The sequence below is a fragment of the Channa argus genome, chromosome 16, assembly GCF_033026475.1.
Source record: "Channa argus isolate prfri chromosome 16, Channa argus male v1.0, whole genome shotgun sequence".
NCBI classification, from domain to species: Eukaryota; Metazoa; Chordata; class Actinopteri; order Anabantiformes; family Channidae; genus Channa; species Channa argus.
Window position 1 is genome coordinate 15586654 of NC_090212.1, and position 576716 is coordinate 16163369.

Here is a 576716-nt window from a genome sequence, read left to right on the forward strand (position 1 = left end):
TGATACCATTGGTGTTCCCCAAACTTTTCCATAATTGCTTTCATTAGTTCAAAAATGTATGTTCAATTCTTGAGCCTATGTTATTTTCATCTTCTATTTTTGGTGTTAAGTGCTAATTTGCAAATACAAATTGCACATTATCAATATCAAATTTGATTTATATATATATATACACACACACACACACACAACTTATTTTGTCTGACAATCTTGCAAAAAAATAAAATAAAACATTTGAGTAGTTACAGAAACACGTTTATGCATTTGCTACACCATAAATTATTTCAGTATCATAGTATCTCGCCCTAAATAGGGCCTGATTCCCATTAGCAAAAAGCCAGGTTGTTTAAGAAAAACAATATGTAATACCTGGCAGAAGATCTGGTGTCTTGGTGGCTAACGGCATAGTGCTTCTGCCAAATGATGGTGAATACTGCCCTCTTGTGTCAAAAACAAAAAAAAGTAAACTCATTCCAATTATTTCACTAAAATTCCAACAATAAGTGTAATCCAGACACAGGTCTCTTTAGGTCCACTTTTAATAATAATTTATGTGGGAATTTTATTCAAAGCCAGAAACTGTTTCATAATAAACACAGAAATTTCAAACTGTCTGGTATATTACCCATGAAATTTCAATGGAATGTGTTCCAATCAAAAGCCACATGATAGTGGATTCCAGCGTGTTATTAGCATTTGTAAGTGCTGAGTATTTGTGTCAACCCGCTGAGTACCATATACGTTGTTTTGTTTCATTTTGCATCAGCAAAAAAGGCACATTTATTCCAATGCTTAAATACTTTCCAGTGATTGTCTCCACATTCTGTAATATGAGGTATAAACCTAACATATTTGGTACTCCACACAGGTTGAAACAAATCGCCATCTTCAAATGCTGACTGATCCAGTCCTGGCTAGATTTACATTTTGCAGTCTATAAATGCACATTTCAGGAAACTGAGGATGAATTTGTACACAAAGGCATGCTGAAAATAAAAACAACAAGATGGTCTTCTGTTGTCTTACTTAAAATATAAAATAATGATATACATACTTATAACTATTTGAGCCATTTAAAAATACAGGACATTACCAATACGCAATATACAAAAAAGGCTTCCTCCAGTTCAACACGTTAAGGCACAATGTTATACAGTATTTGTGTCAAACCTGAACACACACTGACAGTCAGGCAAAAAGATAGACACAAACAGAGCATCTAGTTGAAAACATCATACTGAGAAAAATGTGGAGATATGCAAAGCCCGAGCATTTTCATGCAGTAAACATCTCAGTGTTCAGATGGGTTTGCACAGCTTGTCGAAGAGCCTGCATACAGTTAGGTAGCTGGGTTGATGAGTGTTTTCTAAACAACCAGGAGATGGTTTATGTGGACAGTGTTTCATCCATCAACATTAAATTAAACTCTGAACGCAAAAAAAAGAAAAGAAAAACTTACTACTTCAATCCCACCACCTCCCTGGAATGGTTTAATATTCAGTGGGTAAAACAAGGACACTGTTATGGCTTTTTCACGGCACAAAGACTGAACTGTGCCATGTGGGCCGCCGGATGGCACAGTTTTAGCATACTGTAGTTTTCCATGCTGCTTCTGAAGTTGCTGGCCCATGTACCATAGCGGTGACAACCCGAGAACCCAGATGTAAAAGGTTCAGGTTGAAGTTTCTAACTTACAGAATGCAGTGCAGGGGAGATGATATCACTGTCTGCTGCAAGTTATGAATTAAAAGGATTTGTATAATACACTTGTAATTGCTAATCCTGTCAATTTACATCAGAAATTATGGATTGTCATGTCCACCAGCTGGATAAATGCATTTTGAGTTGCTGAAGAACTAAATAGGCCTTGTTGTAGTTATCTATCTTCATTTTTGCTCCTGTATACTAATTTTGGGTGTCTGCTCATTCTTTCATGCTTTGTCCCAATTCCATATATATACAAGATCTCTACACACAATAAACAATACATTTATCCCTATAGCCCACTGTTCACGCAGTTAGTATAGAAGAAATCAACACACTTTACATTTTCCTACCAACAGAAAATTTTGCAATCTTTGTACCATCAGATGCCAATCAATCAGTAATAACGACACAGAAAAGAAAAGCAAGAATTTTATAGCTACTTTTTGTTTCGTAGGGTGTTTCTGGAGCTGCGTCCTCAATTTCTCTTGTGCATTGCAATGTTAGAGTAATATTTACCAAAGGTACACTAAGAAATTTATACAGTCTATTGTGTTAAGTCTTTAGTACAACTACACACCCTGCTTTTAGTATGGAACTGGGACACAGCTATGATCGTAATAGTCTGAGTAAAAGCTGTTATCAGACGTTTGGTGAACAGATCCTAAAAGGACTCGTTCACATTTCTCAAGTATGTTTTAAAACATATGAATAGTAGAAACTCACAATATTTAAGCCTCATTTTGGGCTTCAAATATGCTATTATGCACAAAACAAGGACAGGGGATAAAATATTTTCTTGGACAGGGGGAATGATTACAACAAGACCTCTTTTACTGTTCATTTGAGCACCTGAAGGTTGTTTTAAGATAAAGATTAAAAAACCTGACCCATGTCCTTCAACGGGAAACTTTGGCAGGGAACCTTTAGTAGGACAACCTACTAGTAAGAAAGGTACTTTTAAAAATACGGCTCAAGTGTGCAAAGAACTTTTGCAACAAAGATCCTGCTTTCCAGTTATGTATCCTGTGGTATCCAGTGTCAACAACATACACGTGCAAGGGTTGTGACAAAAAGAAAACACATTTTGGCTGAATGCAGCTTTGGAACAAGGCACAGAGGTAAAATAGATAAGGCTTCAGTACAGCAACAATGGGAGGAGTGTAGAGGAATTTAAATAACCCTTTGGAAAAAAAATAAAAACTAAACAGTAGCAGGCCGATGGTAATCACGGGCAGATCACTGAAAGAAGCTGGACGTCATTGGCGCTTGTTCTTATAGTCTTTTGAGACTGGGATTTAGCGGTTGCTCCTCATGGCCTCCTTAGCAGCCAGGATGAGCGGGGTGAGGCTGGACAGAGGTTTGGCCAACTTCAGGAATGGATGCTACACACAGACAGAAAAATGCATACATATGATATAAACTGAGTGATAAACTTCATTTTCACGATCAAGCTCCTGAGAAAATACTTTACAACTCTAAATGTGCATCATTATAAAGCCTAAAGTCCAAATTCTTTTGTTAGTTTGGAAGATTACCCGCTTTCTTTTCCCATGTGATCCTATATTTTATGTCTTTCAGGTTTGGGATTGTTGAAAACTGCAACGGACCATTTTAATTATTTTTACATTAAAGGATAAAACATTTAAAGAACCACTTTGAGCATGCATGCCTGCATGTTTGCTTTCTTGCTCAGCATTAGGTGAGATATTGATATTATGATTGAATAATGAGATATGATCATATTTTAGCCACCAATAGGATATCTTAGCGTAACACACATGCTGGAAATGGTCAAAAGAGCTGGACTGCCTGCACAAATGTAACAAAATCAACTAACAGCCCCTCTACAACTCACTAATAAACATATATCTTAAGTCTTTTATCGATACAAAAACATATAATAAGCTAAACGTACAAACAACTTTGTGCTATTTTATGGTGGTTTATCTGAAGGACATTGCAGGTGTAAACGAAGTAAATGGCCTAGTTCTAAGTTAAGTTAAGCAAATCAGCTACTGACTCTATGCAGCGACATTTTTACGACTCAGACATGCGGTGTTCTCATCGAATTCTCGCTAAGAGGATGAATAGGTACATTTCCCAAATGTGAAACAAATAAAACAGACAGTAAAAGCTGCTCTGTATATGTTTCTTATTCATTTTTTAGGCATAACATAAAGATTTCTGATTCAGCATCTTCTACACTGAATCTTGTTCAGTGCATTTGGTGCAGTTGTCCTCTCCTAACACAAATATTACTTAAAAGTAAGGGAAACTGGCTCAGGTTTGCTAGGGCAGCACAGTGGTGGAGTGGTAAGTGCTGCAGCCTTTCTGTGTGGCGTTTGCATGTCCTCCCCATGCTTGCATTGGTTTCTCCACAGTCCAAAAACGTGCATATTAAACTTAATTGATGACTCTAAACTGCCCGAGAGTATGAATGGTTGTCTGTGTATGCCTGCCTGTGTTGGCTCTGAGATAGGCTGGCAACCTATCCAGGGGATTATTTTCGCTCTTTTTATTTTATCTTCTACAGCTACAACTGCAAAATAGCCTTCCAAATATTCAACCCAGTTCTCTCTATCATAGCAAAGGAATCACCATTTCATCCAACTAACAGATGTTTTCATTCCCCAAAAACTACCTATAAAAATTCAACAGGGTATTCAAAAGGATTTGACTTCAATAAGTAGAATCAATTAGATGTTGATTTGGTAAAATCCAACCAATCCCCACAAATAGGAGCAGAAGCAGACTGATGGTGAGTTGGTAGGCTAGATGTACCTGCAGCAGTTCTTTGCCTGATCCTCGTTTCTCCACCTCCATCTCCAGACAGCGGGACAAGAAGGATCTGAAGACAGGAGAAAGCTTCTCTGGACTCTGCAGCTCTGGAGTCCCATTGGTGGCGATTAAATACAATGCCTAAAACCAGCACAATAGCATGGTAAGAATTATTTCTAAATGGTCACTCACTCATCTCCAACATTTTAAAAGGTTTTTCTAATGAAGATCATAAATGCCATTTACATAACTTTTGCTAATTCTAAACATGCCATAGTGATGCTGATACAAAACCAGTGTTGGAATCAACACAGCCATGCTAGCAGGCTACTAGATGACAGTGATGTTTTGAGATAAATGTTATAGTCAACATGATAACATGCTCACCATAAAAATGATATGATGATGATGACATGCTGGCATTATCATATTCACATAATAATATTTGCTAATTAATGCTTAACACTACATTCAGGGCTGATAAGAATTAAAGATGAACACACATTTTGAACAGATGGTGGTGCTAGAGTGAAACAAACTTAGTGATAACAATTTATTCCGGTGCCAAAATGGATGATCGTACCCAATTTCATTGAAATCTGTACATTACACAGAATCTTAATTTTCCAACATTGAAAATTTCCAACATATGACACTTTTCAACCTGCATCAAAGCAGTAAACAGACCAAAGAACTGACTGACCAAGCACTTTAGCAATTATTAAGGTAGGCTGTGAGGATGGCAAAAATGCTAAATGTTAAACGAGCACGAGCATTCAAAGTGTAAATTATTTCTGTTGCTCTGCAGTTTATAGTTCTGAATGAAATATTATTAACTGTTGCTAAGATAAAACAAGTAATTCAGTAATGTTGCTTTCCTATATTTGGAAGTTGTACTTTGTTTTAAATTAACAGATATACTGAAAAATAGTCACTAAAAACGCAGCTACTAAAGACAGAAAACACACACACAAACACCCAACTAGCCAGCTGCCTGCTCATCACAGCATACACTCACCCTGAGAGGGTTCTCATTAAGATATGGAGGCTCTCCTTCCACCATCTCAATGGCCATAATCCCCAGAGACCAAATGTCCACTTTGGGTCCATAGGCTTTCCTGGTCACTACCTCTGGAGCCATCCAGTATGGGGTCCCTACCATTGTGCTGCGTTTGCTCTGCTCTGGAGTAATCTGGGCACAGAAGCCAAAGTCCGCTGCAAAGTGAGAAAAAAATATGTGTTGAAATCACATACTTTATTGTCCCTACAAAACTGCACATGCAAACTGAAATATATGTTATTTAGTCACATATGTGCAGTACAATATGTCTTTGTAGATTTGTGCATGTTTATGTTTGCTCTTCCTTACTGAGTTTGACTGATCCGTCCATCCCCAAAAGTACATTGTCACTCTTAATGTCTCTGTGGATGACCTGGTTGGCATGAAGAAACTCCAGAGCCTGAAGGACCTGCACAAAGAAAATAACGAATTACATTATTTATATATATTTATATTTTGAAATACAAAGAGGTATGAGCCTCATTTCTGAGATGTTATGTCAGGAAATGTCTCCTAACAATCCCACTGAAAGTGGACCCGGATTCAGAAAGCTTTCAGACTTCACGTGCCTTCACTTCACCGCCTGATACTACAATTGTAGTGAAAACTGAATTTCAGAAATGTTTGCAAATGAATGAAAAAGGAATAACTGAAATATCACATTAACCCTTTGAAACAACAATCAAAATTTAGTTTAAGGGCCTTTCATTTCTCTAGATCGTTGCTGACATGTATCTAAACCTTGACTGGAGTCCCCCTGTAGTAAATTACATTTAAATGGACATGATTTGGAAAGGCACACAGCTCTGTATAGAAGGCCTCAAAGCAGAAAATGCATACTGTATCAGAACAGAGGTCAAAAGAACTGTGTACAGAGCTCAGAAACAGGATCGTTACAAGGCACATATCTGGGGAAGGCTACAAACAATTTCTGCTGCTCTGCACCATCCCAAGAGCACAGTGGCCTCCTTATTCTTTAAAATTGAATATGTTTGGAACAAACATGGCTCCTTCGAGAAATGGTCGCCCGGCTTAGCTGAAAAATCTGGGCTGAAGTAAAAGAGGTGACCAAGAACCTGATGGTCACTTCGATTGAGCTCCAGAGATCCTGTGTGGAGCTGGGACAATGTCACATAAGTGCAAACAGGTAAAAGCATCTGAAGGACTCTCATGCTGTGAGGATCAACATTTTGTGGTCTGATGAGACCCAGATTGAACCTTTTGGCCTCAATTCTAAACGGTATGACTGGAGGAAACCAGGCCAGCTCATCACTTGCCCAATACCATTTACAGTGAAGCATTATTGTGGAAGCATAAAGCTGTGGGGGTGAAAACCTGTTCCACAGAGCTCAGGATCTCAGACTAGGCCAAAGGTTCACCTTCCAAAAGGACAATGGTAAATGGTCTGCACTTATATAGCGCTTTTCTACCTATTGGCACTCAAAGCGCTTTCCACTGCTTCTCATTCACCCATTCATACTCACAATCGTACAGACACACACACACACAAACACACACTCCTACACCGATGGGGGAGCTGCTATGCAGCTGGCCAACAATCCCATGCAAACAGCCGAGACAACACAGGAGTTGTTGAGGGACATCTCTTTGAATGTCCTAGAGTGGCTCAGTCAGAGCCCACAACCCTATATACCCATCTCTGGAGAGACCTGGCTGTCCATTAATGTTCCCCCTCTAACCTGACTGAGCTTGAGAAAATGTTTTCACTTTGCCATTACGGGCTACAAAGTGTAGATTAATGAAAAAAAAAAGAAAAGAATTCAAACAACTGTAATATCAGGCTGCAACATAACATAACATAACATTAAAAAATATGAAGGGGTCTAAAACTTTCTAAATGCACTGTACCTTCAAGTGGGACACATCTGGAACCAACCTACATATTCTCCACATTAGAGAATTATTTGCCAAGCTAACACAAGAATGCTTGTGTCCCTAGTGCTAAAAGGGAAAACTTCTAATAGGGATTCATAGAGGAAATGGTCTATTTTTGATTTTGGTCTATGCTAATCAAGTGTTTCCTATGATGAGTTGTCTAAGAAGAATACCTCTCTGCAAACAGCAGCAATCTGAGCCTCGTCCATGCACGTCTCCGTTACAACATCAGTTAGGGAGCCACCAGCCAAGTATTCCATCACCACATAAAGCTCGTCTCCTACAAGGAAACTAAAAATACCCAAACACATAGATTCAAAAAGCAGTCAACTCACACTGAGGTATTTGTGGGTGTGGTCTGTATGATTGTGTGTACAGTGTGTGTTATTTCAACGTTACCTGTCTAAGAAATTGACAATGTTGGGATTCTTCATCTCCTTCATGACCAGGATCTCATTGATAATTAGCTCTTTCTTTGGCTGCTTCTGCAAGTTGATCTGTTTAATGGCCACCTGCAAAACACAACATATTCTTAATGTTGGACCACAGATGCACACAAGTCTTTCTGGGTAAACAGTTCTATTTAACGAACCTGCAATGCTACTTACTCAGCTAACAGCTAACAGTATACTTTAGCTCCCTGAAATTTGGATACTAAAATAAGACTGAATGTACACAGACACAAAACACAGACAAATAGAGATTTGCACATCTGCAGCTAATGGTTCATCTAAGTGTAGTTAAATATTGCAAAGCACAGAGCAAAATTTGTAACCTACTCTGCAGGTGCTTAGACTGGCTTAATCAAACCTGCAAGATCAAGTCTCCTTCACTAAATCAATTACCATTACTCAAACACAGGAGCAATACATCAATTCTCTTAGATAATTTGACATATTTAAACTAGGAATGTTAAGACAATATAATGAGATTATTTTCTCATGTTGTCATTTTGACAATAGAGTTTATAAACACATTTTTGTATTTAATAATCCACATTTCTGTCTGATTCTGGGAATCCTAGGAATAGAGTAACCGATTTCCGGGAAGCAATCATTTCAAATTCACAGGAAAAGATTTTTCCACAGCTATGTCTAACCTTGTCATGAGCTTGAGGTAAAAATGTTGTGGGTTTTAAGGTGGTAGAATCACAAGATAAAGTTCCCTACCTCTTGTCCTGTGGCAACATCTATGGCTGTGTAAACCGTGCCTGATGCCCTGAAAGTGAAAAAACAGTGAGTTCTCAGTTTTCCTCCTACTATTGCAACTATGTTTTGATAGTCCATCCTTCACAGTTGAGTGTTCAGTACCCTACCTTTTTTGTCCAGTTAGAATCCTTAAACCCACCAAAAAAAATTTCTACCAAATGTCAGTATCATGTATTCTGACTCACCCCTGGCCAATCTTCTCATAGCGAGTGTATTTCTTCTTAGGATCTCCAACACTAACAATAGTTCCTAAGAGTCACAGTAAAATTGAAAGGTCAGCTGTACCGGTGCCAAAACCAGATGAGGCTATGACAACAATGTGTAATTTGAGTGTGTGTTTTTTATACTTAGTTTCTCCATGATCTCCTCATCTGTCATCTTGCCTCCCTTCTTTTTCTGTTTGTCAGCTGCCTTAGATGCGCCGTCTGTTTCTGAAGATGGAAGTGGATCTATCACTGATCTCGTGTACACCTGACAACACAGGAAAGAATTTTAGGAATACGGATCTTGAATCACCTTGAATCATCAAAAAAATGCCCAAAATAAAATTTAAAAAGTATCAGCATACCTTACTGGCTTTACATTTTCTAACAAAGAAGTACAAATATATTTTCATGTTGAAAAAAGAACAAAAGGTCACAATCTTTTCAGCACCACTTACTGATTTTGTGTGCTCAGGTCGCGGTGCCACAATCGGGGGTGGTGTATCATCATCGTCATCATCACCATCCTTGCCACCTGTTGGGGTGGTCACTGTACCCTTCTTGCCCGGCTGCAAGACCAAACACATGTAAATATAACAGAACAGTTAAAAATTTGCTGAATATATTTAAGGTAGTGCTATGTATGAGAGCGGAAACAATGACTGGAACTACTCACCGACTGCGAGTCTTTGTCTGAAAGAGACAAACAAGACAACGTAAGGATTGAGGAGTGAGTGTGCATATCTAGACTATAATTTGTAATTATCTGCTGAGGAAAAGAAAACTGACCTGAGGCAGAAAAACTGAGGTATTTCTGTTTTCCACTGGTAGAATCATAGAATTTGAGAATGTCAAGAACAGCCTGAGGATTCTGTTTCTGTTCAGATTTACTGATGTTAGAAGTTTGAAGGAGACGGGCCCACTGCTCCGGCATGCCCTGGACAAACACACATGAAGGCACACTGAAAACCATATACAGAGATCTACCCATAAAAGAAACACAAGCAACTTCAAACACTGATGCATCCAAATGGGATATGTAAAAGTCCTGTACCCGGGCATCAACTTTCAAAAGTTGAAGGGTAATATACATGGGCTTAAGGTACATGTGCAATGTTGATTCGCACACACACACACTTGACATCACAACAGGCAAACTTGTCTTTTCAGTTCCCCAAATCTCCATTTGTTCCCCAAAAACAAACTTGATTCTTGAAAGTGGTAACTACTAGCTGAAGAAAAATATATAGTATACACATATTTAGGGATGGTTTTACCAAATGCGGGTGCAACCAAATAAAAGTCTGTGAATGTCAACAATGATAACAAACGCGCTGCAGAGTATTAAGGTCAGATACTTACAGTGAACTCTCCAGTGACGGCATCAAAACCCACATGGATGGTGTGTTCAAAGTCAGACGGGGAGGAGATCTCAGGCCTATCCTTATCCCGATCCTTCTTTTTGCTGCCTGCAGGCAGAAATCAGGGGTCAATGTGCTGGTCGTCCAGTGTTAATCATATGGACTTTTACTTTATGTGTGTCCGTGGATCTATGTCATTTTTCACAAATCTCGCACCTTTTTCGTAGGCAAACATGGAGATGATCTTGTTCCTGGGCTTCTTCTCTTCTGGTACAGAAGGCAGTGGCCGAGAGCTGTGATTGGCTGACTGAGGGTCTTTGGTACCTCCTCCTTGGCTGCTCATCCTGACAGGGGGGGCGGGGGGCTTGTCCTCACACACACCGCTGTCACACATCTACACAAACGTGTACCTGCAGAGGTGCAATGAGGTGCATGAATTAAAATGTGTATAAGAAATATAGTAAGACTCTTGCACGCTGAGCTCACCTCTTCCTGTTTTTTAACATTTCACAATGCTACTCAAAGCATTACGTTAGCTCAAAATGCTAGCGAAGAACAGCTGCAAATCAAAGTTCAGTTCGCAATACACAAAGAAAAAACAACTGCACAGCCCGTCAAAGAAAGCGCACGCCGAACTTACCGATCCATCCGTGCCCCAATCAGTGGACCAGCACTGAGTGTTGGAGCAAAGGGAACAGAGAATGTATCCAGGAAGCAATGCTCAATGGGCAAAGTGACGTGTCGAGGCTTGTTCACGGTTATAAATGTATGAGGAAGGAAAGGAGGCAGTGAGACAGAGAGAGAAAGAGAAGCTGGTCTACAAGCGAGTGCGTAAGAATGTCGTGACAACTGGAGTAAAAGGGAGAAGAGCAAACAGCCAAGCAGTAAGAAGGAGAACTGAGTGCGAAACTCAGAAACATGATGCAGCCAACCGTCAAGTACTCTACATATATATTTAACTCCAGTATATCCATTAATGCAATTTAATACTCGTGCACTCTTTACAGGAAGATATGGCACTTCTTACCACACACTTTCTATCACTTATCTGTCCTTTTAGAATGTGATTTTACAGAAAACAAACAACACTACAGCAGTAACTCCTTCAGTCATAAAGGTGATGGTGTTCTTTTAACTTTAAGTTTTTTTTATATTAAAAGGGTGGACAGCATATATTGCACTTGTCTTTTTCATTGTAAATATTCTGGACAATGAGTACTTTTGTTTTTTATATTTTCACTACATTGACCTGACAATATTTCTGTGCTTTTTTTGTTCATAGTGCCTGAATGAAGGTCATTTACAGGTAGTTTAAGATGGTTATATTGGCATTTTCACAGAGGGATCTGAGTACTTCCTCTACAACCAGAAACAGACTGTTATCCAGTTCTGCGCAATACCTTAATACAGTGAAAACTGAAAATGCAGACTCACAATTGTAGACTCAGACACAAGCACACACATTATATCCAACCACAAAAAGCACCTTACACTCTTGCAGAGCAAGCAGTTTGAGCAACTCTGTGCTGCAGCCTGCATTTTTGGTGACATCACAGACAGGAAACAGGAAGCAAACAAAGGTTTCCTCACTTCCTCTGTCTGACCACGAGTGACATAGCGCCCGTTACACCCGAGTGCCAAACGTGGCTCAGGTACGTAAGTCTTTCAACTCTTCTTCACACATGAACAGCTCTGCTGACCTGATTAACTTCTGATCCTAAGTACCACATAATTAATCAAATCAGAACAAAGCTTTGAGGATATCTTGGTGCAGACTTCCTCAACACAAAAACCGATATACACATGCACACCAATTAAAGTGATAAAAAAAAAAAAAAAGGCCATTTCACACAATCTGATTTGTACTGTGTAACAGCCACAGGCTCATCAGCCCCAACTGGATTCAGTGCTACATTTTTTTGGTTTTCTGTACAATGTGTGAAACACTCACCCCTGTACAGTAATCCTCAGGCTTCATGATAGAAGGTACCCCAGCTAGCACTGCTAGAGTCTAATGTGCTGTAATTCTGAATCACAGGATGGTTGTGTATTCTCTCTAGTAGCTTTTCAAACTTTAATCCAAAAATTGATGATTATAAAGACATCAGAAAGACCTTGTCCACCTATCAATATGCTAATAATTAAGTACTCACCTGTTTGTCGTCTCTTCTGTGTCTCACAGAAGACCAGGTAAACGGAAACTGTTGTATTTCCAGCAGTGTCAGCACCTACCTATCTAGTGCTTATTTGACTACTCATGTCTCATGGTTTTTGTACTTCTCTTCTCGCCTTTCTCTGGGCAGGTCTTAGCTGGCTGCCTCATTCCTCTGCAACCTTGGATGGGACAAGTGTATTCTTGCCCCAGCAAGATAAAATTAGACCCACACCAGCTTTAAAGGGTGTTTTCAAATTCAGTTTGTGTGTGTAAGTCTACGTTTGTGTGCGGACTGAATACTGGGTGCTGGCTGGCCAGGCTGAGACAAGTTGTCTCTCAGCAGGAATTCCATAGCTGCAGGGTTGCAGCAGGCATGTTCTCTCTTTCTATCACACATGCACAAACACACACACATAGACACACACAAGGCTCCTCCTTATGCAGGCCTATCTCTCTCGCACACACACACATTCCCGACATTAAAATATACTGCTAACAGAGGCTCTATTGTGACCTCCTGAGCATCTTGTATGTAGCTTCAGTCTATACTTACTGAGCACAGTAGCCACAGTAGCCAAGGCTTTGAGGTGATTTGGCAGGTGCAGATATCAGTGCTGCAGGCTACATGGATCTGTGTTTTTGTATACTTGCCCACACCTTAGCACTACTACATGAGTGGAAGATATCTGACAACTGTCTGCTGACTTACTTGTACAGTAAGTGGGTAACTACAGCCAGCCGCTCAAAAGCTTTTCTTAACCAGAAGGTATAACCAAGATAAGACAGAATCTAAACGATATTAATTTCCTATATATATGTTTAAACTTTCTGCCTTTTCTCAAACTCTGGCTAGGAAGTGAACCTCAATACCTTTTGGCACCAAATGGCATGTGTCCATAGCAGCACAAAGTAGACTAATAAAAACAGCCAAAAGAAAGTTTATAATCTCATATACAATAGTTCCCTGCTCAAAATGTCACACGATGTCATGTCATGCTACACGAGAGCAAATAAGTATGTGAAATTGGCTGCTCATTGAGATGATCACCAGATGCTGCATTTGCCAACCTGTCTGCCCAACCTTAACCTTATGGTGTTGGTTTGGTGGCCTGTTGGACGGTTTTGCTCCATTCTCATTAGGGTCACTTTTAGCCAGTGCTGGCTATTTTTTTAATTCAGTCAAGGTATTTTAAAAACAATAATCAGCACAGTGAATGGAGACCAAAGCAGAGTAAACAGGAGAGTGAACATTGGGCTTGCACAGCTTCGAATTAATGCGAATGTTGCTCTGCTTAGTGTGTAAATGACAGCTGACAGGTGTTTTTTTCTGTTAATCAACTAATCAGTTGTTTTAGAACGTCAAAATTATTCTGCATTCTTGGTTACTAACTGTATTTTATTACTTCCAAGTGAGTCCTTTTCATCCTCACTGTACCCTAAAATATGTCACATCCCTCTGCCATTTCTCACTTCTATTAGTCATTATCCACTCTCTCGCTGCATAGGAGAACTTTCTATTCCCTTTGGTTGGGCAATGTCAGGGGAAGCCCACTTCCTCATCTTGGAACTTCCCAAGCCCCAGAGGTTCACAGGGCCAAACCGACTAGCACAAAACACAGCCACATAACTGTTTACAGGAAGTGGACAGCAAGCCTTTTGTATTCGTCTTCTATAAAAGGAAATACTGCGGAGAACTTCCTGGAAGGAGTGATGAGGTTCACACACACACACACACGCGCGCGCACACCCACACACACAAAAACACACACTTCCCATTTCCACCCCCATTCATTCACACAGTCAAATGTGACAACATGTATGCATGTATATGTAAGAGAGTGTGAGCTCCTCAACTTGAGTCACTAACTACGGGTCTGGTAGTGAATGAAGCATAAACACACTGCCCAGCTGCACACCCACGCTGAACACCTTATCCTGTTATTCAAACAGCTGCCTCACCCCTGTGTCAACATCATGACCGATCAAAATCAACCAGCCTGGCAAACTGAAGCCCCATGCTGCTGTTTGAACTTGACTCTGTAATCTGGAGCAGCTACAAAACAAGGCTCACAACTCACATTAGAGTCTGTTAGATTTAGTGGTCAAGTACATGAACAATTTGTTTAGTGAGAAATCACAGTGTGTTCATTTGGTATGTAGCTTTCACAGGCATCGCTATGGTCAAGATTTTAAAGATATAAGTTCATAAGTCTGACTCTTCCAATAAAACATGAATCCAAATAGGTTTCGTGAAACATTTGCATTAAATATTTATTATAATAGGTGCAGAACAACAAATCAAGTAAGCGTTTTCAGATCTAAGTAACTGAACAAAAGCTGAAAACCTGAAACATGGACATACATTATAGTGCGTGTATGCTGTTGTATGGAACACACAGTGTTGTTTGAGTAAATCATATTTCAGTTTCGTTTAAGTCATACAGACCAAACTCCGTTAGCAGATGTTTTGCATCACCGTCACATGTTATTACAATACTACAGTGCCCTTGTAGACTGTTATTACTTTGGTTTAAATTTAGAAGGAAGTGAGCCGCAAATCCCAGTAATGCTAGTAGCTGAGCTTTGTATGCTGCGCTTTGTTTTCATCGTCTTCACAGGCAGGAAAAGTGTCTCCTCCACAATTATGGAAGCACATGACACTCAATCTTATTGCTTAGTGTGCCGATTACTGTTTCAAACTACCGCGAATCTGTGTGTAAAACAAGCCTCGGAGTGACAGTAGTTAAAAAAAACAACTAAACTCACCGGTTACTGTCAACCGCAAAAACTCAACACTCCAGCCAAACTCCCGAAGCTCCACCCCGTTTTAGTCCGTTCAAAGCCCAGATTTGACACTGATTTAACAAATGTTCCCGGAGGTGAGCAGATCTAAATGGTTTGAACACACGGCGCTTTGAAGCCTTATCTCTCCCCGAGTCCTCTCAGCCTGGGTCTTTGCTTTGGCCCGGGGAGGAACCTGGCGGAGAGGAAGCGGAACGTCGCAGAAACGAACCAAGGAGTCTAACCCTCGCGGCTTCCGTAGCGCTCCAAAGGAAGGCGCGTACATTGTCAATTGTAAGTTGGAGCTTCCTGCAAACCAAAGCACAACACCGGAAACAAGGTGCGTATAGTTTTCAAAATAAAATCCACAAAAGCATTCATTAGCAGCGAGACAGAACTTTTCAAAGCTAAATGTCGACTTAATCATTTATATTTACTCAGCTTCAAAGGAGAAACGTAATTACAATTGACTCTTTCTTAGAAGCAAATATATTTTCTCATCTATTCGAAAAACATTTTTAAAAGGATACTTCCTGCTTTATTATGACAGCCTTTCTCACTGAATATACAAGCATACACATCACACATAAGCAGGTTATTCATGACACATAGTGTGTGAGTTCCAGTGTGAACAGAAAAACAGAGAATGTAAAATGTAAGCAAAAAAGAAATTCTTTCGCTAAAATTTAATAGTTAGAGGCGGCAATGTAGAATTATTTTCATCACTGATTTATCTAAGCCCACTGATTTCCTTCAATTCACCAAATCAGTCATTTTGTCTTTGAATGGTCAGTTATTCATGGAGAATACAAGCTCACTGAAATGTAATCAGAATGTTTGTTTTGTCTAACTTAAAGTCAAAATAAGTCAATTGTATTTAGAAGCTGGACCAGAAACTGTTTTGCATTGTTGCTTGAACTTAAACATTAAACAGCAATTTTTGACTTACTCTATGTGGAATTTTGATGTTGCAGCTTACTTGTTGCTAAATGCAGCCATTTTTTCATTTACTTGCTTGCAATCTATAGTAGTTTGTATATTTCGTCATCTTTTTTCAGCTTTCTTGTTCTTGTTTTTTGCTATATGTCCACACAATAGGCATTAAGGGTATTTGAATAAATGAATTTGTCACCCTACCTTGGACCTTACTGCATATCAAATACTTCAAAAATGTATTACATTTACCATTGGCAAATGTGGACAACCGTTGAATATCAGTGACTAATAACAGGTAGCCTGCTTAATAGAAACTATAGTTCAATATACAACTACACTATGTTTATTATCAATTTAATAAGATCCAATGGGCAACCAAAAACAAGAAGAGGAAGAAAAGTAGTAGTATCTCTCCATCACCCACCTCATTCCAGACACAATAAAAGTTTAGTCTCTCCATAAGGTTGGTGCCGTGGTGCAAAACTTAGGCAAAACCCAAAATCTTTTTAGAAAACAGAACTTAAACAAACACACACACACACACACACAACAATAAAACACATTTCAGAAAACAAATTTTACATAAACATTTTAAAACAAGGACAAGATAGAATCCAATTCAGTGTTCACAGCCTTTTACAAGTTGTGAAATTTGTTGAATTTTCTCTTTTGTTATTTTTTTTATAAGGATTTAGTGTTTTTGGTTTTGTTGTTTTGTCCTATGTCCTCATTTAGTACTGTTCCGTAAAATGCTTTTGTGTTGTGTCATTCTGTTTTGATTTTATTTTGATGCTCCCTACCGGAAGCTGTACAGTAACCGTAAACAGCAAGAGACAAAAATGTTCGCTTAAACATCGGCACCAGCGGCGAAGCAGAAATAGGGAAAAATTTTTTCCTGAAGATTGACGACCGTCGGGTGGATAGTACAATAGTATGAACATAATAACGAGTACAGATAAATGATACACTTTTTGCAACTCTAACTATGGAACTCTATAGGGACAACAAGACAGCACAGGCCTAGCTATAAAGTCAAACAAAGCATTGACGTTAGAAGCTAACGGAAATTGGTTTCTTAGATTGTCTAACGTAAGTCAATCATATTTTGACGGGAAAATAATAATCAAGCGAGGATTTCAATTGCATGTCTGCTAGATGCGGAAATGATACTTCTTGTAAAGCTGCGGGTTGGTGTTTTGGTCAGCTCACGATACTATTTAACAAAATTTTGGTTGCAATGTAATATTGGCCCAAGTATTACTGTGTGGGTTCTGACAGTTTTGTGCCTGGCTTAGTGTTTCCTGTCATTACAGTGTGCAGTTCCTAAAGATTTCCGATTCTGATGTCGGTTTATTTGTTGTTTATTTTGTTTTTAGTATGTCTCTGTGTGTGCTGCAGGCCTCATGTTTTCCAGGAGATGGAGGTTTGGTTGGGACAGATTCACTGACGTGGACCTCTTCACAGACCGCAATGAGAGCAGTGCAGAGTCTCTCTCCCAGGCCATCAGAGCTGCAGCATCTGAGGAGCCGGACGCTGATGGCAGCATCTTGTTCGGGCATCTGCAGGGCACTGTGGTCGGCCTCAGATATTACACGGGGGTGGTGAGGATCAATCAGGGTTCTCTATTTTATAGGAGTGCACCAACTTACTAAAAGACAAAACAGAACTGCCACATCTTGCCACATTATGCAGACATACACTAAGAAAAATCGTGCGCTTTACTTTCTGGACAGGTAAATCAAGGGGAGATGGTTGGATTGGTGCGTCAGCCCCAAAACCCCTATGACACCAATGCAGTCATGGTTGCTAATGTTTATGGCTACCAGGTTGGACACATCAAGAAAGAGCTGGCAGCTGCTATGGCCCATGTCATGGATAATAACTTGGCTAAAGTAGAGGGGTGAGTAGATTAAATGTCCTATAATTTATTTAAATGATTTTAAGACATTTCTTTTTCAATGACAAATTTTTTATATGTTTATTATTTAGTGATGTTAGGAGAAACCATGCTGCTGCCTCACAGCAAGCCGTGGCTCTTCTGTGTGGAGTTTGCGTGTTCTTCCCTTTCTTCTGGTTCTACCCACAGTCGAAAAACATGCACGTTAGGTTAATTGGTGAATCTAAAATTGCCCGTAGGTGTGAATGCGAGGCGGATGGTTCTCTATCTGCATATGTCTCTCTGTGCTCTTGGAAGAGAAACCATCAGATCAGGTGTCAGTGATTCTAGTTGAATTTTGTGGATATTCTTAGATGTTTTATTTCCTTGTCAGGGTGGTGCACTCAGGGACAAAAAACAAGTTTTATATGCCAGTGATGCTCTCTTTCTGGGGTAAAGAAGAAAACAAAAATGCTGTGATTGAATGTATGGCTCGTCGTGGTTATAAACTGAACACCGGTGGAACCAACCCAATAGGTAAGCACATAGCTCCACTATCTGCCCCGGCCTGCTCCCTGATGATACAGTTGTCATATGTGCATACTGTATGTGGGACGTTTGCCCAAAAAGCTCACATTTTGAAATTAAAATGTCTCATTGTTTATTGTGTATGTGTGTGTACACCTGCATGTTTTGGATTTCAGGTGCAAATCAAACATACAGTAGTCAAGGGGCTCGTGCAATGGCATCTAAAAAAGTTGTGACCATCCCACTAACTCCAGAAGAGGTAATCAACTCAAATGTAGTTTGTTTAACTTATAACAGTATAGCATGATATGTAGCATGAGTTTTTTTATGCCAATGATTAGCATTTTCATTAGGGCCATGTATGGCCAAACCAAATTTTTTTATAAAAATAGCATTGTTAATTTCAACAGTCATTATTATTATTATTATTATTATTATTATTATTATTATTAGGATTTGTACTGTTTAGAGAATTCTATGTATGTCATATTTAAACATTGTATCTCGTGCTAAATTGGAGTGACAGTGTATTTGTAGTCATGCTGTAAACATGTGAAACAAACTTAATAATGCTGAAGCCAGCAGCTATAAACATGTTTTACCTGCTTTCCTTTGTTTCAGCTGAAGAATGCTTTTGATAACTTGTTCGAAGGCTTGATGGAGAGTAAAGATGGGAAGAAAGAAGCAGCCAAGGTGCTTATGTCCTCTGTTTTGATGTGACTTTTTCATTCTTTATTCTGCCCTCCCTCGCTCCCTCCCTCCTTCCCTCCCTCTCTAGCTCCCTCCCTCTCTAGCTTCTTTCAGACATGCACTGGAATTCAGACATTTTCCAGACTTTCTCTGGTGTGGATGTATGTATGAATGCAAACCATACATACATCGTATGACATTGTCGGGACCTGATCCTCCTGACATTCTCTAGAGTTCATGTCTGAAACAGGTGTTTTCTCACCTCCATGCAGATACTTTCTTTGGCTGTTAAGAAATGTTTTGTCGCTTTAATGAGCACCACTATTTTTCTGCAGTCTGTGGGCACTCCCCTCCTGCCTCATCAAAAGCAGGCACTGTCCTGGATGTGTGCACGAGAAAACAAATCTGGACTGCCACCTTTCTGGGAGAGGAGAGGTGAGCTGTACTACAACAGCCTCACATGTTTCTCTGCCAAAGAAATACCAGATAGAGTTTGTGGGGGAATACTGGCTGATGACATGGGACTGGTGAGTTACACAAACGAACACTTTGCATATAAAGCAGAATCATGTCCTATATTTTATGATGAAAACACAGCACCTATCAAAGCTGTTTCTGTCTTTACCACAGACAGGCTTCACAATGCTGCTAACTAAGCAGACACGAATGAACAAACTCTTGTACGTTTTGTTTTTCAGGGGAAAACGCTGACAACCATTGCTCTGATCCTCACCAACTTCCATAAAGGAAAGCCCTTGCCTGTGGAAACATGTGTAAGTGTAGCTGTAACGAACTGTACTATATGTACTACATACTAGAATGTACATTAAATTGTATTTATATTTTAACAGGAGGAGCAGTCATCATTTGTCAAAGTGGCCTCCAAATTGAAAGGTAGTCTCAACTTTCAGTAAATGTTCTGCAAAGCGTTTTTTTCTCACTGTCTGTTAATGTATAAGATGACATTTGCATGAATGTACACATAATGAAACAGAAAAAGTGCACTAACAGGAGATGCGATGTGACATTTCTCTTCTTTTTTTTTTCAGGAAGCAGCAGTGCAAGTGATGGGACTGGTACTCTGTGCTCAGACCGGTAAGTGTGTGTGTTCGAGTCATATTGTCAGTGCTATATTTTCTACATAGCACTAACCTGATTTCTACGCACGTACCTTTTAAGTTTTTTTCTTCCATAACTTGCAATATTCCTGTGATTGTCAGTCCACAGGCAGCGTTGAGCTCTGTTGAAACACCAGACCTAGTGGAGATAACAGACAAGTCAGAAAAAAGTAAAAGCTAACTCCATATTTCTTTTACTTTTTTTTTTAATTTTGTCCCTATATCTTTTGTGATTGCTATGGATTTTTGCACTTACATACATTTATCTGAGTTTTCCATTCTCAGCTGAAAGCAAAGGAAAGAAAAAAGCCATCAAGCGAAAGGCTAGTAAAGGTACAATACGCTGACTTTGTGTATTTCAAATTAAAGGAATTTTAATTCAAATATAGATATTTGTCATTTTACCTGTGTTTGTTTTTTGTGGTTTTTTAGCTTGTATAACAATACAACCAGTGTTTCCTATTAACTAAGTCGTCATCACTGTGCAGAGGCCCCAGTCTTGCAGGAGGATCTGGACTTTGCTGCAGCACTGAGTGGCCCAGCATTAGATTCAGGATTAAAGAGGAAGAGAGCTTCCAAGACAGAGCCTCCAACAATGAGTGCGTCAAACTGGGTTTCTTCTTTGTTTGTCTGACTTACTGTAGTAGTGAAATTTAGCAGAAATGTGGAACCGTATAGTGATGTTGTTTATTACCTTTTTTGTAGGTTTGGACTCCTCCATGTCTAAAAGTGGAGCGGACTCATCAGCTAGGACTACTCTCATCATTTGCCCACTTTCTGTGCTCAGCAACTGGCTGGTAGGACACACAGTTTAAAAGACACAATTTGTTACTAAAATTAATTTCCAAGCAGCTAGCTTAATGAGCAGGGGATACATTTAAAAATAGAGGTGTCAGGTTAAACCCTGCTTTTCCATTGTGCAAATCTATATTTGTTATACTAGTCCTCTCTGTTTTGTGTGTTCATGCAGGACCAGTTTGAGCAGCATGTCCATGCTAACGTGAAGCTAAACGTGTACCTGTATTATGGCTCAGATCGTAACAGATGCAAGAAATTTCTATCCTCTCAGGATGTGGTGATCACCACCTACAATGTTCTGTCTGCTGAATTTGGGGTGAGTGGAGACAAGTTACATGGCTATCAGTGGTTACAAGGTGAACAAAGGGGTTTACACAAAGAAGAAGATGGGGAACAATCACAATAAGGAAGTTCAGATTGTGCCTCAAATCTTACAGGGGTAGACAAATGAATGTCTGTCCTAAGCCTGAACAGTGTGTCTTTCCATGTGAAGATTTAGTTAGGACAGTTCACAGATGAAGATAAGAGACAATTTATGTCTCATTTAATCAGTGGTGTTCATTTACCTTTCAGAATAAAGGTCCTCTCATTGCGATCAATTGGCTCAGGGTTGTGCTCGATGAAGGACACGTCATAAGAAATCCAAATGCATTGATGAGTAAGGCCGTGCTTGAGTTGACCGCCCAAAGGCGTTGGATTCTTTCAGGTATGCATTTAAACATACACACTTAATAAGAATAATTGTTTAGTTGCTTTGCATTTAATTCTACAGTCTAATAAGTCTTGTTTTCAAAACGTACCTAGAAAACTAATTTTAAAAAATAAAAATGTTGCAGATACTACTTGTCCTGGCTATTGGGATTATTCTGTAAATTTGGCAACTCATTATTTTATTTATTTATTTATATGTGTGTGTGTGTGTGTGTATGTGTGTGTGTGTATATATATATATATATATATATATATATATATATATATATATATATATATATATATATATATATATATATATACATATATACATATATACATATATATATATATATATATACATATATATATATATATATATATATATATATATATATATATATATATATATATACATATATATACATATATACATATATATACATATATATATATATACATATATATATATATATATATACATATATATATGTGTGTGTGTGTGTGTTAGTCTATCACAAATACATAATTTAATTAGTGACAGAGTTTTAAACATATGTGTATGTTAAAACTCCCTGCTTTCTTACAGGTACTCCTATCCAAAACAGTGTCAAAGATCTGTGGATGCTGCTGGCCTTCTTGCGATTGAAGCCCTTCGACGTGAGGGAATGGTGGAACAGAGTGATTCAAAGGCCCGTTACACAAGGAGACAGAGGCGGCCTGCAGTGAGTGGACCCTTAAATCTTATTAGTCAGTCCCTCCGGGAGTTTGTGGAAGTTTTTAAGATTGTTGTGGCCTGAAATGAGTAATTTGGGGACAGCTTTTATTTTTAAAATTGTTTTCCATGCGCAGATATTGCTGGGGGTTGGTGAAATTAGTAATCATACTCCAAAGGCTCCATTTGCTATTAGTTAAGTACAGATTTTTGCTGTGGTCTAGTCTTATCTCACACATGACAGATTTACCTTTAGGCTAATCCTGGTACAGGAATTCATGTCAATTTCAATAGACTTAAACATAGACACGTTTAACATTATAATTAGCCACATCCTTGTATGTAATTGTGTGTGTCAATAGGTGAATGAGGCAGATACAAAAGCACTCTGGAGAAATGAGTCGGTAAATGCATTTACCATTTAAATTTGCCTTCACAGTGAACACATTTGTTGTCTAGCTACAGTTGTGTAGGCATCTAAGCTATAATTTTGTCACCTACACTGAGTCCCTTGAGTGAGTTTGTACATTTAGGAATAAGGCAACAATTGTAATCGTTATACTATTGATAACTGGACACAAGATATTAAATTCAGGTGTATCAACCTTCCTGCAGGAACCTTCAGACACTGATTAAGTGCATCACCCTGAGGCGGACTAAGAGTAGTGAAGTGAGTGGGCGCCCCCTGGTGTCTCTGCCAGACAAGACAGTATGTGTGGAGCAGGTTGAGCTGAGCCAACCGGAGAGAGAGGAGTACGAACTGGCCCGCAAGGAAGGAAGAAACATAATTGGCAGGTAGAGTGTTTTTGTTGGATGTAAATGTAGATGTGCTTGAATAGCAACATTGCAAGTTATAAAACAGTAAATAGGTAATAATGGTTGACAGAACACTTTTGTTGTTAGCTGCATGTTAAATCTTATCAGCATTTCCAGTGTAATTTTGTGTGTGTGTGTAGATATGTAGCTGAAGGGACAGTCTTGAGGAATTATGCTGATGTGTTGGCCATCCTCATGAGGCTCCGACAATACTGCTGCCACCCTGATCTTCTGGCAAAAACATCCTCAGATTTAGGTAAAACCTACAGTCTGATAGTGATAGTATTGTGGAGTGCAAAGCTTCTAAACCCTCTTAATAAGGATAAGATAAGGAATAATTTATTTATTATACACAAAAGTTTTATAAAGTCAACTGTATAAACCTCAGGCAGATGAACAGTGACGCAAGCAGCTTGACTGTCAGCAGCTTCTAGTCATACTGTTTGTATCTACATTGTTCTATATATACTTATGAACTGATTATAGTATTAAATTATAAAGTAAAAAAATGAATCTCTAATTTCCTGAATTTGCACTTGCTCCTTCTCTGTGTCGTCCTCTGTAGGTGCTCCAGCAACACCCGCAGAGCTGAGGGAACATCTGATAGAAAAGCTGCGAATGGTGTTGGCCAGTGGCTCTGATGAGGAGTGTTCTGTATGTCTGGACTCAGTCCGTCTGCCGGTCATCACACATTGTGCCCATGTTTATTGCCGGCCCTGCATCGCCCAAGTCATCAGCACTGAGCAGGTAAATTTGCTGCTGCCCTTAACAGAGTTAGCGTTTGTACTTCATTGAAATTAATTAGCAACAAATCTCCACTACTGTATAAATATTCAGCCGTTAATCATTAATAGATGAATATTTCCCCTGTGGTCTGTTTGTGTCTGTGGGTAGGACACGGCACACTGTCCTCTCTGTCGAAGTGTGATCAAGACCAGTGAACTTGTGGAGTTTCCACAAGAGCAAATGGAGGAAGAGAGTCTGAGAACAAGCTCAGAGAAGTGGAGGACCAGCTCAAAGGTGCAGAGGCTGCACCATTTATCAGAGGATAACAATAGTGAAATTACTCAATAGACTAATAAATATATGCTGGATAGTGTTTTTGTTTTTTAAAGGTATTCTAGTGCAGAATCTTCACATCATTTAAACTCAGTTGTCTGTAACAAAATATTTACATTTTTACATTACATTAACAATCTCTGAAACATCTACCCATTTACAGTAGTGACTCTTTCTCCAATGTAGATTTCAGTCTTCAGTAGAACTACTGAGAGCGATAGCAATTGTCAGTTACCACATGAGAAGAGAGCTAAGCTGTTCCTATTTTAAAGTCTCTTTTTGTCTTTGCAGGTGCAGGCGCTGATGTCAAACCTACTCAGGCTCCGAAGCGAAGACAGCAGCATTAAGTGTTTGGTTGTCTCCCAGTTTACACGTTTCCTCACCATACTGGAGACTCCACTTAGGTAACACACACTCACTAGTGGTTTTCTAGAGGACTAAGCTATTGTTGTTTTATCAACCAGAGTACAAGGTTTATTAAGACAAGCCCTCGGAAGGAAAGGGTCTGCATCTCAGCTGTCATAGAAATAGATTTGACTAGAGAATTAATCAACAATTCAGTTTTGTAAATTCCACTCATACATGATCAATACAGTAGACAAGGTTAAACATCCTACTTCAGTGTTGATTAAAGGTGGGTAATGGACCTCATGTGAGCTACACTAAAAAAATAAAGAGACATCGCAGTGTGACCTGCTCTCATACATTTTATTTTATCTCCTTCTGCATTGTCCTCTTTCACCTTCACCAGAGAGAATGGATTCAGTTTTGTGCGTTTGGACGGCGCCATGACCCAAAAGAGAAGGACCCAGGTGATCCAAGAGTTTCAGAGCTCTGAAGTCAACAGCCCTGTCATCATGCTTCTGTCTCTCAAAGCTGGAGGGGTTGGGCTTAATTTGACTGCTGCTTCTCATGTTTTCCTTATGGACCCTGTAAGTACCTCATATTGTATGTGGTAATTTCAGGCCTCAGAAAAGTTGAGATGTATTGCCACAAACGTTTTAACTACTTTTCAATCATGCAAACACCAGATGTTACTTTTTAAGAAACTATTTTAAAATGAAAATGCAGGAAACCAATATTACCACTACACAAAAATGTACTTATTGACCATATCTTGGTTCAAGTGAGACCATAGCTGGTTTAGGAACCCACAGTGCACAAATATATAACTGATTTTGATTGTGTTAGGCGTGGAATCCAGCTACTGAGGAGCAGTGCATTGACCGCTGTCATCGTCTGGGCCAGAAGAGGAAAGTTTGTGTCACCAAGGTGAGAAACGCCTACAAAAACATCTATTTAACACTTGCTGATTTTAAGTAATTATATTTACATTTTGCATGCATGTGTTGCTGCAGTTCATTGTGAAGGACTCAGTGGAGGAGAACATGGTGAAGATCCAGAAGCAGAAACAGGATCTGGTGGAGAAGGCATTTGGGTCCACAACCATTGACAGGAAAGCTTCTCGCATTAATGATATCAAAGCTCTGATGGAGCTGTAGGTGTGTGAAAATGGACAGTTCACATCTGAAGAGTTGTGGGTTATTTTTGCACACAAGTTTAAAACTTGTCAGTGATGTTCTGGTTAATTTGTACTTTGGCCATTAAAATACCAGAGTTGCACTATTGTATTCTGTCTTAAGTTAATACTTCAAATACACATACCTGTGTGTAGTGTTTTGTTTTTGATAGTGTAAAAACCAACACTTGACAGAAAGTGATTTCTTGCCTGGTCTTTATTAGGGATGGACAGTTATTATCTGGGGAAAGAACAAACCTTATTAACAAACCATTAACTTATATTACCACATTGTCATCCACCATGATGCATATTTAGGATTTTGTTGGGCTTTTCTCTCAGCCTTGGCAGCTTATAGAAGAAAGCCTATAGCAAAAGGAGGAGTGTACTTAATTACTGTTTGGAGTTGTAGATTATAGAGCACACAACTGCAGTGAAATTAAAGGGGGGTATTCAAAAAAAAAAATAAAGGGAAGGAGCCAACAAAAGTAAGTCTGTTGTGCTGCAAGCAGCAGTTACAATAAGTAAGGTTTTGTAAACGGTGAGAGGGAATAAGGCAGCTGGTAACACTAGAGACAGGAACTGGTGAAACCCAGGTCATGGCACAGACACAATGATGTGGGTCTGACAGGGAGGTAACATGCAGACTACACTAGCGTTAAATCCTGCAAAAAGACAGAACTCTCAGGATGAAGGTGGACATATTTAATTACTGACCCATTTAACTGTGCCATGCAAATACAAGACAACAGGCCTAGCCCTAATACATTAGCAGACACTACAAAGCTGAAGTCACAAGGAGCTGGTGAGTGTCAGAAGCACGGATAGGGACGTCTATCTATAGCCTCTGTGGAGGTGAATGCTGTCAGCTTAAAGTGAGACTGTGATAACTGGCTGAAAGGGGAGAGCATGAAGGAAGTGAGCCAGTTACTGCACATCTGCTTTAAAGTGGTTCAAGTAGAGATAGTTATTGCAGATTAGGAGTTGTGGTAAAATCCAGAAACAAGCTTGAAACCTGAAAGTTTCTCTTTAGCCACATTTCACCCACCATAGTTTGGAGTTTCTGTTAGTGTATTTTCCCACAGGAAGACATTTTTTTCCATCAGATGTGTCAAAGACACTTAAAAGGGTCAGTTACAATTCTTTCGAAGTAGTTACACTTAGTCACTTTCTTGGCAAGAGCTGGTTGAGAAGATTGATTATGAAGCCAACTCAGCTTACTAACTAGTTACTCTAGATAGAGTTCTTTTTTGCACAAAAAAAACAAAAAAAACAAGACGACTACTGGACAAGCGTTTATGCGTTAGCCCAAATCAGTTGCACTCAGAGGAAGTCAAAGCAGATGTAACACTGTAAGTGGCTTGTAAGTTTTGGAAGTGCTGGTCAGGCTCCTCCCTTGCACCATATGTAACATCAGTACTCCATATTTTAAGATTTAGTCATTGTGCAAGTATATTATTTATCCACTGCAGCAGTGAATTACATCTTCACATGTATTTTCACGATCACACAAATGATTACAGTCGACCTGGACTTCCAAAACATTAAACCCAATGATTAAATTCTACACTTGTTCAGACTGTGCCTCAGCCACAATCTCAGTCTACCACAGCACACTGTTGAAGAGCAGTGGAAATACATAAAAACAGCAGATTTTCCTTGGGTAAACATTTTATCATGACAGTAAATAATTTAAGTCATACACTGGGCAAGCTGGTGACAGCTACATAAAACCACACATAAGCATGTGGTTTCAGTCTTTTCATCTAACTCAGCAAGAAAGTGAATGAGCACATTTCCCAAATGTATAACTTTTTTTTTTTTAAAGAGAAAAATGAATAAGCTAAGAGAGCGTGGGCACTGTGTCAAACTTATCATTTACACCGACAGGATGCAGAGAGCGAGGCTGAGAGTTACAGAGGCATCCACTTAGTCACCTGCTAATCAAGCCCTGCGATTGGCTGAGGGGTGGTTAAATCACCACCCACACAGAGCTTCAACTGGTGCTCTCTCTGTCCATCGTGCTCCTTCACCCGCCTGCTACTTTAAGAAGGAGTCAAGCTTTCGCTCGATGTTGGCGAAGGAGTCATCACCCATGTAGTCGACCTGGCCCTCTTCCCAGCGCTGCTTCCTCTCTAGTGATGAAACCTTCTTGGGGGGAGGAGCAGAGGCCACAGGCTGTTCCTTCACATCCTCATCAAGTTTAATCTGTGTGACAGACAAGGAAAGAATGAATCATTATATGGGACTGAAGCAATACTTTATAAGGAATGGTTTTCCCCTGTGTTCAGCCAAGCTTGCTCTTCTTTCAACTGGAATTTCCTCTTTTCTATCCTGGAGACACAATCACTAAGCGCAAGCATTTCAGTTGAAGTGCAACAAGACATTTTGCAACAGACTGGCAGCAGATAAGGGTTATAGTGATAGGATGAAAAACAAAAAGCCCTTACTGAGTTACTGACTGCATCCACTAAGTCATTAACAATTAATACGTAATGGCTGCAGTGATTGGAGAGCACATTAATAGAGGAAGTGGGAGTAAACAGGAATAATGTAAGATGCCCTCCACGTATGCCTTAAAGTATACAGTTCGGTGCAAAGGTTTAAATCCACTTGTTTTGAAATTTAACACTAAAACTATAAGAATATGAAAGTTGTAAAAATGTTCTTTAATTATAACAACGATGATGTCATTTTCATTATTTTACTATAAATTAGTTTTTACAGATACATTTGTACTAGGAGAAAGTGCATTGTTATGTTGCCTTGGCAACGTTTCGGCAGCTGTTCCAACTACGATCACTGAGAAGTAGTTCACCAGAGCACTACTACAAAATGCAGCATGGCAACTTCCTCTTCGTGCTATTCTCAAGTGCTGGACACTTGCTGGCCTGGCCCCCAGCCATTCATTGAGGACAACAAGCTTTATAGTCACGATGCTACTGACAGGACTCCCAATAAATACCAGGAGCAACAAACACGAGTTCTAGCAGCAGATTGTTTAGGAGAAATTCAAGACCAATAATGTGATAAGTGAAACAAGCAGCATTATCTTTGGAGCAGGAGGGAAGATTTAAAGCCTCAATACGTGGTGTTTTACAGGCTGGTAATTTTTCATCATGTCAGACTTACAAACTTTGAATATGTGCCAGAGAAATGAGTGTTCAGCTAGATGTTGGAGATTTTGACACAGCCAGGACGTGACATTTATGCAACACACAACAAATTAACACACACACATCCTCATTTATGTGTCAATACTTCCATCGCTTGCCACAACCACACCTAAAACTAAACACTTTCACACACACCCCCACACGACAACCACTAACTTACATCCTCGCTCTCTTCTACACAGCCGCTGTTGAAGGGAGTGTCCCCGTAGGCCTGCTGCAGTAAAGGCAGCACAGATTTGGCATATAGCTCCCACCACATGAGCAGGTAGTCCGGATGCAGCTGGCATGGGTCAGGAGATGTAGAGTGACCTTTGACTTCACCACTCTGAGCATCGTATGTATAGTTCCATGGTTTCACCTTGCCCAGGAAGTGCGCCACCTTTGCATCATGGCCGTACCTGTAAAAACAAAGTCAGGCAATAAGAATGCGCGAGAGCGTAAGAGACATTGAACATACCCACCCAAGAGGCCCCTTTCAGCAACTGCGCAACATGCAAACAGGTCTATCCAAAAGTGAGTGCTCCAAAATGTCTGGAATAATTCCTCACTGCAAATTAGAAGTGTGCACACCAATACCAGAAGCATGGTCAATTTGAACCAGGAAGTCAGTCTGTACAGTCATTGTTGTTTCTGTTTTTGTTTTTTTTCTTCCTTGTTTATCCAACTTCAGCATTTGTATAAATTACTACTTTGGTCACTTAAGTGTATTTTCAACAATCTTCATGCAGACAGTCAGCAGTGAATGTCAAAGTAATGTCAGTCTGCAACATGGATTAGCTTGTTTATCTGTAGAACTCTGTTATTGCACAAGGATTATTAAAAATGCATCAGCCAGACACACTGTCCCACTTAGTGAGATGTTTTTTCTATTTTAAAAACACTTAACAAAAAACAAAAAACACTAAAACAGAACTGCTCTGACTCACCGTAATTATAGAGATCTTGAGCAAGTAAAGAAGACGGGCTTATGTAGTGGCAGTTCCGAGCACATTAAAAAGATCTGGTTTTAGTATCTGAATGATCTTCTGCCTGGTGTTTTTTTTTTTTTTTTTTTTTTTTTAAGGGATGTTGCCGTTTTCCAAGATGTCAGAAATTCATTGTGAATATTTTTGCATAGACAAAGCAAAGCAAGAAGAAACAAAAACTACCTCTAAGAAGTGAAAGTTATGCTGTACAAACATACTCAGAATCGAGCCCCTCAACAGGAGGACGTATACAGATTTAAATACACACGTACAAGTGTAAGCACTGTAGCTCCTCTATTTTGAGGCAGGGTTGTGACAGGGTTTCAGCAGCTTTTTTTAACTTAACACCCACCCACAGACACACACATAACCTTTGTAGTGGACCTTGGACAAACTGTCACCAAACAGAAAGGAGAAGCTATAGAATCAGGGCAATGAGCAACTAAACAAATGTATGAAGACAGTGTGTATACTGACTGTTTGAATGCTGGCAGATAGGAGTAGATGGCAATACTGCTAAGATTGTAGATGAAGGGAAGGTGTTTGGAGATATCGGCCGTCGCCCAAGTGTTGAAGAAACTGTTGAGTACACCCTGATCACCACCTGCAGACACAGACAAAAAATACACACACTTTTGGCTAAATTAGAGCTAAATGAGGAGATCTAGCTTGGGATGTTAGAATACACAAAAATCACAGAGTCGTTTTATAGATGCTGATCAGAGCAGCAGGTTCAAAAATGTGAAACAAGCCAAGGCCTTTATTCATCGTTTTGCTTGATGAACTTCTAAATTAATGTGTTTTCATTCCAGGATTCCTTTCTTGTCTCACCCATCTTATGTGGCCTGATACTGTACTGCACATACGTGACTGGTCAACAGACACCGTTATGTACATTCCCACAGACTGTGTCCTTTCTGACTTTTAAAAATAGAACCTGAAACGAAGGGTTGACAATGCTGTGAGAGGCTGCTGCATGCAAACATATATACAGCAGGTATGCATGTAGAAACACACCAATAGATGGGAATGTGTACGTGTGTGTGAGAGAGACAATGTGAGCAGCAGCCAAAGGGCAGGGGTGGTAGTCTTCAGACATAGGATTAGCACATGCCATGTCCACATGTGTAAGTGTGTATGTAGAGAGACTTAGTGAGAAAGTGGTCCTGGGCCAATGAGGAAACATTTATTGTGATGCCGTTTTGTAATCAGTTCAGATTCAGTGTCACATTTGCGATCAAAGCTAAACACAGTGGAATGTAAAGAAGAAAAGTCAAACTTCCTCCAACCATCTTCCTGCAGTTAGAGTTTAGTGGCAGTCTAATCCCTTCCAAACTTAGTGAGGCAAGGTGACCTTTACCTTTCCTAGTGAACATCACACACTCCTATGAGTTTAGGTCCAAGAGTAATATGACCGGTTTGATAGACCAGGGGTTCTCAATTCTGGCCCTTGCTATGCTCGTTTTCCCAAACTATCCCTGCCCTACCCACTGCTTATCACATGGATCAGGTGTGTTCAGTCAATCAGAAGCTGGAAGACCACAATTCACTTTGCCTTATCCTGCTCCACACTCATCTAAAAATGCTATTTTCCAGCACACCTGACCCAGATAAGCAGCAGTGGGTAGGACACGGAAAACAAGTAGAGCAGGGGTCCTTGAATATTGGAATTAGGACCCCATGTGATAGACCACTTTGATGTGGTGGGTTTTTCTTGCTTCTTGTGCCAAATCAAATACACAAAAATAGAAGCGTGAAAATCCAAATGTAAACTAAAAACGGATTAGATCCTGGCAATTCTCCCGCATAGCCCTGAAGGTTCACACACTCTGACCATTATGTCTAAATGAATTAAACATTCTCGTCCCTCTCACCATCAAAACTCCCATTTTCCCCGCAGAACGCGAGGAGCTTCTCATGTGTCTCCTTGGACGGCCTGAAGACGAAAACCCCGGAGTTGAAACAGTCTGGCCAACCAGGATCTGGCGCTGCAGACAGTTCCTCCCTCTCAAAGAGTTCATCTATATTCGACAGCACCTGAATACATTCAAATAAAGTTAATTCCAATCTTAAATATAGTCAGTTTAATTTATAAACAGTTTCACTATTGTAATCTGCTAAAATGTGTGCACATTTGTGACACTTTAATAATGTAAACATGCATTTCAAAGCTTTAAAAATGCTCTGCATGCATATTTTTCTTTTTTACATCGCCACTGTGTATCGTTTTCCATGTCATCCAGTTTGCTTCTCACCAGTGTGTCTGCATCCATGAATACACACTTGCTGTACTGTGTGAGAGTCCAGCAGTGCAGCTTGGTAAAGGTTACTCCCAGGTCTGGACGCTTGATCAGGGCCAGATGAGCTGCATCGCCTGAATCCATGATGTCCACCACACACACCTCGTCGAAAACGGAGCGCAGCACATCCCTGTAACACACAGGCCCAATTTAGGTTCATGTGCAAGACAGAAAAGTGTGTGTCTTCCAATTAGTGTCTTGGGAGAGAACAAAGAAAGGGACAACATAACAGTTACATTAGGGATGTGCATTACCTGCAAGGTTCTGCAACATGAGGTCCTACGAGTACAACCAGTTTCCTGGTCGTGTTGTGGTTTCGTAACGACTGGCCAAGGACCATCGCTCCCTTTGCATAGCTGTCATTTGTGGCCAGTGTCACAAAAGCTTGGTCTGTTTAGAGAAACACAAACACACACTCAGGCACATGACCAGTTGCGCAAATGCCATATCTACATGGATCTTTTTTCAAAAATAACCAGGGCTGTTTGATTTTTTTTTTTTTTTAGATTTGCAAGTTCTACTAAATATTTTATACCTCAATGGTCTATTTAGGAGGAGTGGAAGTCAGACCACAGCCACCAGATATTATTCAGCTAGCTGAGTGTGTGTGTGTGTGTGTGTGTGTGTGGGGGGGGGGGGGGGGGGGTCCTTCTCAGAAACCTGATCAGCATGGCACTGTCGTTGTACAGTTGCTATGTTCTGATTCAAGGAGCTATAAACCGTTTGTCAATTGAGTGGCCTGAGAAGCCTGCAAGGCCGTACAGTAAGCACATGGTGTCTTCCCAGAAAGTAATTAGTGACACTTCTAGGTCTGATCTTTTTCAAAATGATACCATCTATTCATGATAACACTTTAAAATGCAGGTCTTAAAAATTATATCAAGATAATATGGTAATATCCATAAATAATACTTTATAATACTAAACAGTTGTATGTGCTGTACAAGAGAGTTGTATGTATTGTGATGGAAATAAAATGCATAGATATTACATTTCTCTTATTTAAAAAAAAAAAAAAAAAAAAAAAAAAAGCACATAGCATCATAATTATATATCATGAAGCCGAATGTCATTGTTTTCAGTCCTTATTAAAACAATTTACTTGGGACGAGATAAAGAGCAGAATACTATAAAAAAAAAAAAAAAAAAAAAAAAAAAAAAGGTGAGACACTACAAGCCTTTTATAGGATTAGAAAACAAACTTTAGGCCAGATTCTGTGGCGCATGTCCGCACTGAGAAACTGCGTAGAGTTAGTCAAGAGACCAAACCAACGCAGGAAGTTGATAACATCTTCAAAAATAAAAGCCCACATAATGGAAGTTTCACATTTAGTCATTTGGCAGACGCTTCGTTCCAAAGCGACTTACCAGGGAAAGTACAAAGCAAGCAAAAAATCGGAGTCAATGAGAAAACATCAAAGCAGAAAGCGCATAGAAAAGTTCAATTGACAGGTGTGTTCGACTTGACCACTGGGAGACCTTGTTGTTCCATTTGTGGACACAAGGACATAATTAGTTTGAGGACTGGGGACGGAGTTGTACTAAAGTAAATGTGCAAATTCATATTTCTTTTGCTGCCTCAATAAGGAAATCATCATGCCTGTACTGTAATAATGAAGCAGCTACATTTTAGTTTTTGTGCAAGTCAAACTGTCTTGGCTACAATTGTGTTGCCACAATTAAATGGGGAAGTGACAGGTTTTGGCGATGCCATGTGAGTAATTGGCAGTGTTGCAATCAACACTTCCACTCTGACTTTGTGTGCGTGCGGGTATGTGTGTGTGAGAGAGAACCAGACACACCTCAACATCAGAGCCACAAAGTCAGACGTCAGTTTAAAGCAGTTAAAAAGGTGTTCAGAAGTTCAGAAGTGGCACAATTATGATTATCTGACAAACTTTAACAGTAAAAACAATCACAATTCTTCAACCTTAGTTATTTTATCTAGAGCTGCAATAATCAGTTGACTGACAGGAGATTAATTGCCAATTACTGGGATAAAATCCGAAAAATGGCCTCAAAAGTGCAGCTTTTTAAGAATTAGGGGAATCGTTCAGTGGCAAAATGCGACAAACATCTAGTTAAAGAAAACGACTGCAGCATTTTCTCACGTCATAGTCGTCTCACTAATACCTGATGAAAACCAAAGCCGCGTTCATCCCGGGTTGACTCTGAAAACTGTGACCGGATGTGCTGCTTCACGTTGCCCCACACTCAGCTTTACTCAGGTCCAAACAAACACATCCCGAGCCTTAAAATGAGTCCAAAAGTAAATGCACGAACGATTCGGAGTCGTCGTTTCATTTCTGTGCACACCTGAGCAGCAGTGAGCGTCGCAGCTACGGTTTTCTGCGGCTTTTAATACATACGCGATATTACGAACGGATAAGGACAGTTCGCGCAGCCCCGGTCCGGCCCAGGAGAGGCCCCGTTCCGGTCAGAGTGCCGAAGATGCCCCGGCGTGTCTTACCCGACATGGTGCGCTGAGAAGAGTCCATCCGGGGGTCGGAGGTTGTGATGGGGCAGACCAAGGGTTTACACGGCGAAGGGCAGAGCCGCAGCAGCTGAGAGCAGTCTAACACAGGAATTAAGCCCCACATTTTCCGGGTCATGTGACTAATGACAGCTGACACGCCCCCCTCCGTTTCCTCTGCGTAATAAGTTTAACCCATGCTTTAGCTGTACACGAGTAGAAAACTCATCACTTGTAGCCAGTACTATGCATTGCGTTCAACTTGGGTCAAGCAAAAGAAGAACTTTAAGAATAATATTGAAATACAGCTTTTTTTAAAAAAAAAACAAAAAGATAAAGTAGGACAAATATTCCCCTTCTAAATGTAGTGGACTAGTCATGTATAGTACATTAAAGTTGTTTTTTCTATGTAAATGTAGTAATCAGACCCTCTGCTGTGGCCATATTGTTGTCAGGTGAATCTTGTTTGCTATAATTATCTTTGGCATGAGTCAAGAACTTGATGAATCCACCTGTAGCAAACTGAATTGATTGACCATTTTTCAAAGAGGTGCACACACAAACATGCAAGGTCCCACAATCTACAGACCTGAAAGCATATCAACATCCAAACCCAACACCAGTGGCTAAACCAGGGGTTGGCAGGTCACTGATGGTCCCCATCTGGGAAGAATAGGGCAAATCTAGCTTGCAGAGTTACCTAAGAAGGCCATAAGCTAGTTTTGGTGCCAAAGTGGCATCTGAGAACTGAATTATGGATCTGAATACTTTTGTATTTAGACAATCTTTTTTTTAAAGCATGCAAGAATTGTAAAGACATGGCATGCTTTCATCATGAACCAGCTTTATCTATTTAAAAACAAATATACAAAGTAAGATGTGCAAATACTTTTTACTTGTACCCAAGCATTTTCACATTCATGTGGTTTTAGTCTTCCAAGCAAAAGCCCTGAAGATGTCCACTGAGCTACAATAATTAACACAAATAAAGAACTATGACTGACTTGAAACAAAAAAGGTGGCCATGTCTAAATCACGTTTCCTCTTTGCTTGATTTCAAGCTGCAACAATGACCATCTTCATCACACTGGTCTGCAGGAAAATCCTCTGGACTCCAGCTGTTGAGCAGCTCATTAGCTCACTGCCTCTTAGTGGTCAGGTTCTTCACCTTACAGCTAAATAAAATACAAACACACAGGTTTCAGCCACACATGGGACCTGATAAATCACACTTCCACCTGCTACTACAATACAAAGCATGAAAGTGCAGGTTGAGATTTAATTTGAAATACTTCTGTTTTGTAATAGTACTTTAATACCATGCCAAAAATGTGCAGTGAACAAGTTACTGTGTGCTGTTAATGTTCCTCATGACCATACTTCCTCATGCTAGTGCGTTGTAAAAATTGTGAAATAGCCATGGTCTTAGATGCATTTTGACATAACTGTTATAAGGTTTAACATAATTTGCCAGATAATGCAAGTATACATGTAGTCTTTATTACCAGCAGTCAGCGTGGCCACACTGAATGGTCAGTGGCCAATGGTGAATGTTAAAATGTAAAAACACTAACCTCTGCTGGTCAAACCAGTTCAAGTTAGTCTGTGTCTGCAAAACCCCCGTCAATGAATTTAGCAAATGTGTGTTCAGTTTTTATATAACCTAAAAAAATACAATGAATTAAAAATTGTTATAATTTTAATAATATGCTTCACCATCCTGCGCATGTGTTCCTAGGTGCCAGTGAATAATGCAAGAGGCTTACGAGAAAGTCTTTGGGCACCTGTCAAATAGCAACTTATCAACAGCCACAAACTGTGGCTGGTCCAGTTCTTTAGTCGGAGGTCGGTGATGAGAAGGTGTGAGTAACCGGAGAGCACCTCGGAGTCACAAAGTGAAACTTGACCTGCTCAGGTGTCTGAGGGGAATAAAAAGGGACCTACAGGACAGGTGGGAAGATGGAGTCCTTGGGCTGCGTGCGGTGAGAGGAAAACAATTGATTCTGAATGAGCTTTTAGTGAACAGGTATAAAATACTCTTTATCTTTGGGCACAGTCCTGTGTTTTGGTTTTGGCTCATGGGACTTTTGAATAGCGGTAAAGATGAAAGCAAAAGAGGCCAGAGGAGAAATAAAAGAGGATAAGGAGAGACCAATGTTTTGATAGAAGACATCGGACGAGAGGAACACCAAACTAGTTCTCAGCAAAAAGGTGATTTTCTACTTTGGATTGGTCCTGCGCCGGACTCTAAGACCCTGCAGCCAGCCTGGGACTGAATGTAAGCTCCTTATTTGTTCATTCCATACTTTACAGTTTTACTATGCTCTTCTCCAAGGGAGTTTACAATTACAACTACAATTACAAACCTTTATAGCTGCAGAAAGAACGCTACTCCCCGACCCAAAGAATCAGCTCAGCTGACACAAATTTAAGATAAGCGTTGTGAGAAGCGTTCTCAAAATTGAAAGGCAACAAAACAAACATGGTATAGTTTCTAAAGCACTGCCATGTATTAGAAGAAAGGTCACGTAAGGCTATGTTGTTGTGAAGTGCAGGCAGTTTAATCTCAGTGAGACCGCTGGCTCCATACCTCAGGTTACAGGGCATTGTGTGGCAGCGAGGCAAGCTGTGCACACAAACACAGACCTCATCTTTTAAACATGTTGGATGGAAAGCAAAATGTGGGTTTTGTTAACAAGCAAACAATACAAGACATCACAACTTCCCAAGAATTATGTGCAGCAAGTGGGAAAGTAACCTTTTGGATCACAGATTTCTGTGTTTAAAAGACCCTTTAATTGCACTTACATCTATACTCAAAGAATAAAAAACCTGAATGCTAGATGAATAGCTTGGCTTCGGGGAAACGCATCACTATACTATACCACATGTGGCTGCTACATGTTGTAAGAGTGTATTGTTTTACCCACTACAAGCTATTTTCTTTTTAACAAGAATTCTACGTAGGACTAACTTTGAAAAACTTGTGAATAAAATTTTTAAACAAGTGGTTATCTCTGCTGTTTTTAGAGTTTAAATTTTTCTGAGGTAAACCCCAGCCATGTAAAAGAGATGACTAAGCCATCCACTAAATTAATAAATCTTCCTTTCGGCTGTTCCCTTTCAGGGGTTACCACAGCGAATCATGTGCCTCTGCACATCCCCTGCATGCTCTTCTCTCACACCAACTAACTTCATGTCCTCTCTCACTACATCCATAAATCTCCTCTTTGGTCGTCCTCTAGACCTCCTGCCTGGCAGCTCCAAACTCAGCATCCTTTACCTATATATTCACAGTCTCTCCTCTAAACATGATCAAACCATCTCCAAAACATCTAAGATGAGCTGTCCCTCTGACGTACTCATTCCTGATCCCGTCCATCCTCGTCACTCCCAAAGAGAATCTCAACATCTTAAGCTCTGCTACCTCCAGCTCTGCCTCCTGTCTTTTCTTCAGTGCCACTGTCTCTAAGCAGAACAGCATCGTACTAACTGAATAAATAAAACACCAAATTATCTGAAAATAAACCAAACCAATATCCATTTTACTCTGTTTGGGTTTATACACCGATCAGCTACAACATTACTACTGCTGGTCCTAACAATGTTATGAAGGACAAAGGTCAACATGTCCAGCAAAATGTGATGTGAAAAATACACAAATTCAATACTTGAAGAAAAGTGGGAATATTGGCCTAAATATTATCCACTACAATTTAAATTTCAAATCAACACACAGCCTGAGTTTCATTATTAAATTGTTCTCGGGAATTCTTTCATTCCATTGTTGATTATTTTCTCTTCCACTCCAACCTGTTTTCCACACACTATGTTCTGTAAATCTTTATTTTCCCCACTTCTCTGTGCCTGTCTTATGAGGCAGGTATGTATCTGTTTGCCCAGAATGGGCGACCTTTTTCTTCAAAGCATATGATCACGACACAGCTGAAGCGTTAAATGTTAACTGTCAGCCTACGCCTGTCCCAGAGTACAGGAAGGCCAAAGGTCCACTTTGCCTCTGCACGGTGACTTCTCGTCGGAGCCTCACACAGCTCTTAGAGATTCAACTCTTAAAGCCAGGCCAAAGGTACCTGCACTGAGAGGCTGACCATTAAGGACGAGACTAAGTGGAAACACACAGGCTCTTATGAAGGTACTCATCTCACTCTGTTTTTCCTCGGTCAGCATTATTTCCTCAGTAAGGATGCATTATTATGAAATGCTAAGATCTCTGCGGTTTTATGTGGAAACTTAACTCATTGATCCTAACTAAGACACTTTTCTAAGCTGAATGATGTGATGTTTCTGCATCTGTGAGCATATTTGTGGCAGCAAAGTAACGCCTGCTCCTTTTTCAGAAATTGCGTAATTTTGCAAAGTTCCACTTTATGTCTAATAAGAAGCAAAGCTGTGTGTGTTTGTGTGTGTGTGCACGTTTCAGGCACCCAATTAGAAGCTACTATGGAGAATCATGTCACACAGATTTCCAGAGATGACCTGGAAGATCTCAGAGAGGCCTTTAATAAAATTGGTCAGTTTCACACCTACACTCACACTCTAAACCTGCAATTGTATTGATTGACCAACCTGATTCTGCCCAGCGTGAGGGTTTTACAGTAAACCATAAAGTCTGCTTCTTATGTAAAAGATTTTTATAGCTCAGAATGCTGAGTGTGTGAGGTATTTTCAGATGCAGTGATAAGACACTGCCAGATTTGATCAGTTAGTCGCTGCAATGTGAATAATTGCAAAAGTTGACGGTAGTAATGTGCAGAATGAGTATCGCACATCACCGGCCAAGTGTTGTATGAAAAACTAGGGCAGGAAATGGCAGGAAACAGAGTTTAACAGAGGTTGTGAAAATCTATCTGTAATAATTGTGAGGAGGATGTGGTTACTTTGGCTTCTGGAGGAAACCGGGGGTTGTTATTATTTTCATCAGATAATAATAAATAATATGCAGTTCTGGCATTAAAGATGGCCTTTTTTATGGATTATTATATTCCCAAGCTAACCAGAATTCTTCTAAATTAGCGGGATGCCACTTCCTTTAGGGCTCCAGGAGCACATTTGACTCGGGCTTGACTTCACCTTTCTGACTACGGAGCTGCCAATTACCAGAGTGGGTTTTTCAGCGGATGTGTAGCTGTGTGGGGAATATCTAGTGGGTCACAAGCCATATATCCTGATAAATAGTGATTCACTAGAGAGTCACTCTTTACCAAGCGGGAATATACTGTTAGGAAAACAAAGTTACTTGTAGTAGATTGTTAATAAATGGATGTAATTTAATAAGTACAAATCCATCTGTGACACCAATTTATATGTTAGTTTCCAGAAGGCTATCAATTTTTTTTTTAGGAAATTGTGGGCCTGTTAATAAAATCTTATCTGGTTGTTATAATAAACATCAAACTCATCCTTTTCAGATAACTTTGTTGAGCAAATTGACTTTGTATATCTGTGTTTGCATTTGCCTTTGTGTCTATTTGTCTTCAGATATTGATAACAGTGGCTACGTAAGTGACTTTGAGCTTCAGGAGCTGTTCAGAGAGGCGAGTTTCTCCCTGCCGGGCTACAGGGTGCGCGAAATTGTTGAGATTTTCATCGCTGGAGACACCAACAAGGATGAGAAGATCAGCTTTGAGGAATTTGTTGCTGTAAGATCAGATGCGAATTGTGAGCAAATATGTGGATGTATACAGCACATCCAACCACGCACAGAGTAACACAGCCTCTCCATGTTCAGATCTATCAGGAGCTGAAGAGCAAAGAGTTCAGTGAGACATTTAGGAAAACCATCACAAAGAGAGATGGGATCCGATCTTTTGGAGGAACCTCGGGAATCTCCAGCGAGGGGACGCAGCACTCTTACTCTGGTGCAAACAAATTCATAGTGTCTTTCTGTGTGTTAGTAATAGTTTCACAATTGCAGCACGTGTTAGTGGCACTAGTGTCCCATCGTAAACCTAAGCTTTTAGTTTTCTGTCTTTTCAATTTATAAGCAAATGAGACATGAAACAGAACAAGAACAGAAATTTGTTACAGTAAATAAGCTGGAGTCAGAAAATGTTTTCGTATCTTGTCTTTAAAAATTAATTGATTCAACTCAGACTCATTTGTGTGTGTGTGGGTGTGTGTGGGGGTCTATGTGTGTCTTTAGATGAGGAAAAAGTGGCTTTTGTCAACTGGATCAACAAAGCCTTAGCAAAAGATCCAGACTGTCAACATCTGCTGCCCATGAATCCGAACGATGAAAGCCTCTTCCCCTCTGTCTGCGATGGCATACTGTTATGGTATCTCACACTCACACACACACACACACATACACTCAAATGGACTTATGTGACTGATAGTAGTAGAAGTTTTCCCAGCGCTACAGCCTTATTCCAAAATGGAATAAATTCATTATTTTCCTCAACAGTCTCAAACAATACCCCATAATGACAATGTAAAATTCATTAAAAATGAACAAAAAAGTCACATATTCTTAAGTATTCACTCAACACTCAAAATTGAGCTTGTATCGATGCTCAGATCTAAGAAAGGGTACAGAAGAATCTCTGCAGCATTGAAGGTTCCAATGAGCACAGTGGCCTCCATCAACTCTAAATGGAAGAAGTTTGAATCCACCAGGACTTTTCCTAGAGCCTCAGACTGGGACGACGGTTCAGCTTTTAATAGGAAAACCTAAGCAACCTAAGCACAGAGCGGCTACGGGACAACTCTGTAAATGTCCTTGACTGGCTCAGCCAGAGCCCAGACATGTCCCCGATTGAAGAGCTGAGAGATCTAAAAATGGATGTGCACCGATGCTCCCCATCCAACCTGACAGAGCTTGAGAGGTACTGCAAAGAAGAATGGGAGGAATGGTAGCATCATACTCAAAAAGATGTGTTCAAAGGCCATGAATACTTATCTACGTGTGATATTTTTGTTTTTGTTTTTATTTTTAATAAATTTGCAAAGATTTTAAACAAACTTCTTTGACATTGAAAATATGGGGTATTGTTTGTATAATTGTGAGGAAAATACTGAATTTAATCCATTTTTGGAATAAGGCTGTACCATGAAACGTTAAGCGCTGTGAATACTTTTCAGATTCACTGTAGGAATATAATGTACATTTATAATCTTCACATTGTTCATGACACACAGGTAGAATGACAATTTTAGTAAGTAGCAACAGTGTTTATAGCAGGAGTCTCATTTAATTTAAGTGTAGTTTTTATAAATGTTCAGTTGTTCACTTTCATTCCCTGTGAGTATTATACAACTTGATGAGCATAGTAAATTTCGCAGAGGCTTAATACAGACAGAAGCGTACACACATAAATAAGAAATAGGATCCAGCAATCATCAGACATCACTTGTGCTCTCACTTACTTGGTTTGTTCTCACACTCACTCCATCTTCTCTTGCAGCAAAATGATCAACCTCTCTCAACCTGACACAATTGACGAGCGCGTCATCAACAAGAAGAAACTTACCACTTTCAGAATGACAGTGAGTTTAAAACATGCGCAACATCCATTAAGTGCAAAAACATTCAAGATATTAAGTCATAAAATTCTACAAACTAGTGTAAAATATGTGTTAATAATTACTAATAAAATATGCATAGACCACGTGTCTAATAGGTGTCCACACACACAACCCGAATTTGGAAGTGTGCTTGATAATAAAGTGAAAAAGATCTACAGTGTATATTATTTATTATTACATAATCATTACATACATGTAAGCAATTTTTAGTGCTGCGGTTGCAACGTGTGGCTTGTTTTAACTTTACTGCTAGGTGAGTTAAGCTGGGCCATTAAGCTGCATTATATGATAAGATAATCATGCTCCGTATGTGAAATCTTGATATGTAACCATTAACTTAAGCTGTTAGATGAACGTAGTTTATATAAAGTCATATAAAATGGAAGAACGCTCATGAAATTTGAAACTTAATATTGTGTGGTACAAGTACAAGCACACATGTTTACCATTCTTTACCATTTACCATTCATTCTTTTTTACCATTTATTCTCTGATTTCGTTTAGTTTTTGTTAGTCCTGTCGCTGAATTCAGTTTTCTATGTACAGCTGTCAGCTAGTTACAAGTTTACACGTCTAAATAGAAACACTGGTTGTCCAATAATGTTGGCCTGTGCAAAAACACCTTGTAAAATATTAACTCTTTACTGCATACCTACTCTGTGGATACTGTTTTTTATAGTGGTTTTACTGTTACCTCCACTTTTAAGAAGCACAAATAAAATAATTGTTACAAATTTGCCCTTTTATTGGGATGATGTTTAATTATATGGATACATACTACATTACATTATTGTAAACTAGTGCTGCATTTGATTTCTAATAAGTCATTTATTATTTGGCCACATTCTTTGTTTTTTGCTGAGCAGTGGAAGTGAGAACCATGATTTTGTGTTGCTGTGAACTCTAAGACTTTGACTGAAGGAGAACATGCTGATGCACCATTCATTTGTATTTGTAGGAGAATCTGGTCCTGGCTCTGAACTCTGCCTCGGCGATTGGCTGCACGGTGGTTAACATCGACGCCCATGATCTGATGGCTGGAAAACCCCATCTGGTCTTAGGGCTGTTGTGGCAGATTATCAAGGTTGGCCTGTTTGCTGATATAGAAATCAGCAGGAACGAAGGTCAGTGCACACAGGCACTCGGGCTCTTGTGTCTTACGTTAGTAGTAAAGACACTCATTGACATATTGCATCATCCATAGGCCCTAAATCTATCTTTAAACATAACAACTAAACTTAAGCCCAAGTCTAACATTAACCTAACTTTAATTTACAAATTCAAGAATAAACTGAGTACAACAAGAGTTATTAAATTACTTCTTCCTGTCTGGGTTCTTTCATGAAACTGTGATACACTAACAGTAACATAAGTGAGATCCAAGGTGCATTTTCAATTTCACCAGACAATAGAGCTGGGCCTATGCTATAAGGAGGACAGATCCCAGCCCATCACAAATTTTCAGAACTGAACCACATAACAAACTATAAAAATAACAAGAGAACAAATCATCCAAAGTTCAGTTTCAGCTCCAGCAGAGCCGTCTGCATTTCCTCATATTAAAGGCACAAATCAATTTCTGGTCCTTAAAGTTTAATCATATACAAACTGCTGCTCTGTCTTTCTCCAGGTCTGATCAGCCTTCTGACAGAAGGAGAACAACTGGATCATCTAATGTCTCTCTCCCCTGAGGACCTACTGCTCCGCTGGGTCAACTATCATCTACGCAATGCAGGAACAGAAACAATCAGAAACTTCAGCGAAGATATCAAGGTTCAAAGCAAAAAAAACACACAAACACACACAGTCAGGTAAACACATAAGTTTAATCCTTTATTGTACTTTGCCACCGCAGGACTCGCGGGCTTACTTCTACCTCCTCGACCAAATCACTTCCCAAGAAGAGCACGAGTACAAAATGAGAGTCAAAATCGACATGAGTGGCCTAAATGTGAGTCACTTTTTGTTAAACTTTCTAATTTAAACATGAAGGTGAAAACTATGACCTACATAAGCGATAAATATGGTATGATGAGGATGTCAGATCTAATCATGTTATTATTTTGTTTCATCTCTGAAATGTTATTTACCTTACTTGTATTTCTCTCTGCAGATTCAGTGCAGGATGAATTATGCTAAATTAAATGGTTTTCCTGTTGGACTCTGGCTTGAATATGTGCACATCTTGTCTCTTCTCTACATGTGTCTATTTTATCTTTCTGTGAAGGTGCATGACTTGGAGCAAAGGGCCGAGCTGATGCTGCAGCAGGCAGCCCGGCTGGACTGCCGGCAGTTTGTTTCTCCTCAGGACGTCACCTCTGGAAACGGCAAACTTAATTTGGCGTTCGTGGCCAACCTGTTCAACATGCACCCTGCTCTGCAGAAACCCCAGGTCAACAGCAACGGCATAGAAACTGCCCACATAGAGGGTGAGACACAGATACAACCTTCAATGAATACATATGTAGTCGTATGATGACAACCACATGATGACAAGCACTTGGACCTGTGTTCGAGCTTTTCTTTCACACTAAATGACTGTGATTATAACTATGTGCAGAACTCCTGCCATACTACAAATACAAAGATAATCAGTGTATAGCAGATGCCTTAACTGCGAGCAACAGCCTAATAAAAAGCCCAGGAAAAAGAATGTTTCATGGTGTGACATGTTTCAACAGCAACAACAACTTCTACTTGTGTTTAAGCTAAAACCAAAAGTGAAATATTTTGGTTAGGTGGCATTTACTGTATGAAGTTCATCATGTCCACATGTATATTTCCAGGTGAGTCCAAAGAAGAGAAAACATTTCGCAACTGGATGAACTCTCTGGGCGTCTCTCCATATGTCAACCACTTGTACTGGTACGTCATCAGTTATATATCATGGTGATAAACCTTATCAGGATGCTTAACATGTTTTACATGCTTATGAATGTCTATTTTTACTAGTATCTTTCTGGTAGACATTGAGCAAGAGTTAAATGTCACTTCACCATGGCAACATGTAGCCTATAAAAAATCTAGAAGCGAAAGGTTTTGGAAGAAAGCGCCTTAACAAGAACTATCTGAATAAGCTACTTGTCAAATTTCTAAACATAAATTATTATTACTTAGTTCGTTAAACCGAAGCGATAGCGAAGCAAAGTCGTTAGATACATTTTTCTCGCCTATTCTTTGTTTAATTTTCTACTCTATTTAATATACTACTACTTTTTATGCATTTCAAAAAGCAACTGTCTGACAACATCATTGTTGTACAGGCTAAAAAAAGTCTACAACAATGCAAAACTACAAATAGTGCAGCAACACCTTCCAAAATGAGGCCGTGGCTATTGAGTTTAGTCACCTTTCTGTAATCCTGAGCAGTGGTGTGAGTAAATGAAGTACATTAACTTAAGTACAGTTCGGATGCATTCTACTTTACTTGAGTTTTCAAATTTTCCACCGCTTTAACTTTACTACATTTGTTTAAGGACCATAAAGGTCTACAAAGCATTTGATACAAAATAATGTAATGTAAAAGTTATCATCAATTCTTCATTGTTCCGCTTTGTTAAATTCACAAGCTATCAGCAGCACTCGAAGTAATTAAAATTAGAATTATTAGATTTAAAACCTATGATCATCAAAGCATGTTTTAAGGTTGTTTAAAAAAAATGTCCTTCGTTACCAGCTGCGATAATAAAGTGATGCATCATACGCATTATATAGTAATATCATATTCACTGATGTCAAATGAGCAATTCTGCATAAACAGTACTGTGCAGCACTTTAAGTACTTTAAGTATGTTTTGAGCTAATACGTTGGTACTTTTACCTAAGTAATATTTTAAATGCCAAAGTTTTCTTGTAATAAAGCATTTCTACACTGTGATAATGATACTTTTCACTAATGATAGTTTTCGCTTCTCAAACCACTAATACTCAGTGCAAATGATCTCTGATGAATATTTGTTTACTTTTGTATGTTTGTGTATTGCAGTGATCTTTGTGATGGTTTGGTGATTCTGCAGCTTTATGAGAAGGTTAATGTTCCAGTGAACTGGAAGAAAGTTAACAACCCACCTTATCCTGCCCTGGGAGCCAATATGAAGAAGGTAAAACTACCTAATGTGCAAACGTTCAAGGCAATCCTGGATGAGAACAAAAAGCATGTTTTGGGGAAAATACAATATTTCCTATTTTATGTCTCAGCTGGAGAACTGTAACTATGCTGTGGAGCTTGGCAGGGATGTAGCACACTTCTCTTTGGTTGGGATTGGAGGAGAAAACCTAAATGAGGGGAGTCCAATGCACACCTTGGCATTAGTCTGGCAGCTGATGAGGAGGTACAAGCATCATAGGGACATGCCACTTGTCCCACCTCAGTCTTTGTTGGTGTTTTAGATACAGCATCTCTTTGTATATTTTCCGTTATATCACATGGTTCTTGTTGTTCAGGTACACAGTCCTGGTTTTGTCCGATATTGGTGATGGAGAAAAGGTTGGAGATCACATTATTCTTAACTGGGTTAACACCACCTTGAGTCAGAAACGGAAAGACACACAAATTAGCAGCTTCAAGGTGTGTGTTTATGTGTGTGTGTGATGTCAAGGTCAATGTAACTTTAATTGTGTATTTGAGTAAAAATATGGATGCACATGCATTTAACCCCCAGTTCTCTCCAGGACAAACTGATCAGCACCAGTCTACCAGTGATTGACCTGATTGATGCCATTGCTCCCGGTAATGTGAAGTGGGACATGGTGAAGAGGGGAGAGAAAGGAGTGCTGAAGGACGCAGATAAACTCAATAATGCCAAGTAAAACAACTGTTTTTTCACCACTTCCCATGCCTTTGTTTTTGGTACTCGATCAATGTTTTCTAACTTTTCTCTGTCCTCCTGTTCCTTTCCCAGGTATGCAGTCTCATTGGCTCGTAAGATTGGAGCTAGAGTCTACGCACTGCCTGATGATTTGGTGCAGGTGAATCCCAAGATGTTGCTGACGCTGTTCGCTTCCCTCATGGGCCACAGTTTGAAAAAGGTCCACCGCTAAAAAAAAAACAGACATGAACAAAGCACAATGGAATCAGCCACCAATAAACATTTTGTTTCCATGTGTTTTATTTCTTTTTTTTGACTTTTTACCCTTGCTGTGAAATGTGTGATCTGTTTATTTTCATGAAAATTATAGGCCTTTCTCAAATTGGAAATCAGTCCTCATCAGCAAATGAATGTATTTGTTTGTCATCTGTGATGTTATATAACAAACTCCTCATTGTTCTTTGCTATAATATATTTACTGTGACATTACATATATTTACTTCTTCTGCAATATGAGCAGGTGATACAGCCGACAGAAAAGCACAATCATACACACACCTTTTCTTTGAGCAACACTATAGGTCTGTAAATGTTGTGCATCCAGTATTGCTATTTAATAATTAAAAAGAATCTGCTGAATGTTCCTAACTGTTATGTGCGTATTGTCAGACGTTTTGAAAGTTTACACCAGGTAGATTATAACAAGCGTTATTCCTTAGGCTTGTAAAGTGTTAATGATGTGGTGGGTAAAAATGAAATTCTGCCTTTTAGGATTTGGTTTTATCTTTAGTCCAGTCAGTTAAAAGTGTTATTTTCAAGCAGAAAAAAGTAAAAATCTGATTATAAAGTGCATAAAATGAAGACGCTTTGAACTAATGGCAAACTAAACCCATACACAATCTCTAACATGTTTTTGATGTACACTAAAATATGGACGTTCTTAACAGCATCAGTGATAACAATACCACAGTATGCACTATTGTGCTATATTTACACGTGCACATAAACTCGTTTGCCACTTCATTAGGTGTCTGCTGTGAATTCTACTTTTACAAAGCTATATCTCAGTTATTAATTTGAAACTCGAGTAAGGGGGTCAAAACATCAGAACAACGTCCTTATATAATACAATCCTGTTCGACACCACCCAGAATTATCACCTTTCTGACAGTTTTAACTTAAAAACAGAGATATTTTAAACTTAAAAAAAATTATGGATTTCTTTAGATTGTACAGGTTTACCTGACAGGTGGCCAGTGAGTGTACACACTAACAAATCAAGAGTTTTGTTTAAGGTTGGATAGAATATGGAAAGCAATTCTCATTGAGGTATTGTATATTATATTAGCATATACACTTACAATAACAATATATAAAATATTATCAAACGTAATAAAACAAATTTGACAAAATATTAAATCAAAATATATTTTAATTGTAATTCAACACAAAATTCGCCAGGGGGCATAGTTTGTCTTTCGAGTTTATTTGTAGAAGTACTGACCCTCGGTGGCTACTGTATCAAAACAAAAACGTCATTTTGGAGCGAAAGTTTTCGAAACACCGGATAGATGTGACAGTGTCCCGGTCAAAACATATTGAACATATCCTTCGTATAATGTCGTAAAGAAGTTATTAAAATAGCTACACGGCAAGTCTTTGTAAAAAATGGAGGGACTGGAGATGTCCGCGATGATACCGGCTCTTCAGGAGTTAGCTAGGTGAGTAACCGGCTAAAGTCGGCTAAGAGTAGCGCTGTTAGCAGCTTGGCCAGGTTTGGACAGTTATTAATAACAGTCATATCAAATAAGTAAATTGTTAAGTAAATTTTCAACGTTGTTGATGTTTGCAGTGCCAGCGCGGCTGAATACGACCAGGCGGTGCAGAAACCTCGACAGATCCTCTGTCAGTTCATTGACAGGATACTCACTGACGTGGATGTTGGTAAGTTAGCAGTGCTGAGCAAAAACAGAGGGTGGATACACAACAGAAACATGTGGGTGCTTCTCCTGAAATCCACTCTCATCTCTGCAGTCTTGAGCATGTTAAGTTCCTGGTTGTTTTGACTGCGCCACAGCAACAACTGTTCAACCTCACGTCCGTATGCATTCTCATCACCATCTCGGATGAGGCGGATAACAGCTGTGTTGTCTGCAAACTTTAGTAGCTTGACAGTTGTGACGCTTGAGGTGCTGTCTATTGTGTAGAGAGAGAAAGGCAGAGGGGAGAGGACGCAGCCCTGAGGTGGGCAGGCACTGGTTTTCCGTATGCTGGATGTAACTTTTCTCATCCTTACCTGATGTGTTCTGTTGGTGAGGAATGTGCTGATCCACTGACAGATGGAGGGGGATACAGAGAGCTGGGAAAGTTTGGAGGACAGCATTTCTGGAGTCAGCTCCATTGATTTGTTGAAGATTAGTCAGAGTTGTTTTCTTCTACATTACCTTTGTAGAGGAGAGCTGTCATCGTACTGTCTTCTTTTTTCCCATTTTGTGAGTTGCTATTCAGGGGCTCTTCTTTCGATCAGTGCTAAGTTAGGTTTAGAGTTGTAAGTTTAAAATATTTTCCAGCTGACCTATTATTTTGGTTTCACTGTTTGTTTTTTACTCTCAATACTTTCTGTGAAATTACAGGCTCCCTTAGACCAATTCTGTATAGTCACTTTACGGCCACTTTTTAAACTCTGATTTATGGAACCGATTGTCTGTTTTCTTTCAGTTGCTCTGGGCCTGAACAAAAAGTCCAGTTCAGAGCCAGCCTGTGTGATGCTGCTGGACTTTGTGCAGCACATTATCAAATCCTCATCTCTGATGTTTGCCAACCCTGCCTGCCAGCCTGCTGAGTATCCAGAAACCACACAGAGCTGCAATGGTAGGACAAGCTTTTCAAAGTTTTGCCTTGTAAACATAATAATTTTTCATGAGTGGAAATTTAACAAACATTTCCATTTTCCCTGTATAATAATTGTGTCCTTTTCCTTTCCTCTGCTCCTCTGATGTCTCTATCAAACCTTCTGTGATTCAGACTTCAGTAAGTGGGTGGCCATGCGTTTGCTTCGTGTTGCAGCAGCTCCAGACTGTGACGTCATCCACGGGCGCGTCTCTGCTGTTCTATGCTCTTTACTTCACACTCTGAGAGTCAGGACACCGTTCATCTTCAGCCGCCTCACTCAGGATCTCATATTACTCGCCCAGGACCTCAGCAACATCCTGTCTGCCCACATTGCCACACTGGCTGGACATGGACACACTTTGGGCATTCACACACAGAGCCAATGGCCTGTAACACTAAAGGGCTTTAGTATTGCTCCCGGTTGTGCCTCCTCATACCTCACCCCTTCGCCTCTTGTTCTCTCCTCGCCTGCTGCCTTGGAGTCGCTGACTTCTGTGACTGTAAGAGTCATAACAAATGTCCTGAGAGGAGTGGTCTCTTGTCATTACCTGAGTGTGGCCTGGGAGACTGCTTGCTCCATCCTGGCCAATGGCAACACTAGGCTCAGGAAGAGCTCCATGATGATGCTGAGACAGCTGGTAGAGCTGGGAGGGTTTCCTGAGATGCAAGGACACAAGTTCTTCACAGCCTACTTGCAGTTGCTGGAAACACATTCGTACAAAGCAAACACACTCTTAGATGAGAATCAGCCCTATGAGGGCGAGCTGCTACACCTGACTCGCTGTGTGTTCCAGTCATCAGTTGCCTCTCGCACACGCTTTGAGCCCATCTATCTCTTGCCATTGTTTGAGTACATCTGTACTCTTGGAGGCGCAGGCTTGAAATTGGGGACAGAAGTTAATGAATCGCTCTGCTTCCTCTTCAGCTTTTTAGTATCTTTTACCCCATTTTATGGGAGTGAAGCACTGTTAAGAAGGCAGCGTGTCACAGAGGTCTGCAGGATGTTGGCCCACACCATTGGAGCCGAAAATCAAGCAGAGGTATGATTTGCTTTTCATCTTCTCTTTGAAATCTCTTTTTCTGCCTGCACAGTATTGAACACATTTTTTTTATTCATGCCATCTCCACACCATCTGTGGTGCTTGTGTTCTGCAGTGTGCAGAGGGATTTCTCCAAGCTGCCCTAAAGGCTGAGACCTGTATGGTGGTGCAGGAGTCAGGAGATGGAGAAACTGCTGCCAAGAAATTCTGCAAAGCTAACATCGGTTCAGTCAAAAAGACAACAAAAAATTCATGGTACATGGTATAAAGTCAACTCAGTGCGTGTGGTTATTTCTTAATTCTCTCACTTCTTTAAAACATTTATTGAAGAAAAGCAGAACTGTTGCTGTAGTGAAACAGTACAGAAATGTGATATCACAATAGTGTCCTGCAGTATGTTTATGTTGGACATAATGAAGAGCGTGATTTTTAAGTTTTTCCTTTTTGTTTTATAAACTACAAATTTTGAGTGAGGTTAGGCTGTTTTTAACTATAGCATTTTAGTTAGGTTTTCTAGCTGTATGATCAAAATTGGAAGATAATTTGAATCAAATGAAATATTCTCTGGCTCTAAAAGGGGTTAGTAAGAATTGCCAGTAAATCATAAATCAATACATCTGATTTTCTGTGAAACCTTAATAACCTTAAAGGATTTTGTGTCTTTAGTGAGTTGGACATGCGCGTTAGGAGCGAGGTTTGGGCTGTGGCAAACGGTCGACTAGAGGAGCTGTTGACCTTTTTGAACTCCGACTCTGCCCAACCTGAAACCACACTGACTTTGTCTGCTCTGAAGGGTCTGGCTGTTATTCTCCACCTGGCAGCCCTCTGCTCCTCTCCCATTAGGTACTACATACAGTACACTCATGTCTTCACTCTACTCCTTACAAAATATATTTTGGATTTAGTCACTCATTCTTTCTCTGTCTCCTTGTTAACAGTCCTTCTCTCCTCTGGGTGCCCTCTGAGACTCTGGGCAGGGCTCTGAAGAGCTGTCAGTCAGTTTTAGAAGGAAACTCTCAAGCTATCACAAACCAGAAATACTTTCAGTCTGCTGTTCAGACCACTATCGGGGTCCTTGACTCTATATTGTACCTGACAAGTAAGGATTTACACACATGCACAGTACACATTAAATTCAAAATCAGCCCCCAAAACACATCCATTTAAATTCAGTAAAAAACTTCTTGCGTGTTTGTGTGAATATAGTGAGCAGCATGAGTGAAGATGGACTCCAGCGGCCTGTGTGTGCTCTTTTATCTCTTCCCTGGGTGTGTGAGAACAAGTCTACCTCAGCCTATAAAAGTTCCGGGTTCCCCTCTTGGCTTTCTGCTTTGGCTCAGAGACTCAGCTTCTGTTACTGTGAGTTTTACAGTTGCATCACTACAGCGGACTCAAAAATGTTTAACAGTCACTTAAGTATTCGTATTTCTAAAAGAATTCACCAAACCACAGTATCACTGTAAAACTTCTGGATCAACTTGTCTTTTCAGCACCTGAGATCCAGGCAGCCTCTGTGTCGCTGCTGGCCCTCCTGCATCGAGGCGTGTGTGAGACGTGGCGTGTGTGTGTTTTTTCCAAAGCACTGCAGAGTCCAGATGAGGTTTTGAGAGCGGCAGCAGTCAGGGCCTGCCCTATTCTTCTTCACAACCTAGGAAACACACACCACAACCTCATCAGCACTACCCTGCTGTACGTACACTCTCACCTCAAGAAAATGTTGCTTTCAGTTTTCAAATTTTATTGTAAATGGTATTTCGTTGTATAAGTCAGGTATTTGCAGTTCTAGGTTGGAGGACAGTTCAGAGCAGGTGAAGACCGAGCTTGCCAGGATCATCGGTCAGCTGAGCTGTATCCAGTCAGAGCTCTCCCACCTCAGTGTCACCCACACACAGCCCACTTGTCTTCCCAAAATCCTCTGTCTTTCAATCTGCCTTTCGACAGAGCATGCTGGAAACACTTTTCCATCCCTCGGCTTGTCTGTTGTAAGACCCTTTCTGCCGATGCTCAGACAACAATCACCAAGTAGTGTTAAACAAGGTATTTGGGGATTTTTTTTTAATGTGTTCTTCTATGATGAGCTAAGGCCAATCTTCCTGTGTTCCATTAATTTACAGTATTGTATTTATTCCACTGTCCCAGCTTTCCTAGAAGCTCTGCCTCACCTCTGCCAGCACGTCAATCTGGTAGTTGGAGACAGCGACTCCCGGGCAGTTCTCTGTGCTCTGATTAGTCTAATGGAGGATTCAGATCCCGCAGTCAGATTACGGTTCAGCCAGTCAGTTCGTTTCCTGCTTACAGAGACCAGCAGAAACTCAGAGCGGGGATCCCTAAGCGAGGTGAGCAGTTTCAATGGTAAAACTCAAATCTGTTCTTTCCGAAAGAAAATGCAGTATTATAATAGTCTGCAAAATGTCACTTCATGGATTACGATTCAAAGTATAACTTTCTTCCCTAAAACCATTATCACATCATGGCTTATGTCAGTTTCTATGTTTCATTTTGCTTTTCCAGCTTCTTGTCGCACGTCTTAAGGAGGCATTCAACAACGCTAAACTCAACAGAGATGACATCCTGCGCAACACTCTCATCCTGACCACTGGAGAGATTGGCAGGTAGAGATTTCCTTGGATATTTGTTCATTTTCTAAGTTCTGTATGCTACTGCATCTAAATGATTCAGTCCCATGGTTTTGAAAAGAGCTTTCTCAATGACAATTTTGGTTGAATTCATTTTTTTTTATAATCTCTCCTCCTGTCAGAGCATCTCAGGGTAATTTGGTGTCGTTTTCTCTGCTGAGGCTACTGCACTGCTTGCTGTCCAAGTCATCAACAGTATCTGTAGCTGCCTACACTCAAATTAGAGCTCTGGCCACTGCAAAAGGCCTTAAACTACAGACCCTCTTCAGTCAGTACAAGAACCCTATATGTCAGGTATTCCTTTTGTTTTAAATCTGCTGTTGAAAAGATTTTTGCTCCCCATTCTATACTATCATGAATAATAAGTCCACTTGGTTATTGTTAATGTTTTTGTTAACATTACACGTGTTCGTATGCTTGTGTGTAATCCTGCCTTTCTGTATGTAGTTCCTGGTGGAGTCACTGCACTCACGTCATGCATCGGCCCTGCGGAGCACACCAGATCAGGGCAAGGAATCAGTCAATCAGAGAGAGCTGGCTTTGGACATTCTGGCTCAGATTGCACATGCTTTTGATTTCCCAGATCTCCATCGCTTTCTAAGTGTACGTACGGGCAAACATGCAACTGCTTGCACAGGCACAAAATAACCACAACTGAGCATTTACTGTAGGTATGTTTGTTGACTTGTATATGTAGAGGACCCTCCAGGTGCTACTGCCCTACCTGGCAGCAAAAGCGAGCCCTACAGCATCTACGCTCATTCGTACGTTGGCCAATGAGCTGAAGGCAAACAGGAGAGAGATCCTCATCAACAACTTCAAGTACATCTTTAGCCATCTGGTCTGTTCTTGCACCAAGGAGGAGCTGGAGAGGGCTTTCCACTATCTACAGGTATCAACAATATTACTCTTTATCGCTTTAATTTGTTATTTCCTACATATTAAAGCCGCAATGAAGACAACAGTGTAACTACAGTATTGGTGCACTGTAAACATATTTTAACTTCTGGCTCATAAGTAATGAATTTACAGTATTTCTAGCATATGGGAGGTATCTACAAACAATGTGCTTCACCACAGTCAAAAATAAACTCTGTGTAGGGACAGAAATGTATAATAAGGTTGGGCAGCTGGTCGAGGTTGAGAGTATTATTCAAACAGGACAGTCTGACATCTTCTCTGGCTTGCTCCTCCAGAGTGAGACCGAGATTGAACTGGGCTCTCTGCTAAGGCAAGACTTCCAGGGTCTTCACAACGAACTGCTGCTGCGCCTGGGAGAGCACTACCAACAGGTCGCCACACATAATTACAAATAAGTTTTTCAGTAAATACAATTTACTTTGTGGTTTAAAACTAGTTATGGTTTACATTTCTGTCTAGGTATTTAATGGTCTGGCAATCCTTGCCTCGTTTGCATCCAATGATGACCCATACCAGGGTCCCAGAGACAACACCACCCCAGAACGAATGGTAAATGTCAAAGTTTAATGCAGTTTTAGAGCTTTATCTTATGCTTTGTCTAAGTAGTTTTTACCTTGCTCCTCTTTTTTAAACTTTTGTTTTTCACTTGTGTGACAGGCAGACTACCTTCAGCCAAAGCTGCTGGGAATTCTTGCCTTCTTCAACATGCAGCTGCTCAGCTCCAGTGCAGGAGAAAAAGACCGCAAGAAGCTGGTGAGTCATAAAAAAGTCATTTCATAACTCCTCTTTAAGAATGTGTAGTTTTGTGTAGAGTCTTCACATACCCACTGTTGTTGGTCAACATCAGCCAGTGAAAGAAAAAAGTAAGATTTTTGTCAGTGTTGCTTCTTCACTACAGCTCAGCGTTTGTGTCTGCTTGTTTCTGTGCAGGCACTGACTAGTGTGATGGCCCTAATGCGACTGATGGGGTCCAAACACATCAGCTCGGTCAGAGTGAAGATGATGACAACATTGCGCACTGGCCTTCGATACAGAGAGGATTTTCCTCTGCTCTGCTGCCAGTCAGTACACACTTTTAACACTTTAAGGTCTTAAGAAAACATCAGTGGTATGTTTCTGCTGTAATTTTTTTTATATTTAAATAGTTTGTTTGTGAATGCACATGCTAAATTTTGGTACAGACATACCTGAACTGGACCACCGAATGACTGACAGATACTGTAGCAAATGTTTACCCACCTAAGGGATACAAACAAAAACAGTCTCAGCTGCGTTGTCATGTGCTTTTATTGTTCGACAAGGAAAACTAAGTTCTCACTGAGTGCCCCTCAACGTCCTGTCTTCTCCCTTCTTATACAAACTTACACACTATGTTCTTTATTTCTTGCAAATGTCTGTTTGCAAGAAATAAAGTCTGTTTGTTTCTTGCAAATCTTCTGTTCTACTTTTAGAAAAAGGGCAAGTGTAGTTAATGAATGAATTTTAACCCATATCCTTCTCTGTCTTCACCTACTTTAAAAGGCATGTTTCATATTTTATATTTCAAGCATAAATTCATATATCCTTTTGCTGTCACCTATACCAATCCTGTACTCAAACTCAACTATGGTACCTACTAATATAACCATGTCTATCTATAAATATATTTAACCTTCTTTATCTTTGTTAGATGACAGAGTGACAAAACATACTTTGCGTTACTCATTCATTCACTCTCTGACATCAGCCACAGCTTATCCTCCTGACTTTGTGTTATCTATCTGATTCTGTGTGGTCAGAACGTGGGAGTGTTTTGTGAGGAGTGTTGAGCCTGCACACCTGGGCCCTCTACTGAGTCATGTGATTGTTGCGCTCCTCCCATTGATTCCTCTGCAACCCAAAGAAACATCAGCTATAATCCGCTTTCTGATACTGGACAACCGGTAAGACACACAGAGACAAATGCTAAACTGTGAAATACTGTAGTTCTTAAGATAGCTTGCTTTTACCTAAGAGCAGTGATCTAATGCAGTCAGTCTATCACAGGGAAGAAGTCAACGACTACCTTCATGAGATATACTTCTTACCAGATCACCCTGAACTGAAAGACATTCATACAGTTCTGCAGGACTACAAGAAGGTCAGCACAGACACAGTGTATGAGGTTGAGACTTTAAAGGATATTGGTTGATGCTGTAATGATGGAAATATGCTTTTGTTTTTCTTACAACCAGCTGACGAACAGCAGCAGTGACCTGGCCGCAGTACTGCAGCTCTCTATGAGAGCAGTCCAGCATGAGAACGTAGATGTCAGGATTCATGCCCTGACCAGCCTCAGGGACATGATGCACAGCAACCAGGTACGCACACCCCGTTGGATGAAGTGCAGTCAAAGCTCATCTCATTAGGTCCCTTGCATCTAAACCTAACCATATACTTTACTGTAAGCATCATGTGTATGTTTTGGACTGTAGGAGTGGCTGCTGAGGCAGGTGTGTGCTAGTGAGGCTGTGGAGCCGGTCATCTCTAACCTGGTGTCGGTGCTGTTGAAGGGCTGCCAGGACTCATCCCCAGAAGCTAGGCTCCTTTGTGGTGAGTGTCTGGGGGAGTTGGGGGCTGTGGATCCTGGACGTCTGGACCTGTCACGCACGCAATCCCATGGTGACCGCAACAACTTTGTGGTAAGCAAGGCCAGAAAAAAAGCTGTGAATTTGAATACATTATCTAAATATGGCCACTAGAACAATATGCAGATGAAAGAAGAAGTCTAACAAATGGATAGTTTTACATAATGTATAGTTTACATTTTCTTAACTTTAATTAAAAAAAACAACAATGATGAAGCTGCTAGTGGTTCCGTGTTTTGCCCAAGGATATTTCAACGTGAACAGCAGGAACTACTGCTGACCCTTTTGTTAGTGTATCTTATCACTCACTCTTGTGATGACACTTCATTTCATCTCATCTCATTTCATCTTAACTCATCTCCAAAAATGTAAATGTAATTTTATTTTATTTTTTCCTGTTTGACAGAGTGGAGTCGATGATCCTAACTTTGCCTACGACCTGCTGACTGCACTGACCAGAACATTCCTGGCTTATGCTGACGATGTGAGAGCACAGGACTCAGCTGCTTATGCAATTCAGGTACAAAATCACACACACTCACTCTGCACCTTGAACAGCTTTCATTTGTGTGTGCCTTCCTCTCACTCTTTTTTTTTTGTTTGTTTTTTCCTTCCCACTTATGTATCTGTTTGCTGATGGGCTTTCATGTGCCTGCAGGAGCTGTTGTCCATCTTTGAGTGCCGCGAGGGTCGAACTGACTCACCAGGCCGCCGTCTGTGGAGGAGATTCCCAGAGCAGATACAAGAAATACTGGAACCACATCTCAACAGCAGGTATTCGTGTTTATACACATGTGGAAACACACATAATCTACCATTCTAGCCATAACATTCAATAGAACAAATCTCTCCAGTTTTTTTTCCTAGGTTTTTTTTTCATCCTTTCTTCTTTTTCTTCTCTCTTTCTTTCTTTTTTACTTTGTTCACTCTCTTTAATTATCCTTCCATCTTTATTTTCATTGATTGTTTCTCCCTCTACGTTTTCCCTTCTTACCTTCTCTCTTTCACTCCACTACATCTGTCTTTAGGTATAAGAGCAGTCAGAAGGCAGTGAACTGGTCTAAACTGAAGAAGCCAGTGTACCTAAGCAACAGAGGTAGCAAGTTTTCTGACTGGTCAGCCACCTGGGCTGGATACCTCATTAGCAAGGTTAGCTGAGAGCAACTTGAATTCAGTAGAAACACAATTTTGCCTTAAAGAAATTAACTTGTCTTTCAACTCAGGGACTTTAGGAGCTGGTTTTGTGTGTTTCAGGTGAGGCATGAGCTGGCAAGCAAAGTGTTCACCTGCTGTAGTTTCATCATCAAACATGACTACAAAGTTACAATTTATCTGCTGCCTCATATTCTGCTCTACATGCTGCTAGGCTGCACACCTCAAGAGCAACAGGAGGTGAGGACATGTCTGTACTCTCATGCATAAACTAAAAAAAGATGAACTAGCAATAATAAGATATTTTTATGTAGGTAACAGAGGAAATGCTGGCTGTGTTAAATGAGGGCAATGAAAGAGGAGAAGGTGGTGTCCAGGAGGCAGCTTCCACCCTGTCACAGCTCAGCACGCAGACTGTGTTCAGCATGTTGTCTCACCTCACACAGTGGAGCCGCCACATCCTCTCTTCCAAACCCAAACACAATGGTAAGAGACAGACCCCCAGCACTGTATATTGCTTACATCATTAACGTATTAAAATAATTTACCCTAATTTGTTAAAAGATATAAATCTCTGTAATCACAAGTTGAGTGCTGTGTCTTGATAAATTGCTAAAAATCAACTGGGCAATAAAAACATTAAAATAGAGTTTCTTATAAGTTTAGGCATTTGTGTTCCTCTTGTTTGTAAATGCCCGCGTCCTAGTTGTTTATTAACCTGCATCATCACTAATGTGTCATCAAAATGGCTTGTGTTGTTCAAGAGAGTGGGGAGTATCAGCGTGTGGTGGCCTTCCTGAAGGGTATTCCACAGGACGTTCTTGCCAAGGCATCTCTGCGGTCCAAAGCGTACACTCGTGCACTCATGCACTTCGAAGCTTACATCTTAGAAATCAAAGAGAACATCCAGGACCATCTTACTTTTTTGCAGGTTACTCTAGTGCTATATATAAATCTGTTTAAAGCTGTAAAAGTTGTTTCTGAACAGAAGCTGCAGCTTTCTGACTTGCTGTTGCAGACATTGTATGCAGCGATGCATGAGCCTGATGGAGTGAGGGGGGTCAACGCCCTGAGGAGGGAAGAGCCATCGCTTAGGGAACAGATACTGGAGCATGAGAGCATTGGCCTGCTCCGAGACGCCACTGCCTGCTACGACCGAGCCATACAGTTGGAGTCAGACCAGGTTAAACATTTATATTCGTGTTTGCACAAGAATAAAATATCAGTGTGTGCTCTCAGCCGTTACTTTTACTGTGATGTATCTTTCTCGACTTACTTTTGATCATTTTTATTGTATCTTTGTGTACAGATTGGTCACTATCATGGGGTGATGACCTCTATGCTCGGCCTGGGACAGCTGTCCACAGTCATTACCCAGGTCAATGGAGTATTGGCCAACAAGTGAGACATAAACATATATCATGCCCAAAATTCCGCACTAATTGTCCTATTTACGGGATGTTAATCAACACACATTCACGGACAGTTACACAGTTGTTTTTAGCTGACTGAAGTTCAGCTGAACTGAGCTCTGTGTTCACATTTAGGCCCCAGTGGAAGTCCGAGCTAAACACTTACAGAGTGGAGGCAGCCTGGAAGCTTGGAAAATGGGATCTGCTGGAGGATTACTTGAGTTCAGGTAAACAAAACAGCCAATGGTTATGTAAAATGAGTATTTATCATTAGTAATGGGATTTTCCACACAAGACAAGACAACAATAGCCCTGTTATTGTACTTCTCTTATATCTTCAGACCGTCAGTCCTGTACCTGGGGTGTGCAGCTTGGTCAGTTGCTGCTGTCGGCTAAGAAACAGGACACTAAGACTTTCTATGAGAAGCTGAAGCTTGTCAGAAAGGAACAAGTTGTCCCTCTGTCTGCAGCCAGTTATGAGTGTGGAACCTACCAAAGAGGATATGAGTATATTGTCAGGTCTGTGTATTGTTTGCTTTTTGGACTCAGTATCAGTTTGAATTATGTTTGTCTTTTAGAGTTGATTCCTTGGCATCAGTAACAATACCTGATTCTAATTCTAAAAACTATGTCTCTGTGTAGGCTCCACATGCTCAGCGAGTTAGAGCACACTTTAACAGGACTACAGAAGCAGTGGGAAAGCTCTGCCCCCAGTCTGAGCCAGCTGCCTCCTCATTGGTCAGATCGACTTGAGATGACCCAGAATTCCTTTAGAGCCAAGGAGCCAATCTTGGCACTGCGTCGGGCACTGTTCAGCCTGGGATCACAGTAAGACTATACAATGATCTTCAGGCACAAAGACACGCATCACACCTCTTGACTAAATTAAGGTGCCTGAAAACCCTACAGGATGTTCTCCCAGCATTACATCCCACAACATTTTTCTTTATTATATTATCCAAGGGATGTCTGAATGCCTGAACGAAAACAGTGTTAGCCAGTTATCCAAGTCGAGACAACGACTCCAGCAACTCATGTTTGATTTGCAGGCCTGTGTGTCAGGAGTTGGTGGGGGAGTGCTGGCTGCAGAGTTCCAGAGTGGCGAGGAAGGCAGGACACCACCAGACTGCCTTTAACGCCCTTCTGAATGCAGATAACACAAATCTGGCCGAGCTGGTCACGGAAAAGGCCAAGTGGCTTTGGTCTAAGGTATAATTAGGCTTGAATTCAACCAATTGATGATTAAAATGTCTCAAAATTAAAATCTCAGTTGCTCCCTTGTGTGTTGTTTTGCCAGCTGTGATTAGCAAACAAACAATTGTACATATTATTGGTGTCAGCCGCAGTAGTTTTTTTTTTCTTATTAATAGATTTTTTTTAGCTTAAGAAATTAAATTTCATGCATAATATACACAAACGTAATTACAAGACAACACTAATAAAATCTTTTATACTTTTTGTCATCAGGGTGATGTACATCAGGCCCTGATTGTCCTTCAGAAGGGTGTTGCTCAGTGTTTTCCAGATGATCAACCCCTAACGGACCCTCGGAGCCTGCAGATTAAAGGGAAGGCAATGCTGCTGGTGGGCCGCTTCATGGAGGAGACAGCCAACTTTGAGTCAAATGCCATCATGAAGGCATACAAGGTAATATAATATCAGGTATTATACTTGTAGAGGGAGCAAACCCATTGTCAAGATCATTGGCTTTCGGCTTGTCCCTTCAGGGGTCTCCACAGCACAATGTGTTCCCCATGTTGATTTGGCATGAGTTTTTACTCCGGATGCCCTTCCTGTCACAACCCTTGCATGTTTATCTGGCCTTGGGACCGGCACCAAGGTAGCACTTGGTGGCTGGGGGGGGGCAACCCTGGTGGTGATTCAATCCTGTGACCTTCTTTATCCCGATGCAAGATAACTATTTGGTCTGCCTATTTTAAAAAAAAAGGATGGATAGATATTTTACACAATCTTCTGACATTGTATAGAACAATTTTTAGCATGTAATAAATTCATTCTTAAAGGTAACATCAGTCACTTCAAACAATGAGTGAAAAACTAGTTACAACCCTACTATAAAGTGTATGTGTTGTGTTTTTCAGGATGTGACCAACCTTCTGCCTGAGTGGGAGGATGGAAACTTCTACCTGGCTAAATACTATGACAAAGTGATGCCAATGGTGACTGATAACAAGCTAGAGAAACAGGGGAACCTCATTCGTTACATTGTTACGTATTTTGGAAAGTAAGGACAGAGTTATTGCTCACTGCTGATACGCTCCAGTCTATGATCAAACCTAAGCAAATGCTTTTGTAGCTTATGTTTGATAGCTCTTTAGTTTTTACATCCACTATTTAAAATCAATTGTCTCTCCCTCAGAGCCCTGCAGTTTGGAAATCAGTACATCTACCAGGCCATGCCTCGCATGTTGTCCCTCTGGCTGGATTTTGGAGCCAAAGTGTGTGAATGCGAGAAAGGTAGGTGGCCAGTATTCGGTCGGTCTAAAATAAGGATTACGTTATGCCTTATTATAATCCAAATTCTACCCATACCTCACTCCACTACAGCTGGGCGACCAGACAGACAGATGCGACAGGAGCTGGGGAAAATCAACACAGTTGTGAGCGAGCATTGTGCCAACTTGGCACCGTACCAGTTCTTGACTGCCTTCTCCCAGCTCATCTCCAGGGTGTGTCACTCTAGTGACGAGGTCTTCACCGTCCTCATGACCATCGTGGCAAAAGTCTTTCTGGCATACCCCCAACAGGCGATGTGGCTAATGACTGCTGTCTCCAAGGTATGTGCTCTTTATCTCTATGTGGGTTTCTGTATCCTTAGAAAACAATCAGGATTTTGTGTACTTAAAGTCTTTGAACTTTTTCTTCAGAATTCCTGCTTTAACTTTTTTTATGTCCTACCTCAGCTTTAAATATAATTTACATATTTTACATACTTTACATATTTGCAATCATTACAAATCCCACATACTATATTTAGTGTGATGAATGACCAGCAACTCACAAGACTATTACATTGCTTTTCTAAAAAAAAAAATCTCACCTGGTCTCCTGATACATTTGTTTTTCCAGTCTTCCTACCCCATGCGTGTGAACCGCTGTAATCAGATCCTTAAAAAAGCCATCAGTCTTAAACCGTCTCTGCAGAAATTCATCGGAGATGCCACCAAGTTGACTGACAAGCTGCTGGAGCTCTGCAACAAGCCGGTACATAAACAAATACATCCCTTTACATTAATATAAATAAAAGATACAACTGCAAGTTCAAATCAAATTTCTGATCTAAACATTTTTGTATCTATCTACTTTTATCTAAAAGATTTTATTTATTTTCAACAACTCTGTAATATTTGGTCATATGGATCATGCTATACAAGTGTTAAGTGTATGTTGTTTCACATTCAGTTTCAGTGTGGTGCCAAAACTTGAAAAATGAAAATAAATCTGTTCACATAGCATAAACACTCACTATGAAAACTTTAATATGAATGTGTTTCTAGTTAATAGTGCATTGATTGTCTTAAGGAAGAGTACAATAGTAGAGACACATCAAAACAAAGTATTAAATATGCTTCTGAATGTGTCCACCAGGTGGATAGTAACAGCGCCACCCTTAGCATGAGCGTTCACTTCAAGCAGCTGAAACGTCTAGTGGAGGAGCCAACCTTCAGCCAGGTCCTGATCCCGCTACAATCTGTCCTCATCCCTACACTGCCCTCAACAGGCGGAGAGAATACGCAGCATGATGCCTTCCCTGGACACTGGGCCTACCTAGATGGCTTTGAAGACACTGTAAGAGACAAGAAAGGAGGGCGTTGATGGTTGTCATTAATATCTGGGTAGGAACACGCCAAATGACACGTGTCCCACCCCTCAGGTTTAGACAGAGTTTTCAGAAGAAGAACCATCGTATAGCAACATGAAAGTCTGATTTTATGACCACAGAACTCATTTTTACAGTTTTATACTATGTGTGACCGTAGGTGGAGATCTTGGCGTCTTTACAGAAGCCTAAGAAGATAAGTTTGAAAGGATCAGATGGTCAGAGCTACACCATGATGTGTAAACCAAAAGATGACCTGAGGAAGGATTGTAGACTCATGGAGTTCAACTGCCTTATCAACAAGGTGTGTGTTACAACCCAAAAAAGAAAATGTATTTATCAGTTTATATATGTCAGTCCCTCTAAGCTCTCGCTATGTTGTGATCAGAACAATTATTTCAACAAACTCACTATGAATTCTCTGTGACCATGCAATCTTAAACATCATAAAAAACTTGCGTTACATTTTTTTTTTTTTCTTTTTAAGGTCTCACAAAATCAGGCGTTTTAGGCTACAACAACCACAGAAATGTCTGTAAAATCTTGGAGGGGCTCAGCAAATAGCAAATACTTTAGACACATTTCCACTAGATACATTATAATGATAAACTGTATATTGTGCATGTACAACAAAAGAAAATAGATGAAAAATATACATAAACTTTAATGAAATGTCATGTATGTTACTCAGTGTGAAAAGAGCGACTTTTATGAAAACTAAAAAAAAGTGGATTTCTTACAATTATTATTGTGAGCATATGTGTAGTTTACACCCTGTTAGATGTGAGTGTAGGTGATTATTCAAATTTTAATCTGAAAGACAAAACATAATCTTATGAAATGGTATGTTTCAGCGACGTGTTCATGCTTTCTGTGTGTGTTTATGTAGTGTCTACGTAAAGATGCTGAATCAAGACGGAGGGAGCTACACATCCGAACCTATGCTGTGATTCCCCTCAACGAGGAGTGTGGCATCATCGAATGGGTTAACAACACAGCTGGACTTCGACACATTCTTACCAAATTGTATAAAGAGAGAGGTATCCTCACACACGCAGCCGATAAGTAGAAACTGAAAAACATGAATAAATATTACAAGATCATTTATATATATATATATATATATATATATATATATATATATATATATATTTGTATCTATTTTTTTAGGTATCTACTTATCAGGTAAAGAGCTAAGGAAGTTTATTCTACCAAAGACTGCTCCATTTGAAGAGAAGCTACGAATCCACAAGGAGGTGCTGTGTGCTAGACATCCACCTGTCTTCCATGAGTGGTTCCTCAGGACTTTCCCTGACCCTACATCATGGTGCAATTCTCATGACATTATATTTACAATGGCAGCTGTTTCGTAAATTATGTCAGTAATCTTAGATGTGTGTCTTAATAAGTTACCACATTTGAAAGAAGCAGGCTCAGTTCTGGATTAAAAAAAAAAGGTTTTCTATTAAATTAAATGGATCAAGTTCAAGTTTAACATCAGTTAAGTCAACCATTATAAATTTAGAGTAAAGTACTCAAGTAAGATTGCTTTTGCGTGTTTACAGGTACAGCAGTCGTTCTGCATACTGTCGCTCTACTGCTGTGATGTCCATGGTGGGCTATATCCTAGGTTTGGGAGATCGCCATGGAGAAAACATCCTCTTTGACTCTTTTACCGGGGAATGTGTACATGTTGACTTCAACTGCCTCTTTAACAAGGTTTTTATGTCCCAGATTATCTTTAAATACTAGGACGTAATTTATTTATACATGAAGAAAGCGAAGAGAAATTGTCTTCAGTATTGTTTTCTGTCTTTTATTGTCTCCTGTCAAGCACTTTCTCATTTGTCTCCTTCTGCACCAGGGGGAGACATTTGATGTGCCTGAGGTTGTTCCTTTCCGACTGACCCAAAACATGGTCCATGCTATGGGACCCATGGGCACCGAAGGCCTCTTCAGACAGGCCTGTGAGGTCACCCTGAGATTAATGAGAGATCAGAGAGAGCCACTTATGAGGTACACACAAATTCTGTAAATGTGTTCATATATAAATATGAATGCCAACTAATCTATACACATATTATGGGGTAAATAAAAAAATAAATAAACTTAGAAAATGCTGTGCATAGATCAAGTTTACTATGTAGAGAGCTTAGATGACCTAGATCCGTAGTACATAATTATGTGACATGATGCTCATTGGAAAATGTATAATTTTACACAAATGGGTACAGTATCACTTTTTGTCTTGTCAAATGATGCCACTAAATTCAAATTTCTGTTTTTAATTTTACTTCCAAGTGTGCTTAAGACCTTTCTTCATGACCCACTGGTGGAGTGGAGCAAACAGGCCAAAGGACTATCAAAAACTCCGGCCAATGAGACTGGAGAGATAGTTAATGAAAAGGTCCGTGCAGTTCTTAACAGGTCTGATATAACCTATAAATGTCAACTTTTTGTTATTAATTTCACTATATTGTCCCTCTCCTTCTCTGCCAGGCTAAAACCCATGTGTGTGACATAGAGCAGCGTCTGCAGGGAGTGATCAAAAGCAGAAACAAAGTGCTGGGACTGCCTTTGTCTATAGAGGGACATGTACACTACCTCATACAGGAAGCCACAGATGACAAGCTGCTATGTCAGATGTATCTGGGCTGGGGGCCATACCTATAAATCACCAATCCACATCACGTTTTTAATTTAAAAAAAAAAAGAAAAACATTCCGAATGTTACAAGCACTTGTTTAAAGATGTATTTCATTTTCTCACAGCCAGCATTTGTGGCTTTGCTGTGCATTCTCTTGTAATTAAGGATGTTTATGACAATTTGATTTGTGGGAGAGTTGTTGTAAGAGGTGTGTGTCTTCTAATCTCTTAACCCACCTTGGAGTTGAGATCTTAGGCTGTCAGCTAATTGTTTTAATCCCCTCGGTTTTTCTCTTCATGCACACACCAAATGGTCCAGTCAGCGCGTGCACACACACACACACGCACACACATACACACACACTACATTTTTGCTTATGAAAGCCTTAGGAGTTTAAAGACACATGGGTGAGGATACCAGTATGAGGTAAAAAAGACTTTCTTTAAGTGAACAATATTTCTTTTGTTCAGTCATGGGTTCAATCAGAAGAGAACTGTATTTTTGATCATTAAATGTTTTTCTAGAGCTAATTGACTTGTGTTAAACCTTTCAGTAGGCTAATGGTCAACACTATGCTTTTGTTTTGAAAGGTCGCAATCGGAAGGTGTAATATACTTTCAAGACCTTCATTCAGATTTGTCGTTTTTACCTATAATGTTACACAACTCAAGTCCACATTTGTGCGCCAAACATTAAACTGTCTCTTAAACGTCAGTGTTTTACCTAAGACAATATTCGCCAAGTGTCTAGGACAGAAAATTACAAATTCTAGATTCAACAGGAAGCGGACATCTTGCCTGTTCCTACTGTATCACCGGTTCGCCGTGTTATCGGCTGTGAACCAGTACTGACGCTAAATACAGTTAACTTGACAGGAGCCAGTCAGCATCGCTGGAGGATCGATTGTCAACAACATACGCACGCAGGTGCTCGCGCTTGTGCCTTCTTTATATATTAGACCATGGTGACGTCACAGGGCTTTATTTTAGTTTGTAATAGCCAGCTGTTAGCCCGTTGATGTTCTGCTGGACCGCGGGGCACAGCACGCGACCTTCGTACGTCGACATGGATTTGACGCGGTTTGCTGTGGATGCTGGTCAATTCATCAACCGGGCTGTTCAGGTAGGCTTGCTGACAAAACTATAACAAAAAAACCCTCTTATTACTCGAGAGTAGAAATTACGTAAATTAGTTACCTACTAGACGCTACTAGTAGTTTTTATCAAACTGACAACGCTTAACGGTTTTAAGACATCGGGTAATAATATTTTTTAACGGTAACTAAGCAAACCTTTTCCAAATAACTACAGTTTTTAACGTTTTCGTATATTTCGGTGAAATTTGGCTTTAGTACACGGGGGAAAGTCTTGGCAGGGCAGACAAAACCGAGTTGGACACGGGTCTGGAGGAGCTTCTTACACGGGCAGACGCCACCAAGACCTGGACGGACAAGATAATCTCCCAGACGGAGGCTTTACTGCAGCCAAACCCCGGTGAGAGAGTCTGGGGGTGTGTTTAAGTCCTGATGAGAATATAAAATGCTTCTTTTGATTTTGACCTAGACGGAGATCAGGGCATACAAGCCCTTCTTCAGGATGACACTTAGAACCTGTGTTAATGACTTTCTAACATTTATGGAGGCTGTAATATATTCTTTATCTTTCTCGATCGATCGAGAACAAGGCAAAAGTCTAGTGGCATTATTATTGCCTACATAAAGCCAATGGATGCTGGCTGGGAATCTTTTCCTCTGGCTCTTGGCATTTAGTTTTATTTTCCCCCTCACAATAACTACATCGGCCTTATGCTTTGACTGTAATTTGCCTGCTCAGAGGAGAAGAAATGGATATTCCTCTGTCTGTTTAAATCCAATTACCTCTGCTAATAAAATAACGAATGGATGTGGTCTCTACTCAAATGTTTCAACTAAGGAAACCGTTCAGCTGCCAGAAATAATAACCTCTTACTATGTCATAAAAAATATATTTGCTGATCATGCTTTGTTTATCTATTGATCGTGTGCTTTTAGTCTGTCTGAGGAATCATTTTATTTATTATCACAGTTCAGCAGTAGCTAACATGCATGGATTCCTTTAAAGGGCCAACTAATGCAAGTAGCTTCCTACTATTTACTTTCATGTTTTATTTAATGGTGGTTCTAGTAGAACAGAGTATCTCGCCAATGCTGGAGTAGAAGTAGCCTGGTATCATTATTGAATTTTCAACTTCGACGATTTTGTTATTTTTTAGACCACTGAATTTTCCTGAACAAATACAAAATATATTTATTATCAGGGTTTTTTTAGAAAATGTACCACGTGAACGTGAATTGACTACTGATCAACAGGAGCACGTTTAGAGGATCGGCTGTATGAGCAGCTGGACTGGAGTATTTCACCTCGGCCACGTGCCCATGAGTTACTGGGGGATCAAATGACCCAAGCCGGGCTGGAGATTGGGTCCAACACACCTTATGGTGAGAGTAAATATTTTTTGTCTGAAAAGGGAAATTTAGACTCACTTTTCTAAACACTGGGTAGTAATTATCCACTAAGCTTTATGTTAGGTTTTGTTTTCATTTACATGGACATGTTTAAACGTGCATAGACTCTAGTGCATTTTGTGTTTAGGAATTGCCCTGCTGAGGTGTGGAGAGGTTCAGAAGCAGCTTGGAAAAGCCGAGGGAAAATTTATCCAAAGCACTAACATCCACTTTCTTACCCCTCTGAGGAGTTTCACTGAAGGAGAATACAGAGCCATAGAGGTAGAACACACAGTACACATATACCAATCACCTGCATGTCATCACTGAGATCGCAGTTGGATCTCACCTTTTCACGTTTTCGTTCAGGCTGAGTCTGGTTATAAAATGTTCAGATTGTTTGTTTACTATTTGTGTGTGTGTGTGTGTTCATAGGATGAACGCAGGATGTTGCTGAATAAGCGTTTGGACTTAGACATAGCTAAGACAAGACTGAAGAAAGCCCATGAGGCCGACCAAGAGGCCAGAGTGAGTTACAATGATGTCTTGACCTTGGCCTATACTTAGACTCTTAGGCTTTAATTACATATATATTTTCTTCAGTAGATATCATTTATCAAATCAGCGGTATATCCAAAAAGACACTATGGTGTGTAGTACATGCAGTTTGTCTTATCTCACGTTGTAAGGACCTGGATGCAAACCCTGTGCGAGATGACTACGTGTCTCATGCCTCGTACATGTTCAGCTTCCTCCGTGTTAAATGGTTAAAGGTCAGTGACGCTAAAGGGAAATGAGCATTAATAGAAACTGCTGAACTTGTGTGGTCAATTAATAAATCATTTGTCAAACTTTGTTTCTTTCCTCCCAACAGATATGGGCTCAGGAAATCTCTCAGGTGAGCAACATTTCGTTATTGTATCCAATTAAAATATTACTTATAAAACTATTTCAAAATGAGCATTGTCCTGTTCACAGCAGTTTTGCTTTCTTTATATTGTTTAATGAATGAGATGTAGAAGACTTAAGGGCTAATGGTAAAGTGTTAGAAGTAAAGCTTGTAATATGTGGATGTAATTGGAAAAAACATTGAAGGTGATTCTATGTTTGCGTGTGTGTCTGTGTGTGTGTGTAGGCAGAGATGGAGCTGAGGATCTGTCAGACTCTGTTTGATCGACAATCAGAAAATACAAGACTTGTTCTGGAAGGAATCCGCAGCACTCATGTATGTACAAACAGACAGATACAGCACATACGCTAACACACTTTTAAATATGGAAAATAAGATTCTGACATACCGCATATCTCAGCTTTGGTAAATCTGTGTGTTATTATTGTAGTGGTAGGTGTTTTGTAACAATTAAACTACAGTATATATACTCACATACACATATATCGAAATACCTCATTTGCGGTGATTTTTGTTTTGGAAAATGGAAGACTGCAATCAGTAAAAATAAAATCACATGGTTAATGGATCAGTGGCTTAAACCAAATTCTTGTTTGATTTGTCTTGAAATGCCTATTTGGTCTTTGGTCTTTGTCAGATCAACCACATGCGGAGCCTCACCGATTTAGTGGAGGCTCAGGCCTGTTACTTCGACCAGTGCTACCAACATACGCAGGAACTTCAAAAACAGCTTGCAAGGTTTGCACAGTGTGATATACAATCACATAAAGACCAAAATATTGCATGGGAATCTTTCTCTTTGCTTTTTCTGTAATTTTACTGTCCCAATTGAATTGAGAATGAACAATTTGCAGATGTCCATTGAAACCCATGCTCCCCTTATGGAAATGTTAATAAGTTATAATTAATAGGTGGATTACTATCTAACCCCTTGGATTAGTTGACAAATGCATTTAAGTGCATAAAGAGTTGATATTTTGAACCAATCAGAAAATGTACTCTGAATGAGCTTTAAGACGGCAGGCTTTACTCACGAAGGCATGGCAGGTATGTTTTCTCATTAAAGAAGGGTGATTTTGAATATAATTTATATTTGTTTTATTTTGCAGCATTCCTGCAGTGCTCTGCTCCAACAACTGGCAGTCCGCAATCCACAATACAATTAATCAGCCACCAACAAGCAACAATGTAGCCACTGAGCCCGTCGCGGTAAATCAGTCCACTCCGAATCCTATTGTCGTCCACCATCTTCCAGACTTTGACCAAGACACATGGACTACAAATCCTCCTATTGGAAATGAAAATACAACAAGATGTTCCTTAACAACTACCCAACCACCTAATCAAACAAATAACAATAATAACAACAACGTCTCCACTGGTAGCCAGGCAGCCAGGTTCCATAGGGCAATTAAGAGGCAGTCTTCCTTCAACCAACCTTTCGATTTTGTGTGCACATCAGATTCAGACAGGCATTTAACAGATCAGCTCTCAGCACCCAATGGGATGGTTGCTACATGTGTGACAACTAACAGAACGACTGCTGATCCTCAATCGTCACAAACAGTGAATGCAGTAGCTAGTGTCGCCATAACAACCAGTGACATGGCTGTTGAGCCTCAAACAAGCAATGAGACAGGTAGCACTCACCTAACTGCTAATGAAGAAGATTTCCAGGTATCGGCGTCAGGAAATCAGGACTAGTATCTGATGGGTGTTTCGACACCAGGCCAAACCATGTTAACTGGAGCTTCAGCTTCCGCTTTAGTTTTAGATTTAGAACATTTAAAATTGACATAGTAGATGGGGAAAATACAGATTATATTAGAGGTACAGATACATACAGTAAACCTTTATCCATTGGCAAGATGAGCTAAAGTTATTGTAAAAGTGCTTTATAAACTGTCACAAACAACTTTAACCTTTAGCCATATTGAGTTTTATTTATTTTATGTCAAAGTAATGACTATTGAGTATCAGTCCTTTCTTGTGGCAGTAATTTTTTTTCTCAACTTGCAGCCTGACTGAATGCTATACTGCTGTGTGTTTGTGTGTGTGTGTGTGTGAGAGAGGAGTGTGTTTGTGTGTGTGTGTGTGTGTGTGTGTGTGTGTGAGAGAGGAGTGTGTTTGTGTGTGTGTCTGTGTGTGTGTGTGTGTGTGAGAGAGGAGTGTGTTTGTGTGTGTGTCTGTGTGTATGTGTGTGCGTGTGTTCCCAAGCTGAGTGAACCATCTTATTTCATTCCTGTGACACCTCAAAAACAAATGTCAGTGTGTGTTTATATATGTAGCTCTTTGCAAGTTGACATCATTTTCCATATGAAACGTCATTTGTGTGTGTGTGTGTAACCAAGAGAGGTGACGAAACACCAAAATCAACAGGACCTTTATGTTGGACCTCTATACACACTCTGTCTGTTTTCCCCCCTACACACTTTGACCCCCTTGAAGGCTCAATGATGTAAAATGGGTAAAAGTTTCCAAGTCCAGATGTTGTTAATTTTCTTTCTGAGGGTAACCCTGCTCTACAGAGGTGTCGGCCCACTTAGGGGAGTCCAAATGTAAGCACACATTCATGTAGCGTTGCTCTTACTGGTGTAATCTTCCACTAGGTCAGTACTCTGTGCATTTGTGCCGATATATAAAGATGTGTGTCTGTGCTGGTAGTTGCAAGATTCTCAGCTGCCATGTACATGTTGAACATTGAGCTGATGTCAGTGTAAGATTGAAATTTTCCTGTGAAATTGTGGATATAAGTGATGTCATGTCAGTTCAAATAGAGTGGATTCTATCTGTTTTCCAGTTAAAAACTCAGGTGGGTGGGTGCAGTGAGGCCTCGTCTCTCTGACTAAAACCAGTTACTGTGACACGTCAGGCTTTGTAAACATTTATTAACATAGAATGAGTTATGAGGTTTGGTTGCATATGACAATGTCTCAACTAAGGCCAAAGTCAACTGGAACTGACTGAAAGAAGTCAGTGGTTTGATCCTCGGTGCCGGCTATGTCTAAACAATGAACCCCCAACAGCCCTTTCCCATCCCCAGCTGTGTCCAAGCCCGGTGGAAATTGGGGAGGGTTGCATCAGCAGGGGAATCCGGCGTAAAAACTGCCAAATCAACACGCGGAAAATGATCCGCTGTGGCGACCCTGAACTCACGGGATAAGTTGAAAGGACAAAAAAAAGCAGATGCAGTCACAAAGACATGGTAAAGTAAACATGGGTATGAAGTTATTGTAAAAGTCCTTTTTTTCCTAAATGTGGTATAATGCCACACGTTCAAGCTTTAGCTGAATTAAATTTCATTAAACATGTCAATGTAATGCAAGTTGGAGTCTGACTGACCAGTGCTTAAAAATGTGTGTGGGTTTCCATAGTTACAACGTGCACAGCTGCAATGTTTTAAACTGCGCATACATGCAGTCATGATTTAGGCATAGAGCTGTTGTGCAGCTGAGGTTAGCACACCCTGTCAACAAAGACCAAAGCCGCGTCAACAGGGACTGACTGCGTAAACATTTAGATTTAGAATAATGGACATTGTCGATCCGAGGATACAGATTGTATTACAAATGTACGGATAGGTACTAGGACATGGTGCGGGCGGGAAACTTTGGTTTATCGGCTAGATGATGTGAAGTTATTGTAAAAGTGCCTATGTTTCGATTTAGTGCCACAACAGAGTTAACTTTTAGAGATGGTGGAATTTATGAGGGTTGGTTGTGTGTGTTTGACATTTAATACAACCTCTTTTAAAAAATCCACATATGGTAATATACAACTCTTTAAACTCTGATGAAAGTGTGTATTTGTCTAGTGTTTCTTTACCTCTGTCCATTGGGAGGTTACAACATAGAAATGTACGAGATTGATCTTGAGCATGTTGTGTGATATTGAGCTGAGTGCAGTCAGGAAACCTATGGTTCAATAAGACCATAAACACTTTTGTCCACTGCTACATCTGCATTACATGTTTTGAAGAAGCTCCTGAGGGTTCAGTCAGCAACAGATTAACTACTGTTTTGTTCCTGCAGTTTTGATGAGTCAGCCAAACAAGATCAGATTTGTCACAATCTGTCCCTTGCTGCTCATGTTGCTTTTCCATCACACTTGCACCTGAAATCCCAGTTACCTTTCCAGCTTATCGTTTATTGTTTGCAGCCCTCTCAGCGTTTGACAGCAGGTCTCTTTGGTCTCCACGCGATGCTTCTGAGTAATACCCGAAAGTAAGGGGAAGCTGAAAATTATGTTTTGCAGGTCTGGTTAAGATGAATGAGTTATGAAAGCTGATAAAGGGAACTGGGATGTTTGTCACATTCATTTTCCTCTACCTGAGCAGCACAGACATAATATTTTTATGGATAGACACAGGAGCTGGCTTCATTCAATTGTTTAAAGTAACATAATAAAAAAGTTGCAGAAAAAAACTAAAAGCAAAGACATATTCTATAGCTGACACTACAGCATTTTAGGAACATTGACAAGTTATAATAACTGTTACATTAGTTCTATATTCATTAATGCAAGCTATCATCTGTATGTAAAAACAAAATGGAGAGCGTCAGATAACCCTAAACTACTGTAACATTTGCTTCAGCAGTAAAGCCCCAACCTATAACATATTCATCAAGTAAGACACTGCTTGTAACATCATTAAACATTATTATATGTCTGCCATATTATTACAATGGTTCCACAGTTCCACTGTAAATTACCCTTGAATTGTATCTTCATGGTTTCCCCCCCTATATTGGGCACAAAACCCCTCGTAAAACAGCAAAGTCCTGCTGGGCTCTGCTGACAACACCCATTGTCCCACTTGTTTCTCTGTACCGCCCGTGTTTTCAGGGACAAGCCAGACAACACAGCTTTGTCTCCGTTCTGAATAAAGTGAGTGCTAAAACATGACCAACTCTTTCCTAAAATCCAGCTTTTATTATCCCTATCTTTGTCTATGTTTTTTATCTGCCCTTCATCCCTCATCACTTCTCGCTTTATGTGACAGCTAAACTGTAGGTGTGGTGTGTAGGTGGCGGCAGCTCCTGTGTCATGGAGTCAGACACTGGCCTAAATAGAAAGATGACCTATAGAGAATAAAAAAAAAGGTTTACAGGCCTCAGATGTGCACCACTGAGGGGAAGTTGAGAAGTTTCTGACATGCATAGTCTCTATATGACCCCAATATAGAACGAGGACAGGGAAATGTTTCTTGTTCCTACATTGAGGAAATGAAAAACCCAAATTTCCGGTCTCTCTGCACCTTTCTCTGACTCATAGTTGTTTTGCATTATCTTTCTCTTTTTATTGTGCTGATGCAGCCAAAGATAATTTTCCACAATGTGGATGTTCCTAACGTAACACCAACAACTCTTCCTCTGCAGGTTCTCTTTTCCTGAGATAAATGTGCCAAGCTCCCATCCAAGTCAGTCCCTGTGCTACAATTACAGCATGGCAGAAAGGAACAATCCAACGTACATTCTGGCAGACATGCTGACGTCCGCAAGGTGAGATCAGTCTGGGGGTCTTCAGAGAGTAGAAAGGTCAGGGCTTTTCCTCTGACCTTGACACGTCCTCCTGCTGCTGCTTAACCCTGACACCTGTTCTTAAAAGCTTTATATGAATAGCACCATTTGACCTCTAATAACTCCCAACCAGGCAACTAAATTCAATCGGAGCCAGAAAGCAACTTTAACAGTGTTGCTTGTAGTAACTACATTTAATTTCAAGTGCTAAAAAAAAATCTTTAGTCATTGCAAGCTTCAAATATAATGTACAGCCTGCAAAGCTGCAACTTTTTATGGTGTTAAAACACAGAGCAGGGAGTGACGGGGAGTTGTTGTTTTTTTTTTTACTGCTTTTACTGGCGTGCTTGTTTTCACACAAGTAGCCTGCACACACAGAAGTCATTTTTACACATTTTTATTCAGTTTCACATTTAATTCCATTATTATTTTTACACAATTGCTCTATGTGTGTAGTGTGGAGGAGGTGGCAGCTGCATTTAACTGTGCAAATGTACAATAAAAACAAAGCTGAATGTTGGCCTCATTTTAAAGTTTAAATGATTCTTGATACAATGAGATAAAAGTTTAACAAGTCAACCTTGAATGTACACATTTTTTTTGGGTCTTTTTTACTTAAACATACATGGGTTTTAAAAAAGCTTGTGTTGTTCTTGGTGGGGTTTACCCTCCTGTTTTTCCCAGTAATGTCCCAATTTCCCACACGGTTTGGCTCCTGACATATTCCCCTCCTTCTTCCCTCCTGCTAAGTTTATAAATCAGCACTCACAACAGTTAGTTCAGTTTAGAGCCATACAAAACTGAGTGACAAACACTTCCGATAAAACATAGTAATTTTTTTTAATTCCAAGAAAACTTGCATATTTGGAGCTTCATCATGCGTGTGTTCAGGATCTGGCATGTGCTGTACTTGCTTAGCTTTATGGTTGCGTCCATGTGTATGAATGAGGCTGAGTATGAAAACTATGACAATGAGATCTCACAGGAGCAGCAGGAGGGTGAGTTTGGTTTATTCTTCTTTCTGTTTTGTTCCAGCTTATTTGAACAGATGGCTAACTGTGAAAAGAAATGCCCTCGCTTAGTGTGACTGATATCATCAAGTTAAATATTGTTTTTTTTATATTAATTAAAAATCCATTCACATATTCCCTGGAACACGTAATGCTTTATTGTTTTTGGATGGTACAGGTTTCCTGTAAGACTCTAATCATGGTCCTTTTCTTTTCAGGATATAGAGTAACTTCACACTACATGCAGTAAAAATACACATCACATACTAATACACAGCAGTGCATGTAAAATACTGCTACTAATACCTAAATGACCCTCACTTTTGGTCATAGCTAGTAGGTTAAATCGCAGCGATCTCTTAATTCCATTATAAAAAATTGTTATGCTTCATAGATTTTGGCTGAGGATTCTCTGTGGTTGTTGTCTACAGGGGAGTCTCCAACACCATGCCAGCCTGCAGATCTCTCGCGCTGGGACAAGCTTTTCATTGCTTTGGAGGACTCCCAAATGAGGCAGAACATGCTGCTGGAGTCACTGGAGCAGTGCTGTGGAGGAATGGTCCACCTCAGGACCCAGCTGGAAAAGCTGTCAGGAGGGACATGCCAGCAGTGTGCACTCAGCATGGAGTCAGCGTGCAAGGCACAAGTGGAGCGGGCAGGTCACATGTTGCAAAAGGGTTTGTTGGAGCTGAAGGACGAGGAAGCAGAGAGAGAGACACGGCTAAACGCTACATTGCAGATGCTCCTGCGCAGTGAGCGCAAGGTATATGACCGGCTGAAGCGCCTGGAGGACAGTAGAGCGGTGCCTTCAGGAGCAGCAGACAGCAGGACGGGACAACAGCCGACACCAAGACCTGAGGGTTTAGGAGCAACATTTACTTTAGGGATGCAGCCATTGTCCACTGGCTTCAGGGGGCAGGAAGTGACTTCACCACCGTCCATGGCCACAGTGGAAAGGGCCCTGGTTGCCATAGCAACAGAACTGGAGAGGGTTCGTCAGCATTTGAGCAGAGTAATCGAACAGACAGGGACGGTGACGAATGACAGAGGGGACACATGACTCACCCAAAGTAAAAGAGAATTACAACACTGGCTGGGAACAGTAAGGATTTTGAGTTTGGACATAACACTACTTGTTTTTGATGTTGTTTAAAGGGCTTGTTTGTGTCTAGTGACAGTGGATTTAAATGTACTATAAATGTTGTGTTTCCTGAATAAAACTTATTAAACAACCAAATCAAACTCATGGAAAAGTTTCCTCCCTCCTCCTCTGTGTACGTGCAGTGCAAGTGTTTCATCCTTTTCCGCCCAAGCCAGACTTTACACCTAAATGTTTGTGTGGTTGCTGAAATGTTTGCACATACCAAAAGCTGCAGGAAAGTGTGTCAGTGATTTAGACTGCGTGACTCTCAATAGTCGCTTCAAGAGTCTGTATGCATCAACTTATGGTGCTCTGGGTGTTTATAATATGTGAAACCCTGCCAGAGTTATTACACCACCACCCTTCGCTCCTGCAGCCACACACAAAGAAACAGTCATTGTAAACCACAAAGACTGGCTGCTGATCCCTGGATGTGTTTTCCATACATTTTACAGTTTCTGTGGGATGGTGCAAAATGATCAAAATGGTTTATTCCTCTTTTAAAGTAATCACACTAGTGTTCAGTGGAGTTATCTCAGAGCCATAAAGGAATTTGTGCAAATGGAAGAACAGAAGGAGGCAAACAGAGAAAAAGCATAGACACTTATAAAGACAAAGAGAGAAAAGAAGAGGAAGACAAGTCAAAAACTGTGGTTGAAGAAACTCTTAGATTCTTCAACTATTCCTTAGTGTAAAACTATTAATTACAAGTGTTATTAACAACATTGTCCTGACATAAAAAAAATGCACAATATTCAGTAAACTATTATTAAATATGATTTTTAATATCTGGTTAAAGAGGGAATTGTAATATTAAATACTACTATTTTACATCAAAGTGGTCACAGGTTTTGTTTGCAAAATCTGCTGAGCAATTAAAATAACAATCAAATAAATGTAGCGGAGTAAAAGTGACAAGCAGAATGAAACTGAAGCAGTAAAGTAAAAAGTTTTTGGGATTTTTACTTCAGTTCCACCCCAGGCAACATATGGCAACAAAGACCATCTGAACCATATGTGAGTTTAATTAGGCCAAGACACTGAGATCACATGAACATTTTCATTAATAAAATCTCAACCATGAATTGTTCCCATGCCTGTGTGTATGTGCATTCTCCTTTGATTATAAATCTGAAGCTGTGTGGAGTTGGAACTGTTTCTTTTTTTTTTCTTAAATAAAAAAGAATATTAACTAATGAGAAAGAAGAAGAAGAAATATAGTTAAAATATAATCATAACAGTAATATAATGATAATAGGAAAATACTTTATGGGTTTGTGAGCCTTGGCTTTAGAAATGATTATCATCATCAATTTTCTCGACACCATGCAGCATCTAGAAACTCTTTCATCAACCAATTATACTTTACCTCTTTGCCTTTTTTGGACCATCCTTATTCCTCCAACGCCTCGAGGCTGTGAGTAAAATATATTTAAGATCGGGCAGGGATGGTGATTTCCTATTGATTGTTTGTGTTGACTTTATCATTTAAAATACGTTTACTCCTTTGCTGTTAGTAATAAAGTACTGTTCATAATCTGCACATCAAGTAAAGTTCTTCTTGTTTGAATTATTAAGGTTTCTTTGAAGTGGTTCTATTCTCTGCTCACGGACGTAAAGAAATGTGTGTGTCATCCTAAATAGAAACCTGTTCTGTTTAACCTCAGGCAGGCTGCTATAGACCATTTTACTGTAAGGTCTGACCTAGACTCAGTGCCAGCGGGACACTCCTGATTGTGTGTCTCACTCTTTTCGCTGCCTCCAATCTCCTGCTTTTTGCTCTCAGTTTCATCAGCAGCCAAATAGATGGAATCAATCCTTAGCCAGCTGTCAGCTCGCTGGTGTAAGTTGCATTGCACTATATACAGACTCTCACAAACACACCGTGCCATCGGCTTCTCGAAAGCATTGTGTTGATCAGAGGGATTTTAATGTCACATCACATAGTCACCATAACAGACAACACAATATTGGCACTTTCCCAAAAACAAATAGGACAATACAAAATAGATGAAGGCCAATAAACATTCATCAGTCTCTTATGTACAGTGGAACCAATCTCATGAAGGAGTGAGTGAGGGCAAGAGAAGGAAGAGGTGTAACAAGGAGAGAAAAGATGTCTATTTTATTGGTGAGTCCAGAATCTCCTCATACTCCTCCCTCTGGCAACGCCCACCTCCTCGAGAGGGGAGCAGCTTCATCGCCGCCAGCCAACTCACGCTCAGTATGACCATCACATTTCCAACGACCTCGGGGGCGGTGGGAGTGAACAGTAATACGGCCAGATGCAGCAGCATGGCAACAGGTATCTCCAAGCTCTGAGAGGCGGAGACCAGAGCTGGATGGAGTCGGGTGAGGGCGTGTGTCATACCCAGGAAGGCTGTTACTGAGCAGGCCACCAGGCCCAGAACCAGACCCCAAGCTGGGGCACTCATAGGCCATGACCAGCCCTCCTGGAGCAAAACCAGGGAGGCCGGGGCGAGCAGGCAGCCCGTCCAGCTCACTGTGAACAAAGCCGTGGCGACTCCCACCCTCTCCTTCATGGAACGGTATCCAACCAGCGCCAGAGCCATCCAAAGTCCTGCAAGTGCTGCAAGAGACCAACCAAATGCACCCTTCCAGAACACAACTGGGTCAGCTGGTGAATCAGAGTTGCTCTCATCTGCTTTGGGAAGTAACACAAGCCCCAAACCAAACAGCCCTGCAGCTATGGTGATCCCATCAGCCAATCCCAGCCTCTCCTCCAGGAGCAGAAAGGCCAGGGTTGCTGACAGAGCTGTGGTTGCCAGGCGCCAGGTCGTTGTGGCGTTTCCAGGAGTGATGAAGGTTAAGGATGAGTAGGTGCAGCAGAAGGAAAGTGAGTAGGCGATGCCGCAACACAGCAGGCGTAAACGATAGCCCTTTGGTCCAAAAGGGTTCTCCCCCCTGTACAGTGGTACAGCCACAGAGAGGAGCTGGACCATGGATCGAGCCAGCAGTAGAAATAGGGGCCCAAGGCTGAAGCGTTCAGAAGCCAGGCGGGTCAGAACGATCAAACATCCGTGAGCCAGCGCCGCAACAAGCAGCCCCACCCAGGTGAGGCGAGACGCAGACACAGATGCCTCCCCAAAACTCGCCAGCTGCTCCCCCACCCCTTTCCCGGCCCCCTTTGCTGCTTTGGCTCCCCCCTCGCACCCATCTCCCCCCCTGGCAGCCTGAGGTTTGTTGTCCTTGTCTCTGTCTCTGGAGCCAAGCAGAGCCAGAGGCCACCTCTTGCTCTCAGTCAGCTGCTTCCTGTCTGACGTCTCCTCCAGGAAGGAACCAAAGTCCTCAAAAGAGGGAGCATCATCATAGCCGTCATCCCCAGGTTGAGGGAAGTGTGTGTGCACTCCAGACGGAGGGGAGTAGGGGGTGTGTGTAGCATATTTGGCTGTAACAGTATGAGGGTGGATCTTCACTCGCTTCTTGGAGCTGCCCAGGAGGTGAGTGGACTCCATTTTAAACTTCAGTCAAAACACCTGTCAGAAAAAGAAAAGGCATTTTAGAGGCACATAAAATATGTATTTTACACACACACATGCTGGCAAATCTTCTCTCCTCCTCAAGCTGTGTCTCTCTTGGATGCTGCTTGATATCTCATATATCTTTCATATCCAGGATAATAATGGCAGTGACTCACATCTTCCCATGTGCCCTGAGTCTTTGGCAGCAAATTTGCCAAAGCCCTGCCCTTCTCTCCAATCATCAGTTTAATTGTTTTGTGTGTGTGTGTGAAGAGTTCACATTAAGCCCAAATTAGCAGTATCATAAATAACCATAATGGTATATTAGCAGAGCTTTTAGCACCTCTTAGTCTTCTTGGATAACACAACCTTCGCAAGGCGTGGGCAATGACGCTTCGTAAGCAAGTGCTTCCTGTCTCATTTTTTATTTATCTCTCTGTCTCTTTCCCTTCTGCTCCGTCACTCTATGCATAGAGAACATGAGCTGTATCTGTTTTTATACAAAAAACATGCATATGAATCGTGTGTCTCATCTAATCGACCATCTCTGTAACTTCACTCCTCGAGGTTCTGGTCCCCAGATGATGAACCTATAACAGGCGTAGTAATAGCTCTCTACAGCAGAACAATATGGCCATACAGGTGCTACACAGCACACTGCTGCATTTTAGGTTGTTAAACACTCACTAGTCCGGTTTCTTGTTTCTCTGGGAATAAGGGATATTTTGCAATGACATAATGTTTATCTAAGCAAACCAGATGGGGCAAACTGCTCAGTTATTTCCCTGAAGGTAAGAAGTGTTACTCAACAGTAATTTGATCAACTAACAATGGGTTGTTCAATACTTGCATTCTTAAAACTGTTGTTTAAAAAACAAGAAAAAACTGCTTTTTGTTTAGATAACTTATGGGGAAGATTTTCTTGGGGTTTCTGACTTAATTGGTTGACTGTAATTATTATTAGTCTCAGCTCACACAGTCTCTATGTGTGAGCACTTCTTACACACAGGTTGCAGACACATTAGCAGTTCAAGCGTTCCTGCATGGGTCACAAGTCTGACAATTGTTTTGATTAGTGAAACATTAGGAAAATTGTTTCATTTTGGAAACTTTAACTTGGATGCTGCAAATTTGTTGCAACCAGCCCCTGAGAAATGTAAAACCACAAAGTGTGTAATTAAGTAAAAACACCAGGGAAACACAGGACTGGGGGGCATGGATAGAAGTGTTTAATCACAAAATGAATATGCACAACACACAATGGTGTGATCATTTTAAGGATAATCAACTAAAAACAGACTATGGCTATGTTATCTAGATGATAATTTGTGTTTTAGGGTTGTTTCAGTAAAATTCACAACTGGAAAATAGAGGTACTGATGCAGCTCTCATAAAAATCCAATTCTGTCATGCAAATGCATCATCTAACGAGTACGGTAAATCTTTAGTTGTCCAATCCCAGTTCAAACGATGTTTTAGCATCTCTTGAAAATTATACATAACAAATGTGCATCAGGTTGTAAAAGCATAATTTTAGTTTTGCCATTATATCTTAATGAAGCGCCAACATCTGAAGGAATTATTACGTGCACCCGGCCGAGCAGAATGCAGCTGATTCTCACATCCTCTGTGGTGCAGTCATTTTCATTTGGTAGGTCATGAATTTGTGGCTATGTGGAGTGAGCCTCAATTGTCCTGTTACAATTTACAACAAGTGCCGTTTAACATGTGCTTTCTACCTTGTCATAAACTATTTCAAATAAAACCAGTTGTAAACACATTGTTGTTAATATTCTCAAATATTCCCTGTTATAAAATGATGTTCAAGTTTTTAAAAAATAGCCACAGACATGAGTTTGGACTGATGACATTTGAGAAGGTCGAGTCATATACTGCTGCTCTGTGAACTCACAAAGAGCATAAATAGATCTGGATGTTCCTGTCTGACTCCTGTCTGTACAATTTACCGCTGTGGATGATGCAGCTTGCCTCTGCAATGCTGCTGCTGCTGCCGCTGCTGCTGCTGCTGCTCTCAAAAGCTCGTTTCACACCTTATACAACCTACTATGAGGCAACACCAGCCCTGCAAAATGTGAGGGAAAGAAAACTGCCTATTCTAAAAAAAAATAAATAAATTAAAAAAAAAAAATCTGAAAGAATAAACATCGTGCTTTGGCATCTTCTACCATATTCTATATTCTATTTTCATAAATATACTCCAAAGCCTTGCGTGATTATTAACAATGATATTCCTTCACAGCTACTAGACTGCAATAGCCTAAAATAATTTACATGTAAAAACACCGAAATATCCACTAAGTCTCGTTGCAAGTTAATATGTAAATGCATGTGTATTTCATTTAGGTTTTGTTGTTCATACCCTGTGTAAAGGGATTTATTATTCTCAAGGTTATCCAGGTTCCTCGGTGACGCCAGAGGGCTGAGAACACACGCGCGCGTTGCCGGTGCTGTCGCATCTAGATTCAATTATATAGTCGTTTTACATCACAGCAGACATCATCATCCTCCTGCCTGCGTAAACAGACCTGCCCGGATGACGGTTCCGAACAGACTTGGAGATTTTGGGCTCGTCTATCACATCAAAAGCCGTGTATGTATTATGCCTAAAGCCTAAAGTGACAGGGCGACCCGTGACCGATGACAGATTCTTGAATGGACCGAAGCGAGTTCTCGCTCACACGCTCCGTGCGCGGCAGCTGAGGTGCTTCGCAATTAAGGGCATGTTGTGATTAGGTGTTTTCTGCACACTATCGCCCAATCAGTGAAGCACCAGGTGGCTTTTGTCTTAATTAAGTCTTTATCTACAATCAAAAAACATGCTCACCTGCTTTACTGCGCGCCAGCGGATCTCACCGGGTTGAACTTCACTCTCGGCCAGCCTCAGTAATTCACCGAGCATCTCCAGCGCTCCATCACCTCTTCTTGGCCATTTGTTCTACTGCTTCTAACAGCCTCTACTCCTCTTTCTCATGCGGCAGTCAGAATCCTCCCTCAAGGGCACAGCGGCGCGCCTCAGCCCGGCCAGACCCAGCACCGTGCTGCCGTCACCTCACTTCACTCTGCGGGAGAGAAATGTGTGTTTTATAGCGACCTGCTGCCAGTCCATCACTACCTGATGCGAGTGCCCCTCCTCAGAGACACAGAGAGAGAGAGAGAGGGGGGGGGGGGGGGGGGGGGGGTATCATGACGTCTGAGCATGCGTGACATTCACTGAATATACACTGTGTCCCCTGATCATTATCTCATCTGTGTGAGAGATACATAGGCAGAGACAGAAAATGGATGAGAGACATTGCAGACACTGCAGTGTCTGTCAGTATGCTGGATAACAAATGCACATCATTAACTTTCCACTGGTTCTGATTTTCCATCTCTTTCCATCTTCACATGAACCTCTGTGTATCATAAATCCCTCGTGGCCATTAAATGTTTTAGTTTCACTATGTATATTTATGATAATTGGATTATTTGCAGATTAGGCTGGAAATATACACCTCTAAGTTACAATGTTACTGTCTTTACGCCGTGTCACATGTTATTAGTTTAGTACTGCTCTTGTGGGACATGTTCCCTTTTTATGTTAACCATCAACATTTTTACTTGAGGGGGACAGGATGCAAACAATATAAACAGATTTAGAAAGACAAATAGAAAACAAATGTTAAAAAAAAAAACCCAGCTTAAATTGAATCACCAGAGTTCAGTGATAGGAAACGTTAGTGTTAAATGGTCTCGTTCACACTCCCTCAGTGATTGATTCAATCCAAACCCATGATTAGCTCACAACTAAGTGCTTTGTGACAACAGTTAAGATTCTGTTATTCTATTCTTAATCAAACACCTCAATGCCACTGAGCACAAAGCCAGGCCCATAAAGACATTCTCAAATGTTAGTGTGAACAGACTTGACTGGCACGCACATGCCCTGACTTGACTTTTTGTTTTCCATTGCAGCGGCAGTCGAATAATTTTCACTGTGGGTTTTTTACTTAGAGTGTTTGAAAGGCTAAACTGTGAATACGAGTGCATTTTATTATAACAAAAAAAAAAAAAGTAGATTAATATTAACTTTATTTGAACTTTTCCTTTAAAATTCAGCATGTTCCCACCGTGGAAATATGCGGCGTATGTGGGATTTTTTTTTTTTTTAAACCCTTGGGCCAACAGTCACACTGTTACAGTACGTGCAGAGCATGGTTTGACCTTCTCTTGCTTTAAAAAAAAGGTCATCTCCCTTCATCTTGAAGGGAGCACTTATTGCTCCAAAACTTCTATATATGATTCAACATCAATGGGGTCTTCCCATTTTGTGCATCCAGAGCATTACAGTTGTTGGCTCTCTGTGGCATGATAACGAGTCAGATGGTTCCTTTCCCAAAATTTCAAATTGTGACCTGTCAGACCATGGGTTTTGAACTCGTCCTCAGTCCATCTTAAATCATGGCAGTGGCGTAGTTCCAGATCTCATTGATATATGGCTTTTCATGGCATGGTAGAGGTTTCAGCTTCATTTGTGGATGCAGCGATACACTATGTTAGCCATGTTAACTGACAGTGGTTTTCACAGGTTTTCCTGTGCTTATGCTGTGATTGAGAGCTCAAAGATCGCAGGCATACTGCTTTTGGAACTGGTTCTCTGCGTACAAAGCTTTCTCTGGATTTTGAGTGTTTTAAAGAAATTCTGCGCCATAGATGTTGAAATCCCTAAGTTCTTTAAAATGGTTTACCAAATCAAAGCTTTGAACAAGCCCTCACCCTGTCCTTCTCAGCATCTCTAGGATCAGATGAGAGATGTTTGAGATGTTTGGGGTTTTTTTTTGCATTTCCCAACTTTTCCAGTCTTTTGTTGCCCGTGTCCCATCATTTTTGGAACATTTTGCTGACATCAAATTCAAAATGAGTCATAAAATGTCAAACAACAATCAAATTGATCCGTTTCAGCACTTGATTCGCTCACTGCATTCTCTTTATTCCCACTGCAATCAGAATCCCACGTTTTAATTTACAATGTAAATGTAATGGTTTTATAAGTGGTTAAATAAAGAGAAGGCAGCTTCTCCCCGTGTTTGACTCACAAACTCTGCACAGCCTCACACACTTTCATCTTACTGCAACCGGATAGTAATTGCTTTGACATTTTGCTGCCATAACACTTGTGAGCTCTGCTCAATTTCAATTTGCATTAACCTTTGCCAAATGCAAGCTGGGTGCACTGCTGTGGGGTTGGACCATTGTACTGTGTAATAAGAGGCCTCCGGCTGCTTTTACACTACTCTATGTTGCACTAACTCCTCCACTGGCACTCTGGGGGAGGCACAGCAGTTAATATCAAGATCAAATACAGCGTGTGCCCACGAGCATATGATGAGACACAACAGACTTCTCTCTATTTTGACTAATTGGCCCAGATTTTTAGATTTTATAAATAACAGGTCACAAATGTCAACACTCAATGGAATAAAGGTCATCACAGTGTCTGTGCCGCCGATTTCACTAATTAGCAATTTAGTCTGTGAACCACAGAGTAAATAATTGGCGAGAATGGAAACTTGGAAAAATAACATCCAGTTTGCATAATATTAACCTACTTAACTTGCAGTTTTGGCTTGTTGTTGCATTCGCCATTTGCCTGTTGTTTTTAAAGTTGTCTCCTTCAGGGTGACGCAGCATCCAGATTCCCTAAAATAAACGAGGGAGCCAATGCACGATCACATTCATCGTTTTATTTAGTGCTTATAAATTAGAATAGATTTTTCACACCAGGAGATTCCATTTCTTGGTTTTTAGTGGTTTTATGACACAAACCTGATGAAAGCATTCATTCATGTCTCAGTGTGCTATCCACCACAGCATCGTGTAGAAGAGATTTCATGCTTTGACAAAATGTCCACTATGAGACCAGTCTACTGAACAACGCATGCTGTCCACCAATCAGAACATTTACTCAAATCCATCTCTTCTATAATAACTGTATTTTCTTTGCAAACTGAGTTTCTAATTAGAATTTGTTAAATTTGTACAAAGGCAGCACTATTATGAGATAGTCCAATAAATGTATTAATTGGTCACTTTGGACAGTAAAGCAGTGAGTGTGTTAGCAGTTACCAAATCACAGTACATAACCAGCAGACGCCATGAAACTTATTTTACATCTGGTTTCATCTTTAATTCCTCAGTGGCTACCTGTGTTGCTGGGTTGTCTGTCTGCCATTTGGTGCCGGGGCAGGTAGAGTATTGATTTGTTTAGTTATTTTTTTAATGAGGTTGAAACAAACAATTAGCCAGTGGTGAAAATGTTAAACCGTAAAGCCGAGGGGAGTCGGGCAATGATAATTGTGGGTTTCCCTCTATGAACAACACTTTTATATTATTATATTTTATATTATTATATTATTATTATTTCGCGATGTGAAAATATAATATAAGTGCAAAAGCGACACTCATCACACTGCACGTTTAAAGCTCTGAGGTTCCCTTCAAAGAACTAGGTTTATTAGCACAATACAAATCTGAGCCTTGGTAATTAAATAAAAGCGGAGCACTTCTGTCAGATCAAAGGTGTCGCAGTGCACTCAAAATCCAGTGTCTATGGTTAGAATATACTTGAATGAGGCAGCGGTTATGCTGTTCATATTTCAGACATTTCTAGGATAGAGCTCAAACACGACCCTGCTTCATCTAATTTAGAAAACAGCATTTTTTTCCATACTCTCAGGAGCCCAGTTGGCCCTAAAAATCATCAAAAGTGCTACGGCAATCAGACCTGTAACATGTAACTCAGTTTACAATCACAACCAGGGGTGATGTTTTCACATGATTGCCCCAGAAAAGGCACTTCAATGAGCAGCTAATAATGAGTTTAATGTGAACAAAAAATGTCACTGTGACCAAACACAGCAGGGACAGAAAAAGTTAATTTGATCGTGTTCTGTTCTGTAATGGGTCGGTTCCTGGGGCTTTTGTTACACTGGCCGCACTCCTCACACAGATCCATATTGGTGTCATTTATCTCACTACTCTTTCTTTCTTTCTGTCTTTCTTTCTATGTATTTGCTTTTGGCCATATCTCTTAGGATGAGAGGGAATGTCTAGTGTTTCCATGGTTACGGTGAATAAGAGTAGATAGGACTGGGCTATCTGGGGCACTGTTTAAATCCCACCAACTACTCTGTCGTCAGGTTTTTGGAATAGGTTCATCATATCCAAACTCGAAGGAGAAGCCTCCAGGGAGTGGTTAGTGATTTGCTGTGATAGGAAAACGCTAAGTGAAGCAGAGCTAAGCTGACAACAGAGAAGAGGGGAAGGAGGGGGCAAATAAAGTGGAGAGGGGAGGGAGACGATAGCAGGATGAAGAGTGTTGGACTTTTTGATCATTTCATCAAGAAGCTTTCTGCGCCGTCTGCCTCTCTTGCTCCATCCCTGCTCAAGACTAACTAAATTATAGAGTATGGTGAAGCACAGAGTAGCAGCTGAAAGGGAAAAGGCGACTTTGAGTAGCCTAAATTTGGGTTACTTCCTGTGTGAGATGCAGACTAAATTTGTTTTTCCCCTCCTCTGCCTCCTTAATGGATAGTCTCTCTTCATTTCTCACCTATTCTCACACACTTTAAGGCACAGATTAACATATGCAGGATGCATCTGCCAATTTCACACTTGTTTAACACTCGCAGCATTGTAATTTGCAGTCTGTACATGTAGTATTACTATCCATGGAAATTACATTTACATATCTCATTAAACAGTTTGATGAACAGCTTGGTGATTTCAAGAACAAATAAACAAAGACTATTTATTGAGTTAGTATTCCTATTCCTTAGCCGATTACATGGGTTGTTTTGGGCGTTGGTATTTATAAGCTACGAACAGGATGTCATTATTCAAAGCTGGGGTCCTTAGATGTCTGAGCACTTGTTCTCATTATAGCAAGAGCTGGTGAGAGCAGAAATAAGTGAACCACAACCGAGCACAGTGCTCATTCATCACCGGGCCTCCCCTGCATATGGAAAAGAGAAGCAAAAGAGACAGAAAAAGATAAGAGTTTAAAAAAATATACCTGCTGAGATTATGGTATAGATAAGGTGATCATCAGTAAAAACAAAAAAAAAGACAACAAGAAATAGATATGTCATACACTTTGCATTACCACAGTGGTGGAAAGGACTAGCTAGGGGACGGAAGTGAGGGGAATGGAGTCATGTGGGTGCAGTCAGAAAAGGGCATAAGAAGTTGTAAGCTTCTTTTTTAAGCCTTGGGAGTGAAATAGAACATGTGTACAGTTAGTCAACAGCCCCAGAGATGAGACAGCAAAGAATAAAACAGGCCATTACTGCTTAACTCACGATATGTCAAATAAGTGTGTTGCACTCTAAATAAAGACAGGGAGGTTTGAAATTAGTCCATGTAGCTTTCATCAAAGCACCTTCCAATCTCCTGTGTTTTCCCACAGATTAAGATGTTTATCAGAACTTTTGTCTATTGGAGTGATAACCCATAATTACCTGAATCTGAAAAGGTTTTGCTCTACCAACACAGTATCAGACAGCCTCAGTTTCCATGGTTACAGCCCCAGGAAAAGTTTTTCTATTATGGTGGCTGCTGTGAGTGAGCATGTTATGTGTGTGAATCCAGGTATGGCCAAGTATGTGCACGTGTATGCGGGTTTCTCTCTAATGCTGCTTCAAAACTCAAAAAATACAAACAACGAGAACATGTACATGGGGCCAGAATTTCTGATGCAAGGACTGTGGAAGGCTACTGGTTATGTAAGGCAACACTGCACCATGCATACTCAAAAAGTAAGGCGCAGTCTCAAGGTTTACATTGGCAATACAGTTGGAATAAATGTACGGGACAGGAGAATGAACAGCCAGACACTAGTTAATAATTGGTGGTAAGTAGTTTGGTGAGCTGTTGCCTGTTTAAAAACTCAGTGGTCCAATAACGCAGATCTAAACAATAATAGAATGTACAACTCCATTATTTCTGTTCATAAATGTATGTTAAGTTATAAACTGCTGTTGTATGCACTTTCTTCTATAGCTTCTTCTATAGCTAGTTTTTATAGAAGACAGTGTTAGCAATAAATGCATGGAAAAAAGTGAAATAAAATAAATAAATTTACTTTTTTGTAATATTTTAGCTTTATTATTGTGTTTCTCTTACTTTTTTTAATCCACACATAACCTGTGAAATGCTTTATCACACCAAATATAATGTATATTTGTCATGACAATATCTGAATGTGTGAGTGTGTGTGTGTGTGTGTGTGTGTGTGTGTGTGTGTGTGTGTGTGTGTGTGTGTGTGTGTTTGTGTGTGTGTGTGTGTGCATTTGTATTTTTGAAAAAAGCCACAGGGAGGGATCTGGCTGCAGCTTTTATGGCCAAGATTTGCAGTTGCTATGGCAAACAACAGTGCGTCTGTTGGACGTAACACCACTCGATATGTTTGTGTGTGAGTGAGTGTGTGTACACGTCACTGCCTTAGCTATTACAACCGTGCAGAAAAGAACAAACTCACTCACTCTCTCTCTCCCACACACATGCAGACACACACAGATGCAGGGGTTTTATATCCAATTATTGACTTTCAAGTGGAACTAATATAATTAACTAAAGCAATTGTTTTTCCCGTCCCATTTCTCTCTTTCTGACATTATCAGGCCAGCAAGCAGGAGTGAGCAATGTGAGAATATCCAGTCTCTGTAAATGGGTTTAAGCACGATCAGTTCCCAAATATCCAGCTCAAATACCTCATGGAGACAAATGGCCCAGGAGTTTGGCCACTGACTCATATTTCTTCTTCTCTTCCCAGGTAAAGAGACAAGAATGAAAAAGTATAACCCCCAGGTCAAAGGTCATCAATGCACTGACATATACTTTGCAAGTTGATTGACCACTTGTTACTCCTTACAACTAGTCAAATTAAAAAAACATTTTCTGCAACTATTTATGAAATAATTTTATAATTTCAGATTTTTGCAAAATCTTAATGGGTTGAAGCTACTCCAGTAAGGATTTTGGATGTTTTCCTTTATCATATAATGTATGATAGCGTCACCTATGGCACAAAAAAAAAAAATCCCATATGCACCATTCACTACTTTTTCTTGGACTAAATAATCAGAACCCACATTGATCAACACTTAGAATTTCTTACAGCTGTAGCTTCCCCTTTAATTTACATACAGTTGCCAGTTTATGAGGCACATGAAGTTATGTTGATGTTTAATACCTCCCAGTCACATCACAGGGGGTAGACAACATGAGTAAAATGCTGACTTGTTGCATAAACAAACTATTCCTCAAAAAATATAATTTTTATTAACTGTTTCAACAAAACTGAACCCTATAATCTTCATGAAGGCCTGATTTGGTGCAGGGCTGTTGAGCCTATAACCCACATATTCAACGTATCATGCTACTGTGTTCTTAACTTTCTATTAGAAAGGGATTTTGTGGTCTGGTTTATTATATTTTGACACATAATAGATGCATTATATTTGCATGTCATGCTTTAGCCATATCCCCGAAGTATCCACGCATCATTTGTGAAAATATAGATTTGTGCTGGACAAATGATAAAGACAAACAATAGTTGAGCAGAGAGAGAAGGGGTAGTCTCTCTGCTCATGTGCGCCTCCCCGTGAGTGCTGGGTTTGCGGGGTCTTACGGTCCCTCCCTTCCCATGCTCGCCCCCCGAGGCGCGTGTCCGCCGCGCCCCAGTGTGTCCGCCAGGGGGCAGCTGTGTCTCGGTCTGAGCCTGCGCCGCTCCCGCTGCATCACAGAGAGGAAAATACCACCAGATGGCGGTTTAGGATTGCTGCTCTTCTCTCAAGGCGCGGTTCGGCTCGCACGGCCAATTTTCAATATTAAAAAACGCCCGATATTAAAACAAAAATCGATTTATTATTTCGGCAGGCGATAATCGATTCGGCGATGGTCGTTAAAGGTGAGTGTCTTGTGTTTTTGTCGTGTTTTGTGTGGTGGGAAGGGAGACGGAGCACAGATTAAAGATGGTGGACACAGACAGGGAGGACTGGTTGGATGGGGGATGGGCGCTAGCGGCTAACGGAGGTGAATGTGCTTTCTCTCTCTTCCTTCGGTTACATTATAGCCTAGCAGAGCCATTAGCTTGCGAGCTAGCCCCCGAAATTCGGCAAGACAAGTTGCGCGAAGGGCAAGTGGCTGCCGCTGCACCGGCCTGTGTTGCCTTCATTTTGCACCCGACGCTGGAGTTTGTGCTGTCAACAAATAAAGAGTCATGCGGTGTGACGTGTTTTTTTTCCCTCTATCTTTGCAAAGCAGCATTGAGCATCACCTTCTCTCGTTGCACAGCCGTATAACGCTCGTACAGTGTTGCCCTCCTGCCGTGCGGGGCTTTATTTGCATTGGCTTCTCATCAGCTCAAATGCTCTTTGCCACGTTGTTGCTGACTTTGTTGTCATGAAGCCACAGTAGTTGTGCTGTTTGCATACTCCGTTCTACTCTCCCCGTGTCAACATCAGCATCCCAGCTCTTTCTTGCCTTGCAAGTTTTCTGAGTAGTGGGGACTTTTTGCACGGCTAATAATCAGGCTGCAGCCTTAACGCACGGCAACACGTGGATGTTTTGTAATAACGTGTGTGGACAGTTTGAGGCTGGTGCATGTTTAACAACATTATTATGGCGCTACTTTTCTCTTTCCCGCCCCCCTTCTGTGCGGGAAACAGGCAAGACTGAGCGGGGAAACATTTGGGGGGGGGGGGGGGGGGGGGGGGGGGGAGATGGGCTCCACCAGCCAGCCCTACAGGTTTGAACGGGTTCCAGTTCTGGCTGCCCTCCCATGTTGACCTATGTAAAGTTCACCCTGTGCAGTGTAGTTACTGGGTGGTCAATAGCGGGTCAGTGCCTCCTGGCAGCGTGCACGAATCTTAGATTGTTGCATAACTGCTTTGTTTACAGTCAGCCAAGTGATTTCTTATCCAGGCCGACTTGTTAGATCACTGTCTGCAGCCCGCATGTCTTCTTTATCACTCGGTGTTTGTAACACACAGTGCACAAATCACATTTCATCAAGTTTAGAAATACATGTTCCACATTGTGAACATGCTACTGCATATATTGATGAAATGCACATACACTTTTATTACTGTTGTTATTTTTTAATATATGACATGTATGTATCTGCAATGTCTAAACTCTTACAAAATGTTGTTATATTTTGAATAAACACACATTTCGATAAGTGTATTCTAAAAGCCCATGTAAAACATATAGAACTGTTTTGGTTTAGTAGTGTTTAGTAGGTTCAAAAAGTAGACATTTCATCTTAAGTTGCATCTAATCTATGTGAGTTTAATTGAGGTGGTGGAAAGAACAAAATTCTGCATTGTTGTCCATGTGAATATCTTTCACAATATCAATACACCTAATCATATAATTATTTTATTTAAAATTGGCAGAGCAATTAAGTGTTTCGGTAATTGATAAATGAGCCGATATTAATGTGTTTGCAGATCTGTTGGGTGTTTGTTTGTTTGTTTGTTTTTTTTTTTTTGACAAATTCAGTATTTTTGTATCGCTAATTACTTTGCAATATTACAAAGAAAAAATGAAAGCTACCTCATTCTGAACAATTGGGCAAAATTGTTTTGCTAGTGATTTATGCTTTTCATTAAAAGTCTCTGTATTTCTTAGTACTAGCATTATATATTGGGTTTAGTTTTCATTAAATAACCATCCATATTTATACTCTTATTCGAGGTTGTTATGGGAACACTGAGTCCTATTAAAAACTAAAAGTGAATGTGATTTGCATAAATGTATTTAACATCATTCTTCAATGTTGTCAGCCAAGTGCAGCAGGGCATGTACTATTGGGCAATATTACTACAGTGTGTCTTGTTTTGTATCTGTTTGGTCAATTGTAGGTTAGCCACTTTTCTTCATGCATATAATTTGTTTGGGCAGCCTTTCCAGAGAGATCTGCTCCCAACCTAAGATGTATTTTAGTATTCCCTTTCTTTAAAAAGTTTTTATTAAATGTAGCATGTGGGTATTTATATAAAAAAGATTGGTTGCAGCGTTGCATGTCTGTGTAAAATGAAAAATTGTGCTAATTAGATTAAACATTTGGTCAGCATTTTGAAAACGGTTATTAATTGGAAATATGTTGCATCATTCTGTGCATCTTCTGGATCTTTGGGTGCTCACCTCCCACACACTCTATGCATGCACTTTCTCTCTCACACACACACAGTGCTCTTTGTCTTCCGTCATGTAAAGAATCACAGGGCTCATGTTTTGATACCAGAGTGCAAAGTTGTTTTGCAGAAGTGTTATACTTTTTTATTTTTTATTTTTAATCAAGGGAACCATGAAGACTAAAGCCAGTTGCTGTAGTTCTTGGATTTACCGAAATAAACAGCACAGTTGTAATGCAGACATCCACCGAACATGAAAATGGTTTGGCTGCCAAGTTGTTGGTTTAAGTATCTCCACTTTCATATGAATGTGTGTCGAGCTGGTCTAATGCCAAATAAAAGTGCACTGTGCTATTGTTTGTTGCATAACTTCTTAATGTTATAAAGAACTTGCTATTGTTTACACCTTTAGATAACACTGAGGGTTAACACAAATGGTGAACAACCCTCTCCCTCCTTCCTCTAGCCCTTGAATTGCTTGGCTCTTTGCTCTAGCTCTTCCCATAGAAATTCTCTAAAGAGCTGAGAATCATAATGGTTCTCATTAGAAGGATACACACATAATCTTTGTTTTTAATTCTAGTACTAATGAACAGCAATGAATATATAACGGGCATTTGTTTTGAGGAGAATTGGTTTTAGGCAGCTTCATCCAAGAAAAGCAAATGGATGTCCATATGTTGCAAAGCACATTGACCATGTAAGTATATCTTAATGTTGGCAAGATACTACATGTCACAATTATTGTAAACATAAAAGTATTATGTCAAAGAATCCAAATGGAAACGGCAGACTGAAGAATGCTGTTTGATAGTAACTAAGCCAGAGGTTTGATTGCTCGATTGCATTGTGGTTTTTGTGAGAGCCATATGCCTATAAAGACCCGGCTCAGGAGATCATGTAATGGATTTGGCACCTGTCAGAGCTTGTTACACAGTGACCTTGATTTAAGATGTGTAGTGTAGAAAGAACAATGTTTTCTATTTGTATTGTTTTTAGACCAGTCAAGGGAATGGAAAAGAAAACACGTCAAATCTTAAGTCTGTGTTTTAATAAAAATGACACATTTAAGTACTGAAAGTAGCTGAATTGAATCAGCATGGATCATAAACTGTAAAGTAGTTTGTACACAATATTGATTATGTGTATGATTTTGCCATATAATAAACGTATATTGTATTCTTAAATTGGACAAGCATGTGAATATTACACTTCATTTCCTAAAGTGAAATGATAGCGGTCCGTTTTGTGTGTGTGTTTTTTATGCTTTTATTACAATGTGGTTTCCTGTTGTGCAATTAGCTGCATTGCTGTTGTCAGACCTGTTCATAGTCACTTCTCTTGGGAGGGAAGCTTATGTTAAGTCTTGCTCGCCCCCCGAGCATTTAACTGCAGACATTAGACAGGTGTAAGCTTTCAGTTCTGACTGGTTTTTAAAAATGCATTACAGTTATACAGAAATCTCCAGCACCATTTAGTTAAATATTCATTGCTCAAAATGTCATGCACGGTCTATGACAGCATGCTAGTATGAGTATTGGCCAAAAGAAGAAATTGTGTAAACATGGACATATAAGAGAGTACAATGTCTTTAATAGTTCTGTCCAAATTTTTGAATTTAAAGAGCTGCACAGTAATCAGTATCAACCTGAACAGCTGGCTGGAAGATCATTTCTAGATATTAGTGAGAAAGACACCGGACTTCCTGCTAAATGCACGCTACATGCTTAATCATTGCATGACCAAGGTTGATCTTTCATTCCATGGGTAAAAGTGCTATTCATCTTATAATGCAAAAAATTAGTAAGCTGAGTAACTTTGTTCTGAGGCTGATTGGAAAGGAAAAATTAGAAGTTGTCAGGAAACACTGTACAGTAAGAATGCAGTTTTGACATAATGATAGGTCAGATAACACAATGAGAAGCAACTTCATTTCCAGCACCAAACAGGAAACTAAGTCTTTACTCAGCTGGTGTTTAAAACCATACTGTTATTCAGTTGTCAGGTTTAGCTGTAATAAGAATAGGTGTGGCACGTAACATGTTTGTGTGTGTGTGTAGAGGTGTTTTATGTCTCCCTGGTGTTTCTACATGGCTCAGATGTTAGGCTCAGCAAGCTGGCGCACAACTGTTTGCTGATGCAGCCAAGCTATTGATTGGCTATTACTGGTTTTATAAAGAACCAAAAATGGGGGGAAATGGCGTTGAGGCTTTTCAACTTCCAAGAGCCCATTTCAGCTGAAAACATTTATTAAAAATAACAGTGTCTCATCTTGTATTTGTCTGCAAAGGACTTGAACAAATACTAGTTTCAGCATCACTATGTGATAATTGGGTCCTCGTATAACTTCCCTACGTGCATATTGTCACAAACATTTACTTAGATACTTTTCACTTTGAGACTCTTCACACACGTGTGAATATGTTCTTGTATTTCAGTACATTGGAATTGCGAAATACTGTAGCTTTGACTTAACTGGATTAATGTGACAGTTGTTGGTCACATTGTAGATGCAGGTTTTGCCTCAGAAAATGGTATTATTGAAGTTTAAAGAATGGCTGGGTGATACAGGAAAGGATTTTGTCTTTGTTTTCATATCAGTGGAAAATTAATATTATATGATTCAAGTTTAACTCAATTATGCTTTACTTAAATATGGTGAGAGAACTTTTTGAAGTACTTGTTACTTGATGCCACTTGCCAATATGATATGTTTTATACTGGTGGTGTTTCTGCTTTAGGACATTGAGCTAATTCTATGTGTTGGTTCAGGTTTCTGACATAACTTGCAGATCACAGATGCAGATCACAGATGTTCACATTTGTTGCCAAACCATTTCCAAATGTTAAAGGAAGCTCTTTTTTTCAGAAATAACACTTCCTTTTCTTTCTGTGGGCTAATGCGAAAAGCCCATGTTAACAGCATGTATAACATAACAAATTTTTACCATTATTATTTATAATTTTCAAACCATACGTTATGAAATGAGGCGTGGGGATTCAATGGTTATGGCATCAGGTTGGGATACAGGAGGCTGTGGAAGCCCGCCCCCACCTGGTGTGGCACCGCCCAGACACCTTGGTGCTGGTCCTAAGCCCGGATAAAAAATGGAGGGTTGAGGCAGGAAGGGCATCCTGCATGAAAACACCTGCCAGATCAACATGCTGAAAACATTCGGCTATGGCGACGCTTGCTGGGACAAGGCGAACGCCGCTGATCTTGACACTATACATTATGCAAACATGGTACAGCTGTAGTTTATTGACCATTTATACGTACAACTCAAATAATTTAAACAATAAAGGGGAGGTTTTGTCAACGTATATTCCCCAGTGCATTTTGCTGCTAATATTAGGTTAATTTTACATCATCCAAAATTACTGGAATTTTAGATATAATGCAGTATTTTCTTTTTCTCTTCTTTTTTTTTAACCAAGGAAAAGACTTGAATACCTTGTGTACCATTGGCTGCAGCCATAAAACAAATGCATGTAAATTCATGGAAACAGCACATAAATAACTCAGTGATCATCATTAGTTTGAGTGTTAACATGATCTGTTATAATATGAATTTGGGTGTGTTTGGGTGGATGTTTTGGTGTGTGTCGTCTGCTTTCTTCTGTTAGGGCAAGTTTGTGAAGAGCTGCTCCCGTCTGTGTCTGTTGATACTGACAGCAGTTCATTTTTACCCCAGCTTTAGACGTGAACCTTATTAAAGACTAAGCCTCAGACAGACGACTCAAAGAAAACACTGCCACCAGCACTTAACTTGCACTGAATGCCGGAGAGAGTTTAAGGTGGTGTGAACAGTGAACCTTTGTGTCAACTAGCAGATGTAGGTGTCTGTACATTCACTTTTTTATAAGGTACAATTGCAACAAAAGACACAATGGATGAAGTTGCTTGAAATTTTGTTCTTAATCCCTTATGTTGCATTTATAAGCAGCTTCTAAACATTAACTTAATGCTAATTATATACTGCATTTTGTTATAGCAGATGTAAGGACAGTTTAAGTGTTTATTAACTAATCTTAACTCTTTTTTTTTTTTTTTTTTTTGAAGCGTTATAAGTAATGCTAGTGTACAAAATAGCTAAGACAGTAAAAATAAAACTGTACACAACTGCTTAAAGTGGTTGTTTTAAAGATATCAATACTTGAAGCTGCAATGAGATCCTCTGGCAGTCTGTTCTACTAGCTCACAGCATAAAAAAACCGCTTCACCAAATAGTGTGAGTTTGTCAGTTTCTTAGTTTCTGGGTGGAAAGAATTTCTCTTGGAGCCCTGGCAAACAGTTTGGCACTGAAGTGAAAGTCCTGGATTTATATTAGCATTGATTGAGAGATGGGAATTGTATCTGTGTGTCAACACCAGGAGTGTAGGTTATGACACATTATTGATCTTTTCGTGCAGTATTAAAGTTTGCCTCCAGTTTCAAACGCAGATTAATATTCTGCTTATGGTGTCTGGAGGGGGATATGTAAATTCTCACCCTTGCTTAGGAAGCATTTGTCTTGTGTTTAAAGTAGCCAGATGTAAATTTGGCATTAGATCAGACTCACACAGCCTTTTAGGTGTCAGTTCTGAAAGTGAGGTTAACAACCAGCTTCAAGAAACTGTAAATACCACCTCCTTAGCATCAGCTGTGTCAATTTGTTTCTCAGCGGTCAGTGCTTTCTTAATATTGATCCACTAGCCTGCGCCAAATCAATTCTATAGCTGTACAGAGTGGAAATTAAGTAGTAGCAAACCGACAGAAATGTCAAAGTGAGCTGCTAGACACGGTTCCTTTGTAAGTCTAGAATTTGCCGGTCCTTTCATTGGAAACAAAGCTCACATCCAAAACAAATAGTCTCACTAAGGGACGTCTGAACAAACATTAGGTCTAGAAAAGTGTTTTAAAATGCCTTGGATTTATGATTAGGTTAATGTTTAATGTTGGGATTGTGAAAACAAATTGTGTCTAGTGTACATTTTTCCACTGAGGAGGGATTTAGTGGAGATGTGACAGACTAGATTTACTGATGACACATTTGTTTTGTTCATTTCCCTGCATGGAGATGTCATTAGTTAAACCCATCTGCTCTTTTGGCCTCTACACAGGGGATTAGGGGGATTTAATGCCCGCACTGACTGACTCTCTAACAGATTATTTACACATAAACCCCCTTTCTTATTCCCGGCTGACTGAAAATTCAATTTCTGGCATCATCCACATGTAAACCAAATAGTCTGACACAGTATGAGAAAAACCTGCTGCACACTGCTTTCTAAAGCTGCTAAAATTACAGTCAAGAGTTGGTGCAGCAGCTGATGGCCTCAGCATAATTTCCATTTGACTGTTTTGATTTATTGTTGTAAATTCATTGATTTGGTTTCATAAGAAGGACATACATATCCTCATATCAGTCATATTTGATTTACTTATTGAAGCGGTGTATGCGTTCATCACACACTGGTTCTGTTGCCTTTACTGTGCTGAGACACTGAAAAGATGGAAATTAACTAATTAAAAACGCCACTTTTATTGTAGTCCACACATCTGTTAATTAATACATCTGTCTGTTCGTCCCATTTATATAAATGCAATATCTCAGCGATGCCTTGAAGGAACTACTTCAAAAAATTTTCACTTGGGCTCCCGGATTTTCTGATTAGATTTTGGGGGTCAAGGTAACTAACCTCTTGGTTGTCAATTTTTGTGAACACTGTCAGAAGAATGCCTTGAGGTAATGCACAATTGGTACAACTAAGAGGACTCGATGATTAGACTGATTAGTTTCACAGGACCACTATGTGCTTCCATCTGTCCCTTCTGTTCATCTCATTCTTGCGAACACTGTATCAAAGGAAACGCCTGATGGAAATTCTACAAATTTAGCACAACTATCCACTTGAACCCAAGGATAAATTGATTTGATTTTGAAGGTCACAGGTCAGGGTCATTCAAATTCTTCCTATCCTCATCATTGGTATAGCTCAGAAACACCTGGAGGGAATTTTAATGCATCTCATAAAAACATGCATGAACTTATTAGAATGAGTCCAAGGTTAATGCTTCTCTTATTTTACTTGTTTGATTTTAAGTTTCATTCTAGTGTTAACATTCAGTCTCATAAAACATGAAACATTGTTCATCGCATCTTTCATCAGATGTCTTGTTTGTCCTATGAACAGCCAAAAACCAAAGACATCAAACTTACTTTCACAAAATTAACAAAAGCAGCAAATTATCCTGTTTAAGATGCATGAACAAGGTAGACTGGTTTGGGTTTTGTTCATTTTTATGGCTTTACATACAACTATTACACTCTTAAGACAAAACTGTTGTACTTGTTCAGTATTAACATTTTATAAAAGACATGGGCAAGTAAAGATTTATCAAAGCTGCATGTTTCTTTAATTTGACAAATCCTTTAAAGGATTTGTCACAGCAACACTCTGTCTCTCTGTCTGACTGTTTTAAAGCCCAGAACAAACATCGCCCAGTAGACAAAGCCAATGTGAATTTTTCAGCAGGTTAGGTTTGTATCAAAACATTATTTAACCCCTTTCTCTGAATGCTGTTACTTGCTGTTTTCTTTTAATATTTTCCTCTTGTTTTTCTTTCATTTTGTGTCAGACACCTGGCTGAGATTTACACGCTCTGTCTCCCTAAAGAACTGTTTTAAATCAGCCATCTGCTTTAGTCAAAGCTTACAAGCTTCATCTTCTTCTGATTCCCTCACCCTCACTCTGTATCTGAGCAGTCATTATTGCCCTCAGCTGCCAGTACTTTAGTGCTATGTAACAGCATAACAGCCCCCTCTTTTTGCCTTGACATCTGCATGCTTAGATTAGCAGGCTTCTCTGGCTGCGGTGATATCTTCAGTGATCATTAGGAAGTAATAATGGCAGTGAGAGTGAATAGCCTCTGCAAAGGGTGTGTGTGTCACTTTGTGTGTCCTGCCCCGTCCTCTCTCTTTTTTCCTACCCCCCATTTGAAGTCACTATGAGGCTGACTGGAAATCTGGGCCAAGGTGAGAGGAGGAGGCCAGATAGATGAGAGGAACAAATGAGTGTTTTCTCCTCCACTCCCTCCCCCTGCTGCTACTCTCACCCCCTTTCAGAACTGCTGTCACACTTTTTTCTTCCCTCCCCACCTCCTCCTATGTGCCCCCTGCCCCCCCCCCTGCCCCCCCCCCCCAATTTTCCCCACCTTTTCTCTCCTCACTCTCAGGGCTCCATTTTACATCAGTTGCAGCCAAGCAGGCAGCCATTGCCTCTTCTATGTCTTATCCTTCTTTTGAAAGCTTCTACACAGTCTTGCTCTTTTTTTTTTCTGATGATCTATTTATCCTGAATTCACAGTAGTGGTTCTCAGGAGATGGGAAGAAAATCTATTTTTTAACAGGGATGTTATCAGTTTGTGCAGTTCACACAGCATCCGTTCCCTCCCCTCCTCTTTGCTAAGATCAGGCTTTGTGCACTGCAGAGAAAGAGCCTACAGTAGTTTGTGGCAATAACAGATGACTGTGTGTGTGTGTGTGTGAGAGAGAGAGAGAGAGAGAGAGAGAGTGTGAGTGAGAGACTGTGTCTGAATATGTAACTTTTTTTGTCAGACGGTTAACCTCCCATGTGACATAATCATAATCTGGTTAAGCCGGACGGCCACAGTCAGCCTCAAGGCTGTTCTACATTATAAGGCCAAGGCTCTTTGGTTTCACTACGTATGGAGGCTGGCAGTATGATAAAGTGCAAATATTGCTTTGGCGGTTCAGGTTGTAGAGGTGGCCCATTGGGAACAATTGTGGTTCACTGGCTCTGATTGGCCTTCACAGTAGAGGTGAAACACCCTCGATAGGAACTTGCTGATTTTTATTTTCTTTTTCTTTTTTTAATTCCAATCTTTGTTAGTTTTAGGACATTTTATATGGTTGTTGTGATGTTGATTGTAAGTTGAGTTTCTGCATTTCTTTACAGAAAAAGGTAAACATTACACCTGTATTCATCACAAGTGGTTTTGTCTTGTAATGTAATTAAAGATAATAGTGTAGTATGCCTATAATCACGACTGATAAACACAGCTGAGATTCTTTATAGACCACCATGTTTGTTCTCTTTGAGACCTTGCTCAGCACCTCACTGTGAGACCTTGCTCAGTTTTTTGAGAACCAACATTTTGGTTCACCTTAACCACATTCATAATGACTTACCCTCAGTAGGAACATGTTTTCAGTATGAAAGCTCTTTAAAAGCCACTGTATAAAACCTGTTCAACACCAAATTGCTGAGGCAAAGGTTACGCAACTAGCAAATGAACATATTGGAGCACGTAAATGGTGAAGCGCCATATTTTCTTTTAAGAGTTGGTGGAGGTCAAAATCGGGCAGAAAAGAGGGCAAGAAGTAGTAAATTAGCAACTTTATCAACAGGTTAACAAAAGGGAGGAAAACAGAACAGTGTGAAATAAGTGCAGGAAACACAGCACATGTCAGAGGAGGTGGCCCATACAACCACTAAACTTACTGAGGCAGAAAAAGTGAGTGGACTAGTCACAGCTGTTGCAGTCTGTGTCACCACAACATGTACTCACATTCTTGGAGAGGTGCATGTCAGGCAGTGGCACAGAGGTCTGCATGGAGTCCACAGTTATGCAGAACCTACCCTTCAATGTACTGAGTTGCCCTTGAGCGAAACACTCTTGTAATGCAGGTGTTGTGGTTGTGTGGATCAGTAAAGTCCATGCAGTATAATTTTAAGGATGAATGATTACCTACGGTTGACAGAATTTTCAATCTATATGCCTGCCTTGTGTAAGTTTTCAGATTGTGCAGAAAGGCACGTGTTTCAATTATTCTTCATCTTGGCTTTTAAAGGCTTTGACATCACTTTATTGCCATTTTAATTTGAGTTGGCAGCTGCTGGATTGAATGCACTATCAAATTTAGTTGGAGCATCACCACATCTGCCTTCCTGTAGTTTATAAGAAAGAAATTCAACCTCACAGAATCCTGGGGAAAAAGTAGACTACATGTGCTTTAGGTTGAAAGGGCATACGGGGCATCCAGAAAGTATCCCAACACTTAACTTTGTCATATTTTGTTATGTTACAGCCTTATTTCAAAATGGATCAAACTCATTATTTTCCTCAAAATTCTACAAACAATACCCCATGATGACAACATGAAAAAATTTTGTTTGAAATCTTTCCAAATTTAAAAAAAATAAAAAATGAAATGTACGAATGGCCTTTGCCATGACACTCAAATTGAGCTCTGGTGCATTCTGTTTCCACTGGTCATCCTTCAGGTGTTTCTAGAAAGGGATTGGATTTTACCTGTGGGAAATTCAGTTGATTGGACATGATATGGAAAGCCATGCATCGACCCTCTGATCAAGGAAAGGGTACAGAAGAATCTCTGCAGCATTCAAGGTCCCATTGAGCACAGTGGCCTCCATCATCTGTAAATGGAAGAAGTTTGAAACCAGCTGGACTCTTCCTAGAGTGGGCCGACCGGCAAAACTGAGCGATCAAGAAAGAAAGGGCTTAGTCAGGGACGTGACCCGGTGAGAACCCAATGGTCAACCTGAAGGAGCTGCAGCGTTTCTCTGTGGAGAGAGGGTAACTGTCCAGGAGAACAACCATCTCTGCAGCACTCCACCAGTCCAGTCAGGCCAGTATGGTAGAGTGGCTAGACGGAAACCACTCCTCAGTAAAAGGCACAGGACAGCTCGCCTAAAAGACTCTCAGTCCATGAAAAACTGAATTCTGTGGTCTGATGAAATAAAGGTTAGACAATTGTGCATGCATGCCAAGTGTCATGTCTGGAGGAAACCAGGCACCGTTCACCACCTGGCCATTGCAATCCCTACAGTAAATCATGGAGGTGGCAGCATCTTGCTGTGCTGATGTTTTCAGCGGAAGGAACTAGGAGACTAGTCAGGATCAAGAGAAAGCTGAATGCAGCAATGTACAGAGACATCCTTGATGAAAACCTGTTTCTGGACCTCACACTGGGGCGACGGTTCATCTTTCAACAGGACAACAACCCGAAGCTCACAGCCAAGATAACAAGGGAGTGTACGGGACAACTCTGTGAATGTCCTTGAGCGGCCCAGCCAGAGCCAAGTCTTAAATCTGATTGAAACTCTTTGGAGAGATCTGAAAATGGCTGTGCACCGACGGTCCCCATCCAACCTCATGGAGCTTGAGAGGTACTGCAAGAAGAATGGGAACTAGGTGTGCCAAGCTTGTAGCATCATACTCAAAAGTATTAAGCAAAGGCGGTGAATACTTATGTACACGTGATATTTTCTATTTAAATTTTTGTTCATTTCTTATTTTGAATACATTTGCAAAGATTTTAAACTAACTTGTTTCACATTGTCATTATAGGGTATTGTTTGTAGAATTTTGAGGAAAATAATGAATTTGATCTGTTTAGGAATTTGCTGTAACAAAACAAAATGTGGAAAAAGTTAACTTCCTGTTTCTAGTTGGTTAATGTCAATGCCTGCTTTTGCCATTTAATGTTTCTCCTACATTTTTCACAGTGAGTTGCATTGTAGCTTCCAGTACATCTTTGTGCAGACTAGCAGACCTTTTTTACATTATTTCTTTTTATACCTTACGTAACAAACTGTGAAGCCAGGGAATATAGTAAACAAAACCAAGACTAATAATAAAATTGGTAATGTAAAAAAAAAAATAATAATAATTACACACAATTGTGGGCATGCATGAAAGTTAAACTCAACTGAAACTTTTTCGGTCTGTTTATGCTGTGATTACTTTATACATTTAAAACAGTAGAATATAATTCTGGCTGGCAGCCTGGTACAGTGCTAGTGAGAGATACTGTCCAAATCTGAGCAAAGCAGAGTGAGAAATTGCAAGTTTCAAGCATAGTGGTTAGAAATGGGACATGGACATTTCACCCATATACTTGTGCTCAATAGCAACTGATTTTTTGTCTGACAATCTCATCAAGCCTATAACTAATACAATACTTTGAGTTAGGCATAAGCCTTAAGCTTGAACTAAACCAGTTTTTCATTTTGGATATGTGAAATTAAAGTTATAACATAAACAATTGCCTAATAGAAATCTGAAACTGGAGTTTTTCCAATTAAGAAATGCCATTGCAGATACCCATTTTTTTATTGTGTTATATAAAATTGACATTGTGGATATCAGAAATTGAAAGCCCAATACACATGAATGCTAATGTGTATCATTCATTCCCGATACAGAATGACATTGTGGCTATCGGAAATGACAATTATATATATGATATAACATATGAAGAATGTCACTGTGGATATCTCAAATGTTCTTCACTAGAAAAAACTGAATTACAAATCTCCAACAGATACCCAGTCTAGCGATTCCATGTTAAATCTGCTTGGCATATTGTGTGTATTGATCACCACAATCTTAGCTTTCGCATTTCCTTATTTTACCTCGTAGTATGAAGACCTTTTCTGCAGGGCTGTAACAGGTTAAGAAATGAATCCAAATGACAAACATCCTGTAAGATCAAGCTGTTGGAGAAATTGTTTTTCTGTGAACCACAAAGACTTGAATCACTGTATTATTTTTAGCTGGGTACATATGAGAATAATACCTGACTTTTTAAGTGCATAAAAAGCTGTATCTTGATTAAGCGCTGCCCTTTTAGGTAATAAAAAGCAGCTATTAAAAATGTTCTGTTTGTGAGTTACAGTCCATCTCTCTATTCAGCTCTGAAAGATGCTTACACTTTTCCATCAAAATGTTTCCCTCTTTATGATTTTTTTCCCCGTTCTCCTCGGATTTATTTTGCACATGTAAACTGTGAAACATGCTGTCGATTGCAGTCAGACACCAGCCTGTAGAATAAGCACTTCTGAAAATGTTGTCGATGCTTGGTATGAAAAGCAGAAAGGTCTGGGATGGATGAAATATTTAAAGTTGGCATGATTTAACAATCATAATTTTGCTTGGACCTTGTTGGCAGTGCAACCCCACAATGGTAAAACTGAGCAGCTCATTCAGAGTTGAACTGTTGGATGTTGGCTACTTGCCAGGGTGTTTTGTAGAACAGAGAAGTCGTCTGATTTAGCGGTTTTCTTCCAATGGTTTGTGATTATAGGCATACTACACTATTATCTTTAATTATAGAAGTACATCATACGTCAAAACCACTCGTTGCCAGTCAGTGCTGCTAAGCACTTTCTTTAGTGCTGCTCCCTTAATTATATTTGTGTAGCAGCTGACAACATTATACTGAGTCTTACAAGCATAAAGCATATGACCTTGGGTAGGTTATTTAATGAAATTCAAAGTATAAAATTTGAGTGAAGCTGCTGGAGAAATTACCCTTTGGAGGTGCTGAGGTTCTTCATACTTTTGTGAGGACATAACCCAATTTTTGTGCACATTAACCACACAGTATAAAACCACAATGCCCTTTTCAATACTTAAGCTTTCGTACAGATTAAACATAATGTGTTGCTAATAGTCCAAAACCAAAAGATATTTTGTTAACAGTGACATAAAATGGTGAATAGCGGCGCTTTTTTCAAGTATGGGAGATGACAAACACTTCACAGAAGCAACCGAGGTAATCCACAGAACAAGCAGTCAGAGCTTTGAGCAGACTAGCTTCTCTCAATTTGTTTTCCAGCTGAGAACTACACAGAAAAATGTGATTGTAGGTTATTTGTCTCACTTCAGGTGCTGCGATGAATACATACTCTATTTGACTGGAGGGCTGTATAGTATACAGCCAGGTGTTCAAGGCAGTTACACACATCTTTGTATATTTTTTTATAGGTTTCTCCTCTGGCATTTGGGGGAAACCTCTAATTAGGTTCTGATAAACATCAGCTTCCTTTCTTAGGATTCTTATATACTTATTCAACATAATATAGTCCATAGCAGTTGTTTTTCTGTGATGTCAACATTATATTTGCATTTCCTTTCTAAGTTTATGTGCATTTAGGGCATATTGTCAGATTGACCCTCTCATTTTCAAGTCATTAGGTTGTCATTTAGGTCAATTGGGCTACAAAGATTCAATTTAATTATATCAATTTAAATCAATCTATGTCAAATGAGTTTGCTGCCCTTATGCACCCAGCATTCACCCCTTACATTGCTGCAGTACTCTTCAGGGATACACAAGAGATGAGTTAAGAGCTGAGACCTTTCTCTCTGCATTTCCCTCATAAACCTGTATAAAGTATGGTGGTTAAAGTAAGCTAAAAAAAAACACAGTCTGCCAGAGAAATTAGGCTACATGGTCTAGTGCTACAGATAACCGCTGATTTGGTCCAAATTCTCCACAAGCTGAAGGCATCAAGATAAGTGGTTTTTGAGAAAATAATGAAATGGTAAATTTCCATTGAGGAGAAACTGACTTCGTTAAGGGCCTGTATGGGGTATGTTGCTATGGAAACCAACCCCGTGCAGACAAACTCTTTGCTGGGATTAAAATCTATCTGCAAACGGTTCAGTTGATGAGTTTTTAATAAGTGAGTCTGCCAGATTATTGTGTAGACCCCGTTTAAAAGTAGCCACACACAGCAACCGAGCAAGGTGCTAAAGTTGATCCACTTCCGCTTGAACTCGATCTGACACGAGTTCATCATGTCAGTAGTGATAATGTACAGAGACTGGAGAAACAAAGTTAAGCAGCTTTTGCTTGTGCCTGTCAGTTAGGGCTCTGCAGAGTAGAACCTTTGCTGAGATTGTAGAAGTAATAAAAAGTCTGGCTCTCCTGAGTGATGTTTTATTTAAATTACAGACTTATTGTGGCAGTGTCATAAAAATAAATGCAATGAAAGTCTCAATGACAGGTGCGAACAGAATTAGTAACTTAAGAACAAGCAAAAATCCCTGTATTTTCTCATTATGCACTATGGTCCACAGTACACTAATTAAAAGTGTGAATATTTATATGTTAAGTGTCTTTAACCCAGTTTTCGAAGCCAGTCATTTTTCATGCAGTCCAATAAAAACAATTTTTCACTAGGCTGAGCAAGCGATGCCTTTGTGGCGATATATGTTTAAAGAGCCTGCGTGAATTCAGCTGGATAGAACGAAAATGGCATGTGAAAATAATTACTGACTTTTCTTCCAAACCCTGCGTTAAAATAATTCTTGTGCTCCATCAGTTTTAAGTTATGTTGAATTCTACTAGTAAAACTCAATATCAGTTTTTGGCTCTGTACAGCATACGACATCCTATGTTTTATTCCTGTTTTTGCATATGCAATGAAATTGTTATAAATCACACTGACACACTGAGTTTTTTAAACTTGAATGTTTGTGCCTTCAAACTTGATTTTCTATTTCTTTAAGGCAACTGAAGCACTGTAATATACACAAGGTTCATTTTGTTTTTTTAGTTCATTACCATGACAATGAAGCCATTGACTTGCAAACAGCCAGTGACTGGTTGACAAAACAGAGTGCAAGCCAGCTTTTCTACTGTGCAACTGAGTGAAACATTACAGCACTGTAGCTCATTGATCTCATTTCCATGATAATAGGAAATAAGTTATACGAGCATTATTTATTGGATTGTTTTTTTTTTTTTTTTACTTATGCCTTTCCATTTTTCATCAGTGTTTCACAGCTTTATCTAATGTTGTCATAATCCCACTTTTATAGTGCATATTTTCAGTTAGTAGATCCAGTGGGAAGTGTTAACACTCTGTGTTACTCACAGAGATACGACCACTGTCAAGTACTGACTATAGAGGCAGAAATGGCCCACAAGTTGGTTTTATTGAAATGAATGTATGAGCAACAATTGTTCTTTATAGTAATTGCTTTTTCTGTCTTATTATTGGTGAATCCTTGCATGTTTCTATCTCAAAGGCTACAGTGTTATAGCCCACAGTGTTGGAAACAGACTTACCACACTCGGGTCTCTGGAGATAATGGCCAATTATAGCAGATGCAGTACAGGCTATAGTTGCCTGAAGTATTGGTCAGTAGGGACCAACAGCAAGAATGTGTATATTTGGCTGAATGAGTATGGGTTAGCTGAGTTTCCAGAAAAATATTTGCTACTGCTGCATCTTTTTCCAAGAAATATACTTGGACACTATAAGACAGATGAAAAGGATCAGTTTGTAATCAGCTGTTACACTGCAATGCTTTAATATTTTAAACATTTAAAGGTGAAGTTTTAACGAAAAAGCAAGTGCAGTCAGCATGAGACATCAGCTTTATTTTGTGTTTGTAGCTGCAAATCTACCTTTTTATTGTTGACTTATTTCCTATGTATGTCACGTCCCCCATGCTGAGACACTTCTCCGCTGTACATGAAGGTTGTAACAGTGTTGAGCCCTGTAGCTACTGGCACCTTTCTTGCTGAAGTGTCACCGTGACAAGCGACACTGAATTATTACAGCATCACTTTATTGAGACTGACCCTGCATCTCATCTTTCTGTATATGGGGGAAGCGAAAAGAAAGAGAGATTTCTTTTGAATATCAACTAAATAATTAGGTAATGAGCTGTAATGGTTTCTGCAGTACCTTTATTAATTGGTATGTTATCTAATGTGAAACGGCATAGAATTATTTCATAAAGATCATTTGAATGCTGATGCTATGCTATTTTCAGCCCTAAAAATCTCTTTCACAGTTGAAGGATGTTAAGTGACAATGAGAGACATTTGCTTCTGTGAGAGGTGCTTTATAAAACCTGATTTATGGCTTTCTGTCAAGGTGTGTTGCCTGACTCACTATAAAGTCTTCTGGCACTGGAATAGATTTATTATTCTGAATAGGATTTCGCTCGTTGATTGTTGTAGCACCACTGCTTCACCACCTGCCTGCATCATACATTATCTTGTCAGGCCAAGCATTTGTTTTGTTTTTTTTAATTGTAAAGGACTAGATACTTTGCAGTTAATGGACAGTGTAATCACTGAAAGATTAGTCTTTTTTATATATATTGCTTCGTTTTTACTACCAATAAAGTATGCTTAATGAAACTTGGTAGACTTTTGTGCTGTGATTTATAGTACTGTTTTGCCGCTTACCTCAAAACCATCATGGCAGAAAATAAAACATCAGCTGCATTGGTAACTTTCCAGAGAGTTGTATAATCCTGTCTGTGCCCTGTTTTGGTGTCTAATTACCTTTTAAACACAAACACGTTATCCCAACTCAACTTGCCAGACAATATTTTCACCGTCTCACTAGGGCATAAAACAACACAGCTCCTTGTGTTGTTTCAACACAGAGCAAATGTCTGTGCGAATACAGTCTGAAGGTGCTGATCTAATCTAAACTGAAAATTCCATGTGCATTCATGTGTTTTTGTTTGAACTTTTATCCATCTTTCTTCACGGATTGTGATACAGTACCATTTTTAATGTACATTTGGAGGTGAACACCTACCTTTACATCAGTACAAATATGTTACACAGAGAGAAACTTTGAGCAGTGCTGGATGTCTCTTGTTAGTCTGTTGAGTCACATTTCATGGAGCCCTTATTGGATCTGAAAGTCGTCCCGTTATGTTCTGTTCTGCTCTCCCACCCTCAACGTGGTCCCTCCTGTCTCTGCTCAGCCAATCAAATGTGCCATCACCGCCGGGCTTATGACCCACGCCAGTTGCCATAGCAACGCCGGCTTGCCTCCTAGAGAACATGTCATGCATGTTAAGTGGTTCTCAGATGTTCACTCGTTGTCTCTCACACTTTTTTTTTTTTTAAAGTAGACACACACTCACATAAATACAGACACATGGACGATGAAGTGACTCGACAGACCACAGAGAGTTTACATGAGGATTTATTTTAGCATCTCTGAGGCAGCACTTGTAACTACATCTTCTAACCTCTGCTCTGATTTGTTTGTGTGTTTAAGCTGTGACTGCTGTTACATGCTGAATATTTCACCACTAAATGTATTTCTTACCACGTGTAAGAAAAAGTGCTAAAGTTTTCGTGCCTAGAATGCGTATGTATACATAGCTGGCACAAAGATGTGTCTTTTACTAATCTAGTAACATATAAAGCAATATTACAATGTGATATTGTGAAAATTGTGCCTTATTTTAATAGTTCTCGCACATCTAGCACTCATTGTGTATGTTTGGCAATAACAGGCAAAAGGATTTGTAGTTGTAAGATTTGGACATTATTACTACAAATGTGTTAACAGAAAAATGACTCATTACAGATGTACAGCACATAAAAGACAAGAAAGGAGAAGTAGAAAGAGAAAAGGAACTAAACCAGTGTTGGAGAATGATGAAATCCAATCGGAGTTAAAATTAGGGAATACTGCTTGTAACCATATCAAACCCCCTATACGAAGCATTTAAGGGGGGAATTACCCCCATTTTGCAAGATAAATTTCAGCATGCCTACCCAGTGCCTTCAGTGAGCTTCGAGTCTATAAGCCTCTAATAAGAATTTTTTTATTGCCTCATTTGACAAACCTATTTCAAAGCCAAACAACAAACAACCTACTAGCAGCATATAATTAAACTTCATTTTGACTTTTTATATGATTAGTAAGATGTAATGTTCCCAATATACCAGATAAGGTTTATTCGCATCGGCCTTTTTTATTCTGAGTTTGGGTTTGGGTTATTTTAGGTGAAGTTTATTAAAACTTACCGGGGCGCAGGCAGCCAGGATCCTGGTTGGCACCTTCTGAGGACAAATGTACACATGGTTCGTCTGTCACACCACTTGCAGTGTCATGGCAAATGTTTTAAAATGCTTGAACTAGAGAATTTGCCCGTCAACAGGCCATCTACAGCCCTGTTCCCACAATCAAACTTCGTTGCAGACAGGGGGTGTATTTGTGACTGGGCGAACAAATCTGATTTGGTGAAACAGCACAAGACATTAATTCTGTCCTGTGCAATTTAAATGGTTAATTTTCTTAATTCATGCACTGTTTTGTGTTGTGTTTTAATTTATGTAGAATATGAATGTGTTGGGGGGAAAAATATGTATTGAAGAACGTGGCCACCTTTGTGAAATGTTAACTTTCCTTGTGACGTCTTAGAGAGATGCTTTCGCACAAGCACTGACACTTGTCACCTATAGCTTTTCACTTGATCAACTGTCCTTTTGAACAAAATTAAAAAGACACAAATATTGTAGTCAGAAACCTGAGGTAGCTAACAATTGTCTGTAGAATTAGATAAACTACTGGTAAAATGAAATGTATATTAATTAAATGAGTAGAAATGAGAAAACTTTGCTGGTTTATTGGCTTTGGCTATAATGCTACAAATATTTTCTTTCATCATCTTTTGTAAATGTAAAAAAATCCTTTGGATTTTGGACTAGTTACACAAAACAAGACATTGTAACATTTCCTCTTGAACTGGATTACCACGTTTTTCATATGAGATAATACAGTAAAGTTGGCCCTGCTCTTGTGTGAAACAGTAACATTATCACCCTCTGTGAGGCAGTAAAGAATTTTACTGACATTGATATATTCACAATTCAAAACACCACAGTCCACCAAAGTGCTCTGTACTGAGCAGACAGAAAACTGGCTCTGCATCCATAATTCATTGTTCTGCTTTGGCATAACAGCTTGTTGCTATTTTAAATTGGATTGTTTTTTTTTAATAGGAGAGAGAATAAATGGAATTTAATGACAAAAAAGCAAGAGAGATGTAAAGTCAGTGCAGTTGGCAGTTTCTATCCTATCCTATAAAATTGAAGTATAGTTCAAGAACTCACTGCAAATTATTCATAGCCTCCTGTTGAAGGTGTTTGTGTGTGTGTGTGTGTGTGTGTGTGTGTGTGTGTGAGAGAGAGAGAGATATTTACAGTGTGAGAAAAGCATAGAAAGTGCCAGTGCGCTGAGAAAATGAGGAAAGCAGATGTACTTTAAAGATTATTTAGTTTTTGGTCGATAATTAGGACGCATGTGCACACACACACTTTTTCTATTCCTCTCTGTGTACCTCTGGCCTGAGAATGAAATGAGAAGATAATTGATTCAAATGAAGTTGGCTCAGTTTCCCTAGTTGAGAAATAATGTGGTGGAGGTGTTATCTTCAGCAGCTGGTGGGGCAGTGGTAAAATTACATAAGAGCCATTCTGCTTTCTCTTTTGTTTTACGCTCTGTCAGACATCTGGATTAATCTGGATACTTTGCCACAGTTTGTAATTGCTCATTATTAATCACTTATAAACGAGTGCTGATTACCAGTCTCAAGTGTCTGTGACTGGCGGAACAACCTCCTTTCACTGTGCAAACGGTGTCTACATCCTAATTAATTTAAACTACAGCTGCCTCTTTGAAATTTGTGGAGTGTTTTAGTGGGATTGATGTGCAAATTAAATTCACTCCGTAATGAGACAAAACTAATTGAGGTGATAATTTATTAGCATCTATGGTCATTGTCCCAACAGATTTATCATCATTCTGTTCCTATTTCACAGAACAGGTAGAATGTACAGTTAGAACTTTTTCCTCATTTTTCTCAGGTTTTCTTGTCAGAGTGTCTGATTTAATAGGTGTCCCTGTCTCTACTTACTGGCTTTTTGAGTTAATACTAGCCCAGAGCACTGTGGTACTGTATGTGTTCTGTAGCCCTCTTACTGAAAGACCAGCAACTACATTATAAATATGACAACATTTTAGCAACATTTTGATTTTTGTGGTGGTGTTATCCGGCGTTAAAATTCTTCAGTTTTCTCAAAGGTTTTGAAGAGAATTGATATATTGTAAAGTTGTAAATATCAAAATCAGTTTATTTAACTTATAGTTTTTGACTAACCTGACCTGTGGCCACTGAGCTTGCTAAAGAATCTTCATAAGCACCTTCTGCAGGTTGTCACAGTCTTCTTTTTATTCTAGTATTAGCATCTAAATCATATTTTGAACACTATACGTTTTCATTACTTAAAATGTATATGACCCACAGCATAGTTTTCTGCTGTTTTAGCTTTTAGGTGTTTTTTTTTTTACAATGCGTTTCTACTTACATTTTAGTAAATATCCCTATAGTGCTGAGACAACTTGTGTATGCGGACAAACATTTTCAGGTTACTTACTACTACTTCTTCAAAGGACATGAATTTGTCATGTTTGTTGCATTATTTTTATGCATAACACAGCCAGTCCAGTCAGGCCTAATTAACCTTTTGTGGGTTTATTGTTGATTGGAAGTTGATGTGTATGCAACCAAGCAAGGAAATGCCAACTTCTAATTTCTTCAGATATTATTGCAATCAACCAAACATCATGCAGTAGTAATGTAGTACTTATGAAAATGACTGAATGTTAACGTCTTCCCTCAGTCTTATCCTGATATGAGATGATGGGCTGGCTGTGTAAGAACAGTGAAGCAGACAGGTGTGTATGTGTGAGTGTGTGTGTGTGAGTGAGTGAACTTGTAGTTCACTGTGGTGAAACAGAGGGCTCCCCTGCCCATGAAATTCCTTAGTACAAACATTGTGTGGAAGGCAGCATTTAAATACACACTCTCTTAGCCTGCCCCCTACTGTTGCCCAGACCTACTTTCAAACACACACACATACACTCGCACACACTCTGGGGAAAATACACCCTTATAACACTTTGTAATTGAACAGAGCAGGAGAGGAACCGAGCTGTGAGTTAAGTGAGTGATTGGTGATTTTTCTGTTCCCACTTTCCACAGTTAAAACTCAATTGGGCCCAGACAGAGTCAGAGGACTTTGTGGATTATACTGCCTCTCATGGTTAAGTTTGGTATTGCTCAACTTCTGCCCTTTGCTCTCATTAGCATATGAGCAGGTCAGTAACTTAAGTTATAATTAACATTGTACCCTCATCATGGGCTCTGGCTGCAAGGCATTTTGGCACTGTTTTATAGAGCCTGGATCCTTCATGGGGCCTAGGATTTTTAGAACTTATTCCATAGTTTGCTGGGAATCTTGTTTATCTCCAGCTTTAGTCAAAAAGTCTTTTACTGTTTTAACTGATGTTACTGTTGACTTAAGTCATAGCATGTATCTACCTGAAATTTTAAAATGACATCATTTCACACTTTTAAAGTTTAGGCCTCATCTTCTCAGTAACATAAATCAAGTGATTTCACTCTTTTAATTGACTGTGATAAATGTGAAGAGTCTCAGCGTGGTGCTGAAATTGTGTGTCAACAACACTTCTTAGTGCAAATTCTTCCCACTATTTTTTTTTTTTTTTTACTGTTGTAGTTGTCAAAGTGACCAGTTGGTGTCTTCCTCTCCCCTTGTCCACCTCCATAGTGTGGTCCACCAGAGTGGAAAGATTGAACTGTCTCTCTTTGTTTTCCTTCACATTTTACAGTTACGAATCTTTAGAAAGTGAGCCTTCAGGCGTCATACGAGCTGTCAGTTGTGAATAAATGTTGAAATCATGCACAACAACTGTTTGTCAAGGCCTAATAAGCGATCAGCATTGATTTAAATTGACATCTTACTTAGAATTTCTTGATACGTTTCTGCTTAACTGTTGCACATACTTTATCAGAGCAGCTTTGGAGCATAATAATAAAATTGTTCTTGTTGACTAATTTCCCCCTGTTCTCCTTTTTTTTTTTTTTTTTTTTTTTTTTTTTTTAATTAATGTATTTATTTTCTTTATTTCTTTTACTAGGAGCTGAAGAGAGTTAAGTGCCAACAAGTTCATCGTGGAGCCCATCGTCCTTGCCCTTCCAAACCATTCCCCCAACCAAGCTGTCATCTTGGCCCCAAAACACACCCAGTCCTGAAGAAACACACAAATACAATCACACACCTCACCAATTCCCCAACTGACCAGGATGATCACCTCGGAGCTCCCCGTCCTGCAGTGAGTCAAACATTTTAAATGCACATTGCCTCATAAATCTAGCTTTCAATGAATAGTTCTACATCTAATGAGTATTAAATTAAATTTTATGTGATGTTGAAAACAAAAGAATCAACTCTGTGAACCCTACAGAAAACCTGTTTACTACTGTATGTGAAAGTTATTTGGATTGGTTGTCACTAAAATTATAACTTCTATCTGCCTCTTTATGAAACTATCGAAATATTTGTATTTATTTTTTTACATTCTCTGTCTTGTGCTCTTTTCAAATGTGCAAAATACATGATGTTTGGACAGTATGTGATAGCCCAAAGGAGTATGTCAGTGCTATATTTTACTGAGTATTTTGGTCATTTTAGAACTGAACTTAGTTAAAGAAAATTAATCATAAAAAAATGTATTAATCATGTGTGTTTTACTCACTCAGGGACTCATCAAATGAGTCTGGGGCAACAGACACAGTGGCCTTAAGTATGAGCATGAGTGAGATGGAAGATTCAGAGGCGAAAGGGAAGAAGAAGAGAGGGAGGCCTGGAAAACAACTCCCAGTAAGAATCTCAATGGGAATTCATGAGAAAAGCCTGACTATAAATTGGACTTAGTGAGTGTCTGTCTTTTGTGTTGTTGTTTTGTGTGTGTGTGTGTGTGTGTGTGTGCGTGTGCACGTGCACACATATGCATCCACAGCCATTTGTCTCAAAAGAGGTAAGGACACTTGTTTCTGTATGTATGTGACGAGTGTTTTTTTTTTATTCTTCCCTGTGTAATTGACACCTCTGTCCCAACAGACAACCAATAAAAAGCCTCGGAAGTCACCAACAGACAAGAACATGGGTATAGCCAGAGGGCGAGGGAAAGCCAACGGTGTGGCTCAGCACAATGGAGACGGTGGAGACCCAGTCACTCTGTTTGAAGTGGTCAAACTGGGCAAGAGTGCCATGCAGGTGGGTAAACATAATTGTTGTTTTTTTTTATAGAAAGTTGTAAAATATCTTAATTATTCTGTGAAATATATATATTTGTTAGTCTGAATCACACTCCACCAGTACACTGCTTGTTATTTAAAAAAACCTTTTAAACCTGTCCACTTTATGTGGGCTCTATTGAAAAATGATGGTGAATGTGATGTAACTGCAGACAGAGGGATTCTTACACTTTGTGGGTTTCTTTCCTCGTGTGTTTGTGCGTACAGTCTGTGGTGGATGAGTGGATTGAATCATACAAACAAGACAGAGACTTGGCTCTGCTGGACCTCATCAATTTTTTCATCCAGTGCTCAGGATGCAAAGGTAGGACTATCGAAGCTAGTGGCACTAAAATATATTGTGTGTTGCTCTGTACGTACGCATTGAGTGACTCGTATTAAAACACCAGATCTAAATTATTGCCAATGCTTTTTAACCAGGCACTGTACGGATTGAGATGTTCAGGAACATGCAGAATGCTGAGATCATTCGTAAGATGACTGAGGAGTTTGATGAGGTAAACGTTTATCTGCTAAAATAATGTCATGAAGGAGAGATGATTAGCTTTATTTATATATATATATATATATATATATATATATATATATATATATATATATATATATATATATAAAAAATATATACATAAATGTTTTGGAGGAGCTGTGAGTACACGGGGTGCTCTTCTCATATTTTGGTCATGGCAGGAATGAACATTACTAGGATAACAAAATGCTTTTAATTGAATTTGACTTTCATACCTGTTAGCAGCTCAAATCAATTCATGTTCACGTGGAGCATGGTCTTAAGATTTGAATAGAAAATACAAGCATTTAACTATGATTTAAATTTAAAAAAGTTGCAGTGTGGCATAAATCATAAATTTGAAGATTCAAATTACTGTGGCATCAGTTTTCTTCTCACCACATGACAAACATAGGCAAAGCAGAGGATAACAAACAAAGAGCAGCGGCTGAATAGATGAAACGGGCTCTAGTCTCCTTCATACGTAACAAATATGTTACTGCAAGAGAACTATAACAAATTGGTAGAATGAGCAACAGTAATTATTTGTTAAAAATATAATGTGCCCATGCCAAGACATTCAATTTATGTTGAATTGCAGCACATTATCCAATTGTCAGAAGAATCTGTTGTTGGAGAAAAAACAACTTTGACATATGTCGACTTTTTTTTTTTCTGTCAAAAACATTTTGGTAATGGATGTGTGCAGCCAAATGATTTTCATAAAAGAAGATACAGTCACACTCTGATCCCACTGTTTTTGTCAATAGGACAGTGGAGATTATCCTCTCACCATGCCAGGACCTATGTGGAAGAAGTTCCGCTACAACTTCTGCGAGTTTATCAGCGTTTTGATCCGACAGTGTCAGTACAGCATCATATACGATGAGTACATGATGGACACTGTCATCTCCCTCCTCACTGGACTGTCTGACTCTCAAGTGCGAGCCTTCAGACACACCTCCACACTAGCAGGTAATGACAGGTCAATGGGTTCTTCTCATTACACCAGTGGTAATGTGATCGTGTGTAATGTATCACTGCTAGCGCTGCTTCTCACTACAATGCTTCATCTCCAGTATAAAAATAAGAAAAGGGGCGAATTCCAAAAGTATTTATTATTCCAGCTTGAATGTGTATTTTTATGTCTGTGTAGCGATGAAGCTGATGACGGCGCTAGTGAATGTGGCACTCAACCTGAGCATTCACCAGGACAACACCCAGAGACAGTACGAGGCTGAGAGGAACAAGATAGCAGGCAAACGAGCCAACGAGAAGCTGGAGCTGCTGCTACAAAAGAGGAAGGAGGTTTGGTGATGTTTGATGTGACCTTTCACATTTGATCATTTAACGCAAAAGAAATAAAGAATCTGCAGTGTTCAATTAACAATCTAAGGACATTAGTTCATCATTATCAATAAAGAAGAGTTGTTGAGTGTGCTCTTCATCAGAAAGTGTGCAAAAATGCAGCCTTTGCCTGTAACTTGTTGGTTTTGTGTTTGCAGCTTCAGGAAAACCAAGATGAAATCGAGAATATGATGAACTCCATCTTTAAGGGAATTTTTGTGCATCGGTACAGGTACATATCTGACTGTTGATGTTTATGTTTAATGCCATTTGTAGTTTTATTTATTTATTTTTTAAAGTAGGTTATGCAATTAGTAGCACTGATGATTCACACCCTGCTACTTCGCTACCAAATAACTTTTTTGATGCCGCTAAATGTCCTCTTTTAGTTTAAACTTTAACAATGTTAATCTTAAATAGAAGTAATAATTATTAACATTCCATCAGTCATTTTCATCTGTCAGCTAAAAAAATAATGATGCTGATGGTTGTTCTTTCCTTTATTTACAGGGATGCAATTGCTGAAATCAGAGCAATCTGTATCGAGGAGATTGGAGTGTGGATGAAGATGTACAGTGATGCATTTCTTAATGACAGTTACCTGAAGTATGTTGGTTGGACACTGCATGATAGGGTGAGCACACATTCAGAACAACCACCTCGCTGCTTTACTGGGGGTTTTTTTTTCTTTTGATATCTTGGTGGGTCACTGCTGACTTGATTGTATGGGATCCAATTATCTTTACAACAGCCTATAAACAGTCTCTTTCACTTTTATTTTTTTAGCAAGGAGAGGTGCGTTTAAAATGCCTGAAGGCTCTGCAGAATCTGTACACAAACCGAGAACTGTTTCCCAAGCTAGAGCTGTTCACCAACCGCTTTAAGGTAACAGCCACAACAGTTTAAAAAATCAACCATGTCATTTAAGAAAACATGAACAATAGGTTTGAGTAATGTGTCTGTTTTGACAGGATCGTATAGTATCAATGACCCTGGATAAGGAGTATGATGTGGCTGTGGAGGCCATCCGACTGGTCACACTTATCCTACAGTGAGTAACTTGTTACTACTTCTATCATTTCATATGGTTTCATATGATCCTCACAATATTACACTGTTATCATTTAGGTTCATTCAGTTATTTGGGACATGGATATTTCAGACTGAGACCAGGATTGACTGAGCACTGAAGTTTGACACCAGACAGCACATAAAAAGTGTGTCAACCAAGACCTTAAATAACGCCTTCACTGATATTAAGCTTACTTTTTTTGGATGTAGTTGGAGTAGTACATGTAAATGAAGTCAGATCATAAGCCATATATGATAAAAACAAATATAAATATGATTTCACTGTTAAATGCAACCAAGAAAATGCTGCCTACAGTTTCTTTACTTTATTATTCCTTGTGGAATTTTTACAGATGAGGTACCACAGTTAAGTTTAGCTCATAGTAATGTTCTTTTACAGGGGCAGTGAAGATGCCTTGTCTAATGAGGACTGTGAGAATGTGTATCATCTTGTCTATTCAGCCCATCGACCAGTAGCTGTCGCCGCTGGAGAATTCTTGCACAGGAAGTGAGTCTTCCTGTGGATCCTTTTTTACGTATGAAACTGTCCAAGGCAACTTAAAATAATGTTGCGCATAACTGTCTGTTGCTATTCTTAGTCAGTTTTGTGCTGTCATTTATAACAATGGGGAATGAATGGGCTTTTATGCCTTAACTGTTCTGCTAGCTGGGATGAGCTGTTCATTAACAGTTTGTGTACCTTTACTATGTCTCTTATTTTCTTTGTTGTCACTCAGATTGTTCAGTCGTCATGACCCACAGGCAGAAGAAGCACTCGCCAAGCGCAGAGGCAGGAGCAGCCCCAATGGAAATCTCATCCGCATGCTGGTGCTCTTCTTTTTGGAGAGCGAGGTAACACAGTTATGGTTGAATGTTATTACACATGATGCAGACAGACATATGCACATGGAAATTTGTGAAAGCACAAAAATACATAATTCTTAATGATTTAACAGTTTTTTCATATAATGTTTGTATTCTGTTATATTGTTAAAGTATAACACAAATACTGTATTTGTATATGTGTGGTAGCTCCATGAGCATGCAGCATACCTGGTGGACTCACTCTGGGAAAGTTCCCAGGAGCTGCTGAAAGACTGGGAGTGTATGACTGAACTTCTACTGGAGGAACCTGTGCAAGGAGAGGAGGGTAAGACACACACAGACACACAAACACACAAAGACACACTGTCCTTGTTCTCTATTCAATCCCACAAGTATATGCTTTAGGCAGAGCCTCACAGCCAAACCAAGCTGTAAGAGCTGATGCAATAAAATCCTGATCTTTGAAACTTCCCATCGCACTCTTTCTTGTCAAAGTTTCTGACCTTCACTGACTTTTCCTTTTTGTCTGTTTTTTTCTCTCTTTGTATCTGTCTCTTTCTTTGTCTGTTTGCATTGTCTCATTCTCTTCTGTCTCTGTCGGTAGTGTTGTCAGACAGACAGGAGAGTGCACTGATAGAGTTGATGGTGTGCACCATCCGACAAGCCGCAGAGGCACACCCACCTGTGGGCAGAGGCACTGGCAAGCGGGTAGGTCCAGTGTGCACATGTAATACACTGCAATTACTCGTTCTGAAACTGCAGTCTGCATGAAGTGTTTTAGTAAAGGTGAACTAGAGCAAAAATAGGCAGCCTGTTTATTAATGACACAGTATTGGTGATATGTGCGTTCCTAAATACTTATAACAAAGTGTTCCATTTTAGCCCTCGCAAATAAGTAAAGCCTGTTTATATTGTAGTCAATTACAGTGTCAAATACTTCAAAACATGTGTGGGTTGGCTTCAAGATGTTCTACTGTACTTTATAGTTGAAAATCAAATGAAAGTCTGTGTCATCACATGTAGCCGTGCCCATATACAGTCACAGTCATCAACAATAAAGAACTGTCTCCTTAGATGTCCACTTTAACAGGGCAGACAAATCTTTAAAAGTTTATGGGGAGGGGGAAGCAGCAGCAGCAGAAGAAACATACATTTTCACCACACTGTTTACTGTCTTTTTTGTCTATTTTTACACGGTTGCTATGTCTGTTCTTGAAATGTTCTATTTGTTTGTTCAGGTGCTGACGGCAAAGGAGAGGAAGACCCAGATAGATGATAAAAACAAACTGACAGAGCACTTCATCATGGCTCTGCCTATGTTGTTGTCTAAGGTAACACCATCCCTGCATCTAGGCAGCAGCCTGCATAGTGCCAGAAACTGGCACTGATTAATGAGTGGACTTGGTGACCGATGGGTTTGTCGAAATAACTGACCTAGTGTTACTTATGTTGTCGAGAGAAGTGCTATTGACAATATGTCACACTTTCTGCCCTTTTTAATGTAATGTAATTGTCCTTTAGCTAATTCTTGTTTCACCATGTCTTTGTCCACAGTATCAGGCAGACTCAGAGAAGGTAGCCAACCTGCTGCAGATCCCTCAGTTCTTTGACCTGGATGTGTACAGTGCTGGCCGCATGGAGAAGCACCTGGATGCCTTGTTGAAGCAGATCCGACTGGTGGTGGAGAAGCACATTGAGATAGATGTGCTCGAAGCCTGCAGCAAGACCTACAGCATCCTCTGCTCTGAGGAGTACACCATCATGAACCGCGTGGACATCGCCCGCTCCCAGCTAATTGATGAAATGACTGATAGATTTGCACACTCGGTCGAAGAGCTGCTGCAGGAGGTATGATGGGAGGAGTAGCAGATCTGGGTTTTAAAGATATTAGTAAAAAAAAAGAAGTATGGCAGTGTTTTATGGTCTATAATGTCTGCAGCACATGTTGCAGAGTTCAACAAAGTTCTTAAGCTGCACAGAGAAATGTGTAGAGACTTACATCAGCAGCAACTTTAATGTGGGTGGTATTAATAATGTCATAGAGGAGAATAATATCAAGGGTCAGCGTGGCCAATCTGAGCAGTCTGCATCTACACAGCCCCATACACAGAAAACATGATACCCTGTGTACACAAACTCAATATTCAAGTAAAAGGACAAGTTTTGGCCTGGTACACTAAAAGTACCAATTCAAATCTTAATTCAAACATATCCATAATTAATAATTGTTTCATAACACAAAAAAAGCTATTAATTTTAGAACAGGTAAAATGTACATTTAAAATAATCCCAAACTGAATAGCAATATGTTGCAGGTTTGGTTAAGTTTTCTGGTCTAAGTTTTTCCTTAGTGTATTTTGGGGAGTCCAGTGTTTGTGCACCAACTGGCATGTGTTGTGTTTTTAGGCAGAGGAGGCCGACGATGACGATATTTACAATGTGTTATCTACACTAAAGAGACTCACAGCCTTTCACAAGTAAGATTCTCTCTTTACATCTTATTTTCGGGTAATAGTCCAACCCTTAAACATTTTAAATTTACCAATAGATAAGACAAAGCAGCAAATCTTCACATTTGTGTAGCTGAAACTAGACGATGTTTCACTTTTTTGCTTGTAAAGTGGCAAATATTATAAATATTAGAATTATTTGCTGTTGCTTCCATGGCTAATTGTTTCACTTCTCAATCCCATAAAATATAAAACGTTGCTTTGAGATAAAATGCCAGTCAAATGCATACATATGCTTTTGTGAAATGCTTGCTTGAGTTATGAATTCCATTGTCTCTCTGACAATCTATATAAAGACCCCTTTTTGATGGTAGTAGAAAACTAACAGAAACCAGTAGATGAAAACCTTTACCAATACATTTGAAGACTCTGTAAAGATCCATGTACTTTCTTCTTTTTTTATTGCTTCAGTGCCCATGACCTGACGCGGTGGGATTTATTTGGTAACTGTTACCGGCTGCTGAAGGCAGGCATTGAGCAGGGCTCCATGCCAGAGCAGATAGCCGTCCAGGCCCTGCAGTGCTCCCACTACTCCATCCTCTGGCAGTTGGTCAAGATCACAGAAGGGGCTCCCAGCAAGGTACTGGACTCTTCTCATCGATAGACCTGTCAGCTTTGCACACTTAGATCCCAGGCCTATCGTTGGTCTGAGGGTCAGCATTAAGGCTGTTCTGTGTGAGCATTGTTGGCTCAAAGGGACTGGAGATTAAGAGTGGGGGAGTTTAGTGTAAAAATCAGTCTGTCAGATAGCATGCTTTACCCCAATCCAGGACCTCCAATGTATCTCATTTAACAGTTAAATACACTGTTATTTTTCAATGGTCTAAAGTGAAAACAGCCAACATATTTTAACAAACAGTTCTGTGTTGGTGGATTTTGTGGCTCTTTCCAACAGTGCAGTATTTTAAGTTGAAGGATTTTCTCTGCTACATACTACACTACACACACTACACTTAGTCTGCGCTCCGACCTACACTATCTTGTTGAGTCTCCATGTGCACCTGTGAAATATCACCTAACTCTCATTCAGAGCATTTAAGACCGTTGTCTAATGTTTATGGGTAAATAGTTAGCTTTACTGAGCAGGATGCTCTCATAGTCTTTACAGTCCTGCAGACTGCGTGCTGGAACAAGCAGCCCAAACTGGCCATTTATGTTAGAATAACTAATTGCTCTAATATGCCTGTTTATGCAGATATTGTGTCAAGAATAAAAAAAGAACCAAACATAATCATCACTCACCAGTGTGCTCTCAGTCAGCAGTAACAGAAAGTGTATTGACTCTTCTGCCTCAGTTGTTGCTAGTTTAAAATTATTACTGTTTGATTACTTTACTGGTACAGTTAGTCAGGCAAGACATGTAGTGTGACTAAAGTTGCTGTTAACCTTGATGACCTTGATTTAAGTCTCATTATTTCTGATGTGCAATGTGCTATGCTGACAGGATGACCTTGTGGCTCTGAGGAGAGTAGTAAAGTCTTTCCTGGCTGTTTGCCAGCAGTGCCTTTCCAATGTCAACACACCAGTAAAAGAACAGGTAAGACACAGCACAAACTCCCCACTCACACAAACACAGTTAGGCCAAAAAAATAAAATAAAATTACTTCAGCTGAGTGTGGATATTGTCAGATAACAGAAATAATGTTAACAGTTTCTGTGTACATCCTCAGACACTTGAGGAACCAGGCTCCATTTATTATATTAATTGGCCCACAACAAATCCTACTCTCAGGATGTCACAAAATCCATCTTTATTTTTGTTATTGAGTACGTTACAATTTCATTCACTCCTTTGTCCCTTTTGTTCAGGCGTTCATGCTTCTCTGTGACCTGCTGATGATCTTCAGTCACCAGCTGACCTCCGGGGGCAGGGAGGGCCTCCAGCCGCTGGTCTTTAACCCTGACAGCACTCTGCAGAACGAGCTGCTTAACTTCGTCCTGGACCACGTCTTCATTGACCAGGATGATGAGAGCCAAAGCATGGGTGAGGGAGAGGAGAAAACTTGATATTTGGGGCACTCTATTCTTGTTCCCATGTCTTCTTACTGCAGGCCTTTGATTCATCATCATCATTTGTGTTTTCTCTCCACTTCTGCATTTGTGCCTGTAGAGGGAGACGAGGAGGATGAGGCCAACAAGATCGAGGCTCTCCACAAGAGGAGAAACCTGCTTGCAGCATTCTGCAAACTAATCATCTACGATATTGTAGACATGCCCGCTGCTGCAGACATCTTCAAACACTACATGAAGGTGTGTGTTCATCTGTACTGTACCATTATCAGGCAAAAGGGTTAAAAGAAGATGATGATAAAAAACCGTATAAACAGTCCATATCAAAAAAGTGATTTCAAAACTCATCTGTCTTTAATCCAGAGTTTATTGCAGAAATGATTTCATAGAAATGCAAGTATCTGTAACGCGTGACCTCTTCAATAACATTAATATAATGTTAAGTTTGTTGTTATAGACTGCTGTTCTACAATATGTCATTAAAATACAGTAATAAAACAGAAAAGGTCCATGTGAAAAAATAAATGTAAAACACAATTTTAGGACATTAATGGGAAAAAAAATCAAATACAAAAGTCACTTGAAGGCATGTAATTTTTTTCCATATAAATTGTTGGTTGCAATCATTTATTGAAAACATGTAACAAGATTAAATGTACTAAACTAAATGTTTAAACTGTTCTTTATCTGCCGCAGTATTACAATGACTATGGGGACATCATTAAGGAGACTCTAAGTAAAACCAGACAGACAGATAAGATCCTCTGTGCCAAAACACTCATTCTCAGTCTGCAGCAGGTGAGACAGTGGAGACAGACACAGCTGCCATCATTTTAATTGTGCAAACTCCCACAAACATTGTCTGTTGGCATGTGATCCCTGTGTGTGTGTGTGTGTGTGTGTGTTGTAGCTGTTCAACGAACTGCTGCAGGATCAGGGTCCCAACCTGGACCGGACATCATCTCATGTTAGCGGGATCAAGGAGCTGGCCCGCCGCTTTGCCCTTACCTTTGGCCTGGATCAGATCAAGACCAGAGAGGCTGTAGCCACACTGCACAAGTAAGAACACAATGTCTCCGGCCTCTTAAAATTGCTGGGCTTTAACATGATCACATATAGAGGACATAATGAAAACCCCAGGAAAGGTTCATTTCAGCTGGGTAACTGTTTAAAGATCTTTGTTCCTAGCAATGTCAAACTTTGTGACTGTTGGTGTTTGTTATCCTGTTACTTCACTGCTTATTTGTCTCACAAACAGTTTTTCTATTTTTACCTCTTTCTTCGTTTTGCCTTCTCTCTTCCCTCTGTATCAGGGATGGAATAGAGTTTGCATTTAAGTACCAGAATCCTCGAGGACCGGAGTTTCCTCCGATCAACCTGGCCTTCTTGGAGGTTTTGAGTGAGTTCTCCTCCAAGCTAATCCGTCAAGACAAAAAGACAGTGTAAGTTTGACCTTTTTTTGGTAATTACTCTCAAGATGTAAAACTCAAATTCATTGGTCACATGAAATTTCAATAACGTAAATTCACAATAAATGAATTATGCTAAAATGCTGCATGTGTGTCTTCAGCCACTCGTACCTGGAGAAGTTCATGTCAGAGTCGATGTCAGAGCGTCGAGAGGACGTGTGGCTGCCGCTGATCTCATACAGGAACAGCCTCCTGACAGGAGGTGACGAGGACCACATGTCTGTCACATCTGGCTCCAGCAGCAAGACTGGCTCAGTCCGCAGCAAGAAGGGACGACCGCCTCTGCACAAGAAACGAATCGAAGGTGAGGAGCTGCATGACCAGAGTTTAGGGCTCTCTGGCTTATTTAGGTTGACTTAGCTGCACTAAACAGGTTATGGGACAGTGTTAATGGTTACGTAATATTACTCTCCGTGCATCATTTCCAGAGGAGAGTAGTATGGAGGGCTCATGGATGATGCGTAACGACACCCTACAAACACCGGGGCCACTGCAGACTCCTCAGCTCACCTCAACAGTCCTCAGAGAGAACAGACCAACAGAACACATGCCAGACCCAGACTCAGAACCCGGATCAGAGAATGACTTCGTACACAAGTCAGTGCATGCAGATAGACCTTACATAACCCTGTGAATTACTGTGTTACTGTCAGCTTTATTATAAGAACAAGCACCAAGATTGGCATAAAAGTCTGTTTATCCCCGTCTTGGTTCCCAGTCCTCAGATGCAGATGTCATGGTTAGGCCAACAGAAGATGGAGGAGGTGAACAGGAAGGACCGAACGGGCATGAATTACATCAAGTCACGCAGCAATCAGGGTGTCCGGCAGACTGTGTAAGTTTGTGTGTGGGTGTTTCATTTTAGGCCTGCATGCCTCAAAGTAGATGGTTCTACTTGGTCTGTAGCCTGCAAAACAGTTAGATAGGATCAAAAGCCCAGTTCTGCCGTGTTCCATTCGACTTTCTTTTGGAAAGAAACCACAACTGTGTTTTTTATAAACATCTGACAGGAAAATAAATCTTAAAAAGTTTTTAATTGTGATTCCCATCAGGCGTGGGCTGATGGAGGATGATGCAGAGCCCATCTTTGAGGATGTGATGATGTCATCACGGGGTCAGCTGGAAGACATGAACGAGGAGTTTGAAGACACTATGGTTATTGACCTGGTTAGTAACTCTTTGTCTTGCTTTCCTTGTCACCCTCCTCATTTAATTTGTTTTCTGGTTATTCTTTATTCACTTTTTATCTCTGGCTTTTTGTTTCCTTTTTTAGCCGCCATCAAGGAACAGACGTGAAAGAGCAGAATTAAGACCGGACTTCTTTGACTCTGCGGCGATGATTGAGGATGAGTCGGTAAGTAAACTTTAGCACAAAGTACCTTGAGTCCTGTCAGTAGAGACAAAAGCGATGATCCTATCTTCTTTGGCACCTTCTATTATATAGTTAAATGCATATGTTTGGGTTTCTTATTGTTCATTGAAAGAAAACTATTTTTCATTGATAAAAGAATCTGCAGATGAACCAATAGTTGCAGTTACAAGTCCTCTGCCTCAAATAATGTCAGTGTGACAGTAACATAAATGAAACTGAATGTTCACATTCCATTTTAAGGAGCTGTGTGTACTGTTTTAACTTCTTTACTTTGGTGCCCCGTAGTGGTAATATCCAAAAAAGACAATGGCAGACAGCCGTGCACACTGCACACAGCAGGGTTGCAGCAGAGAATTATTTTTCTATAATATTTTCTGACTTCATCTCCCCTTCACGTTCTAGGGATTCAGCATGCCCATGTTCTGATCTGGACAGAGGCGAAAGATCCTGAGATCAGGAGTAAAGAGAAGAGGGGGTCTTGGCACATCTAAACCAGATCACCTGCCAATCAAACTTTTGAGAAGAAGAATTAAAACATTGTTGAAGTACTTTTCTCTTTCTATAAGATTTGATGGAAGGATGTTTGTCAAGTGAATCTACTGATGCACTGCTGCACCAGCTGGATCTCGCCTGGGAGCATGGAGAAAAGGAGGATGGACAAAATGGAGGATTTAAAATCTAGTCTGGATACCTCATGAGCTTCATCCTGCTCCTATCCTTTCTCTTCCTCCTCAGCCTGTTGGTTTAGCTCTTGTTAGAGGAATTTCTGATGGCATTTTGGTTATCCTGCCGCCAGTTGATGAGTACTCCGTTTTTATGATTCCTTATTACACAGATGTACAGTTGTTCGGCTCTGCTCCTTATCACAGAGCAGCGTAACACTCTGTACAGCTCACCCCCCTCGTTTAGGTGTTGCACTTCAATCCGTCTGGTAAAATCCAACAGAGAGAGGGCCTCAGTACTAAATGTTCTATATCTTTGCTCTTACTAGCACCCACTGATCCCTCTCTTCTCTCTGTTCGCCATCTGAGTCTTTGTACGTGATTTGTTGGTGTGCGATGTGTGTTTAAAGTGTTGGTGGTGATGATGGTTGAGTACTCACACTTGCACACAAAGGTAAACAACTGTAGAATGACTGGAGGAAGCGACGTAACCATCTTGTGTGTGACATCAAAGCGAAGCGAGTGGTTTTTACCTGATGGCGCAGCCAAACCTCCACCGTCATTGGACAGACGCCACCACCACTTTGTCCAATCTGGGAAATGTTCTGCACACACAACCTTAAAAAAACGGCTAAAAAATTGCATTTTGAAGTTTAAAAAAGGTTTTTTAAAAAAAAAAGACAATAAACATATTTTGAATTCTGTAGCTTTAGTACAAAAGTTTTAAATCAAGTGTGTTTTTGTCTGTTTGTACAGCTTTTTCTTGAATATGTATCTTGTTCGTTGCCAAATTGTGGCCTACATACTTACAGTATATTCCAGCCCGTCCCCTTACACCTGTATCTCATATCTAATGGTTACCAAGCTCAGATTGCTGCTGTGGGATACCAGCTTTTAAGCGCCGTATTGTCTGATTGTAATTGTTTCACAGGTCAGTATTACAGCAGATTTGTTTGATTTATTCATCCTACAGGTCAAAGCAAGTAATTTAAAGTTTTACACCTACAAACAGTGTTCACTGATCCAGAGTTGAAAATGTATTGTTACCATTGTTAATATCCAGTGCAGTGATGGATCTTTGTCTGATAGATTTGTTTGAATGTGTTTTGAATGTTTCCAGCCATATCTTTATTCGCCCTCTGTTGGTTAAGCAATCATGTACAACATTTCCTCATTGCCTGGCTCGGCGGTCCTGTAAATATCAGAGACAATTGGATCTTTTCTGCAGTGCAGTTGACATCGGTTGCCCTAACATGTTCTAAAGTCCTTTTTTTCTGTGAACCTAAATTCTTTTTAATAAAATAAAATCTGTAATCAGTTTATGAACAGGTATTGGTCTGAGACTTTGTTTTATAACCTCAAAACAACTGCATCCCACAAACGGCAACACAACTTTTAGACTTAAAAGGTTGAGATTTGTGTTTGGTCCCCCTATTAAAAATCCATGAGGTGGTATAAATATTAAAACCACTTCTTATGATTCACTCTGCTATGAGTCAGCTTCCCACTTTCACCTCAAACAATATTAGAAGTCATAACCATGTAAAAGTAGAATTCGTAGCAGAGCCACTGTATTGGACTGCATTAAATTGCATAGGTGGTCATAATGTTAATGCCTGAATGGTGTGTGTATATATATATATAAAACTATATGAATATTTCAGGCCCACCCTACAATTTCACACTTAAATGGTAACTTAAGTAGCTTCCCACCTCTAAATATTCACACACCGATTAACCAACAGATACAATTTATTCTACACCATTTCTCTAAATTCTATAAAAAAAAGACAGAAGATATAATTGTAGTCACTGCATTTTAAGAAGTGAATCAAACATACTGAAATGTATATTGGGTCATGATTTATTTTACAGATGGCAGAACAGGGCCTGCTGTAGAGAAAAGGCACAGTTCCAGGTTGTAAATGACAACTCTTGACCTAACCGGAGGACAACAAAAACAGGGAGCGTGTCTGAAAGAACAAGCTACCGTAAATAAATCTTAATACAGTACATTAGCAGCCTATGGAAATGCTGCATCTAACAGACATTGCATTCTCCACTGTAACTATCACTATGAGAGATGCTTTTGTTTTCAGATCCACATTATCTATAATGTGCCCTTTCAGACACAACCCTGTTCACAGAACATCAAATAACACCACTGCTGACTAGCAATAATTTAAATTTGTGTGATGATTGGTTTATTCTATTCAGGTACTGTAAAAAGTGGATCTTCCTCTAAATGTCTTGCATCAGAGCTAAATATGCTAAAAGATAGACATCTTGAATAAAAATGGAAAAGATATTGTTAGACAAGGATGATGATTTAAACAACTTTAGAAGTTTTTTAAATTTGTAGCCACTGTTGAGTCCTCACAAATTCAGGTAGTGTGTCTCTATTTGCTGCTTTTATTGGAGTGGTACATTACCGTTTCAAACCAACATCGAGGACAACCAGTAAAATAACAAAAGTGTGGCAGGCTACCAAACTGGTCATCATGGGGTATCACTGCAGTTCACTGAATGTTGTCTTGAGTCGTGGAAAATCCCCCCTTTAGTTAGTGCTACTGTGTGTGCTTCACAGAGGAATGTTGGCGTGTTTCTTCCAGGGGTTGACCTGCTTCTTGCTGGCCAGCACTTCCAGATCTCTGCAGATCTTTTTGCGAGTTGTCGACGGTTCAATGATGTCATCGACAAAACCTAAAACAAATCATTTAGGATGTGAGAGGGAAACGTAAAATGTATTGAAGGGTTTTTTTTTAACTATAAGGAAAGGATTAAGTTTACCTCTGACAGCAGCTGGGAAGGGGTTGGCAAACTTTTCCACATATTCAGCTTCTGCCTCTGCTTGGTTCTCCTTCCCTCTGAAGATAATCTGAACGGCACCCTGAGACAAAAACAGACGGCAGATTAACTCAGTTAAAAGAAAAGACAGGAGGGAGGAGAGACAAACAGGGAGATCCAGCGGGTTTATACCTTGGCCCCCATGACAGCAACCTCTGCTGTGGGCCAGGCATAGTTCACATCTCCTCTCAGGTGTTTGGAGCTCATCACATCATAGGCTCCTCCATAAGCCTGTGAAACATACAGATCAGATTTGTTTGTATAGTGTTTATTCTATTCTCTCAAAAAAAACACACTCATTTTTTTTCTCCACCTGACATTTATTTCCTAACAGGGTTTCACTGCACACCTGCAGGATGCTAATACAGTGAAAAATCACTGTTGCAGTGAAGAGCCACGGGTGTTTATTGCAGTCTAGTGTACGCACAAGCAGTTCGTGGTAACTATAATCTTCTTTACACATAATCAAAATCCTTTTGTTAGATTTTATACACATTTCTACTTCGATGTCGTCTTATTTTACACACACACACACACACACACACCTTCCTTGTGATTATGGTTATTTTTGGAACGGTGGCCTCTGCGAATGCAAACAGCAATTTGGCTCCATGTCTGATGATGCCTCCGTATTCCTGAGTGGTACCTGTGAATGACCATCACAGTAGTTATTCCACATAGCTACATTTTAACACAAAAGGAATTTCTGCCCACATGTGATGTGACAGCGTGGCAGGTATGCAAATATTTAAGGTTACTTTGTCGTGAAACATGTTGCTGTGTTGCCAATTTAATATTACTATATCTGGATGCTCGCTGCATCCACGTATAGTACTGCCCTGCAGTGCATTGAAAAATGTTTCAAGAATCAAAATACAATATCATAACTTCATTATGAGTATGGGTTATAGCTTAGTGAATGCAAATCCATACTTTGAAATGTGTATATACGTTTGCACTATGATATTTTGAGGAATACCTGGCAGAAAGCCTGGCACATCCACAAAGGTAACGATGGGGATGTTGAAAGCGTCACAGAAGCGCACAAAGCGGGCTCCCTTCACTGATGAATTGATGTCCAAACAACCTGACACAAGACAAAAATTAAGCAATAAATACATAAATGTCACATGATAATGTATGTTTTGTGTGTCCCTCTTGCTTAAAGTCCTTTACTCACCAGAAGCCACTTTGGGCTGGTTACCTACGATGCCCACAGTCCGTCCATTCATACGGGCAAATCCCACCACAATGTTTTTGGCATAGTTGGGCATGATCTCAAAGAAATCCCTCTCATCCACTATCTGAGCAGATGCAAAAAGAAAGAACACTTTCACAACTGGAAGGAATTAAATGAGATATACTTGTACAGATCTTAGCATGTGAGTGTGTGTGCACACACTGCATGAATGATGTCCAACATGTCATAGGCCTTGGTTGACTCAAATGGAACAATGGTGTCCAGTGAAGGTACCAGGCGATCGCTGGCAAAGGAATGAGATATCAGATATTGGTTGATAGAAGAAGCTCTCCCAGAACCTATTGCTCTGCAATATGGAGGAAACTGCGACTACCTGGGGTCGTGGCATTCCATGATGGGGGCAGGATCCTGATTGCTAAGAGGAAGGAAGCTGAAAAACCCTCGTAGATTGAGAAGGGCCTCAACGTCATTCTCAAACGCATGGTGAGCAACGCCTGAGAACAAGACATGATGCATTTATATTATCTGGAATTTTTTTTTTTTTTTTTATTAAAGTATCTTTGAAATAAAGAACTAATCTCATATGCGCTGCAGCAGGATGTTGATATGACTAATCTTGGGCAGTCAAAACTGTTATGCCATATACACAATGCCACTGTGAGCTAACCATGACAGACCAATAGCAGAGTCTTGGTAAAAACAGTCTGTAGCTACTGTGGCTAAACCAGGTGCCAGGCAGCACCCAAAAACTGATGTTTAGTTCAGCTGTAATGTTTCAGAAAACTCAACTTCAACAAAAAGCACAACAAACAAAAAACATGAAATCACAAAAGCTTTTACATGCATACTCACCAGACACAGTGGTGTGCGTTTTGGCTCCACCAAGCTCCTCTTGAGTCACGTCTTCATTGGTAACAGACTTCACAACATCAGGTCCAGTGATAAACAGGTATGATGTGTCCTGAAACACACACACACACACACACGTCAGATATAGTTAACACTACTTAAATTAAATATTTAGTATGTATGCATGCACTTCTGTACCTTAACCATGAAGGTAAAGTCTGTCAGGGCAGGGGAGTAGACAGCCCCTCCCGCACAGGGACCCATGATGAGGGAGATCTGAGGGACAACTCCTGAAGCCATCACATTCCTCTGAAAAAAAGAACATGTCATGCTTTCTATTGAAATAATCAAAACACATCCAGCCAAGTGCACTTCAAATTTTAACACTGGAAATATGTTAAACCCACAAATATGTAAGGTGCCCAAAGTTCTTAGCATGTAACTCAGGAAATAAAATCTCGGATTACGATGTGGATATTATGATTGATTTCAGACTCCAAGCAGTGATGTGATGTGATGTGCAAAGACACAACTAAATGAACACACCAGGAATATATCTGCGTATCCAGCCAGGGACTCCACTCCTTCCTGGATGCGAGCGCCTCCGGAGTCATTCAGCCCGATGACTGGGGCTCCAACTGTCATGGCCTGGTCCATGATCTGAGGTGAATAAAATAAAAAGGACTTGAGAAGTCTTTACTAAAATACAAATACACTAACAGTGCACAGGAAGGGAATCAACACGCGGACAATGATCTGCTGTGGAGACCCCAGTTTAATGCCACTGTTTTTAGCCTTTTCCCCCTATTGTGTCAAACTAACCTGCGTTTTTCGCACAGACAAAACAGAAACACAGACATAAAAACACACAATTCATGATCAAACTGCATAATGTGTTAAGAATAAGCTTTCACTAACCTACCTTACAGATCTTCTGTGCATGAGCTCCAGACAAACTGCCGCCAAACACCGTAAAGTCCTTGGGGAAACAGAAAAGGACAAGAATGATTTTTACACGTGAATCAGAGCCGCTCTGCATTTCACAAATTCTAAATTTCCCACAAAGTTACAATATATTTATGTACACTCTGTACCTGGCTGAACACAAAGACCAGTCGGCCATTGATCCTGCCTCGACCCGTCACAACACTGTCACCCGGGAACTAAGATACAAAGAGAGAGATGTGCTGACAGTAAAATTTCAAACCCAAAGGGAAGGAACTGTTGTCATTTTAAAAAGTAAATTGTACCGTTACCTTGTTTCTGTCCTGCTCCATGCCGAAATCGGAGCAGCGATGCTCTACAAACATGTCTGACTCCACAAAGGAGTCAGGGTCCAGAAGGAGCTCCACTCGCTCCCTGGCTGTAAGCTTGCCCTGCAACACACAGCTTCTAAAATTACTGTGCGTTCACATAAAGAACAGAACACTAATATTGTGCAATATGACAAACTCTTCCATAATGCTACGTAAACTTGTCATTTTTGCAACTTGGCGATGTTGCTCTCTCGAGCTACAGGTTTTGATACCTTCTAATATGCACAATTTTAAATGTTCTTGTATGTGTGAGACTTCACATCTCAAGTTGATCTTAATTATGTTCATCTCATTGTGCTGGGACACCAGACAGGAAAAAAAAAGAGCTATACCTGCCACATGATGGTGGCAGAACATTAGTACCATGCTCACATCACAGAGAGTCGGAGGATCAAACTGACATGATGGGACATAGATCCAGGAATCTCATATGCCACGGAGTAAAACTCGTCTCTTAATAAAGTTGGTTTTTGAAGGTCACTTCTGTGTGAGGACCAAATATAAACACATCTCATACGCTACACTGACATCGAGCCTTTGAGCCAAGCAGTCACAACTTTAGCTTACGATGTTAATAAAACCAGACTAAAAACTGCGCACAGGCTCAGATTTCATTTCAAGATTGCATTTCAACATTAAAATTTCAACATTAAAACGTTCATCGTGTTAACTGACTTTACCCTTTTGTGTTGTGCATCTATTCTCATCTGACCTCCCCCGACCAGCGCCGCCTTTCTCTTCTTGTCAATCCTCTCCTTGACGGACAGGTGGCTCACGGAGTACCAGCGGCAGTCCGGCTTCGGGCTCGTTTTAGGTACTAAAGAGGCGGCTGCGCCATTTGTAACTTGCGTCAAACTCCTCAGAGATATCTTCAAACCACTGAGCAGTCCTCTGCTGCTACGAGCCACACCGAAGGCCGCCATCATTAAAGTGTGCATGCGTATTCTCGCCTGACAGCGGCCGGCAAATGTAAGACAGAGATTTGAGCCAATAGCGACTGGGGGGGCGAGCTCTTACAGCCAATCAAAAATAAGGATTTCGGAGCCACGGTTGAAAGGCGGGATTTAGAGGGGGTCAGGATTTCCTGTCGTTTCCCGTTGCCTGTAACTTGAGAGTCTACTTTTTTTGCCCCTAGTTTACCTGGTCAGATCGCTGCCTACAGGCCTGTCATACGGCAAATTACAAACATTTTTATTTCCACGTCAAGCCCTTAGTTTCACTGGCAACAAAGCCTTTTGAATAGCATGGTACCCAGGCAAAACTTATTTAAAACTCGTTAGTTATACTAAACCAGCAAATAAAATTGTTCTATTACACACTGATTGTGTGTGCTTTAAAGTTCATTTCTAGGTAACAAGTTTTACAAAATAAACTCAAGGTCTACCTACATCAGATGCAAATAAAAGCTGGAAAAATAGTTAGTGCACTTTTCAGCTGTTACTAAATAAACACCCATGAAATTTCATAGCATGAAATGTAAACACTTTTCTGATAGGACTTTGCTTTGATGTTTTCTCCTTGACTTGTACCTCACTTGCAAGTCGCTTTGGATAAAAGCGTCTGCTAAATGACTACATGTAAATGTATTTTCAATCTTAGTTTTTATTCTTTTTCCATACTTGTTCTAAAAATTACAGTGCAAATGTCAAGACAAAGCAACTTTAATTAAATGCTCAGTGGGTCCAAACATAAGCATAAATAAGCACATGAATACAAGCTATTATACTGCTCGAATCCTACCATCATGCTTTCTGTGACCTTTGATATATTCACCATAATTAAAACAAATACACCATACCTGATTTGTACAGTAAATGTGTACAGTTTCTCATATATATATATATATATATATATATATATATATATATATATATATATATATATATATATATATATATATATATATATATATATATATATATATGTTTTCTGACTGAGTTATAGGTAGTGTAGTTAGTTTTATGTCAGATCATTTATATACAGAAGAAAACCGATATGTGAATTATGCCATGAGAATTTTAATCAATTTTACCTTAATTATATGAGTCATAAGAGGATAAACCATATGCACTAATGGTGTTTGAGTAGCAGTTTAAGTCCCTGTCGGATAGAAGAACAAACAGATAAGGATATTTTTACAAAATATCTATTGACCTCGGATCGGATAGATATTTGTGACTTCCTTATAGAACGTCGGGAACACCGTCCGTCGTAACCGCAGTTTTTGCCACCGCCTCCTGCCGCTGCCGTCCGCTTTCCAGGCAAGACACAGTTCATCACGGACGAGCCTAATGTAACCAGGGTAACCACGGGAATTCTCGCGTGATGATTATGCCTGTCGAGAGGGGTTGATGCGAGGAAAAGTGGAAAATCGAATGATTGATGCATTTGTAAAACGGATAGTTAGATATGTTTAGGTCACCGCTCACCAAGTATTATAGTAAAACGTATCAATGTTGCTGGATTCTAATTTGCAGTCTGCATTTGGCTCTTACGCGTGAGGTATAAGGCGGTTAGAGAAACGGTTGATTTTTCGCCAGCTAATTTGGCTAGCCATGCTAACGGTAGCTCGTTAGCTTTGTTTACATCAAGTACGCGCCTGGGATCTGTTAGCGAGTTGCTAACCAAACATATTTGGGAGCTTAATTGCAGCTCATCGATCAAAAACGCATCGACTAGGCGACGGTGTTGGATAGTAAATGGGCTGCATGGCTAACACTGGCCGTTTATCGTGTAAAACGTTCGGCTGATCTCTTAACCTAACGCTAGCTACACGATGCTAACCTTTTGATCATGGGTCGTTTGATCATTCGATCCCCCGCTAGCTGCTAGGCAGCGTTAGGCATAATGTAAGTAAATATAGCATAGGGTCCAGTTAGTCAGAATTTTCAGAAGTTTTAGTTGTGCCTCAGAATTTCTTGTTGATGAATAGCCGCGACTACGAGCCGGTGATGCTACCTTTAGCTAGCCACCTGCCGAGCTAACGTGCGCGCTCAGTGATAACAGCTTCACAATGTTAGGTGTCTATTATTAATTCATATGTCTACATTTACACTGAAGTAACTGATTAACGGTCAACACTTCCTCCATCCACCCTGATTCTTGGCTGTTCATAGCTCGGTCGGAGCGAGTGCCGGGATATTTTCCCGGGCCGTGATACACTGAGGCTCCGGAGCACCCCGCTATGAACCCCGTTAATGCAACCGCTGTGTACGTGTCCGCCAGCCGGGCCGTGCTGCAGTGTGACCCTCGGCAGCCTCACACCTTCACAGAGATGTACAAGCTACTGCACTTCTTCCGACAGTCTCTCGCATGCCATGTCTGTGGTAAGCATCGTGAAAACACGGGTGTATGGTAGCAATGCATGACACTCACTCTCTTGTTGATACAAGCCCATTGCTAGACTGTCATCGGTGCCGTAATACAAATTAGTTTTACTTTACCAAACTGATTGTTTCACAACCGTACTATGCATATTGACCGAAATGTCCGTGGGCGTACGTGGGGTTCACACGATTTTTCACTACCGTGGTCTCCTTAGCAACCGAGGCTGTCATCTGTCCTCTTGTCAAGACTGTTGTTGTGGCTGCTGCAGAACCATGTGTTTCTTATTCATGTTTTATTTACTCGCTGTACTTTGACTGGAATATCAACACTGCTTGTATTTAGAGAAAGAGCAACATATGACAACATTTCTGACCCCTGCCGATTATGTAGTTGTGTTTTCAGCATGATTATTAATGCTTTTATGCATATATAAGAAGAGTTAGATGATGGTGATCTAAACATTAAAATCGGTAAATTTAACTTATTATTGAATAGTTAAGGTGGTTGGACTATTAGAATATCCCAGAACACATACATTTGGGAAATAGATTCAGGGGGCACAAGAAATTCAGAGATTCTATTGAAATTCCGAGAAGCCTATTGAAGCCACAGATGTGCATAGATCATGATATTGGTACAAAATGGATTTATTTCCCCATTCTGCTTGAAATGCATCTTTTGAGTTGACAACGTACTAGAATCTATTTTTAAAAAATCAGTTTCTGCTTTTCACTGTATGTATCATTGTAAACCGGTATCATGTTTAAAATTTGGATATGATGGCTACACGGAGACTGACATTTTTCATAGTTTTCCAATGCTTTTTTTCAGTAAATAATGTTGCTCTTTTAATAATTGCAGTTGTTTCTGTTGAAGCATGAGTGATGAATGGAATCTGATGTTAAATGAATCAACTTGCTGACAGCACCCCCTTTTTTGTCTCAGGCAAATTGCTCCAAGATCCTATTTCCTCAACACATCCAGAGTGTCAGCATTATGTCTGCTTAAGCTGTAAAGGCCAGAAGATGCAGATTAGGCCATCATGCAGCCGGTGCAAAGACTATTCCTGCTTCCAAGAGAACAAACAGCTCTCTCTGCTGGTTCAGTGCTATAGGAAGCTCTGTCTTTATGTAACTCATTCACCATTGCTGCAATCAATCAGCAGCCATGTTGGAGGGTCTCCAGAGGTAATGGGCTTGCTGGAGGAAGTGCTGACATTACATGAAGAGGAGATAGAGACTGATGACCCAAGCTTATCACAGGATGATGGGAATCACTCTGCCCCTGCGTCCCTTACTCCCACAGAGGCACCACCTGCTCCTGCAGAGCTTTCAGCTATACCCCAAAGCTCCTCCTCTGACCCTCCGTGTTCCAATGGACCACAGGAATGCAATGGAGAGGTTCTAGAGGACCTAGATCCTTCTTCTCCTGAGCTAGAGGTATGCGAGTTGGTAGAAGAGCAGCAACAGGCAGGCCTGTCTGTTTCCAATACTGGTTGTGGTGAGCTGGAGCTGAGTCTGACCACTGGTCCTCTAGCCCCAACTCCAGGCACTGTGTGCTCACTCAGGGATGGGGAAGCTAGCATCAGAGCACTGGAGGAGGGGGAAGTATTGCTCCTCAGTGTGGAGGAGGTGTTACAAACTTTGGATCCTTTGCGGCCTGTTCGAGATTCTCCTCACACACAACTAGACAGGACACACAATCACACACACATAGCTATGGACAGAACACATGCACAGATGTACATACAGCTGGATGCAGCCCACAACTACACACAGATTCAAACGGAGAGGACTAATATGGTGGCAAGTCATGGTGCTCACATACACACATCTTCTTTTGATCCTCCAACCTTCAAGCCCCCACCAGTTCGCCTTAACCGTAAAAGATCTCGTTCAGAGAGTGACAGGGAAAAGGTGAAACCCCTCCCCATTGCCTCATTGCTGCACGGCTCATCCTCTCATTTACACAATCGAAACCTGTCTCATGCACCGCACACAAAACCACCCACACCTTCCCACCCACAGTCATACTCAACCATTCCCAATGGGGCACCTCCAAAGCCCAGTCGCACTGTACCCAACCACAATAAAGGAGGTAGGAAGCATGTTGATCCGGGCCCTAAGAAGCCGCATGCTAAGGCCCGCAGTGGTGGAGGCTCCAAGACAAAGGACAGAAGCAAAGATCAGCGGTTAATCCCAGGTTGCCTGGCGCCTCCTGTACCTGTCAGGCCTCCATATAAGAAACCAGTGGAAAAGAAGGGCTGCAAGTGTGGCAGGGCCACTCAGAACCCCTCTGTGCTGACCTGCAGAGGGCAACGCTGTCCCTGTTACTCAAACCGCAAGGTAAGAATATGATACATTTTTAAACCTTTTTTTTTTAACATTAATTTTAAAACAAGTTAATTTTGTCAGCTTACTCAGCACTTTTATGTGTGAAATTGTTATAGTACCTGTTTTATGTAGTGTGGGTGTAAACATTTGTCAGTAACACTATTTAAAAAAAAATGGACCCCTAGAATTATATTTGTTGCAAAGTTGCAAAATAATAGTAATTTCAAAAAATATATAACTTGTAAGATCATTATCTCGCCAGTCTCAAAGCTTTTATTTTAGCTAAAGAGGCATTTGTCCTTTTTCTTTGTTTTGTGTTGTGTATTCCCAGGATTGGTTTTAACCCTTCAATATTGCAGATTATGCCATAATGTTTAGAGGAGCACTCCTCTAGCCAGACTGGATGTATCTGTAAACAGTAGTTGCCATAGGTAATTTATAGGATCAGGGCTAATAGTGTCACTCTGCTGTATTTCTAAACGTACATTAAAATACCCAATACTTATCCAGATGTCAACTAAATGTTTAAAGAGAATAACTTATGAAACATAGAGTACAGTAATATTCCTTGTCTGTTTCCTGTCCTCTTCATCAGGCATGTTTGGATTGTATCTGTCGAGGTTGCCAGAACTCCTACATGGCCAACGGTGAGAAGAAGCTTGAGGCCTTCGCTGTACCAGAGAAAGCCTTGGAGCAGACGCGGCTAACACTCGGCATCAACCTTACCAGCATCACATCAGCAGCACTCCGCAACCCAGCGACCACCAGCATCCGCACTAACACCCTTCTCAATGTTGCCACAGCAACAGGGACCCCCATGACGGCAGCCTTTCTGTCTCCCAGCCCCCCACAAGAGCCCAACTATGAGGACAGCCTGGAGCTGCTGATTGGGTGAGAGGCTGGGACTCCACAAACGGACAGCTTGGTGCTGATTGAATGTGACAGTTGATCATTGTGTCTGTCAGACAACCAGTACCTCCTCCAGGGGGGGAGGCATTCTAAGGCAGCTATGGGTCTGTCCTGTCCTGTAACCTGCTCTTATTCTGTGTTGGAAAATGCTGAGTAGTAAGACTAGCATGGGTGTGCCAAAGCCTTGTGTATTGTGCCTGTGTGCCAGTGTGTATCGTTGCCTGTGTGTAGTTTAACACTTATACTCGGTTCCATGGCTGTTCTGTAATTCAGAGGTGCTTTTTGTTCATAGACTACAGACATACTGTAAGATGCAATAGTACCCCCATACCAGATTTTGTGTTTCGTTAGCGTGTACGCACAATTATAGGGTATGTGTGTGTGTGTATGTAATTTTTGTTGCATGACAACAAAAACAACATCATCATATCTCAGTCACTTGTCATAGCATTTTCTGCGTTAAAGTATTACTCCATGTGTGTTTAACAAAGGCATAATTGGTATCAGGACAGCCCTTACTAATCCTTTACCCCGTATGTGATTACACCTTAATTGTGAATGACACTTGTGATTAATCAATGGAAAACTTGTCTCACACACAAGACTTTATGCCTTTTTTTTATCTCATTAACTTACTCAACTCAAGTACTGTCAGCTGTTAATGATTTGTCTTAATGAACTTGACTGATTCAGGCAGCGAGATAATGTCAAAGCACTTGGCTGGCTCCACGGTTTCTATGTATGTGTGTGTGTGTTGAAGTGTGTGCGCGTGCGTGCCTACTGAGATTTACTGTAATGTCAGTGGGGAGGTGGATGATGGATTGTAAGCACTTAGTCTGATTGATTGGCCAAGTTACAACTAAAACTATTTCTTGGTTACCATAGCAATAGGAGCGCCAACAAGGAGCCTCCCGGCTCTTGTGCACACACACAGTTGTTTACAGTATTGCCATTTACAGACAATAACTGACTATTCTTCTGTGATATTGACACCATTACGTTTCAATTATGGGATTGTACATCATTTTGAGTGTGTGTAGATAAACTGAAGCCATAGGTTGTCATGAACAAGACAAAATATCTACTGCGTGTGCATCTTTTCCCACAGTTGTAGTGTCATGACTGATTAGAGACCAACCCAGAGATTATTTTTGATACCAAGTGTTTGAGATTTGGTACCACTGTCTTTTTCTGTGTGTGCGGGTATGTGTGGGTGTTTTAGGTAAAGCACCTTGAAGCCCTCCTATAACCTAAGAAGCTGTGTATTCCCCTTGTTTGTGATTACTGTCTCAGCTGTAACTACAACATGTTTGTCAGTCCAGTCATGGTGACCAAAAAGAGACTGAAGGACAGAGAGAGGACACAGGCAGACCAAACAAACACCTTGGTTCTCTACTCATAGACCAGGAGGTAGCAGATGGATTACAGTATGATCAGCAAATATGATCTATCTTCCTGTGTGTGTGTCTGTATGTTTCAAAATGTATTTCTTTTGGGCATTACTTGAACCCTGATTAGTTTTTGGTATTATTTTTTTTTTTATGTAAAAACTCTTGTTTGAGGAGTGACTATTATTGATGAAACATTCACTGCCATAATATGGAAACATGTAATACAATATGAATTAAATGATAGTTTTTTACTTTTTCAGTTTTTTTGTCTTTTTGTGTAAATCAGATTTTTGATTTGCTGTGAGTTTACTTGGTCATTAATGTGTGGCAACTGTGGCTCAGTACCAAATCATGTATAGACTATTTTTCCCCTCCTTATGGCCTAATAGCTAGATAGAATCTCGAAAATGTTTAAGGATGTGTGATAGGGTTACGCTATAAATCCACTCTCACACTGAGTGAAGGGTTTGAATGAGAACATTTTAAAAACTGCTCCTTGAGAAAGCTTAAGCAAACCAGATTCAGTCAACAGCCATGTTAGCTGCTTTGTGAGCCTGCACTTAGGAGCAGCGTCAACATGCTGACAATGACAATTCATGTTCAAAACATGCTTAACTGGCAAAATATTTAACTTGCTTATGATCTTAGTGTGTTAAAAATACAGCTCAGGCCAAAGTAAAAGCCATTTAGTTGTGTAAGTATTTAGTTATTGACCAAAATATTACAAATAATCTAATTTAAATAGTTGAGACACTGTCAGCTCAAGAGATATGGTGATAATGTGGCTAATAAGTCATAGAATCTGTGGGATGGTTTGTCCTTTTTAAAAAAAAATTGAAAAAAATTTTCACAATCTGTGCAGCCACTTTTTGTAAATCTTGTATTAAGTACAAGTATCCATATCTATCGGTATCCATTAGATATAGAAGTCCTAATATATCAAAACACTATCCATTCATAGTAGATCAGGGTTTTTTGCTACACGTTAACTCACGATATTGCAGGAAATCTCTTGAGTCACTGTTCAGCAGGAAGTACAGTAAACAAAAATACTGCATTCGGAATTTTGAGGCTTTGATTTTTTTAATAAAAGACCAGTTAAGTGTAATGTGTCGAACACCACATTAATCTCCCGGGGATGACAACTCAACTGTTACTGTTTGACCTGCAGGCAAAACAACTCACTCTGCTCTCAATAGAAGCCATTCATGCCTGACAGCACAACTGTGTACAGCTCCAAATGTCTCGTGCTCTCTATGCACTATATAATCCACGTTTTCTCATTCAGACAATACATTCTGCCTGGCAGTCTTGAAAACAGAATGAATGTCCTTTGTGATGTTTAACTGTAGTCAGTGCTTGAGTAAATACACATCGCACGGATCGTCTTCTTGCCATTTTGGATGAGGCCAAAATCCAGAGTCTGCCACTGCAGCTTGGCTTGGTCGTATCCTTCCAGCTTCTCAAGTGGTCCTTTGCACTCCCAACAGTCCATCTTTCTCCAATCCTGTATCCTCAAACAGCTGTTCATATTATAGAGCAAACCCCGTGACGATTGGGTTTACTTCTGTGGACATCAAAATCAAGTGATCCCAGTCCTGGACGATTCCATCCATTCCATCCTTATCCCACCAGAAAGGCCCCAAAGTAACTTGCCCTCCCATCCATCTCCATGGTGCTAGCATTGCTAACAGTGACGAAGAGGCGATCAGCAGGCTGTAGAAAGGTGGTACCTGCCTGATGCAGGGAGAAGAGACCAGGCTCCTGACCCCGAGGCCAACAGACGCTACGGGAGGATTTCATCAGCAGGATGGGCACAGTGTAGGAACTCATCTGTGGGTCGTACAACAAAAACATAATTGACTTTTTTTTTTTTTTAAAGCATGACATTACACAGTAGTTTAGCATTTACAACTACAAACATTCTTTCCTTTAGCATGTTTACTACAATGAATTAATCATCCCAAGCATGTTCCAGTTCTATCCTTTCCCCAAAGCCTAACCTTCTTGTATATATACTGGACAAGCAGTGCTCCTTCCTCCTCCTTTGTTTCCCCCATTTCCCCCTTTGCCTCCACTTCTGTCTCCCCCATAGAAGGAAGTCTGAAGTAGGTCTGGGCATAGATGTAGTAGAGACCTGCTTTGGGTACCAGCAGCTCTCCTCCCTTCATTTCCATGTTCTGCAAGAAGGACAGACCTTTCTGTCCTTCCCACGATCGGATTCGTTCCCCCAGGTAGCCCCTGCCGCTTTGTGAACCTGCACAAGCACATAAACACATATAAACCAGCAGAAACTCCCACACAGTCGGGATCACAGTGAATCATATTCACTATGATATAAGATCGTCTAACAGCGGCTGCTTAACAAATAAGAAACAATTGTCCGAAGCTCTCGTTGCTTAGAGAAAAGCCCGCAGACGAGAAGCTATACTACAGCACCGCCTTTTCTGATGTAAAATAATTTGTTGGTTTCAAACCAGTTAGGGGATTTCAATTAGTCCTGCTTGATTAGTACATTTTGCAGCATTCAAAATTATTATAATCTGAAGGGCAGAGCAGAGCATGTTGGAGTGTAGCAGAGCTGGTAAATAGAGGGCTGGGTGGATTTCTAATCAAATGCTGACACAAGGTTCAGTTGCATATTGTAACTTTAACCCTTAGCTAATCAGGAAACCCCTCAGGGATTAAGATCTATTTAAAAGAGAGGCGTGAAAACAAATGACATATATACAATATACAAATGAATTAAATTATGAAACATTGTGTTTTTCTTCTGCCATGTTATACATGATCAGTAACAACAGCGATGTGCTGAAAAGCATCCATCCAAAATCCCTTTTACATTTATATTGAGAAATATATTCTGTATGAAAAACTGGTGTGTGCACCATTAGATCATTTTTTCCTTTGCTGCCCCTTAACAGTATTATGCATAAAAATACTTTTTTAATGACCAATTTTTAATTTAGAATGTCTCTACTATCACATGCAGGTTTACATACATGTATGTATTTAAAATGGCTCAACAAGATCATAAAACTACTGTAATTGTCTGTTAAACATAAGATTTATTAATACTAAAAGTACTTAAAAAGCAACTGAAAACCACCTAAAAGTCTTTTTGTTGATGACCTCTGGTGGATTAATTTATCATTGAACTTAAGTGATGTAATTGTGTACTCGTGTGCTTTACAGCTTTTGTTGTTTAGTGTTAGGTTACTTTTGAAGCTTAAGGTGTTTCCCTTTCCTTTTACCATTTCTTTTGACTCTTCCAAGTCAAGCCCCTCACGGAGAGGGGTTTGTTCAAAACACAAACCCCTCTCAAAAGATGACTATACTACACCTCAGGCTAAGAGAAAACAGCTGCAGGGCCCGACAGACATGCAGGATTTGAAAGTAGCCTGGGAAGCCTTGAAGCACATAATAAGCCATGACCCTGGAAAACTATGGAAGTATATATGTGACCTACCATTTCAATATGATTAATATGAAGGTATCAGCAGATCCACAGCTCTTGTTATTTAGTATCATATACCTCACAATTCCAGTCACGCAGATTTCACTTACCGTACATGCTGTTCAGGATCAATTCAAGAAAAAGCAATGAAACTTGTCATATCTATATTAGTTAAATCTATCTTAAATCTTACCCTCTGCTGCTGGAAGGTCTGTGGATGAGACAACACCAGTCACATGTGCTGCAACTTGAGGAAGTGGGACCCCCCTGAGGCCAGGGCTCAGGCCTCCAATCAGTTTATCTGTCAGAACACACACAGATAAGAAACCCACATACGCAAGATATTTTCAGTGGCAAAAAGTCATGCTTCAGCACATTAGTAGTAACTGACAGTCAGTGAGAGCTTTGTCCTTACTTCTCATAGCAGTAGGTATCTCTTTCTGGAATTTGTTAGCCATCGTCTGAAAGAAAAAACACCCAGTGTGACAGAAAGAGTAAGAAAACAACGGGGCTGGCTTCATCAATTATTATGACTTTTAGGGATCATTAAATTTACATTTCAGTAATTCACCGGGGACTTTGTCACTTCCATATGTCATCCCTGGATCACTGGGAGTGAATCAGTATTATTTAGAAGTGATGTAGAGTTGCGGAATTTGGAATTTTTCCACTTCCAATCACTAGTGTCTAGTCATTTCTTAAAAATCCTGTGGCCATGTGGACTGAGTTTCCAGGAAGGTTGGGACTTCTTCGAAAATGCCAAATCGCTTGAAATGTCTTTTTATTCTAACAAACATGCAAAGATAACATTTTTTTGTGTGTTTTCACTGACTACCTTAAAGGGCAACTTCACAAAGTTCCAGAAGGACAACCATGTCTGCAGCCCTCCACTTATCTGACCTTTAGTAGTTAGGTGGAAGCCTCCCCTCAGTGCAAACACATGAAAGCTGCGTGGAGTTTGTAAAAAAAAAACCTGAATATTCTGAATATCAATATTCTGTTGGTCTGATGATAGACCTTTTTGGGCTCAATTCTAAACATTATGTCTGGAGAAAACCAAGCACCGCTCATCACCTGCCCAATACCACCCCTACAGTGAAGCATGGTGGTGGCAGCATCATGCTGTGGGGATGTTTGTCAGCAGCAGGGACTCGGAGACTGCTCAGGGTTGAGGGAAAGCATAATGGAGGAATGTACAGAGATGTATTTAATAAAAACCTGTTCAGCAGCACTCAGGACCTGAGGCTGGGCCCAAGGTTCACCTTTCATAATAACTACAATCCTCATTATGTCATCATGGGATACTGGGTGTAGAGTTAAGGGCGACTTCACCAATTTTCAACTTGCTTTCTATGGCTTTAGTTTAGGGTTTAAATTAACATTAATGGTTTTAAACTTTCCTCTGGTAATTGATGATGAAAAACTCCTCCAGGTGATGTCATCTGGAGGAATTTTTCATCATTAGGAGTTCAGATGATGTCATCTGGGGGAGCTCTGGAAAAGTAGGATGACAAATTCCATAATGGGAGCAACAAGATGACATCATCTGAACTGAAGGTTCCTCCAAGTGATGTCATCTGTTGGGTGTTTTTCAACTAGAAGTATAGAGATATTTTAATGTAGGGAAGTCAGACGGATGTTTATTGGTATACATTTACATGTACCAGCCAAACTAGAACCAAAAGAAGCAAGTTCAGTGAAGGTGTCCTTTAACTGTTGTTGTAAATTTAGTTTGGTGCCTGCAACACACTCAATAAGGTTGTGACAAAGTCAAAATTACTAAAGTTCATGAAATATTCAAGAAACGCGATTCTGTATGATTCCACAATTAATAGGCTAATCGGTAACAGGTGATGGTATAAAAGGAGCATCCACCAAAGGCTCAGTCTTTGAGAGCAAAGATGGGCCGTGCATCAACAATTTGTGCCAAACTTAGTGACGGGACTCAACACAGGGATTTTAGGAAAAGTCCCAATCTGTATGGAAATAGGGTTTGTAGTAGTACAGTAGTAACCACTAGTATCTTAAATATAATGATAAAAAAAAAATGAACCTTGCATCCAAATAGAAAATAACATAGAAGGTTTCACTCTCACACACAGGGGTGTAATTGGGAAAACTGATGCTGAATTGAATAAAAATATAAAACCTTTTCTATGAGGTAGTGGAGCTGGTGCGTGACTTGCCAGCAGGGATCGCTCTTCTTGTCCTCAGATGGTGGATCCTCAAACTCAAGTTGCAGATTTGCATTCTTTATCAGGCAGGACACACTGCTTCTCGAGAAACTCTCCTGCATCTGTCAATACCAATAGAAGAAAAACCAACAATATGCAAAGTAAAAACTGTAAAGCATCATCATTCTAATGAAAACAAAACTCATATTTTCAATACGTGTTGCTAATCTGGATGAGCTGAACCTGTTTAACCCTATTCAAAATACAGTGTTGGTGTTTGATGTGGATGTCAATTAATGCATGATAGACAACTATCTGAGAAGTGGTCCCCAGGTGTCCATGAAGGGGGCATTTTACTATGACCCTTAGCCAATCGGAGCTCAGGAATAGATTTATCAGCCTGATAAAGAATTCTTCAAAGTTTTGCTTCTTGTCACGATGTCTGAACTATGTTGCCTTTCGGTGACACAACGCCTTAAGCTCGAACTAATCTCATTTCCTCCCATTGTTTTCTGTTATCTACTCGCTGTACTTTCTCCTCTTTCATTGTCCACCATTAGAAGCAGAAATACCTGCATGGCTGTGTAGGACTGGCTCAAAATTTTGAAAATCGAGTTCCAAAATAAATGTCCACCTCATTGTACAGCACAATTGTACAGATGCTCATGTTGATATAGGTTTTTAAGCAGCTTGCTCCTTTTGAAGTCCAAATTGTACTGGCAGATCTGACAGCTTCATTAACAAGCTACAAATGAACATATGAATAAGGATGTAGTACTATGAATGAAGCTACCCACAACCTTACACACTAATGCATCCATAGTTTAGGACAGGATCCATTCAGGATCCAGGATTTTACAGGATCCATAATCCTGTAGAATAAATAATTTAATCCTGAAATTAGCCATTCTTTGTAATGAGTAATTTTACTTTGTGGTACTATACTGTGACGCGAATACTTGCACTTTCCTAAGTAAAATGCATGCCATTCAACTTCTGACAAAGTATTTGTACACTGCTTTTTCCAAAACTGCTCCTGTAGTACTTCACAGACAGTAGGTCTGTAGCAACTCACGGAGATGTCATATTGATATTACTTTAGTTTTTGTGTGAAAATCTCCCCCTCTCTCCTGATGGGTAGCAGTTATTTTTGATGCACCGACATCCTGTTAAGTGGAAGACAAACGCAGAGTCCTGTCTTACCGTGCTGAGGACTTTGTTGAAGTACATAAAACTGACAGCCACCGCGATGGTTTGGAATAGGATCGCTGCAAGTAGGACAAGTCCCAGGCTCTGGAGAGAAATGGAAATGGCCATGTCCCCGCGTCAGAAAAAGCCCTCAAAAGAGAAAAAGAAGACGACTCCAGTAGGCAGGACAAGTCGGATCAAGCTCTGCTGCATTTCTGCTCTGAAGGGAAACATAGCAGCAGTTTGTAGGTGGAGCACAGAGGAGGATTACAGCAGCCTCAAGATGTCACTGTTATTAGGTAGAAATGTGCGGGGAGGTCCGGTGCTGCACATGCAGCTTCAGGACGCCTTCATGTGCTGTCAGAAATGTGGAAACCTACTTTTAAAGTAAAACCTAATAGAGTTTGCCAATAATTTTGACCCTGAAACTTTATACATATATGAGTTTTCTTTTGTTGGTTTGATTCCATTAAATGGTTGAAAATGGATCAAAAAACACATTTATTGTCACGTACATTTGAGCACCAAATAATATTCAAATCACATTTGCATGTTAAACTTTACTTTTATACAAAAAACTACCTGACAAATCTGTGGCTTTCTACTGATCAGGTTTTGCATAAATTCAGGTTTGATTTCCTCCCAGTGCTGGTGCAATACGTCCCAAAGCTCAGCTGTGGTATTTGGGCAGTGCTCGGAAATCTTCTTCCCCCATACCAGCTCGATGAGGTTCAGATCTGGCGCCTGAGCTGGGAGTATTCTAGCAGCTCCTTTCTTTTCCAGATAACTCTTACACAACCAGGAGGAATACTTGTGGTCATTGTCAAACACTTTAACTCACCAATCCTCAAGACTTTGTTCCAGTAAAGTTCACAGTTTGTGCAGCTTGGCCAACTGCAAGCTGTTTCTTCCAATTTGCCAACATAGTAGGTTTTTTTTTCTCGCCAACTCTGCCCATGAGGTCAGCTGACCTCGGTCTCCTATGCACAGTGTGTGCACACACTGGTTTCTCTCTATTCAAGGATGCAGATAATGCAGGACCAGCTAGGACACTCATAAGTACTTGTCTTCTTGGGCATACGTGCAGTTTTCTGGACAATAACTTTTCATTAAAAGATATTTTAACACCTGGCAGGGCATGCACGATCAATTTAAGAACACTCCGACTTGAATTTCTGGAAAAAGTGACCAGTAGAATGCAACAGAGTTGTCAGACAGTTATGGCTGAAAGTAAAGTTTAACATGACCATTATTCTGTGCTCAAATATGCTTAAAAACGAATTGTTGTTCTCGTTTGTGTCTTTTGTGATTCATTTGCAACTTGACTAAATGAAATCAACAAAATATAAGAGAAATATAAAGTTTGTAGGTGTTTTCAAACTTTCTCTGTGCAGTGTTTGGCTCGGTTTCACTTTACATGCGTATCATACACGACAATGAAAGAAATGTGTCAAAATATGTGTACAAATGTGCAAACATAGTAATTATAAATTGCCAAAACTTGCAGCTTTAGCATATTTGCCCCCCTTGTGTAGTTTAAAGTACCTTTGTGCTACTTGCGTCCCAATTTGGGGCAACATTGGTCATATTTTGTAATGGGTTCCCCTTAGCCTGTAGCCTTTAGTCTATCCATTATCTATAACCACTTCTCCTATTTAGCATTGTGTGAAGCTGACCCAGAGGCGGGTTACACCCTGAACATTTCGCTAGTCTATCTCAGGGACAACACAGAGAGACATACACAGACAGACAACCAAATACACTCACCCGCACACCTATTGTCACCACTTAACCTAACATGTCTTTAGACTGTAGGGGGAAATCAGAGTACCGTGCAGGCTCCAAACAGAAAGGCTGCAGCCAGTCGGGATTCGAACTAGTTACCTTTTAGCTGCGAGGATGCAGCGGTTCCATTCAGATTGCAGTTGTATGAAAAAAAATCCTTCTCTCCTCTTTCCTACAATTGTGAAGTGATATGAGAGAGTGATCGGGGAGAATGACCCACCATTGTTAGGGCTGGAGTGTAGTCCTGAGTAGCATTTGTCCCAGGGGACTCATTCAGTTTGCAGAACTTAACCTTGAGTGATTCCTGATGGTTCCTGTGCTTTCATTCCTTCACCTTCAACCCCTGCTCTATTGTCAGCATGAGGAAGTAAAGGAGTTCACAGCTCCTGGATGTGGTTGACCCTCCCAGCAATCAAACCGCGTGCTACAGCATGTGAAGCATATTCTTACCAGCACGCGTGCAGCCATAATGCTCGGACTGTCATGCACGTGCCTCATACAGTGCATCCAGAAAGTATTCACAGCACTTGACTTATTACAAATTTTGTTATGTTACAGCCTTATTCCATAATGGATCAAAGATTATTTTCTTCAAGATTGTACACCAATACCCCATAATGACAACGTGAAATTTTTGCAAATATTTACAAAAATAAAAATAAAAAATCACATGTACATAAGTATTCACAGCCTTTGCCATTACACACAAAAGTGAGGTTTGGTGCATCCTGTTTCCACTGATCATCATTGAGATGCTTCTTAAACTTGATTGGAGTCCACGTGTGTGAAATTCAGTTGATTGGACATGATATGGAAAGCCATGCATCTGTCTATATAAGGTCCCACGGTTAACAGTGCATGTCAGAGCACAAACTGAGCCATGAAGTCCAAGGAATTGTCTGTAGACCTCAGAGACAGGATTGTAATCAGGGCACAGATCTGGGGAAGGGTATAGAAACATTTCTGCGGCATTCAAGGTCCCAATGAGCACAGTGGCCTCTTGGTCTGATGAAACAAAGATTGAACTGTTTGGCCTGAATGCCAAGGGTCATGTCTGAAGAAAACCAGGCGCCTTTCACCACCTGGCCATTGCAACCCCTATAGTAAAGCGTGGAGGTGGCAGCATCGTGCTGTGGGGATGTTTTTCAGCATCAGGAACTGGAAGACTAGTCAGGATCAAGAGAAAGCTGAATGCAGCAATGCAGCAATGCACAGAGACACCCTTGATGAAAACCTGTTGGGAAGTGGGAAGTTGGTGTGCCAAGCTTGTAGCATCATACTCAAAGTATTAATCAAAGGCGGTGAATACTTATGTACATGTGATATTTTCTATTTTTATTTTTGTTCTTTTTTTATTTTTAATATATTTGCAAAGATTTTAAACTAACTTCTTTCACGTTGTAATTATGGGTTATCGTTGGTGGGATTCTGAGGAAAATAATGCATTTGATTCATTTTGGAATAAGGCTCTAACAAAACAAAACATGGAAGAAGTTAAGTGCTGTGAATACTCTGGATGCACTGTACAGATGAAGGTAGCGCCAGACTTATCTGAAAATGCGTTCAGAAGTTTACAGTACGTGAGAACAACAGCTGGGGAATAAATAAGTATTTCATTTGTTTCCTTCACTGAGTTTAAAATCAAAAAATGCGGAACCCAGAGTGATAAGAGGTTCCTGTGTTCCTTTAAAGGAGTCGATTCCCATGCTTGTCAGGGGTTAGGTGAGCGATATCTGAAGACTATCTGGCCCCAGGCAGGAAAGATGACACCCTGAGAGACATGCCTATCTACAGTCACATGGCAAACAGGCAGAGGCAGAGACGTTGTATGAGGATGCAGTGACAATCCCACCTGCCAACAAGCACATTTTGACCAACTGCTTTCAACTCATCTTATGTGGCCATCTCAGCCAGTAATATTAAATCCCATGTCTCATGCATGTAGCATGACCTCATTGACTTTAATTACGTGCTATTTCAAAGCTTTAGAGGACTTAGAAATTCATTTCGGAAAATAAGCTTATACATCCACTCCATTCCAACAGAGCTGAAGCAGCCTGGATCTGTCACAGTGTGACAAATGCCCCTACACACATTGTATCTTGTTTGTTTGTTATCATCTAAATTGTTAGTTTATATTCTATTTCTACTTTTAGCTGTGGGGAGAATAAACAGTGATACTGATGTGAGATAAATTGCAAAATCGTGATTGAATGGAGTCATTGTTTCCTGTGAATCCCCCCCCCCAGTGAAGATAATCGAGCATGAGCGTGGCAGACTCCCTACCAAAGACTACTCAACAAAGTGTAAATACATGTTATTGTTGAAATAAATTCTGAACACATTTTTAGATCAAAAACTGGGTTCATGGGTTCTAGATAATTCGGAGGATTGAAGTTTAAAATGCATGAAGACAATTACAGTCAACACTAAAACCATCAAAGACACATGTCTGTGTGAAGAGCAGGCAGGAGTGAGAAACTATTGCACTAAGTGTTTGCCAAACCCTGAATATGACGTTAATTACAAGAACAACTGGAAAAGCAACAAGAATTGAGAAACAACGGCAAAGCTTTAGCAGCAGTTTCCACGTAGGGAGCTTGACTAACACCCAGAAGACTTAAAGGACAGATCACACTTCTTTTTGCCCTCCACTTGTCCTTTCTCTTCCCTGAGGTTTTTCTTCCCAACATTCCTCTCAGTAAAGTCATGGAATCTCCCTAAAGTCCCAACTGAGCGCTACACCTGCATTTTGTCTCTTCATCAAACAAAGACTGGAGCTGAAAAATGCTGCAGCAGTGCGCAGGCAGTCGCCAATTAGCTTGGTTAGTCTGTCAGTGGAAGGGTGTTTCCCCTGATAGGAAACAACTGTATGTGGTGGTGGGAGCACAGAAACAGAGCCAATAAACACAGGTTGATATTTATATTTAACTAACAATCCTTCATTTCCACCATCCATCTTTTATGTTGCTTAACAAGGTCATTCAGCCGAAGAACACTAAATGAAATCTAAAAGTAGAGTTTGAGTTTCAATGGAGACTAGGGTTAGACGAATGTTAGGATCAGAATTAAATATAGGCATGAAATAAACAGAATGATCACAACACAAATATTACATTTTATTGCTTTCAAATTACAGTTTTGGGGGTTCAGACCTTCAAATGTAGCAGTAATGCATTACACATTAGACCATAGGGGAGGGCAGTAAAAGTACCCCCCACTTGTTCAAATTTGTAATAGCAAATCTAATGTAAATGTCACACGTCACCGCTGGTATTATGTGAAACATGATTACGAAATCACTACCAATCAGCCTTCTGTTGTCTCGAAGCCCCAAGGTAAGAGCCCAACGCATGTCTCATCATGACTATAGAGGACAGCTAGTGCATTCCCTGCTCATAACAATGTAGAGTATGCATTTAAAGACTGGCTCATCAAAACAACAGTGCTGCTCTTGTGGATGCATGTTTTTGTTGGACCTGGAGGGATGTTTTCTCGTGAATACATTTGTGATTATGAAAGGAGCGAACTTTTGAGCACTTTTTGAAAAGGTAACCATACTTGTAATATTGCTGATACACTCTTTTAGATTTTCCAGGGTAGCTAAGTGTTATTGGTGCTGCCTCACAGTTCAAATCCACCTTCTGGCTTTGGCATAAGTTTCCCCCACAGTTCAAGACATGCAGCCGGTGAATCTCAGGTGATTGTAGGCGTGAACGACTGTCTCTGTAATAGCCCAGTGTCCTGTCCAGGGTGTGCCCTGCCTCTCCCCCAATAACCCCTCATTCTTAACATGACAAGCAGTATAGTAGCTGCAGTATATAAAGCATTTGCGTTGATCAAACGATGAAAACATGGAGGCCGCGGAAACTATCAGCTGCATAAAAGTACGATCTTGTCTTGACACAGAAACAGTTCTAACCTTCACTATGAGTGATGTTTAAAGGCATATTTGCAAACATGGAAATAAAAAGCAAATTCAGTCAAATTTACAAATAAACAGAAATGCTGTGCCTTATGAGTTTTTTTTTTTTTTATTGACATCCTTCATTAAATCCTTCATGAAACACAACAGTCAGAAAAAGAGAGACAACAGATGTTTGCGTCTCATATGAAAAAAGTCTCAGGATAAAAAGTTTGCCATTTGTCTTTGAACCAAAACATGCGGATGTTAAGCAGATAACCATGCAGTGAAACCATGGTCACCATGTTCAGCATCTTAGATCAGTATGTTGGCATTCAACATATCATAATTAGGTAATTAGTTAATGCATTTGAGCCTGAATTAGCCTTGTTGGACTAAATGAAATTGTGACCAAAATTAATCAACAAAGTTTTTATAAAATGAGCCTTGTGGAGACATTGCATGTCCAAATTTCATGACAATACTTCCAGTATTTGTGGAGACATCTAAGTCAAAACCACAAATGAGAACGTCATGGTAATAGAGGAAAAGTCAAGGATCATTAAGATTCATCCTCTGGGTAACGTAATAGTCCATACCAATTTTTACTGTGACTGATTTAACAATTAGAAAACCTTTATCCTGAAAGTAAAGTATAAACTCTCTGCTCATGTGTTTGCAGTGTGGATATGCATGATGTGGCTTCTGACAGTGTAGCCGATTCATTTATCCATAAATGCAAAGATTGTGGTTGTGATACCAAGTGCTTTAATGCACCTGATCTTATTTAATATTTGGGACTTGAGCTTTCTCGCTCTCTCTCTCGCTCGCTCTCTCTCTCTCTCTCTCTCTCTCTCTCTCTCTCTCTCTCATTTAATTTGTCAGCTCATCACATTGTTATTGGAAACCACCTGAATATTTTGTGAACTACATGTAACTGTGGTTGGTTGTGTATATGCACGCACATGAGGGCCCTGAGCTTAGATCCTTTAAGTTTTTATAAGGACGAGATGTAGAAACCCTTAAGCAAGTCTGTGATTCACAAGCAAGGCATAGTGCATTTGTATAAGTAAGACACATACTCACATACACACTCACACATACAAACATACATACGCTCTTACAAGTTGTTCTGCAGCCAGTTGATGTAACCTCTAACTGCTCTCTTTCCCACATCAAATTCTAGCCAGGATATAAAGCTGAAACACCCATGAAAGCCGTCCTCATAGTGGTCATTAGTAACTGAGACTCCGGCGTCCTGTAAGCGCCGTGCGTACATCAGTCCATCATCCCTCAACACATCGTATTCGCACGTTACGATATAAGCTCGAGGGCACTTAGCCAAAACCTCTGGTTCGGCCAGGAGTGGTGATGCCCGCACATCCAGCAGACCTGGCACCTCTTTCGAAAGCCCCTCTAAACCCTTTTCCACAATCAGCTGTTTGTAGTTCTTCCTGTATTTTGGGGACAGGAGGACGGTCCAGTCTAGTCGCGCCCTCAGCTCTGGGGTAAAGTGCTGTAAAGAGCTGTGATTGTTGGCCAGAAACTGTGGCTGCAGAGAAAGGTCAACACCTAGGTACTGCAGCCAAAAACGAACCATGACGGGCCGGTAGAGGAGGGGTATGTTTTCATTCTGCAAGTAAGAGGGTGTGTTGAAATCCAGCGCCTGGAGCACTGGGTAGACCAAAGCCTGGACGCTGAACTTCTCACTCATGGATTCGTCTGTGGAAATCTGACAAAACAGAGTCACACATGAGGCCTTGCCCCTTAAATCTTTTGCACTATATTCCCATTGCTACTTGCTCCAATAGGAGATGGAATTTACCTCCTGAGCCACTGCAGCTGCCAGGTTTCCTCCAGCACTGTCTCCTGACACAGCCACACGCTCTGGATCAATCGCATACTTAGCCAGAACCTCCCGAGACAAGAAATGTTTGGCAGCAGCGAGGCAATCTAAGTACGGCATTGGAAAGTGCACTTCTGGATACAGACGATACCTACAGGCAGTTACAAAAAGTTACACAGTTACTGACAGTTACAAAAGACAGTTACAAAAGAATCCCCACCAAATTTAATTTAAATTTAAATAGCAATTTACTTGTCATAGGGAGCCCAACCTAACCTGAGAACACATATTTTTTGTGGCCCTGAGAAGTTTCTAAAGCTCAAATTAACACATTAATATGTTTGTGTATTTCTTCTTATCCCTATGAGCAGAAAAATGTTGAAAATGTAGATCAGTGTTGCAGGGTGCAGGAACACTTACTCAACAGAGACCACAACAGCGTTAAGCTCGTCAGACAACGTGCGACTGGTGCTGTCATATGCGCCCGTCTCTGAGGAAGTGAGCGAGAGACAGAGGATTGTGTGAAAGTCAGATGGACAAGAAAGAAAGCAAGAAAGGACATTGGGGAATAGAAAAATGCCCATTGTGTCACTGACACCATTTGAAAAATCTCAAACAAGTGATTAAAAAACCCTATGGATGCTCCCGCAGTAACATCTGTACTCACTTGCGCTGCCGAATTTCCAGCCTCCTCCGTGGAAATACATCAACCCCCTCCTCAGATGGCCCTCCCCTCCAGCTGGGGGCTCGTAAACACGGACCGGGACGCCAGCAAAGGTGAGGTCACTAACTTTCACTCCTGGCATGACCCCTCCACCAGACACAGAAGTGAGCAGCCCCTTCACCATGCTCCCGAAGCCCTCCGTGGCCTCACAAATGCATTTAAAGCAGTGGTCCAAGCCCAGCCAGTGCTGCAATGAGGTCTGCAGAAAGACGAAGAACGGAAGACTAAAATAAGATTCAGTGTATCAGCTCGAGTTTTAATTCTCAGGACACAAGTGGAAGAGTCAACACAAAGATGAAAGAGTGAAACAGGCACTTAGTAGGAATTGAGACTCAAATGTCACGTCTGCACTGTATCTTACTGACCTCTCTCCTAAAAACCCCTGTCTCAACAGACAGGGTCAACAAGGGCCAGAAAACGCCTGGCACAGTGAATGCATGTTGGCTTTCATAAAATTTCATAATAATGTTGCTTCTATGAATTTCCTAAGCCGAAAATGAGGCAAGATATTTGACTTTTGAATCGGAGTCAGGGCAGTCTGGGGGCGGCTGTAGCTCAGTTGATAAGGCGGCCATCACAGACTACAGGGTCAGTGGTTGGACACCTGGCTATGTGTCAAATTGTCCTTGGGCGAGAGGTGAGCACTTTGCCTCTGTCATTGGTGTGTGTGAAAATGGGTGAATGAGAAGCAACTTTCTAAAGCAGAACATTTACCATTTAGAGTCCTAGATTATTTGTGCAAAAAAGAAAAAGAAAGAAAGAAAATGAATAAATTAATAGTTGCAATAATTTCCTAGTTATATTGACCAGAAAATGTGGTTAATAGGTGAGATCACATCATAGACACTAACTGATCAGACGACATTGTGTTTGATGCACCTTAGTTTAACTCATTACCTTCATGCAGGGCAGTCAGGCTTTTTGAGCCACAAATCTCGCACCACAGAAATGTGTTTTAATTACTATTCATTTCTTTTTTATCTTATCTCGTATCTTGTTCTTGTGCAGATTCTATGCTTTGGTGAGCTGCAATCTGTAAGTACGTTGGATTCTAAAGTTGCAGTGCATTGCGTCCATTCTTCTCTGTTATGAAAGGAAACTTTTTAGTGATTTTTAAAACTTGTTCAGTATTCATCGCAAAGACACACCTCGCTCAGTCTACGTTATCTAAACAGTTTTGACGTCACAAAGAAAGTTTTAAACCAAAATTACTAAAAATGTATTTCTGGTTTGTAAAATTTTAACTAAAAAATCTATGATTATCATTTGTTCTGGGATCAAAAGTCTCTACACGAGTAACACATTAATCTGCAGCTTGTTGACCAGTTTGGCACTTGACCTCATTTATAGTCACTTTCAAAACTAGAACGAGGGTTAAAGTACATTGCATTCACATTGGATTAGCACCATAACAAAGTGCACAAATGTTTAAAATCAAACTCTTAATGTACTAAAAGAAGCTCAAACCCCCAAAGCAGCACAAGAATCAACGAAGACAGTTCGGAAATATACATCGGAAAATACAAAGTTCACACAATCAACTACATATGAGCAAACAAAAAAATAAAAATAACAGAGTGATAACATACATTGGAGCCTTACAGTTTCCAAGATAAATGATTTGTACTTGCACACCAGCTGCAGAGAAGATGCTAAAGACTGAAAAAACCAACCAGAACATAATCAGAACTGCACCACCGATAGATCCATTACATTTTGCTGCAGTCAGTTTACTTCACTGCCGGAATGTAATTCCACTGAAAACCTCCCGTCTTACCAGTTGCATCACTGTCCTAAATCCTGCATCCACCATCATCAACTTCCACGGCTCCTGGATTGCGTCTGGTAGGGGGACATACACGTAATACGCGACCCCCACTATTAGTAGCACCGTCACAACACCTGGCAGCAGCCTCATCTTGTGTCTGACTCCTGTTCAGTGCCTATAGGAAAACCTAGACTCAGACTGAAGGGAGCGAGGATCCGGACGGGTTCTGCCTCCTGCAGCTGCTATAAAAAAAAAAAAAAAAAAAAAAGAAAACAACAACCAAACGACTGTGACCGATGAGCACAGATTGAAACACTTCCTTTGCAAAGCTTCAAAATAAAACCCTCGCTGATGCCTATATACTTTGAAGCGTTTGTCTGGAGACTAAATGGATCAAATAACTGTGTGAAAGGCTGCAAACGCAAATATGGTTGTTGTTTTTTTTTTTATCTCACAATTAGTTGAAAAAATAATCTACACATTACACTGCATTTTATAATAATAATTGTTTTTAGTCTTGCGGTATTTTGTAGCTGCTTCATTTAAATACTTTTAAAGTGCGTGGTATTTTGATGCAGTTTTTTTTTTTTTTTTTGTTCAGCATAATTGTTTTTTAAAAAGGTTTGACACAAGTTCCACGCTTTTATTCTGAAAACTAAGAGGCAACAACAAATGCACATCTGGGAAACTGAGTTTTTATTTTTTTAAAAAACTCCAGCTGTTAGTGGGTAACGGGTTGTATTGCTTAAATGTGGCCACTGAGCGGCACAGTGGAGTTGCAAACTGCAGACAAGACCCCGCCTCGCTGTATAAAGATACACACTTTACATCTTTGTGTGTCTTTGTTTACAGTCTCCACACGCATTAAATTCTTTATATATTTTGTTAGACAGTGAGAAGAAATCACTGAAATGGGAAAATGAAAAGGGCAAATATGTTAATAATCCAAAACGTTTACTTAGTTGTTAAGAAAACGCTAAATTAATCAAATTAAAACTGCTTTTTTTCAGCAGAGTCTGCTAAGTGTTTCTCATTAACTATGTGTAAATATTTTTGCTTTGAATATTAGATTTTTCTTTGAATGTCTAGTTTTAACTTTCAGAACATTTTAGAGCTTTTGACTTAAATTATTATGTTAAATGATAATGAACCTTAATAAAAATAAAGGAGATTCAAATTGAAGCTTCGTCCATTTTTTAAACACACACAGTAGTTATTAAATAATCTATTAAATAAAGTTAATCATTAACTCAGACCTTACATTATTATTATTAAAAGAAAATTCTCATCCTCATTGCAAATTCATAAGAGTTTTGAAAAGGAGGGTGAATGATGAATGTTTATACACATCTGCTAAAATCAAGAGCACCTTTTGAAGTGGTTATCGAAAGCTTGCTGTGAAGCATTTATGGTGCATGTTGCTGATGATAGATAAGACTCCTCAGAGTTCACATGCTATTGATCGTACTGATTAATCTTAAATTTTTTTTTAACTGTATGTGGTTATCTATCTAGGACAAAGTGTCCAGTAAAATCACCAGTGTTCAATATTTTCACCAGGTCAGTGTTTTCACAAGTCACATGAATCACAGCAATCCCCTTGACAGATAAAAATTAAATCTTGTCAACTGTGGAGAAGTTGAAGTTAGAGTGCATTTTAAATCGATTACAGTGATGATGTGTGGAGATTGTTTTCGTCTTCATTTGATAAAGGTCAGAAGAGAACCGGGAAGGATTTGAGTCCAGGGAAAATTGAGTCGTCCAACAAAGGACACCAACAGGACGTTACATTGACGTATACATGTGTCGCAAAGTTCATCAGTCTACATTCAATAATAAGACGGTCGCTGGCAGTATAGACAGCGCAAAGAGTTTCGGTGTCACTGTCCCTCTGTGCTATTTATTGTGCTATTTCCTCCCACGGTTTAACATTTAATTGGCCATTATCTGTCCCTGGTGGCCTTGTGTAAGAATGTAAACCAACATCGGAGCTGATGAGGATCTCTCCCCTGCACTGGGCCAGTTTTCCAAAACACTGCAGCCAGACCACCAGACCATGTCGGATTAGCTTCTCGAAAATCCAGAGCAGAGCTCTCATGAGAAGACATGGCAACATGGCTGCAGAAAATCAAAGCGATGTTTTTACCAATACAGCCAAAGAACAACTAAGTTCACTCTGTTTGAAGGGTCTAAAGTTATGGAGCACTGACACCGTACAGTGATGTCACATAAAAACACTACTTGAATGTCAGGGCTTAAGAGAATAGTCTTTTTTGGTAGGTAATAAACATACAAGATAAAACACGTTGAGCTGCTAGCAGCACCTCGCAAGCTGTTCTCTCTGCTTATACACAAAGCGACACACTTTCATCATCTTGAGGCCCCAAATCCTAGGGGATGTCTGTGTTTCACACTCGCAACACTGCTCTCAGTGAGACACACGATGCCATACTTGCTCAATTTCCAAAACTCCCTCTCACTGAAAGCGTCAGCAAAAAGCTTAAATTGTAAACCTTATTGCGATATATGTGCTTTCGTGTTTCTGTGCGTGTGTGTATGTGTGTGTGTGTGTTGTAAAGAGTAGGCATTAAAATTCTCCTCTTCCTGCCCCCCCTCTCCCTCCTGTATGTTGGTTTGGCGTCTCCCTCCAGCCTGTGGTATGGGGGGCAGAGTGAGGGCCCCTCTCTTGTGTCACTGACTGGAATTACACTTATGGTCATTTAACATGACTGAATGCATGAAGCAGAAACTGAGGTTGAGGCAGCCCCTTTGTCGTAATGCAGCCAGTTTCTTTTCAAGGCCCTGCAGTTAAGACTGAACAGGAAAGACACTGGTCTTTACTAAAAACATAAAATATTTTCCAGCACCCAGCTGCACCTAAACATTCGAGCTAATTGGCGCTGATGAAAAAGGAAAGAGTGAGCACAGTTAGGTCCTTTAACTCAAACAGAACATTTCTGTCTCTTCTCACTGTAAATCTTTTAATCTAATCGAAAACTGAGTTCATCAGAGGCCACACATCTGCACAGAGAATTTAAATGACCTTGATGTGGCTAATGTTCTCCCTGAATATGTCTGGGAAGGAGAGGCACTTCAGATGAGTTACTGATGCATGTCAAGATGAGTGCGACTGCAGATTAACATGTGCTTTTTCATATTATGCCTGTATTTTCCTGTATTTTGAGTGTACGACCAAACTGTGTCAGAGAGATACTCAGTTAATTGTACTTTGTAACAGCTGGGTTCCAGTAAAACGTTTCAACAATCACTTCTCTATAATCATTCCCACATCACACCCACCGGATGAGTCTTGACATATTAGGCCTCTTTTCAGATTGATTTTTCCACTTCTTTGCTAAATTTGTAACATGGAATATGCTTCAAGGATCCTTTTGTTCTTTCCCAACTCTGCAGCTTAAACTCTGAATGTAGTTAACTAGTGTTAGATTAGCCACCTGGCCAGCTTTACCAAAAACGCACAAAAAAAATCAGACAACAATTCCCACTCATATTTACACCCACCTACTGGACTGTGAGAGGAAGAATAATCACACAGGCATGTAACGAGCCTGCAAGCTCCAAACACAATGTCCAGTGCAGTGGACTCTAACCCGTGACCTTCTAGCTGCGAGGTGACAGTGCTAACCCTTGCATCACTGTGTTGTGTTACATTTGAGTTGACACTTCACTTCAAATCTAAACTAACGTGGCTTCGACTTGACCACAGCTGCTGTTCCATAGAAAGGAGTTATTTTTAAGCCCACAGGAAATGAGGCTTTGATGTCATTCTGCAGTTTGCTAAGTTTCCTACTCACTATTCTCATGAAGCAGCTCTGCTGAAGACAAATGTCAAGGAGGCAGCATTACTGGAATGTAAGTACATTTCCTCAAATACTGTAGTTGCGTACAAATTTGAGGAACATGCATTTTCTTCTCATTTGTTATATTTCTACATAAATGAGAGGGAAGTTGAACTTTGGGTGCTGGACACTTGACAGGCAAACAGACTCCTGCACACAGTGACAATAATGTATTGTGTTATTCAGAAATGTCATGGACAGCAGCTGCAATGCAAACTTTTTCTGAAATGACAACAACAAAAACCTGTTGTTGTTCTGCCCTCTGATAAGGTTTCACATGCATAAGAATGGGAACAGAAGCAGGCTTAGTATTGTGCTACTGATTTTTTTCTGGTACATGGAGGACTTTCATTTTTAATTGTTCGTCTTTTTTTTGCACCATTTCCTTCTCTGCTCTTATACGGCACTTAACTTTATCGGCTGTATTCTATAGAAATACCATTGTACTCAGACGATTGTTTCTAATGACTTTCAGAATGACATAAAACCCGGTGAACTTTCAACTTTAACAATATAAGTGATGTGGCCACACGTTAATGCCTTCTATCTTGCAACATGAGATGATGCTGACGTTTCACCGTCTGCTGGGAAGTGAGCGTGTGAAACTGATAAAATAAGCTCACAGTAAATGTGTAATGTGGTTTTTATTTCCTTTATTGAGACAATATGTTTAAAAAAAAGCTATTATTTGCTCACATTCGCGATGACAGAGGCTTTGTTTTTGCAGTGCTTGTATTCATTTCACGGACTGTTCATCTATATGTAAGTTAGAGAAAATTTCTAGCTAAATTTGTATTTTTGAGCCATTTTGGCTTCATGATTCTCCGTTTAACTCTTTGTTAGTGCCACATAGAAAATGTTAGCATAATAAACAATAGGTGCTTAAAATCACCACTTTAACATTGGGCTTAGTGCACATGGCCCCTAATGTCCCCAAAGGACAATGGCTCAGATAAAAGAAGAAAAGGTTTGACATTTTTAGCTAATGCAAAAAAAAAAGAAGTGACAGACGGAAAAAAGAGGAGTAATTAGGTGGTCATTACGAAGCAGCTTCATTAGTACAGCAACAGGTTGTGGCGTGTGGCCTGATAAGAAAATTGTTCGACAATCTATCAAAGCCATTTTTATTATGCTTTTAATTTGTTATGCACTTAGTTAAAAGTTGTGTTTTCATTTTCTAAGACTGTTGGGCCTTCATTATTTGACTGTATGCATGGTCAGAGGCGCTTCTCAATACATTTGCAGAGGACAAACAAATCCAGGTGAGAAATGATTGATAAAAGCCAGATTGTTTGTAAATTGCTCGTATGCAGGATTTGATTGAGCACAGAGTTCTGTGATTAAGGCCCAATCTCATTTTGATCATGTTGGCATCATTGAGCAGAAAGTACAGCTGAGCTGAGCCTCGCAGCGATGGGATAACAAATTCCTGTAGACTCATATCTTTGAACTTAAGTGCTGTTTTCATGCGTGTCAAATGCTCTGGATATAAATCATTGGCATTAAGTAAACACGTAATGATCTCAAGTGTTAAACTTTTTAACTTGATTCTGAGTCACAATGCACAGGTCAGCTAACAGCATGTTTGAAAGATTTTCTGAATCTCATTTACTGAATTGAATGCCCACACAAAACAACCAGAAGCAAAAACAGCCTCTGAATAATTGTTGTTTTTTTTTTTAGCAATGAAATAATATCTTTACTTTACTCTACAGATGGGAACGAGCCATAGCATGAGGTGAAAACAACACAATGTAATGTATTCTAACCAACAGACAGATCTGATCCTTGCCTAACGCCATCGTTTTAGCTGTTGAGGTGGGGAAAGGATTCGTATGCCTTCATCAGTGGTTTCACAGTTTTTTCTCCTCAATTTGCATCAAACTCCTCCCTTTCACTCTCAACCAAATCTTTCCACCACCTACTCTGAGCCAGCTCATATCTACTGTTACTGTCAGACTAAAGTTTTCCGTCGGTCTCCTGGGGATCCTGGACTTGAAAAGATGGATGGTGCCGTCGATTCCCCTGCAGCCAACAGAAGGTACTGTAGTTCATCAGTTGCCTCAGTCCATGCAGCCCACGATTCGGAAAAAGCATCAGGCTGGCAGCTGGCATGGGCAGAGAGAGGTCAAAGGTCAAGTGTCAGATAGGGACTGCTGTGGACAGCCGCATGCCTCAGCTCTGAGCTTTGACCTGGAGATACATGAGGACAGTGCCATACTGTTCTAGAGAGGAGAGATTCTGCGGTTACAAAACACAAACACATACAGTAAAACCTCAGCATGGTGGATTTGATGGAAAGTCAAACAACGACAATAAAGAGAAAGAGAGAAATGCGCATAAAGCAGAAGAGATTAATATAGCAGCTGAGATTATAAGGAGGCATTAAAAAACATGCAGCTGAACATGTGCACACACAGACATGACCTCGCACTTCCTCCCTGGCATACTCAGCCGACGCCCCGTCCCACTCCCATGAGCCTCTTTCTGGTCTAAATCAGATCCTGATGTTCTGCTACCCCCAAATCCCCCACCCCCCACGCACACACACACACACTAACTCCCACCCCATGTCCCCATCAGCCAGAACCGAGGCTGTTAAACGTGGTTTCGCACTCCTCCCTTCGTCCTCAGCTGCTGCAGAGCAACATTGACAAGAGGCAGCTGTTGCGGTGGTGAGAGTGATGCTGCTGGCAGCAACCAGAGAAGATACAGAGATAAATAGCCACATACACGGGCATAGAGTACAACAGGGGTCACCACCAGCATGCTCTTTCTTAATACATGTGAACAACTGCCATTGTATCTGCATGTAAATCTGTGGTTGCGACTTGTAGAATGTCTTCTGGCATAGTTTCACTCACTCAAAGATGTGAGGTTGACAACATCTGGATGCAGCCGGAGCAGCAGTATTACCCCGATATCTTGAGAAGCTGCAGGACATGTGCACACAAACTGAAGTGCGTGGACAGAGGACAGGAAGAGGTAGTCTTGGTCGGGAAAAGGGAGCCAGTTTAGAAAGATGGTATCATGTAACTAATAAAACTCTTCCCCTTTTTCTAGCATCTCCCCTACTGAGGCAAAACCCAGTGTCATAAAGACCCAGAGCCTGCTGACAGCATGAACACACATATGCAGGCTCACCTTTAAAAAATGCACGTGAGTCAAGGCTTTTATGAACTTCTGCTTAGTAATAAGTTTACCTTTGTCTACCAGACCCAGGCCGGGTTAGCTGCACTGTGGTGCATGTATGTGACCTCGTTTTCCTTGACTTTATGTGTGACGGTGTATTTCTGGCATGCGTTGCTTTCAGCAGAAGCTCTGATCCAGGTGCTATAACCTTCAGGCGGGCTTGCATGCGCAGCATGTGTGTGCAGTGTATGCATGCTGGTGAGCGAGGTGCTGAGTGACACTCCCTGTTCCATTTTGTCAGGAAGTGTCAGCGCCCTCGTTGCTCTTTCATTTTATCCCTCCAGCCCGAGCTCCTTTGCTGCAGCTCGCCAGTTGAGGATGGCCCGCTCTTTTACGAATTTAAGTGAAGGTATTTCTTGTTAAAAAAGTTGCTACTCCGCTCCTCAGGTTTCCCTCTCAAAGGCTTTGATGTTAACAGAACGCACTACATTCATTATGAAACCAAGCTGACCTCCAGCTGTTTATTGGTTTCAATATGCCATGCTCACAATCCATTTTATGGAGTGTCTTGTAAGAAAAACAGTATTAAAGTGAAATGGTTTTCTCACTTAGCACTAGTAATATCTATCCACGTTCTGGTTTTATTTGCTCTAAGCTTTGATGCACCAAAAGATTTCTGTGATCAAAGCAAGACAATAAATGGATATCTCATTTTAAGATGCCATTTTTGGATCCACTATGAGCACGCGTTTAACTTAAAAGAAAATATGCTTGCCAAATTTCATTGACTAAGATGACTTTCCTAGAAGTGCTCTTATTGTAAACTTTTCTGATAAACCAGAGTGGAAGAAAGATCATTTATGTGCAATGGGTGGCATGTGCAACTCATAAAAGCTATTTTTTGCCATTTAGCTTTAACGTCTATAAGTTGAAATGTAGCTATTTTGCTAGTCCCCTAGTTGAGCATTTAGTACATCTAACGTATTGCAGGATATCAGATTTCCTGCCCATGCAGACCTGCAATAAGAATTTATATTAAACAATCATTGTTCATATTCCCAGGGGTGGATCTAGAAGATTTTACTGAGGTGGACTTACTACGATTCATGCTGAGAATAGGGTTGCATTTAGAAAATAATTTAGAAATACTTACAATCAAACTGATTGTGATTTATTTCAGTCTCATGTTTGATTAGTTCTTGTGCTCAGTGCCACCCCGGCCTGTTGCCTAAATTTTAAAATAGCAGAGACTGCTTTCTCAAAAGCTGCGCAAATAGATCTGTCTTTGTAGCTAAATATCAATAGAGGCAAATGAGAAACATGCTTTAGTTGCTACATTGGGTAAAATGAAGCTTTAAGGTGTCATGTTATTGCTGCTTTTCACTGAGTTCAATGTGTTGTAATGTATCTGGCCAGTGTTCCCAGGCAAGGCAAAAAAAAAAAGGTGATGTAAAGTGTGTTCTGCTCTCGCCTGCCCCCAGGGAGTTGTAAGACGTCTTGTATGAGTCAACTTCTTGTTGTCGCTGTGGCTGCACTTCTTCCTGTAACACTGACTCCTCCTCTGATTGAGTGTTAGTGTTTATTTTTACCCCGCGGGTAAGACAAGGTGCTGTCCAGCATGCGCGCGCACACACACACACTCACTCTCAGAGATACAGTATATAGACACACACAAAAAGACCCTTCTTGTCATGTGATGCAGACCTTGTGATAGCTGATGTTGTTACAGGAGACACATTCCAGCAGGATTTGGAGGTGGATCTTAGGTGTTAGAGTGTGTATCTGGGAGCGTGTGTATCTAAAGGACCAATTGTGCTTAAAATTAAATTCAATGCACATCGTCTATCAGCAGGTCTTACTCTCACTCCCTCGCATGGTAACTTCACACAGCTGGCGAAGCAGCCACAGACCATGTCCTATTTTATCTACCCATCAATCGCATCAACTTGTCTGACCACAGGGAACTTAAAGAGGTCACTATCCGTGTAACACCAGGGGGCCACATCTCTACAGAGTACAATTCAATAATTTCTTGTAGAGGCTTAAGGCAGTTTTATCCGCCTGAAGTTACTGTGTGGGTGTTACTCTTAGTAACCGGCCTAATTTAAAACAATCTTCTTGTCTTCATTCATTAACTTTATCAAGATCTGCAGTGCTGGAGTTGACTACCTGGTCTCCATAGAAACAGAGATTTTGAGCACAGAAGTCTTGCATTTCACCGAAATAATTGTGTAGTTACACCATACTTTCTGCTTGATATGAAACCCGTGTTTCAGTTTTAACATGTATAATTTATTTAGTATTGAAACAGGCCCAGGGCCATAAATCTCACACCATTAGTCTGTGTTTTTCAGAGATGTGAACCTTTAGTGATGACCGATTATTGATGTAATGAAGCTACACATTAAAGATTAGGCTCCAAAACATGATGCTTTGTTTAGCACTCAGATAAGCACTTGAAAATATTACTATTATATATATATATATATATATATATATATATATATATATATATATATATATATATATATAAAATCTGTTTTGTAAGTATGGCTAAAATCTAACATGGAAGCCCACTGTGGTACAGAAGGAGACAAGTTATAGAATTCCCTCTCTTACAGTGACATAATTTTTCATCTTTAATTCAAGCTAAGCTAATACGAAAGTTCCGTTATCGTTAAAGTGAATATTTTATTAATTAATTAATAGAGATGAAACATTTGTAACTTTTGAAAATTAGAACTTTTTCTTGCACTCCTTGACCATTTGGACCGGGACTTTAGTGCAGCACGGTAGCAGAGTGGTTAGTGTTGCTACCGCACAGCTAGAAGGTCCCTGGCTCAAATCCCTGGATGGTTGTGGCCTTTCTGTGTGGAGTTTGGACGTTCTCCCTGTGCTTGTGTGGTTTCCTCCCACAGTCCAACAACATGCATGTTTGGTAAAACTGGTGACTCTGAATGGGTTTGAATGGAATAGCTGTCTCCCTCTGTATTGGCCCTGAGACCGACTGCCAACCTGTCCAGTATTTCCCCTGCCTCTTGGCAAATGGTGGCTGGGATAGGCTGGAGCCCTCTGTGACCCTACAGGATAAGTGGTCACAGGAAAAAGATGTATGTGCACAGTTGTTATGTTAAGGGGTTAAGTTTGCATCTCCTTCCATTGTAAGTGCAGGCTCTTCTTTAATTTCTTTTCTCAATTTATCTTTTTTATATTTTTTGGCATATAAAGCACTATGTAACTTTGTTTTTATAAATAAAGATTTTTTTTGTTGAACACACTAATAATTAAACTGAGGCTACAGCCATAAATGCCCATGCAACGCGCAAACGCTGTTGTTGTCACCTGCGGTTGTTAGTATTAACAGTAATTAGCGGTGAACGGTAAAACGAGTCGGGTTGTCACTCCACTGAAGCCCCGCCCCGCCGCTCTCTTAACGGGAACTCCCCCTAAGTTCCCCGGTTCTCCTCTCTCTGCTCATTCTCTCCGGGAGCTGGCTCTCTCCCACACACACACACACACGCGCGCACACACGCACAGTCACACACGGGGAGACGCTCCAGGTTGGAGCGGACGTCCGTACTCTCACTGCGGCCCCGCGGTTGCCGAAAAAGCGGCTGTTTGATTTCGCACTCTGCGGCGAGCCTCGTCGTGACAGAGTTTTGGAAACGGCAGGAGGAGTGAAGCGGAGAGAGGGGCGGCTGGGAGGGGGGGAGAGAAAAAAGGTAAGAGATGGTGTCAAAATGACTGTTTTCTCCTCTGTCTGTTTAGAAAGTTTACCGTGTGCGCACCGTCTCCGACGCTGCTTCGTGCATTGCTCCGTCAGCTGCAGGCTCTTTGATAACTGGGGCGGGTTTTTTTGGAGCGTTTCTAGTTGCGCGCGCGTATTGGTGTGCTTGTGCTCGTGCGTGCGCCTAAACCTTTATTTTTTTTTTGGGTGGGGGGTGTCCCATCCTCCTGTTGTGTCAAAGGAAGTTTGGAGATCGGACGTGCAGATTGTAGCGGATCACTGAAGAGGGCAACCTGCCACAAGCAGGCGGATCTCATGTGAGCCAAATCTTATTTGTTATTAGAAAATAAAGGCAGGTCTTCAAGTATCATCAGGTAACTTCATTTTCAGTTCAAGTCGACTCCAACAGCAGCATCCTTGAAACAATTAATAGGAATGATCGTTTTATTTAGATGAAAGTACAGACTGACGTAGTGTTGAAGAATTGAAAGTGATTTTCTTTTTCTATATTAGGAACAAAATTCTTATTGGTTTCACTGGTGTTTTCAACAAAACTTTTAATTTGAGATAGTAGGCTCTTGGGGGGTGATACGGCCCTTTCTGCAGAACTGGTGAGTTCGTGTCCTGTCAGTTTCTTTGGTCAGTGTAAGTGTCTTTACGATGCTTCATACATAGGGCAAAGACATGCATCCAACTATAGTTAAAAACATGACAAATAGGAGAGAAGCTGTGTTCTTGCCTCTGTGTGTGTGTGTGTGTGTGTGTGTGTGTGTGTGTGTGTGCCCCTGGGCGGTGATCTCCTGTCAGATCCTCTGAGGTGGGGGTCAGTCACAGGGTCTCCCCTCTGGAATTCTCCTAGAATAGATGTGACACACACATACACACACATGCATAGACACACATTTTCAGCAATGTCTTAAGTCGAATCAGTAATGATTTTGATGACCCATCATGACCTCAGCAATTTGGTTCGATTCATGGTTTTCCAGGTTGCGGTAGCTTATTGCCCTTAAATGTGCGTTTTGTCAACAGATAGATGGACTATAGCAACTGTGACGTTTGCACTCTCAAGTTAGAACGTGTTCCCTTCTTTGATTCTGACACTGATACAAGTCTCTAATGTGTTTCATCGTCTGAATTCAGTGCCAGCCCAGTTACATATGTGTCTTTGAATCTGCAAATCCACTTTTCCTTTTCTACTTTTGGAAGTGACTTTGAAGAGTTTTACAGGTATTTGTCAAGCTGCTGATTCAACTTGCTCTCAGAAGCACAGCTCAGTCCGTTAGTCGCTGCTCCTCATATGGATTCTTCTGAGCGCTGTGGTCATCAAACGGGTATGTAGCATCACCACATGGTGCATTTGGCAATACAGACGAACCTGGTCTTTGACATTTAGTCTTTCTGTTGTCTGGCTTTACTTTTCCTGCTCTTAGAGACAGTGGAGTGTTTGAGAGGATGCATTCAGCAACAAACCAGTGCTCTCTTGTTGCTCTCTGGCCTGTTTAGAGGATGCCTCAGTAACATGATGGATGCTCGAATGTGTGTGTGTGTGTGTGTGTGTGTGTGAAGGAGTGAGAGGATCTTGTCTCCTGTAACCCGAGCCTGGCTGGACACACTGACTCTTGGAGGGCCACAAAGACCGCTCTGCATGAACTGTGGGGAATGTGGAAGTTTGTATGTGTGTGTGCATGTGAAAGAAGCATTCACTGACAGACTTTAAACTGAAGCTGTTAGCCGACTAACTGATCGTTAATCAATGACAATTATGAAACTCAAGATCAGGATCAGGATAGGGCTGCGGCTAACAACTGGTTGCTTTGTTGATTAATCACAACATGTTTATGTGAATAATTAATTGTCTGGGCTAAAATATCAGATGAGTGCATATTACCAGATCTTATAACGTTTCAAATAATGTTTCTGCAGAAGCCCAAAATATCAAGTTTACTATAAAATTCTCACAAATGGGATGCTGCAGCAAAGTTTATTACCATGACATTAACTCTGAACTTTTTAATAGTTTGTGATGTTTCATTGACCAAACAATTGGTTGCTTAATCAGGAATAATTTGCTAGTTGCAACCCTAAACACAATATCTGTGGGTTTTAAACAAGCTTTCTAAAGAAGTCAGTATGTGGCTGGTGGTTTTCTGCCTTTTTTCTGACATTTTACTCATTTTGATTAACTGAACTGTGAGATTGATCTAGTGGAAAAGTCATGCGGAGATGGTAGTAGCTCATGTGGTTGCATGGCTGCGCTTATTCTAAGATGCAGAAGAATGCTTTACTGCAATGCAACTTGATGTTAAACTAGCTTGTCGTCAGGCATCAAGTGTGTGCATCAGACTGAATTTCTCCTCTTTCCTTTCATCTACACGTTGCGGAGGAGGTATGTGTTTTAACTTCCAGAGAAGTTGACTGATCAGCTACTCTGTCTGTTGCTTCCCAGCTCGAATGAATGGTCTGTGGGTGTATTGGTGGGTGGATGGGCGACAGAGTCTGTGTCCGTTTTGGAACTATATTAATGTGAGCCATGGTTTTTGCCTGTCACAGATGTGCGTCTTTTCACAGCTGCTTGTCGTTCCCAAACTTTGTGTGTGTGCAGCTTTGTAGATGTGTATGTGCATGCATAGATGTGTGATACTAATCTGGGTTTTATCCATTTCGCACATAGGTGTTAAAGGACAGGATGTGCCTACAAACAGTATCCCACTGGGATACACTGGGAGTGTCCTGATGTAATTAAATAATGACTGTGGTTGTGGTGGTGTTGTGCAGACAGATGCAGGCTGGATCATTGGGCTGAGTCACACATTTGCACACTCACAAAGTCCTGTTTCATTCCTGGTCACGTCAGTTCTATTCATATCTGTTTTCAGCATTTAGTTCAATAGCTTTCGTTGCCAAAGCAAGATCAACACATAGCAGATTATTTATAGATTTTCTGTGACAATTTGATGAAAATCACAAATGTTTAGTATTTGATCAGACATAACCTCATATGTTTAATTATGAGGGAGGGAATGCGTCCTGTTTATTTTTCCCTACGTTTTTCAAGTGAAAGGGTTTGTTTTGGGAATAGCTCCTTAACCAAACTGAGAGTCTAAGCATCGGGGCTTGTTGTATCATCTACAGATTGCAAAGACTTCAAAAGCTTATTTGGATTTGTGAATTTGCGCAGCATATAAAATTGTGTTTACTTGACTACACTAGTCTCCTAGGGTATATTGGAGGAGGATTTAATCATTTGTGAATGCTCATAAGAGTCAGTGCATACCTGTGAAAGATTCATTAAGTCAACCAACGCAAAGGGACTTTCCACAGTTTTTACGCATGACATTCAGTTTACTTGGAATGAGGAGAGAGCTGCTCCTAAGTTTGCAGGACCTTCAGGTCTGGGAAACACCAAGCCGACTCTCAGTGTGGGCCAGCATCAAGCTGTTAGGGAGATTTCATCAGCTGAAACTTTGCGGTGTTCTCTGCACCGTCTGTGCAAGTTGGACCCCCCAGTGGTGGATTTTGGCATCAAATGCTGTTGGTCTGTATGTGAAAGAAATCACATACAGTTTCAGATATATAATTGATTTAGAAGTAGCTAAAAACAGTCTGTGGTTAGTGAGAGGGGTGTGAAAATGATAAGTTAATGCTGCTTTGTTTACAGTTTGCGCAAACGTGGTCCCAGGTCTTCCACTTTTTCTCCATCCCACGCAAGCACAGAACGTGCAGCACTACATAGTCGCCGGCCAGTGCAGGAGTTAGTCTTTGTTGGCACGAGTTCTTTGACGTCAGCTTGGTGTGTCACAGCTTTCACAGTCTACCCCATGTCTGGTGGGAGTTTTTTAACAGAGCTTGGGTTTTAGGACTACACATTTACTGTATTAAGGAAAGTCTCCAGGAGGGTAGAGTTTGAAAGACATTTACAGTACTAGGTGCAGGGTCTGACAAAAGATGCTACTGCTTACTCAGTTTTAAATGGAAATCAAAGCCTTAATGGACAATTTAATGTATTTTATTGTATGTTGTTTATTGTTTCTTATTGTGGGCACCCAAGTAGTAGCAGGCACTACTTTGGCTGTGGATAGTGGAGATCCAAAAAAAACAAAAGCTAAAAATTAAAATAAATTAAAATATAATTCTGGTGTAGCCACTTTAAAATACGTTATTCTGACCCATTCAGTTCACAGTCGAGTGATATTATTCCAATTTAATACACGCTGTTGGATGCACTGCTCCGCTCTCCATTTCTGTCTTTACAAATTTGAGAACTTCTATTTGGCATCATGAACTGTAGCAAGATGAAATCTTTGGTTGGCTTTTATTGTATCCATCTGCATCTAAAAGAATCACCATAACAATGAGCTTTCATTTTACACTGCTTTCAAAGTAGTAGAAACACAAGAAAAATACCTTGGCATATACTGTAAGTTCGACAAATACAGATGTTTTGCAATCTGTAAAAGCCATGCCAGGAAAGATAGTGTACAAAAGGAGTCTGTAAAATAGAGTTATGTAAGAGTAAAGTAACAGAGGTGGAAAATATGTTTGAAGAAAAATGGACAGACATACAGTACACACCTCTTTGGTTAAGTCAGGACAACTCCCTGACTCTGTGTTTAACTCTCTGCCAGACAGCTACAGTGCAAGTAAGCGTTTCGTGTGCATGCGTGTGTGTTTGTAATAGTTGTTTTCGTGTAAGGGGAATAATAAAAAGACACCCAGGAAAAGATGCACATAAAGACAGACCGAATCCTGCAGAATCCCAAATTTTAATTAAGTTTAATTTTCGCATTACTTTTATGTGTAATTATGACTTACATCATACCCACACCCTGGCTGTATATAGTGTGCAGTGTGTCTGGCTGCATGTACGGGTGCGGTTTGTCTGTATTAAAGCCAGCATTAAATTGTGTACCAGGCCACTGAGTGCTGTAGGACTTCTCACATTTGTGCTTTCTAATTGATTCAAAGTGTGATTTATGGAGCTCTCTGCACCCGCATGTGCTCGCCTGTCTTTAAGTTGTGCAACACACAAGCAAACACACACACACATGGAGACACACACACGCACACACAAACCAAAACTGTGAGTTACTCATCATTGCAGCACAAGGCACTATTGTACTGACCATCTTCATGGCACTTTTAGTGACACAGTCATTCACATTTCCCAGCAGCATATGTGTGGGGGTGTGTGGGTGGTCGTCTCATATTGCATGTAACACTGCCGGCTGCTAAAAATGAAGACGTGACAGGAAAAGTGTGAGTGTGATAGTGAGAAGTGTGTGCGTCTGTGTTTAGGGAGGCACACAGGGAGCTGCATCTCAGTATGTCAGTTGTCAGGGGTTTTTGTCCAGTCAGTGTAGTTTTTCTTATCTTATTTATGTAATGGTTTATATTGACACACTCACACTTTCACATCAGAAATATCTTATTTTGCAATAGAGACAGCTATGGCTGTTACCAGCTGAGGGAGCCTTTACCTTTAGCTGAGCCATAATTTTGGAAAGAAATACAGGAAGAACGAAAGAAGAGATAACGTTAAAGTTCTTTTCACAAGCCATTCACCTGGTGTTTTGGGATGTTGTGGTTTGTGGCAAACCAAAAGGTGGGCTACCATAACAAGAGAGAGGTTGGATGAGGTAGACCACTTGACAGTGTTGATGGTAGCCTAAAGCTCCCTCTTGAAGAAGGGTGTGGGTAATGTGGGGGAAAACTTGTGTGATTATCAAACCTTTCTACTGTGGAAAAGCTGCTTGAATATTCTGAATTGTGTAGAAAGTCTCTCACAAGCTCGTGCCACTACAACATTCAAAAATTCTGCACGCAAAGAATAATTTCATATTGTTACAAGTTCACAGGTAAGCTTTTCATTTCTTTTTCTTTTTTGCAGAAAAGGGCATATTCTGTGGCCTCCCTCCATCTAAATCTTAAAACAAATTCACATTGTTAAATAAACATAAGAAACATAAAAGAGACATAAGAGTCTTGGTAAAATATGTTATGTGGGAGTGAGATATCCTTGACTGTTCCTTGACTGAGTACCCCTGTATCCGTTTGAAAGTTGACCTTTGCTTGCAAGATGTTGTGAAATGTGAGTAGGAGTGAATCTGTTAACAAGTTTAAATTCATACCTCCTTCTTGGATTGTGTCTTGTAGACAAAAGTACATATTTGCAATATATTAATATAATATCTTGTTGAGGCAGATTATCTGAACCTAAATGGGAGGAGAACTGAAAGTGAGCACTTGGTGAAAACTGGGCAACAGCAAGAGGAGTCTGTCGAAGCTGGACCAGCTTCAACCCATTGTTTGAGAAATGGTTTTATAATCATCCATCTGCTTGTGTTTCTTGCCCTATAGGGACCTTGTTTAACCCCTGAGGTGCTAATTTGAGCGCTAATCTGTGACAGTCCTGCGTTATCTAGTTCTACTGTGAGCCACACCGATTCATTCTGATATGGACTTAAAGGCCCCCAAAAGAAAACGAAATCACAAAATTGAAAGCACCACACAATGGCATGATTTGTACATGACTATGTGCCTTATGGCCTTATGGCCTCTTCTAACCACCTTTAACCACTGAGAGATCCACCCTGAGAAAAAAGGGAGCAGAGACTAGGGTGAGGATTAGTGAGACAGTGACGAGGACACTTTTGATTCCCAGATCTCCCATCATACCCTGCTGCTCATTGACTGGCTCCTTTGTGGCAGTGGTGAAGTGCGCTCATTGGTTGGTTGGGTCTGAATGTCAACTTCGTTTCGTCCATGAACTCTGGAATTTGCGTGTGCTTGTGTACAATGAGTTAATAGCCACCCATTGAAGGGTTGTTGTGTTCTGTTGTCCACACTGGCTCCCTTTGTCCCCACTCCACACACACACACACACACACACACACACACACATATACACATGGATGTGAATCTGAACTAGGCATTCCTCCACTGGGAGGGCACTTGCCAAGAAAGAAAGAAAGAGAGAAAGAAAGAGAGAAAGAAACTAACTAACAGTACCATTCATAGTCATGGTGGTGTGATTCTTCCTGGCCCTGGTTTGAGACATGAATGAGTCTGAAGCTAAAAATATTTTATTGCTGCCCCTTTTACTACTCCTGCTCTTTTCATTAATTCTCTCCTCCGTTGTGTTCTCTGCGCTGCATCAAAATGCATTTAATAGTGTTTCAAAGTTTATAGAGTCATTCTGTGGTTGCATTTCTTCAAGGTGTAAATGTGTGTAAGCAACCCCCTTGGGTAAAAACACTGAAAAAAGTGGAGGTTAGAAAGATGGCAAGCAAAAGGGGCAGTGACTTTCCAAAAGGTCATGGGATGAATCCAAATATGTGACATCATGGGTAGACAAGTGTGTGTCTTTGCATGGTGAGAGAGGGGATGTCCTGGCCCTGCAGCAACCTGAGCTATGTAACAGACAGGCTGCAAAATGACAGAGGCTAACTCAGGCCTGCTCTTTATTGGTCAGTGTGGGTAGACCATGCGTCTCACTGCTTACCACAGATGGAGAATGAAGGAAAGAGGAAGACGGGGGTGGGGGTGAAATTGTGAGATGGAGCAAGAGAGAGGAGTGCGGGGCAGTGAAGGAATAGGTGGCGCAGAGAGAGAGAGAGAGAGAGAGAGAGAGAGAGACTGACAGTAATCCAGGAAATCTCACAACGAGAAGGAAGTAGAAAGGCACAAGGTTTTGATCCAACTTTGGGAATTTGCTTTACCGTAGAAATACTCCCAGTGCAGCATGGGAAATAGGGGGAGAAACTATTTTGGGCTTTGCTCCTGTTTGCTATGCCAACCAGCATTTCAGGGCATAGTGAAGGTTTTGCAGAGCTGTAAGTACATTCACATGTAAGGACAAGGATGAGAGGAGGGGGAGATGTGCAGGACTGAGGTCACCCTCAGGGGAGGGAAATGACCCCATTGCACCAGTGCGCCCTTTCCTCTTTGTTCCCTCTCTGGGTTTAATCTAAAACTATTCAAGAATCTTTATTGGCATGATAAGATCACAGTGACATTGCCAAGGCTTAAGCACATCTCTCTTTCTTTCTCTTCTTTAGATGGAGGAGGAAGTAGGTTGGTGGTGAGAGAGGAATGACAGTCTTTATCTCAGTCAGTAAACACAAGCCAAGGGAGTCCCTGTGTTGTTTATACTGTGTCTTTAACTCCCTGTTCTCATGCATACACTATGTAACACAATCATTCATAATCAATCCACACTGTGTATATGGACATGCAGGCCAGGGCTGCACGCACAAAAACAAGGTCAGACTCCCATGGATATGCTAGTGGACACATACACACAGTCAGAAGCTGTGGTTGGACCAAGCAATGGTGTGGGTTTTCTTTAGTGTGTGAGCGTGTGTGTGTGTGTGCGAGCATATATGGTGAAATGGTCAGATCCCAGCACACTCAAGTGTCCCTCCTGCCTGCCAGTCTGACCACTGGTGGTTGTGAGTTTGTGTGTGTGTGTGTGTGTGTGTGTGTGTACGGCTGCGGCTGCTCCACAGCACAGTGTAGCTCAGTGCAACTCAATTTAAACCGTAAACCACAGACTATTCCATCCAAATCCTTCCACACCAAGCAGATCTGCTCTGTGTTTTTCTCTTGTAGTTGCTCATTTGGAAACTTTTATGGCAGTCAGTCAATATTTTACGTTTTACTTGCATGCCTTTCTGTGTGTTTACAGCTCTTTTGAAGTAAAGGTAAAGATTATAGTGTCTCGTTTCTAGAGCCACTGTTGCTTCACCATCAACCTTTTCATACAGAATTGCCAAAACCCAGTTGCATAAATCAACAGAATTTAACATGTTGATACTGCAATGTTCACTGAAAATACGTTTGTATAAACCTAAATATACAGTGTGTCCTCGTATTGACAATGCTTATGTTTACAATGTGGCAGCACTGTTAATGTTAGTAAAGGATTGGGGTATAGATTAGAGCCTTCAGTACCAATACATGATTAAACAGGTCCTGCAATTTGCTTTGATCCTCACAGTGTATGAATTTGAACGTGTGTTCAAATTCTGTGCATTAATGTAACACTTTATTCACCGTAAAAACATTGCCTCTGGATATAGTCCAGCCAGGGATGACCTTTGTCCCCCTATTGTAAATGGAAAAACAATGTAAGCCTAATATCGGGGAGACAGGTTTGCATCTTAGTAGGTCAGAAGTCTCCCTTTTTCTTTTTATTTCAGTCTAACATTCTGCATTCTTGGTTGCACTGCCTGATCTGTCAACCCTATTATCTGTCATCTGCTCAACCAACTAGACTTAATCCATATTATCCATCAAGCATCATCCGCATGCCCCTGCATTTCTACTTTATGAGGTAGTTGCAGTGATGTGACACGAAGGAAAGATTAGGGCTTTAACTTAGATTTAACCTTGTGTAACACATATACATGGTAGGATTGCTAATGCACAAGGAGGATTCAGTGGTTCTTCTTTTGTGGCCTGGAGTTCTTGGGAAGAGCTTTCACGTTGGGTGGCTGTAGTCTGCGGTATGGGCTCATCACTGGAAGCTTGCTGGTTTAAAAACGGCAGAGCAACACGAGGCGAGGAGAGTAAATAGCCATTAAGTAAACAGGTCAAGTTGCCCTTGAGCAACATGATGAACTCTAACAACTTTTATGGAGCTGTTCTTTTACCAGCCCGACTGGACTCTGTATGTGTGTAAATGCAAAGCAGAATTCAGCGAGAAGCTAGTGTGCTTAGCTCACCTTGTTAAAAAAAAGTTTCCTTTTGCAGCAACTAAACAAACTACTGTAGCAAAGTCCCAGCAGACTCTTGAGGATGCTGGTTGTGTGACTTTCTCTTTCTTTGATCATGGGAAGATGATTTTATGTGTGTATGTGTGTGTGTATGTGTGTGTGTGTGGCATCACTTCTTATGATTGCCAGAGCTATATTCTCAGGGTTTCCATGGTTACAGACAGTGCTGAATCCCTGCTGTGAGACAGACATGCATAGACACCAGACAAGAGTAACTTCAACTGGTAGTTAGAGGCGAGTCGTGCTAAGAGTTGAGATCTATGAAATCCTCAAACAAGGGTCTTTCTTCCTCTTTTTCTCCCCTTCTGCTGTGTGGAGAGACATCAGTGTCATTTCCCTGTCACTCCTGACTTAAAGCAAGGCTGCAATTTAGTAAAATCTTAACCAATTACGCAAAACATTTTTATTTGCATTGAAGGAGGATTGAATTAAAAAAATATATGGACTGGCATGATCAGTCAAGAGGTTAATTTCCATTGTACAAGGCCCAAGATACGTGTTGAAATGCTGGCTCTTTAAAAACCTGTCACACCTGGTCACGGTTTGCTTTCTAGCTGCGTGCATATCAGTATAGTCAGTAGCATTTAAGGTAACTGAATTCCTGTTTTTTAATCATATTTTGACAAAAGTATGAAATATAAACAACTTCTACAGTAAAACAGCAGCTTGGCTCTATCCAGTTTCCTTATTTAATGTAAAGTTTGTTTAAAGTTTGTTTATACGCTTGAGCCCCGCTGTTGGGAATGAGGCATTGTAGCTTTTTTTTCCTGACATTTTGAAAGTTTACTCAGAATTCCCTTGACAGTTAAGTGGAAAAATAGCTTCTCCCACCACGCCTCTGAGCTATTTTGTTTTACTGGAAGTCTTGATCATATAAACGAGCTCGGGAAAGGTAGTTTTAACTCAATTTGACTTTTTTTCCTTTTCTTTTCCTATGTCTACCCTTCCTCACATTCCTTTATCTCTTTCGTTCTTTCTTTGTCGTCTGGATCTCCTTCATCTATCTTCTGATCTGTTCAGGCAACCCTGACAACACCTTCTTCTCTTTACTCCCATATCTTCTTCCTCTGACTTCTCATCTGTTCAGGTACAGGCCCCTCGGGGGGTAAACACCAGAGATACACTGTCTTTGATCCAAAGCGAATGACTGGCGGGATTTTGTGTGTGTGTGTGTGTGTGTTTGTAAAATATTTGTTGTACAGTGCATGATCTACAAGCTGTCTCCCATACTTGTATAATGCTGGGGTAAGCATTTTTATGTGTCACTGTTTCCCTGGACATTTGTCCTATGAGAGCTTTCAGTATTTTATTATTTGACTCTGTATGTGTGTGTGTGTGTGTGTGCTGCTCTATGCCTGTGAGAGCTGAGATGTGGTAGTTTGATATCACTGTTCTTTCATCACTGTAGTAATTCTTCTGCTGTTTGAACTTCTGTGAATCACTGACAGCTTGTTGTATTTCTGCAGCTGTGGCCACCTCACCTGCATGTTGAATCCACAGGGTCTTTCTTTACTTTGACTTTTTTCCCTTTTCTTTATTTTTTTTAGTTTGCTTTCTGAGCTTTGTTCCTTTTTGGGATTGGCCCCTCTTTTTCCATGGGCTTCAGATGCTAAATCCCGGTTGATCTGTCTTTCATGTGTTGTTGGAATCAACAGTCGGGTGCTGTTGCAGAGGTTTGCTTGTTTTAATTGCTAACTTTGCTAACTAAATTGGTAGCTTCCAGCCTCTGTTGGAATGAACAGGCAATCCCCGCCTTAAAATGTGTATATACACACATCAGAGACATTAAATGCTTGTGCTCCCAAATTTCATGGTGCATGAAGCTTTGAAAAGTTGATGCACCAAACTATTTCCAACTGTGATTCCTGGGTTCACGGATCTGATGATACAGTTATAAATTACATATTCTTTATTTGTCTCCGGATATCAGTTAGAAATCTTTATGCCACATTTTGATAAGTCGGTGGTCTGCTCAGACAGAAAAAATTTAGCTCACAGCGAAATAGCAGAATTTTAATGTGACATTGACAACACATGTATTTGATTGGCCACATCTTGTCTGAAGACCGTATCTGCCATTGCTATGACTTGATAAATTGCATCACTGCATCTTTAGACCTTTAGAATAATTCTTTAGAATTACTCTTTTTCTGTTAATTACTGACACACTGTAGACACTGACACTGTACACTATTGGTAGAGTCAGTGCTCCCATCTTTAATGGACATTAAGACTAATAATTTCTTGTTACTTGTCACTGATCTACTGAAGCGACAGAGTAAAAATGTTCAAGGCGATTCAGGTTCTTTCTGCACTTACCTCCGTCCTCACCGAAACATCAGTAGATGGCAAAACAGTTAATTATCCCAATTATAATTATACAACCAAGCCAGGCCATTTTTTTCCCACGTCACACTAATATTCTTTCATATGTTTTTTTCTTTTTCACACACATACTTCTACACGAAGTATATTTTCCAGAGCCAAAAAGATTTAGGTCTGTTTTACCTTTCTAGTCTGAACTTTTGATTGTATCTTGATTAAAGACTGAGTTACAAAGTATTCATCCCATAAACATAGAACTACATGTTAACTACACTGATGTGGCCTGCATGTGTAATTACTCTGTAATTGTACAATGGTAACGTTATGATTAAGCAGTGATTTACTGGTTTATTTGTAGCAGCACTGTATAAAGTTTCACAATAGAAACCAACACAGTCCAGTGACAGTCTGCGTGGGCCGAGTGCTCATGGGAACCAGAGTGGCTTTTAGCGTTCAGGTCCTCAGGGACAGCTGGGACTTTGTTGCTGTTGATAAACACACTCCCACAGTCCCAGAACCATAGAGCACTCACACACACCTACAGACACATTCGCACACACACACACACACACACACTCTACTTGTGCCCACAAACAGATGCAAGAAGGAAAATCACCCATCAGTGTTAATGATTTGAAATTTGGCATTATCCTATTGTCGGGGGGGAAAAAATATATGTATGTTTTACTCAGACACAGGCTGCTTATGTTCACATGACCCATAGATAAGATAAAGTGTGTGTGTGTTTTTGTTTGTGTGTATGAACACACACTTTCATATAAATGTACCCAAACATGGGAGCTAGAGTTCAGAGACATGGATTAGGGCCAAGAAACACCCAACAATCATACTGTTACTCCTCCTCCTCCGTCATTCCTCCGTCATCAGCCCTGTCAGTTACGCAGGGAATATTTTGGTACTTTGTTGTATAGTCTATTCCTTATTTCCTCCCTGGTGCTTCCTTTTTCTGTCTCTGTAAATGTGCTTACAACATGTCATAATTCTAGTTTTTTAACAAAGGAACTTATTATATGCACTCGTGCAGTCCTTAAAATGAAGCGAGGCATTTTATTAGGCTTTTTTCTAAGTTGTGTGACCCACAATAATAATTTTTTTTTAAAAGGAATAAATGTGCAATTTATAACAACATATTTCAGAATTATAATCCTCAGTCAGTCCAAACATTGACATTCTTTGATATAAAGGGGCAGAGGTGGTGAGGTTACTAGAGGACATAGTTGAGTGGAAAGACTCTACCTGAGGCAATACAAGCTGTTAGGAGTGAGAGGGAAAGACTGTGACACTGAGGAAAAGTATCTACGGCATCCATCATTTAGGCTGAATCTGGGAAATGCAGGCTACTTTAGCCCTCAGGCGTCAGGACTTATATATAGTGTGCACATCTCAAAATGGCAGCATCACCCTCCAGATGCCCTGCTGTTAATCCTCCTTATGCGGATCCAGCATACACCTATAGAATATTAATCACACTCTAAAGCACTGCCAGACTGTTCTCTCATAAGGTATGTTGTAATGGCATGGCTTGTTTTCGCCCATCTCCAGGAGTCTAAAGTCTGCCATGATGAAAAGGGATGATGACAGATTGCAAATCAGAAGGGTTATAAAGAGAAGCCATTCTCTAAAGCTAGACGAACATTCGAGGTGAATGCTCCCTGACTTACTCTTTAGAACATGTGGATGTGTACGCTGGAAATTAATAGATAGGTGTTTAAATTAAAAAAATTATTTTTTCCCCTCTTCAAAATTTCAGTCTTCTAAAGTATGATGTACTTCTTCGGCTCCACTTTTTAAAGCCAGACTATCTCTGCTAAGACCTGGAGCCTTAATCCCAAACAGTGTGTCACTGGAAAAAAGAGAGCTGGGATGATGGGAAGCTTTTAAAGACCCGGACGAATGACTGATGCTTTTAAAATGAGCACGTATTTCCCAAAAGATGATACAATTTCTCGACTTAACCTGACACAAAGGCCCAAGGCTTTTTGGATGGATCGTTATACCTAGAAGCTCCTCTCTTGACTTGATAATGAGGCTTTCTGGGAAGCTGCTCTTTAGTTGCAGACTGAGGGGTGGAGAAGGGGCAGGGATCGAAGCCATTTTCTCAGAGGTTTACTGACTCCTGACTTCAAAGGCCAAAACAGTCACACTGTCACTGCTGCTGCAGCCGCCAAATTCAGAAGGATCAAAAGTGTGTGTTTGTGTGTATTTCTAATGGTAGGGAATTACACCACAACACTAATGATGTTAAAGTGTCAGTAAAATGACATTACAATTAAGTAAGCCAGAGTTTGGCTTGATTGTCTTAAACGTCAGCTGCTATAAGTATACAGTCTGGTTATTGCCTCTGTTATTGGCAGCTGATGCTGATTGGTTGTGAAAGAAGGAAAATCTTCTCACTGAGATTTATTGGCTCTCTTTCATGTTATAATTCAGAAAGTAAGAACTCACATCCGGAAAAGTTTTCAAGCGTTCAAATGGTATTTAAATTTTAAACCCAGTTTATCCATAAATTGTTTGCAACTTATCCGCACTGTGTTTGTGTGTGTGTGTTTTTGTGTGTGTGTTTGCATACCTGTAACAGCAAACAGATGTGAGACCTGGACATGAAGGAGCTGGCAGTTCACTGACAGGCTGACTATGTCTGCCTCCCCTGTCTGCCAGGAGCTCAGTAACACCGACTGGAAATTTTAGAATCATAGTGCTCACTGTCTGCTCATGTTATATGGAAACACACACACTGTACACACTCACATTTATATTAAAAATATTTACTGGCAGTTAAAGATATGGAGAAAGAAACACGCTCAACTACTTCACATGCAGTATAGAATTTACTGCACACACACATGCACAAGTCACGTCCGAGATATGAGCGATTTATGAGAGATGAAGCATTCACTAGAGTTTATGGGGGGACAGCTGTGTGCTTTTCCTTAAGAAGGCTACAGTGGTGTTGACCTAACTTACACAGTCACATTCTGCAGAGCATCTCATTCTTCACAGTTACTCACTGGTATATATATTTGGAATATGCAACAATATAGTCTATGGTGTTACAGTGTAGCAATAGAACTAACAATCAAATCCATTTATTAGAGCTATAGGAATCTATTGATAAATATCCATATGACCGCGCACATTTTGTGGGAATTCAATTATTATACTGTTACAGTATAGGTTAAAAGTTGTTTTTCCAGGTGTTAAACGTACATGTCAGCATTGCAATAATTCTCTAATGAGCCTCTAGAGCCTCATTATTGTGCTTCTTACTTTTTGAGATTTCTGGGGTGCAGAGGGTGTGCTGGATAAAAGTCTGTCAGGCTGTTCAAAAGGGGGATCTTCCTTTGAGGAACATTATTTAACTTCAAAATTGCAAATGAATATCCTTCTTGAGTATTTTAAATATCCAGAGCATAACCTTAACAATCTGACCTTTGGACGGTGCTGGGGGTCGGATTCTTCATCTGGCAACTTCAATCAACCACTGCAACCTCCTGCCTTATAGAAGTATGGCAAAAAAAATCATATCGGAACATTTATCATTTCTTGTGCAAAATCTTGGGTACACATGTTCATTTTAAGTATTTGTAACATAACATTCTAAGTGCAAATATCAAAGTCTGTGTTCAGAGAATGAATACTGCATGTGATTCCAGTAAGAGGGAGTTCCACTCAATGAATGAGGGTCATGAGATACAGTTGAAAGCTCTCAAAGCTAGTTAGAGGAGTTTTTATGCTTGAATTATTTTGCTACATACAATTTTCCCAAAGATGAACACTGAACTGCAGTATTCATATGCAAATGTCCATGGTTCCCACTGACTCGCTGTCAAGTTCTGATTTCAATTAAGTTCTTTTTTCTCATTTTCAGAGCTCTGCAGGATGGGGCTTACATCCTACAGCATTCTGCAGAGTTACAGCTCAGTTAACAGAAGTACATCACTTAGTTCCTCTGAGCAGATTTAGATTTGGAGGTTTAAAAGAAAAGTCAATCCTGTTTAAAAAAGACTTGCTTATTTAGACTTCGTAGAGCTTTTTCCTGTGTTTGCATTTCTCTATGCTTATTTATTTGCCATCTGATCTTTATTTACACATACATTTGCACTTCTGTGACATCTGCTCTTAAAATGTCTTGTGTTCATGTCACATCAGCTTTATTGTCATTATCATTTTCCAATTTGCATTTTATGTTCCCATCAACTTTCAAGCCATAATTACAACTGAGAGACATGTTTTTATGAAAGCGTTAGCACTTACTAATATGGAAGTGCCTGGCGACAAGGCAAATGCCTCACATATCACCGTTACTCACCGAGTTTAAATATACACAAATTTCATACATATGCTGTTATATATTGCCAGTGCACAATTCTGTAATCATACCAAGTTGATGACATGATTGCTTTCAAGCTGTTCATCTTTAGCATCACTAATCATCCATCTCATATGACTTCAAAACTGCATTAAGTAAATATATAGAAATAAACTTAGGCTTTTAGTTCTTGACGCCCATTTCCTGATGATCCAATAATAGCCTAAAATTGACATCACCTTTGGCAATGAGAGTAAGTGTGTGTGTGAGAGAGAGACAGACTTGCTGGGGTATTGGTCACTGTGTTAGTATGATAAATTGTGACAGTAGTCCGTGTGATAGTCCAGGCTTGCAGCCAGTTAAAGGCATAGTAACAGCATTCCCACTATGCTGCTGTAATGAGGGAATGTTCTTTGCTAAGCTGAACCCAAGGGAGGGTGTGTGTGTGTGTGTGTGTGTGTGTGGCACAGTGAGTCACACAGTTATGTTGCAGTCATTGTCTTTACAGCTGGCCACAGGTCTTGTTGAGTTCCTCAGCCTGCAGGTGACAGAAACAGACCAGAACTCTGTTTGTGTGTGTGTGTGTGTGTGTGTGTGTGTGTTCTCTTAGGGTAGATACTTTCCTTAGATACAGGATAGTATCACACACCACCATGTTGTTTTTGTTTGTGTATGCATGCAGGTATCACCCCTCCTTGGCTCTCTGTTTAGTCCTGGTTGACATTACAGCATAAGTCTTACTCAAGTCAGCTCATGCAGTGAATCTATCTCATTGTTGTCATTTTACAAACAGATGTGCACACACACGTGTAAATACAACCTGCAGCTATATTTGGAAACCAGACAAAACACTCAACCTCTCCTTTTCTTCCTCTGTTTACTTTGAATTTCTATTGTGACCAAACCCAGTGTTGGACAAACAAGTTCTTTTCATTATGTTGTATTATGCTTGATTTACTGGTGCATTATTCTTCTATCTGGATTCTCTTTTGTTCACACTTCTTCCGGCGGCTTTTCTGTTGACTTCTGCTTAACCTGTTGCTTCTTGCTTTAAATCCAATTTTCCCACAATGCTTATCGATGTCTTTCTCTTATATTTTATCTGTCGCATCCAGCTACTCTGAAATCTGTCTCTGTTTGTAAAATCTTTAATGTGGTTTAAACAACAGTTTATTATTTAAGGTATTCAAAACTTATACTACACCAGGTTACATTATTAACCCATATTGTACTCACATTGTGTTAGTTCACTAATTTAGGAAACACTCCAATTTAAGACTTAACTCTGAACTAAGACTGAACTGAGTGTCCCTTTACTATATATATATATATATATATATATATATATATATATATATATATATATATATATATATATATATATATATATATATATATATATATATATATATATATATATATATATGTTTTTTCCACATTTGTATGGGCATAACTATCTGGAGCCATGTGGGTAGTATTATTCGACTGCAGTGTGCCGTAATAGAGAGCTGCTTCCCATTAGGAAAGTCTAGACCTAAACCCCAGGCTCAGCTAAAGTGCCACAGCCACATGCTCAGCTGAACCCACATCCCAGCCATAGCCTGTGTGTGCTTGGCATAAACTGAGGGTTTATGAGTAAGCGAATGAAAACGCTGCTGCTGTGGGTTGATGTCTCAAACTGATGAAATCAGATGTCAAGAACAGGACCGGCAACAAGAAGTTCAGGAGAAAAAGAGAGATACTGTCAACATTTATTTTTCAAAATCCCAAAGCAGGTGTGATTCATTGGCTGCACAAAGCTAAAGAGGTGTTGATTGAGAGATGAAAGATAAACAGAGAGGGTGGGGGGCTTGGGAAGATGACACAATCAGACACTTTGAGTGGAGAAGTTAGTGATGGCCTAAAGTAATATGGACCTGAATTTATAAACAAGGCCTTATCTCTCTCAATAAGACTGTGTGTGTGTGTGTGTGTGTGTGTGATGCACTCGGACATAGTGAGACCCACAGACATGGGTGCACATACATACCCTGACATGACAGCCGGGCATTTGACTGTGAGCAGTGACTGGGGTCACATGCACAAACATAACTCCAAGAATAGACTTTAAACACTAGGGAAGGAACTAACCCAGTGACAGAGGCTGTGCTGTGTGTGTGTGTGTGTGTGTGTGTGTGTGTGTGTGTGTGTGTGTGTAAAAGACAGACAGCTATAGACAGCCAGATTTGTGTTTTTGCATGTGTTTCTTAGTGTTTTTGTGCTAATATGTTTATTTATAGGATTACTTGGTGAGCAGTCCACTTACTCTTTTAAGTGACTGCTTTGCTTTGCTTTGCTTTGCTTTCATCCCTCATTGTAATGAATCCCATAAGCTGTTTAATATCTATTAAATCGCCCTGTGATTGCTGCTGTTCCCACTAATTTTCTTTCAGTTGAGGTTGTGTATAACCACAAGTCTATTAGAAGGGAGTGAGGAGGGTTGACTGAGAGGTGAGTGGAGTCTAGTTTTAAGGCTTGTTAGTAGGACTGGTTGTAAATACCTTCTGAAACAGGCTCCATGTGACAGCTGGTCCCCCACAGTGTCATAACCAATCCTGCTGAAGCTGTAAGATACAGTAAAACATTGTTTCAGAACAGAACTGAATGGTCGTCATGCAAGAGAAGCACAAGAACCCTAACATAACATGGCTTTCAGTCAGTGGTCCGGGAGCCAAATGAAATCCACCAACAGTAGCAGAATAAATTAGAGGATTGTTAGGATTACTTATATTAAATTTGCCATGCTGACTCACATCATGGAAATTTTGATTACAGGCTTGGTCTGGCCAATGGTCAGTCAAAAGTGGTAGTTACACGGGTTTGAAAATTCAGACCTAACTATTCAACTCACAGCTGGTCATTTTGTGATTCCAGTTCACCTACAGCAAATGGAATAAATTGGAGACCATTCATCCATCCATCATCAAAATCACATATTCTCAAGCTCTGGTTTTACAACCGTGAGGATTTTTGTTGTTGTTGTTTTGTTTTTTTTTGTTAGATGTAACTCTGAGTGAATATGATTATGAATATGAAGCCAGGAGCTCTTTTTTTATTCTGGTCTCACACAAGCGGGGGAAAATTAGAGGGGACTGTCAGAGGTCAGATCTGAGCTTTATTGTACAATAAGGTGGCGGGTTTTTGAAATTGTACTAGATTCGTCATAAAATAATTGTTTAATCTTTTAATGTAATTTCTGGTCAAATCAAATGAAGGCAGGTAAAAATTCAGCCTAACATTAGAAGACAGGAACATATTTTTAAAAATGCATCTCACAAAACATGACAAATATGCACCGACAAGTATAGATGTATATTGTCTACTCTGTATTATGACTGTGGTCATTTACAGGAGTTCTAATCCATACTAAGTAAGTTAGGAAAGAAATGCTAAGCTGAAGGCAGAGAGTCGGCAGGAAGGCAGAAGTTAATGGACACTAGTTATTATATTATATATATTATATTATTGTGTTATTATATTAAATTTAGTGTTAAAATTTCTTTAACAATCTGCATTTGGTGTTTTTTAATCCATAATAAGACTGGCAAAACACACCATCTGAATTTTTTTAAGCATAAATGATCAGTGGTTTAATCTAGAAAACAATCAGAATCATTTGCAGCCGTAATTCGGATGATAGTGTTTTGTAATTGGTGGAGATGTTGTGTGGTAGAAGAGATGAAGAACATGTGCGATAGGCTGCAGCACAAAGTCCTGATTTAGATGTGGTTTTACGTGTGTGTTTGTGGGCATGGCTGAGAGATAACGCTGGGTGAGTCAGTGGCCGTTCAGAGTCTCCTCTCTGTCTCCGTGACGATGGGCCATGGCGACAGGGGTTTGCGGTCAGAAACCCAAATCTGCTCCTCATATGACCCTCTGATGGACAGGGACAGCAGTCAACTCACACATACACACACACACATACACACAGACGGCCCTCAGACTAGTTAGTCTAGCTTCAGCTCTCCAGTCTAAACATGCTCTTATATGGATTTCTGTTAAAATCCGGACATATCTACTCTTTCATTCATTGTAAACACACAGTCCTGTTGCCTACATGTAACTGGCCAGAGAGCACAGACATGTCTAAAAAACCATTATGTATGGACAGCCACAAGATGCATTTAGGAGAGCGAGAATTAATTTTTTTATGTCCCGTGACATTGTATATACTGTTGGTCATGAGATGTCTTTAAGATGTTACTTTTGGAAACAGAGACTACGTTACCAGGGAGGCCATGCCTCACTTCTCTTAAAGGCTAAAGTTTCTTTCCATCTCTTTCTTTTGTGTTGCACAACTCAAACTTTAGTTATATGTTTATCTACATACACCTTGCTGCCATTTCCCGACCTGTCAAGTCCCACACCTGCTCACTAGCCACCTATCACCGTACATCTAGACTTACCTGCACCGCTTATACCCCCTGCTTTCAGCTGCTAGTGGGCAGATCCATCATCTCCTCAGGTTAGCGGTTGCTCTTTTGTTTCCTAAGTCTCTGAGCACAGTATTAGTGGTGGATGAGTGTGTGGCTATTTGAGTGGACTTGTTACTTTGTGAATGATGTCTGTTAGTGTAAAAGCACTCTGGTATCTGCGGAATGTCTGAGTAAAGAACTTTCTGACATGAGGCACTCGACTCTGACCAGCAGTGGAACTGGAACTTGGCCTGGTTCTGGCTCCTTGTTGTCTGGTTTGGGTTTGCCTCTTTTCCTTTTTGGGTTTTCAGTAAAACTGAACATTCATCACCTCATAATTAATAATGTTTTGTTTATTTCTGTTCTATTTGTTATATTTTTGTACTGCTAGATAGGGGCACTTTCCAACTGAGGGCAAACGAGGCCTCTTGCCTTGATAAATTAACTGTTGCGGTCACAAGCACATGTATCTTTTCCTGACTAATTTCTTTAGGGTTGTCCTGAGCTGATAAGAACCATTGATCAGATACTTGATCAGTATTGATCAGAGGCTGATGGATGTTTTTTTTTTTTTGCTACCACTGCTTTCCAACTGCTCTGCTTTGCCCTATTTAAACTCTGGAAGCTGAACCATGATTACATCCAGCCTCCAAACCATGGAAAGCAGAGATGCTTTGGTTAATTAAGGCCAGTTTCTCAGCTAGACCTTTGAAATTCATCATTTTGTATGTTGGTTATAAAAAGGTCCTAATTATGTCCAAATGTCCCTGCTATTGCAGTTTCACACTCACACCTCGCTATGCAAAACATTGTATTGCAAAAATATCATGTCACATAAAAAACAATAAAAATAAGTCTATATAAAGGATGAGCCGTGCTGCAGGCTACATTTTCCTGAAGCTGCTATTCTGCGCTTACAAATGTATAATTGTAATCACATTGGTTTTGCTAATTTCACAGTAGGCTCATCATGGACAAGATGTAAAAGGTCTTTTTTATAAGATAATATAAATATGAGCGCAGAACTGAGAATTCACAGACTGTTATTAATAAAGAACAGTGCAAAAGTGTTAATAATCAAAAATATAAATTCTGTTTAAATCAAATAAAATTGTAAAGCAGCCTATAGCAGTTATTACAGCCAGATTTTTAGATCATTTGGTTAAAATATGTGGCTTTATGTGTGACACTTCATAGAATCTCTGAATGATGAATTCGGTTAGACAAGTGCATCAGTGATTTTTTGCGAGGTTAAATAGATTTATAGATCCTAGATATGTGTGTATGTGTTTATACTATATTTAAATCAATCATGCAATTTCAGTAGTCATGAAACTTCTATTCTATTAACGCTTTAATTAGTTGATTTGCTCCAAACACAGAACCTTTTCCCGTCCACTTCTTTCTTCCTGTGGTTTAGTGTATGATGATGTTTGTGTGTGTTCAGCCGCCTGGTTTCTTGTTGAAAGTGGTTGGTGTAACCCGGTTGCCTTTGGGTCGGGTTTGTAGGTGGCAGCAGGAATAAATTGTGGAGTGACTGAATCAAGGTCAGCTGTCTTTGCACATTACATTAGACTTATTTGTGTGTTTTGCTTCTGTGCCAGCACTCAGGTTTGTGTGGACACGTGTGTGTCTGATGTTTGATTTGTGTGTCTCCGTGTGCAAAGGCAGAGCACAGCCAAAAGCATGACATCAACCAAAATGTGCTTTCAATATTAGCAGCAGCGACTGGGTCATAGTGAGCTTCCGGCCAAACAGGATGGACAGGTGTGTGTGTGTGTGTGCCTGTGAGTGTAGATGCATTCTTATACGTGCTGGCCTTCATGTGCACGTCTGGAACTGTGTGTGAGTGTAGGTTTAGGGGTGTATGTGCAAAAATGCTTTGCTATTTTTTTGTATATCTAAAAAAGTGCAAGTGCTTGTGTGCGTATTGCAGCTTTGGAGGTTTTGAAGCCGATGCCAGCTTTCATCATCATTGTTTTTTGTGTTGCATATTTACAGCAGAGTTTTTTATTCTGCTTTTTGCAGTGGAACGGCAGCATCTGGGTATGAGTGTGTACGTCTGATCAAGACTGTGTGTGCTTAGCCTTATAAGGCCAAGCTGTTTTAAGCAGGAAACATTTAAGGATAAGAAAATATGTGAGTCACCGGTTTTCCTCATCTGCTCAGAAGTACAAAAACATCCTCTTTGCTGCCCTCAACACCTTGCCTCAGGGGACGTATTGTGTATATCTGTGTGTGTGTGTGTGTGTGTGTGTGTGTGTGTGTGTGTGTTGTAGGTCCTTGGGTTTACAGTTTTGTTCCTAATGAAATGCTGAGCTGTTGACACAGCCCACTTTCCCAAGACATGTGAAGAGCGCCTGGGGAACAGCTGGTACAGTGCTGGAGGTGTAGAACTATGGGGGAGTGCTCATGTCATTTCAGCCTGCAAAGTGTGTTTGCATGTAGAAAAATGGGGAGAGAATTAAGTACTAATGGAAAGAGAGTGGAAAATAAAAGGAAAAGCACGAGAAAGAAACGATCAAAAAGGTAAATTTTAATTGTAATGTACTGACAGGTTGTTGATCAATAATACCACATTATAATTCCTCAGTTGATTATATTTTTTAATGGATTCTACATCAGCAAAAAAATATAAAATGAAGTATTTAAAGTAAGTAAAGTACAAGTACCTGAAACTGCAGTACTTGCGTAAATATACTTATTATTTACCACCTCTGCCAAATATGAGGTTCCATTTGCTACGTAAAGACCATTTGATTTTGTTGCCTGGTAGAGGAAATTAATAGAAAACACACTATTCAACATCTGTCATAACAGCAAGATAAATGCCAATTTTACAATTATACATTAATCCTCTCTTTATCCACCGTTTCCTCTCTGTGTTCACTGTCAGATGCTTTCACAGTGTTTGTATAAGCTCTTTCTATAGGACCTGTCTGTTTGCAGCTTGGTCCTGTTCAGCCCTGACCAAGTGCTAAGACCAGTGTTATTATTCAGTGGTGTGCTGCTCATGCAAGCCTGTACACGTAGTTTCATCATAAACAGCTGTGTGTGTGTGTGTGTGTGTCTGTATGTGTCTCCAGAGCGCAGTGATTTGTGCTCTCTGCAGCCTGGGTTTCATCCAGAAAATAAGTTTGCCAGATATACCGAGAGCATCCACAAGTCTTTGCCAGACGCACAAACTCATACACACAATCGTGTACATATTTAGCCTCACAGTATTCATAATGCACATATGGTCACATACAGTATGTTTTCCCATCTGCCAGATGTTGGTACGTATGTGTGTATAAGTCAAAATATCCATTAAATTGACTGAGACTTGCAGTCACCAGTGGTTAGCTGGTCAATTTATGCACAACACATCACATATCTCCACCCTAATGTCTCTCTTCTTGTCTTTGTCTCCATCTTTCTTTGGGCTCATTCATTGTGTGTCCATAGCAGTGTGTCTCATAACAATCTTTATTCAGATCTCTTCATTTCTTGTACAGTTTGAACAAACACATAAATTCCTTCTTTTCTTTCTCTGATCTGAAGTAACCTCTTCTTAACTTGTAAAAGTGTACAATATCCCCTCTGATTCTTCTCCTGTGTTTGTTTTGGCTCATGTACAAACGTCTGGTTTGCAGAAAAGCTCCTTGCTTGTCTCTGTGTGGGAGCCTTTGTTTTGCTTTTTTTCCTACCAGAACTCCAAAGCTCGGCTTCTTCTCATTGACAAAGACTAATGGACTTGTGCATCCAGCACTGTCAACAGAAACCCCCAGATGTGTTTTATACATCATACTAACTTTAAGTATTTTTTTCTGTATTAGAGAATAAATGAATAAGTGAGAGAGTAAGGTGATTAATTCAGATTCAAACTCAAAAGTGTTGTGAGGAAGTGGTCAATGTCTTTTGGGGCCACGAAAACGTAGTATTTTGATACTTTATGTAAACTGTATTTTAATTGTTTTACTATTGTGCTGAGTGGATTTTGTTTCTTCCTGTTCTGGCCATCTTTCTTCCTAATTTCCCAGTCTGACATTTTTGCAGCTATGACTGACTTAGAAAATTATGATAATTAAAATGTGGCCCATGCTTGACAGGGACGTAGCTGTCTGCCAGAGTAGCTATCTTTCTGTCTGGCCCTATGTCCTTCTGCCAGCAAAACCGTTGATTGATGAACAAACTCTGTTAAAGAGAACAATGGACTATATTTTAAATGGAACGTGAATGAGCAGTTTGGGTTTGTGTGCATTCGATTAGGCACTTAGAAGTCAAAATAAATAATTAATGTGAGGATGGAAAAAAGAAGCAGAACTAGGTCACAACTGCAGTTAGTTTATCAGAAATTTGTCATGAGTGTGGGAAAAAGCAAAAAGTGATAGAATGAAATGAAAGAAGAGGAGAGAAAGATTCAAAATACTTCGTATTTGCTTTCTTTGAGTTTGCACTGGAAGTTTTTGTGTTTGTTTCCTTTTGACTTTTTGTGTTTCTCAGAGGAGAGCACTGGTGTAAAGCCCACAATCCCTCTTTTGTAGAAACTATTGATTCTCATTGCAGGGCAGAAGTCAATACCTACAACCCACCGGTCACTCTCTTGTTTGTGTGTATGGCAAAGCAAAGCTCTCTGTGCTCTTGGTGTGATCTCAGTTGAAACAGTGAAGTTGTGCCTCTGATTCCTGTTTGTGTATATATACCGTGAGTGGGCCAGCACAGACCTGTCTCCTCTCCCTGGCGCTGTGTTTGGGGTGCCTATTTGGGTTTTCCAACTTCCCACTGACACAGACACACACGCATCAAAACATGTGTGAACAAAGTTGCACAAAGTACACATCCTGTCTCTGTGCAAATATTCAGATGCGCACACAAACACACACACACACACACATGCAACAACCTACTTTTAGTGGCAGGGGGTGGCTGTGGCTCTGGTGGTAGAATGGCCACCTACCGACCATCGGGGCTCGGAGATTCGAACCCCGCTCTTCCTGACCACGTGTCAAAGTGTCCCTGGACAAGACGCCGAACCCCCAGAAGCCCATCCTCATCCCCAGCCGTGCAGTGCTGGTCCCAAGCCCAGCAGAAATTGGGGAGGGCATCCGGCATACAAAAAACAACAGTGCCAAATCAACATGATCAACACCCTAAACTCACGGGATAAGCTGAACGTCCCAAAAAAATACAATAGAATATTGGAGGTTGTTGCAGTGGCCTGTTTCCTGGTAAAGGTCAGGTTGAATTGAAGACATCAGAAAGGATAAAGAAGGCAGGCAGGGAAGAAGGAGGATGGATGACGAGAAGGGTGTCAATTCTCTTCCTCTTTGGGCTGTAATACACCAAACCATTGTCAAAGGACTAATGGCAACAAAGAGCGACTGCATCATTGGCTCATGTTGCCTTTTGTCTGAGGCGACAAGTGGCACAAGTAGAAGACCATGCAAATGTAAAGAAAGCAGCACTTGCTTACTATTTTCACACCACTCTTGTTCACCACAGACAATTATCCCTTGTACTGATTGGGGAAGTGCCTGAAAAGAAGGCACAAATTCTACTTGCCCTGATTTGCAAATCTTAACAGCCAATCACAGTGGTTTCTCCCACCAACAATTTGGGTTACAAAAACTTGGCCGATGGTTGGAGATCAATGGCCTAATGTTGGCCAACCTGCTGGATTGGTGGTCACAGACCCAACAAAAACCTTAGGAAACACAATCACCCATCACCTCCTCTACGCTCATCATCTCCTGTATTTGAATGTAGAGCCACAAAGCCTCTGAAAAGAAATCGACTAAGTAAAGGATACTGGTGACAGATTAAAATTTCACCTCAAATTGCATTTATAGTGTCCGTTGTTGAAAATGCATACGAAGCTTGGAGGTGACCTTCATTATGTTCTTGTTCCACAGTGTGTTGCCATTGGTCAGCCTGTGTTTGTAGTTAACAGGTATAATCCCTTACCAAGAGTTCATTTTTTGACCTGGTCAAAATAATCCACCTTAAAATGTCCATATATATTAAAGTTTTTCCCTTTCCTGGAAGTGAAACTAGAAACCTTTATGCATTCTCAGCTAACTTGCCCATAAATATGTCTAGTAAACAAAAAAGAATAAGAAAACAACTGCTACAAATGCTTGGAAATCCACCAGATTGTGTGTGTGTGTGTGTGTGTGTGTGTGTGTGTGTGTGTGTGTGTGTGTGTGTGTGTGTGTTGTGTTCACTAGTGAATCATATTGTTCTGTAATGTGTGTCATAGAGGCATCTGCAGCATTCACGGGTGGGTGTGTGCACGTGCATCTGTGCATGGAGATTGTTCAGTCGTATAAACACCAGTGGAGTTTGTTTAGTTGCTCAATATCATTTTGTTAAGCTGTCATTCACAAAAATATACACACAGATGTTAAGTGTGTGTATAGCAAGGCGGAAGGAGTGTGAGTGGACACGTTTGTGTGCAAGTGTGTGTGATTGCAATCCTATAGTAGTCCACTTCTGTCTCTCCTAACTTCAAGTGCAGCTTGCCAAGAATGTCCTGCTCCACAGAGTGATTCAGCAGCATCCAGTTGTGAGTTTTTGTAGAGAGAAAGGAAAAGCGAGACACAGAGTTATGAGGGGGGTTTGCCTGTTATTTTCCGTACAAAGACTTAATGGTTGTTTTTCCAGGTGCCAAAAATCCCCCACCCCACCTTGCCAGTCACTCTCTCCTACCCACAGGCCCACCAATCATTCCTCCCCCTCCCAACAGTTGCTTTTTTCTAACACTTTTAAGAAGGAAACTCTGGCTCCTCAATTCCCCAAGAACGCTGTGCAGATCATATATCCATGCGCTCTGTCTTAAGCTATAATAACCTCTCAATGTTGTTCTTTCTTCCTGTGGTTATTCTAGAAGTCCTGCATCCCACAGGTTTGCAATTGTAAATTTATATAAACTCTTAGCTCAGTGATTAAGACTTTGTAGGGTTTCGATGAATGCTTAATCATTTTTTAAATTGGTCAACTTTGCACAGTAAGCGCATCTTTCAGTTGGATTTCTGAAATTCAGACATCAAAGTTTCAGCGAATATTTATTTTTGTGGTTGGGGTACTGGGATACAAATTTGATCAAGATTGCATATGTGTGGTTTAGGTATAATAGTGCAGGCTCACTGCAGTATTACAGTTAATGTATGCATAGTAGAATAGTATATGTTGATGTACATGCATTGCCAGTTTGGTAAAGAAGGGAAAAGAGAAATGGAAACTAACGCCTTAACAGACACATAAAGGCTTATTAAATTAAATGACTAAGAGGGAGGGAGATGCGAAGTTTTACCAGTTGCTCTCGCTTGCAGGTTTACTGCACATTGCATTTTCTCTCTGGGTCTGTTATTTTCTGGCATGTGGCATCGGCACTGGTATTTACATTTTGCTTGGCTTTTGCAGTACAGAAAGGCCTGTATAGTATTGATTCCTCAGCAGTGTTTATGTTCAAGTTGTATTTATTTCAAATAGAGATGTTTCCTGTTTGCTGTAAAAATGTAACTTTTATTTGGATGTGTAAGACCAAAAGTTAGATTTTACCACACTGTAAGATTTCTTTTTTCCTGTAGACTGGTTATAAATTCCAGGCAGCAGAACTCTAACCTCTGCTTCCTAACTTTTGTTTTTGGCCCTGTGTGTCCATCTTTTACATTTTGCAAGTGTGTGCTTCTCTGATTTGATTAATATGTCCTCTGAAGCAGTTGACTAAAATAAAGTAGAACAGAATAGGAAAAAAAAATCACATTTATGGCCATTACAAGCATAATGTAGGATTTACAGTGGATCATAGGCAGGAACACGGACAGAACAGGGATAGAAATGTGAAAGCAGCAGATGTCTTGTCCCTCTGCCACACCTGTCTCTCTTTTGAGTCATGATTTCTCAGTGAAAACCGTTAATCTGCTGTGACCAAAGAGTCACGTCTTCTTTTCTGCTCTCCCTCTTTAACCTGCCATGCTTTTATGTTCCCCCTGTTTGATCTGTCACATGGACAATAGCTAGAGGGTGTCCATGTGTATTCCTCCATTTCTTGATAAATGTCTCAACAATATTTTATGTTCTTGTGTTTTCTCTTTCCCTTATCCTTACCCACATTTCTCACACTCTGCCCTCTCTGCTGACTCACAGGTGGTGTCCTCCTGTTAGAAACACACATGACACGTGGCTGACACTGGAAGACGTAGGGGGCAAGAGAGAGTACGGGAGTGACACAGATCCAGGCACTCGCAGCGAGAAAGTGGAAGCAGGCCATCTGGGTTTGGTCCCCTGCTACTCTGCAGCTGTGTTGGAACTAATCAGCTTCGTCAGGACTTCAGAAAGCACAGAGTGAGATAAGGGGCTTCTTTCTATGTCTCATTGCATGGCGGATGAGCCCAGGCTGAGACGATGTCAAGGCCTCGCTGGCCTCAGATCGGGCCCTTGGGGCTGCTTCTGTGGAGGGATGGCTGATACCCCAGCTGGATCTTTTGCTGTCACCATCCTCCAGGGCTATCATTAGTGGCTAATGAGCTGCTAGAGAGGAAACGGAAAAGCTGCCTGTGGAGAAAGGCGGAACCCTACAGTTGTTATTAAGAGGCCCAGACATCTTAGACAAGGAATTCGTTGTCCTTTAATGTTTTTTTGCGTGCAAGTATGAAAGGAGATTGACTTAGAAAGTTATTAACAGTTATCTTTTGCTGTTGATTGCCTTTATTTTTTTAAGCCTTATATGTCTTTGAAAATTGTCATTGTGCAGTTGAAAGATATCATATTTCATTATTAGGATTTAGAAAAACTGTAACTGCTGTTTTTGTCTCTCAGTTGAAAGAAAATAGAACAAGACATTATCAAAACAGCAAAACATAAATAATTTGGATTGTTTTGTCTAACTTGTATTGTTTTTGTTTTACATTTTATTGATATTGTTTTTACCTTCCTATGCCCTGAAGCAAGTGGGTCACTATGGCAGCAGCCTATCGTGTAGTTGTGAGCAGTGTGAGCTGCTACAACAGTGTAGTAGTGGACCGGCGCACTCACTCTCATGCTGTGCACTATTGCTCAGGGCCATGTGGGGCACTGTCCCAGGGACTGGACTGTACTGTGGCACATCGTGGCACCTGCTCCGAGCTGCTTGTTGCTCCTGACCTACCATACAATGACATCAGCAGCTCACCCATACACTCCTGTAACATGACCAACCAACCACTACCCAACCATAGTAAAATTAGCATTACTATGGATACTAGTTATAATGGTAGTCTGGAGAGGGCAGGCAGCAGTGGCAATTTGTCTTTAGGGGAGGACAGCCCCACATGGCGTGGTAAAAAGACCCCAAGTTGCGGCGGATCAACTGGTAACCTAAGCACCTCGGGTAGTTTGAAAGACATTACTGAAGAGGCCATCAACCTGGCCAGTGGAAAACTCAAGGAGTTTTCTTTTGACAAGCTCCGCCTCTCCTCCTCCAGCCATGTCACCTTTCGTAAAGGTCGCAAGGTCCGTCCTGACTCTTTCAGCCGTCGCTCCACCGACTTGGAGATCATTTATGGGCACTTCAGCTCCAACATCACCCCTAATGGAACGACTAATGGCATGACAAATGGCATCACAAATGGCACAGCTACGTCTAATGATGAGAACATGCCACCATTTATGCTAGGTAAAGGGACAGGGCTGGAGGAAGCAAAGCTAAAAGCCAACTCAAGCTGCTTGTCAGCCATCACCAAAGTAGGCGGTGGCTCGACAAGCAGCCTGTCAAGTCTTGGGTCGTTAGACCAAAGTCTGAACACAGTGGCCTCCTTGTACCGCAACACACTGGGAGAGGAGAACCTCATTGCCCGTCTGTTAGAGAAAACACGGGCAGAGGCGGGCTCAGGGGGAGCGGGTGGGGAAGACATCCGTGCCTGCCTTGACATTCTTCTTAAGTGTTCTGAAGACCTTAAAAAATGCACTGACATTATCAAGCAGTGCATCAGACGCAAAGCTGGTGGAGGGCCGGAGGATGGTGGCGCAAGTCCTGACAGCATGTATCGGGCCGTGATGTCCCGACTCAGCTCCTATCTGAAGAGACTGCCTCTGGAGCTGGAGGGTTTCGGGGCTCTGGGAGGCAGTGGACAGAGTGTACCTGGAAGCGGGCACAGCGATCTGGCCGAGCTGGTGAACACTCTTCACTCCATCCAACAGGGACCTTACTCTCCAATATTTGGCAACGAGCAACCTCCTCGCTATGAGGATGTAGTGCACTCACCTCCCATACCAAAGACTGTTCCTCATTCTGCATCTGCTACTCCCTCCTCCATTGCATCTTCCTCCCCCTCTTTGAAAACAGACTCAGTCCATACCAAACTAGTCCAAAGCTCAGCATCCAGAACCAGTCCTCCTCTTACCAACGGACTACAGCATCCACATTCTTCTTTTGTAACGCAACAGACACTCTGTCCTCCATCTGTCACCTGTACTCCATCCAGCTCCTCTCCAACACACTCTCCCTCCTCTCTTCGTACCTCCCCAATCCCATCATACACCCACACTCCCCCAGCGTCCCCCATGGAGGCCCTCTACATTGAGGAGGAGGAGGCAGATGTAGGCAAGACACCAGAAGTAATCTCACAGCAGACTCCAAGTAGAGGGCTAAACATGACCCAGAACAAAAATGGGAATGTGTTTAGTCACCACATGCACCTATCCCAACCGCACACACTCAATAACACTTCAAACACTTTGCCAGCAAGCACTGGCTACAGCCCCACGTGGCCCTCCTCTGTCTCAGTAATAAGCTCAGCACCCAAAGCTGTGTCACACAAGAATAATGACATTGATAAGCTGCTGATGGATTTAGAGAATCTGTCTCAGAGTATGAGCAACCCCAGAAACATTGAGCCTCCCCTTCCAGCAAAAACCCGGAACAGAGAAGGAGGCCAGGGGATCACCTCAAGTGAGGCCCTCACTCAGCCCAAAATTAACCAGTTTCAAGTCCAGAACCCAGCTAGCCACATAATCCTGAATGGCCCTAGCGCCATATCTTCCCCAAGTCACACTCCTCCCCCTGGAGAGATCAATGAAGCTGTGGTAGAGGAGGAGGAGGATGGGGCACTGCTGCTGAGGATCTTGGAGAGCATTGAGAGTTTTGCCCAGGAGCTGGTGGACTCTGGGGCAGGGAGCACAGGAAGTGCTGAGAGGAACAGTGGAAAGGAGAGGGAGGTGATGAGGCTCCTGCAGGATACACTGACCATCACTGGCAGGACTGACACCCCCGAGGACCCAACAGTTGCACCTCCCACTGTGCCATCCACGCAAACAAATGCAGTCCCAGCTATACCACCAAAACACTCTCTGGCAAATACACCTACAGTTTCACCTGCACCAGCACCAGCACCTATACCTGAAGTATCTGAAGATACTTCATCTGAACCTGCAGCTAAACCTGCACCTGATGCACCTGACCCCAGATCTCTACATTCACCCATAGCTGTGCCTGAAACCGAGGCAACAGATGAAGTTGCAGAAATCTCTGCAGGTGACATGCCTGTTTTTTCTGCAGGCATGCATTCCTCCACACGTTCAGTTGACTTTACACCTGTGGCTGCACCTGAAGCTACGGCCCCTTTTGTCACGCCGAACACAGCAGCCACAAGAGAGGCTCCTGTTGCCATCAGTGACCCTGCTGGTGTGAGGGACACGGGTTCAACCCTGCTCATCCAGCAAACTCCAGAGGTGATCAGAGTAAGTTTAACGCATGCTTTATACTTAGAGACTGCTGACATTTAGATAATTAATGGTGTAAGATGCTATTAGGCAGGCCGTCTGAGAGTGTGACAGGCTGATTGGCAGTGTTACACTGACGATGCAAAAGTCACCCTCTGTAGCGTTCAATACACGCCACATAAAACGCCCAAGCAAGGACTTTTATTGCTGTAACACAACAGAGTTGATGCCTTTATAATTGATGGGCCGTGCAGAACGTCATTCATTAACTGTGATAAACATGCTGATACACTTTCTTTCTCTGGGCTTGAATAAAAAGGCAGACGTTCTGAATCACGGAACATTACAGCTCATTGTATGAGGAGTGGCTCTTTGTTCTTCTCCCGGTTTTTTAACTTCTGTTTTGTTTTGTACTGTGCACTGTGCATGTGAATGGGTGTGTTCGGGCCTGTGTGTGTGTGCGGGCTTTCAAATCCTCCTTGGGGAATATTTGAAGTTAATTTAGGGTTGTGCTGCATAGGGAGGGAGAGGGGAAAGGGAACTGGAGCGTGTGTTTGTTTTGGTGCACCAGTAAATAGGCTCAGAAAGGGGGATTACCTTAGCCTATCTCTGATGTGGGGGTTCCACAGCACATTGTGGATTTAGGTAACGATCCTTATCAAGCAAACATGCATTAACACTGACACAGGGTCAAAACATCACTATTGTCAGTTTTTCCCACTTCCTGCCTCACTGCCTTTTGATTTTTTGGTTTTTCATTATTTGCCTATTTTTCTGTTTTCCCTCGATCCCACCTTGTCCTCACCGCTCATTTGCTGCTGTTTGTGAGTACGTGTTTATTTACTGAGCTGTGTAACTTTATGCCCTGCTGATATGTAGGGCACCTATTTATGAGGTTACCATGGTAGCTGCCACCGTCTGCACAGAACAGCCAGCACCAGTACACATCATTACGCAATCTCATTCCTCCTCCATCCGCCATCCTCCCTTCATTTTTTTGTTTATCTGCTCCTCTGCCTCCACATAACTTTTAATCTTTTGCCATTCTTGCATCTTTCATCCATTGTCTAGAGTTGTTCCTTTATTTTATGCATCCACATCCCTATTTGTTTTGCTACTTAGTGGCCATCTTTCACCTACGATTAAGGAGCCAGTCTATGTTGACCACCGCTTCTCTTCCTGCCCTGTGATTGGCTCTTGTGTTATTTTGGGAGCAATTTAGAGCAGTTGTTGCTGTGTGGAGGGTAGAGCAACCCAATAAGAGGTCCTATTTGGAGCATAGCTGGAGGGTGCTTGAAGGGCGGGGTGAGGTGGGGCTGGCGTTGTGGGGAGTCTGTTGGCACATCATGTGTTAATGGTATCATTACCCTCAGCCCCTGGCAGAGCAAAGTGTGAGGAAGACCTAAATCTGTCCACGTCTCTTGTACTATGGCATCCCGCTAACAGACTCACTGTCGCCACAGTGTAAATGGACCTGCATGTGTACGTTGGTGTGTCAGGATGGACATGTTTGTTCGTGTGCGGTGTGTGCCCATTCAGGCTTTAAGTGTATCTGCATTTAATCATTATGTTCATGCATGTGCATATGCATGCAGGTCAGGTTCATACTATATAAATCCCAGTTGGTTAATATGAGTGTGTTTGCTTATGCGTGTATGTGTCTGTCTGTTGGCATTAGTGAAAGTTGACCCAGTGCTACTGTAGGTCACAGCTGAGTTTGGGAATAGCTCTCTGACATCCAGTACCAACTTTGGCACTCTGGCAATTATGCTAATATTCCTCAGTGCCAAGCCCCTGCCTCAGTTACACATTAAACTGCCAATCAAACGCTAAACAAGGCAGCCCCCTCACACACAAGTGAGAAAATGCCCTCACACTCTCACACACAACTACTTACACACACCTCTTTAGAAATTTGGATCTGTGTTTCGCTTGGCACTGGTGGGCAGTTCTCTTCAGCTTGCTGGGATGGCACAGACCTCAGGCTGTAGCATTTTTATCTGTTTACATGTGTGTGTGTGTGTGTGTAAGTGTTTGTTGTTTCCGCTGCTGACAGACTAATACAGGGTTTTCTGCACCTGTCAGAGAAGAGTAGACCCATTAATCTCATGGAGACATGGAAGCCAGCTAATCTAAATTGCCAGAGAGGCAACAACAGTCAAACTGGGGACACATTGCAGCAATGAGGATGAGAGTGGAGTCAACTAAATATGGTACCTTCCAGTGCGGTTTTGTTCCCCTTTTTTTATCTCTGATTTTTCAGAGAAACATGCCAAAAATGTAGCTGCATGTTTTCCTCTACATAAAAGTGATTACAGTGCTCTTGTTTACAAGTGACCGATTCAGTACACCCAATGATGACAGGAATTAGAGACACATATACACTTCTGGCTGTGTCCAGAGAGCTATTATCGTGGCTTAATTATATTCACTGCTGAGTGTTTTACCAACTGTGCATTGTTAAGCTAGGATCATTACTGTAGGGTTCCTCCCAGGACACTGGGGAGGAAATGGTCATCTTCACTATTTGCAATGGACATACGCACAGTAGGGCCGGGTCATAACTTGGATATCTGCTGAAAAATGAAACCTGTTGGTAACTGGTAACATTTCCACTGATGGATTGAAATAGTTTTTCTAATAAATCGATTTTCCTCAGCAGCACTTGTGCATCTGTACCATACTTGCACAATGCATTGCAAAAGTATAAGACTGAAACATCTTTCAGGTCTTACCTCTCTCATTTCTCCGGCACTTTGAGTCTACTTGACCAAATCTGTTTCAGCCATGTTATCTGGCTGTTGTTACAAACCAAATAATTTTCCAAAAACACAGGTAATAAAAGTACAACTCATTGTTAACACCTGTGTTATGTAGAAGCAGAGTTGATGAATCTGAAATCACATCTGAAAATAGTCTACTGTAATAGCAGTGTGTACCTCTTAGTTAGAGCCTTCATTTAAGCGTACAGGAGATAAGTACTATATAACGTCAGTGTAGCATCATTTAGTTTACTGTTGAAAGTTAAATTGACTTTTACTTACCTTAATCACATGTTTTAGTCAGTTAACAGAAGTGAGCTGTTGGCCTTTGAGACAAAAACCTTTTACCTTTGGGGCTCGGTAAGCTTTGGGAAAAAGAAAAACATTTAGAGTGATAAAGAAACGTGTAGAGTTGAAAAGGAAATAAGAGGATGACAGGAAAGCCGAATGAATGAATGCCTGTGTGGGACAGCAGGGGGACGAAGGTTTTTGGCTTATAGAAGCAAGGAATTCGTAGGGACTTGAGGAAGAAGAAGAGCAGGCAAAGAAAATGAACAGAGATGAAAAAGAGACTGATTGTGCTGGGGGATGGTGGGAATTGGGGGGGCTGCAGCGTACAGTTGTTGACTCTGGCTTGGACAGGGATGACATCATTCCTCGGCTGCTTCCACAGGAAATAAGGTCACAGCAGGGACCTCAGCCAAGCACGGAAAGACCCCCGATTCGACCTAGGTGCGCAAGCACACAGATGAATGCATCCAATTGTACACACACATACAATGCACTCCCAGCCTGGGGCCTGTGTTGCTACGTGTGAGAGGAATTTTCCAATACAGTTCATACCATCCAAGGTTGGTGTGGACAATGGAATATTCACCACCCAGCCCTTTGATACACACACACAAGCTCACACACAGATGTGTCCTTTTATAGTTGTAAGGCCACCTATGACATAATGGATTCCCTAGCCCGATAACCTAACCTTAACCTAATTTTAACCTCACAACTAAAACCAGTTGTAACTTTCAAATAGACCTTTGAAGTTGTGCGAACTGGCTGAATTATCCTCACAGCGACGGTATCAAACTAAAATTTGTCCACATAACCATGGAAACACATGCACACACACATGCACACGCAGGCAGAAGTGGTGGAGTTCATTAATTTTATGTCTTTACTTGGCATGGAGATATCTGCACACACATACACATATTGCACTTTTAAGCAAGTGACATCATAATTCACCACTCCCAGTGCAGACTGGGATATCATCCAAATTCTCTTCCAAGTGCAGTGGGCTTTTTTTATTTATTATTTTTTTGATTGCAGTGGGTGTACATTTGCAAAGATGCTTGTACCGCATGTGTATGCAAACACATATAGAGGCCTAACTTTTTTTTTTTTTCATGGAATCCACCTCTTTATCTGAAAAGTTTTAACTCAGCTGCAGCGAAATTCTTTGGGCCTCCCTCCATGTCACTATGGAAACCAGCACAACATGTTTATGAGGAGGAGACATTTAGTGGGTATCCTCTTCCACAGAATATTAATTGTGCAATCTTGATTGGCTGATGGGGACTCCCTTGCAGAGTGGTACCAAGGGAGATCAAATAGGGTTTTCTTAGGTTTATTTCAGAACACTGGCTGTGTTGCTGGAGGCCGATCTCACTGTATGAATGTTTCTGTGCTCGTGTGTGTTTGTTTCCATGTCAATGAGTTTGCAAATGTTCCAGAACATCATGACTCAGTAGAAGCTTGGGTGTCACCCATGCTCCCACCCAGCTCCCTACGGGCCTCCCCGTCTACCCCACCTCCTCTCTTCCTTTGAATTTAGCATCCACTGAGCTCCACCCGAAGGGGCTGGAAGTTTTCTTTTCTTTATAAAATAGCATCAGGGTTAAGATTATCTTAAGACAAGCATCTCAGTTTATTCTCGCTGATGCACAGAAGAAAGCTATAGTGAAAGCAGATGCTTGTAATGATTTACATCAGATATATTTGTTTTTCTTATTTTACTCGAATATGTATAACTGAATTGGTGCACTTGTTGAGTCATAGTGAAAATCACTTATCTGCATGCTGTTATTTTCAATCTTTTTAAATTTCTTTGGTACCAGTTTTCCTTAGTTTCTAGAGCTGTGGTTTCCTCTCAGTGGCATTTGGTTTTCATCAGACGAATCTCCCTCCTTTAGCCAAGATTGAGCAAAACTTGGCCTCGAATAAGATACATTTAAGGAGATCAAAGGAAACAGAAATCTTGATCTTGTGTCAGATCCACGGTCAGCTTTGAGCTTTGAGTTTTGTGTAGTTCAGACATGGTAAGAAGCAGAGAGCTACTACCCTCTAGTGACTCCCAGCCCCTACTGTACCTGGGTTTACTGCTTCTGCTTGCAGGCCAGCATCAGATCAAGAGGATCTACAGCTCCATCTACAGGCTATTCTTTGAATAAACTGTCTTTTCAAAATTTACATCATGAATCAGTTTCATTGCAAAAGTAGTTTTCTTCTCATGGTTTTTGATTATTTAAATTCATGGCTTATCACTGATTTATTTTAAAATGACGACACAATCTGGGACATGATGTAATGGGAAGAAATGGTTTTGCACAATACAGCACTATACTGGTTGCTAAATTGATGCTGTGGATTTTGTTGTTTCTAGATGATCTGCATGGTAGGATTCCGTCTTGACAGGCACTAGATGGGCCAATTGTAGCATATCCCACATTTAATGCACTTTTCTTCAGTAAAATTGACATCTGACAATAATATTGCAGGCCTGCTGCAAGATAGACCACTGGTTCTCAAGTTAGAAAACAAGCTTAGGACCAGCTTTGGGAATCCCTGTAATAGACAATGCATAATGCAGTGACTACTTATTAGTGCTGACACATTTCCCCCCTCCTCATGTTCCTGTCTATCTTTACTCTTCTGTCCAAAATAAAGAGGAAACAGGCGCTGGTGTGCTCCGCTGCTGGCTTTGTGGAGTCTCTTACCACACTAGTGACGGCTCTCTCACTCCAGCTCCAGGCTGAGGCCCACCAGTGTTGCTGATGTAGGATCAGCTCACTTCTTCGAAGTCATGGGATAGTATTGCCTTCCCTGATACCTGTATGTATAAATATAAAATGCCAAGCTGGCCAATGAAGGCTTGGCATTTGTTGTTATTAAACATTACTTGACCGGCTGCTGTTCCACCTCAGAGAGGGTATTCACCGGGCGGATTTTTCTGGTGATGTAGCTAGGCAACCCTCCCAGAAATAGGCAGTAAAATGATGCAATAAGTAAAGACACTCATTCTTTGTTTATTGATGCAGCTCATTCTTGTCTTACCATTTGAGGTTAATGTTTTGCATTATTATGTGCAGCAGTTACTCAGAATGAGATACTGTGAATGTTTAGCCCAAATTGGGTTATCAGAATTAAAGTGTTATTAGTTTGATTATGCTGGCAAATATGCAAAAATTATCACAAAGCAGGAAAAATGCTTTATTGGAAGCATTATCACATATATTTGACTCTCCACAAAGTGTAAATTCATACAGATACTTCAGTGTTACTTACCAGAACACATTATAATATTAACAACTGGATTAAGTACATTTCCTTCTTTCTAAAACTTTTGCCAAGATGATTTTAAAGTCATTGTAATCCAGTTGTTAACACATGTTTATTAGCATGCAGTTGTCTTCTTTTCTTTCTTTGCTAATGCTTTGCGGCGTATCTTGGTGGAATAATGTTTCACCTCTGAATGTGCAACATGTCATGTATGTGCATGTGTAACGTTGTGCGTGTGCTGCCTGACAAGGCTCTGACAAGGGCCTTTGGGAAATAAAGAAAAGCTGTTAGCAACTGTGATAGCAGTTGCTACTAGCAACTGAGTATTCAATGGAGACCTGACAGCTGCTGTTAGAATATGTTTGTTTATGTTCTGAGATTCTGTAACAGCAAAAGGCATCAGCGGATATGTTCATTTTCATTACCCTGTAAATATCTATAGTGTTCAGCTTGTGTGATCCCCAAGCTCTTAATGTTCAAATGCACAAATGCTCAAGTACCACTTTTGTAAAATAAACAGACTCTGACTTTTCATCTTGTGCCAGATCAAAACCTATGTTTAGCATGCAAGCATTCTTTTACATTATAAATATGGTAAAAAATGCGAATTAGTTCACCTACTAAAAACTAGCATGTAAACATTGTCATTGTGAGCTGATGTCAGCATCTGACACCAAGGACAGACCCACAGAACCACTAGCATGGTTGCAGACTTTTGTTGTTTGGAAATTCAATGGCTTTATCGGAAACGCTGAACATGTGATGTTTTTATTAATATAAAACAGGCTCTTCCTCCGCTCAGACACTTTCAGCAGCTATGTTTTTAACTTTTCCCTTGTTAACCTCTTCCAATGTGAGGTAGAGTGGGGCCAGCACGGATTCACGCCATCTATCACAGAGGCACCACTTAAACTCAGTTCATTCTCTGCAGTTTAGAGAGGAGGCTCCCAAGGCAACTTTGTGCAAGTGTGTGTGTGTTCGGTGTGTGCGTGCGTGCATGTGTCTTTATAGAGAGGAAGAGAGAATGGGAATAATGAATAGAGCAGCGATGTGTTTCCTGCTGTAACCCTGGGACCATTCTGCCCGCCACTCAATCCAGGGAAAGGGTTATTGCCATGGAGATGGCATTTGGCAGGCCTCGTCCAAAGTGAGTGTGCGTATAGCCCGATTACAGAGATGTGGGGTGGGGGGGCGGTTAAAGTGATATCAGGTTTAAGTTTAAACTTTATTTGTCCCAGTGGGCAGTTAGTTTCACTGCAAGTATTAAAAATAACATGCACACACTTGCCAATGCTGTAATGATTACAGTAATATTTATATGGAAATTAAGTCCAAAAAATCTTGTTTCTAAACATAAATACTTAGAAATGTATTTATGTGAATATAGATTTAAATATAGACATAAGTTTAATCGTTTTTTAATTTGGCATGTTCAGTATATTAAAAGACACATATTCAAAGCACTGTTTTTAAAGCAGTTACAATTGCTACAAATAAATATAATACATTTTTAATAAAAGTGCTTTTTTAAAAAGCACACCGTCCAAAATTTCACGTGTGGGTGTATGTCACACATGTGTATGTGTGTGAAGTCTGCCCAGTGGCTAAGGCAAAAATAAACATGAAATGTGTTACTAAATATACACAGATAATTTTACACACTGCAGACAACCGATTTTACATAGCAGGTGTGTGTGTGTGTGTCTGTGTCTGTGTTTAGGAAGTTGTTATGTTCACACTATTTAACTTCTGTAAAAGACTGGAAGAAGCTGTTGCTGTTAACTGATTCTACTGACGCACACATGCACACCCACAGCCAATTCACACACACACACACACACACACACACAAATCTTATACAGTTACAAATTAGACATATGTATCAATGCTTGTGTGCTAACTAAACCCTTTAGAAGCATGTGCGCATGTCCAGCATGTGTTTAAGTGTTGATTAAAGTTAAATAAAAGCAGCAGTTGTTGTTGTTGGCACAGCTGACGTCATGCTGGTCTTCTTATCAGCTCCATGACGGCTGCTGACTCACCTGTTCCAGTAACAGTAGGGTTTGTGCAGTGGGTGTAGGAAAGTACTGCAGACATAACAGTCACAGCACACATATACACACACCTGTTGCTCAGCATGTTACCCTCCTTTAAATTTTCATTTGCACTTGTCACCGTCCCCTAAACCTCTGCATTAAAATACACGGTTCATAAGGCTGCTTGAAATCATTGAAAATGACAACTGAAGAGAGCTGTAAATTTTCAAGGCCTGAAATATGCTTGAAGCAGTAACTGTATGTGTGTCACAATAAATATCAGTGTGACTGAATAAATAGTTTGCTTAGTAGGTGGATAAATGAACTAGTCTAAAATTAAAAATGTTCCACCTGGGTCCGCACGTGACTGATCGTTCAGTCTGTTTTCATGTGTGACCCCGCCCCGCCCTGCCCCCAACACACTGAGTCACACATCACTGCGCCAACCTCCCAGTGTTATGGCAAGTTTTGCATGCATGCCGAGATCTGTGTTCACCAAGTGGCAGCGTGCACAGCTAAAGCGAAAACCCCAAACTAATGATTCGTAAGGCAAACAACGTTGTAAAATCAATATGATCAGCTTTCATTGATTAATTTCTCCAAACACTGTGAAGGTAGAATATTTGGACTACTAGTGTTATGGTAAAAGAAGTTTTTCATTGAGGTTCGTTGAATGTTGTCATGTCATGAATGTGACAAAGTATGTCATGTGAAAGTCAACCTAATAACGTATCTGCTTATAATAACGAGTTTGACTCCAATTTCCGTGTGATTTGAGCCACTCTTACTGTCGCATATGTGATTTTTCATTGACCGGTTTTAAAATAAATGGTGTGGTAACAGCATTTGGTCATAAAGTGTCTTACAGTTAGGGAGCGGGATGCATTATTCTGCAAGGATGATTTCTAAGTTCTGCATCCCTTCGAGATCTGCATCCCCCATTATTTGATCATTACATTATTACAGCATTCCTACATTATTTGTAATGTAGGAAATAATGCATTCACTTTAAGATGTATTACTAACTGAACAGCATACATTTGCGGGCCTTAGTGCTCAATTCCCACTTTTTGCCAGATCCAATGTCTTGTTGTTGTAATTCTGGTATGTGAGTGACATGTATCCAGTTCTGTTAAGATCACCGTTGCAGTCCTAAATCTACATACATGCCCACATTAATCTGAAACCTGTGACACATCATCCAAGTCATATGTGCGAAAGGAAAATTGCATGCAGTTTGGTTACAATATTCACTATATAAATCCAGGCAATATGCACATGCGCACGGAGCTAGGAAGCCCCCCCCCCCCCCCCCCCCCCCCATCCAAAAAAAATCCACATGAATTCTGATCTGACCGTTCTGACAGTGGTTGAATTGTCAGAGATCAGAACATAAATCACATATGAAAATGTCTCAGGTGTGGTTTGAAAAAAATTGGATTTAGTTTGTTTACGCCTCTGTGAAAAAAAATCTGATCTGAGTCCCTTGGGGCCCATTTCAGCACGTAATGCAAATGTAGCATACTGTAACTGATCTGTTCAGCAGACAGAACTCTTTCCTCTTGCTGTTTGTCTAATGTTTGCGCTGGGGAAAAAAAACGCTGGTGTCAGAATCTTCTTTTTCCTTTTTTGTTCTTCTGACTTTCTCGTCTTTAGTTCTTGTGGAATCTGTGGAATAGCTACTTTCTCTGGTCTCTCCCTGTCTCCCTCTCTCTATCGTTCTCTGTTGTGCATGTGCAACGAAGCTCCTTGTGCTCTTTAGCTGTAAATATCTGTAGCTGTAAAATAGCTTTAAAATATTAGCAAATTTAGGATTTAAATGAAGGCATTATCCATGTGGGTGCCCTCAATACTGACCCACACATCGTTGCTGACCTGAACTATCCCCCTGATCAGACTACGGCTACTGTCCCACATACTAGTGGAACACATTACTGGGAATTGGGAGTTTTCCACTCTTGGTTTTTCATTTTGGCGTTTGGTCAGCAAATGAAAAGGTGAAGTAAAGTTTAGCAGAAATATTAAGGTGCAGGGTTTAGGACAAAGCAGAGACATGAGGGGACAGGGTTACACCAACTGTCAGTCAGACAGGAAAAGAGCACACAGCTGCCCAGTGGCATCTGTTCTGGCTCCTTTAGCCTCCCCCACACACACACACACACACACAGACACTCACACACACACATTTCCATGCACACAAGTGTCTCTTTATGTGGAGATTTATGGTCTTACAAATGCATTGCTCAAGTTGATGAGGCAATACAGGGAAAGTGGTGAGAGTGAAGATTCAGTGATCAGGGTGACAGATCCAGATAGTGAGTGTTTTAACATGACATAAAAGGCTGCTGAGAAGGTAGTTTCCCAGATTGTGGTCATTTGTTGATGGAGACTCTCGTGTTTAGTGATTGAATAATGTTTCCCTGTGGTAGGAAGGAAAGAAGTAGCCAAAAGAAGACAATGTATGTGTCTGCTAGTTGTGTGTGTGTGTGTGTGTGTGTGTATGTGTGTGTATGTGTGGGATTGGTATGTGACCTTGGCTTCACTACAGAGTCCAGTTGTTCCAAAGAATTCAGTAGGGCGTAGAGGGAGCTGAGAGGAGTTACCCTAAAATCCAAGGTGACTCACTTATTTTTTCTGGGAACTCACTCACGCACGTGTGCACATCCTGGACTTTTCCCCAAGTGCACACAATCTGTGTGTTATTCATCTGTTGTGCACTCACCTTGTTGACATTTATGGCCACAGTCATAAAAAATGCACTGCAACTGCGGTCACAGAGGCAGCAACAACTAGGTCCCCAGTGGTTGAAACACAATAGAACTAAAGCGCAGTTGCAGACAGATAATAACAAGCAAAAGAAAAGAAAGGCGCTAATGTAACATGTCTTGTTGATGCTGAATTTTATTAATTTCTTAGACAACTGTGTAACGGAACTGGAAACTCATTTCCTTAGTCCCATCCAAAAACACTGATGTATTTCCACTTGAATATATCCTTCTGTTTTATGAGTTACCTTACTCATGGGGCCTAGTATAGCACTAGAGGGCACCACACTCTCCATTTGTCCTGCTCTGCAACATAACCGCAGTGGAATCTGTGTTCACTGCGCCAACAGATTCTGAGAAATCGACGGCTTCCTTTCCTTTGACACTCAGTGTCCAGCATTGATATGCTGTGTATGGTACAGCATGTGTAGAGATTTGGTGTAGCATCTTAGTCTTGCCGGGATTTTAGCTGGACAGGTTAGAATTAGGTCACGCCTGACTGTCCTGAGGGATCCCCTCTCTGGACGTACTGGCAGGCTTCAGATTGGTGCTGGACACCAAAGAGGTTTTGACCGGATCTGGCAGTTTGAGGAAGTTGTACTGGCACTTTACTTGCTGTGATCTGTTTATAAGAATTATTAATTAGCTCTTATCAAAAATGCATTTAACTCCCAAGCTTTATTATGAATATGTTTTCGTTTTTTGTTTTTACTTTGCACCAACTTAACAGATACATGCGGGGGGAAAACTATTCCATTAATGGCTTTATAGTCTTGATTGATACCCGCTATCATTCATTAGTAGAACTTCTTTCAAATCCTTTGTTCATAATTGCTTAATCACATGATTCATTGACAACAAGTGCTACCTGCTACTTTCCCTGCACACATAACTGTCAATGTGTCTGAATGTTTGTCTGCAGGAGCTGAAATTAGATGATTAATCTGATTAAATTAAATAAATCCTACTTTCATCTTCTAAAATGCAATTTTATAGACTATATTGTTACTTGCAACTGATATTAGCAGTTGCTTTTGGTATATGCATGCATATATATATATATATATATATATATATATATATATATATATATATATATATATATATATATATATATATATATATATATATATATATATATATATATATAGGTAAATATATATATATATATATAATATATATATATAGGTAATGGTCCAGAAAAAGGAATGCTACTTTATGTAAGGGAGGTAGGCAAGTGGAATTACTGCATGTCAACACATATAACAACAGCTGCTTTGCTCGCTGATTCGTCACTGGATCGAAATTACCTCTACAAAGTATTTCGGCTTACTTGCCTTTCCCACTCACAATGCGCAGGCTTCCTGTCTGCAGTCAAATTATTTCAATCTCAGTCACTTCGAGTTGCCACTGGCTAACTTTAGTCAAAGGACGGCCTACAAAACACTACACACAGATATGGCACGCTGCTGAGCCCCCTCCTCACCCCCACTCTCCCTACCCTAATGCTCAGGACAGCCGGTTTGCTGTGTGTCTGCGTTACCAGAGCCCAGCATGGCTCATGTTTCTCAGTGCAGTTTGTCAGAGCCCAGCTTGGAGCGGCAGGCACCACTGAGACTACACCAAGTACATACAGCTGAGAGGGGGACACAAGTGGGTTTCTCCCTCAGAGAGAAGCCCCCATTTGGGCCTGCAATTTGCCATAAAGCAGCACAATACCATGGTACTGCCTTCTGGCCTTCAGAGTAGCTCGGGGGTCGTAAAGAGCATCTCTTTACATAGAGACACTCTTGGATTACTGCTTTGGGAGCCTGTTCATTCAAGTGGATTTTGAAGGAGAGACATTTTGTCAGTGTGCTTTGTGTGTAATCCCACACATGCTGGATACCTTTTTGCTTTCCTGAGGTGTTCTGCCATTTTTGGGTCACTTGATCTCTGAGCTGTTAAGTGGACATCCGTACTACAGCCCATTTTATTCTCTTTTGCTGGTTGTTTGGTAGCCGGGTTTACCGCCGTGTCTTTAGCCACACCGGTGGCCGTGTCTGGTGGAATATTTCAGGCCTCTGCCCCCACCATGATGATCAAGGAGACATCATTATGCCGGGACCCTGACCTAAGGGGGGAGTTGGCCTTTCTGGCCAGGGGGTGTGACTTTGTCCTCCCCTCACGCTTTAAGAAGAGACTTAAGTCTTTCCAGCAGCAGCAGGTCAGTCAGTGCGAGAGGCAGGGAGGACAGAGTGCAAGGCTGGACTCAAGAGAAATTAAAAATAATTAACATACCCACAAAGACACTCAAACTGTTTGACACGCATTAATAATCATTTTACAAATTGTGTTAACCCCTTTTACGATACATTGTCTACCTTTGTAATGATGCACAGATGTTCATGTACACTCATACACACATACAGTAGATGCATCTTGTTGCTGTCATACACACACAGTGGAATGCCACAGATGACAAACTATTCTGAGACAGATGCCAGGAGAGTATTATTAGGGCAGGGGGTACAGAAATAGAGTGAGAGAATGAATGTTGTGAAGGGGCGTGTGGGTGGGGGGAGCGCTGCTACAGCTGTCCTGCTCAATACACATATTAAGGAGGCACACACCGAGCCCACCGGGCACTGGGGGTAGATTTTGATTTAAGGAGCTCTAATTAAAGGCTGGTTTCAGGTCTTTTTATTTTCACACGCCAAATCCATTTAAGAACAGCACAATCTTCTTATGTCAGGCTGATGCTGCCTGTGTAAATCGGTAACGTGCGTCATTAGATAATAATCCTTAGTCATTATTTGTAATTGTCTAGACACATAAACTCATAGTAAAATAGTTTATTTCATTGCTCTTCCTGGAGAAAAATAAATCATAAGCATCGTGTTGCTGTTCACATATGTGCTGTTTATTTTGCCTTTGTAGTTAGTTAAGATGCCAGAGATTAGGATAAATTATGGTTAAAACCAGCATAATCTTGAGTGCTACAGTCCTTTGCCACCTGGAGGTTTTTTTTTCCAAAGCCAGTTTAAAGTGCTGACTAATTGCCTGACTAATTTAGTAATGAACAGATTGTACAACAAGTCCTTTTTTTTTTTCATGACTCACTGGGAATTTCCACCACATCCCTTACATGGCTTCTTTGTCCTTATAAAATAAAGTTGAGTCTTGTTTACAAAACTGGGGAAATAACCTTAAAAAAGAAAAAGTATGACTGTGTGTGAAGTCACAGGGGGGAAGAGACAGGTGTGTCAAAACATCAGTCCAGATTGTTTGCATCCCTAAAACAGCAACTATATTGGTGTGTCCAGACTTTTTGATGATGTTCGTGGTCCTGGATGTGAGAAGCCCCTGAGCCAGTTGTATATTGTTAGATGATGCACAGAAAACACCTTTTCAGTGATGCAACTTAAAGCGATTTGAAGGAAGGAAAAGAAGAAAAGTCATGTATATGTATTTTAACAAAAAGAGTGCAACTGCGACTTCAATTTTTATGGAGTGGAAGTGCAAGCTTTGGAAAGGAACAATGAGCAATTTCAAGCACACTTTGACCGTGTTTTTATTAGTATATTGTTTATGTAAGATTTGGAAGGAGTCATATTTTCTACTACATACAGAGAAAATGTTAAAACATTCATGGAGAGTAACCTTTGAAGCTCTGCTCATGCGTTACTACAAACCATCTCCCATCTCTCTTTTTAGGTTCAATCCAAACCAGAAAAGAAACCAGGCACACCACCACCAGCCCCCGCCCCATCAACAGCCACACCCGCCCCCACACCGCGCTCACCCAGCCCTCCTCCGACACCGGTCATAGTCACCTCTCCTCCCCCTGCTATCAACATTCCCAGGTTCTACTACCCTCGTGGGCTCCCCGCCCTCGGCCCGACTTTTAACCATGATGCAGCCATAACTGCCATCGAGACGGCCTTCACTGAGTTTGAGGAGGAGAAGGCTGACATATATGAAATGGGCAAGATTGCAAAGGTAACACACTGTCTAGACACTCGAATATAACGTGAAACCTGCTTTTAATGGCAGCTGAAGAGATCACCATCAACATTCACTTTTACTAAGATGTATGTGAGGTTCATATAATTCTTTTCATGTTTCACGGAAACTTTTCCATTTCTCCCAAAGACATTACATGTTCAAAGTGTCCCAGTTGATCCAGTGCTGGATGCTGCCTCCCCTTTCTAAACAGTGGGATTCTATGAAAACAACAAAGCAAAAAAGCATTTTTTTTACGATGGTAATGTAAAGGCAGTGTGCATTGTGTTTCTGTGCAGGCATGCGGGTGTCCACTTTACTGGAAGGCCCCCATGTTCTACGCAGCAGGTGGTGAGAGGACGGGTTTTGTGTCAGTGCACTCCTTCGTTGCAACCTGGAGGAAGTGAGACAATTTCTCTCAAAATATTTCTAATTTCTGTCAAAATATTATCTCAACGCCCAGTTTTTAAAAATGTCCTCTCTTTTTCTCTGTTTCCTGCAGATTGCTGCACAGCTGCCACGACGATGCATCAAGGTTTATTTACCTGCTAGCCAAACCTGGCTGTATCTCCCTGGAGCAGGAGGACTTTATTCCTCTACTGCAGGTGCATATCAACACTGATCAGTGAGATTAGTAACTCAAACATGCACAATATCTCCTTTTATTAGTTTCCATAAACTTGCCAAAATAATTCATGTTATTTTATTATTTCTTGTTTGTGCTCGACTGATTAGGACATAGTGGATACACACCCTGGGCTCACATTTCTGAAGGATGCGCCTGAATTCCATTCTCGCTATATAACAACGGTAAATGAAATAAAAAAATATATATTTGTATTTTTCATTTTAGTTGTTTTTTTTGTTTTTTCAACGTAATGAGGAAATAGCTTCCATTTTGAGTAAAAGTATTACTAGTTTTCGGATCCATGTAATAAAGTAGACTAAGTTAGACCTTACACACCACGTAGACATACAAAACAATGTGACCAGGTTTTTTATACAGAACAACTGATGGTTAACTGAGGTTATATAATACAATATGGACGTCAGCCTTTCACATACCCCATTTTAAATTACTTCCTTCAGTTTAGACAGGCAACCAGCCTCTCGTCCAATGAGTGCTTGGATAGGCTACTGCATTTATTTACTGGGGGCCAAATAAAAAACTGTCACTGTTGTATTATTCTATTAAATATGTTTTGGGGGCTGTGTTTTACTATAACAGAATTTGCTTTCATTTGTCATTACTCCATATGTTGATTAATCCCATTTGACTCCGTACTTGTAACCCAGGTGATCCAGCGGATATTCTACGGGGTGAACCGTTCGTGGACAGGTCGTATCACCATGATGGAGCTGCGCAGGAGCAACTTCCTACAGACTTTGGCTCTTCTGGAGGAGGAGGCCGACATCAACCAGATCACTGACTACTTCTCCTACGAGCACTTCTATGTCATCTACTGCAAGTTTTGGGAGCTGGACACTGACCATGACTTATATATTGATCCAAAAGACCTGGGGAGATACAATGACCACGGTAAGAATAATCTGAAATTAAATAAATTTTTGCTCAACACAAGTATTCATACCAGATCCAACGGGGGTCATTATACAAAATCCTAATTATATCTGTGTTTTCCTTTACTTTTTTTAAATTCATTGACGTACGGTAGTTTGGAGGGCAGTAAAATCCAGAATCAGAAGCAGACAAATTTGGCACATACATTTCCTGTTTGTCGCGCCCCCCACTAACTGTTGCAAAAACAATAGCTGTTTGTCCTCAACTTAACACTTTCATGCTGTGTGATATGAACTGCATTACACTATTAAGTGTGTAACGTAATTTTTTTTTTGCTGTCTCAGGATTTACGCAAGTCACTGTACTGCATGCGCAGTGGTTCATAACAACTTTGACTAGTTTCTGTGTATTTGAGCAAAATCACATTTGCTTATTTTGCTCACTTTCCCTTCTCACAGCATCCTCAAACAGAATCATTGAGAGACTGTTTTCAGGGGCTGTTACTCGGTAAGTGGAAACAGACATAAACACACCCGGAGGGGCTTATTACCTCACTGGCAATATTGAATGTCAACGCCTCTATCTCTCTTGTTTCCAGGGGCAATGCCGTGCAGAGAGAAGGCAGGATGAGCTACGCTGAGTTTGTCTGGTTCCTCATATCTGAGGAAGATAAGAAAAATCCCACCAGGTGATCAGTCATTCCGCTGGATCTGTGTGACTTAGCACATGTGCATTTGGTTGTAGGTCTAATAAATAGTTGACACCCAAGTTGGATTCCTTGTGTAACTTTGTGGATTTGTCTTTTCTCTCTCCAGTATTGAATATTGGTTCCGGTGTATGGACGCCGATGGCGATGGCGTCCTGTCCATGTTTGAGTTAGAGTATTTCTATGAAGAACAGTGTGAGAGGATGGAAAGGATGGGCATTGAACCTCTGCCCTTCCAGGATTTGCTCTGCCAGATGCTTGATCTGGTCAAACCTGAAAGCCCAGGTTAGTTCATGCATAACTTTGTTTTATCCCCAATATTAATAATCATTGTATCTTTTGTTTTGTATCTGTTATTATAAAGCCACAGGTTATTGTCCTTTCTGTGTTGGTATCTGAACTTTACACATGCATGTGTTTGTGTATATGTTGTTTTCTCCAGGCAAGATAACCCTGGGTGATCTGAAGCGCTGTCGGATGGCCCACATATTCTTTGATACCTTCTTCAACCTGGAGAAATATCTGGACCATGAGCAGAGAGACCCATTTGCTGTGCAGAAGGTGCGAATATCCATCTTGTGCATGTGTGTATTTATAATATTCATAAATACTGGTAATTTGAAAGGCAGTAAAGGATAATCAGAGAAAATCAGGTGACATACAGTTCCACAAATTTGCTCCACAAGTGATGGGAAATGTTTTCCTTGAAGACTGTTACAGTGTTGGGGAGGATTATGTTTTCATAATAGCAAATACTCGCTACTGAGTGATTGTATATAGTGTATGTTTATTTAAGAGCTGACTCTACTTTTCCTTGCAATTATGGTGGCCAGTGGCTATAAACAAATACAGCATAAGTGTTGAAATATAAAAATAATTTAGAAATTTACTCAACACGAAATTCCTGTGTTTACACTAGAACAATGGTTTTAAAATTTGATAACCAAATGTATAAGTGTCTCCTCACCTTTGCCTCCAGATGTTAGGCATTTTGGTTGAAAATAATGTTTCTAAAGTAACTTTCCTGTTGCAGGATGTTGATAGTGATGGTCCAGAGCCATCTGATTGGGATAAGTATGCCTCAGAGGAGTATGAGATACTGGTGGCAGAGGAGACCGCCAATGAACAACTACACGAGGGGTACGACACACTCTTACACTCTGTGCTTTTCCAAGTATGGAAATGCAATCAGTCATTTTAATATCTAACATTTAACCAGTTCTACTATGCGTGTTTACTCACAGGTCATTTGATGACGACTATGAATCTGAGGAGCTTCCAGTTCCTGGAGAGATTGGGAATAAAATGGAAAAGCTGGTCATATCGGACCTGTCAGCATAAAACACACTCTGGAATACTGCAGAATCTCGTTTGAGATAATGGACAGGAACCAGGTGATAGATGTTTCCTTGGAATGGATGCATCAAAAAATAAATGGATGTAACAACACATAGAGAGAGAGAGAATAGGATTGTGGGATCTGTCTTACGATGACTCTGAAGTCTACTCAGAGCAAACTCATCAGTTTGTGTGTGTGTGACCGTAAACCAGTACTGTACTATGTCTGGTATAAAACACATCTGTATTTATACAGATGACTGAAAACCCACAATTAAACCAACCAGCTGCTCAGTCATTCAACATACAGGCCTGTGTAAAGGATGTTGTTAAACCCCAGTTCCCTTCAGGAAGGAATCGTTTCACGGTTTACTCGGTGGTAACAGCATCTCTCAGTGGCCGAGCTGTGTTACTGCGCGGAATCGCTGTCATGCAGGTGCATAAAAACAGGCCAACTTTTCCCAGGCGGAGTGTAGCTGAGCCGCTCTATTTTTAGTGTGGCATTATCAGGCCTCCACCTCTGGACTCCCATTCACAAACATTTCTAAACCCTGGAAAAGTCTCTGACTACATGGACTTTAATGTTCCAGTCATTCACTTCCAGTCAATGCTCAACGGGTCACAGTGCACAAAGGGATGCTCGTTGACAAACACACCAAACTCTCTGGTAGAGTTGACCACACATTTCCACCTGTAATATTTGTACTGATATGTGCACATAAGAGCTGTGAGTTGTTCCTGTCAGTCTCATGCAATTATCCAGCTAACCACACTGTGTTTTCCAAATTCTTTTTAAATGTGTACAGTGTCTGGGAATTACTTTGATTTATACTTGTCATTTATACCAAAAACTGTCATTTTATGCATAGAAAATATTTGTTTGTCAACACGAATTTATGAAGTTTTACCCCCACTCATGGAAATCAAACACACAGTCATGTAAAAAAAATTTACATTTAAGCCTCCACTCCACTATAATGAAGGTTTACTTTTCTGCCCAAAAAAAATCCTGACATTGAATTTTATGTATAATCAGGAGTAATAGCATGTCTTCTGCAAATATGTCGTGCTGCTGATTTTTTTAAAGAGTAATTTGTCCAGGATTTGAATACCACAAATTGCATTTTATACACCTCTACCGTACCAAGATGGAGGCCGCAATTTCTATGAGATATATTTTGTTTAACCTGGGCAAATAAAAAGCTTAACTACATTGACATGGACAGATAACACTGAGTTTGGATTAGTCTGTTAATTTGTGTGGACTGATCCTTTAACTCGGTTATTTACTGTGTCATTGAAACAGGTGCGTTTGTGTACACTGCCCTTACTGTAATATCTAGGAGCCTGCATTTGCTTATAAATCACTCATAAAGGAGTATGATTTAATAGTGCGTAATATGTCGTGCTCTGTTACCGGCTGTTTATATGTCGTAGACTTTGGCGTTCGGCTGGTGTTGCTGGGGTCAGTGTGTGCACGCTTGTATAACTCTTTTTTTTAATCAGCCCTTGTCCTTTTTTTTTTTTTTAATTCACTAGCATATAATATATGACCATAATTGACAGTTGGTGTACACAGACACACTTACACACTCAACACACCACTGATGATTTTGAAATGGAGAAGGAGAGCGAGTGGAGGCTGTAAGGCCTTATGGACCTTAAGGGTCCACTTTTTGCTTCTGTTGCCATTGTAAATGTGCCTGACTGTGTATTAAACTACAATATTATAATAATAATAATAATAGTAATAACAAGCCATTATATAGTAGGTATAATGGCTCAGATTTTTGATGTATTTTGATGGTTTGTATTGCTGTGCCACTGTGTGGCTCGGGATGGGGGGTAAATTATGTTAGCGATGTATGTGTGTCTGTGTTAGACGAGACGCATGGTGGATTGACATCCTCTGAAGGACTACAATAAAGCTCCGTCCACCTGACAATCACAAAACTGTAGGAGACACAACCCATATGGAAACTGAGACTGATGTTTCCCTGTTGTGGTCACACACACCCCCAATCTTTTTTTTTTTTTTTCACCAAGGCAGTATTTAAAAAGAACTTTGGACAACGATGGGATGTCTCCAATTATTGACCTTCTGGCTCTATGCAAAGTCTTGTGGTGCTCACACATGCAGCATTAAGCAATGAGAGAAGCCATGCAGGACTTTTACCTTAAAATCATAACTCTACTGTGTGAGGTAGAGAAAGGACCTTTATTTTGATGTGATTCCTCTTTGCAGAGGACACTTGAATAGGCTGGGATACAATGCAAATCCTGATGGTTATGTTAATGGCATGTTTTTGTTTTTTTTTCTGTCTTTCTGTCTTCCTCTTTGTCTTCTTCTTCTTTCTTACTTTCTTCTCTTTGTTCTTTTTCTGCACCGTTCCCTGTTATTTGTTGCTTTTGTCTGCTTTTAAAAGTTTAAATAAAGACCTTAAGAATATTAATTATACTCATGATTGCCTACATTCACTGTACACACACACCTCACACTTACAGACGTTACACTATCATTCCCTCCTTGTGTACACACACACCGTGTACGGCAGTCTGTTTGTACTCTTTGCTGCTTGGTAGAGTGTACTTTCCTGCCTTTGAAACTGCCAAACTACCTTAAAAGCAGCAGCTTTTGAGGCATTTCATATACTTAACATGTGGTAAAGAAATATGTGTAAGGCTGGTTGATTCCTAGCAGAATTAAGCTCAAGCCACACTTAAAGCTCAAAAACAATTAGAAACAACCTGGGACTTTGACCCAAGGCAACTGAGGTTTTGGAGTCTGTTTTCTCCTCAAGTGCAGGAAATGATTTGATGCTACTTCAGTTTGTTGAGGGTTCTCAGACCCACAAGGCTTGGCCTGTGACTGGCAAACATGACGTAAGCAGCTCTGTACTGAATCACTGTGTCTGGCGTCAGTGTTGTCACGACAAAAACTGGCCAAAACAGGAAGTCACCGACGAGTGTGGCACATTGTTGATTGTAGGCTACTTAAGACAGAAAACATATCGATCCCAGATTGACTGAGGATCGCTTAATGCTTAAGTTCGTCTTTCCAAAACACCAGTGGTGCCTGGGATTTCTGTAGTACTACTACTACCTCAGAGCAGTTGCCACTAGTTACTTGAGTCATGCAGTTTTCTGCCAGTAACATTAGTAGTCAGACACTGGTGTGTTTCCAAATAAAGCAGAAGTAGAGTAGTGCCATATGTCATCACTGGCCTTTCCGGATTACCTTCATCTTCATCTTTGTCATCGTTGTCCTCACCACATTGCTATTATTGAAAGATTGTACTCAGTCAAAAGTCACACAATTAAAGTTATTACAATTTTGCCAGAGGGCTGCATTAATGTCTTCTTTTCCCCCCTTAGCAATCAATCTAACAGGAAAAGATACTGAGAGTTTTTTCTACAAAACATAAAGGTCATCAGTCTCATGTTGGAGCTGTAGGTCAAATGAAGGGATCATAAAAGTCATTATGTTTCATCTCCTGTGTATCAGTGATGTGTGTGCCAAATCTTAACTTTTCTTCCAATTGTGATCAGGAAAAAGCACTAAAAGCCAAACATTTTAACCTGCTTTTAGTGAAAATGTTAGGGGAACTGCCAAATCTTAAATCTTTTGGGTTAAAATTTCATGACAACCCAGTCACATTTTACCTCCACTGCCATCAACAGAAGCATTTCTTAAGCATTGCTAGAAATGAAAATTGATGAATATCAGGAGGCATACAGTACATTACCTGAATTCTTAGTGTTTTGGGACGAAATCATTACTTTCTGCTTCCCACACCATAGAAACATTGATTTGTTGATGCAGCAGTCCAAAACAAACACAACAACTCCAGATCTTTTCTTAGGCGGACTGAAGGCAGGAGTTTCTGATGGGCCTTTACTGTTCTGAATGCAATGATTGTCCTGAAAATGGCGTAAGAGTTGGCAAGCTGTGCATGTTGTGATTTGAACATGAGCAATTTGTCTCCCATCGAAGGTCAGAGTTTACTGGTCATTGTTTGAAATGGCAATCCGCATGTTTTCCACAAATGTCAGCAATAAAGCAATTAGTCAACCAGATCGCAGTCCCACTTCCCTGAGTCATGGACATTCCACTGCCAGGAGTGCCAACACCCACCACCCGGTGGTAGTGTGACCCAGCCAACGCAATGCCAAACGGTGTGATGTCATGACTGGAAGGGGTTCTGTAATTAGGAACACATGACATGATAAGTAGTTAGAACAGACTCAGATCATCCCTGAACTCAAAGCTTTAAATAAATCTGATTGGAAAACCCCTCAAAAAAAGAGAGGGAACAACTGGAACCAATTCATCTCAACATAGAGAGAGAAAAGAAGACAGAAAGAGGTCTTGAACTAGGCACGGTGTCTTGCTTGTTCCAGTCATACCTTGTTCCAGACATACCAGTGATACCAGAAACATAAGCTTTTGATAATGCTGCGTGGAAAAGTCCTGAAAGAGAGAGGAAACAACTGGAAACAATTCATCTTATCAGAGGGAGACAGGGAGATATACTTGGGTACAGACGGATTTTCAGATGTCCAGCTTGTTCCAGACAAACTAGAGATGGCAGATTTATGGTAAACAAAACACTAAATATCTATACCAGATATTTAAAGGCACTATGTGTAGGCTTTATAACCCTGCTAGAGTCTCTGGGTCACACTTTAGTCTACATTTAACTGGCAACAGCAATGTGGCATTTACTACATGGTACACAGCTGAAGAATTTAAAAGATGATGATGAGGCTGAAGTCTGTGTTTGGACTGAAGTATCTGAGCAACTATTAAATGGATTGTCACAAAAGTATTCATTTGGATGACTTAAGTGATCATCTAACTTTTCGCCCACATTTTGGGTTCGTAATATCTCCACAAATATTTCATGAATTACTTTAAAGCAGAATTCAAGTTAACATGAATTTGAGACATTCTACAGGCCCGTCACTTTACATTTAGTGCTATCAAAGCTTTGCTTTCTGGAGGAATAACTGCAAAACTAATAACAATAACAATCTTTGAAAGTATTCTGTAGGGTTATGTTGTATATGTGCAATTCAAAAAAACGGAATGCAGATTGTGTTTAAATGTAATGTAATCATGTATTTTTACTGCAACAGAACATGACACATGTAAACACATATAATCATCTCCCTGTTTCAATGAGATGCACCATTCACACCTTGCATATACAGTACAAACACACTCACACACACTAGAAATATGGATAAAGTTTTTGATGGTTCAACCAGCTGCCTTGCGGAGCTCAAAGGAATGAGAGAGAAAAAAGGATGGGAAGGTGGTGGAGAGAGGTTGACAGAGAGACAGAAACAGGGAGAGAGAGAGACTGAAAGAGAGGCATGTCTGCTCTTGTTGTTGTGCAGGGAGCTTTGGGTTGACTCCTTTGAACTCAGGATGAGCCAAATTCCATCTCTACATCTATGATAGGAAGTACCGCACATGCACAAAACACACCTACAGGCACATGTGCACAATCCATGTTCTTTCCATCCTTTCTCTGCTGCCAGACGCCCGTAATCATCTGTCACCCGGTGTCTCAGCCCGACATGTCACTCTGCTTCCTAGTGAGTATATGCGCACACACGCTCACATAGACGCAACATACTCAAATAAAGGACATATGAATATATACACATGCATGTAGGCGCAGAGCAAGGGCATATTTAACATCCAGAAAACCACTTTGATGAGCTGGTACAGCAGCCCAGCAATCTATTTTCTGCTATAAGCACACACAGTACGTAGTGTCACATGCATACGACTGGATGCATTCCACTTACTTCAAAGACTGCTGGTGAATTGAATGTGCATTATTACAGGGAGGGTTTGCTTTAGAGACTCTCAGAGAGCAAAATCTGAGATGGAGAAAGCGAGAGAGACAGAGAGAGAGAGAAAGCAGCTGGGTTGGTGGTAAGCATCTGGTGGTTGTGGAGGCCTGGCCCTGACATACAGGGGAAATAGCTGCATTGCAGTTCCAAGATCTGCTCCCTCCAGTCTTTCCTCATCCACTCTCCTGCACAGATCTTATCTGACTAGCTGTCTGTAACGGCCAGTACTTCACTAGGATGCTTTACTGTGGTTATATCGGGAGATTTATTTAAGTCAATAGTGTTTTTGTTTTTTCGTTAATTCACACGCTGAAAGCACACGACTCCCCAAAGTGCACGGTTTCCACCGTTCAAAACCATGGGAACATCTTTGTGAAATTAAGTTACAGCCCTGTTGCACAATTCACTGTTCACTTGTTAAACAGTTTCTAAGCCCTTCCCCTAATCATCTGCTTTCCTTTAGCTTCTTCGACTCCTTTGTGATTAATGTATGTTAAATAGAGTAGATCAGTGAGGGACATGAAGGCGCAATTACCTTGGGTAGACCAACAGGATCCAAAAATCTTTACAAATAAACCAAACATCCACATTTTCATCACCAATGGACAAGCTCATCCTGCTGATGGACATCAAAGACTACAGAGCAGCTACTGAAAGAAAACATGGGATGACTTTTGTTGGCTGGAAATATTGTGTTTTCCACTTGATGACTTGTACACAAAGCTGCAAAAAAATTTCTTTTGGAATGCACTGGTACAGCCTCAACAATTTGAGGTATTCCCAAACTTTTTTTTTTCCAGAAATGTGCTACAGACAAGTCACTCCTTAGGAATTCCATGTGCTCCACAGTGTGTCGGCAGTGCAGCACCCCTCCCCCCATATCCCCTGGATGTAACGGTTTCTGTTTTTGGAGTGTTGTTAATAAGAACAACTGGGAATTTGGCTTCTGTGTGAACACAGTAACATCACCATGCAGGCCAACATACTGCATGACACGAAAAGAATATTCACAGCCTTGTTAGCTTGCAAACATGAACTTTTTCCTTGGTGTTTAGGAAACTGTTTATGGGCATGTCTGTATGTTCTGTATGTCTATTTTGCTCTTCATAAATTGTGTAACCTCAATTACTGATAGACAAAGCATCACAATTTCTATAGATTCAGAAACTTTTATTGTTGAAAATATTTAAAGGGGTTTAAGAGTTTCATGATAAATGAAACCCATATCACTGCACAGTATTATATTGTGGTATTTCAAAATAAAATACTTTATCTTAATATGTACTGCGAAAACAGTGGCTTTACATATTGAGTTTACTATTATTATGAACCATGTTATAATTTTATACATGTACACATACAGCAGTGCATGTGAAAGTTAGTGGTTCTCTCGACTGGAGGCCTGTCCAGGTTGAACCCCACCTCTCGCCCTATGAATATTTGGATGGACTCCAGCTCCTTGCAAAGCTAATGGACATATAGTAGTGTTGCTGTGGGACCCAAATACAGAGGCTAAAAACTTAATATTGATTGATTAAAATATTTTATGTGCCCTGTTCTTCTATTGACTTTATATTTATTTTATCTTTCACAAGGAAATTCTCCTCTGATTATTTAATGTTTTAAAAACATTTTTTTAATCTATATTTAATTTGTTTCTTTTTTAAAATATTTTTTCACTGATTACAATGTTGCATCTTTATTTTTATCTTTATTCTTTTATTTGTGTGCATTGTCTTATATTGTAGACTCATACTTGTTGTCAGCATCTTCGTTTTGTTATATTCCTGGGCACTACTATCACTGCTTTGACTGTTTTTGTTTTTACACCTTTCTTTAACTTTTGAATCATCTGTAAAGAAATCTGAATTGCATTGGTCTGTAGAAAGGTGCTATAAAAATCTAGTTTGATTGATTTATTGAATGTTAAAAAAAACTCAGGCAAAAAAATGGTGGAAGTAGTTAAAAGTAGAATTGTTTAATCAAAGCTAAGCCAGATAAGTCAAGTAGGTCTGAGCCTTTTATTGTCAAAGTCAAACTTCACTCTGCATTTATTACAAATGAAGTAAGTCAAACAGCTCACTGATTTCACTGGTTTATACCAGAGTAACTATCAAATGAATCAGGGCAATACTGCAAATCAACAGGCAGGACTGCTTTATAGCACTATTTACTGAGTTTTTATTTCACTAGATTAGCCAAATATTGAACAGTAATGAAGTGATGGACACTCTCATATTGCAGATGGCATAAATGTCTGTGCAGATGATGCCTGTGTGCACCACTGAATATAACTTTCAAAAAAGATTTACACTTAAATGAATATATATTACATACGACTTGTGTTTGCTTCAGTGGTATTATACACTTTCTGCAGTTAGGGGGCCCCACAGTCTGTCTGTGCCCACTGTTTATAACCTGAGTTGTGTGTCTGGCGTGAAAGCTGGATTTTTCTGCCTGTTATATCAATTGCCCCTTGAAGATGATGAGTGTTTATTGAATTGAACTGAACTGAATTAGATTCCTTACAGGCACATTGTGCTGTCCTTCGTCTCACTGGCTTAGAATTACACCAGTGGCTGTTTTCTTAGTGCAGTTGCTGTAATGTGTGTGTGTGTGTGTGTGTGTGTCAGCAGAGAGAAATCCAGAACTCAGGGGCAATGAGTGTATTTGGCTAAGTCTGCTTGCTTGAAAATACAGCAAGGAAAGAGGTCGATTGCTTTTGGAGACAAACGCACACGTAATTGACAGGAACCCAGCTGTTAGTTTAACAGCTTGTTTTTGTGTTGCTTGCACTGGTCATTTTTGGATATGGTTCCAGAAACTATACTAATAATATTCTTGTTATGTTAATGTGTAACTAGGATCCAAAAAAGCAACCACTAAATGTGCTTTGTCAGGGCTGCTGATAGATCTTTCATGTTTTTTTCACCCAAATTTGAGAAATTCTTTTCTGGAACTGACAGTAAGAAGAGGGGCTTATTATGCAGTGAAACATTCACCATAATCTGCTTTTCTGCTGAGAGGAATTGGCCTCTATAGTCATTAGTCACAAATCCTACATTTAACATGTCACTAAGATCATAAAACATATTAAATATTTCTAAATGGTGTACTGTAGTTTTTCCAGTGCACTAGAAATCATTCAGGTGGTCCTTTCATCATATGGGTGAATATGGGGGGTTGTAATTAACCCATGTAGTCTGTTCAAGTGTGTTTGGCACTGACACGCTTGGCAGGTTTAATGCTTTGATCCTCACATGCATTTGTTGGCATTCATATCTTCATTTCAAGCAGCAACGTGTCTAAATAATCCCCTTGACAGAAAAAACATGTAACTTTGCTATTGTTCACCAACAGGAAGGAAGATGAATCCATGTACAGTTACAATCTATTGTCAGTGTTTTTAAAATGTGTCTACCTTAAATTCGTCCCTGGTTGCATTGATTTCGATCTTGATTGTCCCTTTTTACTTGAATCAGGTCATGATATTTTGTTTTACATTAAGCACCGATGTTGGACCCGTAACCCTTGGACACATCAGCTGATGGATGCTGGGTTTCAGTGGCACCACCAGAGGGACTTTGGTCGATTGTCTAAGTTGTTTTGGAGGCTCTCGGAAAGACCTTTGACCCACCCGACTCTCCAAATCTGCTACAGGTAGACTATTTTGTATATCATGTCTATAGGAAACTACTGTATATAAAAGTGTTGTATATTTTGTATATGATGCAGTTCTTTTTGTCCTTTGTTGGCAGTTACTGTTATTTTTTTTCTCTAATAAAATCCTGTATCTGCGTCACTGACGTGAAATGTTAAATTTTGTCGACGTGGCGAGCGGGAGCTAGGTGACACAGGGCAGTGCAGGTCATTATCTGCTGTAGGTTCTGGTGTGAAGATATTCTGTGTCATCATGAGTGATAAATGCAATCCAGTCTAAACTGGATTCATCTTGCTTTTATTTGCAGAAGGGTTCACCCACCTTTTGGAGCTGATATAACATGCTTTTGGCAAGAAATGCTGCAAAATGACTAATATGTGAAACACGAAGGTGTGGTTTATATATTTTTATCAGAAGTGAAAAGGTCTACAAAATAAGATCTGTGTTTGTTAAAGATAATAAAAGGTTAATGCAGTGAACTATTTATAGTATTTTTTTCAAGCCATGGTCCTATCAGGCTAAAGCAAACATAAAGTGGGGGAAAAATAAATCATTTTTCATGTATTTTGTATTGAAGGTGCACGTGAAGTTCTTGACCCTTAACAAGCCCCTCGGTTGTTGCTGCATCACGCACGATGAAGAAGCACTTTCTCCCTGCGTCGCCTTTTGCATTGCGCAGTGTCTATTACGGTAAAAGGGGGCGGGCTCTGACCTCCATGTGCGTCGCGTTTTGATTGACATGGCGGAGTCTCCCAGTATGCGTCGCGCCGCGCCAGCAGACAGGCAAAACCCGACCCTGGGAATAAAAAAACGAGCAGCCCCGTCTGTTTGAAGATTATTTTATTGCAGCGAGGTGAGTCCTTTTTACACTTCTTTCACGGTGCGAACCACCCCGCTAAGAACGGGAGTGGATTCGGATGGAGTCGATGGTGGAAAAAGTTTTAGAAGTGCGTGTCTTGTGTGCGAGTTTGGAGAACTGAGCGCTGACGCCGGCAGTCTGGGCTACTTGGCGAGCGCAAAGGAAAAATGAAAACTGCTTCTCTGTTGCGGGGCTGAATCGAAACTTTGGGCAGCATTTTCCCCGATGATTTAGAAACGACAAAGAAAATGCTAAGACGGCGAAGATTGTCGCGCTGGCCTCTAACGGTAGTGGTGTGAATGTGTCGGCCGTGCGAACGGAGCCTGCTCTTTGTGGTCTCCATTTCTCCGCTTTCCCGAAAGAATGTGGTTTTGATTCCGGGGACTTCGGATGGAGTGAGTGCGCAACAGGAGAAAAGCTCATCTCTTTGGTTTAGTTCTGCAACACATCGCCATTGTTGCGTTGCCACTCGCGTTGTAGAAATACTGTGATGTGTTGCTGCTTCTGAAAATCAGGAAATCAGCACTTTTATCGCTGGAAAAGAACTTGGAATGGAAGATGCTGAGGCAGTCAAATTTGACAGAATGGGTTGCGAAATCACTGTATGGAGTTATATTGCGTTAGATAACTGTTGATAAAGGTGTAAGAGTGTGTTATCTAGCTTTTCTTAGTGTGTGTGCAGTTGCAGAATGCAGGGAAAAAGGCTTTGGAGAAAAAAAAACTCAACTCCAGCATATCCTAGCATTCCTTCCAGCCAGTCGTCTGCCTCCCTCTCTCTGTCCCTCACACACACACACACACACACACGCACACGCGAACGACTACGTGTCTGTTTGTGCAGGGAAGACAAGTCTCTCTCTCAGCCTCTCTGATGCAGACGTGGAAATCAAACATTGGTCTCCAGCTTGAAGCGATCGATTATCTGCCTTCCACGTACCTGCGTTAAAAAAAAAAAAAAAAAAAAAGACCAGGCAGCGTTTGAAGCGTTTTTCACTAATCAGTGAGGAGGACTCACGGGATGTGGCAGAAAGAAGTGGGAAATTTTAAGATGCAAAAAGATGACTTGTGTTTTTTGTATTTGCTTCACTTAATAACAGGACAGAGTGGCTCATTGTCATGCTGTCGTGATTAGCGGTAGAGGGGGGTGTAATTGGAGCTGTGATTTGGGAATCTCATATCTCCCCCATGCTGTGGCTTCTGGATTCAGTGGGCACGTTGGAGAATATAGGCTGGGGGGGGGGGGGGGGGGGGGGGAATCACACACAGAGACAGGCTGACTTTTTTTTTTTTCAGTGGGAGAGAAAAAGAGGCAGACATCTGATCCCAAATACATGATGTCAGATGACTTTCCTTTGGTGAAAGGCTGATGCTAATGTTTTTTTTTTTCAGGGGTTAGGGTGGGATGAAGGAGTTGGTAACCAGCTGTAAAGGTGTATCCAAGGAAATTCTTCTGCCACAACTTAGAAGCATTAACAAGTTATGACACCAGAGGTTTATTCTGTAGTCACACAGCCAAGGTAATAGGTAGAAAGTAAAACCCCAACTCTAGACCGGAGCTCTGCCACAAAGGCTGCACAATTATGCAGTCGAAAGCAAATTAAAGCTTTATTGAGTTGAAATCAAAGATTTTGCATTCATGAATCTGATCCTTATCGGAAATTTAACAAGCAAGCCTCTGCTCCATGGCCCCAGGATGTTTCTTTTTTGTGTCTTTGGTTTCAGTCAAGGTTGTTAATGAAGCCTTGCAGCTTGGGGTCAAGTGTGTTACACGTGAAAGCAGTGATGAATGTTGCTGGATAGTAATGGGAACGAAGGACCACAAGTTGTAAGCTGCAGGTCTGAGTACATGAGTTATCTGAAGTTCCAGGTGCTGATCTGATCACCATCCTCAGACCATATTTCTACAAAAACTTGTGTTTTTGCACTGCTTAAGCATTACATCCATATCCTTTACACAAGCTGAATGAGGTTTATGTCACTGAACACTGTTCTCTGAAAGTTAAGCCCCTCTGGCTTCGACATTTGTACACAATGAGACTGTAAACAAAGCTCATAGGGCCGCATTAGAAACGTTATGAAAGCTCTCTTCTGTTGACCCTGTATTTAAAACTCCTATTTCTGCATTCTTACCTGACAGTTCTCACATTTTTGTAGTTTATATCTATGTCTTGCTGGCAACAGTACAGTGCTAGAGGATGTACAACAGCATAATATAAGCCCGGATTTTTACTCAAAGTGATGTAACTGCGAGCAAGTGACCCATGACCGACTGTTTCAGTGGCAGGTGTAAGATGGTTTGCCTCCAGTATTCTGAGATGAGTTATTCTAAGCGCTATGAGGAAGTTGTTCCCATGATTCTTACTGACTCGTGATCCCAAGAGCCTCCGTCTTCATCTAAACTATAGGTGATCTCTAGGTTCTCCGCTTACCAGTCGCATCAGTTTGTGATTCGCTGTTGCGTTGGCCCAGTAAGACCTTCAGGTATGCCTGCTTAAAATGAGGTCAGTGAGGGGCCAGGTCGATGCTATTAGCCATTGTGTTTGTGTGCGTGTGTGTCTGACGGGTAACCTAGAACACGCTATTCCACGGGTAGGGTTACTGAGCAGAACCTGTGTTATCAGGAACAAAAGTTGGCGCTATAGAGTTACACAGAAAAGACAATCCACACCTGGATTAGTGTGTCTTTGAGCAAGGGAAAAGAAAAGCTTCTCCTCGTTGTTTGTTTCTTTTTCTTTTGCTTTTCCAGGAGTTAGAGCTCATTTAAAGTGAACCGTGCCGATGCCCCAGTGCCGGTTATAGCTGCTAACTGCCGAACCTCTGTACAGTAAACGATGCATTTTGGAGGCCAGTGTCTGAGAGTAAAATATCCTGAAGTCATTTTTGCCATTTAGTTTGCAGAACGTAACAAGATACGCTCTCATTTTCAGTGTTGGAGCAGAAATATGAATTTCACAATTAAAAAAAAAAATCAATTATTGAAGTCATTTACAAAAAATAATCCCAAACACTAATTAGTCTTAGCTTGTTTGACAACAAACGAGTAAATGATTAAAATATAACCTAAAAAAAAGTCACAATAATCGATGATGAGAATAATGAAGTGCTGATTTATCTTATGAAATGGGGACATTAGCCCTGCAACTATTGGATAATGAAAAGCAGGTGTATCTTCCATTTCTCATCTGCATTAGTTTTTTGTATATAATGTCATCAGTTGGTTTGCCCCGTGTGTGCAGTTTGTATAAAGGCTGCTATCACGCATAGCTCGTGTTTCTTCAAATGCAACAGGTGTGTTGCACATATAGGTTGCTGCCATCCTTAAACTGTAGCCGAGTTGCACTTCGATCGGTTGATTGATCTAATTCCTGCTTTTTTGCCTGCGATAAAAAGATTCGTTTTTGGCGGAGTTGGATGTGAGTCTACTGTGAAGTCAAGGGGTTGACACCTGGAGTGCTGGAGGAGGCTTTGTGTGGTTTATACCTATTGTCTCTTTGACCCCTCTGCCCTGATGATGCACAGTAAAGCACATGGGCCCCCCCTGTGGTAAAGCAGACTGGTGTGTTTACCTTGAAAACAGTCGCTGCTGTGGCTGCTTTGACATGTGGAGGGAGGGAAGCTGTGGAGGGTACCACAGCCCCAAACACACTTCACCCAATCTTTTTAACAGATGTGTGCTCAACATACAGTTATCATTTTTAGTGAATCTGCTTATTAATCTGTTATGAACCATTTTGTAACACACGCACACACAATGGGACTTTTTCCTATTATTTGTTTGATCACATCAAAATCTCCAATCATTGCGTTGTGGAGTTTGAAACAAATGTTTGTAGCAAAAGTTTTGCATTTTTTGCCAAACAATCAATGAAACTGAATTAAATTAGATGCAGCTTGATTATAATTTAGATCCAGGCATTAATACATACAGGTTATATGTCCCGGTCATTTTTAAGTTTTTAAATTAGGTTAACATCCATAATTACGTTGGATGTCTGGCAGGGTTTAGTTTTATAATCACTACATTTTACCAACCAACATGCTGGTACAAAGTCCACAGTAAAAAAACCCAACTTGGTCTCATGAGAAAAGCTGTTTGTTGGCTCCATGATGCTTTCCCTTTCCCTCTTCTTGTCTTTTTCTCTCTCTTTCCCTTGTGTGCTCTCTCTCTCTCTGTTGCTCGTGCGCTCTTTCTCTGCCATCTGAATCGCTGGCTTTTTGTTGAAGTATCCCAGCATCTTATGTTTGCTTGGCACAGAGCTGTAATGTTTACCCCCCTCCTCTTTTTCTTTCTGCATGCCTCCCTCCCTTCCTCCTTCATGCCTCTCTCGTCCTCCGGAGCCTCGTCTCAACAGTTTTTTTTTTTTTTGTCTCCCTCGATAATTTCCTGCATTGTTGACAGTTGATTTGGAAAAAGATAAAAGAATCCTTTCAACTTCTCTGCTCCCCATCTCCTCTCCTTTTCCTATAACCCACTCCTCTCCTCTCAGTTTGGATCAGGTTTTTACGAGTTCCCAGTCCTAAATGAAAGTTATGAAATTTGGATAAGCATAATGCCTGCTCTGATGAACTATCGTTGCTGAAATTAAATCTGAGGCTCTCCAAGGTCTGTTTCTAAAGGTCATTTAAGTTCTTAGCTATTCTAAATTTTTCAAACAGAAACGTAACCTTGATGGCATAATTCACTCTCATGGCAACACAGAAAGCATTTCAGAAGCATAAACGTGTCCTTCAGCATACAGTATTTTTACAATTCCAGTCTATTTACCTATTTTTTTATAAGCATAAATACAAAGTTGTGTATTGGGCTCCATATGTCTGACATACAGATAAACACCACAACTGAATATGTCCTGTTACCATGTAGACACTGCAACTGAGCAAGTCATACTAATGATTTTGGGTAAGGTTACAACGGATATTTACTTGCAGCAAAAATGTATATTAGTCAGTTTATTTGTTTGTTTGTTGTTTTTTTTTTTATTAACCTTTTAATAATTTCTGAATGTCTCTTTATTGCAGCTTTGTTATAGCAGACTGCAACAGTTTCTTATACAGTGGCAATTCAAGGAGCCTCTGTCACATAAATTAATGAAAGGGGGGAAAAAAAGTCAACACATGGAAAAAGGTGGTTGGAAGTAAAAAGTCGACTGCCTTGTCTGTACCCTCTGATCTTTGCCTGCACCCGGGTGCCTTTTGTTTGTCTTCTTCACCTCGGTGTGTCTCTATCCTCAGAAAAAACAGGCAGTCCGTCAGCATCACGCCATGAGGTTTGAAAATGTCTTCTGTGGCATTTTGTCTTTTGTCCCTTTTCAGTCGCAGACATCATTGAAAAGGTTTTAATGGTTAGTACTTGAGACCACCTTACCATACTATGTAATGTGCTTTGAGATTCAATTTGTTGTTTTTTATTTTGGCAATTAAGGAGGATTTGTAGTACAGAGTACATGATGATTATGTGGTTATTATGGCACACTATACTTCAATGGAAATGTTGGCATTTTTGTGTGAGGTTAATTTGAATAAACTCCACTGTTTACATGTGACTATACTAAAAACTTTCACTTCTCTAGTTGGTGGTTTGAGTCGTTGCTCATCACATTGTGTCATTTAAAAGGGCCTGGCAGCAGCTGTACGCCCACAGCAGAGACGGCAGTGAGAGACTGACACAGGAAGAAAACAGCAGATTGTGATGATTATGACAGACACAAAAATATTTGGAATACAGACATTAGGCTGTCAAGTTTTAAGTTCCCTTCATTTGGCTGAGTTGTTTAGCGCTTGGCCGCCCTCACACAGTTCCTCAGAGGTGTAGTATATAGATAGAGTGAGTGTGTGTGTGTGTGTGTGTGTGTGTGTGTGTGTGTGTTTGTGGAGTGTGCACCTGAACACACACAGAGCACAGACTTAACAATCTAACATGAAACACACATACATGCATGACATGACAGGCGTGTTGGTGTTGCTAGCTGGCAGGCCTGTGGAAAGTTCCGCCTTCATTAATGGCTGTTGTTTGCCTGACTGTGTGAGTGTGTATCTCAAGTGTCTACAGCCTGCTGTGGGCTGAGGTGTGTGTGTGTGACTGTGAGTGTGTGAGTAAGGGGGCTGACTCTGTAACTGGTTATATTTGTCATTATTATATGGCTGTAAGTGTAATTGGAACTGTGTGTGTGATTGACTTTGTGTATGTTCATATTCTGTTTATGTGTGTATGTTGTACACACTGTCAGATGTTGGTGGGTAAGCGGGGCCAGAGTTGAGGGTTCTGCTCAAAGAGGAAGTAGTTTTTGTTTTTTTTCTTTTTTATGCAAAGCCATATCTTGTGTTGCCTTCTCTTGTTAACCCGCTACCCCTCCTCCCTTTTTTCTAACCTCTTCAGGGGCTGCAGACACACTTTGAGCGCCCCCCTCCTCCTCTCTCCGACTTCTCCCACCCGTCTCTGCTCCACATACCTGTCATTTCTCCTGCTTGTACTTTTGCCACTCACAGTCCATTTCCACAAGGGTAACACATTTGAAAAAGCTAAGGAACTTTTGCAGTTCTTTTCAAAACGTCACCTACAATGAAATGTATCTTCCGCATAGAAACATTTCTCGTAATTTCCCATATATTAGCTGGTATTTACTTGTTCATTTTGAGGAAATTCTCCAACAAATGCCTAACTGATTGATAATGCACATGGAAAAAGTATAAATTGCTACAGATATTAAATAACTGGTCATTGTATTTATATTTTTTAAGAAAAATATCTACGATGTAGGCACGAGACAGTAATTTAGAAGCATGTGTTTGTATTCTTTAGAGATTTCATGAAAGAAAAACAGTAATTCTTGATCTGATCGAAAGTCTGCTACACTTAATCGTGTTAGTTCCCAGTTCCAGTTTGTGTAAAAATGTGTTTATTCGTTTAAGTATTGCTTCAGAGTAAGTAAACGGAGACTGAAATGTGTGAACTGTTTGTTCAAAGTAGGATTTCACGCTAGCAAAATCAACAGATTCCATAAACGCAAACGCAGATTACTGACAAATCCGTACAATGTCTCTGGCTGTACCAGCTGTCTGTGTCATGCATGAGTTTTGTGAGGAAAATACATTTTTCACGTTAATCTATTATGGTGTAGACACGGCCTCCGTCTCCCATTTTCCTTAAGCTATTCCCTTCATGCCCTTAAACTGGACCCCCCTCAAATCACTAAAACATCCCAACAACATACACACAGGCAGGCGGAAACACACAAACCCACACTCACACACCCACATCCCTGAGCTAGTGTGTGAAATCCTGAGGCTGATTGAGGAAAAGGAATGTGACCTTCTGACCTCTGGCTGTGGGGAGGGGTGTTGTAAGTGTGTGTGTGTGTGTGTGTGTGTGTGTGTGTGTGTGTGTGTGTGTGTGTGTGATGTTAGGGAGCAAGTGATTGTATATACACTTTCCATTGCCCAGCTAGTCCCAGAAGTGTCTTTTCTCATTTTTCAGACCAATTCAGTTTTTCTCTAACGGATTAAACACAGCTGCCTGCTTTCTAGGCATGTAAACACACACACACACACACACACACACACACACACACACACTTGTAAACACAACAAGTTAGTCATAGATTTTAGCATGTAAAAAGCCATTCATTCAGGATTTGCTTGCTCTGCTGTGCATTCAAAGGCTGTGTTTGTGCATCTCAGAGTCAGTTGTGTCTGTGAGAGAGGAGACAGGTTTCTCATGTAGGTGTGACTAAAGAGTTTTTCTCTCTCAGCACCTACACACACAAACACACACCTCCCACCGTGCAAGCTTTTTTATGGTCCCTAAAACTGATGATCTGAATAGTGGTTTGTCTGCGTGCTTTTCCATCCGAGAATGTGCATCTGTCTCTGTGCGTGTATGTGTGTGTGTGTGTGAAAGAACGAGAGGGAGAAGGGGGGAGTAGAATTCACTTTTTGACTTGGCATAGCTGTCTTAATTAAGACTCATGGCATGCAGCCCTGATGGAGCTCGGCATTAGTGGCAGAGACGTGCTGTGTGAGCAGGCCTGGGCGGCAGCAGGTCCGCTGGCGGTGACTGTGGGCTTATTGTCTGGAGTCTGTGGTTGTCCTCCTTCACTCCTCTTTTCTAGCCGCTTGTAATGTGGAGCTGATTATGATGATTGTAGGTCATTGCTTTACTGTGTATTTCTGTGCAGAGAGCTTAGGGCTAAAGAGACAGTAGGTGGATGAAAAATCACAGAAGCGAACTTCACTAAATAAAATAAATTTCAATACACATTTGTGTTTTCACAGTATATAGTGCATAGAAAATATGCAGCACTGGCCCCAAGCCCACAGTATAAACTCTTATTTGTGAGATGAATAAATGGTTAATATTTAGTATATCTTTTATTACTTTTAATGTTATTAATGTAACTGAGCGCATATATGTAACATCCATCATCATTTAAATTTTCCCTCACACCCTCAGAAGCATTGTTCTTATCTTCCTTGGTTACTTAGTCTACTCAGTAATACACATAACTTAATGCATCTCAGTGTTCATTTAATGTGGCAGTGGCTTCAAAATAATATATTAACAAGTCACACTGACCAAATCTTCCATACTTTCAACACACACACATACAATCTTGATCTTACACTGAATATTCTTATTTTGCACGTGGGATTTTTCTTTTTAACGAACTTTGCATGGAGTAATCTTCAGTGCTGGAGTGTTTGAGTCTGGGCTCAGCTATAAGTTTACAGTCTGTAATGCAAGACTGAAAGCATTGTCTGCTCCCTGCCTGGGTGCACAATGCATTGTGTATATGCGTGTTTATCATGTGTGCGCTTGCTATTGGAGTTCTAGCATGCCCGTGTGCCCAGTTGATGTGTTGGTGTGTGTGTGTGCAGGTGCGTGTGCGTGCCTCTGCTGTGGTGGGCAGTGAAGAGGAAGTGGCTGTGTTTGTTTAAACTAAGCACGCTCAGCCATGTGGGACAATTTAGCGGGAATAAGAACCCTACACCCCCACCTCCCCTCACTCCTCTCAAACACTGCACTGCTCTCCTCCCTCCCCCTCCCCCCAAACCTTCTGAATGGGCGGCTGTCTTTTGAAGGCTGAGGGGCTGTTTTTGGAGGGCCCACATGGAGGGCAATGAGGAGGGGAAGAAGGAAGGCAGAGGAGGCTCTGAGACAGGCTTCAGCTGGAAGAGGGATGGAAGAGAGGAGATTGTAGAGAAGAGGAAGAGGAAGGCATGCAGAGATTTGGTGCATGTGATCATGGGCACCGGTCATTTATTTAAATTTTTTTGTGTGTGTTGCACAAAGTGCACAAAGTGTGCAATGAAAGTTGTACACAACACACACTTTGCTACCTGAGCTGCCACTTGAAAAGGATCCAGCTCTGTGGGTGAATAATAATTTTATGGTAAAGGGCTGTATTACCTGGAACCAACTGCGTTACACAGCAAAAAAGGAAAAAAAGATGGCGATGAGGTGTTGGGTGAAGACACACTAAAGAAAGATGCATAAATGGTTGAAGTTATGCAGTGCTGCTGCTGTATATTGTCATGCTAGTATAATATTGTCATGTCTGGAATGTTAAATGTGTAGTTTGTAATGCATGTGTAAATGATCCTGTGCAAAGAACTGTGTGTGTGTGTGTGGGAGAGAGAGAGGGAGAGAGAGAAAGACAGACAAAGGAAGAATGTTTGAACCTGAGTTGAGTTCACCCTGCCATCATATCTCCATGGTGACAAGAGGAAAATGACTTTGAAATAATATGTATGTTTGAAACTGAATCATTGGTATACCGTAAAAAAATGATTAACTCTTGAAGTTTTTGCCCTATTTCTGGTTTTCTGCTTTTTTTTTTTAAAAAAAGTATTTTGTGGATTGTTTGTACATGTGTTTGTGTTTGACTATCATATTTGACACTGAAGGTTAGATAAAACACTTCTGCCTTTTTTTTTGTTTATTAAAGCTTACACACAAGGACACTTGAAGAGGTGTGGATCTTGAGCTTTGGTCAGTAGGATAAAGATCATTTGGGTTCTGTGTTTCTATAACAAAAAGCCACGACTTACGTAAGCAATTCTGAAGGTTTAATGGTGAATGAATGTCAACAGGGAGACTTCAGTTAACCTGGTCTGTAGTCTGCAGGCTTGTGGAGCCAGTCTCCCTGTGTGTGGCCAGACTGAGCTCTGCAGATCCAAGGCGTTAGGGAAGAGTTTGCTGTGAGCTCTCTTCAGGCTCAGTGCACCTCTTCTGGTCTGTACAGCAGTCAGCTCTCAGCCTCTCTGGATCTGATGGAGAACAGTCTGAACTGTGGTGGGGCAGGAGGAGGAGGAGGAGGGGGTGGGGTGAGGGTTGGGGGGGTGAGAGAGGGAGAGACATGAGGAGGAGGCAAAGAAAAGGACAAAAGGAGAAGAAAAATCTAGAAGCATAGCCATGAAGAAGAGTGAGTCATGTTCATGTGCTTGTGGGAGAATAGCCACTTCCTCTGTATAAGACACACACAAACACCAACAAATGTTTTCAAGACAGTTTGGCGTATTGATGTTGATGGGGATAATGACGATGAAGGTGTTGGCAGCATCAGCCACAAGGATGGCAGTGATATTTTGGACATTGATGAGGCTGCTGGAAGCAATGAAAACAATACCATCAGTGTTAATGATGATGATGATGATGATAAGACGGGGTGGGTTTATGTTGACGCTGGTCTGTAAACTATTTTGTTGTGTGTGTTTGTGTGGTTAGAAGTTTGTGGAGCCAATCCTTGATCATATGTAAGTCAAAGAAGCTCTCAGTTGGAGAAGAGTGAGAGTCTGGCGGGCTCGGCTGATGTAATTGGTGGAAACGTCAGTGTCTCCGAGTGGGATAAATGATATCACAAAGTAACGTCGGTGTTTGTTTTTTAAGATACTTCCTGAACATTGACCCATATTATTTCACTTTACTTCTCCTCCTTTCTACCTGTGATATCAGATTGAGATTTTCACTCTTCTCCTCTTCTGTCCTCTCCTCCTCCCCTTGAGTTGCGTTGCTGCTGCGTGGCTACGTGGCAAGCGTTGGACTGTCAGGGCCTCTTCTGTGGGTTTGCTGCCTGCTGGCCCCCTGCCCAACCCCCCTCCCACCTCTCCCCAACAGACACACACATACACACACACACGGCCAGCCCACAGCTGTACAGCTGCAGAAGGGAGGGCTCACTGGCTGATGCACACATCTGCTGGAGCTAACTGTGCTGTGCTAATGTGACGATAAGGACCTAACATAGAACTTCCATTGCAACACAGAGCTCATTGTTAACGCTCTGCCTTTATGAATAGCTGGCAGAAAAGTGGAGGGCAGGGCCAGGCAATGTAGGCCTAAACTCTGTCACAATATTTTGCAATATTTTTTGTTGTAATGATATGAAGGACAGTATGAAATTGGTCACATCAGCATAGAGTCCGGGGGCTGTGCAAAATCAAACAGTTGTAAAAAAAAAAAAAAATCCTGAGCATCATCAAATACTAAACTTGACCAACTCAAGGTTATAAAAACAAAGTATGAATGAAATGTTTCCTTAAGAGCTTATTGTATCTAGGATGCTTTTTTCTTAACAGTTTAGTTTGGCATCATGTTTTTGACTCCGAGCCACTGCTTCCATCAGTTCATTCTCATTTCCACTCTTTGTTGGTTAAACATGTTTGATTCTCATCTGATTTGTTGCTGAACCTTTTCCAAAAGACAGAGGAAGCTCCATTCTGTGGACCCTTCCTCAGACTCCACCGTGCTTGTTGGGTTCGTAGCCACATGTGAGATGCCCACATTATGGTGCATATATTGTGAATATTGCCATATGACGTATTGTTATTATTGGAAGGAATTGTCAACAGATATTTCAGACTGTATGATATTGGACACCCAGCAGCACGTTTTAACATTGCTTTGCTCAACTTTTTTCAATTTTCTCTCCTTCCCTTCCCTTTTATTTGCACACACACACTTGTTCACTGGCTGCTGCCGGGGCTATGATAGGCAGGACTAATTTTTGTTCTGGAGCAATAACACAATTAGGATTCCACACATTTCTCTCTCTACACACACTCAAACCGCCGGCGCCCTCTTACTCCCCTTCCTCCTTTTCTTCTTCTTCTTCATCCTCTTTCCCCCTGTCTTCTTCGCTCCTTCACGTCCCTGCTCTACTCTCAGTTAACATATTGCTGTCAGTCAGTTCCACCTGGAAAGAAAATATTGATTAAAAAGCACCAAATCGCTTCAGTGAGTATAAATCTACAGGCTTGTGTCACTCACATGTGTGGGTGCATTACTGGAATTGTTCTCTGTTTTGGTCCGCTGCTCTTCTGCTTAGGTGATCAATTAACCTTTTTCCTCTCTGTTTCTCTCACACACACACTCACACACACTCTAACTGGAAGTACTCTCCCACAGCTCCTGACCTGGGTGTAAAATAGCCATTTCCTCTTCATTTTGTTCACAAGGAAAATTGATGCCTGTCCTACCCCTCCCTCCTTGTCTTCCCCTCCTTTTCTCATCTTCTTTCTCATCTTTTCTTTCTCTGCACTCCCTCTACTGTCTCTCCACCTTTCTTTCTTACTGACCCTGTTTTGTGTTCCACTTTTTTGTGTTGAGGGTGTTGTCTTAATACCGTGAGTGTGTATATGTGTGTACGCACTTATGTAACTGGAGTCTCTCCCTGGGAATGGGCTGCTGCTTCCTCCTGCCCACTGCCCTGACAACAGCCTATAAGAGGAGCCAGTGGCTTACCATTAGCCAGTAGGAGAGGGGAGCTGTGTTTTAACAGAATAGCGGAATGTGGAGAAGGTGGGGTCTTTCCAGGAAGTAAATGGCAAAAGAGTCAGATCCTGGACTCACTGGCTGAGCTTTTTATTTGGCACCCTGGACAAAACTGGATGCCATTGTACTGTAGCTTTATTTTTGTGTACAAATTCAATCTGCTTTGCTACTTTTACTAAAAGTAGTTTAAAGAGGGGTTTAGAGAAGAAATTCACAATCTTTGATTTGTTAAAGATGGACAGACTACATAATTATTACTTACATCCATAAAACAGAGAGAGGCACAAAGGGAATGGGAGGCAGAGCGAAGGCTGACTTGAAGTCACTGGGTCATCTGTTTCCAGCCTGGTTCCTGGAAACCAGGCCTAATGAGAGGATTGCATGGATGAGGAGATGGATGGGAGGAAGAGATGGGAGAAAGACTTTGCCCCGGGTGCACATTTTGTGTATGTGGAATGGAGGGATGGAGGGGGGGGGAAGTGCTGAGCCTGTCGTTTAGCAGGCTAAGTCTTGACTTGTCTGTGCTTCGACTGCACATCAGCAGAATGCCTGCCATTAGGAGGAAACAGGAAAAAAGGAGACAAGGGGAAGTGGAGAGAAAATGAAAGGGAATATTACTATACAAGAAGTAATATTGTAATAAATACTTGAATACTGTTTCAATGCTAACTCATCTTTGTATTAAGAAAATGCAGCACGCTGGTTTGAGATTTCACCAGACACTGTCATTAAACACGAGGGTGTTCCTGCCTTTTTTAGGACTAACTGCAGATTGTTAATACCATCTGCCTTGAGTTACGTACAAGATGCAGGCGGCGACCGCAGTACAACCTTGGAGACTCATTTGCATTCTGTTAAAGTGAAGAAATGCTCATTCGTGCAGGGAATGTGGGACGTGGCAATTACACAGCTTCCAAACCTGCAACATTGTTGTGATAAGCGTAGCAGGAGCCAGAATTTGAAGAAAAGAATCTGTGGCAGTGAAATGCTGCTTTTTTTAAAAAAAATTTATTTTGAATACTGGACCGTTTTGAGGTAATTCTCAGTTTTGATTACCTGTTGTGTTTTGGATTTGCATCAATACTCCCAGCTCAGGCAGGGTTCTCTGATGATGCAAGTGATTGTCCTGCACCAAGGCAGTCAGTTCAGTGTATCTTTGAGTGAGACATACTTATTCCTGAGGAGGCAGAGCAGGTTGTCCACTAACCACAGTGTCCACAGGTTAATCCCCAAGTTACTGGAGTACACGTGCGTATTCCTTAAGCAAGGCACTGAGCTCCAAGTTGCTCTTGTGTGTCTGTGTGTCTCTTTCACTTGTAAGTGTCTTTGGATGCCAAATGTATGCAAATGTGACTTCTAGGTCATTGTAGCTTTTCCTTGACAAGGGTGAGGCCCGAGGCAGTGCTGTCCTGGAGAGAGCATACTTTTGAAACATACCCTCAGGCTATGATTTTTTTGCAGAAATCATAATATGACAGATTGATGCAAGAGGAAAAAGACGGCATTAATTTATCAACGTTCTGCACATGATGAGGCATTGAAGTCTGATTGAAAGTTTTAAAGAGGCCTGTTAAAAGCGAAATGGAAGACATACGTTGCAGATGGTCGATTGAGTCTTTCGTTCATCATCAAATGTGGTGGTGCTGGATCTCATTTGCCTGGAGAGAAAAAGTTCTGAGGCCTTTAGGGCTAAAGTCCTCAGTTAAGGGAGTTTGGAGAGGAGCTTGTTCATACACGGTGTGCGTGTGCCTGTATGTGTCCATTGCATTCCACTCTACCAGTTCTGAGCTCTTCTTTGTGGATGACATATCATTACCGCAATTACAGGGCAAGACGACACACACACACACACACACACACACACACACACATGATGGCCCTGCACAAATTGTACTGTATCCATATACATATGCAAGCCAAATGCCTGCATGTAAGCTAATTGAAGAACAGTCTGAAACTCTCTCTCTCTCTCACAGGCACACACACGACAGACACACACACTCACACACACACAGGGACACAGACACTACCTAAACGTGCAGAAAGCTGACGGCCAACATGGGGAAACTGAAGAGGCTCCATCTTTTATAAATTGACTCTGTCTTTTCCGCGTGTGTGTGTGTTCACTTTCCCCTCCCAGTAAGCCAAAGCACAGCATTCCTCATTACTTTCCTCTCTACTTATCATTTTCTTTTCCCACTACCTTATTCATCTCTTTGCATCTCCCCATTCTCCACTCCACCTCTCTCTCTTGTCTTCTGGTAAAAAGGTGCTTACTCTATCTTGTGTGTGTGAGTGTGTGTACTTGAGTAAACAGATCATTTCGGAGCTGTGACACCTGAGAGCATTCCTCACTGTTTAACACACCCAGGAGGAAGAAGATACCAACACCTATCTCTCTATTTTATCTCTACACACACATAACACATCAGTTACATTATTGATAAGAAACATGCATTTAGCCTGTGATTGATCTTACTTATTAGATATCTATGTCTTAGGTTAGTCACTTGTTGTCACTAAGGTCCTGACTTTAAATGATGCAAAAAAAGTCATGACTAGTAAACCACAGTATTACAGAGAGAATAACATTACCTAAGCAACAAATAGAGTTCAGTTTCAGTTCTTAGTCTTTCTTTCTCAGTTCTCTTTTTTTTGTTTGCTTTAGAATTACTGAAATCCACCTTAAGTAAAATTCCCATAATTATAGAAAAAGAGAAGTAAATAAGGGCCTGACCCACTTACCGAGATAACAAAGCTGGGCAAAATAATGCAAGTTTTCTCTGGCCTTATCTTCAACTGCTACCCCACCAGTCATAAATTTAGGGGATTTACAAAGAGGTGTTTCCATTTCTGCCCAAGGACCCGCAAATGTTGGGCGAACTTTTGTGAAATTTGTGATTAAAAGTGAGTTCTTCGGGGTCAGCACCTAATGGGACTTTGACAATAGTAACATCAGGGAACAAAGCAGCAACAAGTCTGATATCTTCCTACTTCCGTTTTCCAATCTCACGGTTGATGATGTTTTAAAGAGGCAGTTGTGTAAGATTCTTGCAAAGCTTGTGCCTGTGTAGTCAGGAAAGCTTCAAACTCTGCCCTAGTATTTTGCAGCCCCAGTGATTTGCAGTATGTCGGTTGCATCTTGTGGTAGGAACCAAGGAGCCCAAATCAGGACCAGCTTTATGTTCTTGAAAGAGTTTCCAATTTCCCATAAAAGTTGGTGTACTGGATAAAAGCTTCAAGTCTGTCTTTCTCTCTCCTAGAGGATCTTAGTCCACTGGAGCCATGTTTGTTTTAGTTGGTAATTTGCTGACATAATTGTTTTTTCTGTTCTGCATATGAGCATGTATGTGTATGACTGTTTAATAACGGCATATGCATAGTTCTGCGACAGCGTATTAATCTTCTGCAATTATTGCAGTTTTGCAACTATCTTTCCAATGTGTATCTATGTGAGTATTTCATTGGTGTCCAAGTACACAACTATGTAGTCATTTTCTAGAGGACTCTCTCTATATATGATGAATTTGCACTGCAGTAAATTGAGTTTTCTGTTTTATTCAGAAAAGTACATTATCTAAGATTGCTAAGGGGAGAAAAAAAATCAATTTCTTGTCCATTTATAACTCGGACACATGTCACTGACAAAAACTTGTCAGCAACTCATCTTGCAGAGTAGTCTGTATGGCTCTCAAACCTGCTTTTCTAGACTTTTCTAAAAAAGTCTGTAAAAATACTGTAACTGTTGAAAATCTAATTTCAACATTGGCCCTAAATTACACCCTGGGCAAATCTTTTCAATTAAATGTTATTTTATATTTTAAGCTTTTAACTGCAAAATATAATCAGCCTTTACTACACAGAACACAGTTTCCTACTGCTGTCATTAACATTGTGATTGATTGTGCATTGACTCAGCATTACACTGTGTGGCAAATGCCAGGACATGACTAACTTTGATCTCCGCAGTTGCAGGAATCCAAAGCAGCAGTCATCTTGTGCAGCATAGAAGAAACACACATGTGGCTAATTAGCTAATGTTTGCCTTTTTTCACCTGTAGCCTTTTCCCTGTGCGGGTATAAACTGTATGCTGTCACACTGTTTTATTTTCTTTACATCATAGAGGAAATTTGTGTGGTTTGAGGTGGAGGAAGAAGTGGACATGTGATCAGTTTCACTCAGTCTTTTCTGAGCTTCTGTTTTTATGAATAGCAGTACACATTAGTAGTAGTAGAGATTATTTGGGCAAGTTACACTAGACAGATTTTAGACAAAGGTGTGAAACAATCCACTGGAAGTAAGTCAGACAGTCTGTTAAGTGGTTGTGAATATCCATGGAAGGACAAACTGGAGTCATCGGCCATGAGTGTGTGAATGATGAATGGCTCTATGACTAATATTGTGCTGTTAGGTCAGAGCTGCCTCTGAATATCCAGGGCTTCTGTGTGTGTGTGTGTGTGTGTGTGTGTGTGTGTGTGTGTGTGTGTGTGTGTGTGTGTGTGTGAGAGAGAGACAGCGAGAGCGCTACAGTATGTGTCGGTGTGTGTTTTACTCATGCATCTTTTATGTTGCAGAGGCTGTTTCCATGCTTACACAGGGTTTTCTGTCTAATGGCACAGACACGTGTACATGCAAACACACACACATTCACAAAATCATCCATACACACCGGACAAGTGGGGGATTGTTTTCTGGATCCGACATGGAATTTTTCAATTTGACATTTTATCCCTGCTGGGAATCGACACCTTATTCCTCCCACATTCCACTGGGGAACGGAAACCTCTGTGTGTGTGTGTGTGTGTGTGTGTGTTGGTGTGTGTGTGTAGGTCTGTGTGTGTACACATGGTGATGTCTGAAGCTGTCAACAGCAGCATCCATCTGGAAACAATTCCACTGGAAAACAAAGTTCATTATTCATTCATTGATACGTAAAATGTCCAGATATGTGCATTAGATCCTGCAGCAAACATGCAACACACCACAGACAGCAGCTGCAAAACATTACCCGTTCCCTACATTCAACGCCCACCATAGGTAAGGCAAAAAAATAAATAAATATGATCAATATGAATGGAGACAAAAGTGTAAAGGAGGACTTTCTGCTCGTAACCCTGTCCAAAGCCAGAATTCCTTGGACTTTACACTGCATTATTGGAATCTCACTACTTGTAATTTGGGCTGACGTGTTCATGAGTAGAACAGTTATATAAATCTAATGAATTTCATCAGAAAGTAAGGGTTTATTTTAAGACCAGGGAGATTGGAAGAGATGTTTTGGACGGTCCACCTGATCATTCACTGTCTATTTATCATATAAGCCAATGCTTCATTTACTTTCTCTCTTTCTCTTGCTCCCTCCTTTCTTTTCTGTCTTGGTCTTCTCTTTTTCCTGGCATAGCTGATGAGTGGTGTTACCATCTGTCTGTGATGTGTCCTGGACACAACTCTGTGTGTGTGTGTGCGTGTGTCTGTGTCCATTCAAGGCAGGATGGCCAGGCTGAGCTGGGAACGGGGCTCGAATGGAGAAGGAGAAAGTTTTAGGAAGGCAAAGAACAAACTCTAGAATTAAAAAGATGAGATGGTCAGAAAAAGACACTGGGAGGGATGTGAATGTGTGTGTGTGTGTGTTTATGTAGCAAATATGAGCCACAGCTGTGTGATCTAGTAACCTTTTCAAAGGCCTTGACAGTGCTAAAAGACGACCAGCTGAAGGAAAAGACAAACAATGACACACAGCTGTTTTCAGAGGAATGTGTGTGTGTGTGTGTGTCCGCACATGTGAATAATATGTGTGTATGTATGTCAGGGATGGATACTGGATAGATTTCTTTTACTCACTTGAATGGAAAGCAAACCCCTGATGCTGAATGCTGTACTGTACTAATAGCTGCTCATAGCCATTAGTCAGTAGCTCTTTAGTGATTTCACTGGAAGGCACTGAAGTGAAACACCTACGTCATTCAGTAATCTACCTCTGGTAATGACTCTGTGTGTTTTTCTATATGTGTGCAGAAATGTATGGGGGGGGGGTGTAAGTCGGTTCTTGCATGGCAGTCTGTGATTTATCTGCTGCGTGTGTGTGTGTTTGTGTGTGCGCATGCCGCCAGGAGACAGCATATGCATCCCTGCTGACGTTAAGTATATGAGCACTTTAGTGGTTGAGCTGTGTGTTTATCTTTGTGGTTTCTGCTGTGTTTATGTGTAAGCACATACATTCTTCCTGTTAAAGTCCGGGGTTGGCAGTTTAGTCTGATGAAGACCACGTGCACAGCTGACACACGTTGCTTTGTTTTTTTGTTTTGTTTTGGGTTTTTTTGGGGTTTTTTTTTTTGTTCTCGCTACATAGCCAATTAGCTGAAGCCATGTTATTTTCCACTTAAGATGAATGGCTTTGGTTGTTGTTCATTTATTTTTTTTTCTCTCATAGTTTTGCTTTTTGGGTTTTACTGCTATTATTATGCAAGCAAAGAAACCATCTCCAGACTTAGCTCTTGATTACACTCCAGAGAGCGCCAACCCAAATGACCCCAGAAGACCTCAGAAAGCTTCTCATTGTTGCTACATTCGCATGTTTGCTCTACAATATACGAAATACTAATCTGCTGGGCTGTATTTACAAAGCTGACAGGTGCAGTTGTCTCTATTTACTTATCAACCTAAGACCTTATTCATCCAAAAATTGGTATTATTAATCCTCCAAACAGGATATTCGATATAATCCCTTCTTTATTTTACAGGACTATTGAAGAGGATGATGAAGAGCTTTGAATTAGCCTCTCGCTCTCATCTCTGCCTCTTTCATCTTTTTTCTTTCATACAGACATGATATGACTTGTTAGATTTTTACCAAAGTTACTATGTCAATGTAAGAGGAAAAGCCAGCATACTAGTAAAGCATTGATTGGAATCATTGAGCATCACTGCAATAATGCAATGTCCTCTGTCTTTTTCAATGTGGCTATTGTCTTTCTTCCTGCACAAAAGTTTATCTTTTCCTACCTTTTGTTAACAGCACACTATCTATGTCTCTCCATCTCTCTTATTGTTCTGCTTGTGTGCACATAAACTCTCTCTTTCTCTCCAGCTCCTGTCTGCGTATGGCTGTTTGTTGTTTTTCACCTGCGCCTCTTATTAGGAAAAAATATCTGCGTATTGTTTCAAGTGCTTATCAAATTTGGGATGGAATCTGTATGACTGCACTAAACCCTCTGGGTTTCACAGACAAATTTAATGAAAGCTTCTCGACAATGCAAAAAAGGTTTTCATGCTCACATGATGTGGAAAATTGCTTTGTTGATGAGGAAATGGCGTGGTAAACACTGATGGCAACACATTGGTTGGCTGGCAAGATAAGGGCATATTTCGAAATGACTTTATGTTTCACTGTAAAACAGTAAAAGGAAATATTTTACAAAATTTGCGTAATTGCTTTCCTGCCAAGAGATAGATGATCTACTTTTATATCTTTTAGTTCGGTGTGAAGCTAGTAGCGAGTCATCTTGGCTTAGGATAAACACTGCACACGGGGAAACCTTTATCTTCTTTTTTTTTAACTGTTTCAATAGATGAGTCATGGGCTGAATAGTCCTCTTGTCAAACTCTCATTCCCCAAAGTGATTTCTTTAGAAAAGAAGAAGAAGTTGGTTGTTTTGAACTTAAAAACTTCTATCCAACATCTTCAGATATTACACCCCTTGGTTTAATGTTTGAAATATGGCCAACAGTTGCTAAAGGTCATCAGACAATTACTCTTCCTTTTTTTTTCCCTCAGTGATGTTTTGTTTTGTGTTTTTTAAGAATCCTCTGTGATTTCTTTTAAGCAGTATAGGGAAACACAGCTAATCTGTTTTGTTTTAATTTGTCACAGTACTGCGTGTTTGTAGAAGTAACTGTACAGCCTTCATATCCTGTTTCTCATACTCTCTCTCTCTCTCCCTCTCTCTCTCTCTCTCTCTCACACTGTACTTTCCCAGGTAGGGCAGTTCAGTGAATTTCTCCATGAATGTACGTCACAATGATGATGACAGACCAGATTCCACTGGATTTGGCTCCGCCCCCCCTCCTGAACGGGGAGGTCCCTCTCATGCCTCACATGGTTAACGGTGACGCGGCACAGCAGGTAAACACACACACCAACATACATACTCGCACACACACACACACACACACACACACACATTGTGTGCACATACACATCACATCTTGCAGTTTAAACTTGCCTTCCTTTTTGAACATTCCTGTGTTGCTACACATATGCACCCACACAGAGTCCAGAAGTATACAAAAACTTAACTTTTGGTCGTAATCGTATCACATGCCCCATTGTTTGTAGCCACAGGTAATGAAAAGCTGCCAAGCTTTTACAGTAACAGGAACAAGGAACAAGAACAAAGAGAGACACATGTGAGCACATCCACTTCATTCTGTCTGAAAAGTATTAAGCGGCATATACTGTAACTGGCTGGCTGCAGTGATGGATCCCAGGTCTTGACTTTAATTATTTTGGAAGAGGATTCAGTTTCATTGTGACTGACCGATCTTATCAGATGCTGCATAGCCAAACAGATCACCTTGAAAGTACAAAGCCTACCCAAGCTCTGCACAGGCGAGAGGAAGCAATCAACATAATTAAAAGCATCACAGTTAATTGACCTGGGTCTAATCCTGTTGTCACAGAGTCATTTTTACACTGTGCGCTTCTGGTAGATGAGGGAAGATGATGATGTGTATGTGATGTGCCTGGCTTGTTCCTTCACAGCCCAGAGGAAGTGCGGTGGGAGTGTTTTGGCTGCAGCACATAAAAGTTAGGGAGGGTTTTGGCTGGAACACACAGCAGTTAGGGATCTCTTTTTATTGTAACACCCTGCAGTTTAAACTTGGTTCCCAGTACGGAGTCAAGGATCTAGACCAATGATTACATAGATTTGAGTCTGTGTGTCCATGCATGTGTGTATTTGTTTGTCTTTTGGTCTTTCTTGCTGTGTGTGTATGTGTAGGCACACAAGTACACAGATGTCTGTGTTGAGTCTAGTTGAGCCTGAGAACACGTATTCGTTAACTTCCTACATCAGTTTAGGTGTTTGTCCGTTTAAGCACAGAGATCTAATATGAACATGTGACCGTTAAGGCGCAACAGAAAATCACATGTAATAATATGTGTTACTACACTGGGAGAATTGGAGGTGAATTGACGATGCTAACTTTAGGCAAAGCTGAACAGTATTTGCTGCACATTTGTCACAATTGTGCTTTCATCTTTCCAAGCCACCTATCAACACAAACTGGCAATTGTACAATTTGGTCTGATCAGCTGTCATGATAGAAGAAGGTGTGTGCTCACCTTCTGCTACCTGTAATCGTAACTCATTCTCTTTTTTTAAAAAGTGAAACTGTTTCTGGCTTTTACTGTCCACATACTACTTGTACAAATACAATTTAACCTTACAACACCTCACAATTGCAATAGTTTTACACCTATTCCCTATTTAATTTAGCCCACAAGAGGTTTCATATTCTCTTCCTTTTAGAACCATTTATTGCCTGATTGTTTCTACTTCATTTTATTCTATTCATTCATTGCTTTCTTGTAACACCAAGTAATGACATCTACCTAAAATATCAGTGTTTGAATATTTGAAAATGTAATGGAGTTCACGGGATTGATTTTATTATCAACCTTTAGTTCCTTTACCCATAATAACTTAACATCATACTGCTCTGTTCCATTTATGTATCTGTGCACCTGTTGGCGATGTAGTTGTGGTGTGAACAGTCAATATATAATCAGTCAATGGACACAATTATGACACCAACATTGTAAGAGTGCAGTTCCAGCCAAATCCAGATTTTTGCTTTTTATGTGACTTGAAATAACTCTTAATTATACATAAATATAGGCCTTCTCCACTAGGCATCTTTTTATTGGGTTTTAAATTTATAAGAATTTGCTTTTAAAGAAATCATTTTTATGGTGTTTCTGTGATTTAAAAAGGGTTTGCTTTTATTCCAACATAATTTTAAAACTTTTGTGTATCAGACCCTTTGCTGACTGGATTGTTACAGCTTTAACAATCAATCATGTTATGTTATAAATGTTTTTACACATTTTATTCTCCTGGCTAATGGGGGCCTCAAACATAACAAATCCATATATGAAGTAACCCTACACACACACACACACCCACCCACACCCACATGGCCTGATATGGGGGTTTTCTCAGTCTTTGGCAAACATGGGTCGCCCTGTACTATGCTGGGGTTCCCATAGCAACAGCAGCCGCTGCAGCAGACAGAGCAAGGAGTGTGCGTATGTGTGTGTCAGAGGGAGAGGAGCAGGTTAGCGCTGAGATGGGAGTCCATGCAGACGCTACAGGAGGAACCCAGGACATGAGGTTTTTACGACGGCACACCTGTAGAGTGTAGAGAGGGCTGTGCTTGTGTGTGCATGCATGTGTGTGTGTGAATAGATCAGCGTGTGTGTGTGTGTAATGGAGGGTCACCTGTTTCATGTCTACAGCCACGTGTACACTCTCAACAATCTGTATGCAGAGAATATGACGGTAAGGTGCACGCATACTCCCTTCAGGCACATTCAGCAGAAACACACGCAAATTAAATCAGTGCTCCTGTGATTTGGCTCCATTTGTACACGCTTACCTATCAGTATGTTTAATTGTGATTAATTGTGCCTCTCTCCATGGGTGTAGCATTTGTGTGGACTAGTCTTAGTGGTTCTCTACCAATCAGTGTGATTACAACAGAAATGCCTTTGACAATTCACGGTGTGTGAGATCGCATTAGTGTCTCACCATGAGCGTATCTAACACCTCGTTCATACGTGTAAACTCTCGGTGTCCTCTCTGCTCTGGGATCCAATGGTGTTATATCACCTCTGCAAGCCTGTTGGCTGCCCTGTGAAGTGTCTGGCCTAGTGATTATTGAATATGGATGAACAACATGTTTATGGCATAATGTGTGACATGTATCTTTTTGTAAATACCAATGTATTTTATGTTTTTTATCAATTATTCAGATTTGTGCTTTCTCACTATATCATGTGTGTGTGTTCGTGTGTGTGTTGGCGGGTGTGTTGGTACAGGTGATCCTGGTGCAGGTGAACCCAGGGGAGACGTTTACCATCCGAGCAGAGGACGGCTCACTACAATGCATCCAGGGTCAGTCCCTTCTTTTATTAAAATATTAACATATTAACAAGTGGCCAAGTTGCACTGTTGTGTTTCACTGTGAGACACAGTATTTTCCATTACTTCATTATTTGCTGGCTGCACATGGTTGACATTAGGGGTAATTTCTAAAACATATGTAATTTATATTATGTACACTTCTTTTGACCTTTTTACCATCTAAGTAGACATTTAAGTACCATTCATTTCATGTTTATCTCAATAGCTCATTATTAAGTGTTGATAAAGGTGAAAGCCTGAATTCTTGGATTAATTTTTCCAGGTTTGACTAAGCATAATGATGCATACATGTTCCGTTGAAAAGATTGGAAAAATGTTATTAAACTAAAAATCAAATATTTATTTGTTGCCAAAACCTAAAAAAATCATATTTGACATCCACCATTAATACTGATGATCTGGGTATAATCTTACAACAACAAGCCGGGAAATGCAAAGTCCATTGTTTCACCTGTCTTATCCCAGCTCCTCCTGTCTTGAGGCCACTCAGAGCAAGACACTTAATAAACCCAATGTTAGTTGCGGCCTGTATGGAGAGTCCTCCACTAGTGTGTGAGTGTGTGTTTGTCATTGTGAGAATGGATGAATGAGAAGCGGTGCAGTGTGCTTTGGGTACCGACAAGGTAGAAAAGTGCCAATTCACATTTACCAGCCATGTGACTTTAAAATCATAAATTGATATATCTATATATCAAAAGTTAATAATATGTTGCTGTAAAATGTGCAAGACTCCAGAATACTGCTTTATTGTTGTCTTTTAGGAGTCCAGTCAGTATTGCAGAAGTAACAGAGATGAAATAGAAGTAGAAATGCTTCCAAATTAAAAACCTATAGTTAAATCAGAAGAATCAACCTATAGTTAAAAATCCTTACATGAAAAGACTGGAAATGCTCTTAATGATGGAAGGAGGTTGCAGTAACATGGGAATTCCCCCAACTCTTGTGGAGTCGTGTCTCACTTTGATGATGTCAGCAGGGTAAGCTTCTACTCTGAAACCTTGAAAGGGTGCTTTTGTTTCTTGTCTTCTCCTTCTCCCTGTCTGCCTGTCTCTCTCTCTAGCTCTTACTTTTTCTTTGCCCTCTCAGGGAGGGATCTCTCTGAAAGAGAACAGTATGGCTCAGACACCGACTCCGCCCTTAAAAAAAAAAAAATGTTGTAACTAATTACAGCTCGCCTCCTTTGCTTTACCCGCCATGTAATTCAATTTTACCCTTAAATCAGAGAGATGGCCCCAGGCAGACCTACGGGCACAGATAATGCCGGATAAACAGAGTGCACGATAAGATGGACAGATGCAAAAAAGTGCAGATACAGTTGACACACAAATTTATAGATATGGATCAGTGACTCATGGGAAGATCGATAAAAGACAGATAAAAGAATAGTTTAATGCATTCAGTGATTAGATGAATGGGATAAGAGTCAATGATTTGCACAGACGTGTCTTACGTAGTTGGGTGGTTGTCTGTTTATTTGTGTGGGTGCATGCGGTGTTCAGCATCGAAGGCACAGCGTGCGTTTGCTGGTGCTTTTTTCGGTGCCCTTTACTACAGTTGACAGCAGTAAATTGGGCGGGTGGCTGGGGTCTTGAGGTCATGTTTGAATGCGCATATTCTTAATGTGGAGGGCCACACACACTCAGAAAACTCTTGCTCGCTCTCCCTCTGTCTCTCACTGGAGGAGGTCACTGGGTTTAATGAGAGGTGGAGGGTGGCAGTGTGTTTTGAAGGCGAACTGAGTCGCTCCTTTAGACGGAGACTTGGTGTGATTACTGAGAGCTCTGTGTTTTGTGTATGCTTGTGTACTTGTCGCTGCATTTGTGTTTGCATTTTGGCGTCCGTGTGTGTGCGTGTGTGTGTGTGTGTGAGGGAGTGCTATTACAGAGACCTAAGGGCACAGCCAGGAACCAGCTTTTATATAAAGTAACCTCTGTTTAGCCGCTGCGCTGCGGTGCGTGCATGCAAACACACGTACACATACACAGATAACATACACAGATGCTCTGCCAAGGCACAACCCGCCTGGAGACGCCGACACAGCAGCCAGAAGATTCTTTCATTCGAACCTCCAGCCTCCCCTCTCCACTGCTCTCTTGTCTTTCTCCAGCTTTTCCTCCTTTCGTCTTCGTCATTGCCCCTTCGTTTGTGAGCAGGAAAAAACTTCTGTATTTGTTGGATTGATGTTAAGTGCTGCTTATTATGTACACCACCTCTAAATGCTACTGGCTGATTCACACTTTTATTTGGACTCAAAGTTTACATAGAATTTTATTATGCTCAACAAATTCCATAACCCCAGGGCCCATAAAATCATTTTAGAACACCGGTGTACACATTCTAGTAATTTATGCTTGCTCTGAAATGTAGAAAAGTTTTCAATTTTAACTCTCAGTAATGCCAGTCATACACATAATTTGCTCTCTATTATTTGACATGCACTTCCTTAGTCTGTGTGTGTGTGTTTGAGTCAGTCTATATTAAGATGCACTGATTCATTTCCACACAGAAACACTAAGTTCCTCTCCACTAAGACCTGTGTGTGTATGTGTCTGTGTGCGTGTCCATATCCGTCCCCTGTTTAAACAGACTGACCTCGCAATGCTCCAGGGGTCAACTTAAACTGACCCAATCCCCCAATTACACTGCCCCCCACACACACTCCTGGTCCATCTCTTAAAGTCTCATCATGTTGCTCTAGTGGATGAACTCTTCTCCTTCCTTTACCCTCCCCCTCGTGCCAACCCCTCCCCCTCTCATTCTCCCACCCCCACTAAGACCATTCCCTTGAGCTTTCCCACACTCACATCAAAGGAGAGGACTCTGGAGGGTGTGTTAGAGCACCCTGCTCTGGAATGTGAGTGTGTTAATGTGTGTGTGTGTCTACGTGTGTTTTACAAGGTTGTGTTGGTTTACTGCGTTGTTTGGGCTTTGTTGGACTTTTATGAGGGATGATGAGGCCAGGGGGTGAAGAAAAGCGAGATGTTCCTAGCCGAGGAGGAAGTGACATCATAGGGCCTGGATGGCAGCAGCTGAACCCCTACCACTTTGTGCTCTTTCTTATTTGAGTGTAACCATAACCAACCTTTTGTTAGGCTTCTAATCAGATGTACAGATGTACCCATGTCATTCCAATATATCTGAATAGAGATGGTTTATGTGTGCTGCATATATCTTTGCCACCAAGAACTTGTAAATTAGATTTCCAGTGTCATTTAAAATGCTAATAGAGCATAAAGAAATGAAATGAAATTCAACCAGTGTTTAGTTACTTTATTTCACAATAATGGTTTTAACGTCTGCACGGCTTTTGCTTCTGAATGTAAAATCCATCAGTGACAAATGCATTCACCATGCATGCAGCCGCAAACAGGATTGCTGATTGCTGCAGTGGCATAATGGGAAGTGTAGTCTCTGCTGCAGTTCAGTCAGGCCAGGCTGTCTTGCTGCCAAACAATGGTTTGGCATGTGTATCTTCTGGACAGAGAGTGTGAATCGTGTAAAGGTCTGTTCTGTGTTTTGTGTGCAGATGTTTGCTGTTCATTTGCTCTCCCTTTTTGTGTCTCCCTCATTTTGTTACCCCTGTGTCATGGCAAAAATGACAATATCTGGTCTGTGACACCTCAAGTGTAATTAGTAAAGAAGCTTCAACATCCAAAAGAGAAGTACATGGACAGAGTTTCAATTCTCCGTCCTATACAGTTCTAAACTTCATACATCACATATTAGTTTTATAACCTTCTGTTGCTGGGCAGAACATTCTCCACCCTCAGGCTACTGCCCCCAGCCTTTTTCTCCTTTTATGGAAACCTTGTCCCTTTTCAGCACTTTGATAAGCACCTGTGAGCATGGAGTGACTCTGGGTCACTACAGTGTGGGATAGTCTGCTGTTGGACAATAACTGACCTTGGAGCAGTTCTGCAAACACTTCGAGACAAAACATGTATATGAGAGAAAGTTTGAACTACATTTCAAAAGTACAGTGAGTACAAGTTGCCATAATAAATAGGTAAAATGCTAAGAGTAAAATGCAATCATTCAATCATACTTGATCTTCCATCACACCCTGAGCATGTGCTCTGCTTTTGTCTTCTGTATTTTGTCTATTTCTTTCAGCCTGTAGCTCTCAACCATTTATCCTCTCTGTCTGTGTCTCTATCATCGTCTCGCACTGTCTCGGTTTCTCCCTGCTTCGTTGGCAGTCGCACTTGGATGGTTGATGCTGATATCCTTCATGCTGCTTTCCCTGCATCACTACAGAAGCACACCGAGGTTCTTTTTTGCCGGCCTCCTGCTGCAGTGTGCACTTGTACACTCGGAACTCTTTGATGTAAATGGAAATAGCTAGTTGAGAGAAAAATGGTGGAAAGTCTTGCGGCCTGTGTTTACACCAAACCAGATGACTCTAAACAAGCTGGGGGAGCAGGCACAAATACACGGTTCGTAGAAGGGCTTAATTTAGAGTTTGGTTCGGGATGGTCTCTTTTTTTTTTTTTTTGGTAACCAGAGGTGGTTCTTTGAAGTCCAAACCCCACTCATACAGGACAGCATGACAGTCACACAGAAAAAAAAATCCTTTGCAACAGGTAGAAGGTGTCTGTTTTCAGACTGACCTGTCATCTAAAGGATTTTACTGTGTGTATTTAAATGAGCTCTGCAACAATTGTGTTTCTCTCTCTACGTTTAAAGAATCGAATGGACATACAGTTATATATATCTACGAACGTGTAAAACAAATCGTGTGCAAAGTCTTTGTTTGCATTTGTATCTTTTTGGGTGTGTGAATGGGTGTAACTAGACAAATTAATGGATGCATTGTTGCTGTTATGGCATAATGAATCCCATAACCATTTTGATGTGGATTCTACTGTATATTTATGCAGCTTGGCACTGTTTTTGATGATGGTGTTTTTTCCAGACATGACTAAGTTCACCTTCACATCCCTAATATTATATTCACACTTGCTTATCTGATCATTTTACTATGAAGACAATGTACTGTGTGCCACAAATGGCAGCTTTTCAGAGGCTAGCCCTGCTTTCAGCTTTGTGACAATGCATTTTCAAATAACCCACTTTGTTTTTATGGCCTATTTATGTATCATATGAAGCAGGGGGAGGGATGCTCCCTTGTTTCCACTAGGAAACAGCATGGCACTGATTTCAATATCTGCATCCCCAATACCTGCTCCTAACTAATCAGCTATCATATTGAAGTCTTGTACTACCATTATGTTATCTTTGATACTGGGAAGTCTTATGTAGGAAGTATTGCTGTAAGCAGCAGTTAAGGCTAAAGGTTAAATAGGGTTATTATTGTGTCAGCACTGTGTAATTGATCACCATTGAAATTGGACTTGAAATTGACAACAGTTTAATGTGTATTAATAAAAAATGCTTTATATTTTGCTTGAAGAAGAGCTAATGTGAGAGATGGATAGACACCTTGAAAGAGAGGTCATATAATAGAAAGATCCTCTGTGTCTGTAATGTGTGCTTATGTAGTTTTACCTTGACAGCCGAGCAAATCAAATCTTTTTGTAAAGGATTTGCACAGAAGTCTTTCTATTCCCTCAGGCTGACTGTTTAAACTAGAGTTGAGTTTTATTCCATTGGATTTGGGAAAGTGGTCACCATGGGAACGGACTCTCACTCCAGGTGGTGTGTAATGGAATGTGGTCCCTCTAGGCTGTGTGTGTGTGTGTGTGTGTGTGTGTGTGTGTGTGTGCGCACACATACCTGCCTTATTCTTTTTCCAGTATGTTCCACACAAATATACTTTGTGATAAAACAACAGAGAGAATTTGTTTGGTTCATTTGGCACAAGGTAGTTAAGAGCTTGACTTCAGTGTGTGAGGGAGAGAGAGAAAGACAATTGTTGTTCTGTGCCCAGCCCAGGCTTCACTTATAAACTCAATGCCCTTGCAGAGTAGGGCATGAGAAGCCAGAAGCAGGAAAGAAAGGAGGTTAAAGTGAAGTGGAAATAAGAAAATAGGATAAAGGAAGCTTCCTTTCTTTATTTACCCTCCATAAAGAGAAAAAGAGGGATTGAGTGAAAGTGGGAGAATCAGACGCTACATGTCTGGTCGTGCCTGCTGCCATGCATTCCGGGCGAGGCTGCTTCCTCCATGCAATGACCCCAGCTACCGCTGTACTGCTGACTTGGTCTGGCCTGCCAGCTCCTGGGAAGTCTGCATTCGCTGTTGGGACTAGCTCACTTAAGGCAGCATAGGTGCAGGAGGGGTTTTGGTGGGCAAAACTGTGGAGCCTACTGTGTCTGTCTTCGTATGAAAGTCTGTGTGAAAGCCGATGTGTTTGTGAACAGCAGCTGTGTAGAGGATAGTGTTTGCAGAATTTTCCAGAGAGACGGAGGGAGAATAAAAGAGCTTTTCCAGGGATGAAATTTTTGGCTCCCTTGAAGCTCAGGGTACAGCTGGAGCATTTCTCTCTTTCTTTTCCTCCACCCTTCTTCCCTCCTCCCTTCCTCCTTCTTACCTACCTTCCCACTTCCTCCCATGCTTCCCTGCCTCTGCTTCTCACTCTTTAGCTCTCTTATAGTATTTTTGAAATTTCCATTTAAACTTTAGTGATTGCCATGTTTTTTTTTGTTTTTGTTTTTTTTTAAACCAAATTAAACTTCATCACAACACCCGAGGGCCCTTTTAAAAATGTTGTAGGTTCTCCACATGTTACTGATGCTGCTGTTCGGAAAGAATTCAGTTGGATTGGATAATCCATCTGAATCACAAGGGGCTATTCTAACTGCAGGTGGTGATGAGATACATCAAAGAGTCGGCTTTAAGATGTGCCAATGTGCCTGAGCCCTCCTGCATAGGGTAACACATGTGATTGTTTACATCATGTCTGTTTAAGTTTCACAGGGAAGCCCCTCCCCCTTTACTTTAGCTCTTATCGGATTGGGTGAATGCACGTGCGTCTCAGTCAATGGGTGGGCCCAACCAGGAAGGCTGTGGAATATTCAGAGACACTGGTAGAGAAAAGACTTTTATATTGCTTTAAAAGTGAAGTTGGTTTGACCTAGATTCTTATCCATATTTTTCTTCCTCTAGAATATAAACTGCCATATCTGTACTTCCTTGCTCAAGAACCATGGAACATGCGCGCGCACACACACACACACACACACACACACACACACACACACACACACACACACACACACACACACACACACAGTGGAATTTAAAGTTAGGCAGTGGGGGGAAAGTCCCTGCTAATCTAGGACCTCCAGTCTTGCCTTCTTTCTTTCCACTGACATTCACACGGCTTCCCTTCTCTTCTCCCCCTCTTCTCTTCCGCCCTCATTTTCCTCCTTCTATCTCTCCACATGTTAATGTGGGGCATTCCTGGTGAATGAGTCACAGTCTGAACAGCGCTTTTCAGTTTGTGTCCTCCAAAAAGAGCTGAAAAAGTGTGTGTAGGCAGACGAGTGCAGCGAAGTACAAATGAAGAAAGTTGTGCATAGTGGGGAAAATATGAGTAAAAATGACTAAAAGTGTTGTTGGTTTGAGAACTTGTTGCTTCTTGAGGATACAAGTGAGAGAAAGAAAAGGGACTAAGGAGGGAGATCAGGAAATGGTTATTAGACTCTGAGTCTGTTTACACACCAACAGCTGTTGCATGTCTTTGCTTTCTTTTTCTTTTTCCCTCACTCTCTCTTTCTCCTTCTAGACATGTAGCCTTGATTAGGGAATGGTAACAATGACTCATCAGTGTCTGGGTTGCGTATGTTTGCGTGTGCACGTGCATACTTGCACATGTATGTCAGGAGTCTCCGAGCACTACCACAAGCAAGCATGTAATGTGTGCATGAACGGTGAAAGTGAAAAGTGAAGTGTGTCGCTCCATGCATTGTGCGTCGCGTGGTTACCAATCCCCAAAACAGTTATATCACTAAGCCCAAGAATAGTCTTGTGTGATAGCTAGCTAGGGTGTGTGTGCATGTGCGTGTGGCTCCAGAGTTGTTATGTCTGGATATGTTGCTGTGTGTGTGTGTGTGTGTGTTCTATTTTGTTATGTTTGTTTGTGCCAAGGTGCCTGTGATTTCTGCCAGAATTAACTGCTCAAATGTCGGTGTGTTCTCCAAGTGGAGTGTGTGTTAACAATTTTGTGTGTGTGTGTGTGTGTGTGTGTGTGTGTGTGTGTAAGTGCCCATGTCAGCTCTACATGTGCTTAGGTGTTAATCTGGGCATTGTCTGCAGCTTTAAAATGTGTTTGTCTTGAAGTATACAAGCTATGTCCATCTGTGTCAGTGTGAGTGTGTGGCTTTAAAGGTGTGTTTGTGTGTGTTTGTGCATGTTAAGATCAAAGAACAAAGCATGGCTGGACTCGTGGTCCCTCCAGACGTTACGTTGCTCTGCTCTGGAGCAGACCCAGCAGCCGAAATAGGTCGACTGACAGCACCCCTCCTCTGGGTGGGGGAAAACCGGAAAGAGAGATGTGGCCTGGGTGGAGGTATAAGCTGGTATCCAGGCTACATGTTGAACATTAAACAGATCTGGAGTTATATGTATAGCGCTTGTTGACAAACTGTGATCAGGTTAGAGAAATGTATAATTTTATCAATGTTATTTACAAGAAAAGCACAGCTTTGAATGCATCTCTACAATCCAATTTATTAAAAAAAAAAACACACTTCATAAAATAGGTCACTACATCCTCACATCTTCGAGATTGTTTTTGTATTTTTATAATCTTAGATGTAGTTTAGCATTTGGAGATAAATTGTCTTCAGAAATTAAAAAGTAAAAAAAAGGCAGGGATTTTTTTTTTGATTTATAATAAGTTGCATGATTTTTCATTTCCCCAGGGACAGTGAGTGTTAAACACTTGTAGCACTGCTGCTGTCTTGGCCTGTTCTTTCTGGTAAAAAACAAAAACAAAAACAACAACTTTAGCTTACTGGGCGTAACCCGGATTAAAAATAATTGCATAAAATAGCCTGTAATGAGTAAATAAAGCTTTTAAAAGTGCGGACCTGTACCAACTAGAGGTTTCTTATTAGAGGAACCATTTATGCTTATGAACACTTATGAATCTATTACTACACAGGTGCTTTAAATATTTGAAAATATATATGTATTTGTATGCATCCACCAACATAAAAATGGCATCAACTGTTCTGATAGCAGAGTATAATAATGTTAATGGAAGCTCACAAAATGTCACCTTTGCGTATTTAGTTTAGCTTTTCAAGTTACTGTACAATATAAATGACATTAACTGTAGGAAAGTAGAGATGCAGAGGAAGGTCATAATGGGGTTTATCCCCCCACCAAGGAACAAGGACAACATCCAATGCTACTAGACAAGTCTGGAAGTTCTTTTTGGCAGCGCACATCTTTTGCCATCGCGGCCCATACAGCATTTGGCTTGGACGGGGGGGAATTTGCACAAGCAGGGGTTGATGCACCACTGATTTTACAAGTCTCAGTCATTGCTTCTCTTTCTGCATTTTAATGTTTTGTCAAAAACCATTGTCTGCCATAACAGACACACACACATACAATCAAGATGTAAGTACAGTAAGATCCTGTGTCCAAACATAGCAACTTTCCAACTTATGATTTACATTCCACAGCAAATCAGCAGGCAGCCCAAATTGACTGTTGCACAGAACAGACTCAGGATCAGGAGTGTGGATGTGCGTGTCTTTATGCACATTTCTGTAGGTGATTTTTAGATGCATACTCATCACATCAGCTGCTTGTGTGCATCTCTGCATGTGTGCTTGTTTCCATGCTGCTCTGCAGACAATCCGTGTTGCTACTGAGGGCATGGCAGCACAGGAACTCCTGACTTCCTGCTCCATCACTGAACCTCGCCCTGCCCATGACAAAGATGTCCTCAGAACTTGACTCACCAGAGATGGACCGGGTGGCTCTGTAGTGTGTGTGTGTGTGTGTGTGTGTTTGTGTGTCTCTGTGTGGGTCTCTGTTTATGTGGATGTAGCATCACCTGCGTGTCACCTATCCGGGATGTGTATATTCAGCACACTTTGCTATGATAAAGCTGTTCTTCACATTTTCTGCTATGTCCCATCTCCATCTGTCTTTTTTTTAGTCCTTTCTTTTTTTTACCACACTTTCTGATAAGATCTGTGGGGATTTCATTTTTAGATCTTAGATATGATATTCAGCCGTACTGTTTAGAGTGTGCATGTGTGTGCATGTGTGTATTGGCTGAGCAGTAAAGGAAGCTGTCGTGGGAGTGTCTTGCTCTTGGAGGACAGATAACATTAGCCTGCTGATGCTTACATAACTTCCAGGCAACGCCACGTCACAACTGACCCAGACACACACATACCCACAAAAAAAAGGCATGCACATACAAATCCACATCTAGATTGGACAAGTGCCTCCATGGGAAGTCTACAAAGATTGTTTTTCTGTGTGTGTGTTGTGCTTTTAAAATGAAGTGAAATTGTTTTTTAAGTCAGTTTATTTTGAATACATTTTTTAGAAAATCCATCTGAATCTTGTTCTGTATGTAGGTCAGCTCACAAACGGGCTTCTTTGGTCTGTTACCAGCGACACACACACACACACAGACACACACATACACACACACACACTTTCCCAAGTGGGTCTGTGTTTACTTCAGTGTGTAGCCCACATGTGCAGGGCTGAAAAGAAAGTGTTGTACTTTTTTTTTTTTTTTTTTTGGAAGATGATGCTTATAAACTTATATACACACAAACAATCTCATAGATCACACCCGGTTCATCAACAGACATTTGTGTTTATGTGGTGTGCATAAGTACGTGCATTATTGCAGACATAAGTAATTGTGTGTGTGTGAGACCAGGACAGTTTGTGTTTGAGAGTATGTGTTGTGCTTTGGGGGCCCAGCTGCAGCTGTTTTTGACAGCTGTATCATGAGAAACATCTGATGAAATGTTGCATCATCTCCTCTGTCTGTGTATTTGTGTGAATGTATGGATAGCATTTGGACAAAGTCACAAGATTGTGTTTCCTTAGTTTTGTTTTTCTTTTAAAAGAATCTGTATAGAAGAAATAAGCATTTGTCTTACTGCTTGTCGGAAATTAATGTGTGTTTGGCCAAGTACCACACAGGATGTTTACCATAGATATGTATATTCCTTGTGTAAATCTTTGGTGACCAAAAATTTGATGTTCTGAGCTGAGCTTGCTTCAAGTTTCAGCTCAGAACATCAAATCTTCTGTTGCCTTTTTCTTCAGCTACAAGTCTTGTGTTGTCCTACATTTTCTATTTTAACTAAAGCTGTTTATATATTCATACTCTTTCCCATATATCATGGAAATGTATTGTTATCTGGGTTTAACTGGCTACACCTTTTGCCATGACAACAGTGCTTTCGCATTCAACAACTGCCTGTTGCTTCAGCTCTTCCCTGGTGTGTCGTGCATTTGTCACACACAGTGCACACGATCAGCCAGTCTAAGCTCTTATCACACCTTCCCAGATTTCACAATGTTGTGATTACAAAGATCAGCACAAATTCAACCAATCCCTTTGTGTTCTGTCACCTCACAATTTTGTACTGTCCACTATACATCCAGATCTGTTACAAGTTCTAAAACAATTAAGATCAGTTAAATTAAAATGGATGTAATGTGGTTACACATAATGTTTTATAAACTGTAGAGGCATTGTGACAGTGATCGGGCTTGTCCAGCTGTCCCGTGCACGTTTCCTTATCCCAAAGCAGATAACAGGAGGCGGAGCCAACATAACAGGTGTAGACACCTGGGCCTGGTGGTTTCCTGCCTATAAATCCCTACCTTTCCTCAGTTTTTAAGAGCTCTCCTCACCTGGCTATCTGTTTGCATTTTACTGTTAAGCATCACACACACTCACGGCTGATTGAACTGATTATCAAACGTCACGGTACATCATGGTTATTTTCTGTTTCTGTTTTCATATTTCATTGTTAAAATAATAATAATGTCTTTTGTCATGGCTGTAGAGCCAGCATGGGAACTGTGTGTTTGTTGTGTGCACTCAGAACTGTTTTCTTACAGTAACAAGTTGCATTTTTTTTATGAGTTATAATTAGAAATTTGCAATTGTTTTTCTTTTTTTGCTTTTTTCAGTTGCTCCCTCAAGTTTATTCCAAAAAATTCCTAAAATGTTACAACATGCATTAAATTTTTTCGACAAGCCGTGACATTCTGAAGGGACCATGTTGTTTTTCAGTGGCTGGTTATGAAATCAGTATCCACTTTTGACATTATTTCTTTAGACATGTTTAAAGCAAAAGCCCTTATTTGTTTTGCACAACTATACTAAATAATTAATTTATAAAAAGTATAGTGAAAATGAACTATTCTTCATTTAGCCAGGAACTCCCTTCATGCCTCTCACAGATCCAGACTACACATGCTAAAGCCCCATAGTCCCTCAGGTACAGTGACTTCATTCTACACGCAGGATGTGACCTCATAATAGATCTTTACCTGACCTCCCCAGCAGTCAGAAGTGGAAGAAGCAGCAGATGGAACATGAGAAGGGAGGAGAGCGTAGGAGAGGAGAGTTTGTTAGCTGCGTTGTCTGGGATTCCAGTCGGATTAGCCAGAGGAAGTCGTGACTCTATTTGTGGTGCTTAAAGGGTGAAGCTGAAGGCAAGACCAGAGTGACGTTACCACAATGTTAATCAAAAAACACTCTGACTTATATGAACACGTACACACACACGGACGCACTTACAACCACTCCAATGCATGTGTCGGTCCGCTTGATTATTCTGAGCTTTTCTAAATGGTGGTCAGTCTAATACTATATGAATTATAGGTGTGTGTGTGTGTGTGTGTGTGTGTGTGTGTGTGTGTGTGTGTGTGTGTGTGTGTGTGTGTGTGTGTGTGTGTGTGTGTGTGTGTGTGTGTGTGTGTGTGTGTGTGTGTGTGTGTGTGTGTGTGTGTGTGTGTGTGTGTGTGTGAAGGGTAGCAGCACAAAGAGCGTCTTGTGTTCTGAGAAGAGGCTGGGGGGTGAGCCTGTTGGGTCCAGTCCTGGGGGCCAGGGATGGGAATTTTCAGTTGTGTGTGTGTGTTTGTGTGTGTGAGCAGAGGAATGCTGCTGTTTGCTGAGTGAAGAGCACAGAGGCAGCAGAGACTGTCCAAACACATGTATGTTTGCCAAGTGTGTGTGTGTGTGTGTGTGTGTGAGAGAGAAGGTGACAGAGACACAGAGAGGGAGAGTGTATTTGGGACAGTGTGAACATAAGGGAAGGTGTACCATGGATGGAAAGAGCTTTAGAAGAGCTCTGTGTGTGTACTATGAACTTCTACTCAATGAGTACTTTCATATCCCCTCGAGTCTCCATGGTAGGTGAGCAGACAGGACTGAAAGAGGTCTGTCTCCACATACCTGTGACCTTCACACACACAAGGCTACACTGTAGACTTTGGCCAAGTTTTGTTTGTGCGTGCGTAGGTGTGTGTTTGTGTGTTTACTGTACTCATACATGTTTGGCTGATGAGAGGTCAGGAAGGTGGGTGAGAGAAAGGAAAGAGTGGATTGTTTAAGGAGGGAAGAGAAGGAAGGAAAGAGTGGCTGAGGGAACAGGAAAGATAAAGTTAGAAGCGAATAATATTTGAATAAAGAGGAGAGATTGGAGGATGTTGTAAAGGGTGATGGAAGGGAAATTGGGAAATTAATGCAGAAGGAATTTATGGAAATATCATTGGAAGGTTGTAGAACAAGAGGCAATGGGAGGAATAGGATGGTAATAAAAGCAGAATTGATGAAGAGCAGACGAGTGAAAGTACAGAGATGGATGGAGGCATAGCTAAAAGTTGAGACACATGTATGGATGGAACAGAAGTTGGGAGGAGGGAGAAATGCATTGACAGAGAAGTCTGAAAGGAGAAATGATGGAGGGAAAGAGGAAATGAGAGAGGTAGCATTTTTGGGGGGGGGGGGGGGGGGGGGGGGGTGAAAACAGGAGTTACCGGGTCAGTGAAATGGGCCTTTTTAAAAGGGACCAGATTTTAGAATAATCAGCTGACATTTGACTGGTGTCAACATGGACAGAAAATATTAGTTTGGCTTAATGGCTACATGTGTGTTTGTAGGTAGTGTAGTGTGTGTGTGTGTGTGTGTGTGATTTATTATTTGATTTATTCGGAGGCCAAGTCTGCCTCCAGCTATCCCGACGGGGATGCCGATGACTTTACCAGCCGCAGACCTCCATCACAGAGGAGACCGGTGGAAGAGCGAGACAGAGAGATTTGATGGGGGGAGATATGGATACTGGAAAAGTCAACATCATTTTTCAGTCTGTTAATTCTATAAGATCTTCTTGCTTTTACTTCAGAACACAGATTTTCATTTTCGCTGAGCAGTCGAGTGCCTTCATGTTGCACGCATGTCTATGATGATGCTTTGGTTGAACACAAACCGCTTTCTGCCTGTTCGACAGGCAAAGAGTGACATTTATATTTACAATTGTGTGCACTTTGGGGTCATGCAGCCAGATGTAAAGGGAGAAGACTCTTTCAAGTCAAGTAATGGAGGTTGTATTACCTCTAGACTTCTCGATAAGAGAGCAGTCATTAGTATAAACCTAAACATATCACATAGCCCTGACTGTCATTGTGTGTGGCCATGTTTGTGTTTCCACATGTGTACTGGCAAATTGTGAAGGAGATGTTGCTTTTTAAGCTGCAAGCATAAATGAATAGGTAAAGAAATAAACCTTCTCCTCCCTCCCCAGGTCCTGCCGAGGTTCCCATGATGTCCCCAAATGGGTCAATCCCCCCCATCCATGTACCACCAGGATACATCTCACAGGTTAGTTGGGGGTTGTGAGTCTCTTTACTCTCAGACATGTTTTTCTATGTTCACTGCGTGTTTGCTTTGTGTGGGGGAGTTTCAATCAAAATACTAATCAGACACAGAGAGAGACCAACATGAGAGTGTGACTGAATTTAATTAGCTAGGGGTTGCTGTTCTGAAATAAAAGTCTGCGAAATTGATTGATTTAACGTGATTTAACATTGCCTCTACAAATTATATTTGAATTTATTTGAATTATTATATCTTTAGGTAACGAGGTAAGTAGCAAGTGTGAAAAACTTAACATGTTTTCATGGCAAATATTATTCAGCATTTATTAGGTTTGCACATTAGTCGGAGTTGAGCAGCACGCCTCCTGGTGTGAATCAGCATACCAAATACAATTCCTAGAATGCAGTGAGGAAAATGAAATCATGTTTATTAAAAGCCAATCTTCAGATGGGTTTTTTATATTTTTCTATCATCTCCCAGGTTGATTGCGTTGCAAGAATGTTTGTGCAACAGAAGAGTTTTGTAACAAATAAAATAAGAGTTGAATGCTTTGCATTTCTGTTGTGTTATTGGACTTGTAGCTTTCAGATGTGGATGGTGTTTAGTTTTTTTAAGAACACCAACTACATGCATTAATGTGATAGCTGGAAGGTTATTTTTGGCACACATGTTCTGACTTTCTCATGTGTCTGTGTGTTCTCTGTCAGATGTCCTCACAAGGATGAGAAAGTTTCCTTAAGTGAGAATTTTATCTGTGCCTTTAAAAATGTTTTAAGTTTGTGAGTTTGTTAAAAGGTTTGGGGGAGTTAAAGGTTAGTGAGCAGTGAAATGAGTCAGTGGACTGTCACAAATACATCTGGGGTCTGCTTGTGGTGGGATTCTGTTTCTGTGCCAATGGTAGTCAGGTCATTGGCTCATGGTGTGTGTGTGTGTGTGTGTGTGTGTGTGTGTGTGTGTGTGTGTGTGTGTGTGTGTGTGTGTGTGTGTGTGTGTGTGTGTGTGTGTGTGTGTGTGTGTGTGTGTGTGTGTGTGTGTGTGTGTGTGTGTGTGTGTGTGTGGGTGGGTGTGTTTGCAGGGACTGGGCCAACTATGAGCGGGAAACACTGTCACTCTTACACAAACAAGCCAGATAGTGGAGACAGGCAATGGGTGGGTAGGTTTTTGGGTGGTGAGGGCTGGATGAAGGGGTGGATGGAGAAAGAGCACTGCGGTGGAGGGAATGGAGGGAATGCGCTTTGACAGATGGATTTTGCACGTGTGTTTGTGTCCTGTGTGGTTTGCGCTGAAGTATGAGTGCGTAAATGTGCATACGTTCATTTGTCTTGTCCCTTCTAGTTTCTATTATTTGGAATACGTGTGTGACTCCTTGCTAGTAAATCCTGTGTGGGTTGGTTGGATCCACATGTACTCATGCAGGGACTTTGCCCCTGTTTTTCCGTAAACACTCTGTTTTCGCCTCTGCAGCAGGGCTGGCGACGCAGCGCAGATTGGGGGCCTCCTGCTCTCCCCCCTCCTTTCTATTTTTCACACTCAGATTAGTTCTGTAACCCCCATTCCTCCCCTCCTGACCCCCTTCAGTACTCTCACCTCTTTTTTTCTGTATGTCGTATTCTGGCACTCAGTCTGTTGCCTCTTGGTGTTGGGGGGTAGGGTTGTTGTTTTTCTAGGGACCAGTAGATGACTTCCTCTCACTGCAGGGGGTATGTGTTTGGTCTCTGCTTGGAATGTAAGGCTGTGAAAGTCTCTGAATAGTTGGTGTGTGTGTGTGTGTGTGTGTGTTAGTGTGTGTGTGTCCCAGTGCATGAATGTGAAAGTGAATACACGTATGGAATGTATGTTAATTTGAGGCAATTCTTTAAAATTTAAAATATGCAGACCTTCTGATGACGAAATTGATGCGCTTGTTTTAACCACCTCACAGGAAAAAAAGCCTTCTGTCAGCACAGTGCCCCTAGTTCTTTTGTTAAATATCTACCATGAAACAGGACAGGTCACCCACTCCTGCAAATAAGCGGATAACAAAATACTCTTTGCACAATAGCCATTTTATAAGGGCTTTTAAATCTTTAAAATGTTCTTAAAAATAAAGAAGAGTATTCAAGACTCAAGAATTTTATTCCATTTGAGAAAAAATAAAATCCAATGCCAAATGCCAGTATTAAATTAAATACTGATAAACAAGCTGAATTGTGTGAGCACTACTCTGTAAAATCTCCATTCAACAATACAGGAGTTGCCGTGAGGTTTAGGGCCCTCTCATGAATTGTGGTTACCAAAGTTCTCAGGCCTTACTGCCATTCGGAGCTGCCAGTGTGCAGAATTTCCAAGTGTAGTGTTAACTGTGAAATCCCAGAGCCTTTTTCACCTTATTCTTCTTTGTGTTTTCCGCAGGTGCTGGAGGATACCACGGGGGTCCGCCGGGTGGTTGTGACCCCACAGTCTCCAGAATGCTACCCTCCCTCCTACTCTCCAGCCCTCTCCCCTACACACCACCTCCCCCCCTACTTGCCTCATCCTCACTTCATCCCCAACTCTTTCTACCCCCCTGTCAGCCCAGGAGATCTGCCTCCTCACCAGTACTACCAGCACCATCTTCCCCCCATGTACGGCGATCCAGGTACTGACATGCTGAGTGGACCCTTTACCATTTCTCTGTTTTTAAAATCAATCGGTGGGCTTTAAACACAAAATCACTTCTAATCTTTGCTGTTTTGCAGAAATCATTCCAGTTTATGGGATGTCTAACTACATAGGCAGAGAAGAGACATACAGTAAGCCACAGCCCAAAAAGATAAAAGAACAGAGACAACTGGAGCGACAGAACCGACTTAATTCACCTCCCTCCACTCTCCATAAGGGCAGCCTGGGGCCAGCACACAACGGATACAGGTGACCTTACCACTTCTGCTGTACTTGTTTTATATTTTGATGGTCCAGTTTTCCAGACATTATCCACTCTACAACATTGTGTTTCAATGAAACACACCAGTGTCATCTAAATCCAACTATTGGGCTGTATGTTACACTTACACAAGCTAACTTGTCAAACTGAGAGAATTTAAGCTGTATGCTTTTTACAGTTGCTAGAAAATTAAAAAGATATTTTGTAGACTTTCTGGTGTACCTTTTTAAATAAATGATGAACCAACAAAAGCAATTTATGAACAACATTGTCTTTTTAGGCCTGAGTTCCCATTTCGGTTTGAAATGCAAGTAGAAAAAAAAATAGCATTCAGAGGGAGTTTCCTATTTCTTATCCGACCAGAACAAGTGCATAAATAGCAACTCGTGGCCATTTGTTGTGACCAGGATGTTTTTTTTCCAAATAGGAATGAAATTCTACGAGGTCAAAAAAATGTGTCGATTATTATTTTTTTTGTTCCCGTCACTGTGGATTAAATTTTGGTTGGATATTAACTCTCAATGCAGCAACAAGTCACACGCCTCATCGCTTGGTTCAGCGGGGTCTGGGGGAGGAGGCAGCAGTCCAGGAGGAAAGAAGCCAGAGAAACGACTTCGAAGCAGTCCACGAAACAGTGAACCAGAGACACACACGCAAGGTAGGACTCACACACGAAGCAGGTAAAGGCTGGTACACACTCTTTATTTACAGTGAGAGTTTTCCTTTCCACCAAGCATACATAGTTTTTTTTGGTGGGTTTGTTTTGCTCTGACTTTAAACATAGAGTAACACCTTTAGTCAATAGGTCGCATAGAACAGTCGCTGATTGTCAGAAACCTGCACCACACGCACGAGTCCAATCAAAGGACCATAGCAGCATAACAAACCCAACAACAAGAAGACATATTCTATGTGTGCATTCCCTCTTGTCAGACTGCATCACTGTATTGCCTTTTTATTTTCCAAATAGAGAACTTTGCAGCATGCAACAAAATCAGCTCGTTTGTCTTTGTGGTTCTATTCTCTGTGACCCCCTCTCTCTCTTTCTCTAAGTGACTGGCTTTGTCCTCTTCAACCTCAGTGCCCCTCTGCATTCATGTGGGCAAGATAAAACACACCTTTCATTCCTCTCTTTCTCTCACTCTTTTTTTTCCCACAGTAAATCACCAAAAAAATGAATGAATGAATGCAGCTTTACTGAGGTGAAGGGACCTACAGAGGGGGGGATTGAGGTGGTAAGGTAGGGATGGGGGTAAGAGGGGTTGTCTGGGTAACCACATAGCTGAACCCATCCCTGAGCGCTATCGTTTTACCCTTGCTACAATACTGGCCTTGTTGGTGAAAACTGAGCCACATAAGGGTGAGAGAGAGTGAGGCTGGGGGGAGAAGAGGAGGAGGGGGGAGTCACATACCTGTAGTGTCTCGCTTGAGATGAAGGAAGCCTTTGAGCTCCGAGGTGTAGACACCACAGCTCAGCGATATCGCATCGGTGCACATAAAGAGCACATGTGCAAAGACATTAGGGCCACACGCCTACTTGTGGTGCTCTTCCTCTTTAATGACATGTCTTTTGTCTGACTTATTAAAAAGAGCAGAGTGGCTCGTGTATGCACAGACACACATCTAAAAGACAGGGAGGCCAATCTCAAGAGGTGATGACAGGAAAACAAAAAGCCACACATTCAAATTCAGCTTTTCCCCCTTTGCTTTAGACCCTCACAGCATGGTATCAGGTAAGAGGAATAACACATCTGGTGGGTGTTTGTGTGTGTCCCAAATTGACGCTATTGTTGCATCGCTCGAATATATTATCATGTTGTTATGCAATTTTGCTTTCGTGCTGACAGAATTGCATTGTGTATCGAATATTGTTTGGACTGACTGACTGACTGTATATTTTGTATTGCAAAACTGTTGAATGTGCATAAACATAACCGTTGTAGTTTGGTTGAGCTGGAGGAAAACATTATGCAAGGTTTGTTTTGTTGCTTCACACTAATTGCCAACAAACAAAAAGAAATTTCTCACTTGCCTTCAGTTGTATTTTGCCATGCAGATTGTTTTGGTTTAAGTTTTGCCCAGATTTTAAGAAACATGTCTCTGAGAGTTGTCTTTTTACCTCAGTTCAATTGAAGGAACAGGAATTTAGTTTGTGTTGCAAATAGCAGTAAGAGTTCAGTCCTTTCCACAAAGAAAAATCCTCTCTACTCTTCATATTTTACAGTTAATGCTATCAATCTAAAAGTGACGCCTTTTACATTCTTTTTAAGAAGACTTAGTCACATGAGATGACTGAAAATAACAAGTTTAACAATAGTGATGATCAGCTTTATGAATATTTTCAGCCACAGTGATTTTTTTATTAATATAAATGAATGATAAAGCAGTTAGAAGATGTTTGGTCATTTTATTGACTAAACAAGTTAATTAATTAACCCCCCCAAAAAATTGACACAAGAATTAATAAAAATAATCATTAGCTGCACAGTGTTCGAAACAGATAAGAAAACATTTGCAAATTAAACAAAATATTTTTACAAATCCATATATAGTAAGTGAGGAAAATCTTTATCTCAGTGCTTATTTTCAACAAATTAGTATCATTTTTCACACACTGATGCACACAATCACCAATAGACAGTGTGTTTGTGTGTGTGTGTGTGTGTGTGCGTGTGCAAGTCTGGACATCTGCAAATATGAAACCTGTGCATACAGAGGAGGCAGTGTTTGACTCCGCTGCAGTGCAGGGAGGCTGCACAGCTTTCTACAGTACCCACAGACACCCACAAATGTGCGCACACATCAGGATGACATAGAACACAACAGAAATTGGAAAGAAAGGTCGACGCTTTTACAGCTTCATGTGACTCAAAGAACAGACATAATGGTCAGAAACATGTCAACGTATCATTTGTTGTCTGTTCTGGTCTGCCAGGGTCTCAGTACTGAGCTGGAGATCAGGCTGAGTCAGCTAGATGTACCACACAACACACATACATGCACCAACACGCAGACACACACATACAGTGTGCACAAACACCCCATGACTGGGCTTCCTGTAAAACAATCAGAGCATGAGGGTCCAGAGGATGGCGGGAGGTAGTGGTGGTGGTGGGGCGGTGGGGGGGGTAAGAGAGAGTAGAGGAATGTAGGGTTTGAAGGACAGATGAGAGAGGAGGGAGATGGGTGGAAGTTTGTGAAGAGAAAGAAACTAACCCAGAACATCACAGGGAACTTAGAGACGGAAAGACAGGGAGACAGAGAGTTAAACAGTACAAACATTCCGACAAAGTAACTGCTTGGCCCGGCGCATCCAAGTATGGTCCAACCCAGAATACCACATACACACACACACACACACACTCACACAGAGCCGCCTACGCTTTGCCCTTGATGCCCTTGCTCCGTCTGTGTGTGTGTGTGTGTGTGTGTGTGTGTGTGTGTGTGTGTGTGTGTGTGTGTGTGGCTATTGCCCCAGTGCCAGTAAGGCAGCAGGCTGACTTGGCGAGTGCAGTGGCCGTTCCCCACTAAAGCCAGCTCTACAGGCCCTTTTCCTCAGAATTGTGCTGCTTGCTGAGCAGAAACAGATGTGTGCCTGGTCCCCTCTGTTCCTTCATCCTGGCTCTGCATCATCACCACCACAGATCCTTTCTCTCACTCACAGAGACAGGAATTTCAGGAGAAACAGATGGACCAGCTCCATCAGCTCCTCCATCTTTAGTTCTACGTCACTGCTAATTGCTGTGAATTTGCGAGAAACCAGATGTGTGCAATGACTGCTGACCATGTCAGCCTTGCGAATGGGACTTTAAGGAAAATAACAAGGGCCATAGATGTTTTGTGGATGTTGAGCTTTCTTTCTTTTCTACATGTACACTGTTTCTGAGGAATTTATTTTCAGTCGGACAGTCCTGAAAAGAAAACTCTACTGGAATTTCATGTTCGGTCAGTTCTTGGCACATTCTTTGCTTATCCACCCTCAGATCCAGGTTACATTAATTTTCAATTTTAAAATTTGTTTCTTTTTTTTAATGACATTTTAGGATTTAATATGAATTTGTTCTAAAAAACTAAACAAACAAATGAACATAGAAATGGAAACACGACATAGGTTGGTAGAAATCTGATTACTGATCTGCTGCATGTTTGTGCCGATTTATAGTAACCAGGTTACACATTATCACTAAAAGGTTTGTAAAAGAAACCCTTAACTATGTCGCTGTCGATAATGCGGATGGTGGTTCAGCAAGTTCACGAAGAGTTGAGGCCAGACAAGGCATAGTAAAGCATGAGTAAAATCTTTTTGCATTAGTAAAACAACTAAAATTCCTACTTATGGGACCCTTCCAGTGGCACCAAAATGGCAGGTATAGAGTACAAAGCCATTAAAAAACATTTCAAGGGCAGATCAATCACCACTATCCATCATTACCTCTTTCTTTCCTAATTAAGTTGCAGTGAGCTGACAGTTTTGGAACAATGAGAGTCAATACTATCAGACTTAAAAGCACTAGGTCCTGTAATGTGGAAATGTGTGAGCACACTTCCACCGTTTCTTGTTTTGATGGGAATCGCCATGGTGATAATCTCAGTCCCCCCCTCCCAGCAAACTCCAACCCTTTCCCACAAACCCAAATACGGCCATGTTTGCAGGGCAAGATGGAGGGCACTGAGGTGGAAGAGAGTGACTGGGAGAGTGAATGTCGAAAAAAAAGAAAAGACAAAGGTAAGACGGGAGGATAGGAAAGGAAAAAAATGGAAGGACAGACACTGGAGAATAAAAAAGTGGGTATGTGTAAAAAAAAAAAACAGAGCGGGAATAGGGGGTGGCCTTAGCTGCAGAGGAATGTCTTTCCCGCTGTTATCATGTAACAGAACTAGCAGGATTAGAAGGGGAGGTTGTTCTCGCCAGTCACAATGGCTCCCCCCCCCCACCCCACCCCACCCAAACACAAACATACACACACATCCCTCTGAATGAACCTTGTAATATAGTCGATAAGTGTGTGACATTGACAAACCACAGCACCTGTGTCACATTTACTGTAAATTCTTGTATTTGCTGTGGCAGGTTAGTGTTGTAGTAAAATAAATGATTTAAAAGAATCCCTGAGCTCTGAGGCCGAATGCTCTAACAATTGGTGTAGAATATCCTTAAGGTTCTTAAAATAAAGATATTAAAGAATTTTTAAACCAGTGCAGAGAGAACTGGAACCTTCTGGCTTTATGTTATTGCTCCTCATCTCTGACGATCAGTGACACAGCTCCCTCTCACTCATCAGGTAATAAACGCCTCACTTTTACAGCTTCTAAGAAATATAAATGAGGTAACATCAAAATAATAGTAATGTTAAAGGAAGCACTTCCCTGCTGCTGTGACGCTTTTTCTTCTGTCTTGCTGTCCATCGGGCTCTGGCAGTCTGCAGTCACTGTCTCAAGACTTTGTGAGCTGAGCAGGGTCAGATGGGTTCAGGGTTCTGAGAAATTCGTGCCCCCGTAATCCATCACTCCTTGGCCCGTTCGTCGCGCTGTTTGCAGCACGTAACATACACTTATGTGCATGCATGCTCCCTCACATCCATACTCTTCCAGGAAAAGTGGAGAGTTTTTGTGTCACTTGGCACTTAAGACGCTCATCTCTCCTTAGTGAGAGGGCTGCAGTGGACAAGGCTTCTCTCTGTCTCACTCTGTCTCACTCTGTCTACGTTTACATGCACACATGAAACCCGGTTATTGAGTGAAATTAGGTTAAGGCAGGGAATCGGAGAATGCAATTACACGTTTATGTACTCCCACTTATTTGTTTTAGTCTCAGTTTATATTGGACTTGTCTATGTCGCTATTTTGGACACAAGGGCACAAGAATAATGATCTTTGATAATATTGCGCTGCTTGGCTGCCATTTCAGTGTTTTCTGCACGCTTTGTCATGTTTGTGCACGCTTAAAAACCTGGTTATATATAGCCAGGAAATCAAGTTTCTCTATCAGAAAACCAGCTGTATTAACTAGATTCTCTCAGCCCATTAGCCCAATTAAGGGAATCGGGTTTCTCATTTACATGAAGTCTAATAAATCACGTTACTGCAGAAAGACGACATTAATCAGGAAGTTTGTTTTCATGTCTGCTTCCATGTCTGTGCCTCCAGTTTTTCAGAATGTAAGTTTACTTGTTTTCTTTCCATTCATCTGCCCTCGTTTCCTCAATTTCTTACTCTACTTCTCCATATCTCAGTACAAGGCTCTCTGTCTATCTCTCTCTAATCCCCTTTATAAACAATCAGGACTCTGACCATGAGAACCAAACCTTCACCATGACAACCACAATTTCGGGCATGTCTCAATGACTTCTCTACACTGTGTGTGTGTGTGTGTGTGTGTGTGTGTGTGTGTGTGTGTAGCCCAGCTGTTGAACAGATGGAATGCTCACTATGCAGCAGATGATAATGGTGTGGAATCCAAGGTCTGTGCCCCTCTCTACCTCAATTTCCCTCTTTTCTCTCATCCCTCTGTCTCAACCCATTCCTCCCTCCCTGTCTTCTTTTGTCTATCAGCCCTCTCATCTCTTTCTCTCTTCTTCTTGTTCCAGCTGAGTGTTTGTCACTTTGCTTTGTTCTCCCTGATTAGAGGCTTCTGAAGATGAGTATCATATCTCTCTTTGTTCCTTTAGGGCGACACACACACACACACTGTGTGTAGTAGGAGTTGAGTGAACGACTGTTGCCACATTTTTGAAATGTTTTTTCCAGGCCTTAAAGGTCTCTTTCTGTCCCGGTGCAGACGGACAGCGTCTAAGCACCACAGAGCATCATGCAGCAGGAATGCAACCTTCTCATAGTCAAAGTGACTCAGTTTTACTGTAGTGCTTTTTGCATGTAATGCCATTAATTTTAAAGTGTGTAGTTACACATTGTCCATGTATTTCAGGAGAATCAAGGGAGTAAGGAACGGGAAGAATTTTATTTTTTTCCATGCAACAGATTTACAGTGCGGAGAAGTTATTTCAGGTGTTCAGAGTTTTTACAAAAAGTTCTATTCATTTTCTATGTAGACAGTTCTAGGTCAGTGCAAGTTAAAAGCTTTAGTCCTTCAGAGGCTAATATAGGCTTGAAACACTAGTGGGTGAGTCATCAGTACAAAAGCACATATGTGCTTAAAATAATGATAAGCCTTAGAAATAGCGGAAGAACATAACATTAGGGAGACAGAGGTAACAAGTTGCTGTGCTTAGCTAAGATTATCAACTATGTAAAGTACTTCCTAAACCAGCCGCTGCTTTCACTTCCAGTTTTTGTTTTTGGTATTTTTTTTTTTTTCTTTTTTCGGTACTACAGTACTACAACATTGAAATCAGTGGTGCGCATCTGCTCTGCATCCTCTGATGTCACATGAAGTTGTGTAATCCTTGCCTCACATCTTCCTAAGCCCTCTCCTCCCTCTCTCTTTTTATCCCTGCCTTTCACCTCCTCTCTGTTGATCCCTGGCTCGCTCTTTGTCTTTCAATTTCCTTGTGTTTTCATACCTAATCTCTTACCCAGACTCGTCTTGCCTGTCCGCTCTCTCCCTACTGTCTGTCCTTCAGTGTCTGTCTTTCTTCCTCTAAATCTCCCTATCGTCTGGTTTTGGCTCAGACTGCTTTTCTCCCCACTCCCCAATTCACAATTCCTCTTCTCTTCCTGCTGTCCATTGTGCTCCCTCTCTCCGTCTGGCTGTCCTCAGTAATCAAACCCAGTAGGCCAGAAGCAGACAGGATGTGAGGTCAGATGAGGAGAGGAAGTGAGGGTGCGTGGGCAGCACATAAACAGAAAGGAGAGGAGGTGAGGGTTTGTGACGACAGAGGAGTGCATGCATGTGTGTAGTTAAACTTGGATGATATTCCATTTCTGATTCAGCCATCATCATCAACTCTTTGTGGTTGTTCTCTATATTAAACACTTAAACAGCTGGACTCAACAACCACAGCGAGTCATAACACTCAGTGCTGAGGTAAAGCAGTAGTGTTTTTATTACTGTTTGCCTGAAGTATTAAATAAACCCCTTTCTTGTGTCACAAACTGAGTTTGTGGGTTGGCCAATATTTTTACATTGTGCTGAAATAAGTCTCATTCGGTGTAGAATAAATAGGGCCATAAATATCAGACTAATGTAACCCTTTAAGGTTGTGATACAGCCTTTAGAGAAAAGGTGAGTAGCAACTCATAAGCTAAACATAGTATTGTATTTTGCACAATTAACCCTAGAAAGTAAAGTGAACTAAATGGCATTTGCCAAACAGACTAAATATGGATCATTACTCAATCGGAGACATTAATTGTTGAATGTAATGACAGACTATTACTGATCTTTATTTGCTCTCATCAGTTTCTTATTGTTAATAAACAGACTTGATGACAGACAGACTTGAAACAGAAACATGATTCTCTTGTTATACACAGTAGGCTACAAGATTTAACATGTCTCTAGTTAAAGACAACAGTAAAAAATGTTTTTTTATTTTAGACTTCAAGCAGCAAAACAATGATTCTTCTCCTTTTCTTCCTGATTTAACTTCTAGAGGAGCTGTTCATTGGTTTTTACTGTTTGATTATTAACATCTGTTGTTTGCTGAACGTGGCCGCTGAAATGATGCTGGAATGGAATTCCGCCTCTTCCTTTCTTAGTGGTGTTAGCTGTACCAGGCAAGTAGTGACATGACCGCAGCATTAAACAGGTCATACGCTCCTTTTCCACTATGATGAATGAGTAGAAAAAGCTGTGTCGGCTTGTGGACTTGCAGGGCTGTTCATGTCTAGCGCTGTGGGTCTGAGTGTGTTTGCGTTAGAGCAAGGAAATTTCAGTTTGGTCCAAATGGATGGAAGAGGACAAGTGCGTATATAAAGAAAAGTGCACTAATGAGCTAATGTGTCTTGCAGTGATGCAGAGTGTGTACTTCACCTCTTGAACTCTACCCACACTCACACACAGTAGCTTAGCTCCCCTTCTGCTATCACCCATCAGCAGGCTCCTGTAAGTTGATACTAGGAGTTTAGACACACACACACACATACACACTGTCACTCTTTTTTATTCTTGTTAGCACACCCACACACACACATGCTCACACAAATTGAGGTCAAGTTGAGGTTGTGCTTCCATGACATCACTGTTGCCATGACTCATAAGTGTACCCCCAGGCACAGTAAGGCCCTCTCCTCCACAGAACCTGTCAGAGGGACCTTTGCAGCTATTCACTCACACACACACAAACACACACAGACTAGCGCAGTCACAAGCACACATGCAAACACACACATATCTCATTCATCACATACAGTGATTTTTGAACGCCATGCATGTGTGTGGGAATGCGTATGTGGTAGTAAATGTGTGTATCCTACATTTCTGTATGAACATAACACACTCATCACACAGATATGTATAGCTGATCTTCACACACACACACACACACATCCTGTGTGATTTACAGTGGTCATGCTCAGATGGAGAAAGCAGGCCTTCTTTGGTCGGAAAAAACCTCAACTGTGGGGATCAGAGAGGGGAAAAAGACTTTCATTACCCACAAACGTGCATACACACACACACACACACACACACACACACGCACACACACACACGCCCATACACACTGGCCTTTATTGTAAACCCATTTGTCCTTTAAGTCAACTTTTGCCATGTTGAATCCCTGGACAGACCGGGTGTCTATGTGTGGCCTTACACTCTTGTACTTCATCCCATCATGCACTTAAAGAGGAAGCCCAATACCTCATAACACAGTCAAATGATGGAGTGGAATGAACAGCCCAAGTCACATTACATCACAGCATTTATCTTGTGAGTCGCCTTTAAGACCATTCACTGCAATTAATAATTAAAAATGAATAACTGACTTTAAATATAGATATAAATTAATGTTCTTGGAGTCAACTAATATAGAATTAGTCAATTACTCTATTTTCATAGAAATTAATTTCTTTGTGTGTGTGTAAGGATGACACTAGCATCTGGTTTGTATTTTCCTGGCGCAGTCTCTGCATTCGGTAGGAAATATGTATATTTTGTAGGCTTGTGCAGTTGTAAGCAACAGCATTACTGGAAACACAGTCATTACATACATGTGGCAGTGTCATGCTTAACAGACTCTACTACAGGGCTACAACAACACTGCTGACGTCAGATTATTCAGAGGATAATTATTCACAGGTGTAGGAACGACTGATGGGAAATGATACATAATAATGATTAGGATAATGATTTCTATGAACTAATGATTATGACTACTAAAGATAATCAACAAATTCTATGCACAGAACAGAATAGTCACTGTGGACCGAGTAATTATCATGACTTTTTTTTTTTTTGTAGTGATCTTTTTTATTTGCTTTAGGTCAGGAATATGTGACTAATACTTTTCTGTGGAACAGTGTAATTTAATTTTGTTCAGGGGCTGTCTTCATCGTGGCTTAATGAAATAAAATAGGTGCTTGCTGAAGAAAACAAGTGTTTTCCGCATTTTGGTCTGTTTTCACTTTATTTTGACACTTTTATTTTGACTGTACTAATTCCCTCTCTAGGTGCAATCCTTGCCTGACGTTGGGCAATAATGAGACAGATTTATAGATTCACAATAACATGGCTCATGGATATTGTAATACCGCTCCTTCTCAATCAGCAGCTGTCTTTTAAGCATTGCTGCCAAAATTGCTAATGTGCATCTGTTTTCAAACTTTGGATATTGGAATTTTTAATATATTTTTTTTTTATTTAAAAGAAAAAAGTTGGGCACCAGAGTCATTTTCATAAACACTGGAATTGCATGCACACAGGCTGCAACTCTTCTTTGCTGACAGTTGCAGAAAAAACTCCTCTTGTAGTTGATTTTTGACCATTTTGTTGTTACTTTCTTCTCAGATCATGATTCAGAGGGGAAGAGTGTTCAAGACATGCTGTCTGCAATTGACAAACCACAGGTTGGTATGCATTCCTCTTCCCACAACTGTACACACATGCACAGACACACACAAACCACCTACATCAATCACCTACTCCTGATGCAGCCATCGCTGGCATGAGCTTTAATGTCTTTTCCATGTTTTTATCCTGTCTCTGTGATTAACATAAAAATCAGAAGCTCATATGAAAAACAAAAGGTTGTGTGAGGAGTGCATCACTTTGGGGATAATGAATTATCCATTCTCTGCTCACCCTGGCCACATGAGGGCAGCATGTGCTCATTCACATCATTCACTTCGTACTGTGTCTTTATCAGCTGAAATCCATGTAAACGGTGTGGCTGTCCTTTCCTGTCCCCAAGGGGAATGTGAATGAACAAGCTGAAGCCATTCAGACATGGTTTTCCGGAGAGGAATTGCTCCATTTTAGTTTAAGCAGTTTGTTCAGCGGGCTTTGCAATTGGCCCATTTGATATCTGTGAGTTTATGCCAGGGGTTGAAATAGACAGCGAGCATGCCGTGATGAATAATACAGAAAATACAGTGTAGGGGAGGTGCTGAGAAAGAAATAAAATCATTTACAGGATAGATTTTTCTCCTCCCATAACCTCAAATGACCTGTGCTCTGACACAGCATATTTTTTTAGAGATGATTATGTGAAGGAAGGAAGGAAAAAACAACTACGGCAATTCTGAGGTTTCCTCCTGCCATTGGTGTGACTCTGTGTTCCAGGGTTGTATTAAAGGCTTGTAATTTGTAAACCTGGTGCAGAGGCAGAGCTTCCACTGAATGTGAGTTTTTCATCTAAAGATGTTCACAATACTGCAGTGCGTCTGTGGTTGTATGCTTGCTTTTATGTCAATAAGGTGAATCTGCTTTTGCTTAATTGGATTTTCAGAAGAAAGGAGTAATTAATTTGTGAATTTTTCCTTTTCCATTTCACTCTTTTTGACAAACCACTTTTCACCTCCATTGGCCTGGAGGCACATATTGGCAGTTGCTACATATACTTGTGCATGATGATTTTCTATACTTTCTATGAGGATCATACTATATGTGGATGATAAATTCATTGATTTTGAACTTGCTTTTTTTGGTTCCCTATATTAATATATCACTCTTCTTCTAGCTTTTCAGCTAGAAGCAGATAAAATATTTTAATGTGGGAAAGTCGGAGGGACCTTTAAAAGAAGTAATATATATAAGCCATAGAAAGCAAATTGAAAATTGGTGAAGTTGCCCTTCAAATGTTAGTTGATATAGAACTATTGTCCTCTCTGTGGGTTTTATTGTTTACTTTTTCTCCATATTAACTGGTGAAAACACAATAAAAGTGGACAGGGGAAGGATATAGGTTGTTTATAAGGTGTGTAGTTTGTCACTTCAGAAGCATTTTATAAAAAACAAATGACAAAAACGTTTTTTAAAGGCAATGTTTCAAAGGCCACTCTGTGATGAGAAGTTAAGTGTAAAACTTGCACATAAAACTGTTTTTAATAAAACATTGATGAAAGCAAAACACTAAATAAAGAGACAAGATCTGATGGATAAAAACTAGACGCACACACAACTTCACTTTTATTGGCCTTTACATAACAGAGCCAAAACATTAGCAGATGATGTACAGACTGTCCATAAGGGTTAAAGGATCACACCTTTCAGAACCTCTCAATGGGGTTGTTCACCCTTGAGTTCTGTTTAACTTCTTTGTGTTCTTTTCTTTTCTTCTTTTTGGACTAGACTCCCTGTCTTAGTGTCGCTGACTGTCTTGCCAACTTTTACAAAGGGTTGGCATAATTAATATGTCCTTAGTGGATGTACAGTACAAGCAAAGGGAGGGCTGCCATTAAATAAATTCCATCAAAGACACAGATGTCTTCAGGCACGTGGACACAATGATTTGCTCTTTTAAAACCTAATCGTTGTGTTTTAAATTCTCAATAAAATGTCAGTGTCGGTCTCACATCTTTTCCCGTCTGTCTCTCTTCCTTATAGACGGTCTAGGCATGGTGGTTGTGGTTTTCAATGCCCTCAAGGCACATTCATCACCTATTCACTGAATGTGGAGACTGGAATGGCAGCAGACTGTGCTAAATCACACTAAATTGGCTCAGCCACCATGTGCTGCTTCTGAAACTCCCATAAACATGCAGACACTTGCAGACATACAGACATGCACAAAGTTAAACACACAAATGGGCTGGTGTTTTTTTTTTTTTTCCTTTTGTGGAGGGTTTACTCATTTTAATTTTCTTTTGCCTTCTTGATATGGATGTGACTGAGCCAACCTCATACATTAGGAGACAAAAACACCCCGGTTCAGAAAAAAAACAGACCATAACAGGATCATTGCTGATGGTTGACTGCCTAGAATAGAACAGAATACAAATAAAATAAAAAAAAAAAAACATGCTTTATCATTTGGAACTAAAAGCCATACACAAAATGCATGGAGAGCTGCGCTTGCGTTCATTGTGTATTACCGTATAGTACATACAGATTTGTGTATTTGTTTCTTACAGGTGTCCAATGTGCAGGCGCGGACTGCACGGCTGTCCTGGGCACCCCCTGCAGGGCTGGGGAACAGGCATAGTAACGGGATGCCCGTTTCCTGCTCCTACGAGGTGTCTCTCTCAGACAAGGGAAGAGACGGAAAATATCGACTCGTATACAGGTAAGAAACTTGATGTAAGTTAAACAATAGGCCAGTGGTTGCAAATACACTTTTTGTAACCCGAGTGTTTGTTGTTTGTTTCAGTGGCGAAGAATTGGAGTATCATCTGAAAGACCTGAGGCCAGCAACAGACTACCACGTACGGTGAGTTTTTTTTTTTTTCTTTAATTCCACAGTCATCTGTACAACTCCCATCAGGTCCAGGAGTAATTGAAAACACGAATCTCTTGTGTTTCTGGTGTTTTTAAATATTTCCTTGTGTCTACTCTAGTGTGACGGCGCTGTACAACTCGGTTCGGGGCTCATGTTCAGAGGCCGGCTCGTTCACCACACACTGCAGCGTCCCAGATGTCCCGCTACCCCCGAAACTCTCCCATCGCACCAAGAGCACCCTCACCCTACAGTGGAAGGTATTTTAAACCAGGCTTTTTTTCATCATAATGACAGCTACTGAAGCAATCCCACTCATTGCTGTGATTTAATGTTTCGCTTAGTGTTGATGGCAGAGGGAATTACTTAATATTTACTTAAGTAATTAAGTAAATTACTTAATTCTTACAGAAGTGGAACAGTATGTGTTGCTTTACCTGCTTTATCTTCTAGCCTGACTCTATCAGCCCTATTGCATTGTTGGACCGTGCCGTCAGGGGCAGACCCATGTCCTGTATGAGCTTTTCCACAAGAGTAGTTTTCTCCATTCACACAGTCGCTGATAAGGAAAGACATATGTCATCCAAACAGGATATTAGGCCAGTCTTTCATCTTTGGCTAATCCTTTCTCTCTCCATTACTTTCTCTCTTGTGTCTTGTCTTCCTGGCTTGTTCGCGTTTCCCGCCATCAACAGCCCCCTGGCGACAACGGATCCAAAATCACAAACTACCTGCTCGAGTGGGATGAGGTAAGTCGCTCCATTATCATTCATGCTTATTTTAAAGCAGTTATACACATCGCACAGATTTCATAAAACTCCTTAGACAAGATGTAATACATCTGTGAATTATTCACTACCAATCATTGCTTCTCCTATTAATACTTTTTTACTCTGTCACGCTGTATGTTCATCCATTTTATTCATTCCTTTTAAATCTGCGTTGCTCTTCACTCTACAGGGAAAGAAGAACAGTGTTTTCAGAGAATGTTACTTTGGGAGCCAGAGACACTGTAAGCTGACACGACTGTTTCCTGCCTGTGGCTACACGTTCAGAGTGGCTGCACACAACGACATTGGCACCAGGTACTGTTGCCTGTTATTGAATACACAAGTAGACATATATAAACATAACCCAAAAGGCAGATGCCAGTTAATGGGATGAGGGTTTATATTTTTAGTAAACATGCATATGTACACTGTCAGCCCCAACATATGTATTTCATGCTGAAGTCCAGTTTAAATCCACACACCAGTGTGATGACACACACACACAGACAGGCAGCATTCTGGCTGTGCCTGTTATTCTACGTGCGATGTGAGTCCTCTTTCTCTTTTCCCATGTTCTCTCCATTTCCCCTCTACTCCCATCTCCTCTTCGTCATTGTGGCAGGGAGAATCTCACCTGCAGTCGTTAGGGTGACAGGAAGAGGGGAGGAGGTGATAAAGGGGAGTGAGAGTGAGGGAGGAGATATGAGCTCTCTGGCTGAACTCAAAGTGGCCTTAATGCATCTTTCAGCTTGATTTCCCTTTGAAGCTATGGACACACATAGGAACTAAAACAGCATTCACAAGCTGTCTTTTTTAAAAAAAAGTTTCACAAAACACTTAGACTCCTGCAGCTGGTTATATACCCCCCCCCAAATCCTCACTATTCTTTGTTCTTATTTCTGTCTCCCTTGAGAGCTCCTCATATCCCCATGCTCACCTGTAACTCCCCACACACCCCTGCACTCACTTGACATGACCACTGATGTCAGTCTGCATTTTGTTTTGTGCAGTGGTTTCAGCACAGAGGTGGTGTTTTACACCATGGGCACTTTGCCTGCTCTCCCTCTGGCCCCACGGCTGGTCAGAGCAGGGGTGTCCTGGGTCATTCTGGAGTGGGGGCGTCCTGAGGGCAGTCCAAGCGAGGACCAGCTCAAATACACACTAGAGATCCAGGAGGACAACAGTGTGAGTACCACACACACATAAGCACGAGTATTATATGATTTGTGATTAGTATATGACCTAAATTACATTTTTAAACTTTCTGTTTTGTTATTTGATGGAGCTTTGGTGTTGTTAGTCACCTGAATCTAACTAAAACAGTCTCCAACAGGAAGTAATGTGCTTGAGAACAACAGAAAATAACTATGTCCATAATGCACTGCAGGGTGGTCTGGGGAAATGTACATCAGATACACAGAGTAGTAAATCCAGCAGTGCACAAGCATACTAACAGAAACACACACCACATGGTTAGGTATATAAAGTATATAAGTAAATCATGCACTTAAAAATGTACATTTATGGTAATATGTGCTGAATACTGAGAGTGTGTCTCCAACAGGGAACAGACTTTCATCCAAAGTACACTGGAGAAAACTTGACCTGTACTGTACAAGGCCTGAAGAGGAGTACACAGTATAAATTCAGGGTAAGTGGTGCCTTTGAATGCTGGTGTGTGTTTGTTTCAGCACCACCGTAATTGCTAAATTGCTGCCTCTGTGTTTGCACTTTTGTGTTGCCGGAATGCCTTAGTTTGGTATGGTTTGGCATTTGGAAGAATGGGCTTATTCAAACAGGCTTTCTTGTTGAGAGTTAGACGTGAAGAGTGATGGCAACTAGATAATGTAGACTCTAGGAAATCAGCGCTTCCGGCTTCGAAATAATCACGCAGTGAAACCACAACTGAATGTTATGTTTTAGTTTTTGTATTGATTAACTTATCAAGTTGTAACATGTTATTCAGAAGGGTGATAGATGCTGGCAGGTTTATTTAGATAACTACTAAGAGAGGCCAGACTAGCTGTGTCTTCTTTCTTCAAGTTATGAGGTGAGTTCAGGATGTGATAGTGGAATCCATCTAATCAATTGACTCAAGAGAGGGATTGTATTCTTTTGTGTACAAATGGTGTACATTGTGTACATGCTTGAGCCTGGTAAATGAGTGGGATTTGCCACAATAAAAACTGAAATTGGTATTTAAAATGTGTTATTCAAAGCAGATTAAATACAATATTTAAATGTGGCTGCATGAACTGCTCAAACTAATTTTATTCATTTATTTTATCTCAGATGTACTGTGATTAAGATCAACATGCTCTGCTTCCTTAATTCAGTTTTCTTGCTTGGTCAATTTTAAGTCAGTGATGTTCCCTTTCTGTTCAATGAAAATAAAATGTTTCCAAGGATACCGACCCAGCCTGGTGTCTGTCAGTGGTAATACAACATCCATTAATCTAGGAAAGGATACAACATCTTGCCTTCAGAGAATTGGCTGCAATCTAACCACTACCGAAACAATTGACCAGCCATTTAGCAACTAGAGAACACTGTCCAGCTCTGCTAAAAGCTGTGATAGCTCATAGTGTTCATAATTTGAGGACTTTGTAAAACAAAATGTTCAGACCGACAGGGCTGTATGTTCACTGACAGTGTGATTAGGCGCTGTCATTTCCTTATTAGCTGAGACGGCAGATGTTTGAAGACACAAACTCACATGCTCACACACAAATGGGCAACTCTTTGTTCTTTGTGATTTTTATTTGGTGTGAGCATCTGGGAGCAAGGCATACTGAAATCCCTTTGGATGGGGACAACATAGATAGGAAATACAGGCAGAGCAGCCAGGAAAATCATTGGTGAAGAGTGTTATGGCTTCTATTAATCAGGACAAGTCTGCGATGGATTTCTCTGTATGTTCTTGTTTCTAACGATGCAAACTGTGCCTCTTTTATGTTTTACATTCCATCTGCTTTCAGTTTTCATCAATTTCTGTTTTCCTTTTTTCCTTTTACATGGTCACTCTTTTCCTCCACTTTTCATTCCTCTTTTCAAATTTCTCTTGTTAGCCTACTTTAAATCCCGCACACTGTGTATTTCTCTTTCTGCAGCTCATAGCATCAAATATGGAGGGAAAGAGCAGTCCCAGTGAAGTGCTGGTTTGCACCACCAATCCAGACAAACCAGGCCCTCCATCTACACCCTGCGTCACCACAGCAACACCTTACGGATTTACTGTCACATGGGGTAAAGACACAAATGCACTCGTGTTATACTCCATCACGAAGACAGACAGTATTCTTAATACATTGCCTGTATTGTCTTACACACTTAAAACTTGCAAAGGGTAATTCGCTTACATGACTATCGGAGTGAAATTTAATTCACTGTATATGTTGACGAGTGTTAATTGAACCACACTTTTCATAAAATAACATGCCGTTGCATTTGTTTCAGCCGTCTTTCCTAAAAATTAAATTTGTTAATTAAGCCATAAAAGATTTTGTGTACTATTTCTAGTTACTTATTTAGATTCATATATAGTATTTATTCCGTTTTAAGTATTTAGTGCACAGTACTCTAAAAAGGTAAAAATGTTCTAAATGGTCTTTGGGATGGTGTCATGCTTCATACCAAAAGCGTCAATGAAACATGGGAAATCATTGACAAACTGCTGCCAGTGGGGTTTTATGAAAGTGAGGTTGCAGCAATAAAAAGGCATCATATCTGCTATCATCCATCTGTCAAGCAACAGTACTGCTGGAGTTGGGGCACCCTGTCCCGTCAAATGTTGTAAACGTGGCACAGTTCTAACTGTGTGCCTTTCATTTACGGTTTATATTGTTTAATTAACTTTTATAGCAACAAACAAGATTGCTTTAATTATTGCTGGTGTGATTGCTTTATGGTATCTTGTATTGGGGGATAAAAATTGATGCTAAACCTCATGGAGAGCCTCATTTCATAACTTATTAATGTGTGATATATACATTTATAAAACATTTTGTGATAATTCATTTGATCATTTTTGCTGTTTGAGTCAAACCTTCTTCTAAAACTTGTTGGATTTGTACATGTATTCCTCTGAGTTACAGCTCACTGAGTTAATTTAAACCCTTCAATTCCTCTAATAGATCCTCCAAAGGACAACGGGGGCTCAGAGGCTCTTACGTACCTGCTAGAAATCTCCGAAGGATGCTCCGAAGGTACGATTTACATTCGTGTCTGTCAGTCTGTCCATTGAGCCAGTTTGAGTGCTCAATCTAAATTTTATCATCTCATAAAGCAAAACTCAAATGGCACTTTCTGTCACTGTGCATGTGCACTCTCTGCATTCATTTCTCTCACTTACTCCCCTAATAGTAGAATAGCAGCCATAATTCACTCATTGTTAGCGTCAATTTAACACAGTGGCATCTGGATTTCCTCAGATGCTTCCTCCAGGAAACTGAATTTTTATTTTTTTTTGGTTGTTTTGTTTTTGTCGTGTGAAAACACATCAAATTGGAAAAATACAAGTGTCTTTATGATGTGCAGCATTTAAAGAGTTACAGAGTAAATAATTCAAGCATTAAGATCATATTCCCAAAACATGCCTGTAATGACACTAAATTGCGTTTGGCGTGAAGGAATTAATTACGGCTATCAGATTCTGGCTGCAGCAGTAGATTATGTCCATGCAGGAACAGTATGTTTGCACTAGCCGGAAATGGAACCACACAGTTTGCCATTTAACTGCAACTTCTCTTAATCTTTATGAGCAGTTGTGTAATTTTGTTTCTCTTCTTAATGTGTGTACGTGCAGTGAGCCAGTGGGACGTAGCGTACAGTGGTCCAGCAACAGAGTGTGTGTGTGAGCACCTCACACCTGGAACCCTCTACCGCCTACGTGTGTGTAGCATCACCACCGGAGGACACAGCCCGGTGAGACACAATACACACACACACAAAACACACACAAATGCACTACGTTAAAATGGTAATCTGTTCATAAACAGTTCTTGAGTTGGTAGTGGTGCAACTGTGTCACATCGACATTGCTTAGGTTGCTAAAATATGGGAAAATCGACAATCTGCATACAGATAATCAACACTCAAATCAAGTACCCAAGTATTATAATTAACATTTCCTCTTGTGAGTAATCAAACTGATTTATAATTACAGTTCGTGTTCTTCTGTTTTGATTCCCTGTGTCTGTCTCTTTTCCCAAAGTGCACTGTTAGTGTCCCAGTTCGCACATTAAGCATCCCGCCGGGGCCATGCCAGCCACCGAGGACTGTTGGTAAAGCCAAACACAAGGAAGTGCAGTTAGAATGGGGTGAGTCCAGACATACACATCCACTGTGTTTAGTTTTGCTTACCAGATGGTCGTTGACTTTTTTATGTAAAGCTGCTAAATGAGCCTCTTAATATGTATGCTTAGCCAGCTCAAATGCAACCTTAGTCAAACATTTTTCATTCTAATTTTGCCCCAATTGAGTCTATTTAAATACCCAACCTAGCCCTATGTTTGACTTAACTCTCCTAATGTCAGCCCATTATTGCAGATTAGTGCTGTTATCTATTGGCAGGCAAAAGCCAATGTAATATATTAAGTAAGTTGTGCTTTAACCAGTTAAATTACAGTTTACCACAGCCCTACTCAGTTCACTTTCTGGCTCCAATCACAGGCTTTAGTTGAAGGTCAGACATAATGTACTAAAGGGTTTTCCCCACTTTCTCCAGAATTTATTAATTTCACCATACTGGAACCAAACTGAAGCACCTGGTGGAAGAAAGAGCCCCTTGGAATGTGCCTGATGCACTGTTCTGTAAAAACGTTGCAGCATGCTAAACACAACCTTCAATCGGTCTTCCCAAGTTTATAAAAGCTGTGTCTTTGTCTGCCTTTTTCCTTGTAGACTCCCCTGTAACTGAGGGAGTGTGTAAGGAGTGTGTGTTCAGTCTGGAGATGAGTGAAGGCGATGCCACACCAGCAGAGGTGTATCACGGATCAGAACTGCAGTGCACAGTCGGCAGCCTGCTACCTGGTGCCACGTACAACTTCCGACTGCGGGCTGCCAACGAGGCTGGGGTAAGAAAAACAACAAGAAGTATGAGCAATAGCCAGAAATGGAAGAGAAGGCAAGTCCACAGTCACCACCCTGATTAGCCCCAAAACATGCACCTCCGCAGGAAAAACTTTTTAAATTGTTTACATTAAATTCTTGATGGTTTGCTTTTGTTTTTTTATTAAAAAGCATCTTATTATGTGGTTCATTGACCTCATGGCCATGAAATCTACTCAGCATATTGAGTATATGAACCGTGGATCTGCGGAGAAACCTATTTATTTTTTTCATTGTAGTCACGCACACACACAAATAGGACCATTAGTGATTAGGTCACTGTGTCCCAGACATATCTGCACAGGCAGTGTAGTGTAATTGATGTGCTTACTCTTGTGTACTTTGTCTTCCATTTGTGTTAGGTTAACATGCTTCTACTTGTTTGTGTGCATGCTGTCTTTTCTTATGGTTTTTATTTTTTATTTTTTGTAAATTTAGTTTGGCCCATACTCTGAGCCAACAGACGTGATGACTGCAGCGGGCCCCCCTGGCCAGTGCGCGGCACCACTCATCACACTAAGCAGCAACACCTGCATTACGCTGAACTGGGAGGTGAAAAAACATTTGATATAAATAAGTGAAGAAAGCCTTTCTTTAAACCACTCTGTACCTCAGTTCTCTTCTGACTGCTTTATCTTGGCACAGTTTTCTCTCTATTTTTATTTTTACTTGATACATTTCCTGAGCTGAGTGTGTGTTTGTGTGTGCTGCAGAGTCCTGAAGGTTCAGGTACAGACATTTCTGAATATCGTTTGGAGTGGGCAAGGGAAGATGAACCGATGGAGCTCATCTATTGTGGATCTGCCACACAGTGTGAACTGTCAGACCTGACGCCTGCCACGGACTACTGCTGCAGGCTACAGGTAACAAACAATAACACCTACACCCAGACCTACTTATGAGCATGAAATACATGCACGCTTAATGCACATCCACACACAAACTACATTAATGCACAGAGGCGTTTGCATACTAGACAGAAGACACATAAACTATACATGAGCACAGATGCACAGACACACAGCTAAACGCAAAAACAAAGGATGAAATTGGAAATGTGACACAGATAGTCAGGATGCAAACACGATCAAATACACAGCACTTGCATACATAGGTCAGCCAAGGGATGCATCAGTATTAAGAAACAACCAGACAGAGAGACAGAGCTCCCTGAAAGGTTGATAAAAATCTATTTGTATTTGTGCTCTGACTCTTGATCTGGTGCGTAATCTTTCTGTATCTTTGTACACACAGACACTCTCTCTTGCCTGCTTTCTTTCCTAATGTAACCTCCAATGACAGCGTGTTTTATAGGCTCATTTATAAAGGACAGCACAAAGTCACCCTAATGTTAGAAGTCGTGTGCACGTCCATGCATGTGTGTGCCTGTATATATTTTCTGCTTAGGTACTGAATATGCACTGGTACACTAGTACTATCACATGCATATTTACAAGGGCAGTCAACACAGTAACAATACAGCTGTTCTCCACCTCTTACCTTAAAAACACAGAACCTGTCACTTTGAAAAAAAAACTTAACAAGTCATTCTCTTTCTACATCAACTCTGTGATGGACTCATTAGCATTTAAAACAACAGCCACTTAAATTCTTAAGAGGGCTGTGACAGACTGGGTTAGAAGGAGGCTTTGGCATTTGATCCTTGTGCATTTCTTTATACAAGTTTGTCACACAAGGCTTAAGACCTCAAGGAATCAATCTCACTTGAGGGAAAGGACTACAATACGGGACCTTTAAATAGCCAAGCAGTATATATGTTTGACGAGGGAAGATAAATCAAAACTGCTAGTATAGTTTTTCTTTTCAGACTCTCAAACTATGTACTAAATAGTCTACCGCCAAGTAAAGAAGAAGTCATTTTATCATCTACTCCTTGGGGGTGGAAATTACTGTTGCAGGGCTGTTGTTGAAACGTGAAAACAGGTACATCTCTGTGTGAAATATAAGCGCTCATCATTTTCTTGGAAGTACTGCATATTGCAACTAATCCTTCACTCCTTTTAAACGGCAGGGGGGGGGGGTTGGTTGTGTGTTGTTTTGATTTTTGACATTTGCTGTAACAGCCACAACGTGCACATTTTCAAGGCAGATTAGGAGAAATGCAGCAAAACGAGCTATGGTTGTTAGTATCTGAATTTTAGTTCCTCTAGCAGCCATAGTATTAAACAGTTTTTTTTTTTTTCTCTAAATCACTCAGTGCGTTTGAGTGAGGCAATAAAGCAGACGAATACATCAACAACCATTAACGGGCACAAGGGTATATAAAGTTGTAAATGCATATTTGTGTCACTTCCGCAGAAGAAAAAGACAAACTTTTATGGGTCCAGTAGTTATAATTCATCTCTGTTTGCTGGTGTTCTTCCATCTTTTATGTATTTTACGTTCTCTTGCTCTTTATCTACTCTTGTTCATGCCACTTAATTTTACTTTCTCTTTTTCCTTTTTTGATGTTAACTTTCATCTGTGTTGGTCTTTGTTCCTACTCATTCTTCTTTTTTTCTATTCATGTCTTAAAACTCCTTTCCGTCATCAATTTCCATGCCACCACATGTCAGTCTTTCCCTCATCTCCTCATTTCTCTCACCTTGTGTCTCCCCATTCAGGCGGTGAACCAGGCGGGAGCTGGTCCTTACAGCGAGCAGGTGAGCTTTCGGACCCCTGCAACAAATCCCGACCAGGTGTCATCCCTCACCCTGCTGGACCTTGCGGCCTCCCCTGAGTCAGGACTTTCCCCGTCTACCTGCCTCTTTCTGAAGTGGGACGAGCCAAACGGCAATGGGGCAGAGATCACCTCCTACATCATCGCCCTGGATGACCAAACCATCACTGTGGAATCAGGGACAAGTCACGTTGTCACAGGCCTGCAGCCAGACACCGAATACAGGTACTCACATGAATCAGTAGAGCATATAAAATGTTTTCTTGTATTTAAAGTGGGATTCATGTTGATAATTATCACATTATCATATTCCATATGGTACCTTACTAAACCAGTAGTCAATATTTAGAAACACATTTTTTGGAACAGTACGACCATGTACTCAGTAATAGTCTAGGTTATTTGAACTCTTGCTTCTAGCAGCTTAATGGAAGGCTTAATGCTAAGGTTTGGCAATTGAAAGTATGTAGTACAGTATTTAATCTCAAACCACAAATTATACAATAGCATGCAACGCTCTGCACAGCTCCTCCCGTGTCAGTCATGATCAAATAATAAGAAAAAATAATATGCTGCAAATCTTTCTAATTAAGCGAAAATCATTGAAACTTTTCAAGGAATCGCCTAAGTCATCAACTCTCTGCACAGTAAGCTGAGTTTTGGAAGACATTTTTTCTAAATTGATCGTAGCTTTATTTATTTAAGAATACTAAAAGATAAATGATCATAATCACATCACAATGATTTGTTTATTTTGAGCATGTTTTGGATAATGTGGTATGGTAAATACAGTAATATAATAATATGTAAGGCAGAAGTACATATGTGGCAGTGTTGTACCTAGGAAACCTTGTATGATGTTTGCATGACCAATGATGTCAAACCCTCTTTTACCGTGGCAACAGTAAACAGCTACTTGAATAACCAGCTACTGTTATTATTCCGCTGTGATGGTGGGATTTAATGTGAGTGTGTTTTTGTGCATGCAGGTGATTGTGTAGGAGGTGGGTTTCCCTCAAAAGTCGAGGGACTTGTGAAGAATCAGTATGACAAACCATTGTTTTTACTTTGAGGTTGTTTTTGTCCCGATGTCACTCTCCTCTCTTGCATAATGGCTCCCACGGAGATAGAACACAGTGCATGTATGTGTTTGTGCACGTGCATATGGGTGTGTGTGCCTGTTTTTGTCTGTGCCAATGACGGTAATTCTGGTTGTTATTTAGAGTGGTGGAGTACTTCAGATAATATTATTCATATTCATATTTCATTTGCATGTATGGCCTTGTTAAAGGCTACTGTAAATGTTGTTTACTCCGTCAGGAGGAGGACTGCGTGTGCTTTAGTGCAGGTTTAAATTGTCTTTATACTGAGGCTATATTTAATAAACGATGTGTGGACACCAGGTGTTTCTTCTCCCATCTACAAACCCCCTTTCCCAAAAAGCTGGACACTGGAAAATGTAAATAAAATTTCTTTGTTCTATTTTTAATCAATAATAGGCTTCAGAAAGTTTGTAAGTCAATGCCTTCGCTTTGTATTTACATTTACACAACACGCCAACTTTCCAACTTTACTGAAAATTGTGTTTGTACCTGCTGGAGACCAGTGCTCTTAATAATAACAGTTCACAGGAAAAATACTCATTATGGAAAAGTCTGAATAATATATCACCAAAACAGTGATTTGGTTTAACTAAAGGCGTCATAAGCTTTTCAGACTTTGTAACAAAACATCAGTTTATAAAGGCCAGTTCTTTTTTTTTTTAATCAGTTGCTTTTTACCATTCAGCAACAAGGTTTCAGACATTCGTAAGCATCCTCAGTTTCCATCACAGTCAATTAAAACTGTTTAACATCTTTATGAGACACTTTAAGAAGATAATTACCCAACACAGTCACACCGGTCCCAAGCCCAGTAGAAATTGGGGAGGGTATCGTTAGGAATGTAAAAACTGTGCCAAATCAACGTGCAGACAAATGAGCCACTGTGGTGACTTTGAACTCATAGGGGCAAAAAACAAAACGAAACACACACTCACATATTACAGTCATTTAACCTGTAGTGAAAGAAAGTGAACTCATAAACTGACCAAAAAAAAACAGCAAACATCAGTCACTAGCAACATGTGAATAAAGGAAGCCATGCGAAAAAGATTATTTCACAAAATGTACACGTATGGAAAGAAAGGCACAATTAGGCACGTTGTTTGTCAGCTAAAAAAGCCGGTGCATTGACATTTAACATAATTTGGCTTGTCTGTCAGCAAGCTGAGCTTACAATGAGCGACTATGCTGTGTCTTTTGCTCAAAATGTGGCTGTGCTACGACCACTGACTTGCAGCCTTTTGTTGAGACAGTTTTCATACTCTCCCCTATATTCTTCCAAATCACAATGGAACAAAATGCCGTGAAACTTTGATGTGTAAATCCTTCCATAACAAAATGGAATCCCTCACCATCAAAAGCTAAGCTTCTCTATCTTTCTTTCTCTTGGTTCTTCTTGATCTTTATTATTGTTTAGCTATACACCTGATCACCTAGTGGATGGATGAACTCTGCCCTTTCTCTTATGTCTTCACTCAGACATATGAATTCTAATGAAAGGTTACACTTACAGAGAATCGGGAATCAAATATCAGACAGTAGGTCTTCTCTAGCCAAGGGCCTCTGATATGGATACTAATTAGGTGATCAGACTTTGGCTGAAAAAGGCTGAGGAAGAGAGTGGGATTCCTGGAAGAAAGGTAGCAGGGAATTTGAGAAACAAAAATCCATTTCTGCTTTATTTAATTAGCAACATACTCTATGTACTATATGACCTTATGCATGCGTGTGCATGTGTAGGTTTGGGTCTACAGTATAAAACACACACTTTATAAATATCTTTCTCAGAACACACTGTAGTTCTTTCTACTAGTTTACCTTTTCTAGATTGGATTTGTGGAACACAACACTTAATCAAGTAAAGACAAAAGAAAGAAATTGCTTTCTGTGGCTTGGTGAAAAAAAAAGGTTCTGTTCTTCGCTAAATCTTGGAAAGCACAGTGTAGAAGTGATTGATTTTCTCCTGCATACCACTCTATATTTGGTATATAAGTGGGACAACCAGTCGGACAATTTTAAGTCTGTTCCTGGAGTACATTGAATTGTAATGGGGCAATGGATCTTAAAAGCATTCAAGGCCAAAGCTAATACACCTCAGGTCACACTCCATACTGAAAATTACTCCACCATTAGACAAATAGGTCTAAAAACACACAGAGAACATATAAGGTTATAAGGTACATATATTTGTGATCGCTGTTGGACTCACTTCCTGTGTACACTGTCATTAAAATCCATATATTAGTATACATGTTGAATTATGACCTTTGTAGTATCCAGACAAAACATGTCAAATTTACAGTGTGTCTTTAACAAAGTATAATCCCTTTCTTCCTCTTCTTACCGCTTACAGTGTTCAGATACAGGCAGTCAATGCCATCGGCTCCAGCGTCACAAGTCCAGCCCTGATGGCGAGGACACGCCCCCTCCCTCCTGCCCCACCCCCTCTCGAATGCTCGGCGGCCGGCCCTCAGAGCCTGAAACTCAAGTGGGGAGAAAACGCCAGTCACACACGTGTCCTGCTTGCCGAGGACATGGTCTACACACTACAGATGGTGGACAAGAACCACAGGTGGATGCACACACTCACCAGTCTTACAAGGCTCTCACATGCTTGTTCACTTCATGGTAATGTCCTTCTGCTCACTATAGACTTAAAACATACAAAAATTCTATATCAATACACATCACAATTTAATCTCAGAAATGAATTTTAGTGGGTGATAACCCAATTGCTTAATAGTTATGATAAAATTCACAAAATGGACAAAAAATAAAACAAATTAAATTTGTGCTGAGAAAAAAATAACAATATGTCATAACAGTAATATGTTTGGCTTCAGTATATACCAGAATACACGCGTATTATATTCAGTTATGTGTGTCCTTCTCACCTGGGGCTGCATGTACGTTATTGTGAACCAAAGATGGTTTTCCAATGTAGTAAACAATATAGTTTTATATGTGCTAGATTTTATATATGTGTATAAAACACACACAGGTATAGAATAGTCTTAATTCATGGCCCCACTCCAGCTGTCAGTTTTGTAGCAGTCTAAATGTGCTGTATTTTTTTCCTGTGAATATGAATAGTTCTGTGTTTTTATTTGACTTTTTATATGTCCTACTCAAAGGGTGGGCTCTCTAAACCACTTATCCACCATGCACACCACTTTTGACACACTCCCTAACCCGAAGTTAATCAATACAGCAAATCAGGAGCCACAAAGTCGATACTACACACCATAGTTACACTCACACAGACACAGGCTAGCATGAGGATGAGGGAACGTTTGTGGCCATGAATACCTAGTTAAAGGTGTGTGTGTGTGTGTGTGTGTGTGTGTGCGCAGTAACCAGATGTACCATGGAGTAGTCACGTTGAGGGCATCTAGAGCCAGCCAAGATACAGCTTCCAACAATCAAGCTTCCATTTAACCGACTGGTCAGATAGTAGTGACAACGAGATAAACAGGGAGAGAGAAAATTAGCAGACTGAGGCGTACAGGAAGGATGCGAGTTTGACACTGGCAGGGAGTTAAACGCAAAATTAGAAGTTCAGAGCAGAAGTGAAAATCAGACACAGCAAAGATTGGGAACAAGGGAGGAGAAAATGACGAAGTAAGAGTCAGATGAAACTGAATAATGGAGAAGAGCTACTTTTATTCACTTGCCTGTCTGCGCACCTGTCAGTTTGTCTTAACTGCTCCCTCCGTCTAACAGTTTACTGTTCTGATTGGCCGGCTGAATGTTTGCATTAAGGCTGGACTCGCATTAAGTTGGCAGGCAGGTAACTTGGCACCACTAGAACAGGCCAGAGTGCAGACGGCAACAGATGGGGCTCAATTTGTAAGGCTGTAGTGTGTTGACCTCTGCAACACACACACACACACACACACACACGGTATACAAACACACTCTCTGCCAGCCAAGTGAAAATGGCGTTCACAGTTAGAAAGTTGTATTCACCATATATATCATTTGCCCAGTCATTAATATGGAAATAAGCTTGTGTGTGTGTGTACGTGTGACTGTCTGTGTAGTCTGCAGCCACCTAATATGGTATGTATGTGTGTAGTCTTGAGAATCATCTTGGCATATCTTTCAACCTGCTTATGTGTGCAAGTGCTGCAACGTGCAGGAAACTGAAGAAAATGCATTCAGTATGGAAAATGATATGACACAAAAAAGGGCTTGAGTAGCTTTTGTGAATTAAGTTGTGAATAAAGAAGAGAGGAGGCCACTGACTTTGGTTGGTTCACGAACATCCTTAAATTGGTCTCTAACTTATTAGTCTGGGCATGGTTTCTTTATTTTTTTCAATCATTATTCGTTTTGCTGCTTTTGTAGTTCACAGTTTTAGAAGTGGCTAAATCATGAGGGGGTGAATGAAGGCTTTCTGTCTTATGGGTCCATTCAGCAACAGGGATGTTTTCTTTTTTTAATATTTATTATTTTATCTACCAGAATATGCAAATCTATGGAAAATATGTTTTTATTCATAAAATCAAATCAAATTCCTACATTTTTATTTAAAGTGTGTGATCACTTTAAATAATAGAACACTTCTCAGTTCAGTTTATGTTACCGGTGTTCATACACTAATATACATTATGCTAGTTACTCTTTATAGACAGATACATATATAAAAAGATAAAAAGCTATTTTTTAAAATCTACACAAGACAGGACTAATTCCAGATGTATTGTCATAATGCACATAATCTAGTTGCTGTATGCAGCCCAAATACACAATCACTCACTCTCTTTGCTTCATCTCCATCATTTCCTCCATGAGAAAATAATGGCAACCTGATTCCTGACTGATGCATTCTAATGGCCTTTGCTGAGGATTCGTTGCTTGAAGCTCCTGGTGGATATGACAGAACGTTTTGGTGAATTAGCGGCTGCATCAGTGGTGCAGCACCGTTTGTTGAGCATCCGTGTGTGCAGAGGGTTATGAGGAGATAAGTGGATTCAGCTGGTTTACTGGATGACTCCCACCATGCTCCTCCTCTTTCCCCTTTGCTCTCTCATTAAGTTCTATTAGAAAGAGTTAGCGGGATTATTTGTTATTGGTAGAAATCTCTAGCCCTGCCTCATTACTCTTAATGTACTGAGGGAAACTTGAGAAACATTTTAAACAAAAAAATAACAAGTACTGAGTCCTGAAAATATTAAGCTTTGTAAACAGAGATACTGAATATCTGCAGCCTCTGTAAATCTAATTTCGGATTTTGCCAACAAATTCCATTAGAGTCATTTTTCTTAAACTAAAATGCATTAGTGTCCAGTTATGTTTTTGACTTTGGACGTAACAGTCCCAGGGTCTCTCCCTTTGTCTCGGGCTGAAGTCATTCATATTTATTCATCTCATTTTATTGTCAGAAAGGCGACTTCACCTCTGCAGAAATGTGCATCCCCCTCTAATAAATTTCCTCGCTCATCTTTGATCCTCTTTGTTTTTATGTGATCTGCACGACATTGTCTCCATTTTGTGGCTGTGTTAAATGACCAGGTTTTAAATATTAAATCCCCATTTTTCTACTTTCTTCTCTTTCTTCATTCCTCCTTCTAGCACAGCTCATTTTAAAAATTCCTATCTCCCTGTATGCAGACTTGTTGCATCTGTTCTGCCTTCTGTCCCCTTGTGGCTTTCTCATTTTCACTTGTTTTCATCACTTTGATGTTGCCCTTTACAAGCTGGCTGAGTTTGTTTGATTTTCCTCATTTAACTCCCGTATTACCCAGAATGCCTACTGGCAGGGGTATTTGGGGTGTAAGGGTGCTATGGCAACACAGGTAGTGCCGTGCAAAGAAGTATCCAACCTTTTGACATGGTGGATTTTAAAGATGAATGCAGGTGGAAGAACAGGCACTGAGGGGCAAAGCTCAGGTGTAATTGCTTCAGATCTTTACTTTGGTCGCTTGTAAATTAGTTGTAGGTGTAACTTTAAATGGAGCAAATTACCATTTTGCTCATGCACACTCAAAGTGAAAACATGTTTTTTATATTTGTTTGCAAAATTTTAATAACCTCCCACTTAGAGTGTGTAGACTGATGTCATATGTCATTTTGATCCATTTAAAATGAAATCTGCAGTGCAATAACATTTGGAAAAAGGGAAAGGGTCTGATTCTTTTATAGGCCCACTACAGTTGCTGCCTTTTAAAATCATCCACACATTAACCCTTTCATCCACTTTCTATTAACTTTTCTGTTTACATCGGCCCGACATTGCTTCTTTACCACACCATTCACACACACCCCATCTACCCATTTGTCAGTTAGCCTTTTCATTTTATCGCCCAGTTTGTGTTTCCCATTTCTCGTTCCCCTCATTCTCACGTTTGGCCATTTGTCTTAATGTACACCCCATCTGTTTTTCCGTTTAGTCGACAGTTTCCTCATGCCTCTGATGCTGACCTTATCAATATGCAGCCATGCATGATAACATCCATATCAGTCAATAATAGCTTAGAACATGTTATATCCATCTCATAACAAACTCGTTTAATTATAACATGTTTTTTTCTGTGTCGCACTAATAATGTTGCTCAGGTAAAAAGTGAAACGAATGCAGTACAACATCTGTACAAGAATCATAACAACCAACTAGGCAAACACACATTTATTATGATATCTGTGAGGGGGAAAAAATATCCCATATTTGCATTCTCATGAAAAAGGGCAGGAAACATGTCAGAATGAACAATGTGACATGTCTTACTCTCCTTCCAGCCTCTCTCTGTGTCCCCCTTTGCTCCTGGTTTTGTTTGAGTGGTCGGCTGTTTGGATCTACACCAAGGATGCAGTTCATCTCATTAACTGCGGCCTGGTGATTGTGATCACGTGTGCATGTGTATTTATTGTCTGTACTGTGCTGGGTGTTAATTGTTTTGAAAGTCTGCCAATAAGCGCTGTCTAAATGAGAAGAGGCCATAACTCCTGATAATGGAAAAGTTGATGCATTTACAGTATAAATATTGTCAGGGACCGAGCGGGTAGACACAGGAATAAACACAATTGAGGCCCTAAAAGGCCCAACAAAAGATAGCTGAACTCAAACTATCAAGCTGAACTACAACACAAGTTCAAACCACAAACAGACAAAACTAACCTAACCTGCGTGACACACAAGGGGCAACATATATACCGGCTGGCACACATTACTGTAACTAAGCAACTTCTAAACACACACTAGACAAACAGTTTACTAACATGATCCAATTCCTTAAATATGGAAAAGCAATAACAAAATAATGAACTAAATAAAGTTTAACAACCTATAACCACTAAAGAAGCACTCCCTCCCTCACTGTCTTTTCTCCTTCATCTTCCATCACTGTCTCCACTCTTGTACCACTCTTTTCCTCCTCCTTGATTTCACCTCTCTATAATATTGTCCTCGGACTATCTCCCTGCATCACAGCCTCCTCCCTTCTCGATTGTCCGTCACCTTTGCCTCTGTCTTACTCTCTGTCTCTCTCTTTCCTCTCTTTTCTGTGTCTTCCTTCCTCGCTCAGACTTCTGCCTTATTGTGCTGAAAGCTGATAGCGGAGATAAATAACCCCTTTTCCGCTCAAATCCCCATTTCTGTCTGACTCGCTCATTTTGCTCACTTATCATCTCTCCTTCAGTCCATCAATCTGTCCATCTAGCCAGCCAGAAACTTCTGGTGCTTATTTTCATCTGATTTCTAACTATAGCCTGTCACTATTTGGTGTGTGTGTTCATAAATCACCTCTATCTTCTTTTAAAATGGAGTCCTCCACCTTCCTGGCTCCAATTATAAGGTCTTCACTGCTTAACGTCTTGCAGATGCTAAATCTGTATTGATACTTCAAAAGTTTTCATCACTGGCAGGTCAGACACAAATAAGCAGCGTTATTGAACACGGGGCTAATATATGAGGAAACAGTGTACAGTAATTTATACACAAGTCAAGTCAGCAATGTCGTGCACCACTATACAAGCATTATTAGACAATGAATGGTTATGGTTTCTGTGGTAAGTCACTGACATTTGAAAAAAAAATACTGTTTAATAATGTGAACAGAATCTGAATCAGTTCCTCAAACCCATCTGCTGATTACTGTGATTCAAGTGTCGATGTCTGCTCTTGTTCCCCAACTTTTTAACGGCTTTTCTCCACCACCACACCTCTCTCACCCTCTGATGTATTCATGGCACATCAGTATATCATTCCTTTCCCTCACTTCCACCTCACTCTTCACCTGCTCTTTTTTTTTTTATCTCTGACTTGCTCTTTCTCTCCACGTCTGCCACTGTTCCTGACCTTCTCATGCAACTCTCAGTCTTGTTTTCAGAGCTCTCTCTAGATTTGTGACTCATTGTCTCTGCTTTCATTTTCATTATACTGTCTGTCCAGGTTTGTGACGATCTACCGTGGTCCCAGCCACACCTACAAGGTCCAGCGATTGACTGAGTCCAGCAGCTACAGCTTTAGAATACAGGCCGTCAGCGACGCTGGGGAGGGTCCATTCTCCGACACGCACACTTTCTGCACCACCAAGTCTGTACCCCCTGTCCTAAAAGGTAAACTGGCCCTGACAGATGGTGCATGGCTTTGCGTGGTCAAATGTGAGGGATGATGCCACTGCTGCACTCCAGGATTGAATTTTAGAATATTGAATATTTGTCTGTTTGTGCATACACATCCTACCTTTGTTTGTTCTGAAGAGCTAGTTTCAAAGTGCTTAAAACCTAACAAATATCTTGGCTAGTTAAGACTTTACCCGTGTTTAAACAGGTTGCTGGTTCAATAAAAAAAAAAATAATTAAATGCGTGAACAGGTGCTCACTGTAGCATCGCAACTTCCCAAATGTCTATTTTGATGGGGTGTAAAAGTTCATTATAACACGTATTTGCTAATTGTTGTATGCAGTTTTGGTGTCGGCGCATACATCCAACCAATGTGTTTTTAAGAGCTGGTGCAATTGACTCCAGTAGAAAGGACACAGAATGTCCATAAAGAGGTGATACGCATGCAGGTCAAAACTGACAAAATGCTTGTTTTTGTTTGGCTGTTAAGGATGGCATGTTCACCGTAGCCTTGCTTGATTATAGCGACCAGTATGTGGTCTTTGCTGTAAACTAAGAGGCTGAGTGTCTTTTATAGCTACAATAATCACAGTAAAGAGTATCCTTCCCGGTGGTATAACTGGAAAGTAATATGGGGTGTGATTGTGAGGCTGTGAACGTGCAGCACAGCATTGATGTATCTATAAACAGGTAAATAACAGCCTGAGGGGTCCACACAACTTCTGTAAAACTGCAAATAAACATTAATTCAGAGCACTAGTATTTTGAAGTGGTGGATGGGTTTGAATAGTTGGGACAATTCAATGAATAGGTCCCTGGTTACGGTAAACATTTAGTAAAATGCGTGTTATATTTAGCACAGCGGTTAATGCAGTAAGAAATTAAGGGGTTTGTTGCCGTGTTGTTATTTTGGGGGTAAAGTGAGATTATCCCCCAAGGATATTATTTCTCTGCAAAACGGTTATCGGTGCAGAAAGACTAAATTATTTCCATGAAATTCACCTCTGTTGTGGTTTATCCTACAGGGTTATGTGCAGTACCAGCACAGTTAGTCTATATAGTCTGACAAAAACTGCCATTAACAAAAGTGGAACCATTAGTGCTGCCCACCTTATAAATAGATGGACAGGAAATGACTGCTCTTTGGATTGATCGACGCATTTGTACAGTAATAAAGGGTGTGTTTATTTAAGGCAAGTAGCCAAACCTCATCTATTTCTGCAATGAAATGCAACTAAGTACATGTAGTACTGTAATTACTTTAGTAGTGTACTTAAGTACCATTTCTTTACTCGAGCAGGCCTTTAATTATCACACACGAGGCAAATATCAAATTTTTCTCACTACATTAAATATATCTTAATCAAAAGAACTACTCTGCAACAGCAGTTGAGTTAAAAATAACAGCAATTAAAAATAAAATTATTAGATTATTAGCTGCAATCTAAACAACGAAAACAAAAATGTATCCAATAATACACACTGATGTGAAATGTGTTATTTTGCTTAAACTCTACGCATTTACTTGTATGACATATTTTCGTACTTAAATAATATTTTTAGTGCAACGACAATGTGGCACTGCTACTTTTACTTAAGTAAATGATCTGAGCATTTTTGTTCTTTAGATCTTATATTGTATAGTTTTTAGTTGTTTTTTTTTAATTCTGACTTCCTGCTGTGTGATTGATTGATTCGTGTTTTCATGCTTTTTCGCCCCACAGCCCCCAGAGTGCACCAACTGGAGGGCAACATGTGTGAGATCACATGGGAGACCATCCCACCAATGAGAGGGGATCCAGTGAGCTATGTGCTCCAAGTTTTGGTGGGACGCGAGTCAGAGTACAAACAGGTTTGTCTCCCAGACGTACAGTATGACACACGCACGCACACACACACACACACACACACACACACACACACAGAAATCACATGAGTACAGTTTTGAGATCTCTGTTGTATCTATAGTGCAGAGCTCCACTTAAATTATTTCATTCTTTCTTATTTTGTGGAAGTGAGAACAACTACTGGTTGGATATTTTCTAATCTCCTTGCGGAGTAAATTATTTCAGTTTGTTCTGATGGGGTATCACAACGAAGACACGAGTGTGAACGTAGAAGAATAAATCACACACCCTTCACACATACCTGGGTAATCTGCAGCTCCAGCAGTATTTACTCAATAGTATTGAAGGATTCTAAATATGAATTACAACACAGAAACAAATGAAAAGGGATTTAGGCTGCAGTGGAAATACTACTGTCTGGCTGGCACTTGTAGCGATAAGCATGTGTATGAGACTGCAGGACAGTCTTCAGGGGTGTTTTACTCTGTGTTATTGAATTACTAAATAGGGCTGCTGATATTCGCTCGCTGTCAAAACTCCAGCTTTGTGTGCGTGTTTGCTATTGAAATGCGTATTTGGTCATTTCATCGTGTACACACATCCGCTGTCAGGACAAATCTGTGATACTTCTTCTCGTGTAATTGTCCTCTTTTCTCTCTCTGTTTGTTCTCTCTTTTGTGTGTGCATTTATTTATCTCACAATGGGTAAAGTCCTCTCTCCAGCTACAGTTAAAGTAACAAATTGAATTCTCCAAAAATCAATATAGCTTTGTGTAAAACACACATAAATCCACAGTATACCACTTGGCTTAAAATAGAAGGAGAAATTGTATGTAGGCTGCTTTCACCCACAGAAAAGCCATTGCACTGTTCTGACCTGCAACAAGCCAGTCACTTTTCAGAATGAAATGAAAACGCATACTGTGCCTGAGGGCATTCTTTAGAGTCCCAGCTGTACTAGGTTGCTCATGTTCTTTTTCAGTTACAAAATAAATGCAGAAAGGGGCGGCTGACCTGACACAATATTAGGACTAATAAGGCGCCCTTGATGTGTCATTGCGTTATAATACAAATGTTTCTTCATGAGAGAGTCAGCGACAGAGTTACGTCTGGCATTTCACCAGGAACATTGGCTGTTGCCTTTCCCAGATTTTTTTTCATAGTAAAGTCAAGTTTGCTGCATGTGTAACGCCGGCAGCTTGTCGCCATGGCCCGAACCCAAACATAGTTATACCTTGCTCCTAGAACCGCGGGCACACTGAAAGCCGGGGTATGTCATGGGTGTAAGATGCGCACAGATATTTCTGTCCTGCTCAGGACAGAATGAAGAATCCCGCAAGATGACCTCAAAAAAGCAGGGTCCTGTCTTTTCACTCTAGGTGAGCGACGGGACCAACCTCAGAATTGGAGTCGCGCTGCTTGTCGTTGTAAACGGGCACCTGCTGAGCACCTCATAATACCCACTCCCCAAACAGGCAATCAGACGCCAAGAAAGCAAGAAAGACCCTATTCTCTATTCACAGAAACATTTACTTTATGTCTCTGTTCACAGAAACCGTTATATTGACTCATTTTATTCATGAGTACATTTCCAGGAAAAATTAACGGACATTGTGTTACATGGAATGAAAACTTGCACACTGTTGTAAACAGTCTTACATGTGTGCTCTTACTGATCAAACACCTGGTTGTAAACCTTTATTCTGTTGTTCGTCCGTTCTCAGGTTTTTAAGGGAGAGGAGGGCACGTTCCAAATCTCTGGTCTCCAGGGCAACACAGACTATCGTTTCCGTGTGGGTGCCTGCCGCCGTTGCCAGGATACATGCCAGGAACTGTGCGGACCACTGAGCCCCTCCTCTTTGTTCACGCTGCGCCGCCAGGACGCATCATCATCGGGAGAGCTGTGCGCCGTGGAAACGGGCAAAGCGGCGGGCCTGATCTCAAGCGATGAGCGCTTTGCGGCGCTGATTGTGTGCGTGTTCGCAGGCTTCTCCATCCTCATCGCCTGCTTGCTGCAGTACTTTTTCATGAAGTGAGGGAATTTTAACTATTGGATAGAAAGAGAATGAAAAAATACAGAGAAACTTTATAAAAACACCTATGAAAGAACCGAATGAAATCAAAACAAACACTTGAGATGTACTTCTAAGGCTATGTATGTTTTTTTTTTGTCAAATTATCAATTCAGGCGTTCCTCACCTTGTACCTGTTGTCTTCTGCCTTCACTCAGTTCGGTCTCATCTTTCTCTATGTCTCTGTTGTCTTTGTATCATTGTCTGTCTCATTTGTTAAGGATTCCTGTCGAGGGAGGCCTTGTCTTGGCTGTAACTCGTTTGGGAAAGTAAACTGATAATCAAGCCTTAAAATAGCAGTGAGCAATGCAGTTGCTCCCCAGATTGCATGTTTTTATTTTTTATCTTTTTAAAACATATTCGATTATCGAAAGTGTATATTTCTTGACGGTCATTGTCTTACTTTTTTTTTTTTTTTTTGCTGCAGACTTTATTCATTCAGCCATATTCCAATTTAGGCCTTAAAAGCTTTAGCCGTTCATACCTTATTATTCAGTTTGTTACTACTCTACATTCTGTCGGTCAAGTCATGCAATCTGCACCTGCTCTCACATACAGACTGAAAAAAGACTCACTTACATATACAATAGGCGCACACTCTGTACAATTACACACACACACACATGCGCAATGACAATAAGAAACACACATTTGCTCCTAAGAAGTCAATCACATACCTGCTCAGCGTTTAACATTCAATCACTCACTCGTTCAGCTACCAAAGTGATACAATCCATGTGTGGTGTAAGATGCTGCTATCCTGTGATTTTTTATTATATCTAAGAAAGAATGGAAAACCAGTAATCTAATATATATATATATACACACAATATATATACACACATATATATATGTACACATATATATGTGTACATATATATATATTATAACAAATATCTAAGATGCTATAGAAGTGATGTAATATAAGTGATGGCAATGTAAGTTCTGAAATACAGTGTGAAAGGGGAGGAGTCGACTCTAGGTGCTCACAACAGCAGCTCTGAGGTCAGTTCACCAGCTCGTGCATTCGATTGAAGGACCCTTTAACACTAGTCTTGGATCCTGTGTTGGGCCTAAACTGGCTTTAGCATTTACAAAAGCCGGGCTTGGATCGCAATTTGCTGCAACTTACCAGGAAAAGGCTGGACTGACCGCGGGGTCGGTCCTTCCGTGTTCTACCATCTCAAGATCCGTTGCTCCAGCCTATTTGTCTGTAGCTTTAGTGGTGATATGCTCATAGTGTCGGAGACCCAGAGGTGCTAACAGTCTGCCAGCTAGCTGCCCTTCTCAGAGCTGTGTGTGCGCTAACCGGGAAAGCCATTAGGAGTTAACTTGAGCTTTACCCCCTTGAAATTTAGCCAGCCGCCAGCCAGAGCAGTGCTGAAGCTGTAGTTTCTCCTTCCAGCTAGTCTGTGAATTGATACATTTGAAGTCTCTTCTCCTCTTTTCTTTTTCTCCTGCCCATAATTATATGTGATGACTGTTTTTGCTCTGGCTGCTCCTCTCTTGTCTTTGATGCATCCCATCTTTCTGTGCATCTACTGCCCTCTCCCCTTTCTTCTTTGCCTCACTCTCTCCCTCTCACTCTTTTTATTAAAAAGGTGCTTTATTGACATGTAATCAGAGCAGTAGCAAGTCTGTGGTCTCTCCTCAGATGGACATGTTCTCTGGTGATTTAAACTAACTGTGTTCACTAACCAAACAAGCCTTTGACAGGACAACACTTCACAGAACAGGGCATTCTGACACACCGTCACCTTTTTAAAATAATGACCTATGTCATTAGGGTGACTGACCCCAGCTCCCTCCCCATGACTCCTGAACCTGTTTTACTCCCACCTGAAAAACTAAGCCAAGGTACAGCCCATTACATACCCCCATGATCCAAAGATGTCACCCAGACCTGTGCGATTAATGTGTCAACCTATGGAGTGAGAGGGAGGAGGAACTGGGTGGGTAATGATTAGCTCTGATTGGAAGCCTGTAGCGTACCTCAGGGATAAGACCTTAGAGAGGGGAGATCTAATCCTGTCATCCCCATCGCTGTCATCATCATTATCACCGTCATCTTCATCTTATCCTCTCTTCCTCTGTTTTTCTGTCTTCGTCCATCTTTCGTCTTTCGTTTATTTAATGCTGTGTCTTGTCCCCTGTCTATGCTGTGCCTTGCTCCCCGTATGTGTCAGTAAGCAAAGTGGTTTACTAGCTCAAAATACCTTTGCCAAAGTTGATGGGAAAGTTAAGGTAGAGTTCTTTTCTAGGTTTAATTTATACTATATATTTGCATACAGTACTTTACATGCCAATTACAGTGCAATCGTCATTTATTTATTGTTAAAGATTAAGAGACAAGTGTAGTTATATACTAATTTTTTCCTTGTAGCATGTTTTTATTTTCATTTTTTTTTAATGGATGTATGTTAGATTGTATGATTAAGGCCAGCATTCCTTATCTCGGTAACCCTTTAAGTATTTCTCTTACAGCTGTGGGGAACCTGTAGTCCATCTGTCCATGCAGTTATCATTGCAATTTCAAACATATAACCAAATGCCTTTTTGTATTTTTTTTTGTTTTGTTTTGTTTGTTGGTTTGTTTTTTTCATTTCTTGCTTCGGCCTCACACAGCCAAGCCGTTGTTGTAATGCTTAGAAAATCATGTAGCAAAGCCAGGCCTTAGGGTCATATCACTTCATCTGTAATGGGATAAACTTCGCTGCCTTTGGCTTTTTTCTGATTAGTGTTATAATGAAGCTTCTGATATATTTTTTTTTTCCTGTTTTTATTGCCAAAGTGCAGATTTCTTGTGTCCACTACATGTTGCGTTTGCAGTTGTCTAAAGGGTTCTGTGATGATCTTCTGCAACAACACAGCATTACAATTATTATTATTGTTGTTATTATTCTCTCAAAAGGAAAAAAAAAACATTAACTCGATCTGTGATTATACTTCTTTTCATATTAGCTTTTATTATTTTGTTTTGTAAAGCAAAATGTGCCATTTTGAAATGTGTAGCCCCCTTTAGGAGGAGAGTTATTAACACGACATGATTTCACACTGATAAAGTAAAAAAAAAATATATATAAAAGGTTAAAAAAAAACAATCATACGATGATTTCGGGCAGATGATGACAATAATAATATTGACGATTTCTTGTTCAGGCTAGTGCTGGTGTACCAGTAGTGAGTATTTCGTATCCAGTATTTTGCTAAGAGATGATATGATATCTATAGAGCTATAGAATGAGACGGTAAATACATTATGACTAACAGAGTTGAAGCACTTTTTTTATGGCGAGAATTAGTCTGGATGAGGTAAATACGAGCGAGAGGAGATACGCTGCCCCTACGCTCTGTTCCAAACACTAATGCCAACGCAGTCTGTTACATTCATTGGCATTATTCTGTCGTTGGCATTGAGGATGGTTCCTTGTTTTGTTTTTTAAGTGGTGCCCTGCTCCCCGTAGAACAGTTCAAAGGGACTATGGTGCCTTTTCTGAGTCTTGCTCATGATATGTCTACCCAGCCTGTTGCATTGTAGTCGGCAGGTTACGCGCGAGGTGCCCTGTCCTTTAACTCCAGATGTTATGTTGCCCACCCTCAGTCCCCCGTAACCACGTTTCCAAACTTTAGTGCCCCATCAGTGAGCAGAGTTTCGCCTTTGGTTTGGCTAAATTCAGGCCAGTTCTGTTAGTGTTGTGAAGCCTGATGTTAATAACAAGGTTTTAACTGAAAGGCTCTGTATTTGTGGGCAGGGTACTTCCCTTTATGTACGCTGTTGTTTTTGTTTTTCCAAATGCTTGTGGGGTGTGGTTTATGAAACCTCACAACCTTTACTTTTGCCCTGTTTATAGGGTATGTCAAGAATGAGAATGAGAGACTATTATTTTTTTTTTGCCCAGCAGCCCCACGTCTGTGCCTTCCGATCAGTTTTTTTTGTTTTTGTTTTGTTTTTTTACAGCAAGTAGAGATTTTGACTGAGAGATTGGCGATTTGACAAACGTACAGAGACTCACAGGTATTTAACTAGCCTATTTTTTATGCGAGACAAAAAAAAAAAGGAAACATATTTTTACCTCACAATTTAAAAACAAACATTCCAATGTTGTCATGGTCTACGAATTGAAAAAAGAAATTCATGCATTTCTTCTTGTATTGTAAATGTTAGACAATTTCATATGCATTATATAAAAGAAACTGCCATATCAATTTTAATGTATAGATTTTTGCAAATACCACCCTATGTATGTAAGACGTAACTGTATCGGTAGCGTATATATAATATATTTATGCCCAATAAATGTTTTAATTTTTTTCTGACTTGCAAGTATTTGTTTTATTGTGTGTGTCATTGTTCATCAGCACTTCTTTAGACACAAACATGCTGCATAGTGAATCATTCTGTAGCTAAATGGACATGTAGGCTTTGAGTTCTGCTTAATAATGTTTCAAATCTTTTTATTCTTTTATGATGACAAGATTTTAAATGTCACGCAGATGTGTTAATGCAATGGTAAACTTTTTTTGACACTAGGATATTAAATGAGTGTGTGTGTGTTAGTGTTAGATTTACTCTTCAGTGGCCTTGATGGAGTTTAGCCAGATAGCTGAGAATCACACACTCCACTATTACCTGCTGTCCCTCAGGGCAACCACAGAGACATTTCTGCACCTCACACTCATTTCCTCTTCCTTGAAAGTGACCCAAGGACCACAGGGAAATATTTCTCTTTTGACCTTTTGTGGTAGCCTTGATCATTTTGTGGTGCTTGTAGAAGGATTGGTGTGGTTAAAGTAGTGGAGAAATCCAACGTTAAATGGATGGGAACAAAACAAACGGCTTCCTCTTTCTCCATCTTATCTTTTTTTAATTAAGCTTTAGTACAGCTACAGTCTAACAAAAGCCATATTGTAGGGAAGTGCACTGTAAGCAGTGGCCACACAATAATTGCCTCTTCCAGATAGTGAGATGCAGTATGAACAAAGCTGAAGGATAAAGCACTCAGACAGCATCAATTGTTTTGTGCAGTGTGTGAGTCGCTGAAACACAATCGCAAGTGACTGAGTGTGGTTATTTTGTGTTAGATGCATGACTTCTGGCTCTTTTGAAGCAGCCAACTTCCTGTAATTTTGGGAAAATCAATATTTTGTAGAAGTTTGGGACACGGCCGAAACCGATCGGCTGCTGTCCCGGGGATGAAACTCAAGGCAAGACAAAGTGCAATGTACTCTTTGCTGTTTTACGTTTGTCAAGTCCACAAGTAACAGCTTGATGAGATCCCAGCTGCTGATTCTAAACACGAATAACTGAACAGGATGGAAAATACAAAAACAGTCAATGCATCTGTCTTTCACCGTGTGCCACCGTGTCTCAGTCATTCCCCACCACCGTAGATTCACCGGGACAGGCACACAGTGACATACAGTACTGTTGATGGACACAGACTTGCAGTCTTCTTCAGTACAGCCTCCTATTTGTCTAAATGTAATTAATTCACTCTGTGTCCTGCACGGCCCACATTGAACCTCTCATGAGGTGTGACTCACTGATTGCACCCCTCTTCTTTCACCTGGTGCTTTACTGTTTATTTTCATTGCAGATTTTTTAATACAGACCTGTGTTTTACACCTCCTTCTCCTCGCTTATTATCCGCCCACTATCAATCTATGAGATAACAATCTAGTTTTATTTGATTGACTGTCTCTTTCAATACTCACTTTAAAAATTCTCTTATACTTTCAGTTTTCTCTGCAGCGCGAGCTCCCATTCACATATACCATTTTGTCAAACTGCTGAATGTGCATTTAGAGAGTTGTGTGGATGCTTTAGGTGTTTTGATTGGTGTGTTGATGGTTCCTGGGGTCATCTTAGAGGTTACTGAGGGGTCCTTTGAGCCTTGCTTGGTGGGGGCAGCCTCTGCCGTCTTTGAAGCTTTGGTGATAGACTGGCCCTGTAATGGAATGGGAATGGAGCCACGTTCCGAAAGGACTTCAGTTGCACTTTGTGTTTACTCTGCATGGCGTTGACTGCACTGATGTTTAATGGAGGTGGTTCGTTGCTTTCACAAATCTCTCTGACTGCAATTCATATCTCTTTCCTCCTGGAGAATAAAACAGCTACCTGACTCTCTAGTGTGTGTCAGCTTACATGAAGAATACTTATTGTTTTGGAAAAACTTTTGTTTTTGTTTGTTTGTTTTCCTCTTATAAGACTTCATGATCACATTAACAGAAGATATCCACATACCCCCCCCCCCCCAAAATAAAAACAATTTTTTTTTTACTCTTAATCATCCCATATTTTAATAAATATGGCATCAGTATGCAAATTCTGAAACATTCATTACAGAGATACATTCTTCAGAGCCAAGAGGCAATGTTTTGAAATTCAGTGCAGATAAGTGGAGGCTGCTGCGGTGATTTGAATCGCTCAAACCATCTGGGTATATGGCACTGAGTGTATGGCGTTACAAAGCATCTATTTACAATTTAAAGCAAGCGTAACATCATTACATATTATAGAGAATTCATTGATTCTTTTTGTCCGAAACAACACGCACTGTGGTGCATTTTACAAAATTAGATTATCTTTCCATCTGTGGCATTGACATATGCACAGTTTATGTAAAAGAGGTTTTTAAAAGGTTTAAAAGGTTTTTTTGCAACATTTAGTTGTTTTGTCGGCACCTTTGGCACCTTTCTATTTCAGTTCACACCAGCGTACACAGTATAGTCACCCATATAACAGTTTCCACTAGACACCTATGCAGCCTCTTCATTTGCTAGTCGACAAAGTGTTCAAGACATACAGTACATAATACAATTTACACGGTGCTTGCTTGATATGACCGCTGAATAAGCCACTTTGCACTATACACACTGAACAAATTTAGGAATGTGAAACACTTCATGCCAGAGAACATCCACAGGGCATTCTATACTACAAGTGCACGTCGTCTTTATTTTAACAAAATAGAAAATCTGAAATAAATTTAATCACACAAATGACAGAATCTGCTACATGTTTTGCATCACTGGATCCACAAATTTCCACATTGTCCGCATGTGGGGGTGTACTGTTGTACTGACATCTCAGTACACCTGAGATGACCAAAACATGAACAGTATCAGTAACAGTATGTGAGTCGTGTGCAGTTCACCCGACTCACATAGGTGACACATTTATGGCCACTGAGAAGTTTTTTGCACAAAGCATCTTTATCTTACGTCCAAACTGATATTTGATACATAAAATTTTTGCGATAGCCTATCACAGCCTCCTCTTGTGCAATAATGTTGAAGATTTATTTTAAGCAGTAAGAGTATTGCAGCTTGCAGCTTTTATCAAAAAAAATTGAAAGGCTTAATATGTAAGAAATGTTTGCATGTTTACCTCACAATCACAAAAAAAAAGGGACTCACCAACCCCAGTGATCATTTCTGGCAGCGTAAAGACAGCATGGACTAGATACAGGCCACTGAACATGTTACATATTAATAACAGTAACACAGTATTTTACATGTATGTGTATTTTACACACACACACACACACACACACGCACACACACATATACAAACACTGCACCTCTGCCCCTCTCTACAGGAGCACTGAGCAGTGCCACAGGTTCTACAGTGCTTTCTTTGTCATCCAGAATATGAATACAGTATAAGGCAACTGTAAATGTCTGTGATGTTTAGAGTGTGTGGGTGCATGCAAGCATGCGCGCCCCTGCTGTATGTTGTTAAGATTTGGATCGATATAAGCACTTCAGGCGGGTGTACATTTTCTACTGTACCTCTGTTTTTCATATGCTTCTGAGTGTGCTGTATGAACTGTAGATGTCATTGGCTGTAATCACAAAAACAAAATGAATACTTTGAAAAACAATTTTTAGATTGATGCATGTTGGAAAAAGTGAAGAGAGACGTCCTTTTCTCATCCTGCTTTTAGTCCCAGTTAAATAAAGGCAAGTGCTGCGTAGACGTGGAGTATTCCCTCGGTGTGACAGAAATGATGGCTGTAATGTGGGTGTTTTCAACTTGTGATAAATATCTTTACAGATTCTATCCAGTTACTTTGTCATATAAACATTCAAAAGCTGACTGTAGATTCTGTCCAGCCGATCGAGCTGTCTCCCTTCGTGGTGCTGGCTGTGCGCCCCCGAGAAGGCTGGCTGTCGGTCAGGCCGAAAAGGCGCGCCGCTGCGCCCCGGTATTTCCAGGACATGATGTTGTACAGGATGGGGTTGATTGCGGCACTCAGATAAAATAGAACCACTGACACCAAGTTGCAGTACTCGGAAAGCACTAACAGCAGAGGGGATGGAGCATCCAAAGAGCGGAACTGGAGGTAGCGACCAACATGGAACGGCAACCAGCACAGGACAAAAGCCAGCACCACCACCACTGGATTAGGAGGGGAAAGAGATGGACATGAAAAAGATGATAAAGAAGAAGAAAAGTAGAGAGGATGGAAACGTTACTGTAGATTAATGAAATAGCAAACATTTCTACTAGGCTGCATCCACATCTAGATCTGAACCACACTGTGCGTATTTTGCGCGCTTTCCCAACTTACCCAGCATCTTGATGGTCTGTCTGTTGCTTTTGTCCCTGTGAGCCACGCGAGAGTTGATGTTTGTTTCTCTGTGTCTCTGCCACAGCCGACGACCTATGAGGCTGTAGAGCACTGTGAGACAGAACACCGGCATGAAGAAGAAAACAGAGCTCAACCACACCATGGCCCCCATCAGACCTGACTCCACGGCATAGTGCGTCATCTTACACTCACGGGTGTCCCCGGCCTCCAGGAAGAATTCAGTGTCATTCATTCCCAAACTGAAATTTGGTGGTCCCATGTTGTCGCGCCTCACTCCCACCATGACAAACACAGGTCCAGCACTCAGTAGAGACACTGTCCAAAGCACAAGAATCAGAGCGCGCACCCGCCTCTTTGTAACCAGGGCCTTGGCACGAAGTGGGAAGCAGATCGCCAAATAGCGCTCCACTGAAAGCGCGGTGATGCTGAGGATGGTGGAGTAGGTGCATGATTCTGACACAAACTGAAAAAGCTTACAGAGCGCGTCCCCAAAGCGCCAGGGCCTGTACCTCCACATGCGGTAAAGGTCCAGTGGCATACAGAGGAAGATGAGCAGGTCAGATACAGCCATGCTGCATAAGTATAGGTTAGTGGTGGTGCGCATGTCCCTGTACTTGCTGACCACCAAAATGGTCATGACGTTGCCGGCCACCCCGACCAGAAACAGCAACGTGCAGGCGGTGGTGATGGCCGTGAGGAGAGGGATTGAGTAATAACTGAGAGGAGGCAGTACAGGGTCACCGTTCCTTGTGGCGTTGGGGGTCTCCTCCCAGCTGCAGTTATGGGAGAGGCACTCCGAGTAATTGGGCCAGGAGGGCATGCTGTCTCCGCTCAGTTATACACGGGGCCGCGCCTGGCCCTGAGTGTTTAAGGCACCTCGGGTCTGACACCCAACGAGCCTCTTGACACTGCCCTGTCTCCTCATCATTACTGTTCACCGATGTAATGACAAAGCTTTGCAGAAGCCGTGCGTAAAAACCAAGACCTTTGCTCACATGAAGGTGAAATAGATCTTGGAGGTCTCAGATCATCAACGGGACGGCAAATCCTTTGCAAAAATCAGGCACAAAAATGGCTATTTTCAGTCGAACCTCATCATCCACTTTACCTGGATCATACATTCTGAAGTGGCCCAGCAGTGTTTGGTGCTCAAAGTACTTGTAGGCGTGATAGTTACAAAACAAATCACTTGCTGGATGTTTGTATGTTGCTCGTCGCCGGACGAAATTGATGCGGAGGTGTATTCCAGTCACAACAGCCACTGCAGAAAAGCATAACACATATATTACCAGTTATCTCAACGATAAAAGGAACATTTCTAATTTGAAAACCAGTTATCTTCTGCATCACTTATTTTTGTGATAGTCAACGCGAGCTGGACGCTTTGGGAAAACACAAAACATGGTTCTTCCTCATGCGCAAAAGAGTCCATGCGTTTGCGCGTCAGATAAAAACAAAACAGTGGAAACAGAAGATGAGTTGCACCGGTCCGCCTGTGTCGGTGCGTCAGAGGCAGGCTCCTAGTGATGCGACAGCAGCGGAGAACATCTGTCCTCAGCCAAACACAAACGGACAGACAACAACCACCGTGAAAACAAACACCGCATGACGAAACGGGAACAGTTTTACAAAAGTCACAAGAACCAAGAAGGAGCGACGCATTGTCAACATGCTGATACAAACAGGACTGTAAATATAGTAGGTAAAGGAAAAAGAATCGGGAATTGCAAAGAAGCCACACCATCCAAATCTGCTCCTTTAGTTATGGTGCATATCCAGTGTGTGGATCTTGACTCCCAGTGCGCAAAACCGGGACCGTGATGTGGGGTCTACAGTGTATCAGTGATGCAACGCCACCTACATGTGCTGTTAGGACAGTGATGTCTCGGGGTTAATGCTCAACAATTTTACAGAAAGCAAAATGAAAATGGGGAGGAGGGGGCAACAAATATGCAGAAACGTTCCTAACTGGCCCCCAATTCTGCAGAAATGCTCTCTCCCCATAGAGATCAGTTTAATTAGGAGCATTAATTTACAATTTCATTTCGCTCTCAGCACCCTTTTACAGTTTTGCCTGGCGGTGTATCACATGTGTGATGCTTTGTGCCTCTGCACTGCACTCTGCCTTCCCTAAAATTCTACAGTGTCACAGTCACAGAGAATTAATTGCATCACAGTCAGTCTGACAGCTATGAAACTAGGCTGTGTGAGGATGTAGCACTTAGTAGGTGCGCTGTTCTTGTTTTAGACAATGTTTGCAAATTAGCAACATGCAATGTCAAATCACGCTTGCTGAAGATTTTCATTTGCAGTGAACATTTAGTGCGTCTAGGCCTAAACTTTATCCAACCCTCTGACATGCTCTGCTGCCTGGGCTGTTCTAGTTTGCAGCACATCCACACATCCACGCATACTTCTATTAAATTATTTCTCTGCTTCTAGTGGAAAAACTCCTCCAGATGACATCACCCGGAGGAGTTTTTCATCATTAGGAGGTTCAAATGATGTCCTCTGGGGGAGCTCTGGAAAAGGAGGTTGAAAATCATTAGACATTCCATAGTTTGAGCAACACGATGACATCCATCCTCCAAGTGATGCCATCTGGAGGCATTTTTCAGCTAGAAGTAGAGAGACATTTTTATATAGGGAGGTCAATGGGAGGTTAAGGACATTGATGTACATGTACTACCCAACCTAGAACCAAAGGAAGCAAGTTCAAAATCACCGACCATGTCCTTTAAAACCCATAATCTGTTTTTGCTCCACTGTTTATTCACTGTCACGGTCTTCACACAAACCCAGCAAAACACACTGTACTCCAAGTTTGGACAGTCTAACATTATAACATTTAGAGACAAAGTGTGTTCATGCTTTTTTTTTTTTTTGGTTCCGTGAGTTCAGGGTCACCATCGCAGATCATTGTCCACATGTGGATTCAGCACAGTTTTTACACTGGATGCCCTTCCTGACACAACCCTCCCCAATTTCTACTGGGCTTGGACCAGCACTGCACAGCTGGGGAGGGGAATGGCCCGGTAGGGGTTCTCTAGGCAAGACACTTCGACATATAGCCATATAGGCTGGGGATCGAACCACGGACCACAGGGACGACTGCCTTTACCAACTAAGCAACAGCCGCCCCAACAAAATATTTCTATTTTTCCTGTGCTGATGTGATCCTGAAGCTTCAAATCCTGTTATCTCTCTGCCCTTTGTGCTGTGTTTAACAGCAGGTACCATTATGTTTATGAGCGGTGAATCACTATGGGAGAGAGAGCCAGTAAATAAACAGAGAGGGAGAGAGAGAGACGAGAGAGAGAGAGAGAGAGAGAGACAGACAGAGAGAGAGAGCTCTTCCTTGGTAAAAGAACACAAGTAGGACACTTGTCAGTTCAGTTGTGTCTTTCACAGCCTCTGTCACATATTTTTCTCATATCTGGTAAGTAGCTGTAGCTGTTGATGGTCATATGATGTGTACAGTCTGGACTGGCGTATGTGTGTGTGTGTCTGTGTGTATTTGGCTCATGGGCTTTTAAGGTTTTCAGGCGAAACCTTAACCTATGACATTTGTATTGAGCCCTCTAACTACATTTCCTGGGCCCGTGTTCGCAACAACTGTGACAACAATGACAATAATTCATAGTTATTTACACGAGGCCAAATCGGATGGTTTCTGGGACAACAGGAGGTGACAACAGCGCCGAGTTCTTTACAGAAATGCTGCGACTGTTTAATGCTACTTTAGTGATTTACCAGGGTTGGTCCTTTTATGGCCACAAACTATGTGCTCCAGTATGTAGGTTTTGTAAAGCAGACGCCCCCCAACAGTTTGTCTCTGTGTGTGACATTTGTATGCATTTATTGCTGTGTATCCTGAACACACTTCACCGTCTGGGCCCTGATTTTTCCCTTCCTGTGCATGTTGTTTGAGACAGTGTCTGGTGAACCTGGAAAAGCAACTGTGTGCTGATAAGTATTTTTGGTGGAGCTTTGGATTCAGGGTGTGGTAACAGACTACAGGGCTAAAGTCCTAGTCATAATGATACACACATTGAGGCACACACACACACACACGCATGCACATATGACATCTATCTCTTATAAATGTGATGTGCTCTCAGTGTGAGGAATGCAGTTCATCTTTTATTCCACAAGATGGAGAAAGAGGTCTCTTTTATTTTATACTTGAGTGTGAATTTGTTGGACTTCAGGACTTGTGAATGGTTTGCACTGCAGTCTGGTCTCATTACACGAGAGCTCTCTAAGCAGGAAAACACACGTAGTATATGTTCACATTGGTTTTGGCGAACACACAACTACATCAACATTTTGCAGTTGCTTCTATGTAAATGCATCTGTTTTTTTTTAATCTCAGGTGCAGATATATAATAAAACACACAAAGGTACACAGACAAAACAATAGCATACCAAAGAAAGTGAGCGTGTGAAGTGATGAGATAATAAGCAGGGTGGGTGTTAGTATTTTCGCCCCAGAAAACACCTCCTACTTCCTGCAGTCCTGTAGTGGTTTGTCCAATGGGAGAAGTCTGTAGGAGGAACTGGTTTCTGTGACTGGTCTGCAGTTTGAGAGACCCCTCCCTGGCAGAGGAGTTGGAAAGAGTTCACTGTTAGTTTTTCTCAGCCACTCTTACTGAGTTACAGACGGGAAGAAGCACAGAGCTCACTGCCTGCTGCTGCTGCTGTGCTACAGTTTGTTGTCTGCTCAGCGGGTCTTAAGGTTTCCATCCATTCAGTGAAGCCCAGTGGATTGATCACTCTAACCATGCATACAGCAGGTCCACCAAAAGAGCAGGTGGGTAATGCCTCCCTCTCTCTTTCAGTTTGTCTCTGTTCTATTTGTGTCTATTGACTGGGTGGGGTGGGGTGGGGGGTTATAGGAGTCTCTGTGACAGCACTGGGATTTGGGTTCTCCATGGGATCATGTAGAAGAATCTTTGGGGTTGTACTCCCCTCTGCTGCTGTATTATTATAAGCAAAGTGAATCTTGTTCCACGGCGAGTGAATGTATAGTAGCTGTGTCTTGCTTCTTAGCTTCTTGGCTCATTAGTTGCAGTGGTTTGTTACCTGTACAGGTAGGTGTTGGACTGCTGCCCCCATCCCCCCTCCCCCCAAATCCAATCTCTCATCCTGTTGTGAAAGTTAGCTGCTTCAGCTGGAATGTCATGGGAAACTGGAGTTATGTTGCTGCTCTTTCACCACTGCTTTCTCACAACCTAACAACCTCCCTGTCCTCTCCCTCCTCCTGTCTTCTCCTTTTGTCCTCCCTCCTGATACACATGATACTTACCTCTGACATTCAGTAGTCCCTTCTAACCTTTTGCACAGGCAGCAGCAAAATGACATTTGTTGTACAGTGCATTTGTTTTATGGCGCTATAAGAAACATAAATGTAAACTATACTATTGTTATTGTCGGCCTCAAGCTTTGTGCATTTGACTGTGTCAACTTGTTCCATGTGGTGCGACCTGCTGTTTGTGATGCATATAAACTCACTGGTATTTCATAATTAAGACATTCATTTTTATGTATCAAGTTTTACATTATCTTATAGTATATTTTTGTTGTTTTTGCTCTTCTTCTTTTTCTTCTTCTTTTTCTTTTTCTTTTTTATCTTCTTCTTTTTCTTTTTCTCAGGGAGTATTAGATTAGAGGAGTTAGTTTTATAAGCGTAGCAGGCACATTTTCTTCTGTAAATGTAATCCAGATGGGTTACAGTTTTATAGCTTATACACTTGCCAAAACCCACAAAACCTCCTTCCAACCAGTCAGGAAAAATTTAAAATCTTATCATGCACAGACTGTAGCATATAAAAGATGCAAAAAGACTTTTAAAAACATTATTTACATGAAAGAAAATGTCACCATCCCATTTACCACTCACTTGAGCATTCGGACCCATGTATTGCCTGTGGAACCCGATTGTCTTTATATTTGAACCACAGACTATTTCTTGGCTACTTTACAGGCCTAATTTAATTTATGTGGAATTGTGATTTCTCAGCTACTGAGGTTAAGAATGATTAGGTGACAATATTTCTTAAGAAACCTTTTGGCTAACCCTACTTTACTCCATAACCTTCACTAATGGAATGCAGCCATGCAGATATTTTATATTTCGTTTGTCGTGTCATGTCATTTGCATAAACAATATTCTTTGTACTATAAGGAATCAGCAAAACACACTGTCATCAGTTTTCCTAGCGGCTGAATTGTGTAGAAAAACCTTTTGCTTGCTTTATTGTTTTCGGCTCCATTTCACTGAGGTGAAATAATTCTCAGCGACAGGGATCTTAACACCTGGGTAGCAAATAAAACCAAAGCTATCTTCCTGGTCACCTTGACCCTTTAGGTCAAGAGCACAATTGTTCTTCATACTGTCTGTACAGATACTGTAATCTGGGCCGGTCAGGACACAAGTTATAGTCATTTTCAGGCCTGAACTTTGCTGGCATGGTAGGGCCAAGTCAGGCTTTTCGGAAACAGAGAGAAAGAGAGAAAGAGAGAGAGAGAGAGCAGTTCCCTCCTCCTGCAGTACAATGATGCTTTGTGTTACAGCCAGCAGAACGCCACTCTGGTGATGATGACGATTGCTCCCTCTCTTTTTCTGGCATCTACTGTATGTCTTGCTTTCTCTGCCACTCTGACCATCCCTATCCCCCTATCCACGGTGTGAAGGATTAGATAATAGGCAGCTTTAGTGTGGGCAGAGAAAGAGAGGTGTCACAGACCTCTCTCATTGCTTTTCTTTCTCTTCCTCCCCCCATCTTCTCTCTCTCTCTCTCTCTCTTTCTCTTTGTACCATCTGTGCCACGAGGAGCTTGGCACCAAACAATCTATAAATGCCAAACTATGTTTATGTTGTTTATAGCACTGTATGTATGTTTGTGAGCACGTATGGACCAGAAAGTGTAAGTGGGAGTTTGTTACCCAATAATGTTTACATGTATGTATGAGATCTTTAAAATGATTAAAATCATTCGCAGTAAATGTCAAGCGATTTATCACACATCCAGGAACAGATGATGTATCTCTCGGGGTTTGATGGATAATCAGTGACAGCACCTCTGTTGATGTTGACACAGATGTTCAGTTCGCCTTCAGTGTTCTCTTCAATGATTTGACACTTTTGATGGACATTTACAAGCAAACGTGGTGCAGAGGGCCACAAGTGGGAGGACCAGCTGCTCTTTAGAGTATGCAGATGTGCAGAGTTCAGTTTTGAGGTAACACTTTGCTAATGAAAAAAGCAATTCAGAGAAACTTTATGGATCAAGGGTGATAAAGACCAACATGGCAACATAACTTGAAGTAAGCAAATGTAAGTAATTGTCATTGTTGGACATTGTGTCACATCTATAAAAATAAAACGACACAATTTACTTTCACTTAAATTCTTGTGAATATTTAAAAAAGCATCACTCTAAATATCATAAAGCCTCAATGAAAAACTAAAAGAGTGTAGAATAGCACACCTAATAGCAGCTTGGGGAAGCACAAAAGGGTACAAAACTGGATGTTGAGTGTTCAAAACTACATTTCTTGCCCTTATACTCCACTATAACATTTGACCTTAACCCTAACAAGGAGATTTTAGTCACTGTTAAGCAGCTGAGAATGGCCTGTATGAATGACTGGAAAGAAATAGACATGGAGAATAATGTTATACTCTACCACCAGGATGCCCTAAAACAGCAGAAAATTTTTCTTCAGAACCTTGGAAACATAAACAGCTGCGGGTGCAGACAGTTTCCCTAGTGCGGTTTATAGAGGATTAGGTTTGGGGAACATGCAGTGAGCACAAGTCAATTGTGAGCTGTAGCCATGTGGCAAGTTTTCCGTCTAAAGAGTGAAGTCACGTGCCGAAGAAGGGAGAATCTCTGGATCAGACCGTTGTCTGTTTTTGTGTAAGAGATTTTATTTGTATTTTTTTGCAACCAACGATACGAGTGATTTAAAGGAAGAGATAGAGAAAATGCTGACGACCAGTGCACCAGTCCGGTGGGAGGCCCTTCACAATTGGATCACAAACATTTGGGAGTAACTCCAGCATTTGGCTGCAAGACTCTCTACTTCCTGGCTAAAGTTAATTTTGGACAGCAGCAGCAACACAACTGATATGAGATGCAGATTTTGTGCAGTTTCTACAAATCTGTCTTGTCTTTCTTTCCATGTGTCCCCGACGAGTCGTTGCAGTGCTGGAGAAAAAAGAGCCCCTTTTAGAAAAACTTAGATAAACTCCAGCAAATCTTCTCGTTTCAAAACCGCAGAATGGTGCATTCATATAGGAACACACCTTGTCCTACTTGCTTGCTCCTCTTGTGCAAGAGTTAATGGGTATAAGAGATTAGAGAATTAACTGTATGTTTGATACCATATTGATTGATCCTGGTGGAACCTAGAGTAATAATTAATCTTATAAACTTCCCATAGTTAAACTCATGTTCCTTTAGTTAAAGTATAAACGTTGGGAATTCTGCTTATTTGCTTTGAATGTAGGAAAGCTGATAACTTCATTGCGAGTGTCACATCTGTCTGTCAGTTGTCAAGAACCCATCGTGTAAGTGGCACAGAAAAGCTACCTACCTACCTGAAGTCAGATCAGTAATCGATAAATGATGCCCGATGGGTTGAACTGAGTTTGAATTTAAGTGTAAAAACAACACGGCTGGATCTTGGCTGAGAGCAGTAACTTCCTGAATCAGACCACCTCCGCACGTTGCCTGGCAACAGCTTAAAAGCAAGAAATAGTCTGACATATAAACTCCTGTAAAACAGTACATTGTCACATTTTGACACTTTAAACAAGATCCTGCATGTTAATTTGACAGCTTTACAGGTTCTGCTTAGCAGTTTCTGTTACTTTTGGACAGAGGCTCTTGGCCCATTTGTAGTTTTTATCACAAGCTTTTCACTCGCTGGCACCAGCTTCACGTTTAGCATATATACTCCACCAAGTAAACAAGCACATTTCCAGTATTTTCTATTTTCTTTCCAGTTTTTGTGCGAAGCTACCTGGCCGCTGCCAGTCGCTCCATGACTGACAGGCATTTGAGTGGTATTTTAATTTATTGGAACGTTACACCAGAAATTAGAATATTTCTGAATATGCCAAACAATATGTTCAATAGACTTAAAATAAATGGCCCAGATTCTCTGCAGCACTTCCACGAGATTAGTCCACTGTACAGCAGCAGTCTGATAAAGTAAAGTCTTCCTTGGAGGAGAATAAACACCACTCAGAAGAGTTTGCACAAACAGTCTGCGTTCTGCAGACACTCTCCTCAAAGTTACACAGAACATCCCACATAATAGATTATTACAATTCAACAATGACAATTGGCCCTTGCATGACAAGTAGCAGTGTTTAATGGCTCTGCGGAGCACAGCGAGAAACGAAATTTCCTGTGTCACACTTTGAAAAGATTGACGAGTTCCCATTTTACTTTTATTATGCCATTTTTTTTGTCTCCCTCTGCCAAACTCTACTGAGCCTCCACACTTTCAGCTCCCACTCAACATTCTTTAATTTGTTCATGTATGATTTCGAAGTGTGTTCATTCCAACTAATTGACATTTAAGAGGGATGCTGGTGCACGAAGGGAGAGGCGGACGCTCTTAGCTGTTTCTGTTGTTATTTATACTTAAGAAGCTCACTGGCATGACTATCGCCATGACAACAGGACAGGAAGCAGGAAGTAGGGTGCGTTCCATCAGAATGGAGTAGAGAGATAACCAGCGTTAGCTCTTAGTTTCACTACATTATTCTCTTGTCTCCTTTCAGGTTATGTGGATGCAATTTGGGAATGAGTGCGTGTGCGTATGTCAACATCTGAGTCAATCCCTCTACAGTTAACCTCTGTGTAGGTCAGCTCTGCGCTGCGGGTCATGATTATTCTTAGAGCAGGCAGATAACTGCACAGTCATAAATACTTCTGTTATTTAAGATCGCGCCCACTCTACACAGAAACTTCAACCAGTGGTAATTGATGGTACAGAGACATCCGATTATACCGATGTAGTGACTCTGTCACAAAAAAATTTGTTAGTGTGCTTACAAACACACAATATATCCATCTCAAATGTACTGAAATAGAAGCATAAAGCAGCATAACAAGGAAGTAAATTTCCCACTTTCTACCACTAATGCATCATAAGGGCCACATATTGTTTTCAGTAATTTTTTTGATTTACTAGAAAACACTTGATTTAATAAGATATTTCAAGGAGTTTCTTCTTTCCAGTCTTGCAAAATGCTGTTTACACAGTAAATAATACAGTAATTTATATATTGGATGCGATACAAACATAAAATGCAGCATTAGCTATTAACAATCAGTCATTCCTTTTAATAAAATCTTGCAAAGTAATCAGAACCATTTCAGTTAGATCCTCATTCAGGACAAAATGAGGAATTGTATGAATGAAAAGACTAAATGCTTTCACAGGGACAACTGGAAGCAGACAGACATGCAGTCACAGCAGGCGACTGGTGACTGCTGGTGACTCTCCTGACTGCGAGCATGTTGGATCTTGTTCGGGAGAGTGGGAATGTTTGCTGTCAAGCTGTTATCTGTTGCTGTACGAGCTTGTGTGTTTTACTTGTTATGAACATGTTTAGCTGCAAACACAAGAATTTAGCACTTTGCAGGGAAAGAAGTGCACTTGGTCTGTCATTGTTAGACACTGGCAGCTTAAATGAATGGACACAGTGAGTGGGGTGTTTATCAGTCTTGGAGTTTTCGTTTATCTTCAAAAAAAAAAAACTGTAATGAAAGCCACTGACTTCTTACAATGATTCTTCCCCGACTTGCGTCAAAGAAAGAAAATCTAGATGAATCATCACCACATCATGCTTTGATGCTGCTCCTCCCTGTTAAGCCTAAGGAGGAAAACTATTATTTTGTAAAAGCATACATCACTGTTGGACTTTTGGCTGTTCTGTCACACAGTGTAGGTGCTCTGTGTAAAACTTTAGGTTATATTTCCATTTATTTTCATTTGATGAACAACTGCTTCCTGCCTGCTTTTTTACTGAAATGTTGTCAGATGTTTACAAATTTAAACAAGTTCTTTGTATCTTGTCATATTAAAGAAGACATTTTGGAAGACAGTGAGCTGGAATGAGATAGCAGGAGGCATCTACACTGCATGTAAACACACATAGCGCTGAACATTTTCCTGTCCAAAATACATTCTTTTAGATTACAACTTATGTGAATCGTAAAAACAATGTTCAAAACAGTATGGGGAGAAAACAAATCAACTACAAACACTAAACACTAAAATCTTCCTTTTAATGAAGCCTCAATTCTTTCTGCTAAGTCAGCTGCTGTCTTTCCTCACTCCCATTCTTTTCTACTAAACCAAGACTCAGGGGAAGGTTCAGTAATGGGCCACATGAGCATAGGTCTCACATGACTAAGCAGTAACACACTGTTTTGTGCGTGGATACGCACGTGTCCAGCACTTGAAAGGTTGAACATTTAAAAGGGCAGATTAGTGTGGATTGTTATTTTGCACACCCTGTCTAAGCATCCTGCAGAATTTCACAGACGACTGCTCTTGAGGATATATATAACATTTTTTTTAGGAATGAAGCAAACACTTGAGTGGTTTCACTTTTTGGTTTAACAGGTTTAGCAAGTCTTTAGTGTTAGGATACTCTGTTATTGTCCAAAATTGAGCGGATGTTTTCAGCAGTGTTCACTGGAAGGCAAAACCAAGTGCCTTGAAATAAACACGTAAGCATTCTGTGCACTACACTTACAATTTAGTTTACATAACCAACCATCCAAGAAAACTACAATACTTAAATATTTACTTTTGGTGTAATTATAACTATGTGTGGAACTACTATTTCAAACAACAAAATCATTCAAAGTTACTCATTTCCATCTCCCAGAGCTTCTCTTTCTCTGCTCTGCACGTGTGTCGATTAGCTGTAATTATCCAGTGCTCAGATCTGTCGCACCATAGTGTAAATGTGCTTCACACTGCAGGTGCATGAAGGTAAAGTGTATTCTTACTTGCAGCAGTGCACACGAAAAATGTATTCCCCCCTCCATCTTTAGCATATGCCAGCAGAAGATGCTCCAAGTGCCAGAAAAAGGTCAAAGGTCAACTGAGTCAAGTTAACTAAATCATGTAAGTTAGGAAAGCTACTGGATTTTACAGTGTGATAGTGACACTTAAAAAGAGAGCTAAGCAGTTGCTGCACATTTCTTTCAAATAATATGTCTACAGGGTGTAAAATTGCAGTGTTATACTGTAACTACTGTATGTGCAGGTGCAGGCGTCTGATATGACTGTGTTTCTATGTGGGGCGTTTAGTCGCCTCAGCGTAGTGGCTGCTTAGCCAGCAACTTACTCTACTCCATGTAACAAAGATTATTGCTTCATCACCAACACATTGGTCAATGGGTTCTCTTCTCTTTCATTGGCTCCGTGACTGTACTCTGCATATTGACAGGAAAGTTGAATCTACTCTAATATTTGATGTGATTATCAAATCACACCTCAGTCAACAAGAGACATGTAGCTGAATGTTTGTGGAGATAGAAGGCTGTATACTGATTTGGAAACTGTTCTGTGAAATATGACAACACATATGTTTTACTGCTTGGCAACAACTACAGTATGGTTGGTGCTAAAGCTGGAGGACTTGTTGGGCTGATTTGACATCAATTTTGATATCAAAAGAAACTGGGTTGAGGTGTAAAAGTATTTTATTTTAGTGGTTCTGAACTCTGGTATCATATTGACACAGGAATTGGGAAGAAAAGACACCAAATCTACAGTATTATGACTCACCATTTACGTACTATGTATCTTCTTGGAAATGCCAAAAAAAAAAAATGTTGCAAAACATGTGAGCATAACAATAAGTCATGAACTCATGAGTACTTCTCTAATTGGAATAGGGTGGAAAGTACATGTTCTTAATTTAACTTGGTGTAATTAGGATGTCACTGAAGTCATCCCAGGCCTATACAGTCACAAACAGTCACAGTAGTGACTGACACGTTTTCAACAGAAGTAAATTTCCAGTTTGCTGAGATGGACGGGGTGGGTGTGCTCTGCGTGACCTCTGAAATGCTTAGAAAACACAAAGTAAAAAAAATGATAATTTATTAACCACTAACTTACATAACTCCTTTGAATCACAGGGACACACCACAGTTTACACTATATCCCATATCAGGCAATTTCAAAATCTTGGTCATCAAGCAGGGCTGCAGCTCAAGGTCTTGGTCTGCTGTCGTATTTACATTGTGACATTAAGCATCCAGTTTGGATATCTTCCAAACTAGTGCTGCTGGCTGCAAAATAGTGGCCACGTGTGACCTAGAAGTGTGTTTTGGCTGTGCAGTTTGTGTATGTTTGTTCAAGGTTCTGCAATCTGTGCGGGACTTTTACTGGAAGGTGAAAAGTTAGATCTCCGTGTGGGACGTCTGTAGGAGTGTTTGTATACCTATGATACAGTCACATACTGCATCGAGTAAAAAGACATCCAAACCTACTGCTTTCAAGTTTACATTTATTCTGGATCATCTCTCCTAGGTGTGCCCTGCTCCGGGGTCGGACTGCTAAATATGCTGGACAAGGCTCAGCCGACAACCAGCAGACTTAACCTGGTGAACTCTGAGGTTTCCGACAACACCGCAGCCCCACACGTACATGACGGTATCGATATGGCCGACCTAGTGGAAAGCTTGGATACCAGAGAGCTGGACATAGGGGAGGGAGAGGAGATCGACTATGATGGGAACTGCTTAGGTGTGTGTGTGTTTATGTATTTTACATTTGTCTGCCTCACCATGAATTCTCCCAACAAAAGGGTGATACCAGTAGATCTAAAGGAAAAGAGTGACAGACAGTTATTTAGGTACGATTATAAGAACATACAGGAAATGTAATTTGTCAGACTCTGAAGTGGATTCAACGTTTCTAAGCAGGGAAAGCTGGGCTCACATTGAGAAAGAAGAAATTTCTCAACCAAACGCACCAAGCTTCCGAACTAGAATCTAGTACGAGGGTGGATTTTCCCTCACATGATTTGGACCTGCCAAACTTAAGCAGAGAGTACAAAGAAATATTTGAACTAACACTGCCAACTAGCAATGCATAACAATCTTGAACAAAGGCCAACTTTTTAGTGATGCAGCCTACTTGCTCCCAAGCATCCTGAGCAACTCCTACATGCACAGAGGAACCACACTGACCGCCCCCTTCTCTCTCTCTCTCTCTCTCTCTCTCTCTCTCTCTCTCTCTCTCTCTCTCTCTCCTAGGGGACAGTCGTATCCCATTTTCAGCGGTCTATGCCACACTGAGCTTTAAAGAGCCCGATGCTACTGTCTACCTCCCTGCTGTGTCCATCACTGCCCGGATCCTGGAGGTGGAGAGATTTACCACTGCTCAGGATCGTTTCAATCTGTCACACCAAAGGAGTGTTAACAAGGTACTGCAGAAACACCAATGTACTCACAAAACCCTGTATAGCACATAATAAATATTTGTAAAGCAACCAGAATAATCCTAACCCTAATGTTCATCCTGATATACTGTAGATTAACCTCTTTTTCTCACACACTAATTGCTACACATTTACCTGTGTGTGTGTGTGTGTGTGTAGTCTCTCCCTGCAGTGTTTAGGATTGAGCTGAAGCATGGCGAGTTTACTTGGGTAATTAAACGGAAGGAGAAACATTTCCTGGAGCTGCACAGAGAGCTGAGAACGTATAAGACCTTTATGAGGATACCACTGCCAACACGCAGGTAGGCCTCACCTTCACACACACACACACACGCGTTCTCTTAGGCATAAGTAAGAATCTTATTTACATAATGAATTTCCTACACCCCCCATCCCCTAACCCAAGCCTTCACAACTACACATTAACCTAAACCTAATCCTTACCCTAACCCTCAAACCCAGTTTAAACCCTGAAACTAGGTTGCAAATATAGCACACAGACACACACACATGAACACACTTCTTGGCTGGTGACATGCACACTTTAATAAAAAAGAAAAGAAAGGAATGTTGCCCTTGGATTTGACTTTTGGCCTACTGTGCTTTTCTCACTCACTTTGCTCTTTGTCTTGTTGTGGCTCTCACAGGGGTTGACGGATTTGTTTTCACAATTACTTTAATCGTAGTTTGGTTTATTAAAATAATGATAAAAGTAAAATTCTCTATTTGCCATTTCTTGTTGACACAGTACAGTTACACTACAATGACCTAGCCTGCTGAGCTTTGTTAAGCTTTTACATTTAGACAGGAAAGACAGGAAATAATGAGTTTCAATTCGTGAGCCAGCCACTGAAATGTTGCTTTTAGCTCTGGGCAATGGTGGATCAAAAAACAACAACAGGACAAACAGGAAGATCCCGTGGAAGATCAATTAAAGTGAATTTAACAATTGGCTTTATCTCCTTTTGTCTATCTCAGCCACACCGTGAGGAGGAGGACGGTGAGGAAGAGTGAGGTGAGGGAGATACCCTCTCTGCCGAGAGGAGGAGATGAGCTGGTGCGAGATGAGCAAGTTTCCAGCAGGAAGGTGTGTGTGACTGCAGCAGCGTTTGTGTAGTGTAACTTAAATGTCTTTACCATATTGCAGAGAGCTCTCCTGGCTTACACGTACCTGTTGCCATGGCACTTATCTGTTTGTCAGTACACGCTCAGTGTCTCATGAAAAATGTGTGTGTGCTGCAGCTGTGTGCATGTTAGTGTTTATTTGCATGTCTTTAAAATACTCACAGCGGCCAAAACATAGTGGGTGTGTGTGTGTTTCTACAGAGACAATTAGAAGACTATTTGAACAAGCTGCTGAAGATGGCCATGTACCGCAAATATCACCATACTGTGAGTACTTATACTCATTTTAAGTTGGAACACAACCTTCTGCTGACAGCCCACCTCTATATTCTTACTGAATGTATGAATCATGGGTGTCTATACAGTAGAGCTAAACTAAATGTATCATGTCAGATGAAAACCCATTACACATAGCACAGTGGGCTGCTTCATGTGAAGTGTCCATTAAGAATATTTGTACTGCTTATTTAAGCTGCTGTTAAAAACTGCAAGGTGTCATGACTGTGTCAGTAAATTCCCCGCGTAACAATGTATCAGCAAAAGTAGGAAACTACATCGAAAAATGCATTGTTTGTTTTTTTTTAATGTGATAAAACAATGTGCAGGATATGTGTTCGCTTTGTCTACCTCAAAACCATTAGCTGAAGATTCTTAGTCATCCAGGCCTCGAAGTTCAGTCATGGCAACTGGACTTCTTTATTTGTTAATTCTAACTGGATCTAACAAGACCAAAGTCCAGCTGCTATGACTCAACCGTCAGATCCCAAAAAGCACATGTTGCAGAATAGAAAACGTATATATTTAATTAACTGAACGTACCTTAACTTGACACTTACAATAGAGTTATCCTTCAAACATCACGTTGTTCCTGCTTAGTATATTGAAACTGTGCATCATTTTTGATATATTTCAAGTTCAGAGGTATGTGTGGATGTTGCCCACTGTCTGTGTAAAGTATTAATCATGTTTTGTTTTTTGTTTTTTTCTATCCAAGAGTCACTTGGTAAAGGTTTCTGTTGTCTCTTCCTGTCTATTCTTAGATGGAGTTCATTGACGTCAGCCAGCTGTCTTTTATCCACGACTTGGGGCCAAAAGGACTGTGAGCATTTTCTCTTGTTTTTTCTTCCCATCTATCAAAACAAGCCTACAAGTTTTCTGTCAGAGGGTGTAAACACTTCACAAGAGAGGGGAGCACTCGATGAAATGTGCTCGACAATCCCCACCACCCTGCTCCTACCCCATCCTTTCTTTTTGGTCTTTTTGAGTCTGTTTGTGGCCATTTTACCATTGTGTCTACTTTTGAATTGCCTGTTTTTGGTGATGCTCTGTCTATTATGTAGTGTGTTCTTCATTTTTGTCACTTTGTGTCTGTTTTTGTTTTGCATCTTTTTGTTGTACATGTCTTTGTGGTCATTTTATGCCTTCCCGTCTCTTTCAGGGAAGGGATGATCTATAAGCGCTCAGGCGGACATCGTATCCCTGGTATAAATTGCTGTGGTCAGAGCCAGGCCTGCTACCACTGGTCCAAACGGTATGTGGTTACCTCTGTCCTTGTCTTAGTTTATTATTGTCCTACATATTGCAGTAACATGACAATAAATCAAAAAATGTTTATGGTGGACATCATTAATATGTTGTGGTTATTGAAGACAAGAACAAACACTTTTACTTTTTCTAGCTAACTTGTCAAAGTGTAAATGGGATAATTATTATGTACAAAAAAAACACTACAGTCTCAAATGTTGGACAGGAAGCTATCACAGGACATTACCCTTATTTTACTGTTTACAATTTTATTTGTTGTTAACAAAACATTTGTAGCATCTTTAAACCACATACTTGCTTTTTTTATGTTTGTTTCTTTTATCATTCTCCTAAAGTAGATGAATTGTTGTGTGTGGAGGTTTGATTGTGATTTTTCTAAAGCTAACACATGAATCCCACACTTTTAAGACACTCGGCTCCTCCACCTACATCCTCATGATGATTTTCTTCCTACAGCTTTTTTGTGAGAACAATAAATCCACACAGTCCATCGAGATCTGAAGAAACGTTCACAGACACATAACTCCTCATTGTCTACGATTACATTGCTAATGGAAATTGTGTGTGTTGTGTAGCTGGCTGGTGGTGAAAGACTCATGTTTGCTGTACATGAAGCCAGACTCAGGGGCCATCTCCTTCGTCTTGCTGGTGGATAAAGAGTTCAGCATCAAGATGGACTCCAAAGACACAGAGACCAAACATGGAGTTCGGATTGATAGCCTCTCCAGGTTATACTTTGTGTGTGTGTGTGTGTGTGTGTGTGTGTGTGTGTGTGTGTGTGTGTGTGTGTGTGTGTGCGCGTGTGTGTGTGTGTGTGTGTGTGTGTGTGTGTGTGTGTGTGCGTGTGTGTGTGTGTGTGTGTGTGTGTGTACAATTGAAAAAGTGGGCATCATACTTTAAAAGCAGCAAAAAAACAAGATATCATTGTTTTATGATATAAAACTTTATTCCAAACGCTGTAATTAGATAATTATTACCCGTGCTTCAGTCTGCCTCATTAATTTCTTACACAACGATTTTGTGCAATAAAACGAAATTGTTTTATTGAAAACAAACAAATAAACGATTAGTGAACCTAAAAATCACACCTACATTGCTTGGAACAGTCTGGATTGATAGCTTTAGATCCTGTCATTTTCAACACTCTTCAACAAGATTTTTCTTTTACGAATAATTATCAGCTCGTTTATCTCACTCAAGAAACAATACAAATGCTTTGATTTACTGTTCAGCAACATGTTCAGCTATTAGGCTCAAGAGCTGCCTCGTTTATGGCATTGAAATGTAAAAATAGTGAATAGATGTATCTCAGTGTGTGAGCAGAGACAAATATGCTCAAATGTTCCTTCCACTGTGTCTGTGCTTGCATGTGTGCAGGACTCTGGTGTTTAAATGCAGCAGCTACAGACACGCCCGCTGGTGGGGTCAGAGCATTGAGAGCTTTGTGAGGAATCATGGGAAGGCTTTTCTGCGTGATCACCGCTTCGGATCGTTTGCACAGGAACAGGAAAACATCCCTGCCAAGTGGTAACTACACTGGGTTAGAACACATCTGGAGGAGCTGCTACTGACATGACGCAGAATTTAAAAAATATAATGAATCTATGTGCTGTACAAGAAAACGGCACATGGGAAAGTAAAAAAAATAGGTTAAAAAATACTGACTTTAAGGATCTGCCTTCCCGTGTTAGTCTTTCACTGGTAACCATGAGGATGTATTCAGTGGACCAAGCTGTCCACTCTTGGGTTTTTTTTGGGGGGGGGATGCTTTGCGAGGTTTCAGTCCTGGTATTTGTATGCTCTCCTCCTCAGCTGACAAACTCTGTGATTTTGAATCACTGGTGTGATATTGCTATTACATTGTTATGGCTCTCTGCACAGAGCCCACAGGGAAAATGATGACGTGAGCTAATGGAAAAAGACAGCTCTGTCATGATGACACAGTTATGGGTGTAGTCTCAGCCTCATAGGGGAGTACAACCGGTAAAGTTAAGTAATTCCTTTCAATAACGTGTCCTCTACAGGACATATTGTTTTCGTTGTTTTTGTGAGCACTTTTTTATGATTTGGTTGCAGTTGAGACAAGCTGTGACAAGTAGCTTCAAAGTGAAACTACCCATTGCTGATCTGTGTTTGTAGGCACTGTATGTGTGACAGATATGTCTGCTTTCGCAAGTCATTCAGAGCAACTGTAATATTTATTTGCAGGTACGTGAATGGAAAGACGTACATGGAAGACGTGGCCGATGCTTTGGAGGAGGCTAAAGAGGAGATCTTTATCACTGACTGGTGGTGAGCTCCAGCGTGTTTTATTTACACATGCGTGACATGAAAGATATTGGTCAAAGTGTCTGTTGTCTAACTGAAGTGTGAGACGCGGAGCTGAACTGCTACGTGGGCTATATCTGTCTTGTTATAGCGCCTAACATTAATGGTGCCGCTGCAACTTTCTTCAGACAGGCCTGGTTTTAATGAAGAGACATAACTTGATGGACATGGATCTTGTATATATACAAAAATAGCTAAAAATATAAAGTAAGGCTAAATTAAATGGTTTGAGTTGTATAGTATTAAAACATATAAATTCAAAGGGAGAATGCAATTATTTGACTCATCTGTACATCTGCTGAGTTCACTGAAAGTCAGTGGCTTTCAGCTTGTCCCCTGCCATAGTGGAATCTGTTCCTCACGTTGATTTAGAACGTGTACGCCCTTCCTGCTGCAGCCCCTCATTTTTATCCGGGCTCGGGAGTGGTCACTGGGGTTGCCCTTGGTGGCTGGGTGGGGCTACACCTGGTGGTGTGGGATTTGAACCAACTTCCTACTGCACCCCAACCCATTGCTCTACCACTGAGCCACCAGGCCCCCAATTTTAGTTGCCTTACTCATAAAACATGATCCACTCCAGAGACACTGAACATTTATTGAATTCCACATTTCACAATTAAGTTCATAACAGAACAACCAGAGAAAACTCCCATTCATTAGTCTGTTTATTAAAAATCCTCCTCTATAAACCAATCCTCATTGCTCTTTAATCCCCGGCCCCCTAATGATCGATTGCTGCATGATTAGACCTCATTGTTTAAAAGTTGGAGCGCTGACAAGTTTGATTTGGTTCAAGCAGCACAGGTTACCACAGTGATTCACTCTGTCTAACCCTGAGAGAAATAAAATCATTCAGTCCCCAGAGAGGGATTGTTAAGGAAAAGAACACTGAATAGTAGCCAATTAAGAAAGAGGGAAGATTCTTTAGGTCGGGTTAATCATAGACACATACCATAACACATTCACAGTTCAGTTCAGTACGATTTGTTTCTCTATCTGTCTCTCTCTTTCTCTCTCACACACATACACACACACAGCCATGCACACACATCTAATATCTCGTTTCAACATCTGAATAGAGTAAAAAAGTCAATCCATTATACAGCAGGGTAAGCTTGTTGTCATGACTACAAGATATGTCATATAGATTTTTTGTATTGACTGCATGAATATCTATAATTACAAATCTTTGTACTGCGCACCTGTTACAGTTTGTAATCCTCTCTCCGAAGCTTCGAAATGGAACTGGTTAACTGCGAAAGTTCCAAAGAAAGAGCAGGCATTCAGCCGTATTCTACTACAACATGCTAAGATGATGCTGTTAAAATAGTAGCATGCGTCCAAATTAGTGACTGCTTATCAGGCTCATACCCGGTCAGTGTTGTGCATGTTTAGCATTATGATTTACTCACAGGTCCTGGCTCTCTGCGAAGCCATGTCTTGCAGTGGTTTGTCCTCTAAATACAGCTTCATCTACATGCCGAGAATAGAAATACATTGACAGATGGATGCAGTCTCTATCAGTTTATTCCTCTGTAACTTTTATGTCTCCGGCTGTTTGTGTGTTCTTGTGTGTTCTTTCTAAACATCTTGTACAACCACACTACATGGTAACATTAACATTAACATTAGCATTTTGTAAAATCCTGTTGTCAGATGACGGGTTCATGTCAATGTGGAAACTGTTTAAGTCGACCAAGGTTCACTGTTTCTCTATATCCACTTAACTTTATTATTCCCAGAGGATATAATAACCTGGGATATATTATTTCAAACATGTAAGTGTAATCAATAAATCAATAAGCAGCCTAAATGCTTAGCATAGTATAGTACAGTATATAGTATTTATACCTTTCAGGTCTTTACTTGCATTCTGTGAAGCGTTTCCTGTTAGGAAATAAACACAGTTTGTTTGGATGTACACAGGTAAAGCATTCAGTTATAGTCTAAAATATAATAGTTTATGCTCCCTTAGAGCCAAATGTGTGACTGTTTGACGTGGCTCAAATCCCTCTGTTCCAAGGCAGTAATCACTGGGCTTATGGTCTTAACCAATGGGGTGTCAGCCTGTGCAATGTGAGCCAATGGCATTGTAGTCATGTAAGCTTGGAATGCCAATGTGAGTGACTCATTAGACCATATCATTATGTCATGTCTGTTATGTTTTAAGTCTCTAAAAAGTCTTATAACTGTAAAGGGTGAATAGAAATATTCTTTTCATTTGACTTTTTTTTATTGTAGTGATCAGTTCATGTTGAGGCCTGACAGGGATATATCATTGTTTCTCAGTCTCTTCCTGTCTCTTGCTCTCTGTGTTGGTCAGGCTGAGTCCAGAGATCTTTCTGAAGAGACCTGTAGTGGAGGGCAACAGGTGGAGACTAGACTGTACCCTCAAGCGCAAAGCGGTAAGTTGACTTTGTGATGCAATGCTGAAAACTAAAAAACAAATAGCTTAAAAAAGAGACGAGTTACCGTTTTTGGGGAGATAAGATAAAGCCATTCTCCCACCCCTGTCTGGCTGTGTGCTTTATGAAGGAATAATAGTAATAGTAGGAATAATTGAAAAGTATGACATTTTACATATGCAGCATCAGTCTTGGTCCACTTAAATTTTAAATGTTAACAACAACAAATTAATAGCAATAAAAATAATTTAAAAGGGGGAACGCGTCTGGTATACACCAAAAGCACTTGGGAATGAATATGTAAGTCATGAAGGAAAGATCTGCTGTCATCCGTGTCTGTGGTGGGGCATAAAAAAACTCCAGTTCCAGGCCCTTTAATAAATATGAGCAAACCCATTAAATATACAGTAGAATGTAGTCACCCTTCTCTGCCACACCACACCGTATTTTAGGCCTATTTTGTCTGTTGTGAGTAACAAAAAACAACAAGTAGAAAGTGTTTAACTGCAACCAACAAAACATGGAAGAAACGTATGTTGTTCACTTTGTGTTTCCACAGCAACAGGGAGTGCGAATCTTTGTGATGCTGTATAAGGAAGTGGAGCTCGCACTAGGCATCAACTCTGGCTACAGCAAGAGGACCCTCATGCACCTTCACCCCAACATCAAGGTAACTGAGTGGCAACTGTGCCAACAAAGTGCCCCAGGCTGTCCATTGTAAACTACTTTCTAGATTATAAATTAATTATATTCCATCTTTTTTTCAATGTCCAAAAATGAAATGAATTTGAATGCCACCTATGTACAGTCCAAGTAAATCCATGTGTTTCTTTCATGTTTGTGGCCCAGGTGATGCGCCATCCGGACCACGTCTCCTCCTCCGTGTATCTGTGGGCACATCACGAGAAGATCGTTGTCATCGACCAATCAGTGGCATTTGTAGGCGGGATCGACCTGGCATATGGTCGCTGGGATGACAGAGAGCATCGGCTGACGGATGTTGGCAGCGTTACACGCTCTGTGGCTTTGGAGCTGGTCAGACACACACATACACACACAAACAAAAAAAAAGAACTAATCAAAATGTTCTAGGCAGTAAATGCTGTTTTCCTGACAAATGGTTCAAAAATGAGCTGCAGGAAGAGAGGAGAGGACATGGAGAAAACTATTTCATTCGGAGCCAGTTGCACAGCGGGGAAATGATGAAGTAGCACAGCATAAAAAACAAAACACCTTCAGTACCATTTATTAAACAGGTCTCTTTATTTTATGAGCAGAAACACAAGTACATATGCATTTTCATGCAAAACTACACACATATATTCCACCCTATTGACATCACAGTTATTTTATTACCCCAATCCAACAAAGTTTAATCCCTGTTCTAAATTCTGAAGCATATCAAGTAACATGCAATGATACTTGTGATTTTGTTTTTTCACTAATCCCTATGAGGGTTATAATCTCTGCCTGTACTGCAATATTAATTATTACATGTAATATCTAAATGCCATAGAAAGTTGCCATAAAATGTCTTAAGTATCCACTTGGATATTAAAGGACAATTGAGTCGTATTAGACAGCATTTGTTTCAGCTGCCATTTCATAACCTCAGGCTGCATCCACCAACACACCGTCCGGTAAAGGCGTACCCTCAGCCCATGGTGTCCCCCAGAGCAACGGACGAGGGACGCCGCCCAGTGAGCCGGTGGACTTGCCCAAGCTGAAGGGAATCGGTCGTAACAGGAGGGCCCGCTTCAGTCTGTACATACACCTGCACAAACACCCTCTGCAGCCTGCAGACAGTGTGAGCAGTGTGGACAGCACAGGTACACATGTTCATACACATGTTCATGCTTAAAGAATCAGAGTGTGAGTGTTGGAGTATAAGTTGGGGAACTTGCTCTATTACCTCCACCTCTAAATTGATGTGGGTGAAATTGGCTCAAGAGCACATCGGCAAATGCTTTGTATTAAAGTCCATTTACTATGATATTTTCTTTATGTATGTGTGTAGGGAGTGGTTCTGTACAAAGCCTCAAGACCGGGGTCGGAGAATTACAGGGCAACACTCGCTTCTGGCATGGAAAAGATTACTGCAACTTTGTCTTCAAGGACTGGATCCAGCTGGACAAACCTTTTGATGGTCTGGTACACGCACTCACTCACTCTCTTATTTAGATCTTACTCTTACTAGCATGAAGTAGAACTGAGTTGCACTGAAATATAATTTTGTTTTTTTTTTTCACTTTGACACACTGGATTTCTTTGTGTTTTTGTGTATTTTTCCATGTCCCATTTATACTCTTTTTTTCCTGTGTTTACCTTCCCTCTCTCTGCAGACTTCATTGACAGGTACACCACTCCCAGAATGCCTTGGCATGACATTGCCTCTGTGGTTCATGGCAGAGCTGCCCGCGACGTGGCCAGACACTTCATTCAGCGCTGGAACTTCACTAAGGTACTTTAACGCACCCGCACTCTCTGTAATATTTTTTGCTGTTTTAATACACAAAACAGGATAATAAACACTAACCCAGCTGGACTGGAACAGTCTAAAAAATGCATTCAGCTTTTCTCCAGTTGCTGACTCTGCTCTTTCTGTCTCTCATGGCCAATGTCCCAACTGTCTCTCCTACAGATAATGAAACCAAAGTATCGCTCTCTGTCTTATCCATTCCTGCTGCCCAAGTCTCACTCCACCGCCAGTGAGCTCAAATACCAGGTCCCCAACAGCGTTAACACCAAAGTGCAGGTAAGGGAACTGAACACACCACCAAATAACATTTTTACCTTTCCGTACTTAAATAAAACACGTCATGTGGAAAATGTGTTTTTTTTCCTTTCTTTCTTTATAATTAACCAAAATGAGAAAGTTAGCTGACCATAGACCAAAATTACATTGAAAACACAACCACACACATATAAACTCTCACTTTCCTGCAGTATTTCCACATACCAGTCTGCAGACGTTGGGGAGAAAGTCTCTGTGTCAAAAAGGGCCAAAAAGTTATGTAACTACAAAGGTTAGCAGCTGTGACCGACTCTTGAGGGTTTTAGCTGAAAGGAACTGAACCTTGAGTGAAATGCTTGACTAAAATACAAAGTAAAATGCTGCTGTGATTTTTCTTTTAAGAGACAGTCATTCTTTTCAATTCAGTTTCACTTGCTACATACTTGTGTGTTTGATTTTGAACCAGCTGTAAACACAGGGTGCATTTGGACTGTGTAGTAATTATTCTATTTTTGAAAGTTTGTGTTTTAACTTTGCCGAGTTTCGCATTTTAAGGGTTGATCACATTTGTTATGATGTAGAACTTGTCCTGTAAGAAAAAATGATTTAAATATGATTTGAGGACAAGCAGCCTTTTCATTTGCAGTACTTTTAAGTGCCACTGTATGGAGAGAAATGAGGTTTGTCACACAAGGCTTCACAAAATACAATGTCACAACTACAAGGTGGTTAGTTTGTAATACTCTAATACACCACATTTAAGGACACTTATTGCTAGTACAATATTCATAGCAGTCCTATGTCTCTCGTAACAGGTGTTGCGGTCAGCAGCCGATTGGTCGGCAGGCATAAAATACCACGAGGAGTCCATCCATAATGCCTACATCCAGGTCATCGCCAAAAGCAAACACTACATCTACATCGAGGTAAAGCAGCAGTGATGGCTAGACGAGAACTACTGTCATACGACATTGTTTTCATTTTGAGCAAAAGATCTTCCCCTTTGTTTATTTGGCAGTGGCGTCCTTCCTTTTTCTGCTTTCAGAACCAGTTCTTCATCAGCTGTGCCGACAACAGGACGGTCTACAACAAGATCGGCGATGCCATCATTGAAAGGATCATCAGAGCACACAAGTACTTCTCTTTATTTAAATTCTGTCTTTGCATGTGTTACTTGTGGTTATAGGAAGGAAGGCTGGTTTGCAGTACATATCTACATGTCATGTCTTCTCTTTAATTCTACTTCTCTTCACTCTGAGCGTCCGTGATTTTACGTAACTGATGGACTTTTGCCCACAGGGAGGGAAGGAAGTACCGTGTGTATGTGGTCACCCCTCTGCTTCCTGGTTTCGAGGGAGACATCACCACAGGAGGAGGGAACCCCATCCAGGCTGTGATGCACTTCAACTACAGGTAAACCACATGGCAACTTAAGAAGTCGGAGTTTAGTGTTAGAAAGAGGAAGAAAGATGGGAAATGAGAAAGCAGATGTGAAAGTATTTAAACAGTCCTAATGTGCATTTGTTCGACTTAATTCAAGCCTAGTGTGTCTATACTGTACTGTTTTTGAATCTCATGCGTCTTTACTTTAGGACCATGATTCGAGGAGAGTATTCCATCATCTCCCAGCTAAAAAAGGAGAGTAAGTACAATAACATACTATCAAACTATCAAAAAATATTAAACAATCCTGCACTCTCTGGAATTTTTGTTTCTCCTCGGCTGTACTCACCTTTGCTCTTCTCCTCCCAGTGGACGACTACTGGATGAACTACATCTCCTTCACTGGTCTGCGGACTCATGCTGAACTGGAAGGACGCCTGGTCACAGAGCTTATCTACGTCCACAGCAAGATGCTAATCGCAGACGACAACACAGTCATCATCGGTTAGTCTGTCTCGTCTGCTGTCTTATACTCTATCTCCTTTTTTTTCTCTTCTTGTGTTTTCACTAGCCACTATTTGAGGCAACTAATCATTCTGCTAAATGTGATAAATCATAAAATCTGGCTGCTGCTTTCTTTCACCATGTGTGCAGCTAAGAAGTGTGCATAGAAATATCATTTACACAGTCATATGCAAAGGTAGTACCCCCGCTTTAAACTCCATGTTTCGTATGGGTAAAAACATAAGAAAAATCATATCGTAATCGTAGCTGGTCTGAATATTATGCAAATATAACCTCAGACCAACAATAACAAAAAAAATTGTGTTTTTCACTGTGCCTTTATTTATTTAACAAAAACAAAGGCAAAAAGAAAAAATAAACATGTTTGCAATACACTTACTATACTACTTCCATAGGATTTAAGAGGGAAAGTTGCAGCCAGGCACTGCTAATCATTAGCGCTGGATCAGTTGATCATCAGCAGGTCTACAGACCTCTATAAAAGCAGATGTTTTGGCAGTTTGCTGGTGTGGAGCATTCAGTTGTGTAGTAACACAATACTGAAAGGGAAAGACATACTGTAAGCAATGGTCTTAGGGAAGCAATTGTTGCAGTGGGAAGCATTCAAGACATTTGCCAATCTTCCCAATGATCAGATAAATACAAACCCCCCCCAATAGCTCCACCTGAGATCGTACAGGCCTCACTGAGCATGCAAACTGTTGAAGTCCACGACAGCACAAACAGAAGAAGAGTGAACAAGTAGGGTTTGTTTGGAAGAGTCGCTGGGAGAAAGCCTCTTCTGTTTAAAAAGAACATGAAAGCAACACTGGATCTGAACAACCCACAAGGCTTCTGGAACAGTGTCCCATGGACAGACGAGACCACAGTGGACTTGTTTGGCCTTAATGGGTGACCTGGGTGCCTTGCAGTCAGTGAGTGGACCATGAACTACTCTCTATACCAGAGAATTCAAGGGGGAATTCTGAGGCCATGTGTCCGAGAGCTAAAGCTTGGTCGAAATTGGCTCGTGCAACAAGAGAATGATGTGAAGCAGACCAGTACATTTAATGGCTAAATGTAGCCATTAAAGAATCGAGCTTCACCAATGTTGGAAAGAACAATGGGCTATAATTCCTCCACAATGAGGTGAGAGACTCGTAAGTCATACAGGAAACGATTACTTCAAGTTTAAGCTGCTTAAGGTGGATCTACAGGGGAGTTGGGATTATTGCCTGAATGTCATTTTGTTTTTGTTGAATAAATTATGACACAGTCAAAAAAGTTATGTTGCTGTTTGTCTGAGACTGTATTTGTCTGATACTAAGACTATGATCAGAGGATTTTTACTCAAAATTAACAACAATTTAACAACACTGAACTTTTGCGTGACTGTTTATGTTCAGTGCTACATAGCGCTATTTTGCCATCTGCTGGATAAAAGGGTGCAGTTCAGTCTCAAAATGTTTATTGTCCAGTCTGAAACCGTCTCAGCTGAACAACGAGTTCAAAGATCTTAGGATCATTTATAACGCGATTATAACTCATGTTTACAGAAGGATTAACACAGAAGCAGAGATTAGGCCCATCTGTAGTTTTTTTTTGTGTTTGTTTCAGGTTCTGCTAACATCAACGACAGAAGCATGCTGGGTAAACGTGACAGTGAGGTGGCAGTGGTTGTTGAGGACTCTGAAAAAGTTCCCTCTGTGATGGATGGACAGGGCTACGAAGCTGGTCCCTATGCGCTCCAGCTTCGCCTGGAATGCTTCAGGTGTGTGCATGTGTGTTTGAGTGTGAACAAAAAGAGAGTGGTGCATTATACATTTCAGGTAATATTTTCTTTCTTTCTTTCTTTTCTTTTTTTTTTTTACAGCTAATGATTTTATTTGACATTATCTGGTTTTCTTGTCTTATCTCCTCTCTTTGTCTCCCACTTCACTCCCTTATTTCCTTATCTCTTTTTTCCCTTGAACAGGACTATCCTTGGAGGTCACACCGACAGCAGCATTGACCTGTCTGACCCTATCAGTGATCGCTTCTATAAGGAGGTGTGGATGACCACAGCAGGCCGCAATGCCACCATTTACGAAAAGGTAGGTTAGACACGATGGTTTAAGGGAAAGTTGTTGGTCTGTTTAGGTTTACTGTTTTGGGTTTCAGCATAAAGTTGGACCTAAAGCTTGTCACACTCAGGGAACAGGAGTGGTCAACACTTTTTCAAGTCTTCCTCTTCTTTAAAATGGCCAATAAGAGATCACTGTCTAATGTTTCTTAAATATACTATACAACATTGTTCGCAGTACATGTCTGTGTTTTGGCTACAGGTATTTCGCTGCCTTCCTTCGTCCCTGGTTAGGAACATGTCGGAGCTGGAGCAGTTCCAGTCCAAACCAGGTCTGGCTCAGACTGATGTGGCCCGTGCTCAGGAGGAATTGCGCAAAATCAGAGGCTTCCTGGTACAGTTTCCCCTGGACTTCCTTTCTGAGCACAACCTCATGCCCTCTGTTGGAACAAAGGAGGGCATGGTCCCAACTGAGATCTGGACATAAAGGGAACCCAGTGCCACATCTGATTTGAACAGCCTCTTGAGTTTCTTGAATCTCTGGATTGTGATCCTCACTGAATGCGTACTACTGGATTTACAAGAGATTGCCTTTAAAACCGAGATGAGAGGCAGGTTTACAGCTTTCCTCTGGACTGATGAAACCACTGGGCTTTGACAAATCTCTCAAATCTCTTTTAATGAACAACACTAAACAGTAGTTACGACTTAAAAGGATAAGCACTAAGTTTTAGGATATATGAAGGACAAAAACACCATAATATTTGAGGTCAGTGGTTAGAGCTGCATTGTCACTGTGGAGACAAGAAACATGGTGGCGAGGTTTTAAGAATAAAACTCAACTCTGAATATTTGGATGGACCACGAGAAAAGACAACAGTGCTAATAATCATCTCTTAAAAGGTGTCACAAAACATGATGAATATGCATGTGACTTGCTAAATGCTCGTAAGGTGCATCAGTGAAATGTTTGTTGTATGTGACCTCGGTGAAGATTTGGTGACCTTGCGTATGTTCTGCTCTTGATGAGTTTTTATAAAAATCACCTTTTCTGTACAACAAATCAACAACACACGCTTGCTCTTCACTGTTGATGCAAATGATCACAATATCACCTGTTCAGTAGAGTTGCATGATTTACTAACAAAGAACCTCATTAACATGACGCATGTACCAATCACAACTCTGGAAGAAAAAAAAAACATCAAGTGTTTTGTCGCAGAAAACACTTGATGTTCTATACAGCTAAAGTAAAAATGAATCAACACAAAGTATATTGAGTTGACCTGGGTACAAGAGTCAAGTCAGGGCCACGTTGTCATACACTTTGAAAAGTAAGACGACATGAAACGTTTGTGCCAGTGGCCAATGGATGAGACAATCGGCCCACAAATTCAAACAAGCAATTTCGTCTTTGCTCAATAGATGGTGCTAGCTTCCTAAAACTACAAAGCTTTCCTATGAAAATTACAGTTTGTAGTTTTTTAGTTGTGCTTCCATATTTATAGTCATTTCAGCTTATTTCGAGGGATTTTTATGCATGTTGAATATGAGGTACTGGACTTATTTTGTTAATGTGAATGTATGGCCTCTGTGCCGACTAATATCACTTTCCATTTCCGTCAAGAGTATGTTGTTGGATGACAAAGCCCCTTGAATGTGAAGTTTAGGAACCACTCATTTGAAATCCTCGAAATTAACCTTTTGTGTATTTTGGTAACTATGTGACACACTCAACATTTGAATCACTGGTGTCTGCTATTGTGTATTTATTAGAAGCAGATAATGCATTGTAATCAAACTGATTAAAAGAAAAAGGTTTATTTTTTAAATGGGAACCGGATATTGACAAATGTTATCTAAAGTGATAATGGTAATATGCTCTTTGTTTCCACGAATACAAAAAGTAAAAACATTTTTTTCACTTTGTATTGATTTCGACCACATTTGGTTGTGTAACTTTGCTGTATTTGTCAGTGCATTTATTTTTAAATACAAATCAGTCCACACTTCTTAAGCATTGTACGGATGGTTGTGGATTTGTAATTAAGCCTGTTTCTTTATCAAGACCATCAAACACCAGTCTTTTCCATCAACTCTTTGTACCCTCAGTTCAGCTGGTCTACTTTAAATGATCTTTATGTACAATACTTTACTTTTTTTTTGTACAGTTGAAAGTATTTCTAATTTCTGTCTCTTTATTTAACACAGTGTAACACATACTTTAAATGGCTAACAAATAAAATTTCCTTTGGAAATTTGGATTGTTTTATTTTTATTTATTTTTTTAATATGTGCATCTCTTTGAAGGATCGATGCAAAACTCTTCGGCCCAACCGTTTGAAAGATTTCCTGTTTGTTACACCACAAACCTGTTTCCCAAGCTGCAACTTCTGTTTGGCTACGATGGCAGACAAAAACACGCAGTTGCTTAAGACGATATTTGTACACAATCACTTTTTGGCTTTGGCTGGAACCCAGAAAATTGTTCTGAAGCCTCAACAGTGATGTCTTGGGTGATTGCTTCAGATGATTGAGTTTACGTTTGAGGTCTCAGGCCTCTTGCACTCTGGAGCTTCAAGGACTTCTTTATTCTATCTGCCTACTGTACTAAACTGTGTCCAGGCATTTCACTTTGCTGCAGGTGGATTTCAATCATGTTCTGATTTGAAGGAAACTTAAAGCAAATTGGATGTACCTGACTGCCCCAGCAAAGAGTGTGAATACTTTTGTAAAGCCGAGGTTTCAGTTTTCTTTTTCAAAAAATAACTATATTTGTATGTATAAAACAAACTTCAGTTTTTTTCCTTAAAAAATAAAAATAAAAACTATTACGGACATTGTTATTTCTGTCTGTCACAAGCTGGAAATCAAATTAATGTAAAAGTGTACACACTTTATATTTGTTGTTTGTCACTCCTTTGCATTCTAACTTTATATTCTAGATTATCTGTATGCACCTGACACCAAGACAAAATCCTAGTACTGTTAAGTGGTCTTGACTGTGCCGCCTGGCAATAAACAGTTTTCTGATTCTGATTGAGTTTGTTTTTAATGTTTAGTTTAAAAAAAGAGGTGCCTAAATCTGCAGGTTTAATGGAAGCCACAGTATGGAAAAGTTCTGAATGTGTTAAATCCACCAAAAGTTTTTTTTTAAACCTAACCACCTACTGCTGAGTAATTTCTAACGAAATCCCTACTCAGTGCCAACTGTTATATAAGTCATCCCCAAGTTCATGCAGCAGGACAAACAACATGATCATACAGGTGATTGTTCATTGTAAATCACATGACTGACATGTTTATATGAAAAAGGAGCTTTCAAATTCCACTGAGCTGCTGTGGTTTTAGAAATGACAAATAAAACGAAACCAATTTCAAGAAGAAATTCTGTAGAAAATAGTTTAACACCTGATGTGATTTCAAAACTTAGGCAACAGACTTTTGAACCCAGGGTTCTTCTTTGGAAAGATAGGGGGCGGCTGTTACTTGGTAAGGGAGTCGTCCATGGACCACAGGGTCAGTGGTTCGATCCCTGGTCCCGGCTATAAGTGTCTGTGTTCAGTGTCTCTGGGCAAGACACTGAACCCCTAGCAGCCCATTCCCATCCCCAGCTGTGCAGTGCCAGTCTAAGGCCGGTAGAAATTGGGGAGGGTGTGTCAGGAAGGGCACAACCCATTGTTGATTTGACAGTAAAAAATGTCAAATCAACAATGATCCGCTGTGGCGACCCTGAACTCACGGGATAAGCCGAAAGGACAAACAAAATAAAAAAGTCTCTAATGTCAATTTGCAACCTCAAGACTGGAGACAAGTTTTTAAAAGAGAAAAGTTTTCACCAGGCAAAAGTCTTGTAGTTAGTGATCAATGGACAAATATGTTTGTCATCGTGGTGTCTTGTTTGACTTGATATTGTTTACGTGACCTTTTTTTCAACCCTTATGCTCAGGGACTCTCCTGTTCTGCTTGTTTTCTGACTATTCCAACCAAACTAGTGCCCTGCGCACTGTTGATTGTACCTGTATCAGGTGTGGTACGTCAATCAACTGAAAGATTCCTGCACTTCAACAGCTTCTGACTGACATAACTCACTTGAGTAATATGTTGATACATAGTGGGTTTTTCAGGTATAGTCGAAAAACAAGCAGAGCATGGTTTCCTCAGGGCCGGGGTTGTGACACGTTGTTTTCAAGTCATGAGAAATTTTCATGGTTACTCATTAGAAGCTAATAAAGAAGCTAATAAAGTCTTGACAGGTTTTTGGCACAAGCTTTGATAGTGTGTGTCTAAAGCAATAGGCAAATCATCCTCAGCACTAACACGTGTGTAGCAGGAGAACACAAACATACTCACGAAACACACAGACGTTTCTGGCAAAAAAGTACTTCAAAACAAACGTCACTTCAATTGTTTTTCTCAAATTGAAGCAACAAGTACATTGTATAAAGTTTTCTGTAAGTAGAAAAGTCCAAATACTCCCTTAAGAAAAACAACACTTTTACAAACTACTGAACTTGATGCAGTTGTTGTTCCCTTCAATCTACCCGCCACAATCCATCATCACAAACTAAAAACATATAAGTTTTAAAAAATTGCAAATTAAAATCCCAACCAAAATTTCTCCTTTACAAATGGGAGATGTGGCTGTGGCTGAATCCCTCTATACGAGTTTTTATTTACTTGAATCTTTAATCAGGTTTAATTTGAGGTCAACAGACCCGAAACGTTGTTTAGCTTATGGATCTATTTGATTTTAACAAATATTGTTTGTATCATTTTTTTGTAGCTACAGCTTTAGGGATAGATCAGTTTTGATAGATAGATAGATGAAAAGATAGATAGATTTAAAATGCATTTACAATAAAGTCAAATGTGCAAAAAGTGAAGCAATCTGATCTAATCTACTTCCTGATGCACATGCACCCCATAAATCATGTTTCTGCAGAAGTCTAGAGCATCAGATCTGTGTACGTTTAATTATCTTCAGATTCAAGGAGTAAATGACTAAAAACACATTATTAATAGTGCTTGTCTATTTCAAAACAGCGCAGGCCAAGAAGAGTCTTAAAAAAGAAATAAACAAAAAAAAAAGTTTGGGACTCCCTACTGCCTCAGAAAACCACGCCTGGTGCTGGGCGGGGTTTTCTGTGGCAGGAGGCAGTCCCCCCCCCCCCCCCCCCTCTCTGTATATCCACTGGCTGTCACAGCAGCGGCTGCAAGACTAGACAAGACAAACAGTAGCAGCGAACCACTATCCACAGCAAGTGCTTCACCTTTCTCTGTACCGTATCCATCCTGCAGACATGGACCTGGGGGTCCTGCTGTGCACGGCGCTCTTGCTTCCCATCCGCTTGTTTGCGCTCTAGCTTTGCGCTCCCGGCCCGAGGCACGTCCCGCTGCTGACCAAGAAAGGGACTGTTTTTATTTTGAAGGAGAGAGAGACAGAGAGACAGAGAGAGGACACTAGAGACTGAGCAGCACAGAAGATCACACAGTCGTGACCGCAAAGGCCATTTCGGCATATCGGGCAACTGAGGGCGGCTTTTTGTGTCCTCCATCATGGCGAGTGACTCTCCAGCTCGGAGTCTGGATGAAATCGACCTGTCTTGTTTAAGGGTAAGAAGATGTGGCTTTTGACATATTTAAAATATGGCTACATCTCGAACAAACTCTGTGTGTGTGCAAACGCGTGCGTGTGTGCGTGCGTGTATGTATGTGTGTGTGTGTGTGTGTGTGTGTGTGTGTGTGTGTGTGTGTGTGTGTGTGTGTGTGTTTTCGCGTTTATCCTTCTCCTTGCACCTGACAGCGCTCCCTGAATAGCAACCGGCAGGAGAGCGCAGGAGAGGAGCTGCAAGAGGCGGATGTGTGGGAGACAGGCCGCCACAATGTGTCAGATTATAGATCAAATTATATATAGAGACATTAAATAACATGACAGCTGGCTAGTGGATCTGAAGAGTTATCTTCATTCAGTTCAGTAGCTACCAGGAATGCTGGTGGTGCGCTGCTGCACTGAGGTTGTAGCTGAGATTCTGCTGACCTGGATATGTGGGTTTGTGTACCTTTTCTCCCCAAGCCAGTGTAACAGAGGCCAGGCCGCAGTGATTTACACAGTCAGACAGCAGTGGAATTTCACTTATTTTTCTTGCACACTTTTGATCCTCCAGGCTTGTGGATTTGAGAGCAAGACACAAACTGTCCCTTTATTTCTGACCTAAATTGTTAGTGTATAAAAAAACAAGAACTTCTCTCTTTATGTCATGTCTATTTGTGCCATTTCCTCTGTGTGTGTGTGTTTGTGAGAGAGAGAGTGAGAGATAGTGCCATCCTGCCTGTCATCACTGTAACCTACTCTCATCCAAGCTGAAGCCTCACTTTCCGCTGTAGCCATTTCTATTGTTCATCCCATGTGTGGTACAAAACACACAGAGAAACATACACACTCGCTGCCTCACACGCTTGTATTTATGTGTGGATTTCCATGTCTTTGCTTTGCTGGGCATGGGGTGTGTGTGTGTTTCCAATGTGTGGGCGTCTGTCAGACTAATAGTCAGCTGCACACAAGAGATGGTAAGATAATGTACATTAGAGAACGGTTCCAGCTAAAGATGTGTTTACTGCTTTAGGAAACCAAGACACATCATACACACAGCTTCCTTGTCTGCTTGATTGTGTCTGCAGGTCCATTTTCATGCCGTTATTCTGGCTGTCTTTGCTTGTCTCTTTCTCTTCATGCTTGTTTGCTTTTCTGCTTCGTTCACGAGCGCTCGTCCATCTACCTGCATGCTGCCTCTCCTTTTTCTATCAGTTTTATCACCTGTTTTTTCAGCATCTCGTCTGTCTGACTGACTGAGTGCACCTCCTCGTCTATCTGCCAGCCGCTCTGTCTCTCAGCATTATTTCTCCCTGCTCTGATCGCATGAAGAGTAATGTTCACAGGGGAGGTGAAAGAAGCGTCAACAATAAACGCTGCTTTTGAGCACTTTGCACCTAACATGTTTCAACTCTGCTCTTCAGTGAGGACAGTAGAATAGGAGAAAAACGGCTGAGGAGAACATGAAATATAGGATGGGGAGGAAAGGGAGAACGAGAGAGAACGAGCTGAGGAGACATGTCTGTGCACAGGGAATCAGCCCATGCGTGTCTCGTTCTATCAGATGCGAGATGTCACGCGTGTCGCTCACAATGACTCAGTGTGCTCTACAATGTCGCACGCACACATACACCCATAGTCACATATTGCGTTTACTGTGCATGATCAAGGCATGTACGTGAGTTTATCAGTAGTCATGTCAATCATAGTGATTTGACATCACTTCAATAGCAGAAAGATTCTTTGGCTCAGGTAGCAGGTGTTTTTTTTTTTTTTAAACATAATAACATCTCAATCAACGTCATGGTTTGTTGGCCTGTGATTGTTAGGGGAAACAAACAGTTTTCCATCTTAAACCCATCAGACCTGCCTATGGGTCACTCATTTCAAGCTTCTGTTGTGCCACCAGGCAAAACATATAATAGAGTCATGGGGTTAAACATCATAGACATCATAAAACTTAATTTAAATGGGAGGTACTGTAGTTGTAAAGTTGTAAAACTGGATCTTAACAGGTTAAGGTTTTTTTTTTTTTTGGCACATCGTGGAGCCTCGTAAATGACTACATACAGAGTGAATACAGAGGAGCTCTTCCGCGGAAATCCAAATTTGATTCACTCTTGTCTGCACACATACATTCCAACTACCTGGGAAAGGTTTTGCATGATAACGTAAGATCTCAAGTAAACATGGTTTGCCAATGGTGTTGATGACAGCAAGATTATTTCTCAACCTGTCTGGACAAGCACGCGCACACACAGACACACACACACACTTACACACACTTCACAACCGCTGGACTGGCTAGACAGGAAGTAGGTCAGCTGGCTCTGATGAGATGCGCGTGGGGGGTGGGGGGGGTATGATACTGACAGTGGTAGTGATGGGGGATCGTGTTTTATTTTGTATCTGTGTGTTTACTGGGTGGTGGGAGGGGGCTTACTCTTGCATTCAGCTGTTCTTAGGCACAGTGATCATCTCGTACGCAAACATACACAGTGATACAGAGAGACCATAGGAACAGAGTGGGAAGTAGACTGGAGAGAGAAGTAGCTTTTCATGTTTGCTGTCCCTGCATTTCTCTTGCTTTTTTCTCTCTTTCACACTTTTTCCATGCCTTGTCAGGTCTTTGTGACATTTGCAGATGTGGTGCATCACCCCTCGCAGCACCTGTGTAGATGCAGCATGCTTCACTTGACTAGGAAAGGCCAGAGGTAGACGCAAACACAGACGCCACTGTGGCTTCCTGTCTTGGCATGACTCACAACGGCAGCCAAAGAAGCAGGGAAGGTCAAAACTCTGTGGTTTTTATACAGACAGTGATTTTCAAGTAAACTGAAACTCATGGTACATGCGCACGCACACAGGTCAGAGGCGTCAGAAGCACGGGTTCATCCAGTCAGCTGACGGAAAGGAACAGATGGTAAAGCAGCAGGAAGTATAGCCACAGCACCACGCACACACAAGCATGCCCACAGTGGCAGAAGACAAATGTGCTGTGCAGGGACTCAGGTGTGAGATCTGTGATGAAAGAGAGAGCAGCCGAGGACGAGGGGATGGTGACACGGTCGGAGAAAGGGAGAAAAAGATGCAGAGGGACACAGAAGGACCAATACAGAGAGAAACAGGACCCGCAGAAATGAAAAGAGCTTAGGGAGATTTAACGGGACAATGAGAGACAGAGACAGAAACAAACGATAGAGGCCGAGCTTGGGCTAAAGGTGGAGATGTGACCAGTGACTAAAGTAGTCCGAGGCAAAGACCCATCTCCAGATCTCCTCCCTCTCTTTCTCTGTTCCCGTTCCCTAGTAAGGCCACATTCCTCAGCCCCTCACCATGGACGCCATAGTAATAGGGACACAGCAGTGCCCAAGGCTTACACAGAGCTTATTCATGAATAGGCTATATACTGTATGGCAGTCTGTCACTGAGAAATGCCCCTCTCCCTCCCACCCTCTTTTCCACTCTGCCTGTTTGCTTCTAGTTGACCTATTTCTCCCCCCCCCCCACCTATGTCACTGATGGAACCACATTAAGTCATTAATTCTTTGCTTTTAGACACTAAGATAAACAAGTTGGCTGTAAACAAAAATATGACATTTGACCGACACATTTGAATGAATGAATGCATTTTGTTAAAATTTTTGCTCTTTGGTTTTATTTACAAAGTAAACAAAATAATTAGCGTCCTAAACATTCAGGTAGAAGGCAGTTTTTTATTCTGGCAAAACCGAACCAGAAATAGTTTTTCCAGCCAAATCATTATAACTTAGTGTAACCATTGTTCCTGAGTAGGTTAAATACAGTATATTAATAATAAATAATAATAAAAAACAGTCACTCATAGTCTGTGTCAGCTGCACTCCTTGATTTCTAAATGATTTCAAAGTGCAGTCCATAAAATACACATAAAATTATACCAAAATAATAAACATGAGCTAGTTTCTACTAGATTATAGCATTAAATTCCTATACATTATGTTTTACATGGTTAAAAGCATTTAAGGATGCATTTAAAATACGTATGCACACACTCTCAAACTCACTCACTTGTCTAATACGCTCTACTACACTAACACTTGATCTGAAGTGCTTGAAGGAATCATGTGCATGTAAACAAGGCCATAGTAGGAGCTGGATCCCTCAGTTGTATCAGACTCAGATGGTGCAGGGCAGGAAGGCAAGAAATATGGGCCAGGCAGAGGAGGGCAAGTCAAATTTGAGAGGAAAAAGTGAATATTGAGGGGGAGGGATGGATGGACGGAGCGATGAAGGAAGACTGTGTGGGATGACGAGTTGGCAGAGATGGATGGGAGGCAAGAGGTGACGGACCGATGGGTTCATTAACATCGCAGAGCAAACTCAGAGGCACAGATTGTCTTCGGCGAGCTGTAAATCTGTGATTAAGAGTTGACTCCTCGTAATGTAGTGTACATGTCTGGGTGAGATGCACTGGGAGTTAGGCTCCCACAGGTTCTCCTTGTAAAAGGAAGTACTGTAGTGGTGATCTGTGTCGTTAAGTGTAAGGGGTTCTACAAGGGGCGGGCTTGGCCCCAGCACGACTCCCATCATCCTCTTAAGGCCTCTAATTCAATCCACTCACACTAACAGCACACACCTTGCTGCTGTCTGGTGCACAGAGACACACAGCTTGAATACTCTCTCACACACAAAACATAGCTTTAAATACAACCATGACCGTTATATGCAGTAGACATAATGTGTTTTTCTACACACCCATCACTAGCACATGTGCTTTTAACCACCTGACTAATGCACTGTAAGTTTAATATTTATTCCTGTTATAGCCCTTTTTGGAAACGTCTAGCTCTGTAGCTGCTACACACTGAAAATGGCTTCCTTATTCAAAATAGGTATAGACTGATGAGAATAAGAATTCAATGTGGTTTTTGGCAGATATTTTGAGGTTTTTTTAAATATTTTTTACACACAATTGTGTAAAATGTTTCCAGAGGCTCAAGTGTGAGAATTTTCTGCTTATTCTCTTATATCTCGAGAAACCGGCTATGTCAACAAGCAATCTGACAGTGATTCTGATTCACCAGTGATTAACTGATGAATCAGAAGCAGAATGTTCCAGACATGATGATGAAAATATTTGTTGCATTAGATGCATCTCTGATGGGGACATAGAGACAAATAGAAAGTAATGTGCGTGTCTGTGCAAGAACACAAAGAACTTGCTCTGTACATTTCTAGCTTTGCGTACTCTGTACACTGCACCTTTACGCAGTAGATTTCCTACATTTGCATGTATTTACTTCTTTTTGTTTTAGTGGACATGTAATAGTCAACTGCTGTTGATTTTAACTCCAAGAAATGTTCTCGCACAAACATCTGTTCCACGCTTGTATAATTTCCTTCAAATCCACATGTCAAATGCTTATAATGCTCAACTGTTTATTTTGTGTGGGTGGATGTGGCTTATGTAGATAGAAATATTTGGTCTTATTGTAGGGTGGCTTACACAGGAACCTGCGGTTGTGAAACAATAACAGATTGACATCTCATGCTAAATAAGGTGATTTACACTTTGCAAGACTTAATCCTCAATCCAGATTTTTAATTTTCTGTTTTTTTTGCCAGATCTAGATTGATGGGTGCTTACACTCCTGATTTGTAGTGAGATATATCCATATTCCAGTCCTAAACTGACACAAATACACACATGTATCTGAACCATGGGCATGCATGTACAATAACAACAAATGTCATATGTGCGATAGTCGAATTGCGCAGTTTCCTCAAAAATTGCTCAGTCACAATATGTTTCTTCTATTTTTGTTTGAAAGGAAGCTTCTCTATAAATATCCAACACATCTGAAACTTCTTCATCTATTTAGCTGCGTCTGTTGTTAAGTTTGTTTTTTATTTTTACCTGACTGTGAGATGCAGAAACTGGCTGATGATGGCATGCAATATGCACATGCACACCGAGGAGAGAGACTAAAAAAAGGAGAAAGACAGAGAATTCACTGCCCTGACAGTGTTTGCATTGTCAGTGATTCAATATGAATCAGTTCTAAGACCACATGCCAAAGTGATCCAGATCTGATTCAAAAAAATAATAATTGCAGATTGTTTTGTCTACACTTGGATAAAAAATCTAATATAAGTCAGTTGAGGACAAAAGCGTGGGATTTGGGCCACTTCAGAATGTGTGAATGAATGAATGAATGAATGAATGAATGAATGTCAACACACCCTGTATTGCATGTTCCTAGGAATAAAGCTTTCTTCAAACTGCAGGTTATAGCTAGTTCTTTAGTATCCCCCTGTTTTCCTTTTGATTTCAACATATTTTCTATTGCTTTCATAACTAAATTCTAATTGTAAGCCTGACATGACAGTTCCAGTAGATTTACATGGAACTGATTAAAAAAAAACAACAACATTAGAATCCACTCATTGTTCAACTGGTGTAGCTTTGTTTACTCAGTGTTTGTCATTCAGTGAAAAGGCTTTGCTTCTGAAGAGATATTTGAAAAACAGCTGACAGCGTGCGCACACACACACACACACACACACACACACACACACACGCACCCAGTATCAATTATCAATAGAGACAAGTACCTGCCATGAATTAGAAATCTAAATTTTGACCCAAAAACAAGCAAGCAAGCCAAAATAAGGAACTACATAGGGATGGGGAACTTATAAAGTACCAAATGATGCAAAATGTTCTTTAGAGTTTGGCAAGTAATTAATAATTAACAATAATTGCTCAGCTTCCTCAATCAGCTGCATTTCTTTAGTCTTCATTTTAGAGAATTTTAAGACGCTCTGATGCAAACTGAAAGTCTTTAATGAAAGCACGAGGGACATACTGTAGCTATGCGTTTTAGCTCCGGAATCTCTCAAGAACCTTAATGGGGAAAAGTCATTAAATGCTTATGAATTATAGTCTCCTTTAAATGGGGTTATTTTTAGCAGCGATCAGATCACCTGAGATTTCAATGAAAGGTGTTTGTTGTTTGTTTTTGGGTTAAGGTTAGAACTAGGATTATTCTAAGGTTAAAAAAATGTAATGAAGAAAACTGAGGTGTGAAGTTTGAGGTGGGAAAGAATGAACACCGTTTTTAAAAGTCCTTACACTTAAAGAAAGAAACTGCAGCACTTTGACAATATCTTCTGTCTGGAGAAGAGTGTGTTATGTTAATTTTAATGTGATTGCATTTGGAGTTGTTAGATTGGCACAAACGCAGTTATGATTTAAAGTTTACTTATGCTTATTAGCCTGACTGTCACGGCAATATTGTAATCTTATTTATTTTTGCTGAGGTGTGCCAAGCTTGTAGCGTCCAGCTCAAAAAGACCTGAGGCTGTAACTGGTGCTAAAGGTGATTCAACAACGTATTGAGCAAGGCTGGTGAATACCTATTTGCGTGTGATTTTGTTTTTCCTCATCTTCTTTATTTTTTTATTTTTTTTTATTTCAAAAAAACGTCTTTCACGTTGCCAATACTTTCTGGATGCACCATGTCCTTTTTATAAAGACATGAAACATGTCTGTGGCTGTTTGAAAGGCCTTGCAGTTTAATTATTTCTTTGAAATGTAACTGAAGACCCTATGTCAACGTTCTTTGTGAGTTTGGAAAATTCTCAGATGTCTGGTTATCTGTGAAACTATTCAAAAGCTAGTGGATAAAGTCACAAATCAAAAAATCGTTTGTGTGTGTTTTAACACCACATCTCTATTTTGTTATCTTCATTCTCACTTCAATTGTTGTTTTACAAGCTGTATTTAAAATGTTTGAGTTATGCAGCAGCTAAATGCAGACGCATGCACACACACTGACACCGTGATTCATCGGCCACCAGTGAGGTCATGTGGCCGTCATGTGACTCCAGCAAAGCAGCAGAAACCTAAAATGAGAGAAGTGGAAGGGGGCAAATCTGCTTGAGTCATAGGGAATTCTAAACCACAGACACAGATTTGCACACACACATGCAGAAGCAGTGACAAAGCCAGGCGCATGGTGAGAGCTCATTCTGCAAGTGGCCTATAAAATATGAATGAAATTGTGCTATATTTTTATCAGCAAGCCACAGGACATGCATGAACTGGAGCAGTAAAAACGCGCAGGTTCTCCCACCACAGCACTCATTCTCATTCGACAGCATGTGTCTTCCAGTGCTTGAGGATGTGTGCATGGGTTCCAACTGAATGTGGCTGTTGTGTAAAAACAGCCAGATGAAGAGAGTCCATCCATTGATGTGGTGCGGGAGTTGCTGTCAGAACTTTGTGAGCAGCAGTGAGAGTTAATTCACACAGCTGACAAACACTTGACAAAAACGAAGTAACCGCAGGGAAAATCTACCTGCATAAGCTGAAGGCCTGATAGGAAGGAGTTGCACTGCTTGCACAATGCTACTATCTGCACAGTTAAAAGCGACTTGCAGTCACTGTGCGACCCTCTCCTTTGCACATGCACATGCGTTTACTCAGACACACACTCTTCATTGCGTGCCCACTCAAACTCGTTAGAACATTTGAACACTAGTCCCTGTGTAGGAGTGTGCTTTTGGCACAGTATATGTGTGTGGTTATGAGAGAGTGAGAGAGCGAGACAGTGGGAGGATGTACTTGAGACACAGTGTGAAAGAAAGATTTTTGTCGGCATGTGTGCGAGTTTGTTTGTATGTGAGCGTGTATGTGTGTCTGCAGCACACAGCAACGACAGGAAAAAGGAAGGAGAGAGCAAGAAAAGCACAAGGCCCTGTCTTCAGAAACAGCTGACGGGTTGACAGGTCTGCTGAGACCTGCAGAAACAAACATATACAGACAGAGCAAGGGAGGCAAAGTGAGAGAGACGGGGGAATAGAGAGAAAAGTTGAGGAAGACAGGGACGGAAAATTGTAAAAAGCAAAAAGAGAAAAAAATATATTGATCTATCTTCAGAGAATGAGGATAGCAACATTCTCTAACTACCAAAACACTATGTAAAGTTTTCCTTCTTCATTTGGCCATCATTTTCTGCTCTTGCTGTAGCTAGTGTGCCAGCAAAAGTTCGATGAAAGTTCAGCTGAAAATTCACAAACACGGCATGAAAGAAGTGCAGAGAGTGAGAAGAAAAAGAAACAAAGGCTCTGATAAAAAGGACAGACTGTGAACCAGAGACGTAGGAGACAGAAGCGACAAGGTTAGAAAAGAAAACCAGGGGCGGAAATGGAGCACGTGTGGCTTTTCAGAGCAGAAATCATAAAGATGCCTTATTAATACGGGGATTTTCTGTGAAAAAGTCTGTGCCGTGTAATTGGCTCTTTGACTTTGCATCACTCCCAGTACACATCTACTGCACTGTTTGTTTCTGTGAATTGGCGATGGAAAAGATTCCTTAAAATAAAAAAAAAAAAAAATAAAAAATATATATATATATATATAATATGCAAATGACTTGTTGTGCAAATGACTTGATTGTTTAAATGACGTTGTTAAATGCTACCTATTTAGTTGATCCACACTGGTTTATGGGACCTATTTATGACTCACTGAAAAACAGCAGGAATTATTTTATTTGCTTCTCCTAATCTTGTCTAAGCAATAGGCTTGGTACCTTGGCTCTTATGGATCTCTAAAAATCCGTGTTAATTTAGACACACCCTTGATCTTTAACAAACCTGTCAGTCAGATCCCTGCAGTTCCCTTGGAATGGGGTTGAAACTAACCTTCACTTGCCAAATGTTAACACAGAGTTGATTTTAAGGTTGTAGTTTTTGTCTTTAAAGCCCTCAGTGTACTAACTCCACAATACCACAATAGCTAAAATGCGTTTCCCATACTCTGCTTCTCGACCATCGAGGCCTAATGCTGTAAAACACTTCATGTTCTCTCGCTCTCACCTTTAAAATGTAAGCTGACCAAGCATTTGCCCCCAGGCTCTGGAATAACTTCCTGATTCAGGATACGTCTTGGTCCTCTTCATTCCTTCCAAAATTTAAAGACTTATCCTTTTTTTCTTGCATTTAGTATAGTCTAGGTCAAGCTGTTTTTAATTTATTTTGACCTCTTCACATGATTTACTTTTTTCCCCCAACTCTTTCATTATTTCTCATTTTGGTGTATGCCTGTTGTTGTCTCCTTTTTGAAGAGCACTTTGGCTAAACTTTGCATTTTTTTAAATTTGTTGCATAATAAATTTAACTGGACTTGACATGGAGATAAGATACATGCAGTAGTGGAAGTTTGTTATGGGGCCTTCATGTTTCTGGAACTCTGTGGGAATGAGAAGAACATTAGAAAAAAAGAGCCTGTCCTGGACTTGGGAATGAAGGAAAAAAATAGAGGGAATGTGTTGATGAAAGAGTGAGAGAGACCTAGGTGGACTTTGGCTGGAACAGAACAGAAGCCATTACAGCAGAGAGAGTGTGAAAGTGAGAGAGCAGGAAGGAGAGAGTGAATACCAGCTATTGTTGGAATGCCGTAGCAACATGCGGTGGGGAGGAAGGGGGAGGTGTGTGTCTGTTTGTGTGTGCACAGGGGTCAGTGGGTTTTATCCTCTGTTCGAGCTGCTCCGTGTTAGAGATGCATCGAATTCTGTCTTGGCAACCAAGCGACTGTGGGCTTAAATTATTAGCTAGTCTGGACGTAAGCCTAAAACAATCCAGTGCTTTTGGTTTCATACCAATGTATCAACACCCAGAGAACTGGTAGAGCAAGACATCAGCACTGCCTGGTTCGAGGTCTAAGACCCTCTGCTGCTACATGTGCAAGAGTTGGCTGTTTTAATATAGAGGGTGGGACACAGAGTTTAAGGTAGCAAAGGTCACAAAAGAATCAACATGCTACAGTAACTTTTACACAATGTTAAGCTGATTTGTAGTACAGTAGGTGTGTTAACATTGTGTTTATGTAGCAAGCAAATGCCTTAGTACAAAAACACAAACTGCTGGAAAGGTCCTAAAATGTGCAGCTGCTGTGTGAAGAAAAGCTTTGGAAAAAAAACCCAGGAATTTTGACAATAACAATACATTTGCAACTCATAATGACGATTATAGGTCAGCAAGATATGACATTCATCTCAAGTTGGTTATGAATGAAAAATCCTTACAGTCAACGCAATTTCTCCAACTGAAGTTCTAGTGTTCCCAGACAGACCTCCAAAATCAAACCTCTAAAATGACTAAATGTTAATGTAGGTAGGCTCAGTGAAATCAAAAATTTTGCGCTCCTGGTAGCATTTGGGGTAATGTGCAGACAGCTTCAGCGTCATTAGATGTTGTTTTCTGGGTACCAGAGAATTCTTCAAAAGTGTCAGACTGGAAAAATAAATCGTCAGACTGACTGACACTATCATGCTTCAAACCATGTTGCTCACATAGCTACATAGAGTAGAGATTATATGCTTTATCAGTGTCTGAATCCGACATATGCTGTGCCTTTTTGCATTGTAAATTGAAAACTATTTGAATATTTTTTAAACATATTTTGAGTTGATTGAATCCTGACCTGTTTCCTCTTTTATTGCAGGATCCTGCTGGCATCTTTGAGCTGGTTGAGCTAGTGGGGAATGGCACCTATGGGCAGGTGTACAAGGTAAGATACTTGCATTAACTGACTTTGATATTATTGTTCTGATGCTCCTCCATCTTACTAACTTGTATTCTTTCCATGTACCCTGCATGGAATAAAGAATAGAAATGTGCACTGTGACTGAAGGAAACAGAGAAGACAGGAGATAAAAGCAGAGTCACAAGCCTGGGAGAAATGGAGCAAATGTAAAAGCGACTTAAATGCAGAGAGGAGAAGCAGAATCTGGGGCGCATTAAAGTGCTTTTAGGACCTTTTCCATCATTCCTTTTCTTCTTTTCCTACCGTATTTTCATATATTTCGTATGTTTGGTAGATCTTCCTTTGGGGACTAGGTATTTTAGGGGGGTAGTGTTTCTCCTGGACACAGGAAGTTCTTGTGCTGATGTTGTGACATCACTGTGGTTTGAGGTTTCTGCTGTCAGCTGGACTCAGATGTTTCCTGCTGTCATTTAAACACTAACTGTTCGTGCCTTTGCCTGAATTTCCTCTTCTTACTATGATCCCTTTCCTGATTCTGCTGCCTTACTCTAGCACCGGCTTGTGGCACTTTGTCAAAACACCTCTTGCTACAATAGACACGATTTGCGACAGTATGGACGTGGGAAGGTCCTCGGGAGTTCATGCATTTTGTGTGCGTGAGACAGTCTGTCTAATGAAGCGAGTCAAGGTCAGGTGGTGATAGAGAGCTGATTCGACCAGATTAAAGGTCAGGGTGAGGTCAGTCATGACTGTCCACAGTACTAGAAATAATCTGACATCTGTGTGCGTGTGTGTGTTTGTGTATCAGAGACAGACAGGTGGAAAATACACAAAAGGAAAGAAGAACAGGAGAGTTATGTGTATCCATGCATTGCTGACTTTGCTGTCTTGGTAAAAGTCACGGCTCATTTACTGGCTGACATTCCACCACTCTGTTCCAATGTATCCGTGGGCCAAAGAAAGTCCATGTGAACAGCACCAGCCAGTTGGGTCTGTCGTCCGTACAGTTGATCCACACTGGTTTATAACTACACGTCACACAGTGTGCAACACTCAACAACACAATCCAAAAACTGACATTTCCACAGTTTTTTCAAGTGTTTAAATACTTCTTAATAAAATTTTCTGCAGGTACTTTATATAATGAACTTTATTTTTTCTTAAAACAAAATACTGTTGGTGTAAACCCATGAAACTGTGGAGCTGAAATGTTTTACAGACTAAACTAAATGCAGAACATTCCCTATTTCCAGCCATTTGGTGATGATTTGCTGCTCTTTGCTTTGCCACACGTGATAGAAAACCAAATCCTGTTGTTGTTGAGAGAAAACCTATAATTTGAGGATTTCATCTTAAGCCACAGGAACTTGTGATGCCGCTGTCATTATGTAGTTTCAATTCAAAGTAACGCCAAAGGCATTGCAAAAGACAGAGCCACAGGAACTTGTGATGCCATCTTTATTATGCAATTTCAATGTAAAAGAATGCAAAAGCCTGTACAAGAGACAGAAAACGTGCTCAGTATTGAAAACGCTTCTCTAGCGCTGTAAAATATGTCGAGACAGATGTAAACTGGAAAAGATTAGACTCATACATACAGATAAGGAGCAGAGGCACTTGAGCAAAAAGGCCACCTATTTTAAATTCCTCATGCGATTGAACTGCCTGAAGAGGATAAACTTCTTGTGAGCAGGTGAATCTCTGAGTCACTGAGATGATAAATTGACCTTCAGCGGTTGGTTTTAGGGAACTAGAATCCCTGTCTCTGGAGCATCTTATAACGGGAAAATAACACATAAGAATACCATGCTGCTGTATATAGCTTCGCTGTGTAGCAGTCCCAGTCCGGATCAGTGAGTCCTTGTCAGTGTGCTGTGGAGAGAGAAATTTTCCTCAGATGTAAAGATTAGAGCCAGGCAGGCTGTAAACATGATTCGACTCCTTGCTATGATTCTAAAAATATATTCCATTTGCCCAGTGACCAGGGGCCAGTTTTGCTCTGATGTTTCTTTGATCATAGCTTGCAAGATAACAGGTTGGGCCTTGATATTTTCTTTTCACACACCAGGCAAAAAAACTGGTAAGAAATATACATATTTCTGTTGAAGCTGAAGTTAGAAATTTAAAACATTAGACTTCACAGGTATTTTTCCTGCAGCGAAAACCGTGTACTTCATGTAAGGAAGCTAGAGATATGTACTTTAGGTTTATGGATGCCTGCTTATGTGCGTGCACTGTATGTGTGTGATAGCAATGGTCAGCAAACTGTGTTCTATGTTGTTGGCGACAGTGGAGCAGTAATGTGCCATGCAGCTGCAGTTCTGTGTCTGGGAGCGAGAGATAACAGGTTTATCCACAATTCCATTACCCCATCTAGTTAAACGATACAGATCGGCTCCTCGCTGCTTTCTCTTCTCCCAACATCCCTTTCTTCTTCCTTCACATGTACACCTAAAATTTCATGTCAATTAAAAAAACAAAAACAAAAACAAAAAAACAAGTTGTGTTGTTTTGTGTTACAGTTTCACTGTCAGCGAAAACTAGTTTCCTCAAGAACAGTGATAGATGAGTAGCCACAGCAAAAAGATAATTTTAGCCTGACTTTTCCCGCTGCCTTCCTTTCTCATCTTACTCTCATCTCCATGGTGGGTCTGTTTCAGGCTTTTTCCTCCTCCCGCCTATTCACTCCCTTCACGTCTTATTCCTTCGCCTTTTCCTATCAATATGTAATCACATTTTTCTTCTTGTTTCCCCTGTTTTTTGGGTTGAAACTTCCCTGGTGAGCTGTACTTCAGGAAGCAGCCTGTGCCTACACTGTGTATATATAGCTTCTACTGGCTGCTCTAAAAGGGCCATAAATAAAGAACATGGGTAATGCTAAATAATTAAACACGTTCTCTCTCCACTTCCCTCCCTCGCCACATTCCATTCGCTCTCTCTGTATCTTTCTTTAGCTCTCTTTCCCTCCCTTTCTCTCCAACTGTTGCCACTCTCTTTCTCATCATCTGCCTCTCCATTGCTCCCTAATCGGTATTTCCTCCCTTTATTTTGGCTTCTCCATCTCCATCGTTTTTTTTTTCTCCATCTCTCAAGCCCTCCCTCTGCTCAATCACCCACAGTTTTTATTTTATTTTATCATGCCTCTGTTTCATTGCTGCCTCTACCTTCTCTCTTTCCTTTTTATGCCTGTGAATATTTCATGGTACTTATGGGATTTGCAGTCCTCTAAATTGAGGAAGTGCTCCTTGCCTCACACGATGCCACAGCGGAGGCGGGAACAGGGAGGGTTGGGGACAAACTTATTGATTTGCTAATTGATTAATCACAGCTCCTCGTCATTCTCGCATGAGAAGTAATTTTTCTTTGTGATGGATGCGAGGACAAGTTGAGAGGGCAACTAATCATATCTCGGTCACAAGAACACAAACGGAGCACAGACGCACACATTCACACCAATATGCAAACACGTGAATGATGACACACTCGGCCTATCATCTCCCTGACTGTCGGCTGTCTCCTCGGCTTTGGCAGCAACAAAACACTTCCGGTGTTTCTGTGGGTTGCTGTGCCTGTGTGTTTGTGTGTGCTGTCTGCATACACTGTCATTCCATGACTCTGCTGTCTCCATGCAGCAGAAGAAAGGAAAGGCAAGGAGTCGACCAATCTTTTTCTCTCTGATGACAGAACACATCCACGCTGCTTCTCCTCAGGCAAAGTGCCCCACACACTCTTTAAATATTCACTAGTCACTCTGGCACACACACACACACACACACACACACACAGACAGTAACAGAAGTGATGTCTGGGGACCTGGTCCGTACGGGCTTTATATGCTCACCCACTGCGACAGTGGCTCCTTACAAAAGCAGCTGTGGGGTTTAAAGGTTTCCGTTTACTGCACTGGAGTGTGTCTGTGTAATAATAATGTGTGCAAACCAGAGTTTGAAGGAGATTATATGTGGTGAAAGGGATTCTGTTATCTACAAACCAAGGCCACACACCAAAAAACAGAGATGGTCACGATGACTGTGTTATAGTGGCAATCCACCATCTTACAGTTCAAAGAAATGCTTCATCTCATCTCGTTAACCAATAACGTCTATTTCTCTGTTGTGAGTTTTACCTGCCGTGGCTCCTCCTGTTTCTGCCCTTCCCACTTATCCCACTCCATCCTGGTCCCTTGTAAGAACTGACTTCAAAGTTATTATTTTATCTTCCTTATCTGCTGAAAGTCACACTGTAATGGGCTATGGGAGATTTTTCTCTCTGCGTGCCCACCACAAACACACACACACACACACACACACACACACACACACACACACACACACACACACACACACACACACACACACACACACACTTCAGAGAAGCAGCATGAAGTGTTAAAGAGACTCCGAAAGGAAGGCCGACTTCATTTATTCCTCTTTGTTTGATGTTCTCAACTCTTGAGGCTAGTGTTTAACAGCCAGGCAGGAGGGAAGATCAAGCCGGCAAACGCAGAGCAGTCCTTATTGAAAGAAGTCATTGATAGAATATAGACTGCAACAATGGCTGCTTAACAAATCGCCATTCAGGTCGCTGACCATGTTTTGTGCTGAAAGAGTTTTCTGCAAAACATAGCACTGTGAATTTTGGCTATAAAGGCATTCATGACTCACTCACTAAGGCTAAAGTAAAGAGCAGGTCATATTCAAGATTAATGATTTACTCATTGACAGATGCTTTCGATACCAAAACCAAGGCCATTTCCCTTCCGGCATGGTAATAAAACACCATATGGTCATTTGTCAGACCCTTCCCCTTCTTGTTTTAGCTGTTAATTTGCTGTAGCTGGTTAACAAAAAAAAGAAAAAAAAAGGTAATGATTATTTTCAGTACCAGTTATAGCGTGTTTCGGTATTTTTATGATCAGCCTGTTAACTGTTAAGTCAATAATAAAGACCTTATAAGTTTCCAAGGTGACGTATTCAAATTGATTGGTTTGTCTGATGAGCAGGTAAACTCAAAGATATCTGAGTCAGTAAGTAATGGGTCAAATCCTCACATCCTCTTTGTGAAGCTGGAAGCGGCTTGGTGTCTTGCAAACCCTGTTTGTCCAAAACATAAAATTTTTAATGTCTTAGAAAAAAAAATGCAATAACTGTTTCAAACCATATATGAATATTTATTCCTCCAGTTTGCCTGAAAAAATGCACGATCACCAAGTTGGGAGATGCATGTTTTGCTCTGGATAGACAAAAATATTTGCATTTTTTGCTTAACAAATTACTTATATGGGGAATCTGTTGCCTGTTTATATTGATGTTAGGCAGCTTAGTACATGTTTGTAAGTTATGAGCAGATTTTACCTAAAGTAGTTAAGCTTAAAGTCAGATTTAAAAAGATGAATGGCGGCAGTGACAATTACAGTTATTTGCAAAGTATTCAGCAGATGTTCACTTCTGCTTGACTAAACCCATAAACAGATTTTGCAGTGTGACTCAGTACTGTGAGTAAAAAGGCACCAGAATATAGTAATTTTGATCTCTGAATTTTATAGTTAGCAAGCACATATTTGTACTTTCTGCACAAGTGGAAAGCATCACTCATTCCCAGCCTCCACTAGAAAATATATAGGCTAGTCGTATTTTTCCCTTATCAGAACATTACCATCAATGCTAATGGAGCAGATGTCAAAACGTCTCAGCTGGGAGTGTCTGTGGGCTGTGGTGCTCGGGTGTTTGTGTTTATCTTGTGCATGTCTGTGATGCAGGGGCTTTGCAGAATGTGTTTGCAGTTCAACACTGTGCTTGCTGTATTGTTGGTGCTTTACACACACATACACACACGCGCTTGCGCGCCCGTGCACGCGCACACCCACACGAGCTCGATTCTGTTCCTCTAGCTCTTATGAATGAACTGCGAACCATGACTGAGGTGGACATAGCTGCTGTGGGTGGATGTAGTTACTGTGGGAACAGCAGATGTGCTTGTTCCACTCATATGCAGCGACACACACACACACACACACACACACACACATACACCCACACACATATACTTTCACACCTGTCACCGTGTTCATTAACCTACATCCTCTCTGTCTTCCCCAAGGCCACATGCACCACATACCCACAGTGCACTCCTGCCACCCAGACCAGGGTCAATTAGCTGTAACTGATGTCAATAACAATCTCTCACTCACTCTTAGTCAGTTTTTTCTTTCTCATTCTCATCACTTTACTATACGTTTTTTCAGCATCACGCACCTTTAATTGGTATTGTGCTGTTTAAAGAACTATTTACACTTCTTTGCCCCTGAGAGGGAATTGCTGCTATCAATTGTTAAATCGGTAACTTACTAAGCCTGACTATTATTCTGTGTTCCTGCTCTCTTCTCGTGTCTCACACTAATGTGTTTTTTCCCAGCCTTTAACTCGTCTCTCCTTCATGAGAACACCTTCTCTTCATCTTTTCCATCCTTCTCTCTATTCTCACTCAGTTGTTTCTTTCTCTCCCTCCTACTGTCCCTCTCTCACCTCCAGTCTGTGGTGTAAATCAGTTCACCCGCTCGTTTGACCTCCAGAGCCGCTGGAGCATGATGCTGATGTGCTGAACCTGCCGCTTTGCCTCTTCGCCGTAACCCTCCTCCTCCTATGCAGAGTTCCCTCTCTTCCTCCATTTGCTTGTTCTGCAGATGTAGTCTCAGTCTATGATTTTTGCCTTCTGCTTTCTTCTCTGATGACTCTGAAGATGTTTAGGATTTAAAATGAGCGATGAGTGGATGAGTAGGTGGTTCAACATCTGTGTGAATGAATCTTTTAATACATTACTGAGCTAACTTGTGTGAATGAGTGGACACTCAGTGGAAATAATTTTAGAGCTGAAAAAGCAACATTATTGTACAGTACATGTGTTTATATGAATGGTGAGTCAAATGCATAGAATAACTCAGCTTTGGACACACATACATTCTTTAAGAAATAAATTATCCTGTTAGCTCTGATTTATTACCAGTACATTAGAGTGTGTATTATGTTGTGGACCAGCTTCTACTGTTTTTTGACCTTAAACTTTGCTCACAGATCCTCTATTTAGTCTAAATTATATTTCTTATCATTTGACAGTGGGCTTCACTAGGTTTGTGTAAGTGCTCCGTCTCTTTGCCTCCAAGCACTCTCACAGATTGATCTTGAGTGACAGATGTGCTTTTGTAGCTTGTAATCAAATCTGTGTTATTGCCTGTTTATAGATGCCTGCCTCTCTTATTTAAAAGTGTTTTATTTTGCACTGCACCAAATATTGCACCAAACTGTTTCTTTTACATTTGTGTCACCAGTGACTTGTTAATTAGCTTGTTTTACTGTGAGCAGGCGGGTTAATGAGCGGCTATATTTCAGACGGCTGATAGATTATCGTTTCAATAGGCTTTAGCCGATAACAGTGGTTCATTCAGTCTAATCAACATTAGTTGACTGTCTTTTGTGAAATTCTGCTTCCACTTTCTTCGACCCTCCCACCCTCTGCTCCCCATGACCTGCCAATAAAAAAAAACTAAAAAAACAGGACTAGTCTACAGATCAGTGCTCTCATCTTTCTTCCTCGCGTCCTTCTTCTTTCTTCCTCTCTCCTGTCCACTCCACCTCTTTTTCTTTACAACCTACTTCTCCCGCAAGCTCTCTGCTTGTATATGTTCCTCTCATCTTCACCGGCTGTTGTTATATCTTCTCTGCTTTTAAATCTCTTCCCTTCTCAGTCTGTCTCTCTCCCTTCTTCCTTTCTCATGCGTGAGTGTGAGAGGAGCCTCAGGGTGCTTCTATATTTCCCGGGCAGTGCAGTAGTAGATTGGAATGGAGGCCTTTGTCACTTTTATTTACTGCCTCACTGATTCCACAACACAGTGTGTGTGTGTGCATGTACGTGTATGTTGATGTGTGTGAGCATGTGCGAATGCAGAGTGATTGCAGGTGTTTGAACTGCAGTGAGCTGTGTCTGGGTGTATTGCCCTTTCATTTCTTTGAGCTCCTTCAAGCAGATCTGCATTTGTAATGTTTATTAGCTGAAAGTAACCATAATTCTGCATCGCAGCTTTTGCACCTGCTACAGACTCCTCTTTTTACAGACCAGGACCAGTGGGTATTGATACATGGGTACAGTCTGAAACACTAGTTGTCTGAAATCCTTCAACCTTAACACAGCTCAAAACACAGTTCGGTGTGTATGTGTGACAGCAGTGGTCACACTCTATCAAGGACTTGTACAGAATAAAAGCCCAAGGGTATCCTTGGGCTTTTACTCTGGAGGAGGAGGATGGGCGATAGTATACCCCCATCCTCCTCCTCTTTGATACCATTACCATGCCAACAGGCCCTGTGCCAGGAGTACATGCTTAGACGACATCAGTCAATTCTTGCCTGGTGTCTGTGAGTGTTTGTGTGGATTACCATGACGGCACAGATTAGGATTATGGTGTGACCCATTTCCTTTTTACTAAGAGTTAGCAACACAGTCTGGCAGCCTATTCATAGTTAGGGAGTGCATGCTTGTGCATTCATATGCTTTAGCATGTAAGTCTACCTGTGTCTTCCTGTATGCTAATGTGGGTAGTGGAACTAACAACACTGTCCTTGAAAATAAGTTAAGAATTGATGCTGTATACATTTGAAGTAAAGTTAAAGGCCTCTGTCAGTTCACCATAATAAACATTTTAATATTTTTAATAAAAACCAATGACTCCCTGGAAGCTACAGTAAGAAATCAATCCTAATAATGGTAGGCTTTGGAAAATGATCCCCAGCAATGAGATTTTTGGTCAGTGGCCTAAACCTTGCAGGGTCATTGGTGTAGGTGCTTAAAGTCTAGTTAAAGTAAAAATCAAGTGAGGAGCTATGGTTTCTCCTGACTCATGACAGCAAGCACCCACACCGATGACAGTTGCAAATTTAGCTTGCTCTCACTGAACTACTCTGCTGCTCATCCACTCCTTAATAGTCACTTCTTTTGCCTCTCCCTCATTCCATTACCCACCCTTCGTCTACTCTACAACTCTCCCATATCAGGACAAAAATGTCTTATTCCCTGTCACCTCTCTTTCTATGTGAGTGTCTGTGTGAGTGTGTACATGTATGTTTAAGTGTTGTGCCCACTGTACTCCTGGCCAGCCAAGACTGTTGCTAGGTTACAACAGGAAGTGTCCTGCATAGTAAATGTGTCCGAAGGTAGAGGGGGGGGGTCTGTGTAATTGACTTGGCAAGGGCACAGACATGCACACAACAAACTAAGTACACAGTCTTTAAAAGCTTCTCTCTTCCTCTCGCTCCTCCTGCTCTCTCTCTTTCTCTCTCTCACACACATGCACACACACCTACAGACACACAGACACACACACACACACACACAGTGAAGCTCTGGGTATCATGATATCTGCCAGCAGGTTGTATTAAGGCAGCAGTTAGCAGGTTGGTCTCACATAACTGAGAGAATGATGAAGAGATGCTTCCCTCAGAAGCCTGCAGCACTTGTGTGTGTAATTCTTCTTCTCAACATTCAGCTCCATATAGCAGCAGAAAAATCGTAAAAGAGAATCATTATACACACCATACCTTTGTATGCTTCTCCTATGGCTTTACTGGTGTTTTACTGTCGCTTGGCAGGTGCCGTTAATCATAATTATGTGTTAATTACTGCAATAGGTGAACTTTGTGTCAGTCTAACGTCTCCCTCATGCTGCACATGGAAGAAGACAGATTAGATGAGAAATAAGATAGCACTGTTATTGGACTAATGGGTCTAAATTTGTAATGACCATATACTGTAGATATCTGAGGCAGTGCAGGATAGTAATAACAGTCATTCCCAGCAAAACCTATTTTGTTTAATTGTGTCAAATGGGAGATGGGGTCTTTCGCTTAAAACAGCTCAAAATACATCGAGTGGCCACGATACACAGTCTAATCCGGTGTCTGTAAAATGTCACACACCATAAATGGAAACATAAAGGGCCAGTGGTTATCCTAGAGCACTGCATGTCGACCCAAAGGAAAAAACATCACTGAAGCTGCCTGCTACAGTAGCTAGAACATGGCCCATTTGCAGGGTTTTTGGGACAGTGGCTATGCACTGTATAGTGTCTTTATGAGAGGTTTTGATTGCAAAATGTGCCAATATGAATGGCCATAGGGGGCCTTTTTGGGGGGAGGGGGGGATTTTGAAATTCCACAAAGAGTAAATATTTTTTTCAACCACATAATATTAAATGTACATTGAGCAAGTAAAAATAAGTAAGTAAGTAAAATGTATTTATATGCACCTTTTACCGATAAAATCACATAGTGTTTTACAAAATGTAAAAAAGAGAAAATATCAACAGCAATAAAACTTCAAATATAAATTAAAACATAACTACAACAAAGATGCAACCAAGAGCCAGTCAGCTAAAAGCTCATCTGAAGAAGAGTGTCTTCAGTTGCTTTTTCAAAGAGTCAGCAGAAACAGCCACATGCAGAGACAGGGGCAGAAAGAAAGATCCCCCCCCCCCCCCAAGTTTTAACATGGGTTTTAGGGACCACGAGCATTTTGACCGGATGACCTCAATGGTCTAGAGGAGCGATAAGGGGTCAAAGGGTCAGAAATGTACTCAGGAGCATTGCCATGAAGGGGTCTAAGTGAGCCCCTGAAAAATGTTTATGATGAAAATGAACTTTAATAGGTTCATTATAATAAAGCTGCAATGAAAATACGCAGTATCTGTGCAAAAGTTAAAGTGTAAAAGTTTGCTTCCCCCCCTGATAAATGAATTAAAAACTAACATGAATTAATTTTTGATGAAGGAACATTTGTACTTTCTGGAAGTGCAAATAAAGCAATGCAAACGTGTGCCCCAGCATGTACTGTAGAATAAGACATACTCTTAGTATGTTGGGTTTAACCATTAGCAAAACACTCAGTCAAAACACACATTCAGTAGTTTGAGAAACCCTGACCTGCAGGGATGACGCAGAGTAATGACTTCTCCATCATCATGATGGAGCTTCCTGAAGGCTGATAGGAGATCATTTCGGTATCAAGTTGCTGTCTTCATCACAGCACTACCATCCGAGCGGAACAAACATAGTCAATTTGGTCCGTTATCACTCAAACACACCTGGCTTGGTGGCATCACGGCTTTGTGTGTGTGTGTGTGTGTGTGTGTGTGAGACACATGTTTTTCTATCCTATTCAGCCAAAATACTTATTATGGGACTAAAGAAGAAAAAGTTGAGAGAAATGGAGGACTGAAATGTGAAGATAAATTCTTAATTTTAAATGTCAGTATGATGACTGAAGTTAATGCACAGCATGCTTATTATAATGACGGTGGGCAAGTATTAGATGAAAGCATGTGCAGCACCATACAGTATGTGTTTGTTTGGTACTGTGAGACGCTCAGGACCACGTCACTGCATTGTGGTTTGCCAAAGGCGCTACAGTCGATGCATTAGCAGAGGCAAAGTGAAGGGGTTGCAGGGACCCCATGACTTGGGACATACTTTCTTGTTGAGACCAAAGCTGAATGCTGTTTTTTTTATTTATTTATTTATTTGGCATTTAGTGTTCAGCTCAGTCATGTTCACGTAGGAACCACTTTTCATAGGCGCCTGATCTGAGCTGTGAGTCATGAGAGAGAATAGAGGAGACCGAAAGAGGGAAAGTAAGCGAGACATTTTAATGAAAGGCATAAAGGGGAGATTGTGAGGAGTTAAGAGGTTTAGATAATGAGGAAAAGAACCAGAGGGAGAGAGAGAGGGAAACTGCAGATGTAGGTCAAAGAGGCAGAGCAGTCAACAAATGAGTGGAATTAGGAATGAACAGGCCTGGTCATTGTGAAGGGAACAGAGGAAAACACTGAGTCGTCCCTGCTGGAAAGACACGAAAGGAAATGATGATAAAACATTTTCATTTATGTGTGAAATCTAATTTTTCGTCACTATTTCGTCACATTTCTTTAACTCGAGGCATAATTACAATTTTTGAGGTATTATGCTTATTTATTTCCCTAATTATGTGATGAGTTGGAGCCTCATGAGACACTGATCAGGTCTGTGTGGTAAGTATGGGGCTAAAGCTAGCAGCTGGTTAGCTTAGCTTGGATATGAGGCCGCTAGCTACGCTGTAAACCAGCTAACTTTTCAAATGTCCAAACTTGGTGGGGTAGGATTCAAACCCACTGCCTTCTGTATCCCGACCCAGTGCTATACCACTGAGCCACAGCTAACTATTATAATATAAGCTACATGTTGTTGGTTTTCCACAAAAAGGAATATTATATGCAGTATAAGTGTACACACAAAGGAATATAATAAACTCTATGTGGAGTTTTTGTTTGTACAGGCTAGTACAGTATATATATCACAGTTACTTCCTGAACCGTTGCCATTGCAATGAACCTCTCCAGCAACCACAAAAACACTGAGCAGATATTTAATCAACAGTTGTTGCAGATTAATCTGCACTATATAATCTGCACTCTATATATCTATCTATATATCTATCTATATATCTATATCTATCTATCTATATCTATCTATATATATAGATATATATATATATATCTATATATATCTATATATCTATATCTATCTATCTATATCTATCTATATATATAGATATATATATATATCTATATATATCTATATCTATATATATCTATCTATATCTATATCTCTCTCTCTCTCTCTCTCTCTCTCTCTATATATATATATATATATATATATATATATATATATATCTATATATCTATCTATATATATATATATATATATATATATATATATATATATATATCTATATATATATATATATATATATCTATATCTATATCTCTCTCTCTCTATATATATATATATATATATATATATATATATATATATATATATATATATATATATATATATATATATATATATATATATAGATAGATAATATATATATATATCTATATATATATATATATAGATATATATATAGATATATATAGATATATAGAGCCAAGGACCACTTCAATCTATTTATGAATTAGCACATGAATGACGAGCAAGAGATGAACAATCGGTGCCAATTCTTCTGTTGCTCCTTTTATACTTGGTCATTTCATAAGGCTGGATGACATTACTCTAGGCTGGAAGGAGAGATGGAGGGAGGGAGGATGTCAGGTCAGCCAGAGTAATGAATCTTTATCCAGCGCTGATAATATCCATGTCTAATATCTATTTGACACATTCTCTCTCACACTCTGTTAGTCACTCTCAGACTCCCTCAGTTATCCTCTCTCTCTCTGACTCTTTATGTCTCTGTGTACATGTGTGGGGGTTTTATAAGAGTTCTTCCGCCTGTTGGTAGTGGAATAAAATCTTTTCGTATTTTGTGTGTGTGCGCGTGGGTGTGTGTGTGAGAGAGAGAGAGAGAGAGAGTCTGGTTTGTAAGTGGCTGTAATTCCTTTGTTGGTCTCCAACAAAGCCAGGCCTTGTGCTTGTGGAATTGGGGCAGTCTGATCCTAATGAGAAATCCCTGTTCAATCTTTCCAGATTTTTTACTCTCACAGAAACTGACTGTGTGTGTGTGTGTGTGTGTGTGTGTGAGAGAGAGAGAGAGAGAGAGAAAGAGAGAGAGAGAGACTGATCACGGCATTAAACCATCTAGTGGTGCTTAGCTTGCATTGTGCAGTGTGACACAATGAATTATCATATTAAAACCCTAACTTTCTTTTTAGTAATAAATCAGCAATTTCTAAAGTTTTTTTATTTCAGAAGAGTTGTTTAATGAGAAATTCCATTCATGAATTTAACTTTCCTTTATTCAGAGACCTTAGCTGGTGTTAATAATAATGTGAATGTCAATGATATTGCCAGTCATTTTGTAGGATGTGCAAGGGGCTTTGTTCCTTTTAACAGCTCCATGGTGCTTTATAAGCAAATGAAGCAATTTAGCAATTAATGTGAGTGATGTTCCTGTAATGTATTTATTAATTTTTTAAAAAGTGATCGGATGTTGTAAAAATGCATTTATTGGTGTTGAACAATTTGGAATTTGGCACCTTATATTTAAAGGCCTATAGTGAGCAAGATCATCACTTTTTGGCCCTAATACAGATTTAATCATATCATTATGTTGAACACAGCTTTCAAATATTAATGGAAGTGTACAAGTATTGAGCTGCCTAAATTATTTCATAGTTAGTAATTGTATATATTGTGTAACCACAGTCACAAAATCCAACTGCTCACAAGCTGCTCATCAAGCAAAGTGAGTTTTGGCAAGCCTGTGCATCCGATTGATCAGTTAAAACCACATAAAAATAGAATGTGAAGCGATGGGGGTGACTGATGTCTAGTGACAGGGTGTAGGGACTATCCAATTACTGTGCACCGAAAAACCAACAGGTTCTTACTATTTTTTTGCAGTAACATATTTATTTGGCTATATTTATTTTATCAGAATGCGGCTTTTATTAAAGCCCCGAGGACACACTTAAGAGCCAGGCCCTTAATGCCAACAGTTTCACCACAAAAACAAATTTTGCCCTTGTTTGGGCTGTTTGTGTGTGCGTGTGTGTGTGTGTGTGTGTGTAGGTGTTTGCCTTTGTCTGTGTGTGGTTTTTGCCACTGGTGGTAAGCTGCTCTGCTCAGACTGTAACATGCTAATCATTTGAGTCCAGACAGGTGGAAGTAACGGCCGTCAGTAGTTTTAGCATCTCTTGCCTTATTAGTTACATTAGCCAAACACAGCCATAGATGCTCTGTTGCAAAAGAAGCACTTGCCCCCACCCCATTAGCCCCTCAGAGTCCAATCTCCTGCTCCCTTGCCTCCTAGCTTCTTCTCATCTGCCAAGCCTGAGAATTACATAACAGAGTTAGGTTTGTGTAGTGGTGTCTGTTTCTCATAATCTCTTTTATGATAGCTACGAGTTGCACTAATTGAACAACTGCAAGTCATATTACATTTACCTTCAGTGTTGTCCTTTTGACCTGGCAGCCTGTTACGAGTACTGTCATACAGTATTGTCAGTTTGAGTCTTGTCAGGGACACCATTATATATGCTTTAGGCTTCTCTCTCTCTCTCTCTCTCTCTCTTCTCTCTCTCTTCTCTCTCTCTCTCTCTCTCTCTCTCTCTCTCTCTCTCTCTCTCTCTCTCTCTCTCTCTCTCTCTCTCTCTCTCTCTCTCTCTCTCTCCTCTCTCTCTCTCTCTCCTCCCGCGCCTCTCTCTCTCTCGGTCTCTCTCTCCGTCTCTGTCTGTCTATGTCTCTTTCTGTCTGTCTCGGCCTGTCTCTGTCTCTGTCACGTCTCTCCCCCTCAGAATGGTGACTAGTTGACCGCATGTTTCCATTTTGAAAGGATGACAAAGTGTTTTGTGTCAGTGTCTTGAGCAGATTATACATTTGGGTGTAAATGTTTGCATCTCCCTTTTTAGAAATTGCAAAATGTGTAGAACAAAGATTGAAATTGCATGTCAGGGCATACCTGGCATAGCCCTTAACCTAAAAATAATAATGTAGACAATCAGCTAGTACAACTGTTCTTTCATCATCAGAGGTAATAAAATGCTCAAGGAGTGTATTAAAAGTAGAATAGTAAAATAATAAAAAAAAAATATTAGTGCAGAAGTTAAGTTTAGCAAATTTCTTATTGAAGAAACATTTGCCATGACTCATTTTGCCATTTCAAAAGTTTGCACCCATATTATTTTATATATGTATAGCAAAAATATTGTCAATATATACCAGTGTCAACATTATACATAAATAGATACATTATAGGACATATTTGAATGCAGTGTTTGATCAAAAATGATGTATTTTCATGCTGCATTTTCTAGAGAAAACTATAGATATTGATGTTTTTCCTCTCGTTTCTCACTCTCCTCTTACCTATGTATTTATCATCTCCTCGACTCACTCCTTTTTACTCTCTCCACCAGGGTCGCCATGTTAAGACAGGGCAGCTGGCAGCCATCAAGGTCATGGATGTCACTGGGGTAAGACATACACGTACACACACTCTGGCACTCGCTCACACTTGAGCACACGTACCCACACACAGCAAATCATATCAAGCAATTATACCAACGCCGACCGTGTCGTTTAATTGTGAGTGATGAGTCAGTGCTGCCATGTGCGCGCGTACATGTGCAGCTGCATTTATGCGTGATGGGGCAGAGAGGAAATGGGGACAGGCCTATTGCCATGGTAATATTAGCTGAAGGTATTAGGACAGCAGTGTGGTCTCAGGCATGACTATGAAGCAAAGAGAGAATCTCAGCTATATTTAGAGATCCTCTCGCCCTACGCCTCCCTGTCAGCACTCAGCTGCCAGCAAAACAATGAAGGCCTGCAGAAATGAAGCAACAAAGGAAGTAATGAATGGATAAGGAAATCAACATATGTATGAAGGTGAAGATGAATGATTGAGCAAGTTACCAAAAGAATGAATAAATAAGTAAATGAAACTAGTATGAATGGCTGTGTGTGAATAAATCTGCTTGAATGCAATAAAAATGAATAACTCTATTAATTAATGATTGAAAATTAAATGAAGGGCAAATGCATAATTACCAACTAAATGGTCTGCTTCTGTACAAAATCAGCTTACTAAAACAAGTGTCTTTGTTTTTTCCACCATTGAGCACAAAATTGAAGTTATCAAGGCATTATGTTCCGGCACTGCTGCGAATAAATAAGAAATAAAATTTTTAAGTAACCAAGAACTGCCACCCTAAACACAGTTGTTCGAAACAATCTGTTAGCATTGTGACAGTAATTCTTTAAAACGAAAGGGATTAAAAAGTAATGCTGTTATTTTGGATAATTTAGAGACCAGCTGCATACTTTTAGAATTTAAAGGGATTGAAAATGCAAAACAATCAACAACTTTGCTCTATCACTATCCTATTAAGATGTTTGAAGTGTCGCAAATGCAGATAGCGTTTTTTTTTTTTTTTTTTGCATGATGATTTTTCTTATATTACTTGTGGCAGGATGAGGAAGAGGAGATTAAAGCCGAAATTAACATGCTAAAGAAGTACAGTCACCATCGGAACATCGCCACCTACTACGGAGCTTTCGTAAAGAAAAACCCTCCGGGAATTGATGACCAACTATGGGTAAGTCATTGTTTTTTTGTGTGCTTGTGCATGCTTCCTGAATATTTGTGCGCGTGAAATAGAGTGGGACTGGAAGAAAATATGGATGTAGTCTGTATTAAAAAACTAAGTTGAACAGGAAGAAGTGACTTTCCATTTGTCTCTGGCCCACTATGCGAAAGAAGACTGTGTGTAGTTTGTTCTGTAGGTTTGTGTGCACTGGAAAATTTATATATACTTAACGTGTGCGTATACAAAATATAAATAGATATAGATGAGTGTTTGGCTGGCTGGATGCTGCAATAAATCATGTAATAACATGATCTAAGGGAGCTCTCTCTTCTCTGATCCTGTAGCATTCATCACACAACAATGAGGGGACACACACTTACAAACATATGCGCTCAAACATATACACACACACACACATACACACACAGTATATCTATTACCTGCATAATTCCACCTGACTCAACGGTTTTCCCTGTGTGAATGTGTTTAAGCACATCACACTTTATGCTAGTGTGTTTTTACACGTGTTGCATTATGTTTATTTATATTTGAGTGTATTACTTTCGTCTTTGTCTTCAGTACATGAGGGGTTCAGCCGTTATTCGGCAACTTTCTCTCTCTCTCTCTCTCTCTCTGTCTCTCTGTAATCCAGAGTGATGATGAAGGGAGCTTGAAGCAGAGCCAGAACTGACCAGCTGAACTTTTTGGCCGCACATCCCCATGGATGTAATGTTGGGAGAGGATGAAAGAGGAGATGACAGGCTATAAGGCATCCAAAGATAGAGAGAGTAGAGAGAGGAGAGGGATGGACAGAAAGGACACATTGTGTTTGGGTCAAGAGATGAACTTTATTCATTCATGTGATCTTGTGACCCCACTGAGTCAGTTTATGCTAGTAGATTCTCGGCTTTCTGTCGAGAATGTGTTTGTGAAGAGTGACAGTAAAAAAAGAGCCTGTTGTTCATGTGGGTTGCATCTTGTATTACTAATCCTGCATCAATGCAATAATTTTCTCCTTAATGTGCATCATGTTGAAGAAATCTTTTTTTTTTCATTACACTAGCATCATTTCAGGTAAAAAAAAATAAATACTAACAGCTAAACTATAAAGTTTTGTTGTAGCTATGGCAGGTGTCAGTGCAATCTATTATTAACAAACTGAGGACAGGATTTCCACAAAGTGCTGTGAAAACATGAATAAGCAACAACGTGTCTTTTACCGACTCCTTGCTTAATGGGAGTTATTGGTTTGTCTGAAACAACCCCAGACCTTATTGGTTCCTTTTCCCGAACAGTCAATAATCAGCCTTGTACTGTATGTGTGTAGCTGGTCATGGAGTTCTGTGGAGCTGGCTCAGTCACAGACTTAATCAAGAACACCAAGGGCAATTCTCTGAAAGAGGAGTGGACCGCCTACATCTGCAGAGAGATTCTCAGGGTAAGTATACATACTGGTAATTCAGATCTTGAACTTCAATAAAAGCACTGTCAGTCATTGTTAGAATCCATTAATGTATTGTACAGTAAGTACATGATTCAGAGGAAAAGAGACTTTTTTTCTCAGTGAATCCATTGTTTATCCTAATTATTTAGATAAAGGAGTTTTCTCTAATGAAAACCTACAACCTAGGACTGCAACGATACCATATGTACATGCCGATACAGTCTTGTACATCAGAATCAGAAAGACTTTATTAATCGCCGAGGGGAAACGGCTACATGTTTTTGTTCCACAAAAACAAGCATTCTCTATTGTTGTATTACTAATGCTGCAGGCAGTAGTTTCCCCAAACTGCTTCCCTGTTCCGACACAAGCTGCACGCTTGCCCCAGTCTGACTGGCAAAGCAACAACAACAAAATAACAATATTCACAATATTTTATGATTACGTAAAAACTACGGTTTATTATTACAGCATTGAAAGCAACCTAGAATTAAAGAGGAAATCATACTAATTCAGCTAATCAAAGATCATTCTCTTAAATATATTAATTGCATAAGTTGCTTCTTAATGATACAGTAGTATATTCCTTAATTCCTTCTTGGCAATAAACCTTTACAACTTCTTTTGAATAGACACAAACCAGTTCTTAGATAGTGATGATGAGTTCTTGGCAGTCCACAGTGTTTCGGTTTTGGAACGATTCAAATCCATAAATTAGTATCGCTCTCCCACATCTTATCTTCACTATCTCTTGTTGTGCAATCTGTTTGCCGAGGGCTATAGCCTCAAACAAAGAGCAGCAATACCACTGCATCTTGTCTGTTATACGCAGTGCTGCTCTGAGCCTGGGCAACAATGGCTTCCTTTCATCCTCTTTTATTTCTTCCCCCCGACTCATCTCTTTAGTTTGTGCTTTCTCTCTTCTTTTTCCTATTTTGTCATCTTTCTTTTTCCCCGTCTGCCTTTGTGCCTTCACATTATCTCTTTGTCACTCTTTGTCTCTTTTTTTCTTTGTTTTACTATTTTTGTTGTCCTTATTACTACTTCCCCTTTTGTCTCTTCCCATCTTCTCGCTGTCTCTTTTACCATTTTTAGTTTCCTATTCTCTGCATTTGCCTTTGCTTTTCAGCTGCTTTTTATTCAATACAATAGGCTTCACTTGAATAATGATTATTAGGCAAAGATACCTGACATGTTGCTTTATTTTGCATCGATTTAAACCAAAAATCTTCCCTATATATACAAATTTAATTATGCATTAAACATGAAGGAACATCTTGTGCATTAACATCACAGGCTTTCTATGAGGGTTGAAGACAGCATCCATGTTGTCCCCATAGTAAATTAATTGTCCCTCTCCAATGATCATTTACAGACAGGCTGTGTACAGTAAGACATTATTAGCCCCAACTTGAAATTTTCTGTTTTCTGTTTGATGCAACAGAAAACACAATCTGAGGTTCAACATATGTACTACCAAAGTACTACAGTCAGTTATGATAAAAGTTGTGTTTTTGCTGTTTTTTCTCACAATTGTTGCACAGGGATAAGAGCCAGGGTCGGCTATACCAAATTTGCAGCTGCTAGTCCTGCTTAAGGACATGTTCTTTCAGGAAATTAGTTCTTTCATATTAACAATATTGTTGATTTGGCTTATGGCTGCAGTGGCTTTTCCTTCACAGTTGTGCCTCTGTCACTGTCTGCAGGGTCTGACTCATCTCCATCAGCACAAGGTCATTCACAGAGACATCAAGGGGCAGAACGTCCTGCTGACTGAGAACGCCGAGGTCAAACTAGGTCAGTCTGTCATCTACTCCCCACTTGACAAAACGGCTTTAGAATTGGAAGGCAGTGTTAGATGGCTCAGAGGTGTGTGTGTGTTTGTATTTGTGTTTTTCCTTTTTCTTTTTATGCTGAATCCCAGCCTACTCATCTCTCTGTATCTCTGCTACTGTTCATGGTGCAGACTGCTGAAGAAAAGGGACTCTCTCTCTTTCTTGCTCTCTCCCTAAAGCCAGTGGGGAGGGGATTATTAAATGAAAAAGTGTGTGTGTGTTTGTAAATTGGGCAAGCTATTGCAGATTTGTTGCTGTTTAGAGTCCATTATGGAATTCACTAAAGCCCACCAGTATGCTTGTGCATCAGCACACACACAAACAAACACACACAGACAGAAACATGCAGCTAAAGTGCAGACTAAAACCTAAAACTTTATGTGTTTGTGTGTGTCTGTAGTGGACTTTGGTGTTTCAGCACAGCTAGACAGAACAGTAGGAAGGAGAAACACATTCATCGGCACTCCGTATTGGATGGCACCAGAGGTCATCGCCTGTGACGAGAACCCCGATGCCACATATGACTTTAAGGTAACCACCTCCTTTTGTTTCACGATTTCTGGTTCTTGTGCTTTTGATTGTTGACCATCTAGGGTATTAATGCGCTGCATCTCTTTCACTGCAGAGTGATTTATGGTCCTTGGGAATCACAGCAATAGAGATGGCTGAAGGAGCACCACGTACGTACCCAGTCAATAACCCATCTCTGCTGCACATCATTTCTTGTGCTTACCGCAGTAGATCACTATAATCAAGAGTCAGATCATTTTTCAGTCTAGGCCAATGCAACTCATCTTAACCCATAATTTTTAATGAAGGCCAAGGAGTGGATATAAAACTGGTTGTCAAACCTCTGGGCTGCTGCCCAAAATGCCTAGAAGATAACATTAGTGTTTGCTGTATCTTATATTCATTAACTTTTTCCTAGAGGTGCTTCCACACAGGCATTATGATTAGAAGCAGCAGGACTTGTTTTCCCTCTCCAATTAATTTTGGAAAAAAAAACAACCTTCTCTTTAAAGTCTGCCCAGGCTACAATGGGTAATTGATCATAGTAATCATAGAGGACATCGTTTAATTTAGTCAAGGTTGTTCAATTCTTGTACTAGTTTGGGTTGCTGTAAGAGGATGCTTTTAGTGTGTACTTCACAAGTTGGACATACTATAAGTTTGTACATGTCTTTGTAGTAGTCCTAAGAAATTTTTGCCAATACTACTGGTACTACTTTATTTGGTCAGTGTGTATCCTTACAACTGTAGAACTCAGTTTAGCACTAGCTCTGGCCTTTTTTAAATACAGTATATGGCATGTTTAGTACACGTACTGTGTTCAGTAACTATAATGTCTGACTTTCTAGCACTGTGTGACATGCACCCAATGAGGGCCCTCTTCCTCATCCCACGGAACCCTGCCCCCAGACTCAAGTCAAAGAAATGGTGAGCGTGTGTCTTGATAATTGTGAGCACATTTCCAGATAACTCGGAAAAAACATGATCAGTTGAGGCATAGAGTGGATTACAGTGAAGGATTTCTAATGCTGTCTGTGGTGGGGTTTCAGGTCAAAGAAGTTCCAGTCATTCATAGAGAGCTGTTTGGTGAAGAGCCATAGCCAGAGACCCAGCACCGAGCAGCTCATTAAACACCCGTTCATCAGAGACCTGCCCAATGAGAGGCAGATTCGCATCCAGCTGAAGGACCACATTGACCGCACCAAAAAAAAGAGAGGAGAGAGGGGTGAGGGAAAATATGTGTTTTAGATTAAAATACCTATTCTAGACACATTCTGTAGATTTACACCATATGTGGAGCGATGGTCTCATCAAATAGTTACGCTTGTTATACTGTATGATGATGGGCACGAGTTGGCTGACAATTAAGGTAGAATTACTCCTATACAAAGACTGCAGTGGCAACACTGTTTATCACAAATTGTATCATATTAGTGGTTCTTAATCAAAATGCTTTTTTAATTATGTGACTCTGAACTCACTTTTAAAGCCCTCAGTTAACTTTTATCAAGAAGGCCAATAAATGAACTGGCCCAGATGTCGCGTGCTGTCACGTTCATGGGTTTTCAGCGAGGCAAGCAATAAAAGTGACAGACTTTCATTTCGCTTCCCACATCACACATACACACACTGAGAATCTGAGTGATAGACTGACACTTGCACACCAGACAGCGACAGTAAGAAGCACATTAACTGCTTCAAGAAACAACATACTGCGGGGGCGACATTGTTATGATGTATAGAAATGTCTTGTCGTTGTAGAGACGGTGGCTTTCTCCAGGCCCTGTTTTGCTAAAAGACCCCCAAGCTATTTTTGTCCACATTGCTACACACAGTAAAATTAGGATTCATAACCTTATTTAAAGCAGGTAAAAGAAAGCGCCGTAAAGGTGTGAGGATCTTGGAATGACAAAATCTTGTGCAGTTTAGTAATGAATAAAGGTAGTTTTAGTGAAAAATGCAAATTTTCAAGGGGAAGGTCTTTCCTCATTGCTGGTTATTACCTACGTAATCTTTGCTTTATTCTTTGCCTCTGTCTCTTTTTCCTGTCCAGATGAGACGGAGTATGAGTACAGTGGCAGTGAAGAGGAGGATGAAGAAAGAGAAATGGGGGAACCAAGGTCAGTGTCTTCACAAATCTACAAACTAAAAGCACAAGCATACAAACACATACCCAAATCTTATATTCTTTTCACTAGTCCAGATTCTTTATGCTTTCTTTTTGGCCTGGTTCTCAGCTCCATCATCAACATCCCTGGGGAGTCGACCCTGAGGCGGGACTTCCTGCGCTTGCAGCTTGCCAATAAGGAGCGTTCAGAGGCCCAACGAAGGCAGCAGCTGGAACAGCAGCAGAATGAGGAGCACAAGCGCCTACTGTTGGCCGAGAGACAGAAACGCATTGAGGAGCAGAAGGAGCAGAGGAGGCGACTGGAGGAGGTAAGCAGGAGGAGACCAAAGAGGAGGAGCTAAACCAAAACTTCATACATGCATGGAAACCTCAAATTTACATATTAATTCTGTAGGACCATTCAGATAATTACAGATTAAGCATTATTCACTGAAATCTGTTAATGGCAACTTTAAAGTGACTAATTTAATCCAAAAGCTCTAATCCAACTCTCTAAAAGCCCATGTGAGCTCTCAGTTTGGCTCTCTATGGTCACTTTAAGACCTGTCCCAGTTCTGCCTGGTAAAACCCTCCATTCACCAAGCAGTAGGCTGTTGAAAGAAAGTGAAAGGGACAGACCCATGCACACACAAACACGCACACACACACACACACACACACACACACACGCCCCTCCCAAGTGTTTCTCTCTTAGTTCCAGAGTGCAGGCTTAGAGAAGGAAATCCTTAGCCTATAATCTCTGTGCTCTCTCTGGGTTCCCACCAGGGTTTGCTTCCCAACGCACGGCTAAGCACAATGACTTGACTCAACTAACATGACCCTTCCTCTCAGGGCCAAGTGTGTGCATATGTGTGTGCAAGCAAATGCAAGTGTGAATGCATATGTTCATATCTTAGTGAACTGTATGTGAATATGCAATTAGATTTTCTTTTTGATTGTGGCATGTATGAAAATGAGTAAAAACGTATCATATGAAGAAACCAAGAAAGAAATCAAATGATCCCATATCAACGTTTCAGCATTTTTACTTAGAAACGATACCTTCTTTGTGAGCAATGGACACTTCAAAATGTGAAGTGGTCCTGAAGCTTTTTCTGTTCTCCTGACAGCAGCAGCAACTAGAACGTGAGCTGAGGAAACAGCAAGAGAGAGAAAAGAGGAGGCACTATGAGGAAATGGAGCAGCTCCGCAGAGATGGGGAGAGGAGGCAAGCAGAGAGGGAACAGGTTTGTAGCCAGTTCCATTCAAACACACATGTGAACCGGCAGCATGATGCTAAATATATAGGCACAATAATGAGTCCAGAGTCTATTGTTTTCTGTCTCTTCTTTTGTTTTCCTAAGTTACTCTTATTCATATTGTCTCATTGAATTATCTCAGGGATGTACATTAAAACAACTTCCTAGACAGGAGTCAGCAAAGGATACATTTAATGCTGGCTGTGTAGCTAGAGACTAGTCAGAGTGCCCATACTGAGCTCATCCCCCACAACATTAAAACCATCAGTTTGTTTCCGTTCTGTAGCTGGTTGTTGTATTTTTCTTTGTGGATAATGGAGGATCATAGAGTAGTGGACAGAAAATGCAAAGCCACCGTTGAATTGTTGAATCAAAATTGAATAATATTACATTTTTTCTCTCTCTCTTTATATTAACAAATGCCTTAACTGCTGTATTTTGTGGATCCTCATATAAAATGTAAAACTATAAATACACACACGCACATTTGTGAGATGTGTTTTGGCTTTCGATCTGCTCTTGTATGAGGGTTATTGATTATTCTGTATCATTTCATATGTACCATTCCTGCTTTCTTTCCCTTATCTTCTAGCTGAACTTACTGCTACTGTAGTGTATATTTGTCAAAAATCTCTTCTGCTCCTGCTTTATCACTTTGTTGCTCTCCTCCTATGCTTTTCAAGTGTTTTAGAAATGTATCCTCAAATCGTTTTCTTCACTCTCATTGTCATTTTTCCTTTGTAACACCTTACATTTGTTCAACAATATGATTCTTCAATGCTTCATCTGGCTTCTGATTATCATCTTCTCTTCTCATTCAGAGCCACAAAGAAGATGAGATTATCTTCTCTGGTTCGCTTTCTGATTGTGTCTTTCTCTCTTGGGTGTTCAGATTTTCTGATTTCTCTCTTAATCTATTTCTGTCTCCTTGTGCTGACATGCTGCTCAGGAGTATATCCGTAGACAGCTGGAAGAGGAACAGAGGCAGTTAGAGATTCTTCAGCAGCAGCTACTACAAGAACAGGCATTACTGCTGGTAACTGTAGCCCTCCCACGTGCTACTACTGCTCCCCATCTGTGCTTTGTGGCCACCTATCCCCACTGCATGCACCCAAGTGGCAGCTGTACAGAGAAACTGATTTGAGAGAATCCACAGGCTGAGTCACCTGCCTTGTTCAGCAAAAACAGATTTGAGGAAAAACATGAAACCGACACCAACACCTTTTCATCTCTTCATGCTTGTTTTGAATTTATTCAGATCAATGATTGCATGTAGTGTATAGAATCATTAGGTGGGCTGGATCTCAAGGGATTCCCAGGGGGCTGCAGGATAAACTGTTTTGTCAGCCCTAATTACATTAGTTCACACTTATTTTAACGACAAGTGTTTTCAGCCTATAAGAAGAAGTTTTGCGTTGCACCCCATGTAAACAACAAAGAGCTGACTTCTTTTGATATTGCCAGTCTTCCTTCGTCGATGCCTCACAACAGTGACCCTCCCACCCAACCCCACCCAACCCTCCCACCCAACCCCACCCAACCCTCCCTTATGGCTCATGTCCTATCATCATTTAAGCCTATATACTACATATCTTTTTGTTTTTTTACATGATTTGTGAAAGTGACGAACACAAAACACAATAATTTAGGGACAATTATTTGCAACCACGTATATTCTCACACTATTAACGTAAAAATGCTTCAAAATTTTGATTGGATGTTGACACAACTCCATATGTTTGTCACTTCCCTGCTGCACATTTTTGTGTGGTCGTTATCGTCCATCCTCTCTTTTCCTCCTACACTGACCTTTTTTTCCTTCCTGCTTTCCATACTTGTGTCTCATCTCTTTGCTCCTTCTCATACCCCTTGCTTCTTTCGTCCTCCAGGAGTACAAGCGTAAGCAGATAGAGGAGCAGCGGCAGGCGGAACGGCTACAGAGGCAGCTCCAGCAGGAGCGAGCTTACCTGGTGTCTCTACAACAACAGCAGCAGCAGCAGCAGCAGCAGGAAGGAAGACAAGCAGAGAAGAAACAGCTTTACCACTACAAAGATGTCATCAATCCTAATGACAAGCCTGCCTGGGCTAAAGAGGTATGTCCCAGCATGCGTAACTTACAAAAACACGCATGTAGATATGATTATGTGACAAGTTCTTTTTTCTTGGATGTGGAAAAGCCAGCATTTTGGACTCATGTTCACTATATACATACCCAGTGCACTCAACAGGTCTGATGAGAAGCAGGTATTTTGTACAGATAAGATACTTTTTGATCCTGCACATTCTTGATATTTTTTGCTGCTGCCTCTGTATTATACTGTCTGCTTTGTTTGTTTGTTTTGTTGCTTACCCTGCTTTGACTCTGACTTCTAGGTCCAGAAGCAACAGCATGCTCATGGTAACCCAGTCCGCTCAAAACTACGACATCACCAGTCATTCAACCAACCAGCTTCCTCCTCTGGCTCTCATGGCGAAGCCAGAGTACAGGCTCCTAAGCGAACCAAATCCTATGGTGCCCAGCTCCTCTCCACCCACCTCCCCCATATCCATATCTCACTAGACCCTGCTGAATCCCTAGATCCGGGGCTGAAGCAGGAGATTAGTCAACATGTCAGAGAAATTAGGGCGCAGAAACTCAGACAGAGGGGCCGCAGCCCAGGCCCCGTTAGGGAACAGAACCACTCTCCCAGCCAAGGACTAGCTAAGGGACATAGTAAGAGCTATAATGAGCATTCTAGTCATTTGCCAATCGGCCAGTCTAATGTGGTACCTTTTCCAATGGGTCCTAGCAATCAAATGGACAAGTCGAAAGACAGGCGTCTCTCTGTCTCCTGTGAGGGAGCCATTCAAGAGTTAATATCTCCAGAATCAAAGCTTAAGACACCTCACCCTCAGTCCACAGGACAGATCCAGAAACCCCTGTCTGGATCTACCCCTGTTTCCATCCCTGCGCTCAAACGGGTTAGTGGCCATCAACGCGGCAGGTCGCACTCACCTTGCTGTAGAATAGATGTAGATATAGAACCTGAATATCAGGTAAAGGGACTGAAAGAGACAAGGCCAGCTGTAAGCTCTGAGAACCTTTGGGTGCCCTCAGACTTCGGGGTCACAGAGTTTGACTCACCTGACCTTCTCTTTCAATCCTTCCCTAAAAACTCTCTCCACCCTGCCTTGCCTATACGAAGGAGTTCCTTCTCACCTGCATCCAACAGCCTTTTTCTTCAAGTCCCTGATCAGAATGACTTTCTTTTGCCTCCTGCTGATAGGGACAGTAGGGGGAGATGTAGGCAAAATTCAATAAGAAGTAGCTCCTCTTTGACTGACCTTAGTGCTTCTGCCCCAGCTGGCGTACTTAGACAGAACTTGGCTGAGTGCAGAATTAAAAATCGTCGCTCCTCTGAATTCTTGGCATCCAGCTCTTCAAACAGTCCTTATCCTTGGTTGGGCCTTTCCCCTCGCAACTCTCCCCAAACCTCACCCTCATATTCCCCTGTATCCTCAAGCCCAAGGTCCAGCTATACCTTTTCCCCTCCATTCTCTCCTGACAGCCCTGGGTTCAACACGACTTCCCAACACTCTCAAACTTTAAGGAGCAACCTCCTCTCACCCGACCAGGCCTCCTATCCTCTCTTCTCCTCACCTGCCTCTACTCCCCACTGTTCCCCATATGGTTCTCCCTTTGGATCCCAGACCCAGATCTGCATCCAATCTGTTGGAGCAGAGTGCTAGACCAGTCTGAAACACACATGTATATTAAAACACACACTTTTGTACTTCTATATTTGTGATTGAAATAATGCCTGCCCAAAGCCAAATCCCTCATACACAACCTGACATCACATCCCATCACATCCCATCACATCCCAACCAAGCTGAATCCCAACGCTAAATGTTTAGTACTGGTTGATACAATATAATGCTAATAAATATTAATTAAATTAAAAGAATCCCGTCTGATGATTGAAGAATACACAAAATACTACAATTAACAGTCAACTATCTCTTTAAATATATCCATACTCCAAAGTTCTAAACCTTAAATTAGTCCTCACGAACATAGAAGTACAAGAGCATACATCTCTGAAACACACACACACACACACACACACACACACACACACACACACACACACACACACACACACACACACACACTCTAAATATATCTACATATGTTTTACAAATTGTACACATTTAACTGTAGTTTACTGTATACAAATGCTAGCTTTCTCATTTTCTCATCAGCGTCAGTTTTTTTATTTTTATATTTCTACTGGGATTGAGATCCAGAGGAGAGGTGCCAATATTTAGTGACAGTCTAATATCACCCTTAGTTAGATTAGTAACCCAACCCTGCCCCATCTGTCTACCCTGCCAGCACCCTTGTGACCCATATTAGGCACCACAGTGATCGCACTCCTAAATATATTGGTGTCATCAGGGAAACAAACCCATCTCAACTTCCTTTATAGGTCAGTAAACCAGTCAGTCAAATCCTTGTTTGGTGATGGGTGCTGGCCAAGTGGTGATGGAAGCCTTCTAACAAACCTGGATCCTCAGTCTTTCACCTGCTCTACTTTCTCTTTCTGTGTCCTTTATTTGTTACCAATTAACTTGCTCCAATGCTCTGTTTTCCTGTCGTAGAATTTCTGCCACAATAGAATATATAAGCTTTTGGGTGATTGACTGGTGCCCACACTAGATACTGGACACACACAAAAGCAGGATTTGAACAAGACCAGCCAGAAGTTTTTTTTTTTCCTTCTGTAATTCATCTTTCAAAAGCAATCTCTCTATCTCTTGTAGGTCAGTTGACGTTTATGCTTAACTTGCCTCCACAGATCAAACTCGACTTCAATCACAGCAACACATCTCTCGTACCACCAAACATCTTTTTGCTATTGGTTCTTTGTGCTACTGTTTGTCCACAACTGATCTTTTCAGTAGTTGCTTTTCTTTTGCTTCCTTAGATGTGATAGTTGTCTCACTGACTCCCTAGCAGGCGACTAACAAAGATTTGGGGAATGGCACAATATTGCATAGTTTTTCTGACCCAGGTCATAGTTTTAAGTAATCCTACTAGATTATGAGCTCATATGGAATTACAGAAAGCCTCTAAAGGGGATACTTCTCATTACACATGCATGCTTACCTGGACACCGTTAACACGATGTCCTGCTGAGCCACGACTAAAACATTGACCATTTAGAAGATTTTCTATAATGGAAAATTGTGATGTGGGCAGTTGAGAGCATTCTTTGGAACCTTCTCTTGCTGCACACCAGTTAATCTGATAATCTGATTACACTGGCAAGAGGAGCATTCTGCTTTCAACACGCAGATATTTGATGTGCAATAACACTTTCAGTGTTATTGCACATCAAATATCAAATGTTCAAATGTTATTGCACTGACTCCCGAAAGTTGGTGGAAACTAGCACTTACATTTTTACATCCACATAGCATTAAATATGGTTTCACATGTGTGCTCACTACCTTGGCATATACTCAAATCCTTGGTTTGGTTTGAATGTGGTGGCTCCTAGTGCATATTGGGGTAATTATTGAACATTCCCCACAGCCACCAGACACTCTTTCTCCTCAACTGTATCTGGGACGTAGAGACAGACAACACAAATAAATGCAGGAAACAAAGATGAGAATATAAAAGCAGGTGATTGTGGGAAAAAAAAAACAAGTCTACAATCACCGCAACTTTCTTTGCCAAGAATATCTCACTAGTCTAGTGATTCTGTGGAATTTAAGAAGAAAGATCATTAGGACAGGTTAAAACAAGAGAACAAGTTCTTCCACGGAATCTTTTAGAACAACAGTTTTACTGTGAGTCATAACGTGATTGTTGTCCCACATGGTTGAGTTATTTTTAGATTGTTTGGTGGTTTGTAGAGGTGCATGAGGGGAAGCAGTAATCACAGTTGTAGTTATTGGTTGAGCTGCATACTGGGCTGTGAGTGACAGTGGTGTATATGACCTGTCCCAGGTGGAGGAGAGATCTAAGATGAACAGACAGAGCTCCCCAGCGCTGCAGCACAAAGTGTCCAACCGCATCTCTGACCCCTCCCTCCCTCCCCGATCTGAGTCCTTCAGCAGTGGAGGCATGCAGCCCGCCTGCACCCCACCCATCCACCGCTCAATTGAACCACAGGTGTGTGTGTGTGTGTGAGAAAAGGGGTGTGTGAATATTTGATAGGTTTCCTGGTGAACAAACAAATACATACTTGAACTCTTTGCACCTTTGTGCCTTTCCTTTAAATCTCTCTCTTTCCCTTAGATTTGTTCTCAGGTCTTTCTGTCTTTTCTTTCTTTGACTTATATGGCCATATTCCTTTGCCACCCTAGAAATCTTTTTACATTTTTATTAACAACCTAGAGCATTTAATTTTTTCCTCCCTTAATTTTTCATCGGTTTCTGTCTCTATCCTTTTTTTTTTTTTTCAACTGGACATCACTGGACACAACTCCTCTTTATCTTCCACCTTTAAACCCTCTCTCCCCCCCATCCTCTTATTTCTTTCCCCACCATGCTCAAGTTCTTTACCTTGTTTTCTCTTTCTGTCTGTCCCAAAGATGGCACACCTGGTTCCTGTGAAGACCCACACCACCTCCATGTCTGCCTCTCAGTCCTTGCATGATCAGACTGGCTCAGCTCTGAGCGAGGGTGTTAGCGTGGGCTCCCCCAGGCCTGAGATGCCACGCCAGAACTCAGACCCCACTTCTGACACACCCGGACCCCCAATGCGGGTTACCTGCAGAGAGGAACGGGATCGGGAACGTGACAGAGACAGGGATAGGGACAGGACTGCCTGGCTGAGAGAGGAGGACATCCCACCCAAGGTCAGAGAAATGCAATGTGTGTGTCTGAGAATTTTTTGTTGTTGCAGAATACTAGCCACAAGCAGCAAAACCATGCAGGGTTATTTTGTAAATGTTATTTACCTTCACACACAATGTTGGCCTCTACAGTCAAGTGAAGTAACTTTAATAATGATGAAACGACAGTTAAAGGCCCCTTTACTTGGAAGATGATGTACAAAGTACAAACACAGTGTAAATTGCTTCACTTGCCCACAAAGGGAACCTTCTATCTGTGTGTTTGTGTGTGTTTAGGTCCCCCAGCGGACCACATCCATCTCCCCAGCTTTGGTCCGGAAGAATTCCCCTAATGGAGGAGTAGGTCTAGGCCCTCGCACAGGCTCTCAACTCATACGGGCCAGGTAAAGCTTAAAGTAGAACTGTTGAGTACAAGGTACTGAACACAGAAATGTGGCAATGTCACATGCTGTAAAATTTTAAAACCTGAATAATGACTAAAAAATGTGTCAATTTTGTTGCAGTAACCCAGATCTGCGTCACTCAGAACTTTCTCTGGATGCAGTGCTACAAAGAACCTCATCCAATTCATCATCTTCCTCCTCCCCTTCATCTCAGGGAGGCTCAACTGAGAGAAGAGGTACGAACTCATACACAAGCGTGCACACCTATACTGGCAAACACTTTATCAGCTTCAAACAAATGTATTAACCCCAGACGTACATTGCTTTGCCTTATGCTTGCATTCGAACATTAAAAAAGTTGTGTGTGTGTGTGTGTGCGCAGGCTTTTGTGCAAATGCAGCATCCACATTCACTGACATGGCTTCAGCATGTTTCAGAGGCTATCAGCAGGACACTGTCATTTGCAGTTCTGCTCTGATCAACCTGTCTGATGTGCTCTGTTGCTTTCAGCCTCCAGAGAGATAGAAAAGAGGAAATGAAAGAGGGTGATAGAGAGAGATGTAGAGGGATGTGTCAAACAGGCCAGAGGGATATTTAAGATATGCACGGATCTCTCTCTGACAAACACAGGGTATAGAGAGAGTTTGAAATATGTTACGTTGAGACCTATCAAGATGGCAGGAAAACCTTTTACACCAACAGCTTTAGAACCCTTTTAAAACAAACGTTTGTTTGTTCTTTTAATTTCCATTTTCTGGTAATGCTAAAACTTGTTTGTCTTTACCATAATGGCCTAAAGTGCAATTACTTCCTTCTTCTGATAGGTCAAATGAAGCAGGAAGGATCACCTCCAGGAAATAGTCTAGAGGCAAAGCCCAAACAAGACGAGGGCCGAGAATCAGCCAGACCCAGCAGACCTGCAGTAAGTCACACAATTCAGATACACATTCACTTTCACAAGAATCTCCTCTCTGGGAATCTTCTACATGCCTCTACTCTTTTTTTTCTGCTATTCATCTGGTTCTGTCTTTCTTCTTTCTCTGCCTCTCTTTTTTCTCCTTTTAATCTTCAGAGCTATAAGAAAGCCATAGATGAGGTTAGTGATGCTTCAGTCCCTGTTCTTGCAACCCAGTTTCCTGTTTAACCTCAATCTTCAGGGCCTTTGTGTTTGCCCTGGCGTGGTGGAGTTAGATGGTTTCACAAAAAGATGACATTTGATTCTTTTACCTCTGAAATATCTGGGTGTAATTGAGATGGCAGTGTATGTGTGTTCCTACACACATATGACTGTGTGTGTGTGTCTGTGTGTGTGTGTGTGTGTGTGTGTTTGTGTGTGTGTGTGCGCGCGTGTGTGTGTGCATTTTTGTGACCTTACCTGCCAAGCACCTGAACCTCTCTGAACCTCCTTTTTCTGTTTCTCTGTTGTCACGGTTACTTGCCAGGAGGAGCTGGTAAGCCCACCGTGTATGGTCCACCCCTCCCTGTTTGCATGATTTGGTCTTATCCATTGGTGGGTTTCAGTGTGGAGGTTGGAAAAAGGAGGAACCAGGCCAGTTGGCATGGGAATGATTGGTAGAGAGGATGCAGATTGATGTGGCGCTCTAGTAATACATCAAGCCTGATTATCGACTGTATCTTTCTCTTTTCTTCTTCTGGCCTGTGTTCATAAAATTAATACTTGCTTGTGTGTAAATACCATACAAGTGCTCCTCTGTGATCACTCCTCATTTCAGAAAATTTTAGAGCTGCTTAAAACATGAAAACACAGTCTCAGATGAGCACTCTTGTTGCAGGAAGCCTATGTTTACAGGCCCAGATGTTTGTATGATAACAAATCAGTTGTCATCTTGTTATGGTGATGATGACTTGTCTTGCTCTTCTCTCCTCCCTATGTCCCTGTATGTGATTGGATCTCTCACTTCTTAGGTTTTGAGACTGATGATGCAAGGTGATGAAATAAATAATTTGTATTACTTATTTCTCCTCTCCAATTATGGCCCTCTTTATAGGACCTAAGTGCATTGGCTAAGGAACTCAGAGAACTAAGGGTAGAAGAAGGTACCAGACCTCCAGTCAAGGTATGTTTATGAATAAATGTATAATTAAAATGTAACTTCTACATATCTTTTAGCAAGTCTTTTTATTTTGCCTCTTCCTCTACATTCAAATTAAGGTGACAGACTACTCATCCTCAAGTGAAGAATCCGAGAGCAGCGATGAGGATGGGGAAACAGTGGGGCATGATGGGACTGTGGCTGTAAGTGACATCCCCCGCATCATGTAAGTTGTTCCCTTTGATTTGTGTTTTTTTTATTCTAGCTGTAATGTTTTGTTTTGTTTTTTTCTTTCAAGCTGGATCTGTCTGTGTTCATTGTGTATAGTACTGTGTGTTAGCTTGTCAGTGAAGGTTTGGCAGAATTCCTTTGTAAAAGATCGACTGTGTGTGTGCACGTGTGTGTGTGTGTGTGTGTGTGTGTGTGTGTGTGTGTGTGTGTGTGTGTGTGTGTGTGTGTGTTTGTTGTAGGCCAGCAGTGCAGAGCAGTGGTGAGTCATATGGAGGTTTGACAGAGGACTCTCTGGGAGATGCCTATAATAGTTCCAAGGACGGCACCCTGGTGATGAAAGAGGTGATGAGTGTACACAAACACTCACACTTACACAAGCAACGTTGGTTTTGAGACAAAACTAAGAAAACCACATTTTTTTGTCTATATTCTGCTATCAAGCTAGTCTCATTTTGCTTCTTTACTTTATCTTTAATTTTCATCATCTTTTTGTTGCTCAGGCAGAGGAGAGGAGGAAAGGCAGTCACGCTGAAAGTAATGGGTTTGGGAATCACAGTAACCATGGTAACTTACCTGACCTGGTACAGCAGAGCAACTCTCCCTCAGCCACACCCACCACAGCCCTTCAGGAACTGGGAGACATGGCTGAGGTCAGAGACAGAAACACACACCACACACTGGGAATAAAACATTAGTTAAATAAATAAATAGCATATTAAAGTACTATATAGCCTAAATTAGCTGTTCAAGTAAATTATATAGAACTGACGCCCAACCTCACATTTTATATCTTACAGTTTGGTGTTAGTGGGTCCAAAACATCCTTTACCCCATTTGTCGATCCACGTGTCTATCAAACTTCCCCAAGTGAAAATGACAATGATAACTCTGCAGCAGGTAAGGAAAACATAGGGTTTATTTACATCTCAAGGACAACTATGATGTTTGGTTTTACACTTAATCTCACATCTTGTGCTTTTGTACCTCAGCCATGTTTGCTAATGAGCTGCTGCGGCAGGAGCAAGCCAGATTAAATGAAGCCAGAAAGATCTCTGTGGTCAACGTTAACCCTACCAACATCAGACCCCACAGTGACACACCAGAGATTCGCAAATACAAGAAACGCTTCAACTCTGAGATTCTATGTGCTGCTCTCTGGGGTAGGAGACTCTCGGCCTTCTATTTAAAATAATTAAATTGTAGTCGTCAACTCCATTTGTCTTATTAGTTTCCTTTTTGACTTTTGTGTGTGTGTTTGCTTAGGTGTTAACCTGCTTGTGGGGACAGAGAATGGTCTAATGCTGCTTGATCGAAGCGGACAGGGAAAAGTCTATAACCTGATCACCAGGCGACGTTTCCTACAGATGGACGTGCTGGAGGGGCTCAATGTGCTAGTTACCATATCAGGTACTGTAGTTTTAACTAACTCCCTGTAACAGCATCATGCCTTTAAGATAAAAGCATACACATCAAAATTAAATAAAATTTAAATTGTGCTTTTAGCATACCACTACAATCTATAATATGCATTTTCTAAAAAGTAAAAAAAAATCATACCAAGTGTGTTTTATAAATAATTACAAGGATAGAAAATAATGTGCATTTAGGAACATTTTGGAGACCTGTGTTCCTCACATAGCATAAATCTAATCAGGAAATCTAGTCATAAAGGTCAGTCACAACAGCTGCGTACAGATCACTAAACTGCAAATCTACTGTGTGCACAACTTAATGGGTTTCTAATAATTAATGGGATTTTTATCGCGTTATTCTAGTCCATTTGACCTCTTTCTCTTTCTCCTTCTGTCTCTGCCCTTTCAGGGAAAAAGAATAAGTTGCGTGTCTACTATTTGTCCTGGTTGAGGAACAGAATATTACACAATGACCCAGAAGTAGAGAAGAAGCAAGGTTGGATTACAGTTGGAGAGCTGGAGGGCTGTGTGCATTATAAAGTTGGTAAGAATCTCTCTCGCTCTGTGTGTGTGTGTGTGTGTGTGTGTGTGTGTGTTTTGAGTGTAAATTTGTCTTTAAAAAACTAAAAATGTGTTGTTTCACAGGTTGTTTCCCTAAACCCCTAAAAGTAAACTTTTAAGGGCATTAGTGCTATTTAATTAGTATGTTTAATGGAAGGAACTTCCATTAAACAAGGAAAGTTAAAAGGAAGTTCCTGCACAGCCCGGAATAATTAATATTTATTTTAGTTCTTGCCCTTTTATTGACTTAAAATTTTAGACCATTAAGGGCTGTAGAGCTTTTTGTATCAAGTTTAAGATAAATGCTAAGGGGAATGGGAAAGGCATCTATCCTCTATCCGTCCTGTATCATCTTTATAAATAAAATAAAATGCATATTATAATACTTTCACTGGGTCCAGATGTTCAAGTCGAACAAATAAACATTTTTGAATCAAACACTAAAATGAACACCACTTTTTATTAAATCAGTGGTTAATGTGTATCTGTCTTTCTTTTTATAGTAAAATATGAGAGAATTAAGTTCTTGGTCATTGCTCTGAAGAACTCTGTGGAAATCTATGCCTGGGCTCCCAAACCCTACCACAAGTTTATGGCCTTCAAGGTATGGAAGCACAAAAATGCACATACGTCACACACGTTAACACTCACAAACATGCATACTTTGCACATGTATAGAGGCAGAGCCAATGCAGGCACAGAATCTTTAGTGTTTCATTATTGGTTATTTTCTTCTGTCTTTGTCCTCCACCCATGCTTCTGTCGTTTTTATCAACATCCTCTATCCTTAAATGCATTTGCTTTTTTTTCATATTTGACTTACCATATCTACTTCTCCTCAAACCGCTATCTCTTTTTCCCTCACTGTCTTTCAGTCATTCACTGATTTGCAGCACCGTCCCCAGCTGGTTGACTTGACGGTGGAGGAAGGTCAGAGGTTAAAAGTCATCTATGGCTCCAGTGTGGGCTTCCATGTGATCGACGTGGACTCAGGCAACCCTTACGACATTTACATCCCCTCACATGTGAGTGCAGGTCTTCTTTGTTGAGCAATAAATCATGCTTAGTGAATAAGACACTCAAACTTTCTCAGAATCATACTCTTTAAACCTGTCAATCTCCTCCTCAAAGGCAGTAGTGAGTCATATGCTGTCCCAGGAGGACTGGGATTGGCTTTTAGGAATGTAATGAATTTTTTCTTGACACAATATGTCTGTAATTGATTAACTGCTGAGCAATTAAAAGATTGATGGCAGTTTTATATATATTTTTTTACATTGCTAATTATGGTACAATGGTCTTGAACTATCGACAGTATATTAAGTAGACGTCATGTAAATTAAATCAATTATTACTATAGAGGTAGTAGCTGTTTTCAAATTTCCTCTTGCAAGAAAGATCATCCATTTATTTATTTATTTTTTACCAAGACGTCAGTGTATTTTCTGTATACTTCTATTACTTATTGCAGCATGGAGTCATGACATGACTGTTGCGTGGACGCTTGCAGATTAGTTTGTTTCGTGGTAGCTTCACTAATCACACGCTCTTAAACAAATTCAAACGCAGTCCAGCCAAACTCTTGGTCTAGTGGCAATATTCAGTAAACATAAACCACCGAATACATATTGTAGCCTGTGCTAAGTTTGATGACAAAGATCAACTGAACGCTTGCTTCCCAGTGGTCACACCAGAAGACTTATTACTAGAGAATATTTTTGACCGCTGAGATGATTGTTCTTTTGTCTTCACCTATTCCCACCTTTCATCCACGGTTCCTCTCTCTCTCTCCTCCCTTCCCTGTCAACTTTTCTTCCAGTGTGCCAAACAGACAAAGGTGACATCCTGGCATCCACCCTGTAGAGTAGATCAATAGATCTTTAGTAAAACCCCCCCTAGTTGATACAAGCGTGTGTCTACATCTATGTGCAGTACCGTTATTTAGTGTAGACATTAACAGATAACCTAGAAAAAACTAGTTTATGTGAACAAATTCATCTTAGCCACAGCAGACATCCCAAGGTTGTATACCAAAAACTATCACCATCATCAGCCAAGATCACCACAGTCTGATGTGCTGAGTGGTTTTAGAAAGTTACTTTCTTTTTAACTTGATCGAAATTTTGTACAATGTGCACAGTAAACATCTTCCCCAATCAGGAGGTGCATGCAAATTGTTTTTCAAAGTTTTCATGGACTAAGATGAGTTTTTTCACTACCTACTCACTTATTTGTTGTGCTGATGGTCCCTCGTTGTGTAGTTTTTAGTCACACCTCATCACAAAGTGCTGGCTTATATAATGGAGTTGGTTTTTTGAGCACACTTTGGGTAACATACACAGATTCAAGCTATGTGTGTTACTCTTGTCACCTCTCCTATTGTTACTTCTGCTAATTACTGTCACTGAGAAGTGCTGTAGTTTGTGTAAAGCTTATTATATGGAACAATCCAAAGTTTTAACCTTTTGATGCTCTGGTGCTCCGGATATTTGTCAGGCTTGTTTCTGTCCACAAACTTGCACGTTAGAGGATTACAGAACGCAGGCAGATCCAAAAACTGCCAGCCAAAGTCTGTTGCATTAAAGGCCCACGATGAAGCTGCTGTAATATTTTAATCTAAAGTAGAATATGATTACACTTGACAGATTTAATTAAAGCCTCCGAAATGTTTGCATGTGTATATCTGTATTAGATCCAGAGCCAGGTGACGCCTCATGCCATCGTGGTGCTCCCGAAGACTGATGGAATGGAGATGCTGCTGTGTTACGAGGACGAAGGCGTTTACGTCAATACTTACGGTCGAATCACCAAGGACGTGGTGCTACAGTGGGGAGAGATGCCTACCTCTGTTGGTGTGTCTCATCAGCATATGTATTCAGTTCATTTAAACAGACTTTTATCAACACAGGTGTCAATAAACATCAGGAGGACATACTATGTTTACAGATTAAAATAAAACAATTGCTGACTTAAAAGAGTTATTAAGGGCTTTAAAGAACTACAGTGATATGTTAGTCTCTGTTTCAGCAACGGTGTATGTGTCACCGTACAGTTTAAAAATGTGTGTAAAAGAGGTTTGTAAAAAATGAGCTGAGGGGGGTTCATTTAAAGTTTAATTGCATTCAAAAATTGGTCTCCACAGGAAGCTTCAAAGCTGCTTAGCATAAGAAAAACAAAAGGACAAAGTTAAGATGAAAGTTTGAAAGAGTTATACATCAACAAAAGTTAAAAAAATCGGAGAATTAAAAACAAGGAAATTGAGCATGCACTAAATACAACATCAAAACACTGCTTAATTTCCTATGTTTTACTGCCCCCTTGTGGCAGCCAGCGGTATAATACTTCATAAAACTACACCAATCAGACTAATGGTTGGAGCATCCAGCTCCTACAGTTTGCATGTGAATGCTCAGGGTTATGTTAGCTGCCCTAAGATGTAAGGAAAGTACCATCCAAGGGAAAAAAGCCTCAATCTGCTACACATTACTAATGAACCCAACCATTAACTTGTGTCTGTTGTGTATTTACAGCACATGCTGGGAAGTGACTTGAATCATGTATAAAGCCTGTATACGCATTTATCTTTAGAGATTGGGTTTGTTTTTTCTTTTTTCATTGGTGCTTATTGCTCTCTTTTGTATTTTTCTGTTTTCCAGCCTATATCCATTCTAATCAGATCATGGGCTGGGGTGAGAAAGCAATAGAGATTCGCTCTGTGGAGACAGGTCATTTGGATGGAGTCTTTATGCACAAGAGAGCCCAGAGACTTAAGTTCCTCTGTGAGCGGAATGACAAGGTACAACAGTCTGACAGCATGTGCTCTCTAATGTGTAGTATTTCTTATTACGCAAAAATCCTAAGTATTGAGAGTGACTTGTTGGGCCCTTGTATTGATTTGTAATCTGTCTGTAGTAAAACGATTGCATATTATAGTTAAATATGAATACAATGTAATGCACCATTTTAACATTAACATAAAGTAGATAGATAGATAGATAGATAGATAGATAGATAGATAGATAGATAGATAGATAGATAGAAAAACCTGAGACACAAAGGAAAAGATCCATACTGTACACACACGCGCACACACACACTCACATTGGTACTGCTAAAATACACACTATGATTCCAGTGACTCCAAAGTGCATTTGTAACCCTATCAGAGCGTAGCTTTAAGTTTGTCAAAAATTTATAGATAACATTTTGCAGGAAAAAAAGAAAAACTTGGAAGATTCTTATCTACAATTTGGACATAGCAATGTGTGCACAGGCAAACACATGTAATCGTTTAGTCATTTACTAAAATGCACAAAGCTTTTTGTGGAACATACCTGCAAAAACTGACACCTACACCACACTTACCTAAAAAGAATAAATACTGGAAACTTATTACATAATGTGTAATTATAATTTTATGAAACAGTAATTTTTAAAAAATGTGTTAATATTCTCTCTCTCTCTGTAGGTTTTCTTTGCATCAGTGAGGTCAGGTGGTAGCAGCCAAGTTTTCTTCATGACCCTCAACAGAAACTCTATGATGAACTGGTGAGGCCTCCACTTGCCACTCTAACTCACTCTCCCAGTGGTCAGCCCAGTGACCCACGTCGGCCCACTGCACTTTCACAAATGAACCTGACTGATTGAGAGGCCACGAGTGAACTCTTTTACCACTGGAGAGCCTAAAATGATGCAGAAAAATAGTTATCACATTAAAAAAAATAACAGCAATGACCCGTTCTACATGCAGAGACATCTTACCCCAGATTATGTCGGGTCATGCAGAAGCCATCGTTACTCAGCTAACTGGCAAAGTGGTGCCACTGACTTTCCAAATATTCTCTTCTTCCGTCTTTGTCTGTCTGTAACTCTTTTCCCTTTACTGTATGTTTGTCTCTTGCCTTGCAAAGGACCAGTGCATTCATCCATTTAGCAACTGTAGAAATTTAATTTAGACCCTGACTCCTGTGTCCCTTCTTCTTCCTTTGTCTTAATTCTTCTGCTCCTTCTCTCTTTTCTGGTAGATCTAGTCTTGATCTAGACTTTTTCCTTCCTTTGACACCAGTGTCCTCAATTTAACTTGCTTCCTGTCTGCTATGTGTGGACTCATTCCTTGAGAACTGCACCTCAGAGAATGGAGGAAGACTAGATTAATGAGATTTAATATAAATTCAAATATATACTTATGCATATGGCAGAGCAGCTACGGCAGCTGAGGGATGACAAATCTACTCTGGGTGTCAGCAGAGAAAGCAGAAAATATGATTGATTTTTTTTTCTCCTCTTTCACTCCCCTCTTTTTCCTTCTCTTCCTCCTCTTGCCATCTTTTTGGCTGAATTGTGATTTACTGTTCAATCGTGTTTCGCTGATAGAGTTGCGGTGAGACTGTCAACGGGGGGGGGGGGGGGTTGTATCGGTATGCAAAGATGTCTGTTTCCCTTTAAAGTGAAATCACTGGTCCATTCTGTTCCTCTTCTTCTCTCTTCCTCCTCCCCTATCACAACTCATTCCCCTGTTTTCACTTTAAAAATCTGAAGGTGCTGCATCAGATATACTGTAATATTAAATGAACAATGAGAGCATCATACTGTTCATTCTGTCTTTTTCTTTTTCTGTGTAACCGTTTGAAGTCAGTGAGTCCTTGATGCTTGATCAAATGTACAGCACATTTGTGTCTCTGAAATCAGGATTGTATGTTAATATCTATGTGTGCGTGTGTATGTGAGCGAGACTTGTTGAAATGAGTCAGATGAAGTTCAAATCAAAGCGGGACACCGAAAGCAGCGTCCTGAAAAACAACCCAGTTATTCTGTCTCCGTCTGTGAACTTTTACCTTAATGCGATCAAAACAACATTGAGTGCGTTTACATGCAGATTTATGACCTTATCTTCTTAGTATGAAGTTCATGAGTGGGTGTATGTGAACACCATGCAATTAAAATAGGCAATATTAGTGGTTGATTTCCTGTTTTTCTTTTTTGGACTATGTTGTTGTTTTCTTCAGCACATTACTGTTCTCATGAATACAGCCATGTTGCTAGAGGAGATTTGAAGATGCATATAAAGAGCTTAACCGTGAACATGACCTCAGCAGAATACGAGCTACTATCCTGAATACTGTGTGCACGTGAAAGCACTCATTGTTAAAAGATGTGGTCTCCCCTTGAATTATGCTCCTTCCTGGGTGGTTCTTTGGGTTTGGTTCCTGTTTGTACAGTGCCTAGCATGATGTAAGCAAAACAAAAATGGAGGCCTAATCACTATTGGTCATTTTATTGCCCATAAGGTTATGTTACGCTGGGTTTTTGTGTTATCTAACATTAACCCATTGCTAATGTTGTTTGACTCTTCTAATAGAAATATATTTTAACAATTTGATTTATTCTTTGAAAGGAGTAATTGAATATGGAATGATTAAACCTTGCCATTTTTGCCTAAATATTTAGCACAACTTATTCATGTTAAATTTAAAGGACAACTTTACCAATTTTCCACTTGCTCACTGTGGCTTTAGTTTAGGGTGTAAATATACAATAATGCTTTTAAACTTCTCTCTGTCTTCCCTATTTTAAAGTATTTCTCTTCTTCTGGCTGAAAACGACCTCCAGACGACATCACCCGGAGGAGTCTTACATCGTTAGGAGTTCAGATAATATCAACTGGGGAGCTCTGGAAAAGCAGGTTGATCACGATCACAACCTCCATAGTGTGAGCAATGAGATGACATAATCTGAACTAAAATGTCCTCTGGGTGATGTCATCTGGAGGCATTCTTCAGCCAGAAAAAGAAAGGTATTTAATGTAGTGAAGTCAGAGAGAGGTTTAGAAAGCATTGTTGTATATTTACACCCTAAACTAAAGTCATGGGGTGCAAGTTGAAAATTGGTGAAGTGGCTCTTTAAGACACTACAAAGGGTGGATTAGTTCATCTGTGCCGATTCTTTATTCCATTATTTTTCTGATGGACATTTAAAGGTTGTATTGGATATATTGGAGGATGTACTGGAGGATGTCTGCTTATGGTTAAAAAATTTAAGGGAGCACAAAAACAACATAGCAAAATGGTGGAACGGTAATGTTTCTTTTAAATTATAAAAAAAAAAATGTATATTTTCAAGGAGTTTTTGCACATTCATGCAGTAGCTGTTCCTGTGCAGCTGTAGATTAGATTCACTGATCTCTGCTAGGGGGAGCAGGTTAACATTTAGCAATAAAGCTGAGCTTGAAGAAACCACTGTCTTCCCTGTGTGTGTGCAGGCATGCATCTCTGTGAGACTAATGAGCAGGTGTGAGTGGGGCATTATTATTACTATGTTTGTCCATCGTGGAATCTACGCTTCCCATTGGAAAATACTGACAGTCGTTACTCTGAGGACTCTCCTTTCAAAGATGAAACCACTGTATTTCTTATTCTCTTTATTTCTTGTTTTCTTTATTTTGAAAGAGCATTACTAATGTCCTGTTTGGGGATTTATTTGTTTTGTAAAAGCTGTAAGAGAGAAATAAAAGAAACTAGAGCATTATGCCTCTGCATTTGTGTGTGTGTGTTTTTTCTTTTTTGCTTGTAGATATGAGAGAGCCTCTTGTTTTTGCAAGTCTGCACATGTGTATCAGTCGACCCTCAGACTTTGTCCAACCCTCAAGTATAATATTAACAGTTTGCATGAGAGAGAGAGAGATAGAGGGATTGAGAATAGTGCCTCAATGTTTGAATCAAAGCAGCAACATTTCAATTTTACATTATATTATTAACTTCAACATACCATTTTATAATTATCTATAAGTTACTAGCATGAAACATAAAATACTTTATAATCCAGAAACTATTTTTTTCTGTAAAAATATATATAATAACACATGTTCACTATTCACAATGAATGTAATTTTACTACTTCCTAACGATAGAGAAATGCTTGTGTTTTTGAGAATAGAGGATATATAAGATTTGTGTATTATAAAATATTCTGTCAGCACTGATGTGTGTGACAGATGTGTGTGACTGGGCATGTATCCTTGAGCACGCATGTGTTTGCCGATTAATGAGTGGACACAGCGTGATCGAGCATGCAACCCTCATTGATCATTACCCCCAGGCGCCAGGCTGACACTGTGGAACCATCATGGACTCCGGAAAGGTAAGATAATTCCTTACAAACAAGTTTATATGTATTTCATGAATTTATTACATGTGCTACTTTCTTATTCTGAATCATTTGAGCAGAAGAAAAAGAATTGGCTTTTCCGTTGTCAACACATGGTTGCACGTATTTGCTGACTTTAGGTTTTAGGCACTCAAGAGACAGCTCAGTAAAGATAACCAGCTGTTAATTCATCGGCGTGTTCTGTGCTCGTGTTGTCATTTTGCTTTGGAGATTGTCATATTGAAAGAAATAACATGACACATCTGTCACAACTCAATCTCAGTTCAAATGTGTTATTTGCACATGCAAAAGGTCAGATGTTTTATTACGTATTTTTATGTAACTTTTGAATGTATAGGCACTATTGCAATAGTACACGAAGCAATAATATATTCATTGATAATGTGAATAAAGTATTTTGTGTTATTTGAATTTGTGACTGCTGGTGATGTGAGTACAGCTGAGTAATCGTTGACCCTTTTTCTCTTGCTTATGTGTAGTTCAAAGTGTGTGTTTGTTCGTGGTGTACCTGTGTGCCCTAATTAAACCGATTACCTCTCACTCTTGCAGCAGCTGACGGGTACATTGGCTATTGCTGTGTTCACAGTAGCTTTGGGGTCCCTACAATATGGCTACAGTCTGGGAGTCATTAATGCACCCCAGAAGGTAAGGCAGGCTTTGCTGCATTAAGGGCTCATTTGTGTATTGATACTATATTTTCATGCAAACCAGTCAGTCCACAAAAGCTTACTCCACCCTCTCTATCCTGTAAGACAGGTAGAAGTTTTGCAGTTGCACTTCTGTTGCACTGAAGAGGACATGTCATTTTGAGAGAACAGAATTTCAGACTCACTTTTCTGGGTGTCAAAAAAAAAATGCTTATCCACCTACTTCCCAAATTTTCTTCAGGAGCCATCCAAAAATTGTTTTATCGATATCTCTGCAAACTCTATGGTCAGGAATGATCTTTGAGTGACTCTCTCCACCAAACACTACTTATGGAGCAGTGGACAAGTCAGAGTGTATTATACCACTTATTGATGTGTCTTTGCTTCTGGCACAACTTAATTCCTTTCCAAAAGACAACGCTATGGTCACCTATGGATATCTCCAAGGAAGACACTCAGGAGGTGGAGCTGTCACTCACCAATCTCAGAGTTATTGGTTCAATTCTGAGTGTAACTGTCCTTGAGCAGGACTCTTAACCCCAAGTTTGTTGCTCCTGGTGGATCAGGCCAGCTGTACAATATAGAATGAGAACCTGTGCAAAGCATTTTGGGTACCTACATTTAAGGCACTCCAGTGTTATACACCGACCAGGCATAACATTATGGCCACCTGTGCGATTTTATGCATGATGAATTCTACTTTTACAAAGTTATAGTTTCTCAGTTTTTCAGTTGAAACCATCAGAAAGAAGATAATTCTACTATGTGTCTATTATTGAGGTCAAAATGGGTAGTGGAGATGTACTGGAGTGAATTATAAGAAGAGATGGTTATAAGTTTTTGGTTTTAATGTTTTCATTTATTGGTTAGGATTTTTATCAAAAGATGCCACATGCATCCTCAGGCATCCTTTGCTGAAAACCTTCATAATTTTCATATCGAAACTATATGTGAGGAGGAACTTGACATTGCTGCTGCTTTGGACTGCTTGGACATCATGACAGACTCTGGACTTTCCCCCACCTTGTCTGGATGTCCTTCTGCATTTTACCGTCCTTGCTGTTGAAAAAGCAGTGTAATTAAGAAAAGTTGGCTCAGCATTTACCTAAACTGGAACCGGAGGTGCGATAATGCGTACTGACTTTTGGGAGGACTGCCAACCCTGAATGAGCTCCAACACTGTCGCAAAACCGGAGTTAACTCCACATGTCTCCACATGCATTTTTACAAAGTGACAAATTGATATTTAATTGAAATTATTTGATACAATGTAGCATACTAAATATTATAACCACAACATTTGAAATGCAGAGTACAGTGCAATAGTGTGTAGTGTTGCTACAGTATGTGTATGTGTATGTGCGTATTTTGAAGCTACTTTTTGATCTGCGTGCGTGTCTGTGTTGCAGGTCATTGAAAAGCATTATGGGCGCTCTCTGGGGGTGTGGTCAGAGAGGACTGCTGTCCCGTCAGAAAACAGCACAGAAGAAGAAGCGTTCTCAGAGGCAGGGCAACACCCTACTGTGGTCATGTATTGGTCACTGTCAGTGGCAAGCTTTTCTATCGGTGGCATGGTATCCTCCTTCCTGGTGGGATTTGTGGGAGACCTGAGGGGGAGGTGAGAAAGGAAGGATGTAATAAAAAGGGTGCAATCAGGCAAGAACGAAATAATGATATTTTGGAAAGAAGAGATGGGGGAGAATGGCAAGTGAAGACCTAAAACACTGAAGTTGAACCAGATCAATGTGGAATAATGCCATGGCACACATGGCCATTTTGAACACGTTTTTCTCTGTATCTCTATCTCTCTGTGTTTCAGGGTGAAGGGCATGTTAATGGTAAATGTTCTGGCTGTAACTGCTGGACTGCTGATGGGTTTTTGCAAGATATGGAAACCTCACATCATGGTGATATCAGGCCGAGCTATTATGGGCTTTTACTGTGGTACATGAAAGTACTTGTTATAACCACCATTCAGTTGGAATTCCCAATGTTTATGTTACGCTTTAAAGAATAGTTGAATAGTTGTCCTCATTACATTACATTGGTTAGCTCATGGTGTGTGTGTTTTAGGGCTAACCTCTGGACTGGTGCCTATGTACATTGGGGAGATAGCACCCAAGGCTTACAGAGGAGCTTTGGGAACAACGCACCAGCTGGCTATTGTTGTCGGCATCCTCATCAGCCAGGTGACGTGCACTCACCCACACAAACAATGCAGCATCTAATTTTGTTAACATACTCAACGCATGACCTAAAATAAGCGTGTTTGTATGTGGATGTAGGTAATAGGCTTGGACTTTGTACTTGGTAATGATGACATGTGGCCCCTGTTGCTTGGTTTGTCTGGAGCTCCAGCTATTTTACAATCCTTTTTGCTGCCTCTTTGCCCTGAGAGCCCACGCTATCTTTACATTGTACTTGGCAAGGAGGAAGAGGCTCGAAGAAGTAAGAATTGCACACAACTGATATTTTAAAGAAACAATAAAAAATTTTGGGATGACTCATGTACTTCCCAGGACTGTTATTTCTAAAGACTCCTCTTCTTGTCTCCTTTCACTGTGTGTTTTGTTGCAGGTCTATATCGGTTAAAGGGGGCGTACGATGCCAGTGCTGATGTGGAAGAGATGAAGAGAGAAAAACAGGAGGCAGACAAGGAGGCCAAGGTTTCCATCCTTTCATTGGTACGTATCTTTACAAAAACAGGGTTATCTGAGACAACCTTTAAAACTGTAACTACCCGAATGTTATTCTTTGTGAATTACAATTACATTTCAACTTTTGCAGCAATAGCAGAATTACAGATATTTTAAGTCTGAAACGGCAAAACCTACCGTTAAACTGTAATGGTCCTATCAAGTCATGACGAGTGGGGCATAAAATTCTTCCTCATTCGATGAGCCGTCTAAATTAGTGAGCAACCAAAGTGCACTGATGATCTCACTTAATGATTTAGGAACAGTTAATGGTAAATCATTGTTAAATAAGTGATGCCACAAACTTTTTAGTATAAAGGATTTTCAGTATTCAAATCGTGATAAATCCACATTAGGACTTAACCTACTGCAAAGAAGCTGCAGATGAAGCAATGCTACTGTAGAGTTGTTACCTCTCACAAACCAAACTTTTCCGCAGTGACATCTGTGAATTCTTAGACGTGTGCTTTTGAAAACCACCAAAGTGACAGTAGTTGATTATTTGTTATTTTCTTCAAGATCGGCTCGTCTGTGTACAGAAAGCAGCTTTCAGTTGCCCTAATGATGCACCTCTCACAACAGTTTTCTGGCATCAACGCGGTGAGTTTTTCCCTTTTTCCCTTTTTCTCGTTCAGTTTACTTGTGGTATATTTAAATGATGTCATGGTGAGATGCATTGTGATGCTTTGTATTGGACTATATTCCTCTGTTGTGTGACTCTAAAATAGCTTACAGTTACATTATACTGTTCCACATTTGACCTTCTAAAAATAGAAATCTGTTTTGTCTTTTAGATATTTTATTATTCTACGTCAATCTTTACCCGGGCTGGTGTTGGTCAGCCAGTCTACGCCACTATAGGAGTCGGGGTCATTAACACAATCTTCACTCTGGTGTCCGTGAGTAGTTACACAGTTGCAAAACACAGACAAACATCAGGAACATGCACTGGTATTTCTTCCCACATTTAAACCTTGCATACAGTACACAGATCAATCAATGACAAACAGTGCACTGTATGTTCTAGGTGGCACTGGTGGACAGGGCTGGCAGACGCACTCTGATTCTGGCAGGTCTGGGAGGGATGACCTGCTGTGCAATTGCTTTGACAGTGGGCCTAAAACTCCAGGTTTGCTCTCAGTTTATAATATCTTATTCTGCAGTAGTATCCTTTGTTTTTTCCCACCTAGTTTAATTGACTGTCCTAAGGTTGTTTAGCAGCTACACTCATTTTCTGTTCTCACAACAGAATATTTAAGGTACTGAACACAGTGGGACAATGGAGACATAAGGCTTAGAGAGAAGGAAAGTAAGCTGTTGGAAGGTTCAGTTTTGCATCTACAACCCTAACTCCAAATAAGTTGGTATGAAGTGTAAAACGTAAATAAAAACAGAATGCAGTGCTTTGCAAATCTGATCAACCTATATTTTATTTACAATAGAACATACAGTAAACAACATGCTTGTCCCTTGCGTACAGAAATTCCTCCTGATTCTCTAAATCTTTTGTTGATAGTATATACTTTAGAAGGTGGGATCTTGAAAGTCTTCGCAATTATACATTGAGGAACAATTTTCTGAAATTGTTTATTTTAGAAATTTCTAGACCCAGTTTGTCACAGATTGGTGAACCTCTGCCTCTCTGAAAAACTCCTTCTGTACACAGTCATGTTACTGACCTGTTGTTAATTAACCTAATTAGTTGTCAAATGCTCCTCAATTTGTTTTTGATTTGCGGCAATTGCCTTCTCCAGCCTTTTGTTGCGCCTGTTCCAACTCCAACCATCAAATACAAAATGAGCTAATATTAAATTTTATTTAAATCATTGCACTCTTTTTTATTCACGTTTTCACATCTTCGCACCTTTTTGGAATTGGGGTCGTACTTAGCTTCTAGTGTGGATGCAAGCAAACGAAATGGCATAAAATGAACATAGGAGTGAGTTGATTGAGACGAGCGGGCATCTCACGCAGTATTCACAGTATGATAACCATCCCCTCTAAGAAGGAATTGTTTCCCTTTTCTCTCCAGAATGAATACTCATGGATGAGCTACGTCAGCATGTCAGCTATCTTTCTCTTTGTGAGTTTCTTTGAGATTGGTCCTGGTCCTATTCCATGGTTTATAGTGGCTGAACTGTTCAGCCAGGGACCTCGGCCTGCAGCAATCGCTCTCGCTGGGTGCTGCAACTGGACCAGCAACTTCATCATAGGCATGACCTTTCCATATATACAGGTACGCACACAGGACGCACATGATCAGCCACAACATAACATTGTTAGTCTTAGTACTGTCATGGAGGCATCAACATTCACTCTGAGCAGTCTGCAGCTACACAGCCCCATACACAGCAAAATGTGATACACTGTGTGCAGAGGTGGTAGAAGCTAAGCAGATAATTTATATTTTACTTAAAGTTCAAAAGTAAAAGAAACAATACAGATTATTGTAATTAAGGCAAAACATGTACAGTAATTGTGATAGAAATTTTCCCTCTTGGAAGAATTGTACACGGAACTCAGTGTGATAAACCATCTCAAGTTATTACATGCCGGCATGGAGAAGAACACATGGATGTTGGTGTCTTCTTCTTCTGACTTGTATCTCTCAAACCCATTCTATTTATACTCAAACCCAAGAAAGGAACCACCCTCACAAAACATGAATGAAGAAACCAGGTGCACGAAGTTGACAGTCATCACTCTTGTCCCTTTCTAGGTTATCTGAAGATGTCAGCTGAGAAGCAATAAAACCCTTTTATTCCACCTTCTTGTAGATCTTGTGACCCCAGGACCCACTATCTACTACATTGCTTTGGCCTTGTAACAACAAAGTGCCTACGGTGATCTTAAGCAGTCCTCTAAACACGACACACCCTGTGACTTCTTGTCCTCTTTGTAACCTCTTCAATAAGCCCATCTTGGTTGACTATTTGCCAATTATCTAACCATATGACTAAATTTACTTTATTCCCCCACATAATTAATCACAAATAGGGGTCAAAGATCAATGGTGGCAAAGGTGGATGTGATTACTGTATAACCACATTATGTGCTGACAGTTGGTGAATCCATTTTAAGGCATCAGCATTTAGCTCATTTTTATATATAAAAAACATATTCTATCTTTATATTAAAACCACCAGGGGATGTTAATGTTGTGGCTGATGGGTGTATGCAATATACTTAAGCTTGTGCAACACATGCACTTGCTTTTGGGTTTATGTGTCTATTTACTTGTTCTTATTTTCTTTTCAGACCTGGTTGGATTCATTTGTGTTCATACTGTTTGCTGTGCTGCTTCTCATCTTCACTATGTTTACATATCGCTGGGTCCCCGAGACCAAAGGCAAATCTTTTCAGGAGATTGCTGCTGTTTTCCAAAAGGGACGGAAAAAGAGTCCTAAAGCAGAGATTACAGACACAACTGAACTGCAGCAGCTCAAAACATCCACAGATGCATGAAACAACAGCTATGTGCTTGAGTAGTCTGTTTGTATGTATGTGCAAAGGTCAACGTATGCCTCTCTGTCAGTATTCAAAATGTGTTTGTGTACATATATAATGAATATTATAGATTAACGTGAGCCCTTTACAAAACACATTTTAACTAGTAAACATGAGATACTCAAGAATCAATACTGCAATAATGCAGTGTCTTATTACTGTTATACGTAGTCGTTTACATTTTATTAAATATAAATTGTTGTTGCAGTTTTGTGACTCTATGGGTAAAGGCATTACCCTTATCAATGTTGGAGTACATTACTGTTTGTACTATTTATGAAAAGGCATCCTTGTAGTGTGTAACCTACAAAGCTAAAGCTATTACCTCTACGGGAAAGTGAAGAACAAAAAACAGGGCTAAAATAAAAGTGAATTTTGAATCTACATTCATTAGTTGGCCAAAAGCCAAACCACAATTAATATATTTACAGGTCACTATCAGTGTGTTCATGGCTTGTCTCTGCTGCCCCCAAGTGGCAAAATAAGAGTTTCTTTGTTTATCAGTAAAAATGTATTTAAAAAGCTATAAAGAGATTTGAAGTATTATTGTAATAATAAAATATTATTCTAAAGTATTTATTTGCCTATGACATTTCATAATGATTTCATGGTCTAGCCATAAAATCATGAGTGTCCCTCCACTTAAGACTGTTTTTCCCACGGTTACTTCAGTTGAATGTTTGGTAGTGGCTGTGCATATTCACGAATGTATGTATGTTTGTATGTATGTATGTATGAGACACCAGAAGGCCGTCTCTTGTATGTGAGAGTAAACCTGCTTAAAACTAGTTTGGAGGTTCGGTTCTGGTCCAGTATTCAACCTAGTGTACAGAAGTGTGATGTGCACACTTGACACACGTAGTGTTAATATGATGACAGTGGGCTTTTAACATGAACAGGATGAAAAATTTTACTTATTGATTTTACTTATGAAGCATCAAATACTTACTAATATTGTACATTCTTATTATATAAAACATCAGACAAAAATCATAAATCAACAGTACCTTCAAGAAAATAAAATAAATGTTTATTCGGCTATTTGCTTAACCATAGACACTCTGCCTTATATACATAACCCCCAGGAAAGCCCTGGAACCAATTTAACACTAATTGCAAGGTAAGATCCCCATCAAACTTGGCCTTATTATTTATTTATTTATTTTGCACACCTGGGAACCCAGGAAATGTACAATACTTTTATTCCTCATGCTTCCTAAATTTGTCACAGCATTCAGAGTATAAGTAGTATGCTTTACTGCAGTTATCTCAGCTGTTTTGTATTGCAATGACATGTTCACAAAGAGGAAATGTGCTTCGGGAACCAAAAATGAGCTTTCTACTTGTTTAGAATTATAAAAAATAAAAAAAAGGAACGCATTTCAATTTTTACTTTAGCACATGTGGCTGATGTAACAGTCAAATATCACGTGTTGTGCACTAGCTCTTTCCTAAAGAACAGTACGAACGTTTGTGATACTTATTGTACTACTGTATTTCCATTTGATTTTACTTTTACCTCAGTGTAACTTGTGGAAATGTACTTACTTGAAGTTGTACTTTTACTTGTAGTGGGGTGGAGTGGAGTAACTTTTAGGCAAGTACTTGCACTTTTACTTTAGTGCTGAATTCTTACCATCTCTGACGCACAGCATCCTATATAGTACGGTACTTTTTTTTCACATAAACTTTTCTTTTTACTTCGCCTGGTGTAGTGACGTTACTGCATGTGTGGCGCGCGTGGGGGGGGGCAGGTACTGGCTGTCACCGGAGCCCGAACCTGCCCTCTCCGCTCACCCTGCTTTACAAAAGCGCCACGCATGCGACGTGACTTTTTTTGGTGAAGCAAGACACAGGAGAAACGGAACATTTGACACTGTGAGTTCAATTTTTTTAAAAATGGCTTTAACATTGAATACGCTGTTGCTTCATTGTGTAGCATTACTGAAGCTTTAACCAATTTACTTAAGTGTGTGACCCTGGGAGGGATTCGGCGTCTCGGTAGCGGAAGTTAATAAGTAACTAGTGGGAAGATGTTTGAGTGACTGAAAGAAGGTAGCACGCCGTTTAGCTGCCGTTAGCATCAGTACCCAGAGGCAGTGTTAGTGGGTTGTACTAGCGAGCTAACGTAGCTAACGATGACAGACAACACAAGATACGAACCTGAAGCTACCTTCTGCTAATGGCTTTGGCTAGCCACTGTAATGCTAACTTAAGCGCTTGTTTAATTACGCCCGTAAACTAATACAGTGACTAGCACGTTTAACTAATTGGGATCTTTTACCAGCTTGTCAAGTTAAAGAAGGCAGCAAACTTAACTAAAAACGCTAATTCAACTGACAAAACTAGCATCTGGAATTAGCTCACCGGCTAATTTATTGGCTGGGCGTGGTTGCGCCGTCTTGGGGAGTGGCTGTTGAAATTGGAGCGTCACGCGATCGCTGCAAATGTGCTCCTATAAAGTGTATTGCAAAGATGACAGTTTTGCCCTTGTGACGCTAATCACGAAGTAGATATTGTGTCCTCTTAGTTAGAATATCCCACTCAGATATACAGCGCTTAGCTTCTGTCTTTATTTTTTGTTTGCTTTTTTGAAAGATGTTTGAACGGCGCGACTTGGTTGTGGTCACAGTTCTCAATTTCGAGTTGAATTCTAAACGTGTGCTCACCGGCTACCTGACAGCAAAGCCACATCCTTCTTTTGATTTGCTACTTTTATTTTATAATGCTGCTTTTTGTGTTGGTAACTTGTCGTGGTGGTCTTGTCCTGGCTGATACAGAAGAGCCTGTCGTCCATCATGGCAGATGATTTCGTTACTGGGGACTCTGGGGCCTCTACAACGTTCCCCATGCAGTGCTCCGCACTGAGGAAGAACGGCTTCGTTATGGTGAAAGGGCGGCCCTGTAAGATCGTTGAAATGTCTACCTCCAAGACTGGCAAGCACGGGCATGCCAAGGTAAGAACTGCCTTCTGCATCATGTTCTGTGATTTGTTTTTTTCCCCCCAAACATTTCCCAGTTTTCAAGAAAACCCAAATGCTTGCTTTGTTTAAAGCCGCAGCTAATAAGAAATGTATCTAGGTTCACCTTATTGGAATTGACATCTTCACTCAGAAGAAGTTGGAGGATATCTGCCCATCCACCCATAACATGGATGTCCCTAATGTAACGAGGAAAGACTACCAGGTGAGGCTGTCCACGTTGGTTCTCTGTGTAACTGAGGGGCTCCAATATCTAGTAGTCATGTGCATTGTTTTCACATTTCTTTTAACCACCAGTGCAGTTCACCTGACAATCGTGGTTTATATAACCTACTCTGAATGAGAAAGTGTAGTGCAGGAGGAGAAATACTTTCTCAACTGCTAAATGGGTGTGTTACATATGTCAATATTGAGCAGTCTTTTCAGTTGCTATAAAAGGACTTCGAACTTTTAAACTGGTTGCACAGGTTTTCCCCATGGAAAATGAGCAGCCTCTTTTATTTATTTGATTATTTTTTTCAAAAAAAATATGAGCAAGTGTGACACTTGTGACGGAGATTTAATTTGAGCTTAAATGAAGCTGGCATGTATGTCAGCACTGATTAGAACAGTGCTCTGTTAAATAGATAACACGGTTCATCCTTTTTAATGTTTCTGCTACAGCTGTTTGTTCACTCTTTGTGTTGCTGCTGTTTATACAAGCGCCTCTCTTCTCTCAGGTTTAGGTAACTTTATTTTGTTGTTTGCCTGATGGTACATTTTAGGTAATTGATGTCTCAGAAGGCTTCTTGTCCCTGATGGATGACAATGGAGAAACCAGGGAGGACCTTAGAGTGCCAGAAGGTGACCTGGGCAAAGATATTGAGATGAAGTTCAATAGTGGAGAACAGTTTATGGTGAGTTTCTGTGACCTGAGGCTGAAACTGGTTGAAGTGTGCAAGTATGAAAACCCTTATATTTTCAGATTTTGCTTTTTCATGCTCAGTGTAGTCATTTAGTAAGTACTCAGACATTTGCTATATTTACTGATATTTATTACACCTTGACACAGGCAACATCTGTCTTTTTTGCAACCTTATGAGTTGCTAAAACCTCAGTTTTTTTGTGCTTATTGTGAATGGTGGTGAACTCCTGTTTGTACATAGTACTGCCACTGATTTTCCATCCGGTGTGTTTACACTTTTTCCTAAATTTTTGTTGTTGAGGTCAGAACAAAAAGATAAAAAAGCTGTCAATTAACCATTCAATTGAATGAATTGACAATACACCAATTATTATAAAAAACATCACGTTTTTTACTCCAGACAACTTCTCAATACAGAACTTTTATTGGGGCATTTGACAGCCCTATGAATATCTAGAACACACAGCCTTTTTTTATCAAATGATTGAGTAAAAGCAAATATTTGTAAACCAGTAATGCTTTCCAGACGAGAACCTGTTAGGAAGATGATGTAGCATGCTATGCTAGACTAAGCCATCAAAGTAGCTCTTAAAATTCCGGCAAACACAGGGCCATTTAGATACAGAAGACTCTTTAAGTGGTTTGAGACAACTGATCCCATTTCAGGTCTCTGTGATGAGAGCTGTAGGTGAAGAGCATGTAATTGGCACCAAGGTCATGAATTCTTAATAAGTCCAGAACAACGCTGGAGACCTTGTGCTTCTGTCCTCCATTTTGGCTTGGAAGCTTCTCCAAAGCCAATGACCTTCACCCCACATCGCTGCCAGATCCTGGTCATCATCTTCAATCCTGTACCTCAAGCTCAGGGCAGACTGACATTGTCTGCAGTCAACGAAGTTATCCGTCACAGCTTAACTTTGCATTGGGTACTGCAGTGCTTCTATACTTTTAAACTTTGCGTTCACCTAATGCCTTTATGAGCTGACAAATGTACAGAAATGGTTTGAACGAACAAAACACTGATGACTTTAACTAGAAGTCAGTGTAGTCAAGATTGTAAAAGAATTTCGAGATAACACAAAAAGAGAATACAAATCATGCAGGTTTCCATCCACCGTTGTTTCTTCAATATTAGGTAATTCACTGAGCTGGTTGGCACAACTTCTAATCAGGCGCAGATATATTTTTGCATTTGCACGGCAGACCAGCGTAAAGATTTAGTGGTTTGTTTGTTATTTTTGTTGTTTTTTTTCTTCCTCCCAGTGTTTGGTGTTTCTAAGGCTTTGTCTTTTGTTTGTTTTATGTGCATATTTTAAATCCTATAGAATTTCTCAACAGTGCTAAATATATTAATGACTTCTTGGCATACTCTAAACTAGAAACAATTTTAGGTCTTAAATGCAGGGGCCAAACTTGTTATGTGAGACATTGGTGTTTAAAATAAAAAATTAACAGATGAGCATTACAGTTGAGAAATATTTAAGGCTATGGCTAGGAATATTTGGGCTGTTTGTAGTTTAATAGGATTTTATTTTATGGGTTTTATATGGAGATTGTGGATCAACTGGACAAAATTTTGTAAAATGGTGTTTTTTGTTTCTTTTTTTTTAAATTGGTTTACATTGACACAGATATTATCGGGAGACATTTGATAATGGCAGAAAACCATGATGTATTTACGTGCACTTGAACCTGCATTTACTTGCAGGAGTTTTTTCACCTACCTCCTGACACATTTTACATTGATTTGCAATATATTTGAAGCGCTGCAGCCGGAGTGCTTTTTATCCCCCGTTTTCTGAATGTAGAATTTGCACTCATGGCGTAGTGAGGTGACACACTAGTAAAGAAGAGAGTTTTTCTTGTGGAGTTAACATTTAACCGCTCATTGTGGGAATGATGTGCATAAACTTCTTTTTGTCACACTTTGGATTTTACCCACAAATATGGAGTTCAGGAAGTTTAAATATTTTCACTATATGCACAGCAGTACTTCTACTATTTCATCATCTGGTCGCAAGCCTGTGCTTTTGTCAACACATTGTCGATACATGGTCAAGAAATCTGGCTTCTTTAGCACAAATGCCTCAGTCTCTTACACAATAAGATAAGTGTTTATATATATATATACATTTCTTTCTTCTGAAACTAAATCAAATGGATGTTATACTGTATTGTGTTTTACATTCCTTATGTTTCTTCTTAAAATATTCTGTTCAATGTGTTGTATTTTCCCGCTCAAAGTCACACTAGGGGCTCCCAATTCTTTTCACCTAGCCATCTGGATTTTCAACTGTGTAAAGCTGCCGTAATCCAGATTGCGCACACCCAAAGTTGTAAGCCACATGATTACAATCAGTGTACTGTGGAATATTTTATTTTACTGACATAATTTCTTTAAGCAGGAGCCAACAAAGATTTTACTAAAAAATTAAGTCTAAAGGAAGCAGTTTAATAGACGTCCATGTTTATATGCAAACATATTCAGTCTGACGTTCTGTGGCAAAAGCTGGTGCATGGAAGATCACATTGAAATCCCTGTGTAGCAACACAGGCACTTAAATCCAAACACAACTTAAGTTTCCAGCCCCTCAAAATGAGTTTATCATTTCTTGGAAGTAAGGAGCCCCAGAAATATTTGTCAAAACAGCCTGTTGTAAGCAAATGTTGCAAGCAGCGTAGTGTAAGCCCAGTTTGTATTTTGCCATATAATTGTACACAGCGTAGTATTATAAATAAATATACTGGCTGTTGAAAACATGTACTAAAATTTGTTTGGAACATTCCATCTCGCACAATGATGATCCAGTGGTAGTGACAATTCTCTCTGACCAATCCGTAGTTTGGTGTTTTCATGTCACAATTTCACGTAACCTCAGGTCACTCAGGACCACAGCCATTTTCCTGGACAGAGGTGATAGCGGTAATAGATATTACCCACGACACTTTAGGTTTTGGGCCATTGACTATGTGTAAATTTACAGTGTGTATATTCTACATATTACACGAAATGATATTGACGACGACTGTAAAGTAGCTGGCTATATTCTAGTTGGCTTCACGTGCAGATCTATAGGTGCAGTACAAAAATCTCCAAAATGATGTCTAAGAAATATGACCAGATTTTCTCAGATTTTCTTTTTTTTAATTTTTGCAAGAAAGGTTACAGAGGTTCATTTGTATGTCTGTATCAATGTGTTATTTTACAATAGGGAATTGGTGACTTACTGTTTTGCTGCTGTCCTATCAATTACAACTGTGTTTCTGCTATGTAGGCAAAATAAAGTTCATTCATATACAAGGAGAATTGTCCCCTAATTTATTATAATTTGCTCTAAATGAAAATATTTCACTATAATGCATCGTACTAATGTTTCCTCTTTTTTAATTTTATTTATCTTTTTACCTCAATGGACAATAACTACACCAATAAGTAGACAGGCACAGTGAATTGTTCAAAATATTATCAAAAGAAACAACTGTAAGAATGATTTCAAAGCAAATCATAGCTGGCTTCTGCGTTTTGATCTTAAATTTTGCTTCATCATTTTACGAAACTGGGACTTTATTGCTGACAAACAGTGCAGTGGTAATAAGAAATGTAATGATAGTGACTACTTTCTACCTAACAGGTGACATGCTTTTCTAAAACATTTTAGAAGAACATTAATAAATAACTGGAAGCCTTATTTTCGCATGATGTGCAATTCTGTCCCAAACCCATTAACTGTTATAAACCCATTTTAAATGACCAGCAGGCATCTTTCTACCTGATGATGTGGGTTTTCCTTAAGCCTTCAGTAGGTGGCAGTCAAGCAACACTTTTGACAGTTCCGATTTGTCTGTTTCTTGCATTTTCTTTTTTCTTTTACAGTATGACAGACATGTAAGCGCATTAAAAATTAATGCAAAAGCAGGTTTTAGATTTGTGTAGTTTAGCATCAATTACTACATTATGTATATTGTAGCCCAAACTAGAGCTTAGCTGTCTGCATCAGTAAGAAAAGTTTCTAAAGCATATAGAGCCTGATGCATGTTAACTTGTCTGTGGGCCACAAAGGTATAAGTACATGGTATTCATGCATTATACCATCAAGAGATTAATTATAAATACTCCACATAATTGACATCTGTCTTCTATTCATAAATGACTTAGTTGCGAAGCTGCTCCTTTCAAAAAAGACCCTGGCAACATCATCTGGCCCATCATCTGTCCACGGTCTCCTACAAAATATGTAAAACTGCCAATTTGAGTTTGAATTTATTTGAGAATGCCTTGACTGGAATCTTTATATGAATACTGTACATAATGCAGGCTCCAGAGCCCATTAAGGCCTCTCTATGGTTGGATTGCAATGGGCAGATGTTTTACATGACATTCCATAGTGCTCCTACACTGTTTATCCAGACGCTGAAGCCTTTGGAATCCTGACAGTTGGAGGAGATAAAGCAGTTTGGATTTATTAGAGATTTGATAGTGTTTCAGGGTAGAAGTTGGCCTTGTGAGGATAAGCGGTACAGGCTTCAGACATCAAAACTAGGGCAGGTCCAAGTGTAGATGTGGGCTGTTCTGTAACTACAGGACCAAAACAGCAGGAGATGGCGAGAGAGAAGAGATCAAAGCATCTATGGGAACTATGTGCTTTGACTAAAAGACTTGGATTAACGCTCTCTGTGGTGTGTGTGTGTGTGTGTGTGTGTGAGCGAGCAAAAGAGAGAGAGAAATGGAAAGTGAGAGTGATTGTGAAAACTTGTTTCAATTTCTTCCAACTGGTTTATGTCAGTCTGACACACGGCCACATTTTAACTGGGCCTCAATATGTATAAGCTCACTGAAAAAGCAGCATAGCCGCATTATTATTATTATTATTATTGTACAAAGCATATTTACATTTAGCAGACGCTTTTATCCAAAGCGACTTACAAGTGAGGTACAAGGCAGCAAAAATCGAAGTCAAGGAGAAAACAGCACAGTCCTATCAAAAGAAGTGTTTATATTTTATGAGATCCAAGTGCAAGAAAGAGCAGAAAGGAAGTTTAAAATATAATAGATTTAAGTGCATTAGAAGATGCAGAAGAGTTTTGTTTTCAGCAGTTTTTTTTAATATTGGGAGTGAGGTTGATGAGCGTGCAGGGTTTGGTAGCTCCTACCACCATCGTGGGATCATCGAGCTAAAGAGTTTTGCTTGGTGTCTCCTGTGCCGTGCTGGGACCGGATGTCGTTCACTGCTAGAGCGCAGCGGACGGGAGGGATTGTAGACTTGAATGAGGCAGGTGAGGTAAGCAGGGGCCGTTGAATTGACCACCCTGTAGGCAAGAAACAGAGCTTTGATCCTGAAGATAATAGGCATAACTGTGACCCTGTGATTAGTTGGCACAACAAAGCTTTACTGTAAGAATTACTCGCCAGACAATATCTTGCCTTCATGCCTGGGAAAGTCAAGAAACAGATGACACAGAAACTGAAGGATGTGTGTTGGCTGTTTAAATACCCATGCGTGTAGCCTATATGTGAGGTTTTTCTACATATGTGTGTCGGTGTAGGGGGTGCGCCGAGTGTTTTTGAAGATCAGTGTAGTTATTGAATCCAGATTTTGGAGTAAAGAATATGGAAAGAGGGAGCACCTTATGCTATGACTCAACCAGGGATTTGGACGACAGGACGTTTTGGTCTCTTTTCATGTGCACCCCGAGACAGGGTGTAAGAGGGGGGAGAAGAGTGAACAGTGAAAAACAAATCCAACATCTGTTTGCACATCTGCATTACGATTTACATAAGTATTAAAAGCGTCTCTTTTGGGATGAAGACTTACACAAAGGTCAGGTTAAAACTGCTGCTAATGGGCTTTGTCATGTCATTGGTTCCTTTTGTTTTTTTTTGTTGGAAAGTATTCTAGGCATCATATCCTGACCCTCTTAATAAAATATTCTTTGAGATGATTAATGAGTTTTTAGATAAATTAGCTACCATATACACACACTGAACCAGTTGCAGGAATTTGGTAGCTACTACTGGGAAACGGATACATCATCTAAGTTTAAATGTGGATCTTCATCCTTTACTCGTAAATAAAGCTGTTTAGTCAGTGTCCAAATGCTTGCTGGGAAAAGTGAGCAATTCTTTGCATGCGCACATTTGTGCGGGGCTGTGATTGAGAACACAAGGGCGGAGGAAAGGGAATTTACTTTCTTTAGAAATAGTTACAGTAAAGATGTGTTTACATCACAGCACGTACTTATATTTTAATTATTAACACCCTCCTGTACAGTCACCCTACTGTGAAGACTGTCTTGTCATCCCTGGATGAACTACTGAATGAGATCACAGGCAAACAATCTAGACTGGACTGGTTTTTGCTAGTTTGTGAGTTTGACATGCCATAATATTGTTCGTCCTTGGCAGCACAACGATGTCTGTAAGTTACTAATTCAGTTCACACATGTAGACTTCCTCACACCGAAAGAAGTAACTAGATATAAAAGTTAAAGAATAAGAAAATATAAATTCTGTTTACTGTATACGCGGGGATCAATCATCTCTTGAAAGATTTTAAGTGACTTATTTTGGCAGTGTAGCAGTAAAATTATTATACAACCATTAATAATCATCTAATAAGCATCTAAAACTATATGAAATAAAATTAACCTTTTAGAAACATGCATTCATACTACAGCTTAACTTAAGAACAGAACAGAACTTTTATTAATCATTGTTGATCGATAAAAATGAAATGTGCACATTTGTACATTATAGATTAACACTAGAAAATCTACAAAACAAAAAATAAGAACAAGCTAATATCTATGGACTTAGGAGCTGTTATCAACTATTTAAAAATTTAAAGCAATAAACAAGTGCACATGTTTTACATTATAATAATAGCAAATGGCTCTGGAGCTTCTGTTTTTCTGTTCACTCTATATGGATGAATGGACTTTGAGGCTGTAGCCTCAGCTAGACCTTTGGTGTTATTTCTGGCCACCTGCTCCCCTCTGGCACAGCTTTGAACTTCCTTGTGTGTGTATGTTTGTAAGAGCAGTTAGTAGACTAGTAGTTGGAATGTTAAAAGGTTGAATCCAACATCTGGAGGTTGACTCGAACAGGAGGTGGGGAGACCCTAAAGAGGAGCCATTGGGAGGCGGGTTGAGGCCGGTCATAATTCAAAACAGATGAGGGGTAACTTCTTATAGCTGAGGAATAAAAGCATTACTGTTTGATTTATGTATAGCCGCCTTTAATACCATAAAGTCATTGACCAGTGATTCACCAAAATGATTCAACAGTGTCCTGAACAAGATCATTTTTAGAGGATTCATAATTGTACTGAATGCTTCGTGGGTACAATGACCAGACATCCACTTGACCTTTTTACTGAGAATTGCGAAAAGCCACAAAATACTGCAAATGGCCAGAAAGAAAAACAAACAAACGGGGGGAAAAAAGACAGTGACAAAACAAGACAAATGCCACTTTCGTTCTTAGTCTTCAAAAATTGCTATTATATGTAGGCTCATGATCCATACTGTATTGTACTAAACAAGATGCGCCTTGTTACTTACAGGTATTAAAAAATGAATGTGTCAAAGATTGTTCTGCATCCCACCCCGATGCTCTACCACTGATCCAGCATATTTATGTTTTAGCCGACATACGTGACTGAAGGGCGTTATTGGTACGTGGTGGCGTAATGCTGAAGCAATGTTTTGACACTAATAAACAGGTGTCTGTTTGCTTTCCTCCCACTTTCATTGATTTCCAGGACATGGTTATACTCACAAGACCACTGACCACAAGGACAAGTTACATAAGAGGAAACCACTGAAAAAGTGTTTGTGTGATAGAGACTTTTATTTTTCGTTAGGATTTCATAAAAGAAAAAAGAATCAAAATTTCAGCAGGGTTTCAGCAGTCACCCAATTAAAACGATTAGCAGCCTCAGATTATGCGGTTGTCGAACAGAGACAAACTATGAATAATAATAATAATAAAAGCTTTCAAAACAACTTTATAGTATGTCATTCACATACACACATTGGCCTCTTACATGAAGCACCATATATGTTCTACTGTTGAATATTTAAAACCAACTAATATTAGCAACAAATATTGTTGTTTGTGGAGATTAAACTGTTAATAATAATGTGTTTGCCGTGTGTGTGAGTGTGTGTGTGTGTGTGTGTGTGTCTATGCATGAGTGAGTGAATGATTGCATAATGTGGACTTTAGTAGCTCATGCTTTTTCCGGTTTGTGCAAAAGCAGTAAGACTAATCTAAAAACGCACCACCATGCAATTAATGGTGCAGATTTTGTATTGGGATGTGATTGATGACTTTAAATCAAGGAAGAAGGGAAGTTGAGACAAGTCAGGTTTTAGAATGTAGTTGTACAGTTTATTTTGTGGTATTATTTGAGAGTCAGAGAATTTTTTGTGTTTGAGCAATAGTGTATGGTGCAAGAATTCAAGCTCTTTTTTTGGTCTTTAGAAATATGCAAGCTCGTTAGAAATTGGGGAGGGTTGCGTCAGGAAGGGCATCCGGCGTCATAACTGTTACAAATCAACATGCGGACAATGATCCACTGTTGTGACCCTGAACTCACGGGTTAAACCGAAATGAAAAAAAAATAAATAAAAATAAAAATGCATAACTAAAAATTGTTCCAATATTTTGCATTATATAGTTTTAAATGTTGTAATTGGTGCTGAAAGGTGGTTTTAAATGTTTTTTTGATGGGGTGCTGAAGGGGAATTTGCTCAGGGTGCCATACAAGCTGGACTCGCTACCGATTTGCTAAATATCTTCTGTGTTTTTTTTTTTCTTTGTGTTGTGTGGACCGAGGACTGGGAGTGGTTACAAAAACAATGTTGCCCTGACTACAGTTCTCCAGGATCACAGATTACTTCCCAAAGGACTTGTGGGATTGGCTTGGGAGCGGAGAACCCTGACAGCCACTCAAAGAGAATCAGTTTGTGTGTATGTGTGTGTTTATTGACCCTACAAGAGCAGGAAGAGGAGATTGACATGAGTTACATGGCAAAGCAGAACATGCAGTTTTCAACCTACAGTATGTTATAATCACCCCTGACATTCCTGTGTGTGTATATTTGTATTGTTGAGTCCACAGCTTAGACCATATAGAGAAACTCAAGTTGCAAATGCATTGTTTGCAAATTGCTTTTTTTTTTGTAAAAATATTAGCTTTTCCACATTTAACCCCTCAAGAATATGAGGTTCAGCGAACTGACACCACATGCCTCATTTTTCAGTGTGTGAATCTTAAGAAGTTAATTGTAATTAAGAAGTTAATTGTAGCAGAGCAGCGGGCTTAGAAGGTATCTGGACATGTGCAATCTTCTTACCGTACACCAGGTGGCGCCACACTGCTTGGAATAATAAAAAAAAAAAAGCAATTGACCAGCACAGACCAATAAAAAAAAATGACACATGCCCATCTGTTGGTATTTCAAAGATCAAAGATTTGAACATGTCTCTGGATTGCAGAACAGCAACAAGATAGAAATGTTGTAGTTTGGTCACAAATCCCACTTAATACAGAAAAGCTAAACACCAGACATCTGAAGTTTTGGTCACTAAAGCATATTGCGATAATGTGCACTTTCATAGCACATGTATCTAATTAATTACTTTCTATCAATATTTTCCCACATGCGGTTTTTATAACCTCTTCATCTCATCTGTTCTGTTCTCTGTTCAGTTCTCTCTTTCATCATCCCACACGATTCTCCCTTCCCTTCCCTCTATTTGTCGTTACCTTGTTAAATCCCTCGTACTCGGGCACATTGTTTTTCTAATGCTCTTTCATGTTGTTCTACTCCTTCGAACCTTCTAGTAACGTTACAGCTCTGCACATCTGGGATGCACCTGTTAGGGATGTGAAGTCAATTTTTCCCCCAATCGTTCCTTGGGAAGTTAAAAGCCTTTCATACCTGTTTAATAAGTTTTAATATTTATCATCAGGAGTTATAATATATTAGTTTTTCAACTATTCTTTGAGTTTTGGTGTAAGACTTTGGTCTAAGACTTTTTTTTCACTTGGGAGTTACAAATGTCTTGACATTCAAGCAATAAACCCCAACACACCACACCAACATTTCAGACCTTTGATGCAAAAACTGTGGAATGGAAAAACTGTATGCAGTGTTCATATGTAGTAAATGGGGAGGAGGAATACACTTAAAGACAAAATACACTTAAAGACAAAAGACATGCAGTGTAAAGTAACTAAATTGAGGAGGAGGTAGTAGGAAGTGTCCACCATCAAAGATCTGAAATGTTGTCGTAATGTGTTTATTACGTGAATATAAAGATATTTGACTCGCAAATGTAATGAAGTTTCACTTTTAATTTGTTTTAATCACATTAATTTTGTTTAAGCTCAGAAGGGCGTTTGACTTCCTCTAATTTTCTCAGACAGAAGTTGCTCTATATTTCAACATACTCATCTGAATTGCAGTTCCTTGCTAGTGTTGTGTTGTCTCTGAGCAGCTATGGTACATCTACGACATAGTTCTTGTTGATTTTCCTGTATGATACAAATTGGTTTAATTGTTTGGATAAATATTGCAATAACACTTTTCCAAAATGGGTTTGTGTGTGGGTGTGCGTGGAGGGGCCTCTCACAGGTCTTGGCTATTGTCTGTGTGATCATTCTTAGGGCTGCTCTTTATTATGGTTTTCCAAACCCTGTTGCCGTGGCAGCAAGAGGATCTGACCAAAATACATCCTCATAAATCTCCACTTTAAGGGCAACTCCTCCAATTTTCTCTCTCTCTCTCTGTGTGTGTCTCTCTCTCTGTCTGTCTCTCTCTGTCTGTCTGTCTCTCTCTGTGTGTGTGTGCACTTCTTTCACAAACCATCCTTGAAACATGATGTGTAGTGTTTATGACTTTTAACTTGTTTGCAGATACATTGTTTATTGATGAAAGCACTAAGTCCTTAAGTGAATGGATTATGAAAGTTGTTTAAGGATGGGACAAGCAGAATTACAGTCGGGTCAAACAACGTGTCTTGCCTCTGGTCTCCTTTCCCCATCAGGAGGCCTTATTGATGGCCGAGACCACCAGGGTTGTCCAGAAAGCAGACTGGATGAGTGACTTTATATCCTCTGTTTTCAGTTTCAAAAGAGCTCACACACACAGGGGTCAGTAAATTACTCTTTGGATCTCGCCTGATGGCAGCTTATCTCCAACAAACTGGGGGTTAAGACCATAATTCTGTAAATAGTCTAAGTCAATTAGTTTGATTTCATCTTGTGCTGCCAATACTTTCTCCCCTTCAGTCTGCAGCTGAATGAGTGCAGCTCCTGTAGAAATGCAACACAGCTATAATGCTATTACACCATTATCCCCCATTAGGTAAATGGAGTTAAATGTTAACGTGACCCTTTTCCACCTTATGAACTCTGCTCTTTAGTTATTATTTATTATTATTTTATTTATTTATTGTTGCCATGGTGAATCGTAGTATTGGAGCCCCATTGATAATAATTTTCTCAGGCCCACTAGTGAGCAGGCTGCGTTGATTCCATTGACTGATCAGCTCTTCTGAAACTGAAATCCAGAGACTGTGGCGCAGGAGGTAGAGCGGTCTTCCACCAGTCCCACACTTGTTGGTTTGATTCCCGGCTCCTCCGGTCACATGTTGAAGTGTCCTTGAGCAAGACACTGAATCCCAACTTAGTTGCTCACGGTTAGCGTTTGGCCAACATCCCGCATCGGTGTGTGAGTGTGTGATTGTGAGTGCGAATGGGTGAATGAGAAGCAATGTAAAGTACTTACATGCCACTAGGTAGCAAAGCGCTCAAGGTTGGTCAGAGAGTTCAGGATTTAGGTTCGGAGTTTGCACAACAACACTAACTTAAAACAAGTTGGAAGATGCTCATTGATCGGAAATCCATCTCTCTGTCTCCTCTATTGTTGATCTGTCTGCATCCAATAATAAACATTGGAGTGTGTGTCTCCATTTGAGCCAGAGGTCACTCAGCAACTCCTTTCCTGTGCATAATTGAAATACTTTAAGCAGCATGTGTCCAGCTGTGTGCACCACAAACACACCCACACATTCACATCATTCTTTTCATGAGGTGTGTGCCACTTTGGCTTTTTCCCACACTGCCAGGAACGTACAGACATGGGAAGGGGACTGGAATGACAGATTGAATGTGATTCACATGCTGACATACAATAAAGTTTATGAACAGTTTGATAGTGTATCCAGCTCTGAACAGTCCGTGATGGTCCTTAACAGTTGTTGACTGGGACAATACGTACAGTTTATATTGTGGCACGAGATATAATTTCTGACAGTTTTTACATAACTCATGCTGGATCATTACAGAGCTGATAGCATGCTAATATCAGGCTGCTCCTGCACATTTTTGTACATCAGTCCAGCTTTTAATATACAACAAATTTAATACATTAATGCTGCTTCAAGTGCTGAATTAGGATTATATGATAACTTTTAGGGGAGGGATTTCGTGATCAGCCAACGTAAATCTCACAAAAGCTGAAAAAGGACACCGTAAGCAACAATCCCAGCTGTGAAATGGAGAGGTGGTTACAGAATGAAGTATGGTGGACGGCTATGACACTTTAAAATACATATGCAAAACTGTTGCAATACAAATCTTTAAACACTTTGTCCAGAGGTTCTGTTTACATTTTGAGCCCCTACACTGCCTATGTTATTGGATTACAGTATGGCCACTATAATCCATGACAGGAAAGGTCAGAGAGGAAAAGAGTGACAAGGCAGCGACTTCAACAGTACAGCATGAAGAATGTCAGTTTGGTTGTGATTCCGCCATCTTGGGCTTTTGATGTATTTTATTGAGTTCTCACGTGAGGCCAACAAAGCGCCGACTGAACTGAGCTGGTATTGTACATTGGAGAAGACCGTGTTGCCGACAGTGTGGAGGGCTGTAGCAAGGCAGTAGCATGAGGATGAAAGAGGGCACTGAGATGTGAAAATGGAATTGATGGGAAAGATTGAGGAATGTCAAGGGGCTTAACTTCTGCTGTGTGAGAGTCCTAATTGAGTTTAACAGACATGTCACAAGTGGAAGATTTCAGGGAACTTAGGATGTTGACTTTCTAACAGAAGAGAATTGTTGTGCCATATATACTGTATACTGGAATGGGACTTTTTGATGTACATTATATATCTATATTTATATCCCATTCAATTTCTGTTCATTTGCAATGAGATGCAGTGTTAAACACAAAAATAGCTGCCTTCTAAGACCATGTTAAAATGCTCACTGTTTCATTCTGCTTAATTTATGGATCAAAAAAGATGTGCTCGCTTAGTAAAAAAAGCTTTGATATAAATATACATAACTACATATATTTATCTGAATACATAAAACTTTATTTATTTTAAGAAGATTTTGCTTCTGGCTGCTATTTATAGGGTTTCATCACTATTCCTCTTAATTGACAGGGTCAATGCCAAAATCTCTATCAAATTCAGTTTGTGTATTAAAGCTACTTGTGTCTAGCGCAGTACTTCAGGTACAGTTTTCATTACTGCAAACGAGCATACTCTGCAGTGAAAACAGTAATTTAATACTGTATTTAGAGTACAAGTAGGGAGTTGTAGCCAGTGTTCGCGACCAGTGATTGTTGAGGGCTCTCCTTTAAGGGTTACACTCAAACACTTGGATCGTGGGAAATATTTTTGTAAGAAATGAATCATGATTGAAAGAGGAAAAATTATTTTCTCTCTTCCTGCTTCACTACCACCTCTGCTGGCGATTCCACCCACTGACAAAACACAGTGGCTACACCAAATTTTTCAAAGGTGATGCTGAGCAACAAATACTCCTTTTCACCCCTGTTATATTTCTGTTTCTATAATCTTTTTTTGTATCACATCAACGCTGATTAGATTTAACAGGCTCACATGTCCTGTCAACAAAGATAGAACAAAGATTGAAGCAATGGAAAAATCAATTTTAAAAAAGGTTTTCTACTTTTGGGAAAGTTAATAATCTTTTGAATGTTTTACAAAACTCAGCAATTAGTTTATACACGATTAATAAAACTGTTTTTTTTTTTTTTTGAACAACAATATTGAGTCATGAGCTGATTATGTAGAACATGCACTGCAAGGACTTTATGTGTGGTAAGGGGGGGACTGTGTGTATTTGTGAGACTGTGTGGGAATACTGTGTGTGTGTGTACTTATCTCAGCATGCTCGCTGTGAACATAACACTCAAATCCAAAACCGGTTTTTCTCTGCTGTGTGCTTGTGCATACATGTGAGAGTGGGACAGAAAGCACTGACACACACATACCCACTAAGGTTGTCGGTTAGCTAACAGAGTCCACCAGTGGTCTTGCTTACTTTGGCCACTGTCTCCATTTCCTTGTTATTCCTCTCTCCATCCTTTTCACTTTGTTATCCATCACTCGGTGCATCGTCTCCTCTTACCCAATGTCTGGCTGTCTTTTATACATGATCAAAGTCACAATCCTGCAAGCACACATTTTTATCACACCATACAATAGTAGTATAGTAGTAGTATATTTTCCCCGCCCTTCCCAAAACACACACACACACACGTGTAAATATGTTTTGGGATATGTTCTTGTAGGCAGATTTGATGCATTATTCATGCATTACCTATGAAGCAGTGAGTCACTGAGTATGTTCTGTGATGCAGTGTGGGTTTGGCCCAGATCTCTATCTTGTTTTTAACCACAATCGCCTTCACATTCTTTGTTTTGTTTTTGTTTTTTTTTCTATTACTTTCTCACTTTCTCCACTTTGCAGTGGTACTATGCTGAAAACCAGCTTCTGGTTCACGCTATAAAAACAAAACCTTTTGCATAACGAAATCCTCACAATCTGTCCTACAATCTCTACACACTTTCATAACTTGCCATCTCTTACAATCCCTGGTGCCTTTACTGAACTTGGCAAAGGCTCACAAAACAAAGCGTTATGGTTATAGACCATCATAAATATGAAAACTAGTTCTCTTCTGAAGAACATCATACTGTGCTGAGTCAGTAATGGGATTCTATGGAGGGGGTCAGTTGCGGGGATTTTATTTGTGTAGCTGTTTCTCTTTCCTTTTTGCTTTCTCATATTTTCCTGTCAGTAGTTTTCTCTGTGCTAAAACCAACCATCAAAACAAACCTTTCTAGTTAATCAAATCTTCACCATCTGTTCCATAATCCCTTTAAACTTTTAAAGTCGCCATCTTTTACAGTCATACCTGTAACAGCATATTGATTTTAAAATGCTTAATATATATCAGCTGTTTTCACTCTAAAGTCAATTGCGCAGTAAGGTGCTTTGCAGTAGTGTTAACGTTGATGGACACAGTACTTGATGTATTAGTCATATTTCTGGTGCAGCAATATTATTTATAAGGAAACAAATGTCAGTCACTGAAAACACCTATATTGAAACACATGCATACACCACCTGTTTTTGTACAGAGTGGTTTTCCATCCCTTAAACCATTGATAGTATAATCTTTTTAAAATATAGTTTTATATATACATAAAACAAAGAATTATGGGAATATTAACCCAGCTCTACATTTCCTTACGGCTCAGACTATTTTATTATTTTTTTACCTCACTGTTCATTGTGAGTTTTGTGGGGGAGTTGTATTTCCTTCTTAATAAAATGAATGCTGCACTTCCTTCCCCTGTTTAAATAAACCAGCCATTTTCTAATCACACAGGGCAATCGCAGTTTTTCGGCAGAAAGGTATGTGCACGTTCAGCACTCAGTCTGAGAACACATGCACACACATTTTCATACAGGTCTAGATCTGCTGTAACACAAATGAAATACTCATAGTTTTTTTCACAGCAACAGAAAAAAGCCGACATTAATATAAAAACACCCTTGGACACAACTTCAAAAACAAACACACACAAAAAAAACGTAAGACTTCTATGCACATACAGTAAGGACACGAACGCTAACCACAACCACTACAATTCTAACCCCACATCTTACTCTAAGATTACTCATAAACCAACCGTCAACCTCAGTAGTAAACGGCAACTCTACTTCAACGATATGCCAACTTTCTTTCTCCCATTTACTGTGTGACTGCATTAGTTTGATCCCATGACAAACTCATCAACCGGGAAAACATTGTAGAGTGAGTTAGTGGTGTGGTTTTGTTCTGGATGTTTCATTTGAGGTTAACCTTTCATTTGAGGTGAAACCTGCTAAGAGTTGAATCAGAAATTAAGTGTGTCTGAATCCCAAACGGAGTAATCGTGCTAACAATTTTAACGTACTGCAATAAATTCTACCATGATCCTGATAAGCAACCAAGGCTTTGCTGCAGTTTAATAATGCTCCTTTGTCTGAGTGTGTGTGTGTGTGTGAGAGAAAGAAGAATCTACTGTAGCACTCAGCAGTGCTGATAGCATCTGAACTTGGCCGGCTTTATCCTACTTTTATCCTCTGTGTGAGTCTATGTTTTAGTATGTCATAGCCATATGTATTTCAATGATTTAATGATATTTAAATTATTTATACTTGAGTCTCTGTGTGTATTTTGGTGCGAGAGAGATCATGTAAAATTTTTATCTCATATTTTTGGGTCTTAGTGTGCATTTTTTGGGCTTTACTCTTTTGTGTGGGCTTCAGCACGCATATGTGTGGGTTTATGTGCACAAGAGTGTGTGTGGTTATGTTGGCAGGGTGTGTGTTGTGCTAGCCAGGCCCCAGTGGTTTTACGATGTATATCATGCAGCTGCATAGAAGATCAGAAATAGAGCTATTATTCCAGCAAAATGGTAACTGTTAGATACAGTTTCACACGTGCACACCTACATACCAGTGTATATATCCCAAAGTACTATGCATGCTCTCAGATAAACACACACACACAGTTGCTGCTGTTTCCACCTATCTCTGATGCATTGCTCAGTCTACATTGACCTTTCAACTGAGAGGTCAGATGACATCTTGTACCCTACCAGTTGATTTATTTCCCCCTGAATTCTTAATTTAGCAACAGTAATTAGTTTGAATTTGACTTCAAAGAGCTGTTTCTAAACTATATACCTCAGATATTTCTCGCTTAGACTTTTGGGGGATTTCACTCTCTATTATTTTGGCTTTAGTCCCTGTCTCAGGCTGTGTAAAGGAGGAATGTGCATGCATTATGAGCACACAGACAAATATTTAATGTGTGCTGAGTGTGTTGTTTTCAAAGAAAAATGCCAATCATGAAATGACCTTCGTTCCTGAGGGGAAAAAAAACAATTGATACTGTACTTTTCTAATCCAAAAACAGCAGCAATTATCTGCACAAAGCATCAACACACACACGCACCGAACCGCATCAGTGTAAGGTGATCCTTGTCATCTGGTTTGCGTTTGGATAGAGTCCATTTCAAGACTCATATGATCCAAATTCACCCTGTGGTGTTTCTGTTCTTCCAAGGCCTATATGATTCACTCAGAGACTGCTTTTCTAGCTGTATGTTACCCCCCCCACTCCCCCATACACACACACATAAACTGTGTTGCACCGGCAGCGATAGAAAAAGAGAAATTTCCTGCCCACTCCTGTCACTTGACCCAAAGTCCCGGTAGGTTAATGATTTCCTGCTGTATAATCCAATGAAATGGTCGAATTCCGTGACTTATTAGATTAGTCAGACCGGTGTCCACGGTGGAGGAGCAACAGCATCTGAATCTGGACTCAATTCAGTGGAACGCCACTTCCATCATAAAGTCTCTCTCCCCTCATTTCTTTTCAATTTGCTGTCTTCATGGGGTCCAAATTGTTTTATTTAACCATTTAACAGATGGCTATGAGAGATGTTTCTATTACTATGTGCTTCCCAATAATATTATAAAGGAATCTTTAATGGCAGTGAGGAAAAGCGGAAGTCAGACCATACAAAATATCAGCAGCAACAAAAAACAATAGTACGCAGAAGAGCAAAACAAAAGTGACACAAGAGAGAAATAGGTATAAACCAAAATGCGTTTACATGCTGTACGTAACAGTGTAAGCTGAAGCTGAATGAAGCATCCAATCAACAAAACCGAATGTCAGGAGCCAGTCAGGAGGAGGCTGTCGTTCAGGAAACCTACCTGAAAGACAGAGCACTGACATACGTTAATCTCTGGCCCCCACAGTTGTTGCTGAGTTACCCTTCATAGCACAGGAGTCCAGTAATTTAGCTCTGCTCACAATGGACTAACATAGCAGCAGCAATGACTTTGCTATAGAGAAACAGGGAGTGCACACATCACCTCCCATTTTCTCCACTTTTACTTCTTTTTTCACCTTTCTCTTTGAATTATTGCGTCCCCCTCTGACGTCTCCCTAGCTCCAGTGCAAACCCTCCATGGCGTCATAATTCATGCACTGTTCTGCGCCCTGAGATCTGGTTTGGACACTTGTGCATTTTTAGGTCTGGTAGTTAAAGCTCCATCAGGTCTTTTGGAATCTCGCGGAGCATTTCTCAGGTGTCTGTCCTTGTCTCTGTGTCTGCGTGTACGAACAGAAACAGTGAAAGTTGGAAAGAAATGAAAGAAAACATAAAACAGATGATGACATGTAACCAGTGGAGGAAAATAAAAAATAAATATAAAAATGAGAAAGGACTACTCAAGTGGGTTGAAACAGAAATGGAGAAAATCTGGCTCTACTCTTTGTAAGGAGTTCCTCACAGTTATTTGTTGGCACTCCTGCACCTGGCTTCGGGTGGATAGGCCTGAGAGGCAGATATTGAATGAGTCCTTCTATTTGTCTCACAGTGTTTGACAAGGGTCCTTAACCTCTTAAACAGAAAATCTATGCAGTGAGTTAATATGTGTGTTAGACCTTTTCTCAGTGGTAGAGCATGGGTTGGGATGCAGAAGGCAGCGGGTTCGAATCTCACCCCGCCACGTGTGGGCGCCAAGGGCGCCCTTGGTGCCGGTCCCGAGACCAGACAAAAATTGGGAGACTTGTGGCAGGGAGGGCATCCGGCGTAAGAACACTTGCCAAGTCAACGTGCGGAACATGTTCCGCTGTGGAGACCCCTGAAGGGACAAGCCGAAAGCCGTTGATCCTGAGACCTTTTCTGCTAAGATGTGCTACAGGAGATAATTCTTTAAAGAAACATCATGCACAGACACCACAGAGATAGAATATGATGTGTGTCAGAGTTGTCAAAAAAACAAAAAACAAATAAAGCTTGATTGATTGTTGCCATGACAGCCAGGTAAACACTGTGCTGCCAAATCGGACCTGATAATAATGGCAGTAAGAGGATAAAAAGCAACAATTAGGGCACTTTTTACTTACTTGTATGTATATCTAAATCACGTGTGTGATAGTGTGTACCTGCTTCTGTGTGCTTCGTTTGCGCCTGCGCCTGAAAGTTCATTAACTATATTGCTCCATAATACTCAGGTAAATAAAGTCTGTCATACTGTAGCTAGCTCTAGGTTCATAACAAATATGCTCCAGGGTTTGAGTTGGAAAATGTCTCTGTCCCTTTATTATTAAATGGAATTGGTGCACTTTGCCGAAATGTTTTTTCTTCTTTTCTGAACTAGACATCAGAATAACAAAATGAGAAGTGCTCTCGCATGTGCTGTAGGCACAATTAAACATCCAGTAGTCATACTCCTCACAGGATGTGAGACACGAACACACAACACAGACGGGTGGAAGTGCACAGAAACCACCACTTTATACAGGATATGATCCAAACTGATGTAAACTGACTAAGCTGATAAGGTGATACTAGCCTGCTGGCTGAGGCAAAGGATGAAAGCAGGCTTATTCAAAAATGAATAAAATGTGTTCGTTGTTTAAAGCCACTCAGTGGACATTTAAGGGGCAATGCAGGCCCCTTACACTATTCCCATTTTTCTGTTTGTGAACAAGTTGACTTTTCTCACTAGTTGTGATTTTTTTATATATATAATTAATCTGCCTCCCTGTTTTTCATGTATTTCCAGAAGTTTCTATGCAGCTAAACTCCAGCATTATATTTTTATATATTACATTTCTATTAATGTTCTTACGTTTTCCCCCAAAACGTTGAATCTACCTGAATGCAGCTGTTAGATCTGTTCATGGATGAGCAGAAGCACTGGGGTTATACTGGGTTGTTAAAATTGTGGGCATTTACAAATATAGACGTTCTATAAATGGGTTCATGCATATTGAGGACATTGTGTCATCACCCAGGGTAAACACAGAATGAGTCACAGCTGGCCTTTGGGTGGATTTCATTAATGCGTGAACAGTGTCTATCTTTATCTAAACAACCTGAAAATGAGATGAAGAGACAGAAACACAACACAGGAGGGATGAGCAAAATGAGACTTAATGATGTTGGATATGACCATGTGGCAAATGAACCTTGGGCAGACAGAGTAATAAAGATATTACGAGTGAGGGAGAGAGACAGGAAAAATGAGAAAATAGGAAGGCATCACTGGTGTTTTGTCTGCATTTTCATAAACTTCCCATCTCCATGGTGATCTGGATGTGTGTGTGATGAGGGGCAAACAGGGGAGTAAAGGAGATCAAAACAGATTGAAAATATGAATGATGGTAACAATGCATGAAAGCAGAATGGCCAATTTCCCCAACGGTAGAGGTTGGAAATTACTGTGTCCCCTCACTGACAAAGTTCTTTTGTCTGCGGTGGATGCGCACATTATCACACACTGAGCTTAGGCACAGCCCTCGTATCTTCTACAGATTTATTTAATTGCAACAGAAATATTAAAACTCTTGATTCTCATAATAAAAATGGTTTTCCTCTCGTTTCCCACTTTCTTTCTCACATGTCTGTGGGAATGTGAGTGTCTGCAGTGAGTTTGTTGTAATTACTTGCACTGTTAAGCAGAAGCTGTGGTGTGGTTATAAGAATATTGATATTCCCAATTTAAAAACAAAAAGCATACACACATTTATGCTCCTGTGAAGCTATGCTCACAGTTAGTCTTTTCACTAGTTCTGCAACCTAAATAGCCATATAGATTTTTTTTGTGCCTACCTTCCAGAAATGGCCGACAGGGGTGGCAAAGACTTTTGTTGTCATAGTAACAGTAAGTACTATTAAATGCTCATCCTTAGCATTCTGTGCTCCTGTTATGAGGTTTTTTTTGGAGTATCCTGACTATGTTTTCCACATAAACACCATTTCCTATTTTCAGAAACCTGAATATTTTGTCTTGGGTAGGAGCCAGGAGTGTGTGTGTATTAAGTCAGCTTTTTGAAGCAGTGAAGATGGTAAGAAATGAGGAAACCACTGCCACCGCCTATGAAACAGACAGAAAACTGACAGCCTGACCTGTGACAGCAGTTCTTTACTTTCTACTGTTTTGCCAGAGTCAACAATTATGTAGTCATCCTGTAAGTAAACATGTTCCCTCAATTTTATTGGCATGTTCTCTGCTTAATTTGAGCGTTTACCCTCTGGTTGATGGCTTAATTGTTAGATGATAGATGTTATCAATAACCTTGTAATTACTTTTTGCCTCTATTATAGGCCGGTGTGTTTTTTTTTCTTAGTCCATGAACACGATATCCCAGGAACATACGTGAGTACATACTGTATTTGTGATTCTGTGTGGTAATCTCTCTCAAACACACACACACATACACAGACTACAGTATACATTACATGTAAATGGTTGAGCATGTGGATAATTGGAATCATTTGGATTAGTATATAAATTAAAAAGTGCTTATCTTAGGCCAAAGTAGTTTTGCTTATGCACATGTGCATACGCGATGCAAAATACACACATACATGCACTGTTACCATGGTTACGCCCTTGTGTGCTCTGTAAATGTCTGTGGTAATACAAATTGTCTGCATTTCAGAATTTTGAAGGCAATTAGTGTGAACCTGACCTCAGTCACACACGCACACACACGCACACACACACTAACACACGTCATTCGAATCAATTTAATGATTCATTTGCCCAATAGAACCCAGTGCAAAATAAAATTTCAGGAAATGATCGTCTGTCAGAAAATGAGGTCAGTCTTCTCATCTCTTAAAAAGTGACTGCATGGAGTTCTGCAGTTCTGAACTCCTAAGAAATACACATAGAGAGAGAGAGAGCTGCATTTGAAACTGAATCCAATGTGTGAGAATAGATCTAAGAAATCTTCATCTGGGTAATTTGCAAAGTGTATTGATTGTGTGTGTGGGTGTGTTCATGTGTGCGTGTGTACGTGTGTGTGCATAGGAAATGTTGAAGAGACAGGAAAAGGGAACTGAGAAGAAGGTGAAACAGCAGCTTCTCTGCATACAAATACGTCAGTGTGTAGCCAGTGTGTGCAAATGCATGTGTTTGCATGAAAGAGGGGATGTGTAATGTTCATTTTTTGTTGATCAATGATGCCCACAAAAATGTTGACTTTCCATCACTTCGCCCGACCCCCTCTTCTGACCCTTTAACACTTTAGGGTCTTTCCTCTGGGCTGACCAGTATCTATATTATCAGACACTGGTCTGGTTAAAACGCACTGTTGAAGCCAGATATTTTACTCATTAGCTGGAAACACTGTACGCTGGCAATCACCTTGGAAACAAACAGTCCTCAAAAGAAACACACTGACAAACACTGTCACGCAGACAGATGCTGATCGATACACACTCAAAGCTGTAAATCTTAAATACACTAGACCAGTTTGTCTGTTTCAACTGAAGTGCAGAAGCTGTTTTTTGGCCTGGTGTGTGTGTGTGTGTGTGTGTGTGTGTGTGTGTGTGTGTGTGTGTGTCTGCTGATCTAAAGTGCCAGTGGAGGCCAACACTAATTATGCCATCCATGTAGTGAACACCTGTGGGGAATAGTCAACTCCAAAAGAGCTGCAGAGGATCATGGGACAGGATCAGCGGTGCCTCAAAGAGGCTCCAGAAACCATGGCATTAAATCAGAGCACTGCCAATTAGTGGTGTGAGCCTCGCTGGGTTTAGGCTTTGCCACACCAAGTCTGTGTGAAATTGTATTTGCAAAAGCCTTAACAAGATTTATTTCGGCTTGTTTAGGTGAGAAGGGAGGCCAGGTAGCACAACACGTTGGAAGAACAAAATTTAGAGAAGAAACGCACAATGTCTTTTAAGACCTCTGAGTTTTCACAGGCACAACTTTATATTTAGTATCCAATCTACAGCTTGCTGGATCTTTGTGTTTCTATAGGCTGTTCTGCAATGGTAATAATAAAGTATATTCTCAACATTAAACTAAATGAGTTTTCATCTACTGTCAGCTCATTATACTGAACTGTATTCTGTCTTCCCTGTATTTTCTAATGCGCTTTGATCATGGCATGTTATCCTCCAACTCATATAAATAAAACAAGACTTTCCTGAAGAAAGCCTTAAGCTCCTCCTGGCAGTCTTTTAGGAGGTAGGGGAATAGTTGCTCTGTTTCACTGGTGGAAAGATGTTTTGAATCAGGCCCTACAGACTAAAATACAAAGACAGGACTTAAGAACAAACATTAAAGAAAGAAAATCGCAAATCTTATATTGGTCAGTCGATCCCCTTTTTCTCCAACTTGCTCACTGTTAGTACTTATTGTCCCTTTTATTTCTATCCTCAAATCTTTCTGACCCGTCGCCATCTTTTGTCCCCATCAATAATTTGTACATTTGGTCTTTGCTCTTTATTTTTTTGGTCGTGATCTTTTTCTCAAGAACCACAAAACCCTTCTGAGTTCTCCTCCCTCTTCTCTCCTCTGCCACCAGTATGGCAGCGAGAGTAGCAGAGAGGGAGGAAGGCTGCTTCTGGAAACTGTGTTGAATAATACATGCCTCTCAGAGCGGCGCCACTGAGCCTGACATGGATAGAGGAGAGAATATTGAGTTAGATATAGAGTTTTGATTGCATGTGAGTATGGGGAATTTATTATGATGAAATATGGACAGTCATGTTAGTTACAGTGTGGAAATTTGAGCTTCAATATAGCTATTAGTCATAAATGTCCACACAGACACATCCATTGACACGTCATCAGACAGAAAAATGGATCAAAACTAATTTCAATGTATGTTGTAGATATATTGATTCTTCATAAGGAAGCAGGATGTGCGTATGTTCCCATTCCTGCAAGCTCAGATCTGACAGATATAAGAGGTCACTCCTGCCCTGTAGCCCATTGACCTCATCAGGCTGTGTTGAATTATGGGTAGTGGCACTTGGTCTCACTCTCTGCTTGGGGCCCCGTGATAGTGAGTCATCTCTAACTCACACACATACACTCCCAGAAGCTCTTACACTCACACTGCAGCTGGCCTGCAGGGTAGCTGACATTCATCAGTAGACAAAATAGGCAGTGAGTATGAGCTAGAAACAACAACTCTGCTTCAACCATGATGGCGTCAAACACCTACAGAGTGCAAAGCAAATCAGACATATTTCAAACTTACTGTAAATAGTTTCTCTCACACGCCTTCATGCAATAAATCAAGGTGAATTTGAAAACACAATTAACTACTTATTTGATTAAACCCATCAGGATTTCAGTTTGTATGCAAATTATAGTGGTGTTTGTATGTCTGACAGTCTCTGCGTTTATTGTTATGTCAAACAATTCCTCATTTGTCCACCTTAAGATTAAGGTCATCGTTTTATTCAGTGGCATCATCGTATCCCCTATAAATTGAACGTTTCTTATACTTTCATGCCCACTGCAACTGCAAATTTCGAAAATCACAGGTACAAGCACCTTGGTTGCTAAGCTGTGACTGTAAATCACTGATCAGAGAAGGTGGCCAGGATTTGACAGCTCTTGTCTACGAGAGGACTTGCTTGTAACTCAGAAATATCCAGTTCTGACCTAACTATGCTGGTGTGAAGTCACAGTCTGTCCAAATTACTAACTGAACACATTTCGTCTGGGAATGTTTGTTGCTTTGATGGAAAAGAATTGGGGCCCATGACTATAATGTTACAGTAGCTCCTCTGGGTGAGCTGCATTCACTGGTTATGTTTGATTAATGTTACTGCATGCACATCCACAGACATGCACAAAGCAGCTAAAATGTGAATGGGTTATTTATGGCAACTAACGTGGCCATCTGCTGAATATTTGATGAGAGGCTCACAATTTTAATAACTGAACAACAAGCTTGAATGAGAGCATTGCCCTGAAGTCAATTCACGTTTGAACAATGTCACTGAACAATATATATATATATATATATATATATATATACACACACATATATATATATACACACATATATATATTTATATATAGTCTTTCAAAATCTGTTATGATTGTGTTTGACTGACATGTGATATGTGACCTATATTTGCATCAGTGACGATGAGTTGGTGCTGCACCTTTTGTGCTGCATCTCTGCAACCGATCGCCTACATCACTATAAATGAAATTACCAGGCAAATGATATGGCTTCCCGAAACAGTGAAAAGACAAACTGTAATGTTAGCCTATAGGGTAAATCAAATATATTTTTTAAACTAAATCTTTATTACAGAACATCTAATCATTGTGTGTGTGCAACAAATGTTAATGTCAGTGGTGACGATGGTTCAGTTCAAATTCAATTTTATTTTCCATGGCACCAGTTAACAACAGAAGTAACCTCAAGGCACTGCCAATGGTTTGACTGAAATAGGTGCCTTAATAATTTTACGTCAAGTTTAAAATCCGGTTCTTCTTTTAACACAGCCAGTTCTTATAAATACTGCGTGTTGCAAAAAAATTTGTTTTTTTTTAATTTGTTCATTTTTTTGTTCAACCGCTTACATGTAAGTAGCTGTTTGACCTAATGGAGTTTTTATCCTCTTTTGGCTTGTTTATTTAATAAAAATTTCTAATTTGCCTATTTTCGGTAGTTCTTGAAACTTCTATCTATATTTAACCTAATAATGTTCTGAAATCTCCAAAGTATTTCTTCATATATTTTTATCAAATTGAAAAAAATTAATCACAGTTTTTAAATTATAATGCAGAGTTCGTGCTGAAATTTCTTAAGAAAAATTTTAATTGTCCTAAACTTCATCCAGGATATTGTTTATATTGTAAAAAAACAAAACAAAACAAAACAAAAAACAGCTGGATTTAATGTTTTGAAGACACTCAAAGTTTCGACCACCCTAGTTGTCTTCCAACCACCAAGAGTCTGTGAAGACCTTTAACTCTCACACAATGCATGCTGGGAAGTCTGGTAATGGGCTAGTTTTGTTTCTTAAAAACTTTCAGTTAACTTCATTTATTTAACTCTTCACCTTAAAGCGCAAGACTTTACATCAGAACAACTCATTTACAAATTCTAAAAAAAAAAAGAAACTTGAGACAAACTTAGATTTTGGTATTAAGTTCGTAACCAAAATATAAGTAAATGCTCCTAAATATCTACAGTATTTGATGATTTACAGTATTTACTTTAAGCATACACACTGTATACACCCTACTTATGCCCGAATCGTATAGGTGCAGATAATTGAAAATATTAAGTACTAAGAGAGATATTGCACTTTCAACTTTCACTGCAAAATATAAGGAACGTTAGATTATCTGTGGAGATGTAAGTAATCTTTGGTAATAATCCGCAATAAAGCAGGAGTAAATGGTAACTGTTAAAGTCCGAGCTATTAGCTTGGAGGGTTATTGTAGACATACTGTGGCGATAAACCATGTGTCATGGTTGGATTAGTGTAAATTGCGACGGGGTAGGGCTGGAGCAACGACATCCGGTGAGCCCCTCTACTGGCCGGTGGAGCCCGATCGGATACAAACCGGATGAATAATACACCGTATCCGCGGTCACATGTCGTGCAGCGGGCTCCTGAATGATTTAAAGCTTTTTACATCATCAGGCTCCCCCTCCCCCCGTTCCTTCCTTCCCTCCCTCCCGCGCTGTCTCCCGCTGATGCACCACGCAGCCCGGAGATGCTGCTGCTGATGCTGTTGACCGACTGCAGCATCCGACATGGGCATCCTTTAATCCGGCCGTGTCACAGTGAGTGTTTTTCCATCACTTTTCTCTGCCTCACATTCTCTTCTTATCTCTGACGAGATCACCCATCCACTCCTCTCTCTCCAAAACTCCCCCCTCCCCTCAGTCCTTCTCCTCCTCTTTTTTTGTTGTCTTCCTTTGTGTAGTTTTTATTTTATTATTATTTTTTAATTCACGAGCGATGGCGCATAACGCGGTGGAAACTGTGCGTCCTCGTAGAGGTGATGTTTGGTGACTCCGCGCGTTGGACGGGAAATGTCCCTTCCTGAATGTACACCTCACCTTAACGGCGTGCGTGTTTGCGTGAGAAAAAGCAGGGGAGAGACTGTAGGGCGGGTTCGGCTTCTCCCGCCGGACTATAGCTGCAGCAGACTACATTTGGAGGGTCGCAGAGAGTACATGAAGAGACAGGGGGCGGCTGGGACCCGACTCAAAGAGGGCGGGACGTGAAGTATATTTGGCAGGTGAGAGCATAATGGATAAGGTGAATTAGTGAGAAATGGGAGACAAACAAATGGGTCATGGTAAGACTTATTGTCTTTCATCTTGGGAAAGAGGAGGAAAAAAGAGCTTGGCTGTGCTGTAACAGTGTAGAAACATGAAGTTTCTTTGCTATTGTTATTTCTTGTTGTACTCTAAAGGATTATGGTACAGTGTGGTATAGTAAAGATTACACAAAGCTTTTTCAGGGGTGAATCTGTATTCGATGTGGTGAATAATTATGATTTATCACAGCTCTCCCTAATCTATCTATCTATCTAACCGACCCACCCCTCACAAACAGTGAGGCAACATACTGTGTTGCTGGATGCATGAGTGCATGTTTAGGTGGACAAGCACACTGAAAGCCTCAAGCTGTGGAACTGGGCTAATCCCTTCTGACATGGCCAGACCCCTCTCTCTCTTTCTCTCTCTCGCTCTCTCTTTCATATCTATCTATCATACAATCTTTTCTCTCCTTTTTTTTTTCCTCCAGTTCCGTCTTCCTGTCCTACTCTTGTCATGCTCAGTTGTGATGGTGTGCTGTCCGTGGTGCTGAAAACACTCATCAGCCGATTGTTTGCTAATATGCCAAAGCTTGATGGCCCTGTCAGTGCTCAACAGGTGCCTGTTATTCACTATAGAAGGCGACTGTAAAGAAATAAAGGTGTTTTAAAATGTAATTTACTTACTTTTAGCTCGTGATAAGACTGCTAGTATAGTTGGAAAATGGCCTGTGTAACACACAGAAAGTGATTGAATCGTCATCATGGCCGTGTGTATTTCAGCTATATAAAAACATTTACATTGTTTATTTTTGATTTTATTGTAATTTGTTATGCAGATTATGCTCCATTTTAATAACCCTATAATAATCTGAGTATGGCTTCTTAATGCATGCTGTTATCATTTTGAAAATACTTTGGAAAAGCATTTTGTAAAGGTTTAATTCAAGCTCATCTCCATTATAGAACTAAACACCAAATCAATATATTGTAAGCAAGACAAATAATCAGACATTCTCATAATTTCTAAAGTAAAGACAAACTAGGCTACAACAACGGAGGCCAAATTGGGGAAAGGAAGAGTAGAACAAGGTAATTACATAACTGACCAATTTTAGCAACTGGAGTTTGTCTTCCTGTATAACACACACATACACACACAAGACCTCCAAGTTTCACATCCAAATACTTATCACATGTTGGGCTTCACCCCTTGGAGGAGCTTGTGGTGCAGTGACTTGCTGGCAATGTATGTAGAAAAACTAAGAATGCTTTCCTCAGTTTAGCTTGATAATATATTTTTAGGAAATTGTTTTAAAAATATTTTCTCCTTTATTTACACCTATTAATAGTAGAGGGTTTTACAGGAAGTAAGGCAGAGAGTTCCACAGCTGCATTAGAACCAGGGGATGAGTCCTGTCTGCTATGCAGCAAATGGTATTGTAGCTGATGTTTTCTCAAATACATTTGATAGACCACAAGCTCACAGGCCATACCAGATCAAATATGTGAATGCACTGGATGGAGAAACACTTTAGAATTCAGTCCAGGAGACACATGCAGTGGGCTCACCTTAAGTCGCCAACTGAATAGGGAAGATAAAGCAGAAAATACAAAGAAAAACTATGTAACTGCAGGGTTTATGAAATACCACTGGCTCCTTATTCATCTTTATTATGGATAGCAGATGATGAGTGAATGCCTGTGTGTGTGTGTGTTTGCGTAATAGATACAAGTGACATTAGAGGGAATTGATTATTCTTTGTAAGAGGGCGAGTTTATGTGCTCGTTGGGGAGAGTCAGATGTGAAAGATTGTCTTATAGCAGATAAATGTTTGAGCTTTGGTCATGACATTAGTAAACTTTTATTGTAAAATATAGGTGTGCATCATTCAGTACACACACACACACACACACACACACACACACACAGACACAACATTAAGCTTTTATGAATGTCTGACTGGCCACCCTTCCTCAATCAGATGCTGCTCAGCACTGACGTCATTGAACCTGCCTGCGCATAAAGGCTAATATAATCAGAAACTCACACACACATAGACACACACTGAATCTTTTTGTCTCTTTTAACAGCATGCGCGCACGCACACGCGTTGTTTATTGCTTCAATAGAGAGACAGAGAGAGAGGAAACAGAAAAAGAGACAGGAAGAGAGTGCAGGGCCAGTGTGTAGGAGGTGGCAATTATAACATATGATCTTTGCTATAAATTTTAGACTGTTTTTTCCCCGACAGGTACTGTATGTAAGTTTATTTTGCTTATACGCACATTTCTTGTTAATGCCAGCACTTGTGATGTAAGATGCACCAGCCTTCTCTTTATTACATTAGTATTCAGGTAGTTAGTTAAAAGTTAAAACTGTTACATTTTGAGCTGTTCTGTCTACGCCATGGAAAACAACTTCTTCTGAAGAGCAGATGGTTATTATTGATGTTAGAATAATAGCTGTCATTTGTTTATTCTCTTGCCTTGTTTGTACAAAATGTCTGTGCCCTTTAACGTTTTTGGCCACTCTCAAAATTAACAACTGTCTTTTCAATTGTAGGTTTATCCCACATCCTATTCCAAAGTCATGGGCTGCCATCATTTTTTGAACCATTTATATAACAGAGACATTTTGTTGCATTGACAAACACAGTTTTGCCAAAAGAATCATTTTCAAGTCTCAATGCATCAATCACGTTCCAACTGTCCCCTGTAAGTCAACTCATTTCTGTCTAGAGTGGACTTCAAAAAAGATGATCAATGATCTTTTTCCAGCATCTCCATGAACATGTAGCAGCAAAATTCATTGGGGAAAAAGGGGGTCTTCAATATAATACTTATAATATACTTACATAAGTGGGTACTTGATATAATAGAGTTGACTGTTAAATGTGTTTGTACACTGAGGCAAAACCATATTCTGTTTTAAAATTATTATTGCAAAGTAGGGAGCCTGAGGGTGTATATGACTGAAGAGGTCTGACAGCTATGGGGCTGAGTGGTCCTTACAGTCAATGCAGGGATGGACCGGGAGCCAACGGAGTCTTCTAGTGAGGGGGGTAACATGATCTGTGAGGGGGGTTCTAGTGAGAATACGGGCAGCCGTAATTATTATTATTAACAAATAATAACTTTTAGTATTGAGTTATTAAATATGAAAGAAAGTTATCGTTATACTGTATCACTGTCTAATGGCTGTAGTTCAGGGGAGTTTATCCATTTGGTTGCCATAGAAAAGCACAGCAAAGTCGGCCTTGGAGAAGAGAGAGAGAAAACGAAACAGAAACAACAAAAGTCCGAGAGTGAAAGGGAGGATATGCCCTTGAGAATCTAGAAAGGCTAACAGGTGAACGTGTAATCGATGAAACAAAAAGGACCATCCGCTGTCAGCCGATTGTTTGGACAGGGAGCAGTGCACACAACAGCCATGATACTCATTGGCTGGCAAACAATACAGGTGGACAAAAAAAACTCTTTGCACAGTGAGAGAAGAGCTGAGAGTAGAGATGGAGAATGTGGGGAGAATTCTGTGATGATAAAGAGATGCATTTTCCGTGAGTCTCCGTGGTACAGAAAGCACCGTCAGATACAACAGGAGGGCAACACTGACCACAGCAGGGATGTGGATTAGCAAATCAGATCAATAGAGTCACTACCATGGTGAAAAACATGCACTGGCAACCGCTGGCAATGTTTCCAGTCTCCATTATCTCTGAGTATTACCATTCTTCATCAAACAATTAGTCAGCGGGATCTGGTTTGTGCCTCTCTGTTGCAAACGAGAATCAATGTGATAGTTTTAGGACCAAGTTCTAAGCTTTGTGTTTACACTCGGGCATCGAGTTAGAGTGCAGCCAGGGAGAGTCCCCGGCTGTGTGAAATGATCCCGTTGTTTTTTTGAAGCCCAAGGCCTTACAGACAGCAATGTCATGGATAGGGTTGGTTTGTCAGGGAGCCAGAGGGAGTGATGCTGTTATTTTTATTTATGTTGCAGTCTGGAGGCAGATCTACTGTGCTTTAAGGTTCAGGGCTCCCACTGTGATGCATTAGGGCAAGATAGATGGGGCCCAAACTCCAAGTGAACCAGGCTGGCAGACAGGTGAGTCACGCACAGATATTTGTCTGTACCCTGGCACCAGAGCCACCGGTTCCCACCTTTGATACCCTTTGATAGATTAAGATGGTGGGACCTGAAACACACATCCCAAATGCAGTTTTTCCCTTTTCTGTTTAGTCATTTTTGAGTAGCAATATGTTTTGGCAAAACTGGACATGAATCAGAGCCCTCAGTAAGCCAGAACACGAGGCAGTCAGTCAGTAAATGAGCAAACTGGCCAGAAAGCCAACTAACTGAACCAAAGGGACAAATCTGTTTGTGTTTATATTTCTCAGATGCAAGTTCCAATGGTGCCTGTCAATTTGTTTTAACTTGTTTAAAGATTCACGTAAAGCAAATATGTACAGTGATCGTGTTGTAGATAGTGCGATGCAGCTTGGGGTGTATAGAGCTGTGTAGCTGCCCCCTGCCTACCTCCATTGCTGAGGCCCCTCTGGCGCTTCCTCAATGCCCGTGATGGGGCCGTGACTCTCATTTTAAACAGGGGGGCCATGTACAGTGGATAGACTGATGGGAGCAAATCAGACAAATCAGGGAATTGCTAAGCCAGGCAAACAGCCGTCTCAGTAAATCTGCCAGAAATATCACAGTTCATATTTTTTTAAAAAGTGTAGGAACTGTTGGACATAATGGACACAAATAGTTATGAGACGGATGAGTCGGGCAATGAAATCAACTTGGCAGTTGGCAATTTGTCTTTCATGTCAGATGAAAAGTCAGATTCATTAAGCTTGTCTGATAAGGACATTGTCGCCAGTTGACCAGAAAGACTGGGGCTCAGACAGTCACCAGAGTCAGTCAACTCAACATCTCCACTTTAGAAGTAGCCAATTACTGCTGATATCTGTTAGACATCTCAGTTGGATCTAGTATTTTAATGACTGTGACTTTGGGAGGACCAACATTTAAATAGTTTAATGCATAAAGGCGATAATTCATTTATTTATTTTTATAATCTAAATGAACAAACATTTTTGTGTGTTTCATTTATGATGAGACTAGTTTAATAATAGGCCCTGCACTAATGAAGGTAGCAGTGATTTAAAAGAAACGAGCTTACAATTAGTGAGAGTGACTGAGTATTGCATTACTGCATTAAAGAGATTAGACTTTGGACTTCAGTCCACAAAGGCCTCATAAATCTCTGAGTGACACAATGTAAGTATGTCTGTATTATGCACATATTTTCTCTTTCATAAAAATACCCACCTGTCAGTCTGCCAGACTATCTATCAGTCAGTCAGTCAGTCGGTCAGTCAATCCGTCTGTCCGCCTGTCCGTCTGTCCATCTTTGCCAATCCATGCAGCGGTCTGGACCAAACTGGGGAGATGACAGACTCGTCCAGATGCTCTTTCCATTAACCGTTTTCTCAAAAGCAGCACAAAAACTTTCCCTGACTCAGGAGTTTTAAAGAAAAAAAAAAAAAGAGTTTGCTCCTTCCTGTTCTGTCTGCTATGAAATTGGGGCCAAGGCTACTCGCCGGGTTTCATTTTCAATCGAGGCCAAGGCCATGCAGTGCAATTTGTTGATAGGTTGGTTTTGACTCAATCACAAGGATCTCTCAGCTTTATTAAGCCATCACAGCTCTTACAGTAAAGCCAGTAAGAGCTCAATTAGGTTATTCATGCATTAATTTGGAGACAGGCAAGGGCGGACACAGAGACGGGCTTAGTCATGGTTGATTACAGACAAGGATAGATATTGTGACAGCTCCCTCATCTGAGGAAACACATTAATGCTAAGATGCTAGAGGCGGTGGTGATGATTATGATGACAGGGACGCTACTATTGATCTTTAAACAGCAGCATTGTTCCTGAGTGGATAAGGGGTGTTTTGTTTGGTGCTATTTTATTGAAAAAGATCTTGTTCAGAATTCTATTATATCGCTTGTCCTTGTGAAACGTGGCTCCTCTAAATACAACTGCCAATGTACAGGACTGCTCTCACACTAGGAGATGACAGCAATTTTTCAAATCTTCTAGTCAGCTGTTTTTTTTCTCTTCATGGTGTGCTCACCAAGAAATTGTCTTTCTCTTGCAATTAATGTGCAGAACCAATATGTATATTTCTAAAGCTTTACATTTAAATTCATATTACATTTATTGCATGTGGCCATACTTCCATAGAAGCTCTAAAGAACAGCCCTGTGCTTTGTCTCTGTCATTGTTCTCACAGTGACTGGCAGCTGATTGGAATGTTATCATGCCACTGAATGATGAGTTAGCAATATCAATCAATTAAATGTACTTTAATATAATCCCAAATATGGGATTTGTAAGTATTTTTTTGTAATTGTATTTTGTAAGTCTTAAGTTTGATGCCTGCAACACGCTCAGGAAAGTTGGGACAGAAGCATGTTTGCCACTGTGTTACATTACATTTCCTTTCAATGACACTTCTGAATGTTTGGGAGCCCAGGATAATAATTATTGTAATTTTATGAGTGGAAATGGAGGAACAGTTCATGGATACATCAGAAGTATTATTATGTTCTTTTTGGTTCATTTTAAATAAAGTACTGTAGTTATGACGGAACAGATGATGACTAATGCTGTTTATATTGATTAGACCTGTGAACCTTTAACTGACAAGTTTATCACATAACCCTCATATTCTACAAAGGTTAAATGTATTTTGACTAACCTTTATCCCAGAAAGGACAGTCAGTTAACCAAAATCAGTTTCCCAGCACACAGTAGATGGAACACCTGCTGCAGCAGTGCTTTGTGTACCTCTGTTGTGTTGATCTACGACTGTTTAAATAGTGCACACAATCCACACTGGACAGGTGGTGGTCACTGTCAATGAAACCAGCCAGAAAATATTAAAATGTAGCAGATGCTTTGAGAAACCGCTTGCATGATTTGATTTGTAAAGTGGAATGATGAAATATAGTGTGTGTGTGGTTGTATGTACACCCGCAGGTTTTTTTTTGAGAATTCCTGAATGTGATTGGATTCGTGCATAGTGATCAGTGTATCCAATTTCTGGCCATTAGACACACACACACACACACACACACACACACACGCACGCACATGTGCAATTACTGACCATAGCAGTAGGATCAAAGCTCAGTGATCTAATGAAAAACAGATTTGCCGTTTTTCAGTCTGCTCATCCTTATCCTTTCCTCAAATCTGTTCATCTGTTCCCCTGTCCACACACACACACACACACACACACACACACAAAAACACACGCCAGCCCAAATAACACACTCAAGCTCACAGGCAAGAGGGTTAAGCCCTGCTGCTAACTTTGTGTTAGCAGCAGCAATTCTCTCTAATTCTCTCCCCTACTTTGAGTTTGATTAACCGTCATATTTTGATTGTGTCTTTAATCCATTTAAACAACTCTGTCACACCCCCACTCGGTGTTGCGTATACGTGTGTAAGTTGGTGTTTGGATCAGTTTCATGCCACACGTCATGTATTTCTTTGCTGTTCTTCCACAGGCAAATTGTGAAATTAGTTTTACTATAGTATAATCAGAGTACATGTGTTGGCCTTGTGAAGGCTTAGGAGCCTCCACCCCAGCCAACACTCACCATTGCATTCTAATTAAAGCACCTTTTGTGCTTTTTGTAGCGTAACACTGTAGTCCCACTAAGTGCAGCAACAATAGCAGCCCCGGCAGACTCTGGTTAAACAGCTGGGTAATTGCAGTCATCATTTGAGTGGCTCATATTATAGCTGAGAGGCAATGTGGGAGTGCTGTATGTGAGTGTGTGTTTGTTCAGCAACTTGGGCTTGTTCAGAGTGAATGAGTGGTGAGTGTTAGTTAGTATAGAGATAGAAAGACGGGAGGGTGGACTGAGCTACAACTGTCCTGTCATTGTTGCAATGTACCACACCATTGTTCTTAAGTTGCACATTCTGCACAAAACTTCAGATTTGTTTGCTGCAAACACATTTGAGACATTGGACTGTGACATGAATCCTGTTTATTGTAGCATATTGATATACAATATTTGTGAAATGAAGACATGTTTTCTAAACACTAGGAAACATCTTGGGTTTTTTTGCATTACTAAAGTACTGTACAACTACACATTTTGTGTAGGTTTGTGTGTATACATCTGTAGATAAACACGTAACTGCATTTAACAATAAATTGAATTTATATACATACATATACAGGCATCACATCATATTTCCCTGAAATTTATTCATTGGATTAAAGTTATAAAGGAACATTAAACTATTCCTCTAGAGTTTGTAAAATAGTAAAGAATTGTGCCTAATCATAGTAATTCTACATATATCTGTAATGTGAAAAGTCTAAAAACTATGACATTTCATCATGAATCTTTAAACTAATATTTGTTCAAAGAACTTTTAACTTTTAAAGATTAGATGAGGTAACGTGTAATTATGTAGGTATGTACATATGATTACAAATTTTACTCCCTCACCTCCATATAAACCAAAGCAAACGATTTAGCATCCATTGTCTTCACTAATGAACTTGGCTACCATAGCAACAGGGCTAGAGGGAGAGGACTCCTAATTAGCTGCTTCATCCTTCAGGTACGCATCATTCGTGAACAAACGCGTAATACATCTCCACTTTTCAGCTCCTCTGTCGTGACATGTGTACACAAAAATGAGTAAAGATAAGTGTTCTGTGAAATGCTGATCATCCCATCTTTGTTTTTCAGATTACCCTTTCTCGCCATGTGGGGAAAACCTGTGACGGCGTTCCACTAAACCAGGACAAGGGGGAGATTAGCAGAAAATTGAGCCACAGGCAGCAAGCTCTTCTTTCATTATTTAGATTAGGAATAATTCCTCAGTGATCTCCGGCATTGATTGCTGAAGAAAACTGTGAAAGAACAACAACAAAAATAGGATCAAAGAATCAGTATTTTCCCACGATTTATTTTTTCTCTCTGACTCTGACACTTGACCTTTAGCCCTCAGTATGAGTGGTCTCATAGCGAAGCTGGACCCTCGTAGGATACAGTGGGGCGCAACATGGAACACCTTCGCATCTCGTGTCCTGAGGACCAAACCCGTGGAGTCCATGCTAGATACAGCCATGTCAGGCACGGGTCCCCATGGGACCAGACTGGCCCGGGTATTGTCTACAGTGGACCTGGTGTCCCTGGGTGTTGGAAGCTGCGTCGGTACGGGGATGTATGTGGTCTCGGGGCTGGTCGCCAAAGAGATGGCAGGTCCAGGGGTCATTGTGTCCTTCATTATCGCTGCTGTGGCCTCCATACTGTCAGGTGAGACTGGAGCAAATACATTTACTGACTCTTTTCATCTTAAATACTCACTAACATAAACACACTACTGATTGTAACATACTACATCATTTAACTATGATTTATGATAAGAGCCTTTTAATATATATGCAGTTATTACAAGGGCAAAGGCATTAAATGGTCAAAGCTAATAATACTATCAAAAGCACTTAAGGGATCTCATAGAACATCCTTAATGCTCCTATCAGTACCTTGAGCTCAGCCTTTCATTCTGATTATAATATAGTCATCTTAAGATATTCATGTTTGCATGTAGTCCTGCTTATAGCAATCTGCCCCTCTATCCCTCAGGAGTGTGTTATGCAGAGTTCGGCGTGCGCGTGCCTAAGACCACAGGTTCAGCCTACACATACAGCTACGTGACTGTGGGCGAGTGTGTGGCATTTTTCATCGGCTGGAACTTAATTCTGGAGTATCTGATTGGCACAGCAGCAGGGGCGTCAGCTCTCAGCAGCATGGCAGACTCGCTGGCCAATCACAGCATTAGCAACTTCATGATTTCACACATTGGAACACTCAGCGGCTTGGGTGAGTGGAAAGATGTGTGTCTGTAGGCAAAAACGTTAGGAAATAAAACGATTTACAGTGTGGTTTTAGTATTAGTCTGGATTAGTATTAATATTAGATACATTAATTTAGAATTGAATTAAACCAGAATATTTATATAATAGCATTTTACTCCAAGTTCAAAATCTGTAAATAAGAACTATCAGCTAGTCTATCATCAGTGCCCTAGTCAGCTGTAACAACTAAAAACAGACATGCACCCAAGGGGCCTCTGGAAAATAATAATCCTTTTCCCTCCTCATTGTTATTTTTAGGACCTGCTCTGTTCATGTACATTTACTTGTATAACTTCTAAAATACATCTGCTGTCGTGGCCAGAACATGAGTTTGCCATAACTGTCACTCAGCTCAGGTTATCTGTGCACCGCAAACATCTGCGTATTTGCTGTCATTTAGTGTTTTTGTGATAATGTTGCTGCCTCTTCGTGCCATGAATTACATTGTCAACAAAAACAAATCGTCTTAATTGCAGAGGGGGAACGAGTAATTAGATGCTCAGGCAGCACAAACACTGCCTGAAATTATGAAGGTGTCTTGTGTAGTTGCACACTCCTTGCTACACTTTCCCCCAACCCATCTTTTAATATGAACCACACAGCGGAGAAGCTGAATGACACTGGCAAAGTGGGCTAATCTGTTTAAATGGCCACACATCTGTCTAACACGATGTAGAAAACCACCCAATGCATAACAGATACTTTTCCAGGGAGCATCCAAATGACGTTTCTCCACTTATTGTGAAAATATCATCATTATGGAAAGTAAGATATTGTATTTCTAAATAGCTAAAATGACCCTGTTTTCCCGGTCACAGACTGTACCATGGAATGTTTGCTAATGTAATACTATATCTAATGTGTACTTCAGCTGTATTCATATCTGTGATAAGACCACCCTGACAGACTTCCTGTTGGCCACTGGCACAGCAGTGGAAGCGGTCACATGACAAATAGCATAGCCAGCTGTTCCAGACCATGTTGGAAAGTTAGTGTTTCCTTTCCCTGCTGTAGAAAAGCTGCCTTTTATAACCACACCCATGAGGAAATGTGGAATTCAGCTGAAAATATTCTTTTATTTTGTCATTAGTTCTCAATTATACATCTGTATATGTGTACATATGCTCCTGTACAGCATGTGCGTTGCTGGATTATATTATGTGGATTGATTGACTGTATGATTGACTGAGTTTAGCTTTACTGTGCCGAGGGAGCGGGGTTGAGGGAGTGCGTCCTAATAACAAACAAAATGTTACGGTTTGGTGTTAATGAGTTTACCCCACAGAAGCAGATTTGTTTGTGTGGTGAATATGTGTTTCCATTTGCTTATTTCCATTGAAGTTGACGAAATTTAGAAACCCCTTCTCAATGTTTTACATTAGAAAATCAACCAACATGCACAAAGATTGCGTGTGTGTCTCCTCTCCAGGTAAAGGGGAGCAGTCGTACCCAGACCTGCTGGCGTTGCTCATAGCACTGCTGGTGACGGTGATAGTGGCTTTGGGAGTGAAGAACTCGGTGGGTTTCAACAACGTGCTGAACGTAATCAACCTCATAGTGTGGGTGTTCATGATGATCGCCGGGCTGTTCTTCGTCAATGGACAGAACTGGGATGAGGGCCGATTTCTGCCTTTTGGCTGGTCAGGGGTATGCGTGCACACACACACGCTAAGCTGCAACTATTCCTTTTATGCAGGTGCATTTGTGGATTATAACCAATTTTCCCATTAAATTCTCTCGCTTCTTCTTTGTTCCAGGTGATGCAGGGTGCAGCCACTTGTTTCTATGCCTTTATCGGATTTGACATCATTGCTACGACAGGAGAGGAGGCCAAGAGTCCCAACACCTCCATCCCTTATGCTATCACCGCCTCACTCATCACCTGCCTCACTGCTTATGTCTCTGTGAGTTACCTTAGAGATCGCAAATTTACATCATCCAATATACAATGTTGTTAATCGTGATAGACAAAGGCATTATATTTTCAAGTTGTCTGGTCTCATTCTTTTGAATGAGATAAAGTCCCCTCCAAAAGTATTGGAACAGTGAGAACAGTTCCTTTATTGTTGCTGTGAACTGGAAACATTAGGTTTTGGCATCAAAAGATGAATACGAGAAAAGAGATCAACATTTCAGCTTTTATTTCCAGTTATTTACATCTGGATCTGATACACAACATTGATGATAGCACCTTTTGTGTGAACCCAATCATTTTCCTTGTGTTCATTTTTCATATCAAGAATGCCTTGAGGGAATGTCTTCCACAGTGGCACAAATGTCAACTTAGCCTTAAGGATATACTGATTAGATTTGGGTAGTCAAAGCTCACTCACCTCTGTTCCTCCCATTCTTTTGAACCCAATATCTCAGGAATGCTTTAAGGAAATTTCTTCAAACACAGATGACCATTTCAACTTGCAGAAGGAACTGATTACATTTTGGTGGCCAAAGGTCAAAGTCACTGTGCCTCTCCACAACGCATTTAGCAAAAATAGCTAACTAAAATCAAATTAAAGATTTTAGTCCAGACACCCATTAAAGCTGCCACTTGACTAGTTTGCCGAGGCAGTAACTGGAATGCAGTAATTCTAATTTACAGCTTAGTCCTACTTAGGTAAGATAAAAATTCAGATCTTAGCATATTAAATTAAGATTAAACAAATACATATATATGTGGAAAAAAAAGGTTGAATATAATCTTCTAATTCCTACAACTACATAAAACCTTGTATATACAGTAATGTGAGGTTATCTCTTATTGTTTTTTCCCTGTTGAGTTTATATTTTTATTTCAAATTCAAGATAAATTATTATAATTTTTTTATTATGCAGCACACCTTCAGCTTTAGCCTTGTAATTTGTTATTACCCATCTTGAATACAATACATCGTCTTTAACTTTCTCTCCGTCATACGGCCACATCTGTGGTTCCGTATCAGCCTCTTTTAATATCACAATAACTTTACTTCCTCCTTCAGGTTGGGAATCAACAAAATTAGGTCACTTTTTTTTTCTGGTGACATAGGTTTTTCATTACACTTAAATGGGAGGGTATGAGTTCTGGAAACATCTTAATCATATGGGGAGTCACATGAATGTGTAAATCCGCTTTTTACAGTACAGTCTAGGTCCCTTTGACCGATTGACACTGTCTACCAGCCTGTGTACAAATTGGCTAATTGGCTACTATCTATCTTCCTCATTTTGTGGTCTATTTTATTTATTACTCACCCCTCTTTCTGTAATTTGTCCAAGCAAATCCATCTCTCTAGTAGCACAGTATCTGTGACAGCCCTGCATGATTTCACACTTCACACCTGAGGTTTAAAACTGCACACCCATCGTCACACACACGTATAGAGTGTGAGAGGAGCATGATTAGTGAACTTTTTGCATGTGCTGAACTTGTGCAAAGCTGCGTTGTGAGAATGCAGCTCACGCTTGTCAGTATTTAAAGCCCAAATGTTGCGTGCGATTATGGCACAGTCTCATCACAAGATCTATTTACCAACTGTAGCTTTTAGTCGTACCACATGGTCTTCATCATCAGATGGAATCTTCCTAGCTGTTGTGGAAGTTGCACATCTTCACATTTATACTTTAAGGACTTGTTTCCATATTCAATTAGAAGCTGTAAAAAAAATAAGACTCTTAGAAACAGAAAGATCAATTTAGTAGCATCATCTCTGCATCAAAGAATTTCTCACATGATCTTTATGAGTTTTCTCTGATTCAGATAAATGGGCATTGTTGGGCACTGGTGTCTGCCGTGTCCACGGGAGCAACAGAATCAGAAACTACTAATTGTACACTTAATGCCTTCAAATCAATCAAGATATGTCTGTTCAGATTGTGTGTAAACTAGCTCCTGAACTGAATACTGTAGCCTTTCAACATAAATGATAAACTCTGTCTGTATTTAATCCCCTTCCATCCAGGTTTCTGTAATCCTGACCCTGATGGTACCATACAATGAGATTGATGAAGATGCCCCACTGATGGAGATGTTTGCCATGCATGGCTGCATGTTTGCAAAGTACATCGTGGCAGTAGGATCTATAGCTGGCCTCACTGTCTCTCTCCTGGGGTCCCTGTTCCCCATGCCCAGGGTCATCTATGCCATGGCAGGAGACGGCCTGTTATTTAAGTCAGTCCACGCTATTTTTTGTTTCTTATGTAATAAATTAAACTGGATGAGTAGACGCTGTGTCTCGGTCCACTCATTTTTATTTGTGTTTAGGTTCCTGGCCAATGTGTCTTCCTACACAGAGACCCCTGCTGTTGCCTGTGTGGTGTCTGGCTGTCTGGCTGCCCTGTTATCCCTGCTGGTTAGCCTCAGAGACCTCATAGAGATGATGTCCATAGGAACCCTGCTGGCCTATACTCTGGTGAGTGGTAGATGATGATACATATCCAGTAGACTCAGTCTTGAATTGTAAGCTGGGACACCAAAGTCCTGATACCGTGTTTCATTATATGCAAAAAGGTTTTTCGTGTGTTTTCTTTTTGCAATAGGATTTTCCCCAGTCTGAGACACTTACAGTACATCTAGAAAATGGCTGTTGGAGTAGTTTACTAAGGCTTTGATGATTGAGAGAACGGCTTCTACAAGGTCCCTCCTTTGCCTGTTAATGGCTAAGACTACATGGTTCTAGTCAGCTGTTATCCAGGCAATGAGATAATGGTCAAGCCTCTTCTTGAAAGTGAGTTAAAGTTTTTCAGCTTTAAAATAAAATAATTTGTTGTTCATTCCCCCTCCTGGTCTGCAGGTGAGCCTGTGTGTACTCCTGTTACGCTACCAACCTGAGGGAGACATCCACGGCTTTGTGAACTTCCTCTCCGAGGAGCAGAACAACAAGAGGAAGGAAGGCGTTCTCGCTGAGTGCAAGAAAGATGCCTGCTCACCAACCAGCGAGGCTGATGAGTATGGAGGCCCACCCACTAACACCTGTGGAGCCAAAAACCTGCCATCACTTGGTGACAATGAGATGCTGATTGGCAAACCAGATAAAAATGCCTACACTTCCAGTCACCCTAACTATGGCACGGTGGATATGGCGACTGGCATTGAAGCGGAGGAGTCAGAGGGTGGGATGTCCCGGCGATTGAAAAAGCTGATTGGACCACGCTACTACACCTTGAGGATCCGACTGGGCCTTCCAGGAAAGATGGACAGGCCAACTCCAGCCACAGGGAAAACTGTCACTGTGTGTGTGCTGCTCCTCTTCATCTTCCTCTTTGCCTTTTGCTCCTTCATTATTTTTGGTGAGAACCACACAACAAAATTTAAACAGGAATCTGAAGTGTAAATTGCTTCTTTCTCCTTTTTTTTTTTTTACGGTTTATCCTTTCTACCTTCCTTACAGGAGCCAGCATTATTGGAGAGGGTCACTGGTGGGCTTTGCTGCTATTAATCTTCCTCATTGTTGTCAATGCTCTGCTCATTATCATTATCCTCCAGCAGCCTGAGAATCCAAAGCGGCTGCCCTACATGGCACCCTGTGTGCCCTTTGTACCTGCTTCAGCCATGCTGGTCAACATCTACCTCATGCTTAAACTGTCCGCTATAACCTGGATACGATTTTCAATCTGGTGCCTCGTGGGTAAGTGACTTATTCTCTGAAAGATAGTTTGTCTTGCATTTATGTGCTAAGGACAGGATTTATTTCATTATTAACATAATCCTGAGCAGATGGAAAGTAGCGACGTTTTATCGTAAATAATGGAGTAATACGTTTTATTCCTTTAAGAAGATTTCCTTTTTTCTCAGTAACTAGTGTGTGTCACACTTGCTCATGCGTTTGGTTTATGGAAGAACAAATAAGTCTCATTTCACTTAAGTTTCCTGCCTCGGGTACAGTATTTGTGACAGTGCATCTGTATTTGTCCATGCATGTGGGAAGTTGTGCACATGCAAGTTTTGTATTCAGCCTGCCACTCAAGACATATGTGTATGTCATTGTTCGTATTGTTTTAAAGGTGTAGTTTATGCTTTCTTTCTGATTTTAAACGGGCTTGTTTTTGTTGATGTGTATACCTCTCAGGTGTGCTGATCTACTTCGGCTACGGCATGTGGAATAGTACTCTGGAGATCACAGCCAGAGAAAACGAGGTGCATGCCTCCACCTACCAGCGCTATGATCAAGGTGTGGATGAAGGATTCTGTGGCTTCGAAGATGACTTCAACCCTACCACTGATCCCTGGGGTGCACCAGAGGGGGGATCGGGGCTCACCCCACCCCCTGAAGCAAAACCCAAAAGTGATGGGACACCATCGAAAGGTGGAGGCAGAACCATTTCTAATTACGGCCTTGCAGAGGAGGATCCAATGGATTTCTGAAGGGGCTGACCCTATGTTACCCTGAATGTACTGCCTTGTCTGCTGCCTGGGGGAAGGGGGGGGGCAGTTAGAGTGCATTATTTGTGTGTGTGTGTGTGTGTGTGTGTGCGTGCGTGTGAGGTTGTGTGCATGCCTGCATGTGTGTGTGTTTAGTGTCTACCCTTTGGGCTAGATTGTTTCTTGGCAGTGAAATGGTTTTTCTTTCACCTTACTACACCATGCTTGGCTCCCCTTGCTCACACAGCAATTGTGGATGTCAAGGTCATGAGTGTCCCGTCACGGTCACTTGTTATTCACTTACCAGACTCCACATCCCACATGATGAAAGGGCAGGCAGAAAAGTGCTGATATAGCAAGAGATAAAATGTAATGTAGTTCGTTGCACTGTGAATCATATGGAGTAGTCATTTAACTGTATAAGAAAACACGGGATACAGTCGAGAAGGTGATGAGCGAGGGACAGATGAATCAGCATCTCTCTTCCTGTTTTAACACGGGTGGACAGGAATTATTTTCAGCAGACAGAAAAAGGCCACATGTGCTGTCAGACACACACACACACAGACAGATATACATATACAAAAGGTCTGAAAATTACAGAAATAAAAACACTTCAAACATTTCCTCTGACCACTAACATCTAGCCCAAGGGAGTCTGGACTGGGTTGGGAGACGGGTGTTGGTTGTTTTCTGTCACAATTAGTACTTGGACTTTGCTTGCAATAGTGCCTTCATCTACTGTATGTGACTTTCTGATTATGTCTGTTTTCTACATTAATTTCGGCTGTGTACTGTATGTGTGAGGGTATACATGCAATCAAACTCCCCCTTTTGCAATGATTCTCATGTCTCTATGTGTAGATATAAAAGTGTGTTCCTATTATTGTTTTGCTGTGTATGTGTAGGTATTTGTTTCATTTTGTTCTTCCCATTTCCCCAGCATGAAGCTTAAAATCAATCCAGCCACAACAAAGCAGATCCTGGTGCAGTATAACACACGCTTGTCAGCTTATCTGTGCGCCTGAAAGGAGAAGACTGAACAGATGCTATGACAGAGAAAGAGCGAGGGGGAGAGAGAGAGGAATCCTGATTGACCTGCATGGTTTATTGTGATGAATGTCATATTGCTTGTCAAGCCTTTTCTATGTGTTTGTCTCTCGGTTGATGCAGTTCCTGCTGTTTATCGGGGCTAGGAAGGAATTACCTTTCAGTTCATTCAATGTAGAAAATTGATTTTTCCCTTCTAGTGGAGAAGAAAACAGAATTAGGGGCTGTACAGAAATTATTAGGGAGTGAAGGGGTGCCAGGAAAGGGGATTGATAAGGAGACAAAAAAAAAAAAGCAGACCAAGGTCCTTTTTCAATTTAGATTAATAAAAAAACTGAAGCAGAAACTATGGTTTTGATACACTGATGGGGAGATTTCAGTTCTTTCCAAGTCAAGAGGGACATCCAAAGGAAATACTGATAATAATTTGAAGGGGGCTTGCTTTATCAGAATGAGTAATGTATCCCTTACTCAGTAAAGAGGGGTAAATAAATTAGAGTTTTGTGTTCATATTGGGTGAACTGATATATAATCCCTTCTTTCCCTGCTACCTTCTTTCTACTTCACTCCTTTTTTTTACTCTTCTCACTTCCTCAACTACATTTTTTTTTGATCCTCTACCTCCATCACTCTTTTGCTCTTCCAGCCCGACTCTTCCATCATCTGTTTGCCACCTCACCTTCCGTTTGTCATCCATCGGGCTATGTTAGCAGGGAGTTACCAATACACAAGTCATGAAGCCAGAATTGGTTTTCGGTCAAGATTTGAGACTTAAATTGTTTTGTGGCCTGTCAATCCATTAACTCCTGTTTCACCTTAGGGTGTTCACTATCGATCATTTGGTTGTCGGGAGAGTTTTTATTGCTTTCCATTTGGTTCCCAGGCCCGAAAGGGTATACGTGGGCCTTGCTGTTGCCCCCATTGTTTTAGTTCTGATGCATGTCCCACCCAACATGTTAACCTACTTTGTTGCTGGACCCCAAAGAGGTTTTGTATTAATCAATCCAATCAAACATGATCCTGTAAAGCTCACAGTGCAGGGCATGTAAACTGATGCTGCCAAGTTTGATTTCATGCTAAGAATGTATGCACTTGTGCCACTGTAAATGATTTCAGCATACAGCAAATAGCATACTGTTAAGTTAACGAAGTTGATGCACTTCTACAATCGCTACTGCTGTCTGGCCCGATTGTCCTCTTTGTTCCATTTTCCTGTCCAATGCCCCTGTTGCTGCATCTGTACCTTCAAGGGAAGCCTTATTTGTCTAATGCACTAATTCTAAGGATGCCACGCTAACCCCCCCACCCACTGGGCTTACATTTATCCATACTTGAAAGCAGCTCATTTTAAATAGAAATGTGTGTTTTGGTGTCACCGACATTCTTATAAAATTATCCCAAAAGCTGAAATTACACTCATATTGGATGATTCTGCAGCTTTCTGATACATACACTAGTGTGCTCTTTCTGTAGTGCGGGGGGAGATAATGTAGAGACTCTCATGCAGAGACTGGAACTAAAATCAAAGGCCAACCAGAGCCATACTTACCATGAAGGTCTAGAGAATTGGGGGTTTTAGCGCTCAGGGGATCTTTATATTCTACAAGCAAATATTAGCAGTTCTACTGCTGTTAAAGCCTTCGAATTGAAATTTTATTATCTGAAGGTCAAAAACAACAAAAAAATTAATTTAATATATTCCCACAAACTAAATTTTGTCACATTTTTGACGAGTGCAGGCTTGGACCATGTAGGCCACTGAGGATAGGAGATAGAAAAAATCCCATGAGGCCTAGGCACAAGTGGTGGAGTGAACAAGATGATAGAAGACGTTTACAGTCATGCCTATGACATGCCTGCCTTGCCCCTCGGATGAGGTGGCGACAGGAAGTAAATGGGTTATGCAATCTTACTGAACTTTCACCAGAGCTTCATCAAGAGCTCATTAAAAATGTACAGAAAATAAGATTAGGAAAAAAGGATTGACGCTTCATATTGTATTTGGTCAAAACTATTTCAGGGGTGTAAGGTTGCCAAAAGAGTCCCAAGACTCGTAACCCCAAACGTTTTAGAATCCTGCCTTTAGACCAGCAATCAAAGTTGCCTTCTTTTTACCAAGGCAATGATGTTTCAGTAAATTGTTTTAGTGCCAAACAATATTTCGTTTGCCATGACCACATTTTCTTTCTAGACTAACTGTAGTTAAAATGCATGGATGCAATAGATATAGATATTGTTAATATGTAATATTCAGATATGTTATAATCTGAAAAGTTGTGGAATCTTCCAATATCATTGCTCCATCTGGCGACAGGGTTGGAAAAACAGCACATCCTCAAGACGTTTGCACACTAAATCTCATGCATATGTAAATACATATTCCACTGTAGTACTATTCAGTCAAATACTTTCCCCATCCAGATCACCTCTCAGCTCAGGCAAAAGAATCCAGTTGCTTTGCAGTCATAGCTCAGCCAAAACAAGAAGGAAAATCCAGGTGGTGCCCGGATATTCTTCTATATTCTCTGCTCTGTGTGTGTGTTGAGCGCATGTATGTAAATATGTGTGTGAAGTGTGTTTGTGTTCTATGGCTGTGCTTTCGGTGTGACTATCTGGTGAATGTGTAGCATGCTGTCATGCATGAGGCTGACTGTAAATGTTGTATTTGCATGTGGTGATTGATTTCAATGAGAAATGATAGAAAACCAAATGCAGCCTTAGTTCTCATACCTGGAAACTTTGGGTTCTCTGCTTTCAGGAGATTTCACAGGAGTATTGCAGCTCAGTCAGTTTAACAAAAACAACAATATTCAGGAATGTTACAACTACAGAATATTACTTTATTGCATACTGCCATTACCTCTTTCCAGGTTCGAACCCAAATCGGTTTCTGCTTTACAACTCACCATCATGTCATCTGAAAGAAAAGTATACGGTGAATTAATTGGAAATCATCACATGTTACTTCCTCATCCAGGTATGTGAACCAAGGCTTCCTTTGAAAAGGGAGTACAGCTTGTAGCAAACACATGGGTATGTGTGCATGTGCTGGGGGTGGGCATCTCTCACATCCTCCCTCAGCCACTTATAGTATCTACTTCTTGTATATTGCTCCTCTCAACCACAACCTGTGCAAGCCAAAGTCCACGATGTTTCTTTACTTTTCACATACAGGTTCTTCAACAAGAACACATATAATACAATAGAGCAACTAATATCAATAAGCTACTACTGTTTATTTTTCAGTTGGTGTATTTCAAATAAAATATTTAAAGTATTAGTATAGGCTCCCAACAGTTAGAATAAGCATTTATCCAGCACTTACATGAAGAAGTGAAAAGTACAACACTAAAGAAGTGAACTAAAAGTATTTTTCTACAGCTGTTTTCCATCCACTGGCCTTCCCTGTGTAGGTGTGCACAAAAGAGCTGGGAGGAGTTTTCCGCCTTCACTTTCTGTATTTTTGTTGAATCACGTGGAGGCCTGGGAGAAATTGCTAAAAATATATTTTTAACAAACGTAGTCACTACGGTAAAGCTCATTTATAAACCTTAATCCTTTCCTTTGAAGGATTTTCAAATGGCTGCTCTAGACATCACTAGGACTGTAGAGGATTTAGAAATAAGTAAAACAGAAAAACAAACAAACACTATTTTAATATCATTCTATAAAAGGTAAACTACAAGAATAATCAAATATTGCCACTATTGCTTTTAAAGTCAGCCACTTTTCCTTTATTTAGTCTTAGGGAAGGTGTGCCATGTTCTTCCTGTGCTCTGTCTTCGCTGTGGCCAAGTGTCCAGTCAGTGTGTGTTGGACTTGTTGAGACTGGCTTTTAGACTAGATATTCCTTTTCTCTTCGGTATATTCTGGCACAAAGTTGTATATTCTACTTGTTTTTTATGTTATGTTATTTTTTTTTATGGATCCTCCATATGTGTGGTTGTTTTGCCCCTGGGTGCACTGTTTTTGCTGAGTTGTTGATATTGCTTCCATGCAACAATGAAAGTTATTTGTTGCAAATACCAAAGACTTGGTCTTTTATTCACTCCCAGGCTGAACATGTGCATACAGCCACATCCACCTGCAGTACAGAATGACATTATGCACGGTTGTAAATCTAGAAAACAAAATCTTCTTTTGAACTTAGTGGGACCTCTGTGTTTTCAGTGTTATATCAGATATGGAAGAGCTTTTCAAAATCAAAATGCTTTCGGATCACGTGTAAGTTGATGAGTGTCCAAAAAACATCCTTAAACTCTTGAACAACAAAGCTCCTGGTGATGTGCTTTGCATTTCGTGGGTCTTTTCCTGAGGTTGAGATGGGAAATGTTGCAGTTTTACCATTTTAACACAGACACACACAGCGGAAGGGAAAAAGTTCATGTTTTTCTTGAATGTTGTTGAATGGTGTTCTAAGCCGTAGAAAAAGACTAGCCAAACTGAAAGACATTGGATACAGGAGAAAAGAAAATCAAATACCTAATTAGAAAGTAACAGCTGGAAGAGATTGAATAATCGCCAAGTAGCTGATGTACTGTATGAGTATATTCAACAGGAGAGTTAAAATATTTAATTTAGTTTTTACTTTCTCAGTCAACCTATTCTTGTTCTTGACCGACAGAAGACTAGATAGCAACATTTAGCATGCAGTTTCACCCACTTTTATGAAATTCTTTACACGGGTTGTCCCACCATCCTCCCACTGGCCTTGATTGCTTGATGCTTCTTACAGCATAATTTTCAGGAAACACCCACACAGACAAGATCACACGCAGGTCTGCCAGGAAAGACACGAGCACATACAGTAAAATGATAGGTGGAAATACAGTAACTAAGTAGATAAGCATGTAACAAGGACAGATGCCTGTGTGTCTCTTTGAAGATAAGCTAAGGACAACATACAACCACATAGTGTTTCCTGTGTATCATTTTGTATCTGTGATTTGACTGAGTGACCTTGATTTTTACAGAGAAGCACACACTGCAAATCATTATCTGTTCTTGGATACTGTGTGTGTGTGTGTGTGTGTGTGTGTGAGTGCAAACATTTAAACTAATACTAAACACACACACATCTTATACTGCTCATCATTCACTTTCTGTCTCCATTTGCACCAAATTCCAACTTTTCACAAAGACAGATGATGTGTGGGATGAAATAATCTTCAATGTGACAGACTCCAGACAAAGGCAGCTTTTATTATTCTGTCTTTATTATAGAAAATCAAACAATAGCAAACCGGTGAAACAATAAATAGGCACGTAATACTGCTTCTGTAGGGATCCGGGTTGGAAATATCAGGTTTCATTAGCTTGGGGATATTGTGTTCCATCTGTGAGATATTCAACGTTCCGTCATCACATTTCTGCAGAGAATGTAATCTACATATTCTAGTGTTTCTCTGCAATACAAACCTGATTGATGTGAAGGAGATTAAGCTTTGTTACCCACACTTAAAATAGGAGCATGTTAGTCAAAGAAAAGTATGAAAGACAACCTAAATTATGATATATTTATCAACTTGCAGAGTTATGAACAAACTTAAACATTAATAAAGTTAGAAGGTATTTTTCCCAGTTTCTAACAAATGCTAAACCTGACTAATGCTTATGGGTAAAGCATGCGTGTGAAATGTATGTCCCCATCATTCTACAGTCATTTTGCAGTGAAAGTGGGAAAAAAAATCAATCAGTATGTTTTTAAGATCTATCCCTCAAGAAGCAAATGCACTTGAGAGTTCTGTAATATTTTTTTTAAAAAAAGTCAGCGTTAATGAGCATACTGTATTTTCAATATCAAAACAAGAGATCATCATGGTATAGGATTTAAAAAACATTTATCAATAATGACACTCATATGATTTTCATCTGTTCACAATAGAAAAACTAAATTTAGGTCTAAATCGCTTTTTTTGGTTCGGAAGGCCTCCAATGATTAGGACTTCCAGCTGGTCTGTGGCAGTTACACAGAGGCTTACACAGTTGTGTAAGAAATTGGGAGAGTCCAAACCACACCCAACATGAGGAGGCTGGAAGATGAGCTCTGTGATACAAAAACAATCCACTGGCAAAAAAAAAAAAGAGCTCCAACAAAAACAGTCTTTGTTTGTTTAGATGTGTGAGTGTCTCTTTTATGTATGTTGGAGAGCGTGATTCAAGAATTTGTGTATTTTCTTCTTCACATAAACCAACACGAGTGAGTGTGTTTATGTGTCTCCTTCTATTCTAGTATAGGTTTGCATGTAATTTTAATTGTGTGTATTTGTGGACTCTTATGTATATTTCTCTATACACAAAGTAAGTACAGTCCCCCACATGTCCATGTGAGATTCAGAATCTCTCCCATTTCAGACGTGGGCGCTCTTGGCGTGATTGACAGAAGAGGCAGCTGGTTGGTTGCCGCTTCCCTGTTTGGAGTAGTAGAAGCGATTGTTGCTCTGTGACGAGTGGGAGGACTCTGAGGAGCAACAGGTGAAGATGCACCCACCCAACAGGAATAAGATAGTGCCCACCCAGCCAGTGTAAAGGGAGAAGCCAAACGACATGAGAGCATGCTCTTGGTGGGCCCCAATAGGAAACCAGACTGTAGATACCAAACCACAGAATGCTGAGGGAAAAGAGGAAGAAAAACGGTTACATTTGGAAAATCATGTAGTGGAACCTAAATATGACACAAGCATATTGGAAAAACACATGTATGTTCACTATCACTCCACAGGGTTTAATTTTAATACAGGCTACAAACTTAACCTGGGGATGCAAATTAGTACAACAAAACAAAAAACAAACGGATTCCATTAAAACATTTGTTAAAAGTAACTCAACTGGGAATCTGAAAGGAGGTTCGCAGAACTCGATCAGTGTTTTACTTGCATAAAAATAATGCAGGATCACCAACGAGCAGACAAACAGACCAAACTAAGGATGCAAAATGGTGCTGTTGAATAAATAACCGTAGCGTATGTCTCGTTTCACCAGATGAATACAGCATGAGCTGTCAAAATAATGGTCCACATTCTTCTATATACACATTAATGATGTACCGTCATCACAATCAGTAGGCAAAGAGACAAAATAGGGATGCAAAACGGTGCAGCTTAAGTAAATCTATGAACACATTCTCAATTATTACACGAGCAGAGACACTCATGGTTATTTACTTTTGTAAGTTAGTATACATATGTTAGAATGTCAAGATGCTCTAGCATTAATGGTTGTTAGAATTCCCATCACTGCGTATTTCTAAAAGGTAAACGCCAAACTTTGAGTCTCTACAGTCATCATAGAAAACATACATTGAATACAACCTACGTCTCTCAGCTGGCCAAACTCCCTGCTTTAACATTGGTACATGTACAATTTGTATGTTGCAACTGGCCCCAGAACAGGGGAAGGTTGCAACATTGATGAAAATATCACAAAGTCAGTGTTTCACATAGTTGTGTGTGTGGATAGGCTAAACAAGTAAGTCATTATTCGTTTGTGTGTTTGTGTGTGTCTGACTTATTTTTCTGTGTGTGCATCAAATTAGTCCACATTAGACTCGCAGTTATGGCAGGTTTAAACAGCTCCTCCATCAGTGCATCAGTCGGTCTCATTGTCTATGTTTGTCTTTTTTGTTGTTATTTTCTTCCCGAGACTGTTCTTGGCCCTGCCAATCCATATCAATACAAAACATACATTTTGTTACGTTATGAAAAGCACGATGATAATATTGTGACAAGGTGCGACTGTCCCTACACTGACAGCCATGATAAGACGTGCTAGCCTTGAGTGTTGGAAGCTGAGAAAATGCTGATTAAAATGGTACGACTTTACAATGCCTCACGCAAACAGTTTAGACAGTATGACAAAAAAAAAATCTGGCCGCAAAACAAAAAAACATTTTTTGTCTTGAAATGTGCCTTTTTGATAAGAAAAGGTGATACCAGGGCTACGCTTTATCAGAACGGGCGAATTCTTAATCTGCAAATACCATGTGAACTAAAGGCTCCTCAGCTGATACTTTGGAGGATACAGTGAGATCAACAGCTTTTGGCTTGACCCTCCAGCCCTTCCTGCCGCAACCCTCCCATTTTATCCGGGCTCAGGGCTGGCCCTTGGTGACTGGGCGGGGCCACACCTGCATCCTGACCCAATCCTTTTCACTGAGGCACCAGTTCCTCACGCAGACACAGTAAACAACTGATAATTAAAGATAGACTCAAACTAACCATTTTTGCTGCCAGTGTGGTGTGAAAGGCAATAGGATTTTTATTCAGCTGCTCCTTTTGCAAACAAACACACAGACTTGCCAACAAATCCTTCCGGATCTAAAATAGTGGCACAGAACTAAAGACAGTCAGGAGATTTGCTGCTTTGTACACGCAGTACTCTAAAGTCTAGTGGGGTTATTGGAGGATGATGGCTGTAAATAAGACATAATCTGTACTGCATAAGTTGGAATAGTTTCATAAGGTCAATAACAGTGGAGTTTAGTTTGAGGGACATGGGTATTGGAAAATGTTGCTGGACCAGTCAAATATAAGCACATAGTTTCCATGTGGCTCAGGAGAACGACTGGGTGCGGATGAGAGTAGGTGGAGGGTAGGAATGTGATCAGATCTGGGGGCAACATATGGTGGATGACACATGTCATAATCACCGACCTCTGCTCTCAGCATTGGAATTGGAGGTTAACAGAGGTCACTTTCAGGAAGGCAAAAGGCATCCTGGTGCATTTGAGTGCATAAAGATTTGACTAACTATACTAAAATTCACATTCTGTCTGACAATGACATTCAGTCTTTGTCCACTAAATTGTTTGCAGATTTAGCCAGTGTGAATGAAATAAAGGTGAATTTCTTACCAGCTATGAGTGTAAGCACTCCACCCAGGATGGTGCGTTTGTTCTTAGAGCTCTGGGTTTCGCTGCCAAGGCTGATGCAGGGCATGGACATGAGGAGCATTCCTACCGCTGGGAGACCCAAGATTGATCCTGTGATCATCAGTGCGCGAGTGGTCTGGATGTATGCTGTGGAACGCACATGTGCCAAAGAACAGGGGAATGTTCATAAATACCAACACTGGTTAAATACATATTTATTCACCAAAAAATAATTGTATAATTTAAAAGGGTATGTGTTGGCTGAAGTGGGGAAAATTACATAATAAATTCGAAACCAGTTTGAATTTGCGTAATATATAAAAAATAAACAGTATAAAAGAACAGTATTTTACCTGGCAGGTCCAGGATCTGCGTTAAAGAGCCGCAGTGGTAGAGTCCTGGGGAGACCACGCAATTCTCCCAGGGTCCCTTGGTTTCAAGCTCGTCCATCTTCTTGCAGGTGTTTAAACCATATTTACACATATATACCCAGTCGTTGGTGGCTGTCGCGATAATGATGCACAGCCAGCCGATGCAGCTAATGAAAAAACCGCCCAGGTGGAGACAAGAATTCGCCATGGCGCGAACCGTGCGTAAAGACCACTTTTATGAAACCTTTAGTAGACTTTTTAAAAAGCGAGAATAAGTAAGTGAACTGTGGAGTAATACGGCGTTCAGTCTAATCTTAAAATTGATATTCCACCACACAAGTAAATCCACAGTTAAGGTTTTATCTCAGTTCCAACTCAGTCCCATCAATTGAGCTCTGTTGCGCACTTGAAATAAATTAAGTTTTCACAGTAACATGGATTTTATATGGAAATTCTGCCAGTGAAAAAAAAAACTTTGAACCAATCAGAACCTTAGTTTATGTTATCAAAAGTCCCCCCACCCCCCCCACCCCCCCCCCCCCCCACACACACACACCCAACATATAAAAACACATACATACACATCCCACTCCTCTCTCTACAAAACACAAGAGCGCCCTGCCCCTTTGTTATATTAAATACAGTCTGTTGTGAGACCGTGAAGCTGGCTGCGTTGAGAGCTGAGAAATGGAACAGGAACTCCGCTGCCATCTGCTGGCGGCATTGACCTTTCTTACGGTCAGTACAGTGCACAAACTAGTGTAAATACCTAAGTAAAAGTAACTAAGTAAAAAAACAACACTCCTCTACAGGTGGAAGTACCAATTCATGTACTCCACTAAGAAAAGATCGATGTGTGGTGCTGTTTATAACATGTTGATGTTTTACTCGTATCTATTTGACTCTCAAAGGTAAAAGAAAAATGGTAAAGAAAAGTAATGGTAATAAATGCAAATTAAGAGCAAAAGTACGACTGGTAATGTCCAGCCGGATTTAAGTCACATACTGACAGGTTGTTAATCCATAGTGATACATCACCTTCAATGTATTAGTTAACTAGATTTAGTAATCTAAAAAAATATTAATAACTAAAGCTGTAATATAAATGTAGTGGAGTAAACGTTGGAATATTTATATCACAAATGATGTGAAGTAAAAGTAGCCCAAAGTAGAAATAGTCCATTAAAGTACAAGTACATTTAAAATTGTACTAAAGTGCAGTACTTAAATAAATTAAATAAATTACTGAAAATTATTATGTCTCTAACCGGTCAATTAATCACATTGCACTGTACGCAACCACTATAAATTCCCTTGAATATTTACGCCCATCCGGCTTTTGTTTACTATGTCTTATGCTTTCTCACATCACGTGCACTGATGGTTTAGTATCTTACACCCTACATTTGATAATCACTGCTCTGTGCTCCTAGTGACCAACAGAGGGGGATATAGCACAGCTGTGTCTGCAGCTCACCTTCAGGTACTGAGGGATGTAGTGTTTCCCTTCCTCCTGTCTTTGCTGGATGGAGTCTGCCATCACTCGTATCAGGCGGTGACATGGGACAGCAGCAGCATAGCAATCAGTCTAAGAAAAGACACCGAGAAACTTCTGATAGTTACACAAGGTCACGGACCATAATGGCGTGTTTGACCCACTTATTCCCACCATGTTTTGCCCACTGCACTTATGAACCCATGGCTATGTGGGCACTTATAAGACTGCTTGCTCGTAGCAACACATGTATGTTCTTTAGTGCCTGTTTTAGTTTTTATTAACAGGCTTAATAAATGATTATTTATTAAGCTTAAGCTTTATTAAGCTTATTTTATTCTATTGTAATCCAATGTAATCCATTTGTTGTTGTTGTTGTTGTTGTTGTTTATCTTTCGTCCGAAATTAGGGAAACACAAAGACAACAATGTATCTACAGGTATAAAAGCTTGTGGAAAACACAGTTCATTGTATTTTGTTGCTCAGTTTTTCCTGCAGATGCTTGTAAGTGAAAGCCTTCCACTGAAAATATGGCTTTTTGCTGGCTGCTGCAGAAGGTGTTGTTCATCCGCTGTGGCTTTGTCAGGTTAGAAAAAAGAAAGCAGTTGTTCTAAATCCGTGTTTATGTTTTAAACTTCTCATTGTTTTTTTGACAACAGATGCGTTTTACTCAAACCAGTTGTTTAAAAAACAGAGCTTCAGGCACTCGTTGAAATTTCGGCGATTAATAAAACTCTAACGTAAAAACTCCGAGCCCCTGACCCTTCTCTGGTCAGCCCTACAGCATTTACACCAACCCCAGCTGACACTCAAGCATGGATGCTTATTTTTTGTCTCTTTGTGGTCTTTGCAGATGGCAATTAGGGTGTGCTATCACTAAGGGTTAGGATTAGGTCTGGATTTTATTCATGTATGCATGTGTGGTGCAACACATGCATACATGAATAGTAATTTTTGTGTGTGTCTCAAAAAGTAAATATAAAAAACAAACAAACAGCAAAAGTGTTTGTGTGTGTGTGTGTGTCACATCGAGAAAAAAACTGCTAAAATACAAACACGTTATATATCATTGGGGTAAATGTTTTGAGCAAGTCAGTTATATAAACTGACACTGTCTCACTTCATCTTTCCTGCCGGTCCTATGTGTCTCATTCATATATTTACTTGCAACTGCACTCTTTTAATAAAGTTGTCTGCCCAGACAGACAGACAGACTGACTGATGGATGGATTGATGGATGGATGGGTAGCTAGATACTGTAGATAAATCAACAGAGTCCAAGAAGCAGAGTGAGTGTGGGACACACCCCAGTAGGATTCCCAGAGTGTGTCTGATGCATTAGGAGGGAAGCGGTGAGAGAATGGCAGTATTATGCTAATAGGGTGAAAATTGCAACAGTGATGCTAACAGAGACGCATGATGGGATTTTACCCCCCTGGAGAAGGAATAGTGAGGCAGCAGTGCTTTTGGACATTGTATTTACATGTGGGTGGGTGTGTGGGTATGTGGGTGGGTGTGTGGGTGGGTGGGTGGCTGCCTGAAAGTTTAAAATACAGTGGAGCAGGAGTGAGGGGAAGGACGGCAGAGTAACTCCTCCTCTACCCTTCATGCTGTCAGAGCTGCCAATCAGGCTGTGAATACGATGACGGGAGATGACAAACTCTTTGTCTCAGTGAAGCAAGACTACTGGTCCAGTTCTGAGCTGGGGATGCAGTTGAAGAGAGTGAGTTATGAAGGGGGAGGTGAAGGGAAGCGATGATAGAGTGATTGGAGGAAGAAGGGAACCTTTTTAGACTAGCCCACTATGATGGAGTGGCAGCCATTCTGGATGAGTCATCCTGGCCTGGGGGAATGACGGGTACTTTTTCAAATACTTGTCAAGTCACATTCTGTGATTAACAGGAGGCAGAAGCCGCGGAGAGGAAGATCTACGCTGCAACAGTGACGTGACTGATGGGGCTTCTGTCAAATAGCCACAAAGCTGATCTGTTGGGAAAAATTAAAAAACGATATATTGATCGTTTAATTCTGAAACACATCATCACGCAACATCTGCAAAGTTATTATAAAGCATTCAGAGGATCAGGCTGCCTTTTAAAACTTTCCTATTTCGTCAAATGCCCTCTGGATCACTGTTTCTCATGACTTAAAACTGTAAAAATCAGATTCACCTTGCAGGTTCTGATTCTTTCTTTGCACAGAATCGGTCTCTGTTTGGCCTTTGTGGGTCTAGAGGTCATTTAATCGCCTGTAGCTCACTGGTAAAATACTCCGTTTAAAATAAATGATCCCGAAGTTCTGTGGAGTAAAACTGAAAGCTGCATATTAGTGGAAGTTCGGCATGGTTTCTGCTGACATTTCAAGTTTTTAATGTAAGGCATTCTTCAGCTACTGTATTTAACCTGGAGCTTCCAACAAATCTAAGTTGCTTCTTAGTTATACTAGTGAAAATGATTTTATATCCCTGGCTCTATGTCTGCTGTTAATGTGCATATCTTGTCTGATTTTTTGCATAGGCATGATTAAGATGGATTACACTCATGTCTTTATGCTCTCTGGCAATATGCATAACCACGTCCTGTTATAATGTTGTTGTCTGAGCTGCCAAGCACCTGTTTGAAATGCGCGATGTACTTTCTGGTTGTTTTTACATGCAAACTTGTGCACAACTGGCTTCGTTCTTAACAAAGGATACATTGTTTTCGCTTGTTCAAATGTCTGTGGCTGCTCACAGTTTATAACTTTAAAACAGGGCTAATACCCAGCAGTTCGCTCTACTGGATTGTCACCGACAATCATGTTGCATATTGGCTGCCAAACGCTCAGTGTCACGGTTTGGAACAAAACCTTCCAGTAAAAAACATCTAGTGGCCAAAGTGGTGCTTTATGCTCCCACACACATCTCTTTTGTCTCAGACTGCTCTATAGACGACAGAACAGATGGAGTGTGTTGCTGCAGTGGGAGCCGAGTCGCAACTTGATTTGTGTCTAATCCTCCAGTGTGTCTGCGGAGTAGCAGCCATCACTCACAGCTAACTGTGTTAGCCATTAGTATCAATTAATCTTAACAAACGCTGTTGGCCATTACACTCAATACATCACCACAGGCTCTGCTAACTACATACCCCACAGAACACAACAATGCAGCGCAACCCAGTCGCTCTGTGGGAGAAGATGAGAGATACATGTGTCATTCCCCATATGGCTAAGTGGTAGAGAAAGAGAGTTACAACTAGAAATATGGAAAGGGACAGAGGCAGGAGGGGGAGAGTGAAAAAGAAGCTAATACTGTATAACTCATTCTGGCCCTTAGGGACTGAGGGGCGCAGCTTCTGTCAACACAGTAAATATACTCTCTGTATTTGTCATAATAGTTCATTAGTGCTGGGAAGAGACTTACGGTGGCTGAGGTGAAAAGAGTGGATTAGGGAAGGGGCTTTTTGTTTTCCAAAATACATGTTATGAAACTCTTATACATAAATATATTTTAAAACTCCTTGACAGTTGGCACCTTCCTACATAAACTTATTTTCATTAAGCTTTAACTCCCTCCTTCCCTCTATGCCTCTATCCCTCTCTTTTTCTTCTGTCTCTCCAGCTTTTTATAACTGCTTAAATTAGCCACCTCATCATTCTGCTCTTTATAATCCTCCCTCCCCCTTTCTCCTCTGTTGTCACCACGAATAGAATAATCTATTGCTCTTTACATAGTGGGCTGTGCATTATCTTATGTGGGAGATGGGAATGTGTTGGGCAGTGAGACAGAGGGAACGAGAGAGTGATGGGGTGTGTAGAGAGAGGGAGACATGTCATGACTCATATATCGTTTTGATGAGAGGCTCTGCAGTCCTGGAGTTTAAGTTGGGACACATGTGGACTGTGGGGTTACATTACATTACTTAAAGAATTCACTGAGCATTTGGGGAAAAGTATTGAATTGTTTCAAGAGTTATATCTGAAGATTGATATCAGCCAAACTAGAACGTTAGATGTGAGCTACTGTACACCTAAGCTGGAAGAAAATGTCTATACCCCCTACTAAAGCTGACATATTTAGACAGTGCATTGTTTTATTTAAGCCATACATGGACAGAAAATGAGACACAGCTGCAGAGGCAAACTCTCAGGAAAGGCAAATATTTGGTGAACACAAAGAAATTTTGGGAAAAGACGGCATCAGCGACACTTCATATATAACTATAACCCTCCTTAAACTACCATAAAGCCCCATACAGTGCACTGCCACTCCTTCTACACACCCCTAGCACCTTTTATATAGTTTACCAATTCATGCATGTAGACAATTTACTTGCATACTTTGTGTAGGACTGGAGAGCTTACAAGGTTAGCCACAAGGGGGCAGACTGGGGCCTAATCATTTGTGGCCAACAAACAGAATGTCTGTGGCAACAGCCACAAAAATGGCAGGTATGTAGATACAAGTAGTTATGGACAAGTTTTTCTCCGAAATGATTTGCTATTGTGGTGGTGATACAAAGCTGCTGCTCTGCCTCAACGATCATACGCAGGACTGCATCTCACCTACGTGCAGCATCACATTGTGGCGACGTGCACAACAGGTCCCCATTTTGCAATAGTGGACAAGTAAGTAAAAGCCAGTATATCAGTGGTGTAACTGTCTCCTTAATAGGCTTTTTTGTCCCCAGTTTGCTGCCTTTTAAAGAGGCATACTTGCAAGTGTGAGCACTGAGACACAAGGCACAAGAGCTGATCCCCTTCAGGATTGCCTCATAGGTGAATTTCATCACTTATTTTTTTTAAATTAAATTAAGTATAATAGACGGGGATCATTGACCCAAAAAGATCATTACTTATGCATGACTCCAGCATCGGGTTATATCTTGCCATTCCTCAATTACCAGCTAACAGACAGGGCATGTTGAAACAGGGTCACGCCAAAGCCTTAGCCTCCCCACGTATATTAGGCAAAATCTCCTTCCACTCACCTCCCTAGCCCTCTCTGGGACTCTCCGGGGAATGTGGAGAAGATTGAGTGCTTCATTGTTTCTGCTAATGTGCTTTAGCTGCCCGTCAAAGAGGCAGCTGGGAGCTGCTCCCATCTTAACCTTCAGCTTGTCTCCAACAGTTAATGCAGGTGTACATGAATGTAGGCACCTTAGTATGGCAGCACGCACTCCCACCGTGTGTGTCCATGAATGTTATGGATTTTTTGTGTGTACACTGTGTGCAACTGTTAATGGTAATGTTTTTTAAATGTGTTCCCATGGTACTTAGTTACACATTCCTCTGCATCCGTCATCCTGTTGCCATCCTAAACAAAACTTTCATTTTTTAGTTTCTCTCTGACTTGTCTCCCTCCCAAACTAAATATTTGCTTAAACATACCAATGCATTTAAATGTATTTACCCCCTATCTGCCTTCACTCCCTGACTGCCAACCCTGCTATCCCCCTCTTAAATAAACCAATTTAATCATGGAGGCTTCTTTGCCCTTGTGCATTTCTGTGTGTGTGTATGTGTTTACTTGTTTGTGCCTTAAAGTGACTGTGGGTGTCTCCCACGGGCTTGTGTGTGTGTTTGCATGCATGCACGTGCATCCTCCTCTCACCCTGTCAGTGGTGGGTTCAGTGATGCCCAGCATACTTAACCAAAATCTGTGTGACCTTGCCAGTCAGCTACTCACTCAGCCATGACAGGGCATCTATTACACCTATACTATTATGCTATTTATGTGTAGGTGCATGTGTGTGTACGTGTGTGTGTGTGTGTGTGTGTGTGTGTTTGCATATTCCATATGTGCACATGAGGATGATCTGTCCTCCTCCTTCCTGTCAGTCTTGTGTAGCTTCAACTGTAACTGGCAGAAGAAGACCCCATTTTGTCCCCTAAGATCAGATGATTAGCATCTGATTGGGCCTTTAATCCTAATGACTTTTTCCACCACACGCTTTAAAGTCTGACTGGCTTTGTCACCCAGTTCCAGCCAATAAAGAACAGCTCCCTTCAGGCCTGTCCTGTAGTGACTGGTTGCATAATGTCACTGTTGGAATGTATTTGAATTTGGAAAGTTTCCATTTCAAAATGCAAGACAAATTGGGAAAGCCCAGGCAGCAAAAAGGAAATTCTCACATTCCCTGTGACAGTTAATATCAAAAGTCCTGAAGCATTTATCAGGTACTTATTCTATATTTGCTTCATTAAAATTGTTCAGCAGCTGACACTTTGTAACTGTAATTGTTCTCGAAAATGCCTGGAGGTGAATGTTTTTAACTAACTATATAAATGTGAATCAGAGTGTTAGTGCAAAAAGAGCTGAGCAAACCTTCCCTGGATAAATGGAGATTAGAAAACACACACACACGCACGCACACACACACACAGTCGCCAGCCAGGTCTTATATGAAATAGACCAGGCTCAAGGCGAATACCAAACAATGCAGCGAGGAACTGCGATGCGGTAATTTCAGGACAGGTCTGAGTAATTCTGCCAAAGGAAACCCTGATCTCGCATCTCATCAATCATTTCTGGACGAACAGCAGCACCTGCGTGTGTTTTGTTCTCATTCTGTTCAGTTCTGTAAACTTCCTGTCTCCTGTGGGGGGACATTGAGCTTAATTCATTTCTCCAAAGAAGCAATCTGGCTATGGGCCCTTCAGTGGCAAACCAGAGCACCATCTCCATCATCCTAATATTAAAATGGCCCATATCCCTCCCACTGCCCCTCATCTGCTCTGGCTGGCACGCCCTAGGGCCGTTTGTCACACAAACAGCATCTCTTATGAGAGTGAGCTTGACATCGGTCCACCAGGAAAGACAGATGACACATTTCAATACACGTTTATACAATTGCGGAGGCTTGTCCGTCAAACTGCTGCAGAGAAGACGCATGAATGAAAACCCAGCGGGTCAGAGCTGAAATTAAATGACTATTGCTTCTGATTCTTCATTTTCTCTGTTCTTTACTCAGCTGCCACCTTCCTTCCTCTCTTTATTTTTGTCTCCGTAATGGCTTATGTAGACCTGACCCAACCACTTCACTGTTGGCTCAAAAGCCATTACATGTAGAGGCTGCATGTGTGCAGGGTTTGTATTTAATCATTTTCGTGTCCTGGAAAATGCTATCCTGAAATTATACTCAAACACACTGAAAGCTAGCAGCTGGGCAAACTGACTTCCACTGATCTCTTTATCATTTTAAAGGCATTAAGGCCTATGCAGGGCATCTTAAGTGCTTGCCCTTGTTTAACAAATGTATGTAAGTTAGACATGGAAAAAATACTGAAATTCTACTTAGGGATTAAAATTTGTACAATTACTTAAAACATATGTGAATATATCGGTAGAAGGAGGTTGGAGGTGCCAGGCGGGAGGGCTAGAAGAAGACCAAAGAAGAGATTTATAGATGAAGGATGAGAGAGGATATGAAGTTAGTTGATGTGAGAGAAGAGGATGCAGAGGACAGGGTTAGATGGAGGCACATGATTCACTGTGGCGACACCTGAAAGGGAACAGCCCGAAGGAAAAGAAGAAGAAGAACTCAAAACATACCTAAATAGTGAAATGTACAGTATGGTAATGCATGTTTGCTCCTTAGTTATTTTCATATAATAAGGAGAAATGGTGCTGATCCTGGAAGAATTAGTAGTCAGCATTATAGCCCCTGGTGTGCAGCTGACACGATTGTTTGTTTTTGTTGTAATACTTTTTTAAAAATGATTTTCTCACTCTCCTGCACATAGCTGTTGCAGGTGATTTAGTACCAGAGAAGCTGACGAGGAGGCAGAAAAGGGAAAGAGGGGAAGTGATAGATGGACAGGCAGGGATCACAAGTGGACGCGGGAGGGCTGTGGAGCTGACACAGAATGGTCTTAATAAAGGTTTCTCAAGGACTTTTTTAATTCACAGTTTGATCTTGACCTGGGGGATCATGGGGAGACGAATGAAGGAAAGGTAGAATGGAGCGGAGCAACACGGGGATGTGGAGAAAAAGAAGAAGGAGAAGGTTCTCGCTGGGGCTGAATAAATTTAGAGAACACACTGGTGTGGTAGGAAAGGGAGATGGATAGGTCTCTGATACAGTGTAATATGATGACAAATGGGCCCTTTTGCTTTTCAGAAACACAGAAAGCACCTCAGGTGGTATCGGGTGCTCCTCTGTTGCAAAAGCAGTCAGAGAGGTAGCCAGTGCTGACTCAACCGAGGAGATTAATGTAGGACGTCCGAGCTATCAGGGGATAAATCAAGCTTCAGTGTCCTGGTCTGTAGCATGCAGATTCCTGACTGATAGTGGAATACGCCATGCAGTTACTGTGATTTGGCACATGAGTTAGAAAAGCACTTATGTAAGTGGCCACAGTGACAAGTTAAACATCATCATACTAATTCAGTTGTGGATTCTGTTTGAACTGTGCTGCGGCAACTTTATTGATTGTAAAACAACAAAGCACTAATTGTCTCTTCAATTTGCTGTGTATTTGAGTCTGGTGAGGATCGCATCCTTATCAGCACCGTGCCAGGCACCAGGAAATGGGGCCGGAGTGTCGCACAAGAGCACACTCTAACAAATGTATATGCACATATAAATACACAATAACAGGCATGGACGTTCACGCAAGTACTGTACATACCCATGCACACATATGCACATAGGCCTACAAGGATAAAGCCCGCTTAACTCATAGTGGGCTACCCCTCTGTATGTTTCATCTGCCCAATCATGTATGTGCATGTGTGACTTCCTCTCCACCACTCCACTCGCTCTGCAGCCTTAAGCTGCAAGAGGCAGAAGAAAAGGGATGAGTTCACCACTGGCTGTTGAAATGACGAGTTCTGCTCGTGTGGGATTTACAGTAAGTGGCTGAGAAATTTGAGGACAGTTTTTACTCCTCGGATTCAATCCACTGACTGATCTGTCTTTGGCAAATTTAATACACAAATGAAAGATTTAAAACCGCAGGGGCAAGGCGAGCTCTTGACTACATTCTTTGCAGCCAGTTGTAATAAAAATTGTCATTGTGAGTGAAAGTACCCTACATAACCCTTTGGGTGTCATTCACAGTATATGTGAATGTCTTAAACCATAGAAACACAGTCTTAACACTATGTTTACGAGGCAACATAACATCCAACACATTGTAAAATAGCAAAGTTATTCATAGTTGCAGAAATTCCACACTACATTTTGTTTCCTTAATCTATCCAGAGTGTCAGTTCCAGTGGTTTCCTTTGGCTTATACTTAAGCCAGGACCAGCTTAGACTGATAAGAGGAGCTAGCCGGGGGTCATCAGCTGCTTAGCCTGTACATGCCTGTGTGTGTCCAGTTATGAACGTGTGCATCCATGCATTTCAATCTGATACATTATGTGCATGTGCATGTATGTGCGTTGAAATTCCTCATGGATCAGCTTATGCACAAGTTTTGTTTGTCAGCAGTGCTGATGTGGACCATATATATATGCAGAGGTTTGGGATCTACTCTATCTCAGCTCTCAGTTGTTGTGTAAGACCACATTCAGGTGTAGTTCTCTATTTGCACCTGCACTCAGATACGGTGATACACATTATTAATGTTACGGCTGATTCAGTGTGCTGGTACCAGTGTGTGCATTTCTCCATATTGCTGTAATTGCATTCTACAGTATGCAGTGCCTTATGGCCCTAGTTAATCTTACAGTGCTTCAGAAATTTAAAAGACATGAAAACTTTGAAAAAGGTGATGGCAAAATTTAAAACAATTCGTTCCGTCAGGGTGTGCGTTTGGTGTAGAGCTCCGGCCCTCTCAGAGTCAGACTTTGCTATAGTTTTTATATCCTTAGCGGTTTATGTTTTCATTTTTTTTTTAAATACCCAAAGCCAGAGTAATAATTTAAGGGTATAATTGCATTTCCTTTAATTAGCTTTTTAATTTGCCCATGTTCTTTCAGTATTTTGTATTAGTTGAATAACATATTTATTACATTGTTTTCATTCATTTTTTTATTGTGTATTTTTATGCCTTAGTCCTTCAATATAAACATTTCTTTGTACTGTATAGTTGTCTTGGGTAGACCCAGAGAGCATCACAGGTGTCACATTTAGTTTTTTTTTACAGTTCTGGACAAAGTTAAGCACAAAACCTTGTTAGAAAAGGGCACTTTGTGAAGGATGAACTTGTATGAGACCTACAGTACAGATACCCATTAGTGCTGTTTGCTGCCCTTTTCTAATTCATAACAAATCAAATGGTTGCATTAGCAGTTCCAATGTCCCATTCCCTCTTTGTTTACATTATCTATATTGGTCATCTAATGTGTGGCTGAAAATAATAATGCAGTGGTGTTAATCATTAAGCATATTTTTACCTTAGTAAATATTGTACTGTATGGCTCAACTTCATATTGATAATTGGAATGAAGAAACTCAAACAACAGAAATTGAAAGGGGACTGAGATGTTGCCCAGTCTGTTTACAGTAACAGGCTATGGCGTAGACTGCTAATGTTTCTTCAAAGGGCGTAAGACACAAAGCCGTACTCTGGTCCACTCTACTTTACTTTCATCTGCTGAATTACACTCCATCTGCTTTACTCGGCTCTGGTATTTGTTGTACAATAGTATGCCATTTAGTATATTTGTTAAAAACAAGTAGTTTTCCTCGTTGCAGATTTCCTTGTTTTAAGAATTGTGTTCTGAACAGTGCATGGTGGTGTTTGAACACAGCACAAATACAGGCCAGTGTATTAAGACTGACAGTAGTAGGGAGTGCACCTGATTGTAGGTTTTAATTTGACACACTTTCTACTGATACGTTGATTGGCATACATTTATTTTTAGCTTGTCATTGGTGAAAACAGTTGTATGCTAGGCAGAGCTGAAAATATTTGTCCCCCCTGGGGGAGACATGTACTGTTGAACAAACGTCCTCTGGAATTTGATGTGCCAACTTTTTTTTTCTCTGAAATTATCTTATTGAATCAGCAGATTTTTTTTTTCTCTCTTGTATCAAGAAGTGACTGATCCAACCAAGAAATATTTTTTATATCATCCTCCATTAAATGCTGAATTGATTGTTTAGACTTTAGGCAAAGTATTAACTACTGAGGAGCAGGAAGGTACATTTTCTCGCCTAAGGCCAGAGCTAGGCTAAGGTGGTATCATTTTCTTCATCTAACTCAAAGCAAAAAAGCACATTATTGTCATAGTTGGTGTGTGAAACACAGGCAGGAATGGACAAAATGCAGGCGCAGAGCAAAAATAAATGATGATGACCAGCTTTCACTTAGCTGCTAAAAGGCAGCAAAATACAGGTAGAAGACAAGGTCGCAAAAATGAGCATCCAGCTACTGTAGCATGAACAGCACGAAAGGAACCACACTTGGACATGTCAGTAGTCTTGTAGGGAGCAGATATATCTGACCTGTATAGATTCTGACTGGAGAAACTGGGAACAGGTGGGGTCAGGTGACCTCTACTGGAAGGAAAATACGATCTGGTATCTGCTGACTTGATCAAGGATGGCATTTGAGGAAAAATTCATAAGCATGCGGGGCCCTGAGGTAGCGAGACTGTGTCTGACAGGGACAAAGGGGCAGACTTGGCAAAATCAATAGGAGCAGGGCAGGAACTGTAACAACTGTAGAGATTTTAGCAGAACATTGCAGAACATTTTGCAGGGTTTTTGTGCTGAGGGGGAGAGGAGAGGTCTTCATAATCTAATGAACGCAGAGACCGCAGGAGAAAGAGGAGCGGCAGTGGCTGTAAGGAAATTATATGGCTTTTGGATGATTTAAACCTTGCTTTTTATGGTATTTCAGGACAATCAGATCTTGTATAAATGTTGTTTACTGCGCACTGTAAATCTTGTTACTTGTATTCTCAGAGTATACTGTGGGTTCATCTAAGACTCAAGTATTATTATTCTGGTGTTACGAGGTCTGAACTAATGTCAGTGCTGGCTGAACTGAAGCTAAATCTTTCCGATATTGCATGAAGTATGATAACACTGGACATAAATAATATCTATTGGAGGTTCCTGTAGCCAATAACACAGCAGCGTTAAGTACACGCAACTTTATGGAGCAATGAACACTGTCAGATATAAAGGTTTAATATTGGAAATGTACGCCCGCGGTTAATAAACAAATAAAGTTTCAAAGTAGCCATAACTATTTTAGAACTGCAGAAATTAATTGGGTTGCTGCAAACTAGTTAAGGCACATGTTAGGCATCTACTTTAAATTCTTTACAGTTGGAGAAATTTCTGTCTTTGATGTCAGAATTTCAGAAATGGGATTATCGATTCCCTTTAACTCCAGCTGTGAGTTGGGTCCAGCATGAACAAAGACTTTCACGAATGAAAAACTACGACCTTTTAAATGCATACAACTCGGTTTCCACTTCACTTCTTTTACATACCTCTACATGTTCATCTCTCAATTGTATGTAGGTGCAAACAATGTTTTCCAATGTCAGTCAAGATTCCCAGATTAGATTTACCACGATAGAACCACGTTTCTCATTAGATGCTACTTTTATCTATTGGGATGAGTAGTTTTCCTGTCTGTCTGACAGAGTGAGCTCACATCAGCAAATCAATAAATGCCTCTGTTTACTGTGTGAAACAAACACACCCAGCAAGCCATTATTCTGTCACTGAGTATGATAGTAGAAATACATCATAGCCATCTTCCAGCTGGCCCCATGCCTAGGAATTGATTATGCCTTTATGGATATCAACTGTAGTATGTTAATGCTATGAAGCCTATTAGGCCACCGGTTTTTTAAAATGGTCACCTTGACTTATGTGTTGGCAGTAAAACAAATTAGATCACAGTTAAAGTGAAGCATGGAATTGATCTCAGAAATAAGCATGATGTATTGTTATGTTTGTCCCGTGTTGCAGGAATGTGTTGACTTTCTTTGTTTATTTTTCTGCTGCAAAATCAATATTCTCTACTTGTCAGTTTAGAGCTTGATTATGAATAGTTTTATTAATGTTCTGCTTGCATGATGAATGGACATTATTGTCCTGTTTGGTGCTATGCATCGTTGGGGACAACAGTTTACAATATCATTTCTCCTCTGAGCCCTTGGCGGGTTCATACCCTGTGACCCTCTACTCCCCAAGCTTTTTCTGCCTCTGCATACTGGCTGGTAATCAATAAGCTAAATTGTCTTATACATAAGAAATGATACAGTACTGCCTGTAGGTGCTGGATCACAAATGGAGGAATCTGATGTTTCTTTTTTCTTTTCTTAAAGTCATAGAAGACGTAGATTGGATTGCAGAAATCTGGGAATATAGTCAGCTGTTTATTGCAGTTCACTTTTAGATTCTGCATCAATTATGTATTTACACAACAACTATGGTGCATTGTTGCATGTTTCTGGCATCATCTGCATAAAGACGTAAAGACCAAAGGAAGCATGATATTTGGTGCATGAGTCATAGCTACACTGTGTAACAAAACAAAATCTCAAAATAATCTCGAAAGCAGCCACTGGACTGCTGAAATTTCTTAGTGCTTACATAAGTGATTATTGAGGATACATCCTGACGAATATTTTTCAAATAGGAATTTACCAGCAGCTCATCTCACTTTGCAACTCTACAGCCTAAAGAAGCTGGTACATGTTTTACAGTGTGTATAATACTTTAACTTATTTCATAAAAACTGATAGGAGGTTGGAGACTGGAAACAATTGCTGCTTGAAGATCTGTTTCAAGTGCTGCAGAATGTGTCTCAGGGCCAAGTTTTTGTAAGGCAGGCTGTAAATTTGTGAGAGGTAAGAAAGTTAATGGGGTGACATGAGACCTGCATCCAGGGGTATTGGTTTAATGCAGCTATCTTCTGTTTTTTAATTCGCTTGCACTCATTTCTACAGTGGGTGGGAAAATTGCACATGCAAACTTCAGTTCTTTGTGCACGTGAATGTAAAACTTCTAATTTCTTTTCCAGCAGACAACTTTAGTTAGGGGGAATTTCTCAGCTTTGGAGGATTGAATGTGGGCACTGGTCTTTAAATGAATACTGTCAGTTTGGGGTTTTTTTCTGCCTCAGTAGTTATCAGTTACCATCAGCTGCCCCTAGAGCACCACAGGGCGGAAAGGTCTCATTGCGTCTGTGTGTCTATGTGTGTGGTCATTGACACCAGCAGAAGGACAGAAATACCCCGGGGTTCAAAGAGGATGTAGCATTTTCTTATTTATTTTTATTTCTGGATCATACCTCATGGGTGCACCTCACAAACCATCATAGTCAACTACAAAGGTCAAGACATACACACTTTGCAAGGTAAACACATGTGCACAGGCTCACTGAATGCAGAGTAATGAAAATGTGCATTTGGTCACAAATTAACTGTGTGTATGTGTGTGGAAGTGGGTGTCATTAGTGTATGGTGTCTGTGTATGTGTGTGTGTGGGATGTGTAGAGGGATTGGGGGGGTGAGGAGAGTTGGCTCTGTGCTGAGCAGAGAGAAGGTTCAAAGCTCTGGTCTTTTTTTTCCATCTCCCTGCTTCAGCATATGCACCACCAATGACCTCAATTAGCTCAGCGTCTGATACACACACACACACACACACACACACACACAGCATCCTCAGTCACACACACGTACACTAGCAAATATTGGAATATAGCATAAAGAGAGGATTAGTGGAAGGAGACTGTGCTGCTCAAACATGTTTCTGTATGTTTCACTCTAGAGATAAATCTCGACGTAGTCTTGCTGCCTGTTGGTCAGAACAAGGAGTGAAAAATTAAAGACAAAGAAAGAATCACAGACTGTATCGACAATAAGAATGATGAGACAGTCAATAGAAGTATAGCAAGGATCAAAGTGAGACTATCAAGAAAGAAGAGAGAAGATAGAGTCACAGTGCCAACCAAAGAAAAGCAGGAAAAGCAAAGGGAGTTTAAGTTCAAAGAAGCCAAGATAGCAGGAATAGAACTGAAGAAGAAGAAGATGGAAGAGAACTTAAAGGTGAAGTAGATGAATGACTGAATGAAAGGGAAGGGAAGCGGCAAGGAGAACGGGTGAAAACTACAGTAGGAGCAAAAAGTAAACATGAAAAGAAGGAAGAAGAGGAAAAAGGCAAACAGGAAGAGGTGGGCGGTGCACAGATGTAGATGGGGGAAGAAGGGATCTGTCAAACTGCAGGCACACTGAGAAACAGTGCTCTGACCTTCACGGGATAAACTGCTACCACTGACAAGAATTTATGCGTGCTCTCACTTTGTATTATTGGCTTAGTACAGTGAGGGTGGACGTGTGCACACAGCCAATCATGCATATGTAAGTGTGTGCGCGCACTGTTGTACTCGTGGCCATTTATGTGTGATAGACATTTTTTGTGTCAATGAACATTTGAGCATATGAGAGTGTGTGGGCGTTTGCCAGCCACAGTGTGAATAAGGTAAAGACTGAGGAGGGTTCCCTTCCTCCGTCCTTCTCTTTTTATTTTTGCACCTCCTCCCTCTTTCTCACTCTGCAGCCCCATCTCCCTCGGCTCTCTGCGGGAACTCCATTAGACCTTGCGCTATTTTATCTTATCCTGGAAAAATAGCCAAGCCACCCACAGTTCAAAGCAATCATTGTGCACCATATCTTGGTAGTTGTTACAAATTAAAGATGGCTCGGGTCCCGCGCGTTTAGCTTCAAGCAACAACATGCAACACATGTTAATCCTGTAACATCCTACTGTATCACATCTGATAACGAGCAGGTTGCACACACTATTTGAACTTTTTCCATTACCTGTGGGAGGGCGTTGGCAGCACCTGAGGTGTAGAATGGGAGAAAAGGTCATCTTATAATGTTCACAGAGTTAATAAAACCAATAATCATTCATCATGAACAAGGGATTTTGTAGAGGTTTTGGTGCATGAAGCATTGGCGCCTCCAGGAAAATGCAAGTGAGGGAATAATCATTACTTCAAAACCCCTGAAGCAGCCAGGAGAAAAATCATTGAGTTTTTGTCGACGGCATTTGTCTGATAGATAAGTAGCTGAATTAATTGTAATTTAGTAGCTGTCTTACTTCACTTCTCACCTAGAACCAAAAGGGGCCTAAACAAGGCAGCTTTCACTCTCCAGGGAATAGAAATCAATGTAAAACATCATGTGAGCTCACTACTTATAACAACAAACACATATTTAATACCAAGCATGCACAATTGTCCGTACAATGACTTTCTGGATGTCAGTACCATTGTTCTTATAATGTGTTCTTAATTTGTAGTGTGACATACACGTTTATTTGGCTTGTTCAGCTTATTTTGTGTGCGGTGTGTGTCGTTTACAGCTCTACATTACATAACCAAATTAAATGCAGCCCATAGGGGATGAGTTCGGATGAACAGGGGAAGACACATTTTAGGCAGTTTCCGCACCACTGCTGTACTTACCGGGAATAATGCAACCAAAACAAATTGCTTCCTCGTAGCTCTCCTGCAGTACTAATGTAGGACGGCTGCACGCCAGGCAGAATTTCTACAATGGGCACCACTGCAGGTTCATTTTCAGTGAATTGAATAAATATCTGCTGTGCAGCTCAAAATGTCAGGGAACTTAAAAGATTGTACACTAAAGTAGCAAAAAGGGCAGTTTGCAGGCTCTGCTCTTTATTCTTAATTCCGTCTCTTTTATCGTTTCTGGTCTTCACGTGTATATGATTCTGGAAGTGTCACATGCCACAGGACCTTGTTGTGTGTGTGTGTGTGTGTGTGTGTGTGTGTGTGTGTGTCTGCATGTGATTTTAGGGCATGTTATTTTGATTGCAGGAAGCTTGTGCTCGCAATCTGGCTACTTGAGAAGCATCTGCATCTATGACAGCAGTCGTCCACCTGTTGTGCAAGCCAACAGTACAGAAGGCTTTCCAGGAGCTTGGAGAGAAGGGGGAATTATCACAAACAAAGATTGATAGCTTCTGATGTCTGGCCATGAAGCCAGTTGGACATTTGTGGAAACACCCCAACGTGAGATAAAAAAAAAAAAAAAAGAAACAAAAAAAAAACTAAAAGACAAAACTTTTAGCTTCTTTTAACTTCTGCTGAACCGAGTGAAAACACACACAGCGTCACATGAACACACCAGTGCCCCAGCAGACTCTCGGCAAGGCTTAACACCTACACACACAGATAAATACACACCAACGCAACACACACAGGCCAGAGGCTGTTTTCTGGCATCTGATTAGCGATTACTCCAAAAAGTTAAACTGGCCTCTGGTTGTGCACGCATACACATATGAACACACTCGTTCCACGAGCAGACACTCTGGTAAGTTAAAGAGGTTTTCTGCCCTGTGGTTGTCCTTGGCCAATATCATCACAGAGAGAATCAATAGAGCCATCGCTCAGAGTGAATGAAAAGGAGGAGAGCGACAGAGAGACATTGAGGAATATATAGCGGAGAGGGGTTGTACAGAAAGACTGGAGGAAGAGGAAGAATAATAGATGTAAGGCAGGAGAAGGGAGGCAGCGATGTTTAGAAGAGCTGCAGCAAGAATGAAGAAAGGGAAAGAAAAACAGAAAAGTGAGTAAAAGAGTATCATTAGTATCACAGGAGTAAGTGAAGGAGTCGAGTAAAGAGCTGGCGAGAGCATTGGAGACGAGGAAGCTGGAGACATAGTGGCGAGCATGGATTTAGGAAACAAGAGAAAGATGAGCAGATGGAGAGAGAAAAGAGTGAGTGAGCAAGTTAAGCGAGAGTGGGAAGGAATAGGAATAGGACGGTGAGTGGGAAGGACAAAAGTGTCATAACTTTTTGTGGTTCAGTAAGAGAGGGAAGGAGATGGGAGGGAAGACACAAAAAGGAAGAGATGAAGGGAACAAGAGGAGGAAAACAAAATGAAGTAAATGAAGGAAAGGTGGAGAAAAAGGTGGTGATTAAATGTTTAAGTCACTGTGTGATTAAGTCGCCCTGCAATCATGTATTGTCAGATTTGTGGCATAAAGTAAAGAATGGCACTTTATTATGTCTGAGGATCAAATTGTGTTGTAATTGCTCTTGTCAACACGGCAGATCAGAGTGGCACTGAACATAAATGCATTGCAGTATCGCTTTTATTTTTTCAGTTTGCAGATGAAGGATGTATTTTGCTGTTTGTCCCACAACCGCAACACAGAAAACAACAAGGAGAAAGTAAATCAAAACATTAAGTTTGCTGCACAGAGGACGAGTAATGAGACATTCATTCAACTTTATGTTCAATGGTAAAGGATTTGTTTGTAGCAACACGCTAACACAGAATTATCTCCTGACTTAGCAGTTCCTCTTTTAGTCCATTTCAGCACAGTGCTTAGCTTTTACGGCGTTTACTGCGACTTTATTGTTTTGGTTCAGTCTCACAGAGCTAAAAGGAGAATTACTACTGGAGTGAAGAGGATGCTCATCAGGTGACCATCGAGAGCCTATACTCCCAATCCAAAATTATTGAAACAGCAAAGCTAAATCTTTTAAGACATTTGGGTTTGAGTCTTAGATTCGAACCATCCAAGCTCATCTGTGAACACGCTGCAAGTAGTTTCATGTCTTGTGTCTATGTGGCTGCTTCTGGAACAGGCTCGCTGATCTTTATTGACGATATAACTCGTGATGGTAGCAGCATAAAAAATTCAGAGGACATTAAAATGTCTCTGCACCTCTGTGGTGTGTGGATAAGATGTGGGTGATCTGCTGGTTCCCTTTTTACTGGTTGTCTAAACAACGGTTTTACCAAACAACATAAAAGCTACTTCATACTTCCGCCATCCATGGAATCTCCTCCGTCTGCAATGTGCCCAGACTGTCCACAGCCCTAGTGCACCCACCTTGCATTTGCCTGAAAAGTAAAACCAGCCTCTCATTTCATATATTGAAGGTATTTAACCATTACTTAAATGATGACACTGCTTATGTGAAGCACTTACACCAACTGTCTTTTCTTTCTTTCACGTTTTTACATTGTTCAGTCAAACACAAAAAAAGGGGCACGTCGTTTCATTGTTGAAATTGCCCACAGTTAAATAAGTCCACCTCCACATTTGACCATGTTTATCTGGACATACTTCATAAAGTATGAAGGCGATAACCTATAATCCTGTTTAGCTTTTCCTCTCACGCTAGAGTGATCAACAATCTAAAAAATACAGTGTAATTACTATTGAGTATTATTATCATTATCGTAATTACAAGTTGTTGTTGTTGTCATTGTTATTCTTTTAATTACAGCCTGTGACTTACAGAGTAAGTACAGCGAAACTTACTCTGTACTTACTGGTATTCCTCTAACTTTGCTTATTGTTATCAAGTAACAACAAATATGTATTATTGGAGGGACATCGTTGTTACTAGTAAGCAGAAAGTTCACTGCACTGACACTGCAAGTTGCAGGCTTTTATATAAGTGTTACATGTATTTTTGATTTCTTCTACGTGTTGTCAGGTGTGCGTTGCACCTTTAATGTGTATCTCACTAGTTGAATCTCTGGAGGTGTTGGGAGAAACAGGAGGAAACCAACACGGGCATATAGGGAGCACACTGCGCTAAACTCAATGCATTATGGCCTCTAAATTGCCCTGTGGGTGTGAATGGTTGACTGACTCACAGTGAGAGCTGAATTTAGCTCCAGGACTCCCATGATCCTCTTATTGGTGCAGGATAAGTGTTACAAAGATAAGTGGATGGGATTCAGATATATAGCGTTAAATATACTAACAGTATGCAAGGCTACATCATTACTGGCCAATGAGAAGAATTTGTTTTTTCGTTTTTCCACTTTTGTCTGACCCTAAAACATTTGACTGTGAAAAAGTCAGTACAGTAGGAAGTGGAAATCCGACTTGACTGTGTTAGGAAGAGAAAAAAACAAAGCTTGAGTGGATTTCTGACGGTGTAATAACATCAGAGCAGCCTGCCTGTCATCAAGTTCATTAGCAAGTCCCATGTTAATGCAAATACAAACACAGGAACACAGAAGAGTGGCTGACTGGATTGGAATAGATCATAGAAGGTACAGATTAGCTCATATTAGCCTCATACAGCACCTCTCATTATTACCCAACTGGCCTGGCTGCTCTCGGCTCAGGTTCCCCAGCCCTCCTTCTCTTCCATTCTCTCCTCCACTCATCACACTGCAAAGTGCTGTGAACACTTGGGGAGATGCATAGTGGCCTATTAATGTAATCCTCTGCACCTAGCACTGCCAGCTCAGCACAGTAGAGCCTCCCCTATGACAATGGAAAGTAATGTCACAGCTCACTGTTAGCCAGGAGAACATTAACCTGTGGAACTCAACATGTGCATCTTCCTTGTCATGGCAGTCTGTGCTGCAGCCTGTGTTTTGCCCTGACACAGCATGAAGATCCAAATTGGCTCAATGTAAGATGCATTTGTAGGCTCTAATCAGAACATAGAACATTGCTACATTTAATTCTCTGCATCTAAGATAATAGCAGCTGAAAAACAGTTGCAAAGGTACAGTAGCACTAATCTTTTCACCCTGCATCGTTAAAAAAAAAAGTAATTAACCCAGACATCCCTCAGGCACGACAAAAACACATTTGGCTCGCACATATCAATTTGATAAAAGCCAATTTATTATATATTTGTTTAGATCTTAAAGATACAAATTCTCTGCAGAAACAGCCCTAAAGCAAAAGTTGTAGCTCAATCAGTCTATTGGCCCATTTTCATAAGATTGTATGAAAATGGGCAAAAATTGTGGATCAAAGGGCTCAGTGTGATGATGAAACGAAGAGCATGGTGATGAAATGAAGAAATGAAACTTCTTGACAAATCTAAGGACTCAGCCAAACTGTTTTTTTTTTTTTTTTTTTTAACTAAACTTGAGGAATTTTAGCCATAATGTAGGTGACTGTTATATAAAAAGACAGATCCTGTGTGTTTTACAGATTGTGTGTGAGGAACCAGAGCAACAAATGTTAAACATCGTAAATCACTGTCAAATTAATTCTGAAACGCTGCTGTAATTACCGGCACACAAATGAAACCATGGGTGAGAGGATTGGTACAGTCTCCATCTCACACTGGTAGGCTTGTTACTGTAATGCTTGTGCTTCTCTAAATTAAGATCACATTCCCTGTAAACCTCATCACTTACCGCAGCATAGCGGCATTCCAACTTGTCACTCCTCCTCCCTCGTTTTTTCTCAGTGCAGATATTACTTTTATAATTTACTTAAGAGGATAAATATGTTGGAAGTGATTTGTAAGCTTTTCATTCATTCCCCCATTTGCCATCACTGTGAAGTCTGAAAGCTTTAATTCAGCTCCAACCTCTTCCACTTCTGGGCTGTAATATCATCTGAATGTTCTGCCAGGCCTAACAAGTGCCATACTTAAAATGCCAACATTTTCTTGGTCTTTAGTTTTAGGACAATGAGTCTACATTCGAAAATCTGACATTTGACTGGATCCGAGTTGTTATGGTGATCATGTTAGAAAATTGGAGCACACAGCCACAGAGCAACATTTGCATTACAAGAAACCCTTATTAATATTTCTAATTTGGTCTCCAACGTCTCCATGAGGTAATAAATGTCTCTTTAACTAAATGTTTCCTTACGTTTACCTTTTGCCAACTTTGACTACATGTTGTTTGGTGCTAGGCAGCTACTGTACAGTCATTTTTAAAGCGTAAAATCAGCTGTCTGCTGCAGCTTGGGGTTGATGAGGGTAGTTAGCCAGAACCAATATAAAGTTGCATCATTAGGGAACTAAAACAAGCTAAAAATGAGCTCTTAAAACTGGACAGTGACCCATGTTGATGGCTTTGTCACTGTGGTTGACCCTTTTCACATTACACATAAATATTGATTAGTGCAGCTTTAAATCTCCCTCACCTGAAAGTTCCCATGATTATGCAAACAAAACATCTCAAATCACTGTTGTCACAGGCTAATTTCTACTGTAATTGTAGACATTTGCATGTGAGTGAATAATTTACTGGCTGTCATGCAAACCCCAGCAGCAATGTCATGATTAAACAAAACATTTCCCTTCAACCGAACTTGTCTTTTACCGTATGCAATTGTCTTGCTTCACCAAGGGGATTTTCAGTGGCCAATAACATTGAGTTAGTGACAAAGTGAGAAGGAATACAATAAATGTCAACAGCTTTGATGTGAGCTTTGTGCCCACACAATCTCTGTGTCACATCACTTATGACAGAAAACTTGTCTCTGCTCTGACAAGATGCAAAATGACAAATTGCTGATTCTATAATTTTTTAGTCCAATTCTTATAGTATGGCAGTATTTCAATCCGTTTTTGTTTTTATTTGTATGTTTTCCTTTCTCGAGTCAAAATGATAAAACAAACCATAACAAACTGTTCAAGCGTTGATCCGCTAATAAACTGCGTCTGTCATTTTTCCGTCTTAGTGTAGACAAACAGCAACAGGTGCTACAGTATGTACATACATGAAAAGAGGCAAAAAAAAAAAAAGCCAGAAAATCTGCAGATGTCAGTTGATACATGTGTCTTTCTTTTTCTGTTTGTGTCTGAGGCCTCATTTTGAACACACTGTGATAATCAAAGACAAAGAAGCAGTGTGAAGACGAACACAGCGAAAGAGCTCGAGGCAAGCCCAGAGTTCCACCTTGGGAAAGTTTAAATGATTAAAAAGCTCACTGTATAACCCCCTCAACCATCCTGCTGCTCGCTATGCAACGTGTCCTACTATTGTACCTCATCATTTCCTATAATTGCCCCCATTGGCTGCACTCCTCTCTGGCCTATTTTGTCCTATTTTGCTGAGAAATTATAGCATTTCTCTAGTGACCCTGACCTGTCCCAGGCCTTGTCGTTTGACTGACAGCCCATTAGCGGACCATTGATTGGTTGAATCTTGGAATGTGCGAGCCAACCTAATTAGAGGAGTCCCTCCTCTCTGAATGTCAATTGAGACCCTTGGAGGAAACAAAAGTGCAGGCAAATTAGGCTCTTCTAATCCTCTGGAAGGAGACTGCTGTTTTTACACAATGAGATCAGTGTAATTTACAGTACAGAGCCTCAATATCAACAAGTACTTAGTGCACACACACACACACACAGAGTCGATGGTGTGTTTGGACAAGTACAGTATGATACACAAACATTAACCTGGGTTTTGGCTGTGTATTTTCTTTTCTTTTATAACATATATATTTTTACAGTCGCCTACACAAACCCTCAGTCTCTCACAGGGAGGTGATAGAGCGGGCACACTCACAGAAACACACATTGGTATGCACCCAGTTTGTTTGACAACACAGAATTTCAAATTAGATGTGCATGTTCTCCTTTGTTTACACATGCACTGGCTCACTGAAATGGGATACGCGTGTGAGCTGGGAGCTGGTATCACCTAAGGCACATTTGGAGACTATCTGGGCTACTCAGTGCTCCACCACAGATGGTCCTTGACTGGATCCACTTCCATCACGCCATTAGTCATCTCGGCTTCTCCTCTCTGTACAGGCAACAACAATAATGTTTTCCCCCCTAACTTTAACCTTGACAGCTTTGATTTTAATGGCTTTGTAAAATTCCATTATGAAAACAGAGCCATTTTGGTGGTCACAGGAGTGCTAGGTTTGATTTGTCTTAACTGCAGGCAAGATGGTAATGAGACATGTTGATCCTTTTGTTGTGAAACAAAGGATTCCATTGTAGATGACAGCTTATCATACTTGCTCGGGATTAGAGTGATATTTTCGTGGCACTATGGGGGATGAGCCATTAAAAAATACAATTTCAGGTTACTAAGTATAGTTCGGGTACATACAGTATTTCTAGTATTGACATATAGTTCTGCAGTGACATTTTTGGTGTAGCAGCTTTTTGTGTAGCTGGGTAGAGTTTTTTTTTTTTTTGTCTCCAAAGTTCCAAGATTTTTTAAGGACACCAGCATGAGTTGATTTGCCGCTCAGCCACAGTTTTCTCGAGAAATCCAGGAGGTGAACAGAGGGACAAGTGATCGGGAGTCACGCTGGCCAGCGCAAACACACATTGTGTGAGTGTAATACAATTCTCAAGAGACATACTGCATGAATTATTGACAACTTATTTCAAGTGACGGCAAGATAAAAACACTATAACGCAACACTGACCAACTCTACACTCCTACATTTGAATGTTTTATTCTTATTCAATTGTTAAAAGGCTTCGCTGTGAAATAATTCAGAACTAAAAAGCATTGCTTTGTTGTGATTTTCAGTTAGGAGTTTTATAATTCCCTGATGCAACATGATATTTCAGAAGCTCCTCGAACATTAGACCAACGCATTAAAAAATGAATTTGTTTCCAAATAGTGTAGTAAAGTCAGTACTTCCTGGTTCAGCTACAGAGGTAAGAAAATGCCATTGAAATTCCCGCTGACATTTTATAACACCACTAAACAACTAAATACAGCACAACATTGATTTTTTTTTAAGACAGTATGCTTTCAGCAGCATTTAATGGACAAAGTTTCCCATAGGCCTTGTTTATTTGCAGATAAACATCATGGCTTGGTAGAAGAGGTCAGACAACAAACAAAACAAAAAGAAATATTGGCACAAAATGGAACACACACACACACAAAGGCTCTCATAATGCGTGCCCTTTTCTGCACATGTGCACGCTACCGTACCCTCACCCATACTGTACACCCACACACAAAGACACACATACACACGCAAATTCGCTGCTGTTGCTTCCAGATAAGTCTCTCTCCACAGACCGGTGTCTTTGTACATCAGGGGTAGCAGAGGGTGAAAGGAACGGAGAGGAGTGAACTCGTGTCTTTAATTTGTTTCGACTCCAAAGACACAGCCCACGCCAACACCAAATCTGCCCTAAACATTCCCACTTTTCCACACTTGTGTATCTTCAACATGCTCCTTAAAAACCATGTTACAATTCATCGTCTTTCTTCTTTTAATTTCCTTCTGCCTCCTTGTCCCTCTCTTTCTGTCTCTCTGTCTTGCACCTTGTTAGTGAGCATTGTGCGAAAAGGTGATATTAGTGCCTTTAGTGCAGTGCCAGGAATACTAACTCACAGCTTCTTGGCATTTCAACAGCCTCTCTGCTACCTGGGTCTGTACTGCCAGATTATTTAGGATTACACACACACACACACGCACACACACACACACGCACACATGCATAGACACCGCCTATTCCACCTAACTGAAGTGCATTCACCCATACTCATATTGGCAGTAGCTGTTGGCTCACCTCTCAGCTGTACCAGTATGTTCTCCCGCAGTCTTTTAGGAGTGTAATTGCAGGTTCACTTGAGGAATGAATCACTGATGGGGTTTTATGGTCTGGGTTGTATATTTGGTGGACAATGGCAAATTTGCTGTCTTCCTCAGAGAGACTCAAAATATGCAAGAGCAAGGTGGTTAAAGGAAAAGACTGAAGGAAGAGAGGAGGAAGCTGAAACAAGGAGGACATAGCCGGAGTTGGGTAGATAATTAAAAAGGAATTGGACGAAGAGACAGTGTGTGCACGTTGCACGTGTGAAGACACAAGGCAGGTTGAAGGAGATGTGACACAAACTGAGGGCAGGAGGTGATGAGTGAACAGGAGCAGGGATCTCACACTGTGAAAGAGAGACACGGCCCCTCCTTGCGATGATGAAGGGCTACTTTAATTGGTTTCTGATGCCTGCTTAATCCTGTTCTCCATATTAATCCCTTACAATGTACATAATCAAAACAAATACACACATTTGGGAGAGGCTATTAAAAAGAAACACTAATACAGACAAGTATTTGTGTGGGACATCTGCATACAACCTTTAGGGACAAACATCAATCTCCCCATCCAGTATTTATGCACCAAAAGGGGGGTTAAGACCCAATTTGAGACCTGTAGTAAACATTGTGCTTTCTAATTTTAATCATACCATCATTGCTCAAAAAATGTAATTCCACAGGCTTACATTGTCTCAACCGAGTGCTCCCAGTCTATCCCCTTGTCATACTGCCTCGTACCAGTCTTTACTGTTGTGTCTTTACTTAGAAATGTATATATCTCGTATTTATATATGCATATGCAAAAAAGCACTGAAAATTCAGTATGAGTGAAAAAAGAATTTTATATATATATATATATATATATATATATATATATAGTGATAAATGTATCCGTATTTATCCAAATTTTTTCTTATTTTTTTCTTAAAATATGGTGAAATTACAATGGGTGAGTGGGTGCTCAAAGAGAATTCAATGGCACAATACAGAATGTTGAATGAAGTGTTTAAGAACAGCAGAATGACAGATAGAGGCCTAAAGGAATTATGTACCATGTGTAAATGATGGCACATGTTTACATTAAGCAGGTGCCCGTGGAAAGACACCATGGAGGATCCTGCTGCACAGTGATATTGGGAAAGTATTTTGTGGACTGGACATGAAAGCATCATCCCAGCAGTGAAATATGATGGCAGGAACATCATGATTTGGGGCTGCTTTGCCTCCTCTGGTCCTGGAAAGCTTTGCCATCATCGAAGATAATTTCAGATAATGGATATAATGTCAGGGTAATGTCAGGGAGGCTGTGTGCCAGCTGAAGCTCTGTAGAAGATGGGTGATGCAGCAAGACAATGATGCTTAATACTGTAGTAAATCTACTACGGAATGACTTTTGAGAAAATCTGTCTTTTGGAGGCCCAGTCAGAGCCCAGACCTCAAACCATACAGAGAGGTTGTGGGGTGAGCCCAGGAGAGCCGTTCGCACCCAACAACCTACGAATATAAAAAGAAGAATGGTTCCAAACCCCTTCTCTAGCACTGTGCAGGTTTGAGCTGCAGCCACAGTGTGTCATTATTTATTGAGTATATGTACATATTGAGATACATATTGCTTTAACAGCCTGCTGCTTTCAGACACATGGCATAAGCCACCTCCTAATAAACTGAAGTCACCATATAATCGTGACATTTCCCAACATACACACATATAGTAGAGAAACATTTGGAAACACTTAGTTTGTACTCAGCTCTGCCCAGCTTCAACAGGTACCCAAGGGGCAGTGTGTGAGGAGCCATGCAAGTTTAATGCTGCTTGTCTGCAGCAGAACACAGTGTTGGATTTCATCTTTTTCTCTGTATCCAGGATAGGTAAGAAAACACCTTTTGCCCAACTGTCACAGATTTGTCAGTAAACACTACTGGTATCACACCAGGTCACCCAGCAGCCTGTGAAACAACTTGTTGATTCTATGTGTGTGTGAGAGAGACAGAGAGAGAGAGAGAAAGCGAGGCAGACAGTGATCTACAGGTTTGCAAGAGAAACCCTTTCATGTCAGACCCCACGCTAAAATGGTCCTGAGGCATCACCCCATGCCAAAGCCACAGAGAGTGAGATTTAAAGTAGAGCAGAGGCAGAAAAACAGGAGGAGATATAAATGTGAAGCATCAGTGGAGTCTGACAAACAAGGACTTATCAGAAAAAGACAATGTGGGGAACCAAAGAAACACACACTGCTGGCCAGATTTGACTTTGTGGACTTTGTGGATTTAGTGAATGTTCAGCTCTAACAATGGTAAAATGACATCAGTAGTGAAAGGAATGAGTGCAGAATGAAGAAGAGAGGACTGAGTGCTGTCCTTTGCATAAAGCCAAATTAGCACGCGCAGTAGATCTCTTTTATGGCATTGGCGCTGTCCGTGGTGCTGAAAAGATGTGGTTATACAACGCGTAATGTTCTACTTGGATCACGGGAAGTAAGTGGGAATAAATCTCAAAAGAAAATTGAGATTTCAGCAAGCTATTAGCTTTGTGTTGGCCAACCTGGCAGGGACATTGGTGGTGCAAAGGTTCTTAAAGTGGCCCCTTCACAAAACAAATGGCCACCATTTATAACAGGATTCAATATCGGAAAAGCATCAAATTATTCCTTTTTTCCTTAGAAACATTCTATTTTAAGCTTATTACAATTTCATAGTTCTTGTACTCTATGTTTATGTTACAAGAAAGATTCTGCCCACGGGCAAAGTTTTAGAGTTTGTCCTACACTAAACTGCAATAAAAAAACAAGAATACATTCTGATCCAAACGCATAAAACAAATTTCTGTATTGGATTGCCTGTCTTGAAGTAAAAATCATAAAATAATTACAAGGAAACATTTTATATTGCTTGTAGCTTCAATGCTGAATGAAAACATTAACAGCAAATTCTCTCTGGGACCCGGAGAAGCGGAAGGAAATGTTACCCGACGAATTTTCATTAAAATTCAACAAGAGGCAGGCTCCGTGAGAGGTTAGATTATTGGCGGGCAGGCGCATGGACACACACACACACACACACACACACACACACACACACTTCACAGCTGGTGTGCCTTTCCCCCAGAAGAGACTGACAGAAGCGGGGCGAGCGCTCTAAGCTGCGAGCGCTCATCTGTCCACTCCTCCAGCAGCGCGTCTTTTGTTGTTGACGTGAAAAACTTTGAAGAGGTGAACGGCGAAACGTCAAAACGCCGACAAATCGCCGTCGACAGCGCGCATCACCAAAAGAAAAGGGGGGAAAAGAAAAGACCCATCAAGTCCGAGAAAAGCGGTGGAGCCGGCGTAAAGAGGGAGCTATGCCATCTCCCGCTGAGCAGTGCCCAGTCCTCCTCTGTTGTGTGTCGGAGCTGCAGCATGGTGTCTCTCTCTGGACTGTGGACCTACTGCCTCGCCCCCGGGAGACCTCATCTCCTCTTCCTTTCTGCCAGACCGCTCCTGCTGCTTCTCCTATTAACCGTCTTCTGCTCCCCCGAGCCCTGCTTCCCTCACCCGCAGCCTTGTCACATCCTCGCCCGGATAGGACACACCGTGCGCCTCGGTGCGCTCTTGCCGACCCGCCAGCCGGCACGGATACAAAACGCCCTCAACCGCGCCCTGGCTAGCCTCCGGCACCAGAGCGGTGCAGCAGACTCCTCCACGACTACCTCCCAAACACCTCCTCTGTTGCCCTACAACTTGAGCCTGGAGATGGTGGCTCGATCACCCGCGGGAGGGGATCCGGAATCTTTGTCCCGTAGCACCTGCCAGGACCTGGTGGTCAGGGGAGTGTCCGCAGTGCTCGCCTTTCCCCGCTCGAGGGAGGAGTTGATCCAGGTGGAATTCCTTTCCTCTTTCCTGGAGATCCCCTTCATCTCCATCCTGGAAGACACGGAACCTCTTGTGACCAAGGTATGACCAATGTATAGTCTTCTTCTGTCGCTTTGCGCCTGTGGTCATGTTCAGAAAAAAACGTAATACTGAAGGTTATTTGCATATATTTCATTATTTTAATAAGCCGAAACCCAAGGCTTAACATATTTTCACCTGAACCTTTATCAAAGAACCTTTGACTGACCCAGTAGCCTGTGGGTGAATATGGGTGTTTGAGCTGGTGCAAAGCTGTAGTCACCAGCAGGAAAGCAAAGCTGGCTGAAGGCAAAGAAAAGAGTCATTTTAACATAACAATGATAACAATAGATTTTTTTTTCTTGACCTAAATGTTATTTTTATAATTAGTATAATCGTAACAGGAACAGAAATTGTAAAATAGTCATCAAAGTCTGATGTCTGATTGATCTCAGATCAGCTTTGCTGGGGAACCTGGAGGCCCCTCACATGCACGTTTAATATGTGGTAGCTCTGCCTTAGCATCGGGCTCAACCTTTAAGCCCTCCAGCAGCAGAGGTTTAAAGTAAAATGCTTTTTTCCCTTTTAAGCTCACTTCTTGTGTTTGTGTGTCAACAGAGAGACAGTGTGTGTGAGTGTCTAAATGTGGATGTGTGTATGTATGATTGAAGATGACTGTGTTTTGGCACCTTTCAGAGTGAATCATTCAAACTGTTGCAATCTTGATAGTTGGACATCAGGAAGAGGTGTGGCGCCTGAAGCTCATGCTATTTGTGTGTCATCATATGCATGTTTATGTGTGTGGGTTGCACTACGCGTGTGCAAACATTCATTCGTGTCATGTTAGTATTCCCAGCAGTCATCAAGCTGGTTGCCAGTCAGTCAATCCAGCTCCATGCAGTCATAGCCACCTCTTTCCAACAGAGGAGCCAACTGCATCTCTCAGTCATGCACACACACACACAAAACACACACTTGAATGTGCACAAGATGCCACAAACACAGAAGGGCACGTGCACATAAAGAGGACTTTCAACTTTTGCACAGGTTCAACTGAAACACACACACACAGGGTGAAGTAAGAGGCTGCATTAGGGAGACATACAGGCAAAAAAAAAAAAGGGACGAGAGGGAGAGAGATCTGTAGTTCAAGTCTGAAATCTCTTTCCTGTCGAGTCTCTTTGTCAACAATGGATTGCTTATTCGATTTCAATAAAGCTTACATGAATGAGAAATCACACCATTTGACGAATGCGTCGGCAATGCAAGGAGATAAGCAGGGAAGAGCAAGAGAGGAGAGGAGAGACGAGGGGAGAAAAAAGAAGAAGACGGGGTGGGCCGGGAAGAACGAGAGGGGTTTTTTGAGCTGTGGGAGGCCTTTCAATTCTAGAGAAGTGTGCCAAGCAGTCACTGGGCAAAAGAAAAACAACCATCCCTCTCTTTTTGTGTGTCTGTTTGCCTATTTCCAACAATAATTTCAAGCAGCATTTTCATGTAAATGGTTGCCTGTTTTGGTTATCTTTTGGGTTTGTGCTGCACAAAAGTGGCTTTGCCATATAATATATTCATGAAGTTGTTTTCCCTACTGCCAGGCTCGTGTTTTTAGGTTTATTGAAGCTGATGTGTTCTAGGTATCTGGCAGCAGCAACATCTGTTTGTTTTTGGTAGCAGCAGAGGAAAAGCACGGTAGCTCTGAGTAGTAATAGCTAACAGACGAATGACTAAAGGGCCTAAAATAAAGTGATGAGTAATCGGGAGTTTTGTGCAAATATGGAAATATTTTATACCGACTTTTGACTGGTTTATGACAAAACACCCAGTTGTTGTTTACTGCTAATAAAAAGATACATTATTATTTGCACGCTTAAAATCATTATGTATTTCAGTTTGTGGTCAGTGAAAGATTGTAGTGCATTCTCTTTCTCAAGCACCCTGGGGTGAGCCTGGAAACAATGTCAGGAATGAAATAAAAAGAGGCCACAAAGAGGTGGGACAGGTTCTCAAACACACACAGAGAGAGGGCAGTGACGAGTGGTTTATATGTCAACAGGGGGGCAAATTGTTACCCTGGACAAACAGGGAATGCTACAGTAGGTTGTCTGCTGATAGCAAAACACACCAATAGAAGATATAATTCCAATTAAAAATGCTATTTACATTCGAGCATTCAGGCGATGAGTGCTCCTGGGAAGGGGAAGGAGGTTTGACGAACTGCAGAGACAAAACAAACACTTCTGCCAAATTTTTTTGCCGGATCCATCACAGTTTGATCCAAATAGGGGAGGGTTTTTTTTTTTTGGTTGTTTGTTTGTTTGTTTATGGAAGGAGAGGCTTCTCCCCAGAGATTTTGAAATTGTGAAGATTTTTCCGCAGGGTATTGGGAACTGAGCCCGTATTTTCTTAGTGAACAGATCCCTTCTGTGGCCATCAGAGAGAGGTAAATAGACAAGAAGAGCCACTTGCATATGCAGGAAGAAACACTTGCTACTTGCTTCCTTTCAACTGTCAAGTGAATTTTACACACATTTTAAAATGCTACAAAAAAATAAAAGGTGACATGTTGAGTATGTTTACATCACAGGCTGGAAAAGCCCTTCTCAAGGTCAAAGAGCATGTCCATGAGGAAGAAAAAAAAAACACTTTCGAGAATGAATTACTGTGTGGCACAGGCTCATTTTTCTTTACTGTCAGCTAATTTTTTGCCATAATTCACATTTCACCTGAAGAAAAACAACAAAGAAATGCACTTGGCATAGCCACAGTGGGGCCTTCATACAGCATGTGTGACATTTCTTAGAGGGTGTGATGATAGATATTCTCCAGACTACCTTCCTGTACACCCAAAACCCCTGCTGGAGGGTTGTCATCATTATGAACCTGATGGGTACAGTTCTTCCATGAATTACCAGATAGATTCTCAATTGTCAAAATATTCATGTGTCTGGGAAAAATTCAGCCGACAGGGAGACATAGATAGAGAGACGGACAGAAGGGCAGACAAAGACAGAGGTTGGGATGTCCGGCTGCTTTCTCCTCTCTCTGCTTAGTCAGACAGAGTTGTGGGACTTGGTGATGCGTCTCAGCAGGAAGTGCTTATTCCTCCCAACCTACTTAAGCTAATTAGAATCACTGTGTGACCCCTAACTGTAAATCTCTCCTGTCCATCTATAGCAGGCAAGATGGGAGGGGAGGAGGAGAGAGGAAAAGGAAGAAAGGACACAAAGGCAGCAAGGGAAAGAAAAAGGAAATGGGCTTCTAATCCCCATCAGGGTTACTACAGGCATTTAAGCAGGTGATTTGTTAATCAGTAGCTACTGGATGGAATTAGGATAAGATGAATTGAGGATATTTGATGTTTAAGTAACCCCTAAATAACCTTATTTAATGTAGAAAAAAATTAATGAAACTAATGGAATGGCTTCTAGAATTGGTATTGTACTATGATGGTAGTGTGTGTTGGTAATAGCAGCAGTCATTATGGAATACGATAATTTGATGCTGCTAAAAGTTTTAATTGGAAATAGCATCTCACTTGATTTTTTATGAAGCCTTTTTTAAAATACGGCCCCGCCAAACAGTTCTACATTGGCTGATAATATCAAAGAAATTATTTTGTGGATCATGATTTCTATTTCAAAATGTATTAGCAGGGAGAGCTGAAGGAAATGGTTTTGCTGATTCCTGGATGTGATTAGGTGAGAGGGGTGGTATGGTTTGAATTCATTATTTGTCATTCTTCACAGGGGAAACTGTGTTTCTGCAGCTCACTTTACTCCCAGCTACACTTAATACTACTGCAATACGTCCTGAAATTCTTCAATAAAGCACAATGTACAGGACTATATTTCACAGAGTCTAATATTTAATGCCACTCATACTTTTTACCTCTTTGTAGCAATCACCTCCACGCTAAGTGCTTTATATTATATACTCTACCATTCAGAAGTGCATTTTATTCATATTTCACGAGTCTGTTTCTGTATGTTTTGATTTTAACAATAGCCTGAACACACGTATGCATAAAAAGTACATTTCTGCTTGACCCCTGTCATGTTTTTTACTGTACTATTGATTTTTTGTACTGTTGAATTTCTTATGAGAAAAGACTTGTAACGTTTTTTGTTTTTTTTTGCAGCTTCAGTTTAGTCCCTTAGAATCACAACATTAGTTGAATGCACACTGATGTCATTGTCATTATCTGTAAAACATAATCACTGCAACACATACTCAAATATAGCATAGTTGTATAGAGTATTATTAATGAGCTTTTTTACTGTTTATCATTCAAAAGTAACCTTTATAGTTCTGCTGGGGAACAACTTTCCCCTCTGCAATCTATCCATCCAGCATTCTTTCATTAAGTAACTTCTTTTTAATGACATACCTCATTCTGCTTAGTAAAATGAAGATTAGTACAGTAAAAAAGCCAATTTGCGACTTTGAATGAAATTACATTTTAATCCAGGGACCCTGCTGAATAAGACGCATTGTGGCTCTGAGCTAGCCCAGTTCTCAAAGGACACACACACACACACTCACACACTCTGCACACATTTAACACCCACGTCCATCCACTTAAACATGCAGAGAAGCTCGTGAACACGTTCCACACAAATGTATATCTGCATATAAGAGAATCACACATGCATACCGTGTCTGCTCTGTGCTTACTATAGGTTATTACACCTAATGAGGCTTTACAAGGCTGCGCTGCATTTGAGATGGTGAGGGGATTTCTGCCCCTACCACACTGGAATAGGCAAGTGGAAAGAGATGGAAAAAAACTTGTGGTGAACGCGAGCTGCAAGCAAACCGACATTGAGACAAGCAGGCTGCTAAATGCAAACAGCTCAAAGCTTTTTCTCCATTAGTGCTATGATGACAGTTCAGCGTGGTCTTGACTGAGCCAAATTAATTGAGCGGTGAAGAAACAGCGGAGTATGTGTTACCAAAAGGACCGTGGGCCTGTTTGAGCTGCTCAGTGTTGCATGTTGGTTTGTGTTCTGATGTTTGGCTTCTGTTTTTTGCCTCTGGTGAAACAAATGTCTCCAGTTATCCCACACCAGTATGATATTCCCCTTTAGAGCTAAACAGTAATAAGAACCAATGACGCACACTAGTGATGGATAGAAACTAAGGCTGCATGTTTTAGTAAGACAAGGATATGTGGTGCAGATTGTACGTAGCGAGTAGTGTAACTGAAGGTGGTAATGATTAAGGAAGAAAGAAGGAATCAGTTTGTAGGAATCAAGGTAGTACAGGGAGATATGATGTTGGAGAAAGGAAACAGAGATCATGGGGAAAAGGAAGGAATTGGTCAGCGAGACATGTGGGATCAGGTAAGTTATCACACAAAGAATGAGACAAGAAGGAATTAATCGATAAATGGATGAATCATGTAGGAAACAAGTGGAGGAGGGATTGGAGGGATTCCTTCATTCATGAGAATGAAGGAATAAATTATTGTCTCACAAGAAAAGGAGGCATAAGACCCAACGAAGGAATGAATTAAATAAGGACTCAGGTGAGGTTAAAGGATTGAATGAGGAAGGGAGAAAAAAATAAAAAGGGAATGGAAAGGAAAATGAGTGGTGGAACAATAAGGAAGAAACAAAAAAGTGGAATTAGAGAAGAAATATAAAGATGAATCAACAATGGAAAAGGAAGAATTAGGGGGCGTTATACAATAAGGATGAGGAGATAAAGGAAAAGAAGAAGGAAGCAGGTAAGGTGAAATAAGGGCGCAAGGAATAAAGGTGGACCACAATAGCAAACAAGGGACAGAGAAATCGAGAAAGAAATAAACAAATATCACGGGTAAAAGCGGAAAGGGCAGATTAAAGAAGAGGGTGAGGTATCAAGGGAAAAGGAGAGCAATCAGTAGAGAAGGAAGGATAAAGGTGAAAACAGAGGAATGAGGTGGAGTCACGACATTGAAAGTGACTGAAGGAGAGGCCATGGAAAAAACTAAAGAGTTGTGTATGTGGAGGAGAAAAGGAATGATCAGCAGAGAAAAGAGAAATCGCAGAAGAAGGAGGTTGAAGAAGGGGTGATGGAGGGTGGGAGGGGATGGAAATATTGAGGGAATGCAGGGAAGCATTGCAGGAGGCCTTCTCTTCCATTGAGGAGTTTGATGGAGGTCGTTTTATCTAAACTGTGCCAGTTCATTAGAGGATTAGTGAGTGATAACTGCGAGCTATCTGTGATTGAAAAACACCCTCACACCAACATTTGTACACCCATACAGATAAGTGAGTGCGCACACACACACACACACACACACACACATTCTGTTCTACACACACTGTTCACAAAGAGATTCCACTCAAACACACAAAGATGAAAGACCAGACTTTGACATATAGTTCTAAACTTTCTACTCCTTCTTAAAGTTACCTCCAACTTTCCCTTCCACAGGACTGATGTTGAGCTGTTTGCGTCTAGGTGCCGTCTGAGGCAGAACACCCGAAATTTGGGGCGAGATGAGCGTCAATGATAAAGACAGACAGGTCACACAGAGGTTCCCATAGGTCACAGGTGAAAGACAGGCAGACGGGAGACGCATACAGGAGGCGAGACAGGTGAGAGAAGGTGAGAAAGACATGTGCTGATGTGAGATTAAACAGATGCTGACAGATGGCTGTGGGACACGGCTGAGTGAGTGCCAAAATGACAGGTTAGCCAAACACCCAGGGGTGAGAACGAGAAAGTGGGGTAAACGTGCAGAAAGGAGGACGACAAAAATCCAAGTAAGAAAGTTAAACCAGTGAGGGAAACAGAACAAAACCGCCTTAGACAGACAGTGAGTGATTCAGACAGGTTGAGAGGGGGGCAAGAAAGATTAAAACCCGGAGAAAGAGACAGCAAAAGAAAAGTGAGCAAAGCTAGTAAGAGAAAAAAGAAAAAAAAAAGGGTGACCAGGAGGTGAATGTGAAGAGCTGTCAGAAATGAAGTTATTTGAGAGGCGGGCAGGGCGTAGGCAGGGGATTGAAAGATGGTGGACCCCAAGGTAACTTCTGTGTTCCTTCTGGGATATTTATGTTGGGAGTTGGCAAGAAAACCGGCATGATTTAGAGCCCATCTGGATGGGCTTCAACACCACCTGGCCGCAGAGGAAAAACTGTCTGCAAGGAGGCCCACCGCAGTGCACTGGTGGCATTCGCATCAACATGCATCGGTACATCACGTGCAGCTTGTTGCAGTTTCTCCCATTTGGCTCCATTCCAGCTCGTTGGTTCTAAAATTAATAATCACCATCAGGTTAAAATGAAGGCTTTTAGGAAAAGAACACAGCCCACAAGGCCAAATACTGTATTATAACTGGTGTAGTCATCAATTGGACCTCAGTCCAATTTAGCATGTGTTTTACAAGAGGAAAACACAATTCTTTGATATATTTGTGGAAGCGGTGTCTTAGCCCTGAGTTTCTAGGTGGGCGTTTAAAATGGGAAGTAGCTTTGCAAGGAGACTCTCTGCAGACTCCCTGTAATGTGCGAATGACTGATGAGCAAGTGCATGAATCACAGTGTCAAGCATCCAAACATCAATAAAGGACTTTTCTTTCTCAATAATGCACAGTGGTTTTAGCCATTAGCAATTTAATCTTTCTGCTTTACAACAGTGAAGCTGTGAGGAGTGCTCGTGCTGTTGAATTTATAATTAACTAATTCAGCGTTTACTATCTTATGATTCCCACCAGACGATAACTTTTCATGTCATGTCATTCATTCAGCAGATGCTGAGTCACTGGCACAAACAAACACTCCTCCTGTAACACACAAGCAAAGACTCACACTTATATTAATGACTTATACCTGCAGACGTAATGTTAACACCCGACTGTAACTCAACTGAACCTCGCTCCAATCTTAAACCAGGTCATCATTTCAAAATTCAATGATTTCCTTGTGGAAACACACGTCCTCACAGCGTGAGTGTGCAATCACGCCCCCATTTTGAGTAAAACATGGTGCACTTGCACACCTGTACACAAAACATAATTAAATGCACTCTTACACACAATCAGACCTGGCCCCACACATACAGAGATGCACACACACACACACAAACACATACACTCTGCCACAATGTGTCTGGAAGCATCCATTTCACGCACACGCAGTTGTCATTTCCTGAGATGTCTGCTTTTGTGTTTCTTACTCGCACACACACACACACACACACACACACACACACACACACACACACACACACATATTCTGTCTGTATTGACCTCTGTGTTCAAGCTGCCTTTATAAAGCAGAGCGGAGCAGAACAAGAGATAAATCCTGAGTGATATCCCAGGCTGGCTGCTGGTGCAGGGGAAACATCAAGACGATCTGATATTCATATGCACAACTTCTTCTGTATACACACTATTTATGGGCCCGAAGGAGACATGCAGACATGGTAGAGAGAGTGGCCATGAGACACAGAGTAGCGGGGGAAAATGAGTTTAACAGCAGAGGATTGAAGGCAGTGGATGGGCGGATGAGACAATAAATGAGATCTTAAGGGCAGAGTGACACAAAAAGAAACTGAGAGATAGAGAAATAACAGATGGAAAAGTGTGAAGGAGAGAAAAGACACAGGATGGGATCAATTTTCCTTTCTCATTGCCCTTCACAACAAAAGACAGACTGTCCTCAGATACTGCTAAAGCAACGTCCCTGTCGCACTTATCTCATGCCAAGTGATGCTAGAGAGCAGAGCGATATTCCATTCTAATACAGGTCAGTTGCATGCATACTATATCTCACATCTATCCCCCATTCATACAACTTTTTTTAAGGCCAAGCTGAAGAGCACTGTATGATTACACCACTTGTCGAGGTTATTCGTGTTTTCTGGAAAGCAAATTCCAACAGTCGAAGCCGTGAGCTTATTGGACTAAATTGATTTGGGATTTCAAATTCAGTGTGGGATGAGAAACACAAATGTTATGTTTCCAGTGCTTCAAAGAGCCTTTTGCAGCAGGAAGAAGGACATAACTGAGCAGAGTCAATAAGTTCTGGACACCGTCAGGCGAGGAAAATCACATGGAGACGATATTTTAATTGAGGGAAAGGAAATGGACAAGCGTTCAGTGTTTTTTACATTAGGGCAATAATGTTTGTCTTGAGTCGCTTATTATCAGTAGAGTGGTGAACATGAATTGGTCAAAAGTAGACGGCTTTGTACAAGTCATGGCACAAGAGTGAACTGGCATTAAGGCATTCAGGTAGAATGGTTTGGTGGAAAGCTCCTTTTCACACAGGAGAGCAGGGCAAAATGCTTGGATAGAGATACTGTAGCTCACTGGTGAGCACAGCTGTAGCAATTTGTCGAGTATAAAATTGAAACGGGGAAGAGATTTGGATTGAGATGTTACAGGGGAGTTGATCAAAGTGTGTACTTTGAAGATAGGATTTCTTATTTAAAATAGTTTCCACACATCATGTGATAATGTAACAGACATGAAAACAAAGGCAGTAAGTCATTTTGTGACTCTCTGTGGATTTAGAGGACGCGTTTAGCACAGAGTCTTAAAATCTTCTTTCCGTCCTTTTTAATGTTGCGAAGAACTTTTTACATTGAGTTTTCAATGCTTGCCACTTTGCAATTCTTGCGTAAAAAGTGGCATTTACTTTGAAGGAAGAACTTTACAAGGGAATAAAATTCACACCTTCGTGCCACCAGGTTGGAATCTCATTAGGCATCAATAACTATCAATCAATTGCAAATTAAAATGAAACACTGTACTTGTGCCAAGGTTATATAAGCGATTATAACTGTATTAATGCTGGACTATCAACTGTAGCTTAAATGTTACCTACGATTCCAATAAAATACATTCATATACATAAAACAGGCAAGAAAATTACAATTTTCTTTGTCATAGTTTTTCTCCAGCTAAATACATTTGCATAGAGACACAGGACTTATGCTCATCCGGCCACTGGCGTGCACAGTTATGCAGTTATGGTGTGGTGTTTTTCTTTTGTTTGAGTTTTTTTGGCAGAAGAAACAAAGCAACGCTCATGACTCACCAAAGCCATCATTGTATTGGACATTCCGGCCGCAGTCACGTCCAGACTTTGTTTAACAGGGCTAATTTTCGAAATGGCACTGTAGTACAGGGGCAGCATTCATTGACAGCCTTGTCAGCTATGGCTGAAGGGTGCGTGATAAACTTGGGACTTGCCCAGTGTGTCCATTCCTGTTCTCCATCCATTCTGTGTCAGTCTTCATCAGACCATGATGACTGGAGCAGCACTGGACAGCAGGTTGACTGCCAAGGCTTTCCCAGCAGTGCAGTGGCAAAGCTCTGCCAGCGCTACTGTTTGTGGCCACGTGTGTCCATTGTCAAAATGCTGGATGCGAAAAATGTTTTGTGACTTTTGTGTTTAGGAGTGTGTACATGTGGTACTTACTCTTGTGTTCACTGTTACGCCATTCCTGTCTGCTTTCTTATGTGCAAAGCACTGGGTTGGATCTGCGCACTCAGTGTAATGAATTTGGTATCTGGTAAAATTTGAGCTTTAGTTGCCTCAATATAATTCTTAAGGTTTATGATTTAAAGCTGCATCCATTGATTTTTGGCCACTTGGGTGCTGCACAACAAGCTGAATACACAAAAGCGACATATCCTCACCACACTGTTTTCAAGCCATTCACCAACCTTTTTCATCTGCTCTTTAATTCTGGGCGGGTGGTGCACAGTAGAGCGTACAGTGTTGTGCTTTTCTTGTATTGTATTGTATTTGTTAAGATGAAATCAATGAGCTCAAACCCCCAAAAATGTTCAGAGTAGAGTGGAGGGGAAGAGATAAGTGATGGTTCTTTCTGGGATTGTATCATTTTTAATTTCATTCATAATTTATACTGTTTTTGTCTCTATGAAGTAGTATTTACTTACTGTAAAATAGTTGATAGCCAAACTTCAATGTTATTAGATATTACATTTCATAAGCACTCACATTTAATAATCAATTTCAGTTAGTACAAATGCTTCTGGAGCCGGTCCCATTTTGCATTAACAAACAACATCCACGTACATGTGAGAGTAGTGTTCAGTCTATAGGTCTTATAGTAAAAGGATGGCTGCTCAGTTGTAATTCTTTGTTGGCACTTAAAGGATGAGATATTGATCAGAGCACGCACAACTTATTTCCCTGCTTTACGTAAATCAGCTTGTGATTGACAGGTCCTGGACGTGGAACTGTCCATCACACCGACTGCTGATTTCATCTGCATACCTCCACTCTACAGGCAGCCAGCGGTTTAAACCGGCTTTCAAATCAACATCTGCTGCATCTCCAAGAGCATTTCTAAACAGTGGATATTTTCCAGAACCTAATAATATTGCTGGTTTTCTCTCAATAGCATGGCTGAGATTGCACAAGCCTAAGTGATTAGTTTTGTGGCGGCACAAATCGCTCTGAGGTGGATTGTCAGTGGAGAATGCGGTAGGTCCTCCCGAGGAAAGCATTCAGTCCTCCAGCTATTTAATTATGAGGGCGGTAGACCCCTGGGTGCTTGGCTTCATTCTCTCACAACAGTGGCTCACTAACAAACTCCGTTGAGTGCCTTTGATTGATCTAAAGCCATTTGAAGTGGCCGTGAAAAGACAAAAGGCAGTGACGGAAGCAGGGGAAAGGGAGAAGAGGGGGGAACACTGGAGGACAGGGAGGTTTGGGAGGAGAGGGATGAAGAGTCAGGGCGAAGAAAGAGGAAGGATATGGGGAGTGGGTTGCCAGCAGGGAGGGAAGCTTGGGTACAGGGAGAGAGAATGAGGAATGAATGGGAGCAAAGTGTGGATAGATGGCTGGAGGGATGGGCAGATTCAGAAGTAGGGGTGGGGGTGGGGGTGACTTTCCTTGGCACAGCACTTTACTGCACATACACCATCCACACAGCTCCACCCAGACCCTGGAGGTGCATTTACACACAAGCCCACACAAAAAACACTTTGTTAAACTGTTGTTAGGCCTTCCACAGTATCAGGGGAGCAGAGATGTGGATGTATTTGCATAAGTGGGTATTATACTCGGAGCCAGTGGACAGTAGCGATGGCTAAAGCAGATAAGATAAAGCTTTCATTCTTGCTTTCTCCCCCTCCCTCACCCTGTTACCTCACACAAACTCTCCGTTTATTGCTTACTCTCCTTTTTTTCTCTTTTTCGCTCAGGACAGAGGCTTCTCCCTTCCTCTATTACCTGCTCTGTCTCCCCTGCAAACCCCCTCGCAGACCCAACACATTTACTCTGTACATTTTGTTGTCAACGTTTTTCGCTTCTTCCAACTTCTCACCTTATCTGCTTTACTTAACTCCCAGCGTGAGAACTTTTTCAATTATCCCTGCCTCTACCTCTGAGGGGTTAGGGACGAAAGGCACTGTTTTGGCAGGATAAAGTGTCCGCAGCAGAGAGAGGGAGAGGGGAAAATGAGAAGGATGGAGGCAAGAGGGGAGGGAGAGAGATGGGAAGTTGAGGCAGAGATTCCGCAGTGACTCCGTTCCACCAAGTCATCTTTCATTTTTATGACTTCAATCAAATGTCCTTGAAGCCTAAATATACTCTGATCATACACTCTCATCCTGGCTAAAAGACTAGGACACTTTTAAGTAAAATACCTGCGTTGAGATGCTCTATGTTTCCCTTGGCAGGAGACCACTGCAGTTTGTCACACACTGTGCAATATGGTCCTCTCTGGAATCTCTAAAACAGTATTTCTATTTCTATTCTCTGTTTCTGTTCCCCATTTTCTGTCTCTCTATCTGTGTGTGTGTGTGTGTAGAAAAGAGCAAGATTTACTGAGGAAGTAACCTTGCCCAGAGAAAGCTCGCTTCAGAAAGTCAACTGTCACCTTTGTGTGTGTTCCAGGACAGTTACAGAGTTATAAGAGTGTGTAATTCCATCTGTCAGACTCTACTTCACTGGGATGCACTGTGTGTGTGTGTGTGTGTGTCTGTGTGCCCATCCTCACAGCCGGACTGCCTCCTGTTCCTTCAGCTATTCAGACTCCCTGCCCCATTTCCAAGTTCCTTTTTCCTGTTTCCCCCCCCACACACACACACACTTTTTGTGCCTTTGTCACCTCTTTTTCTTCTTCTTGGTGTATCTATCACCTCTTTTGTTTCCCCACTTTCACCTGTTCTCTCCTGCTTATCACTTTCATTCCACCTCTTTTCCTTCTACTCATTTTCCACCTGTATGGGATTGCTGTTCAGAGGCACGGAGCCTAGAGCTTGTAATACCCTGCCCAGAGTTATTTAGCCGTGCTATGACAGGTAGGGAAATGAAATCACCACTTGGCCGTGTGTGTGTGTGTGTGTGTGTGTGTGTGTGTTTTTCTTTTCATTCCTCTTTACTGTTTCTCCTTTCCATTTATGAGACCCTGCTGCAGGGCTATTTTTAGTCAGCTGCCACCTTCTCACTGGCTTGTAAAACCTGACCGCCAGACGTTCACTTAGGCAGGAATTCTCTATTATGATTGCAGGATTGATGAATGATACTGTTATCTGCAAGTAGTGTTTCGCCATGAATAAATAGAACGCAGCCCTCTCTCTACAGCATGGTCATTTTTTATAACTGCTTTGGAGTAGGACTCAGAATATGATAAGATCGGATCGTTCTGTCTTTTACAGTAATGCTGCAAATATTCCCTCCGTCACTCACTCAATTTATCATCTTTTCATTTTCCGGTGATGCCGCTCTGCAAGTGACCTGGATCTGAGTGTGGCTGCTGCACCGGTTTGTCAGATAGTCTGTGTTCCTTTGTCTCAGCATTTACGTTGTTGTCTTTCTCCTTGTGCTTTTTTTAAGTGGATGTCCAATGTGGCCAAATGTATAGACCGCACAAAGTAATCATGCACCAATTTGTGTGTCTGCCAAAAGTATTCAAAAATGAAAGAAAATGTAACTGTTACCAAGAACCAGTTTTGATCCATTAAAAATGTGTTCAAAGCGGCTTCAGATGAACCACTACAATGGCTTCTGTGAGTGATAACACACCTTTGCACTTATTCATCTTCTCCATTCTCATTTGTATGGTCCGTGTGCTGAGTTTGTGAGGGTGGCATGGAAGCTGGTCAACCCACCTGTCAAGTAGTTTGATTATGTTCTCCATGGCTCTGTGTTCCTTTCCAGAGTTCTCATTTTTCATTCAAAACTCTTCACACCCCCTGAAAGGATCCCGTACCACTCCTAGTAGCAGAAGACTTCAATGTGGATTGATTTGCTCATGGTTTTGTAAAGCAGTTGATGTAGTAGCCTAGAGGTCAGTGAATGGTTTGGAGTTTTGCAGCTGGAAAAATATGGGAAGAGCACAATATGAGGTGCTTTTCAAGCAAAGTTATGGAGGATTCAAGAGGAAAGTGTTAAACCCTCAATGTGAAGTAACTAAAGTGAATATGACAAAGCTCAAGCATGGACGGTTGACTTTCGTTGGGGAAAATCTACAGTTGACCAAAAAAAAAAAAAAAACAAATTTCTAAAAATGGTGTTTTGCTTTTCTGTGTGGTAAAAAATCTGTTATGATGCAGAACCCCTTTTTTTCCTCAGTGCAAACTGTTTCCATCTGCATGTTTTCTTCTGAGCTCAGTGGCCCAGCAGAGGTGACAGATCGGTCCCAAGGAAAGGACAGGCTGTCTGGCGCTCAAGAACAGAAGACGTGCGTGACGTTCTGATCCGTAAATGTCATTTCCTCTTTTGGCTATCTTTCAAAAAATCATTCTGCCACTATCTCTCTTAAGGGTGTAGTTTTACATATACTCTCTCTCTCCTCCTGTCTCTCTAGCTCATCCATCAAAGGCTTAATCTGATATTAAACATACTCCCAAATGCTACACTACCCTTCTGAGCTTCCATTTACATCTGAGACACATGCCTACCCGCCAATGACACCCCCTCCTGTCTCTTCCTTGCTTAATGTCGCTTGCTCTCAGCCGCTCCTAAATATAGGGAAACACTGCCAGCGACATTGATTTCTTCCTCACTTTCTCTCCCTTGCCCTTACACACAAACACACACACACACATATACGCCCGCGCACCTACCACAAAGTACCTTTTCCCTGTGAGCAGCCTCCCTACAAATGTCAGGTGAGGTATTCGGGGGTGAAGAAAGAGGAAGGGTGGATGCTGGGGGAGAATTGAATGAGAGATGCACACATCAAACATGAGGAGGATTTCACTTTTGCGTAAAATCACGTTATCAGACTGGCACAGGGTTCGCCAACTGGATAGGAGAGCAAGGGGAGGAGGAGCTGGGTGACAGTTGTTCTAGCTGCTGTAGGTTTTTTTTCGTGGCTACAAAACTTAGTATATTGAAAAGCAGTGATTTTATGTTAATGAATCATTACTATAGAGGTGCACATTCTGTGATGTGATTCGTTTAAGTGTAGACGTGGTCCAGCCAATGGGAGTGTGTATCAATTTCATGGTTACTTTGTCCTGTACACCAACCTAAGCTTCAAAGAAATGTCTTAGATAGAAAGACGAGCGTATAATCACTGACAATATGCGCTCAGACGTGCTCATGCACACTATGCACAGTGATGGCATAATCTCTCTTACTTTGGCATGTGGATGCACACTCAGAAGTGTGCACACTTTTATTTTATACACAGTGTATTAGACACAGCAATTCAGTACTTGCAGCGCACACATAGACACGACATTGGCAGATGAAACATACAATAGTGCACACACAGAACCTCAAACCGCTTTAAGAATACTCACACATTCTGCTATGTGCTGTTTATTATTTTGTTATTCCTCATTTTGTTTGGGTAATATTAATTATTCATTGCTTCTGGCAGCCCACAAATATCATCCCAGGAGATTAATATAAAATTTATCTGTCCCACTTCCTCACCAGCGTGCTCACTCGGCCCGTGGTGTACCTGACACTGAGCAAGAAGCCTATTTGCTATGCAGGGAACCTCTGACAAGCTGAAGACCTAAAGTTGAGTTAATTAAACATTAAGCATTAATCAAAATGAGATCGTTAATCTCGACACGATTATCTGTGATATTTTGTAAATTATGTGTTCCTCCTCAGGCATACTGAGTAGAGGGGGGGGGGCGCGCGCTCAGGCGTGCACGCAAGCTGACAGACGTATACACACAGTGAAGATCATTTGCATAGCGCAATACGTGTGCGGGCGTGCGGATGAACGTGTGTGGGCCGACAAGCCGTCTCTCATTGCTCTTTGATGCCCTTTACATGTTTCAATCAACATCAATCAACACTTGGAATGTAGTTCTTCATAATAATTGAGGCTGAAAATGCAGCTGCAGAGAGAGAAAGAGAGGACGGCAGAGGGAGGGAGGAGATTCACAGACCATTGAATATCGCTTTTCATTGGGTTTGAACATAATAGGGTCAAAAGTCATTGTACACTACAGTAACTTACCTGTCCTACACACACACGGACACACACAGACAATTCCCCTATTGAAATATCATACATTGCAGAAGTGTTTGCCAACTAAGGAAATTAAGTTTGAGTCTTAAACATCGCAGTACTTACGGAAGATCTGACGCATGCAATCTTTTTTATTAATCTAAAGTGGAGGTGACTTTGTAGAGTGTTAAACTCTGAGCTGGCATTTACAGAAGGATTATGCCCCCCGCCCCTCCCCCGGTCTGTTCAGCTGCCCAGCTTTGAGGAGCAGAGCTGTAGTTTTTACTTGGTTTTCACAAGAGTAGGTTTGTGGCTCCGAGGCGAGTCTGGATCTTATCACTGGCTTGACTTTGTTTCTGGATGTGTCTGTTGCCTTTAAGCAAATGCGAGAAAAACTACACACTCTCGCCCACATATAGCGATATCACCCTGTCAGACACTCACACAAACATGGACAGCCCGGGACGGTACATAGTGTCACACACATTCCTGCACATGGGCTCGTTCAATCTTCAGTTCCAGAAATGCAATCCTTTTATTTTTCTCTAAACTGACAACAGTTGCTTTGTTCTAAGTGGGCCACCCTTGTGCCACTGCTAATAAAGTTATTTTCCACAACTATGAACTGCTCATCTCATACCCCCTGGCTAGAAGCACTAATGGCAGATAAGTGATTAGGACCTAGTGTAGAGATTTGGCCCATTTGTTTTATGCAGCAACTAATACTGAAGCTGAGGTAACACAGAGCCAGATTAGTGACTTAATTTCCTTTATTCCAAAGGGAAGAGGCCAAATGCCCAGTGATGGCATAGTGATTACATCTGCACGTAAATGGTGGGCTTGTGAGTCCTGTTGGCTTTGGATCAAACGAATCAAGCCAGAGCTTTCTATTCAGTGCTTTCCTAAATAGTCATCCAATCCCTGAACCTAAAGAGAAACCAGAATCTCCCATTACAAAATGCAGTCAGTAAAGATGCATGTTCACTAGAATTGGGAATGAGAAATGGAGCTTAGTCCCAACTAAAATGATGAGGGTCCTAGAAGATCTTGGCTCTCTTGAGAACCTTTACCGACAATTAGTTTAAATGCCTTTTTTTGTTGTTGCAGTTTTCTGTTTGAAAACCAGTTTTAAATGCTTTAGTGCTTAATCAAATGACCCAAACTATACAGTAGTGAGTGGCACCGGGCGCTAAAGTTAATTTCTGGTGGTCAAGGTGAAATATAATTAAACTGGCCTGTACAGTTTTGAGTTACAAATCAGTGTTCTTCCTCCTTTATAATTACATTTTGATTTAGTTTAGGGATAAATGGTTTGTTAGAATTATAATCATGGTTGGTTTGAAGAAACTTGTTGTTTAAGGATACAAAGACACTGTAGAGGGATTTAAACTAATTTAATACTCAAGCTCTGTGCAGTGTTTCACCACTTTGGAGCAGTTTTCTGCACATGCACAAGGACACACGCATTCACATTCCCATGCACATGGGTGATGTAATGCACACTCCTGTCAAGGGTTTCACATTATTCCACTTATTACCACATGGCAGTAACGTGCCAATATACGAGCAAAGTAGGGAAGAAGAGGACTTCAAGCTAGTAAACACGGAAATAAACAAGGCAGGTTTTAAAGTGTTCTGGAGGTCTGCTTTTATGAGGAAGGAAACTCATTCGACACATTTGTTAGACCTTGAGGAAACACACAATGAGTTTTGGTGACTAGGACTGAACAAGAAAACTCCACTAGGCACCTTTAGGGTTAGGACATTATTGTTGCCATGCTTACAACTTGATTAGAGCTGGAACAATTATGGTCGTGGTTCAAAGAAACCCATATAGACTCTAGCAGGATATTAGAATCAACCGGCAGTTTCCCCCGCTAAAGTCTGATTGTTTTGTTGACCCATCTAACCACCCCGGCCTCTGCGTTTTTAAGGCATTCGAGGTCTGACGGCTTCAACATAAGCATGTGTTTGCAATTTTTCTTTTTACAACAACCTCTTTACAATATGCCTTGTAGCTGTGGGAAAAAGCGGGGCGGGACGGTTGGTAAGGCAGTCGTCCACGGGCCACAGGGCCAGTGGTTCAACCCCCGGTCCCAGCTACTTGTCAAAGTGTCCTTGGGCAAGACGCTGAACCCCAAGTTGCTCCCAGCAGGTCAGGTGACCACCTTGCGTGGCAGCCACCGCCATCAGTGTATGAACGGGTGAAACCAACACTGTAAAGTGCTTTGAAGTGCTTTGAATAAAAACACTGTATAAGTGGCCATTTACCATTTACCAAAAGTGGGCCCCAGCCCATTTTGGCCTCTTAGAAGATTAATTAGCCCTGTTCAGTATCTGTGGATTGGTAACCAAATGAACATGGTTGGATTTAAGTATAAGTCCAAATTGAAGAGGCAGCAGTCAATGATGCTTGCATAGTTTCATCTACAGGGAGCTTTGCGTGCATGTGTCTCATGCTATGTTGTGAATAGGAATGAAACAGCATATTTTTGTCTTGTAAATAAACCAATGCACGTGTCTTTATAAGGTTGCTTAAAGGTCACATCTGAAGGGAGAAGTTGCTGCAAACAATTGGACCTCTGCATGCAGGATGGGTCATTACATCATTGCAAATGTGACTAATGGCACGTTTACAAGAAAAATGGGGATCGGGGGCTACGGTAAGTTAAGTGCAAAGGTCTTGTAATATTACTTGCATTCTTTTAAATCTGTGTAATCCCCCCAGAGAGTGTTAAGTATGCCCTTAAGCCCTGAAAAAAAAAACACATAGTTTGTTTAATGTGCTGCTCAGGTGACCAAAGTGACAGATTATTATCGTGTTGAACACATCAATTACATTCACCATCTGTGCATTGAAATCATGTACAAATCACGTTTGACTTACTGTAAAAAAAAAAATCATTGCTTACCCGTTGGAAAGTGAAAGATAATACTGTGGTTACGTATCGCCTGTAAGCACTGGGGCCTTTGGTCAACTTATTTTATCAAGTATAAGGCTTGTTTCTTAACATTAGAAGGGTTTAAAAGGGATTTTGCTTGGAGGTGAATCTTATTTCACTGAGGTTTGACCTTGACATCAACATAAGCCATGACTGCACACCTCCCTCTGTTTGAATGAATAATCAGGCAACCTGCAAAAATGACTACTTCTGACTAGCATCCGGGAAAGGAAACAGCACAAAATAGCTCCCTCCTGAAAGACTTTTATTGCAGTTTGGAATCTGCATTGGACAGCTGCAGTGCTGTGGTTTATGTTATCTACTTTATACTGATGAAAAACATAGAGTGAGGGTTGCATAATCATTACATAGGAGCTTACAGGGCAAACAGCTGGCAGAAAAAGGTCCCTAGTTTGAAACCCACGATACAGTAAGTGGATGCAAAAAGTGAGCACTCTCTTTCCTGATCATTTTAAATGTGAGCAAGGCACTTACCCGTTGGAAGCTGCTCGGTTATGGAGGGTAGGAAATGCTTGTGCTCCCTCTGAATGTGACCCGGCGTTAATGTATGTGTGTTAACTGGTGCACGGCTGTAAAAGAGTATGAATGTTCAGCCTGCGTGACAAAACATTGCAGAATAAATAAAGGTAAGAAATGTAGATATCACTCATAAACAAAAGGCCCATCTTGCTGCGGTCGTTGCGGTCACAATCCCTTCCTGAAAGTTATTCAATACAACGACATTAGCACAGTTTATCCGCGTTTTACTGGCAGCTGGAGCTAATGACAGGCCCAGATGCACAAAATTTATGTGGGCAAATGCCTTATGTTTACCCATGTGTCTGGATGGGAAACAGCAGTTAAAGACAGCATAGAGCCTTAAAGGGTAATTCGAGTTTAATACCCCCCCAAGTTTTAAGTAAATAATCAGGATGACCAAACTTATTTATAAGACTGTTAAACAGTATTATTACTAACAAATTTGTGAACATGCATCACAGTTTATAGCGAAACATCTGAGAGTTCTGAATACAATGAGGCATTATTAGCACCATGCACAAAATGACTGTTTACGTCATCAGTGCTCATAAACTGAAAGTTAGAAAACCACACATCTTTTGCCTCCATCATACTTTACTGTAGCAATGCCACTGTGTGCGTATAACAGACAGAAACAGGCAAAACTACAAAAACAACACTCATGTTATAGTGCGATTTTCCTTTAAGATTCCTACTGTGGCCTTCTCGCTGCTCGCATCTGTTTCCCTCTGCATCTGTACCTGCACATCCGTCCCCTGCTTTTCTGATACACAGCTCATGTTTTTTTAAATTACTTTCTCTGAGCCATTTTCTCCTGCCTTTTACCAAAGACCAAAGTTGACACTGGGAACAAATCAGAAATCTTAAAGCAGTACCCTTCTGTATTGGGAGGGGCGGGGGGCTAATGGGACTGGGTTGGTAAAGCAGCTGTACACTGCAAAAACATTTTAATACAAGATTTCATTTCCTGCTAAATCCTACACATTTATTGAGTTAACAGAACACGTTTCTAAGCGGAGGCATTTAGATCGGTCACGTTTAGAAGAATAAAACCCATTAGCTCTACACATGCTCAATTCTGCAGTGGCTACTCTTACACCAGAAGTGGGCTGGGACCAAGCAACAAGCTCATCTGTGCCCCAAATCAACTTACCCCAAATGGCCCCTCAATCGACTGGAACTCAGTCACATTAGAGAGCCACTTCTGGGTAGGTGCCGTTTGTCATACATATCCACCCAAATTCATTTTGGAGTCTAATAATCTTTTTTGTTCACTTCCTCTGTCTCCCAAATTTTTCCCTCTTCACTAATTAGCTCCTTTATGCTCGATCTTGCACTTGAAATCGTTCGCTCTCTTCTGGCCATATTCATCTGCTCACTCTCACCCCCCCTCTCGTCTCTCCATCTCTCCGTCATCTCTCTCTTATAGAGATGGATGAAAGGGGATATCAGGGAGTCTGGTTGGAGAGCTCAGCTGATAGGCTGCATCAAGGCAGGTCATTTACTCATTGCTAACCCATTCATCCTGGAACCACACACACACACACCCTTGACTCAACACGTTCCTGCACAAACACGCTGCCCTTAAATGACTTCCTCCTCTCCAGGTGTATTATTTCACTCCTGGGAAGTGCGGTGGGAGTTTCAGTATTCAAAGCAAAGGGATCTTTCCCACTAGAAATCCATGCTCCTCACACAAACACAAAATTGCACACATTCTAAGACTAAGAAATATCACACATTCTCAGATACGCAACTGGTGCCTAAAGCTCTAGACACTTCATTACTGACATGCGTGCTTTCACCAATGGGGTGTTGTGAATAAATAAGTCCCCCCTGACGTTTTTGCTGTTTGTAGCCATGCTCCCTGTGGGCTGACTGTTAATGACATCATGCCACCCTGCATCTGTACTTGGGGAACTGTTGCTATCATTGTCTCCGTAAATAAATAATGTTGCCATCTCATCGGTCCAGCTGCCTGCTGGTTGAATTAAAACCCAGCAAGAGGATATTTTCTACCCTGACAGACCCTGTGCTAGAACCAGAACACCCAAAACAGCTTATTTTACCCCCAGCATGATGACAAGATTACTGCAATTGCTTGACGCCACCTCCAGCAGGTTAGCAAGTCAGCAAAGGAGGAAGATGGGCTGCCGGAAGGGAGAGAGACTTATGATCCAGAAGATCGTGGCGATGTTAAGGTGTTCAAGAAGGAGCAGGGGGATGTTGTCACTTCATCTCGCACCCTTCATTACTGATGGATGTGCGCCGCAATCAGAATACAGCATGTATCCACTACTGTAGAATGGAGGGATGAGTCAAGGGAGAAAATGCGATTACAGTGGCAATCATAACTCAGATTAGCCTTCCTCTGTACCTCTCTCCACTGTTCAACACGGGAATCAATCACCATCACATTCACTATGCCGCCTCACATCACACACAGGGCTGCACCAAAAGGACAAATATTATTCTCTCCGGCAGAGAAAACAACATTGTCTATAGAGCAAGGACAACAATTGCTCTCTTTAATAAATAACTGCAGCTATTATGATCATAAATAGTGAGAGGGCCAGAGGCTGTTTGTTGGGGGGGGGGGTGTGGGGTGGGGGGGGGGATACATGAATCCATTCAGCATATTTCTGCTGGGGCTTGTATCTCTGCAGCTGGGGGGGATCAAAGGAGCTCCTGACAAAAGAGGCGCCGATGCAGCGTGCTGAGATGACAGCCTTCATCAAGGCTAGCAGTGCACTCAGCACTCACATTGGCTGACTAGAGACCTGACTAACCAGTCCAGAATAGCACATTCAGTTCCCTCGCTGTTACCTCTATCTGATTAGTATTGATGACATCAGGACATTCACAGGACCATGGAGGCTCATTAAATGAGAAGTCAGCTGATAATGAAAGTGAACACTCTGTATTGGATTACTTCATTTACCCAACACTACAGACTAGGTGGGAAACATTTGCATACTCGCGTTTTATTTATTCCTTTTGCGACGGCATTTGATTAAACTGCGTGACTTGAAATTGTGCAGCAAAAAAAAAAATCTTCATGCTTTTGTACATAGCCCAAAGCTCTTGGCTGGTTTGAGTATGTGATTGCTGTGTCTGAGTTTCTGAGTTTGTGTGTCCAAATATGTTTATGAACATGCGTGTGTGTCTGTGCAAGAGTATTCATCTGCTTGTCTCGGGTCTACAGAAGCTTGCAGTGCTCCAGGGGTAGAAAAATGCTGATGTGCTCTGAGTCTTGCTCATTGAAATTAATTTGAAGCCACGCTGAGAACAATATTCTATCAAATGGTTTGTAAATCACAGCCATTCGCATTTCTAAACTCAAATATAGACGTTCTAACTATCATGGACAAACACAAAGAGTTAGCACACACCTCCTCTATGTGAGGTTTTTACTCACACAGCTAAAGACAAACATCCACCTCGCCATAGCTGGTTCGATGCCAGTGTTCAAAATGAGCAAATCCTATTTTCTTTCGGCTTTTTCTCCCATTCAGAATGAGCCCTATAAACTCAAGTCTGGAAGAAAACAGGAGGCATGGCTCTTTAAGACCTTTATGGCTTTTTCAACAATTGCTTGGACCACAATGATTTTTTCAGGATTTTAGTGTATAGCCCCCCCCCTTCGCCCTTCTCCTGTCCTGGTTGCACCATCAAGAAAACTAACAAGGTCCTTATGTTTAATGTACTCAACGTAGTCAGAGCTCCAGCAGTCACCAAATTGTCACAGCTATGAGCAGCCTAAGCGATGAGGAGCCATTTTCTTCTAATCAAACCCAATTCCAAGCATGCTTTACACTTTTCACCTGCTGTTTCACTCTGCGACCCCATGGGCCACACTCTCCCGCGTACTTTGCCGCTTAATCACTCCACGGGAGATGGTGGGCGGAATTCAATCGAGTCAGGGTATTTGCATATGTAATTCAGTGGTGACAATCAGAGAGACATGGCACCATCTCCATCAGCTGTTAACTGTAAAACAAGATTTAGCCTCTCTTTCAATCTGTGGCCAGTCCTGTGGTGGCGCCTAATAGTGTGTATCTTACTGCTTATCACTGTGTTTCTCTGAGCCAACAGGCTGTTATGCTTAGATAACCATAGTCATTTGCTGTGTTAACTGGCTGATTGCCTCACAGTTGTGTTTTGTGCACATGTGCAAGTGTGTGGCATACTTCTATGCACGTGTAAGCACATAAATGTAGTTTGCTGCTTCTGCCTGCGTATCTGTTGTAGCTTTGTGTGTGTGTGTGTTTGTGTGCGTGTATGTGTGTGTGCAACTTTACGTGTGCCCCTACTGAAGATGTGTGTGACATCAGCATCCTCTTTCCACAAGCGAGCTTAGCTTCGGTTCTCGGCAGCATAGCTGTGTAAGATTAAAGTCCCCTATATTACAGCTACTGCCAGGAGATGTAAGGAAATTAGGAGAAAATTAAACAATGCTATTTGCATACAATTACACAACTGCTCGGAAAACTGCTCTGTTAGCCACCGCCTGGTCAGCGACAGAGTGCTGCTCAACGTTGCTTCATTAACTATGCAAACAACTCTGGCCGGTGTTATTCAATCCTGGGTGTTTACTTGGACTGTAAGAAAGAAATTAAACACATTTAACAGTTTCTTTGTTGCTTATGGATCAGTCAAAGCAAGTGACTTGTGTATGCTCCTGTCGTACTCCACTTCTGCGATACAAGTTATATCAACTTTCTCCGGTTGGACTGTGATTGTTTTTTCATGCACTGATATTTTAGTCTGATGATATGCTCAATTCTCATCTCAATATAAGACTTAGAAACTCTCTGATTTCCTGAAGACTCTACCATCACTGCTTCTCTTGTTCCTTTCTGCTGCACACACACATTTAGATGCAAACCATCACCTTTTACTTCCTTTCACAAATACGGATATTAAACCACATATCAATTTCTCTCCCATCTTTCATCTCAAACATATATTCTCCTCCACACACCAATCCCTCCCTTTCTGTCTGTCTCTTGATTTCCTCCTCCATCTCTACATCCAAGAAACTCACCTGGTGACAGTGCTGCTGAAATATTAATGTGTTCAGTGAAGTGTTGCTGTTTGGAGTTATGCCCTGACCATAAGCTTTGTTTCTGGACAGAGAAGAAAGCTAAGTAGCCATTCAGAAGCTCAGGCAGAGTTGCACACAGCTGGACGTAGCAATGAGGACACCCCCATGTGGGGCCTTGCTCTCTCCACTGACACTTTGTTTGATGCAAACTATTCGGGACTGCAATGTTAAGCCCAACTGGGTCTATGCTGAGCTGGTGCAATAAGTCAAGCTGCAGCAAGTTAAAGAGATCCCTTTGCCTGAAGCTGTAGAGAAACCACACCAGGAGTTTTTCAGAGCCTCACTGTGCTACACAGACACACATGCTCCCAAGTCCCATCTATTTGGTTTTTGCTCTGATTTGCTTTTAATAAGCTCTGAAACTGCAGGTGCTGCTGTTTCTTCTGTGCCCCCTTTTGAACGGGGAAATCATTTTTCCTTTTTGGTATTGTGCACTCCACTGCACACCTTCCAAGTGTTGATCTTTATCTTATACAGACCTAAATAAGGAATGAGCTGAGTAACAGTGAGCTGCTCCCTCCTGTTCTGATTTAAACCGCATTCCTGTTGGTTTGCTTACTCCACATTGCCCAAAGATCCCATTGGAATAATGCTCGAATATTCACACCACAGAGTGTTTGTACTGCATGTGTGCTCATCTATTGTCTGTGTAGGGGTTTCAGTGCACACATTTGTGCACATGCAGGTGTTTTGTTGATGTTGTTTTTTTTGAAGACCTGAAAGTCTTCAGGCCAGCTCATCAAACAGCGGTCAAAAAGAATTTCTTTAGTAGAGTAAGAGGGTCAGTTCAAGGCACCGAATTTGCAGATACATGAGAAGAGGTATGAATTTTATATTTTACACTGAAATAATGCTGACATTCCTTTTAGCTGTGCTTCTCTTGCATCCTTAGAGCATCCTAGAGATTACCTGAGAATACAAAAAATAGATAAAAGCACACACAAACCCATATGCATGTACTGTAAGTCCCTGCTGCTGGCAGTCCTCCAGGTTGATATTCTGTAGAGAAAACATTTATTATACATTATTTCTAATCAATTCTGAGCTGTTACCTCTGCACTTCAGCAAACCACCGGAGCAATAGAGTTGGACAGGATCAAGATTGTTTGTACCTAGCAGGTCACTGCACACTGAAGAAGCGAAAGAAAAAACAAAAGGAAAGGAAAAAAAGAAAAGGGGACGTGTCCTTGTGCTTCAGAGAAAACTGCCAATAGTATGCAAAATGTCCTTTTCAAGCCACTACAGCCACCTATAATCTTGTCTAGACTGTGACATCATGAAAATATACTGCCCATTTTCCACCACATAGATCAAAATTTGACTGAGGATCACTGGGGTCTGCTTAAAAAATAACATTTTAAATTCAGATAGTCGATAACTCCAACAACACAGTTGGTCCTGACCCAAGGCAATAGCACAGGATGTTAAAAACAAACACAAATTCATGCAGACAGCCCCAGTGTGCTGAGAGATCTGTCATAAGCATCCACACATGTATGCAGACTCATATGCAAAAATTAAAAACACACACATTAAATCCAGTGGGCAACAGAGATAAACACAGATGCTGCCAGTTTGTTTAAGACACGCTGGATTAAAGTGGAGTGATGCCTGGGAGCGACTTTATGGTCCTGGATAGAGTGCAATTCTTCGGATGCTGAGGATTATAAAGTGTGTGTGTGCTTGACAGGAAGGAGCTAGCTCCACTGACCAACCAGCACAAATGGTGTGATTGTGGTTGGTCCAAAATGATGTGGGTGTTTCCTCCGCGTTGCGGTATTCGCCTAAAATTAATGAGGTCGAGCAGGTCTCTCTGACTCTCTGTCCAGAAGAGGATTAACAAAGCTGACACTTTATACTGATTCACATGTAAAATAAGAAAAAGTAGAATAAAAACACGGCCAACCAACCTGTCAGGTAGAGCAACAATCAGGCTGACGTATTATAACACAGAAAGACACTGAGGTGTAAATTAGTGTTTATTCGAAAACATCTGGTGCTGTTTTGTGTTATTATTAATAGTCATTATTTTGAACGAAACTTTTTTAGACAGGACCGTACATCACATTTGTGCCTATGAGCACAGTCGAGAATTCTGTCTAAGGTGTTATTGCTCTAATATATCACTGGAATTAATTGTGTCAAAAAATCCAAATGCAGGGAAGAAGTGACTGCAGTTCTAATAGGCAATAACAGTAGGCGATGTGCTTTTTTTAAAGTTTCATTTAGTCCACTTTGGTGCTTGTCATGTTTGATTGCCCAAGGAAGGTTTTCTTTTTAAGACTTCCATCCTCCTCCAGTTAAAACAGCTGAGTGCTTCCCCCTCTTATGGACTGGAACACGTCTTGAAGAAAAGGCTCATATCGCCTTATCTCTTCAAAGCCACATCACAGCTCGCACATCTGCCTCTTCCATTCACTTAAATTTGCTTTGTCTCCTAACAGCGGTAACAACAAGTACAAGTTCTATCATGCTCTCATTTGGTCTTATTATTCTCACATCCTCAGTCTCGATGTAATTCTACGGTGGTGCTCGTTGTGAGTCACTCTGGCTGAGAGTGCTGCTTAACTGCCTCTAATGTAAATGGAAAAGTAACAGAAATTCTTTAAAAGTCAAGAACGAAACCCTGTAAATGTTAGCGGAAGAGAAAAATGCCTTTAGGGTTAATATGGCTGGTGCAAAACAGCTGACACACATAATGACATACAGTATTTAGTGAGAACCATATCAACTGTCCTTCTTACTTACTCAAAAGTCTCGTTTGTTTAGCATCTGACATTTTCATGTGCATGTTACTTAGACATACGTTAACATCTAGCCATACATTAATATTTAAGGGCTAGGTGACATAGATGGATCACACCCAGAGAAACATAGAATAAAAAAATAAAAATAAAAATAAATAGCTTCACACACCAATTCTTCCAACTGACTTAAGGCTCTGTTTAGATTTTCCATCATTTTGACATTTTGGGCTCCCTTGAGTCATTTTGACGAAATAAGTATTAGTTTCATTCCTGGCGTTAATATGCTAAATAATCCTCACACCTGTAGGAGACACCTCCTCCCTAGCTGTAGTCTTCTGTGCCACTCACGGCGGTTTAACCACCTACCGCGCTAGCAGCCACTCGCTCCCAGTACCTTTCGTTCTGACCCCCACTGAGTTCAAACCAAGAGATCTTTAGTTGTCCCCTCACACATGCACACACACACACACAAACACACACACACACACCTAGTGTCTCCCAGGAGACTAAGTCCATATCTCATCAGACTTCAGTCACTTTTTTCTCCCTTCTCAGCGACTCAACGACTTTCAGCAGAGGGTCGCCCTGTTTTCTTTCCCTTTCCATGTGGAATATTTTCATTTGAATAAATCTGTGAGGTGGGAGCTAACACATCCTCATGCATGCAGGCGTATCTGAGAGTACATACTCCACAAGTTCATCAATGGAGACTATGTGCCTGCATGGATTTACACATGTGTGATTATGTGTGTGAGCATGTGTGAATTATAAAGATGTGTGTGTGTTTGGGCCAGAGGGTGTTTATGAGTAGTGTGTTTTCTGTGCCTATCCTCACAGTTCAGCGAGGAAGCACCATCCAAAGCAAATTCCAAGTCATGTTAAGCTAAACTTTGGGTTCTCTATACAAAAACACCCTCTAGTCACCCCCATCCCCAATCCCCAACCTTGCCTGGAGCACTGACTGGATGAAAAATGGATAGAAGCCCCAAAGGAAGGAGGGGGGAGGTCCATCTGTGAGCTGCATTCAAGGACAACAGTGTTATCCATTTTGGAACAGTATGAAACAAGCCAGTGTTTTCAGTGGGGTTTTGGAAATGCGGGCTTCTGGATGAACTGTGAATGCTGCTGTTGTCTTGCCAAGCCAACTGTGATGCTAAAGATTAGATGCGAATCATTGACTCCTTGTTTATATCAGTGCGACTCTTCTCATTCAGACTAAGAGATAATGAACAAATGTGACCGATTGTTTCTGATCAGTGTTGTGGTGAATTACTGCAGTGGGGATTGTTTTGCAGTACTCTGGTGCTGAGACAAGCTGTGTTTAATGGGATTTTATGTTATTTAGCCCCAAGGTGTTGGGGTTTGTCTATATCTATTAATCTCTGTTTTGAATTTGTCTTCTCTTTACCCTCCCTTTCTTCTCTCCCATTTTGTTCTCTTTTCCATTATTAATTTTTGCTTCCCTCTTTCTCACTTATTTTGTTCCTGTATTTGCTCTCTTTTATTTCCTTTGGTTCTTACAACTCTTCCACCTTTTCCCTCCTGTCCTCTCTGATAGAGCCGATTCCACCTGCAGATGTCAGCCCGTGTGCCTCCATCAAGCCTGGGCAGCCTGCTGCTGGCAGTCCTGCAGGGGGGAGATGGGGACAGGGATAGAGCAAGCCATGGCGAAGACACCTGGGGAGGAGCAGCTGTGATTTGCCCCGGATGGGAGGAAGGAGGTGACGGGCTGCTGTCTCACCTGCACAGGCACAGTGGTTCTTCCTGGCATTTGTGGGACATCATCAACATGACCCGCATCACAGGGGGTGGGGATAGAAGACCAGAGGCCAGCGAGGAGAGGAGGGAGCATCAGATGGAAGATGAGGCTTTGAAGATCCTCTCTACCCGTTTCTTGCGCTCCTCCTCTCCCATCACCTCTGTTCTTCTATTGGGCTCTGACCCAGAGTGTCTTTCCTCTGTCCTGCGGGCTGCTCAGCGCCTCGTTTCATCACTACCTGCACTGCAGTGGATAATGGGATACCCCTTGTCTCCGGATTCACTGCATACTCTAGGGGGTCCCCTTGGACTTTTAGCCTACGGGGAGGTTGGCCGTAAGCCAATCAGCTTCTACATCCGGGATGCTTTGCAGCTAATTGGCCGAGCGGTCACCGCAGCAACTATGGTGAGGCCGGATTTGGCACTGATTCAGAACATGGTGAATTGTTACGACAAGCCAAACCGACATGAGCTGCCCTCTTCAGGACAATATCTGGCCAGGTATATGCGAACAAACATTAGACACACAGTATACGCATATGTACACACACATAAAAGGTCAGTTCACCCAAGTTACACACACATATCTTGTAGTGGTAGTTTATTATGTAGCTACAATTCAGTCCATTCACGACAATACTTAAATAAGTTATTTAGTTTTTACATGGACTGTGCAGTGATAGCTCCTCCTGCATCTGTGAACTGCAGCAGGCACAAATTCTTTACTTACATTGTGTGAACATTGTGCGCACCAACATCTATGTTGCCTACATTTGTTACTAAATCTAAAGTCCAATGAGTACAGAAGTAGTAACCACTCTGTACATTACTCCACTGCTGAGTGAGATGGTCATTTTCCATAACCAGTAAAACAACAGATGTGCACTGGCGTGATTTCTGATGACTCTAAAGTTTTTGAAATACAATAAAGACTAAGTGACATTTACTGGGACTCAGTGTTGATGGAAGCAGGCAACAAACTTCTTAACTAAATATTTTAAAATATATAGTTCCCATGCTCTGGATACAGCAAAATTTAAACAATTCTCCAATTTACAGAATGCGTCCTGGCATAAAATTTGACTCTGTAGGTTGTTTCTACAAGCACTGAAACATATTTAAGCAAAGCCACTGTATGCAGAATGAGAATTTATGCCTAAACTGAACATAGCATTTAATCCAGCATTTCTGACTGTTCAGGACAAAAAATAGTGTTACAAGAAAAGCCATTTTGGCGCCACTGTAAGCGACAGCATCTGCTATTGGCACGAAAAGCGGGTGCAGATTCAACAGACAACTGTCTTCAAATGTGGCAGCTGTTGGTCATATGTGAGGGTGGGGACAAACACCCTGTATGGGCATTAAGGTTGGTAGACGTCTTGAATTTACAGGTGGATGTAAGGTTCCACTTGGATTGGCTCACTCCACTCAGAAAGTGTTTTTTAGCGTGAAATATCTGCTTTGAGATTTCTACATCCACCTGAAAATGGAAAACAGAATGGGATTATGCCCACAGCTCTTTCCACAGACAGTTCAGCGTTCCTAGTACCAGAAAATAATATCCCAAGATTTCAGTATTAACATTTTTACACTGACTGTTGACTCTGTCAATGTTGATGCAATTTTTGACAATTAAGGGCAGAGTTAGAGCAATACCCTGTAGCTGGCAGACATTTGTCCAAGAAGAATATAACTTTAGCAGAGAAGATGATAAAGAAACTTCTTCCAAAAATTTAATATTTTGCTTCGGGCAGTGTAGGATTAGTAGAGGTCTGGTCAGGGCTTGACTGGGCTTTGAATAATCTCTATTACCCCTGCAGCTACTAGTCCGACCTGCTTCTTTTTTTTGAAACGACCTCTGGGCATACCTAAAAGGCGTGGACATTGAAATTACCAAATGATATATGGAGAAGCCTGACAAACAAATTTAATTCCTCTGGTCACAGCACAAAATGCCTGTAAGCTCGTTAACTTTCTGAGTGGCGTTTTTGTGAGGAGCTGCTGGCGTCGTTTGTTGTACTCCATGCTCGAATTGCTGCCCTTGTCTGTCCTCTGCACCATGGGGGAGGCAACTTCTGAATAACACTGTCATACTGAGGGTGGGGAGGAGGTTTTTATGGCATACAGATGCGTGGACTGACACCAGAGAGTTTTGTCTGTTTCGCTTTGCAGTTGCTTCAATCCCTGCAGCTTTTTAAAGGGGCTTTGACAGCTTTCATGGGTTCTGTCAAGGTGCGGTCTGTGATAAAACCTGCACACACACGCACACACACAAACACACACGAAGAAATCACACTGACATACACATTGAACCATAAAAAAAAATCACTGCAAGTTAAAAAACTAAATCCTCACATTTAAACATACATACTTTACCATCACTTGTGGCTGATGCTGATTGATGGCACTAAATCTTCCTGCCATATACATTTAAACAACATCATCGTTAAATATTTCTGCTCTGCCACTTGACATAGCTATTTTTTCAACTGTACAAAGGATAAAACAGCATGTGTCCGACTTCTGTGACTGTGTGGTAGCGGAATGAGAAGGATTTGTGGTTTTAAAGGGGCCCAGAGGAAACACGGAATACACACCGTGCCTGCCAGCTGAGAGTGATCATCAACAACACCCACATAATCACAAGCTGGATTCTCAAAGCGTTCCCTCCTCCTGCAGTTTAGTTAAGCACTGGGGTGCCAGAACCATTTGGAGGACCAGAGGCTAAAACAAGCGGAGTGGGAGTTTTGTTACCAAGCAATATCATTGGACATTCCTTATTAGAGTTTAAAAAACAAGTAATATAAATTAGTTTTCATGTGAATTAAATGTTGCCTTTGAGCCACTCGAGCAACGTCTGTCCATTCGTTCACTTCTTTAATCCAAGCTGAAGTAACACTACAAATTGATTGCTATGAATTTTGTGATGGACAGAGCTGTCTGTGTGCACCCGTGCAGAGCAGTAGGCATTGGCTGCGCACTTGTCGTCCTGTTTGATCAGGAAACAACGAGTAGCGCTTTTAAAACTGACTTGTCAGACACCAGGGAAACTTGCAATCTTTCTAAAGAGCAATTAGAACACAGTCTTCACTACCAGAATAGATAGTTTATAATAGAGTCCTCCACAATATGGTGACAGTGACCTTTGTTCATGGCCTGCGGGAGACTGATAAAAAAAAGTGGTCCTATCACACAATTCCAACCAGTCCAGTTAAACTCTTTGGCCTTCAGTGTACTTCCTGATTCTTATCCCTCCTCTGCAACCGACAGACATGCCATTACTCCAGAGAGCCATAACAAAGCACAAGGAAGTGAGAGACTTCCACATGGAAAAGGCAATTAACAGCTCAATGCCCAAGGGACGGAGCAAGAAGGGCAGCGCGGGAGGGAAAAGATACAAACCAAAAAGGAATGTATGAGGGAGTACAAGAACAAAAAAATGCACAATATTACTGTTTGTGATTCAAAGCAGTGGAGCAATGAGGATAAAAGTAGAGGAAAAAAATATGAGACGTTTGATGTAGTTCTTCCGAATGTCCAGAATCAAAAAAGTCCCTTGGTGCCTATTCCCAAAAATACATTAGAGAGAAAAGTAGTCAAACAGATAGATGAAAGATAGGGGAAGGAGGAAACAGCTAAAGGAAAAGGGGGAACATACAATTAAAGTCAAAGTAAAGGAAGGAAAACCTTGTGTGGAGAAGGAGGTGAGGCAGGAGGAAAAAGGAGAGAACGCGGGGAAATAAAGAGTTGTTGTTATCAGAGTGAGATCTGCCAGTCAGTGCCATCTCACTCGACACAGTTGCCAGTGCGATTCCATCTACCCTCAAGAGATTAAAACCTCTGAAACAAGTAAGCCTCGCATCATCCCCACCAGACAGAGAGACAAAGACAGAGGGAGTAAATTCTCCTCCAAACTAAAGGAGATGGGGTGATAAGAAAGTGAGACGCATGCCCGGAGCTCTCTTATGGAGTCATCATTTACGGGCCACTCTGTTGACATTTACTCTGAATGTGTAAACGGGGGCCAGGTGTTGGTCAGGCAAAGCCACCCCTCTTTGACATCACTAGCTGACTTATCAACCTGCTTTGACATCCACACCCATTCTTTAAATGCAGCCTCTGGCCAACACAACAGCACACAGAAGCCATAACTATAAGTAGTGGCCTGTAATTTTCACACCTATGCTCTTCTTTCTGTACTATCTCACTCTGCTATCCCGCATTCTTATCTCTGGGCATGAATCCAAAAATGTCACAAACTGTGTGAATGGGGGCGTTGCATCTCTCTGCTCAGATAACAGATGTAAAGTGAAGCCTATGGTTACATTTTTTGTGGCCAGCCGCAGTCACTACAGTATAGTGTATGAGTCTACAGTGGGTTGCTTGATGAATCTGCTGTCTATGGGATATGATGATTCAGCCGCACTATTACCATGAGTGATTTCAGCTCAAGGCAAGGCTAGCACTTCCGCTTTATGGTCACAGAGAAAGAGAGAGCTGCTGATGAGGAAACATAAGTTAGCATGGAACGGAATTAGAATGACTTTCAAACCAGAGGGAATTTAATCAGGTTCTTGAGAATTATGGTCGAAGAAACGTGGATATAAATTGATATTGTGCTCACAATGTAAAAAACAAATACAGGCAGCATACACAAAACTGCATTCACATGTTGTATCATTCTCTGTGTGGTGCAGACAGGCTTCAGTCCAGGCTAGGCTTGGAGGTGAACTTAATGAACCCCATAATGAATTTAATCTTTTCATTTTTCTTCGCATATTCCCATATTTAATGGTGAAAGTTCTCCAGCAGCCATTACAATCTTTGCTCATCAATTCATATATGCAACGTGGAGCTGAGAGCAGCAGAAAAGGAGAAAAGACAATTAAATAAAGAGTAAAGAACCAAAGGGAAAAGTTATTTTTCTGCGCTGAGAAAGGGTTATTTCTCGACCAACCTTTTCTATTAACAGGGAGGAAAACTTGCCATTTGGAGCCTTGTCCCAAGACACACTCATCAGTCCGTGCACGGTTCAACACCCATCCCCAATTCAGTGATCCCTGCATATACTTTAACATTTAAACAACCGCCCTTACAATTTACAATGACCTCCTTGCAAAGCCTCACTAATCAAGACATGATCAAACAGTGCCTGAAAGCCTTCACATCGGGATATCGCCTGACGGCGTCCACATGCTAAGACACGAGCTAACAATCTTTGCATGGCTCAAAAGTCCAGGGCAGGTTTATGTGTGAACGGCGCCTGCTCTTCTTAATGAATTCTGTCCAAAACTCCAATGCAGGGCCACCAGACAAGTGAGACGAATAGCAATGTCTGTCTGTATGGACTGGCAGATAGGAGGAGACCCTCACTGCTCTGTATTAACTTTTGATTATGACTTTCTGGGAGATGCAATTACCCATCTGAGACTAGACTTGCACAACCAGACCGTGCCCATCTGCACCAGCTTTTCTAAGTTTCCCTTGCTTTCTCACAGCTTCAGTTTTTTTCCCTCTGCCTGTTAAAGTTGTATATTAGTGCAAACTCCACTGCCCCAGCTGTATGTGACTGCCATGCCCAATCATTTCTTTTAAACATTGTTGTCTCTCGCTTATTATCTCTGTTGTCTCTCTCTGTCTCTTGAGGTTTCTCTCCAACACTTCATTCACTGGGGCCACAGGTCTGATCCAGGTAGATGCTGGCCTCTCTCGGGTCCTTTCCTCGCAGCTGTTTCATGTGTGGAGTCTGAAAAGAGGTGCTCTGGGCCAACCGGCCTGGGTTACTGTAGGCCAGTGGACCCGAGGCCGACTGGAGTTGGAGGAAGGAATACTAGGGCTGGTGGGAGGCTTTGGGAGCAGCCAAGGACAAGGTCTTGGAGCTGGGGTGAGGGGAGGTGATGGCCAGGGGGAAAGTAACACTGGAGGTCGCTGGAGACCAGGACTTTCCGTCGAGGGACACCGCCTGAGGGTGGTGACACTGGTGGAACACCCATTTGTCTTCACGCGGGAGGTAGATGAGGACGGATTGTGTCCAGCTGGTCAGCTCTGTCTGGATCCAAGAACCAACCGGACAGACATAATCCAAAGCCTGTTCAATCGCCTGCACAACCCAAACGCTACAGCTGCAGACTGGGATGGCAGCGGTGAGTTGTGGTATTTACTGCAATGGTGAATTTTGTACAACTCTTATAATACTTTTTGATATGTTGCAGTATGTGCAGTTCTAATCTATGTAAGATTCTCGTATATACTGTAAACTCTTGGCTCAAATCTCATTGCTGTCACTGGCTCCATTTCTGTTGATCTGCCTCAAGACTAAAGTGGATTTTCTAAGTCAAATCAATAAGGGATCATGGCTGGTCAAGCAAGCTTAAAAATATACCTGGTGTAATTCAAGGCCTTAACACTACTCGTTACCTCTGTTTTATGAATAAGGAGGATTAAACATCTTAAATCAATAAATAAAGATAAAGCTACCACATATAAAAAACACCAGCTACTATTTATATGACCAAGAAGACACTGGACAACCGTGCACACAGAATCTTGTATATCGGGAAAATGTAAAGCATTCTACCATTTTTTGGCTTCAATTTGCAGATGAAGACAACTAAAAAAGCTAATATAAATGTTGTGTTGAGGATGATGCAGGAATAGAGGGAAGTGAGAGTTTTTACTGAGTTAGGCTACAGTAATTATATGCTGCACGTGGCTGCACAAGACTAGTTTTGCCTTTCATACAGTGCTAAAGTTTTTATGAAATAATCGATCAATTCTTTAAGATGTTGCTTACTAATACAGACATCTAAGCCAAGTTTTTAGAGCAAGTGCTATACTTCGGAAATTTCATTAACTGAGTTGGCAAAAAAAAAAAAAAGGTTTGCTGGAATAATCAAAATGACAAAAAGGGCAGAAGGTGTAAAAACTGATTTGATAGGGTCTCCACCTTGCTGGCAACACTCTTTTAAAAAGTTTGTTACATTTTTCCAGCTCAAGACTTACGAGTGTGGTAATGATTCAGTGTGGTTCTATCCTGGATGCTGGGCTCATTAGAACCACAAAAGCTGAATTGTCCTGTGAGGACCCATCAACATTTTCAGTTGAGAAATTACCAGAAGTGCAACCCCTGCACTTCCAAACATGCTTATGACCATCCAAATGGATGCATTTCACATCATCAGTTATTTCTTCTCAGAGCTGCCAGAGGACCTCAGGAAGTGCTGCTATGGATACTGCATTGACTTGTTGGAAAAAGTGGCAGAAGACATGGGCTTCACCTTTGACCTCTATATTGTGGGAGATGGGAAGTATGGGGCGCTGAGCGGGACAGGACGCTGGACGGGGCTGGTCGGGGATCTGCTGAGTGGCACAGCTGATATGGCTGTCACCTCTTTTTCCATCAATTCTGCCAGGAGCAGAGTCATCGATTTCACCTCCCCCTTCTACTCCACCAGCCTCAGCATTCTGGTACAGTTGCTTAAAGTCATCATTACTTTGTTTGAGTTTAGAATTTTGCATTCTAATGATTGTAGAAGCCACAGGACACATCTTGAAAATGTACTGCATTGTGAGTCAGTGGCAGCATTGCAGTGTTACTTTGATTTGACAATTTGTCAGTATAAGTTCAGTATGGTCTGCAGCTACTTAATTTTGCCCTTATGCCCCACTCACTCTGTCTTCTGGTGGGGAACAGCAGATCATTAGTTGGGGAATAATTAGGTTGCTGAGTTTTCAGTGGGTGTGTTAATTATGAAAGTTCAAAATGAGATACAGTTTAAAAGAGTATAATGAGTCTGAGAGGCATTTTGAGAAGTCATCTTAGCAGAGTCCTCAAACATGACGCAGTTTATTTTTTGGTTTATCAACATCTCCCTCTGTGGCTGACAAACTGCAATGCCTAACATGATCTGACAAGGTGATCCCATTTGGAAATAAGAACTCCATCATTTGAAAAAACGATTTCTTGTCCTTACAAAATGATGAATAGCGCAAAACAAAAACAGTGTATGCAGTTTCTTTAAAAAAATCAGAACAAATTATACCTAAGAGAAGTTCGCTGAAAAGATGCTGCAGACCGCAGGCAGAATATTAAATGCACATGTGCACAAAATAAAATATTTGTCACTTGTGCGGACAGTAGTAAAATATTTCAAGCCTGTCTGTTGCACAACAGTTTGTTTGTGACTTACCAGGTTCGTAGCCGAGACACTGCAGCTCCCATTGGAGCCTTCATGTGGCCTCTCCACTGGTCCATGTGGGTGGGCATCTTTGTCACGCTGCACCTCACAGCGCTCTTCCTCACTTTGTATGAGTGGAACAGCCCCTTCGGTATGACACCCCATGGCCGGAACAGGCTGCGTGTGTTCTCCTACTCCTCCGCCCTTAATCTCTGCTACGCCATACTGTTTGGACGCACTGTTGCCACCAAGGTAAAGTAGCTCCTCTTTGATAAATAGACGTCATGCACAGTGGGGCATGTGGTAAATGAGGAGGGGTTGTGCATTATGCGAAAGAGTACACCAACAATAAGGGCAAGTTGAAAGAGAAAGTTAAAGGGGGAAAATGAATGAAGAAAGATGATAAAGATGGGCAGGGCAAGGAAAAAATAGATCGGAGAGAGGTTAAGAAGGTAGGCAGTGATGAAGTACAGAGGTACAGGGAGGATAATTCACATAGAGGGAGGGAAAGGGGAAAGGGTAAGTGGGCTGACAAAGATTAGAGGAGTTATGGGGAGCATGATGGGATTAGATGAAGGTGAAAAACTGAGAAGTGAGTATAGGTTAACTCCCCGAAGTAGTCAAATACAAAGTTGAAAACAAGAAAGCAAGGGGAAGAAAGCCAACAGGGGGTAGGAAGGTGAGAGTGCAAATCGGGAAATGTGCTTCAAAATGAAAGTAATAGGGAGGTTGATCAAAAGATGGTAAGATGGGGTCGAAAGGTTAAATGGATAAGCAGAAATGAGAAAAGCTACAGAATGAGGGCAACATGGAGGTTGGCAGGCAGGGGATGATTTAAAAGCAAGAGGTCCGATGGGTAGACAAAGTTGGAGAAATGCTGGCAAAGGTTGGCGTGAGACAGGAATGTGATGGCTGAAGACAAAGGAAAATCACATCGTCATCAAATCAAATTTATATAGTCCAGTTCCCAAATCAGTGTGAATCTGCGGACCTTTGACACTCATGCTTAGAAAAATCTGTCTATTAATAAATATTCCGCTGGATAAAAAAGGTCTTCTCCTTCAAAGACAAAAAGTCATCTTATTTTCATGTCATTTATTTGGTACAAATGTGCAATAATAATAAATGTACCTTAGCAATAACAGCATTTTTCAAAAACCTGTCAGATTTGACTGATGGAGTCACACTGACAGCCACACACACACACACCATCACCACGATGCAGATGAAAAACTCTATTCTTTGTTTTTATTAAACTGCAACAAACACTGCCAAAATCCATCATTATAAATTACGACTGCTCCTCAAATTGTCATGCAGCACATTCAGATTATTATCAGAAACATCATTTGCCCAAATTATCCATTTTTCCCCAACTGTGCCAGTTAGTGAGTATACACACCATCATAATTTTTCTTTAAACGCCTAATCACACTTTGTCCCTAAAGGAAGCAGTGCAAATGGCTTGGGTTGAATGGAGGCCAAGTGATTAGACAGACCTTCCCATAACTGAAAGGTCACAGGTTTGATCCTTGCAATTGGCAATATGTCAGTTAACAGGTTGTGTTCATTAGCAGCTTTGTGACCTGTTAAAATGTCCTTGAGCAATACTCTGAACCCCTGTGTGCTGGGTCAGAGCCAACTAGTCATGTTTATTAAGGCTACAGCAAAGGCATAGAGCAAGCTAAACCTTAACAGTAGAGTTCAGTTTTAATGAGTTTTAAGCAGTTTGTAAAGTTTTTTTTAAGAAGGTCAGATTGAAAACTCAGCGGCCACTAGCCTACTTTGTACAGTAGGAATTCAGCATTACGTCTGAGGTCAAGAAGTATAAGAAACTATCTACACTCGTTTGTGTTTAAAAGAAAGGAAAGAAAACTTAGTACTTGCACATCCACTTAGTGGTATTTCCCCACTGTGTGACATTTATTCTTGGATCCAGCTCCTTTTTTCACTTAAAACACACACACACACACACAAAGAAACTAACACACAGCCTCTATAACAGGGGACACCTGGTCAGAATAACATCAGCATCAGCATGACAGCATCGCAAGTTACAGACAGGACCATATAATGTGTAATACACAAGGGGAAAAAACCCAAAATAATTAACCCAGAAAAATGAATAAAAGAATGTTAAATAGGCTAAAGATAGAGGAGCATACACAAACAATTGTCAACATTAAAAAAGCTAAAAACAATTAGTAAAGGAAACGTTTACCATTGAATTTTTTGAATTTCCCTCTGCCCACATCTGTTCACACACTACACACAGACAGTAAATATGTCTTATGATGGGAGATTCTGATTTTAAAATGAACTCTAAAATGTTACTCTAAAACTCTTTAAAATGTTAACAAATATACGAGAGAAGCCGGTCTACTGGGGCTTGTTATAAAATAAAAATGCTGTGTCCATAGCATTTTTATCCATATGATATACATATCATATCATTTGAGAGCAGCATACAGTATAAAAAAGCCTCAAAAATTAAGAATTAGTATGAAGGTGGAACTTGGCTAAAATAACAGCCATCGGGTGCATTAAGGCCCATTTTACAAGAATCTCATTTTATAACCAGAGACAGTAAAAACTCAGCCGGATGCCACATTTCCAATAAACTCATGGGGCTAATGTTAGCTTTATTAGCTACCTAACCACCAAATGAGAATCCAGCAACAGCTGTCATTTCAGTTAGAAAAGGTTGACTTCCAAAGGATTGAAATTCGAAGCATGGTGTTGTATATCTCAGTCTGAAATCAAGGACCTGTTATTTCATTAAATACTTATAAATGACTTACCACCTCTGTAGGTCTGCCCCCATTATCATTGGAAACTGCAAATAAAACAGAAAGCTTGACAGGCTCAACGCCAGTAACCGAGGGAACATTCAAAGCATTTACATTAAATACAGTACAGCTTGTAAGCGCAACACTGGACAATTGGAGCGCTCAGGGTGCCCTGATCATTATTTTCAACTGAGCACCACAGTGCAAAAGTTCATGTCTTTCACAATATAATGTTAGTGAAGAATTTATGATTTTTGTGTTCATCCCATTGTGCTTTTCTCTGCTTTCCGTTCACCAACCAATTATGCCAAGAGATCAAAACATTGCAAACACTTTGGCAAGAATGGGTTACAACCTTGTTTGTATTATTAATGCCTCATTAATCCCAAACCTGTAGAGCAGCAGAAATTCATCTCTTTTCTTCTTTTAAGTGGATTTTAATTGGTGGAATAAATAAATGATCACTGTGTTCAGGTGGATTCATTCCCAGACGCAGGCAATTTCATGGCAAGGTATATTTTTGATGTGTCTCACAAACAGTCACACTTTGTTGGAGCTCTTCTCCTGCTCTGTTTTGATTAAACTGATTACAGTCACTCGTGTCTTAAAATTGTTTTTTAGGACAAAGAGGAGGAAGCATTTGAGAGCCCCAGGGGTGTAGCAGGATGGGGGGGCTTTACATTCACCGCCTAAAAGCAGCCTACTCACACTTTCCTTTAACCTCTATCCTTTTGTTTTTTTCCTTGCATACATTTTTATCATCTTACTTAAATTGTCATATGCTTCTGTTTTTTGTCATGACATGACATTTTTAAGTTTTGAGCTTTGATATTTTTAGACTCTCTCATCATCAAAATCTGTTTATTTTTACATGCAAATTATTAAAAGCAAAAGAAAAACGCAGGCAAACTAAAAGAAGTTACATCTGCATACGCATCCACATTTCAGACTCCTAAATGCTGGACAGGCCGCTTGCTGATGAACCTCTGGGCCATCTTCTGCTTACTGGTGCTGTCCAGCTACACCGCCAACCTAGCTGCAGTCATGGTCGGGGAAAAGACCTTTGAGCAGGTCTCAGGAATCCATGATGACAAGGTTAGACTACACACAAGGACACAAACTTGCAACTGCTTGCATGTCAGCACCCCATACACACACTCACACACACGATGCTACATGCTACACAAACTAATCTTACACAAGGACAGACTAATGAGTAAAGAATTATTTGTAAAGGATTATCACCACATCCCTTACTCCTGTGGGGGGTTCAGGGCTAGAGTGAATGTGAAATGAGCCTCTTCATGATATCTAACCCACTCTCATTATCTTCTCCAACACCATCTCCACCCCCCCTTTTCTCCCTCTTGCTCATGGCTTCCTGTGTCACTTCCTCAGCTGCACCATCCCTCCCTGGGCTTTCGTTTTGGGACGGTGAGGGAGAGCAGTGCCGAGGATTACATGAAGAAGAGTTTTCCAGAAATGCACAACTACATGAGACGCTTCAACCAGCCCACCACCCCAGAAGGCGTACAAATGTTAAAGTATGTTAAATGCGTTAATGTATAGTAAAAGGGACATTATCGATACTTACTAAGATACTGTTAGGCCGTAAAAACAAGGCCTTTTCATGTTTATTCTATGCCCTTACTTTGAATGCACACTGTGCTATTGTGTCAATTCTGTCGCACAAAAAACTGTACAATTATGCTGAATATGAGCCTGTGAAATAGAATTCATGTGTGCTTATTCTCTATTATAGAGTGGATTAATGCTAGATATTTTTAAGATGGTAAGCAAATAGTTAAACAGACAAAAACACAGAAACTTAAAAAATGGAATAGTAAAAAATAGGACAAAGCCTTGGTTCTGTGCACATTCTGTGAATAAACAGGCATTTTTTATTTTTTTTTATTCAGCGTCTGTGTTCCAGCTCCAGAATGTCACCTGATGATATCATCCAAATACATTCTTATTTTCTATGTTGGGGAAGCCGTTTGATTTCATTCCTACAGTATGGCTTTGCTACTCTGAATCACAGGGACATGTACCTTCATTTAAGTTCTGCTTTAGGGTAGATTTCTGCTTTGATTCTTATTCCACCAGTTGGTGGATGTTTTCTATTATAGTAAACATGCTGCTTGCTTTTGCGTCTGACAGAGATGCAATCCAATACTCATCACTTTGAGACCTGCATACATTTACACCATGCATTAGAATCAGCTTTTTCCCCATCCAGAGAAATTACATTTTAGCACGAGCAGTGAGTGAGGTGAGGGCATATGAATTACATAAATGTCATAAACAAAGTCCTTGCCATTTATGAGAGGATTTTTTTTTTAATCAAGTGTTGAATGTAGCAGCGAATGAGGGTCAGGGACAGATTGATGTAATGAGGGCAGAGGACGATTGGTTGAGCTGGATGTTGAATGGGGAATGTGAGCAGATGTGATGAGATGAATGTGTACCGAAATTATAATTTTATATAAAATAAGTTCTATAGTGCATTGAAAAAGAACATACAGTGCAATACAATTTTAGGGAACTAAAGAAGGAATGAAAACATTTTTTTTAAAAACAGTCACAATACTCATAGTCTGAATGAGGCAGGTATTAGATCTAGTTGAAGTATGTCCCAGCTCTGTGACACATAATTAAATATTGCTTCTTTGGGGTGGGGGAAACAGTTCACTGGAGAATGTTTACATGCACACCGGTATGAATTTTTGATGTTGATCTTATCCTGGTTTTGATCATCCTGAAGACACGATGTTTACTTGATACATATAACCTGGTTTTTCATCTCCCTGTATACTTAATTATGTGAACACATGGTCTCTATTCCACATGTAGCAAATTTCCTCAGCAGTTATGGATACACCCACTCTGCTGCCTGTAATTATTTGCTGGTTTTCTCCATCAGACTGCCAGTAATAGAAGACAGAGTAAAAAAACCTTTACCCTTCACATTAGTGGTGTCAGGCTGCTTTGCCCATGTGAATTATCACTACATTCATTTTTGTGCATAACTAGTAAGGACCTACCCAAGTTTCTGAACTCGTGATTAGATATTGACATGAACAAGCACTGGGATAGTCCAAAAGCCCCATCAAAATCAGGTATTTCATTCTTTCTTATTTGCAAATTGTACATTAGCTGCACAGCCCAGAATGTAGATAAAATGGGCCAAAGTTTTATAATATTCTATAATACTGGATTATTACTGATGCCTTTATGTGTGTGAGGCAGTTTATTGGTACAGGTGGTTAAAGTGGAAGAAATGTTAACAATTTTGCAGCAATTTAATTAAGAACAATCATATTTTAGAAGCTCATCATGTTGTACTAAAGCTGACAAAAATATATATGATAACCAAAGGTACATGAAAATGCAGTTTAATGAAATGGAAATACTTAAATAAAGGATAAGTACTTTCAAGTACAGTACTTGAGCAAATGTAATTAGTTACATTCCATTACTGAAATTTAAACCCTCTACATGAATGAGAAAAAATATGGTAACTTTAGCTTACCTGGGTATGGATACAGACATATTGTATGACACAGAGCAAACACGCTCAAAGCCACGACCACATTCACATCTCAGACAAGGCCTACTCCATAGAGCACCAGCAGAGATGCAGAGATATAGTGCATGTGCTGACTCCGTGATACAAATGGGTAGATACAAAGGGCTTGCTCAGAGAAAGAGGATGAGAACAGGGAAGATGAAGGCAGCGTTTGTTTGCGAGTGAGGCAAAGCAGAAATGGAAGTCACAGCAGTGCAGAGAAAGGGGGTTAGGCAGTAAAATACTGCGCTGGCAGAACTACTGACCCCAATACTGCACTCAAATCTTAGAGGGAAAAAAGAGACTTTTCTGAGAGAGAATGCCAAGGGCTACACATGCAGCTGCACAAAAATGTACATTAGATGAGTAAATAAACCACCTAATAATGCCTAATGGCACATACACACAGGCTCACCATTTACCTACAGTGCACACTATTATGCCTACACAGATGTGCCTATACACACACACACACACACACAGACACACTCACACACACACACACACACACACACAGCTCTTATTCCAGGTAGACATTGCATAACTTCTGACCCTCGTGAGTCCCAGAAGTCTCTATCCTCTCTCTTCTCCCTGTGCATCACATTTGACAGGTGGAGACAGAGAAAAAAAAACTCACTTTCCTGCTTTGCCAGCACAGCAAAGACTTTGTAAAGTCAACCTTTTGTTTAGCAGTGAATGTCCTGAATAATAAGAAGTTTCAGGTAATTTGATCAGTCTGGTCTAATTTTCCCATTAGACTGACTGTGTGTGCGTGCGCATTTTCCAATACGTGCATTCATGCTCATTCATCTGTCTGCCATTGAGTTTGGTGTACGTGTATTTGTGTGTGCAGCTACGTATGTGTAAGTGAGAGTTCGTGTGTAGATTTGGATTTCTAGGCACGCAATTTAACCAAAGTGTAGCTTGTCTTTTTTAGTTTCCAGTGTGTTGGCTTTAATTAGAGGAAGGGTCTATAATTAGGGGTCAATCAGGGTCAATTGGATCGATATTGGCAGAGTAGGAAAGTCTTCAACAGTGTGTATAATGTCTTATCGGTCCACCACAGAGGCTGTTGGTTTAGGTAATGATGTATGTGTTTACCCAGTGTATCAGAATGCAATTAATCTTATCCTCTGTATAAATGACAAAGTGGGATGACAGGCCCAAATACAGGTTTCCTGTGCCAATCTGGAGACTCTGAAAAAGTTTGAGAGAGAGCAAATGTGGTGTACAGGTCCTCAAAAGTTGTCTTCAATTAATGCTTCTCTCACTTTTGTTTGTGTGTGTGTGTGTGTATGTGTGTGTGTGTTGGTGGTGAAGGACAGATCCTCCTACCCTGGATGCATTCATCATGGACAAAGCCCTTTTGGACTTTGAGGTCTCTATCGATGCAGACTGCAAACTGCTCACTGTGGGGAAGCCGTTTGCCATTGAAGGTACACACACAAACACACATTATTTTTTAACACTTTTGAAGACATTGTATTGACTTACAGTCATTCCCTGGAGGCATACTGTATAGAATAAAAACATCTTAAAAGTCAGCAGGATTCTTGCTCCACACGCAGAAACGGTCCTTATCACTTTTATGTTATGTGGCTTTAACATTTTGTGTCCTTGTTTTAATAAACTGTCCAGTCTACTTTCCGTCTGTAAAGTAACTGAAAAAGTAATTTGAAAAGTGCTAAATAACATTCGGTTTGTTCAGTCCAACTTAAGCTTAAAGTATAAATCAGACCTCTATTCCGAACATCACCTAAAACCTAGTTAATAATATTCTAAATAAAATTGTCTTTGTATACTTTATTCCTATTAAATGACTTTATGAAAGGTCACAAACATACACATCTATATAAATAGATAACATATGATGCACACACAATCACGTATTATTAACAACAATGTCAGATCACAAGACTTTGGACTCAACTCACACAGATCAGGCTAACTGCAACAGAGTCGGGAAGCAAACAGACAAATCTACTGTCAGCCGAAAAGCAGCTAATAACCCACGCAGGGGGCTGCTGCCTGAATTCATTTGAACAGTAAGTGTATGAGCACTGGTGGTTATGTGCATCCTGGTGTGTTTAATGTGCATGTGTTCTGGTGCTATTCTTTAAAGAAATTGTTTTCCTTCTAGACTTTTAGAGGGAGGATATTTTTCTAAAGTAATGTTCGTGCTTTTTCGTCCATCTGAAAATCACCACATGAAACATGTCAAGCAAAGAAAAGGCACAAAATAGAGCCAAGAAGCTTGCAATACTTTTTACACTGCTCTTCGTGGTTTTTTTGTGTGTGTGTGCGTGTGAGTGAGTGTGCAAGGGTGAAGACAAACAAAAGAAAAAAGGAAGTATACAAAAAGAAATATATAAAAAGTAATAAATAACTTTAAATAAATAAATCATTATTACTACTATTATTGTTGCCACTATCATCACAGTCACCGCTGTTATTAATGACAATAGTTAATGATAAATTTAAATGGATTTTTGGAGATGAGTGTGATCTTGGCCCCAGGTGTCAGGGCTAGATAGAAATTAATTAGGAATGGGTCCCAGAAATCTTTTTAGTCCTCTCGTGAGTAAATGTCACTTTTGGGGATTTGCAAAGACATTGTATTCTTGCCAATAGTTAGACAAATGAGAAGAAGGTTTTGATATTTATTTGTGAGATGGTTGGCTTCTGTTTGTGTGTGAGCAAACAGAGGGATGGAGAAGGAGGGATGTTACAGCTTAAGATAGTGGAGATTTGTGACTCAGGGGAAGTGAACTGGTGTGCGGACCCAAGTATCATTAAAGTATTTGTCAGTGCTACTGTACCTGAAGTGCATTGTGAACAGGTGTCTAGTGTCAGTTATGCCCATTTTAAACATTTTTCCTTGAGTTCTATGAATTATCTTACAACCTTGAAAATTTGGATCGCTGGTCATAGAACAGCGAAATAGTAAGACTGCAAAAGACATTTTAAATGTTGCAGTCCTAAGTCCTACGGTTATAATATTCTACAAGCACTGAAATTAAGTCCTCAATTTAGACAAACATAACTGCAGCTTACATACGTCAACATTGTTTTTGTGTGTTAGTCAATAAATCAGAATGTCATTACGGTTTCATTTGGTCTTGAGCTATTTAGGCTTTGGTTACGAAACTATTGACATCCACTGTTTGTTCAAAAGTTTTATTAGCATCTGGTGAACTGTTCATTGATGTGAATAAAGGATCTAGTTGTCTGCTTTCCGAATGTGACTTTGAAGTGAAGTTTCCACTGACAGAACACATTAATTGGATGTATGACGTATTTAACCTTTAACCTAAACTCAGCTTAGCTCCGAGCAGGTAGAGTACTACATATTACACGTACAGAATTAGCATATGCTCGTGCCTGCTCACTGGTTTTTTTCTCTGCTGTGAAACATGCAAACAGAATAACAGGCAGTAAATAGATAGTAGTAAAGCTCCCATATGGGACCAAACACTAACTTTGAAACAATTTCTTTGTCAATCAAAGCGTAGCCTCCGAAAGACCTCACTCCCACGTTCCCTACTCACTGTACAAGACTTGTTCACAGGAGATTATATAGCGCTTTCTTCAGTGCATAAGACAAGATGTGCCAAGAGACTTCCCTGTGGCATTACTCATGATTGTGAGGATGAGAAAGCAGGTCTCATTGGTATGTAGAGCTGGTCAGTGTGATGACTGCTTGATTTATTGTCTACATGAAAAAGCAAGCGAAGAATCTACACTGCTTTTGGTAGCTATTCACCCCTGCAGCCTGGTTGAGGATGCATAGGATGGGAGCGAATAACTCAATAAGTCTGAATGGTAGAAAGAGCAGGAAATGGTCCAGACAGGAAATGGGAAGGAGGAATAACAGAGGAGGGAGGAGATGAAAAAAAAAGGTAAGAGAAAGAACAATAAAGGTAACAAAAGGCATGGCCAGTGGGAGGGGGCGAGCGAGGTGGGAGTTGAGCACAAGAAGGAGATAGAGGGCTTTCATTTGGCCACTGCCAGTTTGCGCCTTTCTGCACAGCGAGTGATAAAAGAGCCAGCCAACATAGTCCCCTAATCAAGACAAACCGTCACCACAAGCCGATGGTGTGAGGAAGAAGGGGAGGGGGGGCAAGAGGGAAAGAGAGAGATAGGATAGAGAAGGAAAGAGACAGTTGTTTGGTCCATATGATGATGCGGTCAGGATTTATAGAGGGGATTGTGGTCAGGAAATACAGAGGGATGGAGGAATTGAAACTGTGAAGTCGCTGCAGGCAAGGTGCTCTGCTGAAATCTTAAGGATACTTAAAAGAGAGATGTGGGGGTGTCGCTGTGCGTCTGTTTCCACTGAGTGCCGTTGGGAGATGTTTACGACAGCCCAGACACACCCCATTAATAATAATGCCAGTGAACACGCAGTCACTCACTGCTTGTTTGTATGTGTGTGTATATTTGTCCCTCTGTGCATAAGTGGCACACTCAAGCTTAGCCAAGCACGTCTGAAGATCAAAATGAGGCTGGCAGAAGATTTTGTTGCCGGGGTGAGACTGCTGTTGGTCGGGCAGCTCACGTCTTACAGCCGTGATGTAAGGTCGCCTTTGTCTGCGAGTTTATGTGCGGAAATGTGCAAATGAGAATTTGATTCCAAAGCAAGATAGCACACATAACAAAAACCCACACACACATGTGTACATTCTTATACAAAAAGATAAGTAAAACAAATTATGAAGAGATGAAATTATTCACCATAAATACCCTATATTTACTCACATTTTCTACTCACAGCATTTCAATTATGATTATGCCTTATATGAAAGTAAACTGCATGATTTGACTTTAAGACAGTTGGTAATAAAAAATGTAACACAGGGCTTCCAGAAATTTTAAAGGATGTCATTTTACTATCATCTGCAATTAAATGTACAATAAATAAGTGATATCCATACCAAGGCTGGAAATTTTGATCAAAATATCAATAAAAATATGTACTGTACAGCAACAATAGTTACAACAAGTAGCGATAGCAACAGAATCATTTTTTATATTTGTATGCACTTCGTATGCTAATTAGAACAAACATATGTCACAGTCCCATTTGTGATTTGATTGTTTCATGATTATAAGCTTTCAGACTCTGGGATACAGTAGGTGGGAGCTATGGCAAAGTGTGAGCCAAGGTTTGTAAGTTGGCATGGGACTGATTAGGTGATGCTTAACCAAAGACTGATTTAGAGAAAGGTGGCAAAGATGCCAGCTAGTAGAAAAGATGGACCAAGGCCTCCTTGGCATTTTAATTTAGGACTAGGGACTCAAGTCTCCAGTCTTCTTCAGTCTTCGTCCAGTAAAAGATTTTTGTACTTTGAGTTATATATTTCTGTTGAATAAAATGAACTGAACAAACGTGCAGGAGTCAAAAGGGAACCGAGGAGCCCAGAGGGGAACCCCATCACTAGTGTAACACAGAGTGGACTAAATTGGACCAGCACTCGCACTGTGAGAAAGTCCTGAATTTTGTGAGGCATCCATCACCCTAATCTGCCTCCTGACAAACTTTGCAGTGGCCAATCTGGGCCAATAAGTGACCACCACTGGTGCTATTGACCTACAGGGCGCCGGTGGAAATCAGGCTACTGTTGATCATAGAAGGAGAGAAGAAAGGCGTTTCCATAGGCAGAGAGAGTGTAGGACTGACAGTAGGGTCTTTGAATGTTGGGACTATGACAGGGAAGGTTAGAGAGTCGCTTGACATAATGCAGAGAAGGAAGGTGAATATACTGTGTCAGGAGACCAGGTGGAAAGGTAGCAAGGCTTTAATGGGTTGATGAGTCTGATGCTGGAAATTCAAGGCGTGATGTTCTATGTTGTTAGCGATTATGCCCCACAGGTAGGCTGTGAGTTACAAGAGAAGGAGAAATTCTGGAGTGAGTTAGGTGAAGTTATGCAGAGCATCCCCAGAGGTGAGAGAGTGGTGAATGGTTGATTTTAATGGGCATGTTGGTGAAGGAAACAGAGGTTGTGAGAATGTGATAGGCAGGAATGCAGAAGGACACATGGTGGTAGACTTTGCAGAGAGGGTGAAGTGAATATAGTGTTTACTTTCTTCCAAAAGAGGCAGGAACATAGGGTGACATATAAGAGCTGGAGGTAGCAGAGCTTAAGATGTTGAGGTTCTCTTTGGGAGTGACGAGGATGGACAGGATCAGGAGTGAGGACATCAGAGGGACAGCTCATGTTAGATGTTTGAGAGATAAAGTCAGAGAGGCCAGATTGAGGTGGTTTTAGAGGAGAAACTGTGACTGAGTTTGGAGCTGCAAGGCAGGAGGTCTAGAGGAAGAGCAAAGAGGAGATTTATGGATGTAGTGAGGGAGGACATGAAGTTAGTTGGTGTGAGAGAAGAGGATGCAGAGGATAGAGTTAGATGGAGGCACATGATTCACTGTGGCGACACCTGAAAGGAAACAGCCCCAAGGAAAAGAAGAAGTGTGTTTAAATTTCCGGAAGGTGTAGATAGAGACAGACAGATTGATACTGGACTTTATTAATCCCAAGAAGAAATTCTGGTATAGTGGTGACTGTGACACGTATCACAAAAATAATAACCCTAACCTTATCATATTAACTGTGACACATTTAAAGTATGAAGTATATCTTCCACCTGCATACTGTATGGCCCTGCTTTATCACATATCACCACAATCAGCACCAAATTCTTTGCAAGGTTTGTAACTTGCCTCATTTAAACTACGAGCAAAGTTAAAAGTATGTAAAGCATCAAAAAGCAAACTTGAATAACAAAAATTCAAACAGAAAATCCCAAATTTCTGGTCACAATGTTATATAATAATGTTTTAGAAATATAGCGCAAAAACAATAATAAAATATCAAAATGACTATAATTGTAAAATAGTCTTGCAAAATATTCTTGAACTGTTTTCAAAATGATGTAAACCTCTATACTGGAGAGTACGTGATCTGCACAGGTGTATCTGTGAGTGAGTCGTGGTGTGGGGGATTTGAGTGACAGCTTAGGGACTGAGGCCCGTGATTGAAAATGCGAATGTCTGCAGGGGAAAAGAATCAAAACAAATGACAAGTGGCTGCCCACTTGTATTTCACTATTTGAATGAGTGCTCTAAAGAAACCTGAATGGAGATAGGCTGATGACAGAAAAATGCTGTCTGCTGAAAAAAACAAGCGCAGGGAGACCTACTGAAACAAAGCAGTGAATTTGGGAGAGGAGCCAGGAGATAAAGAGAAGAATGGAGTGAGGCAGAAATTAAAGGAAAGTGAAGGGATGACAGAGATAAGGAGTGCACTAACTGAGGACGAGGACAGCGGCAATGGTGGGAGAGAGATGACCTCGGACTGGGAAAGAGTCGGGATAAGAAGGGTGGACTAAGGGCGAGGAGAGGAAGAAAATGAGGAGAGGAGGGAGGTGAAGCACAAAGGGAAGTAGGCTTAGACAGTCTGTGTCATCTACAAAGCAGTGTGTGACAGTTACATGAACCGTCGCCCGTCAGGCGCAGGCGCCTTGACAACTAACACCTGCCAGGTCTGACACAATCACACACACAAAGCGCTGTTGGCATGACTGTATCTTAGCCCGCGGTACAGATGAAATGAAACCAAACCCCAGGAGGTCTGAGGTGGGTCCAAGTGGGTCTTTTGATTTCAAGCCGAGGGACACATTTGTTTTATTTTGTACCTGATGAAGTGCACAGGTACGAATTCAAAGCCTTGGCAGCACTGGGCACATTTTTCCTGTGGCTTTTAACGTGTGTAGCGCTACGTGAATGTGCCACCATGGAAATTAAAGCAATTAACAGTTGTAGAAAAAGAAAATCTTTAAGTCAATTAAAACTGTTGTAAAAATGTTATTGCAGTAAATGGTGAATATTTTATTGCCATCTTATCTCATTATTCTCCCCTCTACTTTTTAAATAAGCTTTTATAGGAAGAGATTAAAAAAGTTGATACCAATCAAGCAAAGCTGATGTTGTTTCTACAAGTCAAGCACTGTGCTGTAGTAATGCGTTGCATTATTCCTGTATAAGTAAAATCTCTGAAATTATTTAATCCATATCTTTGACACCTGGAACTTTAAAGTTTGATTGTATTTTCTCTACAGGGTAATTGCAAAAGTCAATTGCATGTAATGAAGCAAATTTGCAGCTAATAATTTGTAGAGAATGTTCTCTAGCAAATAATCAAGTATAGCAGGTATAAATGAAATATAGCACAACAATACCTCAAAACCATGGTTGGTACTTTTATCAGTTTAAGCTGATTTTCTGTAAAACCAGTACAAATGTATGTTTGATCTTGCAAGTGCAGCTGCATCAGCCAACTACGTTTAAACAGTAAACGCAAAGCCATCAGGAGAACAATATTCACAGGAGATACACTGCCGACCACAGTACTGTCGGTCCGTGCGAAGTGAGCGCGGATCATCTTACGCTAACTGCTTCAAAAGTGATGGGTTTGGTGATGAGGGCAGGGCAGGTCAGAGGCAAGAGATCCAATTAATTCTGATACTTTATGTGTGTGTATGTGTGTGTGTTTGATTTTTGTAGAGTCTCTTAAAATGTTCGATTATTTTATTTTTTTAAGCATGTTTCATAAAACTGCCAATGAAAAATAGAATAAAATATATATTACAAGTTGATGGCTGAAGTGTCATGTACTGCCATTTTTAATATTCTTCAGACAAGCTTCAGGGGACCCTGTCGGAGAACAGTGACTGAAATTAAGTTAAGTCTAACCAAATTAAAATAACAAAGCACATCAGTCGCATTAATTGAGGATGGCAAGGAAGGAAGTGTAGCGTACCGGTGAGAAAAGAATAATAAAAGTCCTCTTTATGGCAGGCTGCATAACATAAAAAACATAACTTTGACACCTCGACATCTAAATCTTGAGTTACGCCCCAAAGCTGAATCAAAGGTCCACAGGGTGGTGTGGGACCACCTGCTCGCACATATTTTCATTTATATATATGAGATTTACAATGCATTAATAAATTGTCACGGCTGAGCATAGCCATGAGACTGTAACAAAAGGAAATTTAACTGTCTGTAAGGAGCTCAGTCAGGTGAAACATAAGCACATTTCCAGCCCATCCGCTGCAAAGAGTCTAGAGAGTGGAGTCAGAGCTGATCCCTCTCCAACCTATAAGCTGGGATCAGGCAGTGTGATATTAGTCTAGAAATGCCCTGACCTGACAGATGTAGGGGGACCAGGAATGGAAATAAGTATCATGTATAATGTTGTACTTTCTCCCAAGCCTCATAAGGCTCACAATTACTATGATGTCTGAACGTGTTTGTCTTCTCACACCTAGTTTGCAGCCTGTGCATCATACACCTATGAATAATGAGTATGATCAGTCACCATCATGTTTCCTTATACTAGACGTTTGTCCACTCCCCATTATTTTGTCTTACAAGTCCTTTCCAGCTTCGATACCAGGTCTGACACAAACATCATCTAATGTGATCCGGGCATAACCTGCTGTGCTGTCGCAAGCAGCTTCTCAGACAAGGTCTTTAAAAATGGAAAGTGAGAGAGGGAGGAACGGATTTACCAAGACTTGATCCCTGACATTATATGTACTCTACCACAATGGATGCCTCCAGTGGTTTGATGCTTTTGTTTCTTTACACCAACAGATCAATGTGTTTGCGCTGTACTTGTCAGAAAACATGGTTGATTCTGATTCCAACTGAAGCCTCTAAACCCATAAATTTCATTTTTTCCAGAAGGCATCTGCCCTTTGGCTAACTGCAACTGTCTGACTGTGGCTTCCTACACAGAAACACCAATTATTCGCTTCCTCAGGCATAGCTGTTCCCAGCCTGGTCACTTATAGCTTATGCATTTATTTCTGTGTGTTTCCTCTTTCAGGCTACGGTATAGGCCTACCCCAGGGCTCCCCACTGACCCGTAATGTGTCCGAGTTCGTAAGTCGCTACAAGTCTGACGGCTTTATGGACATGCTACATGACAAATGGTATAAGGTTGTGCCCTGTGGGAAGCGAGTCTTTGCGGTCACTGAGGTAAGTCATCATCGGTGTGAGGGTGGTCATTTTGTGTGTTTTGTGTGTAAAGGAAAACCTCCTGGCAGTGTACTCCTATAAATGAGTCTCCCTTTGGGACACAGACAGGATTGTCTGCCAGCTCTAAGCACACAGACACCGACAGTCACATACTCAGATAAAGACAAACACATAACCTTGGGTCCGACCTTACCAGACTTACAGTACTTTCTAGCTGTAGATACTTATTTGTGCCTTGTGTGCAAAGGAGTACTTTCAGTTCTCATCCCCCCCCCCCCACCCCCCCCCCACTCCCTTTTCCTTTCACTATTTTTAAAAGAAGTGGGAATCTCTAGACAGTGTCTGTATGTCTTTTGAACATAATACTCCCTTTGGCCATCCCTTTTAAATCCAACTTCAAAGTTGAATCACATTATAGAAACAGACACAATTACACTGTTGTAGGCTTCATTTATAAACAAAATGGAAACCTTAACTTCACCCTCCACCACCAAGTCGTTGCTATTCATCCCATTGGAAGCCTAGAAAGAGGGCTACTTTCTAAGTATGTGGCCGATCCTGCCCTCTGGATTGGGAGCAAAAGGAGGTCTGTGTTGTCGCTGATGGATTGGTTGAGTCAGCATGGAGCTAATTGCCATCAGAAGCAGAGTAGAAATGAGCTGGGTAAGAGAAAACTTCACCTCTGCCTCTTCTACTTCCTCTAGGCCAGTGAAAGCCTCACAAAAGACATTATATTAAAGAGAATCCGGTTAAACTAAGTGGGAACAAACTGCTCTTCAATTAACCGCCGCCACTTTTCTCCCTCTCTTGCGTCTCCACATCCTTTTTTACCCAAACATGTATTTTACACTGTTGCCTTCTTGCACAGACAAATTAGGTATACATCAGCAAAATATCAATTGCATATTCACAAAAAGTGGTAATTATAAAGATATAAATAATCGAGCTCTGTATTTTCCTCTCTGTTGGTTTAAGTCTTTACTAATCTGTGTCACCCCCTCTCTCTCCCTCTATCCTCAGACTCTGCAGATGGGGATCCAGCATTTTTCAGGCCTGTTTGTGCTGCTGTGTATGGGGGTGGGGGGAGCCTTGCTGACCTTGGCAGGTGAACACACCTTCTATCACCTGGTCATCCCTCGTCTGCGACGCGCAAACACACTGCAGTATTGGCTGCACACCAGCCAGGTGAGTAAACAAATATGGTGCAGTATGTGTGGTGCCGGTTACATGGGCCACGTCCTCCTCAAAGACGCGAATGCATTCAATCACACATTTAGAAAAATAAATGTACAAAGGCAGACTGTCATCTTCACATTACTCTCAGGTGTCACACACACACCAACATACTGTTGCTGGTGAGACGTCCTCACCCTCTGTAGGCAGCTTGCGCCCTCTACTGTTGGAAGTTCATAACATTTCAGTAAAATTCAATGTAATTCAATCCCATTATTAACTTTAAGGTGTTTACATGTGTTGATTAATGCTACTAAACTTGTTAATTAACTAATTCAAACTTTAATTGTGCTTTAAAAATTAGCATTAACATTAATAGGACATGGCTATATGAAATGGCTCATCATCACAAACTATATTTTACATTTTTATATTGTGAGGCACAGTGCAGATCATTGTATGCACTTCCCATCTCCACTTTCTACTATGCACAAAAAATATTGATATATGCTTCATTTAACATATTTTTTCAGAGCAGTTTTCATTTACGAAAAAAGAAAGCAAAGCAAGTTCATAAATTAAGATCAGTTGGATCTTTTTCTGCAATCAGAGCATTAGATAATTAGTGATGTTTGGTGAATGCTGAGCCACAAATTGGGGTGTTAAAGGTCACATTTTGTTAGCGTTTTGTTACAAAACTCTAGCTATTACCAAATGAGGTGCCACTGGCAATAGCCTTGAGTGAATAATGGAACAAGCAATGTGAATATTGAGACTGCTCACATTTGTTTGCTACATCCCTCTAAAAGGGCAACGACTCCCAGGCTGCTTCTAGCATTCATCACACAACTAGCACAGCTATCTGAGTAGCTGACACCAGCACAATGTGATCCCACCACAGACATCTTTGAAGGTATATACAAAGAAATTATGTATCACAGTTAAAATTTAAAATCTTTTTCTTCATTATTTGTTTTAAATGTTTGATTATCAATCTAACTATATTAGTCACAAGTGTTCTGCACAACTGGATGAAATAACCTTTGTTTTTTCATGTTTTTCAGAGCTGATTAAATGTTAACAGCTATTCTCTCAGCGGTTCTTTAATTCGAATTTCTCTCTAATTGTAGAAAATTCACAGAGCTCTCCACACCACATACGAGGACGTAGGGAAGGAGATGACCGGCTTCAACCAAAAGTAAAGAAGTTGTTTTGTGCATCCACACTAATTGTCCCTTTTCCATTGGACAGAATGAACCAGCTGAACTGCATCGAGATGCTGGTCAGACTGATTACGCTTAGATGAGTTAACACTGCTTATGTCTGGCAAATTGTTTTGCTGATGTATTTATCTGTACGGTCCTTATGAAATAGTCATTTCATGTAAATAGAAACCCTAAAAATTTTTCAAATCGCATGCCACTGGTTGCTAGTGCAACAATGTGCGTTATTTTGCATCCTTTTATGGAACTATTCCTTTATGACAGCTCTTAAAGCAATATTGTGACAAGATAAAAAGTGTTAATCAGTGAGCCTACAGCTCACTGATTAAGCTGTAAGCTGGTAGGCAGTTTTAGTTTAGATATTTCAAGTCTAGTGATTAAGTACCAAGCTTGACAGCTGCTGGCATTAGCTTCATATTTACCATACTGAGTGGTATTGATCTTTTCATTCAGCCCCGGCAAAAAAGCATATTTATAGAACTAATCCATCCGTATTAGAAACAGGTGAATGGAACCCTTGTATTTAGTTCCAAACAACCCAAAAAATCTAAACATTTAAATAAAGCAGCAAGTCTGCACGGGATAATCTTTATTATACCCAAGACCAGTTAGATTTAAAATACACTTATCCCACTTTCATACTAGTAGAGAGTATCTGTAGTGTTTGTATGTACAGGATATAGTTGCATTTGCTCATAAGATGTGTCCCTGTACTGCTGCACAGTATAATATGCTGCATATGTGCCCTTTGCTTCCTTTCTTTTACCAGGCCCTCGACTTGCATCTCAGAGAACTGCACCTTACACAGGAAACAGCATCAGGCTCCTCCCCCATCTCCCCCCACATCCCTCCCTGCTTCCACTACAGCAGGAGACACTACCAACTCATCACCATCCCACGAGCCCAAGGAGAAACGTGTGCACTTTGACCTTGACACTCTCCACAGCTACCGTCTGCGCACACACACCGCCTCAGTGCGTGGCAGGCCAGGGATGGTTGGCCGTCCCGGGCTTGGACTAGGAGGTTTGGGTCTGGGCACCCTGAGGAGTTTTACCTCCGCACCGCAGATTACCCTCCATGCTAATGGGGGCCCTGTCTCGGCACTGGCCTCCTCAGGCTTGGTGCTCTCCCCCATTGGAGGCCAGGCTGCTCAGACCAGCCTGTGGGAGGGCGAGCTCCAGGAGTTGCAGGGGAAGATTGAGACATTCCGCACCCAGCTGAGAGAGGCTTTGGCCAGAAGAGCAGAGATCCAGACCAGCCTGGAGCGACAGAGGAACACACTTGTACGCAGGGATGCCAGTTTTGAGAGGGACAGGGACAGACAGATGATACAAACTATTAACACAGACAGAAGTAGCTCTACTGCTCAGTCCAAACTCCCTGAGAGAGACAGGACCAGCCACCTTCAAACCCTGAATAATCAACAGCCGGGGAGGGCTAACCAATCAGGCGGTCCTGAAACTCTGGAGCAAGGAAGAAGCAGCCAATTAAACACATTAAACAGTTTGGACAGAGGACGAACCAACCAATTATGCGCTATTAATACTTTGACGGGAGAAAGGACTGTCCAATCACGCACTTCCACCAGTTTGGAACGGAGTCGCGTCAACGAACCAGGTGCTGGAAACATGACTGTCCAATCACGGAACACTTCTAGCCTGGACAAACAGAAGGCTAACCTATCACGCACTCTGAACACTTTGGAGAGGACACAAGCCAACCCATCAAGTGTAAGCAGTGGGACTTAATTATCTTAATGAAGCCTCTGATGTGTAAGTTTGCAGAAGGAATAGTTCAGTTACATACCTGTGCGAAGATGGGCTACGTTTGGGGGACGCTTGCTGAAATATTACAATATGTTAACTCACACCATTACTTAATGCAACTTAATAATTTTCACATTATTTCTACACTTGCTTAAAATTACAACTTAAAACCTTTAACTGCAACGCAAGAGGTGACAAAATGTCTGCATCATCCATGACATCATAAATCAGCCATTTAATCTTGTTAAAATGCTAAAGTATTTCTGTTATATTTCATTTTCACAAGAACCACGCCAGACAAATTGGAATGGCAAGTGCTTATTGCGGTTCGTTTGAGGATCCCTGATAACACTCGTCTACGCACAAACAGAAGCCTGTCGGCTGAATAAAATGCTGGTTATTGTCCAGTATTATGGACTAATAAAAAAGGCGAATAATTCAAATGTACCTCTGTGCTACCTGAATGAAGAAATAAAGAAATACAACTCAAGAATGAGTAGCACAGTCATGAAACAATTAGAACTAACTTTATAAACCCATAAAAAGCCTTTTTCGGGCCATTTTTAAAGCCCACCCTTCTCCCCTCCAAGAACGTGCAAAAGGTTTCCCTAAAGGAGGCTTTGAGATGGTAATTTTCTGCTGTGATTTAATAGGTTCTGTATAAAAAAAGGGGTCAGACAGGCCCCTTTTTGTGAAAATGCCTATTAATGAAACAATGTTTTACTGTTAAACTGTACTTTTAGAGAAATGTTGAAGCATTTGGTCACAAACACACCGTTGTGCCTGCTGTAAAATTATTTTTCGTATTTCATGTGATTTGAACTTTTCTCCACGTTACCTGTTAGCGTGTCTGAGTCAAACTTGCGACCTGTCCAGGCTGTTCCCCGCCTCTCACCCAATGACAGCTGGGATAGGCTTAGCTCCCCCGACATGATAAGCTATTACAGATAATGGATGAATGATACTGTGCGACATTAGAGATTAGACATATAGTTAGTCAAAACGTGCATTTGGAAAATTTTCAAATGGCCATTAGTGTGGTCGTTTCACCCACACTAAAAGTCACACTCAGAGACTAAAAGTCTCATCTCAATAACTGCTTATTCAGTTTATACTTTATGAAAATGTGTATTGCGTGAGTCCCAACTTTATAAAAGTGACCACTGCATTACCCCTTTGACTAAAACTAGTTTTTCCCTTAATAAACTCAGCTGACCCCTCCCATTACTTGTAATATTAATATTTAATGTGTCTCCATCTGCAGCAGCATGGGTCATTGTCGTCCATTTGGGTTGTTATCAGTGTGAAAATTGTTTCCATTTGCTACAGTTGCAGCCTAAATAGCATTTAGATGAATTGGTGGGTTACATACTTCAGACTGGTCATTCAACAGGTAAACATTGTGTTTATATGGAGAACAAAATTACAATCTCAAAGTCTTTTCACAGCACTTTTATTATCTGATCAATCCAAATCAAGAACAGCTCTAAATACGTATTTATCTGCTTGGAGTGTGCAAACAAAAGTCATAAATTTGCAATAAATTTGCCTAATGTTGTTATTATTGAAGTAACCCAACATTACATTTGTGGCAACAGTGTCTGTAATGCGCATGAATCAACACAGCAAGAAAGATTTTAAATGACTCACTAAAACAGTTATTTCCATTCAGAGCATATTTTCTACGTTTTACTAAAATGTAAAGCAGGTTTTAATGCTTTGTGTCCATAATTGTATAGGCAGACAGGCGTTGGCTGCTTTAGGACACTCGTTCAGTAATTCATTCAGCCACCAGAGGGAGCTGCATTCTTGCTTACCGTGTCTATGGAGGTTGCAGTGTGTGTGCGTGTGCGTGCGTGCGTGCGTGTGTGTGTAATGAGGTTTTGTTAAGCAAAATCTCAAATAATTAAAACTAAGCAATTGACCTGTGAAGAAACGGTGGCAAATAGAAGCTGTTCTTCTCATGCAGCTTCAGAGAATCTGGGGAAATAAGGCCTTTATAAAATGTCTCCAGCACTACAGTATATAATGGAACATCACTAACTGTATGGAGACAGCCTTGTGTGAGTCTCTGAACCCTTGTGGCAGAGATGACACCGGGCCACAGGTCCAACATGCAGACACTAATATTACTTAAAATCTTATGATGGTACTGATGTACATTTAAACATTTCAAACTTTGCTGTGGTGTGAAGTGGTTGTGTTTACATGCCATGGTGTCTAAGGAAACAAGTATTTTAGGACTTTATTGAGGAAGAGGTTGTGGTGCTTGATATTTAAAGAAACTACTTTAAATTTACCCCTTATAAAAACTGTATCAGCATATTATTGAATTTTATCATAAATGACCATTCTCATTGTTTTGAAATAAACATTTATATACTTATGTACTTGCATCTTCTCTCCTATTTTAAGTGTAATCTATTTTAAAAGGACAGCAGAGAGTCTAATGGTTTACAAATACACAATAAGTGAACACTTAACACTAATATTGTTTAAGTCGCTTTGATAAATTGGAGCCCCACCAAAGTCATTTATAATCCATTAATCTAATCATTTATTTGCCTGCATGTATGCTCTTTAAATAAAGAGTTTTTTGTGTTTTTTTAAAGTGCCTTAGGCCACTTTTTACAACGAAACCTAAAATGCGGTATCAGAAAACATTAAGGGCCCATTAAAATACAGCTTAGTCAGCCACACACAAGCACAGTCATTCCAACTTCTCAGTTGATAAGGGTGCAAAACTAAGTGTCAGTGCTAGTTTTTATCCTGTGCTCTTTGATTGGCAATGGATGTGAGATCCTGTTAACACATTAAGAGGTTCTTAAGGGAATGTGATTTTGCTAAAAAAAAAGTAGATTAAAAACTAGAGAAAGTATCTAAATATCTGGTTCTGGTTTGTTGCTCATGTATTTGTAAATCCCACCTTGTTGCTAGTCTTTCTTTTCCTGTGGCAATTCTCCCCTCACCTGTTACTTGTTATAATTATAATTATTGCTCACCCACTATAAAAATGTGAACATGTGCTACTGCTCTGTTCAGCACTTATTATGATCACAGGGGGCTTGAACATCTGTACTTTATCTTTATGTCATGTTTTTTGCAGGACTTAATTTGTGTTTGTATTGATATTCCAATAGCTATGTCTGGCACTGGGATAAACAAAGCAGTTGAGTTACACTTGCCATTCCTGCTTTTTAGTTTCTTCCTGCTCTCCTGAGTCTTGAGTAGAAAAACTAAATCTCTAGGATCTGAGTAATATGTTGTTCACTACTTCTAGTAAGAAGAGTGAGAAGTTAAACTCTGGTAATGTTAGGGAAAAGACCGGGGATGAACAGTTTGACAAAATGGGATTATAGTCAAATATCGCTGCAAATTAAAATTCACGGAGCAAACTGAACTGCATGTGTTTAAAAATTTACATTTTTGAAGGAGTAAACTTCCACCCACTAAAGCTTCCACTATAAAGTGTTGATACATAGCATAGAAGCAACTGATTTAAGAGGCACTTTAGGGACATTGTAATGATTTTCTTGTCAAAAAGTAAAAAAAAAAAACACAAAACTTAAATACACTGCAGGAGCCTCACATGTTGACTTGTATGCAGTAGCCACAAACCCAGACAGTGAAGCGAGAGAAACAGGTGGAACAATCTAGATGCTGAATTCGTCCAGACTCAGATCTCATTCTAGTGTGGACAAACCAAATCAGATTTTTGCAAATTAGGCAACTACTGTAGAAACAGCCAGAGCAAATTAAAGTTTTTTTTTTCCCCTGCATCTCACCTTTATGTGCATGTGCATATTGCCTGTCATCATCAATCAGTGTAAGCATCTCATAGTATGCTAAAAATAAACACGCGGGCGAGCAACAGAAGAGACGTAGGTGGAGAGAGAAATGTGGACATTTCAGTTTGGGAAACTTCTGTACAAACCAAACTGGAAAAATCTGTCCAAGCACTTTTTGAAGATATCATGCACATTGTTATTATTGTACACACATATGGGCTCAAATGTCTTTTAAATGTGCAAATGCGCATCTGTGTTGGACTGCTAAGGTGTTTTCATTTGAGCTGGATACGTGTCACTCACAAACATGCATCACATGCTTGAACTTTCAACGTCGGACAAAAAAAAAAAAAAACAATCTGAAGTGAACATTAAGGTCTGCAATGTGATAGCAGCCTAAGAAAAGCCAGTGTTCCTGAGGTGTAAGCACCACTCCACATCAGGGGAGCTTGTCATGTAATGACAGCTTTCAGCCACACAGTGGCACTTGAACCTGTACTTAAGTGGATGGATTTAGAGTGGATTGGTGATACCTGCAGAGAATTGCTTGACATTATGGGTGTTTTGCCGAGAGAGCAATGGGGACGTGCATTAATTCCCAATAATTGTGTGAAAAAATAACTCTGTATGCATGATCGAGTGGAGGCTGTGTACATCTGCCGTTCAGCCACACTTCAGTCACCCCGTAATGTGGCGGCCTAGATAACGTGGCAGAGCAAACAATTGTTACACATCTAATCTGTATCGATTGCATTTCATATTACAGGAGAATGTTTTCTTGACCACATAATCATAGTAACATTAATACTCTTTTAAAAAACCATCTACCATCTGACATTAAAAATTGAGGGGGATGTATGGAACATGACACGTAGTGATGGTATTATTGATATTGATAACACAAAATACAATATTTCAGTACAGATGAGAGCTCACAGCATGTGGGATGTTTGAAGAGGATGAGAGGGAGAGAGAGAGAGATGGGAGTAGCAAGTTGATGATTCAGTGCCAGTGCATCAACCAGACTGTACAAAGTGAAGATAATCACAGGGTGATAAAGCCAATCAATCACGCGTTGTGTGCACTTGCACACGGTTGAAGTCTCCTTGTTGTAATAAAATAAACAATGGGCTCTTTGTCCAGAGCAATGTGGCTGCACTGAATGGGTTGTAAAAAAAAAAAAATCAATCTGAATCCAATTGCAGAATTGTGTGGGCTATCAGAGATGGGTGAGTGACCGTGTGTGCGTGCAACCATATAAATATCACACGTGTGATGGCTGTGCGTGCTTGAGACTGCATCTGCGTGGAAAGCCGCAGAAGAGCGTGCACGTAAAGTGCGTCCCAACCATGCGATCATGGCTGCCTGCTGTGTGCTTGTGCTGCGTCTGCGAGTGAGTATGTACGTGCACGCATGAAAATTGTCGGCCTTTTGCTCAGACAAAGTAACTGGGTCACATGTGAACAGCAGTCAAAAAGAATTTTAATCAAATCAAAAAAATCCCAACGTGCCCACCCCACACCCCCCTCCCCCTGCACTGAATTGCCATTCAACTAGGGTTAATGGTAAAAAGCGCTGATGACACACTAACTGTATATTATAGAAAAGAGAACTGTGGTTGTGTCTGCATGTACTGCAACTATGCTCTTGACCTAAAATCACCATGTCGAGAGGAGTGTGGGAGGCAGAAAAGAATGTTCAGCCACCTCCACCTCACATGTCTCTCTCCCTCCCCTTCCTATAGGCCTTTGTCTAGTAGGTAAATAGGAGCCAGGCACTGTGAGTGATGAGTTTATTAGCTCCTGCCAGCTGTGACCGAGCCTTGGGTATTATTGGCGGGGTGGCTGTGTCGGTGTGTGAGTGATGTTGTCAGGGTGGGGGCTCTGGGCAAGGCAGGGGGGGGAACGAGGAGGGGGGCAGGAGGGAGTGTGAGACGAGGGAGTACCCCATGAGAACCAGAGAAACTCCCTGGCAACTGGAGACACTAAACGAGGTGCACCCATTCATCTGGCAGCGACACGGAGCCAAATGACAGATTGAGAGAATGAGAGGGGAGTGGGGAAGGGTTGGGGTGAGGGTCACTCCTGTGTGCAAATATCTGAATGAGTGTAAAGCCACTGGGGTCTGGTCAGCAGGCGACTTCCTGCTTAACAGACAGGCTGAAAATGTCCCTGAATGTATCACAGCGCTCACTTGTAACACTTACATGAAGTGAAATCTGTAGAGATGGGAGATCTCGCGGGCTACATGGATATTTATGTTCCGTTTAAAGCCCCATTAAGTATTGATGGCCATGGGAGTAAAGTAAGTAGCCTCGATCTCTAACTGAGAACGACTTCAGCATCCACGTGTCCATTCGTCACAAACGTTATACACACGTGCTCTTTGATGCTAATTGCCACATTGTCATCCACGATGAGTCAGTGAATCTTGGAGGTGTCTCAGGGCTATTCAATGCCGCGTGCGCGCGTGTTCCTCCCGGGGAGCCCAAATGCGCCACAGTGGCCAGACACCTGCCACACCCTTCTGGAGTAAACAAAGGGAGGTGCCTCTGAGCTGGTGTCCCCCAAAAGGTGTAGAACTTCTGGGCGAGACTCCTCAAGCTGATGGCATTTACCACAGTACGAGGCGTGTCGAATGGAGAGTCATTTAATAATTACAGTGAAATTGGCTCTTGCTTAGGCTAGATGAGGATGAGAGGTTATCTCCGATACCGCCCACTTGCCTTTACGCACACATGCGCAAGCGGCGTTTACGCTACGCTCACACACACACACACACACACACCAAAATCTACCCTTTTGTGTTGGCCTCGCCTCAAGGCGGTAGCCCCGAAACGAATTCAGCAGGGGAGGAAGGGAGAAGTGGGTATGTGTGGACCAGACTGTCTCCTCCCCCCACCATAAGAGCACACCATACTCTCCTCCCCCTGTACCCCCTCCTCCACACCCCTGCTCCCCCCACCCCCCGCCTTTGTGTGTGTATGTGTGTATGTGAGTGTGTGTGTGTATGTGTGGTGACTGCGTACCCGAAAACCGTGTGACGGATGGCGTGCATAGAAAATAAGTCTTTTTTTGTTTTTCTGTTTCTTTTTTTTTTCTTTTTTTTGATTTTTTGAATTTCTGATATCTTGTTATATATTCTGAAAACAAGGAAAACGTCAGGTGCAATAAAGGGGAGGAACCGGGAAGACGCACGTGAATCTCTCATTTATCCAAAGCCAGGAAATAGAAAGGAGCGGAACGCGTTATCAGCAAGTGCAGCAAACCCTCATCTTTCTCCTCTCTCTCCTCCCTGCTCCTCCTCTGTAGGTCTCCCCACTTACTCCCATCCAGCCTCATTCTACCAGTCTCCTTCACTGATCCCAGAATAGCCTCACACCGGCGCGCTCTCCCCAACAGCAGCAGGGGGTTTGGGATTTTTTCTTTTTTTTTTTTTTTCGGGGTGACTTGGGAAACAAGCTGGAGATGGATTAAAGGGACTGTGCACCGCAAAACTGGAGCAGCACGCACGACCACGCCGGGGGGGAAGGGGGCGACGGGACTCGGTGAATTCACGGAGCCCCCGGGACAGAGGTGAGTGCTCAGGCTGTCCGGTTGCTTTGTTGCTCCGCATACAGCCCCCAGCAATCTGCCGCTCCTCCTGGCACGAGCTGAGGGCCGATCGAGGCAAAACCGGCACATGGTTTTCACGTTTCTATAATAATTGATGATCTCATACGCATATCTGCTGATTTCTACTTCTGGTGGAGTAACAGCTATGGTATAATAACCTGCATTCTCTACAGAGGATACATGGAGACAAATCCTCCAAAGAAGTTGAGAAAAAAACCCGTGCATCTACAAAGAATATGTTTACCCCCATAAAAGATCCAGTTTTATTTACCAGTGCTGATTTTATCTCGTTATGGCCAAGTGAGTTAAGTTGCACTAACCCTCCTGCACCGCAAGTTGAACATATGGTTCTTTATGATGTTTGGCTGTTGAGGAGCCTGCAGTGCTTATGGCGTTGCAGCAGCCCGCACAATAACTTTGTTGATGTCTGGATGAGTGAGTGCAGCGTTAAATGGCAACAGGATGAGCTTTGTTATACTTATTTCATTTAGTTCATTTTCAAGTTCATGTTTGGGAACCAGGGGGTCCTAAAACGAGCAGTGTCCATTGAGGTTTCTCTACTACTCAGGAAAAAAAAAGAACTAATTGAGATAAAACAGGATTGTCAATGTCCCTTGTGCTTGATGAAATAATGTATTCAATCAGTGGCCAGCTCATGTCAAAATTGTGTCAACTGGAATAACATTAGAATTTTGTTACGAAATGTATTCATTAAAAAAAGATGCTGCAACACACACAAGGGTGACAAATTATGGGGAAAAACATAAACAAGGGAAACCAAACAAAGGCTTGCTAACTGGGATGCTTATTAACATGATGCTCATATTTAAAACATCTTCACCCAGCTGAACAAATATGGGACATTTGGACTGATCTGCACAGAATTCTCCAATAACATTACTTAGACAAATGGTGTTCAAACCTCCAGTGGCGTAAAACGCACCAAAATCTATGCCACAATTTGTCGCACACACATTATTGTGCTCTCCCACAGTATTTATGTCTACACTGTCTCTGACGCCTCCACCCCCAACCCTGGGTTGGTAGTCACTGAGTCTTGTATTTTGGTTTCTGGCTGACAAACTGACAGATTGTTCATGTCCACCGCAGGCTATACATTCATGCACACACACAAACACATGCACACTCATATACACACACCAGGTGTACACAACCCCTGAGACTGCACACATCCAGTGACTTCCATGAGGTTTGTGAGCACAAGCACACAGCAACAGACTCCAAACATTTTGCAGTCTCAACACACACACATATATGATTTACCCCGGAGGACACATTCTGCTGTGATAGATAAACAATCCCCTTTCTTTAGTAAATAAGCTGTATGTGTGTGTGTGTGTCCTATGAGAGGTGGGGTGAGGTTTAACTGCTGACTGGAGTAGGTCACTGACACCAGCAGCTGAGAGAGTGAGAGCCAAGACCCAGCATCTTCTTAAGCTGCTTTCAACTACACTGGAATCCATCCATGCCAATATCCTCCACACCCCCACCTTCTCAACCCCCCTCAACCACCAGACATAAACATAAACACACACACTTAAGCTACACTCTTTTTATTCTCGTCTTTAATTTTTATCCTTTTTTATTATTTTTCTTACTGCTTTCTGCTTATCTTGTCCCTGGTCCTCACCAATTTTTTTCTCCTTTTCATTCCTCTCCTTCCATCTTGTCTCCTCTCTTCTTCAGTACATTTCTAGCGGTCATGGAAATTAGACAGTGGAAGTCTTTGATTCTCTTTGCCTTACTCCGCCTCAGGGTCAGGCCCTCTTATCTTGGAGAACGGGCCAGACGGAAACAGAGACAGAAAGGAGAAGGGAGATTTGGAAAAGAGAGAGGTGTAAAGAGGGAAGAATGGAGAGGGAAAAAAAGGTGTAGAAAGGTCAAAAAGCTCAGAGAGGAATAAGTACATAGATACAGGTGTGCGAGGCCAGTGCCAGGGAGAGAAATAAGCAAACCTAAACAAACACTGCAAAAGACAATGAAATGGAGAGACAGAAGTACAGAGAGGCAGAAGATGACAGAGGCAGATGCCCAAACAGCTTTCAGCAGATTTGAGTTTCTTGAAGGGTAATAATTTTGGATTGAAGCCTCAGATCAGCTGATTTTTGGCTCAATTTCAAACCACTTGAAATGTGACCATTTTCTGTGTCAGAAAAATAAAAAAAAAGATTATATAAAATAAGATTATGTTTAGAAAATTATACCAATGGCATAATCAAATTCATTCTCAAATAGTGCAAATCATTTTAGTTCGGAAGGCAAGTCTGTGACAGAAAGTGGAGCAGGTGCCCCCGAGGCCTTAGAGGAAACTCACATTCTCACCTTCATCATATCAGGGTGTGTTTTCTAATTACATAAATATTGACCCGACAACAGAAAGTCAAGTTAGCATACAAGCATACAAGCATTAGTTGGATGGTGGCAGAAAAACAGTGAAAGATCAAGATTTGAAGGAAGAAAAGGAGGAATACAAATGTATGCAAAGAGTAAAGTGTTGCCAAAGAGAAGTCAGATTTGTTAGGGGGAGGGAGATATCAAGCAGATGGAAGATGACTGAGAAAAAGCGATAAGGAAAATAGGACAGGAGTAGAGGTAGAGCGGGTGAGATGAAAGCACAGAGGAGGACAGAGAGACAGAGATGGAAGGACAGTTTGAAATGGGGGGAAAGAGGGAGCTGCAGGGAGAGCTGTGAATATTTAATTGTGTTTAGTTTTCCACTTGGGCCCATGGCTCTTAACTTCTCTCTGAGGTCTTCTGATCGCCTACAGGTTACTGATGGCATCAGATGTCTGCACGCGTGTGTGTCTAAGTTGGTGAGAGGGATGAATTTTAGTGTCGAACATCCCTTTGAAAGGTTAAAAAGCTTCCTTTTGAATTAGGATGAAGAATTTCTGTTTGTAGATTTCACCCTGGCCTCACCTTCACTAATCATAACTGTGTGTTTGCTTTTCTCTGAGCGCATGTGTATTTGCATATATGGCTATTAAATGTGCAGTTGTTGTGAATTATAGAGCTGATCAATGAACGTGTGTGTGTGCGTGTGCGTGTGCCATCACTAATAATGCACCTCATTACTGGGCATCACTATAGCACAATTACTCTGAATATATTTTAATACGTCTAACGCAAGGTTTCATTCTTCAGACTAATTTGTAGAGTATACAACCATTAAGCTTTAACCAGTCTTTGAGAACTTTTTGAAACTTATTTATTTATAACTTGAGTCCTGGTCTGACAGGAGTCTTTTTTTTTTTCCTTTGGTGCTTTCAGAACTATTGATGGTGGAAATTCATCAAAATGCTCTGAAACTCTGACATCTCCTTGCAATCTGTTATCCCAACAGCCTGTGACTGGTCCCACCCCAAGATGACGTCCCCCAAAAGCAAAGCCAAGAAGAAACCACCCAAAGACAGCATGACACTGCTGCCATGCTTTTATTTTGTAGAGGTATGTGTAGATAAATTGAATGTGTTGACGAATCACCCTTCTATATGCCGACACGTGATCAGCAAGTTTTATGTTGACTGTATCTTGCTCTTCTGTCTTACTTTTGTGATGAGAGTTGATGTAAAACCTTTGATAAATCTCCTCCTTCCAAGCATTACACATTAAATGTTAGTCACTTTTTACTTTGTCCTTGTCTGTGTGTGGTGGGCGTGTGTGTGTGTGTGTGTGCCTGTCTAGCTCCCCATCGTCCTGTCCTCCTTGGTCTCCCTGTACTTCCTGGAGCTGACAGATGTGCTGTCCCCGGCGACGGTGGGCTTCCGTTGCTATGATCGTGACCTCTCCATGCCCTACGTGGAGACGGGCGATGAGCTCATCCCACTATTGATGCTGCTGAGTTTGGCCTTTGCTGGTCCTGCAGCTTCTGTAAGTCCATCACACACACACACACACACACACTCACACACACACACACACACACACACACACACACATCAAAACACACACACACACACACATCAAAACACACACTTGAGGATTATCCAATGCAAAATGATGGAAAGTAAAGGAATACTTCTCTTTAGGGGTATTTGTGGTATTTTTCCATGTTACAGACAAACTCAGTTTCGCCTGAGATATCACTTTTTTTTTTTTTTTTTTAAGCAGTTACCACAACAACCACAGCTGGAAACTGGACTAATGAGAGCCAACACTGCCAGTTGTCATCCGGCTGAACTAAAAAAACTCCACATCCCTGCAGCCTTTCAAGAAACAAACTCCTCCATTATTTGAGTCACTAGGATGAACTCTTATAAGATAACGGGGGCCGAACGCACCCCAGATCTACACCCCTTAATATAAAAATCACATAAGTATGCAAATGCACTCTTCTCAAACACTCACAAAGCAAATTCCATCTCCCCTCAGAAATGCAGAATCAATGGTCACGTTGATAAATACACACACCTGGCATTCCAGGACACAATCAAGCACACGACAGCCGCCCTAATCAATACACACACAGACTGCTAATCCATCAGCAGCATGGAAACGAGCATTCCTCGCCAACACATCTATCACTCTGATTGGAAGTGATCACTACTCGATAGCACTTTGCCTCCATTCCCACTTTATGGCTCGCTCTCACTGTAGACCATCAACACAGACATGTAGCTGACATCAATAGCACCTTTACCATTTTTCTCTCAGTTAAGTGTGGACTGCAGGACGGAAAATTAGCATATTGTACAGTGTGTGGATGTCTTTCATTCTTTTTCACACTTTCTTACATCTTTTTTTTTCTACCCGACTTTCTCCCTCTATCTGTAGATAATGTTGGGAGAAGGCCTGATGTACTGTATGCAATCCAAGTTAAAGACTTGTCCAAAGTCAGAGAGCAGCATCAATGCTGGAGGCTGCAGCTTCAACTCCTTCCTACGCAGAACTGTGCGCTTTGTCGGTATGTCCAACATCCACGTCTTTTTTGGAAACGGTTAAAATCACTGTCTGGTCTGCATCAACAGCTGTGAACGGGTTTAAGGATTTTTTTTAATAGGAAAACCTTGACTGGGCACGTTGCTGGTGATGAATGGGGCACTAGCTTTATAATGTTTCAAATCACATGGTCTGTTAAATAGCATCATTTTTCCCATATAAGTGTGTTCAGTGGATCATTGAGGGCATATTAGCAGTTAGGAAGAAAATACTGTTGTTTTAACGATGGAAACCAGTTTTCACTCTGACAAATTATACTACTTACACACTGAGTCTGCAACTTTATTCCACTTTATAGCATAAGGAAATAAGCTAATTACATGCATTAAGTGAAGGGTGACTTAAAAAGAAACAGGCATGATATAATGTTCCACGGCAAATATCTTGAGGCACCCTTTGAGCTTTGAAGTGAAAAGAGTAATTATTTCACCTTGCCAGATTTAACTGTCTGCAGAAACGCCTCCTAGTGTAAGACACTTTGTCGGAGCAAATTCAACCTTGTTTTTGACTGCACTTGTTAATAAATGACAATGTCACCACCAGGGCATTTTAGTAAATTTACCAAAGCTGACTTACTACCCCCCCCCCTCTCTCTCTATCTGTTCTCACCTCTCCCTCAGGTGTCCATGTGTTTGGTCTCCTGGCAACAGCCCTGGTGACAGATGTCATCCAGTTAGCTACTGGTTACCACACCCCTTTCTTCCTCACCGTCTGCCAGCCCAATTACACGGCACCGGGAGTGTCATGTGACAACAATGCCTACATCACGCAGGACATCTGCATGGGAAAAGACCAGTATGCCATCATGTCAGCGAGGTAAGACGTGCACTTATGCTTAGAGCCGAGAAAATCTGCCTACTCTTAATAAACAAGAAAAAAACTATAGAATGGGATCCGACCTTTATGTTGTATAATCATGTGATGAAATCTAATAAGAACACACCAATGTTAGGTCAGTTATTTACTTATTGATGTCCAGAACCATTGACACATTTACTATTTAAACATTGCACAGTGTGCTTTGGACTGCTCCACATCACAGGTGTAAGGGCAAACTTCAAGCAGAGGAGTCATCAAAACTCATTTGCATATGAACATCATCATGGCTAATTAAAATAACTAAGGAGCGAGATTGTGCTTGTTACTATTGTTTGTTTTTTAAGTTATGCATTATTTGCTGAATAAAGAAAGGCTCTTTAAACAACAAGGTTTAATCGTACAACAGGACCAATAATGTCCTTGCAAATTCCTATTGTGTAGCGTCACACTTGCAGGTGTTGTGACTACATTTGGCTTTTGAAGAGACACAGCACAGTGTGTAACAAACAGACAAGCTTCAACATATGGGTTTTAGTATATAGGCATAATAAATGCATACCCACAGCGTTTAGATTACAGCCAAATATAGCTGATGCAGGGATAATTCAACACATAATTCTAACACATAATTTCAGTGGAATAATGTAGTTTGGATTTGTTTTTAAGTATACAGTTAGAAATATTGATCTCATACAGTTTTTGAAAGAATGTATATGTAATTTCAAGTGTGTCATACTAGTGCTTAAACAACAACTAATATATTGTAAGGTCATTATAGCCTAAAGCCTTAAAGCAAGTCATTAAGTCATCTGTTATTAAAAAAACATTTCAAAAAGGAAAATGTACCCTCACTTTCCATGTCTCAATATCAAATTATCACCACAGCCGTTATCTTATGAACACACACACATGCACACAGATTTAGCTGGGAAAAGTGGAAATAAGTTAATAATCTAACATAATAATCAGGATAATCGCACTAAGTGCCTTAACAATATGTTTGATGTGATTCACTTTTCTAAACTGTAAATTGTTCACTTACATATCCACTGATGTTCCCACTCAAGCCCCATGGTTTTCTGTTTGCCATCATTGCTCCCGACCAAGGACGCACGCTCGGTTTCAAAACAGACAGTGGGGAGGACGCACAGGTCTTAATGTCAAATACGATCCTGACATCGCAAATAACAAGAGCAAC

General features: G+C 40.8%; 23 protein-coding genes across 72 annotated transcripts in view; 15 read left to right on the forward strand and 8 right to left on the reverse strand.

Moving 5' to 3' along the window:
• Positions 1–521: 521 nt before the first annotated feature.
• On the reverse strand, positions 522–15274 carry LOC137100929 (serine/threonine-protein kinase PAK 2-like). Of its 3 annotated transcripts, none has more exons than XM_067478620.1 (15): positions 15135–15274; positions 10430–10623; positions 10215–10321; positions 9642–9789; positions 9529–9545; positions 9311–9421; positions 8997–9120; positions 8835–8898; positions 8611–8659; positions 7841–7953; positions 7615–7732; positions 5855–5954; positions 5504–5700; positions 4489–4626; positions 522–3089 (listed from the first exon to the last, which is right to left on the reverse strand). In XM_067478620.1, exons 2-15 carry the CDS (start codon positions 10605–10607, stop codon positions 3003–3005), a joined length of 1551 nt encoding a protein of 516 aa, XP_067334721.1. In that variant the 5' UTR covers positions 10608–10623; positions 15135–15274; the 3' UTR covers positions 522–3002. The 3 variants fall into 3 exon arrangements, with proteins under 3 accessions (XP_067334721.1, XP_067334723.1, XP_067334724.1); XM_067478622.1 differs by lacking the exon at positions 15135–15274 and adding an exon at positions 12367–12517; XM_067478623.1 differs by lacking the exon at positions 15135–15274 and adding an exon at positions 10854–11006.
• An 81-nt stretch (positions 15275–15355) lies between these two features.
• Positions 15356–26006, forward strand: hltf (helicase-like transcription factor). Of its 6 annotated transcripts, none has more exons than XM_067478617.1 (25): positions 15356–15489; positions 17484–17686; positions 17819–17985; positions 18356–18498; positions 18666–18748; positions 19111–19182; positions 19515–19706; positions 19878–19952; positions 20031–20073; positions 20229–20274; positions 20400–20467; positions 20583–20630; positions 20786–20896; positions 21003–21094; positions 21268–21411; positions 21669–21801; positions 22375–22510; positions 23116–23295; positions 23457–23572; positions 23882–24063; positions 24211–24336; positions 24667–24779; positions 25127–25307; positions 25567–25647; positions 25734–26006. In XM_067478617.1, the coding sequence occupies exons 2-25, from the start codon at positions 17489–17491 to the stop codon at positions 25875–25877; spliced, it is 2874 nt and encodes a 957-aa protein (XP_067334718.1). In that variant the 5' UTR covers positions 15356–15489; positions 17484–17488; the 3' UTR covers positions 25878–26006. The 6 variants fall into 6 exon arrangements, with proteins under 6 accessions (XP_067334718.1, XP_067334716.1, XP_067334715.1 ...); XM_067478615.1 differs by lacking the exon at positions 15356–15489 and adding an exon at positions 16879–17016 and having other exon boundaries at positions 17462–17686; XM_067478614.1 differs by lacking the exon at positions 15356–15489 and adding an exon at positions 16890–17174 and having other exon boundaries at positions 17462–17686.
• An 87-nt stretch (positions 26007–26093) lies between these two features.
• Positions 26094–34968, reverse strand: gyg1a (glycogenin 1a). 2 transcript variants are annotated; one of them, XM_067478624.1, is made up of 7 exons: positions 34806–34968; positions 32590–32725; positions 32291–32465; positions 31910–32072; positions 30513–30639; positions 29231–29468; positions 26094–28102 (listed from the first exon to the last, which is right to left on the reverse strand). In XM_067478624.1, the coding sequence occupies exons 1-7, from the start codon at positions 34945–34947 to the stop codon at positions 27935–27937; spliced, it is 1149 nt and encodes a 382-aa protein (XP_067334725.1). In that variant the 5' UTR covers positions 34948–34968; the 3' UTR covers positions 26094–27934. The 2 variants fall into 2 exon arrangements, with proteins under 2 accessions (XP_067334725.1, XP_067334726.1); XM_067478625.1 differs by lacking the exon at positions 34806–34968 and adding an exon at positions 34469–34668.
• Positions 34969–38795: 3827 nt separating this feature from the next.
• On the forward strand, positions 38796–47454 carry pls1 (plastin 1 (I isoform)). Of its 3 annotated transcripts, none has more exons than XR_010910965.1 (16): positions 38796–38961; positions 39250–39339; positions 40308–40468; positions 40558–40687; positions 40972–41104; positions 42233–42314; positions 43312–43477; positions 43984–44126; positions 44209–44304; positions 44581–44782; positions 45140–45218; positions 46339–46453; positions 46551–46684; positions 46797–46920; positions 47015–47158; positions 47255–47454. XR_010910965.1 is itself a non-coding variant. In XM_067478619.1 (16 exons), exons 2-16 carry the CDS (start codon positions 39270–39272, stop codon positions 47391–47393), a joined length of 1908 nt encoding a protein of 635 aa, XP_067334720.1. In that variant the 5' UTR covers positions 38798–38961; positions 39217–39269; the 3' UTR covers positions 47394–47454. The 3 variants fall into 3 exon arrangements, 2 of the variants coding, with proteins under 2 accessions (XP_067334720.1, XP_067334719.1); XM_067478619.1 differs by having other exon boundaries at positions 38798–38961; positions 39217–39339; positions 47025–47158; XM_067478618.1 differs by having other exon boundaries at positions 38798–38961; positions 47025–47158.
• Positions 47455–48695: 1241 nt separating this feature from the next.
• atr (ATR serine/threonine kinase) lies at positions 48696–66838 on the forward strand. 3 transcript variants are annotated; one of them, XM_067479423.1, is made up of 48 exons: positions 48696–48882; positions 49014–49105; positions 49880–50032; positions 50186–51093; positions 51209–51348; positions 51760–51936; positions 52032–52192; positions 52300–52452; positions 52584–52782; positions 52874–53130; positions 53233–53429; positions 53605–53705; positions 53852–54023; positions 54177–54332; positions 54427–54621; positions 54926–55021; positions 55110–55199; positions 55308–55403; positions 55581–55711; positions 56429–56572; positions 56676–56769; positions 56864–56989; positions 57104–57310; positions 57663–57776; positions 57915–58030; positions 58285–58405; positions 58511–58648; positions 58723–58894; positions 59173–59339; positions 59427–59591; positions 59718–59809; positions 59956–60047; positions 60162–60339; positions 60463–60648; positions 60870–61029; positions 61288–61467; positions 61923–62065; positions 62201–62298; positions 62389–62618; positions 62911–63045; positions 63430–63630; positions 63822–63965; positions 64551–64701; positions 64832–64988; positions 65227–65380; positions 65526–65677; positions 65963–66068; positions 66161–66838. In XM_067479423.1, exons 1-48 carry the CDS (start codon positions 48830–48832, stop codon positions 66332–66334), a joined length of 7824 nt encoding a protein of 2607 aa, XP_067335524.1. In that variant the 5' UTR covers positions 48696–48829; the 3' UTR covers positions 66335–66838. The 3 variants fall into 3 exon arrangements, 2 of the variants coding, with proteins under 2 accessions (XP_067335524.1, XP_067335525.1); XR_010911010.1 differs by lacking the exons at positions 64832–64988; positions 65963–66068; positions 66161–66838 and having other exon boundaries at positions 65526–65663; XM_067479424.1 differs by lacking the exons at positions 64551–64701; positions 64832–64988; positions 65227–65380; ... (1 more) ...; positions 65963–66068; positions 66161–66838 and having other exon boundaries at positions 63430–63677; positions 63822–63960.
• Positions 66839–66981: 143 nt separating this feature from the next.
• On the forward strand, positions 66982–76800 carry LOC137101249 (endophilin-B1-like). 4 transcript variants are annotated; one of them, XM_067479428.1, is made up of 12 exons: positions 66982–67430; positions 67660–67801; positions 68656–68784; positions 68939–69072; positions 69226–69318; positions 69480–69563; positions 69665–69688; positions 69926–70015; positions 70338–70438; positions 70810–70909; positions 75079–75201; positions 76661–76800. In XM_067479428.1, exons 1-11 carry the CDS (start codon positions 67326–67328, stop codon positions 75091–75093), a joined length of 1017 nt encoding a protein of 338 aa, XP_067335529.1. In that variant the 5' UTR covers positions 66982–67325; the 3' UTR covers positions 75094–75201; positions 76661–76800. The 4 variants fall into 4 exon arrangements, with proteins under 4 accessions (XP_067335529.1, XP_067335526.1, XP_067335527.1 ...); XM_067479425.1 differs by having other exon boundaries at positions 70810–75201; positions 76661–76686; XM_067479426.1 differs by lacking the exon at positions 76661–76800 and having other exon boundaries at positions 70810–74587.
• Positions 76801–79261: 2461 nt separating this feature from the next.
• slc35g2a (solute carrier family 35 member G2a) lies at positions 79262–84018 on the reverse strand. The gene is made up of 2 exons (XM_067479429.1): positions 83698–84018; positions 79262–80867 (listed from the first exon to the last, which is right to left on the reverse strand). Exon 2 carries the CDS (start codon positions 80844–80846, stop codon positions 79491–79493), a length of 1356 nt encoding a protein of 451 aa, XP_067335530.1. The 5' UTR covers positions 80847–80867; positions 83698–84018; the 3' UTR covers positions 79262–79490.
• Positions 84019–91643: 7625 nt separating this feature from the next.
• Positions 91644–129927, forward strand: stag1a (STAG1 cohesin complex component a). 3 transcript variants are annotated; one of them, XM_067479406.1, is made up of 32 exons: positions 91644–91821; positions 115649–115843; positions 116271–116391; positions 116632–116787; positions 117036–117132; positions 117249–117325; positions 118104–118308; positions 118490–118641; positions 118839–118912; positions 119191–119314; positions 119467–119565; positions 119652–119731; positions 120152–120259; positions 120489–120603; positions 120784–120901; positions 121181–121284; positions 121815–121907; positions 122131–122424; positions 122983–123053; positions 123498–123666; positions 124531–124623; positions 124896–125070; positions 125197–125336; positions 125793–125894; positions 126007–126155; positions 126410–126538; positions 126667–126869; positions 126994–127162; positions 127284–127400; positions 127618–127732; positions 127839–127919; positions 128340–129927. In XM_067479406.1, the coding sequence occupies exons 2-32, from the start codon at positions 115815–115817 to the stop codon at positions 128361–128363; spliced, it is 3783 nt and encodes a 1260-aa protein (XP_067335507.1). In that variant the 5' UTR covers positions 91644–91821; positions 115649–115814; the 3' UTR covers positions 128364–129927. The 3 variants fall into 3 exon arrangements, with proteins under 3 accessions (XP_067335507.1, XP_067335508.1, XP_067335509.1); XM_067479407.1 differs by lacking the exon at positions 91644–91821 and adding an exon at positions 110806–110864; XM_067479408.1 differs by lacking the exons at positions 91644–91821; positions 115649–115843 and having other exon boundaries at positions 116313–116444.
• A 518-nt stretch (positions 129928–130445) lies between these two features.
• Positions 130446–135770, reverse strand: pccb (propionyl-CoA carboxylase subunit beta). Its single transcript, XM_067479410.1, has 15 exons — positions 135493–135770; positions 134753–134872; positions 134591–134659; positions 134419–134475; positions 134043–134156; positions 133695–133805; positions 133500–133608; positions 133021–133141; positions 132849–132930; positions 132627–132750; positions 132426–132533; positions 131992–132092; positions 131579–131677; positions 131390–131489; positions 130446–131302 (listed from the first exon to the last, which is right to left on the reverse strand). Exons 1-15 carry the CDS (start codon positions 135748–135750, stop codon positions 131181–131183), a joined length of 1695 nt encoding a protein of 564 aa, XP_067335511.1. The 5' UTR covers positions 135751–135770; the 3' UTR covers positions 130446–131180.
• A 1336-nt stretch (positions 135771–137106) lies between these two features.
• On the forward strand, positions 137107–143014 carry msl2a (MSL complex subunit 2a). The gene is made up of 3 exons (XM_067480356.1): positions 137107–138138; positions 139085–140484; positions 141068–143014. The coding sequence occupies exons 1-3, from the start codon at positions 137997–137999 to the stop codon at positions 141365–141367; spliced, it is 1842 nt and encodes a 613-aa protein (XP_067336457.1). The 5' UTR covers positions 137107–137996; the 3' UTR covers positions 141368–143014.
• A 624-nt stretch (positions 143015–143638) lies between these two features.
• On the reverse strand, positions 143639–149907 carry LOC137101853 (tumor necrosis factor ligand superfamily member 10-like). Its single transcript, XM_067480758.1, has 6 exons — positions 149607–149907; positions 148379–148525; positions 146645–146690; positions 146423–146530; positions 144776–145029; positions 143639–144605 (listed from the first exon to the last, which is right to left on the reverse strand). The coding sequence occupies exons 1-6, from the start codon at positions 149718–149720 to the stop codon at positions 144396–144398; spliced, it is 879 nt and encodes a 292-aa protein (XP_067336859.1). The 5' UTR covers positions 149721–149907; the 3' UTR covers positions 143639–144395.
• Positions 149908–154482: 4575 nt separating this feature from the next.
• nceh1a (neutral cholesterol ester hydrolase 1a) lies at positions 154483–159875 on the reverse strand. 2 transcript variants are annotated; one of them, XM_067480354.1, is made up of 5 exons: positions 159628–159875; positions 157794–158049; positions 157547–157616; positions 157106–157277; positions 154483–157012 (listed from the first exon to the last, which is right to left on the reverse strand). In XM_067480354.1, the coding sequence occupies exons 1-5, from the start codon at positions 159766–159768 to the stop codon at positions 156401–156403; spliced, it is 1251 nt and encodes a 416-aa protein (XP_067336455.1). In that variant the 5' UTR covers positions 159769–159875; the 3' UTR covers positions 154483–156400. The 2 variants fall into 2 exon arrangements, with proteins under 2 accessions (XP_067336455.1, XP_067336456.1); XM_067480355.1 differs by lacking the exon at positions 159628–159875 and adding an exon at positions 159440–159586.
• Positions 159876–165194: 5319 nt separating this feature from the next.
• On the forward strand, positions 165195–224027 carry ppp2r3a (protein phosphatase 2, regulatory subunit B'', alpha). 4 transcript variants are annotated; one of them, XM_067479799.1, is made up of 14 exons: positions 165195–166463; positions 166542–166637; positions 199356–202925; positions 217725–218009; positions 218312–218415; positions 218515–218617; positions 218748–218822; positions 219309–219552; positions 219993–220041; positions 220133–220222; positions 220350–220525; positions 220683–220801; positions 221274–221380; positions 221485–224027. In XM_067479799.1, the coding sequence occupies exons 3-14, from the start codon at positions 200169–200171 to the stop codon at positions 221579–221581; spliced, it is 4206 nt and encodes a 1401-aa protein (XP_067335900.1). In that variant the 5' UTR covers positions 165195–166463; positions 166542–166637; positions 199356–200168; the 3' UTR covers positions 221582–224027. The 4 variants fall into 4 exon arrangements, with proteins under 4 accessions (XP_067335900.1, XP_067335899.1, XP_067335901.1 ...); XM_067479798.1 differs by lacking the exons at positions 165195–166463; positions 166542–166637 and adding an exon at positions 170064–170332; XM_067479800.1 differs by lacking the exons at positions 165195–166463; positions 166542–166637 and adding an exon at positions 170505–170654.
• Positions 224028–231817: 7790 nt separating this feature from the next.
• On the forward strand, positions 231818–314861 carry fndc3ba (fibronectin type III domain containing 3Ba). 3 transcript variants are annotated; one of them, XM_067479183.1, is made up of 27 exons: positions 231818–231960; positions 252713–252858; positions 255838–255913; positions 270657–270733; positions 273122–273347; positions 273448–273619; positions 274160–274290; positions 284539–284597; positions 287103–287254; positions 287339–287398; positions 287526–287664; positions 288100–288153; positions 288365–288489; positions 289185–289359; positions 289739–289825; positions 291285–291420; positions 292308–292379; positions 292979–293097; positions 293387–293492; positions 294076–294248; positions 294721–294834; positions 294996–295145; positions 296907–297187; positions 300419–300637; positions 306458–306624; positions 308356–308483; positions 310203–314861. In XM_067479183.1, the coding sequence occupies exons 2-27, from the start codon at positions 252742–252744 to the stop codon at positions 310512–310514; spliced, it is 3627 nt and encodes a 1208-aa protein (XP_067335284.1). In that variant the 5' UTR covers positions 231818–231960; positions 252713–252741; the 3' UTR covers positions 310515–314861. The 3 variants fall into 3 exon arrangements, with proteins under 3 accessions (XP_067335284.1, XP_067335283.1, XP_067335285.1); XM_067479182.1 differs by having other exon boundaries at positions 252713–252857; positions 255819–255913; XM_067479184.1 differs by lacking the exons at positions 231818–231960; positions 252713–252858 and adding an exon at positions 255073–255298.
• A 2047-nt stretch (positions 314862–316908) lies between these two features.
• On the reverse strand, positions 316909–320944 carry ghsra (growth hormone secretagogue receptor a). Its single transcript, XM_067480906.1, has 2 exons — positions 319127–320944; positions 316909–318954 (listed from the first exon to the last, which is right to left on the reverse strand). Exons 1-2 carry the CDS (start codon positions 319965–319967, stop codon positions 318641–318643), a joined length of 1155 nt encoding a protein of 384 aa, XP_067337007.1. The 5' UTR covers positions 319968–320944; the 3' UTR covers positions 316909–318640.
• A 1543-nt stretch (positions 320945–322487) lies between these two features.
• Positions 322488–350766, forward strand: pld1a (phospholipase D1a). 3 transcript variants are annotated; one of them, XM_067479707.1, is made up of 26 exons: positions 322488–322586; positions 332729–332944; positions 333457–333626; positions 333801–333943; positions 334620–334728; positions 334968–335033; positions 335807–335865; positions 336205–336297; positions 336887–337039; positions 337689–337838; positions 338520–338603; positions 340963–341044; positions 341604–341714; positions 341894–342079; positions 342660–342873; positions 343062–343190; positions 343387–343505; positions 343686–343799; positions 344594–344704; positions 344824–344912; positions 345078–345191; positions 345371–345420; positions 345531–345665; positions 347283–347436; positions 347641–347758; positions 347990–350766. In XM_067479707.1, the coding sequence occupies exons 2-26, from the start codon at positions 332761–332763 to the stop codon at positions 348212–348214; spliced, it is 3162 nt and encodes a 1053-aa protein (XP_067335808.1). In that variant the 5' UTR covers positions 322488–322586; positions 332729–332760; the 3' UTR covers positions 348215–350766. The 3 variants fall into 3 exon arrangements, with proteins under 3 accessions (XP_067335808.1, XP_067335807.1, XP_067335811.1); XM_067479706.1 differs by lacking the exon at positions 322488–322586 and adding an exon at positions 323784–323960; XM_067479710.1 differs by lacking the exons at positions 322488–322586; positions 332729–332944 and adding an exon at positions 323784–323960.
• Positions 350767–352922: 2156 nt separating this feature from the next.
• On the forward strand, positions 352923–408148 carry tnika (TRAF2 and NCK interacting kinase a). Of its 18 annotated transcripts, none has more exons than XM_067478584.1 (37): positions 352923–353343; positions 364815–364880; positions 380794–380850; positions 381850–381975; positions 383294–383404; positions 385117–385207; positions 385646–385776; positions 385871–385925; positions 386604–386682; positions 386805–386980; positions 387809–387875; positions 387993–388191; positions 388996–389109; positions 390071–390157; positions 391011–391214; positions 391495–392082; positions 395123–395287; positions 395710–395976; positions 396250–396356; positions 396477–396592; positions 397181–397278; positions 397429–397452; positions 398366–398434; positions 398530–398636; positions 398881–398983; positions 399142–399291; positions 399439–399538; positions 399631–399801; positions 399905–400048; positions 400463–400597; positions 401118–401218; positions 401490–401639; positions 402434–402451; positions 403307–403466; positions 404271–404410; positions 405083–405162; positions 407190–408148. In XM_067478584.1, exons 1-37 carry the CDS (start codon positions 353287–353289, stop codon positions 407254–407256), a joined length of 4680 nt encoding a protein of 1559 aa, XP_067334685.1. In that variant the 5' UTR covers positions 352923–353286; the 3' UTR covers positions 407257–408148. The 18 variants fall into 18 exon arrangements, with proteins under 18 accessions (XP_067334685.1, XP_067334682.1, XP_067334686.1 ...); XM_067478581.1 differs by having other exon boundaries at positions 352924–353343; positions 388993–389109; XM_067478585.1 differs by lacking the exon at positions 402434–402451 and having other exon boundaries at positions 352924–353343; positions 388993–389109.
• Positions 408149–408602: 454 nt separating this feature from the next.
• On the forward strand, positions 408603–416202 carry slc2a2 (solute carrier family 2 member 2). 2 transcript variants are annotated; one of them, XM_067478602.1, is made up of 12 exons: positions 408603–408750; positions 409327–409422; positions 410834–411042; positions 411244–411368; positions 411498–411613; positions 411710–411872; positions 412002–412108; positions 412640–412720; positions 412915–413019; positions 413148–413249; positions 414153–414356; positions 415379–416202. In XM_067478602.1, exons 1-12 carry the CDS (start codon positions 408736–408738, stop codon positions 415583–415585), a joined length of 1530 nt encoding a protein of 509 aa, XP_067334703.1. In that variant the 5' UTR covers positions 408603–408735; the 3' UTR covers positions 415586–416202. The 2 variants fall into 2 exon arrangements, with proteins under 2 accessions (XP_067334703.1, XP_067334704.1); XM_067478603.1 differs by lacking the exons at positions 408603–408750; positions 409327–409422 and having other exon boundaries at positions 411003–411128.
• A 1143-nt stretch (positions 416203–417345) lies between these two features.
• On the forward strand, positions 417346–422819 carry eif5a2 (eukaryotic translation initiation factor 5A2). The gene is made up of 5 exons (XM_067478604.1): positions 417346–417505; positions 418408–418584; positions 418709–418813; positions 419373–419504; positions 420179–422819. Exons 2-5 carry the CDS (start codon positions 418426–418428, stop codon positions 420239–420241), a joined length of 459 nt encoding a protein of 152 aa, XP_067334705.1. The 5' UTR covers positions 417346–417505; positions 418408–418425; the 3' UTR covers positions 420242–422819.
• A 23411-nt stretch (positions 422820–446230) lies between these two features.
• Positions 446231–469358, forward strand: slc7a14a (solute carrier family 7 member 14a). 5 transcript variants are annotated; one of them, XM_067479805.1, is made up of 11 exons: positions 446232–446491; positions 455762–456331; positions 456662–456898; positions 458363–458580; positions 458691–458837; positions 460872–461080; positions 461174–461321; positions 461703–462198; positions 462300–462536; positions 462978–463214; positions 464214–469358. In XM_067479805.1, the coding sequence occupies exons 2-11, from the start codon at positions 456025–456027 to the stop codon at positions 464216–464218; spliced, it is 2241 nt and encodes a 746-aa protein (XP_067335906.1). In that variant the 5' UTR covers positions 446232–446491; positions 455762–456024; the 3' UTR covers positions 464219–469358. The 5 variants fall into 5 exon arrangements, with proteins under 5 accessions (XP_067335907.1, XP_067335906.1, XP_067335903.1 ...); XM_067479802.1 differs by having other exon boundaries at positions 446233–446491; positions 462978–469358; XM_067479803.1 differs by lacking the exon at positions 446232–446491 and adding an exon at positions 446599–446952 and having other exon boundaries at positions 462978–469358.
• Positions 469359–469514: 156 nt separating this feature from the next.
• On the reverse strand, positions 469515–473983 carry cldn11a (claudin 11a). The gene is made up of 3 exons (XM_067479807.1): positions 473543–473983; positions 473172–473336; positions 469515–470930 (listed from the first exon to the last, which is right to left on the reverse strand). The coding sequence occupies exons 1-3, from the start codon at positions 473766–473768 to the stop codon at positions 470671–470673; spliced, it is 651 nt and encodes a 216-aa protein (XP_067335908.1). The 5' UTR covers positions 473769–473983; the 3' UTR covers positions 469515–470670.
• A 27220-nt stretch (positions 473984–501203) lies between these two features.
• Positions 501204–565455, forward strand: grin3ba (glutamate receptor, ionotropic, N-methyl-D-aspartate 3Ba). 3 transcript variants are annotated; one of them, XR_010910991.1, is made up of 13 exons: positions 501204–504179; positions 533400–534100; positions 539246–539742; positions 540795–541066; positions 541792–542028; positions 545514–545660; positions 545964–546109; positions 549454–549569; positions 558025–558176; positions 559197–559361; positions 560159–560262; positions 560480–560547; positions 561342–561409. XR_010910991.1 is itself a non-coding variant. In XM_067479007.1 (12 exons), exons 1-12 carry the CDS (start codon positions 503646–503648, stop codon positions 562318–562320), a joined length of 4014 nt encoding a protein of 1337 aa, XP_067335108.1. In that variant the 5' UTR covers positions 501208–503645; the 3' UTR covers positions 562321–565451. The 3 variants fall into 3 exon arrangements, 2 of the variants coding, with proteins under 2 accessions (XP_067335110.1, XP_067335108.1); XM_067479007.1 differs by lacking the exon at positions 560159–560262 and having other exon boundaries at positions 501208–504179; positions 561342–565451; XM_067479009.1 differs by lacking the exons at positions 541792–542028; positions 560159–560262 and having other exon boundaries at positions 501207–504179; positions 561342–565455.
• A 3659-nt stretch (positions 565456–569114) lies between these two features.
• Positions 569115–576716, forward strand: part of plppr3a (phospholipid phosphatase related 3a) — a 15248-nt gene continuing 7646 nt past the window's right edge. The window contains exons 1-5 of the mRNA XM_067479010.1: positions 569115–569701; positions 573105–573208; positions 573446–573631; positions 574535–574664; positions 575320–575515. Coding sequence (XP_067335111.1) covers positions 573128–573208; positions 573446–573631; positions 574535–574664; positions 575320–575515 — 593 coding nt within the window. The 5' untranslated portion in view covers positions 569115–569701; positions 573105–573127. The remainder of the gene's footprint in view (positions 569702–573104; positions 573209–573445; positions 573632–574534; positions 574665–575319; positions 575516–576716) is intronic.

Excerpts from the sequence above, each read along its gene's own strand:
- eif5a2 (XM_067478604.1), top strand. The coding sequence starts at position 418,426 with ATGGCAGATGATTTCGTTACTGGGGACTCTGGGGCCTCTACAACGTTC. Across the intron at positions 418,814-419,372 it reads TAACGAGGAAAGACTACCAG|GTAATTGATGTCTCAGAAGG; the intron begins GTGAGGCTGTCC and ends GGTACATTTTAG. Across the intron at positions 419,505-420,178 it reads ATAGTGGAGAACAGTTTATG|GTCTCTGTGATGAGAGCTGT; the intron begins GTGAGTTTCTGT and ends ATCCCATTTCAG.
- stag1a (XM_067479406.1), top strand. The coding sequence starts at position 115,815 with ATGATCACCTCGGAGCTCCCCGTCCTGCA. Across the intron at positions 120,260-120,488 it reads GGAGAATTCTTGCACAGGAA|ATTGTTCAGTCGTCATGACC; the intron begins GTGAGTCTTCCT and ends GTTGTCACTCAG. Across the intron at positions 127,401-127,617 it reads CAGGGTGTCCGGCAGACTGT|GCGTGGGCTGATGGAGGATG; the intron begins GTAAGTTTGTGT and ends GATTCCCATCAG.
- atr (XM_067479423.1), top strand. The coding sequence starts at position 48,830 with ATGGAGGGACTGGAGATGTCCGCGATGATACCGGCTCTTCAGGAGTTA. Across the intron at positions 48,883-49,013 it reads GCTCTTCAGGAGTTAGCTAG|TGCCAGCGCGGCTGAATACG; the intron begins GTGAGTAACCGG and ends TGATGTTTGCAG. Across the intron at positions 53,430-53,604 it reads AGCGGGGATCCCTAAGCGAG|CTTCTTGTCGCACGTCTTAA; the intron begins GTGAGCAGTTTC and ends TTGCTTTTCCAG.
- gyg1a (XM_067478624.1), bottom strand. The coding sequence starts at position 34,947 with ATGACCCGGAAAATGTGGGGCTTAATTCCTGTGTTAGACTGCTCTCAG. Across the intron at positions 32,726-34,805 it reads TTCTCAGCGCACCATGTCGG|ACCAAGCTTTTGTGACACTG; the intron begins GTAAGACACGCC and ends TTCTCTAAACAG. Across the intron at positions 32,073-32,290 it reads TCATGGATGCAGACACACTG|GTGCTGTCGAATATAGATGA; the intron begins GTGAGAAGCAAA and ends GAATGTATTCAG.
- msl2a (XM_067480356.1), top strand. The coding sequence starts at position 137,997 with ATGAACCCCGTTAATGCAACCGCTGTGTACGTGTCCGCCAGCCGGGCC. Across the intron at positions 138,139-139,084 it reads TCTCGCATGCCATGTCTGTG|GCAAATTGCTCCAAGATCCT; the intron begins GTAAGCATCGTG and ends TTTTTGTCTCAG. Across the intron at positions 140,485-141,067 it reads CCTGTTACTCAAACCGCAAG|GCATGTTTGGATTGTATCTG; the intron begins GTAAGAATATGA and ends CCTCTTCATCAG.
- grin3ba (XM_067479007.1), top strand. The coding sequence starts at position 503,646 with ATGGTGTCTCTCTCTGGACTGTGGACCTACTGCCTCGCCCCCGGGAGA. Across the intron at positions 542,029-545,513 it reads GACGCACTGTTGCCACCAAG|ACTCCTAAATGCTGGACAGG; the intron begins GTAAAGTAGCTC and ends TCCACATTTCAG. Across the intron at positions 560,548-561,341 it reads ATGACCGGCTTCAACCAAAA|GCCCTCGACTTGCATCTCAG; the intron begins GTAAAGAAGTTG and ends TTCTTTTACCAG.
- pccb (XM_067479410.1), bottom strand. The coding sequence starts at position 135,750 with ATGCACACTTTAATGATGGCGGCCTTCGGTGTGGCTCGTAGCAGCAGA. Across the intron at positions 132,534-132,626 it reads CCAGCCCAAAGTGGCTTCTG|GTTGTTTGGACATCAATTCA; the intron begins GTGAGTAAAGGA and ends GTCTTGTGTCAG. Across the intron at positions 131,490-131,578 it reads TTGCTGTCATGGGGGCCAAG|GGTGCCGTTCAGATTATCTT; the intron begins GTATAAACCCGC and ends TTTTTGTCTCAG.
- pls1 (XM_067478619.1), top strand. The coding sequence starts at position 39,270 with ATGGAGAATCATGTCACACAGATTTCCAGAGATGACCTGGAAGATCTC. Across the intron at positions 46,454-46,550 it reads TGGGAGCCAATATGAAGAAG|CTGGAGAACTGTAACTATGC; the intron begins GTAAAACTACCT and ends TTTATGTCTCAG. Across the intron at positions 47,159-47,254 it reads GATAAACTCAATAATGCCAA|GTATGCAGTCTCATTGGCTC; the intron begins GTAAAACAACTG and ends TTCCTTTCCCAG.
- slc2a2 (XM_067478602.1), top strand. Across the intron at positions 411,873-412,001 it reads GGAGGAAGAGGCTCGAAGAA|GTCTATATCGGTTAAAGGGG; the intron begins GTAAGAATTGCA and ends GTTTTGTTGCAG. Across the intron at positions 413,250-414,152 it reads CAGTGGGCCTAAAACTCCAG|AATGAATACTCATGGATGAG; the intron begins GTTTGCTCTCAG and ends TTTTCTCTCCAG.
- nceh1a (XM_067480354.1), bottom strand. The coding sequence starts at position 159,768 with ATGAGGCTGCTGCCAGGTGTTGTGACGGTGCTACTAATAGTGGGGGTC. Across the intron at positions 158,050-159,627 it reads TTAGGACAGTGATGCAACTG|ACCTCATTGCAGCACTGGCT; the intron begins GTAAGACGGGAG and ends GTCTTTCTGCAG. Across the intron at positions 157,617-157,793 it reads CTGGAAATTCGGCAGCGCAA|AGACGGGCGCATATGACAGC; the intron begins GTGAGTACAGAT and ends TCACTTCCTCAG.
- pld1a (XM_067479707.1), top strand. The coding sequence starts at position 332,761 with ATGCTGGACAAGGCTCAGCCGACAACCAGCAGACTTAACCTGGTGAAC. Across the intron at positions 337,839-338,519 it reads GAAAACATCCCTGCCAAGTG|GTACGTGAATGGAAAGACGT; the intron begins GTAACTACACTG and ends ATTTATTTGCAG. Across the intron at positions 344,913-345,077 it reads AGGATCATCAGAGCACACAA|GGAGGGAAGGAAGTACCGTG; the intron begins GTACTTCTCTTT and ends TTTTGCCCACAG.
- ghsra (XM_067480906.1), bottom strand. The coding sequence starts at position 319,967 with ATGCCCTCCTGGCCCAATTACTCGGAGTGCCTCTCCCATAACTGCAGC. Across the intron at positions 318,955-319,126 it reads ACAGACCATCAAGATGCTGG|TGGTGGTGGTGCTGGCTTTT; the intron begins GTAAGTTGGGAA and ends CTCCTAATCCAG.
- slc7a14a (XM_067479802.1), top strand. The coding sequence starts at position 456,025 with ATGAGTGGTCTCATAGCGAAGCTGGACCCTCGTAGGATACAGTGGGGC. Across the intron at positions 456,332-456,661 it reads TGTGGCCTCCATACTGTCAG|GAGTGTGTTATGCAGAGTTC; the intron begins GTGAGACTGGAG and ends TCTATCCCTCAG. Across the intron at positions 461,322-461,702 it reads CCCTGCTGGCCTATACTCTG|GTGAGCCTGTGTGTACTCCT; the intron begins GTGAGTGGTAGA and ends CCTGGTCTGCAG.
- slc35g2a (XM_067479429.1), bottom strand. The coding sequence starts at position 80,846 with ATGGAGTCCACTCACCTCCTGGGCAGCTCCAAGAAGCGAGTGAAGATC.
- LOC137101853 (XM_067480758.1), bottom strand. The coding sequence starts at position 149,720 with ATGGCCATTTCCATTTCTCTCCAGAGCCTGGGACTTGTCCTACTTGCA. Across the intron at positions 146,691-148,378 it reads TCCACTACCTCATAGAAAAG|ACGATGGCTAACAAATTCCA; the intron begins GTTTTATATTTT and ends TTTTTCTTTCAG. Across the intron at positions 144,606-144,775 it reads TCCAGTATATATACAAGAAG|ATGAGTTCCTACACTGTGCC; the intron begins GTTAGGCTTTGG and ends TACGACCCACAG.
- ppp2r3a (XM_067479799.1), top strand. The coding sequence starts at position 200,169 with ATGGCAGCAGCCTATCGTGTAGTTGTGAGCAGTGTGAGCTGCTACAAC. Across the intron at positions 218,010-218,311 it reads AAATGGGCAAGATTGCAAAG|GCATGCGGGTGTCCACTTTA; the intron begins GTAACACACTGT and ends GTTTCTGTGCAG. Across the intron at positions 220,223-220,349 it reads GATAAGAAAAATCCCACCAG|TATTGAATATTGGTTCCGGT; the intron begins GTGATCAGTCAT and ends TTCTCTCTCCAG.
- hltf (XM_067478612.1), top strand. The coding sequence starts at position 17,249 with ATGATACTTCTTGTAAAGCTGCGGGTTGGTGTTTTG. Across the intron at positions 20,275-20,399 it reads GGTACTCTGTGCTCAGACCG|TCCACAGGCAGCGTTGAGCT; the intron begins GTAAGTGTGTGT and ends TGTGATTGTCAG. Across the intron at positions 21,095-21,267 it reads CTGTGCTCAGCAACTGGCTG|GACCAGTTTGAGCAGCATGT; the intron begins GTAGGACACACA and ends GTGTTCATGCAG.
- LOC137101249 (XM_067479425.1), top strand. The coding sequence starts at position 67,326 with ATGTTCTGCTGGACCGCGGGGCACAGCACGCGACCTTCGTACGTCGAC. Across the intron at positions 67,802-68,655 it reads TTTACTGCAGCCAAACCCCG|GAGCACGTTTAGAGGATCGG; the intron begins GTGAGAGAGTCT and ends ACTGATCAACAG. Across the intron at positions 70,439-70,809 it reads CTTCAAAAACAGCTTGCAAG|CATTCCTGCAGTGCTCTGCT; the intron begins GTTTGCACAGTG and ends TTTATTTTGCAG.
- cldn11a (XM_067479807.1), bottom strand. The coding sequence starts at position 473,768 with ATGGCGAATTCTTGTCTCCACCTGGGCGGTTTTTTCATTAGCTGCATC. Across the intron at positions 473,337-473,542 it reads GCAGATCCTGGACCTGCCAG|CATACATCCAGACCACTCGC; the intron begins GTAAAATACTGT and ends TGCGTTCCACAG. Across the intron at positions 470,931-473,171 it reads AGTGCTTACACTCATAGCTG|CATTCTGTGGTTTGGTATCT; the intron begins GTAAGAAATTCA and ends CTTTTCCCTCAG.
- fndc3ba (XM_067479182.1), top strand. The coding sequence starts at position 252,742 with ATGTACGTCACAATGATGATGACAGACCAGATTCCACTGGATTTGGCT. Across the intron at positions 287,399-287,525 it reads GCAACAGACTACCACGTACG|TGTGACGGCGCTGTACAACT; the intron begins GTGAGTTTTTTT and ends TGTCTACTCTAG. Across the intron at positions 295,146-296,906 it reads ACTACTGCTGCAGGCTACAG|GCGGTGAACCAGGCGGGAGC; the intron begins GTAACAAACAAT and ends CTCCCCATTCAG.
- LOC137100929 (XM_067478620.1), bottom strand. The coding sequence starts at position 10,607 with ATGTGTGACAGCGGTGTGTGTGAGGACAAGCCCCCCGCCCCCCCTGTC. Across the intron at positions 9,121-9,310 it reads GACCTGAGCACACAAAATCA|GTGTACACGAGATCAGTGAT; the intron begins GTAAGTGGTGCT and ends CTGTGTTGTCAG. Across the intron at positions 5,701-5,854 it reads GGACGGATCAGTCAAACTCA|CGGACTTTGGCTTCTGTGCC; the intron begins GTAAGGAAGAGC and ends CTCACTTTGCAG.
- tnika (XM_067478581.1), top strand. The coding sequence starts at position 353,287 with ATGGCGAGTGACTCTCCAGCTCGGAGTCTGGATGAAATCGACCTGTCT. Across the intron at positions 380,851-381,849 it reads AGGTCATGGATGTCACTGGG|GATGAGGAAGAGGAGATTAA; the intron begins GTAAGACATACA and ends TACTTGTGGCAG. Across the intron at positions 404,411-405,082 it reads TCTGTGAGCGGAATGACAAG|GTTTTCTTTGCATCAGTGAG; the intron begins GTACAACAGTCT and ends CTCTCTCTGTAG.